Source organism: Narcine bancroftii, chromosome 4 (assembly GCF_036971445.1).
Source record: "Narcine bancroftii isolate sNarBan1 chromosome 4, sNarBan1.hap1, whole genome shotgun sequence".
Lineage (NCBI taxonomy): Eukaryota > Metazoa > Chordata > Chondrichthyes > Torpediniformes > Narcinidae > Narcine > Narcine bancroftii.
This window is the reverse complement of record NC_091472.1, coordinates 236,234,564-236,675,504: the sequence shown is the minus strand read 5'-3', so window position 1 is coordinate 236,675,504 and position 440,941 is coordinate 236,234,564. Positions and strand designations below refer to the sequence as shown.

The 440,941-nt window shown below is 41.3% G+C and overlaps 2 protein-coding genes and 1 non-coding gene across 5 annotated transcripts; 2 read left to right on the top strand and 1 right to left on the bottom strand.

Annotated features, from left to right (window-relative positions):
* Positions 1 to 44,268: 44,268 nt before the first annotated feature.
* Positions 44,269 to 364,364, top strand: LOC138761738 (dynein regulatory complex protein 11-like). Of its 3 annotated transcripts, XM_069934395.1 has the most exons (20): positions 44,269 to 44,514; positions 72,309 to 72,636; positions 75,214 to 75,330; positions 86,357 to 86,548; positions 89,023 to 89,094; positions 89,777 to 89,982; positions 94,572 to 94,656; positions 105,882 to 106,004; positions 138,741 to 138,816; positions 201,535 to 201,641; positions 224,300 to 224,395; positions 238,236 to 238,288; positions 248,299 to 248,381; positions 256,321 to 256,428; positions 275,810 to 276,009; positions 307,940 to 308,026; positions 315,393 to 315,570; positions 327,382 to 327,620; positions 333,516 to 333,669; positions 364,201 to 364,364. In XM_069934395.1, exons 1-19 carry the CDS (start codon positions 44,504 to 44,506, stop codon positions 333,660 to 333,662), a joined length of 2,508 nt encoding a protein of 835 aa, XP_069790496.1. In that variant the 5' UTR covers positions 44,269 to 44,503; the 3' UTR covers positions 333,663 to 333,669; positions 364,201 to 364,364. The 3 variants fall into 3 exon arrangements, with proteins under 3 accessions (XP_069790496.1, XP_069790495.1, XP_069790497.1); XM_069934394.1 differs by lacking the exon at positions 364,201 to 364,364 and having other exon boundaries at positions 333,516 to 334,021; XM_069934396.1 differs by lacking the exons at positions 333,516 to 333,669; positions 364,201 to 364,364 and adding an exon at positions 328,910 to 329,340.
* On the top strand, positions 150,389 to 150,498 carry LOC138762545 (U6 spliceosomal RNA). The gene has a single exon (XR_011356952.1). It is a non-coding gene; the product is annotated as a U6 spliceosomal RNA (small nuclear RNA).
* Positions 364,365 to 414,805: 50,441 nt separating the features above from the next.
* LOC138762444 (mucin-2-like) lies at positions 414,806 to 440,679 on the bottom strand. Its single transcript, XM_069936201.1, has 8 exons — positions 440,550 to 440,679; positions 440,239 to 440,306; positions 439,745 to 439,958; positions 434,703 to 434,873; positions 426,713 to 426,868; positions 425,640 to 425,815; positions 422,410 to 422,596; positions 414,806 to 420,143 (listed from the first exon to the last, which is right to left on the bottom strand). The coding sequence occupies exons 1-8, from the start codon at positions 440,677 to 440,679 to the stop codon at positions 418,264 to 418,266; spliced, it is 2,982 nt and encodes a 993-aa protein (XP_069792302.1). The 3' UTR covers positions 414,806 to 418,263.
* Positions 440,680 to 440,941: the final 262 nt, after the last annotated feature.

The following is a 440,941-nucleotide window of genomic DNA, read 5'->3' as shown; positions in this document are numbered from 1 at the left end:
ATACAGTATAATTAGGGCGCTTAACTCTCATGCATGTGCCAAACTCCAATATGCAAACCCACTGCACTTGCGCACAGGAATCAAGATGGCCACGCCCAGCCTATGGACCCCAGGACACCAACCAACAAGTACACACATTTTGGCTCTTACAATACTGGCCCCAAGTGTCACAAATAAAGAGCCTTGCCCAACCTCCAAGCAACTTTTGTGGCTCGTAGTCCCTACAGGCAATATTGACATGCATCCATTCTGAGGTCAACCAGAAGGGAATACGATGCATGTCGGGGAATACCTATAAATGTTGAAAATACTAAAAATACCTTTAGGTCTGGCAGCATCAGTGAGAGAAAAATAGTTAATGTTTCAGATCAATTATCTTTTGTCAAGGTCCTGATGAGTTTAAAGAGTTTTCAACAGAAAAATTCTTGTTAAGTGGTTGGCATGGTTGATGTAGTGGTAGTGCTATTACAGAGCCAGCGGCCCGGGTTCAAATCTGCCACTGTCTGTAAGGCCTTTCTACATTCTTTCCATGGGTTTCTTCCAGGTGCTCTGGTTTTCTCCCACATTCTGACGTATGGGGTAGGTGAGTTAATTAGGTGTATTTGGGAGGTATGGGCTTGACAGCTGGACAGGCCTGTTACTGTACTGTATCTCTAAATTAAAATTGTTAAATGTCATCAAACTGAAACATTAACTCTCTCCTGGATGCCTTCTCATCTGTTTATTTCCAACATTTTTGGTTTTTATATTTTTACTTTCTGGCTCATGTTCATTTTATTCACAGATGGAATGAGGACATTTCTGAAATTGCTCGTACTTATTGCCATTTCTAATTATTCTCAAGCAAGCAATTTTGTGGGATCTTCTTCAACTGCTGCAGCTTGCATGTTGAAAATGTTTCCTCAAGTGATAGTGGGCAGCAGGTTCTTGGCTTATGATCTGATGAAGAAATGGCAATAAATTTCAGAGTTCATATGCTGATGGATTTGCAGGTAATCTGCATGTGGAGGTGTCTGCTGCCATTTTATTTTTGTTTTTAAAATTACGCTTTGGAGTTTCACTTGAGAAAGTCTTGCCAATTTTTTTCTTCAATTTAGTGATATAGCACAGTCACAGGCCATTCCAGCTCATGAGCTCTTACTGCCCAAATATACCCATGTGAGCAATTAACCTACTAACCTCATACATTTTTGGGGCACGGGAGGAAACCAGAGCACCCGGAAGAAACTTGCTTGAGCATGGGGAGAACGTACAAACTCTTTATAGACAGCACTACAATAGCTCTGTGCTAATCGCTATGCTAACTGTGCTGCCCCCTTCTGTTTTTGATGCTATTGTGGTTGACTATTACTGCAACAGTGACTATCCCTGATTCCTTTGTACTGAGGCAGTTGAGAGTCAATCATATTGTCAAGCTTAGAGTCAAACATAAGTTGGATTGAGTAAGGACCAGAGCTTTTCCAAATTCTGCTGAAGGGCCTTTATCCACACAGTCAAGGTTCCAATGATCCTGTGCCTCATGACTGTCTGGATGAATCTCTTGTAGGGGACTTTGTCAAATGCCTGCTAAAATCCATGTAGACCACATCACCCTACCCTCATAAATATATGTTACCTCTTCAAAACCTCATGACCTTCCCTTCAGCAAGCCATGCTGACTATCCTTGAGTAGACTGGACTTCTCCAAATGCTCACAGATCCTATCATTAAGAATCCTCACCAATAGTTTGCCCACCACTGATGCAAGTCTCACCAGTTTATAATTCCCAGGATACTCCCTATTATCTTTTTTAAACAAGGGGACTACATTTGCCATTCTCCAATCCTCTGACATCTCCCCTTCGGCCAAAGAGGATTCAAAGATCATAGCTACTGCTCCACCTATCTCTTCTCTCACTTCCCACAGCAGCCTAGGATATATCTCAACCAGCTGCAGGGACATCAATCTTGACGTTTTTAAGAAGACCCAACACTTCCTGCTCTTTAATCTCCACACTGTCCAGCACACAGGCCTGTTCAATTTCAACCTCACCCTGATCAAGTTACTTTTCTCTTGTGAATACTGAACCAAAGTATTCATTTAGGACCTCCCAACTTCCTTCACCTGCAGCCACATGTTGCCTCCTTTAGCGGGCCCACCTGCATTCTCGTCATCCTTCTATTCTTCACATACGCGTAGAACAGTTTGGGGTTCTCCTTAATTCTACATGACAAGTTCTTCTCATGCCCCTTTCAAGATCTCCCAAGTCCTTTCTTAAGCTCCTTTCAGGTTATCATACACTCCTCATGAGGCCTTCCTGTTTCCTGCTTCCTATATCTAACATTGTTCTTCCTCTTGACTAGTTGCCTCATCTGTATCGTCAGCCACAGTTTCTTTTTCCTACCCTCGTTTCCTTGTCCCTGTGAAACAAACCTATCCGGAACCCAGCAAAAGTGGTCCCTAAACTTCCTCCACATTCATCCTTGAACATCTGTTTCCAATTTATTCTCACTATTTCCTGCCTCATCCCTTCATAATTAGCCCGTCATCAGTTAAGCCCTTTCCTAGTTTGCCTGTTTATATCCTTTTCCATAGCTATGTTGAAGCTAAGAGAGTTGTGCTCACTCTCACCAAAATGATCCCCCACCTGACCAGGTTAATCATCCAGAACTAGATCCAGTCTGGCCTCTCTGCTCGTCAGCCAGACCACACACCTGACAAATACAGTCAGGAGTTGCCAGTCAATATTAGGGAAGTTGAAGTCTCCCATAACTACAACCCTGTATTTCCTGCACCATTCTAAAATCTGCTAGCTTATCTGCTTCTCGGTGTCCCGAAGGCTATTTGGGGGCCTATAGATTGCTCTTAGCATAGTGATAGCTCCCTTCCTATTTCTGACTTCCACCCACACCACCTCTGCAGCATCATCCTTTTCTATAGCTGTGTGACTGCCCCTCACGTGTAATGCTACTCCCAATGTCATTGAAAATTCATTTTCTGCATTCGCACTTGGATTTTTTTTAATCAGAGCAACTGGAATCCATCAATGCTGGCCGACTATTGTGGGACATTGACACGAGACACATCAGATGCGGAATACAAATGAAAATCAGTGGGAAATCATTTTTTTGGTCAGTTGAACTGATGCTATGTGTCAGTATCATTATGTGGTTGAACTTGCTATATTCAATAAATGTTAATGTAATGTTTCTGCAACTTCCTATGTGATACAGCAAATCTGAAACCACCTTTACGTTCAGCTTGAAGTGGTGTTCTAGCATGCTTTTTCTTTGGCTTGGCTTCGCGGACGAAGATTTATGGAGGGGGTAAAAAGTCCACGTCAGCTGCAGGCTCGTTTGTGGCTGACAAGTCCGATGCGGGACAGGCAGACACGATTGCAGCGGTTGCAGGGGAAAATTGGTTGGTTGGGGTTGGGTGTTGGGTTTTTCCTCCTTTGCCTTTTGTCAGTGAGGTAGGCTCTGCGGTCTTCTTCAAAGGAGGTTGCTGCCCGCCAAACTGTGAGGCGCCAAGATGCACGGTTTGAGGCGATATCAGCCCACTGGCGGTGGTCAATGTGGCAGGCACCAAGAGATTTCTTTAGGCAGTCCTTGTACCTTTTCTTTGGTGCACCTCTGTCACGGTGGCCAGTGGAGAGCTCGCCATATAACACGATCTTGGGAAGGCGATGGTCCTCCATTCTGGAGACGTGACCCATCCAGCGCAGCTGGATCTTCAGCAGCGTGGACTCGATGCTGTCGACCTCTGCCATCTCGAGTACTTCGACTTTAGGGATGTAAGCGCTCCAATGGATGTTGAGGATGGAGCGGAGACAACGCTGGTGGAAGCGTTCTAGGAGCCGTAGGTGGTGCCGGTAGAGGACCCATGATTCGGAGCCGAACAGGAGTGTGGGTATGACAACGGCTCTGTATATGCTTATCTTTGTAATGCTGTATAAGTACCGCGCGCTAACCGATTGCGCCACTGGAGCTCTCTATATGCTTATCTTTGTGAGGTTTGTGAGACGATGCCGCTTTAGTTGCCCATTCAGAGCCAGCTCTTCAGCGCTTGACGTCCTGCTTTGCGGAAACTGCCAAAATGTTTGGCCTGGAAGTCAGCCTGAAGAAAACTGAGGTCCTCCATCAGCCAACTCCCCACCATGACTACCAGCCCCCCCACATCTCCATCGGGCACACAAAACTCAAAACGGTCAACCAGTTTACCTATCTCGGCTGCACCATTTCATCAGATGCAAGGATCGACAACGAGATAGACAACAGACTCGCCAAGGCAAATAGCGCCTTTGGAAGACTACACAAAAGAGTCTGGAAAAACAACCAACAGAAAAAAAAAAGCATGCTTTTTATTATTATGTTAAAAGCTTCAGTTGGTTGTGTTTATCTGTTATAATGTGTAGCCAAAAGGTGGTCAAAATTTACTGACCAACAAATGGTACTATTTTCTTCTATAACCACGAGCATCGTTGTGGCACAGCTGCTGCCTTACAGCTCTGCTGCTGTCTATACTTGAGCTTGCTGAAAATTTTCTGCATTTCACTGGGGGGGGGGGGGTGGGGGAGAAATCTGCTCTCATATCCTAGATTAGATAAATATAGCATGGAAAGAGCAATTCCAACCCATCACCACACTAAATTACAATCACCATTTTTTGGGAATCCTATATTACTCATTTTTTAAAATTTTTTCCCACATTCACCCACCCCTCCACAATTCTTCCTCTCACCGATGCAAAGGAACAATTTACAGTGGCTAATTAGTTTACCAACCTTAGAATACAGAGGAAACTAGACACTTGGAAGAAATCCACGAGGGAAATGTGCAAAGATCCATCATAGGCTCCGACCTCCCATCCAGTGAAGACATCCATGTGAGGCGCTGCCTCAAGAAGGCAGCCAATATTATAAGGAACCCCATCAACCTGGCCACAATCTCTTCTTACTGCTCCCTTCAGGCAAAAAGTACAGAAGCCTATAAATCAACACTTCTGAGTTCAATAACAGTTTCTTTCAAACAGCTATCAGACTATTGAATCTCAGAATTTAAAAAATTTAGACATGCAACATGGTAACCGGCCCTTCCAGCCATGTGTCATGGTAACAGGCCCTTCCAGCCATGTGTCGCCCAAATACACCAATTAATCTACAATCCTTTAAGTTTTGGAGGGTGGCAGGAAACCAGAGTACCCAGAGAAAATCCATGCAGACACAGAGAGAATATACAAACTCCTTGCAGACAGCTCTGGATTGGAATCTAGTCGCTGACGCTGCAAGTGTTACGTCAACCGCGACAGTAACTGTGCTGCTCTTTTTGGTACACCAATCATAGAATGGTCTGACACCATAAAAGGTCTCTCTATGCTACTGCTAAATTATTTCTTTTGCACTTGGATAACTGTGAATACTTATTATCTATTTTTTTTGTATCTATTGGCACTTTTTACTTCAATTAAGTACATTATTGTAGCCTTTTTTAGTACCTATTTAGCTGCAGCAAGGAATAAAAAAAAATAGGTGAATATATACATTGTACAATACATGTGACAATAAACTCATTACCATTTATCAAATATCACATGGAAAGCTCCTGAGGTCAGGACTGAATCCAGCTCTGGTGCTGTGAGGTGGTATCTCCACCAGCTGCACCACTGCCCCACATTTAGATTTGACCTGTAGGTTTCCACAAAGATTGTAGCATTGTGTGGAAGATCGGCAAGGATCCTTTTTTTTAAAAAAAGGATTTTGTTTTGTTCATTGTTAGTAACTACTTAAAACATTTTAATTGATTTTATTTCTCATGTTTCCTTGCAACACGGAAGGAAACGGTCAGATTCATTGTGCCCTCACCACCTCAGAAAAATGCCATTATTCCCACTGCACACCTTTTTATCTGGTACCTAGTTTCACATATTTTCATCAACATCCCTGTGATATTCCCACCAGCCACCTGAACTCAGACTAATTTACATAACAAGAATGTTTTTGGGGAGGTGAGACAAAATGAAATCAGCCAGGGGTGAGCACATTCATTCATAGAGTTGAGTGTTTGAACTCTACAGAGACTGTTATCAGAATTAAATCCCAAGTGGAGATGTGAGACAGATGCATGACCTACAATATCACATTTTAATAATGATACATTCTCAAAAAGTCATTTTAATTTTTTTTACAGTTGTAAGAAAAATAGAAGATTATTGGGGTGGGGATAAATTAGAGTGTTGTGGAGTATGTTTACAGAGGTCATCACACCGTCCTGGGCTGAAGGGCTTGTACTGCGTTGCAATGTTCTAAATATTTCTTCCAGCTGAGTGAGTTTTAGCGACTTTGGTCTTGGTAAAGAGATCTTGTATTGCAAGACAAAATTGAGGAGCCACTCTGTGCCAGCCGAATATCGGCAAATGTCCAAATGCACCTTTCCTGTGTTTGGTTTTTTAGCAATGCCTAGTGGGAGACGGTCAACGTGGAGCATGTCCACACTTGCTCGATGACATACCAAGCTCTGGAACCAGGAAATTACCTCTAATTGATTATCTCAAACATCAAGTTAGCCAATTACCAAGGGAAAAAGCAGTGGTGATGATGGCAGAAAGGATGGTCATTAGAAGGGCAGAGGAGGCCACATCAGAGAAAGGATCCCTGACCATCTGTTGTCACTGGATCTGTTCTTTCCTTTCATTTTCCCCTCTTTTTGCAAGGTGGTACCAACGTGTGCTGAAGCTCTGTCTGCCTTTGAATGGTTGTCAAAAGAAAGCTTCTGACTGTATTCTTCTCACTGTGCTATGACAAGAATAAATAGATGTAAATCTACAAGTCAGGAAAAGAGGATTTATAAAATCTTGGAGAAGATGGGGTTACAATGACTGATTCAGCTTAGGACCTGTGATTGTATAGTGAACACAGGCTTCGGGGTTTCCACAGGGCCTCAGTCCCAGGATTTCCTGGGGTCAGCTCTAATTACATGTTCCCCGTGAACTCCCCAGCTGTACTGGGCCTAATGTGAGGATCTTGCCAAAGGAATTGGACAGGAAATTGCACATAGTGAGAGCTGCTAGAAAAATTAACATGCTGCCATACCTAATTGTAATTGGTCACATATGCCTTGGGAAAAAAAAAGTTACATTGTATTCTTTGTTTGGGTTATGTCTGATAAGATGAATGTGCAAGAAAATGAACTCCAAGACCAGCAATGGAAAGGCATGATATTTAACCTCTTTTCCTTAAAAGCTGGGAAAGTGTAAGTGCTTCAGAATAAGGTGAAGTTGACTTTTCCTAAAGAACAGTAAATCTGCCTGGCAGGTGGAAGACAATAATCCTTCCGATGATTTTGACATCAAGGCAGAACCTTGCCTTGTTTCAGAATTACTCAGTGGCTTTGGTCTCAGATGGAGTAACAACAACTGGCTTGGTGTTAACTGTGGAGACAATTTTCCCACTCAGTGATAATGAATGGAAGCAGTACACCTCCAGTTATTGTTGAATTTTATTTTTACGGAATGTTGCAGAGTTCAATTTCTGCATTAGAAAGTACCACAACTGCAATAGTTCTGAAATAAAGGTAGTCTGTAATTAAATCAGGGATGCCAAGAGGCAATACTAGACCAAGTTAGAGTCCTAGACAAACCTTACAGAGACCTGTCAGAGACCTGTATGGATGCTATCACGGACTACAAAGCAAAGTTGGGAAGAATGCCTCCCTTCCTGATGAGCTCAATGCATTCTTGTACACTTTGAACAGAAGGTCAGTGTGTCAACATCACTGTTGATGTCCTCATGTACATCTCTAGCCTCACCCAAGGACATGGTCAGATTGGCCTTCCTGAGAGCAAATCTGTTTTAAAAGTGTCTTTTTTTGGTTGGAGTTCCTGGCCATATCCTGAGAACCTGGAGAATGTACTTACTGACATCTTTCACCTCTCCAAGCTACAAGATGAAGTTCTCGATTATCCAGGTGCCAGAGAAAAGCGAGGCGATGTGCCTCATCACTGGGTGGCACTGACATCCATTATTATAAAGTGCTTTGAAAGTTTGGTCACAGTCCCACATTAATTCCAGACAGTTTTGATCCCCTGCAATTTGGCTACCATCACAACAGGTCTGTAGCAGCTGCCATCTCCCTTGCCTTGAACTCTATCGTGGAACATCTGGATAGCAAGGATATCTACTGACTGATCATTGCTATACCTCGAACACCATAGTTCCAAACAAACTCATCCCCCAACTTCAAGTATAGGTATCAGCATCTCCCTCTGCAACTGGATCCTCCACTTCCTGATCTATAGACCATGAGTGGTGAGGATTTGTGACAACACCTCCCTCAAATAATCCAGAAAATTGGTACCTCAAGACTGTGAACTCAAACCCCTATTGTACCCTCATATACATTCATGACTCCGTGGCCAAACACTGCTCCATCTCTATCGACAAGTCTGCAGATGACATCACTGCTGATGGTCAGATCTCAAACAATGAAAATAGGTGTATAGGAAGGAGAGAGAGAGAGGGTGTCTGCTCTCCCTCACTGTCACAAAATAAAGGAGCTAGACATTGACCAGGAGACAGGGAGGAGCACACATCTCCATATATATCAATGGTGCTAAGTTTCAAGTTCTTTGGATAACCTGTTCAGGTTCAATCAGGTCAATGTTATGACGGATGCTCGAGATTGGCTTGTGGGAACCGAGTATCAGAACTGGGATTCATGACAGCCTTTTGACCCACAAGCCCATGCTGCCCAAATACACCCAATTGACCCACTCCTCCATATGTTTTTGAATGGTTGAAGTAAAGCAGAGCACCTGGAGGAAACCCACGCAGACAGGGGGAGAAGGTACTAATTCCTGACAGAGAGCATGAGATTTGAACCTGGTCATTGGTACTGTAACAGAGTTATGCTCACTTACTGATTGTATCAGAGATTTGGAGTCAGGAGTTTGGGTCCACTATAGGAAAAGATATAAAGGTTACCAGAGCACAGGAGGCAAATTCACAGACATTCGATGTCTCTGAAGGGACTCTCTTTTGCTTCAATTTCTTTTATTGGCAGGGTGTGACAAAGTATATAGATATGTTTTTGGGAGATAAATTGGGGCAGGATTTGTTAGTGTAGATCACATACAAACACTTTAAAACAGATCTTATTTATAATACTGGAGCTCTGCCAGTGCTAGACATGTCAGGGCCTCAGAGCCTTTCCAAAAGCTTTGGAGAGTAGCCAAGAGATTTCACCAATGGATTGTTGTTTACAAAAAGGCAATAGATGAAAGAGCTTGTGGGAGCCGCAGGCTGTCTGGAGGGCAACTTGCTGTTTGAAGAGGGTCATGTGGTTTTGCAAGCAGAGAGAGTAAAACAGGCTCTCTCAGAGCGCCAGAGCGTGAGAGCGCGATCACTTGTACAGTGTTACAGTCAGCAACGGCAGCTGGGACTGGAACAAGACAAGCTGGCAAGCTTGTGGAAAGCCCCATTTGGAAAACGGGTTGTGAGTTCTTAGTTCAGCCTGGTCAAAGCCCTTGTGGTTCATGCAAGAGGAGAGGATTGGCAGTCTAATGTTTCACTTGAAATAAGGGAAACAAGAAGGAACTCTGTGGTGACCTGAAAGAAAGAACCCCGAGGGGGCAAATTTCTTCGGCAAGACACTGAAGTGGCTGATGGAAATAAATGTACAACAAATCTCTCTGAAAACTGACAAGAACCTTCCTGAGCAGTAACAATTTACCTTTCAAGCACCAAAGCCTGGTAAATAAAATGTTCTGTGCACAGTATAAGAATTGCCTGCAACCACTGAACTTGGAGGAATGAGAAGTGAGATTGGACGGTGAACCCAAGAACTTTTCTGAACTTACACAAATATTACATACATGTGCACTTAGAATTAGAAGAGGGTTGTTAAGTTAGTTAAGTCAATAATGAGAAGTTAAAAGTGTGATTCTGTTTTCATGTCTAAAGATAATCAAAAGCAACTTTTGTTTAAGTAACCATTTGTCTTGGTGAATATCTATTGCTGCTGAGTTTTGGGATCCTCTGGGCTCATAACAAAGGGCACTGGGCTATGCTTGTAGCACTTCCATGTGTGTCTTAACAGCAAGAAAAAGTTGAAAATGTTTGTGTACTATGCACATGACAATAAAAGAATCTTGAACTTCCCAAGGTCTCTTATCAACTTGTATAGAGGTATATGAAGTGCACGTAATAGTGAAGGGTTGATTTTCTGATTGGAGGCCTCTGAACAGTGTGTGCTACAGGGATTAGTCCTTGGCTCCTGTTGTTTGTTATCCATTTTAATAATTTATATAAAAATCTGCTTGGCATGGTTAGTAAGTATGCAGGTGACACCATAATGAATGACATAGTGGACACTAAAGAAAATTGTCTAGGGTGACAACAGAATCTAGATCAATTGGTAAAGTATAAAGGAGTGGCAGATAGAATTTAACACAGTCAAATGTGTGAAGTGATACATTAAAAAAAAGTAGACAAGGGTAGGATATACACAATGAAGACCAGGGACCTGCGAGATGTTGTAGAATAGAGAAACTATGGGTAAAAGTACATAGTGTGAAACTGCACAAGCCATTGGTGAGACAGCACCTAGAATATTGTGTATAGTTCTGGTTGCCGTGCCTTAAAAGGATCTGATTAAGTTGGAGAGAGTGCAGGGAAGTGCACAAGCATTTAGCTGGGACCAATGGGATTAAGTTATATGGAGTAACTGAATGGCTGGGACTGTTTTCCCTAGAGTGCAGGAGGGTGAGAGAGTTATAGAAGTTTATAACATCATGAGGGGCCTAGATAAGGTGGATGGTCAGTCTTTTTTTCAGGGTAGGGTAGTCTAAAACTAGAAGGCATTGGTTTAAGGTGAGAGGTAAAGATTTAAAGGAGCTCAGTGGTGTGTGTGTGTGTGTGTGTGTGTGTGTGTGTGTGTGTGTGTGTGTGTGTGTGTGTGTGTGTGTGTGTGTGTGTGTGTGTGTTTTATTTTACACTGGGTATGCCAGCAATCTGAAATAAGCTGCCAGAAAAGATGGCAAAGGCAGGAATAATTGCAATATTTAAAATATACTTTGACAGGTCCACAGAAAGGAATGGTTTAAACCAGCCATTCTCATTGTGGGCCCCAACATCTCCCCACACCCACCCACCCACCCACCCACCCACCCACCCTTCAACCCCAAGGCCACAGCATTTTTAAGTAAAAGCCTTGTTTTCTTTTCACATAACAATTTTTTAAAATGCTTTTTACATATTCAGTAGAAAAGAAATATGGAAGAAACCAAAACTTTTCTGCTGCACAGGTAAGGGGGCCCAGAGACTTTGAACAAATTCCTAAGGGGGCCTTAACCAAAAAAAGGTTGAGAATGGTTGGTTTAGCGCAATACAGGCCAAAGGCAGGCAAATGAGTCTACCTGAGGAAGGTACATTGGTTGGTATGGACTTATTGGGCCAAAGGGCCTTTTTCCATTCCTATACAATTCCATGACTCCATGCAGCTCCCAGACAGGGCTGACAGTACAATTGTTAATTTATGTCTCTGTTCTGGGACCAGTTTTGAGAGTGTCTAGGTTCAACTGACGGTAGACAACATTATTTAGAGAAGCACCTTGTGTCTCACAAGCTGGCAGGTAAGATTGTAGCAGCAAGTTGTTGAAATAGACAAGAATAAATGTGATTTTCATGCATTTGCTCTGCTGGGAACATTAAAGATGGAAGATTCCTTTATTGTCATGTAATAGTACAGAACGTTATATTACATGAAAATGCCTTCTGTAAAATGGGAAGGAGAAGAGAAATCCTAAACGAGGAAAGAAATTCTCAATCTATTGGGAACAAGGGGACTCTTCAGAAATGCAAAAGGGTAGGAGGATACAGCTCAGATGGTGAATCTGCAGAGTGAAATTCTGGGCAGGTCAAAAAAAAAATCAACAATCTCCCCACAGGGGGGCAAGGTCAGTCATGCCATATTCCACCAGCCACAACAATGTCGTCAAACAGTTCGCACAGCCCAATCACTCACCTACCAGACATTCTGAATCCATAATTTGTATATTCATTCCTTTCAATGAATTCCCATGCAACATGGGGATTACCAATGAAATCTACAGGAAAAGAATAGATGAAGGAAGCATAGTTAAAAAAGAGGAATATATCAGAATCAAAAAGTGATTCCAGAGATAATCAAAGTAAAATAAATATGGGGAAAAAAAACAAAGCAAAATTTGTTCAAGTAAACCATACTTGAAGTGTTGAGTGTAGTTTTGGTCACCCATTTGTAGGAAAGATATCAAAGTTGGAAAGGGTGCACAAAAGATTCACTTGAATGTTACTGGAAGTAATAGGCTTGAAATGAGAGGATGTGACTTTCATCTCTGGAACATATAAAGTTAAGAGGGGACTAGAGGCTTAGAAAATCATGAGAGATGTAGATAAGGTCATAGTCTTTTTCTCAGGGTAGAGAAATCAGACTAGAGGGCATAGATTTAGGGTGAGATAGGGAACATTTTAAATGGATCTGAGAGCATGTTCTTCATGTGGAATGTGATGGGTATATAGATCAAGCTGCCAGAGGAAACATAGAAGATAGGAGCAGGAGTAGGTCATCCAGCCCTTCGAGCCTGCTCCACCATTCAACGAGATCATGGTTGATCTTAAAGTTCAGTACCTCGTCCCCGCCTTCTCTCCGTAACCTTTAATACCCTTATACTGAAGAAATGTATCTAATTCCCTCTTAAATATATTTAATGAACCTGCCTCTACTGCCCTCTGTGGCAATGAATTCCACAGATTCACCACCCTCTGGGTATATAAATTCCTCCTCATCTCGGTCCTAAATGGTTTGCCTATTATCCTCAAACCATAGCCCCGGGTTCTGGATTTTCCCATCATTGGAAACATCCCATCTGCATCCATTCTGTCCAGTCCTGCCAGAATTTTATATGTCTCTATGAGATCCTCTCTCAATCTTCTAAACTTCAGCGAGTACAATCCCAATTTGCGCAATCTTTCCTCATAAGTCATTCCTGCCATTCCAGGTATCAGCCTGGTGAATCGCCTCTGCACTCCCTCCATTGCAAGAGCATCCTTCCTTAGATAAGATTACCAAAACTGCACACAATACTCCAGGTGGGGTCTCACCAAGGCCCTGTACAGCTGCAGTAAGGTATCCTTGTTCCTATACCCAAACCCTCTTGATATGAAGGCCAACATACCATTTGCCTTTTTAACCGCCTGCTGTACCTGCATGCTCGCCTTCAGAGACTGGTGTACAAGTACCCCTAGGTCTCTCTGCACTTCCCAATCTCTTAATCTATTGCCATTCAAATAGTAATCTGCCCTCCTGTTTGTATTACCAAAGTGGATAACCTCACATTTATCCACATTGTAGTGCATTTGCCATGTATCTGCCCAGTCCCTCAATTTATCCAAATCACACTGGAGCTTCCTGACCCCCTCTTCCGTGCACACAACCCCTCCTAGCTTAGTGTCATCTGCAAATTTGGAGATATTACATCCAATCCCCTTATCCAGATCATTAATGTAAATTGTGAACAGCTGGGGTCCCAGTACAGATCCCTGTGGTATGGGTGGGTATAATTGTAACATTCAAAGGACATTTAGACAGGTGCATAGATTTAAAAAAAGCTTTAGAGGGTTAATAAGCTGAATGCAGGCAAATGGAACTAGCCTGGGTAAACAACTTGTTTGTATTGATGAGTTGGGCTGATGGGCCTTTTACTGTGTTGTAAAATTCTGTGACTCTAAATATGAAATAGAAAGCAAAGAGTATTGGTGTTCCAGAATGTGAACAAACAAAAAGCCGATGGAATTGGGCAGATGCAGGTGGTTTAGAGGGGATTGTTTGCAAGGCCTTCTCGATAGATAAGCACATTTATAACTGCACTTTGTATTTAATCAAGAATGTGCCTTGTGGATGGAAGTCAGGAGCCTGCTGTCAGCATATTACAATTGTCCTTCTCTATTGTTGGACTCCACATTGACTGCAGGAAAAGAGTGCAAATTTTCTGAGCTGAGGGCCAGATGCACTTTGTATTTGGTCTACCACAAATGGTCTACTTAGAGCATTCCTACTCTCTCAAAGAAGACCACGGAGCTAGATGGAAAAGGTGAGTGAAGGCAAGTGGTTTGTTTATCATTATAAACACTTGTTATTAATATACATCAGTCAAATCAATGTATATAGGCCCTCCAAAAAGAAAATATTAATATACATCAGGTACATGTATTTAAATAGAATTATTACACCATACATTTTAAATCCCAGCTATAACTTAATCCGTTTACACCATAAGAAGATATCTTGTATGGATACACTCCTTCATTCAGCTCATTGACCATCAACATGACCATCTCAAGACTGCGAGCTTAGTCCCTTGCTCTATTCCCTGTATATTTACAAATGGGTATCCCAATTTGGCTCCAGTATAATGACACCAAGTAATAAACATAGAATATAGATTGGAGTTCAAGAATCTGGTTGTGTGATGCTAGAACAACAATCACAGCAATCTTATTCCTAGTATCAACAGGAACAAGGAGCATTTTGTAGAGATTAGGCAATGAGGCTGCAAAATGACGCATCAATGGAACAGGAGCAGAGATGGACAATAACTTCAATTTCCAGAGTTTCCACAAATTGGAGGACCTCTCCTGGTGCAACCACAAAGAAGGCACACCCACACTTCTGCATTCAGAGATATGGTACATCATAGAGTCCTCCAGGTCTGAAACACCCCAGATTGTCCATTATGAATGTAGGGTTAAAATGTATTTCATGCTCGGAAGCAGTCTATTTGGTTGTTTAACATTTTTATGCTGTCTCTTAGCCAGTTTTATCTCTGCTTACCAGGAGATAAGGTTTAGTTTAGTTTCTTTTGTTCTGTGAAATGGAGGATCAGAAAATGTTCCAAGAATTTCTATTGATCATCTAACAACGTTTAATGGCTTGTAACAATGTATAGCAATTAATAATAATGTTAACAATGTTTTATATAGTTTAATAAATTTTGGAAAACTCAACTTAACTTTAGTACAAATTTGTTTGAATTATAAGATTTTTTAATTTCTCCAAATAAATATTATGGAAAGTAGTTGCTACAATGAACAAGGTCCCTCCTGCTTTAGCCCCACTTACCCGTGGGCATAAGGCCCATACCCCTCTAAGCACCTCCCTCCCATCAATGAAGATAACAAAGTACTTCTTAAAACAAGCCAACATACCTGCCTCTACCACTTTGTCTGATAGCTAATTCATATACCCACCACTACACAAAACCCTGGATCACACACAGTAAAGCAGCATTCATTAGGATGCTTTTTATCAACTATAGTTTGCCATTTAACACCATTATCCCCTCAAAACTGTTCAGCAAACTTCTAGACCTGGGACTCAAAACATCCCTCTGTGAAAATGGATCATGGATTTCCTCCCCTTCAGACCTCAATCAGTGAAGATTGATAAAAACATCTCATCCATTATCTCCATCAGTACCAGAACACCAGAGCTGCATTCTTAGACCCCTGCTCTACTTACTTTACACGCATGACTGTGTGGCTCCATACAATAACACCATCTACATATTTCCCGATGATACCATGGTAGCGGGTTGTATAAAGAATGGTGATGAGTCAGCACACAGGAGTGCATTTGATAACTTGGCTGAATGATGCACCAACAACAATGTCACCAAAACTAAGGAGAGGATTGTTGACTTCAGGAAGGGAAAGCCAGAGGTAGACAATCCAGTGATCATTGGAGAATCAGAGTTGGAGAGGGTGAGCAAATTCTTGGAGGATCTTTCCTGGTCCCAACGTACTAATGGTTTCACGAAGAAAACATGCCAGTACATCTATTTCTTCAGGAGTTTGTGAAGTGTGGTATGGCAACAGAAACCCTGGCAAATTTTTACAGATGTGCAGTGGAAAGTGTTTTGACCAGTAGTCTGATACAAGGACACCAATACCACTGAGTGTAAAGCCAAAAGGTAGTGGACATAGCCCAGGACATCACAGGTAAAACCATCCTCACTATTGAGAACATTTACAATGAATGCTGCTGTCAGAGAGCAGCAGCAATCATTAAGAATCCACACTACTCAGCTCATGCTCTGTTCTCGCTGCTGCCATCAGGAAAGAGGTATAGGTGCCATAAAACTCACACCAAGTTCAGGAACCCCTCCACCATCAGACTCCTCAACAACAAACTCAGTCAGGGACTCATTTAAGGACTCTTACTTGTGCACTTTATTGATTTTTTAAAATTCTCTCTGTATTACACAGTTTTTCCACATTTGTTATGTTTACAGTCCTTTATTTGTTTACGTGCATGTTGTGAGTGAGGAAATAGCTTTGGTACGTCTCAAAGGCAAGAACTCTGAACACAGTTTTGATGTAGGGAAGGATTTTATTTACAGAAGGCAAGTGTGGGAAAATGGTAACTGATGCAGAGCGCACACACATACGCACACAATGAACTGGTACATACAATGATCAGGGAAAAATCACTATGTTGCTCCACCACACCTTGACTCAGTACAGACATGGTCTATGCAACAAGGGACACTAATTAAATGCTCCCAACCCTTTTAACAGTGCACACCTTACCAACAGTTTCTCCAGCACCCTTCCACATTTTTAGGCCTGGAGTCAAGCTGGCAAAGTGAGAGAATAATGAGCACATGGCACCTTTATCATGCTGGAGGGACAAGCCCACATCATTTACTGGGGGCCAATAGCTCAGTGGCAGGAGGGTTAATCTAAATACAACAGCCAATAGGCCAAGGCTAGCCCAGCCTAGTACAGGCAGGCTGGAGAGTGCAATCCAGCCAATTTACATGTTACAAACAGCAAGGTGTGCACTAATGGGTGGGGCAGAACCAAACCTTGATTGGCAGCTGGTGTGTCCTCCGACTAGGTAGGGATTGTGCTGTCACAACAACCACAACCCTTCCCAATACAATGTAAATGCTGTGTACAGCAGTAATTCTGTCTCACCTGCAGGAAAAAAGAATCTCAGGGTTGTATGTAATGTCATGTACGTACCCTGACAATAAATCTGAAATCTGACCCTCAGTGAATAACTGCTTCTTCACGTCATTTGTAAATCCCACACCTCTCACCTTACAGCTATATCCTCTTGTTTTAGATTCTCCTACTCCAGGAAACAGTTTGACACTATTCATTTCATCTGTGTGATTTTACAGACTTCAGTAAATTCCCTTCTCAACCTCAAGTTCTCAGGAAAACAGGCCTAGTTTTCCCCAATCGCTCATGAAAATTCAACTTTACCACTCATGGCAACACCTTCATAAACCTCTTCTCAACCCTTTCCAACTTTAATACCTTCCCTACAGAGACCCAACCACAACAGCCCACAATATTGCAAGTATGGTCTCACCAACATCTTGGAAAACTTCAACATGACATCCCAATACTTGTATTTAAAGCCTCATCTGAAGAAGACAAGCAGCTCAACACTCTCTTCACTACTTTGCCTGTGCTGCCACTACCTGTATCTCTCAATCCCTCTGCTCCATAACTCACTTTAGGGCACTGCCATTTACAGAGTAAACCTTCTCCTGGTTCAATTTACCCAAATGCAGCACCTCACACTTCTCCAAGTTGAAGTACACCTTCCATTCCTTAGCCAACTCCCCATCTGCTCAAGACCCCTTTGCAAATCCTGATAACCCTCTTCACTTTTCACCGTAGCACACCCATGTCCATTATACATTAGAAAAATCAAGTGTCCTTGTATCAAATCCTGAGGAACTACTCTGGTCATGGACCTCCAGTCTGAAAAACTGTCCTTAGCAATCAATGAACCCAATTTTTATTCAATTGGCAAGTTGACATCCTATTCATTATGTCCTAATCTTCCATGCCATTATCACACTTTACTAAGATCCACATAAATAACAACCACCTTGTCTTCATCTACTTTCTGTCACCTCTTAAAAAAAAAATTCTATCAAGCATGTGAGACACGATTTCCCACACACAAATCCATCCTAGTTTTCCTCTGGCCATCCAAATGTTCATAGATTCTCTTTTTCAGAATTCTCTCCTGCAGTTTCCCTACCTCTGACATCAGACATAACAGGTCTGTAGTTATCAACTACCCAATAGTCACTCGAACTGGAAGAGTAAATCTGCAGAGAGATAGCAGACATCTGCAGGACACATTAAGTTGTGATAGTTGGAAATTTAACTTTCCACATATTGACTAGGACTCCAATACTGTAAAAGAGCTGGATGGGTTGTTAAATGCTTTCAGGAAAGTTTCCTAAATCATATACATAGGACCAGAGAGAGTGCAGTACTGGATGTCCTATTAGGGAATGAGACAGTACAGGTGACAGAAATACATGAAGAGGAGTATTTTGGGACCAGTGTTCACAATGTCATTCGTTTCATGATTATTATGAATAAGGTCAGATCTGGTCCTCAGGTTGAGATTCTAAATTGGAGAAAGGCCAATTTTGCGGGAATGAAAAAGGATCTGAAAAGCATGCATTGGAACTAGTTGTTTTCTGTTGAGTGCGCTTGGTAAGTAGGAGGCTTTCAAAGATGAAATTTTTAGAGCTCAGAGTTTGTATGTTCCTGTCAGAATTAAAGGCAAAGTTAACAGGTATAGGGAAGCTTGGTTTTCAAGGGATATTGGGGAACTGGTTAAGAAGAAAAAGGTGTACAGCAGGTATCGGCAACAAGGAGCAAATAAGGATAAAAAAATGCAAGAAAACACTTAAGAAAGAAAAAAATCAAGATGGCTAAAAGAAGACATGAGGTTGCTTTGGCAGACAAGGTAAAGGAAAATCCCAAGGGCTTCTACCAGTATATTAAAGCAAAAGAATAGCAATGGACAACATTAGTCCTCTTGAAGATCAGAGTGGTCAAATAAATATGGAGCCGAAAGAGATTGGTGAGATCTTCAATGTTATTTTTGTATCTGCATTTGCTCAACAAACTGACACAGAACCAACAAAAGTGAGGGAAATAAGCAGTGAGGTCATGGAACTTGTATAGATTCAAGAGGAGGAAGAAGAGGATTACTGTCTACAAACAAATAAGGCCAGCACGTTATAAGGTTTCTTTCCCACCTTATCCATTATAGTTGCAACTTTCAGGGAGACCCCTAAGCCTTTTGATACATTAATGTAATTTACTGTAAACTTTCCTTTCGATCTTCCAAAATGCAACACCTCATACTTGTTTAAACTCTATCTACCATTTCTTCATCGATGTTTCCAAATGATCTGTATCACGTGAATATTGAGGTAGGTTTATAAGGATATACAACTCCACAAATTTTTGTCTCATTGACAAACTTACTGCTCCAACCCTCTAGATTTTCATCCTTGTTAATTATTTATATCCCAGCACTCATCCACGTGGGACACTACTCAGATCTCCAGTGGTTATATATTTTTAATACACAATTAATGGTGCATGGCTTGTTGAATTTTTCCAGCATTTTTTTGTTCTGAACTACAGTCACAGTATCTGAAGACATTCTTGTTTAACTCCTCCATCACTAACTTTTGTTTTCGTTGAACAAGCCAATTTTGTATCCAAATTTCCAACGCTCTGTGAATACCATGCGACTTAATCTTCTGGGCCAGTCTACCACAAGAGATCTTATCAAATGGTATTCCACAACAGTCTGTAATACATCTCTCACTTGCACTTCCGATATTGAGTGCTTTGATAGAGCATGCTACAAACACCACTGGGTATATTTAAAGCACGTTCCAATTTGAATCGGCTACAACATCTGACTAAATATGCAATGGAAGCAACATGCTCTGTTCATGGTTTAAATAATTCTGGAACAAATAGACCGGATCAAAATTCATCAGTGATGAGAATCAAGTCATGCATGGTGGTAACAATTACATAATTAATTAAAGGTGGTTGCCTTATTATGATTCGCATTCTCAATGATGCCAATGTTCAGACTAACTAAAATAGAAATGACTGGTGATGCGATTATTTTTAGTTACCATATATTTTAGCGTACAAGTCGAATAGTGTATGTCGACCCCAATTTTCAGCATGCCTGAGTTGGCTCATTGACCAAGTCAACCCCCAAAGTTTGTATATGTCAACTCCCAAAGATCATGTGGGTTGATCTGCTGGCCGTTGGCTGAAGGTGATTGCTATCATGGACGGTTCATTAGCACAACACAATGCACGATGGAAGTATGAAGAGAGTTATAAATTGAAAGTGATAGAAATGCCCAAGAAAATTTGATGTATATGAGAAGATGGAAAGAGAGTGGAGGAAGAAAGAAAAGACTAAGAAAAATACCAAAAAGGCAAAGTTCATTAAGAAAAGTAATCACTCATTGGCCAGAGTTGGAAAATCATGTTGCAGAATGAGTACGTGAACAGAGGCGGGAAGATTGCTACGTGGTCACCTGAAATAAATTGAGTACATTTGCAATTCAGTGGGCAAAGTCGCACCCAGACCAAAGTAAAGATTTTGAGGCTACAGTAGGCTGGTACAATCATTTCATGAACAGGAAAAATCTGGTATATGACAAAAAAAAATTGCACAGAAACTACCAAAAGATCTTGATCATAAAACTGCAAGTTTTCACCAGTTTATTATCCATAACTGGCAGAAACACAAATTTGCATTGGCAAATATCAGAAACATGGATGAAACCCTCAGGAATTTTGACATGATAGCCAATAGAGCAGTAGAATGGAAAGGTGTTAAAACTGGGCAAACACGAAGTATAATCAATGAAAGGACCAGGTTTAATGTGGTGTTATTGTGCATGACTGACAGGACGAAGTTAAGACCCATGGTAATCTTCCAATGCAAAATTAAACATAAAATAAAATTCCAAGCAGGTATTTTTGTACATTTTCATGGAAAAATATGGATGGATGAAAATGGTATAAAACTATGGATAGACAATGTGTGGAACAGGTGGCCATGGGTTTACACAAAGAACAGAGTTTGCTGGTCTAGGATATGTTTCGTAACCACTTAACTGAGAACACTGAAAGTAGATTAGCACTACATAATACTTACATGGTGGTTATCCCGGGTAGTGTGACGTCTATATTGCAACCTCTCAATGTCTACTTAAACAAGCAATACAATGTTTGGGACATATAGCTTCAAAGGAGTTTGTGACTACCCAGGTATATTTAATTGTTTCATTAGCACAGATATAAGAGAGCTAGGCTTGCTTCTAAGCTTTTGATCACCTTTGGGGTCTGTAGTTGCCATTTATCCACAAGAGGACCAGAGTTGTGCCAATGAAAGTCAAAGAAGTTGTTATGAGGTTGAAAAACAACAATAAAATAAGAGACATTTCCCAAACCTTAGGATTTCCAAAATCAACTGTTTGAAACATCTTTAAGAAGAAGGGGTTTTCTGGTAAGCTCAGTAATCTCAAAGGGACTAGTACTTGTAGTCCAAGGAAGACCTCCACTGCTGATAACAGAAGAATTCTCATCATAATGAAAAAAAACCCCAAACACCTGTCTGATAGATCGGAAACATTCTTCAGGAGGCAGTGACTACTGTCTGCAAAAGACTTCATGAACAGAAATAAAGAGGCTACACTGCAAGATGCAAGCCACTAGTTAATCACAGAAACAGTATGACCAGATTACAGTTTGCCAAGAAATATTTGAAAGAGCTTGCAGAATTCTGAAAAAAGGTTTTGAAAACCGATGAGACTAAGCTTAACCTGTATCAGAGTGATGGCAAGAACAAACTGTGGAGACGTAAAGAAACTGCCCAAGATTCAATATGAGCAGATTGGACTGCGCTTTATCCTACAGCAAGACAATGATCCCAAACATACTGGTAAATCAACAAAGATAACAACTGGAAAATTCTTGAATGGCCAAGTCAGTCATCCAATCTAAATCTAATTAAGCATGCCTTCCATACACTGAAGAAAAAAAATGTAAGGGTACAAATCCCCAAAAAAGCAGGAGCTGAAGATGGCCTGGCAGAGCATCACCAGGGAAAATATTCAGCACTTGACAATGACTAATTATCACAGACTTCAAGTAGTCATTGCATGCAAGGGATATGCAACAAAGTACTAAACAATGACTAATAGACATACCATTGCGATGTCCCAAATATTATGGAGCATAAAAGGTGCTGTAATTTCAACATGGTCAAACCAAAATGTATTCAAAAAACCTTTTATAAAATCTGGAATGTGCACTATAATCACACGTGAATTGTTCGATTACAAATTTAAAACTAAAGTACAGAGGTAAAGAAAGGGAAAAAAAATGCATCTTTATCCCAAATATTATGAAGGGCCCTGTACATTGAACACAACACATTGTGGAGTTTTGATTCATTTACCTAAAAAAAAGTACATTATAGCATTAAAGGCTGTCCATAAGAGATTTATGGAATGAAAGTGGAGTCCTATCAAGAGGGGTGAAAGAGTCTGTAGGAGAAATAGGGTGACTTGACTGAAGAACCAGAGGGAGCTTGAGAAGATAAATGGTGAGATGCTGTTAATGATTAAGAGTTACAAGCAAAGGTCCTACAGCATAAAGACACACCACATGGCCCACTAAGCTCATGCCAATAAGAGGGAATCCATCCAGTCTCTCCTCATAGTTGAAATGCTCCATCCCAGTGACTATCCTTCAGTGCTGTCACATCTTCCCAAAACTGTTGTGACACAGTACTCCAGTAAAGTCTTGACAAATGTTTTATGAAGTTGAAAAATAATCTCCGTTTTTATATAATTCATTGCTCTAACCAATAAAGGCCAGTATCCATATGCATTTTTTTTTGGAAAATTTTAAATGGCCAAATGTAAAATACAGTAGTCAAATATTAATAGAGTACATTACACATGTATAAAAACCCCAACCCCCTCCCTCTTAACAAAACCTTAAGAAAAAATAAATAAGAAAAAAAACATAGAAAAAGAGAGATAAAGAAGAGTAGGAAAAACAAGAATTGAAATCTGGTTTCCAGAGGACATCCCTCACCACACAGTGTTGACCATTTGTAACTTCCAAGGAGGTTAATGAAGTTCAGTTTAGGGAGAACATCTATAAGTTAATTCCTGCAATTAGATTATAAGTAATCTTATCAAGAGGAGAAGCTATGCAGCTATGCATCTGTGTTCCATCGCTCCATACCTAAATGGGTGTCTGATTTCTATGTTACTGCTATACATTTTCTTGCAACTTTACTAATTTGTAAAGACAATCTTTACAAATTCTTTTTGATATACAATTTCAATTTTCGTCTTATTGTTTCAATATTATCTAATAAAAATAACATTGGATTTTGTGGGGATTTAATTCATATAACTTGTAATAAATTGCCAAATTTATCCAAAATTGTCTCCCTTTAGGGCAGGACCAAGTAGAATGTAAAAAAAAGTACCCTTCTCCTGGCCACATCTAAAATACTGATCTGATAAGTCTACTTCCAATCTATTTAACTTCTGTGTTGTGAGATATAATTGATGTAAAAATTATATTGAACTAGTCTGTATCTAACATTGATAGTGTTTGTCATACTATCTTGACATAACTCTGACCAACTTTACTCATCTGTATCCCCTGTTTGAGAGTCTCTTTCTGCAATAAAGTATACATAGCTGAAATAAATTTCTTTATATTTGTATTGCAAATCAGCATTTCCACCACCACCTTTCAGTAATAACACTGAACACAATTTACCTCTTCAATAAACCCTTAATTAATAAAAAAAGTGTATTATTTTGGATTCCATATTTTTTTTTTAAATTGTTCAAATTTCTTCCTTCATAATAATCTATATATCTTATTCCTTGGCAAGTCCAAATGTTTAAAAATTGATTATCCATTGAAAATGGAATGTCAATTTTGTATGAAAGGCATTTAGGCAGGACAACCCCCACCCCGTTCCAATTCTATTGTTTACATTATTCTAGATATTAATTAAATGCTTCAACAAAAGGCTTCCTTCGCCCTAGATATTAATTTTAATTCCCTATCTCTCTCTCTCTATATATACATATGCCTTCCAATAGTTTCTCTCCTATTTTACCAATTTCTATATTAATCCATGCTGGATTTTCTCCCTCATCAAAAAAAGGAAACAAGAAACCTCATTTGAGCTGTCTTATAATAATTTTTATAATTCGGTAACTTTAAACCTCCTAATTCAAACTTCCATGTCAGTTTATCTAAAGAAACTCTCAATATCTCCCAAAGAAAGTTTCTTATATATTTAACTCTTGAAAAAAACTTTGAAAATAGATTTGAACAGGTATTGGCAATAGCATTATTGGGTAGGGGTAATTGTGTTAAAATTAATATATTCCCGAGACTACAATACCTATTTCAAACATTGCCAATAATGTTATCCATTTGCATTGTTAACCCCATTTTTACATGATCCACCATCTTCAAGGCTATTAGTATTTGCATCTTTTTCATTTTTTTTAAAAAAAACAATTACAGCATGGTAGAAACCAATTTCAGCCATTTAAACCCATGCTGCCTAATTGCATCCAAATTAACCTACAACCACATACATTTGGATGGAAACCAGAGAACCCAGAGGAAACCCACACAGACACAGGGAGAATGTACAAAGCCCTTACAAAGAGCAGAATACTCCCATGGCTCATGGTGCACATCCTCACCTCATTAGTGTTCCCAAAATGCATCACCTCATATCTGAATTAAAACTTTATTTCACCAACACATCACTATCACCCTGTGGCTTAAGACTACCCATCATACCATTAAAAACTCCACCAATTTTTGTGTGATTTGTGAACTAACTGATATGCTTCTTGCTTCCACATCAAAATCATTCAGGTATATTACAAACAAGCATCCATGCAGTTATTCCTGAGGAACAAGCATCCACTCACAAAGACAACTTTACTTGATTCCAATACCAAGCCAAATTTTTGTATTAAATTTATCAATTTGCCCTGGATTTCCTGGGCCCCAACATTCCTGAACCATAGAAATTACTGCAGAAAACAGGCCCTTTGGCCCATCTAATTCATGGTGAACTAGCTTTTGCCAAGTTTCATTGAGCTGCACCTTAACCATAGCCCTCATATCTGTGTACCTATTAAAATTTCTCTGAAATATTGAAATCGCACCCATATTCACCACTGGCAGCTGATTCCACACTCACCACTCTCTGACTGAGGAAGTTTCCTCCATTGATCCCATTAAACATTTAACCTTTCATGCTTAATCCATCCTCCAGTTCTTGACTCACCTAACTTGAGTTTAAAACACCTGTTTACATTTAACCCATCAATAACCCTCAATGTATACCTCTTTCAAATCTCCCTCATTCTCTGATGCTCCAGAGAATAATAATATAACCTAGCTCTTCTACATCCTGGCAACATCCTTGTCTGTACTCGAAATTTTATTAATATCTTTCCTGAATGTATAACCATATAACAATTACAGTATGGAAATAGGCCATCTCAGCCCCTCTAGTCCATACCAATCTAAGTGATTTCCTCTAGTTCCACCTACCTGCACTTTGCCCATTACCCTCCAAATCCATCTCATCCACATACCTATCCAACTTTTCCTTAAATAACAAAATTTATGCTGCTGTGACATCCTCTTCCGGAAAGTCATTCCACTCAGCCACCACTCCCTGAGTGAAGAAGTTCCATCTCTTTTTGTTAAACTTTATTTATTCATTCAAAATACAGATAATAAGTAACATATATAACAATAAACAAAGCATGAACAATATATTTTACATATATACATACATACATGCACACATACATACACGCACACATACATACACGCACACATACATACACGCACACATACATACACGCACACATACATACACGCACACATACATACACGCACACATACATACACGCACACATACATACACGCACACATACATACACGCACACATACATACACGCACACATACATACACGCACACATACATACACGCACACATACATACACGCACACATACATACACGCACACATACATACACGCACACATACATACACGCACACATACATACACGCACACATACATACACGCACACATACATACACGCACACATACATACACGCACACATACATACACGCACACATACATACACGCACACATACATACACGCACACATACATACACGCACACATACATACACGCACACATACATACACGCACACATACATACACGCACACATACATACACGCACACATACATACACGCACACATACATACACGCACACATACATACACGCACACATACATACACGCACACATACATACACGCACACATACATACACGCACACATACATACACGCACACATACATACACGCACACATACATACACGCACACATACATACACGCACACATACATACACGCACACATACATACACGCACACATACATACACGCACACATACATACACGCACACATACATACACGCACACATACATACACGCACACATACATACACGCACACATACATACACGCACACATACACACACGCATATATATATATATATAAAAAAGAGGAAAAAAAAGGAAATGCCCCCCACCCCTTCAGCCAACTCTCCTAAGGAGAGCCATAAAGAGAAGAAAAAAAATTAAAGTAAAATTAAGCATACATATTAAGATCTAATCAGTGTAAATCAAAATGTAAATATTCTGAATATAACAACCATTTATTAATAAAAAAACTAGTTATTACGCGAAACGTGTAATTTTTTCCATCATTAAACAATATTTCATCTCATTATGCCATCTATTAAAATCAATCATATTCGCATCTTTCCACATACTAGCAATACATTTTTTCACTACAGATAATGCTAAATATACAAAAGCAAGTTGAAATTTATCTAATCCCAGACCTTTCAGAGGTTGCAAACTACCCAATAAAAATACTGTCAGATATAAAAGTATTTTAATCTTATACAGGTATTCCAGAAACAATTGTACTTTCTTCCAAAAAGATTTTATTTATATATATATATATATATATATATATATATACACACACACACAATCATATATATATATATATATAAATAAAATCTTTTTCGAGTCCACGCTGCTGAAGATCCAGCTGCGCTGGATGGGTCACGTCTCCAGAATGGAGGACCATTGCCTTCCCAAGATCGTGTTATATGGTGAGCTCTCCACTGGCCACCGTGACAGAGGTGCACCAAAGAAAAGGTACAAGGACTGCCTAAAGAAATCTCTTGGTGCCTGCCACATTGACCACCGCCAGTGGGCTGATAACGCCTCAAACCGTGCATCTTGGCGCCTCACAGTTTGGCGGGCAGCAACCTCCTTTGAAGAAGACCGCAGAGCCCACCTCACTGACAAAAGGCAAAGGAGGAAAAACCCAACACCCAACCCCAACCCACCAATTTTCCCCTGCAACCTCTGCAATCGTGTCTGCCTGTCCCGCATCGACTTGTCAGCCACAAACGAGTCTGCAGCTGACGTGGACTTTTTACCCCCTCCATAAATCTTCGTCCGCGAAGCCAAGCCAAAGAAGATCATATATATATATATATATATATATATATATATACACACACATATATACACTATCATATATATATATATACTATCATATATATATATATATACACTATCATATATATATATATATATATATATATACACTATCATATTTATATATATACACACACTATCACATATATATATATATACACTATCACATATATATATATACACACACATACACACACACATACACACACACACATACACACACACATACATATACACACACACATATATACACACATACATACATATATACACACACACATATATACACACACACATACATACATATATACACACACACATATATACACACACACATACATACATATATACACACACACATATATACACAAACATACATTTATACACACACACACACATACACAAACATACATATATACACACACATACATATATACAGACACACATACATATATACACACACACACACATATATACACACATACATATCTGAGGCGCCTGCAAGCTCACACCAAGACACAAGAGAAACTTGTCCGTGAACTACTCTTTGCAGATGATGCCGCTTTAGTTGCCCATTCAGAGCCAACTCTTCAGCGCTTGACGTCCTGCTTTGCGGAAACTGCCAAAATGTTTGGCCTGGAAGTCAGCCTGAAGAAAACTGAGGTCCTCCATCAGCCAGCTCCCCACCATGACTACCAGCCCCCCCACATCTCCATCGGGCACACAAAACTCAAAACGGTCAACCAGTTTACCTATCGGCTGCACCATTTCATCAGATGCAAGGATCGACAATGAGATAGACAACAGACTCGCCAAGGCAAATAGCGCCTTTGGAAGACTACACAAAAGAGTCTGGAAAAACAACCAACTGAAAAACCTCACAAAGATAAGCGTATACAGAGCCGTTGTCATACCCGCACTCCTGTTCGGCTCCGAATCATGGGTCCTCTACCGGCACCACCTACGGCTCCTAGAACGCTTCCACCAGCGTTGTCTCTGCTCCATCCTCAACATCCATTGGAGCGCTTACACCCCTAACGTCGAAGTACTCGAGATGGCAGAGGTCGACAGCATCGAGTCCACGCTGCTGAAGATCCAGCTGCGCTGGATGGGTCACGTCTCCAGAATGGAGGACCATCGCCTTCCCAAGATCGTATTATATGGCGAGCTCTCCACTGGCCACCGTGACAGAGGTGCACCAAAGAAAAGGTACAAGGACTGCCTAAAGAAATCTCTTGGTGCCTGCCACATTGACCACCGCCAGTGGGCTGATAACGCCTCAAACCGTGCATCTTGGCGCCTCACAGTTTGGCGGGCAGCAACCTCCTTTGAAGAAGACCGCAGAGCCCACCTCACTGACAAAAGGCAAAGGAGGAATAACCCAACACCCAACCCCAACCAACCAATTTTCCCTTGCAACCGCTGCAATCGTGTCTGCCTGTCCCGCATCGGACTTGTCAGCCACAAACGAGCCTGCAGCTGACGTGGACTTTTTACCCCCTCCATAAATCTTCGTCCGTGAAGCCAAGCCAAAGAAAATATACACACACACACATATATACACACATACATATACACACACACACACAGTTCCAACAGCGTTACCACATCTAAAATACAAATCTGATTCATGAAAACCATATTTTTTTTTAGCTTTTCAGGTGTTAAATATAATTGATGTAAAAAATTTATAATTAATCATTGTATAACGTGCGTTTATCAGTGCAGTTAGACTATCATAACAAATATCTGACCAATCACCCTCGGAAAAAATAAAACCAATCTCCACTTCCCATTTACCTTTAGATTTATCCCAACCCTTTTTATCCATACCATCCTGTAATATTTGATACATAACTGAAATATAACCCTTCTCTTGAACCTTCATAAGAAAAGTCTCAAATTTAGTCATTTTAGGTAAAGTCATATCTCTACCAAACACATGCTTTACCAAAGATCGAATTTGATAATAAAGAAACAAAGAATTCTTATCAATACCACAACTATCCCTCATCTGATCAAAAGATAAAAATTTACCTTCTTTAAAACAATCTCCCAAATTTTCCACACCTTTAAATCTCCAATGTAATAAACTTCGATTATGTATTGAGAAAGAAATAAGTTGATTATTATACAACGGAGTCAAGGCCGACAATTCACCACTAGAACCTATCATTTTCTTTTTCTTTGTCCATAACTTCATTAAATGCTTTAGTATAGGCACATTATGTTGCTGTAACAAATTTACATTCCATCTAAACAAAAATTGATGTATTTCAAATTCAAAAATATTTGCCATCTCAATTTTGGCCCAACTAGGGAGCCGTTCCAGATCCATCAATGAACTAATAAATTTAAGTTGGGCTGCTTCATAATAATTTCAAAAATGTGGTAAACGTAATCCACCTAGTTCATATTTCCAAGTTAATTTATTCAAAGCTACTCTTGAAAATTTACCTCTCCATAAAAACTCCCTAACCATTTTATTCAAATCTCAAAAAAAATTATCAAGTAAATATGGAATAGATTGAAATAAATATGTAATCGTGGAAAAATATTCATCTTAATTGTATTTATTCTACCCAATAAATTAATAGGTAAATCTTTCCATTTAATCAAATCAGTTTTAATTTTTTTAATTAATGGAACATAATTTAATTTATATAAAGATTAATAATTGACATCCATAATTATACCTAAGTACTTAATTCGATCCGTCCATTTCAAGTTAAGAATGTTCTTATAAGCTGAATAATCTCCTTCACTCACCAGTAATATTTTGCTTTTTTCCCCCAATTAACTTTATATCCAGAAAGATGTCCATATTGCATCAAACACTCCTTCAAATGCAAAAGTGATTGAGCTGGATTTGTTAGGTACACCAATACATCATCAGCAAATAAATTAATTTTATATTCCTCATCTAAAACTTTCATACCCTGTATCTGTGTATTCTGTCTTATCAACTGTGCTAAAGGTTCGATCGCTAATGCAAACAAAGCTGGTGATAAAGGACAACCTTGACAAGTAGATCGGGTCAGTTTAAACGGTTCCGAAATCAAACCATTCATCAGTACTCTGGCTACCGGTTTACTATATAAAGCCTTAACCCAACCTGTAAAAAAAGAACCAAACTTAAATTTCTCTAAAACTTTGAACAAAAAAATTCCACTCAACTCTATCAAACGCTTTTTCGGCATCTAAAGATATCACCATCGGATGATCTGAAGATTGTCGAAATCTATTAATCAAACTAATCACATGTAAAATATTATCTGAGGCATATCTATTCTTTATGAAACCTGTTTAATCCATATGAATCAACTTAGGTAAAAACTTAGCTAATCTATTCGCCAAAATTTTAGCTATAATTTTATAATCTACATTCAACAACGAAATCGGTCTATATGAAGATACTTTCAAAGGATCTCTATCTTTCTTTGGAATTACCATAATTAAAGCACTAGAACAAGACTCAGTCAATTCATAATGTTCTCCAACCTGGCGAAGTACATCTCCAAACACTGTAGAGAGGTCATCATAAAAAACTTTATAAAATTCGACCGAGAATCCATCATCACCAGGCGATTTACCGTTCGGCATTTCCATCATAGCCATTTTAATTTCCGAGTCAGTAATGGTGCTTCCAACTCCTGTATATCTACATCCTCTAATTGTGATAGAAAAAGATCAATCGATTCGTTTTCTTGTTTTCCATCAGATGTATATAATTTTTTAAATAAAATGAACAAAATTCATCATTAATCTTGCGAGGTTTATACGTAATAAACGAATTCTGTATAACAGCATTAATAGTCCTCGAAACCTGTTCTTTCTTTAATTGCCATGCCAATACCTTATGTGCTTTCTCTCCCCATTCATAATATGATTGTTTAGTCCTATTAATCATACACTCAAATTGATAAGATTGCAAAGCATTGTATTCCAATTTCAACCTTGACAATTCTATTTTCTGATCTTCTGTAACGTCTCGCTGAAATTCCTTTTCTAACTCACTAATCCATTTCTCTAACTCAAAACTCTGATTTAATCAATTCTTTTTTATTTTAGAAGTATAACTAATTATTTGTCCTCTCAAATAAGCTTTCATAGCATCCCATACTAAAAATTTACTTTGAACAGAATTAGAATTTTCTTTCAAAAAAATTAATTTGTTCTTTCAAAAAAAATAAATTCTGCATTTTTTAAAAACAGCATTATATTAAACCTCCAACGATATGCCACTTGAACTTTTTCAGAAGTTATATATGTAAAGTATAACAAAGAATGATCTGAAATCACCCTACTTTTATATTCCGCTTGTTGTATTTTCCCCTGTAGATGTGCCGATACTAAAAAAAAGTCAATCCTTGAAAATGATTCATGTTGAGCTGAATAAAAGGTGAAATCCTTCTCTGTCGGGTTAAGACATCTCCAAATATCCACTAAATTGAGATCTTTCATCAATGCTTGAACCTGAACTGCCACTTTAGATTTCTTAACTTTCTTCGGAGACTTACCCAATAAAGGTTCCAAAACACAATTAAAATCACCACGAACTAAAACATTCTCATTAGCCTGACCCAGATATAGAAATGCATTCAAAATAAATGTTTCATCATCTTCATTTGGGGCATAAATATTAAGTCTAAAAATCTTACAATTTAATTTAAGAATACATCCTGCCTTTTCCTCCATTGATTGTAATTCAAAAGATAAATTCTTATGTATCAAAATTGCTACACCTTTAGCCCTGGAATTAAATGAAGAAAATACATGTCCTACCCAATCCCTCTTCAATGTCATACTTTCTTTGACATTCAGATGTGTTTCTTGTAAAAAGAAAAGCAGCATCAATTTTCATTTTCTTAATATACGCCAAAATACGCTTAATCGGACTGTTTAAACCCCGAACATTAAAAGTAGCAAACTTGGGAGGAGTCACGTGATGGAGTAGTGGCCGGACGGTGAACTCCAGCCCTCTCCAGAAAAGTCAGGAAAAACAAAGGAAAACACAAAGGCACAGAAATAAATGTTACAGAAAAGTGAGTATAAAGGTGGAAAGAAGATGGCGACAAAAAAAGAAAAATCGAAAGCAACGGTAAGAAGAGAGGAAGAGAAGACAAAGAAGGAAAAAGGTGAAGGCCTTACCTGTCCGAAGAGGCCCGCTGCGGAGAGAGAAACCTGCTCCCTCAGGTCGGTAAATAATGGACTACAAAAATGGCTCGCTGAGCCGAGTAAAAGTGCGCAACCGCGCATGCGCGATGCGAATGAAAAAAAAACACACCGACGGGAGGGGGGACCAGCTGGGGAGTTGATCTCCACAGCCGGCAACGACAGCTGCAGAACACCTGCAGCAAGAAGAGACCACAGAAGACAATAGAAACAAGAAAGAAGAGAAGGAAAGGGCAACAAAGAAACAACAGATGGCCAACCCAGAGGAAGAAGAAGAGGAAGAGGAAGAGTACAGTGAAATAGAAGAAGAAAAGAAAGGCAAGATAAAGAAGGTACTTTCTCTTATTAAAGGATACATGGAGTCATTTAAAGAATGGCAAACACAGGAATTTAATGATTTAAGAAAAAGAATAAACAACACAGAAGAGAAAATGAATAAAATAGAGATGACCTTAACAGAAATGGGAAAGAAAATGGACAAGATGGAAGAGCGGGCAGTAGCAGCAGAAATGGAGGTAGAAGATTTAAAAAATAAATTGGAGGAATCTAATAAAAAAACTAAAGAGACACAAGAACTACTAGCTCAAAAAATAGATACAATGGAAAATTATAACAGAAGAAATAACATAAAGATAGTGGGCCTTAAGGAAGATGAAGAAGGCAAGAATATGAGGGAGTTTATAAAAGAGTGGATCCCTAAGACCCTAGGATGTCCAGAACTACAGCAAGAAATGGAAATAGAAAGGGCACATAGAGTATTGGCCTCTAAACCACAACCACAACAAAAACCAAGATCTATTGTAGTAAAATTCCTAAGATATACTACAAGAGAAAAGGTACTGGAGAAGACAATGGAAAAAGTAAAAAAATCTTCATTTATCCAGATATAAGTTTTGAACTCCTAAAGAAGAGAAAAGAGTTCAATACAGCAAAGGCGATTTTATGGAAGAAAGGGTATAAATTTATACTAAAGCATCCAGCGGTATTGAAAATATTTATTCCAGGACAACAAAACAGACTATTCTCGGATCCAGAAGAAGCACGAAAATTTGCAGAACAATTACAAAAATAGACTGAGGGATGAAGACGGGTAATGAGAGTAAAAATGATCACGATTGATATGTATGTGGGTAAAGACAAAAATAGACTGAGGGATGAAGACGGGTAATGAGAGTAAAAATGATCACGATTGATATGTATGCGGGTAAAGAGGTATAAGAGTGAATAGAGACAATGTGCATACGTGAATGTATCTGTACTTAGAGGAAAATATAGATAGTATAGACAAGAATTAATAAGGGAAGGTAATGAAATAGAGAGAATAAGGAGGGAATTAAAAGAGTGACCTTTGTGACATATGAAAAGTGAAATCTTTTCTGGGGGGGGGCAGGGTGGGGGGAAATTGCGGTCACTGCAAAATCAGTTGACGCTTGCGAGTGGATTCGCAAATCCAAATGGAGAGGGGAGATGTGGTTGTCCGACAAGGGATAAAGGACAACTCAGGAGGGGAAGGGGAGATTGGGGATAAATAAGATAGAAATAGGAGAATAAGGAAAATGTTGGATGTTGTAGGAATGTTGTCTTATAAAGAGTTGAAAATAAGAAAACAGAAATGGAAAAGGAGGAAAGGTAATGATGGAAAAATGGAAAGAGAAGATAAACAAAATATAAAAGGGCTACGCTGAACTATATGACTTTAAATATTAATGGAATACATAACCAAATTAAAAGGAAGAAACTACTAAATTTAAATGAATAAATGTATTCCATTAGAAAAAATAACATATAGGTTAAGAAATAATATTGAAATATTCGAACAAGTATAGGAGCCTTACATTAAATACAATAGCGAAAACCTACCGGGGACAAACATTACCTAAGTTGATGGAAGGAGAAGGAAAGAAAAGAATGGACTCAGTAGAATTTCTGGTGTATTTTTGTTGAATGACAACATTGTCTGACTGGCTTAATGCAACCTAGATTGTATACCTAAAATGGATGAGAGGGGGGGGTGGGGGGGTGGCTTGGGAGGGGGGGGGGGGAGGAGAAAAAGTCACTGTATATGTGTGAAAAAGAAATAGTGTATATCATGGCTAATGTGATTTATGGTGTGAAAAATAAAAAATTTAAAAAAAAAATAGCAAACTTCATCTTTGACATATCCACTAATATTACTAAAAACTAATAATATCGATATATAAAGATTCAAATCAACGTAAATAGGCCCTCCAATAGGAGAAAAAGAAACCACAAATTAGAAACTAAATAAAATAAAATGAAAAATTAAAAAAAAACCAAAAGAAAACTACCAAAAGGTAGTAATCCCCAAACAAAACTTGGGTGTGGATCACCCACCAGTGGTTGATGACTAATAGAGCATAAAGCAAATCTCTCCCTCCCCAGCCAAACAAAGAATGACAACAAAATATCATAATGACATAAAAATAAAGTAAGAATAAGAAAGTTCTTCTATTCATCCAAGAAATTCCAAACTCGGTGACCCCATTTCAAGAGGAATTGGACTCTTTCCATTCCCATTTCTCCCATTTCTTCCGTTTCCAGAACAACCAAATTTTTCTTTTGGAGACAATGGTGGACTCCGTCTTTGTCCTCTTACATCTGGCAATGAATCAGCAAAAATCATTGCTTCACGCTCATTCTCAAAAAACCTAGATTGAAAGTCTCCACAAAACACCTTCAACACTGCCGGATAGCGAAAAGTAGACTTATAGCCTTTACGCCACAAAACTTCTTTAACTGGATTAAATTGACGCCAACGCTGAATAACCTCTTGACTCAAATCAGGATAGAAAAAAACTCTACTATTCTGAATCATTAACGGAGCTTGTCATTGTCTCGCATTTTGCACTGCTGGACGAAGTATCGTTTCTCTGTCCAAATAATTCAAACATCGGATTAAAACGGGTCTCGGTGGTTGACCAGGCAGAGGTCTTCTTCTTAAGGCTCTATGAGCTCTTTCCAATGCCAGCTCCAGAGAAAAATTCCTGCCCCAGTATTTGTGGAATCCATTCGGTAAAAAAACGAAGAGGATCCTGTTCTTCCATACCTTCTGGCAAACCAACAATCTTCACATTATTCCTTCTACTTTGATTCTCCAAATAATCTACTTTCTTCTTTAATTCCTTCTCACGTTCTCGCAATTCTTTAATGGATTTTTCCACCTCCAACACTTTTTCTGTATTAGAAGCCACTTGTTGTTGACATTCCAAAAAAGCAGCCTGAATTTTTTTTTAAATCTTCACAAGATGCTTCCACACGTACTTTAACTGTATTCAGGTCTAAACTGAGCTTTTGAGTCATTTCATTCAACATAGGCTGAATGATAGCGTTTAACTGTTTACATTGTAAGTCAGAAAAGCTCAGCCCTGCTTTCTCTTGTGTAGTGGCAGAAGCAGGTAACTGCAGCTCCTGCAGCATCTTAACAACAGGCAGTTTAACAGTTTTACTACAGGTCTGGACTCCCAGCGACAGCACCCCGACTTCCTCAGGGGGTCGATGCTGGTCTCCCCCTACAACCCATTGTTGTTTCAAAAACTCACGGAAGAGATCAAGATATTCAGATTGGAGTACTTCCTGAGGCATTTCAAGCAATGGAGTCGTCTTCTTGCGTGCTCCCTCCTTTAAAGTTGGCAGGCTGGCAGAATTGGGATCCACTTCAGGGGCACACGCACCTTCCTCCTGAGAACAGGTAATTCCAGAGATGTCCTTCTCCTGGTGAGTAGTAGTCATTTTTTCAGCTCCCACAGGCAATCTTTGTGGCTTAGGCATGGAAGAAAGTAAACCTGAAACAGTAGCAGGCTGTTTAAGCCCTAAATCTTCAGCACTCCAAAAATGTAGTTTCTTCTGCACTTGAGGTTTAATCTTTTTACCAATAATGGCCATAACAGTTCCTTGATACTTTAAACTAAGTTTTAAAAAATTTAAACTTGAAAACAAAGTTAAAAACGGGTTCTTAAAAGTCTGGCCAGAGAGGTCGAGATTACCTAGACATCTTGCCACGCCCCCCAGAAGTTCCATCTCATGTCACTTCTAAACTTGTGCCCCCAACTCTTAACTTGTGACCTCTCGTCACCTACCCTCAAGTGAAAAAGCCTATTCACATCTACTCTATCCCTCTCATAATTTTAAATGCCTCTACCAAATCCCCCCCTCAACCTTCTACATGCCAATGAATAAAAACCTAATCTACTCAATCTTTCTTTGTAATCTAGATTCTGAAATCCAGGCAAAATTTTAGTAAGTCTTCTCTGTACCCTCTCTACCTTATTGATTTGGTCACCAGAACTGTAAAATTTGGCCTCACAAAGCTTTCAATAGTCTCAACATAATTTCCCAACTCCTATATTCTATGCTTTGATTTATAAAGACCAGCATACCTAAAGCTTTCTTCACCACCCTATCCACATGAGATTCCACTTCAAAGAACGATGAACCGTTATTCCTAGATGTTTCTGTTCTTCTGCATTCTTCAATACCCTCCCATTTACTGCACATGTCCTGTTTTGATTATTTTTTTCCAAAATGAAACAATTCACACTTTTCAGTATTAAACTCCATCTGCCATCTTTCAGCCCACTCTTCTAAGCATTACAAATCCTTCTGCAGTCTCTGAAAATCTTCTTCACTATCCACAACTCAACCTATCTTTGTATCATCTGTATATTTACTAATCCAGTTTACCACTCCATCATCCAAATCATTAATGTAAATGACAAATAATAAGGGACCCAATACCAATCCATGAGGAACACCACTTGTTACCGGCCTCCATCCTGACCGACTGTTATCCACTATGACTCTCTGGCATCTCCCTTCCAGCCACTGTTGAAGTAATTTACCTAGCGCCTGAACCTTTCCTACCAACCTTCCATGTGGAACCTTATCGAAGGCCTTACTGAAATCTACATGGACAACATCTACTTCTCTACCCTCATCAACATTCCTAGTCACCTCCTCAAAAGATTCCACTTGTCAAACATGACCTTCCATGCACAGACCCATGTTGAGTGTTCCTGATCAGACCCTGTCTCTCTAGATATTTACATATATTATCTCTCAGAATACATTCTATGAGCTTACTGACCACTGACATCAAACTTACAGACCTATAATTTCCAGACTTACTCCTTGAACCTTTTTAAACAAAGTAACCACATGTGTGATATGCCAATCCTCTGGCACTATGCCCCTCTCAAATGAATGTTGAAAAATCACTGTCAGAGCCTCCACTATTTCTTCCTCGACTTCCCTCAAGGTCCTGGGGAAAATCCCATCGGGACCTGGAAACCTATCCACCTTTATATGCTTCAAAAGTTCCAATACCTCCTCATTCTTGATCCCTACATTTTACATAATTACCCCTTTTGCTTCCTTTATCCTGCACAATTCAATGTCCTTCTCCCTCGTGAATACCGAAGAAAATAACTTGTTCAACATCTCCCCCGTCTCACTTGACTCTGCACAGTTGTCCTCTCCGATTCTCTAAGGGACAAATTTTATCCTTCACTCTCCTTTTTCCATTTACATATTTGTAAAAACCCTTCAGATTTATTTTCACCCTGTTTGCTATAGCCACCTCATACCATCTTTTCACTTTCCAAATTTCTTTACGATTCTTTTTACAATCAATGTATTTTCCAATCATCTCATTTACATCTTGTTTCTTATATTTAATGTAGGCCTCCTATTTTATTTGAACCAAATTTCTAATATCCCTTGAAAGCCATGGAACTCTCAAACTTTTGGCTCTGCCTTTTATCCTAACAGGAACATAAAGATTTTGTACCCTCAAAATCTCACCTTTAAAAGACCTCCAATTCTCCTCAACATCCTTCCCATGAAAAAAAAATCCCAATCCACTCCTCGCAAATCCTTTCTCATCTCTTCAAATCTGGCTTTAATGGCATTATGATCACTGGATCCAAAGTGCTCCCCAACCCATAACTCTGTCACCTGTCCCATCTCATTCCCCAACAATAGATCCAACACTGCCTCTTCTCCAGTGGGTACCTCAAGGTATTGCATCATAAAACTATCCTGCGCACATTTTACAAATTCTAATCCATCCAGCCCTTTCACAGAAAGTGTTTCCCTAACTTAAGGTAGGAAAATTAAAATCCCTCACTAACACAACACTGTGCTTATTGCAAATATCTGCCTTTTCCTTACAAATTTACTCCTCTATTTCTCGCTCCCCACTAGGTGGTCTATAATACACCCCTATAAGTGTAACTTCTCCCATCCCATTTCTCGATTCCACCCATACCACCTCCCTTGATGAGCCCTCCAATCTATCTTGCCTAAGCAAGATATTTTCCCTGACAAGCAATGCTACACCACCCCCTCTTGCCCCTCCAAATTCTAACACACCTGAAGCAGCAAAATCCAGGAATATTTAGCTTCCAGTCGCAACCTCCTGTAACCACGTCTCACTAATTGCCACCACATCATACTGCCAAGTGTCTATTCACACCTTCAGCTCATCCATCTTCTTTACAATACTCCTGGCTTTAAAGTAAATGCATTTCAGAGATTTCACACATCTTTCTCTCTGTCCCTATCTTTTCTTTCCATCATCTCCCCTCCATTACTGTACTGATCATTTTCCTTCTCAAGCACCTGCCTATCTGCCCCCAACTTTGCCTACAAACCTTCTCTGTTTGCAGTCTAACCCTCTTCTTGGTGTTCTCCTTTATTTGGTTCCCTCCCCCAACCATTCTAGTTTAAAGCCTCCTGAGTAGCCCTAGCAAATTCCCCCACCAGGATCCTGGTCTCTCTGGGATTTAGATGCAACCCGTCCATTCAGTACAGGTCCCATCTCCTCCAAAAACATCCTAGTGATCCAAAAACTCAAATCCCTGCCCCTTGCTCCACCCATTTAGCCACGCATTCATCCTCCACTTTATACTATTCCTGCCCTCATTGTTGTGTGGCATAGGTAGTAATCCAGAGATTACTCTCTTTACAGTCCTTTTTAGCTCCCTACCTAACTCCTTATACTCATCTTTCAGGACCTGTACACTCTTCCTCCCTATGTTGTTGGTACCAACATGCACCACGACCTCTGGCTCATTTCCCTCCCACTTTAGGATGTCTTGGACAACCTGGACTCTAGCACCAGGAAGGCAAATCACCATCCGGTTCTCCTTAGCGTGTCCACAGAATCCCCCATCTGTCCTCCTAACTATTGAATCCCCTATAACTACTGCCCTCCTCTTCCTTTGCCTACCCTTCTGAGCTACAGAGGCTGACCTCGTAGGTGAAGAAAACACTCTAAATTTGGCCTCACCAATGTCTTATACAAACAAGTTCAAATATAACATCTCAACCCCTGCAATACTTCAATTTTTGAAGGTCAATGTGCCAAAAGCTTCCTTTATGATCATATCTATCTGTGACACAGTGAAGTGTATATCTGCATTTCCAGATCCCTGAATTCTACTTCACTCCGCAGTTCCCTACTGTTTACTGTGCAAATCCTACTGCCGTTTGTCCTCTCAAAGTAGAGCACCTCACACTTGTCCACATTAAACTCTATCTGACTTTTTGCCAGCTAGTCCAGATCGTAATGCAAGTTTGAGAACCTTTTGCATTATGCATGACATCTCCAATCTTAGCATCATCTGCAAATTTGCAAATCTAGTTTAGCACATTATTTTCCACATCATTGATATAGATAATAAACAACTATGCATCCAGCACAGATCCCAGAGGCACACCACCAGTGTTTTTTTTTATTGCATTTCTTATACTCAAGTCCCTTATTTGTTCCTTTCTGCCTATACTTGCTACGTACCACCTTCTTAACCAGGACCTCAATACATTTTGAAAACCAAGGTTCCTTATACCTGTTAATCTGGCCTTTAAGTACATACATAACATCATATACAACTCTGAGTTTTTTTAAAAAAACTGAAGACAAGGCAGAATTACCGCATAGCATATACATGTAAACAAATAAAGAACTGTAAACAGATAACAAATGTAAACAAACTGATCATGCAATACAGAGAGAATTTTAAAAGAAATACACAAGTAAGAGTTCTTAAATGAGTCCCTGAATGAGTTTGTTGTTGAGGAGTCTAATGGTGGAAAGGTACTATAATTCTGAAAGAACATACAAATTTTATACTCTTCACCTTTAAAGCACAAATTACCCCAGTAATCAAAAAGGTAAATTGGATGTTAGCCTTAGTTTCTAGACATATAATTAGAGAGCAGGAAGGTTCTGCTGCAACTGTGCAGGGTACAGGCTATATCTGGAGTACTGTAAGCCATTATGGTCTTAGTAGTTGAGAAAGGTATATTGGCTTTGGAGGTGGTGAGGAGAAAGTTCACCAGGTTGATTGTGGAAATGATGGGATGATATTATAAGGAGGGATTGCATTACCTGGGAAAAAAACTCAAGGTTGAAGGGATCTAATGGAACCAATAGATAAAAATAGAAACAAGGAGATTGTTTCCCCTGACAAGCAAGACTAGAAATAGAGGATATAGCCTCAAGATTCTAGAGAATACTGTAGATTTAAAGCAGAGATGACGAAGAACTGTTTCTCTCATCCAACAGTGAATAAGAGGAGTTTTCTACCCCAGGAAGCAGTAGAGACACAGTTTCTTCAATAGTAAGGAAAATTAAGGGTTATTGGTGGACAGATGGGTAAATCATGGTGACTCCATGGCAAGATTCTTCTTTGGCTTGGCTTCGCGGACGAAGATTTATGGAGGGGGTAAAAAGTCCACGTCAGCTGCAGGCTCGTTTGTGGCTGACCAGTCCGATGCGGGACAGGCAGACACGATTGCAGCGGTTGCAAGGGAAAATTGGTTGGTTGGGGTTGGGTGTTGGGTTTTTCCTCCTTTGCCTTTTGTCAGTGAGGTGGGCTCTGCGGTCTTCTTCAAAGGAGGCTGCTGCCCGCCAAACTGTGAGGCGCCAAGATGCACGGTTTGAGGCGTTATCAGCCCACTGGCGGTGGTCAATGTGGCAGGCACCAAGAGATTTCTTTAGGCAGTCCTTGTACCTTTTCTTTGGTGCACCTCTGTCACGGTGGCCAGTGGAGAGCTCGCCATATAATACGATCTTGGGAAGGCGATGGTCCTCCATTCTGGAGACGTGACCCATCCAGCGCAGCTGGATCTTCAGCAGCGTGGACTCGATGCTGTCGACCTCTGCCATCTCGAGTACCTCGACGTTAGGGGTGTGAGCGCTCCAATGGATGTTGAGGATGGAGCGGAGACAACGCTGGTGGAAGCGTTCTAGGAGCCGTAGGTGGTGCCGGTAGAGGACCCATGATTCGGAGCCGAACAGGAGTGTGGGTATGACAACGGCTCTGTATACGCTTATCTTTGTGAGGTTTTTCAGTTGGTTGTTTTTCCAGACTCTTTTGTGTAGTCTTCCAAAGGCGCTATTTGCCTTGGCGAGTCTGTTGTCTATCTCATTGTCGATCCTTGCATCTGATGAAATGGTGCAGCCGAGATAGGTAAACTGGTTGACCGTTTTGAGTTTTGTGTGCCCGATGGAGATGTGGGGGGGCTGGTAGTCATGGTGGGGAGCTGGCTGATGGAGGACCTCAGTTTTCTTCAGGCTGACTTCCAGGCCAAACATTTTGGCAGTTTCCGCAAAGCAGGACGTCAAGCGCTGAAGAGCTGGCTCTGAATGGGCAACTAAAGCGGCATCATCTGCAAAGAGTAGTTCACGGACAAGTTTCTCTTGTGTCTTGGTGTGAGCTTGCAGGCGCCTCAGATTGAAGAGACTGCCATCCGTGCGGTACCGGATGTAAACAGCGTCTTCATTGTTGGGGTCTTTCATGGCTTGGTTCAGCATCATGCTGAAGAAGATTGAAAAGAGGGTTGGTGCGAGAACACAGCCTTGCTTCACGCCATTGTTAATGGAGAAGGGTTCAGAGAGCTCATTGCTGTATCTGACCCGACCTTGTTGGTTTTCGTGCAGTTGGATAATCATGTTGAGGAACTTTGGGGGACATCCGATGCGCTCTAGTATTTGCCAAAGCCCTTTCCTGCTCACGGTGTCGAAGGCTTTGGTGAGGTCAACAAAGGTGATGTAGAGTCCTTTGTTTTGTTCTCTACACTTTTCTTGGAGCTGTCTGAGGGCAAAGACCATGTCAGTGGTTCCTCTGTTAGCGCGAAAGCCGCACTGTGATTCTGGGAGAATAATACCTAGTGTCGCTGAGAATATTCTCCCAGAATGGCAAGATTAGCTGTAATCTATTGAATGGCAGTGCAGGGACAACAGACCAGATGGCCTACCCCTGTTCCTATTTCTTGTGTTCCTATGCTTGGATATGTTCATTTCTAACTATACAATGGGAGAGTAAAAATGTCCTGAAGTGTCACCATCCATAAATGCACTCTAAATAAATTATCCATAAATGCACAATGCATTGATCACACAAAATGTTAAACAAAAATATTTCCCAGATAAATAGACCAACTTGATGTGTCCAACCTAATCTACTGCATTAAGTGTACCTGGTGTGGCCTCTACATCAGTGAGGGCAAACGCAGATTGGGTGAGCACTTTGCCAAACACCTACACTATTTGTGGGTCTAAACTTGATCTTTTTGTAGCCAACCATTTGAACTCCTCCAGCTATACTGACCCATATTTATTTGTCAGTCCATGTCTCATCCATTGTTAGGATGAAGCCAAGAGAAAACTTAAACACTACACATTCCTTAAAGCTAAAAGCACAAACACTTATTTATTTTTCCATTTATTTAACCCCACCCCCATCTTTTTTCATCTCTTGTACCTAATCCAGTGCTTCCCACCCACCTTTTCCGCACCCTCTTTCCTAATGGTTTCACCCACTGTTTCTTCACTTTTCGCACCTTCTGTTCCCTCCCTCCCTCTCTCCCTCCCTCTCTCCCTCCCTCTCTCCCTCCCTCCCTCTCTCCCTCCCTCTCTCCCTCCCTCTCTCCCTCCCTCTCCCTCCCTCTCCCTCCCTCTCCCTCCCTCTCCCTCCCTCTCCCTCCCTCTCTCCCTCTCCCTCCCTCTCTCTCTCTCCCTCCCTCTCTCTCTCCCCTTACACCTGAAATGTTGACTGACCATTATTATCAATTCCTACAATGATTCTTTGCTCAATATCTCAGTTTTTGCAGAGTCTTTCCAACTTGAAATTACCCCCTGCAATGCAGCTTGGAACAAATGGCAAAGGGGCTCAGTAATAATTTAAGTTGTCATTGCAAACAGAATCTCACCCAGAAGTAAAGTGGAACTGGAGGAACTCACCTTGAGGGGCTCAGGTCCGAAACTTTGGTTCTATACCTTTCTTTACCTCCCAAGGCCGCTGGGTGACCCGCTGAGTTCCTCCACTATTTTCACTCCAGTCATTCTCGTCTACATGTTTCATTCTAGTTTCAGCGGCCAGGCCAACCTGCAGTTACCATGACAACGCATGTATGCCTTGGGTAGACGCATGTGCTCGGTCATGCAGCCGCTTGACTTTGTAGAGCGCATGCGTGCGCATCTTGGTTACCCTGGAGTTAAAGAGCTAGTCAGAGGGCAAACTCTCAATTTGCTGAGCAGGGTGAAATTGTGCAAAAGTACACGCATCCAGCCTTTCTACACAAGTTCGTTGCATAAAAGTATCTCAGGAGTTACGTGCAAAAGATTCAATTGAAAGCAGGTCACTGGGAGAACTTCAGGAAGGTGACCGTAAAGCGAACGGGGGTTTAAAACGAAGATATTGCGACTCATTGCAAGGCTGTTTCAGGCTTAACCCTATCATTTGAACAATCATGTCAAACAGGTAAGAGAGATGGCACAACATTTACGTTCGTAGTTTATGATTCACAGCTGAGAAAGAATGGAAATTGAGTAGATTAACTAAATGCACAGAACTGACTTTTTTATGGACTTCCTGAAAATATAGCCACCGATTTTAGAGAAAAACTGTTGCATGAGTGAGAAAATGGTAGCTTTTGTTCCTTAACTCAGCAAAATAAAATTATACCACTCCGAAATGGGTCCTTTTGGCCCACCTGCTCCATTGCTGACTATAATATATCTGCACGTATCACGTTTCCTGTTTAGGTGCCTTCTAAAACCATGCATCTTGGCGCCTCACAGTTTGTTTGGCAGGCAGCAACCTCCTTTGAAGAAGACCGCAGAGCCCACCTCACTGTCAAAAGACAAAGGAGGAAAAACCCAACACCCAACCCCAACCCACCAATTTTCCCTTGCAATCGCTGCAACCGTGCCTGCCTGTCCCACATCGGACCTGTTAGTCATCAACGAGCCTGCAGCTGACGTGGACATACCCCTCCATAAATCTTCGTCTGCGAAGCCAAGCCAAAAATGAAATGTTGTAATTGTCTCTGCCTTTGCTTTCTTTGGTAGCTTGTTACATGCGGCTGTTACCCTGTCAGTGAAAAACTTACCCCTCAGATCTCCTTTAAATTTCTCTCCTCTTGTCTTTAACTTGTGCCCTCTAACTCTTGACTCCTCTGCTTTGGAATAAAGACTGACTATCAATCCTATCTGTCCCCTCAATTTTTTCTCAACCCCTTATTCGATGACCCTGCAGCCTCCTCCATTGAAAATAACCCTCGCCTATTCCTATCTCTCATAGCTACAGTTGATTAAGCGCAATAACATTAGTTATATAAACTAAAATAGTTTAATTTAAATTTGTTGAGGTAATTTAAACAACTTAAGTAATAGGAAGAGAATGTAGAACATGAATAAACAGGATTCCACCACTAGACACAATTTTCCTTCTCCACTCTCGGCCTTCTGCAGGTACTGCTCCCTCTGCGAATCCCTTGTGTGCTCATCCTTACCCATCGCACCCCTGGCACCTTACCCATGCCTGCAGGAGGTGCAACACTTGCACCCACACCACCTCCCTCACCATAGTCTGGGGCCCCAAACGGGCCTTTCAAGTGAAGTAACATTTCACTTTGCTTGTATATCCAAATACTGCATCCAGTGCTCCTTTCGTGGCATTCTCTACATCAGAGAGTCTGGTTGTGGACTGGGAAATCATTTTGCTGAGCACCTTCTATCCATTCGCAACAACAGCAACCTCTCAGTGGACAAACATTTTAATTCCGAGTCTGTGGTGCACTGTTAGACAGAATCAAACACACACAAGGTAAAAACCTCCACAGAGCCAGGCTGACTGTGGCTGCAGCAACTCAGTGTGAGGCCTCGGGAGGCAGGCACAGGCATATATCCCGGAGGATGATTGACACCTGACCGGGTGGAGCTTGATCCATTCAGGCCAACTGGTTGGCAGCCGGCCAGGTGTTGTCCTGTCGCTTTACACTCCTGCAGGTACAGAGGTTGCCCCCTGCAGTAGGCTGGTGGTGTACCACCACAGAGTCACATTCCTGTGCTCACATGTCTGTCCATGGCCTTGTGTACTGTCACATCCAAACCACCTGCAACGTGGAGGAACAACAATTTATTTTCCATCTGGGCACTCTCTAGTCAGATGGCATTAACATTGACTTTACTGTTTACCACTAAACCTGCTTGCCTTTCTTTCCCTCCCCCTTGCCTGTCTTTCCTGTTCTTCCACCCACCCAGCCATCCCTCCTCCCCCCTCCTTTTTCTACCTATCATCTCCTGCCTTTGCCCCCACCCTGCAAAACCAGCGTTTTCTCATACTTTGATGAAGGGCTCAAGCCCAAATCGGTTATGTATCTTTACCTTTGCTGCATAAAGGATACTATTTGACCTGCTGAGGTTTTCCGGCATTGTGGCTGCACCATTTCATCAGATGCAAGGATCGACAATGAGATAGACAACAGACTCGCCAAGGCAAATAGCGCCTTTGGAAGACTACACAAAAGAGTCTGGAAAAACAACCAACTGAAAAACCTCACAAAGATAAGCGTATACAGAGCCGTTGTCATACCCACACTCCTGTTCAGCTCCAAATCATGGGTCCTCTACCGGCATCACCTACGGCTCCTAGAACGCTTCCACCAGCGTTGTCTCCGCTCCATCCACAACATCCATTGGAGTGCTTTCATCCCTAACGTCGAAGTACTCGAGATGGCAGAGGTCGACAGCATCGGGTCCACGCTGCTGAAGATCCAGCTGCGCTGGGTGGGTCACGTCTCCAGAATGGAGGACCATCGCCTTCCCAAGATCGTGTTATATGGCGAGCTCTCCACTGGCCACCGTGACAGAGGTGCACCAAAGAAAAGGTACAAGGACTGCCTAAAGAAATCTCTTGGTGCCTGTCACATTGACCACCGCCAGTGGGCTGATATCGCCTCAAACCGTGCATCTTGGCGCCTCACAGTTTGGCGGGCAGCAACCTCCTTTGAAGAAGACCGCAGAGCCCACCTCACTGACAAAAGGCAAAGGAGGAAAAACCCAACACCCAACCCCAACCAACCAATTTTCCCCTGCAGCCGCTGCAACCGTGTCTGCCTGTCCCGCATCGAACTTGTCAGCCACAAACGAGCCTGCAGCTGACGTGGACTTTTACCCCCTCCATAAATCTTCGTCCGCGAAGCCAAGCCAAAGAGAGAAGAAGAAAGTATAATTTGATGTCCACAATGCCACTATTCATGAACTGAAAATACAATTCATCGATTTATTGGTTATAAATGCTTTATAATGGATCAATACATAACATTTAATATTTGTCAGTAATAAATCTGAATGTGTTTCATGGTTTTGGATAAATCGAGATGTAGCTTTATCTCTGCAATAACTGAAATGCAGCAGTCTACTGAAATGTTTTTTTTCCCTGCTTGGCAAAAAAAAATAAAGTTTTAAGTTTAGAATGAAGTTTCAATGAAAACTGTATGAGTTTTCCCTTGGGTGCTTTTGTTACTCTCACGTCCCAGAGATGTTGGTAGGTTAATTGGGCACCAGCGTATAGTACATAGGAGAGTTCTGGAGATTATTGTAGAAGAGAGACTTCAGAGTACAAGAGCACAATTCCCTGAAAGGGGTCATTCAGGTTGTTAGGTTGATGATGAAGGCATTGGGCAGTAAATTAAATGGAAAGCTTGGCACTTCATGATTCAGCTGTACCAGACATTTGAGAGACCATACTTGAAGTATTGTGTGCTTTTCTGGTCACTCGTATACAGGAAAGATATTAATAAGTTGGAATTCGACAGGATATTTCTGGAACTGAAGACCTGAGATGCATGAAGAGTTTGGATGTGCTGGGTCTTTATTCTCTCGCGGTCATAAGGGGCTGAGACATGACTATAAGCAATCGAAAATCATGAGTGGCATGGATAAAGGGAATACTCAGATTTTCCTCAAAGATGCACAGTTCTAGAACGCGAAGATATTGTTAAGGTTGGTGGGGAGAAATTTAAGAGAGAACTGAGGGGCAATTTTTTCAGGTGGAGTGTGGTCGATATATGGAATGAACTTCCAGAGGTAGCTGTAGAAGTCGATACAATTTCGATGTTCAAAAGGCATTTGGGTAGATAAATGGCTAGGAAGGGTTCAGAAGGATGTAGTTCAAATGCAGCCAAATAGGACGAGCCCAGAACACCAACTTGGTCAGCATGCTTGAGTTTAGCACCTGCATTGGGATGGTGTTGTATAAATGAGTATTGCAGTTCAATAGACATAATATCAATTGAGTTGTGCAACAGTATGAATCACAATTTTCAGGACATAGGGGAGGCAGAAAAGAGAAAATAAATGTATAGTCGAACATAGAAATGAGGCATATTGTGACAATAGTATCAGGAATGGTTCCTCGTGGCGTACCAGAATTGGACTCTCAGGAACGTACTTGGGACAAGAAAATTGTAAACTCAATTGTGATCTTTTTGGTTGTGTCGGGTGGGAGGTGGGGTTTGTATCGGGGAGTTGTGTCAGCAGAGGGAGTTCGTGTCGGGGTTGTGTTGGCAGGGGGTGGTGTCCTGAGGGAGGGGGTGGGTTTGCTGTCCCAGGGGGCAAAAAAGGTAATGTCGTTCTAGTCATGTAGGATTTCAATATGCAGCTTGACTGGGAAAATCAGGTTGATGCCACATCTCAAGAAAAGGAATGTGTAAAATGTCTGCAGGATGACATTTTAGAGCAACTTGTGACAAGGCTGACTAGGAATAAAGCAATTCTGGATAGGATGTTGTGTAACTAACCAGATTTGATAAGGGATCTTGAGGTGAAGGGATTGTTTGGAAGCTGTGATCATAGTGTGATGGATTTCTCCCTGCAGTTTGTGAAGTAGAAACTAAAATCGGATATGTGAATACACCAGCAGAATAGGGACCGCAGAGGGATGAGGAGTATTTTGCATCAGTTTTCACTGTGGAAGATGCCAGCAATTTAAAAGTCTGTAGATGAATAAATCATCTTGATTGGATGGCCTGACCCCAGGCTTCTTAAAGAATAGGCTTTGGAAGTGAACTTTAAAGAATCATAGATTCCGGAGTCTGGAGAATCGCAAATGTCACTCCATTCTTTAAGAAGGAAGACAAATGGCAGGAATTTACAGGCCAATTAGTGTGAATTTGGTGGTTAGTAATGTTAGAATCTATTATTAAGGATAGGATACTTGGAGGCACACAATGAAAGAGGCAGGTTTCCTTGAAGGGAAATTTTGTTTGACAAACCTATTGGAATACTTTGAGAAGGTAACTGGAAGGACAGACAAAAGAGAGTCAATGGATGTAGTTCACTTGCATTTTCAGATGGCTTTTGACCAAGTGCCTCACATGAGGCTGCAAGGCAAGATAAGAGCCCATGGTATTATTGGATAGATGTTAGCACAGATTGAAGATTAGGCAACCTGCAGGAGGCAGAGTGGGGATAACAGGCTGAATAGTCGTTCCACTCCTGTGTCTTGTGGTTGAAAATGTATCTCCATACTCACCCTGTCAATAACCCTTATGATCTTGTGTAGTTAAATAAAATCCCATCTAAAGTTCAGTAGATACAATTTTCATTTAGTCATAGAGTTGTACTGTATGGAAATGGACTTTTTGACACATCACATCCACACCAATGTTTTTGGATGTGTACCAACATTAGGTCTGAAGTGTGTGTCTTAAATATGGGATTGCAGGAACATTTTGGCACAACTGTACAAGATGTTGGTGAGACCAGACTTAACTGGAGAGATTTAACTGGAAAAGAAAGTCAATCTGGTAAAAATTTTGGTGACACCCCACCTCATTGCTATTTCCTTACTTGTATATGCCATTGGAATGACTTCATCACCAACATCGAAGTACTCGAGCTGGCAGAATCCGCAAGCATCGAATCCACGCTGCTGAAGACCCAACTGTGCTGGGTGGGTCACATCTCCAGAATGGAGGACCATCGCCTTCCCAAGATCGTGTTCTATGGCGAGCTCTCCACTGGCCACCGTGACAGAGGTGCACCAAAGAAGAGGTACAAGGACTGCTTAAAGAAATCTCTTGGTGCCTGCCACATTGACCATCGTCAGTGGGCTGATATTGCCTCCAACCGTGCATCTTGGCGCCTTACAGTTCAGCGGGCAGCAACCTTCTTTGAAGAAGACCGCAGAGCCCACCTCACTGACAAAAGACAAAGGAGGAAAAACCCAACACCCAACCTCAACCAACCAATTTTCCCTTGCAACCGTGCCTGCCTGACCCGCATCAGACTTGTCAGTCACCAACGAGCCTGCAGCAGACGTGGACATACCCCTCCATAAATCTTCGTCCGCGAAGCCAAAGAAAGAAGATGTGCCAAAACTGCATATGTTACTGTGGCATATGTCCTTTACCTGATGTTGGGCCCTGGCCTGAAACATTGGTTACCCTTTACTTCCTAAGGATGCTGCATGACCTGCTCAGTTTCTCCAGCACAGTTATGGATAACATATATTGCCTCACGTTACCTAACCAAACCCCTGTAGAATTGCAGCAAGAACTGCACCTCTCTTCCAAATCCAGTAACAGCCAACATACCACTTGTTTTCCAGTTATTCACTTATCTTTTATTTACTGTGTTCAAGTGCAAAGGCTCACAATTAACTCAAGAACTATTTTAAATATTTTTACCATATAAAAATATTTGCCTTTTTTAAAGTTAATAATCTCAAATACATGTACTACAACTATTTGACTCGCTCTACTCAATCTGTCTGCATACTGTTATAGATTATTTGATTTTTTTTTAGTTTGCTTGCCATCCTAGTTTTGTGCTGATACTAGACTTAAAAACATTTCTTTATTAATGTATCTTAGTCATGAATCCAGAATGTTCATAACCAAGGCACCAGATGTGACATCTCTGGAATTTGATGAGTAATCACCCTTCTATTCATAAGTTTTCTACTTTTTAAACCAATACGATTTTTTAAATAACATTTTGTGTATTAAAAAGTAAAAAACAGGCCATACTGGATCTTGCATTAGGAAATGAGCCAGACCAGGAGATCAGAGTTTTGAGCAGGAGAACACTTGGGAAAGGATAAGACTGGATCTTGGGGGGGGGGGGGGTGGTGCTATATTGGAAAAAAAAAGGGTACTTTTAACAGTATTGGGCAGGAGCCAGGTAGAGAGGATTGGTCATGGCTTTTATTGGTAGGTTCACATTGGAGGGAATTATTTAATGGCCTGGTGATCGGAATTCAGGGCTAACTTGTTTCTCCCAGGAAGATAGACCATCACAGTGAGGTTCTGAATCTAGGAAGTTAAGAGATCATGTAAAAACACAATGCTGGAGGAACTCAGTTGGTGAAACAGTGTATTTTGTATAGCAAAGATAGAGATCCATAACCAAAGTTTTGGATTTGAGCCCTTCATCAAGGTTATGGATCTCCATCTTTGCTAACTGTTGACCTGTTGAGTTACTCCAGCATTGTTTTTACTTCAATCACACTGTCTGCAGACTTTTGTGTTTCACTTCAAGAGCTCATAAATTTGATCAAGAAAAAGAAAAAAGAAGCATATGGAAGGTTCAGGAACCTGAAATTGGGCAAATCTTTGAGGAATAGAATGGAAGCAGGGAATAACAAAGAATTAGGAGGGCTAAAAGGAACTATTAAATGACCTTGGTGAGTTGGATTGAAGAGAATCTCAAGGCATTTTAAACATGCTTTAAGAATATGAGGGTAGCTTGGGAGAAAGACAACACAAGTACAAAGGAGAGAATTTATGCCTGGGGAAGAGGAAGTGGGCGAGATACTTAATGTAGTACTTCTCATTTGTATTCACCAAGAAGGATATCAGTGACAGTAAGATCAGAGAGGAGTATGCTGATGTTCCAGTGTCTAGGCAATAGTGATACAAAGAAAGATGTTGAAGAACATTAAGGATAAGTTTCCAGGGCTTGATGCGCAAGAAGTAGGAGGAGGCCATCTAGCCCATCAAGCCTACTTTGTCATTTGGTAAGATCACAGCTGATATCGCTTTGGACTCCGCTCCATGTACCTGCCTTTTTGCCATGAATCTGTTTAATGCAGTGGTTCCCAACTTTTTAATTTCCACTCACATACCATTTTAAGTATTCCCCATGCCATAAGTGTTCTGTGATTAATAAGGGATTGGTTAAGGTGGTATGTGGGTGGAAAGAAAAAGTTTGAAAACCACTGTTTTAATCATTCCAAATTGATTTGTTATGTGCACAGTTTCATAACTCCAAAGGAAATGGGCCAATGACAATTTTTCTCAAGCAAAATATTTCTGTAATAATTAGGTCTAGAGCAGTGATTCTCAACCTTCCCTTCTTACTCACATGCCACCTTAAGCAATCACCTACTAATCACAGAACACATGGCATAGGGAATACTTAAAGTGGTATGTGAGTGGAAAGTAAAAGGTTGGGAACCATTGGTTTAATGGATCTTAATGTTTAGGCAGCCTCCTTGGGTAGAGAATTCAACAGACTCTATCCTCTCTGGGAAAAGTAGCTCCTCCTCATCTCCATCCTAAATCTATTTTGCTGAATCTTGAGGCTATGTCCCCAAGTTCTCATCTAACCTTCCAGTGGAAGCAACTTTACTGCTTCCATCTTGTCTATCCCTTTCATAATTTTGTGTTGAGATTCCCTCCCCCTCCCCCTCATGCCAGTAAGTGCAGTTCCAGGCAACTGTCTAATCACACCTCATAGGCTACCTGCCTCATCTATGGAATCAACCTGGTGAATATCCTCTGCAGGACAGTAAAACAAACCCTGGTATCTGACATCTCTGAGGATTGGTAGATGCCTGATGAGTGAATTTTCTGGTTGCTTAAGATTGTTGCATGGATTGGTGAACTAACCACTGGGGGGCACTAATTTTAAACTTTCATAAATTTCCATGATTTTTTTGTGCCAGTTGCTTGAATTCCAGATAATGGGAATTTTTTAAAACTGTATTTTATTTCTCAAGTCAGGAGACCAGAACTGCATGCAGTACTCCAGGTTCAGCCTCACCAGTTCCCTGGACTATTTCAGCAGAATCTCCCATCTCTTAAATTAAGTTTGTCCTGCAATGAAGGCCAATATTCCATTGGCCTTCTTGAAAACTTGTCATACCTGCAGATCAACCATTTGCAATTAATTTGCAAGCACTTCCAAGTCCCTCTGTTCAAAAGTATGCTATATATCAGACTAGTGAGGAGGCAAGAGAGGAGATTGCTGGGATGTTCATGGAGATCTTTAGCCACAGGTAAGGACACAGAGGACTAGAGAATAGCCAGTACCTTTGTTTCAGAAAAACAATATGGACAAACCAGGAAATTGTAGACCAGTGAGCCTCAGAGTGGAATGGAAATTATTGGAGAAGATTTTCAGGAATAGAATTTTTTTGTGTATGGAAAAGCATTGGCTCATTATTGAAAGGCAGTACAGCTTTGTGTGAGGGAGGCCTTGTAAAATTTGAGTTTGCATGGAGGGACAAAGACAATTAATGAGGATGGAGCAGTGGATGTTGTCAGTAGCGAGGATGCAGAAGCTTTAAAAAGGGTGCTGAAGAAGTTCATCAAGACTTTGCCTGGCTTCGAAAGTACTTGCTATTCGAAAAGGTTGACAAACTTAGATTGTTTTCTCAATAGTGTTGAGGCTGAGGGTTTTATTTTGAAGTATATCAAATTATGAGAGACAGAGATAGTTTTTTTTTTCTCCCCTTTGTTGAAATGCTAAATATCAGGATATGGATTTAAGTAAAAAGAGAAAAGTTCAAAGGAGAGGTACACGTATTTTTTACACAGATTGATGTAGGTGCCTGGAATGCATTGGCAAGGATCGTGGCAAAAACGGGCAGGGGATTGAGGGGGATCGACCAGATTGCAGATGGGATCATCTTAAATTTGCATTATGATTGTCCCAAACATGAGCCCTGTTTCAGAGATGTAATATTGTATGCTCTGTTCTATCTACTCATTTTCTCCTGCTTAAAATGAGCTGCACCTTCTGTCAGAATTGTTTAATAAAAACTTATTTCATAAAACCAAGTTACCTCTGCCAAATCACACAAGTGTTTCCAATGGTCTATTCCAGATTCCTTAACAATAGATTATTGTGTTTTTCCAGTGATTGAATTCAAATGTTCTGGTTGAGCAATCTTAATTTCTACTTTCAGATCAACACAGGTTGTTCCAGAATTCTTTTCATGCTTCTACTTTGTCTTGTGGGCTTCAGAGTTTCCTTTGCATGACATGGCGTGCCTCTGCACGCGTTCATTAATCCCTTAGTTACTAAGAATGTCTATTTTTTTCTCAATCTCTTTTGTTTGCTAGCTGTTTACTGTTTCTAATTATAATATCTCCAGCTAATGCTTGCATTTACTTTTGGAACACAACCAGCTCTTTTGAAGCGTTGATATATTTCCTTGTCTTTTCTCTCATATTTTCCACATCTGTCAAGATGGCGGAGACCACGTGGTGCAGCAAGATGGCCGTGCTCCCTCCTCATCAGATGAAGGTGGCACTGGTTTTGAAACGCCAGTTTTCCCTGTGTCGTTGCTCTCACTGTGCGGCCCTGCAGGAAGGCCATGGTGTACAACACTGGCACCAGAAGGCCGGGGGTGTGGGTTTCGGCCTCGCCTCAGTTGGCCCGTCAGGGGTTGTACACGTGTTGGACCTCTCAGCGCTCCCCCTCGCCCTGCAGTCTTTCACCCAGTGCCCCTTCTTACCACAACCAGAGCAGGTGGAATCTTTAGCTGCACATCAACTTCTTGAATGCTGATACCGACCGCAGAAGAAACATCCCTTGGTGCCCGAGGTCACCACCATCAGAGCCGATGTAGCGTGTGGCTTTGCTCTGGGACCAGGCTTTCATGAGGGGTGCTGCCGCCTTCCAAATTGTCAGCCCCCAGTTAGGCCATCTCCAGTGTCTTGGCCAGTAGAACGTTGTCAGGCAGCACTGTGCTGCCTTTCTCTGGCAACCCCAGCAGCCAGAGCATCCTAGATCTGCTCATCAACCTGGATCTCCTCATCCTTCCATTCTCATCCTTTTATCAGCAGTTCCTCGCGAGTGCTCGTAGGATGAGGACATAGTCCTCAATGGACTCACCAGGTCACTGCTTCCGTTGTGAGAGTTGATTCCTCACTAGGACAATGTTTTTGGGCCTCATGTAGCGGGCCTTTAGCTTCTCAACAGACTCTGCATAAGTCATACAGTCCCTGATGATCGGGAATCCTTTAGACCTGATGCGAGAGTGGAGCACTGACCTCTTGAGCTCATCCGTTGAGTAGACCTCTTGCGTAGCTGACAGGTACATTTGGAAGCATTCTAGCCAATACGCGAACTCTTCCGGGGCCTCCAGGGTCAGAGGGTCGATGAGGAGCATCGTGGGATTCAACTGCGCTTCCATCCTGTTCTTTATTGAATAAAATTATAACACGATAGAGAGCACTCAAGACCAGAGAGAATACAATACACTATTCTATAAGAATGGCACACATGGTCTGTGGATTGAACTGGAATTTTGGTGGGGGTCCAGGGTTTATATTGGGATATGCGGGAGGAGGGGTGGAGTCTTGGGAGGAGCCTGTCCTTAAAGAATCGCACCAATAGTGAATTCTCAGTTTGGTGTGTTGCTTCTCTGTGCTCCTGCATCTCCATCTCCTGGCTGACTTGTATTCTCCTTCTCTCCAATCTGGTCTGAGGAGGGGGAGGGGGCATGTGGGGCATTGCAACAGCCTTAGCATTGATCCTTCTCTCTTGGATCAAGGAATCAGTAGGTACTTTCCATCCCTCGATTGGACATTCCCAGAGTCGTTGTTCTTCTTTCTTACCCCGTCCATCTTGGCACTGCTTCAACTTTCATCAGACTCTCATGCTGGCTTTATCCTTTGACACCGAGAGGTTTCTAGCTTCTGTTTGAGCCTTGATCCTTTGCTTCCCACTTTTTTGTGGTATTGGTTGCCAATTTTTTCTATTGTTCTTTTTATGCTTTTGTTTCTTTACTGCCACTTTCCTTCTGCAGTTCCCTCATCCATCAACTCTGTCTCTTCAAGTGGGGCCCAAGGCATGGTTAGGGTTTGAGGATTGGAGGTGGATGTGCTTGGGCTCTCTCTCGCCACCCACCCCTCCACACCTGCCTTCTCGCCGCCACCGCCCCCACCCCCATCCCCACTAGTTTGTATCTCTACCAGGATCTCTGTTGCAGCAAAGGTTGAGGGGGGTGTTGATTTTGCTGCATATTAGCTGTTTCCCCTGCTGTTGCATATGCATTTTGGGCAGACTTTGTCCAGATGGCCTGCTTCCTCATGCAAGTTTCAGCACTTACTCCTTCCACAATCCTTGGTCTGGTGGCCTTCCTGCTTTCAGTTCTTTGCAGCTGACTTTCAATTCTTGCCCCCACGTGCCCTGGTCTGTTGCAGTTCCAGCACACCCTGGGCTGTCCAGCATAGACAAAATACCCAAGGCTTCCTTCAGAGGCAAACACCAAGGGGGTGGGGGTGGAAGATGGTTCCTTTGTTATCCATTTTCATCTTCACCTTCACTTGTCTCTTGCTGGACTTGATTCCAAATGAGTCTTTCACATTCACACTGATCATTGTTCCCTTGACATAATAGCCCAGAAAGGCAAGCATGTCCATGACTGGCACATGTGGATTGAATATGTGCACAGTTATCACCTGTTCTTTCTACATTAAATGGGAGCAAAATCCCCTTCTCCTGAAAATCCTGGAACTTCTTTTGCCATCTTGCCGAGGCTTTGAAGGTCATATCAAACTGGCTGATATCTGTGACATCTTGAAGGCAGTAGTTGTGCTTCACTTCAAATTTCCAGCAGTGTATGAACATCTTCACAAAGGTCCCAAGAGAAAAGGTTCCCTTCATTCATGCCCTTCACTGCCACCTTGACAATGTTATGGATTCTTTGCCCTCTCAGGAAGCTTGTTGACATGGCCATACTTGTGGATCTAACGTAATTAACACCCTACTCCGGTTGATTGATGCTTACACTTGCCCAAAAATGAGAGCATGGCAGTCTTCCAGTTGTCCCAGCCAGTTGTTCTGGCTGGTGACTTCAATTTCAACATTGATGTGGCTGGATGATATGATGTCGACAGTAGACTGGACAGCTTCCCCAGTCTTCTGATAGAGACAGTTAAAGACTCACAGTTATGCAGCACCTTCATTTTCAGCAACCTTGCAGTTGGAGCACAACCGCAACCCACCTGGGCAAGATTGGACAGCTCAATCTGGTCTCGGACAGACTGCCTTAGCTTCGAAGGTCATCTTGGTGAGAACCACCAATGTCACACCAGTGTTCTTCTCTGACCACTGCCTCTTTTGCATCCGCTATCACCTACAGGAGAACCAGAATGCAGGGAGTGGAAGGTGAAAGCTGAATGTGCTGACCCTAGAGAACCTAAAGGAACTAAAGAAGGAGCAGACAGTTTGCAAAACTGTGAAACCCTTCTTTGACATCCTGGTGAACTGGTGGTAAGTGATCAAGGAGAACATCAGGAGGTTCTTTATCCTCCAAGATGTTCTGAGTCCAGAACTTGGCCTGGGTGGTGGTGAGAGGAGCCCTCCTGGTTAAATCTTTCTTGTACGATAGAAATATCATTCGCAATGCCAGATGTCTCTGAGATACTGTAGTGGAGTGGAGATAGTCGCCCACCTCTGCAGAACGCAAATTTGCTAAGATAGTGTGGAGAAGGATGTAAGGGCCCTAGTCATTGGTTCATCCCCAGCAGCAGCAGCATGCGAAAGGACTCTCTAAGTTACAGGCTGTACATGGGGACACATGCCGAAACAGACATCCAGAGTTGTTGGAAGATCATCAACTTGGTGAACGACACCCTACATGGTCTACCAAGACCTTTGACAAATTCCAGATGAAGGGCTGGTTCGGAAGGTTAGATCACATGGGATCCAGGGTGAGCTAGCCAATTGGATACAAAATTAGTTTGGTGTTAGGAGTCAGAGGATAGTAGTGGAGGTTTATTTTCAGATTGGAGGTCTGTTAACTGTGATGCACTACAACAATTGTTGCTGGGTCCACTATCATTGATATAAACATTTTGGATGAAGATGTAGTTGTCACGTTTAGGAAACTTGTGGATGACATCAAAATTTGTGGTATGATGGACAATGAATAAAGCCACCTGAAATTACAAGAAGATCCTGATGAGCTAGAGAGTGGGGCCAAGCAATGGCAGATGGAATTTAACTTTGTTGCACTTTGATTGTTGAGACCAGGGTAAGTCTCACAGTGAATGGAAAATGTTGTAGAACCGAGAGGTGGGGAAACTTGTGCATATTTCCATGAAAGTGGTGAGCAAGGTAGACAGGTGGTGACGAAGGCATTTGGCAAGCTTGACTTTAGAATTGGGATCAGGTTCATAGCTGTCAACGTGTGTCATGAAACTTGTTGTTCTGCAGCTGCAGAATAATGTAGACTATAAACCATACTGCTGCCACAAAACCACAAATAGAGCAAGGTGCAAAATTGCCATAAAATTACAATTGCCTAAATACAGATTTTAAAAAATAATTAAGTAGTGCAAAAGTATAAAAAGTAAAATGGTGTCTAGAAGTTCATTGTCCACTCATAAATCAGATGGTGGAGAGGAAGGGGCTGTTGGTGTAATGTTCAGTGGCTGTCTTAAGTCTCTTGTACCTCCTCTCTGATAGCCATGAGAAAAGGGCATGACCTTGGTACTGAAGGTTCTTGATGAATCGGTGTATTGAGTACAAGAGTTGGGACATCATGTTACAACCATACAAGAAGAAGAATGTCGTTATGGTGGAAAGGGTGCAGTAAAGATCCAGGAGGATATTACTGGGTCTGCAGATCTTTAGGTATTGGAGAGACTGGACTTTATTTCCACTGGAGCATTAGAGACTGAGAGGTAACATTTATCGAGGAATACAAAATCCTGGTGATCATAGATAAAATGAATGGCCAAGGTGAGAAGAAAAATTTAAATAAAACCTGACATGCAATATTTTCACACAGAGTGGTGGATATGCAAACCAAGCTACTAAAGGAAGTGGTAGAAGCAGAATCAATTAGAACATTTTATAAAACATTTGTTCAGGAAAGATTTGTGGGATATGCGCCAAATGCAGGCAAATCAACTAGCTCAGCTTGGCAAGTTGGTGGGTAGGACCAATGGGCCTGTTTCTGTGCTCTGTGATCTAATAGTGACATTCCAACAAATCTATAGGCCAGTGAGTTTTTATCATTACAGAAATTATTGTGAGAGGATGTGCTTGAATTTGGAAGGGCAATGACATTGTGGGGATAGTCAGCATGGCTTTGTGTAGAGCAGTGGTTTTAAAACAACCCCCTAAACTCACATTCCACCTTAAGCAATCCCTATGCCATAAGTGTTCTGTGATTAAGGGATTGCTTAAGGTGGTATTTGAGTGGGAAGGGAAGGTTGAGAATCACTGCTGTGGACCCCATTGTTACTGAAATATTTTGCTTGAGAAAAGTTGTCATTGGCCCATTTCATAACATAACATAACATGACAATTACAGCACGGAAACAGGCCATTAGGCCCTTCTAGTCCGCACCGAACCAAACACCCCTTTCTAGTCCCACCTCCCTGCACAATGCCCATAACCCTCCATCTTCTTCTCATCCATATACCTGTCCAACCTTTTCTTAAATAATACAATTGACTCCGCCGCCACTATTTCTCCCGGAAGATCATTCCACACGGCTACCACTCTCTGAGTAAAGAAGTTCCCCCTCATGTTACCTCTAAACCTCTGCCCCTTAATTCTTAACTCATGTCCTCTTGTTTTAAACTTTCCTCCTCTTAACAGAAATAGTCTATCCACATCCATTCTGTCTATCCCTTTCATAATCTTAAATACTTCTATCAAATCCCCTCTCAACCTTCTACGCTCCAAAGAATAAAGACCCAATCTGTCCAATCTCTCCCCATACTCCAGATGCTTAAACCCAGGCAACATTCTGGTAAACCTTCTCTGCACTCTCTCCACTCTGTTTATATCCTTCCTATAATTAGGCGACCAGAACTCCAAATTAGGCCGCACCAACGTCTTATACAATCTCAACATCACCTCCCAACTCCTATATTCCATGCAATGATTGATAAAGGCCAGCATACTAAAAGCCTTCTTCACCACCCTATTCACGTGAGTTTCTACCTTCAGGGAACGATGTACCGTTACTCCTAAATCTTTCTGCTCTTCTGTATTCCTCAATGCTCTCCCATTTACCACGTATGTCCTATTCTGATTCTTCTTACCAAAATGAAGCACCTCACACTTATCAGCATTAAATTCCATCTGCCATTTTTCAGCCCATTTTTCTAAGCAGCCCAAATCCCTCTGCAATCCTTGAAAACCTTCTTCATTATCCACTATTCCACCTATCTTAGTATCGTCTGCATATTTACTAATCCAATTCACCACCCCATCATCTAGATCATTAATGTATATAACGAACAACAATGGGCCCAATACAGATCCTTGAGGCACACCACTGGTCACCGGCCTCCAACCTGACAGACAATTATCCACTACCACTCTCTGGCCTCTCCCTTTCAGCCAATGTTCAATCCATTTGACTATCTTAAAATTTATACATAAAGACTGCACCTTCCTAACTAACCTTCCATGTGGTACCTTATCGAAGGCCTTACTGAAGTCCATATAGACAACATCCACTGCGCTACCCTCATCCACATTCCTAGTCACCTCTTCAAAAAATTCAATTAGATTGGTCAAACATGACCTTCCTCCCACAAATCCATGTTGAGTGCTCCTGATCAGACCCTGTTATCCAGATGTTTATAAGTACTATCTCTAAGAATTTTCTCCATTAATTTACCTACCACAGACGTCAAACTTACAGGCCGATAGTTGCCAGGCTTCCTCCTTGAACCCTTTTTAAATAACGGAACCACATGCGCAATGCGCCAATCCTCCGGCACTATCCCCATATCTAATGACATTTGGAAAATTACCGCCAGAGCCTCTGCTATTTCCTCCTTCACTTCTCTCAATGTCCTGGGGAAGATCCCGTCTGGTCCCGGAGACTTATCCACCTTTATATTCTTCAAAAGCCTTAAAACTACACCTTTTGTAATCTCTATATTCCCCATATTTACCCAATTTGCTTTTTTTATCTCACATTTCCCAATATCCTTCTCCTTAGTGAATACCTAAAAAAAGAAACTGTTCAATATCTCCCCCATTTCTCTAGGCTCCACACACAGTTTTCCGCTCTGATTTTCTAAGGGACCATTTTTGTCTCTAGCTTTCCTCTTACCATTAACATATTTGTAGAACTCTTTTGGATTAGTTTTCACCCTGCTTGCCATAGTTTTCTCGTACCTTCTTTTAGCTTTCCTAATTCCTCTCTTAAGATTCCTCTTACATTCAATGTATCTTTCAAATATCTCCTTAACTCCATGCTTCTTATATCTAATGTACGCCTCCCTTTTTCTTCGAACCAAGTTTCCAATATTCCTTGAAAACCACGGCTCTCTCAAACCTTTTGCCCCTCCTTTTAACCTAACAGGAACATAAAGCTTTTGCACTCTCAAAATCTGATCTTTAAAAGACTTCCATCTCTCTACTACATCCTGCCCATAAAACAAATTGTCCCAATGCACACCCTGCAAGTCCTTTCGCATCTCCTCAAATCTAGCTTTTCCCCAATCAAAAACCTCAATCCTTGGCCCTGATTTCTCTCTTTCCATAATGACATTGAAGCTGATGGCATTATGATCACTGGACCCGAAGTGCTTGCCAACACTAACCTCCGTCACTTGACCCATCCCATTTGCCAACAGTAGATCTAACACTGCTCCTTCTCTGGTCGGCACCTCTACATATTGTTGTAAAAAACTATCTTGCACACATTTCACAAACTCTAACCCATCCAGTCCTTTCACAGAATGTGTTTCCCAATCTATATGTGGAAAATTAAAATCTCCCATAATTACAACCCTGTGCTTATCACAAATATCTACTATCTCCCTACAGATTTGCTCCTCTAGGTCTCGGTCCCCTCCGGGTGGTCTATAATACACCCCTACAAGTGTAACCTCTCCTTTCCTACTCCTCAGTTCCACCCAAATAGCCTCCGTGGATGTGCCCTCTAATCTATCCTTCCTAGGCACCGCTGTAATATTTTCCCTGACAAGCAATGCAACCCCACCTCCTCTTGCTCCTCCGACTCTATCACACCTAAAACAACGAAACCCAGGGATATTCAGTTGCCAATCACATCCCTCCTGCAACCATGTCTCACTAATCGCTACCACATCATACTTCCAAGTATCAATCCACACCTTCAGCTCATCCACCTTTTTTACAATACTCCTGGCATTAAAATATATGAATTTCAGGGATTTCCCAATTTTTAATCCCTGTTTTCCCTCATCTTTAAGAACAACATTATTTACTTTTTCTGCCAATTGCCCTTCATCTTCTTCCAGAGCATTTCCCTTCTCTATCACCTGCCCATCCATATTCAAATACTTACTACAAACTTTCTTTGTTTGCATTCTAACCTTCTCCTTACTGCTCTGTACTATTTTGTTCCCTCCCCCCAACCATTCTAGTTTAAAGGATCCTGAGTAGCCCTAGCAAATACCTCTGCCAGGATTCTGGTCCCCCTGGGATTTAAGTGTAACCCGTCCTTACTGTACAGGTCACATCTCCCCCAAAAAAGGTCCCAGTGATCCAGAAACTCCTTTGGAGTTATGAAATCATGGACATAACGAGTCAATTTGGTATGATTAAAACAGTGGTTTTCAAACCTTTCCACTCACCTACCACCTTAAGTAATCCCTTACTGATCACAGAACACTTATGGCATAGGGATTACATAAGATGGAATAGGAGTTTAAGTGGCAGTTTGAAAACTACTAATGTTGAGGAAGTCATCCCTTACAAGCTTGATGGAATTTTATTGAGGAAACAACACATTGATTGATGAGGTAGTGCCTTTATGGACTTTAATGTTGCATTTAACAAGGTCCCTCTTAGTAGACTGATCCAGAAAATGAAGAGTAAGGAATTCATGGAGATCTGCTAGATTGGGTTCAACTAGTGGATTGGACAGGAGGCTATGTAGCTGCAGAGGCTGCGGGAGCACAGGAAATGAATCCATGGACACTTAATGTCTCTGAAGGGACTCCTTTGCTTCTTGTTGGGAGCACTGAATTATGCCAGTGGTACCTTTTGTGTGGCTTTAGGGCAGGCAAAAGTTGACAAATTTTGTATTCTAACATTCTGTGCATTATATGACAATAGAATCTTGATCATCAAGAAGTCATGTTGTAACTGTGTAAAATGTTTGGTTCCCTTCAGAGTCACTGAGTGTCTGTGGATTGTCCTCCAGTGCAGCAGCTTTGAAGCCACACAGACTCTTTTTCGATTCATCAGCGGCCAAGCTCCGGATCCAAACCTCCCACATGATCAGGGAGCCTTCAGTGCCAGAGGCCCTTTGAAAACCCCTTCTTGCCCTCAGCAACCTCTCAAATCCTGGCTCCAATATCTGATTACCATGAGCCAGTCTCCAGCAGCCCACACCATGTGTGGGATTCTCGACTGCAAGTTGCCCACAGCCTGTATTGTTGCCTTAGCTGCTGACCTCCTTGCTAGTCCACTACCATGGCTGCCATCCTGTAGGATAGTCTCGTCTGCTTTTCCTTCTAAACAGGGATGTTGTACCCATTTCTGGTGCCCTGCTCCCTGGAACCCCTTATTCCTGCTGCTGAGCACAGACCTGTGGTTGCAAGATTTTGGTTTAAACATTCCGTTGGCTCCTATAACAGGCTATTTAACAAGAGTACGGAGCAGTTGGTATTAGTACCGGGCGGTTGAACCCTTCAGAACAATGCTGTCTCTCTGCTTTCCTGGCTCCACACCAGTGGCAGTGTTGATGTTACATCAGCTCAGCAATGCTGCCATCTTTTTAAAAGAAATTAAACAACCTGAAAATCTGAAATTTTGCATACAAGTTAGGTTTGGCATAAAGGTATGCAGTTTTACTAAAACTCATATAGGAGGCCCAACCTTGTGCAAAGAGAGCCTAATTTCAATTTTCTGCGTTTAAAAATTGATCAGATTTCTTCTTTAAATTTTGAGGTGCTATTTGACAAAGTACTTTTGATCAACCTGAACCACAAAAAGAAACTGAAAATTTGTGCATTGAGTTTCTATGGGAGACCACCCATGATTTAAGCCAGTGAGATTAATGTAACTGAGAAAGAACTACATTCAACGATATCCCAAGAGATGCCTTAAAAACGATTAGAGATGTTGTATAAAATGAACAAGGTATCATATTTTTGCATGCTCTGGTGGAACAGAGTCAACTTTCATTAATGATCTACTTTTGGCAAAAGTTGAAAGATAACACATGATATCTGGCAACGCTTCAACATTTATAATGGGGTGCGGGAGGAACTGCCTGTTCAGCTTTTAAACACCTTTTAAATGTGATGAATGTGGTGATTCTGTGTTATGTTGGTATAGTAACTGCAAAGAGTAAAAAATCTAAAAGATTGTAAACTTGTCATTGAAGGTTGGACAATAGCTCATGAAATAGCTGTTGAAGCACAAAGATAAACATCTTTGAGAATAATAAATGATGGGAGATAAAATGACAGTCTGCATTAAAGCATTATATATTTGAGATATTAACAATTGAAAACCAATATGAGTACATTTGCAGTACGTAAAAGTGCTGGAAAATCTCAGCAGATCATGTAGCATCCACAGAATACAGAAGGCAGTCGACATTTCGCGCCTAAGCCCTTCTTCAGTACTGCTGAAAATCAGGCAGATGACTGAATCAAAAGGTAGGGGAAGGGGTTGAAGAAGGAAGAGGAATATGGACAAACAGGTGGGAAGGTAGAAGAGAAAGAAGCTGGGAAGTGATGAAAGGAGGGCATAGCCCCTTGATAGGAGAAGTGGGTGGGGAGCTAGACAGCATCTCTGTGGATGCTGTCTGATCAGCAGAATTCCTCCTGGTTCTTTGTTCACGATAAACAATGGGGTCTGATTGTCAGCGCAGTATTACAAATTCAAAATTAGTTGTTTTTTTTTTCCCCCAAATACAAAAATGAAAACTGAAAATGGTGGAAACTCCCAAGAGGGTTGTGCAGAATCTGTGGAAGGAGAAACAGTTTGTTTTAGGTTTGAGATCCTCTGTTAGAACTGGGAAAGAGAAAATATAAGTTGGCTTTCAGTAGTAAAGAAGTTGGGTGGTAATGTTAAAACAAAGGAAATGTATACTGGAGATGGTAAATTTAGAAATATGAGTGTCAGTAAGGAGCACGCAAAGCTCTTTAATCTGTGAAATGTGTAGTGCATGGCGGACCTGTAGGCTGTGCCCAGCAGGCTAGAATGTACTTGGAGGAATTGAGCAAAAATGATGGCCAAGAGAAAATGTGAGTCATCTTGAGTTGTATAATTTTGTATTGGAGTCTGAAGAGGGCAGCATACCCAGACAGAAGATGATGGTGTTCCTCAAGATGATGTAGGGCCTTGTAACAGTGCATGAAGCCACAGGCAGACATATCAGAGTGGAATTGGGGTGGGGAGTTAGTGGTGGGCAACAGTCTGAACTTCATGTTACTTGCCCCTATAATATCTCGCTTGCCCCCTCGCTTGCCCCCTCGCTTGCCCCCTCGCTTGCCCCCTCGCTTGCCCCCTCGCTTGCCCCCTCGCTTGCCCCCTCGCTTGCCCCCTCGCTTGCCCCCTCGCTTGCCCCCTCGCTTGCCCCCTCGCTTGCCCCCTCGCTTGCCCCCTCGCTTGCCCCCTCGCTTGCCCCCTCGCTTGCCCCCTCGCTTGCCCCCTCGCTTGCCCCCTCGCTTGCCCCCTCGCTTGCCCCCTCGCTTGCCCCCTCGCTTGCCCCCTCGCTTGCCCCCTCGCTTGCCCCCTCGCTTGCCCCCTCGCTTGCCCCCTCGCTTGCCCCCTCGCTTGCCCCCTCGCTTGCCCCCTCGCTTGCCCCCTCGCTTGCCCCCTCGCTTGCCCCCTCGCTTGCCCCCTCGCTTGCCCCCTCGCTTGCCCCCTCGCTTGCCCCCTCGCTTGCCCCCTCGCTTGCCCCCTCGCTTGCCCCCTCGCTTGCCCCCTCGCTTGCCCCCTCGCTTGCCCCCTCGCTTGCCCCCTCGCTTGCCCCCTCGCTTGCCCCCTCGCTTGCCCCCTCGCTTGCCCCCTCGCTTGCCCCCTCGCTTGCCCCCTCGCTTGCCCCCTCGCTTGCCCCCTCGCTTGCCCCCTCGCTTGCCCCCTCGCTTGCCCCCTCGCTTGCCCCCTCGCTTGCCCCCTCGCTTGCCCCCTCGCTTGCCCCCTCGCTTGCCCCCTCGCTTGCCCCCTCGCTTGCCCCCTCGCTTGCCCCCTCGCTTGCCCCCTCGCTTGCCCCCTCGCTTGCCCCCTCGCTTGCCCCCTCGCTTGCCCCCTCGCTTGCCCCCTCGCTTGCCCCCTCGCTTGCCCCCTCGCTTGCCCCCTCGCTTGCCCCCTCGCTTGCCCCCTCGCTTGCCCCCTCGCTTGCCCCCTCGCTTGCCCCCTCGCTTGCCCCCTCGCTTGCCCCCTCGCTTGCCCCCTCGCTTGCCCCCTCGCTTGCCCCCTCGCTTGCCCCCTCGCTTGCCCCCTCGCTTGCCCCCTCGCTTGCCCCCTCGCTTGCCCCCTCGCTTGCCCCCTCGCTTGCCCCCTCGCTTGCCCCCTCGCTTGCCCCCTCGCTTGCCCCCTCGCTTGCCCCCTCGCTTGCCCCCTCGCTTGCCCCCTCGCTTGCCCCCTCGCTTGCCCCCTCGCTTGCCCCCTCGCTTGCCCCCTCGCTTGCCCCCTCGCTTGCCCCCTCGCTTGCCCCCTCGCTTGCCCCCTCGCTTGCCCCCTCGCTTGCCCCCTCGCTTGCCCCCTCGCTTGCCCCCTCGCTTGCCCCCTCGCTTGCCCCCTCGCTTGCCCCCTCGCTTGCCCCCTCGCTTGCCCCCTCGCTTGCCCCCTCGCTTGCCCCCTCGCTTGCCCCCTCGCTTGCCCCCTCGCTTGCCCCCTCGCTTGCCCCCTCGCTTGCCCCCTCGCTTGCCCCCTCGCTTGCCCCCTCGCTTGCCCCCTCGCTTGCCCCCTCGCTTGCCCCCTCGCTTGCCCCCTCGCTTGCCCCCTCGCTTGCCCCCTCGCTTGCCCCCTCGCTTGCCCCCTCGCTTGCCCCCTCGCTTGCCCCCTCGCTTGCCCCCTCGCTTGCCCCCTCGCTTGCCCCCTCGCTTGCCCCCTCGCTTGCCCCCTCGCTTGCCCCCTCGCTTGCCCCCTCGCTTGCCCCCTCGCTTGCCCCCTCGCTTGCCCCCTCGCTTGCCCCCTCGCTTGCCCCCTCGCTTGCCCCCTCGCTTGCCCCCTCGCTTGCCCCCTCGCTTGCCCCCTCGCTTGCCCCCTCGCTTGCCCCCTCGCTTGCCCCCTCGCTTGCCCCCTCGCTTGCCCCCTCGCTTGCCCCCTCGCTTGCCCCCTCGCTTGCCCCCTCGCTTGCCCCCTCGCTTGCCCCCTCGCTTGCCCCCTCGCTTGCCCCCTCGCTTGCCCCCTCGCTTGCCCCCTCGCTTGCCCCCTCGCTTGCCCCCTCGCTTGCCCCCTCGCTTGCCCCCTCGCTTGCCCCCTCGCTTGCCCCCTCGCTTGCCCCCTCGCTTGCCCCCTCGCTTGCCCCCTCGCTTGCCCCCTCGCTTGCCCCCTCGCTTGCCCCCTCGCTTGCCCCCTCGCTTGCCCCCTCGCTTGCCCCCTCGCTTGCCCCCTCGCTTGCCCCCTCGCTTGCCCCCTCGCTTGCCCCCTCGCTTGCCCCCTCGCTTGCCCCCTCGCTTGCCCCCTCGCTTGCCCCCTCGCTTGCCCCCTCGCTTGCCCCCTCGCTTGCCCCCTCGCTTGCCCCCTCGCTTGCCCCCTCGCTTGCCCCCTCGCTTGCCCCCTCGCTTGCCCCCTCGCTTGCCCCCTCGCTTGCCCCCTCGCTTGCCCCCTCGCTTGCCCCCTCGCTTGCCCCCTCGCTTGCCCCCTCGCTTGCCCCCTCGCTTGCCCCCTCGCTTGCCCCCTCGCTTGCCCCCTCGCTTGCCCCCTCGCTTGCCCCCTCGCTTGCCCCCTCGCTTGCCCCCTCGCTTGCCCCCTCGCTTGCCCCCTGTTTTGCTGCACCGGGATAACTATTTTAAGCACTGCTGGATATCTTAACATAAATTTATAGCTTTTCTTCCATAGGATTGATTTTGCTGAGTTAAACTCCTTCCTTTAGGAGCTCAAAACTTATGTCTGGGTAGAAATTTTTTTTTTGACCTTTGTATTCCAGTGGTTTTTTGTCTTCTCTAATTTTATTCATTGCCTTCTCCAATATATTTTCTCTTGTCATGTATCTCAGGAATTTTACTAAAAGGGATCTTGGTTTTTGTTGTGACTGTGGTTTCAGGGCTAATATTCTGTGTGCCCTTTCTATTTCCATTCCTTCCTGCATTTCTGGGATTCCCAGGACTTTTGGGATCCATTCTTTTATAAATTCTTTCATGTCTTTGCCTTCTTCATCTTCCTTGAGGCTCATTATCTTTATATTGTTTCGCCTACTATAGTTTTCCATTATATCAATCTTCTGAGCTAACAACTCCTGTGTTTCTTTAACTTTTTTTGTCACTTTCTTCCAATTTTATTTTTGTTGTTCACTTCCATTTCTACCACCATTACACGTTCTTCCACATTTTCTAATCTTTTCCCTACATCTGTTATAACAAGCTCTATTCTACTCACTTTTTCTTCTGTACTATTCATTTTTCATTTCATTAAATTCTAGTGTCAGCCATTCTTTTAATGCTTTCATTTGTTCTTGAATTTTTTTTAATCTATGTACTGTCCATTCATTTTACCTCCTATTCCTCTGTGCAGAGCTTGGTCGTCTTCTTCTGCTTCTTCTTCTGTGTCTGCTCTTGGGTTTGTGTCTTCTATTTCTCTTCCTTGTATCTGTGTCTCTTCTGAAACTTGTTGAGCTGCTTGTCTCAGTTCGTTGGATTTTTTTTTCCATGGTTTCTTGATGTTGGTCCTCTTCTTCTGGGCTGGTTATCTGTTGTGTCTCTAGTTTCCTTTTTTTCTTTCTCATTCCTCCTGTTCCCGTTGCTTTCTTTATCTTCCGGCTGGGGGCCCTGCTGTCGGGCCTCTCTCAGCTGTTCATGCTGTGGAGTTTCACTCCACAGCTGGTCCCCCCTCCCGTCTGTATTCTCCTCGTCTTGCGCATCGTGCATGCGCAATTCCTCGCGCATGCACAGTTGCACACTCCTTTTTGGCTCCGTGAGCCATTTTTGCAATCCTGCAGTCGGTGGGTTGCGACCCTGCGGGGTCTCAACTAACCTCGGGGAGTGGGCTCCTCTTTCCACGGTGGGTCCCTGCTTTTTCATGCAGGTAATGCCTTCATTTTTTTTCTTCCGGCGTCTTTCTTTCTTCTTCCTATTGTTTTTGACTTTTCTTTCTTGGGTGCCATTTTCTCCACACCTTTATTTCTTATTTGTTGTGATTTGTGTGTCTGGGGCTTTGCTTTTTCTTCACTTTTTCCTTTTCTGTAGAGGGCTGATATTCTCCTACCGGCCACTACTCCATCACGTGACTCCTCAGGAAAAGAGTTAATTGAGAGCAGCTGTAATCAGGCTGGTCTACAACAGAGGGGAGTTCTTTAATGGGTCAAACAGTGTGCTTTATATAGCAAATATAAAGATACTAGATCAAACCAGCAACCACAAAGAGCATATCACACAGGGGTAAAGATGAACAATTACTTTATTAACAAAAATTCACCTTCAAACTTTAATTCAAACCCCCTCCCCTTTTTATAACAATGCCCACTGGTTACTATGCAAATCTCTATAGCAGTGTAAAACTAATAAATTCCCCAGCCTAAATATAAAATATGTAATTAAAGTCTAAGTTATATTTCCAACCAGCCCACAGAAAAACTTAAACACAAAACACACAAGACTCACAAAACTTCGATCTCAACCGAAGCAAAGATCAGAAACAAAATTCAGTTTGTTTGGTAAACTGAAGCCAAAAGATCTTTGAGAGAGAGAGTGCACAAAATTTGAAGTTGTCATTTGTTGCTTGCAGAGAGAGGAACAACTGACTTGGTCCGGATCCTTCTGGATGCCTTCGGAATGTTCATTCTTTTTGAAATCCCAACATTCTAAACTGTCCTCCAGACCATGATTCATGCTCTGGGCCTTCTTCCACTCCATAGCACCACCTAATGGTGATTTATTGTCCAAGTCTAGACATTTTTTCTTTTTCTGCACATGCTCAGTCCACCTCCCACTCTCAGCAGTCCACTTTCACCTTGACTCCCCAAGGCAAACTGTCACTTTTTAACATAAAAACCACACAACACATAGGCCAATAGACAACACAGAACACTACTTCTTGTTACAGAATAAAATTTTCTAAAGGTTTCATTTACTTTAGAATAATCTGTTGTCATTTTACCATCTCTTGTGAATTTTATTGTTTTTTTGGCAGAAATTCCTTTTAACTTTCCCATTAGTAATTTATTGGATTTTTCTCCATGACTATATAAAAGACCATAAAAAGACTATAAAATAGTGAATGACCATTTCCAATATTTAGGAATTACAATCACTAGAAGTCATAAGAAATTATTGAAAGAGAATATCTTAATATTATTGGACAAAGTCAAATTACTTTTATCGGGATAGTCACTCTTATCTATTACAATGATGGGACGTATTAATTTGATTAAAATGAATATTTTACCTAAATTTCTGTATCTTTTACAAGCATTATCAATTTTTATTCAAATCTTTTGTTTAGTTTGTTGGATTCAGTTATTTCTATTTGTCTATGGTAAGGGGAAAAAACGCATTATAAATAAAGCCCATCTTCAAAAGACTACATTAAATTTTGCCTCTTTGAATAATTATCAGCTAATTTAATCTTTCTAATAGACAATTTTTCAGCTATTTACAAATTAGACACTTCGTTCAATCCAACTTTTTGGATTTCCCCAAAATACTAATATCCTCAATCAATTTTTTTTTAATATCATGGTGGATTAACAGCATGTATTTATAATAATTTATTGGATTTAAAATCAATATCTATGGCTGAGATTAAGAGCAGTTGAGAATGAGATTTGAATATGAATTTGCATCCATGGTTCTCAATGAAATGCCCATGTAAATCCAGTTTTTAAAGGAATCCAGCAGAGCAAATGGAGCTAACTGATGGTTACATCCTGGATATGCTAGCAGTCTGATATCAGTGCATCTGACCATCCAGTTAATTTCTCGACTTACCAATGAGTCAACGATAAAAAAACTTCCTGCAGATGTAACTCCTGCAGATCTGCCTGTGGGTAGAATACAGTTAATTGCTTAAATTATTTCTGTGTTTCACTATATTTCATTTTTGTTGTTTAAATTTGTATTTCCTATATTAATCTGACTTTGAAGGGTTTTCAAATCAGTTTAAAAAAGAATTGGCAGCCACCAACCGCCTCAGACTAAAAGAGCAGTTCAGATATTGGGCCTCTGAGGTATGCTGGCAGGAGCTGAGCTGCCCACCCCTACCCCCACCCCCTCATACCCTTCAACCCATCTCTCTGATTAGCTGAAGATAATTGAAGCCATGCATCCATAGCAGGCTAATATAGGCATAGGAAGAGCCCTGGGTCAATAGCAGAGACTTGATTCTGTTAGTGGAAATTACAGAAGGGAGGATGTTTATAGTGAGAGTGTTTATTCCTGCAAGATTATTCTGGGGTACAAATAAGAAACAAGGAAAACAAATACGGTTGGACAGTTGTAAACCGGTTTCTAATTTGATGTTTAAAAAAAAAAATGACCTGATTGAAATGCATTGGAAATAAATGTCACTTTAATTTTAGAATGAAAGTTTAGACCCAATAAATAAAGTATAATTGTTTAGGTGGCTCAAAGCTCACCAACTGGAGGATGCAAGTTCAAGTTGATTAACTCTGACAGCAGAGCCAGTGTCAAGATGAAGAAAATATTGGTATCGTGATTTTGGATCTGGTGTAATGAATGTAGGCTGACCCTTGGAAAAGGAAGTTGAAGAGTTGAATAAGATTAACTAGATTGCACTCTGAATGAGGCAGCACAAATGATGTGCCTAAATGGCATCTTTTCCACTGTTCATTGATTCTGTGATCATAGCTGACATCTATTGTGGGATGCAGTCATAGTTTGTTTCATCTGCTATTCATATCTCTATCCAACATTATTGTATTACAGAGCTTGTAATAAGATGTGGGCTGATACCCATGAGGAACTTCACTATCTTCTCAAGGAGGATCTCTCTTCCCATGAAGCCAAACCACTTGCAGGCCCCATGATGATCTTTCAGATGCTGACAACTTTCTATATTAAGTATGTGCAGATCTTTCGCAACTTGGAAGACCTCTATGAACAGATGGTGCATCCTCAGAAGAGAAGGATCATCCACCATGTGCTAGAAGGTGTTATGGGCAGAATTCTTGAGCTGAAGGATGAAATGGTAAAGCTAGAGTTCTCAGAGTTTCACTACTGTGATGATGTACTGCAGGATCTCAAACTAACCCCGGTGAGTGGGGTCCCATCATTAATTTAAAGCTACTGAAAGGAAAATTAAGGAGGCCTGTCTGTGGTTTAAAAATAGATAACTTTGAAATTAAGCAGGAAAAAAAGACTTGATGTTTCAAGTCAATTTCTTTTATTAGGATCCAATAGTGGATGAAGAAAAATGACCAAACGATGGGGTTCCTTGGGACGCTGTAAAAGTAAAGCTTGAATAAAATCAGATCAGGCTACTTTTGAAGTTCAGAGTAGATTTAAAAAATGTAGTATTTTAATATGTTTGTATTCAAATATATAATTTGAATTTTAATTATTTTAAACCATGGGCACCCTTGATGATAAGGCATTATGATTTTTAAAATTTCTTTCTTTTCAGGACATTTTTAGAATCGAAATGCCCCACATCCTGTGATGGAAATGAGTGCATCCCATTCACCTGATCTCTTATCTCCAGCAAGATGCTGCCATTACACTTGCTCTCCCCTTTCAGAACTGTGAAGGGTTACGTGGGCTCAATTCTTCATCTCTACTAATTCCCACTGCCCTTCACGTGGAACTTCCCTATGCAACTGCAGGAAGCACATCGTCTCCCCTTTTATTCTATATCCGCAAACCAGAGTTAAAGCATTCTTTCCAAGTGAAGTGGTGATTTACTTGTATTCGTTCCAATTTACTGTACTGTATTCAATCATTTCCTCTAACTTGGAGAGAGCAACTGTGAATTAGGTAATCACTCTGCATGTACAGCCTTTCTGTCTGCATGACTGATCAAGTTGCTGCCATTTTAATTTTCCATCCTCTTACCACTTGGGCCACCCTGTCTTCAATGGACACCTTTCCAATGAAGCTGAATACAAATTTCATCTTCCATTATATTATAATTTTTCATATTCTGCATTGAATTTATTAACTTTGTTATTTGTGTTCCAGCTTTATGTTTCAGGTTTCCAGCAGTTTTTTTTCCATTTCTTCTTCATCTGGTAATTTCAAGTTTCATTGTATTTAACTTCCTACATTCACTTCAGGGAGACCCATTGTTATCCATGACCTTTTACTACCTACCCTCTTTCATCTAATTACACCAACATTTTATTTGTTCTCTCTGGCCATCAGCCTGAAATATCATCTTTATTTTTGTCACCAGAGATGCTGTCTAACCTGCTGAGCATTTCCTTCATTTTGTATTTTAGACTTCCAGCATCTACAGTATTTTAATTACTGTATTACTATTGTTTTCATTTCACTAACATTTTGATCAGTTGGGACAAAATCATTTTCATATTTGAACCCACTACTGATTTTGATCATTTTAAAACAAAGTAATTAGCCCATTGTATGCTGCCTGCATCAACCAGTCTTGCTTCGCACTTGGCTCACCACCTGTGAGTCGACTTTTGTTGTATGTAGGCCACAGTATCCTGCAGTAGTAACAAAATTTCACTGAATAACGTATTATTTATTTGCTCCTTTTTCAAATAAGCCATAGTTCCAGTTATTTCTTGATGGATTTTCACAATGTCTGTCAATATAGCTGAATTATCACATTTTTAGTTCTTAAAAGTGTGACAAGCACAGAGGACCCCAAAACCCAGCAGCAATAGAAATTCACCAAGATAAATGGTTACTTCAACAAAAGTTACTTTTAATTTTCTTTAAACATGAAAACAGGATCAAACTCTAAACTATTACTATTAACTTAACCTAACTTAATCCCCTTCTAATTCTAAGTGCACATGTAAGTTCAGAAAAGTTCTTTGATTCACAGTCCAATCTCACTTCTCACTCCTCCAAGTTCACTGGTATCAGGCAATTCTAATACTGTGCACAGAATCAGGCTTTGGTGCTTGAAAGGTAAATGGCTACCGCTCAGGAAGGTACTTGTCGGTTTTTGGAGAGAGATTTGTTGCTCATTGGACACAAACTGATTCCTTCTGATCAGCCACTTCAGTGTCTTGCCGAATAAACTTGCATCAGGATTTTCCAGATGATAACCTCTTTCTTTCAGGTTACCACAGAGTTCCTTTTCTGTTTCCCTTATCTCAGGTGAAACATTTTACAGTGAGCCATCTCCTCTTGTGTGGACCACAAGAGCTTTGACCAGGCTGAACTAAGAACTCAACCCATCTTCAAAATGGGGTTTTTCCACAAGCTTGCCAGCTTGTCATATTCTGGACCCAATCATCCAAGTCTATTCATCTGTTGCTTTTCAAAAGAATAATCCATTACTCCACAGCAGGTCCAATTAACACCTACTTGTGAAGTCTCTATAGGCATCTTTCAAAGTTTTTGCAAAGGCACTCGGAGCCTGGACTGTCTGGCTTGAGCAGAGCTCTGGCATTGTCAAATGTTTGTGACCTACACTAAAAATAACCGCCACAATTTATCTCCTTTAAAACATATCTATATACAAAATAAAATATAACATAATGTGTCACAAACCTGTTCAACAATTGTATTGTATGATAAGTATTTATTATTTATGATCTCAGATTTCATTACTTACAAGATTCTCATTGAGTAAAATGCATTTGGTTAGATGCTTAGCATTGAGGATTTTGATTACAATTTAAATTTAATTTTACAGGAAGCTCTCGAGATCCCCATTCCCAGATACTTTATGAAAAACAAAGTAAAGGTCATAAAAAACAGAGAAAAAATTTTATCTCAAATATTATCCGAAAGCTCAACTCGAGTGGAAAAGGTTAGTTGTGGAAATGAAGTATTTATCTGTGTCTGCAGTTTCCTTTAATATTGAAGTTGTTATCTTATCCTTGTTTTCCTCTTGAGGCTGTGCTATGCACCAGATCATAAAGCCAAATCCTGTCTTTCTCTCAGCCTGCAGAAATATAGGTGAACTCCACTTTCCTTCCTGTATTCTAATTGCATATTATGACCATCCTTGCCAGTTGCATTAATAATCAAAGCTGATAAAGCAGTATTTCTTTAACTCTTTATTGTTCTGTGGGTAAAGTACAAAATCCTTTCTAACATTAAGCAAGAGTTACCCCAACAATCCCTTGGAGTTCTTCTTCATCTACATAGAAGACAGTGTATTCTGCAGATTCCTTGAATTTTAAATTTTAAAATATGTAGACATACAGCATGGTAACAGGATCTTTTGAACCTCCTCCCGCTCCCCGAGCTGCCCAATTGACCTACAATCCCCCGGTATGTTTTGAATGGTGGGAGGAAACTGGAATCCCTGGGGAAAATCCACGTAGACACAGGGAGAACATACAAACTCCTTACAGACAGCGCAGGATTCGAACCCAAGTCCTGATCTCTGGTGCTGTTAAGGTGTTGCACTAACTGCTACATCAACCATGCTGCCCCCCCCCCCCCCTCCGTGTTGCAAGACCTGCTGAGTTATTCCAGTATTTTCTGCCTGTTTCAGTTTTACAGCATTTGCTGCTTTTTAAAAAAAATTCATTTCCTGTAAGAATTTTGTATGTTTCAATCATTTTCTGGAGAAATGCCATCTCATCTTTACTCAAGAGAGCTGGCCTTGTAAGTGACTCCTCAACCTCAGAACCAATCCTTTATTGTTGTCCCTTTATAAGGGACTATATAATTATGGAAGATGCCTTATTTCCAAATCCTATGCAACAATGGGAAATGTATTATTTCTCTTTCTTATTCTTTGCTATGGGAGGAAACTGAAGCCCCCGTGGAAATTCCAAGCAGACACTGGAACAATGTACAAACTCTTTACAGACAGCACCGGATTCGAACCCTAATCCCAATCACTGGTGCTGCGCTAACTGGATGTATTGGGAAGGGTTGTGGCTGTCATGTGACAGCACTGCCCCCGACAAAGTCTGAGGACACACCAGCTGCCAATCAAGGTTTGGTTCCACCCCACCCATTAGTGCACACCTTGCTGTTGGCCACATATAAATTACTTGGACTCCACTCTCCAGCCTGCCTGTACTTGGCCTTGGGCCATTGGCTATTATCCTGCCACTGGGCCATTGGCTGTTATCTTGCCACTGAGCTATTGGCCCCCCAATAAATGATGTGGGCTTGTCCCTCCAGCATGATAAAGGTGCCATATGCTCTTTGTTCTCTCTCTTTGCCAGCTTGGGACCACCCTGCTTCACTCCAGGCCTAGAAATGTGGAAGGGTGCTGGAGAAACTGTTGGTAAGATGTAGACCGTTAAAAGGGTTGGGAGCGTTTAATTAGTGTCCCTTGTAGCAAAGAGCTGAGCCTGCACTGTGTGTGTGTGTGTGTGTGTGTGTGTGTGTGTGTGTGTGTGTGTGTGTGTGTGTGTGTGTGTGTGTGTGTGTGTGTGTGTGTGTGTGTGTGTGGTTCTGCATCAGTTGCCTTCTGTAAATAAAATCCTTCCCCACATTTTTGAGACCTACCAAACCTGTTTCCTCACTCACACCTCTACAACATTAAAAATGTGTGAACAAAAAGTCATGCTACACAGCCCCAATCAACTGACAAAAACCAAACCCATAGCCACTAATTAGCACATAATTATAAGAGATAAAACACAGTCTTTTATTTCTGCACATTTACTACTGTTTTCCTTTCACTAACATTTTGGTCAGTTGCAGTTATTTAATATTTACACCTACTACTGATTTTGATTATTTAAAAACCCAAGTAACCAGCCCATTATATGCTGCTTGCATCATTGCCACTTTCATTTACTTTTCCAGTATCCATGATTCCCTGAAACCGATGAAAATGAGAGGTGGCCTGATGGAGGTGTATAAAATCACGAGAGGCATTGATAGGGTTAACAATCAAATTCTTTTCTTCAGGGTGAAAGTGTCATACACCAATGGACATGTGTTTACCTTGAGGGTGAGGAAATTTAGGGAGATGGGTGGGGCAAATATTTTAATACACAGAGTGGTAGGTGCCTGGAATGGGCTCCCAGGAGTAGAGGTGCAAGCAGATATAATAGCAGCATTTAAGAGGATTCCAGATAGAAATCCCTCAATCCCCTTTTTAAGAGGATTCCAGATAGAAATCCCTCAATCCCCTTTCTGTTTATGTGTCTTTATCAGTTGAAAGCAGCATTTTTAATTGATTTTCAACATCGTGTTCAGCACAGACATGTGAGCTAAAGGGCCTGTTTTGTGATGTACTGGTCTATGTTCTATATCCAAAATTCGATCAATCTTTGTTTTGCATATAGAACAGTACATCACATAAACAACCCCTTTGGTTTATAAAGTCAACAACAAACATAATGGCAGATTAAATCAAATTTCATCTGCCTGCATATGATCCTTATCCACCCATTCCCTGCATGTTCTGATTTCTATCTTGAGGCCTCTTAAGCAAATACTATTGTACCTGCTTCCAGCTCTTCCCTGGGAGCTCGTTCCAGGTTGCGATCACACTCTTTGTTTTTTGAAAAGATAATCCTGCTTTAAGACCTCTGACCCACAAATGTGCAGCTAAACACAGCTCGCTGATGACACGACTGTGGTGGTCTTTATTAGTAAGAATGAGGAGTCAGCATACAGAAATAAGGTGCAGTTGCTAGCGAATTGGTGCAGAGCCGTCAATCTGTATCTAAACGTTAATAAAACAAAAGAGATGGTTGTTGATTTCAGGAGGACTGGGGGACTGTGCTCTGCTGACTATTGACAGCTCAATCATTAAGGTTGTCAAGAGTATCAAGTTCCTTGGAGTGCACTTGATAGAGAATCTCACCTGGTCCCGTAACACCAGCTCCATAGCCAAGAAAGCCCACCAGTGCCTCTAATTCCTGTAAAGGCTGAGGAAAGTTCATCTCCCACCTCCAATCCTCACCACATTTGACAGAAGATGTATTGAGACCATCACTGCCTCGTTTTGAAGCTGTACCATCTCAGACCACAAGACCCTGCAGAGGATAGTGAAGTCAGCAGAAAAGATCACAGAGGGCTCTCTTCCTACCATGAAGGAGATCTACAACACTCAATTCAGGTGAAAGACAATAAACATTGTGAAGAACTCCACACACCTCTCATGTAAACTGTTCTCCTTTCTGCCATCTGGTTGCAGGTATCATAGCACTCGGGTCCTTGAATCCAGATTGGGCAACAGTTTTTATTTTCCCCCAAGTCATCAGATTCCTGAATTCCCAGAACATATGTGGATTGTGTACCATGGATTTTTACTGTATACACCTTAATATTTTAAATATTTCATTGTGTTTAATTTCTAACTTGTAAACATGCTCCGTGGCCCTGGAGAAATGCCATCTCATCTTTACTGTGTGAGCATGGTATGAATGATAAAATATCAAGTCATCACCTTTATTTATCTCTTTCACTGTAAATGTATGTTTTGCCCTAGAACAAAATAAAATCCTTGCTATTGCAATTGCACAGGGAACTGCAGATTGCTGGAATCTGGAGCACACACAATCTGTGAAGGACCTCATTCATTTGAGCAGTACTAATAGGAAAGAAAATTGTCAACATTTCAACCAAAACCTTTTCATCAAGACTAATAGTGAAGAGGGGAGATTGCTAGGGTAATGTCTACCCTAGCTATGCCATTCATAATTTTATTAACTTCTGTTCACTCCATGACATTCTAGAAATGGCAACTCAAGTTTTTCTAAATTCTCCTTGCTGCTCGGACCCTCTAAACTAGGCAGCACCTTGGTAAATCTCTTTATACCCTCCACATCCTTCCTGTCATGGGAAGGCCAGATTTGCACATAATGCTTCAGATGAAGCTTAACTAAAGTTTTCTCTGGCTGCAATGTGACTTCCTTACTCTTGAACTCCGATCATTAAAGACAACCGTTGCCTTCTTTGCCACCCTATCTAATTGTGTGGCCACTTTCAAGTTCAAGTTTATTTGTCATCCAATTGTACCAGTACAACCAAAGAAATGGCGTTCTCCAGTCCACTGTGCAGAACAGTGCAAAGACATAGCACACATACAAACAATGTGTATACAATTAACATAAATAAAAATATTATTAATAAATAGTACAATCATAGTTAGTTTAGCAGTTCAACAGTCATCAGTCTCACTGCCTGGGGGGAGGGGGTGCGGAATAAAGCTATTCCTCAGCCTGGTCGTTCTGGCTCTCATACATCTGTAATTCTTATGTGACGAGAGTAGCTGATGGATGCTGCATGCGAGGTCATAGGGATCCTCCCTGATTTTTGCGAGCCCTCTTTTAATAATGAACCCAGTAAATTGCATCGATGGTGGGGTTAGGGTGCCCCCCCAGTGATCCTCTCTGCTGCTTTTATGGTTCTGTGGATTGACTTCTGATCCATTGCTCTAAAGGGGTGGCGAACCTTCTAATTTTTAACTTGGACATAGAGCATGGTAACAGGCCAGTTTGCCCCACGAGTCTGTGCTGCCCAATCAACCTGCACCCCCAGTATGTACTAGTGGGCTAAAATGACCTGTTACTATTACCATGTTGTATGTCTAAATTAAAAGATTGGGCACCCTTGCAAAGCTAAAGCAATCATACCACACTAATGCAGCCAGCCAGGATGTTCTTGATAGAGCTCCTGTAGAAAGGGTCACAATGGGCCCTGCCTACTTCAGCCTTCCTGACAAGTGATGGAAAGTTGTATGTCCAGGATAGATCACTTCTTAAATGAACTCTGAAGAACTTGATTCTCTCCAATATCCCTCTTTGCATTTCATCTCGTTGTTGCTGATGAGACCAACTACTGTTGTGTCATCTGCAAACTTGATGACTCCTCTGTTGGAACTAGATCTGGCTTTGCAGTTGGGTGTCAGTAGTATGAACAGGATGGGACTGCGTACACAGCCCTGAGGTGTGCCAGTGCCCAACATGACAGTGCTTCATGCTCTGCTGCCAATCCAAACAGATTGTGGTTTTTCTGTTGGGAAGTCCAAAATCTGGTTACACAGAGGGGTGTTGAGATCCACCAACCTCTGGGGTATGATTATTTATTGCTGATCTGAAATCAATGAACAGCAACCTGGCTTATAGTATTTTTCTCTAGGTTGGTCAGGTCAGAGCTAAAGCACATGGTTCCTTATGTGTTGAAATAGGTCTGGCGTCTCTTGTAGGTGTGCTTGTATATATTTCATTACCAGACGTTCGAAGCATTTCATAATGGTGGTCAGTACCACTGGGCGGTAGTCATCGAGGTCTATTACTATTGCCCTTTTTGGTACTGAGATGATGGACTGCTGCAATGATGTGTTGAAAATCTCAATAAGGACGTCAGTCCATTGGTTTGCCCAGTCTTTCAATATTTGGGTGTGATGTCTGGTCCCACTGCCTTATGTGGGTTCACCGGAAAGGATTGGCTGTGGCCATGCAAGAAGCCTGTTCAAGAGAAGACTGAGATGGAGTTTTCTTTGGCGTCAATTTGTTCTTCTTATTGAACAGTGCATAGAAAATATTCAGTCTATCCAGAATGGAGGTGTTGACATGATCTGTTATTGATTTGAAACTTTCCCACATGCATCTTGTGTCACTGTGGATATTCTGTGCATAACCATGCTTTGCATTCTGGAATGCATGGGAGTGCTCAGTCCTGGTTGATCTTTGTGTCAACTTGTCTCTTGTCCTGAAGGCAGCATCACAAGCTCTGTGAAGAGCACAAACCTCTATGTCCAAACGTGATTTCTAGTTAGCCCTGGTTGAGCTCGTGCACTTGTCAATGTTCATGTGGCCATTTTTGCTATCTACCTGAACAGCTCCAGTCCGTTCTCTGAAAGCAGTCTATTAACCCTGCTGTGTTCCACCCACCCACATGTTTCAGGTAGTTATTGACTTGGATTCCCATATTGTGTTCTTCAGGGTTCTTCCATTACTGTATACTGTCCCTTTACATTTGACCTTTCAAAGTGCAGCACTTCGCACTTGTTCAGATTAAATTCTATAAGCTTTACACTAAGCCTTCTCAGTCCACTTCAGTGGAGAATTCCAAAACTTCACTACTTTCATAAATCAAATTATTGAGTATCTTCACGAATCAAAGTATTAAGTATAGGAGTTGGGAAATTTGTACAAGACATTGGCAAGGCCAAATTTGGAGCATTGTATGTAGTTTTGTTCACCGAACTACAGGAAGGATAACAATAAGATTGAAAGAGTACTTTGATTTATGAATCCTACCAGCATTTTATTTGCAAACTTAAATATGTTATACTTTGTTCCTCATCTGACTAATTGCTTTAGATTGTAAGCAACTGGGACATCAGTGCGGATCTCTGTCACAATCCTTTAACAGCTTCTCAACTGGAAAAATTACCGTTTCTCCTCACTCTCTGCCTTCTGTCCATTTACCAATGTTCAGTCTCTGGCAATATTTTATCCATAATCCCACATGTTCAATTCAAGGATCTCTTGTGTGGCACAAGAAGGTCTTCCAAAATTCCAGATGCACCATATCTACTGGATATCTGTATCCATTCTGATGGTTGCAACCCAAAAATGGAACAGATTTGTCAAACTGAAGTTCTGAAATAGTAGAGCTCAATTTATTAATTAAATCTCTGGAAATATTTTGGTGGAATTGTGTCAGATGACTGTCTGTTTATGAACCCATCAAGTGGTTAGTTTATTTGCTTCCCTTCGGATCAGTGAATAATCTGCTGTTACATCAGGGAAATGCCTTGATTGTATACAATATTCCATTATTATGTTTTAATTAATTTGGCCCTAATTTCTGAGTTCCTCATTTACGAAAAGCAGGCTTTATTCAACTGCAACTCTGACATTAATATTTCCAAAGGATGACTGAGCAGATTTAGTCTTGGTGGCAACATGTCTGCTACATGATTTTTCCCCTGTAAATATTGGAATCTTGTTCAGAAACTGAATTAGAAATTATTATCATGCACATATGTTGCAAAGTTCAATATTTTACAGCAGCATTATAAATATAAAAATTGCTATAAATTACATTTTTAAAAAATAAATAAATTGGTGCAAAAGAAGAGAAAAAGTGAGGTGGTGTCTGTGCTTCATTGTCCATTCAGAAATCTGATGGCGGATGGGAAGAATCCAGTTTTGTAATGTTGGGTGTTTGCCTCCAAGCTCCTGTACCTCCATTTAGATGGTAGCAGTGAGAAGAGGGCATGGTGTGGGTGATGAGGGTCCTTGATAGAGGTTTCATTCTTGAGACATTGTCGGTTTTCCTTAATAGAGAGAAGAATAATGCCTATGATAGCTCTGGCTGAGTTCACAACGCTTTGTCAACTCTTCCTGACTTGTGCATTGGCACCTCCATACCAGACAGTAATACAACCAGTCAGAATTCTCTCCATGGTACACCTATAGATTTGGTGACATACCAAATATCCTCAAACTCCTATGAAGTATAGCTGTTGGTGAACCTTCTTCATGATTGCATCGAAATGAAGGTCCCAGGATAGATCTTCAGAGATGTTGCCACCCAGAAATTTAAAGTTCTTTACCTCTCCACTGCTGAACCTTTGATGAGGACTTGTTTATGTTCTCCAGATTTATGTTCACTTGGTTTACCTTTCCTGAATTTGACAATAGTTTCCTTAGTTTTGATAACATTAAGTGAAAGGTTATTGTTGTGACATCACTCAGCTGATCTGTCTCCTATACTCTTCCTCATTGCTGTCAGTGATTCTTCCGGTGACTGTGGTGTCATTGTTAAATTGGCAAATGGCATTTGATTTGTGCCTCCCACACAGGGTGTAGAGAAAGTAGAACAGTTGGTTAAGCACGTATCCTTGAGGTGTGCCTGTGTTGATTATCAGTGAGGATGACATGTTGTTAACGACTTGCACAGTCTCTGGCCTTCAGATAAGTAAGTTCAGGATCCAGTTGCAGAGGAAGGTGCAGAGGCCCAGCATTTGGAGATGGCATTGAAAGCTGAGTAGTAGTCAATGAAAACCAGCCTGATGTACGTGTTTGTTGTCTTTTTGATCCAGTACTGAATGGAGAGCCAGTGAGATTTCATCTGTTGTGGAGTGATTGTGGCAGAAAACGAAATGCAGAGAGTGCAGGTTTTTACCTGGGAATGAGCTAATTCTGGCCATGGCCAGCCTCTCTCAGTGTTTCATTATTGTAGTACTAGGTGATAGTCATTGAGGCAGCTCCCTCTGCTCTTCTTGGATGATTGATTCCCTTTTGAAGATGGGAACCTCTGACTGCAGCAATGAGAGATTGAAAATACCTGTGAACATTCCAGCTAATTGGTTGGCATAGATTTTCAGTATCCTACTAAGTGCACCATCAGGGCCTGATGTTTTTCAAGGGTTTGAGAGTCAAATGGAACCTCTCCAAGGCCCCTTGAGACTCTGGAGGATATTCAGGTGATGTGATCTGGTTAGGTCCCACTCTGCAAGCTAACTGCTGAAACAATCTTGACATGGAATTGCTCCCCTGATCGGATTGAATCTCCTTGGGCAAAGCACAAAAAGTGGGTAGCTTTCCAAGAGTTATTGATGCAGTCTTAACGTTAATATCTCCACGTGTAACTTCCTTAATTTCCTCCTTAGAAAGAGATCCCCTCTCACCTCATCACAATCAGGATCTCTTTTTTCCCCCAACATGAACTCTTTCCTGGACAATGACAAGTCCTTACTCTGGGTTTACCACCAGTACTCTGGCCCAAACCATCTGTACAGGCTGAATATGTATCTGAATATGTCTTTGTTTCTTCAATAACTTGCTTGGCAGTCATATTCACTGCAGGAACAACCTTACCCCCTGCAAGGTCATTCCCTAGCAATAACCAGACTCTCTCCAATGGTAAACTTGATCGGACCCCTATTGTTACAGGTCAATTCACTAATTTGGATTTGAACATTATCTTGTGCAGATGTTTCAACTCTGGATCACCATTCCCCCCCCCCCCCCCCACCAAATCTTGAACCAAATTAATGTCATCAGTGGCAGTCTCATCGTCAAACTTCTAAACACTGTACAACATGAGTGACTGGGTGGCCCCAGTATGTCAAAGGATTTTCATGATCACTTGTGATGACTGTTCCTCCAATAAAACCAAACCGTCTGACACAAAATAATTGAACTCTTTCCTAATGTTACCAGTAGGTCTGGAACTCTCTTGGTTTCCAGGTTTTACAACTTTCTGAATACAGGCAAATGGCGCTGCCTCCTTCTCTCTTTCTCCTTAACACAGGACAATTCACTATCACATGATCAGACTTCCTACAACAGTAGAAAATGGGACCTGAAAGGTTTTTATATTCTTGCTTTCTTTCATATTTACACCTAGCATTAATTCCCAATATGTTTTCTGACTTGCATGGACGTTTCACATTTACTTGGCACAAATCCATCCCTCTGCAAGGCTCCACTTGGCACGAACTTAACCCTGTGGGTTACCACAAGCTCATCTGTAATTTCATAAGATTCCTACCAAGGTTCCAATCCTTCCTCAAATCTCCTTTGCCTCACTGCAACTACAAGGTTCTCCAATTGAAATGTTTCTAATTCTAGCTCAAGCTGCTTTCTTCTCAAATCTCCTTTTCTCCTCTGCATCTCTAAGTTTCTCTCTCTCAATCTTTGATCTAAGTTTTTCTAGTTCTAGCTCAGCCTGCTTTCATTCTCGCTCTCTCGCTCTCTTGCATATCTTTTATAACAGGGCCTTAAAAATTCCCGAATCACTGCCTTTTTCATCAATTGCTCTACCACCTCAAGTTCCAACTTTTGTGCGATAGTCAACAACTCACTCTTTTTTGCCCCCTGTAAATCTGCAAGGGTGAGCAAACCCAAGAACTTATCAATGTCCATCACTGCTATTGTTCCACACACAAGTCTTTAAATTGGGTTAAAAAAAATTCTTATCAATCAAATTGACAATTAATTGATCACTCGGCTCCCAATTTGGTGTGATCCCAGTCGAGCCCCCAATTTTGTTACATACATGATAGCAGCAATAAAGATTAGCCAGACAGTTATATTTAAAATAATATTTTAAATTATTATTTAACAATTGTATCACACCTACTCTAATTTAACTAACTTATCTAAACCTAACTAAATTTATATACAATTATCTCACTAAAACTTTAACTATGCACGAATATTTTGGCATCTGTGGAATACCCCAAGGCAATACAGCTCAAGATTCAATTCTGGGAAGGCAATTCCAAGTTCAATGTTCAGAAATTCAGTGATGATATGTGGGCTTAAGATTGATGTACACCGGTTGAGGAACATAAGCTTTTTTTAACCCAAAGGTTGTAGAGTACGTGGAATGCAGTACCCGAGGGAATCGTGGAAGCAGAGTTGCTGGCAACATTGAGAAAATGTCTTGATATTGAATCATAAAGGTTATGTCTGTGTGAAGATTGGGTTAATTCGGATGAGTGCCCACTGGTCAGTTTGGATGTGGTGACCAAAGGGCTGGTTTCCTTATTTTGACTCTTTTGTCAATTTTTCTTCTTTGAGTCTGTCATGTAGTTCTAGAGACTTTACTTGCAAGTTTCTTACGCTCAATTATGATTGGATCTTCTTCAGCACTAACTTTCATTAAGTTTTGTAAAGGCCTCTTAAATATCCACCTAAGTCGTTATGCACCATGCCCAGTATACAACAACTTAGTCAGCCTTGGGAATAAGGAACTTCATGGGTTCCAGGTTCCTTTCCTTTTGTAGGGTTATTAAGATATTCACGCTTTTATGAAGGGTTGTCGATAAGTTCGGACATCAAGCTCCAAATAATTGGATATTTACTGGTAGAATTAGGATATTTGATGCTAATGTTTTAAACTTCCCAAAAATTACTCTTTCATTTGTCGTTTATGGTATATTTTAGGAAATTGGAACTAAAACGTTGACTCAAGAAGAGGCCATCCAGATCATTCAAATTGTTGAACGTGCTCGGCAGGGACGATTGCGAGCCAAGTTTATGTCGGAAATCCGAATGGAAGAAGAAAGAGAGAACTTAGCGAAACAACAATCAGCAAGCACATTGTCTCCTGATGTGGCAGCTACCTTAATTCAAAAGGTTTCATTTTCACTTTTCATTTTGAGTTTAAAAAGTAAGGAAGTTGTATTCCAGATACAAATCGTGTTTTCGGCCACACTTGTACAATTATGGCTGTGGAGGCCTTGGAAATGGTATGGAAAAGGTTTACCAGGATGTTTCCTTGTTTCGACGGCATGAGTTATGGGGAGAGATTGGACACACTTGGATTGTTTTTCTCTGCAGTGCAGGAGGCAGAAGGGTAAAGGCATGCGAGGCATTGATAGGGTGGGCAATCAGAATCTTTTCCCCAGGGTAAAAGTATCACACTCTGGAGGACATGCATTTAAAGTGGGAAGGATGAATTTAAGGGTGATGTGAGAGGTAATTTCATTTGCAGGTGCCTTGAACAGTCTGCTAGGAGTAGTGGTGGAAGTAGATATAAAACTAACATTTGAAAGGTTTCTGGATAGACACATGAATGTGAAAGGGATTGAGGAATATCTATGCAAAGTGCAAGAAGCAGAATTTTAGTTTAATTTCAATGTCATGCTCAGCACAGACATGTGAGTCAAAGGGCTTCCCTGTTCTTGTGCTGTACCCTTTTCCATGCTTTAACTTAAGAACAGAGTTGATTTAGTCAATAATGAAAAAAGATACTTTTCCCCATTCAGATTAATTTCAATCCACATTTTCTCTATTTTAACAAGCTGTTGCCTTTTAAAGAGATCTATTTTTAATTGAATTGAATTATGTATTGTCGCATGTACCAAGATAAGGAGAGTAGCTTTGTTTTAGCATGTCAATGCATATTAATGCATGGCAAGTCATAATTTTTTTAAAAATTGCAAAAGAAGGCAAATGTCTAAAATGGACATTTCTCTGAAGCACCTCAACCAGGGTGTTGTGAGTAATCAGTATTCTGTCACCCCCATAGTCTCTTTCACCCACTTAGGAACTGCTAACTTCATCTAAGGCCTGCATGCCTCAACCACTTAAAGCCTGCATGTCTCCCCATTCATCTAAGGCCTGCGTACTTCAATTATCTAAAGCCTGCTTGTCGCATCAATCTCAAATGTCTGAACTTGGAACTGCCTTCCCAGAATTGAGTCTTGAGCTGTAGTGGATTGGATTATTCACACACACCAATATGTTAGTGCATAGCTAAAATTAAAGTTAGTTATATAAATTTAGTTAAGTTTAGATAAGTTAGTTAAGTTAGAGTAAATGTTATATAACTGTTAATAAATAATTAAAATATTATTTTAAATATAATACCGTCTGGGCTAATCTTTATCGCTGCTGTCATGTATGTAACAAGATCATTGGAAAAACAAGGTCTTGAATATCAAGGTCCTTTCTCGAGCTGGAATGGCAGCAGCTTCAACTTTGGTAGATGTCAGCCCAACTGCACTGGGCAGGATATGCTGTCAGAATGACAGAAGACTGCCCAAGGACATCTTATATGGTTAACTGTCAAGTGATACCTGAAAATGAGGAGGCCAGCGACTACAGTACGAGGTTGTTCTGCACAGGATCCTCCAGAAAGCTGACATTGCCTCATGGGTGTATCTAGCTCAAGATCGCTTGCAGTGGAGCAATGCTATCAGTAAAAGTATGGACGCTGCTAAGAGGCAACAGAGGAAGCACCACAGCAGAGTTTCTGCCCCTGCTGCCCCTCCAGGCCTCATCTGCCAAGTATGTGACGAGCAGGGCATGTCAAGGATCGGCCTGTACAGCCCCTCCAGGATGCACATATCAAACCCCACAGACTAACTGATAAGAACCATCTTCGTCCCATGGGATGGACAGCCAGATGAGGACGACTCAAAGCTCTAAAGGTGCACTGGAGTGTCTACCCAGATTATGTGTGTGGTGCTTGCAGTGGTCATTGAGCATATGCTAATTCACACATGAAACCCAGAAATAAGAAAATGAGGACTGAAAAGTCTTTGCAGATACAGGAGTAATTCTTTGCAGTAATTGTGCTTTCCTGGCTGATGGGACTTTTCTGCCATATTTTTAAAAAGAGAATGAATTCTCTGAGAATTGAGAGTTGCTTACTTTCTGCTTAGGAAATTTAATCAATGGACTTCCTTTTTATAATTACAAGACATTTCAAAAAATCATTCACTAAACCTTGAATGTCATCCCAGCACAAATTCCCAATGCATCGAATTGTTGAGCAAAAATAACATTACTGTGAAAACACTATTCCATTTGTAGTTTCAAACTTTTTTCAAGCAAAGCCAATTATTCATGTGTCAGATTTTGAATTTTTTTTTCCTTGAAGAATTGATTATATGTTAACAACACTGTAGAGTTTATTCAGTTTTGGAGTTTAGCATTTTTGGAGGTATTGCAGCATTATTGGTATGACTTTTAAAATACAAGAATTGAAAGGTTATGTTTTTAGATGTAGAAATATAATTATTAAACCTCAATCATGTGTCTAAATTAACCCATATTCGTTGCTTTTCTGCCCAAGGGCTGATTACAACTATTGCACTTTGCAGGTTTGGCGTGGATATATGCAAAGGAAAATTAGCAGGAAAGAACGGATAGAGGAAATGATATTTCTTGATATGGTGAGTCCAAATTATATGATGGGGAAATAACCATTATCAGTGAATGTCCAGATGAATTGTTAGCTCTTAGATTTACAATAGACAAATTCAATTTGTGGAAAAATGAAGTTACAAGATTTTTTTTTTAAGTAGTATGATTGTTGCAGTATTACAAATTTCCTGCTGAAATAACTGTGGCCTCAAATCTTGCAACTCTTGACCTTCTGCTAGATCAAACATACAAAGGCTCTTTGTTAAATTTAAGCCTGTATATTCTGGCAGTTTTAAATCTCTGCCATTTCAACTGAATGAACATTGAAACACGGGGCCTGAAGATTACGTACAACGCTTTTTTTCATGCAAAAAATAATGAAATGCTGGACCAAATGGGGTGTGGGTCAAGCAAATCTGTGGAGGCAGGGATAGTTGATATTTCAGGTCAATACCTTGCACAACGACTGGGAGTGCAAAGGGAAGGTGGACAATACTTAGAAGTGAGAGGAAGGAGTGAGATAGATTTGGTGGATGATACCAGATGAGGGTATTGGAATGATGGGCAGGTGGATCAAGCTGTGGGAGGGGAGGGGGAAATGTTGATGTGTAGGCTTGTGGTTGACAGATGGTAGGTATCTGCTCATCCCATCCCTAGGATTTTCTCCTACAACCGTATATTTCAATTTTTGCTTGTGCCTTTGTTTTTCAGGAACCTCTTCCTCATTTTCAGAAGCCCAGTTCTACTGAACTACAAACTCAGAAAAGATACCAACAGCGACAGGTGGTACAGGAAGTACATGAGGTGGAATACCAGGAAGCCTTGGTTACAATAAAAGAGCAAGTGCGATCAGTTGAGGGACCAGATATTCAAGATACCTTGCAGGACCAGATTAGACAGTGGTTTATTGAGTGTCGGTAAGAGACTCAAAATCTAGCTGAATAACCTTGCAACACTGTGGCTCATGCATTAAAATGCAGTGGCAATTGAAATTATTGAATCAGTGAAACTTGCAGTACAATGTGATGTAGGGTTATAAGCCTTCATCCTCAAGATCTGTCCAACTAAAGTTTAAACCTTATGGAATCATCTTCCATCATCTGTTATACTTTCTTTTTTTGTAAACAAAAGTAGTTTTTAATTATATTTGAACAAGAAAACAGAATTAAACTTTAACTTATTACTTAACCTATTTACTTAACTTAGCTAACCCAGTTAATCCCCCCTCTAATACGAAGTGCAGGTGTGTGTAATGTATATTTGAGATTAGAAAAGTTCTTTAGATTACAGTCCAATCTCACTGATTGCAGGCAATTCTTGTACTGTGCACAGAAGTTAGCATTAATAAAGTTCACCAGTCTTTGGTGCTTAACAGACAAATGGTTACCACTCAGGACGGTTCTTGCTGGTTTTCAGAGAGAGATTCCTTTTCCAGGACATCCACAACTGATTCCTTCTCAATCAGTCATGCTGACAAAACTTTCCCCCTTCAGGGTTCTCCAGATGATCCTCTTTCTTTCAAGTCACCTTTCAGGCAGCCAGTCTTCTCCTTCGACCAGGCAGCCTTCCAAAGTTTGCCAACCTGTCCCTCTAAAACTGATTTCTGTGATTCCTTCTCTCTCACTCCCTCCCTCTGTGAGAGCAAAGTTGTTCTGTCCCTTGCCTGCAAAGATCACAGGCTCTCCCAGGCAAGCTGCTGCCATTGCTACTTTGTTGTTTTCTGCAAAAAAGCACTCTGTAAAAGTCCTGCAAAAATTCTGTTTTAAAATGTGTGCGTGCAAGCTGCTCTAGTAATTCCTCCCAAGCCACCTCTAAATGCCCTGTCACACCTTCCCTCTTTAAAGGCAATTTTAACTGTTATACTTTAGGTAAGGTTTTCCAGATAGTGATAAAGATCTGATTGAACAGATTTCTTCTCATTGTCCCTGTAGATAATTTTCCATTGACTTTGACATACAGTTATTAAACCTCCATCCATTTTGGAAACCTATTTTAGTTCTCTTCCTGGCTTTTTTTTTGTGTATTCGTAACTGAAATTCTTCATCCGTGATGATATCCTGATCAACCTCTCCTGGATCTTTTCTAAGCACAGGAGGCTGGTACAGTAGGGACATTCAAAAGAGATAGCACGTGGATGTGGGAAAAATGAAAGGTATGGGTGTGAGGAAAGTAAAAATTAGATTGCTGTGGAGTACCTTTTCATAGGCTTGTAATGTTCTTTCTTCTAATACAATATTCTATAGTTTAATTCTAGGCAACAGAACTATTGCTGTCCAACTGAAACCAAACCAATGATCTCTAAATTTGCAGCACAGTTTATTGATTTAAACAGCATAGAAACAGGCCCTTTGAGCTAACTTGGTTGATTTGGTTTTACATTCCGTTATGAATCCATGAATTCATTTCTTTGCTGTTGCTGCTCTAATGATGGCAGGCCCAGGAAAAGTGATGCCATGGCCTTTAAGAACTTCTCTGCCGGAACCTATACTTCCCAGCCATCCTGCCCGAATGTGAACCACATGCAGGCAAACAAGACTAGACCAAAATGCCAACCAAGTTGGCATGGATGAGTGAAGGGCCTGTTCTGTTTGTGATTCTATAATGGATGAGTTGGTGTGAAGGGCCTGTTCTTCACTGATTGTCTCTGCTTCTATCATGGAGACAAACTGACAGTTTGGGAACACTGCTGACTGCCATCTTCCAGCCTGAAAACTTCCATTTATTTATCCCTTTTGCTTCCTCTTCCTACTGATCCATTTTTATTTCCATGCTGTCACCTTCCCTTAATTTGAAGGGTTTCCATGTTTTCAATAGAACAGAAAATATTTGTACTGTGACAGAATATTTTTGGGAGATAAATTGGAAAAGATAGAGTAGGTTACATACACACACTTTAAAACCGATCTTATTTGAAAATACTGGAGAATTCATATTATGAGTGACTTTACAGAAACTGGAAATAAATGGACTATGCTCAGATGAGCATCCTGGTGCAGCTGCCCCTTCAGGTGGCCAGCGCTGCGCTTTTAGCGCTGGCCACCTGAAAAGCAAATCAAAGGGCCGATTTAAACTGGAATCACCGCAGCACCATTTTAAAGGCACTGTTGGAGTTTTCTTTCCTTGTACTGCATGGATTAAGTTAATGAACTTAGAGATATTGTCCATTGTTTGTCTTTTCTTAATAAATCCAGTTTCGTCAAGTTTTACTATTTTTGGTACACAGACAGCCAATCTGTTTGCTCATAGTTTTGCTATTATCTGATTCCACCTACATTGAATTTGCCCATCGTTATTGAATAAAGATCTACCGGGACCAATGCCTGAAGAGGGCGCACAAAATCAGTGAACCGGTGTGGACTCGAAAGGCCAACATGGCCTGTTTCCGCTCCGTAAATGGTTATATGGTTATTGTCTTTAAAGCAACAAGCGGGAAACATGATGTGTATTTATAGCTCTTTGCAGAGTTTTGGAATGATCACAGAAAGGTCACAAATGGGTTTTTGTTTACCTAAAAACAGATGAACCAGAAGTCTGACTTCTATTGTTTGCTGGAGAAGGTCGGGTGGTTTTTTTGCGAGAGGGAGAGGGAGAGGGAGAGGGAGAGGGAGAGGGAGAGGGAGAGGGAGAGGGAGAGAGAGAGAGAGAGAAAGAGAGTCACATGGGCTTTCTGGAGTATTGAGAGTCTAAGTATCCCAGAGAGAGAGGGAGACTGAACAGTGGCAGCCAGGAGAAGCTTGTTGGAACTAAAACAGAAGCTCCAGAGTGGAGGATGGTCTACTCTTGTGTGTCATGCAAGAGGAGAAAATGAGCTGTCTAGTGTTTCTCTTGGAATAAGAGGAACAGAAAGAAACTCTGTGATAACCTGAAAGAAAGAGGTTATCATCTGGAGAACCCTGATAGGGCAAGTTTCATCAGCAAGAACCTTCCTGAGCAGTAACCATCTACCTTTCGAGCACCAAAGCATTGTGAACTTTATACATGTTAAATTCTGTGCACAGTATAAGAATTGCCTGCAACCAGAGAACTTGGAAGAATGAGAAGTGAGATTGGACTGTAAACCAAAGAACTTTTCTAAACTTAACACATATTATACACACGTGCACTTAGAATTAGAAGGGGGTTAAGTTAGGTTAAGTTAATAGTAATAAGTTAAAGTTTGATTCTGTTTTCATGTTTAAAGCTATTTTTGTTTAAGTAACCATTTGTCATGGTGAATGTCTATTGCTGCTGGGTTTTGGGGTCCTTTGGGCTCGTAACATTTTAAAAGCACACAAATGTTGAAAATCTGATATTAAATGAAAATGTAAGAAATGCTCAACAGGTTAGGCAGCAATTCCTCTGGAAAGTGAAACTGAGCTTATTTTGCATTTTGATATGCTTATGTAGTTGCAACAACCAAAAATCCTTTTAGTGCATGTGTCCATTGTACTTTTGTGTATGACAGTAAACTCTCTTCCCTATTTCAGAGCTAATGTTTGCATTTCAGGAAATCATCATCAGTTTGAGGAGAAGGGGAAATCTGGTTGATTTTGAGTTGTAGGGACAGTGAGAGAAGGATGAAAGAAAGGCTTCACCTAATCAGAGAAGTTTAGATTAGATTCTATTTCATTGTCATTGTGCCAAGTAAAATACAGAGCCAATGAAATACAATTATCATCCAACCAGAAGTTAAAAATTAGTGCTATTTACAAATAACTACGTGCGACTAAAGTCAAGCTCATTCAGCAAACAATTATAAAAGTACTGAAAGTACAATATGAGTGCAGTACCACTCAGCGCTAAGATTTAAGGTTCAGTAGGGTCAAAGCCTCAGGAAAAAGGCTCCTCTTGAATCTACTGGTTCGAGAGCGAAGGCTCCTGTAGCATCTACTGGCAGGAAGAAGAGTAAAAAGTCCATAATTAGGCTAAGATGCATCCTTGATGATGCTCTTCAACCTGCCCAAGAAGTTCCCTCTTTTCCTGTCCTTTGCTTCTCCATCTTCTCTGCAATTTAAAGCTTAATTTGGTTTTTTTTTTCCTTTCTCTTTCAGATTTGATAAAGGGGCTTTGACCTGTTTCTCTGTCCACAGATGCTACTTGATCTGCTGCGTGTTTTCTGTTTTATTTTTCAATAACTCAATTGCATGGAACTTTGTTGAATACATTTTGAAAATCCACATATACGTCACCCAAGTCACCGCATTCATCTGAATGCTAATGAGTTTATTGTCACATACATCATCCTTTCTACATGTAGCTGTGATATACTCCCAGCTTAGCAATGCTGTGCCTCCACTTCTTTAACCTGCCCTATTCTGTCTAAAACAGTCGTAACAATGTACTTGTGCAACAAAATTCTTACTTGATTTAGCCAAACAAGTATTTTTTTTAAAAAAAACACAATTGTATACTTATGTAATCGAATTAAAAAGAGACGATAAGTACTATTTAATCAGAAAATTAAATTCAGTCATTCAAACGTAGTTACAGGCTTTATTATGTTCTGTTGTTTTATTCCTAAATCCAGAAACATAACTGGAAAGTTTCCGGACTATCCTGATGCAGAGAAGGGAGGCTCTGCAGCTATATTTGCTTCAAAGACCCCACAGGAGGTAAATTTCAAAATGTTGTATGGAGCTAGTGCATTTTAATTATCCAAGCAAACAATGGGGAGGACTCAACGGGCCACGCAGCATCCATGAATAGAAATTGTCAATCAATGTTCTCGGTTAGGACCCTCTCTTGAGACAAAAGTGGGAAGGAATGATATCAAGACAAGAAAGAGAATAGGGGGAAGAAACTAGGGGCATTGATGTCATTGTAGTAGGTGGGAAGAATGAAGAGACAGGTAGAGGGAGAGACCACTGGAAGAAGGGGATGGGAAAATTAAAACTAGAAGTCGGTAAGAAGAGATGGAACCAGATAGAGGTGGGAGTTGTTCATACTATTGGGTTTAAGGCCATCCATATGATGTGTATGCTATTCCTTAACTTTACTTTAAATTTCACACTGGCATCTGATGAGGCCAAGAACTGAATGCTGAAGAGAATTAGAAGTAAAACCTGTTTAAAATGCTGGTGGTAGAGTGCAAGTGTGATTGATGGTGTAGTAGAGAACTTTGATCATTTTAGTTTAGGGGTAGATTGCAGGTGCAGAAGTTCATCCCTCACAAGTTTGTGCATGGGGAGGAGGGTAGATATAAATTAGTGAATGTCTGAGAAGATAAGATGCCCACGTTTCAGGGTTGCAAGAGCAATTATTTAAATCTGGTGTTGGATGGTTCGAAAGTTGGTGCTTGGAATTGGTGAAGAATGGAGATTCATGCTCGGAGAGAAACCCAATAATTGGCATGGTAGGGAAGCTGAGAAAATTCTTGAAGGAGCATTCGATGAAATTCCACATGGTAGGCTGCTCTAGAAGGAGAGATCGCATTGGATCCAAGGTGAGACAGCTGAATAGATAGAAAATTAGTTTCATGATAGAAAGCAGAGGGTGATAGTGGAAGGATGTACTGGAGGCCTGTGACTGGTGGTGTACTGCAGTGTTTGTTGCTGTTTGTCTTGTATATCAATGATTCAGATGTGCTGAGAGAAAGATCACAGGAATTTAAGTCCAGAGATCCAGAACATGACACAAGGATATATGGCCTACAAAAAGGCATCTCCCAGGTGAAGTGGAGATTATGGATGAGAATGTTAACTATGGAGGCTACCTGACAACTGTGGCATGGCCTAAATGACATAACCTGCTACACATGACATAATCTGCTACTGGGCTGAGTACTGACGCACCACCGAGCTGTGCGCTCAAGTCTGCTCCTGTAAACCTACTGACCCATTACTGCATCACCAGATCCAGCTCCAACAGTGGCAATAAGTTTGCAGATGACACAACAATAGTTGACCTCATTAGGAATAATGATTACATTACAAAGAAAAGCTGGAAAATCTTGTGAAATGGTGCGAGAATAACAACCTGAATCTCAATGTGGGCGGACAAAGGAAATGATCATGGACTTCAGGACATCCAGGAAAGTCCACCCTCCACTGCAAACAACTCTGTAGTAGAGAGAGTGGAGAGCACCAAGTTCCTTGAAGTTCACTTAACCCGTGACATATCATGGACATTCAACATATCCTCACTTGTCAGGAAGTGTGACCGCACTTCCTGATAAGACTGAAGCAGGCAAGGTTACCAGCCACCATTATGTTATCCTTCTATAAGATCTCTGTTGAGAGCATCTTGGATGGCTGCATCACAGTGTGGTACAATTGCTGCAGAGAAATGGATCAGAGGTCAATCCATAGGACCATAAGAGTGGCAGAGAGGATAACTGGAGTGTCCCAGCCCCCTGTCAATGTGATCTGTTGGGGTTATTGTCTGAAGTGCGTGGGCAAAATTATTGAGGACCCTTTCCACCCTGCACACAGCATCTTTCATGTGTTCCCATTGGGGAAGAGATGCAGGAGTATCAGAGCCAGCACCACCAGGCTGAGGAACAGCTTCTTTCCATGGGCCGTGAGAATGTTGAACGACTAAAGGAACTGTTCACACTAACCATCTGAGACTCTCATGTACACAAAATAATATTTATTTATTTATTTATTTGTACAGATGAAATACTTGTCCTGCATATGTATTGTTTGTCTGTATGTATGTGTTATGTTTGGTTGTGTGTCTGCACCAAGGACTGAAGAACACTGTTTTGTCGGGTCATGCTTGAAAAATCAAATGACAATAAAGTTGACTTAAATACCAAATCCGGAGCAATAGGAGACAACAAAACTTCACTCCCAGATGATCTCAGTGACTGCTATGCCTGAATTAGCCACCTGAACAATGAAGAGCCACTGTGCACAATTTTCCATCAGTACTGGAACACCACAGGGCAGCATTCTTCGCCCCCTGCTCTACTTGCTTTACACAAATGACTGTGTGGCTCAGTGTGACAGCAAAATCATCTGCAAATTTTCTGACAATGCCACGGTAGTGTGTTGTATTAAAAGAGGTGATGAATCAGCATAAGGAGAGAGATTGAAAACTTTGCTGAATGGTCCACTAACTACAAACTTGCACTCAATGTCACCAAAACTAAGGATTTGATTGTGGACCTTGGGAGGGAAAAACCGGAGGTATACGATCCAGTGATCATTGGGGGATCAGAGGTTGATAGGGTGAGCAAACTTAAGTTCCTTGGAGTCACTATCTCAGAGGACCCTTCCTGGACCCTTCACACAAATGTCATTGTGAAGAAAGCATGTCAGCGGTTCTACTTTCTCAGGTTGGCACACCTCTAAAGATGTATAGTGGAAAGTGTGCTGACTGCTGCATCATGGTCTGGTATGTGAACACCAATACCCAATACCTGAGTGTAAAGCCCTGCAAAAGCTAGTGGACAGACCCAGTATATCATAGGCAAAACTCTCTCCACCATTGAGAATATCTACATGGAACGCTACTGTCAGAGAGCAGGGATCAACACCAACCAGGACATGCTCTGTTCTTGCTGCTGCCATCATGAAAGAGGTACTGTATAGGTGCCACAAGACTCCTACCACCAGCTTCAGGAACAGATGCTACTCCTAAACACAAACTCCATCATGCTCTCATTTAAGGAATCTTACTTTGTACTTATTGCTCGTGTGTGTGTGTGTGTGTGTGTGTGTGTGTGTGTGTGTACAAATAAATAAATAAATGTTATTTTGTGTACTTGAGAGTCTCAGGTGGTTAGTGTGAACAGTTCCTTTAGTCGTTCAACATTCTCACGGCCCATGGAAAGAAGCTGTTCCTCAGCCTGGTGGTGCTGGCTCTGATACTCCTGCATCTCTTCCCCAATGGGAACACATGAAAGATGCTGTGTGCAGGGTGGAAAGGGTCCTCAATAATTTTGCCTACCCACTTCAAATAATAACCCCAACAGATCACATTGACAGGGGGCTGGGACACTCAGTTATCCTCCCTGCCACTCGTATGGTCCTATGGATTGACCTCTGATCCATTTCTCTGCAGCAATTGTACCACACTGTGATGCAGCCATCCAAGATGCTCTCAACAGAGATCTTATAGAAGGATAACATAATGGTGGCTGGTAACCTTGCCTGCTTCAGTCTTATCAGGGTGCGGTCACTTTTGTGCCTTCCTGACAAGTGAGGATATGCAAAACACCAAAATGCAAGGCCCTCAGAAATTAGTGCTGCATCACACCCAAAGGCCCAGGCTCCATGAGTACCAATGAAAAGGATGCACGTTTCCCCAGACAAGTATAGCTCCATGACAACCACCTGCTGTTTTTACCATCAACGCTGGGGTTCTAGAGGTCACCGCTGCTGACCACCTTGCACTTTTCCAGAAAATATATATATATTGTTAGGTCTGCTTTGTTCATGAATGAGTGAGTCAGACACCAGACTGAGTCAAAATCAAGGTTCTTTGTTCTTTATTACCAGATTGTAACACTTGCAACTAACAGTGTTAGTTGGAGAAGGCGCATTCTGCTGTTATCAGCAAGTGGTGTTTTTTTTATACCTCAGGATACGTACTTAGTAAATTATCATACCATGACATTGTCCAATGAATAAACTGTTGCTACCCTTCTCTGTTAGTCTGCTGCACATCATTCTTGTTAGTGCAAAGCTTATCTTGAGTGTACAAGGTCACATCTGCATTCTGTTACTTCTTAGTGCTGGGTGACTCCTTCTCCGGTCCCATCTCATGATGTTTTTACCTTACAATATCTCTCTTTGCTTGCTTGAATACATTTTTTTTTGCAGTATTGACAAGTAGAAATTCTGCCAGGCCTGCAAGTAAAAGAATCTTGGGGTTGTATGTGATGCCATGTATATTTTCTAACAATAAATTTGAACTTTGAGATGAAAATGTATGTGGCTTATTTGCATGTTTGTAGATAATAGTGAAGTTTCTAGTTTTCTAGATGGTGAAGACCATTGCCAAAGATGGCAGCAGGATCTTGATCAGTTGTACAAGTGGGCAGAAGAATGGTTGACAGTGTAGCAGCTCACTGGAGGTTCTGAGTGACATCATGACATCACAATGCAATGATGTCATTTGGAATGTGTCGTGTTTTAGAAGCTGCAGGTGACTGAGTAATGACTTTTACTGAACTTTGACTCGACCACGTCCGATCATTTTCTTGATCTTCATTTTACACTGCGACGTGGTTGCTACATTGGTGACCGTGACGGGCCTAAACAGATTTTGGACCCAACATGGACAATGTAGCGGTTTCACTTAAACTGCCTGTCATTTGGACATTCAACCTGAAGTTTGGTTCAGACAGGCTGAGGTGCAGTTCCACATTCGCAAGATAGAAGTGGAGGCCACTAAGTACGATCATGTGGTAAGCACCCTCAACCAGGACATGGCTGGTCGAGTAGTGGATTTCCTTCAGGACCTGCCAGCTCTTACGAAGCCCTAAAAGCCCTCCTTCTCCAGATTTATGGTCTTTCATGGTGCAAGCAAGCTGCATGGCTCCTCCATATTGATGGCCTGGCAGATGGTGCCCCTTCAGAGTGATGAATGACATGTTGGTCATTTTAGTTCAGGGCAGATGACCATAGACCTTGCTTTCTTTTCAAGCAGTTGTTTTTAGAGCACATTCCAGAAGACATTCGCCTCATGTTGGTTGACGAGAACCTTGATAACCCTCAAACAGTGGCTACCCGTGCAAAACACCAAAATGCAAGGCCCTCAGAAATTAGTGCTGCATCACACCCAAAGGCCCAGGCTCCACGAGTACCAATGAAAAGGATGCACGTTTCCCCAGACAAGTATGACTCCATGACAACCACCTGCTGTTTTTACCATCAACGCTGGGGTTCTAGAGGTCACCACTGCTGACCACCTTGCACTTTTCCAGAAAAATGCCATGGCCAATTGTCACTAATGGCTACAGCGGATGGCCACCATAACAGCCTACTCTGTCTGGAATGAACTCTCCCAGCGCACATTTCTAGTCAACATGGGTGCAGAGGTTAGTGTCCTTCCTCCTTCGGGCTTTGACGCCTGTGCCAGGACTCACTGCAGTGAATAACAGTTCACTCTAACACAGTTGCTACAATGGAATGTAACATAGAAATACGAGGTGTACCATTTTGGGAGGTTTATGGTGCCTAGGACCTACACAGTGAATGTACGGGATTTGGGAAGAGTGGTGGAGCAGAGGGACCAAGGAGTACAGGTACATTGTACCTTAAAAGTGGTGTAACAGACAAATCCGGTGGTCAAAAATGCTTTTAGCACATTGGTGCATATTAATCAGAGTACTGTATTGCCTTTAAAGTTGGGAGGTCTTGTTGCAGTTGTGATCTTGGTGAGGTCCCATTTGGAGAATAGTGTTCTGTTTTAGTCACTGTGCTTAAGGAAAGATGTCAAGCTGAAAAGGATGCAGAGAAGATTTGAGGATGTTGCCAAGTCTTGGGGGCCTGAGTTAATGGAAGAGGATAAGCAGGTTAGGGTTTTTATTGCTGAGAATGGAGGAGGATAAGGGGTGTACAAAATCATGAGAGGTTTGGTGAATGCAGAGGATTTTTCCCAGAGTAGGGGAATTAGTAACCAGAGGACATGGGTTAAAGCAGAGTGGGGGAGATTTAATAGGAAACCGAAGGATAACTTTTTTACACAGAGGGTGGAGGGTTTGAAATGGGCTGCTGGAGGAGGTGGTTAAGACACGTACTATTACAATGTTTAAGAAAAAATTGAATAGATACATGAATGGAAGCAGTTCATAGAGAGATGGGCTATACAGGTGGGACTTGTGTGGCTGGGCCATTTTGTTTGGAATGGGCAAATTGGGTTGAAGGCTTATTTCTTTCTCTATGAATCTGACTGCAAGCGATTTACTGCTTTACTTTGTAGCTCACCCTCAGCCCTAAAGCAAAACAGCTTGTGGAATGCAATACTCTTTCATTAACTGCACTGGCAGTAACTTTCACTGCTGAAACTGATTTCTGGGTGTTTCTGAAGCTTTGCACCTGTCTTGCCAATGCTTTGCTAAGCATCTTGATAAATCAAAAGATGCAGTGGATGCAACAGGATCTTTATTCTATATTTAAGAATTTAAGCACTCCACCCTAAGTGCTATTGGACTGTTCATTTCAAGCCCAATGAAGTTGTTACTTTGTGAGTTAAGACCACTAAATTATAAATGCAAGTTTAGTCATGCAGCACGCTTACAGACCCTTTTGGCCCAAGAGCCCATGCTGCCCAATTACATGCAATTGACTTGGTAAGTTTTCAAGGGTGGGAGGAAACTGGAGCACCCTGCAGATACTGGGAGAATGTGCAAGCTCCTTATAGACACCATGGGATTTGAACCCCAGTCCCAATCGCTGGCACTGTAAAAGTGCTGCGCTAACCCATGAAGGTTTATCACGAAGTCTGCAGAATTGTAAATATCATCTTGTGTTCTTCAGAGCTTTTCCTGTCACATTCATCCAGTTAGGCTTGGATCAAAGAACATGGGAACAGAATTAGAATTTAATTAGTGGCAAGGTATGCATACTATTGTGGGTACAAGACAAAGCTTGGAAGAATTGCAGGTAACAATTCATTCCTCCTTGATGAGCTTGATGCTTTTTGCACTCACTTTGAACAGGAGGCCAGTGTGTCAGCATCACAGTCAACATCTTTCTAGACCTCACTGTCTGCACTGAAGGTCATGAAAGCACTCTTCTGATCAGCCTTCCACAGAGTGGACCTGCTAAAAGCATCTGATCCAGATGGAGTCCTTGGACATGAGAACCTGGAGGGAATATTCTCTGTGTCTCAATCTGAAGAACAAAGAGAAACAAGACAATGATGGTTGCCCAGTGGCTTTGTGAAGCATCCCTATGAAGTGCTTTGAAAGGTTGGCCATGACCGACATTAACTCCAGTCTCACAAGCAGCCTTGACTTCCTACAATTTGCCCACTATTGCAACAGGTCTATGTCAGATACTGTTTTCCTGGCCTTGCATTCTACCTTGGATACCCAAGGATACTTGTTGATTGATGTTTGCTCTACTTTGAACACCACAGTTCCAAACAAACTCATTCCCCAGCTCTGAGATATAGGTTTCTGTGCTCTTTTCCATTTCCCCGCCCCCCACCCCCCCCTCCCTACTGCTTGCATTTGTTGATCAGGATTGGTGACAAACTCTCCCTTATGATAATCCTGGATTCTGGTGCCCTGCAAGCATCTGAACTTGGATCCTTACTGTACGACGTGCATATTCGTGACCTAGTCATATGGTCAAACATTGGTCTAACTCTATCTACAAGTTTCCAGATGATTGCACTGTCATGAGCTGAATTTCAAACCACAACAAAATGGTGTAAAAGAAGGAGAACACATCATGCTGAGGGGAAAGCAACTTGATGGTATGGTTAATGTAGTACAAGCACACCGTACAATGGTATTACAGCACCAATGACCTGGATTCTAATCCAGCACTATAAGGAGTTTGTACGCTCTCCCATGTCTGCATGAGTTTCCTCCAGATGCTCCAGTTTCCTCTCATGTTCCAAATCCATCTGGGATTTGTAAGTTAATTGGTTACGTGGATGTATTTTGGTGGCATGAACTTGTGGGCAGGAAGGGCCTGTTACCATGCTACATCTCTGAATTAAAAAAAAATTAACCCTCTCCCTCAAGTGTCAGCAAAACAAAGGAAATGGCTGTTGACTTCATGAAACTTTGAAGAGTAGATATCCCTGTATATATCAACAGTGCTGAGGTGGTGGCAAACTTCAAGTTCTTGGGAATATGTATCACCAACACCTCTCCACATCAGTATTACAACCAAGACTCCACTTTCTCACAAGCTTTAGGAATTTGGTCATTTCTCTGAAGTCTCCTCCCAACTTTCACAGATGCATCACAGAAAGTATCATGTCTGAATGCATCACAGCTTGGTACAGGAATTGTTCTGTCCAAAATCACAGGAAATAACACAAAGTTGTGTGCCCAGCTCTAGCCATCATTATCCAATCTCTCCTCATACTTGCAGCCTCCATTCCAGACACACACTCTCTGTTGCTAGCACATTCTTCCTATCATGTGGCAACCAGAACCTTTTATAATAATTCAAATCTAACTAATTGGTGCAGCTACAACATCTCTTGTACTCAATGCATTGGCTGGTGAAGACAAGCATATAGAATGTCTTCTTTCTCTAACCTGTCCATCTGTGTTGCTACTTTCAGTGACCCATAGACTTGTACGCCAAGGTTTCTCTCTACTTCAAACCTCCTAAGGTTCCTGCCATTTCTCTATGTTGCACCTGTCTACAACATTTCATAAATGCCCTTGACAAATTATAGTGGTGTGAAGAAAGAACTGGACCAAGTCAACTGAAAAAGTAAACTAGTAGGAGGAACAGAGCAGGATTGGAAGATATTTTTGCAAATATTAAAAAGCATACAGGATAGATATATTCCTAGAAAAAGAAAAGTAGTCAAAGGAAAGATGGCTAACAAAAGGAGTTGAGGCCAAGAGGAGAGCATATAAGGTAGCTAAAACTAGTGGGAAATCAGAGGACTGAGATTCCTTTAAAAACTTACAGAAAGAAATAAAGAAAGTCATAAGGAATGAAAAGATGAGTTATGAAAGGAGATTGGCAAACCAAATAAAAAAGATAGTGTTTTTTTAAACATGTAAAGAATAAAAGAGAGACACATGTTGACATTAGGACTGATAGAAAACGATGCTGGTGAATTATAATGGGTTACAAAGATATGGCAGAAGAATTAAATCAATATTTTACATCTGTATTCACGGTGGGAGACATTAGTAATATTCCTGGCAAACAAAAGCTTCAGGGAGTAGAGTTAGATACAGTCAAGTTTACTAGAGAAATTATGCTCAGTAAATTGAATGGATTAAAGACAGATAAGTCTCCTGGACTGGATAAAGTACACCCGCGGGTTTTGAAAGAAGTGGCTTTGGAGATTGTAGATCATTGGTGACTACCAGAAATCTTGATCTCTGGCATGGTTCCAGGGCATTGGAAGGTTGCAAATGTGGTTCCGTTATACAAGAAAGGTAGGAGGCAGAAAAAGGGAACTATAGACCTACAAGTCTGACGTCAGTGGTGGGGAAGATATTAGAGTCAATCCTCAAGGATGAAGTTATGAAATACCTGGAGATGCATGATGGGATAGGTCTTAGTCAGCATGGTGAAATACCTGGAGATGCATGACAGGATAGGTCTTAGTCAGCATGGTCTTTTTAAGGGTAGATCTTGCCTGACCAACCTATTAGAGTTTTTTGATGAAATCTCAGGTAGGACAAACCAAGGGGAGGCTGTGGATCTTATTTACTTGGATTTTCAATAAGGTGCCACATGCTAGGCTGATAAATACCATGGAATTATAGGGATGCTATTAGATTGGATAGACAATTGGCTGATAGGCAGAAAACAAAGAGTTGAAATTAAGGGATCCCGTTCAGAATGGCTGCCTGTAACGAGGTGTTCCGCAGGGGTCGGTCCTGGGGCCGCTGCTGTTTACAATTTATATTAACAATTTGGATTGTGGACATTTGGCCAGATTTGCAGATGACACCAAGATAGGTGAACGAGGAGGAATTGTTGAAGAAACCATAAAATTGCAGAGGGATATAGACAGATTGGGAGACTAGGCAAATATGTGGCAGATGAAGTACAATGTTGAGAAATGTTCGGTTCTACATTTTGACAGTGGAAATAAACAGGCAGAGTACTATCTGGATGGGGAGAAAATTCAATCCTTGGAGGTGCAAAGAGACCTGGGTGTCTTTGTGCAGAATAATCTAAAAGTTAATGCCCAGATAAGATTGGTAGTGAAGAAGGCCAATGCTATGCTAGCGTTCATTTTGCGAGGTATTGTGTTTAAGAGTAGAGAGGTGTTAATGAGGCTCTATGGTGAGACCCCATATGGAGTACTGTGTGCAGTTTTGGGCCCTCTATCTTAGAAAAGATGTGATGTTGTTGGAAAGGGTGCAGAGGAGATGTACCAGGATGATTCCTGGAATGCAGGGGCTGGAGTATGGGGAGCGTTTGGCAGCTCTAGGATTGTACTCGGAGAATAGGAGAGTGACATAGAGACATTTCGTATATTGAAAGGTTTTGACAGAGTGAATGTGGATAAGATGTTTCCCTTGGTGGGTGAGTCAACGACAAGGGGTCATAGTCTTAAAATTAGAAGTTGTCCAATTAAAACAGAGAGGAGGAAGAATTTCTATAGTCAGAGGGTCGTAGATCTGTGGAACTCACTGCCACAAAAAGCAGTGGAGTCCAGATTACGGGGAGTATTTAAAGAGGAAATGGATAGGTATCTCATTAGTAAGGGTATTCAAGGAATAAGGGGAAAAGGTTGGTAATTGGAACTAGATGTGAGTTTAGCTTAGTGCATAGTCATGGAACAGACCCGATGGGCCTAGTGGCTTGCTTTGGTTCCTTTATCTTGTGATCTTGTGATAATATCATCACAGGCTAAGTGTATTTGCTTGTTTGTAGGTATGCAAAAAATGGGAGGGGGGGGGAAAACAGGATTGTTTTCGAATATTTTTTCATGATCATATAAAATGAATTTTTCTTTTGGGAAACACCTAATTTTCACAGCTGCCGAACAAAATCCATGATCTATTCATTTTGTTCAAGCATACTTTCTGATTATCACTTTACACAAATAATACTGCCTATATTTCAGTTGTTTTGGTTTGGAGTGGAAGTGTCTATTTACAATACATCATGGTTTAAAAACCTCATTCCCAAGTTCAAATATAAGACAAAAGGATATGAATTTTCTTGTAGCTCCATGATATATACCAATGCAAAAATAGCATTAACTTTCTCCACAGGTCCTTCAAGAACTTGCTGCACAAGAAGAAAAGAAGAAACAGAAGAATAAAGAAAAGAAAGACCAAAAGAGTGATAAAGACAAAAAGGAAAAGAAAAAGAAGAAAGAAAAAACTGTAAAAGAGGTATTGTAACAAATTTTAGCTTTGGCTTCAATGTTTTCTTGGGTTCTTGTCCATAAGTGGTTTCTGTCTCACTTTATTGATAATAGGACCTAGAACAATGTAGCACAGGATCAAGCCCTTCAGCTCGTGAGTCTGTGCTGAACATGTTGTCCAAATCGATGTAAAACTCTGATATTTGCACTTCACACACACATTATATCAAGAAAAGTGTTTTCTTGCAAAAGACATGTCATGAACTCTTGTCCTTTCTTAATAGCCTGCTCTGAGCTCATTCCTCCAGGGCTCTGTCAAATTATAGTTTCCTAACACTTACAGATGACTTGTTTTCCTTCTTGACTAAGTTCATGACTTCACACATCATCCAAGACTCTCATTCTTGACTTGTTCTCCTTGTCCTTCCTTTTCTATGGAACATGCTAATGCTGGACTCTAATCAATTGGCCACATCTCAGCTGTGAGCTTGTCCAATAACAGCTATTCCTAACTAACTCCTCTCAACTCCTGAGATGAAGTGGACTTTATCCACTTTACTACCAACTTCCACCCTGACCTCAAATTCACTTGTTCCATCTCTAGCAACACTCTCCTTTTCCTCACTCTCTGTCTCCATATTGGGTGACACACTTGACAGATTTATTCTATAAACCCACTAACTCCCACTGCTGCCATAACTACACCTCTTCATACCCTGTCCCTTGTAAGGATTCCATTCCATTCTTTCAATTACTTTATCACATCTGCTCCCAGGATGAGGACTTTCGTGATAGATTATCAGAGATGTCTTCTTCAAACATTTGAGGCCCCAAACAGTCCTTCCAAGTGAAGCAGCAAGAGTTATCTACTGCCTCCGGTGTTCCTACATTAGAGAGAGTGGACACAGACTGGGAGATCACTTTGTTGAGCACCTCGGCTCTGTCCGCCGCAATAGTGTGTATCTCCTAGAGGCCACCTTCTACCACCATCAACTCAACCCTCACCTGCTTATCCTCCATATCTGCCCTGGCTCCCTCTGCCCCCATGCTCGAGGACAGGATTCCCTATCACCTACTACCCCACCAGCCTCTGTGTCTAATGTATCCTTCTCTGCCATTTCTTCCACCTACTATGTGATCCTACAACTAAACACGTTTTCCACTTTCCGCAGGGACTGCTTCGTCAGTGACTCCCTTGTTCACTACTTCCTCCCCACCAATTGCCCCTACCTATGATATTGCAGGATTTGCTCTACTTGTGCCCAGACATCCTTCCTCACCACTATTTGAGGCCCCAAACAGTCCTTCCAAGTGAAGCAGGATTTCACTTGTGAATTTGCAAGAATTATCTATTGTCTCCGGTGATCCTACATTAGAGAGAATGGACACAGACTGGGAGATCACTTTGTTGAGCACCTCGGCTCTGTCCGCCACAATAGTGTGTATCTCCTAGAGGCCACCCATTTCAATTCTCTGTCCCATTCCCTTGCTGACATGTCTGTGCATGGTCTCATGTGCTGCAGACTGATTCCACCCGCAAATTGGAGAAACAGCACCTTATCTTCTGTCTGGACACTCTTCAACCAGATGGCATTAACTTCCCCAGTTTCTGTTAAAAATTCTCCTTCCCCAACAATATGCCTCACATTATAATAAATGCACTTTAGCCCATCAATCTTGCCGTGACCATTCACCTATTTTCCCTTTCAGGCTTGCTCTAATATCTGCCATCCCCTCACCTCCACTTGTTGCCTTTCTACTCACATTTCCACCTCTGTGGCACTTTAGTGCACACTTTCTCCATTAGTACCAGCCATCCTCTTTAGTCCCTCTCCAATTCTGGTGTGATCTTTCCCTCTGGTACAGATCCGTTTCAGCACCAGTGATCGGGACCATGGTTTGAATCCCACGTCCATTCAAAATGTACCGGGGGTGTAGGTTAGTTGGGTGGCATGGGCTTGTGGGCTGAAATGGCCTGTTATTATGCTGCATGTCTAAATTTTATTTTTTTAAATTTAATTCCATGTAATGGTTCAATATCTGAATGTCTCCCTCCTCCACCAATTCCTTAGCCACACATTAAACTGCACTATCTTTCTGTTTGTTGCTTCATTTATTGATCAGTGAAGTCCACTATCTACATTGGCATTCCAATTGTTAAACTAGATATAACAGTGGAGCCAGTGCAAATCACTGCGGCACCCCACTGGTCACAGGCCTCCAATCAGAAAAGCAACCCTGCACCACTACTTCCTGACTGATTCTGATTTCAGGTTTATTGTCCAAGTACGTGCATGACATGACATACCACCCTGAGATTCGTTTTTTCTCTCAGTGAGTCAGAATTGCATGTAAATAAATAAAATTTCAGCAATCTGTGCAATCCAGGAAGAAGAAAAAAACTCAATAATATGCAAAACTAAGAGTCCTTTAATGAGTCCCTGATTGAGTTTGTTTTTGAGTGGTCTGATAGTGGGGTGGGGGGGGGGGCGGAGCAGTTGTTCCTGAACATCGTGGTGTGAATTTTTTGGCACCTATACCTCTCTTCTGATGGTGGGAGTGAGAACCGAGTGTGTGCTGGATGGTATGGATCCTTGATGAATGCTGCTGCTCTCTGAAAAACAATATTCCCTGTAGATATTGTCGATGGTGGGGAGGGTTTTGCCTGTGACGTCCTGGGCTGTGTCTTCTACCTTTGGCACAGCTTTCAGGTGTATTTCCCCATACCAGATTGTGATGCAGCTAGCCAGCACACTTTCCACCAAGCCAGATTTGAAATCTGTTGCCAGCTCATTTTGGATGCCATGTGATCTCAGCTTTCAGACTAACTGGTCACGCATGACTTGTCAAAGCACTTGCTCAAGTCCATATAGACAATGTCACTGCCCTGTTCTCATTAATTTTCTTGATAACATTCTCAGAAAATCATTAGGTACTATTATGTTTCATATAATTTGAAGAGGGTGTTCTATCTTTTCCAGGAGTTTCTCCAATTATTCAACCTTTCACTTTAGACAGGGCTCTCTGATGCCATACTCAATCAAATGCTGCCTTGATGTCAAGGAGTATTGTTCTCATTTTACTCACTCTGGAGTTGCATTAAAGATGCAACATTACAGCACATCACAAGCCCTTCAACCAACAATGCTCCACATTTTGCAAACCTACTCAACAACAATCTAATTTTTCCCTCTATTTTTCTTGCATCCGTGTGCTTATTGAAGAGTCTTTTCCAATTGTATCAGCTTTTATCACCACCTTGGCAATGCATTCCAGGAATTCCAGTTTGACCACTCTCAGCTGATGATCCACTTGGAGAAAGTACTGAGAATAGCAAAGATGCAGAGTGAAGTCTGTGGAGAGACATCAGTGACGATCGCTCAAGTGTTTGGTAGTATGATTACTGACCAAACTAGCCAAATGCGAGGGATTTTTGGTGCTAGAATAAATCTATGACAGGAAGTGAGGGAACCAACAAGAGGAAATAACCTATACTGCTGCAGATGCATCTGTCCACGACAATCTCTGTTGGAGTGATCTCTCAGACCTCGTGGAGATAAAATCCTATACTCGCAGTGAAAATACACTTCATGTAGTTGAGCAACGTGACACCAGACCAAAAGGGGCAGTCAGCGAAGACATCACGCAGTTCAGGATTGGGCATGCCTGAGGCACATCAGGCCATCATCAACAGTGGAACTGTGCTCGGACATATTCTGCAGCCACATCCCTGGCATATCCCCAAACCAGGGAATTCACTCCGGATCAATGAAGAATGCAGGAGGGTACAACAGGAGGAACACTAAGAAAACCTCAGGACAAGGTGTCAACCTGGTGAAGCTGCATGACAGGACCACATGCATGGCAAACCGTATGCCATCAACAGAACTGAGCAATTCCACAATGTAAGCTCTTTATTCCTGCCACATCCAGTCATGACTGGTAGTGGACACTGATATAGCTCCCTGGAGGAGGAGAAGGCTCCACAAATGTTCTCGTTCTCACTGATGGGGGAGCCCAGCACATCAGTGTGAAAAGGAAAGCTGAAGCATCTGCAAGAGCTTTCATCCAGAGGTGCTGTGACAGAAAATGGATATGTTTGAGGAATGGTTTGTTAGTGTAGGTCACATACAAACACTTTAAAACAGATCTTATTTAAAATACTGGAGCTCTGCTAATGCTAAACATATCGGGGCCTCAGAGCCTTTGTAAGAGCTTTGGAAAGTGCCCAAGACACTTCACTAATGGATTGTTGTTTACAAAAAGGCAACGGATGAAAGAGCTTGTTGGAGCCGCATATTGTCTGGAAGGGAACTTGCTGTTCTAAATGGGTCATGTGGTTTTGCAAGCAGAGAGAGTCAAACAGTCTTTTTTTTCTTGGATAGAGAGAGAGAGAGAGAGAGAGAAAGTGATCACTTCTACATTGTTACAGTCAGCAACAGCAGCTTGGACTGGAACAGGACAAGCTGGCAAACTTGTGGAAAACCCCATTTGGAAGATGGGTTGTGAGTTCTTAGTTCAGCCTGATCAAAGCCCTTGTTGTTCATGCAAGAGGAGAGGACTGGCTGTATAATGTTTCACTTGAAATGAGAAACAAAAAGGATCTCTGTTGTGACCTGAAAGAAAGAGGTTATCATCTGGAGAATCCTGAGCGGGCAGATTTCTTCAACAAAGCACTGAAATGGCTGATGGAAGTAAATCTACAACAAATCTCTCTCTGAAAATCAGCAAGAATCTTTCTGAGCGGTAACCATTTACCTTTCAAGCACCAAAGCCTGTGAACATAAATGTTAAATTCTGTGCACAGTCTAAAAATTGCCTGCAACCAATGAACTTGGAGGAATAAAAAGTGAGATTGGACTGTGAATCAAAGAACTTTTCTGAACTTATACACACATTATATACACATGCGCTTAGAATTCGAAGGGGGTTAAATTAGGTTAGTTAAGTTGATAGTGATAAGTTAAAGTGTGATTCTGTTTTCATGTTTAAGGATAATTAAAAGTAATTTTTGTTTAAGTCACCATTTGTCTTGGTGAATATCTATTGCTGATAGATTTTTGGGTCCTCTGGGCTCATAACAGCGCCATCGATGATCCATCCTTGGTCTCCTCCAGTGATCCTCGGCGTGATAGATGTCAGTCATTGGTTCACTCCTTGTGATAGAGAAACAGTTCTAAAGGGATTAGTTCAGCAAAGACTCTAGGGCCTGACAACATTTGGACATTGTAATGTGCGTCGAAAGAACCAAAGACTTGTTGATCCAAACCAAAGCTTTTATTAACTAAAAGACTGGCGCATATCACAAGTAGGTCAACCAGACCAGAATGACCTGGTCTGGCTAGGAGCAATCCTTTAAGACGTGCCAGTAGGTGTGGCTACGCTCTCAGCCAATCACAGTCATCCTACACTACCATCTGTATATATGTACATATACACATTGATGATAGAATCTGTACTATCACAGACATTGTACTGAAGATTATTGGAACATAGAAATCTACAGCACAATACAGGCCTTTTGGCTAACAATGTTATGCTGGCATAATAACCTACTCTACCAACTGCTTAGAATTTCTGTATAACCCTCAATTTTTCACTGTTCCATGTACTTATCTAATAGTCTCTTAAAAGATCCTATTGTACCTGTCGCCACCACTGTTGCCGACAACACATTCCATGCACCCACCACTTGTGTAGAAAAAAAATTACCTCTTGAATATCCCCTGTACCCACTCCCAGCACCTTAAAACTATGCCCCCAAGTATTGGCCATTTCAGCCATGGGAAAAATCCTCTGCCCACCCACATAATCAATGCCTCTCATCTTCCACACCTCCATCAAGTCACCCTTTATTCTCAGTCACTCCAAGGAAAAATAACCAAGTTCACTCAACCTGTCTTTATAAGTCATGGCCTTCAATCTAGGCAGCATTCTTGTAAATCTCCTATGCACCCTCTCTATAGCATCTACATCATTCCTGTAATGAGGTGACCATAACTGAGTACAATATCCCAAATGAGGTCCAACCAAGGTCTTGTATAGTTAGAACATTACGTCGCTGCTCTTGAAGTTACTGAAGGCTAACACACCATATATCTTCTTAACAGCATCATCATGTGCAGCAGCTTTGAGTGTCCTACAGGCATGGACCTCAAGATCTCTCCATTCATCTGCACTGCTCTCATTATCATTGTATTCTACCTTCAAATCTGACCTACAGAAATGAGCCACTTTATACTTTTCTGATTTGAACTCCATATGCCATTTCTCTGCCCAGTTCGACATCCTATCAATGTCACTTTCTAATCTCTGGCCACCCTCCACATTATCCACAACACCACCCATTTTTGTGTCATCTGCAAAGTTAGTGATCCATCCTTCCATTTATTTATCCAGGTATCCAGATCATTTATAAAAATCACAGATTCTTGCAGAACATCATGATTCACTGAATGTGAACCACATACAAATGCACTCCAGGACTTTCTGCACCCTTGTCCAAGCTGTTCCAGTACATTTACAACATTGGCATCCATCCAATAGTGTGGAAATTTGCCCAGATTCATTATGTCCACATGAAGCAGGACAAATCCAATTCTGTAAACTATTGCTCGATTAATCTCCTCTCAATCATCAGCAAAATAATATACATTTTTAAAATATTTTGTTTCATTTTCCATAAATATATTCACACAATATTTAACTTTTTATACACAAAGTATATTAAATATTTACAAAATTCTCCCTGCCCTCCCCCAAATACAAAAGTATAACTTCACGTACCATCAGAGCTCTCATTTTTCACAATTCTTTTTTGACAATATTACATCGTTACATACATTGAGGGATCAAATTTATAACTGGAAGGATTACTTTTTTTGAATACTTAATTTTATGTTTTCATACATGTGGCATCCATCATGTTACACAAATTGATCCTGGCTACAAACAAAAGAATTATACCCCATCCCCTTAACAAACCCTCCCTAACTTCAACCCCCAAAAGCAAAATCAACAAATAGTGCTTACATATTTTCATATTATATAGTAACATGAAAAGAAAAGAATCTAGAAAGAACTACTGGATTGTACTAGGATAGGTTATGGGGCACCAAGAACTTTGTTTGACAAACAAGTATCTTAACTCAAGTATCTTACAGGTGGTGTCGTAGTATCCAGCGTTCAGAAGAGATTAAAATTAAACAACAAAACCTATATTTTGCATATATGGGCTCCATATTTCTAAATATATTTATTCCTCAAATTATGTATTTTTTTCTAATGGAATACACTTTTGAATTTCTGCATATAATCTATCTATGCCGAAACACAAATCTGATTTCCAAGTAACTACAATACACTTTCTTGCCACTGCCAATACTAAATTTACAAATTTCTTTTTCACATTCCCTAATAAGAATAGGCCAGGGTTTTGTGCGTATGAAATACCAGTGATTTGTTGTAATAGTACCCTACTTTTACTCAAAATGTCTCACTTTCAGACAAATCTACGTAGAGTGCAGAAAAGTACTTTCTATACCACACCTAAAACACTTATTTGATAAATCCTATTTTATTTTATGCAACTTGTATGGTGTGATATATTATTGATGCATAAAGTTATACTATAGTAATCTATATTGTACATTGATTGTATTTGTCATACAATCTCTACACAAGTCCATCCATGTGTGATCATCTATAATATTCAAATCCTCTTCCCATTTTTGTTTAGATTTATAAAACCCACGTTTAGGAGTTGTACTTTGCAACAAAATATACATTGCAGAAAGAAATTTCTGTACAGTCCCTCATCCAATAAGAGTTTCCACTTCACTTCAAGAGGGCAATAATCTCTCTGATTCCAGTTTATCTCTTAAAAATATTTTTATTTGAAAATAGCAAAAAGTGTATATTTAGATATTCCATATTTATTTCTCATTTGAGTAAAGGACATTAACTCCTGGTTCATAACAATCCTCAATGGCTCTACTTCCTTCAGCAGACCATCATTTCAAAAACTGGTTGTCTCGCTAGAAAGGTATCAAACTATTCTGGAACAAATGAGTTTTAGGTGATGAACCTCTTTTTGTTCCAATTTTCCCATCTATCTTACCCCAAATACCCCAAATATTCCCCAAATAAAGGTGTGTCTTTAATTCCTGTCACCAGTCTTGAATTCCATTTATAGATAAAAACTGCAGCTGATTTTTCTCCTATTTTTCCTAATTCTATATCGGCCAACGCTGGCATGGTCTCTGCCTCGGAAAAGGATGCAATATAATGTAGCTGCCCTATAATAATTGTTGAAGGTTGGAAGTTGCATTCCTCCCATTTCATATTTCCACATTAATTTCTACATCGATACTCAAGATGTTTTACCATTCTATATAAATTTTCTCACCCATTTATTAAGTTCCATAAAAAAAATTCTGAGGATTTAAATCAGTAATGTCTGAAAAATATATTGAATTCTTGGAAAAATATTAATCTTTATACAGTTGACTCTCCCTATTAAGGTAATATGTAATGTCATCCATTTTTTTCAGATCTTCCTCAACTTTATGTAGCAACAGTAAATAATTCAATTTGTATAAATTCTTCAAATTATCATCTGTCCTAACCCCTAGATATTTGATCCCATTTTTCGAATATTTAAATTGAGTATTTCTTAGACATTGCATATAGGCTCCTTTAGTAAAGGGCAGAACTTCACTTTTATTGCAATTTATTTTATATCCTAAAACTTGTCCATATTTTTCCAACCTAAAATGTAATTGCCTTAAGGATGATTCAGGCTCAGTCAAATAAATCAATATGTTATCTGCAAACAAACTAATTTTGTTCTTTATGACCAACTCTGACCCTTTAATGGACACATATCATCTAATTATCTCTGCAAGAGGTTAAATTGCTAACACAAATAATACTGGTGACAAATTACATCTTTGTTTACTACTCCTTTTAAGTGAAATATGGCAGAAATTTGCCCATTGGTTACTACTTTAGCCTTTGGGCTAGTGTACAATGCTTTAATCCAGTTAATAAAGGATGGTCCAAGTCCAAATTTTTCTAACACCCTAAATAAAAGTGCCATTCCAATCTGTCAAATACCTTTTCTGCATCTAATGCTACAGCCACTCTTAAATCTCTTTTTTTTGTGCTGAATGGCTAATACTCAACAATCTCGTGCATTATCAGCAGCTAATCTCTTTTTAATAAGGCCTGTTTGATCGGCATTTATTAACTTTGGTACTAATTTATTTATTCTCAAAAGTCAGATTTCTGTGTAAATCCAAGAATAAAAAGAAATGGAGAAATACAATAATATCAGATGCTACTAAATATAATTTTATATTTTAAAAAAAGTAAAAGAAACTGCCCCCCCCACCCCCACCCCCCCCCAAGCTTATGTTTCCCTCCACTGTGCAGGCTGTGAACGAAGTCACACATACACACATGAATCAGCAATGGTTTGCACCCTCCTCCACCACCCCCAACCCTCCTGAGATTCATTGTACAATTTCTTTTAAGAAGCATTTCATATCCATAATCAATTCCTCATTTCAATGAAACAATTTCATTGAAAGGGTTAAATGCCATATTCATTTCTCAAGGTCTTCATCCAGACTGTAGGCTTGGCAAACCTCCAACAAATTCCTCAGCTTCCAGATGGTTTACAAAAAAACTTGCTTTGGCCATTCTGCAAAAAGATTTCCAAGGTCGCAGGGTGTCACAGGAACGAACGGTATCCTTTCTCTCATAAAGTATTCTTCACAGGATTAAATTCTTTTCTCTGCTTTAAGAGATCGCTACTTATGTTAGGATAGAATAAAATTTTGCTCCCTTCGTATTCAATTGGACCTTGACTCTGTTGAGATTTTTGAGCATCAATTCTCAAAAATGTTTCTCTATTCTGATAAATGCAGGAATTTTTACCAACACTGAACGCAGATTCTGGTCAGTGGGTGATTTTCTTCCCAGAGGTCTATGAGCCCTTTCAATCTCAAGTTCTCCCACAAAATCCTCTTGTCCCAGTACTTCTGGAATCCACTGTTGAAAAACCCACTTCTTTTGGCAAAGCAGTAGATTCTGCACCTCCTTGTACTTCATCATCTTCATCTTGATTGCTTTCCAAAGAGAACTCTCTTACTCTGACGCCACCTTGGGTGGGCTTGTGCAACTTCCGGTTTCTTCCTCTTCAGCGCCATCATCCAGTTTGCCTGGGGTATGGCACACTTCACTGTGGCTGCCCACTCGTCTCTGGGTCAGCAGAAGTTCTAGCCCCTGGCTCGAGAGTTGGCGCAGGCTATACTCTCCATTTTTTTTCTTCTTTACTTTGAGAAGGTAAGTCAGCAGTGGGGGTTTTTTTTCCTGTTTTCCCATATATGTGAGCTTAGAGGTATATTTAGAAGTTGTTTAATGGAGTTTATATTTAAAGTTCATTACTTTTTTAACACTTTAAAGGATTTTCCGGAGAGTCAGGATTTTGTATCCTACCCCACATCATCACATGGATGGATTATTGATCATTTTGTCGATCAGCACTTTCTTGGCAACAGTCTACTCACAGAAGCTTACCAGTTTTTACGAAGGTCACTCAGTCTTGAACCTATTACAGCCTTCATCTAAATAATGAGCAAAAGAGCTGAACTCCAGAAAGTGACCTTGACATCAAGGAAGCATTTGAATGAGTCATGGACTCGTACAGTTTTCCCATGGCAGTTAGTTCTAAATACACACCACCCTCTGTGCAGATAATGTTGCCTCTCAGTTCCCTTTAAATTTTTTCCCATCCTTCTGAAGACTATGCCTTCTTCAAAATCTCATATTCTGGGGAAAAATATATTCTCCTTATCTATGCCCCTGATGATGTTTTATATTTCTATAAGGTCACCCTCAGCCTCCTCTGTTCCAGGGGAAAAAAAGTCCTCACCTAGCTATCCTCTCCTTTTAACTCACTGTCTAGTACCAGTAACATTCTTATGAATCTTTTTTGCCCCCTTTGGAATTTAATAACATCCTTCCTACTGCAAGGCAACCAGAATGTTCATCGTCTTGTACACCTGTAGCATGAAGCCCGAATTCTTGTACTAGTGCCCTGACTGATGAAGGTGTAGTCACAATAGGCAGAGTCTAAAGTGAGTTGAATCAACTGACTTTAATAGTACTCTTGCACATACTTAAATCCCTTGGAACCCGATGATACTTGCGACTCCTGGGACCTGCACCCAGAACTCTCACAGTCAGATCTGCCCGCAACTCCGTGAGCCAGTTCGCCTGTTGCGTGGGTGAGCTGCCACATGACTCGCTCCCCCAGAACCGGCTTTAGGACATGTGGAGTCCACGGCCAACACCTCTTTAGTCTGTTTGGTGGTTGACTTCATCGGTGTGGGGTGGCAAAGGTTGTTCCAGGTCTAGGTGCACCAGCTTGAGGCAGTCAATGGTGAAGGTCTCCTTATGGCCACTCACATCGAAGACTTGCGTGATTCCATTCTGATGCACCACCTTGTATGGGCCCTCATATGGCTGCTGGAGTGGAGTCTGGTGCATACCCCTGCAGATGAAGATGTCGTCACAGTCTCGGAGGTCCTTGGGGGACAAAGGAAGGTGTCGGGCCGTGGCATGAGATTGGGACTGGAGCAAGTGTTCCTTCCTTTTCTCAGAGTATTGTGAGCACTGCTGTAGGTGTCTTTTCTGTGCCATGGGCTGCTGGCACAAACTTGCCTGGAACTATCAGTGGGGTGCCCTCTTGGGGACATTGCTGGGGTGGACGTGAATCCGGTGATACCCGCAGACCATGTCAACTTTGGAGAAGTTAGGTGCCCCATACTAATTGGCCTTAAAGTCCAGAATATGAGCCACTAGGTAGCAGTCAGCCTTGGTGGTGTCGTTGAGCCTTCTCTCGTCACCGCATGGCCTCCAGCCAAATTGGGCACCATGTACAGTGGAGAAGCTCACAGGCTATCTGAATGCCAGATGATCGCCATCTCCTCCATTTTCCTGAACTCTGCCTTGACGGGTGGGAGCCTACGTACCTGGGCATGTAGCGGTGGTCCTTGAGTGGGAATGTGGTGCTGTACACCAGGCTTAGGGATGTCTGTGGAAAACTGCAGCATAATAATGGTTGGGAACTCTGTTAGTATTCTGACAAATTCATTGCTTGACAGTCACAGAGTCCAGGTGTGGAGCTGGTAACTTGGCTTCGCTGAGCAAGGAGGTCTGGAAGGTCTTGGCATTCACTAGGCACCGTCCCTTGATGTCCACTAGGAGGCAGTGTGTCTGGAGGAAATCTGAACCCAATAAAGGCTGAGACACTGGTGCCAGTTTAAACGGCCAGGTGAAACAGCTGGAACTGAACTGCAGTGGGATGGTTCTCGTGCCATATGCGCGAATACTGCTGTTGTTGGCAGTGTTGAGCACTGGTCCTGACTTCCCGGCCCGAGTGTCGTGGCTCGAGGGGGGAGAAGCAAGACGCTAACCTCTGCCCCTGTGTCTATGAGGAACTTTCACCCGTAGTGTTTGTCCCATAAATAAAGGAGTCTGTCATAGCGGCCAGCTGCCGTAGCCATTAGCGACGGCCGGCCCTGGCATTTCCCGGAAAAGAACAGGCTGGGCAGCAACAGTGGGCTCCTGTACCCAACTTTTGGTGGTTAAAAACACAACGGTCTGAAGTGAGGTTGCTCCCTGCTGTGGGTGTCATCAGTTTTGTTGGTGGCATGAAGAAGGCCCAGGCCTTAGGGTGTGACGCAGCAACTTGGTCGATGGAGGCCCTGCCATGCTGCTTGGTGTGCCACAGGATATCTGTGTGGGCTGCTACATTGCGTGAGTCGCTGAAATTGTGGTCAGTGATGAGGAGGCAGATATCTTCTGGCATCTGCCCGAGAAAGACTTGCTCGAACAGTAAATATGGTTTATGGCCATCTGCTAGTGCTAGCATCTTGTTCATTAAGGCCAATGGCACGTGGTCGTCTAGGCCATACATGTGGAGCAATCGCACTGCATGCTCATGGCAGGAGAGGCCAAAAGTACAGATCAGGAGCACCTTGATAGTTTCATACCTGTCCTCAACCAGTGAAGTTGATGATGCAGCCTACTGTTTCCTGGTTGAGTGAACCGACCACTTTGAGGCATTCAAGTTGATTTTCCTGCCCTGGATTTGGGCTTCAGCCTGTTCAAACCAGACCTGTGGCTGTGAGGTCCAGAAAGTTGGCACTTTCAGTGAAACGGCATTCTGTGTGCTTGGGTTGGTCATCGTTGGGTCCAAGTGCCTTTTGGACCATTGGGGTCACCAATGTAGTCTCACCAGGCATGCAGTGAGTGAAAGAACCACACTGAGTTGAACCAACTGACTTTAATAGGACTATCGCATGCACTTAAATCTCTTGGAACCCGATGATTGCCAATCACCAGTTTCGTAAGGCAGGCCCTGATATCCACGTTTCATTGTGTTCAGATTTTTCCAATTCATGGATTCCCTGGTCTGCAGCAAGTCAAAAAAGTGAAAAAGCACTTAGGGCAGCACTGATAATCTCAAAATTCTTGCACTCCTCCTCCCTTTGCCCCACAAATCTAATTGAAATTAATGGACTCTCAGAATGTTTAACAGGTCTGACCTGGCACAAGATCGGTGAGAGTTTCTCAGTGTATTGCTTCTGAAGATATGGTTGTTTTTCAGGATGATGTGAGGCACACATTGATTAGTTAGTGTGGATTTGCAGGCCTCTTCTAGGCCTTTGCTTCAAATGAGCTCACTACCTATTATTCTTTCTTCACTGGAAGTGGAGGTAGAAGGAAAGATGTAATCAAGGGGCTTTGTTTGGAACTTTGGTTGGGCTGTATTTGGATTATTATGTACAATCCTGGGTTACCCCATTGCAGGAAGGATATAAAGGCATTGGACTGAGTATAGATTGGATATACCAGGATACTGCCTGTATTAGAGAGTATAAATTGGGGGGAGAGATTGGACAAACTTGGGTTGTTTCCTCAAAAGTATTGAAGGCTGAGGGATACATAATAAAAGTTTGTAAACTTTGAGAGGGATGGAAAGAATAGATAGTCAAAATCTCTTTCCCAGTGTTGTAAGAGCCAAAGGTGTGTTGTTTATTGTTGCTGGTTTGGCTGCGGGCATCGGCGGTGTCCTGAAGTCCGGAGGCTGTGTGCGTTCTGTTTCTTCCATTGTGCACACACTCTCCACTTCGGTGGTGCACGTGCGGGGGTTTCGTGGGGTTGGGTAGTAGTTAGCCCACATTGTCTGGTATGGCAAGATAGAGATGGGGAGGGTGATTAAGGCTCCAATATTTTCTGTTGACCGCTACCATTCTCATGTTACCACGGTTGTTCTCACATACGATAGACATTACCATAGATATTATGAATCCTTTTGTGATCATTAATAAACAGCTTAGCCTCTGAGCGACTTTTCAAGGATAGTTAGTCACTACATTTTAGTCAATAGAAAATAGCTGCATCCACGACGGAACTGCATGGACACCTTCGATCTCTGAGTTTTGGATTGAATGGACATTGTTGAAACATTTATACTGTTTCCCCTCTTTGTTTTGGATCAATACTGAAAACAATATGGCAGCCACGTTGGAAATGCCAAGCACAGGCTGCTGACAGCAAACTGCCTCCATTGGTCTGAGTATCGGTCTCAGAGGGGTCTAAATCTAGAGCAAAATGCCCTAGATACACACTGGTAGAGTCATTTGCTGAGAATCAGCGCTATTATTGATTGGTGCTGATGTGGAAACTCGCTCACTGTCAGCAATGCATCATAGCCATCAGAAGCTTATGTTTGTGGATTCCTTCTGTCTATTTGTTGCAAGTTTGAACACAGTTTGGATGTGCTGCCACTTGTCCATTGGGGACTGTTGATTTTAGGCTTGTGTTATGCTTGCTTGTTTCTCAACCTCAGCAGATGGTTGGAGGGAGATGCCACCGCCGCTGAGGTACGATGTATCACAGTCTTGCAGGTTGAAGATCTCAAATCAGAACTGAAGCAGCAGAGTCTAGATACAAGTGGTGCCAAAAATGTTCTCATTCCGAGGCTGAAACAGGCAATTGAAGAAGAGGTGGCTTTGGTTGATGGGAATGAAGACCCTGTAAAAACCACTGCAGAAGACATTGGCCGAATTTAAAGTCATCAACTCGGAAATGGGTGAAGGTGTGTTACAAAATAGTGGCAAAGAGGATGAAAATACAAAGGTTGTGCAATTTAAACTGGAGAAAGAGTCAAGTATTAAGGCAACATCTGACATTCAGGATGAAATACAACCAGGTGATAGTGTGTCAAATGTTGGAAGCAGGAGAAGCAAAGAAAGTTCTTGTGCATTAAGTTCCAGAGTTTCCAGTATTATGTCTGCACGTATAAAGGCTTGAGGCTGAAGTGGCTGCTCTTGTATGACAAACATTGTACAAGAACAGACAAAAATTGCCTAAGGGTAAATATACCTTGGAAGGGCAGCTGGAGCTTCAAGTCAACATTGCTTCAACTATTGCCAAAATGAAGGTACAAAGAGCCTCGAAGTAACATGTCTGAAGTGTCCGATGGTATGGAGTCATATTTTTAGAAAGGGCAACAGCAAAAGAAAACACAGTTACATGACATGCATACACATTGTCGAATCCTCCCAAAGCGCTGTGTTACCAATGCACAAACACCAATAATCACAACAGCACACAGAACTCAAATCTATTCTCTCACCACAGCTCCCTTGACACTCCAGTCAAGCATCAGAAATCGGGGGAACATGCACACATGATACCTCCAGCTACATTACCTGCTACAACCAACAGTGAACAGAGCAACATATGGAAAGGCAAAATGAAATCACTGCATTACTAATCTAGCTACAGGGATTGTGTTCCATACCCAAGAAGGAGATTCAAGTTTTTGATGATGACCCACTTCAATACCAAGCATTCATTAAATCCTTTGAACACAGTACTGAAAGCAAGAACAAAAACCTATTATCTGGAACAGTACACAGGAGAACAACCAATGGGACTTATGAAGAAAGAAGATCTCCATAGTATTGGAATTTACTGTATTTGCTTGTTATTTATAATTGTGTAATTATTATTTGAGATATAATAATTAGGGGCCAGTGTAAGAGCCAAAGGTGTGTTGTTTATTGGCGGTGTCCCAGGGTCTGGAGGCTGTTTCTTCCAGTGTATATGTGGCATTCACTTTGGTGGTTGGCACATGCACGGGGATTTCATGGGGTTGGGTAGTAGTTAGCCCGCATTAACTCAAATGGCAGGATAGTCGGGAGGATGAGTAAGCCTCCGCTATTTTCTGTTGACCGTTACTGTTGGTATGTTACCACAGTTATCACATACGATAGACATACCATGTTACCATAGATATGATTCTTTTTGTATCATTAATAAACAGTTCAAAATGCATTTGGACCACAATGAAGTTGTTCTAACACGTCACAGTTAAGAGCCTAATTAGCCTCCAAATGACCTGTTTATGGATAGTAGTTGCTACAAGGATAAAAATGTCACACTAGTTTTTATGCATTTATTTAGTAATTTTAAAGGGGACGTATGGAGCAAGTTTTTTAAAATACATGCTGGTCAGTGCCTGGAGCAGGCTGTATGGATCATTGTGGAAGCAGATAGGTTAGTAGTGTTTAAGATGCTTCCAAATGGAGACCATGAATACACAGAAAATGAAAGGATTTGTGCAAACAGCAATGTTTTAGCTTAATTTGGACATTCTGCTCCATGCAAACAGTGTGGACCAAAGGTTCTATTCCTGATCTGTACTGTTCCATGTGTTTAACCCCTTGGACTCCAGTTATTTTTTAACCTTTCATAATATAAGCAGACTGGGATAATGGCTAAACTACAGTAAGAACACCAGTATGAACCAGCTGGTAGTTGGTTCTAAAGCCAGTCACGAAAAACAGGGTGTTGGGTGTTGGTAGTTCTTAAAACAAGGACCTGGGTTAGTCCATCAACTTGTTCAGAACAGAACGATGAATACCATTTTTATCTTCACTGTGCTGTGGAAATCATTGTTTTTTTAATGTGATTAAATAGATCAATCAAGGCAGGTCTTCAGAATGATAACCACTCTTCAGTATTTTTATCCATTATTTTTCCCAGTTCTCTTGATCTGATGGCATGCTATCCAGTGACCACAGTGTGGTTGCTGGAAGCTAGTTTTTCAGTGGAGAGGGCTCAGATTATGTCAAGCATTCTGCATTTAGACCAGGCTTGGGACAGCATGTTCTTGGCATAAACAGTGGCAGTGTGTCTTGGCTGGCTTACAATCCGCAGCAAGGTCACTAGGGAAGTGGGAATGGTTGGATGATGAAGGGCATCATTTTAAGGAAGAACAGGAGATTCTTGTGGAACTCTAGCCTTGCATTTCCCAGGTTTTTACAAACTGTGCCTCAGTCAAGGAAAGGATCAAATTCTTTACTTCAGTGGGTGAATGTTATGGCTCGAGAAATTAATAAAACTTAACAATGCAGCAATTTTTCTATATCCAAAGGCCTTCAAAAAGAGCCGAAAGCCTTGCCACTTTTTTCTTATTACTGCTGGTTATCGTGGGTCCTGAGGCATCCTTTTCACAACTGAATGGAAATATGAATTGTATTGTTGCAGTGTTCTGGATCCTGGATAACTTGTGTACTTCTGCAAATTAGTGCCCTTCACCTAAATTAAGTTTCAACGAACTACCAAAATCTAAAATCAAGCTGCAAGTCATTAATAAATAAAAAGATTATTTATTTATTTTATTACATAATTTTAGTACATTAATTTATCTTCAAACAGTACTTTTCAGGAATGAAAGTTGCATGATGATTATCTCATGCTCATTTTGACAAGAAAATAAATGTGTATTCTGCACAAATATGCAGCTGATTGAAAACAAAGTCTATTTGTGTGTTGCGTGCATACAACTGCAGAACATTACCAAATGTAGACTTTCATCATCTTGGCAAATATTTTTGGTTTGGTCAATGCTTTTCCTTATCAGGAAGGGTGAATTTCACTGAAGACATTCTTTGATGTATACTTCCATTTCTTCTCCCACAGACCAAACTGAATATAGAACACGACAGCACATCAATGCTGTGCTGATATGTAGAAACCCAGTCCACATCAATCTAACCCTTCTTAATCTCATAGCTCATAAACCTTCATTTTTCTTACATCCTTATGCTGATCTAAGAATCTTTTAAATGTTCCTATTGTACCAGCTTCCATCACCACCCCTGGTAATGCATTCCAGGCACCCACCACTCTACATGAAAGAAAAGTCTGCCTCTGACATCTTCTTGAAACATTCTCCTTTGGTATTGGCCATTGCTGCCCTTTCTGGCTGTTCACCTTTTTCACACCCTTCATAATCAACGTTCCCTCTAATTTTTAGTAATCGGTCTGCGCAAAAATCTTATGTTGTGCATATATTTTTTCTGTGACAAAAATATGTTCAGACTGAATACGTGTGCAAATGTAAATTTGAAATGGTTTCAAAATAATTTTGGCACAGCCTATCTCTCATGGCTAATAAAACTGTACAGTGGTATTGGTATGTTTTAATGTAATATAAGTATGATTGTCTTTGGTGAGGTCAACAAAGGTGATGTAGAGTCCTTTGTTTTGTTCTCTGCACTTTTCTTGGAGCTGTCTGAGGGCAAAGACCATGTCAGTGGTTCCTCTGTTTGCGCGAAAGCCGCACTGTGATTCTGGGAGAATATTCTCGGCGACACTAGGTATTATTCTATTTAGTAGAATCCTAGCGAAGATTTTGCCTGCAATGGAGAGCAACGTGATTCCCCTGTAGTTTGAGCACCGTGAGCAGGAAAGGGCTTTGGCAAATACTAGAGCGCATCGGATGTCCCCCAAAGTTCCTCAACATGATTATCCAACTGCACGAAAACCAACAAGGTCGGGTCAGATACAGCAATGAGCTCTCTGAACCCTTCTCCATTAACAATGGCGTGAAGCAAGGCTGTGTTCTCGCACCAACCCTCTTTTCAATCTTCTTCAGCATGATGCTGAACCAAGCCATGAAAGACCCCAACAATGAAGACGCTGTTTACATCCGGTACCGCACGGATGGCAGTCTCTTCAATCTGAGGCGCCTGCAAGCTCACACCAAGACACAAGAGAAACTTGTCCGTGAACTACTCTTTGCAGATGATGCCGCTTTAGTTGCCCATTCAGAGCCAGCTCTTCAGCGCTTGACGTCCTGCTTTGCGGAAACTGCCAAAATGTTTGGCCTGGAAGTCAGCCTGAAGAAAACTGAGGTCCTCCATCAGCCAGCTCCCCACCATGACTACCAGCCCCCCCACATCTCCATCGGGCACACAAAACTCAAAACGGTCAACCAGTTTACCTATCTCGGCTGCACCATTTCATCAGATGCAAGGATCGACAATGAGATAGACAACAGACTCGCCAAGGCAAATAGCGCCTTTGGAAGACTACACAAAAGAGTCTGGAAAAACAACCAACTGAAAAACCTCACAAAGATAAGCGTATACAGAGCCGTTGTCATACCCACACTCCTGTTCGGCTCCGAATCATGGGTCCTCTACCGGCACCACCTACGGCTCCTAGAACGCTTCCACCAGCGTTGTCTCCGCTCCATCCTCAACATCCATTGGAGCGCTTACACCCCTAACGTCGAAGTACTCGAGATGGCAGAGGTCGACAGCATCGAGTCCACGCTGCTGAAGATCCAGCTGCGCTGGATGGGTCACGTCTCCAGAATGGAGGACCATCGCCTTCCCAAGATCGTGTTATATGGTGAGCTCTCCACTGGCCACCGTGACAGAGGTGGACCAAAGAAAAGGTACAAGGACTGCCTAAAGAAATCTCTTGGTGCCTGCCACATTGACCACCGCCAGTGGGCTGATAATGCCTCAAACCGTGCATCTTGGCGCCTCACAGTTTGGCGGGCAGCAACCTCCTTTGAAGAAGACCGCAGAGCCCACCTCACTGACAAAAGGCAAGGAGGAAAAACCCAACACCCAACCCCAACCAACAAATTTTCCCTTGCAACCGCTGCAATCGTGTCTGCCTGTCCCGCATCGGACTTGTCAGCCACAAACGAGCCTGCAGCTGACGTGGACTTTTTACCCCCTCCATAAATCTTCGTCCGCGAAGCCAAGCCAAAGAAAGAAAAAAAAGAAAAGAAGTATGATTGTATTCTAGAAGTAATGTATTTAGTAAAGATTTTATTTTATGTTTAGAAGTAATGTATTTAGTGAAGATTTTATTTTATTTTTGTGTACAGATTAATTTGTGCACTGATCACCTCTTATTCTTTGTTGCTCCATAGAAAATAGTTATAGCTCAGTTAACCTTGCTTTTTAAGACATTCTTCAGTCCAGACAACATCCTGGTAAATCTCCCTTGCATTGTCTCCAAAGCTTCTATATCCTTGGTATAATGAGGTGACCAGAACTGAATGCAATATTATGTGTTGTCTAACCAAAGTTTTATGGAGATGCCATGTTACCTCATGACTCTAGAAAATCCTCCAACTAACAAAGGTCTTCTTAAGTTTCAAGTTCTTGGATCATTGGTACCTTTTCTGGGGAAGAGGTGAACTGCATAAGTGGGACAGGTTGCACCTGAACTGGAAGGGAACCAATATTCTGGCACAGAGATTTGCAAATACTGTGAGAGGAAGGTTTAAACTAGATTGGCAGATGAGTGAGAACAAAAGTGAAGAGGAAGAGTTGGTTGGCATGCCAGTAGTGACAGCTGGTAGGAAGTTTATGTGGAAGGACAGGCAGGTCGGGTAAAATTGCAGCCATGGGGATGAGTTGCAGTGCAACAGGGACACAGTCAAAAAAAGTATCAAATACCAGGTTAAACATTTTGTATTTAAATGAAAGAATGTAGTACAGCTACAGATTGGTAGGTATGATGTTGTGGCCATCACAGAGTTGTGGCTAATGGATGGATAGGATACATTGGGAGCTGAATGTCCAAGGATACACAGAATTTTGAAAGGATAGGCAGGTAAGCAGAAGGGTGGCGTGGCTCTGTTTGTAGGGAATATTAAATTATTAGAAAGAGGTGACATAGGATCAGAAGCTATAGAATCATTATGGATTGAATTAAGAAATGGCAAGGGTAAAAAGACACTGTTGGCAGTTATATGCAGACCTGCAAACAGTAGCTGGGACGTGGACAACAAATTACAAGCAAATAGAAAAGGCCTGTAAGAAAGGGAAATGTTATGGTTAGCATAGGTGATTTTAACATGCAAGTAGATTGGGAAAGCTAAATTGGGACTGGATGTCAAGGGAGATAATTTGTAGAATGCCTACAAGATAACTTCTTAGAACAGCTGGGCCTGAGCTGACCAGGGACATGGCAATTCTGGATTGGGTATTGTGTAATGAATCAGAGTTGACAAAGGAGCTGAAGTTAAGGGAACCCTTAATCATAATGTGATGAAATTCACCTGCAGAATGAGAGGGAGAAACTAAAATCAGAGATGTCAGTGGAATGTCAGGTATACTTCTCCCAGACGAAGTGGAGTTTCCAGGCAAAGGTGGAAACAATTAAGGATACTTGACAGGTGTGGCAGGATTTAAATAACATAACCTGTGACAAACCCAAATCCCATGCATTAGGAGATGGTAAAGCCTCTCTTCCAGATAAGCTCAATGCCCTCTATGCCAGATTCAACCATAAGATTAAGGAAGAACCACCACTGCACACTCCTATGTCCCCTGATGATCTTCTGTTTGTATCCATAGATGGCTCCTTCAGGAGAGTGAATCTGTGGAAAGCATCTGGTCTGGATGGAGAATTCAACCGAGTATTAAAAATCTGTGCTGACCAACTTGCCAATGTATTAACGAATATCTTCAATATCTCACTCAGGCAGGACATAATCGTACCAGTTCCCAAGAAAAGTGTGGTAACCAATACCACTCACATCGAGAGTGATGTGTTTTGATAGGCTGGTATTGAAGCACATCAGCTCCTGTCTGAATGGCAACATGGATATATTCCAATTAGCCTATTGGAGAAACAGGTTTATGATAGATGCCAATACACTGGCTCTACAAAAGCCCTGGAACACCTGGACAGTAAAGATGCATTCATCAGTATGCTCTTTATTGACTACAGTTTGCCATTTAACACCATCCCCTCAAAATTGATTAGAGACCTGGGACTCAAGACATTGTTATTTGGATCCTGGATTTTCTCACCTCCAGACCACAATCAGTAAAGATTGGTAAGAACATCTCCTCCACAACCTCCTTCAGTATTGGAGCACTACAGGGCTGTGTTCTTGGCCCCCTGTTCTACTCGCTTTACACTTACAACTGTGTGGCTCAGTACGACAGCAATACCATCTACAAGTTCACTGACAATATCATGGTAGTGGGTTGTATAAAAAGGGGTATTGAGTCAACATACAGAAGGGAGATTGAAAACCTGGCTGAATGGTGCACCCAAAAAAACCTCACAGTCGGTCACCAAAACCAGGGAGCTGATTGGTGATTTTAAGGAGGGGAAATCAATGGTGCACTTTCCAGTGATCACTGGGGGAATCAGAGGTGGAGACAGTGAGCAAATTGAACTTATTTGGAGTCACAATCTCGGAGGATCTTTCCTGGACCCAACACACAAATGGCATCATGAAGAAAGCACGTTAGCACCTCTACTTCGAGTTTGTGGAAGTTTGTCATGACTTTGGAAACCGTGAAAAATTTCTACACATGTGTGGTGGAAAGTGTACTGGCCAGCTGCATCACAGTCTGATATTGGGACACCAATGTCCTTGAGTGTAAAGCCCTGCAAAAGGTAGCAGACACTGCCTAGGACATCATGGGTAAAACCCTCCCTAGCGTAGAGAACATCTAGAGGGATCGCTGCTGTCGGAGAACAGCACCAATCTTCATGGATCCAGACCACCCAACACATGGTCTGTTCTTGCTGCTGCCATCAGGAAGGAGGTATAGGTAGCACAAGACTCACACCACCAGGTTCAGGAACAGCTGCACCCCCTCCACCATCAGCCTCCTCAACAACAAACTCAATCAGGGACTTGTTTAAGTACTCTTAGTTGTGCACATTATTGATTTTTTTTCTATCTCTGTATTGCACAGTTTGTTTACACTTCGTGCTAATATGTGTATGTTGAGTCAGTTTTTTTTCCGTACTGCCAATAAGTGGTAACTCTGCCTCGCCCACAGGAAAAAGCATCTTGGGGTTGTATGTGATGTCATGTATGAACTCTGACAATACATCTGAAATCTAAAGGTAATTACAGAGGTATGAGAAAGGAATTGGCCAAAGTTGATTGGGAAGGCATACTTTGGAGGATGATAGAGCAGCAATGGCTGGAGTTTCTCCAAGAAATAAGAAAAATGCAGGACAGGAATATTCCAAAAAAAAGAAATATTTGAATGGAAAATTGACTCAGTTGTGGCTGACAAGGGAAGTCAAAGGCACAGTGCATAGAAGAAAGCAAAAATTAGTGGAAAGATAGAGGACTGGGAAATTTTAAAGGTATACAGAAGGAACGAAGAAGGTCATGAGGAAGGAAAAGATGAACTTCGAAAGGAGGCTAGCAAATAATATCAAAAAAAACTACAAGCTTTTTTAAGTATATTAAGAGTGGGGAAAAAAGGCAACAAAAGACTGGTAGAAAATTACACTGGAGAAATTATAATGGGAGACAAGGAGATCGTAAAGGAACTGAATGAGTATTTTGCATCAGACTTCACTGCTGTTTACTGGACTAAAAAAAATCAGGGAACAGAGGTGGGTACAGTCATGATCACCAGAGAGTAGGAGCTTGGGAAACGGAAAGGCCTAAGGGTAGATTAAGTTTCCTGGACTAGATAAAATGCACCCTCTGGTTATGAGAGGAGTAGTTATAGAGATTGTGGAGGCACTAGTAATGATCTTCCAAGAAACACTAGATTCTGCCATGGTTCCAGAGAACTGGAAAATTGCAAAGGTCACCCTGCTATTTAAAAAGGAATGAGGCAGCAGAAAGGAAACCATAAACCTGTTGGCCTAACATTGGTTGTTGGGAAGTTATTGGAGTCAATTGTCCATGAGGTTAGGAGTACCTGGAGGTGCATGACAAGGGAAACCAAAGTCAGCATAGTTTCTGAAAGGAAAAATCTTGCCTGATAAACTGACTACAATGTTTCGAGGAAACCACAAGCACTTGCAGTGGATGTTGTATATTTGGACTTTCAAAAGACCTTTGACAACATGTACAACAGGAAAGATACTAGCACGGTTAGACCATTGGCTGATTGGTAGGAAATGGAGTGGGGATAAAGGGATCCTATTCTGGTTAGCTACCTGTTACCAGTGATAGTCCGCAGAGGTCGGTGTTGGCAGGCAGTGATGAAGAGATGAAAAGGCTGCAGAGAGACATGGGCAAAAAGAAGAAAATGAAATGCTGCAATGTTGGAAAGTGTACAGTCACACTCTTTGGAGGGAGGAATAAAAGGGAGATGATTGTTTGGATGGGGAGAAAAATTTGGAGATGCAAAGGGATTTAGGAGTCCTCATACAGGATTAACCTCTAGGTTGAGTCAGTGGTGAAAAAGGTGAATGTATTATTGGCATTCATATCTAGAGGAACAGGATACAAGAGCAAGGATATGATGCTGAGGCTTTATAAGGCTCTGGTGAGGCATTGCTTGGAATGTGGGGTACAGTTTTGGGTTCCTTATTTAAGGAAGGATGTGCTTCACAAGAATGATTCCTTGAAGAGATTTGCATATGAGGAATGCTTAACGGCTCTTGGACTGTACTGCTAGGAGTTTAGAAGATTGAGGGGGGTGCAGAGGCTTAGGTTTTGAAACTGGTTGACCAGTACTGAGGAGTTGATGGTGTTGAAAGCTGAGTTGAAAAGCACCCTGATGCACATGTCACTGTTGTCTCGGTGATTCAGGGCTGAGTGGATGTCAGTAAGATTGCATTTTCTGTTGAGCAATTGTGGTGGTAGGCGAATTACAATGATTTTTTACTTGGATATGAATTAATTTTGGCCATGGCATACCTCGAAGCATTTCATCACAGTAGATACAAGTGCTATTGGGTAATAGTCATGGATGCAGCTCACTCTGCTCTACTTGGGTACCTGTATGATTGATGCCCTTTTGATCCTTTAGCTATCCTTTACCAGACATCTAAAATCTGGAAAACTCCAAAATCCGGCAAGTGGGGACCGGCGGCCAGGCGGCCAGGGGAGGTGGCCGGGCAACTGGAAGGGGGTGGGGTGGATATGGCAGCACAATTCGGGTGGGCTTCCTGAAATCCGGAAAAATCCGAAACTCAGAACACACTGTCCCCCAAGGGTTCCAGATAAAGGATTGTGTACCTGAAGGTGGAACCTCTGACTGCAGCAATGAGAGATTGAAAATATCTATGAACTCTCCAGCTAGTTGATGGGCACCAAGTTTCAGTGCCCTGCCAGGTACACCTCTTGAAAAATGTTCTGTCATTGGCTTCAGTGACAATATTATGGGGATGTCAGCTTTTACAGGGATGCTCACTGGTACCATTGAATTCTCCTTTTCAAAGCAAGCATAGAAGATGTTCTATGATATTATGCTACTTGTGATATTAGAGTTTGCCTTTTTGGATGTAATGGCCTCAAACACTGCCAAAGATCTGACTGTTTTGAGTTTCCCTCAGAATTACCTCTTTTCTCAAGATAGCTTTCCATAGGTTGTTCCTGGACTTTCTGTAGAGTTACATGAATAAAATTTAAACATTAAAATTTTGAACTGGGGCAAGGCAATTTTGAATCCATTGGATGGGAACTAGCTCAAGTTGATTGCCACAGGTTATTTTATAAAAGAGGAACGTTGGGAAAATTGAATTTTTAAATTTCTTTGCAAGAATCCAGGACATGCACGTTTCTGTTAGAGTGAAGGATCAGACCTTGCTGTGTTGCGAAGCTCCAGTGAAGGGGGCAATTCACACTCGGCTCAAGAGCAAAACTGAGTCATGGGGTCAGTATAAGCAGCTGTGATCAAGTGCATGCCTTGAGGAGATGCTGCAGTATTGACCTCATTCTAAATAAGCTCGTGTGGAGAGCTTTTTGAATATCCACCTCTTTTGCTTTGCTGTCTATGACATAACAGGTGTGATCAAGGCACTACTAAGAAAGAAGTTATTTCAAGAACCACCAAAGCTGCCACTAAAATAGTAAAGAAGTGAATATCACCACAAAATTTGGCAAACCCTGAGACAGACACGACCAAAATGTTTTAATGAGTCCAAGACATGCATGTTCCTGTTAGAGTGAAGGGTCAGACATGTAAGTATAGAGAAGCTTGGATGATGAGGGACATTCAGGCTCAGTCAAGAGCAAGAATGAGGCTTGATATAGATATAATTAGCTGGGATCAAGGGTATACCCAGAGGAGTTTTTGGAACTGAGGAGTGAGCTAAAAAGGAAATCAGGAGGGCACCAAGGGGACAGGAGATTGCTCTAGCAGATAACAGTAAAAATAATCCCAAGAGATTTTGCAAGTAATGGGGAAAAGGGTAACCGGAGATCTTTTGCCCAGATCAGTAATCAATGTAGTCAACCCTGTGTGGAGCCACAGGAGATGGACAAGGTCCTCAGTGAGAACTTCTCTGTTTTTAATGTGAAGAAAGACATAAGGACTGGGAAACTGGGTACTGTCATGAGAACAACCAAGATTGCAGCGAGGAGGTGCTGAAGGTCCTGATGTGAATGAAGGCAGACAAACCTCCTGTGCCTAATCAGATATATCCGAGGACTGTGTGGAAGTGAGAGAGGTGCTCTGGCTGAGATTTATGAGTTGTAATTAAGTACAGGTGAGGTGCTGGGAGACTGTAAAGTGACAAATGTTGTGCCTCTACTGTTTTCAAAAAAGGTGACTGGGAAAAGCCTGAGAACTATAAGCTGGTGTGTCTCATCTGTGGTTGGTAAGTACTACAAAATATTATGGAGAAGATTTACATGCTTTTTGACGGCCCAAGGCTGATTAGAGAAAGCATGGTTTTGCAAGTGTGAGGTCATGTCCCACAATGCTGATTGGATTTTTTTTTTGAAGATGTGACCAAGAAAGTTGGAGGGCAGAGCTGCAGGCATTGTATATATGGATTTCAGCTTGACAATCAATAACGTTCCACACGCCAGGTTAGATCACATGGGATGCAAGGAGAGATAGCTGAATGGTTAGAAAAGTGGCTTCATGGAAGAAAGCAGAGGGTGATGATGGAAGGTTGTGTTTGGACCAGAGGCCGGTTGCTAGTAGTGTGCCACAGGCTGGGCTCATTGCTATTTGTCACCTACATCAATGATTTGGATGACAATATGGCATAATTCGCAAGCTTGTAGATGACACTAAGTATCTGGTATTGTAAATCGTGAGGATGGTTGCCAAAAATTGCAATAGTATTTTAATCAAGTGGGCAGCGAATTGGAATATGGAATTTAATGCAGAATAATGTGAGGTGCTATATTTTGGGAAGTTCAACTTGGACAGGTCCTTATACTGTGAAGATGTTAGGAACAGAGGGATCACCGAGGTGTGTAAAATCATGAGAGGAATAAACTGGATGAACACAGAGAGATCCTTTTGCCCAGAGCAGAGAAAATCAGTAATCAGATAACATTGGTTTGAGGAGTGCTTTAATAGGAATCTGCAAGAGTAATTTTATACAGAAGGCAGTGGGTGTATGGAATAAGCTGCTGGAGGTGATAGCTGAGACAGGAACTATAACAAGATTTAAGAAACATTTGGGCAGGGTTGCTTTCAAGGTATATGGGCCAATTGCAGACAAGTGGCACTACTAGGGGTGGGATATTTCAATCTCCATGCAGAAGTTAGACTGAAGGGCCTGTTTCTTGATGATGCAAAACACCTTACTAAATTCTATGTAGCCATATCTGTCACATTTGTGGCCCGAAATGTGAAGTTAATAAAACATTAAACACAAGTTTTATCAGGTAAACTTCTCCCAGTGGCTTTATTCTCCCGTTTCCTTTGTTCTCTTGCTTGTGTTCTTATCTCTCTCTCACACCACATGACTTCCGGTACATCTCATACATATTCATTATCATGACAATATCCACTGCTCAAACTTCATCAGTTTCATTTGTCACCTTCTCGAAATGCTCAGATAATATGAATATTGGCAGTCTGTTTTTTATAGTGGGAGAATCTGAGATAAGAGGGCATAACTATAAGGTGAAGGAGTTGGGATTTAGAAGGGACATGACAGGACATTTCTTCACTCGGGGTGGTGGGCAAATGGAACAAACTGCCGGACAATGTGGTGGAAGCAGATATATTAGGTTCATTTCAGAAACTCTTGGATAACTCCATGGATAGGAGGGGGTTGGAGGGATCTTGGCTGAATATGGGCAAGTGGAACTAAAGCAGGAGGGCACATGGTTCAGCATGAACAAGCTGGGTTATGGTCCTGTTTACGGATTTCAGGACTAAAGAAGTAACTGTGGAGACAAGTAGGTTAGACTAGATTCCTGAGTCGAGAAGAAGATCGGTTCAAGGTGCTTTATTATAATTTAAAGATCTAAAGTCACTGAGAGATACAGATTGGAAACAGGCTCTCCAGCCTGAGTCCATGACGATGATCACCCCCACCCACCTCCCATTTACACCAATCTTGCACTAATGGCATTTTTTAAAATTTCCCCACATTCCTATCAACATTTCCAGTCTTCCCCTCCAGACTGCACCACCCACACAAGGGACAACTCAATGGTTCCTTAGATGTTGGAGGAAACCCTCCTCCTGATCTTCATTTCTCTCCTTGTGGTTAGCTCTCCATTGTTTAAGTCGATGACTGTTTTTCAGTTGGACAAGCAAGTTCCTGCAAACCATGTTTCTACTCCTTTAGGAGTATCATCTGCTGACACGGCTTTGATTGAGAAAGCAGTCTGCTCATGTATATCATCTTTCTGCTTGGATAGAATGTAGGATACATCAATTCCCCACCCCCTGCCGTTGCTGGCATGTTTGTCCATTGTTTCATGCACTGCCAGATTGAGACCACCTGCAAATTGGATGAACAACACCTCATATTCTGCCTGGGCACCTGCCGACCTGATGGCAATAACTCCCCCCACCACCATTTTAGTCAGGTGCCTGCCTACATTTTGCACATATCTTGATAAGGGCTCGTCTGAAATGTTTGCTATGTACCATATATGCTATATAAAGTACACAGTTTGACCTGCTGAGTTTCTCTAGCATTGCGTTTTTACTTATGGCAATAACATTGACTTCTCTGATTTTCTTTGACTTACCCCCCCCCCCTCCATCTTTCCCTGTGTCTTTCCTTGAGCACACTCTCTCTCTCTCTCTTCCTTTTCATTCTATCTCCTTTCCCCCAGCTATGCTTTCACAGAGCTAAAAATACATCCCTCCCCAATTAATTCTCACCTTTCCTCTCTCTTGTCCTTGTATCCATACTGAGTTAACATCTTTGTCTATTGGTCTGTACTCCTCCCTCTGCTCTTTCTTGCCTTCTCCCCAGCCTTTTAATTCAAGTGCCTGCCTGCTTTTTACTCATGCCTTAAAGAACAGCATGGCTAATGTAGTGGTTAGCACAACACTGTTAATGCACCAGCGACCCTGGTTTGAATCTGGCATTGCCTTTAAGGAGTTTGTTTTCCCCGCATCTGGGTGGATTTCCTCTGGGTGCTCTGGTTTCCTCCCTCCTTTCAAAATTTACATGGGCAGTAGTTTAATTGGGTTATTTGGGCTGCATGGGCTTGCAGATCAGAAGAGCCTGTAACCATGCTGTATGTCTCAATCAAATTCTAAAATAATAAAAGGGCTCAGACCAAAATATCGGTGACATATCGTTACCTCCTACGATTACTACGAGGCCTGCTGAGTTTGTCCACCATTTCTGTGTTTTAACTACAGAAAGCCACTCCTTGGTTGCATCCCTGTACCCAATGAGAGCAAAAACCTGCTCACTGCAGGTGCTGAGAATCAAAAATCTAAAATTGCTGGAAACACTTAGCAGTTCAAGCAGCACCTGTGGAAAGAGATCTGAAACTTTTGCTGTATTTTCTTCCCTCCACTGCTACCTCACCAATCTTATAAGGAAATCTAGTGTCCTCTGCCATAATGTTCCTTTGTGGCAGAGATCCTTTAACTGCATTCATGTGGGAATGTATGGAGGCATAAAAACTGAATGTGACCTCCTTCTTGTCTCCACGGAAGTTACCACTTGAACTCGAAAGCATAATTTTAAATGTTTTAGATTTAAAATTAGACGTACAGTACGGTAACCGGCTCTTTCGTCCCAATTGACTTACAACCCCAGTACATTTTGAAGGGCGCAAGGAAACCGAAGCACCTGGAGGAATCCCATGCAGACACGGGGAAAATGTACAAACTCCTTTCAGATAGCACCGGATTCAAACTCCAGTCTCTGGTGCTGTAACAGTGCTGTGCTAACTGCTATGCTAATCACCCAATGTGACAGAATTGTCAATTAATCTTTGAAGAATTGCATAACTTAATGCAAAAGTTTGGAAATAGATTTCCATGCTCCTTGTAATCTCCAGCATTCAGTTAGCAATCTAGAAAATACAAGAATCATTATTTAAAGCATCTACATCTGATCTGAGATAGAAGCATCCCAACTGTGTTCCTTATCCTAGTTCTCTGGCTAATTCTTATTGCTGGACCTCCCCTCCAAATATAAGGATCAGAATGATCCCAACACATGATACAAACTGTGTTAAACAAGAAAATCTGCAGATGCTGGGGTCAAGTGCTGGAGAAACTCAGCAGGTCATGCGCATTCATTGGAAGTAAAAGGCGATCAACGTTTGGGGCCTGAGCCCTTTGCCAGGAATGTGGATGCCTGAATAAAAAGGTGGGAAGAGAAAAAGAGGGATGAAATGGGCTAGCAGGTAAAAGGTAATTGGTGGATACAGGTGGGAAGATGGAAGTGAATGAAGCTGAGAAGTGATAAGGGGAGAGGTCAGAAGGCAAAGAAGGTAGCTCTCTGATAGGATAATGAAGGGAAAGGGGAAAGGTGCTGATCCAGACTTTAGTCTTGGTCCAGAAGATTAAGGCACATGACATCCATTGAGTTTTGGTGGATTGGATTAATTTTCAGTCAGGAGTTTACATGTTCTCCCAGTGTCTGCGTAGGTTTCCTCCAGGTCCTCCAATTTCCTCCCAGTGTTCAAAATGTATGGGTTTTGTAGGCTAATTGGGGTATTTGGGTGGCATGGTCTCATGTGCTACAAGGCCCTGTGACTTTGCTGTTCGTCTAAATTGAAAAAAAAAAGTCAATTTTGCTCTGCCATAGAAGATGAGGTAGTGGTTAATGGATATTTTTAACTGTAACAAGAGGTGTACTACAGTAATTAGTGCTGACTTGGAGAAGAATGTAGGGAATAATGAGTAGTTAGTTTGTTGATGCCATGGAAATTGATGGAATCCTAGTTTAAGGATAGCTGGAGTTCAAATGGGAGTTCTGGTGGATATTCTGCCAAAAGGATCAACAGGCTTGGCCTTAATCTTGTGCATCAGGACTTTATCATTTTAACTGATTCATTCCCTGGGAATTGTGTTGATATGGATAAAGGACCGTCCTGTTGTAATTCAACATTCTGCTTTATTGACAAGTTTCCAATTGAACAATGAATAATGGCATGAATGAACCTTGCAATTATCCATCAGCTATTCACTGGTTGGATGTCGAGTGTTGGATCTAGGTATGGATTGAGGTGACTATTCTCGTCTTTCTTGTTGCCTTTCTTTTCCTTTGATCTAAAATAGTTGTCACTCAGCCTACCTCTGATAAAGCCATCTGTCGTCAAATTTAGGTTAAAAAGTTTTCCCCTCTAGTGTTGTTAGAGGATAAGGCACCAAAGGCACTATATTCACCTGTACTTATTTCCATGTATACTTGCCACTTGTGGATTCATTTATTGCTGATACAAGTTGATTTCATCACCAAGACCATTTCATGCACCAATTGGTCCAAAACAGAGATTGATATAAAAATTTTAGTCACAAGCTTGAAGAATGGATCAATTTATAGAACCCATATGAACAATCTTGAGAGAAAACTTATTTTAGTTGGTATGACCATGGGCTGCATTGACTTGGTCTGTACATGTTTATTCCCTTAAATATGTTGCATTGTAGGCAACTCATAAATAATAGTCCCTGCTTGAAAATCAGCTTGAAGGCCTGTGACCTCTGACAGACATGATACGTTGGCAGCGAAATCTCTCATGGTGCCCCATGATCTTGCACCTGTTCCTTCCTGTTTTGTGCACAGCAGAATGATGACCCTAATTGTATCCTTTTGTTAACTGAGTAATTCCTGTTTCTAAATATAAACCGTTCAAACACCATTTAAGTCATTTTCATTTTTTCTGGGAAAATCAAATGGGAACTAATCAAATAGTGCTCCAAAAAGGAATGAAATGTAATTTCTGGGGGAAAAAGTGAACACAAATTTCCCACCCTTAAACTTATTTTCTGCCCAGAATTTCCAAAAGAGGTTTGGCTATTTTTGTCAGCAAGCATCAAACCAATGAACACAGGTTGAAGTATTATGTTTGGCAGCCTCCAAAGTTGCTTACTCGAGTATGAACAATATAAAAATAACATTTTATATTTTTGGTGAAGTTAAAATTTCTGAAGTTGAAATTTGGAAAATAAAATAGACCCTGACATGTGATATACTGTATATGAACCTTTCAGAACTTTAAAACATGTTTTTTTTTTAAATGCAGGAAGAAGAAGGAGGTTGGAAAATGTCTCAGAGTAATTTCCTTTCAACTGTGGCAGAAGGTCAGAGAACATATGAAGGTAAGAATAAAATGATTATACACAAAAGATTTGATGTTTTGTTTGACTCTTTCTCTGCAATTATTAGTTACAGGGAATTTTGAGAAGTAAAACAAATACCACAATTATATTTTCATTTTATCAACATTTATTAAGTTTAGTTTACTTTTTTGCTTGGGTCTGGCAATTGGAATTCACTCAGTAAGAATAATGCATTTAAGAGAACAAACCAGTCTGAGAAATGTGCAATAACAGAGATGTGTAGAAAAATAAAAGGATCTTTGGGTACATTCCTGAAGATGGGACCGGATGCTAAAATGGTTAAGAGATACAATATATAAGAGCAGGAAAGTTTCCTAGAATTGTAGAAAATAGTGGATTTAAAATTAAAAGAATGACAGATCCAGTGAGGGTGAATTTTTAAAAAAAGCCTATTTTCTGGGGAATCAAAAATATAAGGTAATTGAAAGAAAGTAGAGAAATGGATGGAAAAGTGATGGAGGTCTGTAACTCCCTAGAAGGGTGAGAGGGCAGAGAATATTTGAATGATACTTGATATTGTCATGGCTCATGGGGTCATTCTCAATGGTTCTTTTTCTCAGCATGAACACAATGGATTGTTTTGTACTATGGCCTTTATAATTTTAAAATAAGTAGAAAATATGCTGTGTTAATGTTCAGCATATTTCAGGTACAATTTTTTTTGTAATAATGGATTAATGGTATTGCAATAATGACAATCTGTAGAAAGTTGTTAAACACAATGGCTTGAAAGATTTACATTAGCTTATCATCTGCAACATTTCAATCTACAATTTATTGATTCTACCTATTGATAGCTTCCTTATTAGGCCCTTTCTGGTAGGGACATGGTGTAACGCATGCACATTAGAATAGGGTGCCATGTGAGATTTTTAAGGTTGCAGTTTTTCCAAAAAAAAACTTTGTGTATCAACCATATTATCAGAACAGCATCAAGCAGATGTGTGTTTCCTTTTATGGAGGGAAGGGAAAATAAATCAGGAGACAAAATTGTCAGCCTGACTTGGCATCTTTTTCATAGCCTGATTAACAATATAATTGCTGATGCAAGTTTCTTATTCTCCTGAGCTTGAATAAAATGCACAGTATTTTTTTTTGCACTGAAACCAGTAGTACTAGATTTGCAGAAAATGCCATGTCTTGGAATTTTTCTTAAACCCTTCTTTTACAGGATCAATTTTGCTTCTGTGTGAATATTTTAATTGTAGACAGAATTAAATTGGGTTAAATGAAATTAAATTGGATAATTCCCCAAAATATGTTTTGTTATTATGTTAGTTGTAAGAAACACATTAAGCCCAATGCTTTAAATGATGTCTGCACTCACCCAGTACATTCTGTGTTGTACAGTAGATGTAAGCATCAGTAGGGGATCTAGACGACACTTTCCTAGTTCTAGTAGTTCCCAATTTCAAAATGTGTCATCTTCAGTTAAACATGAGTGACGATATTCCAAATTACTATCTTATTAATCCAATAAATCAAACTTTGTAGATGCAGCTTTAAGTAGCTTTAATTCATTGATAAAACGGATAAACATCCTGTGTAACTTCACATTGAGATTTTCATAATGATGAATAAACAAAGCATACTGTATTTAAAGATAACAATATTCAACTTCACAGAGATATACAAAAGAAATAAGATGATACAAGACGGGGGTGGGGGGGGTTGCCGCGTGATGACGTGAGTTTAGACTTTGAATCCCCTCTCTGTCTCTAAAAGTTCAAAAAAAAAGTTTTAAAAAAAAGGTTGAATTGGTTGGAAAAAAAAAGAAGCAAGATGTCAGCAAAGAAAGTGTGGTTACTTCACAAGAAATTCAACAAGAAAAAGAGACAGATAAAGAAGAGAAGCCTACCTTGAAGAAGGATCCTGGAGCTGTCCGGAAGATAGGAATCTGTGGAGACAAGCGTGGAGCTGAGGAGACCTTGGACATCACAGTGCAAGGTCTCCCCCAACAATGGCCGCCTGCCATGGGAGAAGAAGTGACTCTGCGCATGTGCGGAGTGCAAGAAAAGGAGGCAATTTTTTTTTAAATCCTAAGAAGCCTCCAGCTCCACCAATCAGGATGAAGAACAAGAATTGTACTTAGAATAAAATATTAGAAAAAAATTAAGAGACTTGTATATCTACAGCTGAAATGAAGAAACATATGGATGCTTTTCAACAATCTTTGGTGCAATTAACAATGGAAGTTAAAAAGTTTAATAAGAGTATAGTTCAAAATAAGAATTTTACAAAGAAAGAGAAAATAAAGATGCAGCAAGTGGATAAAAAATTTGAAGTTGAGGAAGAAAAAAGTAAAGGGAATGAATTTGAAATTCAAAATGTTAAACAGATACCCAGAACTGCACACAATATTCAAAAATTTGGCCTCACCAATGTCTTAAACAACTTCAACATTATATCCCATCTCCTATGCTCAGTACTCTGATTTATAAAGATTAAGATGCCAAAAGCTTTCTTTACATCCCTGTCCACCTCTGACACCACTTTCATGGAACAATGTGTCTGTATTCCCAGATTGCTCTGCCCCTCTGCACTCCTCAATGCCCTACCATTTATTGGTTTTCCCTTCCAAAATCTATCACGTCATACTTGTCTGCATTAAACTCCATCTGCCATTTTTTTGGCCCATTCTCCCAGTTGGTCCAGATCCCTCTGCAAGCTTTGAAAATCTTTCTCGCTGTCCATAACACCTCCTATCTTTGGGTCATCAGCAAACATGCTGATCCAGTTTACCACATTATCATCCAGATTACTGATATATACAATGGTCCCAACACAGATCCCTGAGGCATACCACTAATCACAGGCCTCCAGTCTGAGAAGCAACCATCACTACCACTCTCTCTTTTCTCCAACACAGCCAATTACAAATCCAATTTACAACCTTGCAATGGAGAGGCAGCATCCACCACCTGGTGGCACTGCTGTGCTCCTGTTCGGAGGACACATTACCTGCCAATCAAGATCAGACTTGCTCCAAGCCATCAAGATGACCCTTTTGATTGGCCTACCTAAATCACCAGGTGCTGCAGTCCAGACAGCCTGCCCAGACTAAGCCTTGACCTTCACCCAATTGGCCCAAGTGAATCACCTCAGCTGATCCCTGCTGATTTCCCCCACTCTTCTGTCTGTTTCTCCTTCATTACCCGAAGTGTGCATTTACCCATTGTGTATGTGTGCATAGGTCTGTTAGCATATTGACTCTGTTGTCCCATTTACAACCCTGAAATAAACGTGTGCTTTGTACCTCGACTTTGGTTTGGTTCGTAACCTTTGGGACCTACACGAACCCTTACAACAAACCTCTCCATGGATACCTAGTGTGATAACCTTCTGAACTAACCTCACTTGTGGGACTTTGTCAAAGGCTTTACTAAAGTCCATGTAGACAACATCCACAGCCTTTCCTTCATCTACCTTCTTGGTAACTGCCTTAAAAAGCTCTTCAAGATTTGTTAAACATGACCTTCCACGCACAAAGCCATACCGATTGTCCTTAATCAGTCGATGACTGTCCAAATATCTATATATCCTGTCTCTCAGAAGTCCTTCCGATAATTTACCTACTACTGTTGTCAGGCTCACCAGCCTATAATTACCTGATTTATTTCTGGAGACCTTTTTAAACAATGGGACAACATGAGCTACCCTCCAATCCTCTGCACTTCACCTGTGGCTAAGGACACTTTGAATATATCAGCCAGGGCCCCTGAAATTTCTACACTAGTCTCCCTCAAGGTCAGAGGGAATATCATATCTGGCCCAGGAGGTTTATCTATCTTTATTCGCTGTAAGGAAGCAAGCACCGCTTCCTCCTCAATCTCCATATGTTCCATGACCCTTCTGTTTCCTTTCCTTCCTTATGCACTCTGCCAGTTTCTTGTGTAAATACTGTGAAAAAGCTTCCAATAGTTCTCTGACATTATATTTTTTTCTAGTATATTTGTGAATATTTGCAAGCACCTCTTCCTAATTTTCTGTGGATTATTTTGAAGTGTTCCTGTAATCAATTTCAAAATTCAAAGTTCAAATTTATTGTTAGAGTACAAACATAATATCATATGCAACCATGAGATTCTTTGTCTGTAGACTAGGATTAGTAATTTCTATACCGCTTACTGTAACCTGTACTTAAAGAACTGAAGACAAACTAACTCAAATGCAGATTAGGTATAATGTACAGTAATAAATAATGAGCAATAATGAGTCTTTAAATTAATCTCTGTATGATTGTTGTTCAAGAATCTGATAGTTGAAGGGTAGCAACTATTCCTGGATGTGATGGTACATGTCCTATGGTACCTGTACCTCCTTCCTGATGGCAGCAGTGATAACAGTGTATGTCTGGAGGTGCAGACCCTTGATAATTGCTACTGCTTTCCAACGGCTGCATTCCATGTAGATTTTCTTGATGGTTGGGAGAGTTTGGGTTGTGATGTGGTGGGCTGAGTACACTACCTTTTACAGGATTTTTCACTCTGGGGTATTGGTGCCCCCACACTATACTGTGATGCAGCTGGTCAGCACACTTTGCACCACATCTCTGTAGATGTTTGCCTAGATTTCCAATGACATACCGAACCTTTGTAGAATCCTGAAGTTGAGGCACTGTTGTCTTTTCTTCACAATGGCATTAATTTGATGGATCGAGAACCAGTCTTTTGAGATAATGACCCCCAGAAAATTTAAAGTTGCTGACTCTCTCCACCTCTGATCCTCCAATGGTTACCTCTGGTTTTTTTCTTTCCTAAAATCCACAATCAGCTCCTTATTCTTGGTGACATTGACGGAGAGGTTGTTTTTATACACTAATCAGTCAAGTTTTCAATCTCCCTCCTATACACTGACTCATTACCCCCTTTTTATACAGCCTACTACAGTAGTATCATCAACAAACGTATATGGCCATGTAAACATTGATATGTGTAAAGCAAGGGTCTAAGTAAGCATCCCTGTAGTGCTCCAATGCTGATGGAAATTGTGGAAGAGATGTTTTTGCCAGGTCTCGGTTTACTCCTTAGTTTTGAGAGGATGATGGTGTTGAATGTCAACCTGTAATCCATATAGAGCATCCTGATATATGCATCTTTGCTGTCCAGATGTTCCAGGGTTTAGTGAAGAGCCAATAAGATGGCATCTGACATAGACCTGTTGCATTGGTTAGCAAATTAAAACCGATTCATGTCACCATTCTGGCAGGAGCTGATGTGCTATTACACCAGCCTTTCAAAGTACTTCATTACTGTGGATGTGAATGTCACTGATCAATAGTCATTTAGGCAGATTACCAATCTTGGGCACTGGTACAAATGAAGGCTGTTTGAAACGGATGGGTACGATGTCCTGTCGGAATGAAAATTCGAAGATATTCGTGAATACCCAAGCCAATGTTTTGGTACTGGTTTTCAGTGCACAGTCAGGTACTCTGTCCAGACCAGATGCAATTTGAACCGACCCCTCATTGACTTTATTTTATTCATAATGTTTTGTTTCTTACATTTCTGATTAGTGGTCATGATCAGTGATTGATATCTCAGTTAAATCAAGAAACAAAGTAACTAATATTTCTGCCATTATATTATAATTTTATGTGCATTTATAATTTTATCTTGCTGCTCCCTTTGTGGCCTTCCAACCACTCTGATATTTTTTGTTCCTGTTAAATATTATTTTGTGTAATACATTTTTTTTCATTTATAGTCTTTTTAGCAGTAGATTGTTTGCTGGGTAAAATATAGTATATTTTATGAAACGATGCTATTTTAAATGTATGCCATTTCTCTTCTTTATTGGTCTTCTGATTTCTGCCTCTCAAACCCAAATTTTTAATTTTTTTTTACACTGGTCTCTGTCTTGAATGTGACATCAATTATTTCCTAAAACGTTTTATATGATTGGCTGTCCCCAGAATATGAAACCGTTCTGTTCCTGGCAATCTTACCATATATTCCCCATGTGGAATGGAACACACACTGTCTCTAATTATTAAGAAGTACCACAACATATTTTCATATTCTTTGTCAGAATACTCCACAACATTTGAAAAATCCATGTTATCCAGCCCTATATTTTCTGGAGCATGACCATGAACTGCGTAAAACTAGCCAAAAATTCACCTCCTGCTATGGTGCCCTCCTTAATGTTTGCGATAAAGACACTTTTTTTCCCCTTTATTTTCCCCTGTGCTCCACAGTTTTAAATTTGTAATCAAACAATCCATATGTAATCAGGGGTGCAGTGCTAAATTTTTAGGTTTCGGAGCTCACCAAACACGGTGTCAAAGAGTTGCTGGAGTGGCCCCGGGTGCCAGAGCTGCTCCCTGAGCCCTGCACTCCTACATGTAATAAAAGTGTACATTCCAAATTTTATTCAAAGATATTTGTATGCATTTTGGTTTGGCCATGTAGAAATTGCAGCACTTTTTATTTATAGTCCCCTTATTTCAGCATAATGTTTGGTGCTATAATGACTTTGATCCAATAAATAGTCACTTGAAGGCTAAGTGAGTCACTTATTAGTGATGCATTTTCAATTAGTTTCAATACAAATCTAGGTGTATTTTAATCCTTTATTTTAACACATAAACCTGAAATTATCTTCTTTAATGTTGAAATGAAGTATCCATAAATAACATCAGTAACATTCACGATCATGGTCAACTAAAGTTATGGCGATCTCATTTACCTTTTTTCTATGTCACCGTCATGTTTAATAATATTCTAAATGAAGCTTCCCGATGCGCGTCATTCATTACCGCGCATGCTCCAACTCGGCACTACAACACCCGAATGCACCCGCAAGTTCCAGCTGGCACTCCAACACCCCAACGCACTGCGCATGCTCCTGGAACCGCACATGTGCACAATAACAAAGATGGCTGTGAAAGCCAAATAAACTCTGGACACCGTGCAGGGACCAATGGGATGCCAACCTAACAAGGTAAGTAAAGAAATTACACATTTTGCCTCTTGCAATACTAGTCCCTAATTAATATAACTAGAAGTAATATCTTAAATAATATTCACACAACAATATAAATAATATGACATTCAAACAATATATATATCTTTCTTTATAAGGCCAGAGGTTGCCATCACATAGCCCCTTGAAAAAGAGTGATCTTAACCTCCACTCTGGATCAATAAAGTCTATAACCTGTAGAGGATGCAAACAACAAAATAAAGGCAGTTTGTACTTATTAAAAAGTTCCTTTATCTCCAGAATATTTGAATTAAAACATCAACCAGTAGACCCTAAATTTTCCTCAGACAAAATAGACATTAATTTTACAACTCAAAGGGAAAACTTTGAGTTTAATATGAGGTACTTCTTCAGCATGTGGTTTGGCATTCCTCCTTCCTTCTGCTTCTCGTAGGGAGAACTTGAACTCTTAAAACCAAATTTTGAAAATGTATTTGATCCTCTCAACTTTAATGAATTTTTTTAACCTTCCCTGTGGCAGATTTGCTCATCTTTTTCTTTCTTTTCAGCAGTTGGTCATAAATAAGATGATTCAAGCAACTCTGTTTCTTCATCTTGTTTGTTGCATTGCTGAAATGCAATTTCTCTTTTTCTCCACTGTTAGTAACTGATCCTTCAAGTTACATCCTTGTTTGTTTTCTGTAATCAACTGTTTTGTGTAATTGACCAATGTTCTCTTTCCAAAAATGAATCTCTTCCTCCGACCCTTTACGTTTTGATCATGCTAAATCTCTTTTCTCAATAACTACTCATTTCTTCAGATGTTATTCTTTTTTGCTTTCTGACCTTGTGAATTTTATTTACAATTAAATCTCTATTCTTGTCAACCTCTCTTTGCATCTTTCCCTTTGCCACTTTCAAAACTAAAGATTCAATGGATTCATTCTCATCCTTTTGAAATCCAGTTTCGTTTTCAAGACCAAAGTCAAAATCTTTCTTTTCTCTGTTTTCATGATTATCTAATATTTCAAATCCTTTTTCACCATGTCGTTCTCTGAATGCAATTGTACCAAATTGCCAGTTACATGTTCCTTTATTCCATCAGTGCAATTTTCTGCATTCACCAGTTTTGCAGCACGTTGCGATTTTTCTTCGTTGACTTTGTCTGCTGTAATCTCTGAATGACAAAAACTACTTTCACATTTGTTCAGTTTTTTGTTTTAGTCCTGTCTCTGATTCAATTACACAGGAATAATTACCAGCAGCATTTGCAACATCTTCTCAAACTTTTCGTCCATTCCTGATGAAAATAATTCCTTCAATGTTGTTTTAGATGGTTTTGATTTATTTTCACATTGCTCTGTTTTCTTCAGAAGTGAATTTCTTATTTAAATTCTTTTGCTGTTTCCACAACTCACCAAATTTCACAACCAAAATCCTGTTGACACTTGTCTTTAACTGTTCCTGAGCAATATAATTATTTCCTTCTGAAGGTCCATTAACTATCCATTAATTTGTTTTAACAACATAAGGTCCATCTCCCTTCCTTCATACTAGATCTAGTGGTTCCAAAACCTTTGGTATACCTGAACCAATCAGCATCTCTACCTCAGAATCAATTTCTACAGATAAGACAGCTGATGGCTTTCATTTTGATGCACAGGTATAGTCTTCTGAGTGTATAAAAATGAAAGATCCAAAAAATCTTTGACATGCAATCCAGCAACCTCTAAGCCTGAAAGAATTATGGTTTCAACAACTTTTTCTTGCTCATAGTTTTCAACATAATCTTCGACTTTCTTCCTTGAAGATTAAGCTTGTTCATCAGTCCCACTGTGCAAAAAAAGATGCAGTACTGCCTGGGTCAAGAAATGCGTGAATACATATTATTGCATTCCCATTCTTACTCTTGACTTGTACAGGGACTATTGAGAGTTTACAGTTATCCAAACTGGCCCCAGTAAGACCATTTATCTGCACTGAGGCTATAACACTGTTTTCTTTGTTTCTGTTTACTCTTCTTCCAATTCCTTGTTCCTTTGATGAATATGCAGTATTTTAGGATGCTTAAAATTGTATATTTTACAACTAAGTCGCTTCTTGCACTTTTCACTGATGTGCCCTTTACACAGACAGCTAAAACATATTCTATCTTCCTTTTAAAAAGTGATATTTCTTTTGTGTTCCTTATTTTCCAACTGTAATCAAAGCATATCCACGTTACAGAACAAACAACTCTTCTCAGTAGGTAAACTCTCTTTTTCCTCAATTACTTTATTTTTTTTCTTTATTTATAACTGTCACAACAGTAGCAAAAGTACATCTTTTCAATATTAGACAAGACTGTGAGTTAGACCTCCTTACCTCTTTGTTCCCCATTGAAGTTTCTCTGGTATTTCCATATACTGGATCTAGTTCAATGTTACCCTGCCATTCAAAAAAAATCCACCAAATCCTTTAAGGTAGCTCTTTGATTTAATTTTTTTTGGAAATCACAAACCAAATGTCTCCATCTATCCCACATTTGGTAGGTAATTTATCTAAGATGAATTGCATATTACCAGGCACTTCAAGATCAGGAATATTATCGCAATCTTCCATGGCATTACAACATCCTCTTTAAAAAGAGAGTGTATGTTTGTAGAGCCTTTGCATCATTCAGTTTTATTGATGGCCGTTTAAGAGCTTTATCCATATAAGCTAAAGCAATTTGATTCTTGTTGCCAAAATTCTTCTCTAGTAAATACTTAGCTTTGTCGAATCCTCTATCCGAGGACATATGTTGATAACTTTTTACAAGTTCTTTGGCTATTCTTCTGTGAACATTTCTAAATAATAAATATAATCTTCAGGGTCTTGGCACTTGTCTTCAATAGAAGTGGGTCTCCATCAAAAGTTTGAATCTCCTTCTTGGACAAAGAAGAGATAGAAAGACTGCAGCTGGATCAATGATGCAGCAATTTTATTGTTTCTTCTCATGGATGATACTTTGTGGCTCTGTTCTCTGCCTCTTGTAGCAGAAAATGTATCTGAAAATATCACATGTACATTTATCTGTATTTCTGATGCTTGATTCGAATGCCAAGGAAGCTGCAGCGTTTAACTGAACCCAAGCCGCAGCTCTGTCGGCAGATGTTATCACTGGTACATGTGGCTTGGCTACACCACGCTCTGGAAGGATTTGTCCTTGTGTATGCATGTTTTGTACCCGTGGTACTGTTATCGATCTTAATGATTGGTTTTGTTTCTTGTGGCTCCTTCTTAAAATATGATTCCATACCATGATACACTTTAGATGATCTACTTTGAGCACCAGGTAACTCTGAACCTTCTAGTGTATTCGACAAGGAATCATTAACAACTCTTCTTTTTCTCAATTCCATTTGCTCCTTTTGCCTCTTTAGCTGCTTCCTTATCTGCTCCTCTTTCCTCCTTCGCTGCTCCCGCTTCAGCTCCTCTTATTTTCGTAGCTGCTGCCAATCTCTTTATAGCTGCTTCACCTGTGCTTCCTCTAGTTCTTCTAAGGCATATAAGCCATTCTTGTTCTGCATCAATAGTGAGCTTTTCAACTCTTAATTTTAAACATGTTGAAGTTGTATGATAAACTCTGGAACCTGAACCAGAACAATTTTGTTTGCTTCTCTTGTATTCAACATTTGACACACTCACCTCTTTGTATTTCTTCCTGCACTTCAAATGTTAACTTAATACTTGATTCTTTCTCCTATTCAAATTGTACAACTGTTGCATCTTCATCACCATTTGGTGACTCATCTACAGCCTTTTCTTCATATTCAGTCATTGTCTTCGGCAATATCTTCATTCGCATCAACCGAAGCCTTGGCTTCTTCTCTTGCCAGCTTCAGTCTTTCACGTATCTAGTTTTTGTTGACTAATTTCTTCTCTAAGATTCACAACCCTCATATCTTTAATACGTTTCTCCTTGATAGCAAATTCACAGCTGCTTCAGCCAGTTTTACTCGTTTTGTTCCACCATCCTTCGCGCACACACACCACAAGCCAAATCAACAGACCCCATTGGACTAGCGGCAGCAGCAAAATCCAAACTGTGTTCAAAATTTCCACGAGGGGTCCTACAGATTTCACTTACCCTTTTTCCATGTCACCACCATGTTTAATAATATTCTAAATAAAGCTTCCTGGTGTACATCATGCATTACCGTGTATACTCCAACCTAGCACTACAATATCTGGACGCATTGTGCATGTGCACAATAACAAAGATGGCCGCGGAAATACTAATAAACTTGGGACACCTCTGACAACCACGCAGGACCAACAGGATGTCAATCTAACAAGGTAAGTAAAGAAATTACACATTTTGGCTCTTCCAGGTACTTATGCCTTCACAGATATTCGTAAGTAATCAGGTATGTTTAATTGTTGGTGCAGATATAAGAGAGCTAGGCTTGCTTCTAAGCTTTTGATCACCTTTGAAGTCTATAGTGCCACTTTTCAACATGAGGACCAGAGTAGTGCCAATGAATGTCAAAGAAGCCATTATGAGGATGGAAAACCAGAATAAAACAGTAAGAGACATCACCCAAACTTTAGTATTACCAAAATCAACAGTTTTGAACATCATTAAGAAGAAAGAGTGGTGCTTGCTTCGGCAGCACATATACTAAAATTGGAAAGATGCAGAGAAGATTAGCATGGCCCCTGCGCAAGGATGACATGAAAATTCGTTTTTAAAATAAATAAATAAATAAATAGATAAATAAGAAGAAAGAGTGTACTTGTCTCTTAATGTTTTATTCTTGTTTTTCATTTCAGAAATTGCAGCAAATCTGCCCTGCTTTTTGCTCATACCTTGACAAAGGGCTTAACCCCGAAACATTGGTTATAGATGGTGAATTTCACCAGAAATTTTGTGTATTGTACCTCATTTGGGTAGATACAATTTCCTTCAACAGTTTTACGTAAGGCCATGTGTGCAAACGTGACTAATTCTGGACCAGAGGCATGAACCCAGATTCTTCCCTTGACTTTTTGCGGTAGCTCCATCATTTATTTTTAAATATTGTTATTGATATTTTGCAGTGTAACCAATTAAACAGTACAATTCTATTTACAAATATTCTCATGATGAGGAAATCCAGAGCACAATCATGACATAAAGTAAAATTTAACAAAAAAAGAAAGAGAAAAACAAAATAAATGTAAGCCCATCCTCTAAGTAAGGTTGAAAGTTGACATGGATGAATCAAGTGACAACCAACTTGGAGAGGGACTGCACATTGAACATGTCCAGGGACTCTTCAGTGGCACGCTACAAAAAGTAGAAAGGAACTTGGAATAAAAATCAAGTACTTCACGCTACACTATAAGTCTTCAATTTTTTTCATAGGAATAGGATCATGTGAAAAATCAAAGCATCACGTTGTATGAGCTAATTTCAAAGCAAGTCCATTTGTTTTTCTTCTGCATCTTAAAAGTTGTTTATCCTTTGGATTCAACCACTCCACCCCCCCCCCTCCCACCACAATGAATAGCACAATGAATATGGGGCATATTTTACAACAGGTTTGGGGTGGAGAGGATGTTGTCTCCAATAGTTCAGTTAGACTTCTGAATGAACTAAGAGAGTATCTGACCATGGTGTCATTTGACATTTCAGAAATTGCAGCAAATCTGCCCTGAAATTTAACTTCATAGAATCCCCTAATTTATCTTTGGCTTGTTAGATTAGACCTTCATTGGTTCTCCTACCAAAAGAACTCATTGAACTTCATTTCCTGGCCAGCAGGAAAAAGAATCTTGGGGTTGTATGTGACTCCATGTATGTACTCTGAAAATAAATTTGAAGGCATTCCTTTTTCAACATAGAGGAATTGTTGCAAAGGTTTTGCAACATAAATGACCAAATCATTCAGTAATTATTCATATGCCACTTGCATATCATTTTCAGTAGTATTTACCATACAGAACAAGTTAACTAAATACATATGGATCTTCAGCTGCTCTTTTAATTCCTGCTTGCCAAGGTTTGGCACTGATGTGTAATTTCAAATTGATTTACTCTGTGCCTAGCTATTACATTATTCTAATGTTAATGCACTCATGAAAAATTTGGTTTTTTTTGCATAAAACATAGAACACTACAACACAGTACAGGCCCTTCTACCCTCAGTGTTGTGCTGATCCACAGTTGTCTTCTCCCTGGCAGTGACTTCAGTTGATCTCTCTCAGCCACTACCAGCACCATGCCTTCCACTTCCCGTCCAGTAAGAAAGTATGCCCAGGTCTTTGGAAGTTCCATGCACAATGAAAAATATTAAACATTTCTCATATTTGGATACCCTCAAGCGACAGCTGATGCTGAAATCTGGAGCACAACATAATTTGCTGGTGGAACTGGATGGGTTGAGCAGCATCAGTGGGAGAAAAAGAATGGTTGACATTTCAGGCATCAACCACTCATCAAGACTGAGGCATTCACTAATCCTCCAAAAAGCTCCTCCAGATTCACTGAGTCTTTATGAAATGCTCCAGCCTGAAGCATCAGCCATTCTTTCTTTTTTTCTCCCACTGTTAATCCAGTAAATAGTGTTTTGCTGCCCAGTTTTGGATAATCATTGGGCCTGCCAATGCCTCAACTAAACCCAAGGGAAAACTGGAAACAGTTCACTTTTTATACTTTGTTTGTACAAATCAAGCATGCATGCCATTTCTTCTGCATCCCATTCTACAATTGATGTCAAATTTCCTTCTGGCACAGAATTTACCATGACCACTTGAAGGAAATCAGTGGCAGTTGATGAGGTGATGGCAGAGTCTGCAAGGAAGCTGAATGTCGCTGCTTTGCGATGTCGAAAATTAGTTTACACAAGCATAATGTCATGGCAGCCAGGCTGGTAGACACACAAATAAATTAGCTAAATGATTGAAATGTGCTTTCACAGCATCTTCATGTTAAAATCCATCCCTAGAACAGTACAACACAGAGCTTGATATTGTGCCAACTTGCATAAATATACTCCCTATCAATCGGAACCTTTCCTCGCTCACAGCCCATAACCCTCCACTTTTCTTGCATCCAAGAGTCTATGTATGTCTTTTAATGTCCAATTATATCAATGCATTCCAGGCATCTACAGTTCCATAAAAAATGATGCCTGCCTTCAACTTTCTTCCACTAGCCTTAAACAGATTGGTCATTGTCGCCCTGGGATAAACTGCTGGCTGTCCACCCTATCTCATAATCTTATACTTCCATTGAGTTTCCTCTCATCAGAAGCTAAGCAGGCTCAGGCCTGGTCAGTAATTGGAGGGGAGACCATCTTGATGCTGTTGGTTTCTATGAGAGGCATTAGACAAAGTGGGAATCTCTGTCTGCCTTACGGTAGATAAAAGTTAAATAATTTCATGTATGTTACATTCTAAATGTAGTATTACATGACAATAATGGAACCTTTACCTTTTATCATCTCCAAAAGAGATAAGCCCTAGCTCGCTCAACCTTTCCTCATGAGACATGTTCACCAGTCCAGGTAGTGTCTGTCACATTTGTGGCCCGAAATGTGAAGTTAATAAAACATTAAACACAAGTTTATCAGGTAAACTTCTTAGTGTCTTTTTATTCTCCGGTTTCCTTTGTTCTCCTGCTTGTGTTCTTATCTCTCTCTCATACCACGTGACTTCCGGTACATCTCATACATATTCATTATCATGACATCCCTCCTTTAATCAGAAATAAACTTTACCTTCACTTACCAATATCCCTCGGAAACATACAAACATCGTAACTAATGGTAATACTATAACTCAACTACATAAAATTTACTTCCTACAGCACTCATACATGCACTTTATGATATAAGATTAAATACTGTCCCAAAGTTCTTATTAAAACTATGGCACAAAGTCTTCATATCGTTTGGGCACTTTCCGGTTTCGTTTCGGCCTGCCTGCGATATTGTTGTCGCTTCTCGGTTGTTCACTGTCAGCGTCGGAAATACTGCTCACCTCGGCTTCGGGTGTTTCTGGCGCTCTAGTCACTTCATCAGGAGTGCTGGTAACTGCCTCTGGAACATCATCAGGTCTCTCAGTTTCAGCATCTCGTATTGGCCTTTCAACCTCTTCGCTCGATATATCTCTGGACTGGTACCTTTTTACACCTGAGACATTTCTTTTATACAGGACTCCAGTCGGAGACTTGACTGTCACCATACTGCCACTTCTGGATACGACAGTATAGGGTTGATGGTAATAAGGTGTGTCTAGCTTACCACCAGTTTCATGCCTCACTAGAACATTATCTCCTGGCATGATGTCTGAGTACTTGGCTCCACGTTTCGAATCTGTGTACAGCTTTGCTGCATCTTTCTTTTCAGCATCGTGGTCCCTCATCTCCTGGTCGTCTCGGATTTCCTTTATTTCTGGCATTTTTGTGTGGATTTTTCTCCCAAAAAATGCTTCTGCAGGACTTTTTCCAGTGGTTGCATGAGGCGTTGCTCGATAGACAGCCACATAAGATAGCAATGCTTCTCGCCAATTTTGTCCTTCTGCGTGTGCAATCCTCAATTGTTTTTCAATGGACTGATTTTGTCTCTCTACTTCTCCATTGGCTTGCGGCCATTTTGGAGTTACTTTATGATGGTGGATACCTGTGGTCCTCATGTATTCTGCAAATGTCTCTGAAATGAATTGTGGACCATTGTCAGAGTATAATGTAACAGGTAATCCATATCTTGCGAATATCTCTGCTAACGCTTGTATTGTTTTTTCAGTGGTTGTGGACTTCAACACCACGTACTCATGGTATCTGCTGTAGTAATCTATCACTACCATAATTGATTCACCCGTCGGTAAAGGTCCAAGAAAATCAACAGCTACGTCGATCCATGGTCCTGTCGGGAGTTGCGTACTCCGGATCGGTTCTGGCGGATTACTCTTACTTGTGATTTGACATCCATGACAAGTTTTAACAAATTTCTCTGCGTCTTTATCACAACCTGGCCACCATACCTTGGTCCTGAGGTTCTGCTTGGTACCAACAATACCTAAGTGTCCTTCATGCGCTAAGTATACGATCTTCGGTCTCAATCTTTGCGGTATCACCAATCTGCTACCTCTTAATACACACTGTCCAATGCAACAAAGTTCGTCTCTAATGGGAATGTAAGCCTTGTGAGTACACTTGTCCCGTTGTCCACTCTGTATGCATTGTCTTACTTCCATGAGTTCTGGATCACGTTCGGATTCTCTCTCGACTTCCTTCGTAGTCACAGCTTTCGGTGTCGCCTGAATAGCTACGAAGCGTACAAAGCTCTCTGTTTCTGTTCCCAATTCTGACTTGGATTGTGGACCACCAACCTTCACCAATCTGGACAGCGGATCAGCAATGTTTGCTTTCCCTGCAATGTGGATTACTTTATATTTGTAGGGTTGTAGTCTGAGTACCCATCTCTCTATTCTGGCACATGGTTTGGATCTAGGTGCATAGATCACCTCTAATGGTTTATGATCTGTGATGAGTTCAAATTCAATGCCATATAAATATGCATGGAACCTCTCACAGGCCCATACAAGTCCGAGTGCTTCTTTCTCTGTCTGAGAGTATCTTCTTTCCACATCTGATAACGATCTGCTGGCATAGGCAATGATTCTTGGTCCTCCATCATGCATCTGGACCAACACGGCTCCTAAACCAACTGGGCTGGCATCCGCTATGACTTTGGTTGATGCCGCCGGATCGTAATATCCAAGACTGTTTGCATCTGTCAGGCTTTGCTTCAGCGCTGTGAACGCTTTCTTCTGCTCAGATCCAAAATGAAATGGTACACCTTTCCTGGTTAGTTTCCTTAGTGGTTCTGCCACTGTAGCGAAATTAGGAATGAACTTTGCACAGAAATTGACCAATCCTAGGAAACTCCTCACCTCTGTTGTGTTCTGAGGTGCACGTGCCTCTTCAATAGCTTTCACCTTGGCCTCTGCAGGGTTTAGTCCTTCCCATTTAAGTCTGTGTCCCATGAGGTCCATTTCTGACACACCGAACTGGCACTTGTTTCCATTCACGGTAAGGCCTGCCTCCTGTAGTCTAGATAGTACACGCCTCAACCGTTTGTCATGCTCTACCTTCGTTGGTGCATGGACTATGATGTCGTCAGAAATGTTGGCAACTCCAGGAATGCCTTGAATCACTCGATGGATTTCATACTGGTAGATCTCCGAAGCTGCATTAATTCCAAATGATAGTCTCTTGTAACGATACAATCCACAGTGAGTCACAAATGTAGTTACATCTCGGGAACCTGGATCCAGCTCTAATTGATAATAGCCCCATTTCAGATCAATTTTTGAGAATACCTTACTGGTAGTTAGTTCTTGAAGTATTTCCTCCACCGTTGGTATAGGGTGTCGTTCTCTAATTATAGCTTCATTGGCCATTCTCATGTCAACACATAGTCTTATGTCACCCTTTGGTTTGGGCACAATCACTACGGGACTGACCCATTGTGTCGAATGTTCCACCGGTTCAATAATGTCTTGTTCGATCAATTCTTTAATTTTGGCTTCGACTTTCCCACAAAGTCCAAACGGAGTTCGGCGCATTGGTTGTGCCTTGGGTTTGACCGTTTCATCTACCGCTAGCTTCAATTGTCGACCTTTCAGCTTTCCTACTCCTTGGAAGACTGCGGGGAATTCTTGTTTCATATCCTCGTATGACTGAATTGAATTGACACAAGCTCCAATATGAAGTATTGCCAGGTCTTGCGCTGTGCTTCTACTCAGCAATGGTTCTCCCCTCTCTTCTATGACCATAAACTCTGCTTCGGTGTACTTATCTCCAGCTTCAACAGTTGCAGTAAAACATCCAATGGTCTGCAATGGCTTGGTTGCTGTGTATGGATACAGTTTCTTGGAACACTTCTTTGAGGTACAGATGATCTTTTTCCTTTTCAACTTCTCCCATAAATGTCGATCAATCACATTACTGTCACTGCCTGAGTCTACAATGACCTGAACTGTCACTCCACCAATGATCACTGGGACCTTCTCATGACGTACTTCATTCAATGTAAATTGGTAACAACTCTGTTCCTCCTGGGTATCATCATCGTCACCGTCTATCTGGCGAATGGTATCTTTCTTTCCAGGATACTTTCCTTTCCCCCAGGCTTTGCCTTTGGAAGTTGCACTCTTCCTCTTCTGGTCTGCATTGGACTTGCTTTTGCACTTCTTTGCAAAGTGGTCCTTACCTCTACACTTTCTGCAAACTTTGCCTTTGGCCGGGCAATATGGGTCTTTTCCAAAGTGACCTCGGTTTCCACATCGATAACACTCCACGTCCTGTGTCGACATATATCTTGGCTGGTTATGGGGATGTGAGAGCCTCTTAATTTGCTGGCTTGAGTTGTCTTTCAGGGTCATGGTATGAAATTGCCCTTCAACAGCCTCTAATGCAGCAGCAATGGTTAAAGCATCGGTGAGTTCCAACTCACTACCTCTTTCCAGTAGACGTCTTCTGAGTTTATCTGATCTGCAGTGCTGTACGACTTGATCCAATAATTGGTTGTCCAAATCAGCTGGCATGTAATTGCATCCAACAGCTAGCTGGCGTAGTCTCGTCACGTACTGAGCAATTGTCTGGCCATCTTCTTGTCTCGTTCTCCGAAACAAATGGCGTTGAAATGTAGCATTCGGTGTCACTACATAGTGTGCATTTAATGCATCTACCGCTTTCTGGTACTCATCCTTTCTTCCAATATTCAAAAGTGTCTTAAATGTTTCCCGAACTGCGGGTCCAGCAGTGAAAAGAAGTAACGCCCTTCTCTGCGCTTTTTGTTCAACTGTACCGGTATCTAGAAATAGGCACAACTGTCGGCGTAGGATTCAAATTCTTCCAGCCATGCTTTCCACTTCACACTTACAGTGCTTGCATCACCCGTTGGGTCAAAATGAGCAATTCCACTATGTGTTAGAAAGTCACTGTCTGCACCAGCCATGAGGAAATATTCCAGCCCCAAAAGTACTGAGTCACAGAGAAAATTCTTATCACCTTGAAGTTGTCTGTAAACCTCTGTAATCTTGTTTAGTCTTTAATTTTCTTCAAGCTTCTTTCATCCTCGTCGCCAATGACACATTTGTGGCCCAAAATGTGAAGTTAATAAAACATTAAACACAAGTTTTATCAGGTAAACTTCTCTGTGTCGTTTTATTCTCCCGTTTCCTTTGTTCTCTTGCTTGTGTTCTTATCTCTCTCCCATACCACGTGATTTCCAGTACATCTCATACATATTCATTATCATGACAGCGTCCTGGTAAATCACCTCCACATCTTTTCTAAATCTCTAATATCCCTCCTGTCATGAAGCAACCAGGTCTGATCACAATCTAAAAAACAGTTTTATAAAGCTGCAGCATTCCCTTACACTCTGGAATTCAATCCCTGAATAATGAAAGCCAGCACATCATATGCCTTCTTAACAAGCCAATCAACTTGTGCGGCAACCTCAAGGGAGCTATGACTTGGACCTCAACGTCCCTCTGTTCCTCCACACTGCTAAGATCCTGCCATTAACTATGTACTCAGCCTTCAGGTTTAATCTTCCAAAGTGCCTCACTTCACATTTTTCTGCATTAAACTCCACTTGCCTCTTCTCTTCCCATTTCTGTAATCTACCTCCATCCAGTTGCAATCTACAACCTTCTGCATTATCCACAGCACCTCCAACCTTCATCAGCACCTCAACCTACTGACCCATCCATCCACTTATTCATCCAAGTCATTCATAAAAATTAGGAAGAGGAAGGGTCTGAAGGCAGAACACACTTCATACTCCACCTTATCTGCCTTCAGTGGCAACCCAATTCAGATTCCAAGGTAACCAAGGTTCCATGGATTCCATGCTTCATAACTTTCTGAATGAGCCAACTATGAGGAACCATGAAAAGCACCTTGCTAAAATCTATGTACATGGCATCCATCATCCTATCTTCATAAATTTGTCTCTTTCTCAAAAATCTCAATTAGGTTTTTGAGGCATGACCTGCCCCTTCACAAAGCCATACAGATGATTCCTCATAGGACTATAAATCTCCAAATGCTTCCAAATCCTGTCCCTCAGAATCCTCTCTAATAGTTTGCCTACCACTGACATCAGACTCCTTGATCTATAATTCCCAGCATTCTCTTGATTAACTTGAACAAGGGAACAATATTTGCCATCCTACAATCTTCCAGTGTCACTCCTATGGTTAGGGAGGGCATAAAGATTATAGCCAACATCCCAACAATCTCTTTCCTTGCTTTCCATTGGAACCTAGGGTATATCCCATCTGGCCCTGTTGATCAAAATGTATTCCAGAAACTCCAACACTACCTCTTTCTTAACCTCAATGTGTTCCAGCTCATTTGCCTGTTCACTGCTGATCTTGTGTTCCTCAAGGTTCTATTCCCTGACAAACTGAAGTAAAGTATTCATTTAAGTACCTCCTCTGCTTCCAGGCACATCCCACCCTTAATCCATGAGTGCTTCTACCAACCATCTAGTCATCTTCCTTTTCTTCAAAGCCTTGTAGAATTCCTTGAGGATTTCCTTAATCCTGCTTTCCCAAACCTTCATGTCCCCTCTAAATCTGCTAAGTCTCTTCTTAAGTTCCTTCCTGGTTGTCTTATAATTCTCATGAACTCTGAATTTTGCTTCCTTATATTTATTTATGCTTTCTTCTTCCTCTTTAACTTTTCTATCTTTCTTGTCAACTATGATTCCTTTACTATCCTTTCCCCCCTCAGTGGAACAAATGTATCCAGAACTCCATGCCCCTAAACATCCCCCAAATTTCTGCTGTGCATTTCTCTGAGAACATCTGTTCCCAATTTACCTTTTCAAGTTCCTGCCTTATGCCACCATAATTAGCCCTTCTCCAATTAAATATTTTGTCCTTTGTTTGCTTCTATCATTGTCCATGGCTATGCTAAAGGTTAGGGAGTGTTGGCTATTATCTCTGAAATGCTCATACACCGTGAGGTCTGTCACCTGACCAGCTTCATTGCCTCTCCTCTGTTCTGTCTGTCCACATACTTAACAAATTTTGCCCCATCTAACCAGTCAGTATTAGGTTACAACCTTGCAAATCACAAATCTACTGCCGAAACTTAGCACCTCAGGCATCATGCACAGCAAGTAAAGAGTAATCAATGTTTTGGGTTCAGTCCTTCATCACTTTAATGGCACTTTAATGAAAAAGTGGGGGAGGGAAAGGAGCATAGAATAAAGTAAAGGATCATTGGTGAATAGAGGTGGGAGGGTAGATGAGATAAAAGCTGAGAAGTGATTGGGAGAGAGGGCTCTCTGAGAGAAAAGGGAGGAGAAGGTTGTGGGGAGCTGGAGGAAAGGAGACAGAAGGATAGGGAAAGTGAAATACAGAAATTGGTGGTCAATGTTACTGCCATCTGGTTAGAGACTGTCAAGACAGAATATGACATGATGAAGGTCCCAGGCCTGAAACGTTGGCTTCCCATGGATACTGCATGATCTGCTGAGTGTTTACAATCCATTTTTGTATTATTTTTGTCCCCAGCATCTGCAGACTTTCTTGTACAACTTTTGTTTAACATGATAACAACTCTGTCATTTTTGCACTTTTCCAAAATATGCCCACTTATCAGCTTCTCACTGGCAGACAGAATATTCCCAAAAGGGTGATTTCTCCCTTTCTGTGTTGGACTTCCACCCACAATAATTTAGTGGACCGCCCCCTTCAATTACCTCCTTTTTTGAAGCTGTGGTACTATTGCTGATTAGCAGTGCCATTCCCCTCTCCTCTTCTATCTCCCTTCCTATCCCTTTTGAAATACTTAAACCCCAGAACATCAAGCAGCCAATCTTGCCCTTGCAACAGTCCAATCTTTGTAATGGCCACAACATTGTCATTCCATGTACCAATCCAATCTCCAAGTTCAATGCCCTTGTATGTAAAACCTCACATTAAAGGAAACATATTTCTACCCATCCAACTGCCTCATCCACTGTCTGTCTTCCACAATCACACTGCATATCACATCTACCTTTCTACCAACTGCTCCATCATCTGTCCTAGGTTCTCACCCCCCCCCCCCGCCAGCCTCCCCAAATAGCTCCAGCAAACTTGCCCACAAGGATATTGGTCCCTCTCAAATGCATGTGCACCCTATCCCTTTTGTCATTCCTTCCATAGAAGAGATCCCAATGATTTACAAATCCCAACCTCTGCCCCAAAGGTTCAGCCACACATTCAGCTGCCATATTTTTATTCTTGCCCTCACTGGCATGTGGCACAGTCATCAATCCAGAGATGACTGCCTTTGAGTTCTGCTGTTAACTTCCTTCCTAACTCCCAATATTTTCTTCAGAACCTCATCCCTTTTCCTATTTATTGACATTGGTACCATCATGTACCACATTATATTTTTCTAGGGCAAGGGAATCTTTAATAAAAAGGACATCAATTTAAGATAAAAGGCAAAAAAAATTAAAAGGACCTCCGGAACACCTTCTTTGCACAGAAGTGAAATGAGCTACCAGAGGAAGTGGTAGAGGTGGGCGCAATTGTAATAGTTAAAAGACATTTAGACGGATACATGCATAGGAAAGGTTCAGAGAGATGTAAGCCAAACACAGTCAAATGGAATTAGCTTGGTCAAGTTGGGCCAAATGGCATGTTTCCGAGCTGTAGAACTCCTTTACTCTACTCACTCTTTACGGATCCAAAAACTTATGCCAGCAATGATGTTTATATAATTTTTATTTATAAAGTTTTATTTGTCACATTGTGCCTGATACAGTTAGAGAATTGCGAGCAGTTTAACTGGTTAACTCTAACATTAATGAAGCTGTGTAGAAGAGAAGGGCAAGAGCATAATTGCAGGGTATAGAGTTACGATGGAAGATCAATTAGTACAAAGCAAGAGCAGCATGAGATAACTGTTATCTCCATTAACAATATTTAGCATGGAATATACTGCAGAATGAATCAGTCTCCTGTGAGTTGCAAGAGGACATGACTTCACAATAAGCCATTGTCAGAAGTATTGGAAGACCTTGTCTTCACTCAGTGAAGAACATTAACAGCGGGTGTTATTGAATTATTGCCAGCTGTGCAGAAATCATGATGAAAAATGATGAGGGCCGGCATCCCTTATTCTGTGGAACAATATTTTCCTATGAGGTTAAGAGATCACAATACATTATTCATGTAATGACTTGCAATAACATTCCCTTCTATTTCTCTCTATGCTCTGAGCTAAACCCTGCATATACATTCAACTGTCCTCGGAATAAATCAGTTGATCATGCAATGAGGCTGATTTTCTGCTGCCTGACCTGACCACTGCAGTGCCCTTGTGACTAGGTTAAATGCTCCATTTGGTATTAACAACTACCATTGCAGTTTTTCTTTTCATCTACTTTGCTTTGCGATCTTCATCATCCCTTCTTTATCCAAGCTTGAAGAAAGCATTTGGCATGCTTGTCTTCACAGGCCAGGACATTGAGAATAAGAGTTGGATTGTGTTGAAGTTTTCCACATGGGAAAAATGTGGAAGCAAGAGAAAGAATGCTGCCTGGATACCAGTGAGAGCTGTATAGTTATAAGGGGAGATTGGATAGGCAATATTTATTTTCCTTGGAACATAAGGGGTGACCTTAAAAGGGAAGACTATATTAGGTCAGGCACTATATTGAACTATTTCTAAGGGCTTATAATTGACTTTAATTTATGACAAACAGAAAGTTAAAAATGCTGCCTGGATACCAGTGAGAGCTGTATAGTTATAAGGGGAGATTGGATAGGCAATATTTATTTTCCTTGGAACATAAGGGGTGACCTTAAAAGGGAAGACTATGTTAGGTCAGGCACTATATTGAACTATTTCTAAGGGCTTATAATTGACTTTAATTTATGACAAACAGAAAGTTAAAAAGTTCTGGGACACATAGCTCAGACATAAAGCTCGCATGCACTCTGCACATATCAAAACCACAAGAAACTTGATACATGTCTCTATCTTTCTCTCTCTCCCCTCTATCACTCACAATTTAAATATTAACTGAAATTTGTTATATTTGGGCTGACTGGAGAGTGCAGATGCTAGAATCTGAGGCTAACCACAATTTGCTGGAGGAACGATCACTGGCAGAAAAAAATAGTTGTGGTTTCAAGCTAAAACATTTGATCAAGACTGGGGACATGGAGAAAAGACACCAGTGTAAAGAGGATAGGATAGGAAAGGTAGGACAGGAGCTCCATGTGGGATTGGTGAACTAGGGAGAAGGGAAACATGACAGAGGCAGTAGATTGGCAAATGCCTGACAAAGTGAAAGAGAGGTAATAAAATAAAAGGGGTCAGGTAGAGGAAAATGAGTCACAAAACTGGGGTGGGTTATTAGAAGATTAAAGCTGCAAGTGCTGGAATATGATAAGGAGAATAGGTGAGAATTGTAGTATAAAGAGAGACAGGACAAAACTGAAGGGGAGAGAGTGGAATCAAGTGGGGCAATGGGGAGGGTGAAGGAGGATGGAACCAAAGATGTGAGAGAATGAGAATGGGTGGGGCCAGAGCAAGAAAGAGGCAAGCTTTGAAGAGCTACAGAAGAAGAGTGGGGGCCCTATACCTGAATTTACAAACTTCTATGTTCATACTGTTGGATTGTAGACAGCCCAGGTGAAAATGAAGTGCTGTTCCTTTACTTTCTGTTGAACCTCACTCTGGTAGTGGAGAATGCCCAGGACAGACAGATCGGTGTGTGAATGGGAAGAGGAGTTGATGCTCTGCAAAACAGTCTCCAAGTTTCCATTTGACTCACCGATCTTAAGGAGATTACATTGGGAGCACTGAATTCAGCAGATGAGGTTAGAGGAGATGCATGCGAATTTTGCTTAGACCCTGGATAATGGTCTTTCAGAGTTTGTACCCGGTCTTCCTTTATGTCTTTGAATCATCTGATTTGAATGCCACTGATTTAGACTTCAACAGGTTGTGGATCATTTGATTAATCTGTGGTTCTTGGTTTGGGTAGACATGGATAGTCTCAGTGGAGCACAATCCTCCACTCATTTTCTGATAAAATTGGTAACAACTCTGGTGTATTTATTCAGGTCCACCAATGAGTCCTTGAACTTGGCCCCATCTACTGACTCCACACAGTTATGAAGCCACTTTTCTGCTTCCCCAGACCACAGTCTTCACTACCACTCCAATGCTGTTCAGTTTATATCCTTACACAGGAAGGAAGATTACAACCAGGTGGTCTGACTTTCTGAAATATGAGCATGAAATGGAGCAGTTGACACTCTTTTTTTTTTTATTTTTTTAAATTTTTTATTTTTCACACCATAAATCACAATAGCCATGATATACACTTTTTCTTTTCCACACATTTACAGTGACTTTTTCTCCCTCCCCCCTCCCTCCTCCCAAGCCACCCCCCCACCCCCCCCCCCTCTCATCCATTTTAGGTATACAATCTAGGTTGCATTAATTCAGTTAGACAATGTTGTCATTCAACAGAAATACACCAGAAATTCTACTGAGTCCATTCTTTTCTTTTCTTCTCCTTCCATCAACTTAGGTAATGTTTGTTCCCGGTAGGTTTTCGCTATTGTATTTAATGTAAGGCTCCCATACTTGTTCGAATATTTCAATATTATTTCTTAAACTATATGTTATTTTTTCTAATGGAATACATTTATTCATTTCTATATACCATTGTTGTATTTTCAAATTATCTTCCAATTTCCAGGTTGACATAATACATTTTTTTGCTACGGCTAGGGCTATCTTGACAAATCTTTTTTGTGCATCTTCCAAGTCAATTCCAAATTCTTTATTTTTTATGTTACTTAGGAGAAAGATCTCTGGATTCTTTGGTATATTGTTTTCTGTTATTTTATTTAATATCTGATTGAGATCATCCCAAAATTTTTCTACTCTCTCACATGTCCAGATTGCATGAATTGTTGTTCCCCTTTCTTTTTTACATCGAAAACATCTATCAGATACTGTTGGGTCCCATTTATTTAACTTTTGCGGTGTAATGTTTAGTCTGTGTAACCAATTATATTGTATCATACGCAGCCTCGTATTTATTGTATTTCTCATCGTTCCAGAGCATAACTTCTCCCATGTTTCCTTTTTTATCTTTATATTTAAATCTTGTTCCCATTTTTGTTTAGTTTTACCATTTGTTTCCTCATTCTCCTTTTCTTGCAGTTTAATATACATATTTTTTATAAATCTTTTGATTAACATTGTATCTGTAATCACATATTCAAGGTTACTTCCCTCTGGTAAACTCAAGTTGTTTCCTAATTTATCTTTCAAGTAGGATCTCAGTTGGTAATATGCCAGCGCTGTATCTCCAGTTATATTGTACTTATCTCTCATTTGTTCAAAGGATAAGAATCTACTTCCTGAAAAACAATTTTCTATTCTTTTAATCCCTTTTTTTTCCCATTTTCTAAAGGCAAGGTTGTCTATTGTAAAAGGGAGTAGCTTATTTTGCGTCAATATTAGTTTTGGTATTTGGTAATTTATTTTATTTCTTTCTACATGAATCTTCTTCCATATATTGAGGAGATGGTGTAATACTGGAGAAGTTCTATGTTGTACCAATTTTTCGTCCCATTTATATAATATGTGTTCAGGTATCTTTTCCCCTATTTTATCTAATTCTAGTCTCGTCCAGTCTGGTTTTTCCCTTGTTTGATAAAAATCTGATAGGTACCTTAATTGTGCGGCTCTATAATAATTTTTGAAGTTTGGCAATTGTAAGCCTCCTTGTTTATACCATTCTGTTAATTTATCTAGTGCTATCCTCGGTTTGCCCCCTCTCCATAAAAATCTCCTTATTATTTTCTTTAACTCTTTGAAGAATTTTTCTGTCAGTTGTATTGGCAATGCCTGAAATAAGTATAGTATCCTTGGAAAAATGTTCATTTTAATACAGTTTATCCTTCCTATCAGTGTTAGTGGTAGCTCTTTCCAATGCTCTAAATCGTCCTGTAATTTTTTCATTAGTGGATTGTAATTGAGTTTATATAATTGGCCTAGATTTTTGTTTATTTGCACACCTAGGTATCTTATTGCCTGCGTTTGCCATCTGAATGGGGATTCCTCCTTAAATTTTGAGAAATCCGCGTTATTCATAGGCATTGCTTCACTTTTATTTACGTTTATCTTGTATCCCGACACTTCTCCATATTCCTTCAATTTCTTATATAGTTCTTTTATTGATAGTTCTGGTTCTGTTAAGTACACTATCACATCATCCGCAAACAGACTGATTTTATATTCCCTGTCTTTTATTTTTATTCCTTTTATATTATTATCTCTTCTTATCGATTCTGCTAGTGGTTCTATAGCTAGCGCAAACAATAATGGTGATAGTGGGCATCCCTGCCGCGTTGACCTGCTTAAGTTAAATTGCTTTGATACATGTCCATTTACTGTCACTTTCGCTAACGGTCCCTTATATAATGCTTTAATCCAATTAATATACTTCTCCGGTAAACTGAATTTTTGCAATACTTTGAACAAGTAGTTCCATTCTACTCTGTCGAAGGCCTTCTCTGCGTCTAAAGCAACTGCTACTGCCGGTGCTTTATTTCCTTCTACTGCATGAATTAAGTTAATAAATTTACAAATATTGTCTGTTGTGCGTATTTTTTTGATAAATCCAGTTTGGTCTAAATTTACCATTTTCGGTACCTGTTCTGCTAATCTGTTCGCTAATAGTTTAGCTATTATCTTATAATCTGTGTTTAGCAGAGATATTGGTCTATATGACGCTGGTGAGAGTGGATCTTTCCCTTGTTTTAGTATCACTGTAATTATTGCTGTTTTACATGAATCTGGTAAGTTTTGTGTCTCATCAATCTGGTTGATTACATCCAGGAGGGGCGGTATTATTAGGTCTTTAAATGTTTTGTAGAATTCTATTGGGAGTCCATCCTCTCCTGGTGTCTTATTATTTGGTAAATTTTTTATTATCTCTTGTATTTCTACTGTTCCAAATGGTTCTGTTAATTTATTTTGTTCCTCTATTTGTAGTTTTGGTAGTTCAATTTTAGTCAAAAATTCATCTATTTTCCCTTCTTTCCCTTCGTTTTCGGTTCGGTATAATTGTTCATAGAATTCTCTGAAGTTTTCCTTAATTTCTTTTGGATTATATGTAATTTGTTTGTCTTTTTTCCTTGTTGCCAATACCATTTTCTTAGTTTGCTCTGTCTTAAGCTGCCATGCTAAGATTTTGTGTGTTTTTTCACCTAGTTCATAATATTTCTGTTTTGTCTTCATTATATTCTTCTCCACCTTATATGTTTGTAATGTTTCATATTTTATTTTTTTATCCGCCAATTCTCTTCTTTTGGTTGTATCTTCCTTTATTGCTAATTTTTTTTCTATGTTTATTATTTCCCTTTCCAACTGCTCTGTTTCCTGGTTATAGTCCTTCTTCATCTTGGTTGCATAACTTATTATTTGCCCTCTAATGAATGCTTTCATTGCGTCCCATAGTATAAACTTATCTTCCACTGATTCCGTATTTACTTCAAAGTACATTTTTAATTGTTTTTCAATAAATTCTCTAAAATCCTGTCTTTTAAGTAGCATGGGGTTTAATCTCCATCTATACATTCTTGGAGGGATGTCCTCTAGCTCTATTGCCAATAACAGGGGTGAGTGGTCCGATAATAGTCTAGCTTTATATTCCGTTTTCCTAACTCTCCCTTGAATGTGGGCTGATAACAGGAATAGGTCTATCCTTGAGTATGTTTTATGTCTAGTCGAGTAGTATGAGTATTCCTTTTCTTTTGGGTTTTGTTTCCTCCATATGTCCACAAGTTTCATTTCTTGCATTGATTTAATTATAAATTTGGTTACTTTGTTCTTCCTGTTAATTTTTTTCCCCGTTTTATCCATATTTGGATCCAAATTCAGATTGAAATCCCCTCCTATTAGTATGTTCCCTTGCGTATTAGCTACCTTCAAAAAGATATCTTGCATAAACTTTTGATCTTCTTCGTTAGGTGAATATATATTAAGTAGATTCCAAAGCTCTGAATATATCTGACATTTTATCATAACATATCTCCCTGCTGGATCTATTATTTCCTCTTCTATTTTAAATGGCACATTTTTGCTAATTAATATAGCCACTCCTCTTGCTTTTGAATTATACGATGCTGCTGTTACATGTCCTACCCAATCTCTCTTTAATTTCTTGTGCTCCAATTCAGTTAAGTGTGTTTCTTGGACAAATGCTATATCTATTTTTTCCTTTTTCAGTAAATTTAGTAGTTTCTTCCTTTTAATTTGGTTATGTATTCCATTAATATTTAGAGTCATATAGTTCAGCGTAGCCATTTTATATTTTGTTTATCTTCTCTTTCCGTTTTTCCATCATTACCTTTCCTCCTTTTCCATTTCTGTTTTCTTATTTTCAACTCTTTACCAGACAACATTCCTACAACATCCAACATTTTCCTTATTCTCCTATTTCTATCTTCTTTATCCCCAATCTCCCCTTCCCCTCCTGAGTTGCCCTTTATCCCTTGTCGGACAACCACATCTCCCCTCTCCATTTGGATTTGCGAATCCACTCGCAAGCGTCAACTGATTTTGCAGTGACCGCTCTTTTCCCCCACCCAGCCCCCCCCAGAAAAGATTTCGCTTTTTATATGTCACAAAGGTCACTCTTTTAATTCCCTCCTTATTCTCTCTATTCCATTACCTTCTCTTATTAATTCTTGTCTATACTCTCTATGTTTTCCTCTAATTACAGATACTTTCACATATGCCCATTGTCTCTATTCACTCTTATACCTCTTTACCCGCATACATATCAATCGTGGTCATTTTTACCCTCCTTACCCTTCTTCATCCCTCAGTCTATTTTTGTCTTTACCCACATACATATCAATCGTGATCATTTTTGCTCTCATTACCCGTCTTCATCCCTCAGTCTATTTTTGTAATTGTTCTGCAAATTTTCGTGCTTCTTCTGGATCCGAGAATAGTCTGTTTTGTTGTCCTGGAATAAATATTTTCAATACCGCAGGATGCTTCAGTGTAAATTTATATCCTTTCTTCCATAAAATCGCTTTTGCTGTATTGAACTCTTTTCTCTTCTTTAGGAGTTCAAAGCTTATATCTGGATAAATGAAGATTTTTTGCCCTTTATACTCCAGTGGTTTGTTGCCCTCTCTTACTTTTTCCATTGTCTTCTCCAGTACCTTTTCTCTTGTAGTATATCTTAGGAATTTTACTACAATAGATCTTGGTTTTTGTTGTGGTTGTGGTTTAGGGGCCAATGCTCTATGTGCCCTTTCTATTTCCATTTCTTGCTGTAGTTCTGGACATCCTAGGGCCTTAGGGATCCATTCTTTTATAAACTCCCTCATATTCTTGCCTTCTTCATCTTCCTTAAGGCCCACTATCTTTATGTTATTTCTTCTGTTATAATTTTCCATTATATCTATTTTTTGGGCTAGTAATTCTTGTGTCTCTTTAGTTTTTTTATTAGATTCCTCCAATTTCTTTTTTAAGTCTTCTACCTCCATTTCTGCTGCTATTGCCCGTTCTTCCATCTTGTCCATTTTTTTCCCCATTTCTGTTAAAGTCATATCCATTTTATTTATTTTCTCTTCTGTGTTGTTTATTCTTCTTCTTAAATCATTGAATTCCTGTGTTTGCCATTCTTTAAATGACTCCATGTATCCTCTAACAAGAGCAAGTATATCCTTTACCTTGCCTTTCCCTTTATCTATTTCACTGTACTCTTCCTCTTCTTCTTCCTCTGGGTTGACCATCTGTTGTTTCTTTGCTGCCCTTTCCTCCTCTTCTTTCTTGTTTCCATTGTCTTCTGTGGTCTCTTCTTGCTGCAGGTGTTCTGCAGCTGTCGTTGCCGGCTGTGGAGATCGACTCCCCAGCTGGTCCCCCCTCCCGTCGGTGTGTTTTTTTGCATGCGCATCGCGCATGCGCGACTCCTCGCGCATGCGCGGTTGCGCACTTTTACTCGGCTCTGTGAGCCATTGTTGTAGTTCTTTTTCTACCGACCTGAGGTAGTGGGGCCCTCTCTCCACAGCGGGCCTCTTCGGACAGGTAAGGCCTTCACCTTTTTCCTCCGTTGTCTTCTCTTCCTCTCTTCTTTCCGTTGATTTTGATTTTTCTCCTTTTGTCTCCATCTTCTTTCCACCTTTATACTGACTTTTCTTTAACTTGTATTTCTGTGCCTTTGTATTTTCTCTTGTTTTTCCCGACTTTTCTGGAGAGGGCTGGAGTTCACCGTCCGGCCACTACTCCATCACGTGACTCCTTCCAGCAGTTGACACTCTTGATGTGTCATTTTTAAATCTTCTGGTGGTAGTTAGGTAGTACCATCTTTAAGCTGACCTGATTGGTCCCAAGTGATGATTTGGGAGGGATCAGGATAGGTGATATGATGTGAATTGATCACAACATATAAATCCTCTAGTGCTAGCTTAATATCTGTCTGTGGACAGATGTAGACTGTGGTCAGGACAAAGGAGGTGAATTTCCTTTGGAAGTAGAAGAGTCAGCATTTCAGCGCCAGATGTTCCAGATGAGGGGAGTATCTGTGAGACAGAATGGCCATGTCTAAACACCACAAAGTATAAACCACAAACCAGATACTGCCTCCTCTTCCTTTCCCAGAAGAATGCTGTCTGTTCCATGCGATATAGGGAGAAACCTTCAGGCTGAAGGACCAAGTCCTGAGAGTTGGGGGAGAACTACGATTCCATGAGGCAGAATGCACAACAATCTCTTTAGGACAGCATCCTTGCCATTGGTCCCTCAGTTGTATTCCCCAGAGACTTTGTCAGATATTATTCTTCTGGTCACTTTCTTGGTTTGTTAGCTACAAACTGCACATAATGTACAGCACAGTGCCAAAAGTGCTGGAGACAGCAGGTCACACAGCATCCATAAGAAGTAAAAAGTGGTCCATCTTTCAGGCCTGTATAAAAAGGTGGGAAGGGGGAGGGAAAGAGAAGGGGGAGGGGCAGACTAACAAGTAAGATGTACAGCCATCTATTTATATTATTGGAGGTGTAGTTACAACCCTTAGGTATTAATTCACTACACTTCTTTATCTATCAATGTTGACAAGCTGTTCACACATGTAACTGATTCAAAAATATACGGGTGAATATTTCAAGGATTTTAGCGTTCAGTAGCTATACTGATGTATAGAAATTTGTGTATGCAATGCCCCAAAAAAGTGGATTGCTACAGACAAATTTAATTCTAACATCCATTAATAAATATGAAAATGCTTCAATGAAAACTAATGCAGTTGCTTGTAAAGTGTTTTCCCTTGAGTATGAGAATCTTTCATTTTTAATATTTTATTTAAATTTTAAGAAAATACAGAATATAGGACTCAATTAATATAATAGCAATAATACATAGGATATAAAATTATAGAAAATATTCATAAAGTCTGAAAAAAATAAAAAGGAGAGTCCCTCTTCTCTCAGCACCCTTCTCCCTAGATTGGAGACAGCAGGGAATAGAGGGAGAGAAAGAGAAAGAAAATAGAAAATAAAAAACAGCAGGAGCAGGGTTCCACATCTCAGAGACACATCATTTTAAAAGTATTAAATTTCTAATAAGGAGTATACTAATTGACAAATATCAAAATAAATGATACAATCTAGGCATTTAAGTAATCTAAATAAGGTTGCCAAATTTTGACAAGCATACTATATCTATTCCTAAGACCATAAGTTATCTTCTCAAGGGGAATGCAACTTTGCACTTCCATGTTCCAACAATCAACATGAAGTTGGGAATCGGATTTCCATGTTACTGCTATACATTTCCTGGCTATTGACAATGCAATTTTAATAAAGTTAGATTTATTTCTGGAGAAGTTAACTTTTATAATTGTCAAATTCCCCAGAAGAAACAATTCTGGGTCTAGAGGGAAGTTCACCCCCACAATTTTTGTCAACACTTCCCCCAATTATATCCAAAAGGGTTGAGTATGAGAATTCTTGTACATGCACTGTTTTACTGTTATCCATGATGCCAAATTTGTGTTAATGGTAGGAAGTGAAAAATTTGTTTCTGGCATGATTTTCCATAATATTGAAGTCAATAAAAGCTGAACACACAGAGAAGTGGTTACACAGAAGAAAACTGGTTATAAGAAAGCTAAAACTATGTCTCGTTTCCTCTGCATTGAAAGGCAATTTATTGCAAAAACAATGCAGATCTTGTGTGGATTAAGTGAGTCACTACACCTCAGGAGACTTCAGAGGTTCACTCTGAAAACTCATTGGCCAGAAATGCCAGAAGAAATCTTGAGAGGTTTCACAGGAATGAGATCAAAAATTAGTTAAACAAAACTTGGAGACAAATATCTAACCAACGAAGAGGCACATTTCTGCTGGGCAGCAAACTTGAGGCAGAATGATACACATTCTGAGAAAATATGCCTTTGTGCGGACTTTGAGATGTTCAACTTAATGGTGATGATGGTGATTTTTTTTTAAATGCCAGCACTGCTGCTGGTGTGGACCCAGGAGAGTGAGGAGCAGACCCACCATGATCTTTCACGGACTCTGACTGCCCTGTCATTATTCCAGCAGCCCAAACAGATTTTAAATAACCTGTAGAAGAAGCTGGCGGTGATTTACTTGGCAGCAGACTGCTGGGGATCAATGGAGCAGTGCAAGGTACCTAAACAGGAGAACAACCCACCTCCCCTAGCTGAGAAGGAGAAGCCTGGGAGAGGATCCTACAGGGTAGATGACCACGGAAGCAGATAAGTCAGAGGCCTAAGGACTCACACAAGCTGTAATCCACTGGGGACTGGCCCAGGGAACCAGGTATCAGGATCGGGATTTGTAAGGGTGCTTATGGCATGAAGGGCTTCCTGACTGGGAGCTCGGGTTCACTGCTGGAACAAGCAGGAGATCAATGCAGACGAAAAGATTAGTGGAATGCAGTAAACAAATGGGCATTTGGTGTATTTGAAGGGACTCTCTTTTGATTCTCTTATTGGTGGGGATGATGGGTTTTCGCCCTTCTTTTGTGTGCTTCACAGCAAACCAAAATTAATAATTTTTTGTATTATGAACATGACAATAAAGGAATCTTGATAATGAGTTTGTTGTCATGTACATAAACACAGAAATCCTTAATCGCTGCACCCAGTTACTTCTTATAAAAGACAGCTCCAATAGTACATAAATTATTATGCAGAGGGAAAATAAATATTAAAGATAGATAATATTCTCAGTTACAGCAGTGCAAGAAAAAAGGTGTTTTAATAGTGCAGATAGATTTTTTTTGGTGGTGCAATAGTAGTTTATGATCATGGTAGTAAAGGGAAGTTCAAGAGACTGTTAACCATTGGAAAAAAACTGGATGTAACAGTGAGAAGATTTTGTGACCAGGCTGATGGTGGTCCTTTATGATGTTGGCTGCCTCATTGAGGCAGAGCTTCTCATAAACATCTTCAACAGATAAAATTTGGAGCCTGTGAGGGTCCTAGCCATGTGTGCTGGAAACTTTGTGTTTTTTGGACACTACAATCACTAAATCAGCCGTGGTGTAACCAGTCAGTAAACTTTCCATTGTGCACCAGTAGAAGTTTGATAGAGTATCCATCCACATGACAAATCTCTTCAGACTCATTACATTACCTTGATCTGTTGGCTCAAAGAGAGGTCCTCGAATATGGAAATTCCCAGGAACTTAAAGGTATTATCCCTCTCCAATTCTGTTCCATGGATGCAGATTGGTGAGACATGATGAGATGCAACCTTTGCTTTCTAAATCCACACTGAGCTCCTGAACTTGTTGAGGTGAACAAGATGTCTGCAGAGAACTAACAGAACACACAAAACTGCTGGAGGAACATCCACACAAAGCGGAATCCCTGATGAAGTGTTCCAGCCCCAACTGTTGACTGCCTATTGCTTTTTATGGATGCCGCATGATCTGATGAATTCCTCCGCCACTTTTGTATATTACTCTTGATATTCTTGTCATTGAGAGAAAGATTGTTGCTCTGTCACTACCCAAGCCAATTCTTGATCATTGATTTCCTTTCAGCGATGCTTATGTTGCACCATTTGTCAACTTGCTGGGTAGGATCACATTTCTATGTCACTATTCTTAACCATGTAGTCATTATCCAACAATCATTTGCAAATGCCACACTTATTTTTCATTCACATGCATTTATATTTACATTACCATTCAAAATGGTCAATTTCCATAGGAACATAGAAACATAGAAGATAGGAGCAGGAGTAGGTCATTTGACCCTTCGAGCCTGCTCCGCCATTCAACGAGATCATGGCTGATCTCGTCCCCGCCTTCTCTCCGTAACCTTTAATACCCTTATACTGAAGAAATAGATCTAATTCCCTCTTAAACATATTTAATGAACCTGCCTCTACAGCCCTGTGTGGCAATGAATTCCACAGATTCACCACCCTCTGGGTAAAGAAATTCCTCCTCATCTCGGTCCTAAATGGTTTGCCTATTATCCTCAAACCATGGCCCCGGGTTCTGGATTTTCCCATCATTGGAAACATCCCATCTGCATCCATTCTGTCCAGTCCTGCCAGAATTTTATAGGTCTCTATGAGATCCCCTCTCAATCTTCTAAACTCCAGTGAGTACAATCCCAATTTGCGCAATCTTTCCTCATAAGTCATTCCTGCCGTTCCAGGTATCAGCCTGGTGAATTGCCTCTGCACTCCCTCCATTGCAAGAACATCCTTCCTTAGATAAGGTGACCAAAACTGCACACAATACTCCAGGTGGGGTCTCACCAAGGCCCTGGACAGCTGCAGTAAGGTATCCTTGTTCCTATACTCAAACCCTCTTGATATGAAGGCCAACATACCATTTGCCTTTTTAATCGCCTGCTGTACCTGCATGTTCGCCTTCAGAGACTGGTGTACAAGTACCCCTAGGTCTCTCTGCACTTCCCCATCTCTTAATCTATTGACATTCAAATAGTAATCTGCCCTCCGGTTTGTATTACCAAAATGGATAACCTCACATTTATCCACATTGTAGTGCATTTGCCATGTATCTGCTGTTAGGTCTGCTTTGTTCATGAATGAGTGAGTCAGACACCAGACTGAGTCGAAATCAAGGTTCTTTGTTCTTTATTACCGGATTGTAACACTTGCAACTAACAGTGTTAGTTGGAGAAGGTGCATTCTGCCGTTATCAGCAAGTGGTGTTTTTTTTATACCTCAGGATACGTACTTAGTAAATTATCATACCATTACATTGTCCAATGAATAAACTGTTGCTATCCTTCTCTGTTAGTCTGCTGCACATCATTCTTGTTAGTGCAAAGCTTATCTTGAGTGTACAAGGTCACATCTGCATTCTGTTACTCCTTAGTACTGGGTGACTCCTTCTCCGGTCCCATCTCATGATGTTTTTACCTTACAATCCCTCCTTTCTCCTCTTTAGAGGACAATCTTGCCCTGACTACGCTACCACCACGTTACATTAGTTCGCCTACTATTGCCAAGCTCTATACGGGTTCTGTTCACGGGGTTGTTCGGCTGGTGGGCGAGGGCTCCCCCCAACCCTCTTTAGCGTATACCCCCCATCCGTTTCCCCGATCCCATTGCCCATTTACAAGTTTTCTCCCCGTTTTCCCCCAAGCAAATAACTAGCTATCCCTTCTAAGCATTAGTAATTAGTTAAGATAAAAGTTAACATTCGTGCTACAGTCTATTTTATAACATCTCCTCCCTGTCGCATTCTTCATCCGACTCCAGATCGATCTCAGCATTTTTTTGATGCCTCCTTTGAAGTGATATAGTCCCGCTCCGTAGCTTGTAGAGCTTGATATTTCGGAGGCAGATCATCGCGGTTGGCAAAGGCTCTCTCAATGGTCCTCATGACCAGCATTCGAATGCATGGAATACAACAACAGCCACAAGTGATAAAAATGGATACAGAAATGAACAATCCTAGGAAAAGTTGTCCCAACGTTGTGCCCCATTTCCCAAACACTCCATGTAACCAGGACAAAACAGGGTTAGAGACTCCAGATTGGGCTTTTAATTCCTTCGCCAATGCCTTAAGTTTTGTCAGCCCCTTAGTGAGTGACCCATCTGGCCCTGTGTTATTAGAGATAGAAGTGCAGCATAGATTGAACTGGAAGGTGCTATCCATGTCTTTATCTATCTTCAGAATAACTTTGGCCCCGCATGGATCCGAACTACTCTGTTGGCTTGTTTGGCAACCCATCAACAGAAATGCCCATAGGGCCCTCGGCATTGTCCACATTTGTGGACTCAGATCAGAAAGATATTTGTCTGAGTCCCCGTGATCAATATTTTCTCCTTTTATGGGTCGGTCTCTTTCTACTTTCTCATTCACTACCTGGTCCCATGCTTCAATATTCAGTCTGATAAATTTCCCTCCCTCCGAGGTGGAATATCCCAGGATTTCTGTCTGCCTGTATTCACACCCCATCGCTTCCTTCACCATCGGACCCAACTATCGGGCGTGGTGATCTTTGGCAATTCCCAAGGTTACATGTGGCACATTTTCTACTCCTAAGCTGAACCACTCCATTTGTTCTTCTGTCATGACAACCATAGCATAGCAGCTATACCCTCCTTACCCAGAAAGATAAATGGACAATGTATCATTTCTGTCTTCCCTTCTTTTAGAGAGTCCCACCTCATACTCCTGGTCCGGGTGGATGGTATAGTTTAATGTTACATGCATAGGATCCAGTGGATATTGGTAATCCCCATACCGAAGAATACTGGCCCTCCACTCAAAAAACTGTTTAATCAACCCCGGGCCTGGTTCATCATACAGTAGTCGACTCCAGATAATAATAACCTCCACAGAGTCTTCTGAAGCATTGGTTGGAGTCATTACTATAAACTGTCCTTCCCTTTCTATTGTGTCCCCTGGGTATGTTAACCGAAGGCCCTTCTCAGAACATTGTATGGTTATTCCCAGTTTAGTAAGAATGTCCCTTGCCAATAAATTAATGGGGTAACTTGGCACAACCAGGACAGGTGCTCTAACCCTTTGTCGTCCAAATGTCATGTCGATGTTATCTGTATAGGGCTGTGTTTCCCTTATCCCGGAGAATCCTATTGTAGATAATGTTTTGCCCGAATATGTGCTCCCTGGGGGCTGTTTAATCACGGTCGTAACTGCTGCCCCTGTGTCAATCATAAATTCAATTTTTTTCTCCATTTACCGTCCCCCAAATTTTCGGTGGCTCCCAGGGAGGCGTGATTTTTGATTCTCCAGGGTCCCGTCAATAATCAAATTCAGCACCTTCCCTAATATCGTCATCACACTGGGGTGCCTGGACTTGTTGATCACTCTGCCATCCCCCAATTTTCTGGGGCCGATCAATGTGTCCACCCCTACCCCTTGCTTGTCCTCTTAAATTTCCTCCTCTTCCTCTATAGCCTCTAGACAGTCCTGCTGGTAGTGTCCAGGATTTTGGCAGTGCCAGCATAGGGTATGTTCTCCTCTATACATGGTACTTAGTGGTCTTTCCCAACCATTCCTTACTTGGGGTCCCGGATTTATCACTGGCCCCATGGCCTGTGGGACTATCTGTTGGGCCGCTAGTTTAATCCCTATTTGTTCTATGGCTCTCATCAATTTATCGGTTGTCTTGTCCACTCCCTTCTTGGATGCACTTTCTGACTTAGCCTGCTCTGATTGACGATGTCGTTTGAGTGCATGTGTCAGGTGTCTTTTCCACAAGTCCTCTGACATCTTCTCTAATCCCACAATGTCCCTTAATTTTGCTTGAACCGGACCAGGTAGTCCGTTTATTGTCCCATTACGAAAATGAGCATTTTCCAGGGGGCTGTGGTCGGGTCTTTCTCCAGTCCCTGTCTCCCATAAGTCCCATGCTCGAGAGAGGTACTCGTGCGCAGTCTCCCCTTCTTTTAGTTGGAGGGTTACCAAGGTGTCCAAACTATAGGGTGTAGGGAATGTTTCTCTAAGTGCTTCCCAAAATCTAATTCGAAGTGGGTCAAATTCTATTTCATCCCCCAATTTACTGCTTCTAAGGATTCTCTCTATTTGCTTCAGGGCCCCTTCTGCCTTCATTTTTATCATGATAGTTCTGACATCTGCGAGTGCTAATTGTTCTTGACAGGTTTCTCGCTCAAAACAAGAAATCCATGGACCAGCCCCATTACTCAATGGAGGAAGTTTTTTCATTAGACTCTCTAAGTCCATTCGTGACCAGGGTACATATTTTTGATTTCCCTGCCCCGTGATCAGCAATGGGCATTGATGTCTCAATTTTGGGGATTTCTGTTCCTTTTTTACTCTTGGAATACATCTATTTATTCCACCCTGTTCAGACACCTCTTCGTCACTACCGTCACTGTCCCCGTCAGGTTCTGATGTCTCAGAGTCAAAGGTATATCGTTCACGCTCGTCTCTAAGATAATTTTTTCGGTCAGAGTCTAGTGGTTTCACGTCTTTCTCTTTCATCCTAACTATGTCCAGGCGGGCATGTCTACTCTTCTCCCTCCCGAGTTCTTTTATGCTACTTTCCTCCCATGGTGGGCCGTATCTCGTTTCCTCATCTGTACTACACTTCTCGTCCTTTATTCCTATTACTGTTCCTCCAGCTTGGAGTTCTGCTGACAGTGTTGTAGTTATCTTTTCCATTTCTTTCAATACACCTACCATTAATTCTTTTTGTTCCTTACTGATCTGTCCCAGCACATTCATATCTTTGTTTAAGTTTTTAACGTTATCTTGACCCTTTTTCATGTTCCTTTTCTGCGTCTCTAAGTCTTTTTCTATTTTCTTGGATCCCGCGGGGGTCTCGACATCTATTACTCCCCCTTCTATTTTTAGTAAAGGGGCCTGTACCCTGTCTGACGCGTCCCTATTCCCGATGTTCCTGTCATATCCCAGTGTTTCAATATCTGGATATAAGGGACGTGACTCCTGGGTCCCATCTGGGGTGTCAGGGGTAACTTGTGACTCCACATATGCATAGGGCGGGGGTCTACAAGCTATTTCTACAGGGGCCATAATAGGTGGGTTATCAGGGAGACCAAATTCTTCAAATATAGCTAGGACATTGCGGTACTGCATCTCCTTGTCTCTCATCTTTTTTTGTGCAGACTCTCGATTAAAGATTTTCCTTTCTATGTCCCGCTTGTATAATTGTATAAGACTCACTTATAAATGATTTATTGTCTGAGTACATACATGACATCACATACATCCAGAGACTATGAGAGAGAGAGAGAGAGAGAGAGAGAGAGAGCATAGCGAGAGAAAGAGATAGAGAGGCAGATACACAGAGCACGAGAGATAGAGAGAGAAAATGCCTTGCACTGGCCCCACTGGGAGAAAAGTCTTCAGATTAACACTTTCATTTCATGGTTACACCTTTAAAAGGTTCTCATCCTGTGATCACTGGTCTGGATCAGATTGGGTCTCCCACCACTGGGAACCATCACTCCTTCTTTCCCTCCCACCTCGAGTAAGCTACACGTCAGCCCACAATGTCTGCCCTGATCCCACAATGGTGGGGGTGCGGGAAAGAGGGAGGGAGAGAGGATAAAACAGGATCCCATTTGATGCGGAGCTGGAATTGTGGGCACAAAATTAAAACCAAATTGTATTTCTCTGCCCTGCCCCACCTGGGGATTTCAGAACAGCACCGCCACAGATTGGGATTGGGAGGGGTAGTGGGTGAGAGAGGAGTGGGGGAGAAGAGAGGGAGGGGGAGAGAAGAGAGAGGGGGGAGGGTGAAAGGAGGGAGGGAGAGAGCAAACCCGGACACTTCGTGGCTGGAAAATGGAAACAGGCACTTTTCCTTTCCCTTCTGTGTTTTGTTTCTTCCAGCTTATCTAAGACCCTATGCTTTAGAATTTTGTTTCCCTCACCTGTCAGGAACATCTCAGCGCTCCCGGGTAACCACCCCATCTTCCTCCAGCGATCTACACATTTTCGGAGAATTTTTTGTTTCTCCAATGCCACATTACTGGTATTTCGCTTCCCTAACTCCTGATTAATTTCCCTAATAACTTGGTCAAAGGTCTTAGCAGACAATTGTGCAGCCATTGCTGCAGGGTCGCTTCCTAATGCCTCTTTTAATTTAGGTTCTTGTCCGTTTAGGGGATCTATGTTAACGAAAATCGCTTTTAAAAATGTCTCTTTGCAGGCTGGATGAAAAAATTTTTTTAGTGAAACAGTCTCTAAGTCTGGTCCTCCGGTGGACCTCAGACTGTCCTGTATACTCTGATTGCTCGTCTTCCACTCTCTGTTTTCCCAAAGAGGTCTGAAAGTTAAATTACAACTAGGAAACCAAATTTTTTGGGCTATATTTTTGTCCAGTTTCCCTGTACCAATCTATGAATTTACGTAACTTTATCTCCTTGGTGATGCTGGGAATACCCTCATTTAACTTATCAAAAATACTTCGAATAAACCGGGTGTCTCTTAAGATTCTGTCAACTTTTTCATTGATATCTCCTACCTGATCCGGACACAGCTTTTGCAGCCTTTCGTCGTCGTCCTTGTTCACCAGGCAGGCGTCCCTGAGTACTCTTTTTGTCGTCTCAAGGTCTCTAATGTCTGCTGTGGTATTCCACCATGGCGAATTGGGGAAATAAATTCTTAAGTTTTCAAGTGTACAGACATTATCATAAGTCAGTCTTTTTATATAATTGAGACCAATAAGCCTGAACCTTCGTTTTCTTTCAAAGCCCAACCTTCACGTGGGAGATTTCTCCTCTTAATAACCAGTTTAGGGCAGAAAACTCAGGTCCCCAATTGTTCATAGACCACCTTCTCACTCTATTGGACTTTGCAATGACACAATAAAGACTTTTTAAACTCTAGTAGTTTGTCGGCGAAGCACTTATCAAATGTCACTCAAACACCTTAAGGACTTTTCTTTTATCTGTAACCACTTACGTGTTACAATCCTGCCAGGATCAATTATGGTCGTCTAATTTGTCCGATCTCCAGTTCTTACTGACAATCATAAAGATTTTAAAAGAGAGAATTTTGTTAAAACAGGCTTCTCTGGACCTTTTTATCAGCCGGCTGAGATGATTGTCAAGAAAAACAGAAACCATCGTCCAGTGTCCACTCACCCATCACGTCGGGGTCACCAAATTGTTAGGTCTGCTTTGTTCATGAATGAGTGAGTCAGACACCAGACTGAGTCGAAATCAAGGTTCTTTGTTCTTTATTACCAGATTGTAACACTTGCAACTAACAGTGTTAGTTGGAGAAGGCGCATTCTGCCGTTATCAGCAAGTGGTGTTTTTTTTATACCTCAGGATACGTACTTAGTAAATTATCATACCATTACATTGTCCAATGAATAAACTGTTGCTATCCTTCTCTGTTAGTCTGCTGCACATCATTCTTGTTAGTGCAAAGCTTATCTTGAGTGTACAAGGTCACATCTGCATTCTGTTACTCCTTAGTACTGGGTGACTCCTTCTGCGGTCCCATCTCATGATGTTTTTACCTTACACTGCCCAGTCCCTCAATTTATCCAAATCACACTGGAGCTTCCTGACCCCCTCTTCCGTGCACACAACCCCTCCTAGCTTAGTGTCATCTGCAAATTTGGAGATATTACATCCAATCCCCTCATCCAGATCCCTGTGGCACCCCACTGGTCACCGCCTGTCACTCAGAAAACGAGCCATTTATCCCAACTCTCTGTCTTCTACCTGCCAGCCAGTTCTCAATCCACATCAATACTTTGCCCCCAATCCCATGAGCCTTGATTTTGGAAGCCAGTCGTTTATGCGGGACCTTATCAAAGGCCTTTTGGAAGTCCAGGTACACCACATCCACTGGCTCTCCCCCATCTATTTTACCTGTCACCATCTCAAAGAATTCCAATAGATTTGTCAAGCACGATTTACCTTTTGTAAATCCATGTTGACTCCGTCCGATCCCTTCTCTGCTAGTCATATGCTCCGCTATTACATCCTTAATAATGGATTCCATCATTTTGCCCACTACTGATGTAAGGCTCACCGGCCTATAATTCCCCACTTTTTCTCTACCCCCCCTTTTTAAATAGTGGGGTAACATTAGCTACCCTCCAATCCATGGGTACTGATCCTGAGTCTATCGAGTTCTGGAAAATAATTCCTCTTCTGGCCTTCCCTCCCCCATTTCACATGAACAGAAGTTCAACTCAGTATTGGAATTAAATTTAAATTTAGGCATTCAGCATGGCAACAGGCATTCCAGCCCATGAGCCCAATCCACCCAAATACCCAACTCCTGAATGTTTTTTGTAAGGTGGGAGGAAACCCACGCAGACATGGGGAGAATGTGTAAACTCTTTGCAGAGTGAGCCTGGGTTTCAGGCTCTAATAGCAATGTGCTAAATGCTACAGCTACCATGCCACCCTATTATGCTAATGGTGTCTAGAAAACAAAAAAAAAACAGACTTTGAGAACGAGAACCTGGAGGGACTGAGCAGATCAGGCAGCATCCATGGAGAGGAATTATTGGCCAATGTTATGGTGGGTCAGGATCCTTTTTTGAGACTAAAGTGGGAAGAGAAGCAGTAAAGGATGGTGGGGGGGGGGGGGGGGGGTGGAGTTATAAACTGCAGCGCCTCAGTTTCACTTTCTCTTTGCCATAAGGTTGGAGGTAAAGGACTAGCAACCCCTTAAACTAACCAGGGTGTCACTGTAGACACAGCCAATAACATATTATAGCTGTGCTCCCAATTATCAGGGGTATGGGAGTGTGTATGCTCCTATAGGTATCCCATTTGTAGGGTACCTGTTGGGCATTACCAGTTGCCCCAGTAATCACAAGGACAAAGACTGAGGGGAATGATAGGCTTTATTGTACAGAAGACGAGCTGGCCCAGATCCAAGCTAGGAAAGTGCAGGGAAGGGAGAGGTGGCCTGGGTCCCAGGGGAGGTGTCATTAGGGGGCGGGCCAGCCCATGTCTTTACCGGCCAGAGTACATACAATCCATACCATTACAGTACCCTCTGCAGTCAGAATCCCCTTTCCCTATCGCTGTATTCCGGGGTCAGAAGCCAGTTGCATTCCCCCCTCCTCTCTCATGAAACTGCTTCTGATTTTATGTTGCTGCTGGGTTTAGGTTCCAATGGCTTGTAAATTGCTAATTACTTTGCTTTGTGCTGTTAATTGCTCCTGATCTGCTACTGTGTTGCTGAGGTAGCCAGCCTGTTTGTTTCTGTATTCATAAATCTTTTAGTTATGCATTCCCTGTGTCTGAACTCGTTTCCTTCTGAACCCCAAATGAATCTCAACACAACAGATGTTCAGGAAGAAGGTACAGAATCTGAAGTCTAGCATCTTTCAATTCAAGAACCATTCTTCATCATTTTATTGAACATCTCTTAAATCCCAACAAAGGCAGCCGTAATGATGTGGTTGTATATGCTACAGGCACAGGCTGCCCCACCCTCCTAGACTCCTCCCTGGACTCCTCCCCTGTGACCCAGGCCATAAAGGTTGAGTCTCCTCTTCCTTCCCTCATTTCCCTAGCTTGGACCCGGGCCAGCAGTCTTGTGTGTAATAAAGCCTATCGTTCCCCTCAGTCTTTGTGTCTGTGATTATTGAGGCAACTGGTAGCGCCCAACATCAGCTTTACTGTGGATGATGGAAGAGATATGAGATTCTTAATAGCTTTATTGTAGTGAGGTCATTACACTAGGTTACAGCTCTCAGTTACAGCCCTAAGGCTGTAGCTCAAATCCGCAGGAGAAGAAACACACACATACACACACATACCAGTAGAGTGTATTCGACACTGAGTTTGTTCAGTGGCAGCTCTGCCTTTTATAGTTAGCTCGACTGCGTCACCACTGGAGCGTGGCTTGAACAGGTGGCTGTTGATTGGTTACCTCATGATTGGCCAGTTTCACCGCTCTGCTGGTGCCTGTGGAAATGGTTGTTTCAGCCCACACCATGTTTTGCCAGTCGCAGCGTTCAATGACTTTTTCCTGTGTCAGCCTAAGGCACAGGTCGCTACATGGCCTCCCCCTCCCCCTGAACTGCCGATCAGGGCACTGTTTTTAGGAGGCTTACCCCTGTGCCGTGGGGTCAGGTGAGTGATGGGCTGGTCGAAGTCCAAGTAGGCTGGTTTGAACCGGTTGAATGTGAAAGTCTCTTCCCTGCTGACAATGTCCAAAACACAGGTGGAGCCATGTGTCTGAGGACACGATATGGCTCCTTATAAGGTTGCAGTAGAGGTGGCCAGTGAATCCCGTGCCAAACAAATGTATTTACAGTCAAAGTTCTTTAGGACTTAAGTGCAGGGTTGGCCGTAGGGGTCTAGGTGCTCACATAGTCGGGACAATGTGGTCACTAGGAGCTCTCCTAGGTCCTTGGGCTGTCGCGAATTCTCCCGGTATAACTAGGGGTGTGTCGTAGACTAACTTGGCAGAGCATACATTGATGTCCTCTTTGGGTTCAGTGCTGACCCAAGGGAGTTCGTCAGCCCAGTTAGGTCTAGTAAGCCATGACATTAAGGCTGCCTTAAGGTGCCTGTGGAACACCTCCACCAATCCGTTGGCCTATGGGTGGTACGTCGTGGGTCCCCTGGGTGTGGGCTAAGGCGGTCCACAGACTGGAAGTGAATTGAGCCCCCCTGTCCAATGTAAGGTGTTTGGGGTCCCCAAAACGCACTACCCAAGTGTTGAGTAAAGCCCATGAACATGCTTCTGTGGAAGCCTCTGATAGCGGCACCACCTCTGGCCATCTGGTCATCCGGTCAACCATTGTGAGAAGGTAACATGCGCCTCTTGATATGGGTAGGGACTCCATAACGTCAACATGTATGTGGCTGTAGTGGCAACGTGCTGGCTCAAATGTCTGTGGTGGAGCTTTGATACGTCTAGATTTTGGATGACTGGCACTGTGAACAAGTGCTGACCCACAGGGCAACCTCTTTGTGGAGGCCATTCCTGACATACCTGTTTGCCACCATTTTGACTGTAGTCCTGATGGTGGGGTGAGCCAAATTGTAGATAGAGTTGGAAACTCATCTCTTCCATGCAGCCGGAATGACAGGGCGAGGTTTACCAGTTGAGTTATTGCAAAGCAGCGTGCGATTGCCTGGAGCAATCGGAATGTCCTGCTGTCTGGTACGCCAGAATGTCAGGATCTGCTTGCTGTGCATAAGCCAAGGTCGCATAGTCGATGCCAGGGGTAAGGTTTTGCATTGCCAAGATAGCTGGATGGAATAGGGCGTCAGCCATTACGTTGGATTTGCCAGCTATGTGTTCAAAGTCTGTTGTATATTCAGAAATATAGGCAGGTGCTGCTGTTACCTGGCTGATTATGTGTTCCTATGTGTTCCACATAATCCATTCTCTCAGTATTTTATTATTACAATCACGAATTCCCACTTTATTTCTTTAAATTCATCTTGCACCACATCCACTGCTCGCAGACATTTAGTTACATCTTTTTTAATTCCAGATACTTCCTCTCTCAATTTGGTTAATTGCATCTTATTTTCCTTAAATCCCTGGTTAACCTGTATCACCATATTGTCCATCTGACGCATAAACTCTTCGCACACAGATAGTGTAGTGGCGCTTCCACAGATACAGTCTGAAATGTCTGTAAAGAAGGAGATTTAAGTCTCTGAGGCCTACCTTGTATGATTCTCACAGCCTGTAGAATTGATGCCTCTTCCTCAGGTATCCCAAGAAACTCTTCTTCTTCTTCACCTGAATCCAATGCCACAATCTCGGCCTGTGCCACTCGACTACGGGTCCGAACTCCCTCCCAAACCAGGCCAATATTGTCAGCCCATCAGGAGAGAATCATCCCCGCAGCCTGGGCCCGTTCGGGGGTTATGCGCATGCACAAATCTCCGTGCAAGCCCAATTCACCCAGGGCCCGGAAGTGCAGGTCTCCTGACTCTGTGCCCGGGAGCAACACATTGCCAGTTACTCCAGCGTGATCGCGTTTCCAAACGGAGCCCTTGCCTCCGTGAGGACCCACATCCTCGGATCTGAATCGCGCTCGCGTCCCCCTTTCCCTGAGTCATGGGTCACTGCGCCAGTGCCATCTTGTGTGGTAAGACGCAAAGAGGGCGCCATTGTAACTGCGATCTTTGATTGGATAGTCCATCGTGGCTTCAGAGCCTTCAAAATCGACCTCCGTGGATCCTTCAAATAGGTAGGCCTCAATTCCTCTGCACTTTCAGCTCTTTTGAATTGTGCTTTTTTTCCAGTCTGAGCTTTTGTTCCCTTCATTCTTACTGCAGATAACTTTTAAACTTAATCAGATAAAATTGTAAATATTTTAACTGTCTTTAATTTTCGGGCATTGATTATTCAGCTGGGGAGAGGTGGTTTTACATGTCCTCTTCCTACTCCATCTTGCCCCGCCCCCCCAGGCAGCCACCTTCCTGTGGTCATTGAAGTCTTCCTCCGTGTTGAGCAGTCGGATGTCCTCAGGCAGCCTCTCCAGGAAGATCTGCTGGAACAGCGGGCAGGAGGTGTGGCCATCATTAAAGCAAGCATGTCGCTCATGAAGTCGGAAGGGGCCCTGTCCCCTAAACCATTGATATGCAACAGTCAGGTAGTATATTTGTGCTTTGAGAGCCCAAAAGTGCGGGTTAACAGCTCTTTGATGGCCACATACCTTCCTTGTTCTGGGGGCTGCTAGAGAAAGTCAATGATGCCGACTGTGGTGTCCTGATCGAGGGTGCTGACCACATGGTAGTAGCATGTGTCGTCAGCAGAGATCCGTCGAATGGTGAACTGCGCCTCAACTTGCTGGAACCACACTTGTGGTTGCGATGTCCAGAAGCTGGGTAGCTTCAACGCTATGGCATTGATCACAGGTTGCTCTTCCATCTTTGGGTCCAAAGTGCCATTTGGACCAGTTGGGGTCACTCCTGTAGCAAGGTCACTACAGCTACAACTAGGTTATAACCCTAAGGCTGTAGCTCGAATCTGCAGGAGAAGAAACACACACACACACACACACACACACACACACACACACACACACACACACACACACACACACACACACACACACCAGTCGAGTGTATTCGACACTGAGTTTATTCAGTGGCAGCTCTGCCTTTTATAGTCAGCTTAGCCGCGTCACCACCGGGCGTGGCTTGAACGGGCTGGTTATTGATTGGTTATCTCAGATGCCTGGGTCCTGATTGGATCCCCTGCAAACCATCGGCGGTGATTGGCCAGTTTCACCGCTCTGCTGGCGGCCTATGGAAACAGGCATTTCAGTCCACATGATGTTTTGCCGGTCACCACGTTTGACGGCCATTTCCTGTGTCATCCCGAGTCATGGGCCACTACAATATGATTAATTAGGATTAATACTAGATACATTGGAATTTAACATTTAGAATGGATTTAATACATAAGATTTACGTAATTGAATTTGTTATAATGTGTTGGTTTATGTAATCCTTAAAAAAAAATTCAATATCCATTCTGTGGTGCCTTTTAAGACGGCTGCAAAGGAAAACAATGACTCATGTTGTACTCAGCAAAGAACAGTTTTAGTCTCTTTTTAGACCACTTTTAAAAAAATATATATTTATCATTTACATCAATATAAACATTAACTCAATAAAGATAAGATATAACATAATATAAAATTATATTTAAAAATTATCTATTTTCACTCCCACCCCCTCCCTCTTACCCCCCAAAGAAAAGAAAAAGAGAAAGAATTATTTAAAAAGAAATTGTTTAATGTTTATCCAACTTCAATTTCATATCTGCGTCATATATATTACCAAGCACAAATATTCTTGGATCTTTTTGTATTTTTATCTTCATAACTTGTCCTAATAATATATTCAAATCCCTCCAGAATTCTTCCACTTTTACACAAGACCAGACAGAATGTAAAAAAAAAGTCCCTATTATCTTATTACATCGAAAACATTTATCAGAATAATTGGAGTTAAGTCCATTTAATTTATATGGAATGTAGTATAGCTGATGTAGAAAATTGTATTGAACCATTTGATATCTAGCATTAATCGCATTTGTGACACTCTCTTGGCACAATCTGGACCATATTTCTTCTTGAATTTGTATATTTAAATATTTTTCCCACCTTTGTTTAGTAAATCCTTTTTCCCTATAGTTTCTTTCAATTTTATATACATATCAGTAATAAATTTATCAATAAGTGTAATTAAATATTCAAATTGACTTTGCTCTGAAAATCTTAAATTCATACCTAATTTGCTTTTTAAATATGATTTAAGTTGATAATATGTAAAAATTATGTTATTTTGTATTTCATATTTTTTTCTTTCAATTGTTCAAAAATCAAAAAAATCCTAAAAAACAATCTTTTATCATCTGTATACCTTTACTGTTTCCGCAAAACAGGACGTCATGCACTGGAGAGCTGGCTCTGAATGGGCAACTAAAGCGGCATCGTCTGCAAAGAGTAGTTCACGGACAAGTTGCTCTTGTGTCTTGGTGTGAGCTTGCAGGCGCCTCAGATTGAAGAGACTGCCATCCGTGCGGTACCGGATGTAAACACCATCTTCATTGTTGAGGGTGTTCGGCCTGGAAGTTAGCCTGAAGAAAACTGAGGTCCTCCATCAGCCAGCTCCCCACCATGACCACCAGCCCCTCCACATCTCCATCGGGCACACTGAACTCAAAACGGTCAACCAGTTTACCTACCTCGGCTGCACCATTTCATCTGATGCAAGGATCGACAAAGAGATAGACAGCAGACTCGCCAAGGAAAATAGCGCCTTTGGAAGACTACACAAAAGAGTCTGGAAAAACAACCACCTGAAGAAATATACAAAGATCAGCGTGTACAGAGCCATTGTCATACCCACGCTCCTGTTCGGCTCTGAATCATGGGTCCTCTACTGGTATCACCTACGGCTCCTAGAACGCTTCCATCAACGCTATCTCCGCTCCATCCTCAACATTAATTGGAATGACTTCATCACCAACATCGAAATACTCGAGCTGGCAGAGTCCGCAAGCATCGAATCCATGCTGCTGAAGACCCAACTGCGCTGGGTGGGTCACGTCTCCAGAATGGAGGACCATTGCCTTCCCAAGATCGTGTTCTATGGCAAGCTCTCCACTGGCCACCGTGACAGAGGTGCACCAAAGAAGAGGTACAAGGACTGCTTAAAGAAATCTCTTGGTGCCTGCCACATTGACCACCACCAGTGGGCTGATATCACCTCCAACCGTGCATCTTGGCGCCTCACAGTTCGGCGGGCAGCAACCTCCTTTGAAGAAGACCGCAGTGCGCACCTCACTGACAAAAGACAAAGGAGGAAAAACCCAACACCCAACCCCAACCCACCAATTTTCCCTTGCAACCGCTGCAACCATGCCTGCCTGTCCCGCATCGGACTTGTCAGTCACTAACGAGCCTGTAGCAGACGTGGACATACCCCTCCATAAATCTTCGTCCGCGAAGCCAAGCCAAAGAAAGAAGAAACCTTCAATAAAAGGAATAAGTTGATTTTGTCTTACTATCATATGGATCCCATTCCATATCTTCAATAAATATTGTAAAATCAGTGCTTCTATTTACCTTTTTAATAATTAACTATTCCACTTATACAGAAATTGCTCTGGAATAGCTTCTCCAATTTTATTCATCTCAATTTGTTACCTACTTGATAACAGGAGAACAAAAATCTTAATTGAGCTGCTTTATAGTTAAATAAAAGCAATTCTTGGTATTTTACCTTTCCAAAAAAATTCCCCGTACATTTTTTTTAAATTTCAGAAAAACTTTTTGGTATAGAAATGGGGAATGATTGAAACAAACATTATATTCTTGGAAAAGTGTTCATCTTAATACAATTTACACACCCTATTAAAGTTATTAGTAAATCTGTCCATCTTTTTAAATCATCCTCTATCTTTTTTAGTAATGGTAATTAATTTAATTTATATAAATTGTTTAAATTTCTATCAAATTTTATTCCTAAATATTTAATTGCTTCTCTTTGCCATTTGAACTCATCATTTTTTTTACTTTGTGTATAGTCCATGTCAACTATAGGCATCACTTCACTTTTATCAACGTTAACTTTATAACCAGATACTAAAACATATTCTGCTAATCTTACATTTAATTTATTCAATGATATTTCTGGTTTTGTTAAATAAACTATAACGTCATCTGGAAATAAACTGAGTTTATGTTCTTTATTATCTTTCAAAACCTTTAATTTCTTTATTTCTTCTAATTGTTTAATGGTGATAATGGACATCCTTGTCTTGATGATCTTTCTAATAGCAAAAGTTTTGATATTTGTCTATTTGTAACTGAATCTTTGAAAGATGAAACAATGAATATTTACAACTTGGCTGATTATATAATGCTCTTATCCAATTTATAAAAGCATTTGGAATTCCAAATGTATTTAATACTCTAAATAAAAAGTCCCATTCTAATATATCAAATACCTTTTCTGAGTCTAATGCAACTGATACTGCTGGTTTCTTTTCTTTCTGTGCTACACTTATTAAACTCATAAATTTAATTATATTGTCTACAGATTGTCTATTTTTAATAAAACCAGTCTGATCCATATTTATTTTGGCAAATAATTAGCTAATTGATTAGCTGATAATTTAGATACAATTTTATAATCTGTATTCAATAATGATATAGGTGTATAAGAAGAAGGTTGTAAAAAATCTTTTCAATTTTTTGGAATAACTGTTATTAATGCTGTTTTAAAAGATTCTGGCAAATCATTTACCTCTTTTGTTTGATATAATATACCCATTAATAGAGGGATTAATAATTCCTTAAATTCTTTATAAAATTCTGAGGGGAAACCATCTTCTCCTGGGGCTTTGTTTTGCAATGACATCAAAAGCTCATAAACTTATTTCTCAGAAAAAGAGTTTGATAACTCTAATTTTCAGCTGTATTTAACATATGCAATTTAACTTGTAAATATTCCTTTTTTCATCTTTCAAAGATTCAGCTTGATCTAATTTTTCATAAAAATTCTTAAAATTATCATTTATTTCCTGTGTCTTGCTAGTGACTTGACCAGTTTCTTTCTTAATTGCAATTATTGTTCTGGAAACTCGCTCAGCTTTCAACTGCCATGAGTTCTTTCACCTAATTCGTAATACTTCTGTCGCATTCTCATTATGTCCCTTTCTACCCTATAGGTTTGTATTGTATTGTCTCAATTTTCTTGATTTCAATCATCTTTTTTTCCATATGTAATTCTTTCTCTAATTTCAATATTTATTTTTCTAACTGGTCTACCTCTTTCATATATTCTTTCCTTACTTTAGAAGTATAACTTGTTATTTGATCTCTTAAATATGCCTTCATATTGTCTCATATTATAAACTTATTTGTTACTGAATTGTCATTGATTCAAAAAAGATTTATCTGCTGTCTCATAAAATCACAAAAATCTTTCATCTTTAATAATATTGTATTGAATCTCTATCTGTAACTTATATTTTGTTGTTCTTCCAATAAAATTGAGAGAATTAGATGTGAATGATCAGATGGAACTCATGCTTGATATTCAATCTTTTGAACTCTGGATTGAAGCTGTGCAGAAACTATAAGCATATCTATTCTGGAATATGTTTTATGTCGATAGAATAAAAGGAATAGTCCCTTTCACTTAGATGAGTTCTTCTCCATATATCTATCAGTTGCCATATCATTCATTAAACCTATTGCAATTTTGGCTACTTTAGTTTTTATATTTTTATCACCTAATCTATCTAATTTTGAATCAAAGGTAAAATTAAAGTCCCCACCTAATAAAATTTTCAATTTAGCATTTGATAATTGCATAAATATATCTTGTATAAATTTTCTATTGTCTACTTTATGTGCATATGCATTCATTAAGGTCCAATATTCTGAATAAATTTGACAATTAACCATTACATACCTTCCCACTGTATTTATAGCTGTGTCTAATTTTTTTTTGGTAAATTTTTGTATTAATATTGGAGCACCCTAGCTGTTGAATTAAATGAAGATGCCCATACTATTCCAACCCAATCACTTTTAAATTTTTCATGCACTTTATCTGTCAAAAGTGTTTCTTGTAAAAAAAAAGCAATATCCACTTTGGCTTTTTTCATATACATTAATCTTTTTTGTGTTTTATTGGGTTCTATATTCCATTAATATTAATACTAATAAAAATTCAATTTTCCCACTATCATTTACCTTTATTAAATCTTTCAACCTTCCATCCTTCTTCTCCCACTCCTATTTTCACAATATTAAAACATACTTCATAATGGTCTTTTTAATCTAGGTTTATCAAGAAAAAGGAAAAGAAAGAAAACAGAATAAAGATAGAACCCCCCCCCCTCCCCCAAAGGTGCACAATTTTAGTAAAACATCTTGAAAGCCCTGATCTATTCGGGTTGTGGTCAAAGCCATATTCGCACTCATGACTCCGCAGCAGTTATCTCAATACTTCCGACTAACTCACTTGAAATGCAATACATTTTCCTGTTGGATTATGTCCATATATTTTTAGTCATTTATGGAACTTTTAAATATATATATGAATCACTTAGAGGTTAAAACTCTCCTCCCCATCAAACTCTCTCAAAGTTTTTTACTATAATAATTGAAACCATTGAGTGATATATTTCCTTCAAGTGTCAACATCTGGTTGTCTTTCCCTTTCAGGCAATGAATTTGCAAACAGCTTTGCCTCATTAGGCTCTGTAAAAAAAAAACCTATTCTTCCCATCTGAAAAAAACCTTAAAAACTGCCAGTTACTTTAAGATAAAGGCATAACCTTTCTTCCATAATACATTTTTAACTGCATTGAATTCTTTTAGATTTTTGAACAAATCAAAACTTATATCAGAGTAAAAGAAAATCTTATTTCCATTATAAATTAATGGTGATTGTCTTTCTTTTGCTTATTTAGCCGCCAGTTCCAAGATCTTCTTTCTTACTTCGTGACAAAGACATTTAACCTGTATTGGACAAGGACTCTGATCTGGTTGTGGCTTTGGCTGTAATGCTCTATGAGCTCTCTCAATCTCAATATGTCCTTGCAATTCAGTTATCCCCAAAGATTGTGGAATCCAAAGCTATAAAAACTTCTTAATTTCTTGACATTCATCACCTTCTTTAAGTCCAACAATCTTTGTTATTCCTTCTACTAAAATTTTCTAAAAATCAATTTTTTTGCTTTAATTGAGCTTTTGTTGCAGCTGTTTCAGTTTGCTTTTTCTTCATCTGTTCCTTAATGCCTTGAATCTCAAATTCATTCCCCTTAATTTTTTCTTCCACAACTTAAAATTTTCTATCCATTTACTGCATCATTTTTTCCACCATTTTTGTAAAAAAATTTATTTTCAACTATACCTTCTTCACATTTTTTAACTTCTTCCATTAATAACATCAATGACTGCTGGAAAATCTCCATAAAATTTTTCATTTCAGCTGTAGATATATAGGACTCTTTCACTTTTCCCACCATTTTAGCCATAGTTCCTTGTTCAAAACGAATTTCTTGTTCTTCTTGTTCTTTATCTTGTCCACTGGAGCTGTGAGCCTCTAAAGTCTTTTTTTTATTGCCTCCGTTTTTTTGTGTTCTGCACATCCGCAACTCCTCGCACATGCGCAGAGTCACTTCTTCACCCATAGCAGGTGACCACTGTCAGGGGGGACCCTGCACAGCAGTGTCTAAGGTCTCCCCAACTCCTGGCCTGTCTCCCTTCAGCTATACCTTCTGGACAGCTCCTGGATCCTCCTTCAAGGTACACCTTTCTTCTTTTTCTTGCTCAATGTCTTGTATTGTTACAGCTGTTTTTTTCTGTCTTTGGTGCCATTTTAAATTATTCTCCAAGTCTTCCAACACTTCTTCCTTCTATTTTTCTTATCTTCTTCAACCTTTAACTTTTTTTCAACTTTTACAAGGAGATTAGGAATTTATAGTTTAACCCCACGTCATCACGTGGCATGACCCCTTAGACCACTATTTTAAGTCACTTCCGGTTCAGCCGTTCTGAAACTGGAACACTCCTAACATGTATCTCAGCGTATGGCCTTTGTCCCCGAGGTGGGGGGGGGGGGACCAGCGCCATCTCAACACAGGCCCCTGGGACTCATGGTCAGTCAGCATTACAGGGACAATTCAGACTTGAAATCACGCCTCCCAGCTGCCGCTACAGTACCCCCCCGAATCCGCCCCCAGTACGATAGTCTTAGGCTTTTTTGGGGGACAACCACAGTGATGCAGTGGTGGAAACGGCACTGGCTCAGCAGTGTCCACCTGGGTGGGTTTGAGCCAGTCCCTTGCCCCCATTGTCCAATGGAAGGGTGGACCCATTGTTTTTTAGCACTTTGTATGGTCCAATGTAGGAATGCTGTAGTTGACTCCTTTGTCGGGAGACGAACAAACACAAAAGGCGCCAAGTCGAGATCCGCAAGGATGTGTGTGGATGGTGAGACATGTTTTGTGGCTGGGACTGGAACCAATGCCCCCAGACAGTGGTCTAAGTGTTAGAGTTCATCCGATGCCATCTGCACCGTCAGGCAGAGGTGGAATGTCGGATGGCACTAATAGAGCCGTGCCATAAACCAGCTCAGCTGACGAAGCCTGCAAGTCCTCTTTTGGAGTGGTCCATATTCCCAGCATCACCCAGGGCAGTGCGTCCAACCACTGGGCCTGTGAGATATGCTTGCAGAGCCTGCTTCAGGTGCCTGTGAAAGCACTCCACTAACCCATTGGCTTGTGGGTAGTAGGACATGGTGAAATGGAGTCGTGTGCCACAGAGGCGCGACAGTGCAACCCAAAGCACGGAGGTAAACCGTGCACCTCTGATGGAGGTGATGTGCACAGGTACCCCAAAACGTGCAACCCAGGTAGATAAAAATGTCCTGACACAAGTCTCAGTTGTCATGCCAACCATCAGTGTGGCTTCCAGCCAGCAGGTGAATCGATCGACTCTGCTGAAAATGTATTTGTGGCCACGCAACACGGGCAGAGGTCCAACTATGTCAATGTGGATGTGTTGGAACCTCTGAGTGGAGGGAAGGAAATGCTGCACCGGGCCCTTGGTGTGCTTATGGACTTTGGCCATTTGACAAGATTTTGCCCACTGAGAGACCTGTTTTTTCAACCCATGCCAGACATATTTGGATGCTATAAGTTTGACTCTAGTGCTTATCGAGGGGTGCTATGTGGTTAAAAAGTCTTTTGAACCACGATGTGGGTACGAAGGGCCAGGCTCTTCCTGTGGAAAATTCACAGTAGTTTTGTCCTATCTGGGCCCATTTTTGTTCCTTGCAGCTGAAGTCCTGTGACTGCAGTCCGGGAAGCTTGCGCCTCCACATCCTCTTGCTGGGTTTTGGCCAAAACATCCAAGTCCAGGCCCCCCGTGATGGAGCTGATCTCAGGTTTGGAGAGGGCGTCTGCCATGACGTTATCTTTCCCTGACACATGCCGAATGTCTGACGTGAACTCTGAGATGAAAGACAGATGTCATTGTTGGCTCACCATCCGTGGGTCTGATATTTTCAGTGGGGCAAACATGAGGGGTTTGTGGTCAGTGAATGCAATGAAAGGTTCACCATGCCAAAAAACTCTAGTAAACCCTTGATGGTGGAGGGTCATGGGAAGTTCCGGATGGGTGTCACTTTAGTTTGCAACACGGCTGCTCCGGCAGATGTGACTCTGTGCCCTAAAATGTCAATGGTCTCCTTACCAAAGTCATTCTTGCTAGGGTTGATGGTAAGTCTGAAATCACGGAGCTTCTGGAATTGGAGTCTGAGGTTCTGGACATGCTCTTCTTCTGTATGGCTGGCTACCAGGATATTGTCCAGGTAGATGAAAATGAATGGAAGGTCTCTGGAAACTGCGTCCATTAGATGTTGAAAGGTTTGTGCCACATTTTTCAACCCAAACGGCATTTTCAGAAATTCAAACAGCCCAAACGGGATTATAATGGCTGTCTAGGACACATCATCTGGGTGTACAGAAATTTGGTGGTAATCTTTCTCTAGCTCCACTTTGGAAAAGAACAGTTTCCCATGTAGATTTGCAGCAAAATCCTGAATGTGCGGTATTGGGTAGCGATCTGGTACCATTGCACTGTTCAGTCTATGGTAGTCCCCATATGGTCGCCAGTCCCCGCTTACTTTAGGGACCATATGCAGGGGAGATGACCAGGGGCTGTTGGAATGTCTGATGATGCCCAATTCTTCATCATTTTAAATTCCTCTTTGACTTCTTGTAAACGGTTAGAAGGAAGTCGCCTTGCCTTGGCATGAATGGGAGATCCTTCGGTCATCACATAATGTTAGACGCTGTGTGGTGGGGTGTTCAAATGAAAATCTGTTGTAAGGATTTCAGAGAACTCAGAACCTTTGCAAACTTGTCCATAGATAAGGTCTGTATGTGCAGGGCTGGCCGTGTACTAGGTAAGAGTGGGCATGTCTGGAAAGTGAAGGCATGGACTAACCGTCGACCATCACATCAACCAGTAGGTTATTGGCCTTCAGGAAATCCGCTCACAGGATTAGTTGGCGTATGGCCGCAATAGTGAAATCCCACCTGTAAGCCGAGTCTCCTCGTAGCAAACAGATTGATCTAGTGCCGTAGCTGGGTATAGGCATCCAGTTTTCCAAGATAGGTTGGACTGCTTAGTCCGGGATTTTCATTCAAAGGCATTCAGTGGCAGGCTGCTTTGTCCAGAGATTCAGTCGACGGCACAGAAGAAGCCTGTGTGTTTGCCAACCGCTGTGGCCATTACTGGCTGCTAGAGGGGCTGTTTCCCTGGGTGTCGGCTGAGTAAGTACACAGTGGGACACATCGATGGGCATTCTGACCCCACCTCCTGTGGTAGAAACATTGCTTGCCATTGGACCCTCCTGCCTGTCTCTGGGTTGTAGCAGTTGTTGAAATGGATGAGGTAGTCACGCTGTCGGACGCAGCTGCCTGTTGGACTGTTGCAACAGAATTTTTGGGAACTCTGTTTGCCATAGCTGAGGGTCAGAAAAGTCTGCGTTGGACAGGAACAAGTACGTATTGTGGGGAAGGCGTTCTAAGAATACAGCCTTGAACATTAGGCACTTGGGGTTTCTGTCGGCTAGCGCGAGCATTTCGGTCATTTGCTCAGAGGGGGACCTGCCCCCAGGTTCATCTAGATATAGGAGACACTTACCTCTCTCCAACTTGGTCATGGTGAAACTTCGTAGTAGGTGGGCCTTGAAAGCCTCATACTGACCTTCTGCCGGAGGATTGGTTAGGAAAAGTTAATCTTTAGTGGTCGACTCCTTGCCTAGCGATGCAATGATGTGTCAAAATTTTGTAGCCCCACTGGTAATATTGCGGAGGTTGAATTGTGCTTCTGCCTGAATGAATCACACACGTGGTTTGCGTAGCCAGCTTAATGGCAACTCCACTCAGCGCTGGTTCGTCAGCCATTGTGTGGGGTTCAGAGACATCTGAACTGCCGGGGTCACTAATGTGGTGCCTTTTAAGGCAGAGCTGCAAAGGAAAACACTGACTCATGTTGTAATCAGCAAAGAATTGTTTTAATGTCTTTTTAGACCACTTTTTTAAGTCACTTCTGGTTCAGCTGTTCCGAAAATGGAAGTAACATCATTACATTCCTGACAAATTTCTCAGCCTACATGTTTCATTGCCAAGGTGGAGGGGGTCTAGTGCCATTTTGATGCGGACCCCCAGGACTCATGGTCGGCCGGCATTACAGGAAGGATTCGAACGTGAAGCCACACCTCCCCCACACCCCTCATAGCTGCCGCTACACATACCTTTTTTTTCAAGTTTTTTTCCAGTTTTTTTTAGGGTGGGGCTTAGGATATTTTTTTCTTAGTGTCTTTGGGAGGGGTTTCTTTTTTTTTCTTTCTATTTTCTTTTTCAACCTGTAAAAGCCATGTATGATAAATTGTGAATGAAATGTATGTAATGTGATTGATTGTATGGCATCTATAAATAAAATAACTAAAAAAAAGAAGGTGGAAATCTTTCACATCCTACGATCACAGCTTATGATCAGTAGCTTTGCATTTCTGCCAAAACAAACCAGGTAGATTTGATGACAGTAATAGGATCGAGGTAGTAATCAACGTCCATGACATGAATGGTTTCTTTGGGAATGCCCAAAGAACCAAATTCCCATCCAACTGACACCCAACGATGGGAATGAATTCAAAAGAAACATAGATGCAGTAAACAGCTTCTTGAAGGCACACTTTGAAGTCCTCATCAGCGTCAACTCTGTCCTTGAATTAGTGCTCTGGCTTCTATTCTTTTCTGTGTTGGCTATGCACCAATACCTTGTCAGTGTCTGTGCTGCCCAATTGCTCAGTAAAAGAAGGTATAAGGCGTTCCTTCCACCAATAGCCTACAGGTACCCTTGGGCAAGGTGTAGTACATGTTTAGCATCCCAATCAGGATCACATGAAGTCATGGATTGCAGATGGTGGATGGTTTTTAACAAGCCGATTCTACCAATTGGAATTTATGATTATAAAAATAAAAACACTGAACATATGAATGGCCAGGGTTACCTTTTCTAGTATGGATACTGCAACTGAAGAAGGCAATGGGAAACCACTTCAGTATTCTTCCCTTGTATAATCATCGACTGTGTTCTCAGCTCAAAGAAGGAGCCTTCACCGAAGGAGAACAGAGGAGGCAACAACTACAATTTGGAGGATCAGAGATCATGACGGATGGAGAGACACGATCACCTACACTAAACAACAAGGCACCTGAATGAATGAATGAATGAATGTCCCAATACTGACTGACATGACTGTATTGGGACTCTAAAATGATAAAACTCAGAAGCAGACAGTACATCATTAAAATAGTTCTAATCACAATTCCAAAATTTCATCATCAACATCAATGAGTAAAGGAGAAATGCCTTAATCTTGACTATCTTCAAAAAACGAGACAAATGTAACTGTGCTGACACCATAGGCTGTGTGTCTGCTGTGTGTCTTAGATGCATAACATCAAAATTAATTCATGGATATGTATAAGGAGATGATCCTTACACTAGACATCTGCAAAACAAGATTCTCTGTCTTCATTATATTGGCTTCGATGATGAGGCATTCTGTACAGGTCTTTCTGAAATATCTTCCTCCTTTCTAAACCGTCTTCCTTACTATCGTAATTTGCTAAAGTTCTTGCCAAGCTCTCATCTATTACGTACATATCTACTCTCACCACCTTCTCCTCCAGGACAAAACAAAAATTCCCTTGTTGCTCACCTTCTACCCATCAGCCTCCACAAACAGTGGATCTCTCTTTACAAGTTACACAAAGTCCAGCAAGATTCCTCATCCAGACACATATTCCCTTGTTCAAAGCAATCATTCCCTTTGCAGCTATACTTTCTGTCCCCACCTATACTCCTTCCCATGGCACTTTACCATGCAATTGCAAGAGATGCAATAACTGACTCTTTCACCTTTTCCTCTACCTCCATCCAGGTTTGCATACAGTCTTTCAGGTGAAAGACTTGCACCTCTTTCAATCTAATGGCTTACATTTGGTGTTAACATGCTCTCCACTACTACGGAAAAACCACCGAGGATTGTGTGTTTGCTTCATGGAGGACCTGTCTTAGACAGCAGGAGTGAACATGTTTTTGTTCACTTGCTACTTTAATTCATCATTCTACTATTCTATAAGATCATAAGACATAGAATCCTAATTTGGCCATTCAACACATCGAGTCTGTTCTGCCATTCGAATAATCTTCCTGTTTTTGGTATCCCACATCGTTACAACGAGGCTCATACAAACTTGAGCAACTATAGTTCATCTTCCATCTGCACCCAGTGAAGGCTTGCAGGATTTAATACCAAACTCGTGACTTTAGATAACTCTCTGTTTTTATCACAATTGGCCCTTCCTGTCTACTAATATCCCGGTAGTTCATTTTCCTAATTTTTGTGTAAATTGATCTGCTCACATTTTATGATTAGCTATACAAAGAGGCTTAATATGATTTTAATTTCCCTTTAACAGGCAGAGGGGAAGGTGCTGGGGGTGCGATGGGTGGGAGGGATGAGTGCACAAGGGAATCATGGAGGGAACAGTCCTTGTGGAAAAGAGGAGGAGAATGAAAATGTATCTGGTGGTGGGATCCTGTAATAAGTGCAGGATATTCCAGCGGATGATGTTTTGGATGCGGAGGTTGGTGGAGTGGTAGGTGAGGATGAGGGGGAATTCTATGTTTGTTTGTGGGCAGAGGGGGCCAGAGCAGATGAGTGGGAGATGGAGGAGATATAGGTGAGGGCTGAGTTGATGGTGGTGGAGGGGAAGTCATATTTGTGGAAGAAGGCAAACATTTTGGAAGATCTAGACTGGAAGAACTCATCTTGGGAATAGATGCAGTGGAGACAGAGAAATTGAGAGAAGGGGATAGAATCCTTGTAGAGGACAGGGTATGAGGAGGTGTAGTCCAGGTCGTTGTGGGAGTTGGAGGGTTTGTAGTATTTGTTAATGGAAAGCTTGTCTCCTAAGATGGAGACAGCGAGATCCAGGAAGGAGAGAGTGTTATCAGAGATGAACCAGGTGAGTTTGAGATCAGGATGGATGTTGGTCGTGAAGTGGATGAAGCTGACAAGCTCATCGCGGGTGCATGAGTAACCCCGATGTAGTCGTCAATATACTGGAAGAAGAGTTGGGGAGTCTTGCCTCTGTTGGCTTGCAGCCTGGATTGCTCCACAAAGACTACAAACAGGCAGGCATAGTTAGCATTCTCTACATCGGAAAGACCAGTCACAGACTGGTAGATCACTTTCCTCAGCACCTCTGCTCCGGTTGCAACCACAACGACCTAGTAGCCAACCAATTCAATTTCAGGTCCCACTCCCACGCTCATGTCTATCCATGGCCTTATGTACTGTCCTACCCTAACCACCCGCAGATTGGAGGAACAAGACCTTATTTTCTGTCTGAGCACCTGCCAGCCATGTGGCATGAACATTGATTCACTGCCTTCCATTAAACCTGCTTGCCTTTTCTTTCCCCTCCCCCCTTTTCATGTTCTTCCAATTCTTTCACCCAGACAGTCCTACCATTTTCCCACCCCCTCATTGCTGCTGTCCCCACCCTCCTTTCTCCACCAATCATTTCCTGCCTTGCCACCCCCCTTTTCCCCCTCTTACTTTTTTGTTTGAATGCTTACCAACATTTTCTCAAACTTTGATGAAGGGCTCAAGCCTGAAATGTCAGTTTTGTATCTTGGCCTTTGCTACAAAAAGGAGACTGTTTGACCAGCTGAGCTTCTCCAGCATTTTGTGTTTTTACTTCAACCACGGTGTCTACAGAATTTTGTGATTTACTCCAGTTGTAGAATCCTCATTGACTCCATTAGCCACTACAAAACCCACAAAATCAGTGTGGATCCCAGTCACCCTCAAACCCAAGAATTGCCTAAAATGAAAAAGAGAGTTGCAGATGGGTGCCAGAAGAAGCCATGGTCACCTGCTACCTGATAATTCCATCTCTCTCTGTAGTAATTTGTAATCTGTAAATACAGGGTTATATAACCCTCTGTTCTATCTCCTGAGTATGCAATGTGTTCCCAGTCTAATAATTTCATAAACTGAAAGGTGATGATTATTGTCCCATTTTATCCCTTGATGTGTTTGGAAAACCAAGAAAATTAGAAGTATTGGTCATGTTGATTAAAACAATGCGTGATTGGACTTTCAACTTTGGTTTTTCTTTCTGAACAACAGGGGTTTGGCAGAACCGAGATGAGCACACAAATCTCTCCCAGAATTATGTTGCTGAACTCATCAAAGAAGAAAAATGCAAAGAGGTGGAGGAGGAAATCAGAGTACAGGTAAGAAAAATGTGGTTTGTTGAACACAAGGCAGCATTGGAATATCACACCATTTTAAACAACAATAAAACAACAGTTAATGGAGATACTTATTGTTAAGGTTTTATCTTTGATAATAGAATCAGAATTTTTATAGCAAAAAAGCAGGGTCTTTGGTTCAGTTTGTTCATACCAACCAAGCTAGTCCCTTTTGCCTACATTTGCCTGATATGCCTCTAACCAAGGGCGGGCAACCTTTCACCATGTGTGGACTAGATGGTGTGTCAGTGGTTGAACAGCAGGCTGCAGTGATGCCACCATAAATTAAATAAATAAATAAATAGATAGAATGAAATTGATATGATGATATATTTCAGGTCAGGGAAGGCATCTTTATTTCTGAAAATGCACCAAAAATCACGAGTTAGTCATTAAAATGACACAATTTAAAACATAAAAGTCAAAAAGGAGAAAATTAGTTACAATGAAAACAAAATAACTAACCCCAGAAAGCAGTGAGAGGGGGAGAATGTCACAGAGAGAGGGTGAGCCTTACGCAAAGTGGGGGGGAGCTCTCATGCAGAAAGAGGGGCATGTCACAGAGAGAGGATGAGTTACAGAGAGAGAGAGAGAGAGAGAGAGGAAGTAACAAAGAAAGAGGGGGATTTATGGGAAGCCACACACAAAGAGAGGGATTGACAGAGAGAGAGAGGAAATCCAACCCAGGGAGAGGGAATCCAACACAGAGAGGCAGATGATTGCAGAGAGGGTGTCATATACACACACAGAAAAGGTCTCACATACAAAAGCAGGAAGAGAGAGAGAGAAGTACCACAGACAAATAAGTTGAAAGAGCCTTACAGAAAGAGATGGTATTGCAGAGAGAGAGTTGGGTTCACAGACATGGTCTCTCACAGAAGAGATGGGTCTCATACAGAGAAGGCTCTCACAAACAGTGAGTTAATTTCACCCTAGAGGCCTAGACAGAGTAAAAAACCATGGGAGGGGGAGAATGACTCCGTAGGAAGGGAAAAATGGCACCGTGTGGGGTGGGGGAGAGAACGAAACTGTGGGAGGGGGAGCATGACACAGTGGGAAAGGAAGGTCATCACCATGGGAGGGGGAGAACATTACTGGGAGAGGGTAAGAATGACGCTGTGAGAGCGGGGAGAATATCACGGGGTGGGTGAGGTCTCGCACAGAGAGCAGGGGAATGTATCCACGTCAGAGGGTGGGGGGGGGGAAATGTTGTATCCCATCAGAGGGCGGGAGAGAGTTGTATCCACAACAGAGGGCAGGGGGGTGGGGTCTCCAATGCACAGAGAGTGGGAGCCTCCAACGCAGAGAGCGGGGAAGCCGCGCATCGAGGTGGGGGGACCGCGCATCGAGGTTGGGGGGGGGAGCCAAGCACTGAAGATGGGAACCACACACAGAGAGGGGGAGCCACACACAGAGTAAGGGGCAGCTGTGCACAGAGGGGAAGAGCTTCACAACAAGGGGAGGCAGCCGCACACCAGGCCAGATAAATTTGGATTGTGGGCCGGAGGTTACTCATCCCTGCTTAAAACCTTTGTTTTCCAAATACCTGTTAAAATTTCATTTGAATATTATATTTGTCCCCACTTCTGTGATTTTCTCTGGCAGCCCATTTCATATGCCCACCCTTCTTTGAAGAAGGTGCCTTTCAGGTCCCTGTGAGATTTAAGGTGAGACCTGAAAGATTGTTGATTTTTAGATTGTTCTACCCTGGGGCAAAAAACTATTAACCTTATCTATTCCCTTTACCATTTTATAAATGTCTGTAAGGTTAGTCCTTGACCTCCTACACTCAAGCAAGAAGTCCTAGCCTATCCAACCTCTCTTTAAGCCTACCAGTCCTGGCAACATTCTTGAGAATCTTTTCAGCACCCTTTCCAACTTAATTATATTTTTCCTACAGTTGGATGAACAGATCTGTGCAAAATACTGCAAATGTGTGGGGTGAAGTCAGTGGACAAGAGTCTGGCAAATGGAGTACAATGTTGGTAAATCCATTTTAGAAGGAAAAATAGTACATCATATTATTTAAATGGTTTAAGAATGAAACATGGTTTTACGCAAAGGAATTTGCTTATGCGAGAAACGCAAAGGGTTAGTTTGTTGGTGCAACAGATAATCAAGAAAGTAAGTGGAATGTTGGCCTTCATTTCTAGGGAAATTGAATTTAAAAGCAGAGTTGTGGCAGGGTACTGGTGAGGCTGCACATGGAGTATTAGTCTCCTTCTTTGACAAAGGATATACTGGCTTTGGAGATAGCGCAGAAGAGGTTCACCAGCGTGATTCCAGAGATTAACTGGTTAGCCTAAGTGAAGAGATTGAATCACCTGGGACTGTACTCAGTGGTACTCAGAAGAATAAAAGGGGATCTTAAAGAAACATGTACAATTGTGAAAGGCAAAAATAAGAGAGATAGGAAAGTTTGTCCCACAAAATGAGACAAGAACTTTGGGCACAGCCTTAAGATTTGGGAGAGGAGATTTATGATGGAGATGAGGAGGAACTGCTTTTCCCTGAGTGTTGTAAATCTGTGGAATTCTCAGTCCAAGTAAACAGTGGAGGCTGCCTCATTAAATATATTAGATAGATTTTTCATAGTTGGAGTATTGATAATAATGATAAGATGTTTATTATCATTTACATTGTACAATGCACCAAATTAAAGGTTATAGGGGAAAGACAGGTAGGTGGAACTGAGCCCACAGCCAGATATGCCATGATCTTATTGAATGGCAGAGCAAACTCAATGGGCCAGATGGCAGACTCCTGCTTTCAACTCTTCCAGTCATTGTTTTCCATTGCAGGCTTGTGGTATTATAAGTGAATCTAGATCCATATTATTTTCCCCTATTGTTTTTCATTCTTGCTGTTGAGTTTGATCAATTACCGCACCAGGAAATTAATTGGCATAACTTTGTTTGTGAGAGATTGTGTCTGACAAATTTGTTTAGCATGATTTTATTCATGGGAGATCGTTTCTCTCTGAATATAATTGAATGTCTTTGAAAAGGTGACCAAAATGATTGATGAGAACAGAGTGAAAGATTCTGAGCTTTAGCTCGAGAGGCTTCAGCGAGCAGAAGCTGAGGACATACGACAGGTAAAGTCTGTAAGATCCTGCAGAGTAACCAAGATTAGATAGAGGGATAACTACTAAGGCAATGGAATGCTCAGGTTGCAGGATGTGGGAAATCTGAGAGAGTCCAATTATTCCTGATAACTTCACCGGCAAGATGTGCATCCAACTGTTGCTCCATACAGACTGAGTTAAGGAGCTGGAGCTGGATGATTTTGAATCATTCAGGAGGCAGATGGGGTGATAAACAGAAGCTAAAAGGAGGTAGTCATGCCCAAAAGGCACAACACAGGAAAATGGATGACTATTAGGAGAGAGAAGAAGACTAGATAGTCAATGCAGAGCAACCTTGCAGCTGTTCCCCTCAACAATATATACTGTTTTGGATACTGTTTGGTGGGGGGGAGGGTGTGGAATGTTCTACCAAGGACAAGTCATAGTGGTCATCTCTGGTACAGAATCTGGCCCTTTGACTAAGAAGGGAAGGCGAGAGAAGAGAAGATTTACAGTGATTGAGGATTTGATAGGTGAATAGATAGGTTCTGTGAACAAGATCAATACTTCCTCCAGGCTCCCAGGATCAGGGAAGTCTCAGATCGAGTCCACAGCATTCTGAATCGGGAGGTTGAACAGGCAAATGTCATGGTCCACATAGCTAGGAATAGGGATGAGATCCTGAAGAGGGAATATAGGGAGGTAGGAAGGAAGCAGGACCGCAAGGATGATAATGTTGGGATTGTTGCTTGTACCACACGCCATTGAGGTGAATAAGAAGTTGTGGCAGATGAATGTGTGGCTGAAGAGTTGGTGCAAGGGGCAGGTATGACCTGCACAAAAAGGACAGGCTGCAACTGAACTTGAGAGGGACCAATATCCTGGCGGGTAAGTTTGCTAGAGCTGTTGGGAGAGTTTAAATTAATTTGGCAGGGGGATGAGAACCAGAATGTGAGATAAGAGAATAAAGTCGAAGATGAAAAGGGTGAAGCAATATGTTGTGGGTTTCTAAGGAAGGGCAGGCAGGAGAGGAAACATGAATGTAGTCAGTTGGAGGGTTTGAAATGTATCTATTTCAGTGTAAGGAATATTAGGAATAAAGGAGACAAACTTGGAGCATGGATCAATATGTGTAATTACAATGTTACAGCCATTACAGAGACTTGGCTGACACAAGGAGAAGAGGATGGACTGATACAGGAACCAGGGTTTAGATCAGTGGTTTTCATCTTTTTCTTTCCACTCATGTCCTCCCTTTCTGTAGCTGTGATAATATCCCTGACCAGCAATGCTACCCCTTCCCCCCTTTTACTCTTCCATCCTATCTCTTTTAAAACATCTAAATCAGTGGTCTTCAAACTTTTTTTCCACTCAATTACCAATTTAAGTAATCCCTATGCCATAAGTGGTCTATGATTAGTAAGGGATTACTTACTAATGTGGGTGGGAAGAAAAAGTTTGAAAACCACTTTTTTAATCGTACCTAATTGACTTATTATGTGCACAGTTTCGTAACTCCAAAGGAAATGGACCAATGACAATTTTTCTCAAGCAAAATATTTCAGTAACAATTGGGTCTAGAGCAGTTATTCTCATCCTTTTTTCTGACTCACAAACCACCTTAAGAATTCCCTTACTAATCATAGGGCACCTATGGCTTAGGGATTACTTACGTTGGTAATTGAATGGAAAGAAAAAATGGAAACCACTGGCTTAGATGTTTTAAAAGGGATAGGATGGAGGAGTAAAAGGGGGGGCAGGGGTAGCATTGCTGGTCAGGGATATTATCACAGCTTCAGAAAGGGAGGACACTGTGGAGGGAGTGTCAACTGAATCAGTGTAATTGAAAGTTAGAAAAAGGAAGGGAGCTATCACTGTATTGGGAATACATGTAGTCTCCAACTTAGAACCTATGCGACTTACAACTATCCGTACATACGACTGAAAAAATACTGTGTAATTTTTTTAAATAGAGAAAAAATATGTAAATATAAAAATTATGCTTTTGGGATGAATGTAGGGGCCTATCTATGGAAAATAGCACTTGTGGCAGGGGTGGCCAACTGGCCAACCTCTTGCAAGAGCTGGCCTTGGTGGCCACCATGTTGTATTTAATGAACAATAAAATGAATACAGTGAATTTCCAACTTGCGTTCATTTCAAGATATGATCAATCAGTCAAAATGGAACTTGGTCATAAGTTGGGGACTGCATGTAGTCTATAGGCCTCAAAATAGCCCTCAGAACATTGAAGAACAGATAAGTAGGCAGATTTTGGAATGATGCACAAATAAAAGGGTTGTTGTTACGGGAGATTTCAACTTCCTAAATATTGACTGACACTTTCTTACTGCATGAGGGATAGATAGGCAGTATTTGTCAGGTGTGTCCAAGAATATTACTGACACAGTATATGGACCAGCTGACACAAGAAGAAGCCCTACTGGATCTAGTACTGGGTAATGAACCTGGTCAGATGACACAGCTCTTGGAGGGGGAGCATTTCAGTGATAGTGACCACAACTTCGAACTTTAGCATAACAATGGACAAGGATAAAAATGTTTAATTGCGGAAGGGATAATTACGATGGGATGAGACAGGAACTGGGGAGAGTAAATTTGGAACAGATGTTCTTGGGTGTAAACACAGAAGTATTGTGGAGGATATTTTGGAATCACTGTCATGGTGTTCTGGATAGGTTTGTCCCACTGAGACAGGGAAAAGATGGTAGTGTTACAAACTAACAACCTTTTTAATTATTTTTGTGGCTAAGGGGATTTTATTAGCACTAACACAGGAACAGCAATGGAAACTTCACCATCACCAATGGTAAATTCAAAATAATAGATTTTATTGAACTATCAATAACATAACATTTCTTACTTATCTCCAAACTTAGTTAATTCTAAACTTAACCCCGTGTGTGTGTATAATTAAAGTCCCTCTCCGAATCTCTGAAAAGTCAATCTTTAAAAGTTCAGCATAATTTTAGTCTTGCTTGAGGGTCTTAAATTCTCAGTTCAGAAATAATTATAAAGCACTTTTAAACATTATATCTTTAGGTCTCTTCACTTACAATGTGGCTATTTTCTTCCACGATGAATTCACAAACCCAGAGAAGGGTTAATTGAAGTGGCCAAACACAAAAATGGACCCAATGGAAATCTGTCCTCTTTTCCAAAGAGACAGCAAAATGGTCTTCCTTATTTCAAAAGCCACTGATTCTGTGTTTCCCTTTTCCCAGGAGTAACTTACAACAACACCAATTCTGGTTTCCATAAGTCACCTCTGTCTTTCGTAAGGTTTCAACCCCTGTGTCACAGGGGCTTTGACTTTTGTACTCTCCAAGCTGAACTCTTCCAAAACACAACTCAAAATGTTTGATATATTTTTCCAAATCATGTGACTGTTACATCATCACCAAGATGAGTCCCAATTCTTGGAAACCACAAGACCATCAGTTTTATTTCCACCAAAATTCTGTTCCTTTTCCAAAACCATTCCATATCCATACAATTCTGATCTCATCTCTGTTCAAGAGGCTTAAGTGGCTTTAAGTAAAAACAGATGGCTTCCTTCAGCACTTCTTGAATAATTAAGACCCACTTGAAATCCATTAGCTCTGTCTGTCCAAGATGCTGTGACTCCGAGAATGAATGCTCTTCTCTGAATACAATGGTGTATCTGTAAATGTGCTGTGACCTGTGTTTGACCTTATACTAACCCACAATGAATTATTAAACTATATCAAGATAAAATATAGTTTTAACATTATACTAAGGATTAATACAAATCCATCACAGTATGAAAAGGGAACTGTGGTTGACAAAACATGTGAAGCAGCTAGTTAAGAGGAAGAAGGAAGCAGGCATTAGAGTTAGGAAGCAAACAACTGGAAGGGCTCATGAGAATTATACGGTAGCCAGGAAGGAACTTAAGAAAGAACAGAGGAGAGCTAGAAGAGGGCACAAGAAGGCCTTGGCAAGTAGGATTAAGGTAAATCCAAATATTCTATGCTTACATGAAGAACAGAAGAATGAATAGAGTGAAGATAGAGCTGCTGAAGAATAAAAGAGGTAGCATGTGCCTGGAGGAGAATGAGGTTGGGGAGGTCCTAAACAAATACTTTGCTCTAGTATTCACCAGAGAAAAAGATTTGGTCAAGGTAGGGTGAGAATAGAATTTTGAGACATTCATGACAATAAATTCTGATTCTGATCACATCACATCAGATGCCCACTGTCCTTATTCATTTTAATTTTTCTTCCATATCTGTTCAGTTTCAAATCAGTTTCAGATTTATTGTCAGAGTACATACATGACACCGCATACAACTCTAAGATTCTTTTTCCTACAGCTGAGGCAGAATTACCACTTATTGGCAGTGCAAAAAAAGCTGACTCAACATACACATGTAAACAAGTAAAGAAATGTAAACGAACTGTGAAATACAGAGATGGAAAAAAATAATAAAGTGCAAAAGTAAGTGTCCTTAAATGAGTCCTCGATTGAGTTTGTTGTTGAGGAGTCTGATGGTGGAGGGGTAGCAGCTATTCCTGAACCTAGTGGTGTGAGTCTTGTGGTACCTACACCTCTTTCCTGATGGCAGCACTGAGAACAGAGCGTGTGCTGAGAGGTGTGGATCCTGGGATATTGGTGTCCCCATACCAGACCATGATTCAGCCAGTCAGTACACTATCCTCTCCATATCTGTAGAAATTTAGCAGAGTTTCCGATGTCATATCAAAACTCCGCAAACTCCTGAGGAACCAGAGGCACTGATGTGCTTTCTTCCTGATGTCATTTGTGTGCAGGATCCAAAAAAGATCCTCCAAGATGGTGACTCCCAAGAACTTAAATTTGCTCATCCTCTCCACTACTGATCACTTGATCATACACTTCTGGTTTTCCTTTCTTGAAATCAACATTTATCTCCTTGGTTTTGGTGAGATTGAGTGCAAGGTTGTTGTTGATGCACCCCATTCAGCCAAGTTTTCAATCTCCCTCCTGCATGCTGACTCATGGGTCCTTTTTTTATATGACGCACTACTGTGGTATCATCAGCAAATTTCTAGATGATGGTATTGTCGTACCGAGCTACTCAGTCATAGGTGTATAGAAGAGTAGAGTGGGAGCTAAGTATGCAGCCCTATGGTTTTCCAGTACTGATGGAAGATTGTGGAGGAGATGTTCTGACCAATGGCTGCACCGTTGCATGAGTTTTGCATTTGCTGCTCTTTCCTCATTACTTCTACTTTTAAACATTTCAGATGCCATCCAGGGATATTTTATAGTTTGGCAGGCTCTAGCACAGTTTTTGAGGGGTTTTTTTTGTAGAAGTGTGCACCCTACCCTGTCAGTTGTTCCTCCATTCATTAAATATATGGCATTGTGAATTCCTGTACTGAACCTGGAGATTATAATTAAAATTAAATTAAATTCCTTTATTAAATTGTTGACTTTATTCACTCTTTTCCTTCATGCATTCAATATTTTAATATTCTGTTGGATAAAATTTTAAGATAACCTTCGTCTTTTTGTTCCCAATACTCACATGAATTTAAATTCTTGAATTATCCATTCAACCATTGTCTACCTTTTTTCTCATAAATATAGCTCTAAATTTCAAAAGACATTAATTTCATATCATCACAAGTACTTTCATAAATAAACATTGAATCCTTAACATGACTCATTCATTCTGCCTTTATTAGTTTGAGTTCTGACTATTCTGCAACCTTTTAGTTTTAGTGAAATGTTTTTATTTTAACATTACCATTATTTATCTGCTGAGTTTTCCATTTAATTAAAGTGAGTGATCTTTTTTCAGTCTTGTAAAATGTTCTCTTTCTTTTTTAACTCTCTGGTTTACTCTCAAACCTCAGAGTGAACCAACTTGTTTAAAAAAATTAAGCTCCTGCTTTTGATATTTAATCAACCTTGCTTGTTAACCCTGATGGCCATGGACAGATCCTGCTTATTCGAGCTATGAAAAGAAAGCATCTGCTCAAATACTTCTTTGACCCTGGCATCCTGGTGTCTCACATGTTATCATTGAACCTCCTGTTAGTCCCCTGAACTATGGTGTCACCTATCATTATCACTTTGCCTAAATCCACCCTTCCCTGCTGAATCTGTTTTATACCATTGCTTGCTGCCCTCTGAAAAGTCATCCACCCATCAATTTCCAAAGTGGTATACTTGTTGCTGAATGGCCTCAGGGGACTCTTGCACTATCTGCCTACTTCCTTTAGTTTTCCTGGTGGTCACAAAATGGCCAGCAGCCTTAGCCTTAGGTGTGAACAGTTATCCATGATCCGCTTGGCCCCTCTGACTATCCAGAATTCATCCATTTCCTCAATTTGGTCTGCAAGGAGCCACAGCTGGGCACAAATCCACCAGACCTAGAGATCATGGGTACTGAAAGTCACGCTCATTTCCCTGCTGAGTTTTGCATCGCCATCAGAAAGATGCAGAATAATTTTGCTGAAGTTGAATTATTCTGGTTTGATGCAGGTCATTCACATACCCATATCATCTTATGTTTGGTAGATGCAAAGCAAAATGTCATCATCATGTCAGGTTACAAACCATATCTCTTGAGTGGCCTCATGCTATAGGCCAATATCCTGTGTTCTGTAAACAATACTGTTTGTTTTCAAAGTTCTCCTTTTAATTTCTAAACTATTTACTAGTTTATTTTTGAACAGTTATTTTTGGGAGAATATTTACAATTTGTACTTATGCCTGCTGTGCACATAATTCCTGAAGGATGCCCAACATCTAACAATCCCTAACAGGTTCTTTTTACAAGGCTACTATTTTCCAGTTTTATCACTATCACATTCCTTGTTGAGATCTTGACCACCAAAACATCTTCCTCATACACAAAGAGGATCATTTGAATTAGGGTTTACAAGTTTCATTGACCAAACTTGAGTACATATCAAATTTAATCATTTTTAGTTTTAGCTGCCATCCTGGAAACAGTTGGAAGAATATCAGGTTGTACTCTACATATTAAATGTCTGTTGCAGTTTTGAATTTGTTTTGTCTGAGTTTTCAAAGTTAACCTATTAATCATTTATAAGATACGTGTGCCTAGTTGCCTTTTTGCTCAGTTACACTGCCTTTTTTACATAACCAATGCAAGTTCTTCAGGTTAATTTGTAATGAGTGAAAACTGAGTTTCTGGGGTCTTTTGCACTACTTTCAAGAAGATTATACAGGGCTCCCCATAATGTTGGGAAAAGGCACTTTTTTCATTTATTTGCCCCTGTGCTCCACAGTTTTTTTAATTTTGTAATCAAACAATTCATGTGATTAAATTGCACATTCCAGATTTTATTCAAGGTTATTTGTATACATTTTGGTTTGACCATGTAGAAATTACAGCGCTTTTTATCTGCAGACACTGTGGTTGAAGTAAAAACACAAAGCTGGAGAAACTCAGCAGGTCAAGCAGTGTCCTTTATATAGCAAATATAAAAATACAGAACCAACGTTTTGGGCTTGAGCCCTTCATCAATGTATGGAAAAATATCAGCAGGCATCTCAACAAAAGAGTAGGGGAAGGGTTGGTCGCAAAGGCAGGAGGTGAAAGGTGGAGCAGGGAGGGAGGAGAACTGGAAGGGAAGGAGGGAGGGGGGAAGAAGGTTAGCAGAAACCAGAAAAGTTGATATTAATGCCATCTGGCTGGAGAGTGCCCAGACAGAAAATCAGGGTGGTCTTGGTGGGACAGAACATAAGGCCATAAACATGGGAGTGTGACAAAGAACTGAAATGGTTGGCTATTGGGAGGCATTTGTCACTGGTACATACAGAAAGAGGTTGCTCATTGAAGCAATCTCACAATATGTGTCCAGTCTCTCTGATGTCGAATTCTCCAGCTTTGAGTTTTTACCAGCACTTTTTATAAATTATTCCCCCATTCCTTCCACCATTCAAAACATGCCGGGGGTTGTAGGTCAATTGAGTATAATTCGGCAGCACGGGCTCATGGGCTAAAATGGCCTGTTACCATTCTGTATGTCTAAATTTAAATTTTTAAAAAGGTTGATACCTAAGAATTTGAAGTTCTTGATCCTCTCCACTGTTGACCCCTCAGTAAGGACTGATTTGGGACATTTGTCTCTAAATATTAGGGATATTTGGCTTCACAGACTTTTGTGATGACTCAGGTATGTTTAATTGCTTCATTGGTGCAGGTATAAGAGAGCTAGGCTTGCTTCTAAGCTTTTGATCACCTTTGGAGTCTGTGATTGCCATTTTTCAACATGAGGACCAGAGTTGCGTCAATTAAAGTCAAACAAGAATAAAACAGAAAGAGACATCACCTAAACCTTCAGATTACCAAAATCAACTGTTTAGAACAAGATTAAAAATAAAGTGTACTGTCATTGCAAAGCAATTGATAGGCCAACGGGGATCTCCACTGCTGATGACAGAAGAATTCTCATCATAATGAAGAAAAATCCCCAACCGCCTGTCCAACAGATCAGAAACACTCTTCAGGAGCCAGGTGTGGATGTGTCAATGACTACTGTCCGCAGAAGACTTCATGAACAGAAATACAGAGGCTACACTGCAAGATGCAAACCACTAGTTAGCCACAGAAACAGGATGGCCAGATAACAGTTTGCCAAGTATTTTAAAAAAGCCTGCAAAATTCTGGAAAAAAAGTTATTGTGGACAGATGAGACCAAGATTAACCTTTATCAGAATCATGGCAAGAGCAAAGTGTGGAGGCGTAAAGGAACTGCACAAGGTCCAAAGGATTCCTCCTCATCAGTAAAAATATAGTGGTGGCCATGTTATTTTTGGGCATGTATGGCTGCCACTGGTGCACTTATCTTCATTGATGATTTATCTGCTCACAGCAGTAGCAAAATGAATTCTGAGGTGTATGGAAGCATCTTATCTGCTCAAATTTTGCAAATGCCTTCATTGGGCAGTGCTTCATCCTACAGCAAGACAATGATCCAAACATACTGCTAAAGCAACAAAGGAGTTTTTCATAGCTGAAAACTGGAAAATTCTTGAATGTCCAAGTCAGTCAACTGATTTAAATCCATTTGAGCATGCCTTCCATACGCTGAAGAGAAAACTTAAGGAGACAACCCCTCAAAACAAGTAGTAGCTGAAGATGACTGCAGTAGTTTTACCCACCTCTGATTTAAGACATTTTTGTTTTGCAGTTTTTCATGTCTACATCCCTCATATCTCCCCTCCTCTGAGCCAGTGAAACAAACCTAGCCTCTCCAGTCAGTCTTCATAACTTAAATGATCCATCTTAGGCAATATCCCTGCTGAATCTCCTCCATGCCTAATTCTGCACGACCACATCTTTCCAAACCGTGTGTGACATGAAGTGCACACAGAACTCTAGCTGAGGCCTGACAAAGTTTTATCACATTAGGACATAAAACTCAGCATCCCAAATGCCTTCTTTGCCATGTTATCAACTTGCTCTACTATCCTTTACTTCTGATCAGTTAGATTTATAATTAGGTTTGCTCCTCAAGAAAGATGTATTTTTTTCACCTTCCATGCATGTAGACTTTTTTTGTTTGATCTATTGAATAGCATAATTTACCGGTTTCTACACCATGTTAAATTGATGCAGAACATTCAGTGACAATTTGTCTGGGTTCGTGAATTGTCTTTTGCTCCAGCTCCCTCAACAGCCCCTAAGGCTAGAGCTGGATGATGTCCTCACCCTGGATGAGACATATAAGGCAATCGAACAACTGAAAAGTGGCAAAGCAGCAGGTATGGATGGAATTCCCCCCCAGAGGTCTGGAAGGCTGGCGGCAAAACTCTGCATGTCAAACTGCATGAGTTTTTCAAGCTCTGCTGGGACCAAGGAAAGCTGCCTCAGGACCTTCGTGATGCCATCATCATCACCCTGTACAAAAGCAAAGGCGAGAAATCAGACTGCTCAAACTACAGGGGAATCACGTTGCTCTCCATTGCAGGCAAAATCTTCGCTAGGATTCTACTAAATAGAATAATACCTAGTGTCGCCGAGAATATTCTCCCAGAATCACAGTGCGGCTTTCGCGCAAACAGAGGAACTACTGACATGGTCTTTGCCCTCAGACAGCTCCAAGAAAAGTGCAGAGAACAAAACAAAGGACTCTACATCACCTTTGTTGACCTCACCAAAGCCTTCGACACCGTGAGCAGGAAAGGGCTTTGGCAAATACTAGAGCGCATCGGATGTCCCCCAAAGTTCCTCAACATGATTATCCAACTGCACGAAAACCAACAAGGTCGGGTCAGATACAGCAATGAGCTCTCTGAACCCTTCTCCATTAACAATGGCGTGAAGCAAGGCTGTGTTCTCGCACCAACCCTCTTTTCAATCTTCTTCAGCATGATGCTGAACCAAGCCATGAAAGACCCCAACAATGAAGACGCTGTTTACATCCGGTACCACACGGATGGCAGTCTCTTCAATCTGAGGCGCCTGCAAGCTCACACCAAGACACAAGAGAAACTTGTCCGTGAACTACTCTTTGCAGACGATGCCGCTTTAGTTGCCCATTCAGAGCCAGCTCTTCAGCGCTTGACGTCCTGCTTTGCGGAAACTGCCAAAATGTTTGGCCTGGAAGTCAGCCTGAAGAAAGCTGAGGTCCTCCATCAGCCAGCTCCCCACCATGACTACCAGCCCCCCACATCTCCATCGGGCACACAAAACTCAAAACGGTCAACCAGTTTACCTATCTCGGCTGCACCATTTCATCAGATGCAAGGATCGACAATGAGATAGACAACAGACTCGCCAAGGCAAATAGCACCTTTGGAAGACTACACAAAAGAGTCTGGAAAAACAACCAACTGAAAAACCTCACAAAGATAAGCGTATACAGAGCCGTTGTCATACCCACACTCCTGTTCGGCTCCGAATCATGGGTCCTCTACCGGCATCACCTACGGCTCTTAGAACGCTTCCACCAGCGTTGTCTCTGCTCCATCCTCAACATCCATTGGAGCGCTTTCATCCCTAACGTCGAAGTACTCGAGATGGCAGAGGTCGACAGCATCGAGTCCACGCTGCTGAAGATCCAGCTGCGCTGGGTGGGTCACGTCTCCAGAATGGAGGACCATCGCCTTCCCAAGATCGTGTTATATGGCGAGCTCTCCACTGGCCACCGTGACAGAGGTGGACCAAAGAAAAGGTACAAGGACTGCCTAAAGAAATCTCTTGGTGCCTGCCACATTGACCACCGCCAGTGGGCTGATATCACCTTAAACCGTGCATCTTGGCGCCTCACAGTTTGGCGGGCAGCAACCTCCTTTGAAGAAGACCACAGAGCCCACCTCACTGACAAAAGGCAAAGGAGGAAAAACCCAACACCCAACCCCAACCAACCAATTTTCCCCTGCAGCCGCTGCAACCGTGTCTGCCTGTCCCGCATCGGACTTGTCAGCCACAAACGAGCCTGCAGCTGACGTGGACTTTTACCCCCTCCATAAATCTTCGTCCGCGAAGCCAAGCCAAAGAAGAAGAAAATAAATAACTTATCTAGTTTCAAGTTTACTTAAAATCGGAACTATTGATTTGATTTTTTTCAAATTACACCTAATTGTCAATTAGCTACAAGAATAACTATTATATTTTACTTTAAAAATGCTATCTTTTAATGGCTCTAATAAATAAAAAGACTAAACTATTTATGTGAAGTATTAGGTGTAGCTTGTGCAGGTGAAGTGGAATATATTGGGTGGTCAATAAGATCCATTCCAGCCATTAACAACCTCATACCATGAATAAATTAAGAAAGAGAATTGAGGACACTAAAGAAATCCTATTCTGTTAAATCAAAGCCTTACCATGATTGGTTACTGATATGGCAATTCTTTTTCAGACAATCTCAGGAGGCATTCTGGGTAGAGAGAAAAGAATAAAATGATATTGAGAATGAGGAAAGGATCACAAAGAATAAAACAGATGCACAGAAAGACACAGAAGACATTGACATCTGACTCTTACAGGATCTTCAGGTAGCTGTAGGCATATCCTCAAGATCTAGTGTGGAGCAGAAGTTGGTCATTCAATAAGAGCATGGCTTCTCTATCCATGGACTCAGCTCCACTTATTTGCCTCTTGCCCATAACCCTAAATTCTCCACATTCTTCTAAAATCTATCAAACTGTCTTAAGTATATTCAATGAGGTAGCCTCTATTGCTTCCTCAGGCAAAAAATTCCACAGATTCATTACCCTCCTTGACTAGCATCCTATTTCCTTTTTGAAATTCGTGTTCAATCATTCCCAGGTGTCTCTGCAAAAAGAGCAAGCTGCAATTTTTCACCATTTCAATATTTGTCCAGTCAACTATTTAGCTTTCCAAAGTAGATGACCTAATATTAACCAGTATTGTATTCCATCTGACAGACCTTTGCCCACTCACTTATCCTATCTATATTTCTCCTTGACACTTTTTGCCTTTCCATTCAATTTTCTATCGTCATCAAACTTAGATACACTACATTTGATCCCTTCCTCTACATCATTTGTGTACATTGGAAACAGTTATGTGCTCATCACTGATTCCTGTGGCATATCACTGACCAGATTTATCCTAAATCTCCACCTTCTATTGGTTAACCAATCCTCTATACATGCTAATACATTAGTCCCAATTCCATGCAGGTTTTTTGTGCCACACCTTATCAAATGCCTTCTGGATATCTAAGTATAACACATCCCCTTGCTCCCCTCTATTCACTACATGCATTATATCCTTGAAGAACTCCAATAAGTTAGTTAAATATGACTTGCCCTTCCTGAAACCATGCTGCATTTGCCTGATGGGAACAATTTCTATACCAATGTCTTAGTATTTCTTCCTTATGATAGCGTCAAGCATTCTTCCAACTATGGACTTTAATCTAACTGGCTTGTAGCTCCTTGCCTTTTGTCAACCCCTCTGAGATATGTTGAATCTCCATTCTTTGCTAAGATAGTTGATCTCTGCTCAGCAGTAAAAACGCTAAAGTTTACCTAATTTTCTTGAATCCAAAGGAAGTTTCAGCACAATTCCCACCACAGGGTTGCATGGATAGTGTAGTGGTTAGCACAACTCTGTTATCGCACCAATGATCAGGATTGATGTTTCCACCTGCATCAACCATATCAATGTACATTGAAGGAAAATCACTTAGTTGGAGGTGGACTGACTTTTAGATCCATATAAATGTACCTTAAGGAGAGGGATGAGTTTCATTATACTTGTATGATCTTTAGTTTCCACAAAAATTGGAAATAGATATTTCTTGTCACCCTATTTGTGTATATTCAAATTTTTAAAAATCAGTAGGCATTTATAACAGGTATATCTTTCTTCAAAATATTTAATACCCTCTTTTTCAGTTAAAAAATTCCAAAGTGCACTGACTTTAAAAAAATCTAGAATTACATTAATGAATAACAGCTTGTATTTTGCTAAGTATTCACCATTTGATCAAACTTTCCCATTAACTTCTAAACAAGGTGTATTAGAGCAGCAAATTATCCTCCGTTCCCAACAGTCTTCGGTTTCCTCTACAGCTATCAATTTTAAGAAATATTGCTTCAATTTTCTCGTGTTGCCTTTCATATCATCTAATATTCTTTGACTCCATGCAACAAGGATATGCTCATAAGTCCTTTTTCATTTCATTCAGATGAAATTTATTCTGCCATACCACACAGGAAGCAGGTTTGTTTAGTCTGCTTCCAAAATAAATGAGAAGTTATTACAGGATATTCTGTTCTCTACAGTCCAAATGTAATTTCTTGATTAACAGTACCAGGGCAGGAAAACTAACCTGCTTTTTGATATTATTGTACTGAACATGGAAAGGCATGACCCAAAATAACAAATTCATTATAATATTTGTCCATAAATCTACAAACCTGTGTATGTTTTACATTTTTTGTAATGTTTATTGTCTCAAGACATCATCAATTTTCTGTGTTTGAAAAATTACTTTAAAGGTAGAAATTTATCTTATCCAAAGCGATGAAGTTAGGACTGTAATTAGCTTTACTCGATCATAGATTTACTATTATAATCTCATGTTGAAACTTGATTTCTTTTTTAAAAAGTGGGAATGTTGGAGAAATAATAAATTTGACAACTGTAAAGAGAAAAGTGTAATTTCTAAGGTTAGGACATGTTCGGCACAACTTTGTGAGCTGAAGGGCCTGTATGGTGCTGTAAGTTTTCTGTGTTCTATATTTCTACGTTCCACAACATCAGTATTGATTAAAATCTGAGTTCATTTACAAAATAAAAAGTTGAATCAAGCATATTACATGAGAGTAATGCATGATAGGATTGCACTGAGCAGACACAAAGTGACAAAACTTCGTGGATTCTCAAATGGGCTGAAATCCTTTTTACTTCACTCAATTAATTATTCCTCCACACTCAATGATAATGATTATTTAATTGTTATCCCCTTTCTGACCATATCTGCTTTGAGACCACTGACTGGAGGTGGCCACCTGCAAGGGTTATTCATGTAAACATCGAATGCATTGAGAACCTCAATGAGACCAAATGTTTCACAACCAGAGCTAACCTGAAACCATGGTTGGATGCAGAGGTCTGGCATGTCTCAGAGTTCATGATGCTGCCTTCTGGACAGTGGACAAGATGGCATTAAAATCAACTAAGGCTAAACTCTCCCTTGAAATCTGGAAGGCAAAGCGTGGGTACGCACAAAAGATCTACAGACAGCCATGCAACACTGACGACTCGAGGTTTGTGACAAGGGATCAAGACTATAATAGATCGGGGGGGGTGGGAACATCACATGTTGCTCTAGGGTTAGGACATGAAACAAAACCCTTCTGGGAAAACTGTAAAAAAAAGTTGGCTAAGTAATGTTTTAAGTGATTAAAAAAGTTGTCTAAAGTCTATTTAAATATTTGCTCTACACTACTAGACATGTCTCTAAAAAAAGAAAAACTTAAAGCCCATCACAAGAAGAAGACAAGGAAATAAAATGGGCCTACAGTTGGAGAGAATCAGGCAGCTAGTGCCCCAGCAGCTCCCAGGGTGAGTGATCCTCTTGAAAACCCCTCTTTCGTTGTTGCTCTCCCGCGGCGATGAAAAGATGGCATCAGAGGAAATGAGAAGTGACGCGGCGTGCATGTATGAACAACGGAGGCCTTCAGCAACGCCAATGGAATAAGTCTCAGGCTCACAGACACCAGGAAATAAAGAAGATGAAGATTCAGAAGGAGAAGAAGAGGAGGAATTAAAGAGGGAAAAAACAACTAGAACTGTAGGCTAAGGGCGTATCAAATAATGAACAGTGGCCAAATGTAAAAGGAGGATTAAGTAAAGTACTTGATGCTGTTAATAAAATGAAGACCCTCGATAACAATGCAGTTCTTTCTTTTTCCCTCAGTTTGTACGAGAACTGTTCCAGCAAGCAGCAAAGTCTTCCTATTTCCGTCATCCACCTGTCAATCTCCACATTTTCTCTTTTGGCATTACTTTTGTATGACAGTAATAGCTTTATGGTGTCTGACAATTCGATCTTTATTGACAAATAATCACATTTTATTTTGTTGATGAAAATCTTTCCTTTAATTGACCTCATTACTTCTGGTCATCTCCCTCCCACAGGTTCTGACCATTGCTTCTGCTCATTGTTTCCCAACCTCGTAGTACCCAAGATCCACAAACCCATTGTCCTGGTAGACCCATTGTTTCCACATGCCTGTTCCTGCCCCACCGAACTGGTACTGGATCTTAACCTGACTCCATTTTGTCCCCAGTGGTCCAGCCCCTCCCTACCTACATCCACGATACCTCACAGGCCCTCCATCGCTTCAATGACTTCCAGTTCTCTGAACTCACCTGCCTCATTTTCGCCATGAATGTCAAATGTCTATACTCCTCCATCCTCCAAACCAAAGCTCTTAAAGCCCTTCATTTCTTTCTCAACAATAGACCCAATCAGTCCCTCTCCATCACCATCCTCCTCTGCCTAGCAGACCTTGTTTTCACCCTCAATAACTTTTCCTTTGACTCAAACTACATTCTCCAACTCAAAGGAGTAGCCATGTGTACTTGAATGGGTCCCTGCTATGTCTGCCTTTTGTTGGCCATGTGGCTACAAACCTACACAGGCAAGGCTCCTCAATTTTTCCTCCACTACATTGATAACTACTAATCTTTCAGTTCATTTTATTTGTGTGGGACTCTTCCTGTAAGAGAAAAGATTTAACAAACCTTGCAGGTTTTGGAAAGTGACTGTGAACTAGCAGCAGGCTTTGAAGACAGCATGTTCCGAAAGTTGATATATTTGGAGAGTGAAGGGAAGAGTCCCTGGAGAAGCCAGGAGCAGAGACCACATGACCAGCTTATTGAAAAGACAGTACACAGTTTGCTAAAGAGGCCATTTTAAGATGGCAGCACAAGTTCAACCTCCTTTATGGAAATGAGTAACCCACTTGGCCTCATTGTGTGGTTATAGATAAACTGTCAGATTTCCTCCTATTAGTTATTGAGAAATGAGAAGACTATTTTGTGACCCAAAAGAGTGAAGATCACTTTTTGTTTGAATGACCCACAAAAAGGGTTTTACTTGCAGAAGAAATACTGCACTTGGATGGTAACCTGAGTGAGAGTCACTTGAGTTTAGCTGTCCCATGAAAATATTTCTGGAAGTTTCATGAGCATCACTTGCTTTGTGTCTCCTATGCCAAAGAAGAGGGGAATTTTAGTTGGCCCTCGTCTACAAAGAACACTTTGTTGAAGTACCTCAACAAGGGTTTTGTGAGTTAATCAACATTCTGTCACCCCTGTCTCTTTCACCCACTTCATGAACTGCTCATTTCATCTACGGCCTGCATGACTGATCCACCTAAAGTCTATAGGTCACATTCATCTGCCTGCATGTCGGATCCACCTAAAGCCTGCATGTCACATCAATTTCAACCCCAAGCATCATCACTGAGTTTCTGAAACTGAATTTTGGACTGCCTTCCGAGAATTGGGCCTTGAGCTATAGTGGCTTGGTGTATTCCACACACACACTAATATATTTGCATATATTTAGGGTTAAGTTAGGTAAATGTAGATAAGTTTAGATAAGTTAGAGTAGGTGTTATATCATTGTTAATTAGTAATTAAAAATTTAGTGCTCATAACACTAAAATGGTGCTGCCTCATGCAGTCATAATGAGTTTATCAACTTTTTTGAATATTTTTATTTTTAATTTTCAAAGACTCCTATAAATTCAGGCAACAATACACTTTCTTTCAACATTTATGTATAACATAGAGTCCATTTTTCCCCTCCCTCCCCCCCCCCCCCCAATTCCCCAATACAACCAAGAATAAAGTTATATAAATTATACAAATACAAAAAAAACACAAATACGGTTGAGGTCAACGACCATTGCGAAAAACAAAAAAAACCCAGGTACTTAAATAAAAATGGTAAGAGACGAGAAGTAAACAAGAGCACATTACTTGCGCCACATCCCACTTCTTTGACCCCAATCATTTCCCTGCTGGGACGGGTTACTTCATTTCCTTCATTCTGAAAGGGTAAAAATTATGTCTGTATAAGTTTCAAATAGGGTGAATGTGCCATATTTCTTCCTTAAATTGCACCGGCTTTTCTCCAGGGATTACAACATTGCATTTCCGTATTCCATCATGCAATATTTAGTTGGGGGTTGGTCTTCCACGTAACCGCCATACACTTCCTGGTTTCCGACAAGGCGACCTTCACGAACTGAATTTGGTATCTGGATAGTTTAGAAGTCACGTCCATAATGCTACCCAAAAGGTACAATTCCAGATCCTGTGGAAAATCCACCTTTGTAATTTTTTTCAGAATGTCCCCCAGGTCCTTACAGTAGGATCTCACCTTGGTACACAGCCAGGTTGAATGGATAAAGGTTCCAATCTCCAACCACACCTAAAGCACATTTCTGGTTTAGATTTATGTACTTTTTGAGGTGTGAAGTAAAGTTAGTGCAGGTGCCTGCCTGCTTTTTACTCATACCTTAACAAAGGGTTCAGGCCCAAAATATTGGTTATATCCTTTGCTTCCTATATACTTTGCATGGTCTGCTAAGTTTCTCCAGCACTTTTGTGCATTGCTTTATAATCACAGCATCTGCAGACTTTCCTGTTTAACTTTATATCCTTTAATATACTTCATTATGAACTTCTGACCAGATCTGACCATTGATTTTCCAAGTCAAGTTTATTATCACCTGATTGTACAACTATAACCTGATAAAACAGCATTCTTTGGTCCTCGATGCAAAACAAGAAAACATAATACACATACATACAAGTGATACAAATACAGGACAAGTATTTCACCTATACAAATAAATAAATATTGTTTTGTACATATGTGAGTCTTAGATGGTTAGTGTGATCAGTTCCTTTGGTTGTCCAGCATTCTTACTGACCATGGAAAGAAGCTGTTTCTCAGTGTGGTGATGCTGGTTCTAATGCTCCTGCATCTCTTCCTCGACAGGAACAGATGAATGATGCTGTGTGCAGGGTAGAAGGGGTTCTCAATGATTTTGCGCGCCCTCTTCAGACAACGATCCTGGTAGATCACATCAATGGGGAGAGGGTGACTCCAATGATTCCTCTCTGCCACTCTTATAGTCCTGTGGATTGACCTCCAATCATTTCTCTGCAGCAACCGTACCACAGTGTGTTTCAGCCAGCCAAGACACTCTTGATAGAGCTCCTTTAAAAGATTGTCATAATGGTGGCAGGTAGCCTTACCTTCTTCAGTCTTCTCAGGAAGTGCAGTCTTCCTGTTGCACCTTCCTGACAAGTGAGGAGATTTTGAGTGTCCGCAATAGGTCACTAGTTAGGTGAACTCCAAGGAACTTGGTGATCTCCACTCTCTCTACTACAGAATTGTTGATATGCAGTGGAGGATGATCATTGCTGGTCCTCCTGAAGTCTATGATCATCTCCTTCATCTTGTTCATTTTGAGACTCAGGTTGTTACTCTTGAACCATTTCACAAGATTTTCCACCTCTTCTCTGTGGAGCGACTCATTGTGTGGCTGATTAGTCCAACTACACTGTTCTGTTTTTGATTCCAAGTCTCTTTTTTTAATTTTCATTGGTCAGACTAAAGGACTTAGCAGATATTTGAATTCAAAGTTTAATTATTTTTTACATCCAGATGTATTCAAAAAGTTTTACACATTTAATCCAGCATTTTTGCTTGCATTTGCATTGTACATTCACATTCTACATACATCTGTAGAAACTGAAATCTTGACCATCAATCAGCTCAGTTAGAACTGATGATACTAACAAGGAGCAGTTTATTACGTAGAGCCAATGACACAGAACCATATAAGGCTCTTCTGGCCTATGAAAGCCGTGCTACGCAATTATCCTACCAATGCCTGATGTTTTTGGAGCACCTGAAAAAAACCCATATAGGGTGAATGTACAAATTACTTACCGACAGTTCCGGATTAAACCTCGGTCACTGGCGCAACAATAGTGTTGCATCACCTCTATGCTAACTGTGCCACTCAATTCATTCATTTCACATATTGCAGGTGGATGAACTAATGAGGCAGGAGCTGGAGAACTTGAAAATGGCAGTGGACAGGGATAAAAATATGAAGAAGAAAGGAAAGAAAGGTGGGAAGAAGGTAAGTGCCCTAGAACATTGTTATGTGGAAGATACAACAGCACAGCACAGGGACAGGTCCTGTGGCCCACCATGTCTGTGCTGAACATGCTGTCAATCTAATTAATCCCATCTGCTTGCTCATGGAACATATCCCTTTATTCCCTGCCTGTTCATCTGTCTGTGTAAATGTTTTTTAAACATTACTATTGTTTCTGCTTTTACCACCTCACCTGGTAGCATGTTCCAGGTATCAACTTTGTAAAAACTAAACATGCCTTGAACATCTCCTTTAAATGTCCCCTCTCAAGCCTATATCTTCTAATACTCTATATAAACTTTCCTCCCAAGGAAGAAGACACTATCTACCCTATCAATGCCTCATAATTTTATATTCTTCTATTATGTCCCCCCCCACCCCCACCTCTGCTTCTGATACTCTAGAAAAAACAAACCAAGTTGATTCAATCTTTCCTTATACCTAATGCATTCCAATCCAGGCAACATCCTGCTTTGCCCCTTTTACATCCTTCCTGTAATGTGGCAACCAGACTGCAAGCACTAATCAAATATGGCGTATCCAAAATGACTACAAGATGACTTCCCAACTCAATGTCCTGACCAGTAACTTCTATACCACTCACATTGCCACTTTTAGGAAGCTATGAACTTGAACTCCAAGGTCCCTTTGTGCATTGATGTTACTAAGGGTCCTATCATTTATTGTATTCTTTCTTTTTGTGTTTGAACTCCCAAAATATGCCATTACATAATTTGTCTGATTTAAACTCCATCTGGTGTTTCTCTGTCCAATTTTCCAAATAATCCATATCCCACTGTATCCTTTGCTAACCTTTCTCACTTACTAAAAATCTTACTAATCAGACTATCAACATTATCATCCAAATCATAGAAAATATATAAAAATATCTAACATACATGCACAAAAGAGGTCTCTTGACAGATCTTTTGCAGAGCATCACAAATCATAGAACTCTGGTCAGAGTAACACCCCCTGCCCCTATACTTTACCCTCTCTTCTATGACCAAGCCAATTTTGTATCCAGTTTATCATGGATTTCATGTGATTTTATCTTCTACACTCACCTTCTGAGGAGGACCTTGTGAAATACTCATGGATAGTCGACCTGGATAACATCCACCTCCTTTCCTTGTCTATCATCTTTGTAACCTTCTCAGAAAGGTCATCAAATTTGTGAGACAGGGCCTCCCATATATAAAGCCATACTGACTTTCCCATAGTGCATGCTTTTATAAAAGTGAGGAAATCCTTTCCCTAAGAATTATCTCCAGCAGTCCCCTATTACTGATGTAAGCTTCACAGGCCTTCAAATTTCTAGATTATCCTTATTGTCCTTGAAAAAAGGCCAATTCTTCAGTCTTCTGGAACCTTGTCCATGGCCAGAGACAATACAAAGATCTCTGTGTAGGTTTCCAGTAATCTACTCTCTTGCTTTTTTTCAATAATCAGGCCCTGAGAACTTATCCACCTTTTCAACAGATCCAACACCACCACCATCTTGATATCAAAATGAGAATCAGGATTTATTATTATGAACAAAACATGAAATTTGGTGTTTTGCAGATTATCATAAGTGCAAACATGATATCAACATACCCTGGAATATTAAAAGACTTTTAATATTTAATATTTAATAAATAAGCTTCATGTCCTTCTCCTACATTTTTCTATTGGTTACAATATAATGATTCCAGTCTGTAGGTTCAATTGCCTTACCTGTTTACTCTTTTCAGTAATATAAATGAACTTCAGATTTTCAATAATACTAAGTTCATTAACCTAGCTCTGCTGTTCTTCCTATGAGACTTTCATGACTTAACTTCTACCTTCAGATCAATGTCTATACCTGCTAACCTATTGCTCTGGTACCAATCCCCGACATACTACTTTAAATTCTCCCGAGTGAAATAGCACACTTCCTTACAAAGATATTGTTGCCCGTCCAGTTTAGCTACCACTTGTCCTTGTACAAGTTCCATCTGACCTTGAAGCGAACTCAAAGGTTCAGCTCTCTGAAGATTTCCCAGAGCACATTGGATGTGTTGGAATGAAGTTGCACTTTGGTTTCATGCAAAATAAGCCCAAATGGGAAATTTCACATGACTTAAGCACATAAGATGTTCATCAACTTGTGAATGAAAGGATCTTTTCTTCATTAGCTTAAAGTAGGTCCCGATGTTTGAAGATGGTCCAGTGTTGAAATACTGATTTAATGTTTATCTTACATTTTTACTGCATTCAGTTAATTCTGGTTAGACAGTGTGTGTAGCAAATAACTAGAGTCCTGTAAACCATCAAGGTAGTCATAGGAGTTAGGACCCCAAACTAGATGGATTATGTTGATGTAAGACAGGACATGAGAGAGCCAGAGTAAGAACAGCTGCAAAGAGAATGAACAACATCGAGTAAGTGGGGGGTGTTTAAAAAAGGTATAGTAAAAGTTTAGAAACAGCAAGTCCATGTCGTAAAGATGTTTAAGTTTCAGGAACTTTAGTTAACAAAGGATACTGAAGATTTAATCAGGGAAAACAAACCAGCATATACCAGGTATAATTTCTGGAGGAACTCAGAAGACCAGGACCATCAGATGGAAGCAAAAGGATGGTCCAAGTTTTTGTATTGAGATGCTGCAAAAAGAGGTGGAACCAGGTTAGATGGGTATGTTAGGCGATGGAGATGGAGAGGTGGGGGTGGAGAGGTAGGTTTAAGACATTTACTAAAATTGGTTGCATAGTGAATATTGAGTAAACACAAGGTATTGTGAGGTGTCAAAACGATACAGGATATACAGCCATGGGAAAGATGTTATTATACTGTAAATGGTGCAGAAAGATTCACACTGTTACACCTGAAGGCATGAGCTATAATAGGGTTGGCCAAACCTGCTTAACATAAGAGCTGCATACCATAAACTTCATAAACTTTGAGAGCCGTAGCAATCATGCAATCGCAAGCCACACCCACTAACACTATCGTTAGCCCCTTTCAGGTGGCCATAATACCCGAATGTAAAGCCGTCTAAAATACCCGAATGCAGCTGTCGGGAGGCCACCTGAAAGCAGAGAACCCGTCCCTGAGGTGTACTTACTCAACCCACCTCGGAGAGGTATATTTTCCGCTTCTGAGCGCTCCCCTTAGGCACCTGAAAGCAACACACTGAAACCGGCTAGCAGCTTTTAGTAGCCTAGCAGGGAACAGGCTGATGACAATCAGCCGGTGACCCAACTCCCCGCTTCTGACAGCCCCCCTCCCCACTGCCCAGCAACCCAACTCCCCACTGCCTGACACCCCCCTGGCGCGGGACATTAGGGCTGGGACGGCCGGCGTGAGACTACGGAGCAGGGGCTGCCAGCGTGGGAGGTTGCTCACCCTGGTACAGTTTTGTTGGGGAAAGAATTTTTCAGTCTTCCATTTGCATTTCATAGACTGCATATAGTGAAGAAGCACTGTTTCAAAGGGAGCAATTTTGCAAAATTTTTTTTTCTAATCAAGTCTACGCACCAAACGTTCTCCCTAGGCACCTGAAAGCAGCACGGCAAAGCTTTCAGGTGCCTAGCAGTGGTCAGGCTGTTGACAGTCAGCTGGTGACCCGCTGACAGCCACCCTCCCCGTTGCAGACACCTACCCTCCCCGCTGCTGACACCTACCCTCCCCACTGCGGACACCTACCTTCCCCACTGCGGACACCTACCCTCCCCGCTGGCGACAGCTACCCTCCCAGCGAGGCGCACATTGTATGTCAAAAAGCCGCATGTGGCTCATGAACCGCAGTTTGGCCACCCCTGAGCTATGATTGGCTCGGCCTTTTCTCTCAAATATAGAAGAGCGAGGGGGTATCATTATAGAGGCATATAATATAGAGGAGCATAGATAAAGTGATTTCACAGATTCTTATTCCCAGAGTATAGGAGTCTACAAGTGGAAGGCATTGATTTCAGGTGAGAGAGGAAAGAAATATAGGAGAGCTGAAGGGCAATTTTTTCACATGTAAGTGGTGGGCATGTGAAATAAGCTGCCAGAGGAAGTGGTAGGTGTGTGTACAATTACAATGTTTAAAGACATTTTGACAAGGACATGAATTTGAAAGGTTAGAAGAATATGGCCCAAAGACAGCTCAACTTGGCTAGAATGGATGAAATAGATTGAAAAAGGCCTTTTTCTGTGCCATATTACGGGCTCATTGACTCTATTCCTGCTGCCTTTTTTGAATAGGGAAATATTTTCTATCTTCCAGTGTACTGGGACATTTCCATCAGAGTTTCACAATCTCCTTTTTTGATGCCCGCAGCATCCTGGGATAAATCACTTTTTCTGTAACAGTACCCTTAATACTTCCTCCTTCCTGATATAAACATGTTCCAGGATATCAGCGCACTCCACCCTGACTCTTCATTCTCCACATCCTTATACCTGGTGAGTATTCTTTGAGGCCCCCACTCATGGTTTTTCCCTTTGATCCTGAGAGACGTCAGATTTTCCATGTGACCCCCCCTAGTTTATAAAATATTTACAAATGGCTTTGAGAATGTCCTGCTTTATGCTTGTCGAAGGCATTTCATTCCTCTTCGTTGCCTAAATATTTCTTCATTTTTCCATATAAATTTCAAAGAGCTCATTTGATGCAAAACTGCCTCTGCCTAACATTAACTTTCTTTCTTTTCCTAATTAATCCTTCCATTTTTTTTTGTAAACTGAGGATCCCTAATTTTTGCTTCTTACCCTTATAGGAGTTGGAATGTCATGTCACAGCAGGGGTATTGTGCACAGTTAGAGAAAGGATGTCATTAAGCTAGAAAGGGTGCAAAACGTAGTTGAGGGCTTGAGTTGTAATGAGAGGATGAGACTTTTAGGAGTGACCTGCCAGTGGTATATAAAATTATGAGGGGCATAAACAAGATAAATGGTTACAGATTTTTCCCAGGGAATGGGATTCTAAAACTAGAGGACACAGGATTAACGAGAGGGGAAAGATTTAAAAGGCAACTTTTTTCCACAAAAGAGCTTGATAGGGAAGCTGTCAGAGGAAGCTGTAGAGCCTGGTACAGTGATGACATTTAAAAGACCATTCAGACATGTTCATGGATAGGAAAGATATAGGCCAAACACTGGCAATTTGTACAAGCTCAGATAGACAACTTACTTGCCATGGACAGGTTGAGCTGAAGGGCCTGTTTTCATGCTGTAAAACTATTTGGGCTGTTTTGCCTAATTTGTTCATGCCAAGCAATATGTCTAAATACTATTATTCAACTTGATAGCACTTAATCCAGTGGTTCTCAACCTTTTACTTTCCACTCATATACCACCTCAAGTAATCCTTTTCTAATCACAGAGCACTGTGACATAGAATGCCATGGAACATTACAGCACAGAAACAGGTCCCTTTAGTCATTCTAGTCTGTGCCAAACCATTTTTATGCCTAGTCCCATTGACTTGCACCTCCATACCTCTCCCATCCATATACCTATCCAAATTCTTCTTAAATGTTAAAATTCACCACTTCAGCTGGCAGCTTGTTCCACACTCTCATCACTTTCTGTGTGAAGAAGTTCCCCCTAAACTTTACTCCTTTCACCCTTAACCCATATCCTCTGGTTTGTATCACACGTATCCTCATATTTATATTTACTCTGTGTATTGCCCTCATAATTTTAAATACCTCTATCAAATTTCCCCTCATTCTTCTATGTTCTAGTTTAACCTTTCTGTGCAACTCAATTCTTGAAGTCTGGGCAACATCCTAGTAAATCTTTTTTGCACTCTTTCTATCTTATTGATACCTTTCCTGTAGTTAGGTGACCAAAACTGAACACAATGCTCCAATCTCTTGTACAACTTTATCATAACATCTCAACTCCTATACTTACTACTTTGATTTATGAAGGCCTAAATGCAAAAAGATCTCTTTACAACCCTATCCACCTATGACACCACTTTCAGTGAATTATGTATCTGTATTACCTGCTCCCTCTGTTCCACCGCACTCCTCAGTCCCCTACCATTTACCGTGTATGTCCTTTCTTGGTTTGTCCTTCCAAAATGAAACACTTCACACTTGTCTGCATTCATATTGCACTTACAATTATTCAGCCTATTTTTCCAGTTAGTCCAGATCCCTCCGCAAGCTTTGCAAACCTTCTTCGTTATCCACAATGCCTTCAATCTTAGTGTCACCTGCAAACTTGCTGATCCAATTTACCACATTATCATCCAGATCATTTATATACTGTAGATGACAAATAACAATAGTCCTAGTACTGATCCCTGAGGCATACCACTAATTGAGGCCTCAAGTCTCAGAAGTAACAATTCACCACCACTCTGGCTTTTCCCGTTCAGCCGTCAAATCACCATGAATACCAAGCATCTGAATCTTCCTGACTAACCTCCCATGTGAGACCTTGTCAAAGGCCTTACTAAAGTTCATGTAGCTAACACCCACAGCCTTTCCTTCATCAACCTTTCTGGTAACATCCTCGAAATACTCTATTATAAGATTGGTTAAACACAACCAACCACACACAAAGACATAGGTGCTCTGTCAATAATAAGGGATTACTTAAGATGGTATGTGAGTGGAAAGAAAAGGTTTAAAATGAGTGGAAGAGACATCAGAGGTAGACATGAAGAGAGGGTAAATAAATGGGTACTTATACCTTATCCTTAGAGTATGACCCCTTGTTTTGTCGGAAACATTGTTTCTGCATCTAACCTACCTAAGATGGCTGTGGGTACCAGAGCATAGAATGATGGAAATTAGATAACATAAATCTCCCATGCTAACAAAACCTAACTATGTGATGTGAAGCTACAGGGTGCTTATTTAGTTCTTGTGGGGTCTTCTATCCACTTTTATTAGGTTCGACCCACATTTCTTTGTTTATAGGCACCTTGCTTTGAGCAGACAAAGAGTAAACACATTGATTACTACCAGATGTAGGTGCAGGGTGAAATACAGGTTCAATACTGAGTAGCCAGTGTCGATACAGAAAAGATGCAGGTTAAAAAATAAGAAGGAAGTGGTTAAACTGTTGAGCTGGGGCTCATTGGCAAATCAAAGCCATTCAGAGATAGTTCCTATCAGAATGCTAAGATGACCTCGAATTGTCTTAGAGCTGTTGCCCCTTAGAATATCCCACTTAATATGATATCCCACCATGGGCATGTATCAGGAAACTCAGAAGTTAGTGTTCCAGGTTGAACTCAGACATCATAGTGCTAGTTTTTGAAGCACATTTATCAAGTCACTTTGTTTGGATTTGGAATTGGCTGACCCTCGGTGGAGGCTTGTGACCAATGATGTTCCACTTGGATCAGTTTTGGGACCCCTATTGTTTGTGGTATGCAGAAATGATCTGGATCAAAAAGGAGGTGAGTGGATTAGAAAGTTTGCAGATGACACAGAGATTAAGTTGTAGATAGTGTAGAGGTTGATGTATGTATCCACAGGATATAGATTAGTTATAGACATGGGCAGAGAGATGGCAGATAGAGTTTAATCCAGCTAAGTGTGAGATGTTGTACGTCAAGTGGTCAAATGTAAAGAAAATATATATAGTTAATGGCAGAACTCTTAAAAGCATTAATGGGGATCTGGAGGCTCAGGTCCATTGCTCCTTGAAAGTGACCATGAGGAGTCACGTGATGGAGTAGTGGCCGGTAAGAGAATACCAGCCCGCTCCAGAAAAGAAGGAAAAAAATAAAGAAAAAACAAAGCACCAGACACACAAACCACTACAAATAAAAAATAAAGGTGTGGAGGAAATGGCACCAAAGAAAGAAAAGCCAAAAACAATGGGAAGAAAAGAAGAAGGAAAGACGCCGGAAGAGAAAGGTGGAGGCCTTACCTGTACGAAGAAGCAGGGGCCCTCCATGGAAAGAGGAGCCCACTCCCTGAGGTCAGTGAAAACCCCCAGGGTCGTGACCCATTGAATGCAGGACTACAAAGATGGCTCACGGAACCAAACAGAGGAGCACAACCGCACATGCGCGATGCGCACAACAAAGACAACACTGACGGGAGGGGGGACCAGCTGTGGAGTGGAACTCCACAGCTTGAACAACTGAGTAAGACCCGACAGCAGGAATCCCAGCGGGAAGATACAGAAAATAATGGGAACGGGAGGGATGAGAATGGAAAAAGGAAATCAGAGACACAGCAGATGACCAGCCCAGAAGAAGAGGACCAACATCAAGACACCATTAAAAAAAATACCCAGCAAACTGAGACACTAACAGCCCAACAGGAAGGTCAGGGGAGTCACAGATACTGGGAAGAGAGGAAGAGAACTCAGGCCCTGGAGCGGACACAGGGGAAGAGGAGGGAGAGCATCAAGCTCTGCACAGAGAAATGGAAGATGAAGGGAATGGACAGTACATGGATAAAAAAAATTTCAAAAATATATGGAATCATTAAAAGAATGGCTGACATGAGAATTCAGTGAAATAAAAAGAAGAATAAAAGGTACAGAAGAAAAAGTGAGTAAATTAGAGCTGGTCATGACAGAAATAGGAAAAAGAGTACACAAGGTGGAAGAACGAGAAACAGCAGTAGAAATGGAAGTGGACGACTTAAAAAGGAAATTGGAAGAATCTGAGAAAAAAGTTAAAGAAACACAGGAGTTGTTAGCTCAGAAGATGGATATAATGGAAAACTATAATAGGAGAAACAATATAAAGATAGTGGGTCTTGAGGAAGATGAAGAAGGCAAAGATATGAAAGAATTTATAAAAGAATGGATCCCCAGGGTCCTGGGAAAGCCAGAAATACAGGAAGGAATGGAAATAGAAAGGGCACACAGAACATTAGCCCCAAAACCACAGCCAAAACAAAAACCAATATCCATTCTAGTAAAATTCCTGAGATATACAACAAGAGAAAATATATTGGAGAAGGCAATGAAAAAAATGAGAGAAGACAAAAAGCCACTGGAATACAAAGGTCAAAAAAATATTTTCTACCCAGACATAAGTTTTGAGCTCCTGAAGAAGAGGAAAGAGTTTAACACAACAAAATCGATCCTATGGAAGAAAGGCTATAAATTTAAGTTAAGATATCCAGCGGTGCTTAAAATAGTTATCCCGGGGCAGCAAAGCAGACTGTTCTCGGATCCGGAGAAAGCACGAGAATTTGCAGAATGCCTGCAAAACAGAAAGAGAGATGAAGAGATGTAACAAGAACAAGAATGATAAAAAATTTCATATAAAGAAGAAAAATAATGTATAAGTAAGAACTAAGAAGGGGAAGAAAAGGGAAGAAAGGATGTAAGGAGGGAATTAAGAGGGTGAGCTTTGATATATGTGAAGATAAAAGTCTTTTCTGGAGTGGGTTGGGTGGGAAAGAATAACAGTCACTGCAAAATCAGTTGATGCTTGCAAGCGGGTTCGCAATCCAAATGGAGAGGGGAGTTGTGGTTGCCCAGCAAGAGAAAAGGGGCAACTCAGAGAGGGGGGGTACATTTGGGGTTAAGGGAGTTTTAGATATGGCAATAGAGGAAATATTTTATGTTTTAGAAGTGTTGTCTTACAGTGCGTTCAAAAAAAGAAAACAGAAATGGATAAGGGAAAAGGGTGGTGATGAGGAAGTGGAAATGAGAGGTAAACAAAGTATGAAATGGCCATGTTGAACTATATGACTATAAATATTAACGGAATACATAACCAAATCAAAAGGAAGAGGCTGATAAATTTACTGAAGAAAGAAAAAATTGATATAGCATTCGTGCAGAAAACACATCTAACGGAAGTGGAACACAAGAAATTAAGGAGAGACTGGGTAGGGCACGTAACGGCAGCATCATATAATTCAAAAGCCAGAGGAGTAGCTATATTAATCAATAAAAATGTACCAATCAAAATAGAGGAGGAAATAATAGATCCAGCAGGGAGGTATGTAATGATAAAGTGTCAGATATATTCAGAATTTTAGAATTTGCTCAATGTATATGCACCTAATGAAGAGGATCAAAAATTTATGTTATATATATCTTTTTATATATCTAAAAGATATATATATTTTTGAAGATTGCAGATACGCAGGGGAATATACTGATAGGAGGGGACTTTAACCTTAATTTGGACTCAAAGATGGACAAAACTGAACAAAAGACTAGCAGAATGAACAAAGTAACCAAATCTATGATTAAATCGATGCAGGAAATGCAACTTTTGGATATATGGAGGAGACAAAACCCAAAGGGGAAGGAATACTCATATTATTCGGGTAGTCATAAAACATACTCAAGGATAGACCTGTTCCTGTTGTCAGCCGACATCCAAGGGAGAGTTAGAAAAACGGAATATAAAGCTAGATTGTTATCGGATCACTCACCCCTGTTATTAGCAATAGAGCTGGAGGACATCCCACCGAGAACGTATAGATGGAGATTAAACTCCATGCTACTTAAGGGACAGCTGGAAAGGGAAATAGCAAGTACAGAAAAAGAATTAGCAATAAGGGAAGATACAACAAAAAGAAGAGAATTGGCGGACAAAAAAATAAAATATGAAACACTACAAACATACAAGGTGGAGAAGAACATAATGAAGACAAAACAAAAGTATTATGAGCTAGGAGAAAAAAAATGCACTAAATACTAGCTTGGCAGCTTAAGACAGAACAAACTAAAAGAACGGTATTGGCATCAAGGAAAAAGGACAAACAAATTACATATAACCCAACGGAGATCAATGAAAACTTCAAGGAATTCTACAAGCAACTATATCAAACTGAGAATGAAGGGAAAGAAGACAAAATAGATGAGTTTCTAGCTAAAATTGAACTACCAAAATTGCAAGAAGAGGAGCAAAACAAATGAATAAAATCATTTGAAATAGAGGAAATACAGGATATATTATAAAATCTACCGAACAATAAAACGCCAGGAGAGGACGGACTCCCAATAGAATTCTATAAAACATTTAAAGACTTATTAATTCCTCCTCTCCTGGAAGTAATGAACCAGATTGAAGAAACACAAAACATGCCAGATTCATGCAAAACAGCAATAATTACAGTAATACCAAAGACGGGGAAAGATCCACTAACACCAGGATCGTATAGACCAATATCTCTACTCAACACAGATTATAAAATAATAGCTAAACTATTAGCAAACAGATTGGCCAACTGTATACCAAAACTAGTAGAACTAGATCAAATTGGATTTATTATGAAAAGACGAACAATGGACAATATCTGTAAGTTCATTAACTTAATCCATGCAGTATAAGGAAACAAGATGCCAACAGTGGTAATTGCCTTAGAAAAAGCAACAGAGAAAACCTTTGAAAGAGTAGAATGGAATTATTTATTCAAAGTACTACAGAGGTTTAACCTACCAGAGAAATATATTAATTGGATTAAAGCATTATATAAGGGACCATTGACGAAGGTGACAGTAAATGGATATATATCAAACCAATTTAAAATAAGCAGGTCAACTTGGCAGGGATGTCCACTATCTCCCTCACTGTTCGCGTTAGCTATAGAACCATTGGCAGAACTGATAAGAACAGAAAATAAAATAAGAGGGATAAAAATAAAAGAGAAGGAATATAAAATCAGTCTATTTGCAGATGATGTCATAGTATACTTAACAGAACCAGAATTATCAATAAAAAAATTACATAAGAAATTGAAGGAATATGGAGAAGTATCGGGGTACTAGATCAACGCAAATAAAAGTGAAGCGATGCCAATGAATAATGCGGATTTCACAAAGTTTAAGAAAGAATCACCATTTAAATGGCAAACACAAGCAATCTGATACCGAGGTATTCAACTAGATAATAATGAAGAAATTACAAGACGACTTAACCATAACCATATAACCATAGAACACTGGAAAGATTTACCACTAACACTGATAGGAAGAGTAAATTGCATTAGAATGAATATCTTCCCAAGGATACAATACCTATTCCAATCGTTGCCAATTCACCTAACAGAGAAATTCTTCAAGGAGCTAAAGAATATAATAAGGAATTTTTATAGAAAGGGGGGAAACCGAGAATAGCGCTAGATAAATTAACGGAATGGTCCAAACAAGGGGGCTTACAGCTACCAAACTTTAAGAATTATTATAGAGCAGCACAATTAAGATATCTATCAGATTTTTATCAAACAAGGGAAAAACCAGATTGGACCAGATTAGAGCTAGATAAAATAGGGGAGAAGGTACCTGAACATATACTATATAAGTGGGATGAAAAGCTGGTGCAACATGGGAATTCACCAGTACTACACCATCTGCTTAACATTTGGAAGAAGATTCACGTAGAAAAGAAAAAACAAATTATTAACTACCAAAATTAATATTGACGTAAAATCAACTAATCTCCTTCACAATAGATAACCTTTCCTTTAGAGAATGGGATCAAAAGAATAGAATTTTTTTTTCAGGAAATAAATGATTACCTTTTGAACAAATGAAGTGCAAATATGGTATAACTCATGGTACAATGTTTGCATACCACCGATTGAAAACCTACTTGAAGGACAAATTGGGAAGCAGGCTGAGGTTACCAGAAGGAAGCAGTTTTGAATATGTGATTACAGACACAATGATAATTAAAAGATTTATAACAAACATGTACATCAAACTGCAAGAGAAAGAGAATGAGGAAACAAGCTGTAAACCCAAACAAAAATGGGTACAAGATCTAAACATAAAGATAAAGAATGAAACATGGGAAAAGCTATGCTCTGGAACTATGAGAAATACAATAAACACGAGGTTACGCATGATACAATATAATTGGTTACACAAGCTATACACCACACCCCAAAAGTTAAATAAATTATCAGATAGATGTTTTAGCTGTAAGAAGGAAATGGGAACAACAGTGCATGGAATTTAGGCATGTGAGAAAGTGAAAAGTTTTGGGAAGATCTAAATCAGGTATTAAATAAAATCACAAAAAGCAACATACCAAAAAATCCAGAGATCTTTCTTCTAAGTAATAAGAGAAGTAAAGAACTTGGACTTGATTTGGATGGAGCACAAAAAAGATTTATTATGATAGCCTTAACTGTAGCAAAAAAATGTATTATGTCAACCTGGAAATCAGGAGATAGCCTGAGAATACAGCAATGGTACATAGAAATGAATAAATGTATTCCATTGGAAAAAATAACATATCATTTAAGAAATAACATCACAGTATTCGAACAAATTTGGGAACCGTACATGGAACACAACAGAGAAGTCTTACTGCGGACCTCCACCACCTAAAATGACAGAAGGAGAAGACGACGAAATGAACTGACCCAATGTGTAAAAGTAGATGACACAATTTTCTTGTTTATTTTCATTGTGTGAGGACATTGTTTAATGGTTTTAATGTATCGTATATGTTGAACGTTTAGTGAGTGGGAAGTGGGGGTGAAGGAGGGAGGGAAGGTAGGGGGGAAAAAGGGAGAAAATGACACTGTGTATATTCAAGAGGGAAATGTTTGTGTGTATTTTGGTCAGTATGGTTCATAGTGTGAAAAATAAAACATTTTAAAAAAAGAAAGTGACCATGCATATAGATAGGATGATCAAGTGCATGGCCTCACCGGACGGGGCATTGAAATTTTAAAAATCTTCATGTTTCAGGATGCATTTAGACAAATACAGTAAGAGGCAGGGAATAGAATGGTACAGACGACATGCATATAGATGGAAAGAGTTAGACTGATATCATGATCTGTGCAGCCAAGAGCTTTAATTTATAAAAGTGACCACAGTCAGTGAAATCACATTTGAAACTGAAGTAATTTCACAGGAGTCATGTAAATACTAAAATGTAATTTTGTTTATGGATTTTGTGCAGAAAAAATCAAAGAAAGAAAAGAAGAAGAAAGGAAAAGATCTGACTGCCAACAGGTAGTAATCAAACGGGAAACAGCTAAATCCTGTCTCAAATAAATATTCCATAAATGATAAAAAGATTTTGATCCCAACCAGATACATAAGTATTTCAATTTTTGCCAGCACCAATAACAAACTTTATTTAGCCATACCTAATTTGGGTCTTCTAATAATATTTTTAAAAATGCATTAATTGTCCTCAGATGTGATGGATGCAATGGAAGGTGAGGACCTTGTTACAATTGCTCGTGCTGTTTGGAAGAATCTAAGCTTAATATGGCAGTGAAATGGGATCCAGACAGAAAGACAGAGGGAAGTAATGCAGAGACCAAAGTAAAAGTTAGAATCTCGGAAATTAAAAATAAGTCAATTGCTAAAGATTACCTGATTCTAAAGCAACAATGGGTGAAAAGGCCCTTTATCTGAATGCACATAATATTTGTAACAAGGTCAGTGAACTTGTGGCACTGATCAATATAAAGGGGTATGATCCCGGCACCCTTTACAGTACAAGATAAAGAGAAGCAGAAGAGTTACTGTTTCCATGGATTTACCTCCAGCACTCCTGTAGTCACACAAATACTTGTTCAATTCATCGGCCACCAGAGCTCCAGATGCAAACCATCATTACAATCAGGAAGCCTTCAGCATCAGAGGCCTTTCCAGAGCCATTCTTGCCCTCAGCACCCTCTTGAATCCTGGCTCAGATACCCGCTTCCCATGAGCTAGGCTCCAGCAGCCAGCAAGCAGTCCATGTGAGTCCCTTGACCACGTCAAGGATCCTTCAGCTGCTGAGCCCCTCACTGGTCCGCTGCCGTGGTCAGCTTCCATATTGGGTCCTCTCCTCTGCTTCTAATTCTCAATGATTGGGTGGGGGGGGGGGTGCTGTCCTGTGTTGGTCAGCTATTCTCCAGAATTTGCAATCCTTCGTGGCTACTGCCATCACAGGTGCTGCCATAATAGGCACGGACCTCGGAGATTGCATAATTTTAATTTCAAACACCGTCAAACTCCCTTAACAAGTCATTTAAAGCCTGTGCAGAACCACCAGCTTTAGGACTAGGTGGTTGAAACTTTCAGGGTAGTGCCATCTCTCTACTGTCCACTATCCCAGATCTACAGGAGTGGCAGTGCCACTGTTGCAGCAGCTTTGGCAGCGCCACCAGTTTTTTGGAAGGAGGATGATAGAATGCATCTTGAACAGCATGTTACTGAATCCACAAGGGAACATGCTATCTTATATCTGGTCCTGTGCAACGAAACAGGTAAAATTAATGTTCTTGTATGAATGATCACAGAATTTCTCATATAAATGGAGAGTGCAATAGTTTGATCTAAAATAAATGTACCATGCTGAAGCAAGAGAGACTATAATAGGATTATGGAGGAGTTTGCAAGCGTAGATCGGACATTCTCAACTTTTTTTGACTCTGTTCAAATTTATGGACCTCCCCCCCCCCTCCCTGTGAAGCCGTCAAATTTAGTTGATTTCTTCCTTTCTTCTCTCCTACTGACTACCTATGCTGTAGCCCTCAGTGTGTGGGGGGGGGGGGGAGGGTTGGGGGTGCAAATGACTAGTGTAGATAATGGAAGCCATTCAATGTGATTTTTCACAGTACTCAACAAAACTATGTTCCAGTTAAAAGCAAAGATAGTATAGGTGGGGAAAAACAGCCTTGGAAATCTAAGAACATACAGGAGGACATCAATCTGAAAGCATATGCATACACAGTCTCCAAAAGGCCTTGAATGACTATTTTGTGTAATTCTTCAATGTGGAAGACACCAATAACATGCCAAAGAGAGATGTGATGGATGCAATGGAAGGTGAGGACCTTGTTACAATTGCTATTACTAAAGAAGTAGAGCTGAGAAAACCAGTGGGTTTAAAGATAGAAGAGACCTCCTGGTCCTGATGGATTGCATCCTAGGATACTGACAGGAATGGAGGAAGTTATAGTGGATGTGTTTGTGATAATTCTCAAAACTTTTCCAAACTTTGGGCAGGTCCCACTGGATTGGAAGGCAGCAATTGTCACACCACTGTTTAAAAAAGGATGGAAGCAAAAAGCGGAGTAACTTTAGGTCAGTTAGCTTCATGCCTGTGGTCCAGAAAATACTTCAAAATGTCATTAAGGAAGAAATAGAACTGAATTGAAAGTGTTCCATCAGGCAACACAGGAAGGGCAGGTCATGTTTTACAAATTTACTGGCATTCTTTGACAATATAATGAGTGCAGTGGATAGAGGGGAACAGATGGACGTAGTGCCCTTGGATTTCCAGAAGGCTTTCACTAAGGTATTGCATAAAAAACTGTTCCTTAAGATAAGGATGCGTGGAGTTGGAGAGGGGTTTGTGTTAACATGGGCAGAGGATTGGTTAAGATAGGAATTTGGGATAAATAGAAGCTTCTCTGGATGGTCATCAGTGGTGAGCAAAGTGCCACAGGGGTTAGTGCTGTGCACGATGAATATTAACAATTTGGAAAAGAGGTCTGAGTGCAGCGTAACTAAGTTTGCTGATGACACTAAATTGAGTGGAAAAGCAAATCGTGTGGTGGATGCAGAGGATCTGCAAAAAGATACAGATAAGTTAAGTCTGTGGGGAAGGGTCTGAAAGATTGTGTACGATGTTGGAAATTGCAAGGTAATCTAAATAGTGAAAAGTTGCAGCATGCTGCTGTGCAGAGGAACTTGGGAGCGCTGAATCACAAAAGATTGGTTTGCAGGTGCAACAGGTAATCAAAAAGCAAATATAATGTTAGCCTTCATTGCTGGACATATTGGCTATAAGAGCAGGAAGGTTCTGCTGCAACTGTGCTGTTGAAGCTGCACTTGGAATACTGTGTGCAGTTCTGGTCTCTTTGCTTGAGAACTGATATACTGGCTTTGGAGGCATTCCAGGGAAGATTCCAGGGATAAGATAAAAGCCAATGTGAAGAGATCGTGTTGCCTGGGGATGTACTCACTGGAATTTAGAAGAATGAGAGGGGATCTTATACACAATTATGAAAGGAATAGATAAGAAAGAGGTAGGACTATTCAGTCCACTGGTAGGTTAGACTAAGACAAGGGGACGTACTATAGCCTCAAGATTAAGGGGAGTAGATTTCGAACAGAGCTGAGGAAGATCTGCTTTTCCCAGAAAGTAATGAATTCATGGAATTCTCATCCCAAAGAAGCAGTTGAGGCTCCCTCGTTTTTAAGGAAAAGTTGGATAGACTTTTTGCATTGTAGAGGAATTAAGAGTTATGGGGAGAAGGCAGGTAGGTGGAGCTGAGTCCACGGTCAGATCAACCATGATCTTATTGAATGGCAGAGCAGGGTCACAGGCCAGAAGGCCAATTCATGTTCTTATCTCATGTTCTTATATCCCAGGCTGCTGCATTAAAATTTTGGGTTTTTTTTCGTCTTTAAGTCCTGACTTTTAATTAATGATCCTTGTATAATTTTCTCTTTATTTCTTCAAACCCCTTCCTAATTCCATCCTTGTTTTTGCAGCAAGTGGAATACTTGCAAGTTATTTTGTTTCAGCAAACCTTGTGATAACTTTTGCTTCAGGTTACATCACTGAACTAGTTTCACAGTCACAGTTATCTTTTGTAGCTCCAAGTGTAGATACTAAAGCAAGCAAACCAGCACATGATGCTCAGATTTTGAGCAGCAGATCTTGAGGCCTGATCCCAAGACCACACTGTTGTCCTTTTAATAACATGGCTTTGAAGGGCTTTTCAACATTTCAAAGACATCAGTTAAAAATAATTTCAATAATTATAAGAATCATTATAAAAACAAAATGATTTTAAATATGTTTAAAACATTTCTGAAAATTAATAAAACATTAATTAATATAAAGTTTAAAAAAAACTCCATTGATGTTTTTGATGAAATTGGCAATCATATCAAATGAAATGTGACACTAGAAATGCCAACATGGTTGGTGTGAAGTGAAGGGTGTATCTGACCCTTCAGTTAGGTGCACTCAAGAAAAAGGCCTAGATTTGGTGCAGAGGCCAAATAGAGAAGCTCCAGTGCAATTTGTACATCCATGAGCAAGGAGGTTGATCCAGAGTGTGTTTCCAACTGCACTGCATCTAGCCAGAAGCGCTCTACATCAGTGAGTTACCGAAGTCATCTGGCCCAAAGATCTGTAACGGTAGTTGTGATATATGCCAGAGAAGGAAAAATGATGGAGTCATTGAAAAATCCCCAACATCCTGTTCATCACAAGTAGAATCACAAAAGTTATTATTTGTTTATTATCACATTTCTGAAACCATTTGTCTGCGTCATTTTTTAAATTTCATGTTAAAAATGACATTGCTCTGAGGTTCTTCTTCTGCACTAGTTAACTCTTAACATTTAACATTCAAATAATGACCATCACACAAAGCAGACCCTTTAGTCCAACAGTCTATTCTGACCAAGTTGTCTTCTCAGGCTCGTCCCATCTGGTTTCACTTGTCCAAGATCCCTCTCAACCTTTCCTATCCATGTCCCTGTCTAAAAATCTTTCAATGTTTACCACTTTTTTTGACTGCTTGTTCCATATACCATCCAGCCTCTGTGAAAAAAGAGATCCTTACATTCCCTTTTAAATCTTGTCTCTCTCTCTCTCTCTCTCTCTCTCACTTTAAATCTATGCCCCCTCATTTTTGCCTAGGCAAAAGACCTTGACAATTTACCTTATCCATGCCCCTCATATTTTATAAACCTCTGTAAGGTCCACCTTCCGCCTCCTGTGCTTCAGGAAAAAATGCCCATCTTATCTTCCATAATATTGACTGCCACTTCCTGACTGCAAGAGGAATAGAAGGGGCTGAATATGTCAAGTATGTACTCTCAGTGGAAGAGCATTTTGATAAGAAAGACCACAACTCTCTCGGGTTTAGCATAGCTATGGATGAGGATAAAGTCAGACAAAATGGGAAGGTGTTTAATTGGGGAAGTGCTAATTACCAAGGAATGAGGCAGGAACTAATGAAAGTAAATTGAAAACAGATGTTCAAGGACAAAAGCACAGAACTAATGTGGATGAAGTTTAGGGACCATTTGTGCTGGGTTCAAGATAGGTTTGTCTCATTGGTACAGGGAAAGATGGTAGGAAAAGGGAACCAGGGTTGAAAGGTTAGGGAGCTAGTTCAGAGGAAGAAGGAAGCATAAATTAGATTTAGGAAGTAGGAAACAGGAAGGACTCATGAGAAGTATATGGTAGCCAGGAAGGAGCTTAAGAAAGGACGTGAGAGAGCTCAAGGGGGCATGAGAAGGCCTTGGCATGTTAAGTTGACCCTAAGGTGCTCTATGTGAAAAACAGAAGGATGACGAGAATGAAGGTGGGGGCGCTAAATGATAAAGGAGGCAACATGTGCCTGGAGCTGGAGAAGGAAGGGGAAGTCCTAAATGAATACAGTACTTTCTTCAGTATTCACAAGTGAAAAGGGCCTTGATCTGGGTGAGGTTGGAATAGAACAGGCTTGTGTGCTGGACATTGATGAGATTAAGGAAAATGAAGTGTTGGATCTTCTTAAAAACATTATGATTGTTAAGTCCCCGGGGCCAGATCTAATATACCCCAAGTTGCTGTAAGAAGTGGGGGAAGAGATAGCTGGGGCAGTGGCTATGATCTTTGAGTTATCTTTGGCCACAGCAAAGCTGCTGGAGTATTGGAGAATGGGAAATGTAGTCATTAAAAAAGGTAATAGGGATAATCCTCGGAATTCTAGTCCACTGAGTCTTATGGCAGTGGTGTGAAAACTATTGGAGAGGATTCTTATAGGATCTAAGAGCATTTGGAGATAGATAGCGTGGGATTCGAACCCCAGTCCCAATCGCTGGCGCTGTAATGACATTGCAATAACCACTATGCCAACTGTGTTGTAGATCTGTGTTTAAGTCTCCTCTCATCCTTCTTCACTCCAAAGAGAAAAGTCCCAGCTCTGCTAACCTTGCTTCATAAGACTTATTTCCCAATCCAGGCAACATACTCAAGGATAGTCAGCATGGTTTTGTAAAGGGAAGGTCATGCCTCACAAGCCTAATTGAGTTTTTTGAGGTGGTAACAAAAGAAATTGATGAGGGTAGAATGGTAGATGGGGTCTACATAGATTTTATTAAGGCATTTGACAAGGTTCCTCATGGGAGACTCATTCAAAAAGTTATAAGGCATGTGATTCATGAAACCTTGGCTGTGTGGATATAAAAAAATTGGCTTACATGTAGAAATCAGAGAGTCGTAGTGGACCTAAAGTATTCTCTGGAGGTCAGTGACTAGTGGAGTTCTGCAGGGATCTATTCTGACACCCCTGCTCTTTGTGATTTTTATAAACGACCTAGATGAAGAGGAGGAAGGATGGGTCAGAAAGTTTGCAAATGATAAAAAGGTTGGAGGAGTGTGAATGATGCTGAAGGTTGTCCTAGGTTGCAAAAGAATATAGACAGGATGAAAAGTTGAGCAGAAAAGTGGCAGATGGAGTTCAATCTGAATAAGTGTGAGGTGATGCATTTTGAAAGGACAAGCCAGAAGGGTGAGTACAGGGTTAATGGTTGGTTACTTAAGAATGTGGATGAACAGAGGGACCTTGGGGTCAAAATCCATACATCTCTCAAGGTCACTGCACAGGTTGATAGGATAGTTAAGAAGGCCTATGGGATGCTGGGATTCATTAATAGGGGAATTTAGTTCAAGAGTAGAGAGGTCATGTTGCAACTCTACAAATCTCTAGTCTCCTAATTGTAGCAAGGATGTGGAACCTATGAAGAGGGTGCAGAGGAGATTTCCCAGGATGTTGCCTGGATTGGGAAATAAGTCTTATGAAGCAAGGTTAGCAGAGATGGGACTTCTTTTTGGAGTGAAGAAGGATGAGAGGAGACTTAAACACAGATCTACAACACAGTTGGCATAGTGGTTATCGCAATGTCATTACAACGCCAGCGATTGGGACTGGGGTTCGAATCCCACGCTATCTATAAGGAGTTTGTACATTTTCCCCATGTCTGTGTGGGTTTTCCCTGGAGGATCCGGTTCCCTCCCACCGTTCAAAACATATCAGGGGTGTAGGTTAATTGGATGTAAATTAGGCGGCACAGACTCATGGGCCAAAATGGCCTGTTACATGCTGTATATATTAATTAAAATAAATTAAAATTAAATTCTGAGCGGCATAGATAGGGTAGACAGCCAGATCCATTTTCCCAAGGCAAGAATGGCAAACACCAGAGGACATGTGTATAAAGTGAAGGGAGGGAAGTTGAAGGGAGTCATCAGGGATATGTTTTTTTACACAGAGTTGTGGGGGTCTGGAATGCCTTGCTGGGGATGGTGGTGGAGGCTGAAACATTTAGGGAAATTTAAGAATCTCTCAGACCGGCACATGGATGGAAGGAAAATAGAGGGGTACAAGGTAAGGTGGGTTCAGCCTTTTTTTTAAAGGAATATATGGGTCAGCAGAACATAAAGGGCCAAAGGGCCTGTACTGTGCTGTAATGTCCGATGTTATTTCTGCCCTTTCCTTATAATTCAAGCCTACCAGCCCTGATACAATTTAATGATGCCTTTCCTGTACCAAGGTGACAGAACTGCACACAGTCTGTGGTCTCACCAATTACTTGTATATTGTTATGCAACATCTCAAATCCTGTGCTTATTGCCCTGACTGATAAAAGGAAGTGTGCCAAAATTAGGACTTTAATTTGTTGGCCAATCTTATCTTTTTTGCATGAGTATTTTAAAATCAATGGAATTACACTGGACTTAAAATGCTCTCTAACTGACACCTCAGTCACTTATACTGTCTCACTTATCAAAAGGAGATTCAGTGCTGTGCCCCTTCTAGTAAGACCATGTATATATGTTTGAGAAAATAGTCTTGGACACATTAAATCAATTCTGCCCTGACTTTGCATTGTGAGATTCCCAGTCAAGATGAAGGAATTTGAAATCACCTCCTATTATTACTTATGGCTGTCTGTGATCTCCCTACTTATTTAATTCTTATTGACTATTGGGAACTAATAATACAACTTATTCAAAAGTTTCCTCCCCCTCTTATTTCTTAGTTCTATCCATCTAACCTGATTAGACAATCCTTCAAGAATATCCTCTGAGTGCTGCTACTTTGTTCTTCTGATCAAAAATGCTATTCTCCCTCTTCCCTCCTCTACCTCTTTCTCATTTGTAGCATTCATACTCTGGAATCTTGTGCTGACAGTCTTGCCCATTTTCTAGCCATGTATTTGTTATGACTGTAATATCCAAGTTATATATACCAATCAATGACCTGAGTTCATCCACCTTTACCTGTGAGGCTTCTTGCATAAAAATAAAGGCATCTTAAGTCTGTCAGTCTTACCCCCTCCTTTGACTTGTCCCTGCCCATCCTGTTGACTGCTCAGTTTAATATTTAAATTTTAATTAGTCAAAACTTGCTCATCAGCTACGCCTCTCACTGCCAGACTAGTTTAAATCCTCCCAAGTAACACAAGCAGCTCTCCCCACTACCTTCATACCTTCCTTGGAGAGAGTCCAATGGTCCAGGAATCTGAAGGCCTCCCACATATGCCAGTCCCTGAGACAGTATGTATTTCTTGCCTCACTAGATCATGGCACAAGTAGTATTCCTGAAATTGCAACCTGAGAGGTTCTGCCTTTTAACTTCTGTTATAGCTCACTAAATTCTCTTTGCAGGAACTCATCTCTTTTTCTGTCTGTGTCATTGGATCTATGTGGACCATAACCCTCCCATTTTAGAATGTCATGTGCCTACACGGCCCTAGAACCAGGCAGACAATACATCATCTTGGAGTCTCACGCACTCATTGCTGGGATGATAAAAAGAAGTAAGGAACAAATAAATGTAAATATTCACTATAACCTCAACATGTTGAGCCACCAAACTCTGTTTCAAAAGTGAATGTTTATTTTTTCAGTGTAGTTTTAAAGTAGGTAATGGATAGTTTTTAACATCACAGCACATTTATTCAGAACCTCTTTCAACATACCAGGTGTAGATTGTCAATAAATCAACTTGACACTAATACATATTTTCAAAGTGTTCTAATCTTGCTGAAACTTGGCAACTTTTTGACATACTGTGTATTCAATATACTCAGAAGTTGAATAAACAGAAAAATGTTGAACTTTGAAGATGGAATCAAAGCTTTTTTTAAGGCAATTAGTCATTCCAATCAAATGAAATATTACCAAAGGTTCAGTCACTTAAATATTTGACCAAAAGGCATCCCACAGTCATTTAAGTAACTCCAGTCTGTCTCATTGTTTGATTTGTAATGTGAATTAATCAAATGACTTTGTTTAGTTTCATGTTTGACAGCTAATTTGTATTCATACCATTCGATAAAACTCACAGTTACCACACAAGTGAAATGGTGTGACAGCATCAATGCCATGAAGTTAAGCATCCTAGAATTCTAAAATGATTTTCTGAAGTTAAAAAGAAAGATAGGGATAAACAAGACTCATAATCATATATCAACATTAATGCTATCTGAGAATTGTTCCATGCTGATATTGTCCTTCAAATGTTAAGGAGATATAAAGCCAAATGGCCTCATCAGCAATACAATCAGCCTGTATGACAGCTTCACTAAAGAATAAATGGCCAGCAGTCCAGGTTATTTGTTTAAAATATTCATCTGCAGATGAAAAATTAGGAAACTGTCATGAAATTATGTTGTTTAAACCTTTCTGTGATGTTTGCCTAACTGGATAATTTTAGCCACAGATTTATCATGTTGGGATTTGAAAAATTGCACAGAGAGAGAAAGAATGCATCTGCATGACTCATGATGTATCTTTTCAATAATGTGTTTAAGAAAATGCATAATTCATGCAGTAGTAAAAGGCAGGATTCAGACCATTGGAATAATTTGATATATTTCTCACCATTTTGCTTGCACAACAGAAATGCTTGTAATTCAAAAAATAACATATTATTGGTGATTAATAGACAAAGAGAATTATGATATTGATGTAAACAAGCACTAACTCTAACATTCAATTTATATAGGACAATTGATTCCCTCTATGAAGAATTAGTTCGTGAAGGTCTGCTGATAAAGCCAGAAAATATCCAACTTTCAGAATTTAAAGGTATGAAGGAATTGTTTTTACTTTCAGAAAAAGTTTTGGCAAATCATGACTGCAAAATGAGCAAGCAGACTTTTGTTTTCAAATTCAAATCAGCTTTTAGAATGTCCTGCAAAATGTTACTACAAATTTGACTTTTATTAGAACAATAATTTTAAGAATGGAGGTTGAATTTAAACCAACCAGTCTTATGCTCAGAATGTTGGAATCTAAGGCATTAGTCATTCCAATCAAATGAAATATTACCAAAGGTTCAGTCACTTAAATATTTGTCCAAAAGGCATCCCACAGTCATTTAAGTAACTCCAGTTACTTAAAAAGATGCCAGATACGCATCTTTTCCAAGTTCCCTCTCCTGAGGATTTGGATCATGCAATTAGTGATGACATTTGTAGAACATTCAAAAGCGCCAGGAGGGTGGTAAGCCATACTTTGTGGATTTGGGTACCACAAAGAAGTTAACTGTCTATAAGAGAAAGACCATGAGATGTAGGAGCAGAATTTAGTCTGTTCTGCAATTCAAATCATGGCAGATGATAATAGTGAACAAAGAAAATTAAATCTTGAAATTACAGCTCCTAGAGGATACTGTGTAGAACCATGGGTCATTTAGTGATTAACTTAATGTTGATTCTAGTAAAACTTTTAGATGAAGTCGTCCAGCATAGCAGTTATCTGAATGCTTGACATTCACCTGGAGCTTCTTGTATTTGTCCAAGATGGAGGAATAAGCAAATTTAATTTGGAATGGATTGAATTGAAACAATTAAATTGTAATTGTCATGTGCACTTGACAAATGGCAAATAGCAACTCCCAACAAGCAATGTCTACCTGCTTCCTTTTTCAAGGGTTAAAGTTAATTATTAGAATGCCTGTTAGATCAATAAGTAGCTGGGTCAGATATTGTGGTCAGGTGGAAAATTTGCTTCTGACCATGAACAATGCTATACAAAATAATCCAGTGATTTCTTCCGCTTAGATTTCACTATTTTGAATGTTATTTGCTATCAGGTATCAGTTCTTGTGTCCAGAAACAGTTATGGCATCAGACAACTTGAACAGGAAGTAAACAGCATAAGTTATCTGAATGTTTACACATTTTACCAAGCACAAAACAAAAATTAACATACACCAATGAGGTTAAGCTAGAAGCAGAAATATAAACAAACTTCTAAAATTGAAATATGCATGATTTTATTTTATTAAATGTACTGAATGTTTAAATATTCAGCAAATGTGTACAATTTACACAAATAACATTGTCCTTTGTGCCAAGGAAGTCAGATAGCCCCATTCAGTAAGGTACTGCACCTTTGAAGCAATATGGGCCAAACATTGCAAAAAGGAATTGGCAACTTAGTCATCATAGTATGAAATGGACCAAAGGACAAATTTCCATGCTGTATAACTCTGTGATTCGTTGTTACACACTCAGGGCCCTACACTTGTTCAGAGAGAAGAGAGTAAGTGATTTTGTCAATTCATTCAATTGCATTTAGTACACAGAGCAGTCTACAACACCCATCCTATAGAGCAACAGAGATTCACTCATAACCACTTACAACTTATGACATTCAACTGCATTGTGCAAGCCTCAATACCCCACTGTGTAATTGAATACTGGATTTGTTCACATCCAGACCCCAATCAGCAAGAATTGGTAAGAACATCTCCACAATCTCCATCAGCATTGGAGAACCACAGGGCTGGGTTCTTAGCCTCCTATACTCTACTCATTTCACATCTATGACTGTGTGGCTCGGTACGACAACAACAGCATCTACAAATTTGCTGACGATACCATGGTAGTGAGTTGTATAAAGTGGGTTGATGAGTCAGCATACAGGAGGGAGATTGAAAACTTAATGGTGCATCAACAACAATGTCACCAAAACCGAGGAGATGATTGTGGACTTTAGTAAGGGAAAACAAGAAGTGTATAATCTAGTGATCATTGGGGGATTGGAAGTGAAGAGTGTGAGATTCCTGGGAGTCATTACCTTGGGGGACCTTTCTTGAACCAAAAAACTAATGTCATCATGAAGAAAGCTCATCAGCGCCTCTACTTCCTCAGGAGTTTGTGGAGGTTCGGTGTGACATCTGAAACCTTGGCAAACTTCTTCAGATGTGTCATGAAAAGTGTGCTGACCAGCTACATCATGGCATGGTATTGGTGCACCAATACCTCCGAATGAAAGCCCTGCAAAAGGTAATGGATATAGTCCAGTACATCACAGGCAAAACTCTCCCTACCATTGAGAAAATATACATGGAACACTGCCATCAGAGGACAGCAACAATCATCAAAGATCCATACCACCTAGGACATGTTCTGTTCTCGCTCCTGCCATCAGGTGCCACAAAACTCATACCCACCTGCTTCAGGAACAATTGCTACTCTTCCACCATCTGACTTCTAAACCACAAACTTACTTAGAGACTCATTTAAGGTCTATTACTTTGCACATTATTTATTATCGAATATTTATTTTCTGTTTGCACAGTTTGTTCAACATTTTTTGCTTACATTGCTCTCTTTTATGTAGTCTTTTTCTTGAATAGATTTCAGGTTTATTGTCAGAATACATGCATGACATCACATACAATCCTGAGATTCTTTTTCCTATGGGCTGGGCAGAATTACTACTTATTGGTAGTGAAAAAAATGTCAACAAATAAACATATGTAAACAAGTGACTGTGCAAAACAGGGAGGAGAAAAAAAACAAACAACAAAGTGCACAAGTAAGAGTCCTTAAATGAGACCCTGATTGAGTTTATTGTGGAGGGGTAGCAACAGTTCCTGAACCTGGTGGTCCGAGTCTTGTGACACCTATACCTCTTTCCTGATAGTAGTAGCAGCAAGAACAGAGTGTATGTTGGGTGGTGTGGATCCTTGATGATTGCTTCTACTCTTCGACAGCAGCATTCCCCGTAGATGTTCTCGATGGTGGGAAGAGGTTTGCCTGTGATGTCCTGGGCTGTGTTCACTGCCTTTGGTAGGGCTTTATGCTCAAGAGTATTGGTGTCCACATATCATACCATGATGAGGCCAGTCATCACACTTTCCACCACATATCTGTAGAAATTTGCCAGGATTTCCAATGTCATAACAAACTTTTGCAAACTCCTGAGAAAGTAGAGGCACTGATGTCCTTTCTTCACAGAGCCATTAGTGTGTTGGGTCCAGGAAAGATCTTAAATTTGCTCACCCTCTCCACCTCAGATTTCCCAATGATCACTGGATCGTACACCTCTGCTTTTCCCTTCCTGAAGACAACGATCAGCTCCTTGATTTTGGTGTTGTTGAGTGATATTGTTGGTTCACCATTTGGCCAAGTTTTCAATCTCCCTCCTATATGCTGACTTATTGTCTCCTTTAATACAATGCACTAATGTGGAATCATACAGTTTACAGTCACCGATAAGCAGAAATTCTGCCTGGACCACCCAAAAATGAATGGACACGACATGAGGAGCTCATCAACTTTTTTTTTGCAATATTTTATTTTGAGAATTTTCAATCAACCTGCAGTCAAAATGAAGAATAATCAAAAAGAAAAACATCAATATCGATAATATTAACAAAATAATACGAATATCGATCCACATGTCAATATTAAAGATAGTGAGAAAAAAGAGTCAAATATGATTCAATTATTATAAAGAAAGAAAAATTACAATAATATTACAAAAATCCAAATTCAATGTCCATGTTGGATCAGTGGGAAAAAAAAGATAATAGAGAGAAAGAAGAACAAAATAAGAGGAACCCTCCCACTCAGCAAGAAACAAGAAGCAAGAAGAAAAGGTAAGAAAAGAGAAAGAAAACAAAAAAGAAAAGATTGGATGTAAACAACTGACTGTGCAAAACAGAAAAGGATAAACCTGATTCCCATCAAAGGACAAATAACCTGACTTATCTAGGGTCCTCGGTGCTGTGAACATCGTGGGGGGGAGAGACAGGAGAGGGGAAATCGTTAAAGATTTACCCCAATGTACCTTAAGAATGAATTCCATATTCTTTAAAATACATCATACCTGTTTCTGAGGTTATATGTAATCTTCTCCAGGGGAACACAATTATGCATTTATATCTTCCAATGGGATAAACCTAGTTGGGAATCAGATTTCCAAGTAACTGCTATGCATTTCTTGGCCACTGCTAAAGCGAGCTTAACAAATTTTAATTGCTATTTTGACAACCTCATTTTAAGTCTTATGTCTTCTAAATTCACCAATAAAAATAATTCAAGTGCCTGAGGGTATCAAATTCCAGTAATTTTTTTTCCAGGAGATGACCCAAATCTTCCCAGAAAGGCCTCACTTTGGGGCTTGACCAGGTTAAATGCAAGAAAGTACCTATTTCTTGACCACATTGAAAATATTGGTCTGATAATTCCGATTTGAATTTGTGTCACTTTTGTGGAGTAAGGTACAGCTGATGCAATAAGTTATATTGCACCAGCCGATACCTTACATTAATCGTGTTAATCATGCTGTCCCGACATAAGTCGGAGCAGTAAAATGCATCAATTTCTCTTCCCAAATCTGATTCTCACCTTTGTCTTGATTTATCATGCCCTTGTTTAAGGGTTCCCATCTGAAGTCAGGAATACGTTTTTGAAATAAATTTTTTTGTGCTCCCCTTTTGAACCAGAGCCTCTATTTCGCTACACTGCAGTGTTGGGCCTAATTTGTCCCTTAAATAAGATCTTAACTAAAGATAGCAGAAAAAAGATGTATTTAAACTCCATATTTCTTTCTAATTTGCTCAAATGTCATAAGTTGTCCCTGCTCATAACAATCCTCAATACACTTGACCTCTCTCTGGAACCAAATGTCCGGATTTTATGATCAATCGTTAATGGAATTAACATATTTTGACACCGGAGTGTTTTAGGACAAAGGACCCCCCACCCACCCCACCCCCATCCCCAAATTGGACATTAATTTTATTCCATATTGTAATATGCTTTAATTTGGGGGAGGGGGGCTTCTTTTGGGCCAGATAATAATTTAGAATTCATTTATAATATAAGGTTTTCTGCTACCTTCTCACTAACCTTATGCAACTCCAATATTACCCATGAAGACTTGTCTCCTCCATCAAAGAGGGAGGTGACAAACTTCAATTGGGTTGCCCACAAATATTTTTTGAAATCCAGGAGCGATGAGCTCATTGACTTTATAATTTTGCTGTCAACTTCCAACTCGACCACCAATTCACTTGATCCCTATCAAGCAACAATGACCCCTTTCTCAATCCCTCTATCTCCAACTCAGAATCAGAATCAGGATTTATTGTCATGAACAAGTCATGAAATTCGGTATTTCGTGGCAGCATCACATGTGAGGTTATGCACTTTGGCAAGAAAAATAAAAGAGCTGAATATTATTAAAAGGGTGAAAAACTACAGCATGCTGTTGTGCAGAGGGACTTGGGAGTGCTTGTGCATGAATCGCAAAAAGTTAGGTTTCAGGTGCAGCAGGTTATTAAGAAGGCAAATGGAATGTTGGCCTTCATCGATAGAGGAATTGAATTCAGGAGTAGGGAGGTAATATTTCAACTGTATAAGGTACTGGTGAGACCACACCTGGAGTACTGTGTCCAGTTCTGGTCTCCATATTTGAGGAAGGATATACTGGCTTTGGAGACGGTCCAGAGGAGGTTTACTAGGTTGATCCCTGGGATGAAGGGGTTGACTTATGATGAAAGATTAAATCGTCTAGGATTGTATTCACTCGAGTTCAGAAGAATGAGAGGAGATCTTATAGAAACATATAGGATTATGAAGGGTATGGATAGGATAGATGTAGGAAGGTTTTTTTTAGCTGGCCGGGGTAACTAAAATGAGAAGACACAGTCTCAAGATATGGGGGAGTAGATTTAGGACAGAGAGGAGGAAAAATAGTTTTTCCCAGAGAGTAGTGAATGTTTGGAATTCTCTATCCAGGGAAGTGGTTGAGGCTGCTTCATTAAACATATTTAAAATTCGGTTAGATAAATTTTTACATGATAGAGGAATTAGCGGATATGGGAAGAAAGCAGGTGGAGTTAGATCATAAATTAGATCAGCCATGATCTTATTGAATGGTGGAGCAGGCTCGATGGGCCATTTTTGGCCCACTCCTGTTCCTACTTCCTATGTTTCTATGTTCCTATACAAACACAGATACTATAACCATCTTATAACTTTACTATAAAATTTTAAAAAATAATAATGTTAGGATTCCATTCTCTCAATTCCTCTGTCACTGTCGCATCTGCTCCCAGGATGAGGACTTCCATGCCAGATTATCAGAGTTATCCTTTCTCAACAAACAACATGGCTTCCCCTCTACCACCATCAACTCAGCCCTCACACATATATCCTCCATTATCCACACATCTGCCCTGGCCCCCTCTGCTCTCACATGCAATGAGAATAGGATTCCTCTTGTCCTCACCTACCATACCACCAGTCTACAACTGCAACATATCAACATCACTAATTGCACAACCAACTTCGTGATCCCACCACCAGACACATCTTTCCTGTTCTTCCCCTCTCCACCTTCCACAGGGATCACTCCCTTCATGACTCTATTGACCACTCCTCCCTTCCCATCATTCACCCTCTTTGCACCTACCTCTGTGATTGCAGTGTCACATTACATGAAATTTCTTTTTGCCTGCTGCAAGGCAGACAGATTTCACACTGGCAGGAATTGCTTAAGCGCCTTTTACAGTCTTACAGACAGACTTACAGAGAGAGAAAGAGAAGCAAAAGAGAGTGCCGCCCCCCCCCCCTCCCCAGAGTCACCGAGTGTCCATAGATTTGCCTCCAGCGCTTCCACAGGCACACAGTGTCCAGTCCAAACCATTGGCAACCCAAGCTCCAGATCTAAACTTCCGACACGGTCAGGAACCCTTCAGTGCCCTCAGAACTTCCTTACATCCCGGTTCCGATATCTGGTACCCCTCCAGCCAATTCGAGCCAGTCTCTAGCAGTCTGCAGCCCGGTGCAAGGCTCCAGCAGCCCACAGCTTTCTGCGGCTGAGAGACCAATGCATGTGGCAGATTCCTCGCCTCGAGTCCCCAGCAATCTGCCACATGCATTGGTCTCTCAGCCGCAGAGCCCCCTCACTGGTCTGATGCCGTGGTCACCGTCCCCGTGGGCCATCTTCTCCTCTTCTCCTCAGATGGTGTGTGATCTTCCTGTCTTCTGGTGCCCTGGTCCAGTCCTCCGCTTCCCCAGAGTCTGCAGCCGCCTGTGGCTGCTGTCGATTAATAGGCACCACCATCTTGGGCAAAGATCCGCGATTGCGGTATTTTAAAAAAACCACCATCGGCTCCTTCATCAGGCCATTCGAAGCCTGTGTGGAGCTGACAGCAGCCGACTGGGCAGCTGGACCCTGTGGGAGCCCTGTATCTCCAATCCCCACAGATCCGCACCAGCGGCAGTGCTGACACTACCAACTCCGGATGGTGGCAGAGTGTAGTCTGACACTAATATTAATTTTGATCTTTGAACTTCATAATTTAATTATTGCAAATTTCTGCAGAGACTCAGATCTTGTCATCAACAGCATACAGGTCTTTGATCTCTTGGGTCAGCTGGATGCTTAGATAAATAGACTAATTTTATATAAATGAAGTTACTACCTTGAGGAGACACCTCATTGATTTAAGACTTGGGTTATGGAAGAGATTACCAAATCATCCCAACTCCTCCTCAGGTTATTTCATTCAGTACATAACTCATCTTGATCCAAGTCCAAATGTTCAGTAGCACATCCAAAATCTATGTAGGTAGCTGATAAGAAAGATATTTCAGTTCAAATGCATTATCATACTGCTCAATATTTCAAATAACTCTAGGAAGATTGTGCTGTCATGACAAGCTCATTTATTTGACGCAATTTTCATACTTAATTCCTCATGTTTTTTCTGGTTCAGGTGAGTACAACTACCTGGGCACCACACTCCGCCAAACAGATATCGAACCCATGCCATCTCTCCTGGATGTAAAGCAGCTGATCACATTGTATGGGATTCTTCCTTTGGGTAAGAGCCTGATAATGATAATTAAGACTTTAATGCAGTATGCTCAATGCTTAAACCTGGAAGAGCTTAATCAGTATTTCTAATCTGTCAGCATCGAATCCTGCAACATTCTATTTCAATGTTCACTTTCAAGTTTATTGTAACATTATCCTGGTACAGTGAGAAAAGTTCTTTTTGTAATCAGTCCAGTAAATTAACTGAACATGTCCACCTATAGTAGAAGAGCATATTACAGAAGATATTATGGCCATAAAAAGATCACTTAATACTTAGCAGGGTAACATGAGGTTCATTCAGGGGCCTGATGGCTGTGGGGAAGATGTTGCCTTTGAACCTGTTGGTCCACAATTTAACACTCATGAATTTTATCCCCAATGGAAGGAGACAGAAGAGAGTATATAAGATGGGATGGGATGGTATGTTGGCTGTGGATAGAGTGGAGAAGATTTGAATAATGTTCTGAGCCGTAATCACCTTCTGCAGTTTCTTCCAACATTGGAAGGACCAATTCCCATACCATGCTATGAAGTATCCGGCTAGGAAATTTCTGTTAGTGCACCAAATAGAAGTTGTTGAGGGACAAATGTGTCCACAGTCACATTAGTACTTTTCAAATGATATAGATGATAACTTACTTTTGTTAAAAAAAAAGGTCATGACAAATCAGGTACCTGAGAAAGATTGTGAGATCAGTTAATTAGCTTGACTTCCACCCCAAAATATGTTGTTGAATTGCACCTTGCATGAGTCCCAACAACAAAATTTTTATGCAACTTCTCCCACTTTATTGGCCAGAACTCAGGAAAGATTCCCAACATACAGGCTTATGTTGGGGAGAGGATTGTTTACATACAAGATCTTTGCAACTTCTGGCAGTGAGACTACCCTCCTGAAGTCACTTGCCACATCAATTCCATGCTTGTGTAACCTGTGGGAAGAACAATGAGTTAAACTTAACTATTTTCACATTAATTACATTCCACATAAAGATTGTTAGTTTGAACATGGATTGAGTACTTAGGAACATGTGTAAACAGTCTTCAGTGAATGTTGGAGCTATCTTTATAAATGTCCGCTAAATGCTGCCAAATGATGAATATATTGAATATAGTTTCAATAACAGTCATTTTATTGAGCTGAGAGTTCCAATTTATGTTGCCAGTGAATGAAACGTGGTTGCCACAATGATTTGCATCACGACATGTGCATCGGATGCAGCAAAAGCAACAATTGAGCTAATGTGAACTGAGTCCAGAAGTACTTGATCAATTTTGTGATTAGTATAATTTTACATAAAATTGACCTCTTACAAGGACTGCATGTTTCCTGCAGTCTACCATACTTATACCCAACCTGACGAATACATGTTACCACATTCACCCCTCATTTCTTTTTTAAAAAGAGTCCAGCAGGGTGGTCACAAATTAAGTCTTTCAGGTGGTCTGATCATTTGTTGGAGCAGTCTAGTACTGTCTGTGACTGGTGCAGTAATGAAGTCCTGGACAGTCTTGGGCATCTGTATGTGCATATCAGTGCTGTGCTGGTGGATAAGCAATAACGAGTCTGGTGTATCTTCTGTTGGGGAAGAGACAGAGTACCATGGTTCAGGTGCATATTGTGTGGTCAGGGTTGAGAGGGATGTGGGGTGACAGTGGAAGTCTCCAGGGCCCCTGGAGGAGACAGATCCCTTACAGAGACAATGTCCTCATATTCATCAGGATATGCCATGTAGGCATATTGGGAGTTGGCATAGAGGAAATGGACCCCTTCAACCAGAAGGTCGGACTTGTGACTCTTCACATGCTTCTGGAATAGCCCGGCCCTGGGATGTCAGCCACACTGGCAGCAGGGTCCCTGTCGCAGATAAACATACGTTCATGCGGTGTGGCATTCGTGGCAGTACATAGAAGGGACCTGATGGAGTGGAATGCCTCTGGGAGGATCTCTTTCCAGTGGGAGACTGAAGGCCCCTAGATTGCAAAGCCAGGTGTTCTCCCTTTCCACTTGCCCTTTCCCCCAAGGATTGTAGCTAATGGCCCTGCTTGTGGCAATGCCCCTGGCCAACAGGTACTGGCACATTTCATCGCTCATAAAAGAGGACCACCGGTCGCTGTGGATATAACTGGGGAAACTGAATAGAGTGAAGAGACTGAGCGAAGCGTTGATAATTGTGGGGATGGCAAAAGGGAAACAGGAATATTCGTCAATGACACTGAGGAAATATACATTGCTGTCTGTGGAGAGCAGGGGTCCTTTAAAGTCAACACCAAAGCACTTAAAGGGGTGGATGACATTTATCAACTGTCCCCTGTCTGGCCGGTAGAAGGGTGGTTTGCACTCCATGCAGACCTGGCCGTTCTTGGTCATGAATCTGATCTCTTCAATGGAGTACGGCAGGTTGCGGGCTTTGATGAAATGGAAGAACCTGGTAACTCCAGCCAGAGTTTGGTGGCAGAGATTATTGTGGAGGATTTGTAAGCTGTCAATCTGCACATTGGCACAGGTCCCGTGGGACAGGGTGTCTGGTGGCTCATCAGGTTTCCCCAGCCAGTACAAGATATCGTTATTGTAGGTGGACAGTTCAATTCTCCACCTCAGTATCTTGTCATTTTTAATTTTGCCCCACTGCTGGTTGTTAAACATGAATGCAACTGCATGTTGGTCAGTTAGCAGGGTAAATTGTTTACTAGCCAGGCTTGGGCCTCTTTCTCGACTGAAGAATGTTGGATTTTGGGGCTCTATAGGGTACAGGAAAAGAAAGCAACTGCCTGCCTTCCTGGTTAAGGGTGGCAGCCAGGGCAAAGTCTGAAACATTGCTTTCCACCTGGAATGGGACAGATTCATCCACATTGTGCATTGTGGCCTTGGCAATGTCTGCGGTTGAAGGCTGCACAAGCCTCCACCGTCCGAGAGAAGGATGTCGATTTGACAAGGGACTGAGCCTTGTCTGCGTAATTAGGGACCCATTGGGCATAATAAGAGAAGAACCCAAGGCACCTTTTTAGGGCCTTAAGGCTGTGGAGGAGTGGAAGTTCCAGGAGCGGCTGCATGTGATCAGGGTCTGGGCCAATGACTCTGTTCTCAATGACACAGTCAAGGATGGCATTATTATACGTGAGGTTAAGGAGGTTAGCAGTTTGGAGGAATTTCTGGAGGTTGGCGTCATGGTCCTGCTGGTTGTGGACGCAGATGGTGGCATTGTCAAGGTATGGGAAGGTGGCCTGCAGCTCGTACTGGCCCATCATGTAGTCCATCTCCTGTTGAAAGAACAAGATGCTATTCGTAATGCCGAAGGGGACCCGCTGGAAATAGTAGAGGTGGCTATCCACCTCGAACCCAGTGTATTGGCAGTCCTCCAGGTAGATAGGTCGATGGTAGAAAAGACCCGATACTGTGCAATTTGATTCACCATGCCGGCTATGCGGGGGAGGAGTTATGCATCTAATTGTGTGTACCTATTGATGGTCTGACTGTAGTCAATGACCATCCTGTTCTTTTCCCCATTCCTCACTGCCACTACCTGCGCTCTCCAGGGCTGGTGTTGTTTTCTATGTTCACCTCCTTAAATAAACGCTGTACTTCTGCCTGAATGAAGGCCATAATCCCAGCACTGTACCATCTATATTTTGTGGTAATGGATTTACAGTCGGGGGTGAGGTTGGTGAAAAATGGTTAAGGAGTGATTTTAAAGCCCACAGTTCGTGTGTGGTGAGCATCTGGGTTGTGGCCATGTATGATATGGCAGGGGAGCTGGAGGGTGGGTGGAATGTAGCATTCAGTTTGAACATTGCTGGTTGGAGAGAGTGTGGGGCAGATGGGGCCCATTGAACTCCATCATCACGCTTTTAAGGTGAAATTGAAAATCAAGTCCCAGAAGTACAGAGCTGCAACATTACCAAAAGTTTAAAGTCTTTATTGTCTGTATCCCGCACTTCTGAGTCACTACACAGAAGCCCCAGACATCCGCCGTATGAGATCTGGAGGTCAAGGACACCTTCTGGTTTACTGGCATTACTGTGAGGGAGAAGTTCCATATCGTGTCGGGGTTCATGAAGCACTCTGTGCTCCCACTGTTGAATAGGCAATTCATCAAGTGGCCATTAGCCTTAATGTACATCATTGACCTGGTGAGCTGATGCGGGGTGTCCTGGTTGAGTGTGATAGAGGCCAGTGTCGAGTTGCTGCTTGTCGCTGTAACAGAGGACAGCAATGTCCAAGATGGCAGCCCCCAAGGCCCACGCGGAACTGTTGGATCCCAAAGATGGCAGCGTTCAGAATGGCAGACCCCACAATCCGCACACTAAGCTGCGAGGAAGAGGTTTAGACTTACACACTTTGGCGTAGTGTCCCTTCTTCCCGCAGATGGAGAAGGTTGTATCCTTTGCTGGGTAGCGTTTCCTCTGGTGCTTACCCAGTAGTACCAGAAGTAGCACTTCTGGTGCTTCTGGAGTACCATGGCTATTGTTGGGTCATGGACAGGACAGGGCGAAAGTGTTGGGAAGCGTTTGCAGAGCACTGCTGCCATGGTCGACTTGTTAGCAGAGAGAAGGGATGGTGGTGCGTCACAAGATGGTAGCACCCAGGGTAACCTCAATGTGGCCACATTATCTTTTTTTTTTAAAACTTTATTTAAAATTTTATAACATGAATAAAATAAAAATTACATTTAAAGAAATAATAAAAAATAAGATAATAAAAATTAGAATACTACATCATTAAATTACACAAATTAACCCCCCCAATAATTATAACACAACATTAATCGTCTAATTTAAAATTAGTCCAGCCCTCCCCCCCAAAATAAAGAGTGAAGAATTAATTAACAATGTTGTAAATAAAATAGAAAAAACCCCACTTACAAAAAAAAGGATAAAACTTAACAACAAAAAAAATTACTAACAACAAAAAAAATCAATACTAAAATAATACCCTTAAACATATATTTAAATCAAACATAATACATGTATTTAACAAATGAAATCCACTTTAAAACTAAGTTCAAATATTAAAATCATATATCAACCACATATCTGTTATACAAAAAATCATAATTAATAATACATAAATACAGAATTTCCATTAATACCAAGTTTCCTTTATAATTCATCGAGAGAACAAAAACATCCCTTAGAAAAACAATCAGATAAACTTTTTATTCCCTTCCCCTCCCCTTATATAAAAAAAAGAAAAAAAAGAAAAAAAAGTTCAAACTCTTATAAAATTCTCCATATTCTTCATTTATATCATCTTCAAAATTCTCTATTGAAATTAACTTAATTTTATTAAACTCTTCTCCCTCAATGTATTTGTACTTGATTTTCTTCTTTTTCTTCTTATCTTCCTCTTCATCTAATTCAACATCCTCAATTTTTGACTTATTATCTTCTGTGACATCATCCTCTTAAAAAAGAGAGAACAAAAAACCCTCGCCCCAAAAAAAGAGAAAAATAAAGGAGAGAAAAAAAACCTCCTAATTCCCTCTCAATTACAATCAGAAAACAAAAAGAGTTTTAAAAAATTATTCATTTAAAAAAAAAATAATTAAAAAAACCTTCACTTATAAACCCAAAAATTAAAAAGGAAAAAAAAACAGGTCGGAGGTCACGACTACCTCCACCTGTTTAAACCACCCAAAGCGGTAACTCCCCCAAAATATTGGGTGTGAGATAACTCACAGGTAGCTGATGACTTCTGGAAACTCGTGCCCACTCAGTTCTCTCTCCCAACTCCCATTTCATTAAACTATCATCATTATTTAAACTATTTAAACTCTTCTCAAAAACAAAGATAAAAGATTTATTTTTTTAAATCAACGTTACCACTTCGGTCACCATTGCTTCCATTTCTTTTAAAAATCTGGATCCCACCTTACATCTCTGCTCTCTACTCTCTTTGGAGACCTTAAAGGACTACATCGTTCCTGAAACTGCATGATTGGTAGAGACTGAGCAAAGTCCATAACCTCTTTAGGATAGTCATAGAACTTTGGCTGATTTCCATCCTGAAAAATCTTCAGTACCGCAGAATACCTGAATGTTGCCTTATGTCTTTTTTTCCACAACCGTTCTTTCACAGAATTAAATTTGCGTCATTGAAACATAATTTCTTGACTCTAATCTTGATAGAAGAAAACAGGATTATTCTGAACCATCAAAGGTGATCAATTTGCTGGGCATTTCTAATAGCCGTACGTAAAATTGTCTCTCTGTCACAATAGTTTAAACAACGGATCAGAACAGGTCTTGGATTCTGTCCTGAAAAAGATTTTCTTCTTAAAACTCTATGAGCACGTTCCAGTATTAAACCTTCAGGGAATTTATCCTGTCTTAACACTCGTGGAATCCATTCATTAAAAAATTTTCTTGGATCTGGTCCTTCTATGCCTTCTGGCAAACCAACAATTTTCACGTTGTTCTGTCTAGATTGATTCTCCAAATAATCAACCTTTTTTGCTAAATTTTTATTTTGGATCTGCAATGTTTCAATTATTCTATTTTCGTCTTGCAGATAATCCTGTACATCGACTAAACCTTTTCACACATTTCAAATCTTTCAATGGTTTCAAGCTTAAAAGTTCCATTAATGGCTTCCGCCATCGCATTAATCTTGGAAATAAACAGGTTCACAAAATTAGCTAAGTGACTCAATACAGAATACATCTTATCTTCAAGATCCTTAACAAACATTTCAACAGAAGTAGATTCAGGCATAATGGGGTCTTGCTGTTCCATGGGATCTTCTGTCTCTTCCCTTAATTTAGTATCTTTTCTAGCAGTTTGACTTCGTATAAAAATCCCTCTCAAAGTCCCCCCAGCAATGCCAGGAGACTGAAGATCAGGATTATCTTTAAGCCAAATCTCTTTAATCATCTTCATTGAATCGATGTCTGGTAAACATTGTAATTGAAGATGCATTTTGCAGCGTCACCACTGTAGCAGTCGAATGACAGCTCTTTAACTCTCCAGCTGGTGGCGCCCCAGCTGATTCAACTGTCAAAGTCTCAGTAACAGCACTCACAGTGGCCGTTGTGTGAAATACTGGCATCCGGCCAGCCCTTTGTTCTGAAAGGTGCTGAATGCGACCTTCAGAGAGCCTTACTGGTATAAAACGGAGTTTCAATGACGAATTCTGTACGTCTTCTTCTGGATCCATTCTACGCTGAGTCCTGGCTTCTTGTAAACAAGCAGGCCCAGACAATTTCGGAAAATGTAGTTTTTTAACAGTCTGTTGATGTTTTTTTTTACCTTTTTTTGCATATAAACCACTAGGCACTGATCCAGCACCTCTTATTATTTATAAACTTTTAAAAGAACTTTAATGGGCATTTAAAGACAAAACAATAAATCAGAGTCAGGAGAGGTCTGGAAGGCACGTCTGTTCCCTACGCCATCTTGCCACGCCCCCCGTGGCCACATTATCTGTCGAGTAGGCCTCCATATTCTGGAAGGCCACCTCCAGCGTACCTGCAAGCTCAACTGCTCTCCGCAGACTGAGCTCCCCTTGTTCCAAAAGTCTCTGGTGCATGTAGTTTAACCAGATCTCGGTGACATAGGCATCCCTCATCATGTCCTCAGTGTACTCAGCAGCAGTCGCGGTCTTACATTCACAGGCCCTTCACAGGGCTAGAAGGTGCTAGGTATTCAACTCACCAGGTCACTGTTAGTGGGTTACTAGAAGCTGCCTGGCATAGACAACATTGATCTTCCACAGGTCCTGGCCTTTAAGAATGTCCAATACCTCCTGGTACGATGTGGCATTCCTGTTCATCAAGTACACCAGGGTGCTGACTTGGGAATGCAGTACCTGCAATTTGTCAATCTCTGACCGCACGATGGCTGAAGATACCTGCAGGAATGCTTCAAAACAGCGTGGCCAGAGTTCAAAGCAGGTAGATGCCTCAGGCAATTGAAGGTCAATTTCCAGCTTTTCTGGCTTCAGGATCTACTCCATTGCAAGAACTTTAGAGAATAAAATTGATGCACCATCAATTACTCAAAGACTGAGGGTTGAGAAACCAATAGGCTTTTATTCACTAAAGAATAAGGGCACATACACACTGTTTTGACTGTCCTGCACTGAGGAGGGGGCTGTAGAACAGTCATCTTTATACAGGAGCCTGTGGGAGGGGCCACAGGTACAGCCAGCCAATGCGTGTGCTTGTCCAGACAAATACATGCAACATTGGTTTACCACGGTTTGCTACCATGCTGAAAGACTGTTTAAACATACCTGTAATACACAGCTGGTTAGGCCATTTGACCCCTTGTCCATGCTCAGCTATCCAGTAAGAACATGGCTTCATGCTGCTTTCCTGCACAATCACATTATTCTCTGATTCACTCGATATCCCCAAATCTTGAATGCACTGAACAACTATACCCCTTTGGGGAGAAATTCCAACAATGTACTAATCTTTTTGATGAAAATAAAAATCGCTTCTCACCCCAGTTCAGAATGGCCAAACAGTCATTTGGATAATACACCGTAGAACAGCTGACCCCTATCTCCTTTCCTTCAGCTCCCCAAGCCCTTCCCTCTCCATTCAGAGACCTGTACTCTCCTCCATCACCTCAGCTTTTTTTGTGGCCTACCCCCTTTACCCACCTATGACCTCTTACCTGTTCACCTGTGCTCTTCCCCTGCCTCTTCCTTTCCTGCCTCTCGCACTTTTTAATCAGTGCCTGTCTGCTTTTTGCTCATACCTTGACAAAGGGCTCAGGCCCAAAACATTTGTTATCCTTTACTTCCTGTAAGATCCTGCAAGACCTGTTGAGTTTCTCAAGCACTTTTGTGTAATAACTGCAACTCCAGAGTCTGCAGAATTTCCTGTTCAACTATGTTCAGAATTCCAGCATGGGATACCCTTTCAAATGAAGAAGGTTAAGAAAGTAACAGTTCACAGACTATTTTAGCCCATCTAGTAGAAAACAATACATATATAATTTTTTTAAAACATTCACGTCAGGTAAGTCCTGTAGATACCTTGTGTTGATTGTTGAGCAAAGTCACGTTGGTGTTCGTTTATTGTCACATGTATTAAGATGTAGCAAGAAAGATTTTTTGTGACTAATCCAGCTCATCAAATCATAAACAGTACAAAGTTGCAGAGAGAAAGAAGTTATAACAGAACAAAGCAACATTATTTTACTTGTAGACGGGCTTGTGCATGAATTGCAAAAGGTTTGATTACAGGTACAACAGGCTATCATGAAGGCAAATGGAGTGTTAGCTATCACTGCCAGAGGGATTGAATTTAAGAGCAGGGGGATAATGCTGCAATTGCACAGGGTACTGGTGAGGCTGCACCTGGAGCAGTGTCTGCTGTTTTCATCTCCTAACTTGAGAAAAGGAGGCAGTGCAGAGTGATTCGCTGGATTAATTCCAGAGATGAGGGGGTCAACATATGAGGAGAGACCGAGTCGCCTGGGACGATACTCGCTGGAATTTATAAAAAGGAAAGGGGAACTAATAGAAATTGAAAGATTGTTAAGATAGAGGAAAGAAAGTTGTTTCCACTTGTAGGTGAGTCTAGAACTAAGACATTTCCTCAAGATAGGGGAGTAGATTTAGGACAGAGATGAAGATGAACTGCTTTTCCCAGAGAGTAGTGAATCTGTGGAATTATTTGCCAAAGCAAACAGTGTAGGCTACCTCATTAAATCAATTTTCAATCAATCTATCAAAGTTAGATCAATTTTTAACATTGTAGGAAAATTAAGGAATACAGAGAAAAGGTCTTGGAACTGAGTCCACATCCATGTCAGCCATGTTCTTATTGAAAGGCGGAGCAATTTTGACGGGTCAGATGACTGATTTCTTCTCATATTTCTCATTTTCTTCTATATGGTTCGTTCTGGAGTCTGATAACAGGCTGAAAGAAACTGTCCTTGAATTTGATGGTGCATGATCTCACACTTGTGAATCTTCCTGACATGTGGAGGAAGAAGAGAGAGGCTGGGTGCAATGTATTATTTAATGGCTGCAATGTATTATTTAATGGCTGCTTTTACAAGGAAGTAGGAAGTGTAGATTGGAGCCAATGGTGGAAAGGGAACTTAGTGTCTTAAATGCATGCTTGGAAATTTGATCACAGCAGAAGCTAACAATACAAAAAATCCACCATGGTATACTGTGCATGTTTTAGTAAAGATTCAGACACCACTAGAATATGAGAAACTGCCTCATCTTCTGAAAGAGAGAATAAAAGAAAGAAAATTGGTGCAGTTTATTTTTGCTACTGTTTGTCATACGTAACATGGTTAAATTTTCTTGTTCCATGGGACTTTCATTTCTGTTTTTAAGGTCTCTGGGGTTGTGGGAAATCCTGTGTTCAAAGTTTTGTTCTCAATCGATGCAACCTTTGATCATTGTCTAAACATGGTGAGATTAATTTTGAGATGCTGCTGGATTGATGCAGCAGAGCTCCTTCCCAGTCTATATGCACATTCACAACATTTAGTTTTGTTTGAATTTTTATTGCAATACTCTTGCTCACTCTCTCACACCCTCTTTTGCCATTGAAGTTATGGGAGATTCTATAATAATATTATTTGTAATGAAAACAAAGCATTAATTGCTTTGCTATCTTTTTTTCAAAATTCCATGCAATATTGTATTTCAGAATAAAGTGTTTTCATTTTAATTCTGCATTTTAAATGAACTGTTTTCCTGAAAAATCATTAGCCATTTAGGAAGTGTCCAGTAAGTGCACACTGAAATCTGAAGGTTTAAAATGTAAATAGCTAAATCGAGTTCATGTTCTCTTTCATCAGTGCCTAATTAATGGAAGCCACTTGGGATACACATTGGCTTAGGAAAAGAGCACATTAATAATTCATTCAGAATTGAAAGGTGGATTTCCCGCAGACTTTCTAATGGGAATACTACCAATATCAAATGGAAACCAGGCGGATCATTTGGTGCTTACTGAACATATGAGTTAAAAAGTCAACTGAGAATTGAAAATATTTTCTTTATATTTTTATTTAGTTTTTTTTTATATTTACCATGAGAAAGTTGAGAATGTATATCAAATACAGTTAACAGTTGTTAGGTTGCATCCAACACATCTCTGAGTTACAATAATTGGAACTGCAGATGCTGGAATCTATGAACATAAATAGAGAAGCAGGAGAGACTCAGTGGGTTATGCAGCACCCATGAAGAGAAATGGACTGCTATCAAGACTAAAGTGGGAAGGAGAGATAACAAGCATAAAGAGTGGGGGAGGGGAGTGGTGGCTGGGGATAGGCCAAGAGGTGATAGAATATTGAACAAATGAAGGTGGGAGAGGTGGAAGACAGGTAGACTTGCTAACTTCCACTTCAGCTTCTACTCCAAGTCATAAAATCATCACTAAAACAGGCCCACAGGTCCAGGTTTTAGTCTCATTTGCCCACATTAGGCCCAGAATCCTCCAATTCTCTCCCATCCATGTCATTATCCAAGTATTTCTAAAGGACATACACCTGCCTCCATCACTTTGTTCCATATACCCACCATCCTCTGAGTGAAGAACTGTCCCTCATGTCCCTTCTTAATCCCAACCCCATCACTTTATAGTTATGCCCTCTCATCTCAGATTCTCCTTGTCTTGGAAACAGACTGTCACTATTCACATTATTTATGCCCTTCGTGATTGACCTCAATAAGACCTTTTCTCAATCTCCTATCCTCTAAGGAAAAATAATGAGTTTATCCAGTCTGTTATGATTACTCAACTTCTCTAATCATGGTAACAACTTTGTAAATCTCTTGTACCCTTTCCACTTTTATAATATCCTTCCTATGGCAAGGCGACCAAAACTGCATACAATATTCCAAGGCTGATTACTGCATACAATATTCCAAGGCTGATTAGGCATCCTGCATAACTTCAACAAAATGTCCCATATTCAATGCCTGGCTGATGAAAGTAAGTCTCCCAAGCACCCTCTTCACTAATCTGTCTACGTGTGCTGCCATGTTTAAAGAGCTATGTACCTGGACCCTTTGATCCCTCTGCTCCCTAATACCCTGTAGGACAATGCCATTAACAGTTTGTTTTACCCAAATGCAGCACCTCACACTCTTCTGAGTTGAACTGCATCCTTATTCCAGCTCTCCATCTGATCTAGATCCCATTTCAAACCCAATTAAATTTCTACCTTCCATTTGGACAATTTCTGATACTTCTCTTTGTGGACCTCCATCTCCTTTTCAGGATATAAATTATCCAAAGACACCTGTACTGTGTCTTGTAAAGATGTGAAATCTTTCTCCCAATCTCTCCACACAGGGACTAAGGACATAAATCAAAAAGTAGGAGCTTTGAGGTGGTAATCTCAGGATTACTACAAGTGAGAGGAGGAACAAGAGGATCGAGCATATGTACACATGGCTGAGCAGTTGGTGAAGAGAGGAGGAGTTCAGATTTGGGATCTTTTCTGAGACAGAGGCAGCCAATATGAGATACTAGTTCAAGTTGCACCTGGACAAGAGGGGGACTAATATTCTGGAGGGAAATTTACTTGATGCACCAAGGAATCTTCAAACTAGTCTGTGGGGTGGGAGGCAGAGAAAACCATGATAGACTTAAAAATGTAACGATAGTGAGGAAGGTAAAGGAAGTGCATCGAAGCAGAACAGGGTGGTGGGGGCAAGCATTGAGCTGAGGCAGGTCAACTTTGTTGTGCTTATTTCAACCCAAGGAGTTCGACGGGAAAGTGGATGAACTTAGAGGTTAGATAGGGGCTACTGTAGCTATAATTGAGACATGGTTGGAGGAGGACCAGGACTGGCAGCTCAATATTCTGGGGTACCGTAGTTGCAGATGTGATAGGAACAGTGGGAAAAAATGGGGAGAGGGGAGAAGTTACAATTTTCAGCAAAGAAGTGATCACCATAGCCCTTAGTGAGGATGTTGCCAGAGAACTATGGTGTGAGGCAGTAAAGATGGAAATCAGGAGCCAAATAGGAGTGGCCACTTGATGGATGTGCACTACAGGCCACCAATTACTGGGAGCTAGAGGATCAAATAATGAAGAGAAACTGCTGAAGTCAGTAAACTTAGCAGAGCTGATACTGCAGGTGATTTCAACTTCCTCAACATTGACTGGGAATGTTAAAGTGTTAGAGGATTGGACAGGATGAACATTGTTAATTAAGTCCAGGAAAACTTTCCACAGTAGTATGTGGATCGGCTGATTGGGGAAGGGGTAATAATTGAAAACCTTCTTCTGCAAATAATGTTGGTCATATAACTGTGGTATCGGTAGGAGACATGTAGGGACAGTGACCACAATTTAAGATAGTTAAGAAAAAGGATATTCACTGATCTTGAAGTTTGGCCACTTTAGAAATGATTAGACAGGAGTTAACACAAGTTGGCTGGATGCAAATGTTCAAGGGTAAAAGCATGACAAATGAAAAGTGTTTAAGAATATGACAAGGAAGGTCATGTTACCAGGAGGATAAAGGGCAGCAATAACAATGTAAAGCAAGGCTGGCCAAACTCTGGCCGCCACGCCATCTGCAGCCCATTGCCCATTTTTAAGTGGCCCATTAGGAGAAGAAAAGAATGGCGGTGCTGCTGGTGTTGCAGTAATGGCAATGTTTCAGCTGGCGCAGAACCAAGTCTCAGTGCTCCACCACAGGGTTCAACCACCCAGTCTGTCTGCCGTCGGCTCCATACAGACTTTAAACAGCCTGCTAAAGGAGCTGACGGAGGTTGAAAACTGCTGTTTGGCCTGTAACTCCTTATATTTTTCTGTATGTGGTCCACAACCTAAAAGGTTTGGCCACCTTGACATAAAGGAGCCCTGATTCGCGAGGGAGATCAGAATCAGAATGTATTGCCATGAACAAGTTGTGAAATTCGATGTTGGCAGCAGCATAGAACAAATGTTCATATTATAACCATCTCATAACATTACTATATATTTTAAAAATAGTGCACGAAAAGTAAGGCACTGTCTTTGGCTCATTGATTATTCAGGAATCTGATGGCAGAGGGGAAGAAGCTGTCCTTGTGTCATTTAGGGTCCTGAACCTTTTCCCCGATAGTAGCAGAGTGAAGAGGGCATGGCCTGGGTTGTGGTGGGTCTTTGAGGATAGAAGCTGCTTTTTAAGACACCACCTCATGTAGATGTCCTCGATGGAGTAAAGTTTGGTGCCTGTAATGTCGTAAGTGGTCTGGTGCCTGTGATATTGCATAGAGGTATAGAGGCACATATCAGATACAGGCAGAAAGGTAAGGGAATCCCTTGGGGTATATTCGGAATATAGGATCATAATAAAGAGGGAAATTAAGAAGGCTAAAAGTGATTTTGAGATAGCTTTGGTGGACTGTGTAAAGGAGAATCTAGAAAGACTATGAGTATATTAAGAACAAAAGGATCACAAGAATAGGTCCCCTTAAGGATCAGGATGGGTGTCTATGTTTTGCACTAGAGGGGATGGATGATCTTAAATGAAGGTTTTGTAGAGTATTCATGGTGGAGCAAGATGAGTTGGAGTGGGAGGTGAGGGTGGAAAATAAAGTTACCTGAGGCTAGGTCTGCATTAGTCGTGAACAGATGTTAGCAGTCTTGGATAGTATCGAAGTGAATAAATCTGCAAGTTCAGACCAGGTGCATCCCACAACCTGTGAGAAGGCAGGAAGGAAATTATTGAGGCCTTGACAGACTTGTTTAACTCATCACAGATGAGTGATGAGTGGAGGACTGAAAGATGGTAAGCGGTGCCGTCACTTAAAGAGGGTTTTAAGGATTATTCAGGTAACTACAGAGCTGTTTGTCTGACATCAGTGGTGGGTCAACTGCTGGAGAGGATTCTGAGAGATTGTAGCGGCCGTGTAGCGGGCCAAGTGGGCGCACAGCACGGCAATCCGAACTGTCGACGGCACGGTTCTGCGGGCGTGTGGAATCCTAATACGGACGTCTGCCTACTCACCTAATGGACCGCACACTGGGTATACTGAATGCCGAGGAATGGCACGCTGAGCTATTGAGTCTCCTGCCAGAAGTCGTGGGACACTCACAAGGCTAGAAAAGTGGATCGGCAGCAATCTCATAGTGACGTCCCACCTTGTCCCGTGGAACCCCGGACACAGTATATAAAAGAAGCCTGTAAACCCTGAATAAATCAGTCTTGAGTTGACTACTCTGGCGTGTGTTTGTATTTCTTTAGTAGCTCTACCGTAGGAGCCGCTAAAAGATACAATTTATTAACATTTGGATGGCCAAGGGAAAATTAAGGAGAACCAGCATAGATTTATGCATGGAAAAGCTTGACAGAATTTTTTACAGTGAGAAAGGATGGATAAGGACAAGATAGTTGATGTTATTTAAATGAATTGTTTTTGATAAGGCCCACATGATAGACTGTAGTGGAAGCCTGTGGCTCAATGAGCTTGGTGGTCAACCAGGCAATTGGAACAAATGAACAGAAAATAGTTACAGGAGGAAGTTTTTTAGACATAAGGACTGTGGCCAGTGGAGTGCCTCAGAGTTCAGTACCTGTAGACCCTTGCTCTTTGTGACATACAAAATTATTTAGTCAAGTATATTTGTGGAAAGATTTGTAAGGTTGCTGAAGATAGGAAGATGTATGCTGAGGTAAACAGCAAAGAATGTTACCTGGGACTACAATGGGATTCAGATCAGGTAAGGAACTTGGCTAAGGAATGGCAGATGCAGTTCAACTCGGAGAGGTTCGATGTGCTGCATTTGGGTAAATCAAACCAGGGCAGGACTTTCCCCATTAACGGCAGTACACTGAAGTGTGTTATTGAGCAGAAAAACCAAGGAGTGCAGGTATATAGCTTTTTTAAAGACAGCAGCACAGGTAGACAGTGTTGTGAACAGTACTTTCGATGTTTGCCTTCATTGGTCGAGGCATTGAATACTAGTGCTTGAATGTCATGTCGAAGTTGCTGCTGAGGCTACACTTGGAATATTGTATGCAGTTTACATCGCCTAGTTATAGAAAGGTAATTTGGAAAGCATTCAGAAGAGGTTTATCCATTCTTTTGCCAGAATGAGGGAAGTTGAGTTATGGGGAGAGACTGGAAAATCTAGGCCTATTTTAATGTCTCTATTGTATCAGAGGTTGAGAGGGGATCTTATTGAGGTTAATTGAAATTATTAGAGGCATTGATAAGGTGAATAAAGACAGTCTGTTTCCCAGATTTGGAGAATCTAAGACAAGAGGACATAACTATAAGGAAAGGTGGATGGGATTTAAAGGGGCATGAGGGGACAGTTCTTCACTCAGGTGGTGGTGGGTACATGGAATCAGCTCCCAAGCAAACTGCAAGAGGGTGTAGATCAGCTTCCTTTAAAAAGCTCTGGGATAATTACATGGATGGGAGGGGATTGGAGGTGTATGGACTTAATGTGGGCGAGGGACTAAAGCAAGAGGGCATTTTTTGGCATAGATAAAGTGGGCCTGTGGGCCTGTTTCTTTGCTGGAATACTCTGATCTCTGTTGCATCTGTTTTTGAGATAAGTCCTGCTCTAGGCTGTCCAGAATGTTTTCTTTCTTCAGGAAATATGGCTTCTTCCTGCTGTGACATCCTTTGATGACACCCTTCCCACATTAGCTTCATTTCATGCACTTTCACTCCCACCTCACCTCTCCCAGGACAGAGTCCCTCTGGTCTTCACTTTTCAGCTCATCAACCTCTGCATCAGCACATCATTCTCAGATACATCTACCAATTTCAATGTGATCTCAGCACCAGCCACACCTCCCTCTGCCCAGTCCTTTCCACTTTTCACAGGTTTCATTCTCACAGTGTTGCTTGGTTAGCCCTTCACACCCCACCCACCTTCCATTTCTTTGGGAACTTTCCATTACAACCTCAGAAAGTACATACTTGATCTCAAATCTCCCCCTTCCCTCTACCCCCACCCCTTACCTGAGACATAAACAGACCTTGTAGTCAGAGCATCTTATCCAACTTAATCTCCTGCATTCAATGCACTTGATATGGCTCTCTACATCAGTGAGATCAAAGGTAAGTTAAGTGACAACTTCACTGAGCTCCTGAACTCTCTCAGGTGCAAGCTGGAGCTTCCCGTGGCCAAGCATTTTAATTCCCTTCACCACTCCCATAGTTATGTCTGTCCTTGGCCTCATCCATTGCCTGCGTGAAACCAAACATAAATTTGAGGAACAGCGTATCACATTCATCTTGGATAGCCTGAAACCAGCAGCATGAACTATATTTTTCTGGTTTTGGGTAACCCCCGTCCACTGTTGACATCAGCCTCTTCACCTACTCCTGTTCTCACTTTTCTCTCTAACTACCCCCTCTCCACTCCCACCTTGTCCCGCCTTCATTTTCCAATATGAGTGGCATAGATAGGGTGGACACCTTTTTCCCGGGGCAACTGTAATAAACACCAGAGGACATCTGTATAAAGTAAAGGGAGGATAGTTTAAGGGAGAAGTCAGGGGAAAGTTTTTTTTTACACAGGAGCATACTGGGTGCCTGGAATGCATTTCCTGGGGTGGTGGCAGGAGCTGATACAATAGAGTCATTAAAAGGCTCTTTGACAGGCACATGGATGCAAGAAAAATAGAGGGTTATCGTTGTGAGGTAGGGAAAGTTTAGATTGAGACATTGTGGGCCAAAAGGCCTCTTCCCAGCCATTCCCTTTTATGCTTGCTTGTTCCCCTCCCAGCTTTGATTCAATGAAGGGTCCCAGCCTGGAATGTTGACTGTCCATTTCTCTCCCTGGATGTTGCCTGACCTGCTATGTTCCTCTACTTCTTCATTATTTGCTCATATCTCCAGATTACTTGTTTTTGGTCTTGTCTGCATGTGTGGCAGAACCTATCCCTATTTTCTCTCAAACTACATATCTCTTTCTGTTGAGTGGGAGCACTGGCTATTTTCCCCATAATCTGATATGTCCAATCCAATTGGAACCTCCTATATGCCATCTCAATTAAGATTCAAGAAGAAAGTGATGAGAGCCTTAAAACTGTCATAACAAATAATGAAACAAGCATGGAACCTCGTGTGCTTAAAGCAACATATTCCACTGCCCCATCCACACAAGCGCCAAGGTAACACCCTGAGAAGATATCATGAAGGTTGGTGTTTTCTCCGGCAAGATATTTTGTTTAATGGCTTCAATGAACACACCAGCAGATGCAGGTTAAAAAAAGTCATGTGAGTGCTGTTCATTTCATACAATGGATAGAAAATTATACCACCATATGCTGCATCATTCAATTAATTCCATCTGTATTCATTGTTTATTTAAGCAAAATTTTTCATTTGAATTATGTTGGCATTAAGAGCCCTTGTACATGAATCACTGAAAGCTGATTGAGCAAACCAGATCTGTACTGTTTGGAGTTCAGAAGAATGAGCAATGTTCTCATTGAAACATGGAAAACACCTGCCTGGGTTGACTATATAGGTGCAGCTGTAATGTTGAAAACCTAGGTTCTCTTTCAAAATAAGGGATCAATTGTCAGGTTAGAAATCAAACGAAATATATCTGCCCAAAGGGTAGGATGTCTGGAATTCCTTACCTAAAATGCTCAGTCTCTGAGACAGAAAAGCAATAAATTCAACAAAACTGGGTGATTTTCAGGAAAGTTGCACTGAGATTAAAGAATAGCTATTATCTTACTTTGGTTCAGACATGAAGGCCCAAATGGCAAACCCCTATTATTTCCGATCTTCTCTTCGTATGGTAACGCCTTGAAATGCCTAGTCTTTCTCAGAATTATTTTCCCACCCCAAACGTCACCTTCTGAATCCAGATTACAAACTTTAACTCTCTCTCCATGATGGGGTCAGTGGAGGTGTGGGATGGGGGTGGTGGTGGTGATGGTGAGCTCAGAATGTTACCATGAAATCTCTGCTCTTATTTATAAACTTAGTTGGAATAAACCAACAACATGATTCTTTCATTTATTGGATCATGGATGAAATGGATCCATTGGATCTATTTTTTATACCCTTCCTCAGCAAAAATGTTTCAAGCTCAAAATTAAAAAATATATTTTGCAAGACATCTGGAGCATTTTTTGGAAAATTATAGAGATCCCACTTCCCTATTCATGGACTAAGTGTTCCCAATTTCCCTTCTGAGCTGCATGTTTTTTTTTGCTTTTTTTCTCCTGGTTCTAACTGGAAGATATTGCCACGTTGTTCTAAGTCCTCTGTTCAGGGGAGCTAAGTTGTCTTTATCTACCAAGTCTCTTTATTGTTACAAGTAACTCAATTAAGCTACAATTAAATCTTTTTTTTAGTTATCCAGATTTAATGCTAAAAGCAAATAACATGGAACACCTGAAGCAGAACTGGACATTGAATAAATTCATTTCTGTGGAGTTTGAGTATCTCTCTAATGAAGATCTTGAATTCCTTTTGCAGGTTCCCAAGCTGTGCATGAGAAAGCTCCTTTGGTGAAGTCTTTGTTGCTGGCAGGTCCATCTGGAGTCGGAAAGAAAATGTTGGTTCATGCTCTCTGTACAGAAACTGGAGCCAACCTTTTTAATTTGTCATCACATAACATTGCAGGAAAATATCCAGGCAAGATTGGTCTCCAAATGATGATCCATCTGGTTTTCAAGGTAATGTTTCTGATCTATGCACAGAGGAAGGCATAATTGTTTCTGCATTTTTTCGGAATAGGTGGTTGTGTGTGAGGCTTTAAATTTAAATTTATTAAATTTGAGGGCTGCATAGTAACAGGCCATTTTGGATCACGGGTTCATGCCGCCCAATTTACACCCAATTAACCAGTACATTTTGAATGGTGGGAGAAAACCAGAGCCCCTGGGGAAAACCAACAGAAACATGGGGAGAATGTACAAACTCCTTAAAGATAGTACGGGATATGAACCCTAGTCCCAATTGCTGGCGCTGTCAAGATGTTGCGCTAACTGCTACGCCAACTGTGCCACCCCCACCGTAGCTGCATGTTATCTTGAAATGGATCAGTTTTGGTATACATTAAGTCCAACATTGATCCAGTAGTTTTTCTTGGTGTTAATTTTTCCTTGTCTCTCCCTAACATTTTCATATCTTTTGCCCATCTATTCCTTGTGAGAAGCAAATATCAATGCTGAATTATCATTCCAAATATATCTTTTTGGATTTCTCACCACATTTGAGGACATCTCTGCAAACTTCGTGCAACTACCAAAGCAATTCTAATAGTTTATATCTGAATTACAGCCACTGGAAAGCAATTTAAGAAATTAAGTATTAGATTATTCAACATTAATTACAGGCTAATAACAAAATACAGAATTCAATACACATTCTCTGCCAAATTGAGTAAATTCCATCTGCAGAAATTAAAGAAAGATGGTGGTATGGCTTTACCTAATCTTAGACTATTATTGGGCAGTTAACATCCGCTATATTATTTTATGGATCTACTATTCGATAAATTTGAACGCCCTTATTGGGTAGATTTGGAATTGAATTCCGTGCAGAGGTATTCAGTAGCCTCTTTATTGGGAGCAGCTCTTTCTTTTATACATCCTACGATTAGTAGACATACCTTCAACCCAATACTTAAATGTATATTACGGATTTGGTTTCAATTTCAGAAGTTCTTTAACTTGAAACTTTATTTTATCTAGTACCTTGTAGCGGTACAGATTTTAGTTGAACCGCTTTATTTGAATCTTCGTGTGTGCCCTTTAAGGGCCGGCGTGAGCTGCCTAGAGGCGCATGCCTTGGCCTAAGCCACAAGGTGTTGTTGAACCCCCCCCAACAGTGCCATCTCCACGCGGCTGCTCCAATAGCGTGGTGTTACACACGGAGCCAGTTCGCCATCGACCAATGTGCACCACCACAACCTTTTCATTTAATTATTTTTTCAACCATTTATAATTATCAAGCCTTCTCTTTTTGCAAGCTAAAGGAATAATTTATTTTTCAGATTTGTTTATAGATGATAGCTGAAAGACTTTTGAACAATTATCCAATAAATATAATATACCTAAGTCACATTTTTTTAGATCCTTCCAAATTAGTTATTTTCTGAATACTTTACTGCCAAACTATCCAACTTCATACCAATGATGTAGACACTTTTTTTCATTTGAACCCTTCTCATAAGGGTTTAGTAAGTAACATTTATAATAAGTTATTAAGATTGCAATCAAATTCTAATGACAAAATTAAACAGACCTGGGAAGAGGACCTTCAGTTACATCTTCCAGGTAAATCATAGAAGATTTTTTCACTATCCACCCTATCATTTGTTCTAATGATTTCATACATTTCTACCAGGTCTCTCCTCTGCTTCCTACATACCAGAGTAAACTATCTCAGTTTGCCCAACCTTTACCCATTGCTCATACCCTAAAGAAACTAGGCAACATTCTGGTAAATTTCTTCTGTGCCCTTTCCATAGCCTATGCATGCTTCCTGTAATGGGGCAACTAGAATTTCACGCAGCTTTCCAAGTGCAGCCCAACCAAAAGTTTATTTAGCTGCAACATTACCTCCTCACTTTTATACTTCATGCTCTACCAATGAATCCATGCAAACCATATGCCTTAACCACCTTTTCCGTGGACACTTTCAAGGAGTTATGGACCTGGACCCCAGATCCCTCTGGGCCAATGCTTTTAGGAGTATTGCCAGTAACTGTGGACATTTCCCTTACATTTGACCTCTGAAGACACTTGTCCAGATTGAACTCCATCTGCTATTTCTCTGTCCATATGTGTAACTGATCCTCTCCTGTTGTATTATTTTATAACCCTCTATTCTGTACAAAATCCCACCAATCTTAATGTCATGTGTAAACTTACTAACCCAGCCACCTACTTTCTCATCCATGTCATTACAAACAACAGTGGTCACCCAGACCCCTGAACACCACTGGTCAAAGGACTCTAGCCTGAAAAACAGCCTTCCATCACTACAATCTGTCTTCTATGTGCCAGTAAAATCTGATTCCAAATTATCAATACACTGTTGATCCTGTGCATCTGCACCTCTGGATCAGCCTACCTTGTCAAATGCCTTCCTAAGACCATTCACTGCCCTACCCACATCGACTGCTTTCATAATAGTTTCCAACAACTTAATAGAATTGATATGAACCCAACCTGCACAAAGTGATAACTCACGATCCCAATCAAGGTGACAGAAAAATTGATGAAGGTAAGGCAGTGACTGTGATAATGTTTAGGACAAAGACATTTTTTCCTTTATTTGCTCTTTTGCTTCAGTTTTAAATATGGAATCAAAAAATTCACATGTAATGAAAGTACACATTCCAGATTTTATTCAAAGTTATTTGGATACATTTTGGTTTGATCACGTAGAAATTACAGCACTTTCTTTATACATAGTCCCCTAATTTCAGGGCACCATAATGTTTGGGACATTTGGCTTCACAAGTGTTTGTGAGTATTCAGGTATGCTTAATTGCTTCATTGGTGCAGGTATAAGAGAGCTAGGCTTGCTTTTAAGCTTTTGATCACCTTTGGGGTCTCTAGTTTCCATTTTTCAACTCGAGGACCAGAAGCTATTACAAGGATGAAAGACAAGAATAAAACAATAAAAGACATCGCCCAAAACTTAGGATTACCAAAATCAACTATTTGGAACATCATTAAGAAGAAAGAGCGTACTGGTGAGCTCAGTAATCACAAAGGGACTGGTGTTCCAAGGAAGATCTCCACTGCTGATGACGAAGAATTCTCATCACAATTGACAAAAATTCCCAAACGAATGATTGACAGATCAGAAACACTCTTCAGAAGGCAGGTGTGGATATGTCAATGACTACAGTCCTCCGAAAACTTCATAAACTTAGTGACTGAAATGGATTGATGGGATGGTGGTGGTGATATAATAGGGACATTTTAGAGACTCTTTGACAAGCACGTATGTCAGATAGGTGTGAGATAGGTAAGGATTAGATAGTTGTAGAGTAGATTCACATAGGTCAGCATAACTTCGTGGGCCGAAGGATCTATACTGTGTTCTATGTCCAAAGCAATATTGGGGAAATTAAAGTCTCCCACTTCGACAACCTTGTTGCTTTTGGAACTTTCATCATTTGTCAACATATCTGTTCCTCCACCTCCTGGTGGCTATTGGGAGGCCAAGAGTAAAGCTCAGCAGAGTAATATCACCTTTCTTGTTTCTGTTCTCTACCCACACTGCCTTAGGAGTTGAACCCACTGTTATGCCATCTCTGAGTGAATCTATGACACTTTTCCTAATTAGCAATGCTAGAACTCCATCTCTTTCACCTCTTTCTAAATGGTTATGACATTAAATTCCAAGTATCGAACCAGGCTTGAGTTCAGTTGACTTCCTCACAACACCTCCTTGCCTTGAAATAAAGTCTCACTTAGCCATTTATGTGTCCCTTCTTGTCCTCTCTGCCTGACTTATCTTGGCATCTGCCATCCCCCCAACTCCTCCACTTGCCACCCTGCCACACAGGTTCCTATCCCCTGCCGCTCTTGTTTAAACCTTTACCAGTAGCACCAGCAAAACTCCCATTGAGAATATTGATCCCACTCCAATTCAGATGTAACCCTTCTTGTAAAGCTCCCAGCTCCGCAGGAAGACCTGAAAGAGAGCCCAATGTTCCAACTATCTGAATCCTTCAGTTCTACACCAGCTCCTTAGTCACAAATAGCATTGTGTGAGCTTCCGTTTCTTGCCTCATTAGTGCCTGGCATGAGCAATAATCCTGATATTACAATTGGAAGTCCTGGCTTTCAACTTATTGCCTAGCTACTTCCCTGAATTCATTCTACAGGCCACATCTCCATATTCACCTGTGGTATTGGTACCAATATGGACCACAAAGATGCTGGAGGAACTCAGCTGGTCTCACAATGTCCATAGGAGGTAAAGATATATTACTGACATTTTGGACCGAACCCCTTCCTCTAGGTATGAGCAAAAGAAGGCAAGGGGTTGATAATAAAAAAAATCTGGTGACAAGGGAAGAATGAGAGGGCGAGGAGTATAGACAACAAAAAGGTGTTTATTGGTTACGATAAGAGGGCAGAAGAGGAAAGGTGAAAATTGATAAGGGGAAAGGGGTAGTTTTTGGCTCTGTGAAGGGAGACAGAGGGAAAAGGTCAGAGAGAGATAGAGCTAGAGGAAAGGAGACAAGGACGATAGGGGTGGGGGAGGGGATAACAGAAACCGGAAAGGTCAATGGTAATGCCATTTGGTTCGAGGGTGCCCAGATGGAATAAGAGATATTCCAAGTCAAAGGGGTAGCCATGGGCACTGCATGGACCTCAGCTATACCTGCCTTGATGGCTCCAACCCTTCCTCTGCTACATCAAAGACTACTTCATTGCTGCCTCATGCACCCATGATAAGCTCATTGACTTTATCCACTTTGCTGCCAACTTCCAGCCCAACCTTAAATTTACTTGGACCATTTTTAGCAATACGCTACACTTTCTCGATCTCTGTATCCATCTCGGGAGACAAACTCTCACAGACATCTTCTGTAAACTCACCAACTCCCACAGCTACCTTGACAACACATCTTCACACTCTGTCCTCTGTAAGGATTCCATTTCTTTCTCTCAATTCCTCTGTCTCCGTCAAATCTGCTCCCAGGATGAGGTCATCCATTCCAGAATGTCCTCTTCTTCAAAAATCATGGCTTCTCCTCTACTACCATCAACTTGGTCCTGACCCGCACATCTGCTTTGACCCCCTCCACCCCCACAGGCAATAAGGGCAGGATTCCCCTTGTTCTCACCAACCACTCCACTAGCCTCCACATCCAACAAATCCTCTGCTACGTCTGCCATCTACTACGTGATCCCACCACCAGATACATCTTCCCTTTCCTCCACTCTCTGCCTTCTGTAAGGACTGCTCCCTCTGTGACTGCCTCATCCAGCCCTCCCTTATCACCAATTTCCCCCTTGGTACCGACACTGTGACCATAGGAAGTGCAGCACTTGTGCCCACACTTTCTCCATCACCGCCATTCGGAGCCCCAAACAGTCCTTCCAAATGAAGCATCACTTCACTTGTGCATTTGCAGGGGTCACCCAGTACTCCCATTGTGGAGAGACTGAATGCACACTGGGAGACTGCTTTGTTGAGCATCTCGGTTCTGTCTGCCGCAATAGCGAGAATCTCCCATTGGACAGCCTTTTCAATTCCCCCTCCCATTTCCTTGCCAACATGTCTGCCATGATCTCGTGCACTGCCAGACTAAGACCAGCAACAAATTGGAAGAACAACACCTCATATTCTGTCTGGGCATCCCTCCAACTAGATGGCATTATCATCAGCTTTAATTTCCTTTAAATCCCTATCCTATTGTCCTTTCCTTTAACTCTGTTTCTCTCTGTTCCCTTTTCTCTCTGTGTCCTTTACCCCAGCTCCACATTCACAGAGCCAAACTCCACCCCCCCGCCCCCACCAATCAATTCTCACCTTTCCTCTCTCCTGTCCTTCTATCCATATCCAATTAACATCATTTTACTGTTGGTCTGAACTCTTACCTGCTTCTTTCCTTTTCCCCAGCCTTTTAATTCAGGTGCCTGTCTGCATTTTTCTCATACCTTGAAGAAGGGCTCAGGCCCAAAACATCAGTTATGTATTTTACCTCCTATGGATGCTGCAAGACCTACTGAATTCTTCCAGTATTTCTGTGTTTTTACCACAAGGTCTATGCCAAAGATGGTAGCACCAGCGCTCAACAGCGTCCACGAGGGGTTGCAGACTCTGGCAGAGCTGCAGACTGACCAAAAATGGGGAGAATACCCCGTTGAGAAGCAGAGGAGACATCCTGATTATGGTGGCGGACCAGCAAGAGGCTGAGCAGCTGAAAGACCCTCACATGTTGTGGCAACTCACGCAGGCTGCTGGAGACTGGCTTATGGGAACCAGGTATCAGAGATGGAATTCAAGAGGGTGCTGAGGGCAAGAAGAGCTCCTAAAGGGGCTTTGGTATTTAAGGCTTCCTGATCATGTCAAGGGTTTGGATCTGGAGTTCGGATTGCCAATGAATCGAACAGGAGTCTGTGTGGCTGCAGACACTGCGGATGCGCTGGAGGCAAATCCATGCATACACAGTGACTCTGAATGGACTCTCTTTTGCTTCTCTTTCTCCCGTACTATAAAGGGCATCAAGCAATACTAATGGTGAAAAAAAAAACAATGCTGAAGAAGCTCAGCAGGTCCTTTAAGTAGCAAAGGTAAAAATACAAAACCCATGTTTCAGGCTTGTGCCCTTCATCAAGGTATGAGAAAATGCCGGGAGGCATCCAAACAAAAGGGGGGGGGGTAGCAAAGGCAGGAGATGATAGGTGGATGAGGGGAGGGAGGGGACAGCAGCAATAAAGGGAAGGAGGGATGGCTTGGGGTGGAAAGGGGGAAAGAACTGGAAAGAAAGTAAAGGGGAGGGGAAAGACAAGACAAGCAAGTTAGCAGACAGCAGAGAAATCAATATTAATTTCATTTGGTTGGAGGGTACCCAGAACACAAGGTGTTCCTCCTCCAATCTGTGGGTGGTCAGGGTGGGATAATGCAAAAGGCCTTGTGGGTCTGGGAGTGTGATTCAGAATTGAAATAGTTGGCTACTGGGAGGTCTCTGTGATTACAGACAGAGAAGGGGTGCTTAGAGAAGCGTTCCCCCAAATTGCGAATGTTCTCTCTGGTGTAGAGAACACCACAAAGTGAGCATTGGATGCAGGAAATAAGTGCTGCAGATATACAAGTGAAGTGGGCTCTGGGCTGTGGTGAGGGAGGAGGTATGGGTGCAAGTGTTGCATCTCCTGCAGCCACAGGGGAAGGTGCCGGGGGTGGAGGGAAATTGAGTGCATGAGGGAATCACGGAGGGAGCAGTCCCTGAGGGGAGGAGAAGGAATAATGTGTCCAGTGGTGTAAGTGAGTTGTAAGTGCCAGAAATTCCAGCGGATTATGTGGAGGCTGGTGGGGTGATAGGTGAGGATGAGAGGGACTCTGTTGCATAATGGCAGCGGGGAACAAGGCAGATGAGCTGGAAATGGAGGAGATGCGGGTGAGGGCTGAGTTGATGGTGGTGGAGGGGAAGCCACATTTGTGGAAGAAGACAGATATTTTGGAAAATCTGGTCTGGAAGATCTTATATTTGGAACAGATGCAGAGGAGATGGAGAAATTGAAGGGGATGGAATCACACAGGGTGTGAGAAAGTGTAGTCAAGGTAGTTGTGGGAGTTAGAGGGTTTGTAGTATATGTCGGTGGGAAGCTTGTCTCCCAAGATGGAGACAGAGATCCAGGAAGGGGAGAGTATTATCGGAGATGGAGCAGATGAATTTGAGATCAGAGTGGAAGTTAGATGCAAAGTGGATGAAGTTGACAAACTAACTCATCTCTGGTGCATGAGCAGCCCCGTTGTAGCTGTTGATATACCGAGTTGAGAGGTTGTGCTTGTATAGGCTTGCAGCATGGATTGCTCCACAACACCCACAAACTGGCAGGCATAGCTGGGACCCATACAGGTACCCATGGCTACCCCTTCAATTTGGAGGAAGTGAGATGAGTTAAAGGAGAAGTTATTTAAAGTGAACACAAGTTCCAGCAGGCAGAAGAGGGTGGTGGTAGAAGGTGACTGGTTGAGTCTTTGGTACAGGAAGAAGCAAAGTGCTTTCAGACCTTCTCTGTGGGGGATGGAGGTATAAAGGGATTGGACATCCATTATGAAGATGAGCCAATCCGGTTCGGGGAATTTGAAGTTATTGAGGAGATGGAGGGCATGTGAGGTGTCACAGATGTAGATGAGGAGGGATTGGACCAGGGGAGAAAAGATAGAGTCAAGGTAAGAAGAAACTAGTTTGGTGGAGCAAGAGCAAGCAGAAACAATGGGTATGCCCAGATGATTGAGTTTGTGTATCTTGGGTAGAAGGTACTCCACCACCAATCTATGCACAGAAACAGCAGGTTGTAGCAACTACAAGATCCACGGTGACAATTCATCAAAGCTCCTCAGACAGCACCTTCCAATTCTACAATCACGACCAGCTAGGACAAAGGCAGCAAAAGCAATTCCTTTATTATGCAGTGATGCACCTTGACAAGGTACTTTCAATAGTGCATCTGCAGAAGCTGCTGAGGGATGCCTAGAACACTACACCACAGAAACAGGCCCTTCAACCCTTCTAGTCTGTGTCAAACTGTTACTCTGCCTAGTTCCACTGTCCTGCATCCGGACGACATCACCAAGTGGAAGAAAGCCAAGATGCACAATGAGAAAGAGTTGATGAAGTATCAAGAAAAAGACCAATTTCATTTTGTTCCCAACAATCAGATATGAACTTTGTATTGTCACTCTCTCCTAACTGAAGCAGTCAAATCTGACCAATGCTATCTGACCAGCTTTTCAGATAGCCTGAGAAAGCCAGAGGGGGCAAGGAGAAAATTATTCATTTCATGATATTTCATTTCTTGTAACCTTCAGTTTCCCATAAGAATCTCTCTTCAAAGAGTGTCAGTATAAATACACCAAGCAGGGTGTGGGTAGCATCCTGAACCTTGACATCAAATGTATTTATCAGCTGAATTAATTCTGTATCACCCAAGTGCTCTGGTGCAGTGAGGCAATCCTTACTTACAAAGCATTCCCAACCAATTAAGAGCAGACAAGCATCACCACAAGCCAGTTGCCCTGAATTACATTTGCATCATCTTCCTTACAAAGTGAGGTATTCCTGCATTCAGTGCAATTGTCAGCTGCTACCAGAGCACAATGAAAGATTTTATTTTGTCCTAAATATGAACACATTGAAGAGTGTGTGTCCTGGGTGAGATGAGTCTTCTCATTTGTTGGCTTCATTTCCAAGATAATGGGAAATATAGATGTCAGTGGTGGAGGGGAAGAGGATTTGTGTGGTGATCTGAGTTGCAGTTCCCATATCAAATAATGATGCACCCTGACAGAAATTGTTATTCTGCCTAGTTCCACTGACCTGCATCTGAACCACATCCTATATTCTCATATCCACATATGTCAAAATTGAGCCAGTATTCACCAATTCAGCTGGCAGCTCATTCCATACTCTTGTGAAGTTCTTCCTAATGTTCCCTTTAAACTTAACCCCTTTCACCTTTAACTCATGTCCTTTAATTTTTATTTCACCTAACATCAGTGAAAAATGCTGCTGGATTTACTCCATCTCTCTACCCATCATAGTTTTATATGCTGCATCAAATCTCCCTCATTCTTCTACATCCTTGGGAATTAAGTCCTAGCCTGTCCAACCTTTCTCTGTAACTCAGTTCTTCAAGTCCCAGCAACATTATTGTAAATCTCCTCTGCACTCTTCCAATCTTATTAATATCCTTCTTGTCGCTAAGTGATCAAAACTGCACACAATACTTCAAATTTGGCCTCACCAGCATCTTATACAACTTTATCATAACATCCCAACTCCGATACTCAATACTTTGATTTATGAAGAAGCCAAAAGTTCTTTATGACCCTATCCACTGTTAGGTCTGCTTTGTTCATGAATGAGTGAGACAAACACCAGGCTGAGTCGAAATCAGGGTTCTTTGTTCTTTATTACCGGATTGTAACACTTGCGACCAACCAGGTTAGTCGGAGAATGCATTCTGCCGTTATCAGCAAAATGGTGATTTTTTATACCCTTGGATATGTGCTTAGAACATCATCATATCATTACTTGTCCAATGACTAAAACTGTTGCTATCCTTTCCCTGCTAGCTTCCTGCCTCTCAATCCATCAATGTCTCTCTTATCTTGTAAGTACAAGGATGCATTCACATCTTGTTATAGCCCTGTACATTCCCATCTCATGATGTTTTACCTAACAGGAGTACAAGGACACCTCCCCTTCTTGTTACTGCCCTGTACAGGGTAACTCCCTACACATTCCCATCTCATGATGTTTTACCTTACACCACCCGTGATGCTATTTTCAGGAAATTATATATCTGTATTCCCAAATCTCTCTGTTCTACCATACTCCTCAGTGCCCTACCATTTAAGGTATATGTCCTACCTTGGTTTGTCATTCTAAAGTGCAACACTTCAAACTAGTCTGCATCAAATTCCATCTGCCATTTTGCAGCATGTTTTTCCAGCTGGTTCAGTTCCCTTTGTAAACTTTGAAAGCCTTTCTTGCTGCCCACTACCTTCACTACACCCAGTCTTTTTGTATCTGCAAAGTTGCTGATTCAAATGACAGATGTAAGTGACGTGCCATATTTCCTCAGGTTTCTAAGGAAGTAGAGGTACTGGTGCCCTTTCTTGCCCATTGTGTTCATGTGAGTGGGCCAGTTCAAGTAACCGCAGACATTTACTCCTCGGGACAAATCTATCTACCATCTCCACCTCAGCGCCATTGATGAAGATAGGGATTGAGCTCTACCCCTCTTCTGGAAGTCTAGGACTACCTCCTGAGTCATGCTAACTTTCAGGGAGAGGTTGTTTTCCTGGCACCAAGCATCTCATCTCTTTATCTCCCTTCTTTATTCTGACTTGTTGGAGATTCGGACTATGACGGTGTTGAAATTTGCAAATTTATGATTGCAGTCAGAGTGATGTTGGCACACACATACAGGGAGTATAAGAAGGAGTTTTGTGGAGCCCCAGTGTTGAGGATGATAGAAGATGAAATGCTGTCCCCAGTCCCCACTAATTGCAGCCAGCAGGACAGGAAGTCAGGCTCCCTGAGGCCAAGTCACAGATTTTGGGGATGAGTTTGGGTTTGGGTTTAAATGGCCTGTCATAATGCCAGTAGCTCCATAGAGGTTTTAAATGACCTTCTAAAGGAACCAACAGTGACAGTGCTTGTAAGTAGAATCCTGCAACCATAAAAGGCTTGTGCCCAAGATGGTAATGTCTATGCTTGGCAGTAGCCATGAGGGGTTGTAGGCTCTGGGGAGCACCAGTCAAGTGGTGGGCACCAAAAATGCGAAGAAGACACCCCCCGCCCCTCCCCCCCATTGAGAAGGATAAACAGAGGAGACAAGCCAACAGCTGAGGGAATCACATGTGCTGCGGGCGACTTGTGGTCGGGGGACCACATGAGCTATGTGCTGCTGGAGCCTGCCTTATGAGAACCAGGTATTAGAGACAGGATTTAAGAGGGCACTGAGGGCAAGAAGGGCTCTCAAAGGCCATTGGGTGCTGAAGGCTTCCTGATTGTGACGGAGATTTGGATCTAGAGCTTGGGTTGCCGATGAATCAAACAGGAGTCTGTGGAGTTGCAGAGGCTTCAAGAGTACTAGAGATGAATCCATAGACACTGAGCGACTTTTGTTTCCCTTTCTTTCTTACTGTAATGGCTGCCAAGCAACACTAATGACGCTTACAGCAGGAAGAAGGCAATTTTGTGTAATATTACATGTTCTGTACCATGACATTACAGTTAAATAATCTTGAATCTGTAATCCATCTTAGAGGAGTGTTGAGACAGATGTTCTGGAGTTTGGAGGTGAATTTGTTTGAGACTATGGTGTTGAAGTGGAGATGTAATCGATGAATTGCGGTCTAACATAAGTATTCTTGTTCTCCAGATGTTCCAGAGCTGAGGGAAAGTCCAGAGAAGTTGCTCCTGTTATGTCAGTAGGCATACAATATTAAAGTGCATCAAGATTGGCCAGGAATTTGGACTTAATGTAGCCTATGACTCCTCTCTCAAAGCACTTCATGATGGTATCTGTCAGAGCCACTGGGTGGTTATGTTTTCTAAATGCTATCAGTGAGCCAGCTCCAACCACTCTCTCAGGTATTCTAGTTATTTACCACTCTCTGGGTGAAGAAGATATCTCTCATTATCCCCTCTAAATCTCTTCCCTCAATTCTAAATATATATCCTCTGGTATTAACTGCCTCTGACAATGTTTTCTGCAGACGATTTCATGACCTTCATAATTTTACATACCTCAATCATGTCTTCTCTTAACTCTGCTCCAGAGAAAACAGAGCTTTAGTCTTTCCTCACAAATGAATTTCTCTATCCCAGGCAATCTTCTCTGTTCCTTCTCCAGCACTTTCACATCCTTCTGACAACATGGTGATGAGAAGTACAAACATTACTCCAGCGGAGGTCTGGCCAGTGCTTCATAACCTCCTACTTCCATATTCAATGCCCCAACTATTGAATGCCCATATTCAAAAATTCTGTCAGGATTAAACTCCATCTACCATTTTTCAGCCCATTTCACCAACACATCAATATCTCTCTGTATCCTAAGATGCATTCAGGAATATTACCAATGAGGTCCATCTTTGTGTCATCATACTCCAACGTCCACATTTAAGTCATTCACTTATATTACAATCAGCAAGTGTTCCAGCACTGATCATTGCGGGACACCACTAATCACATTACAAAATCAATCCTCTCCCATCTGATGAGGAGTTTCAACTCAAAATGTCAACCATTCTTTTTCTCTTTTTTGCAAAGTAGGGGAATTAAGATTTATCAGGGAAAGGTGGGTAGTTGGAGTTGAGTCCATGGTCAGATAGGCTATAATCTTATTGAAAGGTAAACCAGGCTCAATATGGCTGACTCCTGCTCCTAGGTCTTTTGTTCTTGTATCCCAGTGATGCTGCTTGAGCTAGAGTTCCTTCAGCTGTAACATTACTCTATATCCTATTGCCAAGCCACTGTTGGATTCATGTGCCAACCTCTGTATATTGTTATGCCATATTAGATGCCCTGGATCCCACAGGCCTTAGCTTTTTGAATCAGTCTCCCAAATGGGATCTTGTCAAAGGCTTTACAAATCTTCACGTTGATCACATCTACTGGACTGCTCTATTCAATATACTTTGCTACTTCTTCAAAGAATTCAATCAGATTGGTTAGAGGAGCTCTGCACCTCTCAAAGAGGCAAATTTTCAGTCTTATAGCCATTAATCATCTTCCTCATAATTTTTTCTTTCCTCTGATATTAGACTCACAGATCTGTACTTGTATGTTTTTCCCTGCTGCTTTTTGCAAAGAGGGACCAGTCATCTGCTCCCTCACTTGTTTCCAGCAAAGAGTTAAACAAATCAGCCAGTAATGGTTCCATAACTCCCAATACATTCCATACAGTCTGGATGGCCAGGCACAACTCAAATGCTATCTACAAATTTGCTAATGACACCACAGTTGTCAGCAGAATCACAGATGGCAATGAGGAAGCCTACAGGACGAGATGGATCAGCTCGTTGAGTGGTGTCACAACAACAACCTGGCACTCAACATTAGCACAACCAAGGAGATGATTTTGGATTTCAGGAGAAAATGAACCAGTCCTCATCGAGGGGTCAGCAGTGGAGAGGGTCAAGAACTTCAAGTTCCTGGGTGTCAACATCTCTGAGGATCTGTCCTGGAACCTCCATGTTGATGCACTCATGAAGAAGGCTCACCAGCAGCTATACTTTGTGAAAAATTTGAGGAGATTTGGTATGTCACCAAAAACTCTTGAAATCTTCTGCAGGTGTTCTGCCTGGTTGCATCTGCTATGGAAATGCCAATCCTCACGACAAGAAAAGTCTCCACAGGGTTTTTAACTTAGCCTGTGACATCAAGATGTCCATCGAGGACATCTACAAAAGGCATTGTCTTATTAAAGCAGTCTCCATCCTCAAGGACCCCCACCACTCCAGGCCATGCCCTCTTCATTCTGCTACCATTGGGAAAAAGGTACAGAAGCCTGAAGCTGAGCACTCAGTGGCACAAGGACAGATTGTTCCCCTCGGCCACCAGATTCCCAAATGAACAATGAACTACAGATGCTGCTTTACTTTATCTTTTGCATTTTCCTGTACTATTTATTTTGTTAGGTGCTTTATATAAATATTGGCACTGTGATGTGGCCACAAAACAGCAAATTTCATGATATGTTCATGACAATAAATTCTGATTCTGAGATTCCAGAACAAATTTCGCATAACTAAAATAATGTTGCCTTTGCTTTGATCTCTTTCTGCACTGTGTTTTTAATTGCTATACTATGTATGGGTTGACCAGCTGGATTGCATCCAAATTGAACTTCCTCACTTTGGCAAACTTGCAACCCCTATATATTAAGTTATACAATACCCCAGACAAACATCAACTCATCACATTTACTCTTTTCTGATGTCTGTCTCTCATGCCTTTTGTTCCCTCTGATAGACCCTTGTGGTCTTATCCAATTGGCTTCAGCATGGCTGGGGAAAAGCTGCTGACTTTCAGTGGAGAGAAGTGTGAAGGTACTTGGAGGATGGCCTTGTGTCTGAAAACCCCGGTCTAGAATGCACCATCTCACCAGATGTAGAAGCAGGCAGCTTGGGGTGACCTAAATACCGAGTGAAAGTATGGGAGGATTACTGTCTGCACTTTGCATAGTTGTCAGCTTTCCAAATTTAAATCTCCTCTGCACAACTGAAGCAAAACCCTATATTGCCAATGTTTATTTGCTTGTGTGAAACAAATCACGTTTGAGAAATTACCCAAAAAATGAGTTAAAGAAAATGTGCTCAAATCCCCCCGCCCTCCCAGACACAGATTAAAGCTATGTCTGTTTTCATGGAATTCAAAACTCCCACACAAAAACACATTCAATCCAGAAGTCATAGTTTGTGGATATAACTTTCAGAACTGCTTGACAGGACAAATTAAAATAGCTTCTTTTATGATCTATTTCTGTTTTGGGCCAATATTTTATCCCTGTTTCTTTGATCAGGATGTTGGAAGGGATTAATTTTCTATTTGGTGCAGTTGGCACCAATGATTTACATTCCTGAATCAGGTATGGCAGGCTTGAAATCTCAACACTTTCTGTACCTCAGCCACAGTCTGCAGAGACACACTTTAGATAACCTCACAATCAGGACAGAGATGGCACCTGACCTGTATCCCATCATTCTGGTTGGAATTTAATATTCAGATTAAGGTGGCATACTTTCTCTCAGGAAACTCTTGTGTTTATTGCCAAAAATATTTGTGTAAAATAATTGTCATTGAAGAAAACTGTGAACCACAAAAATAATGAAAGCTCGGGTTTCTCTCCTGTTCCAATGCAACAAGCTGATTTATTACCTTGCCATAAGATATGTCATGGCACCACTCACTGCAGAAACAGGCATTACCACATGTGAAACCTCTGTCTTTGATGCTGACGGGAGACCCACTTGACCACAGAAAGCATAGTGATGGTGTACAGTTTGCTTTTCAGCTCTAAGACCCAGATCATTCATGACCCCAGCTCCTGTGTGTGCAGATTGTCCATGGTCTCCCTCTGACTGCTTAGTTCTAGTTGGCCCAGTTTCCTCCACATCCCAGAGAAGATAGGTTCATTACCTCCTGAAGTTACCATTTTGAATAGTTGGAAAAAAGACTCATTGGTGAGTTGATGGGCATGTGGGAGAGAATGTGTTCAAGAATTACAAGGAAATAAGGAAGAGTGAGTAAGATTGATAGGATTGCTCTGTTCATTGGTAGCATGGATCTAATTGGCCAAATAACCTCCTTCTGTGTCATCATGAGTAATTGAACTAAGTTCAAACCCACAGTCTGCAGTGCTGGTAATCCACTTCAAATGGTTCCCCTTTTATAATACATCTCCCTCAGGGACCCCTTTGCCACCAACAACCTGGTCATGACACTTTCCACACCTAACCCCTCATACATTCTCAACTGCAATCACCAATCTCCCCTTTGAACAAACTACCCAACTCAAATCTATCCGACCACCCTTTCTTCTGTCACTGCAGACCCTATGCTGTTCTGTAATAGGGGAGTAAGCAAAAGAGAGGCCTTTTACCACTTAATTGGTGTAATCTTTATTTTATATTACACAAAGTGAGCTCGACATTTGTTGGGCTGACACATGGAATTGAATTTAATTTTTGAGAGTCATAGAGGTTAGGTGAGACAAGAACTAGAGAACATTGGTTAAGAATGAAAGGCAAGATGTTTACCAGAACATTGGGGGAACTTCTTCATGCAGAGAGTGGAATGAGTTGTCAGCTGAAGTGGTGAATGCGAGATCAATTTTTGGATAGGTACATGGATGGGAGGAATATGGAAGGATGTGGTCTGGATGCAGAGCAATAGGATTAGGCAGAATAATAGTTCGGCATAGACTATATGGGCCAAAGGGCTGTTTCTGTGCTATTCTATGGTTCTATTGTCACATGTGCTGAGATACACAGAGAAGCTTTGTTTTGCATGCTACTCAGGCAAGTCAACTCATACTTAACGACAGTAGATAATGCAATAATAAAACAACTGCAGGTTGTAGTGTTACGGTAAGTCTGAGTTCAGGGTACAGATTTACAAGTACAAAGTGCAGGATATAGAGACAAGTAGGAGTAATAGAGAAAATAAAAATGAAAACAGTGCAAGGACACTATCTTTTAGCCATGATGTATCCATTTAAATGTCTGAACCCAGGAGGAAAGAAACTGTCCTTGAATCTGGAGGTTCATGTTTTCAAACTCGTGTATCTTCTGTCCAATGCAAGGGGAAAGAAGAGAGTATGAATAGAGTGGAATGGGTCTTTTAATATGTTGACAGCATTTCTGAGGCATCAGGAGGTATCAGCAGGGTTGATGGAAGAGAGGTTGGTCTACTTGATGGTCTAAGCTATGTTCAGAATTCTGCACTTTCTTACAGTCTCAGGCAGAGCAGTTCCCGTCACATCACAGGTTTAAGGTGCGTTTTTAGATACCAAAGGATTTCCATTGCAGTAATATATTTGTATCTTTTCTGTCCATCGCATTCACATACTGTGCAGGCAATAAATAAATCCATAATTCATGCCATAGCGCTCTATATTACTTTTCAACTGAGCTTTTCTTGTACTTGAATTAATCACAATCAATTCCACCAACACAGATACATAAGCAGTTATTTGCCTGCAGACCATCAACTTTACATTATGATCTACTGAATCTTTCATTTGTGGGATGTCAGAATGCATGGAGTGGGGATTGGAAGGTTATGCATAGATTCTTTCCTTCTGCATTAACTCATCCCCAATCAATGTATTTGTATCAAAGGTGTACTCTATGTTGTTGTTAGCAGAAATTATGCAAGTTTTGCTCCATCATCTGTCTGCTATACGTGACATTGTAACGCCTTATGCTGCCATTAGCACTCAAAAAGTAAATCACTTACCAATGCAAATATTCTTTATATTGTCACCCATACTCTATTTTAAATACTTCATCTTCACTTAAGTAGGTATATAATTGCCTTGAATAATGTTTCAAGATCCTGCAACCGTGGGGTCTGGGCCCAAGATGGCGGCACCTGTGTTCAACAGCGGCCACGAGAAGTTGCAGATTCTGGGGAACCAGAGGATTGGCTCAGAGCACCAGAAAATGGAGAGACAACCCCCTGTTTGAGAAGGAGAAGCAGAAGAAACAATCCACAGGATGGTGACCCCGGGGGCAGACGGTGAGGGGCTCCGAGACTGAAGGACACACACAGGCTGTAGGCTGTTGCTGACTCGTCGAGGAGCCCACGCAGACTGAAGTCTCCTGGTGACTGCAGACGAGAGACTCCCACCAAGCTTCAGACTGCTGGAGACTGGCTGAAGGCATACCTGGTATCAGAATCGGGATGCAAGAGGGTACCGAGAGCTTCCTGATTGTGTCAGTGGTTTGGACCTGGAGCTCAGGTTGCCGAGGATTTGGACTAAAGTATGTGTGGCTGCAGAGTCTGCAGGAGCACTGGAGGTGAATCTATGGACATTTGGTGACTCTGGGGGTCTCTCCTTTGTTATCTTCTCTAACTGTAAGGGGCACTGGGACTAAAGGAAAGTTTGTGTAATATTACATTTTCTGTTTTATTACATGACAATAAAAGAATGTCTGTTGCCATCAGACTTCTAACTGCAGATACATATGGTGCAATAATCTCAATGGAAACGGTAAGATCAACATGGCCTTCAGCACCATTTACAAAGAGAATTATTCTGGCATTCTGTATCTGCTGCGATTTTTCACTAATGAGTAATTTTCTAAGGTTGGTGACGATACTATGAACCTTTCCTGTGTTCTGTTCCTTCCTGCAGAAAGTAGTATTCAACCTTTAGAACTAATTTATACAAACCAGCTGTCTGACAGTTTCAGAGGGAGGACACTGATTATCTACTTTTGGGTATGATTTATCAGAAATTAATAAGCTAGAGATATAATTTAAAGAGTGGAGATTTGCTGCTGCAAGAATTGTCATTGTTGATCGTAATTTAATTTAGCCATTTGGATATTTATGTCTCCAGAAAATCAACGAGTAAAGCTTCAACCTAGTGCATGGAATAATTGAAAACAGGGGTGAACCATAGGTTCAACTGAAAGGCTGTAATGTATTTTGCAAGAAATATATTATGAATCTAAAACTGAGCATCAAGCTGGAACCGAACAGGATTACCTTGAACCAATAAAAGCAAGTTGTCTTGCAAGATCTAAAAGACCTGCAATTTTAAAAGCATTTTTTCAGAAGGGATTTGATTTTAAGTGATAGTTTTCAGCATGAATCATTTGTGAGAATCAGAATTGTACAAATTATTAGCTTGTGATTCAGAAGTGATACAGTTCAATTTGAAGATAATAACTGAACTGAGGCATTTTTGTTGTTTTCACCTCTTCCTTTCTTTCTGCTTGTGAAGTTATTTCTAACCACAAAACCTAAATTGTATATTCTGCACCTCCCCCAGCTACCGCTTTGTGCCTAGTCATCATTTATTGTCGCGAGCACTGGATAGATATCCCTTCATATTCATCTGTCTATGAGGAGCAGTGGTTTTCAACCTTTTTCTTTCCTTAAGTAATCTTTATGCCATAAGTGCTCTGTGATTAGTAAGGGATTTCTTAAGGTGGTATGTGAGTGGGAAGGGAAGATTGAGAATCGCTGCTCTACACCCATTTGTTACTGAAGTATTTTGCTTTAGAAAAAATTGTAATTGGCCCATTTCCTTTGGAGTTATGAAACCGTGCACATAACAAGTCAATTAGGTATGATTAAAGCAGTGGTTTTCAAACTTTTTCTTTCCACCCACATACCAGCTGAAGTAATCCTATGGCATAGGGAATACTTAAAAGTGGTATGTGAGTGGAAACAAAAAGGTTTGCTGATTTAGAAGTCTCTAAAGCGATACTACAGCATCTGCTTCTACCATCACTCGTGGCACCCACCACTCTCTGTGTAAAATAAGTGCCCTGCACATCTTCCTTAAAAATAGACCTCACTTTAAATGTATGTCCACTAATGAGTGACTTTTTTGTTATAGGGAAAAAATTCTGACTGTCCCCAATTCATAACTCTCATGATTTTATACACCTCTATCAGGTTACCCCTCAGCCTTCAACCTCTCCCCATAACCTATACCCTCTAAACCAAACAATATCCTTGTAAACCCCTTCTGTACCCTTTCAAAAGCCTCCACTTCCTTCCTATAATGGGGCCATCAGAATTGCACTCAATATTCCAAGTCCAGCCCAATCAAGATTTTACATAGCTTCATCATGACTTACATACTTTTATACTCAATGAAGCCAAACATACCATACATCTCTTTAACACTCTATCCAGTTAGATGGCCACTTTCAATGAGCTATGGGACTGGACTCTCTGATCCCATGCATAGTAATATTTTAACAAACCCTACAATACATTCCTGTGAGAGCGTATCTACTCTACGGATGGAACTAATGACCACATTAATGGGATTGTATTATAGACCTCCCAATAGTCTGGTGATTTCAGAGAGATAGCTGGCAGCTTCTGGAAACAAATTTGTGATAGTAGATGATTTTAATTTTCCACATATTGATGGGGACTTCCATGCTGTAAAAGGGCTGGATGGGGTAGAGTTTGTCAAATGTATTTCTCAATCAATATGTAGAGGTACCAACTAGAGAAAGTGCAATACTAGATCTTCTATTAGAGAATTAGAGAGATCAAATGTGTCAGGGGGTATTTTGGTTCCAGTGATCATAATGCAATTAGTTTCAAGACAATTATGGATAAGGAAAGGTTTTGGGTTGAGATTCTAAATTGGAGAAGAGCCAAATTTGAGGAAATGAGAAATGACCAAGTTAGTGTGGATTGCACAGGTTATTTTCTGGCAAGAGTGTGCTTTGTAACTGTGAGGCATTCAAAGATGAAATGTTGAGTGTACAGAGTTTGCATGTTCCTGTCAGAATTAAGATGATATTAACAGACATAGGGAACCTTAGTTGTTAAAGGTGCCATTTATTGTCATGTAATAATATAAAAATGTAATATACTCAATATATTTAAACTTTTCCTTGCCAGAAACACAGTCGCCATTAGCATTACCTAGCACCCCAATAGTAAGAGAGAGAGAAGCAAAAGAGTGTCTTTTCAGAAACACCGAGTGTCCTAGCATTCATCTCCAGTATTCCTGCAGCCTTGAGTTCAATCCACTGTCAACCCAAGCTCCAGATCCAAAGCCTCTGAGATGATCAGCAAACTTTCAGCACTTGAGGCCCTTTGAGAGCTTTTTCGCCCTCAGCGTCCTCTTGAATCCCGTTTCTGATATCTGGTTCCCATGAGCCAGTCTCCAACCCCCCCGCAGCCGCTGATCCCCTCACTGGTGCACTGCCGTGGTGACCTTCCTTTTGGGTCATCTCCCAGCCTTCTCCTTAACAGGGCAGATGGGGGTTTGATATTCCCCCATTTCTGGTGCCCTGTGCCAGTCCAGAGTGTGCAGCCCCTGGCGGTACACTGCCCAGCACAGGCACCGCCATCTTTGGCAGTGCTCTCCATGGTTGGAGGATGTTTTTAAAAAAACACAGTCGGCTCCTCTAACAGACTGTTTAAAGCCTGTACGGAGCCGTCAGTATCATGACCAGGTAGCAGGACCCTGTGGAGCGGTTTCGAGGAATATTGAGGATATGATCAAGAAGAAGAATGTATACAGCAGGTTTAGGCAACAAGGAACAAATGAGGTACTTGAGGAGAACAAAATATAAAAGAAAAAAAACAAGAAGCAATTAGCACAATGTATTTACGGTGCCAGTGATGGGGACTGGGCCAGAGTTTGAATCCTGTGCTGTCTGTAAGGAGTTTGTGCGTTCTTCCCGTGTCTGTGAGGGTTATTTCTGGGGGCTCCAGTTTCTCCCCACTATTCAAAACATACCAGGGGCTTAGGTTAAAGGGGTGTATTTTTTTAAAAAACAGAAATCAGGAAGGCTAAAAGAAGACATGAGATTGTTTTGGCTGGCAGGTGAGGAAAATCCCAAGGACTTCCATGATATATGAAGAGCAAAAGGATACCAAGGATCAAAATAAATCCTCTTGAAGATCTGAGTGGTCAGTTATATATGGAGCCAAAAGAGATTGGAGAGATCTTAAATTGTTTTTACATCTGTATTCACTCAGGAGATGGACACAGAGTCTATAGAATTGACAATTCAAACTGTTAAGTCATGGAATTTATTCAGATTAATTGGGAAGAGGTGCTTGCTGTCTTCAGGAAAATAAGGGTGGATAAAGGGGCTGACAAAATATTCCCTCAGACCTTGAGAGATGCTTGAAAAGAATTTGCAATGATATTTAAAATTTCCTTAGCTAATTTTGTTCCATTGTTTAAGAAAGGATCCAAGAATAATCCAGGAAATTATACGCGGTTGAGCTTGATGTCAGTAATGGGTAAATTACTGGAAGGTATTCTAAAACATCAGATATACAAGTATTTGAATAGACAAGAACTGATAGGGGATAGTCAGCATGACTTGGGATGATGATGTGATAAATTGGATCAGCAAGCAGATGAAACAAAGATTGGAAGTATTGTGGACAGTGAGAAAGGCTTTCAAAGCTTGCAGAGGGATCTGAGCCAGCTGGAAAAAGGGCTAAAATATAGAAGATGGAATTCAAGTGGCCATGTCTGAGGAGTTGCCCTTTGAGAGGACTAACCAAGGTAGAACATAAACGGTAAAGAGTAGAATACTGAGGAGGGCCGCAGAACAGGGATCCAGGAATCCACACATATCCTAAAAGTTGGTCCCAGGTAGACAGGGTCATAAAGAGAACTTTTGGCATGTTTGTCTTCATAATCAAAATATTGAGTATAGGAGTTGGGATGTTATGGTGAAGTTGTACAAGACATTGGTGAGGCCAAATTTGGAGTAGTGTGTGCAGTTTTGGACACCTAACTACAGGAAAAATATCAGTAAGATAGAAAGAGTAAAGAGATTTACAAGGGTGCTGCTGAGACTTGAAGAACTGAGTTACAGGGAAAGGTTAAACAGGTTAGGTCTTTATTCCCTCAAGCAAATAGATAGAGTAATGCAAGCAGGCTTTTTCCACTGAGGTTAGATGAGACAAGAACTGGTGGACAAGGGTTAAGGGTGAAAGGAGAAATATTTAAATGAAACATTAGGGGGAAACATCATGTAGAGTGGTGAGAATGTGGAACGAGCTGTCAGCTGAAGTGGTGAATGTAGGCTTGATTTTGATCGACATTAAAGAAAAATTTGGCTAGGTACGTCGACAGTAAGGATGCTGGTCATTGGGACAGCAAAATAATAGTTTGGTGCAGACTAGATGGGCTGAAAGGCCTCTTTCTGCACTATAAATTTCTGTGGTTTCATCGGAATGTTTACAAATACAGGAAATCAATAGACAGCATAACACCATATGCTCAAATACTTTGTTAATTTTAAGCAAGTACTACAATGTGGAATAGTTTCCAAAGGACCCAAAGACCCTTTAAGGATGGATGAAGCTACAGTCTCAGATAAAAACATGGAACAATATGGCCCTTCAGCCATATAGTGCTGACCTTTATAAACATACTCCGCATCAGTCTAATCTTTCTGAACTGCATAGAATATAACCTATTTTTATTACATCCATGTGCATATCTAGAAGTCTTTTAAATGTGGCTATTGTACCAGCCTCAACTTCCACCCCCAGCAAAACATTCCAGGCACCCACTACTCTCTGTAAAAAAAAAATACTTCTCAGTTTTCTCCTGAACTCTTCTCTACTTGCTTTAAACAAATGTTGTCTGCTATTTGCTGTTGTCAGCCTGGGAAAAGGTGCTGATTGTCTACTTTGTCTATGCCTTTCATAATTTTATATCGCTCCATTAAGTCACCTCTTATTCTTCAATGCTCAAAAAAGAAAGGCCACAGATCGCCATCTTTGCTTCATAAGATATGTTCTCTAATCCAGACAACATCCTGGTCATTCTCCTTTGCACTCTCTCTGAAGCTTCATTATAGGAAGATGAGGCGACCAGAACTAAACAGAATGCTCTAAGTCACAGCAGAGTTTAATAGAGCCTCAATATTACCTCATGCTCTTGAACTCAATCCCCCGAGAAATGAAGGCCAGCACACCATAGGCATTCTTAACCTCCCAATCAACATACGAGGGATCTACGAACCTGGGCCCCAAGATACCTACATTCTTCCATATGGTTAAGAATCCTGTCATTAACCACGTACTCCACTTTCAAGTTCAACCTTCCAAAATGAATCATACTTTTCTGGACTGAACTCCATCTGACACTTCTCTGCCCAACTCTGCATCCTGCCCATATCCAATTGTAACCCATGTCAATCTTCTACGTGATGCGTTACACCTCAAATCTTCATGTCATCTGGAAATTTACTGGCTCACTCTTCCACGTTTTCAAGTCGTAAAAATAATACACAGCAGCATTCCTAAATCAGATCCTTTCAGAACACGAGTTACTAATCTCCATAAAATATTATCCATCTACAACCACCTTTCATGGACAAGACAATTCCAAATCCACACAGTCAAGTTTCCATGGAACCTATGTCTCATGAATATCTGGATGTGCCTATCCTGGGGAACCGTAATAAACACCTTACTAAAATCATATACACTACATGTATTGCCCTATTTTCATCAGTTTCTTTTGTCATCTCCTCAAGAAATTCAATTAGATTCATGATGCACAACCTGCCCCTCATAAAGACCTGCTGTCTATCCCTGAGAAGACTATGAATCCACTGAAATAGTTTGCCCACCACTGACGAGAAACTCCCTGGTGGATAATCCCCAGGATTTTCTCTCTTATTTTTCTTGAACAAGTGGACTACATTTGCCATCCTCCAATAATCTGGCTGTGGCCAGGGAAGACACATTATTGCCAATGCCCCAGAAATTTCTCCCCTCGCTTCCTGTGGTCACCTGGGGTACATCCCATGAGGTCCTTAGAACTTACTATGACAGATTATTTTATATTGTGTATATCTATATATATATATATATATATATATATATATAGATATATATATATATCTATATATATATATACACGTTTTAAAGGAGATAAATTGTGTGCTTTTTTTAGTTAGGTTACACACTGATACAAACATTTCAAAACAGATCTCATTTAAAATGCAAGAGCTTGGATCAAGCCAGACAGTCCAGACTCTGAGTGCCTTTGTAAAAATTTTTTAAAATGCCTATAGAGACCTCAGAAGTAGGTGCTAATTGGACATGCTGTGGAGTAATCGATTATTGTTTTGGAAATCAACAGATGAATGGACTCAGAAGATTGGGTCCGGTGCCACAGTCTGTCTGAATGCAGTTTGCTGTTCTAAGAAGATCGTGTGGTTGTGCAAGCAGAGAGAATCAAACAGGTTTCTTTTCTCTAAGTGTGACAGAGAGAGAGAGAGAGAGAGAGAGAGAGAGTGTGCTGGTTTTCTGAAGTGTTTGAAACCTCATTTTGAAGACAGGTTGTGAGTTCTGAGTTCAGCCTATTCAAAGCCCTTGTGGTCCATACAAGACGAGATGGCTAGCTGTATAATGTTTCGCCTGAGATAAGGGAAGCAGAAAAGGAACTCTCTGGTGACCTGAAAGAAAGAGGTTATTATTTGGAAAACCCTGATGGGGCAAGTTTCTTTGGCAAGACACTGAAATGGCTGATCAGAAGGAATTAGTTTGTGTGTGTCCAACGAGCAATAAATCTCTCCCTGAAAACCAACAAGAACCTTCCTGAGCGATAACCATTTATCTTTCAAGGACCAAAGCCTGGAGAAGATTCATAAATGTTAAATTCTGTGCATAGTATAAGAATTGCCTGATACCAGGGAACTTGGAGGAGTGAGAAGTGAGATTGGAATGCGGATCAAATAACTTTTCTGAACTTATACACACATTACATACACGTGCACTTAGAATTAGAAGGGTGTTAAGTTAATAGTAATAAGTTAAAGTTTGATCCTGCTTTTATGTTTAAAGAAAATTAAAAGTAACTTTTGTTTAAGTAACCAATTGTTGCTGGGTTTTGGAGTGCTCTGGGCCCTCACACTTACCGACCTAAATATTTTTCAGAACTTGAGTTCTTAACCTTGATTTGCTGTGGCATATTTGCTTGGCCTATCCTGACTTCACATTCACTCAAGTCCTTCTCCCTGGTGTACACTGAAGAAAGGTATTCATTAAGAACCTCCCCCACATCCTCCACCTCCAGGCACATCCCCACTTTATCCCTAAGTGGTCCTACCCTCACTCCAGTCATATTTCTGTTCTTCACATACATGTGGAATGCATGGAGGGTTTACTTAATCCTACTTACCACAGCCTTCTTGGACTCCTTCTGGCTCTCCTAATTCCTTTTTTCAGTTCCTTTCTGACTGATTTATAATTCTCATGAGCCTTTCCTGATTATTTTCTTCCTAAACCTTCTTCCTTTTGACTGGCTGTTCCACCTATCTGGTCAACCATGATTTCTTCATCCTCCTATCCATTCCCTTTCTCAGTGGGTCAAACTTGTCTAGAACCCCAGGAAAGTGGTCCCTGAATATTCCGACTGGGCAGCAAGTTTGGCCTAGCATTAGTGCAATGCTGTTACAGCACCAACAACAGGGGTTCAAATATAGCACCATCTGTAAGGAATTTGTATGTTCTCCCCATGTCTGTGTGGGTTTCCTCCGGGTGCTCCAGATTCCTTCCACCCATCAAAACGTAGCAGGGCTGTAGATTAAATGGGTGTAATTGGGTGGCACGGGCTCTTGGGCCAAAAGGGCCTGTTATCGTGCTTGTATGTCTACATTTAAAATTTTAATTTAAATTTTAAAATTTAATATCTCCTGGAGAACATCTGTTCCCAATGTATTCTTCTGTCATGGTCACATACTTATCTATATCGAGAGAAGTGCCAGTCACCGCTGATGATGTAACCAAAACAATGAACAGGAGTAATAGCAGACATGTGCGGGTGTGTTAAGCATCAGTCTACATGTGATGAATCTCAAATGAAGGAGGAGGAGAGTGAAAATGTCAGGATCACCCGTGTGGCGGTGAGCCAATGAGGTTTAGCTGGTAATGGTTTGAGAGTTGAAGAATGCAATGTTGTGTCTGAAGAGAATAAAGAAAGTTGACTCCATTGTGTGCTGTAAGAAATAAATGAGTGTATTCTTTAATCAGAATCAGAATTTATTGTCATGAACAAGTCATGAAATTCGGTGTTTTGCCATCATAGTGAAATCATTCATATTATAACCATCTTACAACATTATTATTAAAAAAATAGTGCACAAAAAGTTTGGCAGTGTCTTTGGTTCATTGATAATTCAGGAATCTGATGGCAGCGGGGAAGAAGCTGTCCTTGTACTGTTGAGTGCTCGTCTTTAGGCTCCTGTAATCTTTTTTCCAATGGTAGCAAAATGAAGAGTGCATGGCCTGGGTGGTGGGGGTCCTTGAGAATAGAGGCTGCTTTTTTAAGACAATGCCTCATGTAGATGTCCTCAATGGAGTGAAGTCTGGTGGCTGTGATGTAGTGTGGGCTTGTATGTATTACTCTGGACCATCTTAAAATCACAAAATCGGAATTTGACCACATGCAAGAGTTGGGTATATTCCACAGATCTGATGGCTTCTGGGCTTCACCGTTGCATATGGTCCTGAAAAAATCTCTTGGGGATTGGCGTCCTTGTGGTAATTATCATGTCCTAAACAATTCTACAATGCCTGACCGATACAGCATTCCTAATTTACAAGACGTCTCAGCAAACCTCCACACGGAACATGTATTTGTGAAATATAGATCTAGTATATGCTTACTATCAGATTCCACATGAACCTTCTGATGTCGCAAAGGCAGCACTAATTACCCCATTCGGTACATTTGAGTTTCTGTGAATGCCATTCAGTGTACGGAATGCAGCTCAGACATTCCAGCGGTTTATGGCCCATATATTTGCTGGCCTTTCTTTGCAGACGATGCCGCTTCAGTTGCCCATTCAGAGCCAGCTCTTCAGCGCTTGACGTCCTGCTTTGCGGAAACTGCCAAAATGTTTGGCCTGGAAGTCAGCCTGAAGAAAACTGAGGTCCTCCATCAGCCAGCACCCCACCATTACTACCAGCCCCCCCACATCTCCATCGGGCACACAAAACTCAAATCGGTCAACCAGTTTACCTATCTCGGCTGCACCATTTCATCAGATGCAAGGATCGACAATGAGATAGACAACAGACTCGCCAAGGCAAATAGCGCCTTTGGAAGACTACACAAAAGAGTCTGGAAAAACAACCAACTGAAAAACCTCACAAAGATAAGCGTATACAGAGCCGTTGTCATACCCACACTCCTGTTCGGCTCCGAATCATGGGTCCTCTACCGGCATCACCTACGGCTCCTAGAACGCTTCCACCAGCGTTGTCTCCGCTCCATCCTCAACATCCATTGGAGTGCTTTCATCCCTAACGTCGAAGTACTCGAGATGGCAGAGGTCGACAGCATCGAGTCCACGCTGCTGAAGATCCAGCTGCGCTGGATGGGTCACATCTCCAGAATGGAGGACCATCACCTTCCCAAGATCGTGTTATATGGCGAGCTCTCCACTGGCCACCGTGACAGAGGTGCACCAAGGAAAAGGTACAAGGACTGCCTAAAGAAATCTCTTGGTGCCTGCCACATTGACCACCGCCAGTGGGCTGATATCGCCTCAAACCGTGCATCTTGGCGCCTCACAGTTTGGCGGGCAGCAACCTCCTTTGAAGAAGACCGCAGAGCCCACCTCACTGACAAAAGGCAAAGGAGGAAAAACCCAACACCCAATCCCAACCAACCAATTTTCCCCTGCAGCCGCTGCAACCGTGTCTGCCTGTCCCGCATCGGACTTGTCAGCCACAAACGAGCCTGCAGCTGACGTGGACTTTTACCCCCTCCATAAATCTTCGTCCGCGAAGCCAAGCCAAAGAAGAAGATTTGCTGGCCTCAATTTTAGTTTGTTTACATCGATGATAATCTTGTCACAAGTGTGGATAAAGCATCACCTTATCTCATTATTTCAGAGGCTTAATGATTTTGGCATTGTGATCAATCCCAGTAAATGTGTGCTTAGCCCTGCTGATCCTATATTTTTGGGACATAGAGTTACACAATGTTGTACTTTGCCCGACAAATCGAAAGTATGGGAGATTTGAGGATTTCCTACACTTTAATGTTTGGGAAGTTGCAGGACTTCTTAGGCTTGATGATTTTTTAAAGTAATTTTCTCTCGAATGCTGCAGTATCTCTTACTGCAGCAACTAAAAGGATCCAATAAGTCCATTCCCAAAAGGCTATTAACTGGGAGATGATTCATGCGTGGTTTCAATGATGTAAAGACTGCACTTGTGAATGCCACTATGCTTGTACATCAAAAGCCCAACACCTTGCTCTCTCTTACCACAGATATGCCAAATGATTTACAACACTGTACTGGTGTGTTCCTTTGGCATGATGCTGTTCAAAAACAACTTCAAGCCCATTTGCGATGGTACTTTTCAGATCTTTCAATGACACCCAAAGACTTTTGTGATCAACAGGAATGGAAAACCTGATGCGGTTTCCATTGACAGGTTGAAGATGGTCCATGTTCTGCATTGGTGCCAGAGTTGGAGGACTAGTCTCATCCTTACCAGTCAGATCATGCATTGCCTGTCTTACAATGTCGTATGTGGCCAGGCCAAACTGTCACCCCTCAAGTCAAGACCATGACGTAGCAGGACAGTTCCAATCCTCGCATGGCTTGGAGGCTGAGGAGGAGTGCTGTCGCAGTCATATACTTACCTGTGTCAGGACTGTTGTCAGTCGCCGGAGCGACGTGCAGGAGTAATGTCATGTTAAGGTGATGGATCCCGGACATAGGAGGAAGAGAGTGAGAGTGTCAGGATCACCTGTGTGGCGGTAAATCAATGAGGTCAGAAGGATTTGGCTGGGTGGTGTTGGGGAGTTGAAGAATGCAATATTGTGTCTGAAGAGAAAGAAAGTCGACTCTATTGTGTGCTGTAAGTGAGGGATTGTAAACTGGGGTAAATCAGTGCCATTACACTTCCAAGCACCTGGCTAGTATCATTGTAATTAGCTCTTCCCTAATTAAACATTCTGATTTCTGTCCATAGGTCAAAGAGTTGTCATACTGTCTCCAAAATTGTCACCCTCTGAGAGGTCTGTCACCTGAGCAGGTTCGTCACCCAGTACTAAATCCAGTATGGTCTCTCCTCTAATTGGCTTGCCCACATACTGTGTCAGGAATCCTTCTTCGACACACATGACAAACTCTGGCCCATCTAAACCATTTGGAGGTGCCAGTCTATATCAGGGAAGTTGAAGTCTCCCGTAATAACTCTGAAGTACAAGCTTATCTAAAATTATTAAACAGCAGCTTACAGTATACTCTGCAGTTGCTAACTGGCAAGGCAAATGCAATTTAAACAAAAGATGCCTTCATATATCTGATGTATTATGTAGGCTTATAGGCCCATCGGGAAATTTCGGTTCATATGGATACGAATGGACGTTTTTGCAAAAGTACTTAAAATTGCACCAGATAGATTATCAAAAGAGGGATGTGTTCTGAAAAATCACCCATGTCCCAGCCAAAGTTTTCAAAGTTATGGGATGTCATGAAATCCCTATTCCTTCAGTCAACTGGGCAGGTGTTTGTGCCTCTCCAGCTGCACCAGAGGGCAATTGTACAGCTACAAATTCCCTACCAAGGGACGAGAAGGTTCCCCGGAGACTTTGGTCCTTTCTGAGTTATTTGACTGTCATGACTTCAACTTGAGCATTGAGTCTCTGGAAAAAAAAAATCACATTTCTGCAGCACGAACACCATCCTATTAGACCCCAGAGCTTTCTCTCTCCTGCTTAAGATCATGTCACTGATTGGCCTGAGTGATTGTGTTGGCCTAATGCAGGAAAGGAATGATGATGTGGTGTTGCCATGCATTCGGATTGTGAGGAAGTGCAGTGATGAGAAAGGGAGGAACTGAGGAAGGGAGCTGGGTTAAAAATGGAGCATTTGGTGGTTTTGGATAGGGTATTAAGTGGCATGCTCTATATTATACTTGCTTTTCTTACCAGAGGTGTCTTAGTGACTACTGGTTCCACAGCTCCAGCTGTTGGCTCTTTGGTGAATGAGGGATGCCTGTGCATGCCATCAATCTCTGGCAGCCTGGAGTCCCATACATGTTGAGGGTGGGTAGTACATGAGACATCAGAATCATTGCAAATTCATGTTGGGTCAGCTAACTGAAAAAGTTCCTTAGTAAGTGGGTACATTTCCTCCAATTCTTCTCAGAAGAATAGGAGGAAACATTTAAGTTTCCCTTGGCTCCCTCCTCACAAAAGAATGCGCCTTGAAATAACTTAAAATAAATGCATCTGGCAGTCACGGACCACAATCTTGCACTGAGAGCTGACGCAGGGTCTGAACGACAAATGTCATCTCGTCTCACCAAACATATACTTCAACTCACTAAGAAAATTCTACTGCATCCGCACGATCTGAAAAGCTCGGGATCATGACTTGACGTAGCTGGCAACCAATCTTGTTCCTTCAATTCTGATGGTCTCGAGTCAGAGTTTCAAGGAATTTTCACAATATTCACAAATTTCTCACCCCTGCGATAACTCTTTTTCAAAATATTCCTCAATCTTTTCGGATTTTTGACGGCACACAGTGGAGTTCTCATTTTGTCTGTGATAGCAATAATCATTTAACTGATGAAGTGTTTGTCTCAGCAGCCTGGTTTCTCCCTTCCAATCACAGCAATACTGCCCATTGTAATGTCTCACAACACCCAAGGATCCATTGCCTGCTGGGCAATGCTTACTCAGTGCAGTATACTTCACCATACTAAGGCACCTCTCCTTCTGGGTAATACCTGCACACTAAACTTTCTACTAACAGCCAGCTACAAAGCACATCCAGTCATAGTAGATTTGGTTGATAAAGAATTTTCAAGGATAGAGGAAAAGTTTTAAAATGGACCTGAGGGGTAACATTTTCACACAAGATCTTGCATGTATGGAACAAGCTTCCAGCAGGTGGGAGACAATGACAATATTTATATTTAGACAGGCACATGGATAGGAAAGGTTGAGAGGGATATGAGCCAAAGGTAGGTAAATGGGACCTGCTCAGCATGTCAGCATGGACAAGGTGAGCTAAAAGTCCATACAGTATGTAGCTTGATGACTCCAAGTGAGTCATTAGCTGCACCTGACCTTCATGTACAGTCTCATGTGTGAGAATGTCGACATTGAAAACAATAATTAATATTAATTCTTCTGGTGATGGTTTTTTATCCAGGTTGCCTGCCTGCTGCAGCCTTCAGTTGTGTGGATTGATAATGCTGAGAAAACATTCTACAAGAAGGTTCCACAGTCAGAGAAGAAGGTATGTACAGAGCTTTACTTTAGGATTTGGCCACAGAAAATCAAGTGGTTCAACAGCTGATTTTAATCCTTTGAAGACCTTGAGTTGCATCATCAAAATAAAACAGGTGACAGTATCTGCTTCTCTTTGGACTACTTATATAACAATTACAGCATGGAAACAGTCCATTATGGCCCTTCTAGTCCATACCAAAACTCTTACACTCTCCTAGTCCCACTGACCTGCATTCTATCCATAACCCTCCATACCCTTTCCATTCATATAGCTATCCATTTTTTTCTTAAAAGATAATATTGTACCTGCCTCTACTACTCCCTCTGGAAGCTCGTTCCACACAGACTCTACTCTCTAACTAAACAAATTCCCTCTTGTGCCCTCTAAACTTTTGCCCCCTAACTCTCAGCTCATATCCTCTAGTTTGAATCTCCCCTATCCTCAATGGAAAGCGTCTACCACATCTACTCCATCTATCCTCCTCAAAATTTTTAAAACCTCTATCAAATCCCCCCTCAGCCTTCTAAGCTCCAAGGAAAAAAGACCTAACATGTTTAACCTTTCTCTATAATTTAAGTGCTGAAACCCAGGTTTCATTCTGGTGAATCTTCTCTGTACTCTCTCTACTTTATTCATATCCTTCCTATAATTTGGTGACCAGAACTGAACACAATTTAGACTCACCAATGCCTTGTACAATATTAACATTACCTCCCAACTCTTATACTCTGTGTTCTGATTTATAAAGGCTAGAATTCCAAAAGCCTTCTTCACTATTCTATCCACCTGAGATTTCACCTTCAAGAATCTTCATACCATTATTCCTAGATTTCTCTGTTCAATTGCATTCTTTAACACCCTACCATTCATCATATATGTCCTATTTTGATTAGTCCTACCAAAATGTAGCACCTCACATTTGTCAGGATTAAATGCCATTTGCCAACTTCTGCCCAATACTTCTAATTTGCCCAAATCTCTCTGCAAGCTTTGAAAACCTTCTTCATTGTCCACAACGCCTCCTATCTTAGTATCATCTGCATACTTATATCTAATACTTATACATTAGATCATTAATGTATATACAAACACAACAGACCCAGTACAGATCCTTGAGGCACACCACTAGTCACTGGCCTCCAACCTGACAAACAGTTATCCACCACCGCTCTCTGACAACTCCCATCCAGCCACTGTTGAATCCATTTTACTACTTCCATATTCACACCTAACAATTGAACCTTCCGAACTAACCTTCCGTGTGGGACCTTGTCAAAGGCCTTACTGAAGTCCATATAAGACAACATCCACCGTCTTACCCTTGTCAATTTTCCTGGTAACTTCTTCAAAAGATTCAATTAGATTCCTTCCACGCGCAAATCCATGTTGACTTTTCCCAATTATACCATGTCTATCCAGATAATTTTATATAACATCTCTAAGAACATTTTCCATTAGTTTTCCCACCAAAGTAAAGTCACTCTCCACCTCAAAAATAAACCCCTCCTCCAAATATTCATAGGCATAAGGTGGCCTTATATAAATCTATGTGAAATAATATGTTGCTTTATTTCAATTTAACAAAATGAAATTCTAAGATTTTTTTTATTGGAGTTCAAAATCATTAGAATTTTCTTTTGCAACAATTGGAATTTGACAATCCAAAGGAGACCATCAAATTTGATCTTTCTGCTGGATCACTTTGGTGCTGTTTACTGACAGGACAAACCTACATGTCAACCAATGATTCCACAGGGCCAGCTGGCTTTTTGAGAGTTGCTCTCAGTCACATTCAGTGTGCAATTTACTAATACAGATGATGTACAGGGTCAGGCCCTTTGACCATGGATGCCTGCACCAAACATGATGCCGAATTAAACTATTGTAGCGACTTGCAGCCGTCGCTGCAGGCCAACACAGAAGACGTCGTTTGAACACGGCAATCGAGCAGGCTGCACGAGGTGTCAGCAGCCCATTCCCACAGGCTGCTACAGCCAATCTCCGGTGACGGATCACAAAAGGACCAATTGGCTCCCAGGGAGGCACAAATCACCCCCATTGAGGACGCTGCAGCAAAATGGGTTGATCCCACCAAGGGGCATGGGTTACGCCCATCAGTCACATAGCAGCCGGGATTTGCCTGATCACATAAAAGAGAACAGCCAGTTCATTAAAATCAGTGACAACTTCACTCCTTGTTGTGTGTGTCTTATTTCTGAGCTAGAACCTCGAGACATCCCACAGGGGTGACCCCGACTGGTCCAAATGGCGTTTTTGGACCCAACGCTGGATATCGAGATGGAAGACCAACCTTTAATTAACCCAATCTCCCTGAAACTGCCGAGCTTCTGGATGTTGCAGCCACGGGTGAGGTTCCAGCAAGCTGAGGCATACTTTGCTATTCACTGGATCTCTGCCAATGGTACACACTGCTATCACATAGTAAGGGCCCTCAACAAGGACACCACAGCTTGCCCCAGAACAAGGGAAATATGTGGCCATCAAGGAGGTACTAACCCACACTTTTGAGCTCTCAAAGCACAAGCACACGGCCCGACTGTTGCATATGGACAGTTTGGGGGACAGGGCCCCTTCCACCCTCATGAGAGAAGTGCTCATTCTCAACGATGGCGACACCTCTTGCCCACTGTTTCAGCAGATCTTTCTGGAGTGGCTACCTGAAGGCATCCAGCTGCTCATCACAGAAGAGGATTTCGAAGACCCCAGAAAAGTTGCTGCCCAAGTGACAAAGAGAGACACCTGTGCTATGCTGGAATAGGTGACAACGCCTCGACAAAAGCGACCAGCTAAGAAGCCAATTAACTGGTTGACACTGAGCCTGAGGTCAGTGTCCTTCCTACCCCTCCGCCTCCCACAGCCGAAGGATGGGCCGAGAACTAAGGGCTGCCGATAACTCAAACATACACACCTTCAGCACCCACACCATCCTCCTTTGTTTCGCCAACTGCCATTTTACCTCAAGGTTCACTTTGGCATCCATTTGACAGCCACTCCGGGGGCCATTTTCCTCCGAGCCAACTCTCTACTGGTGGACATTAAGGGATGGAGGCTGGTACACTCAAAGACTTTCCAGTCCCTTTCACTCAGTGACACTAGACTCACGACCCCACACCTATTTTCTGTGACTGGCTGCTGACAATGTGTTTGCACGCATTATTGCAGAGTTTCCTTCCATTACATTGCCACGTTTCTCCTCTGCAACACCCAAACATGGGGTGTGGCACCAGATCCTTACTCAGGGATCTCCCCTCCACGCCAGGGCACGCTGCCTGCCACCTGCGAAGCTTAACCTGGCAAAGGAAGAATTCTGTAAAATGGAAGAGCTTGGCATTATACAACAATCTGACACTCCATGGGTCTCACTGTTCCACATGTTTCCCAAAGCATCAGGAGGGTGGAGACTAACGACACTTCAATTATGCCACCATGTCCAACAGGTATCCGGTCCCCCACATACAAGATTTCACTGCTAACCTTCAGGGTGCCCGGATATTCTCAAAAGTTGTCAACCCAGGGCTATCATCAAATCCTGGTCCACCCGGATGATATCTCCAAGACTGCCATATCACCCACTTTGGACTTTTTGAGTTCCTCCGAAAGCCGAAAGCACAGTAAAGAACAAGAAAAAAAAAGTAAAATCAGACTGTTCAGGAAAGCAGTTTATATTGCAAGGATAGGCATACTTTAGAAAGATGTTCACGATTGGACAAAAAGTCAAATGATGAGAAATTAACCTTTGTAAAGAAGAATGGAATATGTTTTGGTTGCTTATGTAAAGGACACATCAGAAAAACTTGTAATCAGCGACTCAGTTGTGATATATGCAGTTTAAAATATCCCAAGTTACTGCATACTCAGCGAAGTAAAGTTGAGAAGGAAGTCAAACAATCTGAATCCAAGATTAAAGACACAGTCAGAGAGGATGCTTCAGCTTTGGTACAGACAAACAGTCTTACTGGGGCCAGTGACAAAGCCTTCATGATAGTTCCTGTGCAGGTTAAGGCTAAAAAGGGGAGCTTCACACTGAAGACCTATGCATTTCTTGATTCAGGAGGTACCACATTATTTTGTACTGTTGAATTAATAAATAAACCTAATCTTCATGGAAAAAGATCACAAATCTTGATGAAGACAATGAACGATGAAAGGACAGGCTTAGAGATTGTTGGATTGAATAGCAATGAATTTTGCAATCTTCCAAGTGTATATACTCAGAAGATTATGCCTGTGAATAAGGAGAATATTCCCTATCAAGATGATATCAAACAGTGGGATCATCTAAAAGACGTTTGTTTAATTGGATTAGATGTACCAAAAGCTCTTGAACCTCTAGAAGTAATAAGGAGATGTTGAACGTGAATGTCAACAGAATTTCAGTTGTGAAATTTAATGATCTGTGGGAACAACAGTTTAAAATTGATTTTCCTGAATGTCTCATAGATATTCAAGAACCTTCAAAGGAGGATAAGCAGTTTCTGGATTTAGTTTCAAATTCTATTAAACATGTTGATGGTCATTACCTTTGAAGAAAAGGGAAATTTGTATGCCAAATAATAAAATAATTGCAGAACTGCGTGTGCTGAATTTAAAAAGATAATACAAGAGAAATTCTTCCTTTCATTTGGAATATACCAATGTAATGTTGGACATGATAATCAAGGGTTGTGTAGAAAAGGTATCAGAAGATATCTTGGAACATAAAGATGGTAAAAAAAGGTATTTACCATCATACATCAACAAAAGGAGAAACTACATATAGTATTTGATTGTGGAGCATCATTTCAAGGTGTTTCATTGAATTCCCAACTTTTACAAAGGTCCAAACTTAACCAGTACTTTAATAGGTATTCTGATAAGATTTTGTAAAGAGCCTATTGTAATTGCAGCAGATATTGAAGCAATGAAAGTACCATCAGAAGATCATGATTTTTTATGATTGTTATGGTGGCCTAATGGCGATTACAGTAAAGATATGATTGCATACAGAATGACAAATCCTCTATTTGGAGCAACTTTGCCACCAAGTTGTGCAAATTTTGCTCTCAGGAAATGTGCTGAAGATAATCAAGAGCAATTTCGTTCTCAAACTATAAACATCATCAGAAATAATTTCTATCTTGATGATTGTCTTATTTCAGTGGTTTCAGAAAAAAAAGCAATAGATCTTTATCATGAGTTAAAGGAGATCTGTAATAAAGGGGCTTTCTTCCTTACAAAATGGATTAGCAACAGTCGAGATGTGTTGGCTGTTATTCCTGAGGCAGAAAGAGCAAAGGAGATAAAACATCTTGACTTGGATTGTGACATTCTACCTGTCGAAAGAATTCTCAGGGTGCAGGGTTCAATCTGATGTTTTCAAATTCAAAATTGTTTTGAAAGAATGACCTTTGACAATATACGATCCTTTGGGAATATTGGCACCAATAGTATTAATAGCTAAGACAATTCTGCAAGAATTGTGCATAAGAACATTTGGACGGGATGAAACTATATCAGAATCCATCGCACAAGATTGGATAAATTGGATTGAGCGTCTTAAACTGTTAGAAAATTTTGAAGTCAACATATGTTTTAAACGTACAGGCTTTGGAATTGCCACATTTGCTCAGTTACACCACTTTGCTGACGCAAGCGAAGGTGGTTTTGGTCCTGTCGTTTATTTAGTACTGAGAAATAACCAAGAGTGAGAATGTTGTGGATTTGTATGGAAGCCAGAGTGGCTCCATTAAAGCCAGTCACCATATCTCATTTGGAATTGACTGCCGCTACTATGCCGAGCAAAATAGACACGGTGTTAAGAAGAGAATTACAGATGGAGTTAGCTGACTCCATGTTTTGGACTGATAGTACATCAGTGCTTAAATACGTTAATAACAAAACCACAAGTCCAATTTCTTGCAGATTTATTTTGTAAAAGATGGATTAAATAATATCTTTAGTTAAAACAAGAATGACAAAAATAGTCTAAAGCTAAACACAATTTCTATGTGGAGATATTGCCATGATCATGGACAATTTTTCACCAAGAAATTCTTGTTTGCTGGGGAAAATTGTGGATACAGTTCCAGACAAGAAAGGTTTTGTTCAGCAAGTGCAGATTTGAACCAAGACTGGTTATTTAAATAGACATATTACTAAAATCTGTCTTTGACAGGAAGCTGAAAGTTTTTGATTTCTAATCTTATACTTACTATATTTACTTTTAGAATCTGTAATACTAATTATTATATATTATCCTTTAATGTCTATTATTTTGGCAGATGTTAGTTATGGACATATCCCATCATATTGAAATAGGATGAATAATGAGACCGTGCCTCAGATTTCAGCCAGAGAAGAGCAAAAACATTTATTGATGAGCTGTCAGGCTTGAAATAGACAAATAACAGGTGACCTGGGTTCATGACATCTGGAGTACATTGAGTAGGCCAGGGCTTCTCCATAGACCTATGGATGCTACTGAGTCACTATGCCTCGTGGCTGTCGTGGCTAGTTGCCAGTAGATAGGAGCCTTTTGTGTCTAACTATCATGAGTTTGGAGCTATTAGTGCTGATTCTGCCTGCATTCCCCCAGTGTACTGCTACGTTATAATAATTAGGGGCCGGAACGTAAAGGTTAAAACCTTGTGTTTTTAATCCCTAGTTAATTTTGTGCTTGTCTCTTTAAGAGAACTATTGTTTGTAGCGTTACAATAATGAGTGATCTAATATGTTGCTCTTTATTTTCTACAAGATGTGAAGGAAGCGTGAGCACGAGAAATTTTCTTTGAATTTGTGTATCTCTTTAAGATTTTGTACCTTTATATACATTTTATATCTCTTTTGTATCGCTTTCATACTTTGTTATTCATGCTATGCAAAATGTTTATCAATGAATTAAAATGACAAAGTAACAGCCACAGAGTTTGATTTGTTGGATTAAAGAGATCTAAATTTGTGATATCATAGCTCACGCTTTGGAAGATGATACTTTGAAATTAGGATATATTAGAAGAAAGAAAGTGTCATCTGTAATGCTGGAACCTGTACACAGGAGACTGCAGACGCTGGAACCTGTACACAGGAGACTGCAGACGCTGGAACCCGTACACAGGAGACTGCAGATGCTGGAATCTGTTGCAAGGGTTTTGGCTCAAAACATTAACCATTTATTTTTTCTCCCACTAATTCTGCTTGGCCCACTGAGTTCCTTCTTCCTCCAACAGATTGAACTCCACTTCAGATTTCAGCATTTGCTGTCTCCTGTGTGTCTCTCATCCTGAGAACCCCTTAGAAACAAAATATTGTGAAAGATTCAGTTGTTCAAAGTGAAGTTATAGCATAATGTTTTTCCTTGTATCATCTTAAACAGTTGAATCCAAAAAGATTAAAGAAATCTTTCCCAAGTATACTCAAATCCATGAAAGCAGAAGATCGTGTTCTTATTATTGGCACAACTCAACGGCCCTTTGAAGCAGAGTTGAAGTCTTTTTGCAGAACTTTCCAGAAAATTGTGCTCATTCCACGACCAGACTACACAGCTCGATTTGGTAAGTATGGAGTCAAGATTTTCCCTGCTCAAGATCTTCATAGGAACACCTATAGGGATATCTCCACATTTTTACAGTGGGAAAGAAATGAGAATTATATCAATCATATTTTTCAAAATATCTCTGTTCACATTTACTTTTAGTGCCACAGACCCCATGCTAGAAAAAGGACTAATATTAAACTAGGCCTGTTGCACTAAAAATTCAATACATCTCAAAGAAAGGTCTCAGTTCATTCAAAATAATTTCTACATCAGTGCTGCAGGGTGATAAATAAAGAGTGAAGTGTGGAGATACAGTGAAAGCTTCTCCTGTAAATACACTAGTGACAGACCATTCTCCTTTTACTCAATAAGGCTCCAAAAAAATCAAAATCAGGAGATTCTTTGGCTTGGCTTCGCGGACGAAGATTTATGGAGGGGTAATGTCCACGTCAGCTGAAGGCTCGTTTGTGGCTGACAAGTCCGATGCGGGACAGGCAGACACGGATGCAGCGTTTGCAGGGGAAAATTGGTTGGTTGTGGTTGGGTGTTGGGTTTTTCCTCCTTTGTCTTTTGTCAATGAGGTGGGCTCTGCGGTCTTCTTCAAAGGAGGTTGCTGCCCGCCGAACTGTGAGGCGCCAAGATGTACGGTTTGAGGCGATATCAGCCCACTGGTGGTGGTCAATGTGGCAGGCACCAAGATATTTCTTTAAGCAGTCCTTGTACCTCTTCTTTGGTGCACCTCTGTCACGGTGGCCAGTGGAGCTCACCATAGAACACGATCTTGGGAAGGCGATGGACCTCCATTCTGGAGACGTGACCTGCCCAGCGCAGTTGGATATTCAGCAGCATGGATTCGATGCTGTCGGCCTCTGCCATCTCGAGTACTTCGATGTTAGGGATGAAGTCGCTCCAATGAATGTTGAGGATGGAGCGGAGACAACACTGGTGGAAGCGTTCTAGGAGCCGTAGGTGATGCGGTAGAGGACCCATGATTCGGAGCCGAACAGGAGTGTGGGTATGACAACGGCTCTGTATACGTTAATCTTTGTGAGGTTTTTCAGTTGGTTGTTTTTCCAGACTCTTTTGTGTAGTCTTCCAAAGGCGCTATTTGCCTTGGCGAGTCTGTTGTCTATCTAAAATTTGTGGTCAATCTTGATCCTTTCTTTGTTTTCTAAATCAATTTCAAAACAGTTTATGACTTAAATCAAGGTTTTAAATAAGTAATTTTCTGCTTTGAAAGATTAAATGAAGGGTATTACCTTGTTAAGCTTTGTTTCTGCTCTTGATTTAAAGCTTCCAGAATGAACAAATTTAATTTTGAGATACAGCATGGGGACAGGCCTTTCTGTCCCACAAGCCATTCTAGAATATTATGGCACCATCTGCTAAGTGCAGTTTGCCTCTTATCAGGGCAAGTATTTCACTCATAAAGCACTTCTCCAACCCTAACAAATATTTGATCAATCGTCAATCTTTAAAATCAATTGTTTCTTCTGTAGGAACAGATCAGTTAAAAGGCTCAAACAGAATGAGATAAAAAGTATTTTTGGGAAATGGCTTGCACTCGCTGCATCCCTCCACTTGATCCATATTTACCCAGAGCAGATCTTCTTATCCCTGAAGCTTCTCCAGTGTGATTAGAAATGATTGAACAGTGAACAGGTGTTAGACCATAAATACCAAGATCTGCCTCTGATACTCTTTGACAACTGGGTTCAGTCACACCCCCTGGACAAGCTTGTTAAAAGCAGAAAATAATTTGAAAATTGGTGAACAGACCTGAATATCTGTGACTGTGAACCTTGGTTCTTTGCACGAAGGTTCATTAGAATCTCCAGCATTATTTTTGGGAAGTGAAACATTTGCCAATAGGGAATAACTAAAGGAATTTAAAACATTTCAGTGAATTCAATTAATTTAAAATATATAAATACTTGAAAGGAAGTTGTTTCACCTTTTCCAGTTAATAATATCTTTCCTATCTGTGGGTGAGGAGAACTGTTTCGTCTCATCAACTTTTGAATGGATGTCCTGCTCCTGTACTCAAAGCCCTGACTGATGAAGGCAAGCATTCCAAATGCTCCTTATCACTTTCAAGGAACTATGTATCTGAACACTGAAGTCACTCAGTTCTGCAATACTCTCCAGGGCCCTACCATTTATTGTGTAAGCCATGCCTTGGTTTAACTTAACCACACATCGCACTTTCTGCCTTTCTTTGACCCACTTTCCTAGTTGATCTAGATCCTGTTGTAATCACAGATAATATTCTTCACAAAGTCATGCAGTGTGGAAACAGGACCATTGGCCCAACTTGCCCACAAATGTTTCATAGATGTTGCAATAGTATTTACCTAAACTACCTCCTCTGGCAGCCCATTCCATACACTCAACACTATCAGTGTAAAAACATTACCCCTCAGGTTCCTGTTAAATCTTTACCCCACCCCACCCCACCCCCAAACCTCATTCCCTGGACAAAAGACTTTGCACGTTGATGGGGAGAAGTACTCATTGAAGATGTTGCCCATCTCCTGGGTGTTTTGTCTTGTCTATTCAGGTTATGTTTTTATTTTTCACTCCCTTTGTTCATCATTGTTTTATTTTGTTAATCCTCGTCTCGTTCCAGTTTCCCATGTCCTGTCAAGTTTCCCTCCTGTGTGATTACCTACCCTGTCCTAAATGTGTTTACCTGTGGCTGATTATTAAAGGTTACGGAGAGAAGGCGGGACGGGGTACTGAACTTTAAGATCAGCCATGATCGCGTTGAATGGCGGAGCAGGCTCGAAGGGTCGAATGACCTACTCCTGCTCCTATCTTCTATGTTTCTATGTTTTACCCACCTGTGTCTTGTTATCCTTCCCTCCTCTTGTGAATAGAAGCTTTGTTCTCTTCCCTCTTTGCTTGTTCATCTTAGCCCTTTGTTGCAAGCATTCTTCCCTAGTGTTAGCCTATGTGTGGGTATATTTTGATCTTTGAACTGTTTTTTTGACCCTACTTCTGCCTTGCCCTGCTGATTTGTTTGCCTTTACTGATTGAAGACCTGTGTACTGAATCTGTGATTCCTAGTGTGGGGGTACTACTGCAGGGGGCAACCTCTGTACCTGCAGGAATGTAAGGGGACAAGACAACACCTGGCCGGCTGCCAATCAGTCGGCCTGAATGGATCAAGCCCCACCCGGTCGGGTGTCAATCACCCTCCGGGATATAAGCCTGCGCCGGCCTCCTGAGGCCTCACACTGAGTTGCTGCAGCCACAGCCAGCCTGGCTCTGTGGAAATCTTTGTGGATTAAAGCCTGTTCTTCAGTCTTTACCTTGTATGTGTCTGATTCTGTCTAACAGTGCACCACACCTAGTAAAGATACTGATAGTCACTTAACTAAACTGTCTTGAGTTGTGTGTTTGGGTCTATTCTCTGTTGGCCTCATTCCTTGATACTGGGATCCACACAGAATTGACCACATTGACTCCTGTGGAGTCTCATTTTGTTCTGTGGCTACTCTCTTTACCTTTATATACTTGTAAAATTTTTTGGGATTATTTTTAATGTTATCTTCCCAAGTTATCTCTGTCCCTTTTTTTAATTTAAAGATACAGCATGATTTCCTTTTTACATTTGCTCCTCACTCAGTTCCAGAAACTCCTCTAGGTGTTCACGATCCCAGCAGCTTATACCTGCCCCAAGCCCCCACTTTGCTCTTTCACTCAAACAGTGAAACATGAATGTCTGAAGATGCTGTTTTTATAGTTTAAAAACTCAGCAGGACTTGCAGTCTCTGTAGGAGGTAAAGATGTATAACCAATGTTTTGAGCCTGAGACCATGGATGGATGGAAAACCTGCTGAGTTCCTCCAGCATTTTTGTGTTTTTACTTCACTCTGACAGGAACATGCATACCCTAGACTCTTGTCAGCTAACATTTGTAAGCATCCTATTTTCTTAACATTGTTCTTCCTACAAACAACCTGTCCCCATTAACTCAAGCTTGTCTACCTTTAAAATTGGCCTTGTCCAAATTCTGAATTTTAATTTGTGATCCTGCCCTGTGTCTATCTGTAACTAATAGAAAAATGGTCCATGTTCCCCAAACACTTCATCCACTTGCCCCTCCCAGTTTCCCAAGATTAAATGAAGTATTGCCCCTCTCCCATGTGGGACTCTCTACAAACTTTCATGAACAAATTTGATAAATTCCATAATATCTAAGTGTTTTACACTATGATTTTTTTTTTCCATTCAATATTTGTAAAGCTGTAAAGTCTCTATTTGAAGTGCACCCTGTACCTCTTGAACAGGTCACCCCACCCTCAGAAGCAATCTCAATGATCCAAAAACCTGAATCCCTGCACCAGTTTCTCAGCAACATATTCATTTGTCCGTTCTTCCTATTTTTGACTTCACTGGCACGAGGTTCTGGGATAATCCAGAGATCATTACTCCTGAGGTACTTGCTTCTCAACCTCTTCCCTAACTGTCTATAATCATTGTTCAGGACCTCTTCCCTTACTATCTATGTTGTGTGTTCCAAAGTGCATAATAACGTTCACCTTGAAAATGTTCTTCAGTTGATCAGTGACATCCTTGGCCTTGGCTCCTGGGAGGCCACACATGATCCCAGTATCTCTCTGGAGACCACAGAATATCCAGTCCGTACCCCCATGGCCTCAGACCTCCTGACTGTCCCCTATCATTGAGTCACCGATTACTATCACCTGCACCCTTAAACCCTAAGTCTCAGAGCTGGTCACAGTGTCACTTACCTGACTCCTGCTGCTAGCACCTGAAAAGTCATTTCCCTCCCCCCCACCCCTCAACATTATCCAAAGCAATATACCTGTTCATGAGGGAAACAGGCTGTACCGTCTGCTTATGCCCCTTGCCTCTCCTGGTGGTCACCCATCATTCTGCTGCTGCTGAATCTTGGGTGTGACCACCTCAGTGAATGTCTGATCTTTGTTTTCAGCATTCCAGATGATCTTATGTGGCACTAACTGCAGCTCCAGTTCCTTGACCCTATCCGTCAGAAGCTGCAGCTGTGTGCACTTCGCACAGATGTCAACAGTTGCGAAAGCACAGGGATCTTTAACCATATAAACCATATAACCATATAACCACTTACAGCACAGAACAGACCAGTTCGGCCCTACTAGTCCATGCCGTAGCAAATCCCCACCCTCCTAGTCCCACTGACCAGCACCCGGTCCATACCCCTTCATCCATCTATCTTTGACTCCCCACATGCTGCAAGAGGAGCATTCCACTGCCGTGATTACAATACCATCCTGCCTACATTGAATTATGTCACTAAGTTTCAAGATCTTAACTCTGCTCATCAAAGCCTCTTGAGCAACATCTCAAAGTCCCACTCACGCACTTGCCACATAGTTAGGCAATTTTGCCTGTCTCATTCCACAGGACCAGATCAAAGATACCATAAACCTCACAGATTTTGTAACATGTTCTTCAAGAAGACCAATAATGAATTGCTCCTCAAAGCTGCCTCAACAAATTTGATTTGATTGATGAAAATGTCATTTAAAATATTCCATAACAACTACCATTCCATTCTTCCATGCATCATATATTTCTTTATTGATTTCCTCTGCCTCCATAATGTTATTATTTGGTGGCCTGTAGACTATTCCCGCCACTGTCTTTTTTGAAGCAGCGACAAAGAGGATTGATGAGGGCAGAGTAGTGGTCATTGCATATCTGGGCTTCAACGAAGCCTTTGACGAGATATTATGTGACAGGTTAGTCTGGAAGGTTAAGTTGCAGGGTATCCAGGTGAGCTGGCTTATTGGATTCTAAACCAGCTTAGTGGTAGGAGGCAGAGAGTAATGGTGAAAGAGTGTATTTCTGATTGGAGGCCTCTCACCAGTGGTGTGCTTCAGAGGTCAAAACTGGTCCTATGCTGTTTTGTCATTTAGTTTTGCATAGTTGGGAAATTTTTGTCTTGTATGGGTATTAAGGGTCATAAGGAAAAGGCAGTTAAGTGGAGTTGAGTCCTTGCCCAGATCAGGTTGAGTGATAGCCTATTTCTTCTGTCAACTATTTGGATGACAATTTAGTTGACATGATTAGTAAATTTGCAAATGACTCAAAAATTAGTGGTATTGTGGACAGTGAGGAAGGATATCTAAGTTTACAATGGGATCTAGTTTAGTTGGGAAGGTTGGCCAAGGAGTGGCAAGTGTAATTTAACTCTGACAAGAGTGAGGTGTTGTACTTTGCTAAGTCAAACCAGAACAGGACTTGCACAGAGAGTTTTGGGAATATGGTTCATAGTCCTTTGAAAGTGGCAACTCAGGTGGACAAGAATTGCAAAGAAGGTGTTTGGCATGTTTGCTTTCCTTGAGCTGGATGTAGAGTATTAAATTCAGGACCTCCTGATTCAGCTGAACAAGGCATTGGTAAGAACTTGCATTACTGACTGCAGTTCTGGTCACAATCATCAATAAATTGGAAGGGGAACAGAGGAGATTCACAGGATGGCATCAGGTGGGCTTGAGCTATAGGAAGAGGTGGGAAAGGATGTGTCTTTATTCCCTGAAGTTAAGAAAGCTGAGGTCCCAGCCTTTTTCCCAGGGTAGATAATTCTAGAACTAGAGGGCACAGTTTTAAGGTGAGAGTGGAGATATTTAAGAGGGACATGAGAGGCAACTTGAATGAGCTGCAAGAGGAAACTGTAGATGAAAATATAGTAATATTCTAAGACATTTTGGCATCTATATGGAAAGGAAGGGCATAGGAGGACATGGACCAAATGCAAATGGGGCTAGCCCAGAATGCCAATTTACTCTGCCTGAATGAGTGAGGCCAAAGGGCCTGTTCTATTCTGTATGACTCTGGTAACTTTGTTTCAAATGTGGCATTTGATTTGGACAACCCTCTGGGTGAAAAGATGACTCTCGGGCCCCTATTAAATCTCTCCCCTCTAACAAATCTATGCCCTCATGAATAATTGATCTGAGGAAGAGGATTGTGAGAATTCACTTCATCAATACACCTCGTGACTTTATATCTCCATAAGGTCACTCCTCAGCCACCCCTGCTCTGGGGAATGAAGACCCAGCCTCTCTTGATAACACCCTGGTGAATTTCTTCAGCTCAATTTCCAACTTAATGACACCTATCCTTTTAGCTGTGTGACCAGAGCTGTATGCAGTACTCCCAATGTGGTCTCACCAGCATCTTCTACAGTACCAACATAACATCCCAGCTCTTGTATTCAATACCCTGAGAGATGATAGGTTGAAGGGAAATAATAAAGCCCAATCAAACACTAATCAGGCATGAAGTTAACATGCACTAATTAGTGTAGTCTCACCAATGACAGCTGTTGCTGTATTTTGATGTCCCAGCTTTTGTTTTCAGTGACCTAACTGATGAAGGCAATCGTGTCCAGTGCCTTCTTCACCACCTTATCTATCTGAGTCACCACTTTCTTGGAACTATGTACCTATGCTCCTTGGCCTCTCTCCTACAACCCACTACAGAGTTCTACCATTTACTGTGAAGTCCTGTCCTATTTTGAATTACCAAATGCATCATTTGTCAGAGTTAAATTCCATTTGCTATTCCTTGGACCATCTCCCAGCTGATCTATATCCTGTTCCAAACATGGATATCCCTCACTGTCCACTGCAACATAAATGTTGTCACCTGTAAATTGACTTACCATGTCAGGTCTATTGTCACCCAAATTGTTAATATTGATTAACCAACAACTTTGGCCCAACATCTCCCCCTGCTGATCTCCACTGGTCATAGGCCTTCACTCAGAATCAGAAACAGAAACCTTCCACAACTACCATTGAACACCTTCCTCCAAAGGACGAGGTGTGAGTGGGGGAGCACTTTGGGACCAGAGACTATAATTCTATCAGTTTATAAGTAGGTGTGGAAAAAGACAACTGAAGACCTAAATTGGAGGAAGGCAAATTTTGCTTGCATCAGACATGAACTCTCAAAACTGATTGGTTGAAGCACTTTGCAGACAAAGTAATTTTTGGTTGAAGCACTTTGCAGGCAAAGTAATATTTGCAAGTAGGAGGAAGAGTTGAAAGACAACATATTAATGTTAGTGTGAAGGGCCAGGCTGGCAGTATTGGGGAACTCTGGATGACAACAGATATTGAGGCTATGGTTAGGAAAAAAGATGTTCTTGTTTAGACAGCTTGGATCAAGTGTCTTCTTTGCGGGGTATAATGAAATATCAAGGACACAATGAGGACATGAGAGGGCTTTGGTGGATAAGGTAAAAAGAGAATACAAAGAGATTCTACAAGTTTACCAAGGGCAAATGGATAACTTAGGAGAGACTAGGTCCCTTTAAGGATCAACATGGTAACCAGATGGGTGAGATATGTATTTTGTACAGAGAAAGAACATAAGAAATTCTGGAAAAAAGAATAATGATATCTTGGAACATATCCATATTACAATGAGATGGACTAAATGCAGGAAAATGCAACTAACCCAGAGGCCAACTTGGTCAACATGGATGAGATGGGCTGAAGGGCCTGTTCTATGGTAGATAACTGTACTGGATGTCTCAAGCACAAAGTTTGGTAAGTTCCTGGGGTCTGATCAAGTGTATCTTGGACATTGTGAAATGCAAGGGAAGAAATTGCTGGGGTCTTGGCAGAGGATTTTGCATTATTTTTATCTGAGGGTGAGGTACAGAAGACTGGAGGGTGGTTAATGTTGCCCCTTTTGCTGCAAGGATACCCTGAAGAGCTACAGGGTGATGAGCCAAACCTCCATGGTGGTGTAGTTATGAGAGGTAATTTTTGAAGGACAGGACCTATCAGAATTTGAAAATGTAAGGACTGATTAAGGACAATTATCATCACTCTGTGTTTGAAATAATATCTGAGTTGGAGAAGGATTGATGATGGCAAGGCAGTGGACATTATCAATATGAACTTCACCAAGATCTTTGACAAGGTCCTTCATGTTAGGCTAGTCCAGAAAGTCAGATTGGATGGGATCCTAGGCAAGCTGGCCATTGGATACATAATTGGCTTGGTAAGAGTTAGAAAGTAGTTCCAGAGGTCTGTTTATCAGATTATAAGCCTGTGACTAGTAGTGTCCCGTGAGAACTGCTACTGGGTCGACTCATCTAAATAATCTATATCAGTGGTTTTCAAACTTTTTCTTCCCACTCACTTACCAACCTAAATAATCCTTATTCCACTGGTGTTCTGCAATTAGTAAGGGATTGCTTGAGGTGGTATATGAGTGGGAAGGGAAGGTTGAGAATCACTGGTCTAGACCCAATTGTTACTGAAATATTTTGCTTGAGAAAAATTGTTATTGGCCCATTTCCTTTTGAAGTTTTGAAATTGTGCTCATAATGAGTCTATGTACAATTAAAACAATAGTTTTTAAACTTTTTTCCACTCACATACCACTTTAAGTAGTCCCTTACTAATCACATGAGCACTAATGGCATCAGGAAAGAAAAAGGTTGAGAAGCACTGGTTCAGGGGAAACATTGGGAGGAACTTCTTCACTCAGAGTGGTAGGAGTGTGGGATGTGGTAAATGTGGGCTCACCCTTAAACTTTGAGAATAAATTGGATAGATACATGGATGGGAAAGGTCTGGAGGTTTATGTAATGGGTGCAGTTCAGCAAGGTAGCAGATGATGTTTTGGCACAGACTAGAAGGGCCAAATGGCCTGTTTTCTGTAGTGTTCTATGGTTAACCAATAAAAAGCAGAGAGTTGGGATAAATGGGTATTTCTCTGGTTAGCAATCAGTGATTGGTGCTGGGCCCACAAATGTTCACATAAATGAATTGGAGAAGGAGACCAAGTTCATTGATGATAATAAATCGAGTGGAAGAGAACATTGTGTAGAGGAAACAGTCTGCAGAGAGATATAGATAGGTTAAGTGAGTGGGCAGGCATCTGGCAAATGAAGTAGAATGTCGGTAAATGTGAGGTCATTACAAAATAGTAAATTGAACTGTTATCTAATTAGTGATAAATAACTGCACTGTTGTGCAGAGAGACATGGAAGTATTTGTGCACGAACTGAAAAAAAGTTTGTTTGCAGGTGTAGCAGTGTAACATGGAGGGTCACCTTGGGTAATCAAGAAGGCAAATAGATGCTAATCTTCCCTGCTTGAAGTGCAGTTCTCCTGCTACCGTGGAGGGTACTGGAGAGGCTTCACCTGGAGTGCTGCGTGGAGTTCTGGTCCCCTAACTCGAGAAATGATATGCACAAGAGGTTCACCAGATTGATTCCATAAATGAAGGAGTTATGAGGAGAAGTTGAGTAGCTGAGAATATGCAGATTTGCAGAGAGATAATTTAGAATAGAATGATGGCAATATTATTTAAGAAATGGGAGATTGTTTTGTGAGTCTGAGGTAGTGATAAAGAAACTGTTCTTGAATCTGGTTGTGTGTGATCTCACATTTGTGAATCTTTTGCCCAGCGAAAGGAGGGAGAAGAAAATGTGGCCGAGGTGAGATGAGTCTTTTAATATGTTGGCTACACAGGGGCAACTGGAAGTGTAGGTGGAGTTATTGGAGGGGAGTGATGGTCTAAGCTGGGCTAAAAAGTCTCTACAGGTTCTTGCATTCCTGAGTGGAGTGTCTACCTCCACTACATTCCTCAGAATTTTGCTGCTGCTCCAACTGATACACATGATCTGAAAATAGCTGTAACTGGGTGCACTTCCTAGTGACATGGTTATCTAGGACACTACACCTTCCTAATTTCTCATGTCTGACAAAGGAGCAGGCCATGCCATTTAAACACTGCCCTACTCACTAATGCGGCAGGTGCTATTAAAACCAACAAGCTCCTCCCTCACCTGCCACTCACCATCCTCCTTGTTGCTGGGGACGCCACCTTTGAAATTAACAAACTCTCACTTGCCACACCACTTAAACTCGCTGTACTCCTCACCGATAGGCCAGTTGCTGCTGAAGCTAGCAGTTTCTCCTGGAAATAAGCACTAATCCAATAAACACTAGATAAAGCTAGTTCTTTCATGCTTTGCAGTCAATTCTGACGATTGTGATCCAATTTAGAGGCTAATGTAAATTACGCATTTGAGAGACAGGCATGATTAAGATTTACACGGTGAGAATGAAGGCTTGGTTTTTTTTTTAAAAAGTCAAGCACGCTAGGGCATAGATCACTTGTTTCAAAATTCTGTGAATTTTTTTTTTGCATGGATTCTTTGCACCCAGATTACATGCCTAAGAAATTTGGGTCACAACTGTCCAACTGGTGTTTGCAAAGTAAATTGTGTCCTGATAACTTTCACAATCATAGAGCCTTAGAGAGTCCCCTTCAGCAATGCTGTCAGTGCTGACCATGGACCAGTTTACACTAACTTTACATCAATCCCTTTTTTATTCATATTACCTCACCCAGGTTCACTCCTCATCTACATACTTGAGGCAATTTATAATCCCCAATTAACCAACCAATCCACACTTTTTTTAATGCTGGAAGAACCCGGAGCACCTGCAGAAAAACCCACAAGGAGAGAGGGAGCACATGCAAACTCCACACAGACAGCATACGAGGTCAGAACAGAACCTGGGTCTGTGAGGCAGTGGTTTTATTGAGCGTGCTTCCATGCCACCCCATCTCCCAGTCTTGTATTGAGCCATAAACCAGAAATTGTATATGGCAATTGTATATGTTTGTGACCTGAATTTATTTTCAATTTTAATAAATATGTTTATGTAAACAGTTTAAATATTCATCACCCAGTAGTTAGTAACAGGCTTTCTCTGATGTGTTGTGTACTTTCTGCCAAGGTAAATGATTTTAACTCTTGTGTTTTGTGTTTCAGTGTTATGGAAAAGTATCATCGAACAAAATGGGGGGATCCTGACAAATTCATTGGATCTGAGTTCTCTGGCTAAGATCACTGATGGCTATACCCAGGGACATCTTATCCAAGCAGCAAAGGATATTCTAACTGAACGACGCATAAAGCAGTTACACATGAAACCTCTCACTGCAGGAGAATTTATCGGTCCACTGGCCAAGCAGGAACCTGTATACCAGGAGGAGGAGGAATCATTCAAGGTAAAATGTATAGCTATAAAGTTACACACTGGTGCTCATTTGGTAACTGAAGCCATATAAATTGGGTGTTTATAATTTCAGAGAAGCATGTTCTGTCAATAGGTTATTAGTTGTTGCATTGATTTCTTTACTCTTCTGCTGAGTTCCCTGAACAATAAAGGCAAGTATGCCATACACCTTCTTTATATCATCTACTCCAAAGGTTCCTTTCACTGTCATGTATTAATACTTTATAAATGTAATATAATATAGTTCAATCTTTGTCTGCTGTAAGGCAAGGAAAGAGTTACCATGAGTATTGCCCAGCACACCTAACAGGAAAAAGAGAAGCAAAAGAGAGTCCCTTCTGAGATAGTATCCACCTCTAGCACTGCCTCAGCCTTTGCAGCCACACAGACTCCAATGCAAACCATCAGCAACCCATGCTCCAAATCCAAACCTCAGAAAGCCTTCAGTGCCAGAGGACCTTTGGGAGCCCTTCTTGCCCTCACCATGCTCTTGAATCCCAGTTCCAATGCCTGGTTCCCATGAGCCAGTTGCCAGCAGCCCACACCCTGTGCGGATCCTTCGACCACAAATCGCCCGCACCCTGTGCGGATCCTTCAACCACAAATCGCCCGCACCCGGTGCGGATCCTTCGACCACAAATCGCCCGCACCCTGTGCGGATCCTTCGACCACAAATCACCCGCACCCTGTGTGGATCCTTCGACCACAATTCGCCCGCACCCTGTGTGGATCCTTCAGCCACAAGTCAGCAACTGCATGCAGCTTCTGTGTGTCCTTCAGCCACTGAGCCTCTTGCTAGTGCGCTGCCATGGTCACCATTCCTGTAGGGTAATCTCCTATGCTTCTCCTTCTCAAGGTGGGAGTGTTCTCACCATTTATGGTGGCCTGAACCAATCCGCTGCTTCCCCGGAGTCTCAAGATACACTGCCCAGTACAGGAACTGCCATCTTTCACACAGATCTTTGTGGTGGTAGGATTTTTAAAAAAAGACACTGTTGGCTTCTTTAAAAGGCCATTTAAAGCCTGTATGGAGCAATCATCATTAGGACCAGGAGATCAGACCTTGCAGAGCAACGCTGTGTCCTGCTCCCTGCTCTCCCAGGTTCACACCAGCAGCAGTGCTGTCATTCCAGCCACATAGCCATTTTTTTCCGTAGCCAATTGTGGAATTGCATTCATTCGATATATCCTTGAGGCCTGCCGAAACAGAATAGAGAATACTAGATAGCGTCTCACATTAAACTAGAAATGAGAGTTCTGATTTTTTTTTAAAAAAACTAGCTGCAACTGTAGCCAAGCTGTCCCAGTACCACTAGAACACTGACATCTCCACTGCAAGGTAGAAAATTGTTCAGTTATGACTGGTCTACTAAAATCAGGAACGATCCAAAGAGCAAACTCAGGCCAGAACTTCGATTGAATGCTCAAAGTTGTATGAGCTCAGGAGCAAAGACTGATCACTTCAACAAGATGGGATGGAAATTCAACATGGGCATTTATACGTGATGTATCTCATTTATACTCTATCCAATATTCAATTATGAATGTATCTGAAAACTGTGCCACATCTAACAACTCTTGCAATCTTATCCATTCAGTTTTGAAGTACCTTCTGAATGATGAATGTGGACTCTCCTTGAGAGACATTTACACATAATTATCTCCAAGAAGAAAGAAAACAAGTAGCCACAGGTGTATAAATATGGATAGATACAGACAGGTACATCCACATCAAGAAATAACAGTTTAAGTTCAAATGTGCACCATGGTTGAATATATGAGCAGCAATAAATTTGATCATTTTCTCTGAATATAAATAATGATAATAAACAAAGCAATATTTTAAAATTATGTGTTAAAATTATTTATTTAAAGACTTACTGTCATTTTTTAACTTTATTTAAAATAAAACCACAAAACAAACATATTACATTATTTCAAACCTAATTCAAATACATGTGGTACTTTTATAAAAAAGAAATAAAGAAAAACATCCTACTAATTCCCCAATAAAAAAGGGGGGGAGGAAGAGGGACATGGATACCACAACAGGAGTACTTCACTTTCTGATACATACATACGTGTGTGTGTATATGTGTGTGTGTATGTGTGTGTATTATACATATATAAGAGAGAGACACCCCTATGAGAGAAAGGGACTGTTCAAGAATCATTTAAATTTTAATGTTTGTAAATTTGGGCTCCATATTTTTCAAAATGTATGATATGTCTCTTGAATTGTAAGTAATTTTCTCAAGTGGAATACAACACTGAACTTCTGCATGTCATCTATCCATTCCCAGATCAATGTCTGATTTCCAAGTTATAGCAATAGATGTTGCCAAAGCAATTTGAACAAATTTAACTTGACACATATTCAATTTTAATTTAGGTTTAACCCCTCTAATATCTCCCAGTAAAAATAACATTGGAACCTGTGGGAATTTTACTCCAGTTATTCATTCTAATAAATTACCCATTTCAAGCCAAAAAGGTTTAATTGTGGAATACTGCCAAGTTGAATGCAAAAAAAAAGCCAATTTCTTGTCCACATTTAAAAGACTTTTGTGGTGTTAAATATAACTGATGAATAAAGTTATATCAAACTAACCAATATCTCACATTGATTGTACTTCTATGAACTCCTTCCTTGAGAGCTTTCATTTGTAATAATTTATACATCTCTGAAATAAATTACTTTAATCTCTAGTACATAATAATAATTCTGCTTCTGTCTCCACTCGTAATACTAAATCTCAAACAAGATTTTCACAAAAAATTGCTTGATTTGATTATAACAAAATTTTGTATTTTCCAATATCTTAATTTTTTTTCCTTCATTCTACTAAAAGTAATAAATTTCCTGGCTTCAAAACAATCTTTAATTTTCTTAATACCACCATTTTGCCAAATTTTTTAAAAATTATTTTCCATAGTAAATGGAATAAATCTATTTTGAAATCAAGATGTTCTTCCAGACATTAAACCTCTTCCTCCAATCTCTTTATCAGCATAATTCCAAAGTTTAATTAAATGTTTCATCATGGGTGTTTCTCTATTTACTATTAACAATCTTGCATTCCATTTATAAATGTTGTGTATCTGTTTCTCCTATTTTATCAAGTTTTATATTCATCTATGCTGGAACATTATTTAAATCATATATTACATTAATAAATCTCAACTGGGTTCATTTATAATAATTCATAAAATTGGGGAGCTTTAAGCAAGCTAGAAACCATATTTCCACATTATATTCTCCAAAGAAACCCTACCCATTTTCCTTTTCCATAAACATTTTTTAACATAAACATTTAATTCCTTAAAGAATTTTTGGGGAATTGAAATTGTAATCCATTGAAATAAATACTGTATCTGAGGAAAAAACATTCATCTTAACACAATTTAACTATTAAAGTAATAGGTAACATATTCCATTTTTCCAAATCTTCTTTAATTTTCTTTAATAAAGATAAATAATTTAATCTAAATAATTTTGTCAAATCTGATTCCACACAAATACCTAAATATTTTATTCTAATATCTTGTCATTTAGTTTCAATTACTTCCTTGCATTTTTCATAGTCCACATTAACTAAAGACATAATTTCACTTTTACCCCAATTAATTTTATAACCTGCTATGTCTCCTTATTCTTTTATTCTAATTTTAAGTTGCAAAGAATTTAATGGACCTGTTAAATAAATCAAAACATCTTCTGCAAATAAACTTATTTTATATTCTTCTTGCTTCATCTTAATACCCACAATCTTTGAATCTTGTCTTATTAATTCAGTTAATGGTTCTATTGCTAAAAGAAATAAAGCTGACGACAATGGGCAACTTGTCTACTTGATCTAGTTAATTCAAAAGATGCTGAAGTATGTCTATTAGTTACTACTTTTGCAATAGGTTTTTGTACAACATTTTAACCCAATCTACATTTCTCCAGAATTTTAGAGGAAATCCCATTTTAATCTATCAAATGCCTTTTCAGCATCCAAAGTCTCCTTTTTTTAAACCAAATGCATCAAACTAATAAGCCTTGCTACATTATCTGCAGATTTCTGACCCTTAACAAATCTAGTTTGATCCTTGTGTAATTTTGGTAAATACTTTGCCAAACTATTTGCTAATATTTTAGCTAATATTTTATAATCAACATTTAATAATTAAATTGATCTATAAAATACTGGTTTCATGGGATCACTATCTTTTTTTCAGAAATACTGTAATGATTGCAATTAAAAAGGATTTTGGCAGCGAATGTATCTTCATAGCTTAATTTAAGATATTTAAATTTCTTTAAATTGTACAGGAAATCCATCTTCTGGCGATTTATTATTTTGCAATTAACTTGTAACCTCACTAATTTCCCTTGCCATAAATACTACATTAAAATCTTCCTGATCATTTAAACTGGGTAAAGTAATTTGAGAATTTTTTCAAAAAACATCAATCTTATTTTTATCATGTACCAATTCCAAATGACATAATTCAGAATAAAATTCCTTAAATACATTTATTTCTTGTGGTTTATATTTAATAGCCCCTGAAGTTTTTTTTAGCTGCATTAATCACTCTAGATGTCTCTTCTTCTTTCAATTGCCATGCTAAGACTTTAAGCCCTTTCTCCTAATTCATAATATCTCTGTTTGGTTCTTTGAATTAATTTTTCTGTTCTATATGTTTGAATAATATTACATTGAAGTTTTTTTAATAATTGCTTTTTCTTTTCTTTTCCAATTAATACACTTGTTATCTATTGAATTAAAATTCACTTCTAAAAATAATTGAATTAGTTTTCTTATAAAATTACAAAAATCTACTCTTTTTAATAACACATTATTGAACCTCCATCTATAAGGTATATTTTTCCTCTAAAATTGAACATATCGAGAAAAGTAGCAAATGATCAGAAAGTATTCTTGCTTCGTACTCAACTTTAGTAACCCTTCCTTGTAACTGTGAAAATTGTAAGGGGAACATGAGGGGAAATTTCTTTACACAAAGGGTGGTAGGGATGTGGAATGAGCTTCCGGCAGACGTGGTTGAGGCGGGATCATTGGTTACATTTAAGGAAAGACTGGATAGTTACATGGAGAGGAAAGGACTGGAGGGGTATGGACTGGGTGCTGGTCAGTGGGACTAGGAGAGTGGGGATTTGTTACGGCATGGACTAGTAGGGCCGAACTGGACTGTTCTGTGCTGTAAGTGGTTATATGGTTATATGGTTAACTGTGCCAATAATTTTTTTAAAATATTCTCAAATAAGAGTCATGTCTATGCAAATAAATAGTATAGTCACTTTCTCTAGGATTCAACTTTCGCCAAATATCAACAAAATTTAATTGCTTCATTAAAATTTAAAGTAGCTTTCGCTGCTTTAGCTCTTATTACTGTTTTAGTTGATTTATCCAATAATGGATCAAGACACCAATTGAAATCTCTTATTAGAACCTTTTCCTGCATTCTGACAAAAGTAGAAAAGTATGCTTTATAAAATCTTCATATCTACATTTGGTGCATAAATACTCATAAGTCTCCACATTTTAGAATAAATCTGGCAATTAATCAAAACGTATCTCCCCACAGAATCCATTATAGCATCGAAAAATTTGACTGGTAAAGTTTTTTAATGAAGAGAGCTACTCCTCTTTAGAATTAGATGAAGCTATAACTTGGCACAGCCAATCCCTTTTCAATTTAGAATGTTCTTTTTCTGTTAATTGAGTTTCTTGTAGAAATGCAATATCAATCTTCAACTTTTTCATATAACTTAATATTCTTTTCCTTTTGATTGCCATTTTTTTAAATGTTGAACCAGCTTTATAATTCACAATGAACAGCAGTACTCTGGAGGTAAATGGTTATCTTTTTACTTCAGGATTGGTATGTCAAAACACCTCTGGGCAAGAAGAGAGCAAAAGCTGCAAAGGAATCAGAAAATGGTGGGAAGGAGAAAGGCCCAAAAGGAAAGGAAGGAAAGAAAAAAGGAAATGGTGGAAAGAAAAAAGGAAAAAAGAAAAAATAATATTCAGGTGTTCCTAAGGCAGCTCTATTTTTATTACATTCATTAATAGTTGCAAGCATCCTGTGTGTAATTATGTATTAAAGTTTGAGAAATATGTAATGGTCTATTATAATTAAGTTAATTGAAACAAATATATCAATTACCAATGTTCAATGCTATGGATTAATGTAATCCACTAATTATTCACTGAAACAGCTATTACCATTTTAGCAAAGTTAACTTTAGATCATATTATCACATGGGGTGTGAATGGCTCAATTGATCACTAAGGTGCAAGATTATGCAATGTGTAATTTGGTAGTAAGAATAATCTTTGTTACTGCAGAAACATGCCACAGAAATACAGACGATGTAGTAAATCCATTGACAACACAAAACCATATGTTCATTTATTTTGGTACTTTTAAGCATGCATAACCATAAAACATAGAAGCAGAGATAGGCTATTCAGCCCATTGAGTCTGCACCCCCATTTAATTGTGAGCTGATGCATTTTCCCACAGCTGCACTGCCTATTTTTCTCCCACAACCTTTAATGTCCTAGCTAATAAATAACAATACAATACACAATAGTTGCTAAAGGACCTAAATGTCCTTCAAGGATATGTGAAGTTTCAGACTCAGAATAGAACACAGAACAGTATAGTACAGTACAGGCTCTTCGGCCTTTGATGTAGTTCCGACCATCGTAACCCTACACCTCATCAATCTAACTCATCCCTTCCACACAAACTATAACCTACCATCCATTTTTCTTATGTCCATGTACCTCTCAGAGACTTTTAAATGTTCTGATTATACCTGCCTCCACCATCAATGACATTGCATTCCAGGCACCCACAACTCTCTGTATAGAAGAATTAGTACAGCTGGAAGCATAATGTTGATCTTGTTGTTGTTGGGTACATATGGTATTAATAATAAAGTAAATTAATATCAAGTTACAAGTATCAAATAACAATAAACAAGGTACATATGAACCCATGCTATTGCATGGAAAAAAGGAAAAGAGAAAAAACCCATATATTCCTAAACTAAGAATCAAAACCCACCCTATGAGGGTTGCTAGCTGAGTTAAGGAGTCCACTACTAATAATAATAACTGTGGGGTTGTTTATATAAAAAAAAACAAACAGAATATTAGTATAAAAAATTTGAAAATAATTAAGAAATGAAATATATATCAAAGAGAAAGAAAGTTAAGATCCATTCCAGTGGTAGAACACCTAATTTTTTTTTCTAGAGACTGACATAATTTTGACATTTAAGGAAAAAAATTACTCATGCATGGGAGGGATGTGGAAGGATATGGTGCAGGTCAATGGAATAATAGTTCAACACGGACTAGAAGGACCAAAAGATCTGTTTCTGTGTTTTAGTATTACATGGTTCTCTGGTTCTAACAACAGAATCAACACTATGCTTCCAGCTGCACTGATTCAGTGATTTCAGGCATGAATACATACCATAACTTATTATTGATGGATCTCTGAAGTACAGAGTTACTGAAATTTATAATCCTTTTTCCTGGAGAAACATTTCTGTGGTTCAGTCCCGAACTCATTCTTGTTTTTTTTAATATATTTATATATACTCAAGTATCTAATTTTCTCCTTATTGTCTATACCTGTCATGCACTTCTTTTGTCTTCTTAACTAGATCCCCAATATCCCTTGAAAACCATGGTTCCATCGGCCTTTAATCCTGACAGAAAAATACAAACTCTGTACTCTCAAATTTTCATCTTTGTAAGGCTCCCACTTACCAAGCACATTAAAGAGCAGCAGCAATCATCAAAGATCCACACCACCCAGGACGTGCTCTGTTCCTGCTGCTGCCATCAGGAAAGTAGTATAAAGTAGGTGCTTCAAGACTAGTACTCTCAGATTCTGGAACAGTTGCTACCCCTCCACTATCAGACAACTAAACAACAAACTCAATCAGAGTAAAAACAGTGTCTGTGTGGGTTTTCTCCAGGAGTTCTGGTTTCCTCCCAGTGTTCAAAATGTACTGGGAGTTCAGGTTAATGGGGTGTAAATTAGGCAACATGGACTCATGGGCCAAAATGGCCTATTACCGTGCTATGTGTCTAAATTAAATTAAATGCTGGTGGAACTCAGCAGTTCTTGCAGCATCCATAGGAGGCAAAGATGTATAGCTGACATTTAGGACCTGAGTCCTTCACATTGAGGACAGTAATATCTATTGACCTCCTATGGACGCTGCAAGATGTGCTACTTCCTCCAGTATTTGTGTTTTTACTGCAATCAGAGTGGCTGCAGAATTTTGTTTCACTCCAAACTCAGACTTTGCACATTATTCGTTATTGAATTATTATTTTCTTTATTGCACATTGTTTGTTTGCAATATTTTCTATGTTTTAATTTCTCTTTTGTATATGTGCCTTTTATTGAGTACAGTTTTTAAGCACTGCCAAGAAGTTGTCTCAGTGGCTTTGGTTCCCATCACTCTGCAAATCTAGTTTAGCCTCTCTGACACAGCACTACTAAACCTTCCCATAAGCCTATTAGTCCCTCTCCAGTCCTGATGCACCCTGTCCCACTGGCATTAGTCCCACTTCCCTGGAAGAGAGTGCAATTATCCAGAAATCTGAATTGCTCCCACCTGCTGTGCTCAAAGATCTAAATTGTCATTGTGTTCTGACATTCTATTATAAGAGAGACTGATATAAAAATGAATATCCTCAGGATTTTCTTTAATTTTAATTTAGACCAAGAGCAAGGTAACAGGCCCCTCTGGCTCACGAGCCTGTGCTGCCAAATTATATCAATTAACTTAGAACCCCTGTACATTTTGAAGTATGGGAGGAGACTGGAGCCCCTGTACAGTAAAGGAGTCATTGATTCATTATTACATGGAACCACCACTTTCCACTTCCCAACTAGTCAATTGTCTAATCTTCTCGGTACCTATCGGCCTATAATTTATGATTTCCATTTGTTTGTGTCAATATTTTGCAAATAGTTTTGAACTAAGCAACCTCTATGCTTTTGCAATACTTGTCCAATTCAATGAGTAAGTGAGGTCAGGTTAGTGAATCATGATTCCCTTTTGGGGGATTATGGACCTCTTGACAAGGTTCAGAAACTTTTCAGAACATCCACAGATAGAATCGAGACGTTCTTCAGTCTGAGGGAAGCTTAGCTTCAATTGTGGAGGAGAAATATTTTAAACCAATGAAGCAAGAACTCTTATTTATAGAGTCTGCAACCCCTCAAGGCCACTGCTAAACACAGACACTGCCATCTTGAACCCAGACCAGTGGTTGAAAGATTTTAAATATAACATTGTAGGTTCATACAATGCCATTTAAAGCCTGTACTGAGCCGTCAGCAGTTGGACTGATGGGAGGACCCAAAGGGGAGTACTGTGTCACCAGTCCCCTCTCTTCCCAGGTCCATGCCAGCAGCAGTGTTCCAGCAGCATTGCCGTTTGTTTTGTAATTTGTCAATATCACTCTCTTAAAATAGTGTGTAATGTGTAATGAATCCTCATAGACACAAGTTCAAAATTCAAAGTTCAGATTTATTGTCAGTACAAACATGACATCACATAAAACCCTGAGATTCTTTTTCCTGAGGGCCAGGCAGAATTTTTACTCAATTGGTAAGGCAAAAAAAAGTACTCAAGAGAAAATATGTATACAAAAGAGAGAAATGTAAGCAAAAAGTGCAAACAGCCTGTGCAAGACAGAATAATTATTCCATAATAAACTCTGTGCAAAGTAAGAGTCCTTTAAAAGAGTCTCTGAGTTTGTTGCTTAAGATTTTGATGGTGGAAGGGTAGCAGCTGTTCCTTAACCTGGTGGGCACAAATCTTGTGACACCTCTACCTCTTTCCTAATGGCTGCAGCAAGAACAGAGCGTGCTCTGGGAGGCGTGGATCCTTGATGATTGTTGTTGCTCTCTGACAGCAGCGTTCCCTGTAAATGTTCTCAATGGTGGGGAGAGTTTTACAGCGTTCCCTGTAGATGTTCTCAATGGCGGGAAGAGTTTTACCCGAGTTGTACTGGGCTGTGTCCACTACATTTTGCAGGACTTCTGCTCAGAGTTATCGTGCCCCCATACCAAGCTGTGTTGCAGCTGGTGAGCACACTTTCAAATACACATGGAGAAGCTTGCCAAGGTTTTCTATGTCATACCGAATCTCCTGAGAAAGTAGAGACAGTGACATGCTTTCTTCACAATGACATTTGTGTGTTGGGTCCAGGAAGTTCTTAATGCTGTGAATATAATCAAGTCAATAAGTAGTATTTAATTGTCAAAGTACTCACATACAATTAACATTGAATGGGATGCCATTGAGAAATCCAATCATAACTCACTAACTTTGAAGTGATAGAGATAATTCTGTTTTCTGTCACTGAGATTTTATTTTTAATTTTTTTCACTCCAAATTAATGGAAGGGAATTAATAATTAAACCTGCATAATATTTTTTTTTAAACACCATTGCCTTTATTATGTAAGCATTTCTCAGTAGCAGATCATTCAATAGCGAAAACATATGTTGGATAGAGGCCACTCATTTGGAACTGTGACACTTAATGGATGAACCTTCATTCATGTGGGGCATGTCCTGGTGCCAAGATGATTCACTTTCCAGCTGGTGAACACCCAATTCACCAGCTGGCACAGATTAAGAATATGAGCAGAGAGATCAAATTAAGTTGGAGACTTGATGACTCCGTAGCTCAGCCAAAAGAAATCTGATTGCATGCAAAGGCTTTCAGTTTTGGTCCAGTAATTGTACACTTGCCTAAATCCCATGTGTTCAGATATGCTCCAGATATTTGACATAATCTAGACTGACACACAAAGCACAGCACTGAGGAAGCATTGAGTTGAATTAACATGGTAAATGTTATTCAAATTAACACTGTACGTTGTTTGGAGACATAAGAAACTGCAGATGCTTGTATCTAGGGTTTAAAAAAAACACATTGCTGGAGAAGCTTCCAGGTTGAGCAGTATCTGTGAAAGTAAAGGGATGGCCTTTGCTTCAGGACTGAGAGTGTGGAGGGAAGGTAACCACTGTATGAAAGTGAGAGGGATGAGTGAGACAGCTGTTAGGTGTTGGGCAGGGCAATGTATGAATGTATGGAGCCAGGATGGGGAGGGAAAGTGCCAAACCAGAAGCTCAGGGGCTAATAGGTGATAGCAACAGATAAGGAAGAAAATTAGAGAGCAGAAATCAGGTGAGGGGGAACGACAAGTCTTGGTAATGGTGGGGAAAGGTTAGAAATGTTGATCAGAGGGAGAGAGAACTTTGGTGGACCAGTCGGAATGAGAAAGGAAGACAGGGGGGTGTGATTGCATAGGATGTTGACCCCCAAAGCAGAATATTGGGTGTTGTTCTTCTCACTCACGTTTAGCCTCACTGTGGCAGTGGACAAGGCCAAGAACAGACAGGTCTATGTCGAAACAGGTTGAGGATTTCAATGACAAGCAATGGGAAGCTCAAGATGGCTGTTGCAGATCAATCAACCAGTCTATGCTTGATCTCATCAATAATGAGGAAGCCGCAGTGCAAGCATTGTTCATTATTTCTTCTGGACCTGCCACTTCAAATAAAAATCTTACATTTATATTGCATGGTCTTAAGATATTCCAGAGGGCCTGAGAGATAAAGGAATGTCTTTGAATGGCAGCCACTGTTAAAATCTGTCTTGTCATAAGAAGATCGACCACTTCTTTCTAATAGTAACAACATAGAACATTGTGTGAGATTGGTTGAGTGGTTTCGCAGGATATTTGGAAACAGGTCTTCGGCTCTTCCAGCTTTTATCATTTCAGAAGATAAAATGGACCTCAGTGTCATGAATCAATAAATTTTTAAAAAATTAAATTTCAACAGACAGCATAGTAACAGGCTCTTGGAGCACGTGAGCCCTTGCTGCCCATATACACCAATTAACCTTATAAACCTTGTACATTTTTGGAAGGTGGAAAGAAACAGGAGCACTCAGAAGAAACCCACACAGACATGGGAAAAACATACAGCATTGGATTCGAACCCAGGTCGCTGGTGCTGAAACAGTGTGGCGCTAACCATATTAACCCAAAATCATCTGCAAGACCAGGGACAGCAACAAGAGGGAAAGAAAAGAAAATCCAAAAATATTTTCCGAGTGCATTAAGAGCAAGAGGATAATTAAGGAGAGAGTAGGTTCTAGTGGGGACCAGGAAGGAATTCTGTGTGGAGATGAAGGAGTGAAGGGATGGTACTTAATGAGTATTTTGGAGTTATCTTCACAAAATGAAAATTAGTTTATTGTCATTCACATTGCACAATGCAGCAGCTGAATTGATACTTCATTTACAAAAGAAACAGAAGCACAGTTAGTATTGCAGTTAACACAACGCCAATGACCAGCATTCAAATCTGTCGCTGTCTGCAAGGAGTTTCTACATTCTCCCCATGTCTGAGTCGATTTCCTCTGGGTGCTCCAGTTACTCTACTGTGTCTCTAATAGACAGAATGAATAGTATACATGAGATTAAATTGACAAAGATACAATAAAAACAAAAGTTAGATGGATAGTAAATATTTACCGTCTCGATAGTCCAAGAAGGATAGTGCAGACAGTCTTTTTGTGGTGTTGGAAGAGTTTATGATTTCTGTAACAAGGAGATGGTTCAAGATCCAGATAGCCATTGGAAAGAAACTGTTCTTGAATCTAGAGGTGCTGGCCTTTTCAGTTCAATGATCATCACAACGGATGCCAGCTTGCAGACCCTCCATTCTGCATGAGATCCCGAGGCCACTGAAACACCATCATCAAGCTGGTTTTCATTGACGACGGCATGGTGTTCAATGCTAAACTAAGATAGCAGTGAGAAGAGATTGTAGCCAGGCTGATGGAGGTCCTTTATGATTTTGGCTGTCTTGTTGAGGTTAGATAGAGTATCTGTAATGGATGGGAGGTTGGAGCCTGTGATGGACTTGGCTGTGTATGCTACCTTTTGCGTTCCTGGGCACACAAATTACCAAACCAGGCTGTGATGTAACCAGTCAGTTTCCTTTCCACAATGCACCTGTTGTTCAACAGAGTATGCAACAACCTTCCAAATCTCCTTAGGTTTCGTAGAAACTGGAGATATTGATGTCTTCTTTGTGATTGCCTTTGATGTGCTGATTCCAGGAAAGGTTTTCTGATATGTGGACCTCCAGGAACTTGAATGTTCTCACCCTCTCCACCTCCATCCTACCAATGCAGACAAGTGCTTGGTCCCTCAGTCTCTCCTTCCTAAAATCAGCAATACGCTTCTTAGTCTTGGTGATAATGAGAGCAAGATTACTGTTCTGTCACCACCTAACCAGGTTCTCCATCTCCATCCTGTATTCTGACCCATCATTTCAAGTTATCCAGCCAATAGTGGTGGTGTTGTTAGTGAATTTATCGATTAAATTGGAGCCGACCTTCTCTTTCTCTTCTAACCTTTCAGCTGTATCCGTCAATGGCCTCTCCCAGCCCCTCATTTCTCTCCTCCTCACCCTCACCCCACCTTTTTATTCATGCATCTACCTGTTTTCCCACATTCCTGATGAAGGGCTTAGATGTTAGTTACCTTTTACTTTTGATGGATGCTGTGTGGCCTACTGACCTTCCTCAGTACATTTGTGTGTGCACTGGACCCCAGCATCTGCAGGTTTTCTTATTTTTTACTGAAGTAGATTGTGTTTGGCTCCATTTCTCTCCATCGCCTGATCGACCAAGGCCCTCTAGCCTCTCATTGTTTTCCCAAGAGAGGAAGTATTTAGAAAGAAAATAACCCACAAGGGAATAAATCACATGAAATAAGACCCCGGCTATTACAAAACACTGCAGGAATTTTTTTTTAATTTTTTTTTTATTTTTTTAAATTTTTTATTTTTCACACCATAAATCACATTAGCCATGATATACACTATTTCTTTTTCACACATATACAGTGACTTTTTCTCCCCCCCCCCCCTTTCCTCCCAAACCACCCCCCCACCCCCCCCCCCCTCTCATCCATTTTAGGTATACAATCAGGAATTTCTTGAGGTGATGAAGATTGTCAGTCACTCCTTCTGGGCTTCATGAATAGCACCTGATATTGAATGATATTGTTCCATTGTGTGTAAAAAAAAATGAGGAAGAGATCAATCAAGTAATTACCCACCAATTACATTAAATTCAGTGGTGGGTCATTTTGCTAATTAACTCACTTTGAGCTTTCATTTAGAAATGAAATGGACCAGGAGTAGTCAGTATGAATTAGCTCATAAAAAGATATGTCCAACTTATTCAGAATTTTTTAGGTTTGATGGAAGTTTACAGTTAAACATGTAAGGAAAATGTAGGAATGCATTGAAATTCTTGCTTGCTGCAGCTACATGTTAAAAGACTTTAACAAACAATTGATAGAAATTAAATTACTGCACAGGGAAAAATAAGACAATAGATGTGAAATGAAAGATAAATATTCACTGTTAGAGTTAGTGGAAACATTTAATGTTACAGGAATGGAGACAGACCTTTTGAATGGTAAATAAGACCATAAAAACATTCGGCCCATCAAGTCTGCTCTGCCATTCGAATCATGGCCGATGGATTTTTCCTCTCAGTCGCCTTCTCCTCGTAGTCTTTGATACCCTTACTAATCAAGAACCAATCAAACTTCTCTTTAAATATACTTGATGACTTGGCCTCCACAGATATGTGTAGTAATGAATTCCACAGATTCACCCTCCTCTTGCTAGGGAAAGTTCCCCTCATCTCTGTTCTAAAGGGATGTATTTTTATTCCAGGGCCTCTAGTCCTAGATTCTCCCACTACTGGAAACATCTTCTCCATGTTCACTCTATCCACCCCTTTCAATTTCAGTAGGTTTCAATGAGATTCTCCCTCATCCTTCTAAACGCCAGTGAGTACAGACATCAAATGCTCCTCATATGTTAACCCTTTCAACCCCAGAATCATTCTCATAAACTTCCTCTGGACCCTGTCCAATGCCAGCATATCCCTCCTTAGATAAGGACCCCAAAACTGTTTACTCCAAATGTGATCTGACCAATGCATTATAAAGCTTCAGCATTGCATATTTGCTTTTGCATTCTCATCCTCTCGAAATGAATGTAAATATTGCATTTGCCTTCTTTCAACTGACTCAATCTGCAAGAGTAGCCTTCAAGGAAGCCTGCATGAGGCCTCCCAAGTCCCTTTGCACCTCTGAATTCTGAATTTTCTTCCAAACACTAGAGAACATCTGTACAATATGAGAAGAGAAAAGTTTAGGGGAGGCATCAGCTTTTTAATACAGAGCAGTAGATGCCTTGAATGCATTGTCAGGAATGGTGTTGGAGGCTGGTACAATAGGGACAATTAAAAAATTCAGACATGCACATGGATGGAAGAAAAATAGAAGGTCATGGTGTGAAGTAGGGAAAGTTTAATTTGTTGAGTAGATTTATATAGGTTGGCACAACATCATGAGCTGAAGGGCTTGTATTGTATTGTTCTATGTTCTATTTAAAAATAGTTTACTCCTTTATTCCTTCTACCAACATACATGACCATGCAATTCCCAACACAGTATTCAATCTGGCACTTCTTGCCTATTTTACTAACCTATCCAAGTCCCTCTGCAGTGTCCGTGCGTCTTCAATATCTATCTTCATATCATCCCCAAACTTGACAACAAGGCCACCAATTTCATCATCCAATCATTTACATATAACATGGAAAGCAGCAGGCCCAACACCAACCCCAAGCCCTGCAGAATACCACTAGTCACCATCAGCCAGCAGAAAAGATCCCCTTTATTTCCTATTTTGCCTTCTGCCAGTCAGCCAACCTTCGATCCAATCTTCTATCTTTGCTATAATACCATGGGATCCTATCTTCTTTACCGGCATTATGTGCCACATCTTGTCAAAGGCCTTCTGAAATTCCAAGTAAACAACATCTGGAGTAATTTTAGTGTTAGGATGAAGGGAGAACAGGATCGTTCAAAAGTCTGATTGCTATTGGAAGAATATTGTTTTTGAACCAAGAGGGGCTGGACTTCTGGTTTCTGTACCTTCTGCTTGAAGGAAGCAACAAGAAAAGAGCATGACTAGGATGATGATGATCCTTTATGATACTGGCTGCTTTCTTGGCAGTGCCTTGTATATTTTCAATGTCTTGGGGGGGTTAATGCCAATGAAGGACTTGGTTATGTCCACCATGTGCTGCATTCCTGGGCACTCAAATTTCAATCTAGGTTGTGATATGCTCAATCAGTGCACTTTCCACAGAGCAGCTGTGAAAGTTTGATACAGTAGTGACCACATCCCAAATGTCCACAGCTTTCTGGGGGAGCCTCCTTCACAGTTGCGTTGATGTGGTGGTCCAGGAGAGGTCCTGCATTTGTGGGCACCCAGGAACTTGAAGGTTCTGACTCTCTTCACTGCCTTCCCTTGTGCTCCCCTTCCAAAAATCCACAATAAGGTCCTCGGTCTTGGGAACGAGAAGTGTCAATTAAAGCTGTGCATTTGATGCAGTCATCATGGCTATATGGCAGACAGGCCAGGATGACGATAATTATAAAAATGAGTTTATTGTCATATACATTCTACAGTGTACATAAGCCTGAAATTCTTACCTTTTGCAGTCAAACAGGTCCTTGGAAACATAGAACCATACCTTCAGCCCTTTCAGTCTGTGCCAAGCTATTATACTGCATAGTCCCACTGCCCTGTACCTATCCCATAGTCCTCCATACCTGCCCCATTCATGTACCTGCCCAATTTTTTCTTACATTTTAAAATTAAACCTGCATTCACCACTTCAGCTGACAGCTCGTTCCATACTCTCACCATTCTCTGTGTGAAGAACTTCTCCCAAAACATCTCCCCTTTCACCCTTAATCCATATCCTTTGGTTTCTATCTCAACTAACATGGAAAAAGCTTACTTGCATTAACGCTGTCTATTCTCATTACAATTTTAAATACCTCTATCAAATTTCCCCTGATCCTTCTATACTCCAGGGAATAAAGTCCTAACCTTTTTAAACTTTCCCTGCAACTCAATTCCTGAAGTCTCAGCGACATCTTAGTAAATCTGCTCTACACTCTTTAAATTTTATTGATAACTTTCCTGTAGATAAGTGTCCTGTAGAAAACTGCACACAATCCTCCAAATTTGGCCTCCCCTCCCAACACCTATACTCAATACTTTGCTTTATGAAGGCCTATGTGCCAAAACTCTCTTTATAACCCTATCTATCTGATATGTTTACATGTTTAACTGTAAACTTCCATCAAACCTAAAAAATTCTGAATAAGTTGGACATATCTTTTCATGAGCTAATTCAGGGAATTATGTATCTGTATTCCCAGATCCCACAGTTCTACTGCACTCCTTAAGTACCCTACTGCTTACCGTGTATTTCCTACCTTGGTTTGACCTTCCAAAATTCAACACCTCTCATTTGTCTGCATTAAACTCTATCTGCCATTTTTCAGCCCATTTTTCCAGCTGGTCCAGATCCCTCTGCAAGCTTTGAAAACATTCCTCACTTCACCTCCAATCTTTGCTTCTTCTGCAAACTTGCTGATCCATTTTACTATGTTATCATCCAGATCATTGATGTAGACTTATAGCATCAAAATTTCAGTCAAAGACATTGAAACTCTTTAGTTAATCATTTTAATTGAGTTCACATTGGTGTTTAAACACCAAGCGTTTCAACACCAACCTTCTCAGTCTAAGGTATAATTCTCCCAACTCATAATCCTATGTCCTCTGTTTACTGATACCCCTGCTCTTTGAAAAGACTCTCTGCTGTATATCTGATCTATTCTCATTATTTTGTACACCCCTAGAAAATCACCTCCTCATCTCCTATGCTTCAAGGAATAAGATCCAAGTTTGCTATCATCTCCCTTTATCTCAGGCCCCCAAGTCCAGGATAATTCTTGTAAATCTTCCCTGCACCCTCCGCAGCTTGACATTAGGCCCTTTCAAACGGCCATGTAAAATGGGGTTAACCAGGCAATTTTCCCGGTTAGCACCCCAGTTACGCAGCAATTAGATAGAGTCCAACCCAGTCAACCTTGTTAGAATCCAACCTACCTCATACGTAGTCAGGGAACCCAGTTAAACTTACCTAGGTCTCATCTCGGCTGATTTGTAAGGGAAAATGGTCGACCTGCTTATTCCGGTGGTGTCAGTGCTTATGTGCGTACATCATCAGGCAGCAAGCATCTGAACATCCAGCAGTGCTTCCAGTGAGTGTGGAACACGTCATTGCAGGGGCGAGATCCACACTAAATCGCCGGGTTGGTGGTTTAATGGGTCGATTCCCCTGCAATTTAAAAGGTGCTTCCAGTACCTTTGCCCCAGTAATCGCACCCGGGTTCCAGGAGGGCTTCCCAAGTGCTGCAATTTAAAGAGCTAATATCTTTCCTGTAACATGGTGACCAAAACTGCTCTGAATGTGGCCTCACCAATATCTTATGCAATTATGAGCACTGCTCTGTGAATAATTCTGACACAAAGTCCACAGACTATACAACAGGCTTTAATTAGCTCAAACGTATATCAGTCTCAGTATCTTTGCTGGTTCCACATGTCTGGCTCTTCGAAGGGGCTGGCTCGAGTCTTTATATGGGCCGGTGTTTGACAGCAGGCAGGTGGGACCAGCTTCCTGGGTTGCCTACTTGCAGGTACAATGGTTGCCCCCTGCAGTAACTGGTAGGAGTGCGGCCAGTGTAGTGGTTGTATCATCACATTCACCCCCTTCTTAAAATGAATCTGGTGGTGGGAGGGGGCAGAGTTCTCAGTACCGAGTAGTATCTACAAGTTCAGGCAGTCCGGCAGTCATCTGTGCCTCTGGCACCGTTGCAGGACAGGTTCCTTGTCAATGGTTGGTAGGGGCAGGGCCGACTGAGGGTCGGCTGGGTCCAGGGTGGCTGGGCTAGCCAGCAGTGCGGGCAGGATGGTGTCTAACAGAGTGGGGGTGTAGGTATGGGGTTGGGCCATGGGGAATGGGGCCCTTTGGAGAAGCGGAGAGAGGTTATCGGCTCCAAGGGGATCTTGGATGAGTCAGGAGTGCCTGGGGTGAGAGGGCTGGGCCCATGCTGGTGGCAGGTCCCTGGTCGAGACAGTGTCTTCACATCCATTGGGATACCTGATGTAGGCGTAATTTGGGTTTGAATGGAGGTGGTGCACCTGCTCAACCAGGGTCCCAGAGATGTCAGCCATGCTGGCAGGGAGACACCAGTCACCGATTTCCTGTGAAAGGAGAAAAGGTGTTCGTGAGGGGTCTGATTGGTAGCTGTGCACAAGAGAGACCATGTGTTGTGGAGTGCATCGGGAAGAGCCTCTTCCCAATAGTTGATGGATCAGCCATCCAACCTCAGGGCCAGGAGAACTGCCTTCCAGATTACTCCATTTTCACGTTCCACCTGCCTGTTGCCCCTGGGGTTGTACCTAGTCATGAGACTAGACGCAATAACTCACACCACCAGGTACTGGTATAGCTCCTCACTCATGAAGCTGGACCCCCAGTCGCTGTGACTGAATGCCGGGTATCCGACATGCTGAAGATCTGCACCAGTGCCTTGATAATGGAGATGGTGGAGGTGTCAGGGCAAGGGATGGCCAAGGGAAAATGGGAGTATTCGTCTATGATTGAGAGGAAATAGACATTCTTATTCATGGAAGGCAATGGTCCCTTGAAGTTGACACTGAGTCACTCATAGGGCCGAGTGGCCTTCACTACATTGGGCCTTTAGCGGGCAGAAAAAGCGTGGTTTACACTCCACACAGATCCTGCAGGACTCAGTCATGGTCTGGACTTCTTGGATGGTGAAGGGGAGGTTCTGAGGCTTAATGAAATGTTACAGGCGCGTGACGTCTGAGTGGCAAAGGGTGTCATGCAACACCTGAAACTGTTCAGACTGTGCACTGGCGCAGGTCAAGGACAGGGCATCAGGGGAGTCATTGAGCTTCCCTGGCCTATACTGGATGTCAAAGCTGAATGTGGCCAGCTCGACTCTCCAGCACAAGATTTTGTAATTTTGATCATGCCCCTGTGGGTGGTGCCCACTGCGCACTGGTCTGTGAGGAGGGTGAACCTTCTGCCAACCAGTTAGTGGCGCCATTGGTGGACTGCTTCCACGATTGCCTGGGCCTCCTTTTCGGTGACGGAGTGTTCAAACTCTGAACCGTAGAGGGTCCTGCAGAAAAAGGTCTTCCCCCTTGATTGAGAGTGGCAGCGAGAGCAATGACAGAGGCATCGCACTCCACCTGGAATGGGGTGGTCTTGTCCACGGCATGCATCGTGACATTGGCGTTGTCCTGTCTGATGCAGTGAAAAGCTGCTTGCACTTCGGTAGGGAGGGGAAATGTGGTGGTCTGGGCCAGTGGACAGACCTTGTCTGAGAAGCAGGAGACCCACTGGGGGGTAGAAAGAGAAGAGCCCTAGGCACCTGTGGAAGGCTTTGAGCATGTGGGGAAGGGGCACTTCCTTTAGGGGGTGCATGCATTTGAAGTCGGGATGGATGACACCATGTTCCACAATGCACCCCAGGAGGGTGAGGCGGGTGGTGCTGAACACACTCTTCTCCCTATTGTAAGTGAGGTTCAGCTCCTCGCATGTCCAGAGAAATCTCTTCAGGTTAGCATTGTGGTCCTGCTGGTCATGACCGTAAATGGTGACATTGTCCAGATATGGGAAAGTCGCTCTTAGGCAATGCCGGTCTACCATGCTATCCATCTCCTGCTGAAACATGGAGACTCCATTTGTGATCCCGAACGGGACCGGTGGAACTGGTAAAGGCATCCATCTACCTCAAAGGTGGTATAAGGTTTAGCCCGGGCATGAATGGGGAGCTAATGGTAGGCTGACTTCAGGTCAGTCATGAAGAAAACCCTGTACTGGACTATCTCATTTACCATGTCGGCGATATGAGGCAGTGGGTAGGCATCCAGCTGGGTGTACTGATTGATGGTCTGACTACAGTCTGACCACAGTTTTCTGGCCCCTTTTACAACAAGGATCTGGTACTGGACATTATAACTCCTTCTGCCAGAAGCCATCTCACCTCGGCCTAGATAAAGATCCTATCTGCCATGCAGTAGTGCCTGCTCTTGGCAGCTATAGGCTTACAGTCTAGCGTCAGGTAGTTGAAGAGGGATGAAGGGGCACCCTAGAGTGGAGAGCCCGCAGGTGGACTGGGGCGGTCCTGGACTTTGTGCTGTGGATGGTGAGTGGGGGGAAGAGGGCCACTGAAGGTAAGGGTGAGGCTGTGGAGGTGACATTGGAAGTCTAATCCCAGGATAACTGGGGCACAGAGCTTGGGCATAACCAGGAGCCTGAACCCTTGATATGCTCCCCCTCCCCCCCACTGTCAAGTTCACCAAGCAGGTGGTCCTGGGCCGCGAAAGCGATAGTGAAGTTCGCTGGGTATACTTTGAGTTTCAGCGTACGGACCATATGCGGGTGCACAAAGCTCTCAGTACTACGACTATCAAACAGGCATTTTATTACCTTCCCATTGACAGCGATGTCCATCATTGAGCACTGGAATCCATGGGGAATGTCCTCCATTAGCGTGGTAGACGCGAGGACTGCCTAAGCTTCCCGACAGTTGTGGTGAATAGTAGCAAGTGGGTGCCTTTAGAAGTGTAGGGTGTAGCAAGTGAACAATTTTGCACAAGCGCATGTTGACCACATCGTCTGGTCAGTGAGTTGGGTGGTTGGGGGTTGGCTGGCCCATGATGGCAGCACCCAGGATAGGCACATGGCATTAGCATAGTTGGGCAACTCGACTGGAACTGACGTCATCAGTGCAGGCGGAAGTTGGATGATGAATGATGGTGGTGCCCATGCTGAGCAAGATGTAATGTCATCAGTGTGGGTGGAGTAATGGCGCTGCCCGGCATCCACACGTGTCCCAAGAGTAGGAAGGGGCTCCTGGTTAGTCACAGAGGGTTGTGGAGGGCCACAGGGCTCCCAGTGGGTTTGGAGAGCTGCACTTGGTGAGGTGGTCATTCTTGCCATATTGGGAGCAATGTGAGTTCCTCACAGGGCAGTTCTTTTGGGACCGCCTGTCTGACCCACACTGGGATGCGCAGTACTTACAGCAGTGGACTGCTTCGGTGGCGGCGGTTGTCTTTTCCACATAAGGCCCATCAGCAACCGGTCATTGGCGTCAGCCAGGCCGGAAGTTGGCAGAGGCAAGCATCAAAGGCCTCTACCTGGTGAGCTGCAGATTCTAGGGAGTGGACCACCTCCATGATCCTGGTATTTTCCTCCAACAGTTTCTGTCAAGTGATCCTCCATCGCACCCTTGCACTTGGGCATCTCGGACGAGTTGCTCCACCTCCCCAGCAGTCACCACAGCTTCAATCATGCACTTGCGTGCTAGTTCTCACAGTGCCCCCAGGTAAGCGTCTGCCATCTCACCCGGCTGCTGTACCCTGATGCTGAGCAGCTACTAGGCATAGAGCATGTTCATCAGGGGCCAGTACATGAGTTTCTTCTGGTTAGTGTTAATGACCTCAGCCTGTGTGTAGATGATCGTCTCAATCGCATGCTTCCAGATCTCGAAGTATGCTGGAGCGTCCAGGTGTTGAGGGTCGATATCCAGCCTCGTGATGGTGATGATGGTCCTTTAATTTCTAATTTGTGAGTGCTGCTGTGTGAATAATTTTGATGGAAAGTCCACAAGATGTACAACAGGCTTTAATTAGCTTAAACGTACACCATTCTCAGTATCTTGCTGGCTCCACATGTCTGACTGTCCCCAAAGGGGCCAGCTCAAGTCTTTATACAGTCCAGTGATTGACAGTCGGCAGGAGGGCCAGCCTCCCAAGTTGCCTACCTGTAGATACAATGGTTGCCCCCTGCAGTAGGCAGGTAGGAGTATGGCCAGAGTAGTGGTTCTACCACCACAGCAATTGCAACATGAGCTCCAAATTTCTATACTCAATAATTTGACTGATGGACGTCAATGTGTTGAAAGTCATTTTGACCACTCTCTGAACCTGATGCTACTTTCAAAGTGGTATGTACCTGTACTCCGAGATTGCTCTAATCTATAACATTTTCCACATCCCTATCATTTACACCTACCCACATTAGATTTTCTAAAATACAACCTCACATTTCTCTGTATTAAATTCCATCAACCATTCCTCTGCCCACCTGCCCAACTGATCAAGATCTCATTGCAATCTTTGGCAACTGTCTTCAATATCTACAATATGACACACTTTATTATAATCTGAAAACTTGTGAATCATGCTTTGGTCATTTTCATCTAAATCATGGATATAGATGACAAACAGCAAGGGGCTCAGCTCTGAGCCCTGTGGCACATCACACCACTTCAGTCTAAAAAAACAACCTTCTGCCATGATCCTCCATTTTCTTCAGTGAAGCCAATTTTCTATCCAATCTGCTACCTCATCTTGGATCCCATGTGATCTAACTTTCCAGAACTGCCTACTGTATGGAAACTTATTGAATGTCTTGCTAAAATCCATATATGCAACATCTACAGCTCTGCCATCACCACCCATCAAGGTCACATCTTCAAAAAACTCAGATTTGTGTGACATGAGCTTCCAGATACAAAACCATGCTGACCATCCCTAATCAGCTCTTATCTATTCAAGGGCATGTCCTGTATATCAGCACGTTCAGAATGCTCTGCAGTAATTTACCAACCACAGATGTGAGGCTCACTGGCTTGTACAGACCAGACACCGCAATCCAACCAGATGATTTCACCATTCACCGACTGGGACGGAAGTCGGATTCTGGCAAAGAGGGAGGGAGCAGTGTATGTTTTCTAGTTAATACCACTGGTGCAAGGACGTTGGAGTCCTGTCGACCTCCTACTCAACTGTCTTAGAGCAAACCTTGATTTAATGGAGACCCTTCTATCTACCCTGTGAGTTCCCATCAGTGATTCTCACTGGGTTTATATCCCTCGTGATGCCAATTATAAACAGGCACTTGCAGAGCTGCATGATGTGGTCAGTAAACAAGAGACCTCCCATCCTAAGGCACTACAAATATTAATCAGTGACTTTAACCAGCCCTGCTTCAAGAAAATCCTCCCCAACTACCACTAGCATGTAACCAGCTGCACCAGAGGTCCCAGCACACTCAATCACTACTACACCAAGATAAGGAAGGCCCATCGTTCTTTCCCAATATCACATTTTAGCAAGTCAGATCACCTTGTTGAGCTCCTTCTGCCTTCATACAGAGTCTAAAAAGAGAGGTTCTGGAAATCAACTGCTCGCAGGAGGCTGAAGAATAGTTACAGGACTTCCTCAAGACAGCAGATTGGGCAGTGTTCAAGGACTCAGCTGAGGATCTGAATGATTACACCAGGGCTGTCATAGTCTTTATCAAAACAGCTGTGGACGATTGTGTCCCTACCAAATTGTTCAGGATTTTCCCTAGTCAGAAGCCCTAGATGCATAATGAAATCTAGAACCTGCTGACAGCCAGATCACAGGCATTTAAATTCAGAGAATAAGATCACTATGGAAGGAGCAGGTATGACCTGCAGAAAGCCATCTCCCAGGTGAAGCAGAATTTCCAGACAAAAATGGAAGCAACTGAGGATACCCGACAACTATGGCAGGGGCTAAATGACATAACCTGCTACAAAACCAAATCGGGTGCAGTAGGAGATGCCTAAGCTTCATTCCCAGATGAACTCAATGCCTTCTATGCCAGATTTGACCACAAGAACAAGAAAAAAGTGAATCTGAGGAAAGCATCCTGTCTGTATAGATTACCCGGCTGAGCACTGAAAACCTATGCTAACCAACTTATGTTCACAGACATCTTTAACATCTCTCTCCAGCAGGGTGTGGTACTCACCTGTTTCAAATAGGCATCAATCGTACCATTACACAAGCAGAGTAGGGTAACCTGCTTAAATGACTATCAACCAGTCGCACTCACATCAATAGTGATGAAGTGTTTTGAAAGGTTGGTGTTTAAGCATATCAGCTCCTGTCTAAGCAGCGATATGGATCCGTTCCAATTCACCTATCATAGGAACAGGTCTACGACAGATTCCATATCACTGGCTCTACACAAAGCCCTAGAACATCTGGACAGCAAAAATGCTCTTTATCGGCTACAGTTCAGCATTTAACACCATCATTCCCTCAAAACTGATCAGCAAATTCCAAGAACTGCGACTCAGCATCCCACTGTGCAATTGGATCCTGGATTTCGTCACCTCCAGACCACAATCAGTGAGGATTGGTAAGAATATTTCCCCCACAGTCTCCATCCGTACCAGAGCACCACAGGTTCTTAGCCCCCTGTTCTACCGCTGTACACCTATGTCTGAGTGGTTCAGTATGACAATAACACCATCTACAAATTTACTGATCATACAGTAGTGGGTTATATAACAATGAGTCAGCATACAGGAGGGAGATTGAAAACTTGGCTGAATGGTGGACCAAAATCAACTTCACACTACCACTAAAACCAAGGAGTTAATTGTTGACTTCAGGAAGCAAAAGCCAGAGGTGTATAATCCAGTGATCTTTATTGAGGGATCAGATGTGGAGAGGATAAGCAAATTGTAGTTCTTGGGAGTCACTAGCTCGAAGGATGATTCCTTGAACCACACACTAATGGCATCACGAATAAAACACATCAATAAAGCCTCTACTTCCTGAGGAGTATGCCGTTCAGTATGACATTTCAAACCCTGGAAAATTTCTACAGATTTGTGGTGGAAAGTGTGCTGACCAGCTGCATCAGGATCTGGTATGGGGATACCAATACCCCTGATTGTAAAGCCCTGCAAAAGATAGTTAACAGCCCAGGACATCATAGGCAAAACCCTGCCCACCATTGAGAACATCCACAGGGAACAGCAGCAATCATCAAGGATCACCATCAACCAGCCCACACTCTGTTCTCGCTGCTATCATCAGGAAAAAGGTATAGGTGCCATAAGACTCGCACCACCAGGTTCAGGAACAGCTGCTCCCCCTCCACCATCAGACTCCTCAACAACAAACTCAATCAGGGACTCTTGCACTTTATTGTTCTTTTTCTCTCTGTATTGCACAATATGTTTGTTTACCTTTATTTGTTTACATGTGTACATTGAGTACAGGTTTTTTATTGCACTACCAATAAATGGTTATTCTGCCTTAACTGCAAGAAAAAGAATCTCAGGGTCATACATATGTGCTCTGACAATAAATCTGACATGTGAAATCTGTAGATTCCAGGCTTTTCCCTGCAGCCCTTGAGTAGTTGCACATTTGCCCACCTCCAGTCTTCTGGTATCTTACCAGTGTTTAATTTCAACTCATAAATCTAAGCTAACGAACCTGGAGCTTCCTCTTTAGATTCCCAGTGTCCTCAGACATACCTGATCAGCCCAGGATATTTGTCTACCTTCATACATATGAACACCTTCAGCACTTCCCTAACATAACACTGACCACTACTCCCTATGCTGTGGTGTTTTTATTTGTTTATAATTGCATTACCTGCTGTATGAGTTGATTTGCCTGGCTAGCATGCAAAGCAAAGATTTGGTGTTTCTGGTAACACATAACAATACATAATTCAATTTGACTCAGAGCTGTGCACAATAATGTTTGTACAGCTGCAACATGACTTTCACATTCAATACTTCATCCTGTGAAGGCAAGCATGATAAATGTGTTTTCTACGACTATCCATCTGTGCTGTCATTGTCAGAGAGTGATGGATTTACAGCTCAAGATTCCTCTGCACATCGACACTGCAAAGGACTCTGTGGACCCACTAGAATTTGACTTTCCAATGTACATATCCTCACACTTGTCTGGATTAAATTCCACCTGCCACCACTGTGGCTCGCTTTCCATTCCTGGTGAAATCCTCTTGAATCTCTCAAGTCTCTTGAGCTCCATCATAACTTCCTGAAATATGCTGACAGTTTGTAACATAACAATTATTTTCTTGGGGTCTTGCTTCAATTTTAACCATGCTTTAGGAAATATTGCACATGGATTTCCCAATGTAAATACCTACGACCAGTTCTTCCTTCAGAACGTTCAGGTGAAAGCTGTTGGCTGCCTTTGGCAGGACTTTACACCAGCAAAGTACTTTTACCGTATGTCTTGGCCTGAGTTTTATGTTGGAGTCACAGAGACAGTGAGGTGTACAGCACAGAAACAGGCTCTTCATCCTGCCACATCCATGCTGACCTTTTTGTCCATTCACACTGATCCTGAAGAAAACTGAGGTCCTCCATCAGCCAGCTCCCCACCATGATTACCAGCCCCCCCACATCTCCATCGGGCACACAAAACTCAAAACGGTCAACCAGTTTACCTATCTCGGCTGCACCATTTCATCAGATGCAAGGATCGACAATGAGATAGACAACAGACTCGCCAAGGCAAATAGCGCCTTTGGAAGACTACACAAAAGAGTCTGGAAAAACAACCAACTGAAAAACCTCACAAAGATAAGCGTATACAGAGCCGTTGTCATACCCACACTCCTGTTCGGCTCCGAATCATGGGTCCTCTACCGGCACCACCTACGGCTCCTAGAACGCTTCCACCAGCGTTGTCTCCGCTCCATCCTCAACATCCATTGGAGCGCTTACATCCCTAACGTCGAAGTACTCGAGATGGCAGAGGTCGACAGCATCGAGTCCACGCTGCTGAAGATCCAGCTGCGCTGGATGGGTCACGTCTCCAGAATGGAGGACCATCGCCTTCCCAAGATCGTGTTATATGGCGAGCTCTCCACTGGCCACCGTGACAGAGGTGCACCAAAGAAAAGGTACAAGGACTGCCTAAAGAAATCTCTTGGTGCCTGCCACATTGACCACCGCCAGTGGGCTGATAACGCCTCAAACCGTGCATCTTGGCACCTCACAGTTTGGCGGGCAGCAACCTCCTTTGAAGACCGCAGAGCCCACCTCACTGACAAAAGGCAAAGGAGGAAAAACCCAACACCCAACCCCAACCAACCAATTTTCCCCTGCAACCGCTGCAATCGTGTCTGCCTGTCCCGCATCGGACTTGTCAGCCACAAACGAGCCTGCAGCTGACGTGGACTTTTTACCCCCTCCATAAATCTTCGTCCGTGAAGCCAAGCCAAAGAAAGAAATTTTCCTGCATTAGGACTGTACCCTTCCACACCTTGACTATTTAATTGTCAGTCTATTGTTTTTCACATCTTTTGTTACTATCCAAGTGACTAACATTAATATTTACAGTGAGAGTCTGTACAGCTGCCTCTCCCTAGATGATTGCAGACTCAGGACACTAGATGGTAGTGTTCAACCTCTGAAATGCCCCAGTAAGCAGCTATGAGAAACTTTCTCTTGCAACTTCTGAGTGCCTTTTCATCTACTTTTTGAAAATTGAATCTCCTTGCTTATATATTTTTTTCACTATGTGCTGACTGACTGAGCAACAGAGGTCTTTTTCTCAAAGTTACGATCTTGACATTCATATTCCTCACATAGAGTCATACAGATCAGGATCTTCGGCCCAGATCTTCAATGCTGTCCAAGAGGGCAATATGAACTAGTGCCATTTGCCTACATTTGGCCCAAATCCTGCTAACTATCCAAATTTATTTTGTACATTGCCATTGCACCTGCTTCTAGAGTTTCCTCTGGCACCTCTTTCTAGGTACAGATCAGAATCAGGTTCTTTGTCATGAACATGTGACACGAAATGTATTGTTTTGCAGCAGCATTATGCATTACAGATGCAAAAATGGCTATAAATTACAATTCCGTAAAAAGAAGATTTAAAAAAGAAACAATTAGTGCAGAAAAGAGAAAAAAGAAGTGTCTATCTGTTCATTATTCGTTCACAAATCTTATGGTGGAGGGGCAGAAGCTGATTTTGTAACGTTGCGTGTGCTTCATCAGGCTCCTGTACCTCCTTCCTGATGGTGGCAGTGTGAGAGGGCATGGCCTGGATGGTGAAGGTCCTTGATAACAGAGGCTTCTTTCTTGAGACACTGCCTCTTAAAGATATGCTGAGTTGAGTGGACTAATGCCCATGATGGTGCTGGCCAAGTTTACTATAGCTACTCTGTAGCTTTTTCTGGTCCTGGGAATTGGCACCTATGGGCCAGATAGTGATGCAACTTGTAGAAATTTGCAAGAGTCTTTGCTGTATTAAATCTCCTCAAACTCTAATATAGCCACTGGTGAGCCTTCTTCATGATTGCATTGACATGATAGCCCCTGAATAGATCTTGATAGATGTTGGCACCCAGGAATATGAAGTTTCTTACCATCTCAACTTCTGAACCCTCGATGATGACTGGTTTGTTTTCTCCTGGTTTACCCTTCCTGAAGTCTACAATCAATTCCTTAGTTTTGATAACATTGAGTGCAAGGTTGTTGTTGTGACACCACTCAACTAGCTGATCTACCTTACTCCTGTGCGTTCATCATTGCTGTGTGTGATTCTACTGACGACCATGGTGTCATCAGCAAATTTGTAGATGGCATTTGAATTGTGCCTAGCCACACAGTCATGGGTGCAGAGACAGTAGGGCAATGGGGAAGCACGCATCCTTGAGGTATGCCTGCGTTGATTGTCAGAGAGGAGGAGGTGTTGTTACCAATCCACACTGGCCATCATCTTCCAATGAGGAAATCGAGAATCCAGTTGCAGAGGGAGATGCAGAAGCCCAAGTTTTGAAACTTGTTGACCAGTACTGAAGGGATGATGGTGTTGAAAAATGAAACCAGATGAAACAGCACATCTCTGAACCACGTAAAACTACATATATACATACACGCGCATGCATGCACACACACACACACACACACACACACACACACACACACACACACATTATATAACATATATATTATATAGCTCTCTCTCTATTATATATATTATATAGCTCTCTCTCTCTCTCTCTCTCTATTATATATATTATATAGCTCTCTCTCTCTCTCTCTCTCTCTCTCTCTCTATTATATATATTACATAGCTCTCTCTCTCTCAGCATTGTAGACCAGCAGCAATGGAAATTCTCCAAGGCAGTGTAATTACTCTTCTTTTAAACATCATATTTATTACTAACTACTAACAATATAACACATTAGTCAAATCAAACCCAACTATGTGCAGATGTTCGTATGTGTGTGTTGGGGGAAGGGAATATCCAAACCATTACAGTTTAGGCATAATCCTGCAAAGTCATTCCAAAGTTGAGTCTTAGAAATCCATTGTCGAAATGCAGACTTTTAACCTGATGCCCAGAAGTAACTATTGAAGGAGATGGGGGAGACTGAGTGGCCAGACTGCCGAAAACCCTCAATCCTCGTCGAGTTTCTTCCTTTCATACAAACGTTTGTCACAACTCCCCTTTTTCTTGCGTGGGGGAAACAAAACGCACAATTTCCATGATGCTTCCAAAACCCAGGTATGGATCAATTAAAGTGACCTTTCCTTTGCTTACGATGGGGATCAATAATTCTCCTGACAGGGAGAATCAGCTGAATTGTCCATTATAACACAGTGATTATGCTCAGTGTTTGTTGAGATGGCCACTGGTCACAAAGTGCTGTTCCTTTAGTGTTCCACATACAGGATTCTCTCACCACCTGCATCCCTGGAAAAAAGCACCCAATGTCCTTTTTCCTCTCCAAAGTAACAAATTTGGTACAGTCTGTACTAGCTGATATCACACAGTCTCTCCAAGGTTGCGAATGGTTGCAGCCTGTACTAGTCCTTAAAATGATATTCATACTAAAGAAAATAGGAGCTCGTAATATATATATATATATATATATATATATATGTAAATATTTTGGAATGATTTACTTGGTTATTGGATACTGTTCATCAATCACACAGTCGGTAATAAGCTATTTCCCAGACTGACAATTCTGATTTTGATGCTCCTCTATCTCCTTCCTGATGGTAGAGGGTCAAAGATGCTGGATGAAAAGTGTCCTCAATAATTCTCTGTGCCCTATTTAAGCAATGCTCCTAGTGAATGTTGTCAACAGAGGGAAGGGAAACCCCAGTGATCTCAGCCATTTGACAATCCTCTGTATTGACGTCTGGTCTGATGCTTTGCAGCTACCATACCACACAATGATGCTGGCAGGCAGGACACTGTGCTCCTCTCTCCTGAAGTGCAAATGGCTAAGGGGGGGGGGGGGACATTATAAAGGTTTATAAAATCATGAGGGGCATTAATAAGTTAAAAAGTCATAGATCATTTCCCTTTGTAAAACATTAGGGCATAGATATAAAGTGAGAGAGGAAAAATGTAAGAGGGACCTTAGAAGCAACTTTTCCCCAGAGGTGATGGTTCTTGAATCTCCCCATGTCATCCAAACCATTCATTGGCTTGGCTTCGCGGATAAAGATTTATGGAGGAGTATGTCCACATCTGCTGCAGGCTCGCTGGTGACTGACAAGTCCGATGTGGGACAGGCAGGCACGGTTGCAACGGTTGCAAGGCAAAATTGGTTGGTTGGGGTTGGGTGTTGGGTTTTTCCTCCTTTGTCTTTTTTCAGTGAGGTGGGCTCTGCGGTCTTCTTCAAAGGAGGTTGCTGCCCGCCGAACTGTGAGGCGCCAAGATGCACGGTTGGAGGCAATATCAGCCCACTGCAGTGGTCAATGTGGCAGGCACCAAGAGATTTCTTTAAGCAGTCCTTGTGCCTCTTCTTTGGTGCACCTCTGTCTCGGTGGCCAGTGGAGAGCTCGCCATAGAACACGATCTTGGGAAGGCGATGGTCCTCCATTCTGGAGACGTGACCCACCCAGCGCAGTTGGGTCTTCAGCAGCATGGATTCGATGCTTGCGGACTCTGCCAGCTCGAGTACTTCGATGTTGGTGATGAAGTCATTCCAATGAATGTTGAGGATGGAGCAGAGACAGCGCTGATGGAAGCATTCTGGGAGCCATAGGTGATGCTGGTAGAGGACCCATGATTCGGAGCCGAACAGGAGCGTGGGTATGACAGCGGCTCTGTACACGCTGATCTTTGTGTGTTTCTTCAGGTGGTTGTTTTTCCAGACTCTTTTGTGTAGTCTTTCAAAGGCGCTATTTGCCTTGGCAAGTCTGTTGTCTATCTCTTTGTCGATCCTTGCATCAGATGAAATGGTGCAGCCGAGGTAGGTAAACTGGTTGACCGTTTTGAGTTCTGTGTGCCCGATGGAGATGTGGGGGGGCTGGTAGTCATGGTGGGGAGCTGGCTGATGGAGGACCTCCGTTTCCTTCAGGCTGACTTCCAGGCCAAACATTTTGGCAGTTTCCGCAAAACAGAACATCATGCGCTGGAGAGCTGGCTCTGAATGGGTAACTAAAGCGGCATCGTCTGCAAAGAGTAGTTCACGGACAAGTTGCTCTTGTGTCTTGGTGTGAGGTTGCAGGCGCCTCAGATTGAAGAGACTGCCATCCGTGCGGTACCGGACGTAAACACCGTCTTCATTGTTGAGGTCTTTCATGGCTTGTTTCAGCATCATGCTGAAGAAGATAGTAAAGAGGGTTGGTGCGAGGACGCAGCCTTGCTTCATGCCGTTGTCATTGGAGAAAGGTTCAGAGAGCTCATTGCTGTATCTGACCCGACCTTGTTGGTTTTCGTGCAGTCGGATAACCATGTTGAGGAACTTGGGGGGGGGCATCTGAGGCGCTCTAGTATTTGCCAAAGCCCTTTCCTGCTCACGGTGTCAAAGGCTTTGGTGAGGTCAACAAAGGTGATGTAGAGTCCTTTGTTTTGTTCTCTGCATTTTTCTTGGAGCTGTCTGAGGGCAAAGACCATGTCAGTAGTTCCTCTGTTTGCGCAAAATCCACACTGTGATTCTGGGAGGACACTTTTGGCGACACTAGGTATTAGTCTATTAAGGAGAATCCTAGCGAAGATTTTGCCTGCAATGGAGAGCAGCGTGATTCCCCTGTAGTTTGAGCAGTCTGATTTCTCACCTTTGTTTTTGTACAGGGTGATGATGATGGCATCACGAAGGTCCTGAGGCAGCTTTCCTTGGTCCCAGCAGAGCTTGAAAAACTCATGCAGTTTGGTATGCAGAGCTTTGCCGCCAGCCTTCCAGACCTCTGGGGGGATTCCATCCATACCTGCTGCTTTGCCACTTTTCAGTTGTTCAATTGCCTTATATGTCTCTTCCCGGGTAAGGACCTCATCCAGCTCTAGACTCAAGGGTTGTTGAGGGAGCTGGAGCAGGGTGGATTCTTGGACTGAGCGATTGGCACTGAAAAGGGATTGGAAGTGTTCTGACCATCGATTGAGGATGAAGATCTTGTCGCTGAAGAGGACTTTGCCGTCTGAGCTGCGCAGAGGGCTTTGGACTTGGGGTGAGGGGCCATAGCATTACAACAAAACCCCAGCTCGACTGACAGAGGATGATTTCTGCACTATAGCCAAACCAAATATGAATATTTGTGATTTATTATTACTGTATATTTCGGCGTACAAGTCAAGTCGTGAAACCCAAAAAAAATTCTCAAAAAGTGGGGGTTGACTTATTTGCCGGATATAATGTTGAGTCCTTAAATTCAGCTCAAAATCCAATCCGCGTTGATCCAGCATATCAACCCTTCAAAAACCAATAAAAAAACTGACTGCAATAGATTTTTATTGAACACAACACAATTAGCACCCTTCAAAATCGCTTTCATGATTTGAAAACAACAACACATTTAGAACCCTTCAAAATCTCTCTCACTATCATCGTCGAAGCAAAGTTAATGGCAAGCACATCCATATTCTCACTAAACAATCATCATATGGGTCCTAGTCTGTATCTGATGAGGTGGTTTCCGTTTCCTCGTCAGTGTCCCACAATAAATCTTCCTTACCATCAAATGCACATTTTAAACTATTTTATCACAGTCTCTACTTTAACTTTGACCCATGCCTTGAGCACAAAGTTACACAGCACATCAAGTGATGCAGCATGCATTACCCCGTCTTTTGTAAACTACGTTCCTGCGCTCCACATCCATGTATTCCATTCCTTGCACATGTGGTCTTTGAATGGCTTGTTCAAGCAGACATTGAAAATTTGAAATATAGACGTCCAACCACCCAGGATAACTGCCATGTAAGTATTATGTAGTGCTAATCTACTTTCAATGTTCTCAGTTAGCTGGCTACAAAACACATTCCAGACCCAGCAAACTCCATTCTTCGCATAAAGTGCCTGGCCACCTGTTCCACACATTGTCTATCCACAGTTTTACACCATTTTCATCCGTCCATTCTTTTTCATGAAAATGTACAAAAATACCTAAAGGGAATTTCATTTTGCATTTGAAGGTTACCATGGTCTTAAATTTGTCCTGTCGGCCATGCACAATAACAGCATGGTAAGTGCTTCTGGTTTACACAGTTTTAACACCTTTCCATGCCACTGTTCTATTGCCTATCATGTCGAAATTCATGGGGGTTTTGTCCATGTTTCTGATATTTGCCAATGCAAACTTGTATTTCTGCTGGTTCCATATAATAAACTGGTGAAAACTTGCAATGTTATGATCCAGATCTTTTGATAGTTTCTGTGCAATTTTTGTTTTTTGTCGTAATACCAGATTTTTTCTGTTCATGAAACAATTGCACAGCCTACAAAATCTTTTCTGAGGTCTGGGTGTGAATTTGCCCACTGCAGTGCAAAAGTTCTAATTTTATTTCCAGTGACTATGTAGCAATCTTGCCTCTGTTCACACACCCATCTTGCAATCTGATTTTCCAACTCTGGCTGATGAGTGATTCCTTTTCTCAAAGAACATTGCCTTTTTAGTATTTTTCTTAAAGTTCCTTCTTTCTTCCTCCAATCTCTTACCAACTTGTCAACCCCATCAAATTTTCTTGCAGCACCACAGTGGTTGGTTTTCTTGGCCATTTCTGTCACTTTCAACTTAAAACTCGCTTCATATATTTCATCGTGAGTTGCGTTGTGTTGATGGTCCCTCCACGATAGAAATCACCTCCAGCTAATGCCCAGCCAATCAATCCACATGATCTATGGAGGTCAATGTATAAACTGTTCAATGGCATCTCAAGCATCACGAGCTTTGGGGGTCGACTTACACGCCAGTCAAAGGGAAACCTTAGGCAGGCAGAAAATAGATGCCGACATATGCTGGATATACCATAAAACCCTTAAAAAGAGGCAGGGGGGGGTTTGACTTATACACCAAAATATATGGTAATTTTCTTAATTATAGTTAATATCTGTAAGTGTGTTTTATGAACTTGTGTAACTGCACATTGCTCTGTGTATATGAGAATAAGGCTTCCTTCCTTCATTTGTTTAAACAGCATGAATGTGGGGCAAAGGGAAAAGTAACTGGGGACAGTTTAATAGAAATCATTTTATAAATTAGTCACAGAGAGATACAGCACCAAAACAGGCCCTTCGGCCTTCCAAATCAATGCTGCCCCTCAACTACCAATTTACACTATTCCTCATTAATCCCATTTTAAAAAGATTTGGATAGAATAATCCAAGAGTACTCTGTCTAGGATCCTTCCCCACTAGATCAGGACTTCTGTCTAGGATCCTTCTGCACTGGGTCAGGACTTCTATCTGGAATCGTTCCCCACTAGATCGGGAATTTTATCTGGAATCCTTCCTTACTGAGTCAGGACTTTTGCCTACATTTCATCTTCATCCCTCTAAACCCTTCATGCATCTTGTCAAAGGTGAGAGGTTGTTTCATCTTGCATTCGTAGGTGTGAGTTCTTAAACAACAGATGGATGAAGGAAAAGGTTCTTTACTTTAAAGTTGTTGTAAACAGGCATGCCATGAAGCTGCAAGTCTCCATGACAGATACAGCAAACTGTGTGTCTACCCCCTGCTAGCAGTCAACTCTCATCAAACAGTAAGGCATTGCTAGTTGCATTGCAACCATGATCACTATCATTACATCTCCCTTTCTTAAAACAAAAGTAGCTTACTTTTAACTAACAAGTTTTCTTTGTATACCTCTGCAATTTTAACTTTAACACCAAGAACTTACATTTTCATTATTATCAACATTGTGAACGTTTTTTAAACTTGCTTTGTGTGTTCACATTTACGAACACTAAAACTTGAAGAGCGAATAACATAGCATTTCTTCATTCTAATACAGGAGTCTTTAAATTTGCTCAATAAGTCTCTTAGGAGGATTCACGTGTCTTGACGATCTCCTAATTGATTGTCCTTGAACCTGAGTTGTTGCCTCAGACAATGTCTTCTCAGCTGTGTATTCAGGTTGTTCAACAGTATCCGTCTTTCCATCTACTGTGGCTGGTTCCATTTGAAGGTCTCGACAATTTATTTACGGAACAACACCTTCATCTATCTGAATGGTGTATGATCTTGGTTGGACTTCACTACGGACAGATCCCTTCTGAGTCCATAAGTTTGTTTTGTCTTTTAGTTTTACTTGGTCACCAGTATAGAGTTGTGATAGGTTTTTTTGTTCCTCTGTCAAAGTAATACTTTTGCTTTTCTTTCTGTTCTTTGAATTGCCTCACTTTCTCCCTCTCTTTTATTTTTAGGAGGTTTTCCTGGATGGGTAGTTTGATCTCAGCCTATGTCCCATGAGGAATTGTGCTGGTGACGTACCACACACGAAAGTCTGCAGACGCAGTGATTGAATGAAAAACACAATGCTGGAGAAACTCAGCAGGTCATACAGTGTACTTTATATAGCAAAAATAAAGCAACATAACTAATGTTTTGGGTTTGAACTCTTCAAGGTATGACAAAATGTAGGCAAGCGCCTGAAAAATGTAGTGGGTGGGGGGACAGAGAAAGGAGCACAGACCCACAGGCAAGAGGTGGATAAGGGAGTGAGGGCACACCAGCAAACAGAGGGAGGGAGGATGGCTCTAAATAGAGAGGGAAGTGGGTGGAGACTTGGAGGAAATGTGACAGATGAGGGAGGGAGAATGGGCAGTGGGTTAGCAGAAACGAGAGAAATTTATGCTCATGCCATCAGGTTGGAAAGTACCCAGATGAAATATTAAGCATTGCTCCTCCAATTTATGGGTGGCTTTGGTTTGGCAGTGCATAAGGTGATGGACAGACATGTTGGCATGGGAGTGGGGCGCAGAATTGAAATGGTTGGCCATTGAGAGATCCCTGTCATTGATGCTCAGCAAAGCAATCTCCCAGTCTGCAACTATTCTCTCCGATGTAAAGAAGGCCACAACAGGAGCACCGGGTGCAGAAGATGACTTCCAGGATCATGGATTTCCACCCTTCCAGACTACAATCAGTGAAGACTGGTATGAACTTCTCCTCCACAATCTCCATCAGTACCGAAGCATCACAGGGCTGTGTTCTTAGCCCCCTGCTCGACTCACTTTACACGGATGACTGTGTGGTTCAGAATGACACTAACATCATCTACAAATTTGCCAACAATACCACAGTTGTGGGTTGTATAAAGAAAGATGATGAGTCAGCATGCAGGAGGGAGATTGAAAACTTGGCAGAATGGTGCACCAACAACAACCTTGCACTCAATGTCACCAAAACTAAAGGGCTGATTGTTGACTTCAAGAAGGCAAAGCCAGAGGTAGACAATCCAGTGATCATTGGGGGTCAGAGGTGAAGAGGGTGAGCAATTTTCTTGGGAGTCACAATCTCAAAAGAGCTTTCCTCAACCCAACACACTGAAGGCATCATGAAAAAAGCAAGTCAGCGCCTCCACTTCTCAGGAGTTTGCAGAAGTTTGATATGACATTGGAAACCCTGGAAAATTTCTACAGATGTGTGGTGGAAAGTGTGCTGACTGGCTGTATCACCGTCTGGTATAGAAACACCAATACCCTGAGTGTAAAGCCTTCCGAATAGTAGTGGAGACAGCCCAGGACATCAGAGACAAAATCCTCCCCACTATTGAGTACATCTACAGGGAAACACTGCCGTCGGAGAGTAGGAGCAATCATCAAAGAGCCACACCACTCAGCACACATTCTAGTCTTGTTGCTGCCATTAGGAAAGAGATATAGGTGGCATAAAACTCGCACCAGCAGGTTCAGGAACAGCTGCTACCCCTCCACCATCAGACTCCTCAACAACAAACTCAATCAGAGACTCATTTAAGGACTCTTTCCTGTACACTTTGTTGATTATTTTTATTCTCTGTATTGTACAGTCAGTTTGTTTACATTTGTTACCTGCATACAGTTCTTTATTTGTTTACATGTATGCTCTGTGCAATTTATTTTGCATTACCAATAAGTGGTAATTCTGCCCCACATGCAGGAAAAGGATCTCAGGAATCTCAAGAATGTGGTGTCATGTATGTAGCAATGTTTTTGGAAGAAGAACTTTTTATACAATCTGGACTGGAAGACCCTATCTTGGGAACAGATACAGTGGAGATGGAGAAATAGAGAAAAAGGAATAGAATCCTTACAAGGAACTGGGTGTGAAGAAGTATAATCGAGGTAGTTGTGGGAGTTAGTAAGTTTATAAAAAAATAAACTGGAGAAAGTTTGTCTCCCGAGAGGGAGAAAGAGAGATCAATAAAGGGGAAAATGTCCCCAGAGACAGACCAAGTGAATTTAAGATTGGGGTGAAAGCAACATGAATAAAGTTGATGAGTTAATCATTGGTGTTTCAGGCCGCACCAATGTAGTTGCCAATGTAGTGGAGGAAGAGTTGAGGAGTTTTGCCTGTGTAGGCTTGCAGCATAGATTGGTCCACAAAGCCAACAAAAAGGCAGTCATAGCTGACACCCATCCAGGTACCCATGGCTACCCCTTTGACTTGGAGAAAGTGGGATGAGTCAAAGGAGATGTTATTGATGGTGAGAACAAGTTCTGCCAGGAGGAAAAGAGTGGTGGTGCAATGGGACTTGTTCGGACTGTTGTTAAGAAACAAGGGCTCTGAGACTTTCTGTACAGAGGATGGATGTGTAGAGAGATTGGACATCCATAATGAAAATGAAGCAGTCAGGTTCAGGGAATTAGAAGTTATTGAAGAGATGGAGGGCATGTGAGTTATTGTAGATCACATGGGTATGTGGCTATCATTTCAAAGCCCTCAGAAACTTCCCAGTGACCCCTTTGCTTTATCATTTTAGATGAGGATAGAATGGCCTGCAGCACAGGCCTTAACAACTGGATTACATTTATAGCAAAACACAAAAATGCTGAGCGGCATGGTTAGCATAGCAGTTAGCGCGCACTGTTGCAGCACATGTAACCCGGGTTGGAATCCCGCACTGTCTGTAAGGAGCTTGTAGGTTTTCCCTGTGTCTGCATGGGTTTCCTCTGGGCACTCTGGTTTCTTCCCTCTCTTCAGTGGATGGGAGTTGTAGGATAATTGGGGAATTTTGGGGCACAGGCTCATGTGCTGGAAGGGCCTGTTACTGTGCTGTATGTCAAAAAAAAATTAAAGAAAAATAAGGTTTTGCAGTGTTCAAAGGAGATAAAGATGCATAACCAATGTTTCGGGCCTGAGCCTGTCCTCAAGTATGAGCAAAAAGCAGGAAGGTGTCTGAATAAAAAGGCTGGAGGAGAAGGGCAGAAAAGGTAGGAGGAGGAGCACAGAACAACAGAGAAAATTGGACATGGGTAGGAGAGAAAAGGTGAGAATTGATCAAAGGAGGGATGTGGCTCTGTGAATCCTGAGCTTTTGGAAAGGAAACAGGGATATGAAGAGATAGAGAAAGAGAGAGAAAGGAAAAAAGATATAGGGATAGGGGAAGGAGAGAGAAAAAAAGGAGACAGGGGCAGGGAAGATAGAGGATTGGTGCTAATGGAAACCACAGAAGTCATTGTTAATGCCGTCGGGTTGGAGGGTGCCCAGATGGAGTATGAGATGTTGTTCCTCGATTTGTGATGGTGACATTCTGGAAGTGCATGATACCTTGGACAGACATGTCAGCAAGGGAATAGGGTGGGGAATTGAAATGTGTGGCAACTGGGAGGCCCCTGCTATTGTGGAGGACAAAGCCAAGGTGCTCAACAAAGTGATCTCCCAGCCTCACCTGTCTCTCCAATCTACAGGACACCACATCAGGAACAAGAAGGCAGCCAATATCATAAAGGATTCCATCACCTTGGCCATTCTCTCTATCTCTCACTCACACACACACACACACACACACACACACACACACACACACACACACACACACACACACACACACACACACACACACACACACACACACACACACACACACACACACACACACACACACACACAGCTACCTTCAGGCAGTAACTAAGAAAGCCTAGTCTGCACCACCAGGTTCATAAAGAGTTTTGTTTCCAACTGTTTTCAAACTCCTGAACTACCTCTCTGTTCTTCTTTGGCTTGGCTTCGCGGACGAAGATTTATGGAGGGGTAATGTCCACGTCAGCTGCAGGCTCGTTTGTGGCTGACAAGTCCGATGCGGGACAGGCAGACACGGTTGCAGCGGTTGCAAGGGAAAATTGGTTGGTTGGGGTTGGGTGTTGGGTTTTTCCTCCTTTGTCTTTTGACAGTGAGGTGGGCTCTCTGTACTACAATAGCTATAACCATCAACTACTCCAGGACCACCAAAGATCTGTCTGTACTCTTGCAACCTCACTTTTTTCTGCTTTAAATCTAACTGCTTATATTTATCTATCCTCATATTTATTTTCTCTCTAATGTGATCATTTATACTTATTGTGGTGTATTTCATGTATCTGGCTATCAGTGCCTTTGTATATTTGCATCTGGCAATAAAATCTCATTTATTCATTAATTCATTCATTCATGTTCAAGTTCAGGTTCAAATTTATTATCATTTGATTGTACATATACAACCTGATGATTGGCATCAGTCTGGACCATGGTGCACACACAAAAAGACACAGTACATAAAGATCATATAATAATCAAAAAATATATAAATAAATATTTGGGATGTTTTACATGGTTACAGGATACTGTTCATCAGTCTTACAGCCTGTGGGAATTGCAACCTTCTGTGCCAACAACCTGGATAGAATACAAAACTAAGCTTTTCCCAGTCAGGCAGTCTTGATTTTGATGTTCCTGTACCTCCTTGATGGTAGTGGGTCAAAGATACTGTGCGCTGCATGGAAAGTGTCTTCCATAATTCCTTGAGCCCTATTCAGGCAATGGTCCCAATAAATATTGTCAGTAGAGGAAAGGGTGACCCCAGTGAGTATCTTGGCTCTTTTATTGATCCATTATAGAGACTTCCAAACAACACAATTTCCACAGAAGGGAATTTAATAATTTGTACTTTTCTTGGGACTCTGTATGAGATGTGAAATTGGGAGCTGTAAGATTCAACGTTCATACCAGATCAGCCACCTAGTAGGTGATCCAGGCAGAATATGGAGTGTTGTTCTTTTAGTTGTATTTGGCCTCAGTCTGGGCATGGGGAAGGCTGAGCTCAGTCAGATCTGAGTGGGAATGGAAAGGAGAGTTGAAGTAGCGTGCAACTGGTCACCAATTTTCCAAACCTGAACCCTTGGACCAAACCCACTCTGGCACCACCTCCCTGGCTCTCTCGCCATGACGTCAACAATTGCATCGGGGCAGCCTCCTGCACTTGTGCAGAACTTGTCGATGTTTATCCTTCACCTCTGACTTCAACCCTTCCCTCGCATTCACTGTTTCTGACTCTTCTCTCCCCATTTCTGGACCTCTTTGTGTCCATCTCAGCAGACAAACTAAATAGTTATAGTTACATTTGTAGTTTCATTTCCTGTCTTGTGTGCAGAGGTACTTAGAAAAGCTTAGAAAATCACAAAATGTGCAGATGCTCGGATCTTGAGCAGACAAAGAATTGCAGGAGGAACTCAGCAGGTCAGGCAGCATATGTGGGTAGAAATGGAAATTCAATGTTTCAGGTGCGAACCTTTTATCAAGATGAAGATAGAACTGGGGATTTCACATATATAAAATGGGGAAAAAAGCTGGGGAGGGGCACAGAGGTGATAGGCAGAAGGTGTCAGAGGTGGAGAGATAGATAGAGGGAGAGGCCGGTTGTGAGGGAAAAGCTTAATTTTGCATTCTATCCAGGCAGCTGGCACAAAAGGCTGCCATTCTCCAGCACCATCTTGAAAGTAATGATCGCAGACAAGCACATAATGAGCAAACAAGTTAAACGTTTCATCTTGACAGTGTATGGACTGAGTTTCTAGCATTTTCATATGTAGGTAAAAAAAAGAGCATCTGCAGTTGCCAATCATTGTCTTGTCTCCTAGATTTCCCCCCCCCCCCCACCCAAGTTATTTTCACCCTACCACTGGTTGCCCTTGCTTCCACCGCCATTGCATAAAAGCTTCTTCATCAGCCTTCACTGCAGCTGCAACCACCTCCCGACAGGCTAAGGTCAAGTGCAAGCTACAAGTATAACATCACAGATTCCGCCTGTGCTGGTTACAATCCAATGGTATGAACATTTGAACTTCAGGGAACCCATACTCCACTCTTTCCAGGACTCCCTCATCCACTCATTCCCCTCCCACTAATCACCCATACTTCCTCCCTCACCACCATTCTGGGCCCCAAACAATCCTTCCAAGTCAACTTGTGAATATGTAACAGTTCTCAATGTATCCAGCACTCCTCTACATCGGACACAGACTGGGAAATCATTTCATTGAACATTTTCACTCAGTCTGCTGCAATAACAGGGACCTCCCAGTGGCCAACCATTTTAATTCCACACCCCATTCCCACACTGACATGTCTATCCATGGATTGATGTACTGTCCAACTGAGGCTACCTGCAAATGATTTATTTCATGCTTTTCAGGGATGAAAGTTTGCTGTTAGTTTTGGTTTGTTCTGACCGATGTTGACTCCAGACATATAGGTATGTGGCTATCATTTCAAAGTCCTCAGAAACTGAGTTTACTGAACTCAACACCTAATATTCCATCAAGGAACTCTCTAACCAGAAGGCATTGATATTAGCTTCTCCATTCTCCATGAGGCCCCTGCCATATTTCTCCTTAACCTTCTGTCTCCTTCCCTCGAGTTCCCCACCCCTTCCCTCTGTTCAAAGAGCTATCTCCTTTCCCATCACCTCAGCTTTTTTCTCTTGCTCTCCCACTCATATGCATCTCTGACCTCCTATCTGTTGGTCTTTCCTCCTCCCCCTGGCCCTTCTTCCCTCCTCTGTCTCCTTCTTTCCCCCCCCCCCCCCAATCTTTTATTTCAGGTGACTGCCTGCTTCTTGTAGTATGAGAGAAAGAGAAGCAAAATCGAGTCCCTCCAGAGTCACTGAGTGTCCATGGATTCACCTCTATCACTCTTGCAGCCTCTGCAGGCATACAGATTCCAGTCAATCCATCAGCAACCTGAGCTCCAGATCCAAATCTCCAATAGATCAGGAAGCCTTCAGTATTCTGAGGTCCCTTCAGGAGCCTTTCTTGCCCTCAGCACCCTCTCGAATCCTGATTCCGATACCTGGAGCCCATGAGCCAGTTTCCAGCAGCCGGAACCATATGCGAGTCCTTTGACCACAAGTTGGCAGGAGCCTGAAGCCTGTGTGAGTACTTTGGCAGCAAGTCACCAGCAGTCTGCAGCCAGTCTGGGTCCTTGAGCCGCTGAGCCCTTTGTTGGTCTGCTGCCATGGTCACTGTCCTCTAGGATCGCCTCCTCTGCTTTGTATGTTCCTAAACCATAGCATCAAATTTAGCCTTGCTGGAATTGAGGACTTAAAAGTTGTGGACAGTCCAATCTTTTTCTGCAACTATTTTAAAATGAATGGAGATATGGTCACTGGTCTCAAAGTGTTCTCTGATTTGCACATTCAGTCACATGCCTTGCTTTCTTTCCCAAGACAAAGTCTAATGTTTTGCACTCTCTGTTTGGGCTAAATATTGTTTGAGAAAAATCTCTTGGACACTTTTAATGAATTCCATTCTGTCCAAACCTTTTGCACTGTGGGAGTCCTTGGACACTTTTAATGAATTCCATTCTGTCCAAACCTTTTGCACTGTGCGAGTCCTTGGACACTTTTAATGAATTCCATTCTGTCCAAACCTTTTGCACTGTGGGAGTCCTTGGACACTTTTAATGAATTCCATTCTGTCCATACCTTTTGCACTGTGGGAGTCCAAGATGGTGTAAGGGATGTTGAATTCACTGATTATGATCCTATCATTTGATAATGATAATAACTTTATTGCCATCCGCATTGTACCATGTACCTCTGCACCAACATTCTCATCAGCTGCTGCACCAACATTCTCATCAGCTGCTGCCTCATTGGATGATCCTCCAAGAAGATGCAAAGGAAATTTGCCAGGATGATGCCTGGTTTGGAGAACATGCCTTATGAGCAAGATTGACACAGCCAGGGCTTTTCTCTGCAGAGCAATGAAGTATGAGAGGTGACTAACAGAGATATGAGATTATGAGAGGCTTAGATAGGGTGGACAGCCAGCACCATTTTTCCAGGGGCAACAATAGCAAATACCTGAGGACATCTGTTTAAGGGCAGTGGAGGAAAGTTTAGGGGAGATGTCAGAAACACTGCTGGGGGTGGTGGTACAATGGGACATTTTTTTAAAAACTCTTAGATATGCACATAGATGTCAGAAAATACAGGGTTATCAGGTGTGATGTCGGGAAAGATTTAATTGTTGGGCAGGAGGTTCACATAGGTCAGCACAACATCATGATATGAAGTGCCTGTACTGTGCTGTAATATTCTATGCTAATGCCCTGTTTAAGTACTGTACTGCCATAATGTTCTCCCTTATCTAAAACACACCCTCCCATCTTAGCTCAACTTCCCATCTTACATCAACCTCTATTTCACCTGTAGCATTTAGTCCCTGGAAGATTGAACTGTCAGCCATGTTTTTGCTGTGACTGACTGTAATTTCCCAGTCCCGTGTCCCAATTCATACCATGAGCTCATCCTCCTCACCTGTCTGATTTCATCCATTAAAATGAGGGCAGACTTTGCATGCTCTTTGACTTGCCCCTGCCTGTCTTGTTTACTGAACTTCTCATTCTAATATCTGTTAGCCTGAGAAGCCTCATCTGCTACACTGATGCTTTGGGTCTCACCCTCCTACCATAAGAGTTTAAACCCTCCCAAGGAGCACCAGCAAATCACACCCTGCAGTTCAGGTGGATGCATCCCTCTTGTACAGGTCCCATCTTCCCTGGAATGAGTCCAGTGGTCCAAGAACCTGAAACCATCCTTCCTGCACCAGTCCCTTAGCCATGTATTTAACTATGCTACCTTACTATTCCTTACCTCATGAACTCGTGGCAAAGATATTACATCTTGAGACGTCAGGTCTTTTATCTTGCTCTCAAGCTCCCTATATTCTTTTTTCAGGAGCTCGTCTCTCTTCCGACCTATGCTTTTGTTACCAATATTGTCCACAGCTCTGGATGCTCACCGTCCCCTTTTGGAATGCCTTCAACCTGCTCCAAGACATCCCTGATCCTGGCACCAGGAAGACAACACATCACCCTTGAGTCTTGGTAAGATAGGAAAGTGCTGGAGAAACTCAGCAAGTCTCTCAGTGTCCATGGGATGCAAAGATGTAGAACTAATATTTCAGGCCTGAGCCTTTTGTTGAAGTTTCAGGCCTGAATCGTTGGTTATATGTCTTTGCCTCCTTTGGCTGCTGCAGGACTTTCTGAGTTTCTGCAGCACTTTTGTGTAATAACTACAATCACAGCATCTGCAGATTGTCTTGTTTTAATCCTGGAGTCTTGTTTGCTGCCACAGAAAACCTACCTGTGCTCTTCACTAAAACTCCTCCTCACTCTGGCTCACCTCGACTTTTCCCTTAGCCTGCCGTATAGTAGAGCCAGGTGAGGTGTCATTGATCTGGCCTCTGCTGTTATTTTCCCTGAGAGACTGCCCTCTCTCAACTTATCCAGGATGGTTCACTTGTTTGAGAGCAAGATAACCACAATGGACTTCTGCTCAAAACTCCTGACTCTCCTTGTTATCACCCACCTATCCTGACATTTTAGTCTGACCAGCTCATTGAACATGGTATCAAAGATGCTCTCTGACTCCTGAATGCTCCATAGTCGGCCCACCTGTTACTGCAACTGATCCATGTGGTCTGAGAGGAGGTAGAGCCAGACACACTCCCTGCAGAATTTGGCAGCATGTGATGACCCACATCTACAGAGAAGTCATTCCACTCCACTGACTGCCATTCTTGCCTTTCATAAAAACAAACTGAATTACCACAGAAAAGGGAAAAGGAAAATCTTACTTTGCTCATATTTGAGTACTGCTAAGTGGGCCAAATAGTGACCTCTAGTCACAAGCCTCCAGTCAGAAAAAATATCTCTCCACTTCTATCCTCTGACTCCTGCCATTAAGCCAATTTTGGAGCAAATGGACCAGCTCCCCTTGGATCTCCTGTGATTTCACTTTCCAGGCTAGCCTGATAAGTGGAACTTCATCAAATGCCTTGCTATAGGCAATATATGTTAATATCCACTGCCCTGCCCTCATTAGTCCTCTTCATCACCTCTTCAAATAACTCTTTCAGATTCATGCAGCATCTCCCTTCTCCTGGAGGCCCCACCAATATTGAAGCCTATCTCCAACCAATTCAATGCAATATCCAAAAGACCTGTCCCATACAGCAAAGATAACACTCCAGCTGATGTGAACCAGAGGTGGCACAGTTAGTGTAGCAGTCAGTGCAACGCCTTCACAGCGCCAGCAATCAAGACCAAGGTTTCAATCCCACACCATCTGTAAGGAGTTTGTATCTTCTCCCCATGTCTGTGTGGGATTTCCCCAGGGGCTCTGGTTTCCTCCCACCATTCAAAACGTACCAATGATGTAAAGGTAAAGGTTCCATGGTTAATTGGGTGTAATTGGGTGGCACTGACTTGTGGGCTGAAATGGCCTGTTATCATGATGTATGTCTAAATTAAATTAAATTAAATTAAATTAAAAGAATGAGATGGACCTGTATCCATGCTCCCTGAGACAACCCAGCAACATACTTTATCATAGGCTTGGATAAAGGAGCTGAACCCCAGAGATAGTCTGAGCCTGATTGTCCTTGACATTGTTATGGAGATGGAACAGGAGAAAAGGCAGCATTTATTTATTGTACATGGCAACCAGACATCTCCTCAGTAATGTCCCCAAACTCAAAGTACATCAAGTTCTCATACTGTTAAGAATAATGATAACATCAGGTGATTTATTAAAGTTTCCAGAATGACAAAGAGACCATTTATTTAACATTTTAGTCTGACAATTATGTATAGAATGGAAGATGTATTGAAAAAGACATCTCTGAATGTTCAAATACCTTTGCTAGGGATAAGCAATTGGTCTAAAAGCTTCTAAAGACAGAGAATCCAGAGAATGTGATGGATGGCTGACTCTGGACACAGATACACTGCCTCCCCATTATTGACAGAAAGAGCAAATCTGACCATTTTTGACATGCTGACTGACAATGTTAAAACATGGTCTCAGTTTCAATGGTGAAAAGTAATGATACTGAATGTGTCTGGTTTGGCCTAGGTACCCTTCTTGTGGGGCAACAATCTGTGCTTTGTACTGTTAGTCAAAATGCTGTCCTATCAGTTTCAAATCTGATTATTGTGTGTAACATAAATTAGAACAGGTTTCAGAAAACAGGTTCTCATTGTCTCAAATATGCCTCAAATATCCACATCATTCCATAACCCATGTCTCCTCAATAATCCATTACAACATTAAAGAAGCATCTGACTGAGGGTGGGATCTGGGAGCCAAATTAAAAGTGAATTCAGGGGTGGAACTTGTCTCACTGCATGGAGGCACTCTTGGGCAGGAATTTCCCCAGCATTATCCCAGGAGTCACCATTTATCATAACTTTAATTGAATTAATCGTAAATACTGCAGCTGCAAGTCAGAGGCAGGGTATCCTGCAGCAGGTGACTCACTTAATCTGTCTTGCCAAGTTGTGATGAGCTTAGTTCCTCAGTTTGATCCCCGTTTTCAGCAGACATGTTATGACACATTATTCCTTCTGGCAATCTTAATGATCAATCAGTTCCAGGACACTAGCTCAGTCCTTGCTTTTTCCCAATGATTACTGCTTTTGCAATTCACAGAAACAAAAACTCAGGATGATGAGTTCAGAGACCACGCATTTGAAAAGTTATACCTTCTGGTTCAATGAAACAGATACAGTACCTCTGGCAAAGAAGCAACTTACAAATTAGATGACTGTGGTTTGATTACACATGATTCAGGTTAACTTTTGGTTTGTTCTGAAATATATAAACACTGCACATAGAGAGGAACCAAAGTGCAAAGGAAAGGAAGTGGCCTGCACCCACTAGAAAGGCAACTTCTGGCAGAATGAAGATCATCCTGTTTATCCTGGGCTTGCTGCAAATTCACTTCTGTTCTGGTAAGGACTGATGTTTCGAGTATGATATGATGTTGGAGTAAATGGTGGGGTTTTATTATCATTTGATAATGAAGCTCATACAATTACATACTGCATTTTTATGATTATAATAGTCCAGTGACTTGGACAATAGCTTGTCAAAATAAACACACAACCACACCATAAACAGAAAAATTATTTTTTGTTGTGTTCAGGGCAGCCATATGGAAATTGTACTTTTCTGGTGATCAATGAGGCATTGACTGCTTCAGTGGAAAAACTGAATGATATTTCTTCATTTAATAATCTTTTTGGCCTGGTCGAGGGTGAAGTAAAGGATGTGAGTATCATCAAATCTACTTCCTTTTGATTCTGTGCTTCTCTCTGTCTCAGAAAAGAGTTGGAAAAATGTTTATGTTTCAATGCTTTCAATCACAAGTCTCCATTCACTGTAGAGTAATCACCCTGTAAATGTTCACAAACATTGTAAATATATTGGGCTGGAACATCCTTACCTGTCACTGCTAGTTGCATGATGAACTCTGGTGTACTCTGTATGGGTTGAATAGCTGGACAGCTCTTAAAATGAACTTTCCCACTGTACCTTGGGTACATTTGACAATAAACTTGAACTTGGGCAGTTCCATTGAGAACCACTTGCTTTCTCCTTTCACATCGTCACTTGTCTCTGACAGTGGAACACAGGTGTGCTGGGTAAGATGCTCTTTGGTGAGTCTGAGCAAAGGATTAAGCAGTTAAGTCATGTAAATGAATTTTATTTGACCTTAAAACATGATAGTCTGCAGACACTGTGGTTGAAGTAAAAACATAATGCTGGAGAAACTCAGCTGGTCAAACAAAATACTTTAAATAGCAAAGATGAAGATACATAACCAATATTTCGGGCTTGAGCCCTTCATCAAGGTGTGAAAAAAAATTCAGCAGGCAGGCACCTCAACAGAATGGTGGGAAGGGGAAGGGTAGGGGGGGAGCATAGTCCCAAAAGCAGGAGGTAATAGATAAATGAAGACAGACCAGCAAGCAGGGGGAAGAGTGATGGCTCTGTGAATGGAGGGGGAAAGAGGACAAAGGGAAAGAGAACTGAGAGCAGGTGTGTTGCCCCTGCTCTCACTGGCCGGCTCATGACTCTTCCTCTTTCTTCCCCTTAAAGGCTGTTACGCCAGAACCCTTCTCTCAGTTCGAGTCCAGGTCAGTGTGAGCGACCAAAGCAAGCATGCTGTCCATCTCTTGCAAATAAGAGCCTTCAGTTTAAGCAACTTCAGTCTTTGTGTAATTGACTGTGCATCAGTGGGCTATCAGAAACCAGAGAAGTCGATGTTAATACCATCCAGCTGGAGAGGGCCCAGATGGAAAATTTAATACTGTTCTTCAAATTTATGGCTGTTCTTGGTGGGATCGTAAATTAGGCCATGGACAGACACGAGCATGAGAGTGGGCACGGAATTGAAGTGGTTGGTCAATGGGAAGATTCATCACTGATCTTACCATTTCAATCCCGCACCCCACTCCTTTGCTCACATGTCTGTCCATGGCTTCATTTACTATCCCATCAAAGTCACTCCTAAATTGGAGGAACAACACTTGATTTTCCATCTGGGCACTCTCCATCTGGATGGCATTAACATCAGTTTCTGCTAACCTACTCTCCATTCTCCATCCCTTTCCATTCCCTTTGTCTTCTTTCCTCCAGCTCTCCACTCCCTTCCTTCTCCATTGACAGAGCCATCCCCCCCTCCCTCTGCTTGTTAGTGTCCCCTCCCTCCTTTATCCACGCATTAACTCCTGCCTTTTCACTCCTCCCCCTGCTCCCCCCCCCCCCCCACCACCATTCTGTTTTGGTGCTGCCTACATTTTTTTTATTACCTTGATGAAGGGCTCAAGCTGAAACATTGGTTATATATCTTTATCTTTGCTATATAAAGTACACTGTTTGACCAGCTGAGTTGCTACAGCTTTGTGTTTTTAACTTTATTTCAACTTAACTCTTTGGACTCCATGTCCTGATTTTCTGAGACAATTCATATACTCCATGCCCCTGTTTTCCATTCCCCCCATACTCAATCATGGACTGTACTTCAATCCCATAAAGGTTTACGCATTGATCCAGTCTGGAGTATATATGATGAAAGGTTAAAAACAGCCAGTCCAAAGGGTTAATGTCTATCAGGGATGTTAAAAACAGTTGAACACTGCTTGGTAACTGCCTGGATATTCTGGAGACGGACCTCGGTGTTGCCATTTGCATAATTGCTGCTTCCATTGGGAAGCTTCTTAGTTGCAGAAAGTCAATTTAACTGTACGTCGGAATATGGAAAAGGCTAATGTTGGAGTGGACACCACAGATGGTGCAATAGCTGAATCGAGACAGTAGCAGATTAATTCCTTTTGCATTGAATTAAATTGTTTATTGTCATGGATACTGACAGTGGCCCATAACCTGCAGACTTTCTTTAACTCTCTGACAGTGAAACACTTTGATGTTAAATTTTCCTTTTAATTTAGAACAGTAACAGGCCCGTCTGACCTATGAGTCATGCCACCCAAATACCCCAATTAACCTAAACCCCAGTATGTTTTAAAGGGTGGGAGGAAACCCGAGCACCTGGAGGAAACCCACACAGACATGGGGTTCTTACAGAGAGTGCCAGATTTTAATCCATGTCACTGGCACTATCTTTTCTTCTTCTTTCTTTGGCTTGGCATCGCGGACGAAGATTTATGGAGGGGTAATGTCCACGTCTGCTGCAGGCTCGTTGGTGACTGACAAGTCTGATGCAGGACAACAGGCACGGTTGCAGCGGTTGCAAGGGAAAATTGGTGGGTTGGGGTTGGGTGTTGGGTTTCTCCTCCTTTGTCTTTTGTCAGTGAGGTGGCCTCTGCGGTCTTCTTCAAAGGAGGTTGCTGCCCGCCGAACTGTGAAGCGCCAAGATGCAGGAGGCAATATCAGCCCACTGGTGGTGGTCAATGTGGCAGGCACCAAGAGATTTCTTTAAGCAGTCTTGTACCTCTTCTTTGGTGCACCTCTGTCTCAGTGGCCAGTGGAGAGCTCGCCATAGAACACGATCTTGGGAAGGCGATGGTCCTCCATTCTGGAGACGTGACCCACCCAGCGCAGTTGGGTCTTCAGCAGCGTGGATTCGATGCTTGCGGACTCTGCCAGCTCGAGTACTTCGATGTTGGTGATGAAGTCATTCCAATGAATGTTGAGGATGGAGCGGAAACAACTATAATAATAGCATCACATTAACCACGAAGGTAACTGAATAGCTCCTAAAGTTAGGGCAAGACAACTTGTACTTGAGAAAAGTGGATTGTGCAATAATAAAACAAAAGTGCAAGATGTAGTGTTACTGTAAATCAGAGCTCAGGGTATTGTGTTACTCCACAAAGTGAACTATATCGAGAAAAATACAGTACATAAGTGAAATTACATCTGCAATACACAAAAGTGCAAGAAAAACTTGGCAGGTCACACAGCATGCATAAGTACTGTAAAAGGTCATCAATGCTCAGGTCTGACCCCTTGGTCAGGAAGAAGGAAAAACAGGTAGATGCCTGAATTAAAAGGTGGGGGAAGGGGGAGAGAAGAGGAGGGAGGAAGGGGCACGGGGAGGAGCACAGGGTAACAGGAAGGAAGTAATAGGTGGATACAGGGGGAGGTTAGAAGAGAAAGAAGCTGAGAAATGATAGGGGGAAAGGCCAGAGGGCTCTGAAGGATAGCTTTCCAATATGAGAAGGAAGGGATGGGGGCAAAATGCTAGAATAAAGGAGACAGATATAGGGAAAGAGGGGGGATGGGGGGGGTAATGGAAATTGGAGGTTGATTTTAAAGCATTGGTTGCCCTTTACTTCCTATGGATGTTGTCCTTGAGCCCAGCGTCTACAGATTTTATTTAACTGTAAAGGTATGTTATTTTAACATTGAAAGGTTCATTTAGAAGAGTCTGAGAGCCGCAGAAAGAAACTGTTCATGAATCTGAAGGTATGTATTTTCAAACTCTTCTATCATCTAGTTGATGAAAGGAGGGTGAAGAGAGGGTGACTGAGGTGGGATTGGTCCTTTCCTGTGTTGGCAGTTCTCCCAAGAGAGAGGGAGTTATAAATGGAGTCAATGAAGGAAAATTGGTTTACATCATGTCCTGTGCACTGTTCACTCTCCACAGTTTCTTGCAATCTTGAGCAGAGTAATCCTCTACAGACGCCGGAACTCAACGGGTCAGATAGCATCTTAAAAGGTACGGATGAATGGTTTCAGCCTGAAACTTGTACTCTCTATTGCCCTCCATGGATGCTGCCTGCCTGACCTGCTGAGTTCCTCCAGCATTTTGTGTGTACATAATGCATTTCCAAATACCTTTGTTAAAGGTTCTTTCAGAAAGATATACAAAAGATCACAATGTAACATAATTCCTTTTGTTAGATTCTTTCTATAGGAGAACGCCTCATTTTTATAGATTTAGCAATTGACATCCAAGAAACTGTGTGTCCCAGAAGTCATGGATTAAACTGAACCGAATGTGCATTGAAACCCTTGGCAATGCCTGTAAGTGTCAAATTCCATTTGTAATGTTTCTCCTTAACGTTGCTGCTCTGACTTTGTCCCGTTTGGAGGTTAAACACATTGAAGAGACAGACTGCTATTTGCAAGAGAGGGTGTGCATTGAATGAAAGTAAAACACAAGAGGTGCTGGGTGCTTGAACATTGGTTCTGATTTAACCAAGGATAGCGCTAGATAAATTAACAGAATGGTACAAACAAGGGGGCTTACAGCTACCAAACTTTAAGAATTATTATAGAGCAGCACAATTAAGATATCTATCAGATTTTTATCAAACAAGGGAAAAACCAGATTGGACCAGGTTAGAGCTAGATAACATAGGGGAGAAGGTACCAGAACATATACTTTATAAGTGGGATGAAAAACTGGTGTAGCATAGAAGTTCACCAGTACTGCACCATCTGCTCAACATTTGGAAGAAGATTCACGTAGAAAGGAAAAAAACAAATTACCAACTACCAAAATTATTATTGACGCAAAATCAACTAATCCTTTTCACAATAGATAACCTTTCCTTTAGAGAATAGGAGAGAAAAGGGATCAAAAGAATAGAAAATTGTTTTTTGGGAAATAATTTATTAACATTTGAACAAATGAAGTACAAATATGGAATAACTCATGGTACAATGTTTGCATACCACCAACTGAAAACTTAATTAAAGGACAAATTGGGAAACAGACTGAGATTACCAGAAGGAAGCAGCTTCGAATATATGATTACAGACACAATGATAATTAAAAGATTTATAACAAACATGTACATCAAGCTGCAAGAGAAAGAGAATTATGAAATAAGCTGTAAACCCAAACAAAAATGGGAACAAGATCTAAACATAAAGATAAAAAATGAAAAATGGTCCGAAACTATGAGAAATACAATAAACACGAGGTTATGCATGATACAATATAATTGGTTACACAGGTTATATATCGCACTCCAAAAGTTAAATAAATGAGGCTCAACATTATCAGACAGATGATTTCGCTGTAGGAAGGAAATAGGAACAACAGTACATGGAATTTGGGCATGTGAGAAAGTGGAAAAGTTTTAGGAAGATCTAAATCAGGTATTAAATAAAATCACAAAAAGCAACATACCAAAAAATCCAGAGATCTTTCTTCTAAGTAATATAAGAAGTAAAGAATTAGGCCTCAAACTGGATGAAACGCAAAAAAGATTTATTATGATAGCCTTAGCTGTAGCAAAAAAATGTGTAATGTCAACTTGGAAATCAGAAGAGAGCCTGAGAATACAGCAATGGTACATAGAAATGAATAAATGTATTCCATTGGAAAAAATAACATATAATTTAAAAAATAAAGACACATTATTTGAACAAATTTGGGAACCGTACATGGAACACAACAGAGAGGGCCTACTGCGGACCTCCACTACCTAAAATGATAGAATGAGAAGAAGACGAAATGAACTGACCCAGTGTGTAAAAGTAGATGACACAATTTTCTTATTTATTTTCATTGTATGATGACATTTTTTAAATAGATTTATTGTAATGTATATGTTGAATGTTTAGTGGGTAGGGAAGAGGGAGGGAAGGGGGGGGAAGGGGAGAAAATGACACTGTGTATATTCAAGAGGGAAATGTCTGTGTGTATTTTGGTTAATATGGTTCATAGTGTGAAAAATAAAAAATTTTAAAAAAAACATTGGTTCTGATTTCAGGTCACCCTCACCTCCTGTGTTTGCCTCTCCTCTTCTGATCTACCTGCAGTCCTTCCCCACTCTTTTCTTTGTCCTCAAATCTGTCCCTATTCTTCCCCTCCCCCTCCTAGTCCCATCCACCTCTCCTCACACATTTCACTCACTGGTTTCCCTCTTCCATCTATCTGCTCCCATTGGTCATTCACCTCTGCCCTGATGATTCCTAGCTTCACTGTGTTGTTACATTCCAGCACTGGTAGGTGGGAGACAGAGGCAAGTGGTCAACAGGTGTCAGAAAAAAAATTTGAAAAGAAAAAATACGGGGGATGGGGGTACAGGTGGAGCAAGTTGAGCCAAGGGAAGGTGAAGAGAGAGGCACCTTGTGGAGGGTGATAAGAAGATTCCCAACATCGCACATCTTCCCTGGGGACTCCGGTTTCCTTGCACCATTCTAAGCGTACCGGGGTGCAGGTTAATTTGATGTAAATTGGATGGCATGGACTTGTGGGCTGAAATTATCTATTACCGTGCTGTTTGTCTAAATTTTAAAACATTTACATTTTTTTAATTAAAAATTTGTTTGCTTTTCTCGCCCTCTTGCCTGTCTCCCATCTCCATTCTCACCCTTCCCATCTCTCAGTCATCCTTCACAACTCCATGTTTCACCAATTCCCGACTGGACCTTGGAGGCAGACGCAGCATGGATTCAGGAAGAGCAGGTCGTGTTTGATAAATTTATTGGAGTTCTTTGAGGATATAATGTGCACAGTAGATGGAGGGTTCTTGGAATTCCAGCAGATATTCGGTAAGATTCCACAAAAGAAGACTTTCCATTAGATAATGATGCATGGATTTGGGGGTAAAATATTAGCATAGATAGAAGATGGGTTAAACTACAGGAGGTAGAGAGTTTGGATAAATCAGTATTTCTCTGGTTGGAAATCTGTGGTGAGCATGGTACTGCAGGGGTCAGTAATGGACCCACAACTATTCACAATATACAAAAATTATTTGGAAAAGGGGAGCAAGTGTGTGTATCATAGTTTGCTGACAACACTAAATTGAGTGGAAAAGCAAATTGTGCAGTGGATATGGAGAGTCTGCAGAGAGATAGATAGGTTAAGTGAGAGGGCATGTATCTGGCAGATGGAAAACAATGTTGATAAATGCAAGGTCATCTACTTTGGAAGGGAAAATACAAGATCCAATTATTATTTGAATAATGAAGGATTGCAGCATGCTGTTGTGCCAAAGCAGCATGTATTCCAAAAGGTTGGTTTGCAGGGAACAGGTAATCAAAAAGATAAATGGAATGTTGACCATCACAAGTGGAGGGATTGAACTTAATAGTAGGGAGGTTCTGCTGTGAATGAACAGGTCACACCTGCAGTATTGTGTGTCGTTCTGGTCTCCTTACCTAAGAAAGGAGATGTTGCCTTTGAAGGAGGTGCAGAGGAGTTTCACCAGGTTGATTCTGGGGAGGTGAGCATTAACCTACGAGGAGAGTTACCTGGGACTATATTCATTGGGATTCAGAATAAGAATAAGAAGGGATCTTATAGAAACATATAAAATTATGAACCGAATCCTGCTTCCAGTTATCATGTTTTTATGTCCTCCCCATCTGTCTATCATCTTTCACTTATCTCTCATTCACCAAAGCCCAACAGGCCTCTGATTCACTCTTTTTATCCTGTTCTCATATTAGGGGCCATCTTCTCTCTGCAGTCTTCATCCTGATGAAGGGTTCTGACCTCGAACATAGACAATTCATTTTCTCCACTGATGATTGACTTTTTGTGTTCCTCCAGGTCTTTTAATATGTTCATTTTCCCAAGACCACAGGAGGTAGAGATGAACCCAGTTGAGTGGAGGCTGGTTTGCCCAAAAGCTTTTGTTTCCAACTCTCTGCAGTTTATTGCAGTTTAGATTTAGATTTAGACTTAGACATACAGCATGGTAACAGGCCATTTCAGCCAACGAATCTGTGCCGCTCAATTTACACCCAATTAACCTACATCGCTGGGTCATTTTGAGTGGTAGGAGGAAACTGGAGCCCACTCCCGCAAGGAAAATCTACACAGACATGCAGAGAACATACAAACTCCTAACAGACAGTGCAGGATTCACTGGTGCTGTAAAGGTGTTGCACTATTCGCTATGCCAACTGTGCTGCCCCAAACTGTGCGGTCTTGTACTAAAGATTCAGAAGCATGCCACGTATGCTGCTCGACCTATCGATTTCTTCCAGCCATCTGTATGTGGACATTGAATTAATGCCTTGTGCTCCATTCTGACAGCAAACAGCCAGCTGTGCAAGCCATGTAACATCTGACATCAATTTGCTTACAAATGTGAAGATATGGTGCACATCGGTGGATTGGATTATATCCAAACCATGTCCAATTCCTGAATCTGAATCATCATCAGAAAGCAATGAGCCATCAGATGAAAGCAGCAGTGAGGTATTCAGCATCTTTTTTGTGACTTTGTATTGAATTAAGTAATGGTCTGGCCTTCGATTCCAGGTTCAGCTGCAGCCCCAGGCCAAGCTGGGGAGGAGAAGATTGCTGCGGCAGGCGCCCGACACCCCTGTAAGTACTGTGGGTCCTGGTGTGGGTCAGATCGACGATTGCGCCAAAACTGCCAAGCTAGGAACCAGTATTGTTCCCAATGTGGCAAGAAGGGCCACTTTGCAAAAATGTGCCTCTCTAAACTTGCCAGCAGCTCAGCAGCCCTCTATGACCTCCCCACCTCCCCCGTTGACCACCCCACGTGCGTGTGCCAGGTGGCGCCATTGTCTCTGCGACGACTTGCCCCTTCCCTGACTTCAACCGTGCAACATCCAGCCCCTTCACTGACTGTCACAGGGTGTGCCCTGAGCATCTGCACCAGCCCCCACCCTCACCAGCGCCGCTCACTGAGAACAACAGCGACGTCACTTTCTGGCTCATGGTGTGATGTCACTTCCGGCTGATGTAAAGACATCACCGCCGCCGGCCATGATGATGTCACTTCCCCCAGCGCAGCTGACACGGCTGCAGAAGGAGGCCAGTTATACAGTGGCCCCCCCACGTGCCCCTGCCATCTTGGGCCAGGCAATGCCCGACATGGAGGGCCCCCGATGACATTGAGAATGAAGTGGTCAATACGGGCGATGACCAGGCCGCCCTATCGACACTCCCCACGTCTCCGTGTGCCATCAGCTACCACACACTGCACCGCATGACCGATGTCAACGTGGTCAATACGGGCGATGACCAGGCCTCCCTATCGACGCTCCCCATCCCTCCACATAGCGATGACTCTGACTCCGAGAGGGTCCTGGCCACCACCACGCAGACCAGGGACATCCCCTACGATCTCGGGTGCTCAATGACGTGCGCGTCAACGGGCAAGTAATAAAATGCCTGTTGGACAGTGGCAGCACCGAGAGCTTCATTCACCCGAGCATGCCCCACTCCCTAAAATTAAGGGTCCACCCCACCACCTGCTCGATCTCCCTCGCCGCCAAGGATAAGACTTTGATACCCTCGGGCACTGCTCAGTCGATATAATGGTGGGAGGGGAGACTTACACAGGATTCAAGCTCCTGGCCATGCCCAAACTCTGCGCACCACTCATCCTGGGCCTGGATTTCCAGTGCCACCTGCAGAGTGTCACCCTTCCCTTCGGGGGGGCCCCAACCTCCACTCACATTGCACAGCCTGCCAACCTACCAGGCCCGGCCAACCTACAGCATCTCCACATTGCGCATCACCCCACCAGTGCTCTTTCCAACGTCTTGCGTTAGGCTGCAAGCTGATCGCCGCCAGAAGTAGGCGCTATTGCGCTGCAAACAGGGATTTCATCAAGGTGGAGTTGCGGCGACTCCTGGCGGAAGGCGTTATAGAGCCCAGTTACAGCCCTTGGAGAGTCCAAGTCCTGGTGGTCAAAGGGGGAAGTAAGCCGAGGATGGTTGTGGATTACAGCCAGACCATTAATCGGTACACCCAGCTAGATGCCTACCCCCTGCCGAGGATCGCCAACATGGTCAATGAGATAGCCCGCTACTGGGTTTTCTCCACGATAGACCTGAAGTCGGCATATCACCAAATCCCTATCCACCCGAAGGACAAGCCCTACACCGCCTTTGAGGCGGACGGGCGCCTGTACCAGTTCTACCGGGTTCCTTTTGGGTCACGAATGGGGTCTCTATCTTCCAGCGGGAGATGGATCGCATGGTAGACCAGGACAAGCTAAAGGCGACGTTCCCATATCTGGATAATGTCACCATCTGCGGCCGTGACCAGCAGGACCATGATGCTAACCTGGAAAAATTCATCCAGACGGTCGCAGAGCTGAACCTCACTTCCTGTCAACATCCTTGTGAATATTTTCTGCACCCACCCCAGTTAATGACTTGATTCCTGGAGTAGAACATAGAACATTATTGCACAGTACAAGGCCTTCGGCTCTTTATGTTTTTCTGACCAATATATTCTGACCAAAAAAAATGCACCTGATACACCAAATGTAATCTGACTAATGATTTATACAAATGTAATATGACATCTCAACTCCTGTTAAATAAGAAAGTCTGCAGACACTGTGATTTATAATTTCATAGAGAAAAGTGCTGGAGAAAGTCAGCAGATCATGCAGCTTTCTTTATGTAGCAAAGATAAAGATATAGAACCAACGTTGCAAGCCTGAGGCAGATCACAGGTGGATTTTTTTTTAATGGTAACAGGTCCTTCCAGCCCACAAGCCCCTGTCACCCAAATGGCGCAATTAACCACACATTTTTGAAGGGTGGAGAAAACCAGAGCAGCCAGGGGAAACCCACACAGACACAGGGAGATGTACAAACCCCTTACAGACAGTACTGGATTCCAACCCAGGATGCTTGCACTGTAATAGCATCACACTAACTGCTACGCTAAAAGTGCTTCCCATGAGGCCATGGTCAAATATGTTGGTGTGGGAGTCGGGCACCGAATTGAAATGTTTGTCCACTGAGAGGCCCCCTTGGTACCTACTCCTCTAACTGTAGGAAATTCTACACTTGTGCCCACACTTCCTCCTTCACCACCATTCAGTGCCCCAAAGAGTCATTCCAAGTGAAGCAGCACTTCATCTGTGAATCTGCAGGGGTCATCTACTGCATCTGATGCTCCCATTGAGGCGTTTGCTACATCGGAAAGACTGGACTCAGACTGCCTACCTTCCAGAAGGAGCCTCAGGAATCGATTGGAGCTGTACCCAAGTCTCAAAGGACCTTGTTGGGCAAGTTTAATGTGACGCCAGCGCCCTCCTTGTGTTTGGTCCCACAAGATGGCGCCAGTGTCTTGAGTCCCATTTTGGACCCAGATGAGAATGCACGCGGGCAATGGTGGGCTGCCAAGGTGCCCATGGCGTGCAATGTAACGTTCGAGAATGAACACGATCAGCTATGAGTGGCCGGAAGCTCGACTGCGCGCAGTGACGCGTCAGAGGATGCTCACTCGCGCGCAACAGGTGTAACGGACATGCACGAAGATCCTCGACCAGCTCTGGGTGCTGGGAGAGCTCGGCCCTCTCCGTCGACCCAGCATGGACGGGGATCCAGACCTGCAGCCAGGTGGCTTGGTCGGGAGAGACTGCAGGTGATGAGGAGGAAGAGAAAAGTCCTGCATTTTTAGAAGGTTGAAGAACAACCAATTCTAATGGCTGCAGCCAGTATCATGGAAGGTAGGCCCGAAGCAAGTCAAGTTTCTCAGATTTTAACATCTATTTCTCCTTCAGTTAAATAGAAGACAGTAGTGGGAATTGAAGCTGTACATCCTATATTGGAAGGTATTGCAAAACAGATGGAAAATATGACTGTTCAAATGAATGCAGGCTTTGTCTGAATTTATGATCAATTTGATGCTATGAAAGTGAAAATGAATAGTATTTGTGAAGATGTTGCTACAGTGAAAATGGATGTTAATAAATGTTTGCAAGCAGTGGATACAGTTCATAAGAAAATTGAAGAAGCTTTTATTGATTGTAAAAAATCAAGTGGACATTATAAGGAAAGAATGGATCAAATTGAAGATTTGTTTTTGGGTTAGGATATTCAGAAGAGAAATTTGTTGAAAAAGATTGAATCATTGGAAAATCAGGGTCGATGCAATAATATTAAGATAGTGGGTCTTCCTGAAGATATGGAAGGGACAGAGCCAGTAAAAAAAATTTCAGAAATGGATTCCTGAGATGTTGGGGGTAGAAGCTTTTCTGGATGGATTAGATTTAGATAGAGTGCATTGAGCGTTAAGGAAAAAGCCTTTTCCAGGTCAACCTCCAAGGGCGATTCTTATCCGATGTCTGTGATATCAAGACTGTGAGATGATTTTGCATTTAACAGTTCAAAAAGCAAAACAGATTCAGGGCCCTTTGAAGATTCAGGGAAATATGGTTTTCTTTTATGCTAATTTGAGTCAAGATATAATTAGAAGGCATAAAGAATTCAACTCAACTAAGTCTATATTATGGAAAAAGGGATATAAATTTGTTTTTTGGTATCCCACGATATTGAAAGTGTTTTATGGTAATCAAATTTATTTTTTTGAGAATGATTTTGAGGCATTAACTTTTGCCAATTCTTTGCCAGAAAAGTTTTTTTACATAGAGAGTAGTTGATGCCCAGAATGGGCTGACAGGGCAGTGATGGAAGCCAACAAAAGAGTAGTGTTTGGGAATAGCGAGATATATTTCATGTGCAGGCCCAAGAGATTTAATTTACTTTGGCATCATGTTCAGCACATCCATTGATGGCTAGAAGGGGCTGTTTCTGATCTGTACTGGAGGTCTAAGTTCTACAATCCAAAGATCATATAAAGAACATCTATCATTCCTTTGCCTGAGAAAAGCAAGATAACCTGCTTCAACAACTATATGCCAGTGGCACTTACATCTACTGTGATGAGACCTTTGGGAGGCTGGTCTCAAATCAACATGAAGGACCTGGTCCCACTTCAGTTTGCCTCTCATTATAACAGGTCAACAGAAGATGCCATCTCGCTGGCCTTCCACCTGGACCATAAGAATACGTACATCAGGCTATTGTTCATTGACCTCAACTCAGTTATTACACCATCTTATCAGCAAAACTAATAACCAAACTCAAGGATCTAGGTCATTGTTCATCCCTTTGGAACTGAATCTTTGATTTCCTCATTGGCAAATCCCAATCATTGCACTTCCACCTCAATGAACATCAACAAAGGGTCACGCCAAGGCTGCAGGCTTACTTTCCTGCTTTATTGCCCCTACACTCAAGTCCAGCTCCAATGCAACCTATAAACTTGCTGATGACACCACCATTGTTGTCCGAATGTCAGGTAATGTTGAATCAGAATATAGGAAGGAGATCGAGAATCTTGTTGTGTGGTTCCAGGACAACAATCTTGCTCTCAAAGAGTTCAATGTGGACTTTAGAAAGAGGAAGCCAAGAGACCAAACACCTGTCTTCATTGGCTGAATGGAGGTTAAGAGGGTTGGGAGCCTCAAGCTCTTGGGAGTCTATATTTCAGAAGACCTCTCTTGAAACAAGCACATCAAAGCAACTGTGAAGAGGCACAACAATGTCTATACTTTCTCAGTCATCTGAGGAGATTTAGCACATCGTTGAATCATCAATCGAATTTCTCCAGCTGTCCTGTAGAAAGAACATTGACTGGTTGCATTGTGGCCTTGTTTTGAACTCCGAGCACTTTTATTTAGGAAAGCAAAGGCTTTGGAAAGTGGCAGATCGAGCAAGCCCATTCATGAACACCAACCTCTTGTCAATTGAAGACATTTGTGTGACATGTTATCTCAAAAAGGCAGCCAACCTTATTAAAGATCCCCACCACCCCAGTTACAACCTCTTCTCTTTTTAAAAAAAAAATATTTTTCACAGTATGAACCATACTAACCAAAATACACACAAACATTTCCCTCTTGAATATACACAGTATCATTTTCTCCCCTTTTCCCCCCTCCCTTCCCTCCCTCCTTCACCTCCCCGCCTCCCCACCCACTCAACATTCAACCTATATGATACATTAAACCCATTAAACAATGTCATCACACAATGAAAATAAACAAGAAATTTGTGTCATCTACTTTTACATACTGGGTCAGTTCATTTTGTCTTCTTCTCCTTCTGTCATTTTAGGCGGTGGAGGTCCGCAGTAGGACTTCTCTGTTGTGTTCCATGTACAGTTCCCAAATTTGTTCAAATACTGTGATGTTATTTCTTAAATTATATGTTATTTTTTCCAATGGAATACATTTATTCATTTCTATGTACCATTGCTGTATTCTCAGGCTATCTTCTAATTTCCAGCTTGACATAATACATTTTTTTGCTACAGCTAAATGGGAACAAGATCTAAACATAAAGATAAAGAATGAAACATGGGAAAAGCTATGCTCCGGAACTATGAGAAATACAATAAACACAAGGTTACGCATGATACAATATAATTGGTTACACAGGCTATACACCATGCCCCAAAAGTTAAATAAATGGGACCCAACAGTATCAGACAGATGTTTTCGTTGTAAGAAGGAAACAGGAACAACAGTACATGCAATTTGGGCATGTGAGAAAGTGGAAAAGTTTTGGGAAGATCTAAATCAGGTATTAAATAAAATCACAAAAAGCAACATACCAAAAAATCCAGAGATCTTTCTTCTAACTAATATAAGAAGTAAAGAACTTGGACTCGATTTGGATGGAGCACAAAAAAGATTTATTATGATAGTCACAACCTCTTCTCAACGCTACCTTCAGGCAGAAGGTGCAGAAGCCTGAAGTCCAGCACCTCCAGGTTCAAGATTTTTTTTTAACAGCTATCAGCCCCTCGACTCTACCTGCACTACCTTAACCTGACTGCACAGTTGAAACATCCATCTTTTCTTGTATTAACTGCATCTGTGAATATTTATTTATTGTGCCTTTTATATTTATTATTGATTTTTCTTTCTTGGCACATTGTGGTGATTTTGACATTATTGTACTTGATGTATCTTATCTGCTCCTGTGGCTGCAACAAGAAAGGATTTTTGGTGTATTTGTACTTTGAACTTATGAATCTGACAATAAACTCTCAAATTCTAATTTAGGGTGGTTGCAATATCAGAAGATGAAAAGAAAGAGAGGAGAATACAAGAGGAATGGCAAAACTTGGAAATGCAGAAAAGGAAAGAACATATTCAGTGAGTATGAATATGAATGCTTCCAATGTTTGTTGAATTCTTCTTTATTTAAAAACGCTAGATAAGTTTGATACTGAAAAGTCCCAAGAGTTTTGAAAGATGTGGCTTTGTAATGGATGCTCAGTAAATGTCTTTCAAAATTCTGTGGATTGGAGAGTACATGATCGAAGCTGGAGAGGTTTACATAACAGAAATAAGCCCGACAGCCCAACTTATCCATGCCCAATAATTTGCCTTTCTAAGCTTGTCTGATTTGCTCGTAATTAGCTCAGATCATACAAAACCATTCCTATCATGACTTTTGAGTGCTGGAGTTGCATCCACCCCTCTCAATTCTTTTATCAGCTCATTCAGCACACCTACAACCCTTTGAGTGAAAAAGAAACCCCTCAGACCCCTTGGAAATTTTTCATCCATCATTATGAAGGGATTTGATCAGAGATGTAATTGTACCAACCCTTGTTACAGTATTGTGTTCAGTTTTCAACTCCTTGCAGAAGAAAGAATCTACTCGCAGCAAAGACTTAGTTGGCTGATTCCATATGAGGAAAAATTCTGTGATCTTGTAAGAATGAGAGGAGATCTCTTTGAAAATGACAGAATATTTAAAGAGCTTGGAAGTCTAAATGCAAGAAGGAAAATTCTCCTCGGATGAGGAGTCACGGATCAGGTGTTACTGTTTTAGAATAAGAAGAATGAGGATGGGCTGGTGAGGTAGTGGTGGAAGCAGACAGGAGAGCAGCGTTGAAGAGGCTGCTGGAGACGCAAGGAATGGGGTGAAGTGGAAGCAGCAGAGTTTCAGTTTAATTTGGCATCATGTCATTTGCAAACATCGTGGGCTGAAAGAGCCTGTTCCAGTGTGGTGCTCTTCCAGGTTTAATATCAGTAGATTATTTAGGACAGAGGTAGGGTAAAATGGCTTCACGCTGAGCAAGGTACACTTCTCCCAGAGCGCTGTGGAGACTCAGTCAGAGAATTCATTGAAAACAGAGACAAATGGGTTTTTGGATGTGAATGAAATGGATAGAGGTGGGGATAGCTCAAGAAAATGGTGCTGAGGTAGTAGATTGGCCATGATGGATGGAGGCTTGATCAGCTTCTTCCAGCTGTCTCATGTTCAGAAGCAGGATATGAGGAGATAGATGGAATCATTCTCCCAGTGAATGGATCTGATGATCATCCGATGATTTACAATTCCACAACAAAAATGGGAAGGTGTTACTCTGCCACCAACCCTGTCCTCACATCCACATGATGCACAATGCAACTACCAACATAGACTGGAGGATCTGAAAACAACCCATTATCAGTGCTGGGTCAGGACATAGTGGAAGTATTCACTACAATGTTCAACCCGAATATTGGACAGATAACCCATCTCAGGATCCTGCTGAGATCCCCCACCATCTCAGAAACTAGTCTTCAAACAATATGGTTATTTTCTCACATCATGCCAAGAAAGAGTTGAAGGCAAAAAGCCAACTTCCAGAAGAACCCAACAGGTTGGAAAGCAGCTATGCCGTGGAAAATAAATTGTCTATGCTTCAGGTTGAGACCCTACAGATGTGTGAAGATGTATCTGGTGTAAGAAAGAGGGGTGGGACATAGCTGGGAGGTGATAGGTTTGGAGATGGGAGGTAGGCAATTTAAATAGAGGAGAGCGAAGGGAGGGACAAGGGCTAAGATGCGATAGATGAAGAGAGGGAAGATCTTGAGCTGGAATATGATAGGTAGGGGTTGCTCCAACAATAGTTAGGGTTGCAATTTGCGTGACTCTATTACAGCACCAGCATCCTGAGTTCGAATCCGCCACTGTCTGTCAGGTGTTCTCCCCTGTGACCTGTGTGGGTTTTCTCTGGGTCAGAATCAGAATCAAGTTTATTGTTACGAATATATGTGTCACAAAATGTATTGTTTTCTGGCAACAGTATTGAGCATTACATTGCTATATGTTTCTTTTCTTCTTTGGCTTGGCTTCGCGGACGAAGATTTATGGAGGGGTAATGTCCACGTCAGCTGCAAGCTCGTTTGTGGCTGACAAGTCCGATGCGGGACAGGCAGACATGGTTGCAGCGGTTGCAGGGGAAAATTGGTTGGTTGGGGTTGGATGTTGGGTTTTTCCTCTTTTGTCTTTTGTCAGTGAGGTGGGCTCTGCGTTCTTCTTCAAAGGAGGTTGCTGCCCGCCGAACTGTGAGGCGCCAAGATGCACGGTTGGAGGCGATATCAACCTACTGGCGGTGGTCAATGTGGCAGGCACCAAGAGATTTCTTTAGGCAGTCCTTGTACCTCTTCTTTGGTGCACCTCTGTCACGGTGGCCAGTGGAGAGCTCGCCATATAACACGATCTTGGGAAGGCGATGGACCTCCATTCTGGAGACGTGACCTGCCCAGCGCAGTTGGATCTTCAGCAGCGTGGATTCGATGCTGTCGGCCTCTGCCATCTCGAGTACTTCGATGTTAGGGATGAAGTCGCTCCAATGAATGTTGAGGATGGAGCGGAGACAACGCTGGTGGAAGTGTTCTAGGAGCCGTAGGTAATGCTGGTGGAGGACCATGATTTGGAGCCGAACAGGAGTGTGGGTATGACAACGGCTCTGTATACGCTAATTTTTGTGAGGTTTTTCAGTTGGTTGTTTTTCCAGACTCTTTTGTGTAGTCTTCCAAAGGCGCTATTTGCCTTGGTGAGTCTGTTGTCTATCTCGTTGTCGATCCTTGCATCCGATGAAATGGTGCAGCCAAGATTGGTAAACTGGTTGACCGTTTTGAGTTTTGTGTGCCCGATGGAGATGTGGGGGGGCTGGTAGTCATGGTGTGGAGCTGGCTGATGAAGGACCTCAGTTTTCTTCAGGCTGACTTCCAGGCCAAACATTTTGGCAGTTTCCGCAAAACAGGACGTCAAGCGCTGAAGAGCTGGCTCTGAATGGGCAACTAAAGCGACATTGTCTGCAAAGAGTAGTTCACGGACAAGTTGCTATATGTAACATCTCCATAAATGCAGTCTATAAAAATAAATAATTAGTGCAAAAGAAGAGAAAAAAGTAAAATCGAGTTTGTGCTTCATTGTCCATACACATTTGATGGCAGAAAGGAAAAAACTGTTTCTGTACCATTGGATGTTTGTCTTCAGGCTCCTTTATCTACTTCCTGATGGTGACAGTCAGAAGAGGTCATGGCCTGGGTGGTTAGGGTCCTTGATGATAGATGCTGCTTTCTTAAGACGCCACCTCTTAATAATGTCCTCAGTGGAGTAAACACTAATGCCCATGATGGCTCTGGCCAAGTTCATAACCATCTATTGCCTTTTCCTGTCCTGTGCATTGACATCTCCAAACCAAACAGTGATGCAATCAGTCAGAAGGCTCTCCATGGTACACTAGTAGAAATGTGCAAGAAACTTTGGTGACAAACTAAATCTCATCAAGCTCCCCACCCTACTTCTTCCCCTATCACCTTCTCCCAGCTCTGGCTCTCTCCCTTTTCTCTGTCTCCTTTTGCACAGACATAATCATTTTCTCGCCTGTCCCCTTATCATATCCAATTAATTCCTCCCCAAACCAGCACTCTCTGCATTCTGAGATTTCCTGTTCTTTGCTTATTCCTTGAGGAAGGGCTCAGACCCAAATCGTCGGCAATATATCTTTGTCTCCTATGGACACTGAAAAATCAGCTGAGTTCCTCCAGCATTTTGGTGTGTTTTTAGAACAAATTGTAGCACTGGCAATGTGGGATTTTGATCATCAGCGGGTCGAGGCATATCAAATGGAGCTCAATGTGGGTAAATGGGAGGTATTGCATTTGGTAAGTCTGACTATGGCAGGTATTTCAGGGTGAACGGTAAAATGGTGGGAGGTGATCTAGGCCAGTCATTCTGATTGGGGGCCATACAGCCCCACGGGGGTCCACAGCACCTTTAAGGTTGGCCAAAACAGAAATCATATTTTATTTAATGTTTTATGTAGTGGGTAGGAGTATGGAAGAACCAACCAAACTGACAGGCTCACAGGAAAGAGGCCTAAGGGGGCCGTAGCCAAAAAATGTTGAGAATGGCTGCTCTAGAATAGCAAGATGAAGGGAATATTGACTTGAATGAGGCGACATGTGCAGAAAGGGTGATTGGGCATGCATTTGTCACACGTTGTCACTATCCAGGTCATTGAGTACAGGAGTAATAATATGTCTGTGCTAAAGGATATTGGTGAGGCCACTATTGCCATACTGTGTGCCATTCAGTCACCTTGATATAGAAAAGCACTCATTAGAGTAGAAAGGATGAAACAAAGATTCACAAAGATTTTACCGGCTCTGGGGTTAGTGAGTTTTCTCTTGGAAATAGCTGGAATTGCAACATTTTTAATTGAACCATAGAAAATAGTCTTTTTCACTCCATTCCTCCCCTCTTTCCCACCAAACCTTCCCTTTACCCTTATTTCTCCTTTCGGGGGTTGGAGTGGGTTGCTGAATGGTAGACTTAGCTTTCTTTAAGCAACCCTACCACTCACACAGCCCTGGCCAGAAGACAAGCATTTCACCTGTGTCAGAATCACTAGGGCTGAACATCCCTGATTATTATAGTGTGTTGAGTTGCAAAATTTGAATGGACTGAAAAAGTGACCCCCAGATGTCTTTTACAATACTCTAATGCCTGAGTAGTTTAATTTGTGCGAGGCTTTGTATTTTAATTGACTTCCTTCCCTTTGAAGACAATGGCACCTGCTTGTTTTTTTTTATTTTACCCAAAAGCTGCCAGTTCAGGCAACTCTCTCACAATTCTCTTCCAAACATTTATCTTTCAAAATGAATCACTTTTTTTTAATGATGAACTACTGACCTGAGCTGTAAATTGTCATCAAACGGCTGCTCCAAATTGTGTTGCCTGCAAGTTTTAATGCCATATATAAATTTTGGTTAGACCGCACGTGGGATTCTCTGTGCAATTCTGATTGGAAATGAAGGTTTTGAAGTGATTTACCGGGATATTGTGTGGAGAGTTGTTGGGAAAAATCGGACTAACTTGCATTTTTTTTCTCTGCTGAACAGCGACCTGTCTGCAGTTTAAAAGCCACGAGAATGATTAATAGGATAGATAGACAGTCGGAATATTTTGCCCAGGGTAAAATGTCATCCACCAGAGGACACGTTTTTATGTAAAGGGGGAAGTTTAAGGAAGGTGCAAGGGGCACATTTTAACAGAGAGAGTGGTGGGTGCCTGGAGCAGACTCTGAGGAGTAGAAGCAGGTACATCATAGCAATTAAGAGGCCTCAGGATGGACACATTATTGTGCAGGGAATCGAGGGGCATGTGTTATGTGCAAGCAGCAGTGTTTTAGTTAAACTTGGGCATCCTGTTTAGTGCAGACACATGGTCTGAAAGACCCATTCCTGTTGCCTATGTTTTATGCATTACTCTCATCTTCTGCATTTTGGCTAAAATGTCTTTTTGAGCAAACTTGTCGGCCGATTCTGCCATCTTTATTGATCCAGGGACTATTGAAACAACTTTCCACCATTACTCTCTGCTTTCAACCACGAAGCCAATTTTGTATCCTTTCCACTATCGCGCCTTAGATCTCATGCGATCTAACCTTCCAGAACAGCCTACTGTGCACAACCTTATTGAATGCCTTCCTAAAATCCATGTATACCACGTCAACAGGTCTGACCACATCAACCTTTTTGATCACATCTTCAATAAACTCAATTACATTTGCGCGACAAGAACCCCCAGTTTCAAAACTCTAGCTTTCCCTGTGTAATTACTACCCATGTTAGATGTTGGGTTCAAGACTCCCTGAGCTCTGTCCAACACTAAATTCCAATGCCCTATCATGACTGATGTTGTAAATTTGTTTGCAAGCTCCCGCAGGAATAATTTCATTTTCACCCAATCTATGTCGTGCAGTAAAGGAGGAGGTGATCATGTTCATCTGCTTCCTTTGAATAAATATAACCTCATAGCTTGAATCACCTCAAGGACTGATTTACCCCCAACTACCACCTTGAAGCACATTCAGATCGTAACAGTAAATTACACCAGACAATGAATATTTTGTTTCCTGGACACTTTGGGGCGTATTTTATGGATTTTGGACTGCTGATTACATACCATGTTTAGATATAACCTATTTTTGTGATACTCAGTGCAGGCGCTATGGAAATGTTTTCTTGGGTCTGGGTATGCTTAGTCAGGATAGATGCAGACAGGCTATAAAAGCAGCTCATATATACAGATGCTGTGCATTACATTTATTTAGATTAAATGCATGTTAATGCACAAGTTCTTCAGGCAATAACATAGTGAGTGTACTGAACAATAGCCTTTATTTTCAGGAAGATTCAAAACAGCAGAAATGACTTGTCAATGTCACTACAGCTGAGATACATTCTGATACATTTGTGGCAAATATACACTTAAGGTTCAAGGACGCAGCATAAGCTTAAGAAAGCTTATGAGCTCTACTTCAGTTGTAAAGTTGGTGACCAAGACAAACACCGTCTCCTCGCATTGGTTCTACAACATGTGCAGTGAACCTGAGAGCTTAGCTCAGAGGTACTCAGAAGTCAATGCCATGCGACATTCAATAAAAGTTAATTTCATGTTTCTCCAACTTCCTATGTGATAAAGTAATTCAAAATTATTTGTCTGTTCAGCTGTAAGTTGTCTATCATAATCCCCAATGATTTTTCAGGAAGCAAACCTTTTGAAAAATTTGTTCTCCAGTCTTATTAATCCCTGTTGCTTGTTTCACGCAGACCAGGAACAATTGTGGAAGGGAGTAGGTTTCAATACGTCCAAATCAAATGCCAAGTATAAATCTGTCACTGTTCTTGCGGGCTATATCATCTCCCCTCAGGTTCAACTTGACCTTTGAAGAATACTTGTATTTTAATTCCACAATGGAAACAATTAATCAAACAGCAGAAATTGGATCTAGATTTATTTTTAAACTCAGGAACGGAATATCAAAAGATACAGAATTCCTCCACTGGCAGAGCAACATCATGAGTGTAAAATATTAGTCGCTCCTAAAAATATATAAAACACCATAGCTGAGGAACAGGCTCTTCAACCCACAATGTTGGTGCCAGTCATGATGCAAAACTGAACTATAAGACCATAAGACCATAATACACAGGAGCATAAATAAGCTAATCAGTTCATCGACTCTTCCTGCTATTCACATAAGATGATCCATTTTCCCACTTCAGACCCACTGGCTGACCTTCTCATGGAACATAGAACATAACAGCACAGTACAGGCCCACAATGTTGTGCCGATCTAATTATACCTACCAAGAAAAACTAAACCCCCCCTACCTCATAACTCTCTATTTTTCTTTCATCCTTGTGCCTGCCTAAGAGTCTCTTAAAGGCCCTTATTGTTCCAGTCTCCATCACTGCCCCTGTCTTTCTTTTTCAATCTTTTTATTATTAAGTTTCAAGTTAATAAATGTGACAATAATACAGAGAGATCAGGAATGCATTCATAACTGTTAACGTATACAGCGTATACAAACACAGACACTGAGTAAACTGTAAACTGAATGTCAACTGAAACTCCCAATCTTGTAATGGCCAAACATGAAAAAGAATCAAATTTTATTACAAAAATATTCCCCTAACTAAAAAAATAACAAAAAGAGAAAACAATAGTTGAGGTACCATATTTCATCGGTTAAACAATTATTTTGTCGTTAACTCTGCTCCTCGACAGTCAAATAAAAGTTAAGAGGATTCAGAAAGGATTGACTTACATCATGTGACAATGTTAAATAAATGGTCTCCATGTTTCTTCAAATTTAACCAAAGGGTCTACAGTACCACTTCCAAATTTTTTATAAGTTTAAACATACTATAGTTTAGGAAAACTATTGAAAAGTGGTTTAGGATCTTTCCATTTAAGTAAAATATATCGAGCTATTAACAAATGCAATCATACGCCAAGCTGAAACAGCTAAGTGGCTAAAATCCAAAAGTGATCATCCAAAAAGTGCAGTAAAATAGGATGAGGTTGTAGGTCAATAAGCAAAACTACTGAAATAATATCAAAAGTATCTTTGCAATATTTTTTCAAGGAAGGGCAAGATAAAAACTTATGCATCAAGGAAGCCACCTCAGAATGACATCTGTCATAGATAGGGTTTATATGGGAGTAACAACAAGCTAGCTTTTCCTTAGATATATGGACTCTATGAAACCTCTTAAACTGTATCAGGGTCGAGCACACATTGAAGAAGTGTTAACTCATTGGAAAATTTTCTCCCATGTCTCTATAGGTGAGATTATCTGAAGTTCTCTTTCTCATTCATTCTTAATTTTATCAGATATCACTGGATGTATTTTCAGGATCAAATCATAAATTGTTGCTATTAAGCTCTCTTTAAAGGCGTTTAAAACATAAAATTTTATCGGTAACTTCAGTCTGATGTGGTATCTTTAAAGTTGATAAAGTAACAGTTAAAAAGTTCCTAATTTGTAGATATTTGAAAAAATGTGATCTAGGCAAATTATATGTATTAGAAAACTGCTCAAAAGACATGAGGCAGTTATCCATAAATAAACCACAAAAACATACTATTCCCTTTGTGTTCCATAAAAGAAAAGCTTGATCAAGTCTAGATGGTTGAAAAAAAAAATTAGAATAGGTGTTGACAAGATAAATTTGTTCAATCTAAAATAAATTTACAAAATTGAAACCATATTCATATTTAATGTTTAATTAACAGGTACACGATCCTTTATCCAGACATTTAAAATCCGGAAACCTCCAAAATCCGGCTAGTGGGGAGAGAGACTAGCTGCACGAGGCAGGCGGGCGAGAAGTGGGGGGGGGGGGGGGGGAGACTTGCAACATGAGTCGGGTGGACGAGGAGTGGGGGGAAGGAGACTGACAGTGCGAGTCAGGCAGGCGAGGGGGAGAGACGAGCAGCATGAGTCGGGTGGGCGAGGGGGTTGGGGAGACGGCTTTCCAAAATCCGGAAAAATCCAAAATTCAGAACACACTTTCCCCCAAGGGTTCCAGATAAAGGATTGTGTACCTGGTACTGGATTTTCCATTTGTTTATTCAATTTAGTGAGTGCAAAGGGGAACAAGGCCCCTAAAATGGAAGCCCCTGCACAAACCCGCATTCAACACTCACACATCATGGACAATGAATTTCATCAAAATCTTGTGTCCAGAAAATTATATATCAAATAGTAACTGCCCATTAGTAGAATCTAAAATTAGGTAATGCCATACCGCTATCCTTTTTTAAATTTCTGTAGATATTTCTTACTTAACCTAGTCTTCTTGTTCTACATTATATATGAAGAAATTCTAGAATCATTAATATCAAAAAAAGACTTAGGGATGAAGGTTAGAACTGCCTGAAATAGATAAAAGAATTTAGGTAAAATAATCATTTTACCTAAATAACCACCACCCCTGTCAATGCATTCCAGGTACCCACAATTCTCTGTGTAAAACACTTACTACTGATGTCTTCCCTGAACTTTCCTCCCTCACTTTGCAAGTTGTCTTCTGGTGTTTGTTATTCCCGCCCTGGAAAAAAAAGAGGTGCTGGCTATCTACCTTATCTATGGCTCTCATAATCCTATAGATCTCTATTAAATCTCTGCTTACCTTCTTCACTTCAAAGAGAAAAACCCTAGCTCTGCTAACCTTGCCTCATAAGACATTTTCAAATCCAGGCAACATCCTGTTAAATCTCCTCTGCATCCTACCTATAACTTTCAATGCCCTGGCTAATCAAGAATCTATGCACCATTAAATACACCCAATGACATGGCCTCCACAACCGCCTGTGGCAACAAATTCCACAGATTTACCACACTCTGGCAAAAGAAGTTCGTCCACATCCCTGATCTAAGTGGACACCCTTCAATCTTTAATTTGTGCCCTCTTGTGCAATAGTTGCCCTCCATGGGAAACAAACTTTCTACATTTACTCTGCCCATACCTTTCAACATTCAAAATGTTTCAATGACATCCCTTCTCATTCTCCTAAATTCCAATGAGTACAAAACATTCCTCATATGATGATCCTTTCAACCTTCCTTTCCTGTGCATGGTCTGACATCCCTCTTTCCAGCTTGGTCATGAACCTCAAGTCTGAAGACCAGTACCTCCAGATTCAAAAATAGTTTATTTCCAACAGCTATAAGGTTCTTGAATGCCCCATAGTTACATTAAACAGTCATTACTTGTACCATATGATGCATAAGGATAACTGTGAATATTAATTTCAATTAATTTTGTATTTATTTTCACTTGTAATTCAATTAAATGCTTGATTGTAGTTGTTTTTAGTTTAAAAATTTGTTGACTTTTATTACAAGGACCTGTTCATTTGCAGCAAGTAAGAATGCCGGTGTTTACGTGCATTGTGCAATAAATATCACAATAAACTCCTTACCAATATCATCCAATAATTTAAATTCCTCTGAAGTCTTGCTATTGTCTTCGACTTCCACCGTTTCTCCTTGCAGTGAGTAAGAGGCACCTACCATTCATGGCGTGAAAAAGTGAAGTGGTAAATTTCCTTCAAAGATCCACTTTCATCTTAACACTCCACCCACTATTATTGAGGATTTCTTTTGGAAGAGAAAAAATGAGAGGTTAAAGCTGTTAAAAACTTGGCAACATATTTCAAAACAGCATAATACATGTCAATAGTATTCGTGAATTTTTGATAGGTAATATAATCAGTGTCTGATTACTACCAAATGAAGCTAGAGAATTCCAGGACCATTATACTTGAAATATAATCTGATACATTATTACAATGTGGATCTCAGAACCAGCAGTGAAACTGATTTTGGACATTGCCAGAATCCTGAAAAGGTGATTGGATAATGCCTTTTCTGGGAATATGGTAGAACATGGATCGTTAGAGACTCTTCACCTCACAATCTTATGCCAAACCATGTAAACTTACCCCACAACAATCTGAACCTTCCCAACTACACACCAATAATTATATTTTTTTCTAAATCCATCTAAGAATATTTTGAACATCCCAAATGTACCAACCTCCACAAATGGCAATGCATTCCAGACACCCCTGCACACAGTGTAGAAAACTGATATTTCCCATAAAATGTCTTCCGCTCACCTTGAACAGATGTCCTCTGATATTTGCTCCTGTCGATTATGCTGGCTCATAATCATATTTACATTTATTAACTTACCTTTCATTCTTCTTCATTCCAAAGAGAAAACTTGGTAAATTTTCTCCGCACCCTCTCCAAAGCATCTACACTTCCTGTATTAAAGTGACCAGAACTGAATACAATATTCCAACTGTATTCTAACCAGAGTTTTATAGAGCTACAAAATTACCTCGTGGCTCTTGAAATCAGTCCCCCAACTCCTGAAGCCCAGCACACCATACACCTTCTTAACCACCCTGTCAACTTCCGTAGAAACCACAAGGGATCGATGGATCTGGACCCCCAAAGATCGCTCCCTTCCTCCACATTGTTAAGTACTATTCCATGGACCCTGCACTCCGCCTTCAAGTTCAAACTTTTAAATCCCTCACTTCACACTTAGCTGATTAAACTGCATCTGACATATCACGGCCCTACTCTGCATTCTGTATATATCCTATTGTAAACTACAACAGCCTTCTGCACTACCTATGAAATCTTCTATGCTTGTATCATCTACAAAATTACTGACCCACCTTTTCAATCCTGCATCCAAGCCATCACAAAGAGCAGATATCCCAGAATAGATCCTTGGGCACAACAGTGACCTTCAGGAAGTATATGTTCAATCTTCTACTATCCTCTTCATTCTGCCTGCAAGTCAAATCTGAATTCAATCAGCCAAGGTTCCATGTACCCTGTAGCTCATGACTTTCTGAATGAGCCTAACATGGAACCATGTCAGAAACACTACATCTACTGTCTTACCTTTGTCAATTTCTTTTGGCACCTCCTTGAAAAGCTCATTTAAGCTTGTGAGGTGTGATCTGTTTCTCACAAACCCATGCTGACTACCCATGAGAAGACTATGCTTCTCTAAGTGCTTGTAAATTCTGCTGCTAAGAATCATCTCCAATAGTTTACCCACTATGTTGTTGATGTTGTAAGATAAATACAGTGTGGTTCAGTAAATTTGCAGATTAAATGAAAGTTGGAGGTGTTATGCATAGTATACAAAGTTGTTGTAGGTAATAATGGGATACAATCAGAAAACAGAGTTGAGCAGAGAGAATACAGATGGAATTCAATATAGATAAATATGAAGTGATGCGCTTTGGAAGATCGAACTTGAAGGCAGAGTACGTGGTTAAAAACAATATTCTTTGCAGTGTGGAGTAACAGAGCTCCACTCTACATATCCATCAAGGTTTCTGGACAAGTTGATTGGATGGTTAAGAAGGCGTGTGGTGTGCTGGCCTTCATTAGTCAAGGGGTTGAGTTGGGAGCTGTGAGATAATGTTGCAGCTTGATAAAACGCTGGTTGGACTTCACATGGCGTATTGCACACTAAGGAGTTCAGCATAACAGAGTGATCTGAGAATACAGATACCTAATTCCCTGAAAGTGATGTAATGGGTAGATAGGGTTGTAAAGAGAGCTTTTGTCATATTGGCCTTCAGAAGTCAACGTAATGAGTTGAAATGTTATGGTAAAGTTGTATACAGTAAGACATTGATGTGGCCAAATTTGCAATATTGTGGGCAGTTTTGGTCACCTAACTACACAAAAGATTTCAATAGGATTGAAAGAGTTCAGACAAGATTTACAAGGATAGTGCCGGGACATCAGGAAATGAATGACTGGGAAAGGCAAAACAGGTTAGGACTTTATTCCCTGGAGCATAGAAGAATGAGGGGAGATTTGAAAGAGGTATTTAAAATTATGAGGAGTATAGACAGAGTAAATATGGGTAGGCCTTTTCTACTGAGGGTAGGTGAGATACAAACTGGAGGACATGTATTAAGGGTGAAAGGGAAAAGTTTAGGAGGAACATTAGGGGGAACTTCTTCACACAGAGAGTGGTGGGAGCATGGAACAAGCTGCCAGCTGAAATGATGAATGTGGATTCAATTTTAACATTTAAGAAGAATTTGGACAAGTACATGGATGGAAGGGGTATGGAAGGCTATGAACTAGCTGCAGGGAGGAAAAATAGTGAGACTTCCGGCTGGCAGCTACGTGGAGTAATGTGTGGTAGTTGTGAGCTCCTGCCAACCTTTAACAATTTCCACTCTTAAACTCAACTTTTTTTAATACCAAAGTGGCTAAAGCTTGGTTTAACTGTTGGTTATTACTACTACTACCAAGAAAATGTCTAAGAAAGCAGCCAAGGCAGCGAAAGAGAAGGAAGTTGAAGTTGAAGAGGAGACAACCATTATTGAAACGGTTTCCAGAATGCTGCCATGAAATGGTTTTCCAGTGATATAGAGGTTAAGCTTGACAAAGCTTTAACAGCAGTTCCAATATTAGATAAGTGCCTGACTGCCATGGAGATGGCCATGGAAATTGAACAACAGACTGGAAAAATTTGAAGCTATATTGGAGGAAATGGCCACCAGCAATAAAAAGTTTACGTCGGGCCTGGTCAACTTTGGTATCTTTGGTTTAAAAAAGGACATTGAGAGAGGGCAGTCACCTGTACAATTTTTCACCAAACTTTTACTGAGGTGTTTGTAAAAGAGCTACTGGGTGCAGACCCTTTACTCAACCCAGCACATCGTCCACTCTTTCAAAAGTCATCTTCTGGAGAAAATCCAAGGCCGGTGATTGTTCACTTCCATTATTTCCAACAAAAAGAACAGATCATCTGAGAGGCTTGTCGAAAGAAAGATTTGAGTTATCAGGACCAACATATCAGGCTTATTGAAGATTTTTGGAGATATGGAAAAAAATACCACGAGGTCATGTCAGAATTTTATAATAAAGGTCTTAAACCAGTGTTGTTGTATCCAGCACAATTGAAGATCATCAAGAAGAATGGTTGCAAGAGGTTTTTTTAACTCCATGGTGGAAGCCTGCAAAGCTTTGGCTGACTATGATACTCCTTTACTTCACAGCCCAGCTTGGAATGAGTTAACTTTCTTGGTTACAAGGGAGTCAATACCATTGTGAAACAGAAGGGTTTGTTTTTTTTCCAAAACTGAGTTTTTACTCAGTTGGCAGTTTGAACCATTTTGGAGGAGAATTTGTCTGGGTTTTTTTAATTTTTATTTTTGTTTTATTCATGAGTAGAGAGGAGTGTCTTTTCTTTCTCTTTTCTGTAATCTTATCTTGTAATATGTAAGGTTCAGTTTATCAACTACTAAGTTTGATAGAGGTTTTTAAGTATCTGTCAGTGTAATGTCTTTTTTCTACCATTACGGTTGGACAGATGATTAACTATTTTTAGGGTTGCCGAGAACACAGAGATTTTACTGAGCATGCGCGCAGAATGTTTATTTTCTGTTGGTTTTAATAGCATATCAATTTATATGTAGTTTATAATGGTTTATTGATGGAATGATGTTTATTTTATTTGGGTTGCTGGAATCGAAAGGGTTCTATGACATATGTGTATAGGCTTGTTAGTCTGGTTGAGAACAAAAAGATTTTACTGAGCATGGGCGTAGAATGTCTGCATCCTTCTTATCTTGAATTTTACTTTTTGTCTTAATTTTAATACTCTGTCAAATTTGTTTGATGTTTCTAAAGTATATTTGTAGAATGGGGTTTTATCAATTATTAACGTAGTGGATTGAGAGGATTCTATTTGGGATGTTGAAATTAGAAACAATTGCATGATGCATGTGTATTGAAGGCTTACTTGTATAGCTAAGAACAAATGGATTTTACTGAGCATGCGTGTAGAATGCGTGTAGCAGTTTTTTTATATGTTGAATTTTTTTTCAAATTAGTTTCAATAGCATAGGCAAATTCATGCAATGTTTATAGTTTATTAACAGAATGGTGATTTACTAATTATTAATTATTAAAAAAGTGAACTAATGGACAATTCTTTTCAGGATGTTGGAATTAGAAATGATTGCATGATGCAGGCGTATAGAAGGCTTACAGGTTGGATTTTATCTTTTTGATTAATTTTCAAAAGAAGTTATTTTGAAATGGAAAGTGATAAACAATTTAGGTTTTAAATATAAAGAGCAATAAGACCAACAGCAGAAGCATTTTGGGTTAAAATGTTTTTCTTTGAGCAGGTCGCAACCTCAGTTGGCAACCTTCAGAATAGGAAAGGTTGGAAATGGGGGTTTATTTGGGTTTGATTAGGATTCTCAAGGTTACTTGTACCTTGTGTTTTGTTTGTTCTATATTTCAGTTTGGGACAAGTTTCTCTTGTGTCTTGGTGTGAGCTTGCAGGCGCCTCAGATTGAAGAGACTGCCATCCGTGCGGTACCGGATGTAAACAGCGTCTTCATTGTTGGGGTCTTTCATGGCTTGGTTCAGCATCATGCTGAAGAAGATTGAAAAGAGGGTTGGTGCCAGAACACAGCCTTGCTTCACGCCATTGTTAATGGAGAAGGGTTCAGAGAGCTCATTGCTGTATCTGACCCGACCTTGTTGGTTTTCGTGCAGTTGGATAATCATGTTGAGGAACTTTGGGGGACATCCGATGCGCTCTAGTATTTGCCAAAGCCCTTTCCTGCTCACGGTGTCGAAGGCTTTGGTGAGGTCAACAAAGGTGATGTAGAGTCCTTTGTTTTGTTCTCTGCATTTTTCTTGGAGCTGTCTGAGGGCAAAGACCATGTCAGTAGTTCCTCTGTTTGCACGAAAGCTGCACTGTGATTCTGGGAGAATATTCTCGGCGACACTAGGTATTATTCTATTTAGTAGAATCCTAGCGAAGATTTTGCCTGCAATGGAGAGCAACGTGATTCCCCTGTAGTTTGAGCAGTCTGATTTCTCGCCTTTGTTTTTGTACAGGGTGATGATGGTGGCATCACGAAGATCCTGAGAGAAACTTGTCCGTGAACTACTCTTTGCAGACAATGCCGCTTTAGTTGCCCATTCAGAGCCAGCTCTTCAGCGCTTGACGTCCTGCTTTGCGGAAACTGCCAAAATGTTTGGCCTGGAAGTCAGCCTGAAGAAAACTGAGGTCCTCCATCAGCCAGCTCCCCACCATGATTACCAGCCCCCCCACATCTCCATCGGGCACACAAAACTCAAAACGGTCAACCAGTTTACCTATCTCGGCTGCACCATTTCATCAGATGTAAGGATCGACAATGAGATAGACAACAGACTCGCCAAGGCAAATAGCGCCTTTGGAAGACTACACAAAAGAGTCTGGAAAAACAACCAACTGAAAAACCTCACAAAGATAAGCGTATACAGAGCCGTTGTCATACCCACACTCCTGTTCGGCTCCGAATCATGGGTCCTCTACCGGCACCACCTACGGCTCCTAGAACGCTTCCACCAGCGTTGTCTCCGCTCCATCCTCAACATCCATTGGAGCGCTTACATCCCTAACGTCAAAGTACTCGAGATGGCAGAGGTCGACAGCATCGAGTCCACGCTGCTGAAGATCCAGCTGCGCTGGATGGGTCACGTCTCCAGAATGGAGGACCATCGCCTTCCCAAGATCGTGTTATATGGCGAGCTCTCCACTGGCCACCGTGACAGAGGTGCACCAAAGAAAAGGTACAAGGACTGCCTAAAGAAATCTCTTGGTGCCTGCCACATTGACCACCGCCAGTGGGCTGATAACGCCTCAAACCGTGCATCTTGGCGCCTCACAGTTTGGCGGGCAGCAACCTCCTTTGAAGAAGACCGCAGAGCCTACCTCACTGACAAAAGGCAAAGGAGGAAAAACCCAACACCCATCCCCAACCAACCAATTTTCCCCTGCAACCGCTGCAATCGTGTCTGCCTGTCCCGCATCGGACTTGTCAGCCACAAACGAGTCTGCAGCTGACGTGGACTTTTTACCCCCTCCATAAATCTTCGTCCGCGAAGCCAAGCCAAAGAAGATTTCAGTTTGGACCAAAGGCTGCGGTTTTCATATCAGTGACAGGTGCAGCATCCATCCACTGTCAATTAATATTAATTCCTTAATCCACTTTATGATTTCCCATATTAATATTATTTCTTCGAATGTTAAAGGTATGAGAGGGCCAATCAAACATCATTAGGTAATGGCACATTTAAAGGCAGATATTGTATTTTTCCAAGAAACTTGTATCAGGAATTCTGACAAGGATAAGTTAATATTTAGATGGATCAGACAATATTTTCATTCCTCTTCTGATGCTAAAGTTAGAGATGTTTCTAATCTAATCAATCAATATATTCCATTTGCACTTCATACTTTAGACAACCAAGGTCATTTTATTATTCTTACAGGTAATTTATATAATAAAATGGTTGTATTGGCAAATATCTATGCCCCAAATATTGGTGAGCTGACATTTTTTGATTTTGGGGGGGGCGACTTTCTTTGGCTTGGCTTTGCGGACGATGATTTATGGAAGGGTATGTCCACACCTGCTGCAGGCTCGTTGGTGACTGACGAGTCCGATGTGGGACAGGCAGGCACGGTTGCAGCGGTTGCAAGGGAAAATTGGTTGGTTGGGGTTGGGTGTTGTGCTTTTCCTTCTTTTTCTTTTGTCAGTGAGGTGGGCTCTGCGGTCTTCTTCAAAGGAGGTTGCTGCCCGCCGAACTGTGAGGCGCCAAGATGCACGGTTGGAGGCGATATCAGCCCACTGGCGGTGGTCAATGTGGCAGGCACCAAGAGATTTCTTTAAGCAGTCCTTATACCTCTTCTTTGGTTTTAATTGTTATTTAAATACGGTTTTAAATCGTCCTTCTTCTGGACCAGCTATTATTTCCAAATATGCACTATAATTCACTCTTTTTTTAATCAAATCTTGGTGTTTCAGATGTATGGTGTTTCTTAAATTCTAACAACAGAGAATATACCTTTTTTTCAAACGTGCATCATTCTTATTCTAGAATTGATTACTTTTTAATTGGCAAAAAACCGATTTCTTTGACCAAATCATATGAATACCAAGGAATAATTATACCTGATCATGCTCCTGTCATTTTGCATTTGAATTTTTTTGACATTTCTTTTACAAAACGGCAATGGAGATTTAATACCTCTCCTTGCAGGCAAAGAATTTTTAAATACTATGGAGAAGCAAATAGTTTTTTTTATCTATTAACCTCTCCCCAATGATGTCTAATTTGATTGTGTGGCACACAATGAAAGTATATTTGAGAGGACAAATTATTTCTCGTACAGCTAATATTAAGAAGACCCACAAGGAAAGGTTGGAATTAATTAATCAGATTAAACAAATTGATTTACAATTAGCTCAAGATAAAAGAGTAGAACTTAAAACTAAATTTGACCTTTTCTCTGCCTACCCCATTGAATAGAAATTGTTGAGAAGTAGGAGTCATTTTTATATACATGGGGAAAAATCTGGTAAGCTATTGGCTGGACAATTAAAGAGAATTTCAGATAAAAAACAAATCAACAAGATTCAAATGAGAGATGGTAAAATTTCTACAGATTATTTTAAAATAAATGAGACCTTTAGATAATTTTACTTTAACTTTTATAGTTCAAAATTTAATAAAGATCTTACTTCAATGTCAGATTTCTTAGATTGGCTAAATTTATCTACCCTTTCCCAGGATAAGCATACAAATCCTGCGGCACCTATTTCTCAGGAGGAAATATCTTTAGCTAGTCTGGCAAATCTCCAGAACATGATGGATATCCTGTTGAATTTTATAAGTCTTTCTCCAAAAAGCTTGAACCTCATTTAAGTTCTGTGTTCAATGACTCATTTAAAGATCAGAAGCTTCCATCATCTTTTAATGAAACTAGTATATCTCTTATTTTGAAAAAAAAGGGGAAAGAACCCAGCCGAATGTGCATCTTATAAACCTATTTCATTTCTTAACATGGAAGTAAAGGTTCTAAAGTTCTTGACCATAGATTAGAGAGTATTTTACTACTAATTATTAATATGGACCAAAGTGGTTTCATTAAAAATTGTTACTCTTATTATAACAACATTGATTATTGAATATATATTTACCCTCCACTCCAACGACTGAATGTGTTCTTTCATTAGATGCTGAGAAGGTGTTTGACCAGATGGAATGGGAATATTTGTTTGCTACTTTAAGAAAACTTAATTTTGGTCTAGATTTTATTAAATTGATTAAATTATTATATTCATATTCTACACTTCAATTTGTTCTAGTTCACAACAATTGAAACTTTTTAGGCTTTACAGGGGAACTCAGCATGGTTGCCCTCAAGTCCTTTGCTGTTTGACTTCGTATTGAAACCTCTAGCAGTTGCTCTTTGAGAGAGCAGAGATTTCACAGGAATAACTAGAAAAGGAGTTGAACATAAAGTTTCCCCATGTGCAGATGATCTTTTTCTATTTATTTCAAATCCTTAAGTTTCTATACCAAATTTTCCCAATTTAATCAGTTCTCGTCTGATAAATTAAATCTGCATAAGAGTGAACCCTAAGATACCCCTAAGATATTCCAATTTCTCTTTTAAAATGGTGAAATACCAATTTAGACATCTGGGAATTAAAATTACTTGGAGTTATAAAAACCTATTGAAATATACATTTTTGGCATTATTTAATCAGACTGAAGTATTATTATCAGGATGGTCATTACAATGACCATTATCCATTACAATGATTGGATGCATCAATTCAATTAAAATGAACATTTTACCTAAATGTCTCTATCCTTTTCAAGCTTTAACAATTTTCATTCCTAAATCCTTTTTTAAATTCATTGGATTCGTTTATTTCCTCGTGTGTGTGGCAAAAGAAAACAACCTTGTATAATTAATTAAAGCTCATCTTCAAAAGACTAAAAGCAATGGGGGACTATCATTACCAAATTTTAGATTTTATTATTGGGTGATTAATATACATAATCTACTCTTATTGTTACATTTTGATAAATTAGTGAATCACCCTTCTTGGGAAGAAATGGAATTGAATTTTTCTAAAAACTTATCTACGTTGGCAATTTTAGATGCCTGTTTACCTTTTTCCCTTCTAAATTGACAGATAATTTGATAATGAGACATAGGTTGAGAATATGGGCTCAATTTGTGAAATGTTTAGGGTATCATATTTTTCCCTTGTCAGCCCTATAATCATCCTTTTCAACTCTCTTTGTTAGACACAGGTTTTAAAGAGTGGTATAGATTAAGTATCAAAAGTTTTAAATATCCTTTTATTTGAGATAAATTTGCTTCTTTTTAAAAATTGTCAGCAAATTTTAAACTTCCTAATAGGCATTTTTTTTAGATATTTACAAATTAGGCATTTTGTTCAGTCCAAACTTACTGATTTTTCTCAAATTCCCAAAATAAATATTCTTGATTTACTTTTGGATTTGCAGTTTTCCCGCATGGATTATTTACAATCATTTAATGGATTTATGAATGACCAGGATTAAGAATGAGTGGGTATGTGATTTGAATATATTATTTTCAGATAAGGACTGGGACACCACCCTTAATTTGATTAATGACTCCTCATTTTGTTTGTTACAATTTAAGGTGGTGCATAGAATAAACATGTCCAAAGTCAAATGATCTTGTTTTTATTTTAATGTTGATCCACTATGTGATAAGTGTAAAATTGTTGAAGCTTCATTGATTCATGTGTTCTGGGAGTGCCCTAATTAAGAAAAAAATTTGGAAAAATATTTTCCAAACTTTATCAGTGATTCTTAAAATCAAATTAGAATCATGCCCTTTAATTGGTTTCTTTGTTTTTGTCTAGAAGAGGACACATGTTTGACTTCAACCCAAAAGAGAATCTTAGCTTTTACTTCACTGATGAGCAATTCTAATGAAATGGAAAGATAACATTTCACCCACTCATATTCAATGGTTACATAATATTATGTCTTATTTAATTTTGGAAAAAAATTAGATACAACATTAAAGATGAAAAGTTTGAATTTGATAAGATGTGGCCCCCATTCATGGATTATTATCGCAACTTGAAGATTTAAGATGTTCAGATGGGGACTCCCTGTTTGGTATCTGAAAGTCGTTATTAGATCCATGTCTGTATAATTTATACAAGTTAACCTTGTTTAGAGGGAGGGGTTGGATTAGTGGGGTTTTTTTTGTTAGTAGAAATAATTAAAGATGGGTTTAAATGCAGATTATTATAGATCATATCAGAATAAGATGAAAATACCTTTTTTATATATAAGAGAATTTTAATTATATTGTATCTATTTTTTATCTATTACGAACTTTGGATATATTATGAGGAATGGATTAACTGTTAACTCATTATAATTATAGAATTTGATGTTTTGAAGGGGATAAGTTAAGTAAACAATTTTGGATTTCCTTCTGATTTACAATTTATGTGTGATATATGTATGATATGACCTGTTTTATGTTATTAACTAGAAGACCACGTACATAGAGTTTTATCAATTAAACTCGATAAAAATATTTTAAATAGAAAGAAAAATAGTTTGGCACAAACTAAGTGAACGTATGAGTCGAAGTGTCTCTTCCTGTGCTGTACTGTTGTGTTCCCTGTACCCTGATGCATGTTATTCTTGGTGCAGTCTTCCGCTCTCCCAAGCCCTTGAGTGAATGTATAGTGGCCATATAACTCATCAGCCTGGATGTCTTTGGGGTTTTGCAGACAGTGATGGATGTCTGGAACAGGTTACAGGAGGGGGAGGTTGAGACAGGTATTATTGCAATGTTTAAGAAACATAAGGATGATACACGGATAAGAGAGGGCTTCAAGGAATATGGGCAGTGAGACTGGTGAGGGAGGGACATTTTGACTGGCTTGGGCAAGTTGGACTGATGGCCATTTTATGATTATGAATCTCAACCCCCTTGCACGTGGTTCCAAGAATGAATGGTCAATCAGCCTTTAGTGTCTAGTGTGAAAGGAAAATCTTCTCAATGCTGACATCAGATGACATCTTCTCATACCAGGGATTGATGCCCTTAACCTCTAGTACAATCCCTGGCATCTGCAAACACCAACGTTGCAATCAGGCAAGTGTAGAATGGGCAATTGCATTGTGGGATTGAAATGACCCAAGATTTGTATGAGTGCAGGAACGTGAAGGAAGAAAAGATTAAAATGAAGGTATAAACTTTGCCATGGGAAAGTCGCAACAGTTGGAAGGGGGGTGGGGGGGAGATGGAGAGGAAATAAATAGCAATAGCAGACAATTTTTAAACAGTTTGGGAAAGTTGGTAGCACTATAGCACACAGTTTATAAAAACTGTGGGAAAAATTGACTTCCCAGAATTCCATGTGGCAGACAAATCTCTCCATGAGTGCTCTGTGCATGCACTTTTCCATGCTGTTTAAAAATAATCTACTATTGCTATTTATTGCTTGCGCTTTTCCACGGGCCCTTATAAAGGTTTATATAGGTCGGCACATCAACAACAGGAGATGAAGGGCTCACACTGTGCTATACAGAAACCTGAATTGTGTTATAATTAGGCATGATTAATTTTGTTCAAATAAAAGGATTTAGAGCAGCTCCACCATTGCTCGATGCATCATGAATCACTGATAGAAGGTAAAACAGACCTAGGGATAGCTCCTTGCAAGCTCACCAGAGTGCCACTCCAGCACCTCATCGACCCACTCCAGGCACTGAACTGGGCAGCTCCAGCACCTCCTTGTCGCCATTTTTGGTGAGCTCCAGCATCTAAAAAATTAGCACTGCTCCCTTGCTTGCAAATGTGAAAGCGTTCAGTGTCCCAGTTAGAAGTGAAAAGCCAAACCCCCTATTCCTATCCCAGGACACTGAATGGCCAATTTAGTGGGACGCAAGTGAGAAAGGGGCTTGTGACACAGAATAATCTGGGTAAATTCCAATTAGTCACAGGTTGATTGTGCACAAGCCAAACAGGGAGGGTTGGAGTCAGGATCCACAAACCCAAGTCATTTGGCAGTGAGAAAGCAGCTGCGCCTCAGCGCTGCTATGTCGACTCTGTCCATTAATTCTCACTGCCTTAACATCATTCCTTCAATGAGAGAGAGTGCGGATTCCTACAAGTTGCAATTCTTTCTCCATGCAATGAATGCATACTTGCACTCGCTACACCTGAAGTCACTGCTATTGGCCCTCGGGGCATGAATGTGAATGCCATTATCCCTCTGCAATGAATCGTGCCAATGTTCTGCTGTTCATTGGATGCCACATAAACGCTCACTTGGTGCTTTCATATTTTAAAGACAAGGAGCAACAAATCACAGACAAATGTCAATTTGTAACCTACATGACAAAGTCAATGTGCAATTTTTCTCACAAAACAACCAGAGAGATGGTGCTGCGGATCAATCATTTTATTGAATCATATTAAGTTTTAAGACATTGCAGACACAGTTCATATTTCAAGGCTATTATTTGCACTGGCAAGGCAAATCAAGAGCAAAGTATGACGTGTCCCCTGCAGAAATGCTCATATTTTTGGGAAAGGTGTGTGTTTACTCTGCGTAGTAAGTGGTATGCGTACAGTTGTGTTTCCATTCATGTGGTGTGTGATTGTGTGTAATTGTGATTGTATGGTTGTGTGGTGTAATTATCTGTGTTGTTGCATGTATAGATTTGCATGTCGTTGATAATATTATCAATTGAACGAATTCCTCATGATTGAAATGATGTTGCTTGCAGACCGTTTTCACTGAACCTTCTCTCTGTAATGCAGAATTCCCCATTTGATGTGCATGCACCACTTGTGCATATTCATGTATTGACCTAGCTGGCTAGGGAGCAAAACAAAGTTTCCTGCAGTTCGCATGACAGAACAGTTCACCAATTCATGAAAGTGACAAGAGACTGTCTACATATTAGGAGAGAAAACAGCTGTGAATGGCAGGTGCTTTCGAGGCAATTGAATGCTTGAATGTAAAATGAATTAAAATTACTCGAGATGCTGCAAACTGCCTGTGGTGACGAACATGCCATGCCTCAGATGCAACATCAATGGTGAGTTCAATCTTGCATGTGGCAACTGTAAGGAGGAGTTGAGGAGTTCTAACCAGGCAGAAGGGAAGAACTGAAATAAAACTAGAGTCCAAGAAATAGGGTCCAACTTTCAAAGCTTGCAGAGGGATTTGGACCAGCTAGAAAGTGGGCTGAAAAATGGCAGATGGAACTAAATGCAGACAAGTGTGAGGTTTTGCATTCTGGAATGACAAACCAAGAAAGGACATACACAGTAAATGGTAGGGACCGAGGAGTGTGGTAGAACAGAAGGAGCTGGGAATATGGATACATAATTCCCTGAAAGTGGTGTCACAGGTAGATAAAGTTGTAAAGAGATCTTTTGACATATTGGCCTTCATAAGTCAAAGTATTGAGTATAGGAGTTGGGATGTTATGGTAAAGTTGGAGTTTGGTCTGCAGTTTGGATCACCTAACTAAAGGAAAGATATCAGTAAGATTGAAAGCATGCAGAAAAGATTTACTTGGATGCTGCTGGACTTCAGGAACTGTTAAAGGGAAAGGTTAAGCAGTTTATAACTTTATTTCCCAGAGCATGGAAGAATAAGGGGAGGTTTGATAGAGGTAATTAAAATTATGAGGGGAATAGACAGTAAATGTAAATAGGCTTTTTCCACTGAGGGTAGCTGAGATACAAACCAGAGGACATGCATTAAGGGTGAAATGGAAAAACTTTATGGAGAACTTGAGGAGGAACTTCTTCACACAGAAACTCATGGGAGTCTGGAATGAGCTTCCAGCTGAAATAGTAACTATGGGCTCCATTTAAACATTTAAGAAGAATTTGGACAGGTACATGGTTAGGAGGGGTAGGGAGAGCTATGGGCTTGGTGCAGGTCAATGAGACTAGGCAGAATAATAGTTTGTCACAGACTAGAAGGGCCAAAAGGCCTGTTTCTGTGCTGACTATAATGTTTTATGGTTCTATGGTCACACAGCATCCATAAGGGTAACCAACTTTAAGGGCCTGGGCACTGCATCAAGTACAAGCATAATTAGTCAGGTGTCTGAATAAAAAAAAGGTGATGGAATGGGGAAGGAGAGGAGGAGTGGAGGAAAGAAGGGGCAGGGCAGGAGCACAGGCTAACAGGTAGGAGGAGGTCATAGGTGGATCCAGGTGGGATGTGGAAGTGATTGGAAAAGGGTAGTGATGGGGAGATGGAGGAAAGCAGAGCGGATAGCAAAAGAGAATTTCAGAAAAAGGTGAATGAAATTGGAGAAGTCTGTGTTTCTGTCATCTGATTGGAGAGTGCCCAAACAGAATATAAGTTGCTGTTCCTCAAATTTACAGGTGACCCCAGTTTGGTAGTACCTGTGGACATGGAGAAACATGATAGTGGGCCAATGTGATGTGGAATTGTAATGGTTTTCCAGTAGGAGGTCTTTGCTCAATGAAACCATTTCCCAGACTGCATCCAATCTCACCAGTGCAGAGGAACCCACATCCTGAGTTCTGAATGCTGTAAATCTCCACTGCAGCTTCACACGTGGAATGTTGTTTCACTTAGAAGGATGGTTTAGGGCCCCAAATGATGGTAAGGGAGGAGGTGAGGACTGAGGTCTAGCATTTCCTGTCATCAAAGGGGTCGGTACTGAGGGACGGGAGGATTGGTGGGATGGGGTGTGTATGATGGAATTCCTAAGGGAGCAATCCCTACGAAAGAGCAGAGAGTGAAATGGTAGATGTGTCTGCTGATGGGATCACGTTGTAGGAGGCAGGAATTGCTGAGGGTCATATGTTGGAAACAGAGGCTGTAGTGGTGGCAGGAGATGACAACAGGGATACTGTCCTTGTTGTGTCTCTGGGCAGAAGGGGCCAGAGCAGATGTGTTGGAAATAGAGATGTGCTTCATGGCTGAATTAATTGCAGTGGAGGGGAAGCCACTTTTTTTTATTTTGTAGAAGATAGGATATCTCTGATTATCTGGCATGGATGACCTGATCCTGGGAACAGATGGGAGAGTGGATAATTTGAGAGAAGAGAGTAAAATCCTCACAGGGAACAATGTGGGAAGAGGTGTATTAAAGGTAATTGTTGGAGATAACAGGTTTATAGAAGTTATTGAGGATGAGTGCCAGAAAGAGGAGAGTGCAGGCTCCTCAGGTCTGTTATTGAGAAAGAAACAAAGAGCTTTGAGACTTATTGTTTGGGGATGATGAACATGAGATGACCCAGCACAGGGAACTGGAAATGATTGAAGTGATGGAGGGCATGTGAGTTATAGTCGAGATACATTGGAAGGGACTGGACAGGGGAGGGGGGGGTCAAAATGGAGAACATCAGTTAAGCGGCTCAGGAGTAGGTGAAAAGAATTGGTCTACAAGGAGTTGGGTTTGTTGTGGATCTTAAGTAAAAAGTTGATCTGGGTAATGCAGGATTGGGAACAATAAGGTTAGACATTGTCACTGCCCTCGTCATTTCCAGTCATCTCCCTTCCACAGCCACATATGATTGCTCCATTGTGCTGTTGAGAGCGGTCACAGATATATTAGCCCCTGATATACATTGCCGTCGGGGGTGGAATAAACCCCATGATGTTTTGCCCAATGGAACCTTCTTCAATGCTGACTGTTGGCACAGTGTTATTGGGATCCATTCTTATTGGGCTCCATTCTTATTGGGCTCCATTCTTATTGGGCTCCATTCTTACTGGGCTCCATTCTTACTGGGCTCCATTCTTACTGGGCTCCATTCTTACTGGGGTCCATTCTTATTGGGGTCCATTCTTATTGGGGTCCATTCTTATTGGGGTCCATTCTTATTGGGGTCCATTCTTATTGGGGTCCATTCTTATTGGGGTCCATTCTTTTTGGTCATTCTGGAGTCAGTAGCACTTTTCATCATTCGTTGAGCTTCACTGCTTGCCACAATAGACGGACCTGGTCCAGTCTCAATGAGCGCAGTCGGTCTGTTTGCAAGAGGGATAGTTGAAAGTCCTGGTTGTTTCCCAATGAACTCAATCTGTGTGGATAAATCACGGACTGTCGGCTCTCTTAGAACAGACAGACCTGTCCTGGTTTCCATCAGTCTAGCGGTTTCAGTCACATTTGGAGCAGTTGTGACAATTACAGTGGACACACCTGGTACTGTCTCTACAGTTGCTGTTGGTCTGGTAATATTTTGTACAATCAGTTCAGTTACAAGAGGCACACGTGGCCCTTTGCCTGCAGGAACGGTCAGATTTAACAGAGTAGGAACCGGCACTTGAGTTGTTTTCGGCTGGATGATTCCCATAGCTATAGAGACAGATGGTCTGGTTGCAATTTGGACAGTCAGTTCAGTTGCAACAGACTGATCAGATCCAATCCCTACAGGTACAGTCAAATTGTAGACATTTAGAACAGTCGGTTGAGTTTGTACAATCTGACTAGATGCAGTTGGGAGAGTCATTTCAGTTACAACAGGCAGACCTGTGTTAATTGCTACAGGTGCAATTTGACTGGATAGAGTAGGAACAGTTCCTTCACTTACAACAGAAAGACCTGGTCTGGTCCATCTAGACTCCATGGGTCTTGACACAGAAGGGATAGCTTTGCCTGTTACAAATGTCAGACCTGGTCTTGTCACTTCACCAACTGCAGAAAGACTGGCTCCAGTATGTACAGGCACAGCCGGTCTGGTTGTTGGAGGCACATTTGATTCAGTTACAAAAGACAAACCCGGCGCTGTCACCATAAATTCAGTAGGTACCCTACGAGTTTGAACAATCTGTCCTGTAACAATGGATAAGCCGGGTCCTGCCTCCGTCAGTGCAGATGGTCTGGTCGCAGAAGGGGTGCCTGTGTCTGTTCCAATCAACAACCCCAGTTCGGTTACTGTGGATTCAATCATTCTGTTCATAGGTTGGACAGTCATTTTACTTACAACAGGGAGACCGTGTCCAGTCACTACAGGCATAGATGGCCTTGTTGAAGGAGACACACCTGATTCATTTACAACAGGCACATCCAGTCCCTTTCCTACAGATACTGTCAGACTGGGCATATTTGCAACCGACAATTGTGTTACGACAGACAGACCCAGTTCCGTTTCCATTGGTAAGACCTGTTTGGTTGCAGTTGGAACCGTTGTGTTGGTAACAACAGACTGACCAGATCCATTTCTTATAGGTGTCTTTAAGCTGGACACATTTCGGATGGTTGGTTCAGATTCACTGGACTGACTGTGTCCAGTTCCTACTGGTCCAGTCAGATTGGGCACAGTGGGATCAGTCTGTTCAGTGACAAAAGACAGACTCTGTTCAGTCGCTACAGGCGGAGCCTGAGCAGACACAGTTTGGTCAATCGGTTCAGATACTACAGAGAGACTGGGCCCAGTTGTTACATGTGCGGACAATCTTCTGACTGTAGGCACATTTGGTGAAATTGTAACAGGCAGTCTGATCCTGGTTGCTTTGGGCTCAGTCAGTCTGTGAGGAGGACGCAATGTCACAAAAGACTCTGTGGCACTTGGATTCTGGCCAGTGGTTCCATGCCATTGGGTTTCTGTGGCATGCGCAGAAGAGGTTTGGATTGATTCAGTCTTAAGAGGCAGTGAAGATGCGATAGTTATCCTCGGAGGCTTGGTTTCGATCCCAAGATTCTGATTCATCATCGTGGAGTCCCGTATGTCTGGGCTTGTGGACGCTGGAAAAATCTCGGTCTTGGGCGTTGTTCTTATCTCTACTGTCACTGTGCATAATTAGAGGGTTATTGCAAATATATTATTGGGTGTGCTTTTTAGACTCACAGAACTTAAGGGCATCCAAAACAGGAGTAGAAGGAGGCCATCTATCCATCAAGCCTGCTCCGCCATTAAAAACACGGTTGATCTAGCCGTGGACTCAACTCCACTCCCCACCTATATTCCATGATCCTTAAATCCCCCATATGCAAAAAATCCATATCATGGTGTCTTAAATATATTTAATGAATCATCCTCATGCGTCCTTGGGAAGAGACTTCCCCAGATTCACTATTTTCGTCATCACTATCCTAAATCTATCCCCCCCGGACCTTGAATGTAAATCCTCCAAATCCTCACAGAGTCTCAAAATCCAGAGAATGGAAACAGGTCATTCATCAAACCATGGCCATGCCAACCAAAAGACACAAGACAGAGAAGCAGAGTTAGGCCATTCAGCTCATTGATTCTATTCCTCTATTTCATCATGACAGATTTACTGTCATTTTGAAACCCATAGACAGTAACATCAATCCATCTGCCATTTCTTTGTCCAATCTCCCAAATGTCAAAGTCCTTTGCAGCCTCAGTGCTTCTTTTAAATTACCTACCCCTCCTCCTATCTTTTTATCCCCCATAAACTTGGCCACAAAGGCATCAATTTGTCATCTAAATCATATGTGAAATGAAACGGTCCCAATACTGACCCCAATACTGGCAGCCAAACAGAAAAGGCAACCTTTGTCCCTACTCTCTACGCCATTTTTCCAATTTTCTATCCATTCTAATAATTCCCTGTAATCCCATTGGCCCTAACCTTAGCAAACTGAACCTTGTCAAAGGCCCTTTGAAAATCCAAGTACACAACGTCCACTAAGTTATTTCCCCCAAAAAATCCATCAGGTGTGTCAGGCTTGGTCTCCCATGAAGAAACAATGCTGTTGTCTATTTTATCCCATGATTCCAAATGCCTCTAAACCTCATCCTTGGTTATAGTTTCTAACATCTTGGCAACCATGGAAAAGAGGTTCAGCGGTCAAACCTTTCCCCTCTTCTGTCTCCCTCTCTTATTGAAGCGTGGAGTAATGTTTTCAACTGTTCGTTCTTTTGGAAACACTCCAGAATCCAATAATTCTTGAATGATCACCACTGATCTGAGTTAATCCCATCTTTTTACCTTTGGCCAGTAGTCTTATATGGTGGGACATTCACTTCAGTTTCTATATGGAGAGCCCAGGACTAGCATCAGAATGAACTCATATCTTAGAAAAAGGAAAAATGTTTCCATTGGTAGGTGAGAACAAGATTCAGTGGTAGTAGATTCGTGACAGAGTTGAGGAGTAACTGCAGAGGAGTGAATCTATGTAATTCTTCACCTGAGAAAGTAGTAAAGGCTGCCTCATCAAACATAGTTAAAGTGCATTCGGATAGTAGGGGAATTTGAAGTTCTGGGGAAAAGGCAGGAAGACAGAACAGAGTCGCCGGCCAGATCAGCCAGGATCTCAATGAGCCACGGAACATGCTCGACTGGAGAGATGAACAACTCCTAAACCTATTTCTTATGACGTGACATCCTAAATAGACCTTATAGGATACTCAGACAATCTAGGTTGACCTGTATTTTGGACATTGGAGGGAAGCCACAGTCTTTCACTATTAAAAGACTTAAACCAGCTCATGTGGACAAGTCTTCCCCACTGCAACAGTCAACAATCCGCTGCAGAGGTCAACCACCTAAAAGACAGACAAACCTTCCTGCCAGTTCTGAGGGGGGGGGGTGGGTTGGGGGGGGGCCGTGTAGTGCCACTACAACTCCCAGAAAGCATCGAACCACCTATGTGGTCAGTGCATGATGACATCAGCATCTGTCGGGCGCGTGATTTGGTGCGTTCTTAAGCGTAAATCCGTTTGATTCGTTCAAGAAACGCCTTGCGTGGTTATTTCATCGTGTCCACTGTGATTCCAGTGGCCACATACTCTTTGTTTTAGTATCTACCTTGGCATGTTGTGGTGAAATAATTTACACTATTGTAGTTGATTTAATTCCTACCATTTTTGGCCGTGTGAGCCTGACAACTCCCCATCTCACCTGAGCTCATCTCACTGTTTCCATGACAAACCATGCTTATGGCGACCAGAGAACGGGGGACTCAGTCTCGCCGACCTTCACATGATGCCACGGCCATCACTCCCATTCTGGAAGCCGGGAGGGCGAGTGAATTGGAAACTTGCCGGTTTACGCGCATTGGAGCCCTCCGCGCACCACGAACTTACTTCCACTGGGAGGGCAATAGATTTTCTTCAGGTCCAGGTATGTTTGACCATTGAGCGCGATGACAGCCTCGTACAATGCTGGCCGGCTTTGGAGATTCCGGAGGGAGATTGCCTGCACCATTTTCTCCACAGATTTGGCGCAGTTATAAATCCGCGAGGTGTGAACATTTATGTTCTCAGCCAGGGCCTGGGAGGGGTGGAAAGAATGAAGGGGATTGAGTGATTGCATCACCCCGGGCGCAGCGCTGTTAGAGCGCTGGCGAACCGGGTTCAAAGCCGAGTTTGCACGTTTCCAGGCGTGTTGGGGGTCTCCTCCCGCCCTTCTAAACGCGCGGGGTTGTCGGGGAGTTGAGTGGCACAGAGGGGCTGTTACCGGGCTATATATAAATGTAAAATTCAGTGAACATGCGCGATTGGACAATTCTGCATGAAGCCCAGGGAACTGAAACAGGACATCGATTCTTATGGAGGCGGAGAGGGGTTCCGACTCGAGCGCAGTTAAAATGGGATTGCCGTCGACTGGAAGAATTCACACAGAAATTTAGATTAGGGGATGAATACAGGAAAGGGATCTTGCCTGATATGACAAAAGGAATAGATAAGGTGGATGCTGGAATGCCCGATCCACTGGTCCGGAAATACAACCTCAAGATTCGGGTGGTAGATTTTTCCAAAACCCCCTCGTTGTTGAAAGTATTCAGAGAGGAATCAGTGGAATCCACTGTCCAAGGGAGAAGTGGCGGCTGCCTCACTGAATGTGTTGAAGACACGAATAGATGGATTTTTTTTGAAAATCAGGTGAATTAAGATTTGTGGGGAGCAAGCGAGAAAGTAGCGCTGAGTCCGCGTTAGAGAGCAATGATCTCAGAGAAGGCTCGAGGCGCCTACTTTCTCTGTTCTTATCACACGGGACCTAATATGAGATGGCGATTTGGATACAAAACTAGTTGAGTAGTGGGAAGTAGAGGGTACAAGTGGAGGGCTTTTTTTCTGCGGCCGGTGGGGGGCATTGGGGAATGGTATGGAGGTCAATTGTTATCTCATCTATTACATATACACATTAACGATTTGGATGGGAATGTATTTAACAGGATTGGTAACGTGACTCCGAAGGAGATTGAGGAGGGCGATGATACCGGCCCCCATCTTGACAACATTTTACAGTAGCACAATTGGGAGTGCCCTGTCTGCTACATCATTCTGGGTTGGATAACGGTAAAGGGTCGGGCATGAAGTTAATGCTGGGGATCATTCAAACGACTGTGAAGATCACCGGGGGTTTCCCGTTTCTCTGGGAATGACATCAACCGAAAGCATTGCTTCAATAGGGCTCAAACAATTTTTGAGGATCCCTCCCATCCATCTCACAATATTTCTGACCTCCTCCCACCAGGAAGCATGGAAATCAGGACTGCCAGTCTGTGAGATTGATGAATGGTATCTTGAAACCTTCGGTCTCTTATACATGAAATTCTAAGTGTAAATTATTCCAAAATAGCTGTACATATTTATAATATATTTTATGTGTTCATGTAATTATTAAGTGCTGTGTATTTTGTATGTACGTGTGTACACTGTGGTCCGGAGAATAGCTGTTTCATCTGGTTATACATAGATAATCAGATGACCAACGAACTTGAATGACACCGAAATTGCTGATATCATGAGAAAGGATCTCTGTTTACAAAGAGGTCTCGATCAGTTGGGTCGGTGGGCCAAGTCGTGCCAAATGCAATATATTTCTGACAAGTTTGCCTTTGACTCCTATAAGCTATGGGAGAACTGGTACGGTGAATACAGGACTCGGGGAAAGTGTCGCAGGCGAAGGAACCCAAAGATTGGGTGAGTAAATCTGTAGAGTTCATGTTGATAATGTATCTGTGGAAATTTCCGATTCATGGAGCAGCAGACGCCATTTCATTAAATTAATTTAGATGGGCTATGGCATAGTTGTGAAATTAAGGATTATGGAGAGAAGACAACGTGATGGAGCCAATATCTTATTAAATGAAGTTCGTCGGGCCAAATGGTCAGCTTCTGCCCCATTTAGTATTATTCATAAGAACACAGCAGGGCCGGTGCATGGGCCCTCGCCCATGAGACCCGTTAACCAACTAACCTCGTAGATCTTTGAGACACGGAAGGAAACTAGAGCACCAGAGAAAACCTACGCGGACATTAAGAAGAACATTACGGATAGAGGCGGATTCGAACCCGCGTCGCTGGCGCCATAATCACCTGGACGTTAACCGTGCCCGTCCTGTGTACTTGCCGAACAGGATCAAAACGCCGATCGCGAATTAACAACCTGTTCGGTTATTGGAGATGCCCGAGATTGGACAGTTGACTTTATTAGTGAGCGACCACCTCACATAACATGAAGTAATCCGAACTTTTTTCTACCAACTAGCCCGTTCTATTGCCCAGCTGGTTTAGGAAATTTTTTTATGAAGGTTGTTTGAACAATTTTGCAACGATTATTTCAAAATCATATCTGGGATTTTTTTACAGCAGAGGGATTATATAGTGCACGCGGTCAACAAGAATTTCAGTGCATTGGGCTTCATCAATTATTATTAATTTTCGACGTTGCAATGCATATGTGTTAGACGCTGGTGAGGACCCCATTTGGAACATGGTGGCCGGGTCTCGTCGCCGTTCTCTGGGGGAAAGATGTTGTCAGGCTGCCGAGGGTGCAGAGAAGATTGACGAGAATGTTTTCAAGATTGGGGTGGGGGGGGGGGGGTGGTTGTGCGGGGTGAGTTACAGGGAGACATTGAGCAGCTTGGATAAGGGGTGATCTCAGAGGGCAAACATCAGCGGAAGAATACCTCGGGTGAACACACAGTCTTTTGCCCAGAGGAGGGGAATCGGTAACCAGAGGACAGAGTTTAAGGTAAGGGGTAACTTTATACACAGAGAGGTGGGTATATGGGGCAGAGGCTGACCATTTGGCCAGCGGAGGTGGCCGAGTCGGTACTATTAAAAAGTTTAAGATAATTTCATGTGGATGGAAGGATTTAGAGACATAGAGATCAAAAGCAGGCAGATGGAACAAATCTACGTGAAACATTTTGGATGGCGAGAGAAATTTGGGCCTCAGGGCCTGTTTCCATGCTGTATCACTCTCTATGGCTCTAAGGTCTCTTTGATTAATTTTGAAGGACACGGCCGTAAGATCCCGTTGTTTTTAATTCCATGTATCCCTAATCTTCTTGACATCGTCTTACCTGCATGGCCAATCCGGTACTCTTCAAACTTCCGATGGTCCCATCTTCCTTCACCTCTCTGAGAATATGAATCATTAACCACTTTAAAGCCCTCGCCACGTCAAGCCGCAATTGGCCTCTTGCTTGTGGGGAGTGAATCAGGCAACTCAGAGAGAGTGCAACGGTGGACATGCCCTCTGCAACACAAGACAGAAGCCAAAGCTTTACGTTTATACGCCACGTTATGCCTTCTGAGTTCTTCAGCGAGCAATCCACCAGGGTATCTCCAACATTCAACCGTGCAAGGGTAAAATTTACACAATACGGAGTTACAATGGGAAGTCAGTGTAAATGCGCAGTTGTGCGGGTTAATAAGAAGCCTGATTACTGCCAGAAAGTATTTATCTTTGGGAACATTTTAACCTTTTGCCCGGTCGTAGGAGAAGAAGAGAGTGTCTTCGGGATCAGATTTTTTTTTAGTATTCTGGCGGCCTTTTGTAGACAACTAGAGATGTACATGGAATCCATAGAGGGGGAAAAGGGGGTTTGCATGACGTTCTGATCAGCATTCACTCCCTTCTTTCTGTAGCTTCATCCGATCTTGAGCAGATTAGTTTCTATAGAACGCGGATAAGCATATAACTCGCATGCTTTCGGGTGCAACTAAAATCATTGTTGAGAGGAACGGAGGACATACCGATTTTTCGTAATTTCTTCGTCTCATATTCTTCCACCCCACTCCGTGTTAATTATCGGCCTCCACCATCTTTCATCCTCACCCCACCGGATCACCAATGCCCAGCTGCCTCAAGCACTTTACATGGGCCAGTGGGGCATTGGTGATCCGGTGGGGGGGGGGGGGGGGGGGAATGAAAGTTGACAGATGCCAGACAAAGGGATAGAGAGGCAAGAAGCGACGGGCAAATTGCTACTCGAACCGGGCCGCCTTTTGAATGTCATCAGCTCCATGCAATTTCAATGCACATCTTTTCAATAATCCTTACCTGCGGCCTGATGCAAGGAGCCTCTTATCGAGGATCAGACAACGAGAGCTTTGAATATTGAAATGAAACGCGGTACCTTCGGGTACAGACCTACGGTGAGTTTCCTCCCGTGTTTTGCCATCTTCCTGAGGTGACTCCGGGCGAATTTGTGAATGAGAATCTCGGAGAGAGGTTCTTTCTCCAGGCACAGCGTCAGAATTCCAAGGCTCCCTTCAGTTAAAACCTTCAGGAAATGCCCAGCTGTTCCTGTAATGCAAAGTGACGCTCAATGGGAAACAGACGCGGGACTCCCTCACTAATTATTTATCTAAACAAGGCTACAGTGTTGTCGTGTCAGTCAGTGAGTTATATATCATACAGCACAGAAATAAGCCCTTGCCGAACATTGGCATTGTGGACTCGCCTCGGTTGCCCGCATTTCGCCAAATATACTTTGCAGGCTTCCTATCCCTTGTCAAATGTATTTTGCCTGTTAGTATTTTGTCCGTTTCGATAGCATCCTCTCGTAACTTGGTTGAAATGCGGATCGCCCTCCAAGTGAAAATTGCTCATCGAGTCCCTCTTCTGCCTCTCCCAACTCATTTGAATCCTATACCTTCAAGTTTTTTGGGAAATCATCGACCCTGGTAATAAAAAAATACTGAGAGGTCACTCCTTTCATGCACGTCTGTGAGATGACCCCTTGGTTTCTTTCGATCTGGGATATAAAGACCACGCCTGTCCAACTACTACCCGTCAACGAGTCTCCCAGTCCCGGCAACTATTTCAATCTTCTGATATTCTTCCGACAACTTGTCTACTAGAACTGCACGTCTTAGTCTCAGGTCTGGTTTCACCAACATCTTGCGCTGTTGAATCAGCAGGTCCCACCTTCTGTGCTCAATGAGAGCACGTGTTTGCGATCGCCTTCATTTCTGTTCACGTCAGATTTCCCCATTTCTAGGAACTGTGGGCCTGCATCCTTGGTTTCTCTGTACTAGAACGGGTCTCTGGGGCCCGACCATTTACCGTATAAGTCCTGATCTTGGTTAATCCTCATAATTGTCCAAGTTTTTTTTTATTTTTCACACTGTGAACCATATCAATCAAATTACATACAAACATTTCCCCCTTAAATATACACAGTGACATTTTCTCAACTTCCCCCCCCCCACCTTCCCTTCCCACCCCCCTCCAAACCCATTTAACGTTCAACATATACAATAAAATAAACCCATTAAACAAATGTCATCACACAATGAAAATAAACAAGAAAATTGTGTCATCTACTTTTACACACTGGATCAAGTCATTTTGTCTTCTTATCATTTTATCATTTTAGGGGGTGGAGGTCCAAGGCAGGCCCTCTCTGTCTCATGTACGGTTCCCAAATTTGTTCAAATAATGTGACTTTATTTTTTAAATTATGTTTTTTTTTCCAATGGAATACATTTATTCATTTCCATGTACCATTGCTCTCTTCTGATTTCCAAGTTGACATTATACATTTTTTTGCTGTAGCTAGGGCTATCATAATAAATCTTTTTTTGAGCTTTGTCCAGTTTGAGGCCTAATTCTTTACTTCTTATATTACTTAGAAGAAAGATCTCTGGATTTTTTGGTATGTTGCTTTTTGTGATTTTATTTAATACCTGATTTAGATCTTCCCAAAACTTTTCCACTTTCTCACATGCCCAAATTGCATGCACTGTTATTCCTGTTTCCTTCTTACAGCAAAAACATCTATCTGATAATGTTGGATCCCATTTATTTAACCTTTGGGGTGTGAAATATAACCTGTGTAACCAATTATATTGTATCATGCGTAACCTCATGTTTATTATATTCTTCATAGTTCCAGAGCATAAATTTTCCAATATTTTATTTTTTATCTTTATGTTTAAATCTTTTTCCCATTTTTGTTTGGGTTTATAGCTTATTTCATCATTTTCCTTCTCTTGCAGCTTGATGTACATGTTCATTATAAATTTTTAAATTATCATTATGTCTGTAATGACATATTCAAAGCTGCTACCTTCTGGTAATCTCAGTCTGTTTCCCAATTTATCCTTTAAGTAGGCTTTCAGTTGATAGTGTGCAAACATTGTACCACGAGTTATTCCATATTTGTACTTCATTTGTTCAAATGTTAATAAATTATTACCCAAAGAACAATTTTCTATTCATTTAATTCCTTTCTCTCCCATTCTCTAAAGGAAAGGTTATCTGTTGTAAAAGGGATTAGTTGATTTTGCATCAATAATAATTTTGGTAGTTGGTCATTTGTTTTTTTCCTTTCTTCTTCCATATGTTGAGTAAATGATGCAGTACTGGTAAACTTTTATATTGCACCAGTTTTTCATCCCACTTATAAAGTATGTGTTCTGGCGCATTTTATCTAGCTCTATCTTGATCCAATCTGGTTTTTCCCTTGTCTGATAAAAATCTGATGGATACCTTAATTGTGCTGCTCTATAATAATTCTTAAAGTTTGGTAGCTGTAAGCCCCCTTGTTTGTACCATTCTGTTAATTTATCTAGCGCTATCCTTGGTTCCGCCCCCCCCCCCCCCTTTCTATACAAATTTCCTTATTATTCTCTTTAGTTCATTGAAGAATTTCTCTGTTAAGGGAATTGGTAGCGATTGAAATAGGTATTGTATCCTTGGGAAGACATTTATTTTAATGCAATTTACCCTCCCTATCAATGTTAGTGGCAATTCTTTCCAATGTTCTAAGTCATCCTGTAATTTTTTCATTAATGACTGATAATTTAGTTTGTATAGGTAGCCTAAATTATTATCTAATCTAATACCTAGGTATCGGATTGCTTGTGCTTGCCATTTAAATGGTGATTTTTTTAAAAAAAACTCTGTGTAATCCGCATTATTCATTGGCATCGCATCACTTTTATTTGAGTTGATCTTTCTCCATATTCTTTCAATTTCTTTTATTGATATTTCTGGTTCTGTTAAGTATACTATGATGTCATCTGCAAATAAACTGATTTTATACTCCTCCTCCTTTATTTTTATCCCTTTTATTTTATTTTCTGTTCTTATCAGTTCTGCCAATGGTTCTATTGCTAAAGCGAACAGTGAGGGAGATAGTGGACATCCCTCCCTAGTTGACCTGCTTAATTTAAATTAGTTTGATATATATCCATTTACTGTCACCTTCGCCAATGGTCCCTTATATAATGCTTTAATCCAATTAATATATTTCTCTGGTAGGTTGAACTTCTGTAATACTTTCAATAAATAATTCCATTCTACCCCGTCAAAGGCTTTTTCTGCGTCAAAAGCAACAGCCACTGTGGGTGTTTTATTTCCTTAAACTGCATGGATTAATGAACTTACAGATATTATCCGCTGTTCATCTTTTGTTAATAATCCAGTTTGATCTTGTTTTACTATTTTTGGTACACAGTCGACCAATCTGTTTGCTAGTAGTTTTGCTATGATCTTATAATCTGAATTAAGAAGAGATATTGGTCTATATGATGCTGGTGTTAGTGGATCCTTCCCCGTCTTTGGTATTTCTGTAATTATTGCTGTTTTACATGAATCTGACAAGTTTTGTGTTTCTTCTATCTGGTTCATTACTTCCAGGAGAGGAGGAATTAATAAGTCTTTAAATGTTTTATAGAATTCTATTGAGAGTCCATCCTCTCCAGGCATTTTATTGTTTGGCAGCTTATTTTTTAATATATCCTGTATTTCCTCTATTTCAAATGGTTTTATCAATTTGTTTTGCTCTTCTTGCAATTTCAGTGTTCAATTTTAGCTAAAAACTCATCTATTTTGTCTTCTTATACGTTTGTAATGTTTCTTTTTTTTGTCCACCAATTCTCCTCTTTTTGTTGTATCTTCCCTTGTTGCTCATTCTTTTTCTGTACTTACTATTTCCTTTTCCAACTGTTCTATTGCCCGGTTGTAGTCCTTTTTCATCTTAGTTACATAACTTATTATCTGCCCTCTAATGAAGGCTTTCATTGGATCCCATAATATAAATTTGTCTTTCACTGATTTCATATTTATTTCAAAGTACATTTTAATTTGGCATTCAATAAATTCTCTAAATTCCTGTCTTGATCCAGATTGGATCAAGATAGAACTAGATAAACTAGGGGAGAAGGCGCCAGAACACATACTTTATAAGTGGGATGAAAAACTGGTGCAATATAAAAGTTTACCAGTACTGCATCATTTACTCAACATATGGAAGAAGAAAGGAAAAAAACAAATTACCAACTACCAAAATTATTATTGATGCAAAATCAACTAATCCCTTTCACAACAGATAACCTTTCCTTTAGAGAATGGGAGAGAAAGGAATTAAATGAATAGAAAATTGTTTTTTGGGAAATAATTATTATAGAGCATTGAGTTTAATCTCCAACTATATGTTCTTGGTGGGATCTCCTCCAGTTCTATTGCTAATAACAGGGGTGAATGATCGGATAGCAATCTACCTTTATATTCAGTTTTCTTAACTCTCCCTTGAATATGGGCCAACAACAAAAACATATCAATCCTTGAGTATATTTTATGTCTTCTCAAATAATATGAATATTCCTTCTCCCTTGGGTGCTGCCTCCTCCATATATCCACAAGTTTCATTTCCTGCATTGATTTATCCATAAATTTGGCTACTTTATTCTTTTTGCTAGTCTTTTGTCCAGTTTTATCCATTTTTGAATCCAAGTTAAGATTAAAGTCTCCTCTTATCAATATATTCCCCTGCATATCTACAATCTTCAAACAAAATCTTGCATAAACTTTTGATCCTCTTTATTAGGTTACCAAATTCAGAATTCTGAATATATCTGACACTTTATCATTACATACCTCCCTGCTGGATCTATTATTTCCTCCTCTATTTTGATTGGTACATTTTTATTGATTAATATAGCTACACTTCTGGCTTTTGAATTATATGATGCTGCCGTTACGTGCCCTACCCAGTCTCTCCTTAATTTATTATGTTCCACTTCAGTTAGATGAGTTTCCTGTACAAATGCTATGTCTATTTTTTCTTTTTTCAGTAAATTTAATAGCCTTTTCCTTTTAATTTGGTTATGTATTCCATTAATATTTATAGTTATATAGTTCAACATGGTTATCTCATACTCTGTTTACACCTCATTTCCGCTTCCTCTCCACCACCTTTCCCCTTTTCCCCATTTTCATCTCTCAGTTTTCTCTTTTTGAACTCAATGTATGACAACACTTTTAAAACATAAAATATTTCAACAACTCCCACATCTAAAATTCCCTTAACTCCAAGTGTTCCCCCCCCCCCACCTCTGAGTTGTCACTTGTCCCTTGCCGGCCAACCACAACTCCCCTCTCCATTTGGATTGCGAACCCGCTTGCAAGCGTCACTGATTTCGCAGTGACTGTTATTCTTTCCCACCCAACCCCCTCCAGAAAAGACTATCTTCACATTTAACAAAGCTCACCCTTTTTTTCCTCCTTTTTTCTCCCCCTTACTTCCATTTTCTTTCCCTTCTTTAGTTCTTACTTATACATTATTTTTACATCTTTATATGTAGTTTGTCATCATTCTTAGTTCTTGTTACATCTCTTCATCTGTCCTGCAGGCGTTCTGCAAATTCTCATGCTTTCTCTGGATTCGAGAACAATCTGTTTTGCTCCCCTGGGATAAATATTTTAAGCACAGCTGGATATCTTAACATAAATTAATAGCCTTTTTTCCATAGGATCGATTTTGTTGTGTTAAAACTCTTCTTTAGGAGTTCAAAACTTATGTCTGGATAAAAAAATATTTTTTGACCCTTGTATTCCAATGGTTTTTTTGTCTTCTCTAATTTTATTCCTTGCTCTCTCCGGTATATTTTCTCTTGTCATTTCTCAGAAATTCTACTAAAACGGATCTTGGTTTTTGTTGTGTCTGTGGTTTCGGGGCTAGTGTTCTGTGTGCCCTTTCTATTTCCATTCATTCCTGTATTTCTGGCATTCCCAGGACTTTTGGGATCCATTCTTTTATAAATTTTTTCATATCTTTGCCTTCTTCATCTTCCTTTAGGCCCACTATCTTTATGTTGTTTCACCTACTATAGTTTTCCATTATATCAATCTTCTGAGCCAACAACTCTTGTAACTAACTTTTTTGTCATTGTCTCCCAATTTTCTTCTTAAGTCATTCACTTCCATTTCTACAGCCATTTCTCGTTCTTCCACATTTTCTAATCTTTTCCCTATTTCTGTCATGACCAGCTCTATTCTACTCACTTTTTCTTCTGTACTTTTCATTTTTCTTTTCATTTCACTAAATTCTAATGTCAACCATTCTTTTAATGCTTTCATTTGTTCTTGAAAATTTTTTAAATCTATGTACTGTCCATCTATTTTATCTTCTATTCCTCTGTGCAGAGCTTGGTCTTCTTCTTCTGTGTCTGCACCTGTGTTTGTCTCTTCTACTTCTATTCCTTGTATCTGTGTCTCTTCTGACTTTCTTGTTGAGCGGCTTGCCTCAGTTTGCTGGGTGTTTTTTTTTTGCATAGCTTCTTGCTGTTGGTCCTCTTCTGGGCTAGTTATCTGTTGGGCTTCCTGTAGCTGTTTTTCTTTCCTATCACTCCCTTTTCTGTCACTTCCCTCTTCTTCCAGCTGAGAGCCCTGCTGTTGGGCAATTCTCAGCTGGCCGCGCTGTGCAAGTTCACTCCCCAGCTGGGCCCCCCTCCCGTCGGCATTTTCTTTTTCCTTAGTGTGCGCATTGCACACTTCTGTTTGGCTCAGAGAGCCATTTTTGCAGTCCCGCGGTCTGCAGGGTCGCCACTAACATCTGGGAGCGGGCTTCCTCTCTCCATGGCGGCTCCCTGCCCCTTCATGCAAGTAAAGCCTTCTCCTTTCTCTTCCAGTGTCTTTTCTTTTTTTTCCCCATTGTTTTTGCTTTTTCCTTCTTGGGTGCCATTTTCTTTCTTTTCTCCACACCTTTATCTTTTATTTGTTGTGTTTCTTGAACTCTGTGTTTTCTTCACTTTATTTCTTCTTTTCTGGAGAGGGCTGGTATTCTCCTACCGGCCACTACTCCATCACATGACTCCTCTCACAATTGTCCAAGTTGATTGCCATTCTTAACTGATTGGCCCATCTTCCCAACTGATTCAGATCCCAACCGCATTTCTATGGGAAACATATTGGAACCGCAATCATGGGAATTCAACAATTCTGTCATAAACAATAGACTGTGTATGGCGTTAATCATGGATTTGATGTGTAACCAAAGGGGACAACATGTGAGATTCAATCACAAATTGTTCCTGGTGCTCAATAATATAGCGGTGATTAGTTTTCTGTGTTGGAAAGCACCCTAGTGGAGCATCAGATGAGACTGAAAGTGAAATTACTCCGGATAGTGAATTCCGAAATTAAAACAAAATATTTCTGGAAACTGGAATCGCAGGAGGGTGAGAACCTGATCAGCTGGGCAATCGGTACAGGAGTTGAGGTGCTAGGACAGTCAAGCCTGAAAAGAAGAATAGGAAGGCACCGGTGAATTTTACATGGGGACTGAATTGTGTTTACTTTAATGGAAGGTGTATTGTGGACAAGGCAGATGAACAGAGCCTGGATCTGAATGCAGAATTGTGATAGTATGGCCGTTACTCATGATAACGAAGATAACTTTTTTTTTGCAGAAAGGATGGCGAGTATGTGGAACAGAGGTTTGAGGCTGATACCATTGGTATCTTTAAGGAACAGTTGGATGGATACATGGATAGGATATGTTAAGAAGGATATGGCCCAAATGCAGGCAGGTTGGGGGGACATTTAAGTCGGCGTGAGCACGTTGGGTCGGCGCACCTATTTCCATGTTGTTTGAGATTATAACTAGGTTTCTCTCTGGTTGAATGGCACATTTGGGAGATTTCAGGAGATTGTCTGCTGTTTGTGCTGTGACCTGCATAAAGTTTCTTCAATGAAATTCTACTTCGTGATGGCGAAGAGCAACGAATCGGGGGTGGAAAATATCCACCATAAATCACCGCCTCACACCTCTTGAAGAAATGTCACCTGCAAAGCATTAGTTCAAAGCTGCACATTAATTTGCGTTGAAGGCATGGAGCCATTCGCTTACCATTGGGAGATGTAATTCTGGGCATCTCGTACAATATATTGTACAAAGCCGTATGAAGCATCTCTACCAAGTTCAGCTTCTTGCCCCCTGTAGGAATTCTTGTGGGATCCTGACACGCAGATCTGAAGGCCAAGATATAGGAAGCCAAGAGGTCGATAGGGAAATCTTCACCTGTATAATAGCACATCAAGATATATCCAATAAGTCTGTGGTGAACTCCAAGAATGAGGGTTAAGTAGAAATTTAACTTGAGAAATTAACTTTCAAGTTCAATTTTTGGGTGAAATTGGGCGCCACGGGTTTAAATCGGCTTCTACATGTAAATTTTAATTTTAAAAATCATTGCCATATTATACTTGGCAGTGAAGATTCTTGCACGAGCAGCCCAAGAGGTCAATGCCATTCTCCAACTGTACTCTGTCCACACCCACATCTCTTCAGTCAAATACCCTTCCAACTCCATATTTAAATTCACCGACGACACCACAGATCACGCTGGATCTTCACACGATGGAATAACAGAAGGATCTTCCCAGAATCTTGTGGCAACTGATATTTGTTGACCACTAAGGCAGGACAAGGCATTACCGACAGCTCAAGAGTCAGATTCACAGATTTCTCCAAATCTGATCTTTCGCACAAACTGTCAATGCTGATCAAAGCAGGCCCAGCTGCTTGAGTTCAGTCTTCCTGCCCAGTCTCAGTGAGTCGTTTAAAATTCATAATTGTCCCCGATTCTACTCCTTCGTTTGAAAGCCCATTCCCGATACGCACCAAAATTTGTCTGAAGAAGGTCCCCTTAGTGTCCCCTTTAAATCTTTTCCCTCTCACCTTCGTTCTCTCCTTTTGGATTCTCCTCTTCTGGCGTGGTGAGGGGAACTCCCCATGACTACTTCGCTGATGCATTCCCCCTCATCATTTTACAACCTTCTACAATGCCATCCCCTCATTTTCTTAAGCTGCAGGGAGAAAGGCCCATCCTACACAGCTTCTGGCCATTAAAGAAAGGAACAGGAACCAGTCATTGGAGTTTAGCTGATTCACTGTCTTCTCTAACCCCCCCACCACATTGTCAGGCCTTCTCCCTGTAACTCATCAATCTCTTTCTAAGAATCTGTCCTCAAGAAGCCGGATTACGAATTCCATAGATTCATCACTTCAAATTTAGCAAATTTCGAAGGGGACATTTTTGCATTCTGAGGCTTTATATTTTGGTCCCAGACTCTCCCTACAGAGGGAACATCCTTTCCATGAGCGCTCTATCCAAGGCTTTCAGTATTTGATATGTTTCAATGAGATATATCTTCATTCATCAGCCAAGAAGCTATTCTTGTGAGAGTAGTGGCACGAGGCCGTCCATTAAACATGTTCTGTAGGGGTTGTTGTATTGTTTTTGTGTCTAATCGAACATAATCACATCTTTCCTACAACTGGCTGACCAGAACTGGGCATGATATATCAAGTTTGGTATCACCAATAAACCACACGATAGCATCAAGAATTCCTGATAAAGGCCCAAAATGTTGACTGCCTATTGCCTTCCGTGGACGTTGCCTGACCTGCCAAGTTCTTCCTGCATTTTTGTGCTGATGCAGAATTCTAGCACCCACAGTCTGTGCTTTGTAAGATCGTCTCCTTTTTCCTGCACATAGAAGGCAAGGAACAGTCCTTTCATCCCCATCCCTGTGCCGAACATGATGCATGAATCAAACTAAAGCTCTGCTGCTTGCAGTTGATAAATATCCCTCACCCCCTTTATTATTCATGTGTCTGTCTATAATTCTCTTAAGTGCTACTATTATATTTGCTTCCACCACTGCTCCTAGCAGCTAAACCCAAGCAATCACCACAAGTCATGTAAAAAAAATTCCCTCCCTTCTCCTTTAATTTTTTTTCCCCCATCACCTTGAAGATGTGTTCTCCAATGTGTGATAGCTTTACCAAGGGGGAACAATTTGACTGTCCACCCTATTAAAACCTCTCATGATTGTAGAGGCCTCCATCAAATGTATCCTCAGCCTCTTGCACTCTGGAGAAAACCATTTTGTCCATTTCTCTCCCAATGGCTCAAATGCTCCAATATGACCCTGCTGAACCTCGTCTGTCATTTTGAAAGTGTCTGGATCCTTCCTGAAATTCGGCAAATAGAATTGAACACAGTATTTCTCGGTGTTCCTCAAGTAAACTTTTGTACATTTGTGAAATTGCTTTCCTACTTAACATGCCAAATAAAGGCAAGCAGGTTACAGATCTTTTTGCCACTTATCAAAGTGTCCAGTAATCTTTAAGCTGGAGACCTGGTCCCCTAGGTCCTTCCTCACATCTCTGCTCTTATGAATCTTGTAATTAACTATGGGTATTCCTCTGATATTTGACATCTCAAAGAGCGACACCTCACATTTATCTTGGATGAAACATCACTTTCCATTTCTCTCCCCATATCTTAAATTGATCCCACCTTAATTCTTTGATAGCCCTCTACTCTCTCCAGAACTCTGCCATTTTTGTGTCATCTGAAAAAGTCCTCACAGCCCAATTTCTCAACAAATCATAAAAAAAAACAGGGTTTAACACCAGTTCATGTGGAACACTACTGGTTGCGGGCTGGTCTGTCTCCATAATTATGGGCTTACACCACTATCCTCTTTCTTCTATGACCAGCCAATTCCGTATACAGACATTCAGTATGCAACAGTTCTAGATCAGCCCATCGCGTGGAACTTTGTTAAATGTCTTAAAATCCTTATAAACAACATGCACTGCACAACCTTCATCAACAACCTTGGTCATTTCCAAAAAAAAACTCAATTTTGTTGGTAAGACACAACATCGCCCTCACATCGATATGCTGACCGTCACTAACCTGACCATTCATTTGCTTCAGTTATTTCTCTGACTGCATGAGGCTAGTTAGTTTATAGTTTCCTGGATTATCCCCTTTTACCATCTGGATCAAAGGAAAAATATTGCCTACTCTCCAATACTCCTGTTGCTCGTGATCTTCATCATGGCACCTTTCTTTGTACTTCATTTTCTTCTCCTTGGTAAATGCCAAGGCAAAGGCCCCATTTAGGTCCTCACAATCTTACTCTGGCTCCCCGCTTTGTCCTCGAATTATCTTATCATCTTCCCAGTCATCCTCTTTATTTTTTAAATATTTTATTGAGTTTAATATATAAATTTCCATACAAAATTCAATGAGATGTATAACTAGTCATCTCATATACATTTAAAGAAAATCAGAAAGAATAATATAACAGTGTTAACCAATTGCTTATTCATATGGAAAACAAAGCAATTAATATATTCTTAATGTATATAATTAAACCCATTTACTAAATTATTTGGGTAAAAAAAGAAAACCTATAAAATTAAAACTAACCTACCGCTCCCTCTCCCTCTAATCAAGGTTACTGTTCGTTATACAAAAGAACGTTTGGAGTCAGAAAGCAACCTCTAGGCATCAGACAGTGAACTCACGAACTCTGAGTTCTTAATGCTTCCAGTCATAGTAGTGTTTTGAGAATGGGCCCCACATCTTTACAAATTGAAATTTTCTATCTTTAATATTTTATCTAATTTTCTCCAAGCTTAAGTAAGACATTATATCATGTAACCACTGTGCTTGGGTAGGTGAAGAATCATCCTTCCATTTCAGTAAAATTGTTAGTCTGGCCATCAGGGTAATAAAAGCTAAAACTTTTTCCTGTGTTGCAGACACAGCTATATCTTGCTCACACAACAAAAAAAGAGCAATGAAAGGACAAGGTCTATTTTGATTTTAAAAATCATGGATAACATTTAGAAAATGTCTTTCCAAAAACTCTCTACATGTGGATCAGTGAAGTTTCAAAAATATTGCATTTCACACATAATCTGCATAAAAACAAGATAGTTTATGTTTTAGACATGTGTATTCTATGCAATGCCTTGCACAAAATGGAGAATCATTAATCAAGCTAAGAGTAGAGTACTAGTCTTTGTCTGAAAAGACTATGTTCAAATTTCATTTCCCAATCATTCTACATCCCAGCCATTGAGGCTGATCTTAAATCAATAATTCATTGTAAATATATGATATTAATACATCTTGGAAAAAGTGTTAAAAATCAAAACAAGAATATTAGTGTCCAAAATTAGAGGAAAATCAGAAAGCTTAGATTGAGCCAAATGTTTAATTTGTAAATATCTACAAAAATGTCTATTGGAAAGATTAAATTCGGCAGATAATTGTTCAAAGGAAGCAAAGTTATCTCAAATAAAATGATCCTTATAATTTTGAATACCTAATCTAAACAATTCCTTGAAACCTACATCCATCACCAGAGAAAAACTATTAAGACCAAACATTTTCTAAATGTGAAAATACCATGGGGTCAAGCAAAATTTTAAATTTAAATAAACCTTCTGAAAGTTCCTTGATTCTATTCCAAAAAGGTTTCACTGTCTCACATAATCAAGTAGAATGTTAAAAAGAACCAACTTTCTTATGACACCTAAAACATAAATCAGAAGAAATATACTGATTATTTCCTTAACTTTTCCGGAGTTAAATATAACTGGTGTATAAAATTATAATGAACTAATCTATATCTTAGTCACACTATCCTCATATATAGTCATCCAATTATCCTGAGAAATCGATATAGACATTTTTTTCCTGTTTAAGCCTAGATTTATAAATATTCGTCTTAAGCATTTTATGTTGTAATGAAGCATACATCTCAGAGGTTAAGCATATTCTTTACATTTCTGTCCAGTAGCCGGTCACATTTTGGGCTCTCCCACCTTGTATATACCCCATTAACATTCGGCTCTTTTCGGGGTCCAGATAAGTAACCATTTCTACCTAATCCGGGTGTGTTCCTCCATCATCTTATACTTTGCGCATCTGTAACATCCGCCAGAAACAAAGAGAGATTGGCAGAGATCTCCCATAACATTTGCAACGAGGCGTTTTCCGTTTTGAGGCTTTCAGACCGGACTGAACGGAATGAGAAGCAACCAGTCAATGGTGCACCAACAAATATATCGACTCTCACCTGACATGACTTTCCTAACTGCTACTTCGCTCAGCCTCCGGAGAACCTTTTTTTCAATCCGCAGATCACGCTCACTTCCAAGTCGCAAAGCAATGAATGCCCGGGGATCTGGCTCCACCGTCTCCTCCAGCAGTTGCTTCAGAACTTCGCGAAGGGCTGCCTTCCTTCGTGTCTCAAGAGCCACTGGGGCACACAAATCAGATGTTAATCCACGCTAGTTGGGGAAAAAACGTATTTGAGGGAGATAAACAGGATGCATGCAGCAGGTAGAACACACGCACCAAAGGAGGAGGTGACACGCCTAGGAATAAATCGTGCGGCGGGTTGGAGCAGGCGATACAATGTAGACATTGTGGCGAAAATAGCAACCATCGCGGGATACAGTTATGACAAGGATTCGATAAACCTATACAGTGGAAATAAAGTTTGAGCCACGGAGTTCTAGAGGTGGAAGCAGGCTCTTCAGCCCATCTTCTCCACGCCCTCTAATTTGCCTGCGAAGCGGCAACACAGCAGATGTTGGTCATCGAGTCAGATTTAGCCATACATTGTTTTAGATGATCTCGGACATTTAAAAAAAGCATTAAGACAGAACAATGATATTCCGATGCTCGTTGTAAATAACGTGTTTCACGCAAGAAGTGTTTGACGGAGTAGAGAATAATCACGAAGAATAATGATCTCGTACAGAAGGTCGGCAGTGAGAAAAGGGAAATGGGGGGTGGTGGGGGAAGGAGTGGGAAGGCTGTGCTGTCGGTGGTCGGTTCGTGAATATCCAGAAGCCAACCAATTCAGCTCTCTTCACTGTTCCCTCCCGGGTGCTTCCTGCCGTCAGCCTCAGAATGAGGCCAAGCCCCAACCCGAGGGACAACAAGCACATCGTATTCTTCCTGGACAGCCTTACAGCCCAGCGACATGAACACCGCTTTTTCCATTTTTCGGCAAGCTCCACATCCAACCGGCTTCTTCCTTGGCGGCCTCTCACCGTCTTGCACCTTCTGTCCAGTAGCCCGTCACATTTGGGCTCTCCCACCTTATATATACCCCATTAACATTCGGCTCTTTTCGGGGTCCAGATAAGTAACCATTTCTACCTAATCCGGGTATGTTCCTCCATCATCTTATACTTTGCGTATCGAGAAGGAATAATTAGTTCTAATCGACATTAAACCCTGCGATCTATTCCATTCGGAAACG

What these genes read in the sequence shown, in the direction of transcription:
- LOC138762444 (XM_069936201.1), bottom strand. Translation starts at nt 440,679, where the DNA reads ATGGAAAAAGCGGTGTTCATGTCGCTGGGCTGTAAGGCTGTCCAGGAA. An exon ending in GAAGCACCCGGGAGGGAACA is followed by an intron (nt 440,307 to 440,549) that starts GTGAAGAGAGCT and finishes TAAATGTCCGAG; the next exon opens with ATCATCTAAAACAATGTATG. An exon ending in GCTGTGTTGCCGCTTCGCAG is followed by an intron (nt 439,959 to 440,238) that starts GCAAATTAGAGG and finishes TTCCCCAACTAG; the next exon opens with CGTGGATTAACATCTGATTT.
- LOC138761738 (XM_069934395.1), top strand. An exon ending in GAAAGAAAGGTGGGAAGAAG is followed by an intron (nt 224,396 to 238,235) that starts GTAAGTGCCCTA and finishes GATTTTGTGCAG; the next exon opens with AAAAAATCAAAGAAAGAAAA. An exon ending in TTCCACAGTCAGAGAAGAAG is followed by an intron (nt 308,027 to 315,392) that starts GTATGTACAGAG and finishes CATCTTAAACAG; the next exon opens with TTGAATCCAAAAAGATTAAA.